This window comes from Mastigoproctus giganteus, chromosome 10 (assembly GCF_048544385.1).
Source record: "Mastigoproctus giganteus isolate SK-2022 chromosome 10, ASM4854438v1, whole genome shotgun sequence".
NCBI classification, from domain to species: Eukaryota; Metazoa; Arthropoda; class Arachnida; order Uropygi; family Thelyphonidae; genus Mastigoproctus; species Mastigoproctus giganteus.
The window spans coordinates 190,733,334-191,283,457 of NC_143584.1; the positions used below are offsets into that span (position 1 = coordinate 190,733,334).

The 550,124-nt window shown below is 38.0% G+C and overlaps 2 protein-coding genes across 2 annotated transcripts; one reads left to right on the top strand and one right to left on the bottom strand.

The window, feature by feature from the left end:
• Positions 1-22,339: 22,339 nt before the first annotated feature.
• Positions 22,340-252,179, bottom strand: Ube3a (ubiquitin protein ligase E3A). Its single transcript, XM_090383626.1, has 10 exons — positions 252,017-252,179; positions 160,327-160,802; positions 149,903-151,119; positions 130,760-130,904; positions 109,113-109,318; positions 87,044-87,211; positions 84,465-84,620; positions 52,151-52,224; positions 46,247-46,390; positions 22,340-22,782 (listed from the first exon to the last, which is right to left on the bottom strand). Exons 1-10 carry the CDS (start codon positions 252,064-252,066, stop codon positions 22,662-22,664), a joined length of 2,757 nt encoding a protein of 918 aa, XP_090239752.1. The 5' UTR covers positions 252,067-252,179; the 3' UTR covers positions 22,340-22,661.
• A 41,824-nt stretch (positions 252,180-294,003) lies between these two features.
• On the top strand, positions 294,004-532,030 carry LOC150079670 (ATPase family gene 2 protein homolog A-like). Its single transcript, XM_090383160.1, has 13 exons — positions 294,004-294,264; positions 327,829-328,155; positions 371,331-371,460; positions 375,796-375,852; positions 386,060-386,183; positions 390,546-390,680; positions 398,121-398,238; positions 447,173-447,294; positions 452,968-453,174; positions 453,327-453,460; positions 480,084-480,210; positions 498,920-499,084; positions 531,848-532,030. Exons 1-13 carry the CDS (start codon positions 294,078-294,080, stop codon positions 532,028-532,030), a joined length of 2,016 nt encoding a protein of 671 aa, XP_090239286.1. The 5' UTR covers positions 294,004-294,077.
• The last annotated feature ends 18,094 nt before the right edge of the window (positions 532,031-550,124 follow it).

Consider the following 550,124-nt stretch of genomic DNA (forward strand, 5'->3'; position numbering starts at 1 on the left):
TGTAGTCCTTTCTTGGTGGCCTCAGGTAAATACACTCCAACTTTATTGTAACAACTAACCCTGTGATTTCACACTTGTCAATGCAGCAAATGAATATTGAAAGCAGTAGAGTTATGTAGAGATGTGTAGCTGTCCTCTTGAATTGAGTGTAAATGATCTGGGGCTTGATTTCTTCACTGGCTGAAGTTCAGGTATATTTCCAAATTGGGCAAGGGAGGAATTAATGAGAGAGTAAGGAAAAAGGAAATTATGGGCGATTTTACTACTCCACAGCTGAATTAGTTGATCTTCAATGGGGGACCTAATACCTCCCCCCCTCAATCCTCAAAAAATGTTTTTTTTTTTTTTGCCTAGCAGAAGCCAAAGTGGTCACAAGGGTGCCTACTCAGAATGTAAGTTGACCATAACCCACTGTCTGTGTCATGAACATTTGTTAATTTGCTAACTGGCTATGGACACGCAGATGATGATATGAAATTTTATGGCACAATGGCAACCTAGGCGACTGTGAGAACACACAGAAGGCAGTTGACCAGCATCTATTATCAGTTTCAGAAACTTGGGTTACTTGAAGTCATCACACATGCTAATCTATGTGTGCACTAAGTGGTATGTACAAGGGGTGTTTGAAAAGTTCATGGCTTGAATATGAAAGGGTAGAGCTGCAGTGTTAAAAATTTCTGTACTTAAATGTATAACACTTCAAATAGTAACCCACTAAGTTTTATGCAGTTTCAGTAATGTCTTTTTTTTTAATTACAGGTCCTGAAGTCAACAAAGTTGTGTGAATGAAGAAGGATGAAAAAAATCAGATACTGTGAAGTCATCCAATATTTGGAGAAAAAAAGGGACCAATGCCAAAGGCAATTCATGAGGATTTTCCATGGTTAAGAAGAATTTAAACAAGGGAAGGAGAGCCTGGAAGAAAATATAACCCACACTGTGGAAGACCCACAATACCCATCACTCCAGAAATTGACGGTATGCATGATCAGGTAATGAGTGATTGACAAGCAACAGTTCAGTACATTGCCAGCACCCTGGGCATCTTACCTGAATGTGTGCATCACACAATAACAGAGTTTCTTGCTATGAAAAAAAGGTGTCAGCACGATGGATCCAAAAGTTGTTGATGACAGATCAAAAATGCACAAGAGTTGTCAAGTGAACATTTGCATCAATTCGTTCAGATCCAGCAAATTTCCTTAGAAGGTTTGTGACCATGGATGGATCAGAGGTAGATCCATCACTTTCAGCCAGAGTCAAAGGAACAGTCCAAACATTGGAAACACAGCTCTTCTCCCCTTCTAAAGAAGGGCAAGTTGATTCCTTCTGCTGGCAAGGTGATGGCATCAGTTTTTTGGGATGTTGATGGAGTGTTGCTAGTGAATTACCCTCAGAAAGGCCAGACAATCACAGGAGCATATTATGCAACCTTGTGAGGCATTTGAGAGAAAACATCAAAGACAAACATCGAGGGAAAACTTAGCAAAGGAGCCTTGTTCCACCAGGAAAATGTACCTGCTCACAAGTCTGCCATTGCTGCACTGTATGAGTGCAGCTTTGAAATATTAGACCATACCCCATATTCACCAGATTTAGCACTATGGAACTTTCACCTATTTCCTAATTAGAAAAAATATCTGGCTGCAATCATTTTCCCATCAATAGTGATGTCACTGCTGTAGTGGATGCATTCCTGAAGGCCCAAGAGAAAACTTTCTTAGCAGTTGGAATCAACACACTGCAGCATTGGTGGTAAAAGTGTATTGATCCAAAGGGGACTATGTTTAAATGTAACATGACAAATACAAAAGACAAACAAATGTAACATACACACAGGAGTGTTACCAAACTCCTCAAATTCAGGCCATGAACTTTTCAAACACCCTTTGTACATAAACAAGTAGGGTTGCCAACTTTGAAAAACTTTTAATGGTGTTTTAAATAAGACATTGACAAATAACTTTCAGGGAGTGAGCCAACTGTGACACAAGTGTAGAGGTCCCCTCCCTCAATATTAACATTTATTAACAAAAACAGACTAATAAAGCAAAACCTACTGGAGAAAAGATGTGAACTGGGAACATTTCATTTCTGTGCATTTGCCATTATTGCCAATTCTTTCTTGTAATCAATGCACAACAACAACAACACAATATCCACTGTTTCAGTTGCTGATAACCAGCAAGCTTAAAGTTTATTTCAGCAAGGAGGCATTTTAATACAACTAACAATGACCAGTCCTGAAATGCTGTTACTGTGTGTGTGCTCCCATTAATTTATGTGATTTATTTTAGTTGCTTGATGGTGCTGGTTCCTAGAAAATGGCTGTCTGCATTCTACTTGTATACACTCACAGAATATCCACAGGAGTGTATACAGGTAGTTCTCGACTTTACGAGTTAATTCTTCCTAGCGCGCACTTGTAAAGTGAAAACTCGTACAGCGGGAATTTATTTCCCATAGACAATTTTAAAAATGGGGGTTACGTTATCAACAATGTAATTGTTAGCTAATTAGTTTATGTTTAAACAATGATTGCTTTATCCAAAGAAATGAAAACGCAGCCTGTAAAATCAAGCAAATTATAATAATAGAGAAATTATTTATGATTTGCAAATGTTAAAGAATGTTTATTCTTCATCATCATCAACTAAATGCATACTCGTTGATCACTCATTATTGGCTCGGCACTCGTTGGTTTGTTGCACAAGGAGTCATCTTCTTCAGAAATGCTTCGAGAGGCATTTATTTCCAAGATTTATAAAGAAAAGATAATCTTATCTTTTCTTTATAAATTTCAATAGCACGCATAAGCATTTTTTAACGGAATGCACAAATGCAACTAACACGATTTGCTCAGAGTAACAAGTTTACAAAGCTTAAAAAAAAAGGAATGAAGAGAAGATTCTGAAAATTTATTTATGCTTTTTATACGATTGAAGATTCCATCCAGTAAAGGGCAAACACATTTCACCATAATATCGTAAAAACCCACACAATTCCAGTTATTGGTATTTTCACAAATGCAACAACATCGAGTTTACTACCTGTTTATAATTTCTTGCAGTAACAGAAAAGCCCAATAAACCGGAAAGTGCAAATTGTTTTATGGTCATGACCTCCAGAAAAATATCAAAAAGCCATTCAAAATTGGTTCTTATAACATATGATAACAATGAAAGTGTAGTGCGTTTAATGATTTGAATTGGTAACTAATACAATTTACACTAAAAACGACCTTTTAGGGAGTTATATGGTGAAAATTTGAACTTCCAAGGTCGTGGAATGAATTACCAAAAAACAATGTTATTGAATTCACATTACGATATTTTCGCAATATGATGGTAATGGATTAATATCGTGAAGTGGGGTACACTGTATCGTATAGCTACGCGCGTGGTTTGAAATGCAGTATAATAATAGAGAAATTATTTATGATGATTCATTTTTTGCAATTTATAATTATTAATATGATTCATTTTTTGCAATTAATGTTCATATTTTCGATGTTGTTGATACTTGAAAAAATAAACCCAGGAACTCGTAAAGCGAGAACTGCCTGTACTGACAAATAACTTTCAAGGAGTGACACTGAGCCAACTGTGACACAAATATAGAGATCCCCTCCCTCAATATTCTTTCATCCACTGCAAAAGGTATTGCTAACAATCAAATAAAACTAGAAGAATTATACCATAAAGTACTGTATTTATTACTCTGTGGAAACTAATCAAAAATATTAACTTAGGCAATATTATTATTCCTATTTCAATTTGTCCGATAGTCACAATTAACATGCATTCTTACAACAAAAGAGGCATCTTTGATGATATAACTTTGCTTTAACCCTGATCAACTAAGAAGTCTATACCATATGTTTCTAATGAATACTATTTTTTATTTCAACAGACCTAGTATAAACTGTAAATTGCTATGTTTTGACAAAGCAAACAAACCTTGTGGTATTTTTCACAAGATCTACTAGATTCACAAATTACATAACACTATTTAAAAAAAAAATTAAATACATCTCTCTCTCTCTCTCCCCCCCTGCTCCATAACATCTCATAACAATAGTTTTGAATCATTCATGCCTTTCACTATTACATTCTAAGCACCAAATTACCTTCCCATTATTACATAATGAAACACTTCAGTTCAAATGACTATGTATTTTTTAATAAAAAGACCAATTGCATTGTATCTGATTTCCTCACCCTTTTACATTACAGTAGAACTCGGATAAGAAGTTTTCCCCTGTACTAGGTTTGGTTTCTTAAGTCCCAATTTCAACTTTATATGTTGTAATGTATTATTTTCCCGCATAAGAAATTTTCCGGGTAAAAAGTTTTTGATAAAGAATATACAGTGTATTATTGTAATGACATTTTCCCACTTAATACATTTTTTTTTTTAAAATATAGAAATTATTTATTTTTAATATTAAAAAAAAAAAACATTAAACAATATAAACATTTTGTAATTGAACAAGTTAGTGGCAAGCATAATTTTAGTTCATAGTAAACCACTGAATTAGGTGAAATGGCATCGTTTTTGATATTCATGTATCTCATATAGCCTATGCTTCACGAGTTTTCCTGATATTGCACTACCTCCAATAAGCAACGCTTTTCCACTGGAGAAGACTAATGTTACTTATTCTTGGTGGCAGTGGGGTGGTTGAATATGCCAAGAATTCATTGGCGAAGTACTAGTAGAGGAGGCACGTGATGCAAGAAAGGAAGCTTATGTAGCATTAGCCAAGAAAAAAAAAAAAAAAAAAAAAACACCATTTCACACATCCATCTGCACTCTATGAAAGATTGACTAGTCCTGTCTGGAGGGGCTGCCCCCAGGGCTCAGTTCTGGGGCCACTCCTGTGGAATATGGTTCTTGACGAATTCCTCACTCTTGATCTCAGGCCTTTGCCGATGACCTCATTTTAATGGTAACTGCAGACAGCAGAGTGCATTTGGGAGGCCAGGCAAACCAGGCCCTGACAATCCTAAAAGCTTGGGCCCACCATCTGAAATTATCATCAGACAAAACCTCTTCAATCCTGCTTAGGGGATCCCTGGACCTCAGGTGGCCTCCACAAATAAAAATAGAAAACAGAACTGTTGGGTTGAGGAACCAACTGAAATACCTGGGAGTTATTCTGGATTCAAACACCATTTGAACTATATTAAAGCCAAAATTAGCAAGCACACCCTGTCTCTTATACTACAAACGACATTCCTACCAGCAATAGCCTATGCCTCTCCGATTTGGTTTCGTAAAACTATAATAGCTGGCTCAACCTGCAAACCTTGAACACCACCCCAAGGACAATACTACTCACCATCACCCGTACCACCAGTACAACCCGTAACAACAGTACCGGGGCCCTCCCTGGATCTTCAAATCACCCACTGTGGCATTTCTTACCACATTGCCAAAGGACTAGCCTCCACCTTCATGAACTTTACAGTGGACTTAACTGCTAATCCCAAAGCGGTAAAAACCATACTCCAAAGACATCTGCAGCAGGCATGGCAAGACTGTTGGTCCATGACCAAGGGAGAAATCACAAAAAAAAGTGCCCGGTTCAAACCTGGCCTCTACGCGACCTACCTACTAACAGGTCATGAAGCATTCAATGGGAAATTGAACTCCTTTAGGATCCTGGACAACCCATGCTGTGTTTGCGGCGAGGCTGAAACATGGACTCACATCATGCATGACCATACACACTATGAAGGCCTCCGTTGCAGACTAATAACAGAAATCACTTACCTCCCGAGGAACCAAGAGATGCATCTACTGGGCTCACTGGAGGAATATAAGGCCCTGACCAAATATGTGCAAGAAATGTTCACCAGACGCAGAACTCTAAACGCAATCCATAGGGAACACTAACTAGAACCTTCTGAGCCAACATCTAGGCTTTTGACAGTGACAAAACTAAAATGACAACGCCACACCGAGCACATACTACCTGCAATTGAAGGAACAAACTTGGACCGGTCGACAACTAATGCTTGAATAAACCCTGACAAGACGCAGACTAAATGAAAAACTCACCTTGCACTTTGGACAGGTCTCGTACCCAAGAATTGCCTTCATCGGATAGAGACACCAGTACAAGCTGTCAACCAACAGGAACGGGTCGCTCAAACTGTGACCACAATGCCATGTGACGACAACTATCTGAACCTGCTCAACTGAAACAAGTCACTGAACGGGACCTGATCCCAAGAGCAACAGATACAAATGACAGAAAATCACCTGAAATGACTGTAATCACTTAGGAGTGAAAATCACCACATTGACAACACCAGATAGGGCCTAAACCACTGAGAGGAAACCACAAGCCATACTTTGACCTACCCGGATTGGACATTTTTTTTTTTTTTTATCATGACTGCAACTCTGCTGCCACATAGCCGGCTGGCGATCTGGACTGGGCACCTTGGCTGGCCCTCTTTCTTTCCCAATCCTGGCAGGGGAAGGGGACAGCCTTCCCCCTATTTTCCTTCTGGTAGGACGTGGGCATGTCCCACTGACATACCTGGGGTCATATTCTCTATTGACCCCATATTTCTGTCTTTTTCCCCACCTTCAGTCTCCCCTCCACTCATTCTAAACACCACAGTATATACCCCACACAATCAAAATTTAACTGCTTAGCCATGCATCACTCTTTTGGACTCCTAACCTCATTAAAATCTTATCCCTGAAAATTGCAAAAAAATAATTTTTTTGAAATCTCAGGAAATTAGGTGGCAAGACCTGCCAGAGTACTTATTTAAAACGCTGGCGCACCTGGTCTGCCCTCCACTGGGTGAGTGTGGGCATTGTTGGGCCCCGGCAGAGAAGCAGCGGCTAAATGGCCAGATGAACAATGGTACACAACGCTACACCCCACAATATCCATACACTTTTAAATCTCTGGCCTTTACAGCGTATACTATGCGGAGATGGAGGAAACCCCTGGGCCGCAAGATCCTAAACACGCTTTACATCCATTCCCTCATTAAAGTTTGTCCAGTTGCTCCTTGAATTTATTTAAGCTATCAACTTCCACAACAACAACAGATGGAAGTCTGTTCCACCAATCAACTACATGCTGACTAAAGGCAAATTTCCACACATCTATTCTAACTGTCTTTCCTCAATTCATGCCCCCTCAGGTTCGTAATCTGAGCAAGAGGAAGAATCCCATCAGAATCGAGCCTACTCAACCCATTCAAGGCCTTGTACACCTCAATCAGATCACCTCACATATTCCTAGTCTCCAGGCACTGCAATTTGCAGAACTTAAGCCTTTCTTGGTAAGAGGACCCCCCTTCATCCCCTTCACCAATCTTGTTGCCCTTCTCTGTACTCGTTCTAGCAACTCTACATCCTTCCTAAAATGATGCATCCACACCTGTACCCAGTATTCAAGGCATGACCTGACCATTGCTTACACAAAGGTATAATCACCTCCTTTTCCCCACTAGCAAAATTCCTGTATTGTCTATTCGAGAATCCATTGTCGAAGCGTTGCTTATTTGAGGTAGTTCAACATCATGGAAACTCGTGAAGGCATTTACAATATAAGATATCACAGAAACGATGCCATTTCACCTACTTCGGTGATTTACTACGAACTAAAATGATTCTATTCACTAACTTGTTTGATTAGTGAATTTTTCGTAGTCTGAGGCTTATCAGCGCTAAAACCTTTTTAGTATAAACATTTTAACATTACGAAGTGACATATTGCAATTGTTTTCATCGATAACCATAATTGGATACATAGACCATGTTAAGAGTTAAGTTCTGATGGTTGTGAACAGTTCTGAATTACTTAGGGATTTTTGCTCAATCTTAGTGTAATTTTGACCTTTTAAGGTATGTTGAAACTCCAAAGCAGCTCGTTCTTCCAATTTGGTAATGAGTTTAATGAACAGAATGTTAAGCAATTAGAAATCCTCAGTTTAAAAATGTTTCCCATAGAATTCTGAAATAGTACTTAAAAATGATCTTTAACTTATGTATGTATATCTTTTCATTTGTGAAGTTAATAATTCATACCCTTAGGTCATTTTCCCTTCTAAGAAGTTCTATACTTCTTAGTCCCTTGGAAAACTTCTTATTCAGGTTCTACTGTATATAATCTATGACTAGCTCCTTAACAAATTTACTTCCCCCTCTCCATAGATGAATGCTGTTTCTGGGATTTGGTGAATTAACATAATCTTGTTAAATTCATGTCCTTTATAAATTACAGATTTCAAGTTGAATATATACAAAATATAACAGGAATTTTTTTTTTCTGTCAATTAACTATTCATTTTCTTTAACTGATCAATAATAATAACAATTATATTTATAATTCAATAATAAAATATTTTCAAAGCTATTTTAGAATGTGTTGGTGAATGTTAAGAGTTAATACTATTATTATAAATTTAGTATTCCTTTAATACGATACATACATAACATAAGCAATACTTTTACTATCCCAAAGGGGGTAAGCAAAGTTCTATGATCAGCTAATGGTATTATGATCTAAACAGATTTTGGGCATTTACTAGGAATGCTGGTTACCAATATTTCAAAAATGTACTTTTAATATTGAAGACATTATTTCCACCTTCATTGAGTTTTTTACATTTTTATTTTTTTCCTTTTTAAAGCCACTAAAATTATGTAAGCCCTTTTATCTTGGCTGTACCGGAGTACTGCCCTTACTTTATTGGATGGCAATGAATGATTATATATACATTATTTGTTATATTAAAAATAGAGGCTAAAATCCTGTATTCCCAGTGTTAAGCTTTCTCATTTATAACTACTTATATACCACTTCCTGTAATTTTAGACTCCCACTGCAGAAGGGGGTGAAAAAAACCCCAGCTAAATGGATATGTATACCAAAACACAAATCCATCACACAAGATTCACTTATTCAGCTTCTTCCTATTACACTGCTTGTTCCTAAACCACTTACAATTTCCCATTAAGATGTAATGCCATGTGACAATAACAAGTGGCCAAACCGCACACCTTGGTAACAAAAGCAAATAAATGATTTCATAATTAAAATAATCAGTTTTATTCTAGTTAATATCATCATCTCAATTCATCACAAAGACCTTTTGAATGAAATAGAATTTGTTTTTGTAGATACAAAACAAGGACAAGGATATATTCAAGAACAGTTTTGAATGTGTATAACAGATTATATTCACACCCTGAATACATATATTATACAGTTCAATTTAGTATTTCAGTGCAATTTCAATAATTTATTTAAAGAAAGTGAAGAGGAAATAACATGCTCAAGATTCTCTAGCTATGAATATTTCATTAGCATATAACGCTTCACTTCCTGAAAAAAATTCTATACGATGAAGTTTACATAGCAAAAGCTAATTTTCCATGAGTAATATATCTTAATTTCTTCTCAAAAAGGGGAAGAAAAAAAAAAAAAAAAAAAAAACCGAAGTAAATATATACTCAAACAAAGCAATATTTATTTCTTAAAATTTTGAACTTTATGGTGATATTTGATCTGCATTCTCCACTTTGTCTTTGTATTGAATACTATTACCATATCTCCAATTCACAAAGGGGGATCAAACTTGACATGAGCAATTGCAGACCTGTTAGTTTAACTTCTGTTCCAGGGAAAATAATGGAGGCACTGGTTAAAGAAGAATTTCAGGATCATCTAGACAAGTCCACAGCATGTGTTTGTTAAGGGGAAGTTTTGTCTGACCAATTTGATTGGATACTATGATGTCGTCACAAAGGAAATGGATATAAAAAAAAAATTTGATATCATATACTTGGATTTCAGGAAAGCTTTTGATACTGTTGCACATGGAAGACTACTGTACAAATTGGAGCAGTATGGCATTAAGGACAAGTTGCTAAAATGGATAAAAGGATGGTTGAGTGGGAGAAGACTGTGTGGTAATCAATGGATACTGCTCTTCTTCAACTAATGTTATTAGTGGAGTCCCCCAGGATTCGATGTTGGGCCCATTGTTGTTTTGTATATTTATCAATGATATTGATGAAGGTATAGTAGGCTTAATGTCGAAGTTTGCAAATGGTACAAAGGTTGACAGGGTTGTTAATGATAGTATGCTACTGCAACAGGAATCCAGAAATGTTGGGCAGATGTGCTCATAAGTGGCAATTGATTATGTAGAGAATTGTTACTGTTACAATATATCTGGCAGCTTATATTTAACATTGACAAATGTAAAGTACTGCATATGGGTAGCAGTAATCCCAGAGAAATGTACCAACTGTGTGGTACTGCATTTAGGGTAGTGGAGAAAAGACCTGATGGTAATTGTGTAGTCAGGCTGCCAGAGCAGGTCATAGGTCTTATCAAGATATATACAGGAATTTTGCTAGCAGGGATAAGGTGATTATCCCATTGTATAAGGCAATGGTCAGGCCACACCATGAGTATTGCGTACAGGTCTGGAGGCCTCATTTTAGGAAGGATGAAGATTTGCTAGAACGAGTACAGAGAAGGGCAACAAGACTGGTGAGGGGGACAAAGGGGTGCTCTTACCAAGGAAGTCTTAAGTTCTGCAAACTGCAGCATCTCCAGGTTAGGCACCTGCGAGGCGATCTGATTGAGGTGTATAAGGCCTTGAATGGTTTGAGCAGGCTCAATGCTGATGGGATTCTTCCTCTTGCTTAGATTACAAACCAGGGGGGGGGGCATAAACTCAAATTGAAGAAAGACAGTTGTAGAATAGATGTGTGCAAATTTGCCTTTAGCCAGCAGGTGATAGCTTAAATAAATTTAAGGAAGAAGTGGAAAAACTTTTGGAGCGAACGGATGGGTGAAATGGGAAGGGGTTTTTTTTTGGCTGATGCTGTATAAGCTTGTTTCTTGTATTATATGTCTCTGCTAATAAAAAAAAAAATTTTTTTTCTAATTAGATTTCAGTTTTACAGATCATAAATATGTATAGACTCTTAAAAATTATTTATCAAATATGACTCTCAAAAAAGTGAACAAAGATTTTCGTAATCTTTTGTACAAACTATCCATAATGCTGTAAAATGTTGTAATGTTGTTTATAATAAATCAAGAAAATGCAGAAAATTATAATTTTTGTATTAAAATTAAAACAAAATTCAACAATTTATTTTTATCCTAAGTATATTTGTGGAGAAAACATTTTTAAGCTTACTTCTTAATGTTTTTCAAGCATTTCCAGAATATTCTAATAGTCAAGCATTACCAGAATATCTAAATATTCTGGTAATGCTTTAACCAATTAAGAAAAAAGAAATACTGAGAGAATTTTTACTATTACTGTTGTTTATCAAATATGTATTCTGAATGATAAACAAGAAGGATGAAAAAAATGAAAATTTATTCTTGATTATATTAAATATAATATAATCTAAAATAAATTTTCACTTTTTTCTTTTTGTATTCATACATTTTTCCCCAACATATTATTGGGTATATGCTAGTATTTCATAATTATATTAACCCAGCAGCAACTTGATTGGTTTGATCAATGGATTAGCATGTAAGGTAATTTTTTTTCTCAAATTTAAGCACTTGATGACAATTTATGAATATTTCTTATAGTTCATAATGCACAGGTTAAACTACAAATTCTGCCCCTCCCACACATGATTCTTGAATGGATCCTCCTTTATTTATAACAACCACACCAACCCAACTACATAATCCTTTGACTGTCAATCACAGTGGCAGACATGTCAATATTTTAAAAAATTAACTTTTGAAAATCATATATTTTTATATTTTCTTTTTCTGGTCGATAATAGTAGTAGTAGTGGCATGTGATGTAAGAAAGCAAATGTATGAGCTTATGCAGCATCAGCCAAAAAAAAAAAAAATCACACCATTCCCTCCAAATGCCTGTCCAGTTTCTCCTTAAATTCATTCAACCTATCAACTTCCACAATGACAGATGGAAGTTTGTTCCAGCAATTAACCACCCGCTGGCTAAAGGCAAATTTCCGCACATCTATTCTACATCTGTCCTTTCTTAATTTGAATTTATGCCCCCTTAGGTTCGTAATCTGAACAAGTGGAAGGATCCCATCAGAATTCAGCATGCTGAACTCATTCAAGGCCTTATACACCTCAATCAGATCACTGCGCAGGTGCCTAGTCTCCAGCCACTGCAATTTGCAGAACTTAAGCCTCTCTTGATAAGAGGATCCCTTCATTCCCCTCACCAATCTTGTTGCCATTCTCTGTACATGCTCAAGTAAATCTACATTCTTCCTAAAATGAGGCCTCCAGACCTGTACGCAGTACTCAAGGCGTGGCCTTATACAGAGGGATAATCACCTCCTTTTCCCTGCTAGCTAGCAAAATTCCTATATATCATTGACAAAACCCCATGACCTGCCCTGGCAGCATGTCTGCATTGCTCAGAAAACTTCATATCTGTCTGCACAATTACTCCCAGGTCCTTTTCATTTTCCACCACCTTAAGTGTAGTACCACACAGTTAGTACGTTTCTCTGGGGTTACTTCTACCCATATGCAGCACTTTGCATTTGTCAAGGTTAAACTTCAGTTGCCACTTCTTAGCCCATCTGCCCAAATTATACAGATCCTGTTGCAGTAGCACACTGCCATTACTGTCATTAACAACCCTGCCAACCTTTGTATCATCTGCAAACTTCGACACTAAGCCTGATATACCTTCATCAATATCATTGATAAATATACAAAACAACAGTGGACCCAACACCGAACCCTGTGGGACTCCACTAATAACATTAGTCCAAGAAGAGCAGCAACCATTGATTACCACCCTCTGTCTTCTCGCACTTAACCATTCTTTTATCCATTGTAGCAACTTACCCTTAATACCATTCTGCTCCAATTTGTACAATAGTCTTCCATGCGCAACAGTGTCAAAAGCTTTCCTGAAATCCAAATAAATGATATCAAAATTATTTTTTGCATCCAGTTCCTTTGTAACCACATCATAATATCCTATCAAATTTGTCAGACAAGACTTTCCCTTAACAAACCCATGCTGTGTCTGAATTATTGCTGCAGTCTTGTCTAGATGATCCTGCAATGCATCTTTAACCAGCGACTCCATTATTTTACCAGGAACAGAAGTTAAACTAACTGGTCTGTAATTACTCGTGAAACCCTTCGATCCCCCTTTGTGAATTGGGGATACATTTGCACATCTCCAGTCCGTGGGAACTTCCCCTGAGTCCAAGGATGCTCTCATAATTATGGCTAAGGGTTTGCTTAGTTGCTTTGCCGCCTCCTTTAATATAACTGGATAGATCCCACTCACCCCAGGTGCTTTTCTTATGTTTAACTTCAACAGTTTCTCTTCCATTTTGCTCTCAGTTATTACAAAATCATTAAGTATCTTGCTACAATTTGATAACCTTCTGCTATTTTCAAACCTTAATAATTCCTCACGTGTGAATGTAGATGCAAAATACTCATTCAGTTTGTTTGCTATCTGAGCAGGATCATCAACAGTCGAACCATCGATGTCAAGTGGACCAATTAGAATAGTCCCCTTCCTTTTAGAGTTTATATAAGTAAAGAAATCCTTGCTGTTTTTCTTAGCATCTTTTGCCAAGGATTTCTCGTAATCTGCCTTCGCCTGCCGAACCTCCTTTGTGACCTGATTACAGATTAACTTATATCTGCCATAGGCTTCTGAGTCGCTTGATAATTTATATGCATCCCATGCATTTTTCTTCTCTGTTACGAGTCTCATTAGTTCATTTGACAACCATTTAGGCCTAAACCTTGAAAAATATTTCTTAATAGGTATGAAACTTTTAGTAGCATCCATGATTAATTCCTTGAATGCTTCCCACTTAGAATTTACTGTTGGTAACATCATCAGTTGATCCCACTGTACAGAATTTAAAAATACCATAAGCATAAAAAACGTAAAGTATCATGTTCATGATGATACCAATATCTTATTCATATATTATAGAAAAAATGCTTTACTCCAAGTAAAATTAACAAAATAATTGCTTACTGATCTCTACAATACAGAAAACAAAATTTCCCTCATTAAGCACTTTCAATACACTATATTAATTTGCTATTTGCTGACGTTTCTGTATCTACTTTGGGATTATATTTTCAAATCTGATGAATAATAATAAATAAATAAAACTGACGGCTGATTTTTGTGACACATGATTTTAGTGATTTTAAACAGCACTGATTAGGTATTCAAGTTTCATAGTAATTTTTACTGGTTATTAAGAGATATTTCATTCATATGAATAGCCTGCCCAAGTGCAAAAGAAGTTCTTAAAAGTTCAAAAGGAGCTATGAATTGTTAATGAGTAAAGTGTTAACTGTTATTTACACAATTAGAATATAATGGATATCCCGAGATCAATTTATTTATTTTTCCATTACTCTTATTGAAAGTGATAGGAAGAGCACATTTCAAAATAAATAAATAACAATAAAAGGTTGTTATTCCTACTAAATGGCCTTCAAATCAACAAGCCTGATAAATAATCTAGAATTAATAAATAACCTAAAAGAATAAATGATCACTGATCTTGTATCCTTATATTGTTTTAACAGATCCTAATAACAGATAGCAGTAATTTTGGATTGAACAACTTTTGATTATTTATATATGTATGAGATAGGACTTTGCAACAGATTTCTAACCATTCTCAGTAATTTCTGACCGACTATTTGGATGCTATGAAATTTTATCAAATTTCTTGTGTCACTAAGTGGTCTTGCACCACTCACAGAGTAATTATTCTGTGGCACCACTAATAGTAGTGGGTGCGAGAGTACATGTGAACAGGCAAAGTTTTTACGGCTCCAGCAAATAGAGAAGTTTTTGCTTTTTTTATTGACTTAAATTGGCATATTAATTTATTTTTTAGAGTTGCTTTATATTCTTAGTAAAAATACTTTAGTTTAAATTGAATTTAGATAGAGATTTTGTAGGTTATTACTTAGTATTGGTAAGGGTATCAAATCCACGTGTGGACAGGTTTTGCAACCTCCCACAAACGAAAGTTTTTAATTATACTTATCCGCTTTATTGACTTAATTGTTAGATTAAATTATTTTCTAAGTAGCTTATAGACCTAGTCAAGTTCCGTGGTTTATTTTGAATTTAGATAGCGCGATTTGGAAAGTAAACAATACCTCGTGTCCGTAGATTAACCGTTCGTAACTTGCCACCATTGTTATAAGATACGTGTGCTAGAGTAAGGTTTAACGGAAAACTAGATAGCAAGTATAGTAGTATCAATTAATCAGTAAAATTTATTAATCTTATTAAATTTCATTGTCAATTGAATTGTACTTTTTTAACTAAATAAATATAGCGACCTAGTTATTACAAATGTAGCATAATAAATTAATACATATAAGTTGATAGGGAATAAGAAAGTCATATAACGTAACTCGGAGATAATATTCAATACCGAAATACATATATATATATATATATATAGTGTTATAACTGCATTGGGATATAGGTTTAGGGTTATATTTTGTATTGGAATTTTATTGAACTTGAATAGAAATCATGACTCGGACCAGAGCAGCAAAGCAAAAGTGGAAGTGCTGTGGCTCAGGTGAGAACTGAGGGGGGCAGTTGTCCTCTGAATCACAGTTTATTGAAATGCACTGCTTGTTTGATGTTTGTGGAGCAATTAGGAACGCGACATGATATTGCCAAGGGGAATGTCTTTGTGTGTGTATGTGCGCGATGTAAGGAGTGCAAGGAAATCAGGTGCCAACTCGGCATTGTTATCGGCTTATATGAGAGCTTAAAGGACAGGGTGGATGCCCTCGAAGGATTTAAATCGAGAGGCCAATCAAGCTCTCAGCTGCCCACATCAATGCCAAAGCTTGCACGTAAACATCATGCAACACAGAGGCAACCCCCCAAGGCAGAATGCGCTGGTCCCAAAAGGAACTAGTTGTTGTAGGTGACTCTATTGTCAGGGAAACGGGGAACATATTGTGCAAAAAGGAGAGATGGAACAAGACCAGGATATGTCTGCCAGGGGCAAAGGTTGATGACGTTGTAGGGCAGATATCATCCTTTAAGGGCACAAAGGGTGATATTGTTGTACACGTTGGCACTAATGATATTAAGAGTTAGGGTTGAATTTGAAAGTGTCTGCAATTCTGTCCAGACACGTTAGGAGGGAGTATATGATGAGAGCCTTCTCGATTCGGCCTTGGAGAGATTGTGCAAGGCTCAAGGGATAGAATTTTTTTCAGCCTGGTCTGTGCTTGCTAACAGGAGAGACTACTTATACAGGGATGGGATATACTTAAATAGAAAGGGTGCAAGAATATTTGCTGATGCTATCGAGGTAGAGTTGGGTGGGTTGGAAAACTGCTAGCTTGGGGGGATATACAGACTAATAGATTAACAGTAGAAGCTGGCAGAAGTAAAAGTGATTCTTGCACTACTTTATAGAAATGCAATTGAGCAGCAGCCTGGAAAGCAAGGCAATGGGAATTTCCAGGACTGCTGGGAGTCATAGTGGAACAAGTAAATACATGGGTTGTGTTAGGGTAACTAAGAGTAGAAAGAGGGGCATGTACACAAATGCTAGGAGTATAGTTAATAAATTCGATGAGCTTGAAGTGCTAGTCAAGACATCAAAGGCTGATATTTTTGGGATATCAGAGACACTGTGTCACACAGACATAAGCAGTGCAGAATTGGAATTCGGGGATTACAATGTACAGAAAGAATATACAGGACAGAAAGGGAGGAGGGGTTATGCTGTTAGTTAAGAAACACAAAATCTAAGGAAGTGCATCCAGTTGATGTTGGTGGAAAATGCAATGTTGAGTCTGTTTGCTGTGACATAAGCGCTGGGAAAGGAAAAATGAATAGGTGTGTGTTAGAGGCCTAATGAATCTGATGAGTATAATGAGCAGTTGTGCAGAGAAATAGAGTGTGAGTGTAAATTAGAGTGTTTTATAATGGGGGATTTTAATTTCCCGGATATTGACTGGAATTTGTGGGTTGGCCACAGACACACTAGCAAGGCTTTTGTGGATTTATTGGATGACTGTTTTCTACAACAGCATGTTCGGGAGGCAACTAGAGAGTAATACTCTTGATCTGATTATCAGTAGTGATTCTTCATGCATCAAGAATCTGTAGATAAAGTAACCACTAGGTGGCAGTGATCACAGTGTGCTGAAGTGAGATTTACTCAAAGAGGTAACTACCATCAAGGGTAAAGGGAAGGGTTTTTGCTTTCGTAAAGGTGACTATGGTGGTCTGAGACAGTATTTAAATTCTATACGGTGGAACCAACTGATGTTACCAACAGCAAATTCAAAATGGGAAGCATAGGCTTTTCATACCAACAAAGAAATATTGTCCAAGATTTAGACCTAAATGGATGTCAAATGAACTAATTAGACATGTGACAGAGAAGAAAAATGCATGGGATACATATAAATTAACACGTGACACAGAAGCCTATGATAGATATAAGCTGGTCTGTAACCAAGTCACAAAGGAGGTTAGGCAGACTACGAGAAATCTTTGGCAAAGGATGCAAAGAAAAACAGCAAAGAGTTCTTTACTTATGTAAACTCTAGAAGGAAGGGGATGAATCAGATTTGTCCACTTGATATCGATGGCTCAACTGTTGATGATCCTGCTCAGGTAGCTAACAAACTAAATGAATATTTTACATCGACATTCACACATGAGGAGTTATTCAGGGAGGGGAATGCCAGAGGTGTATTCAACTCTGGCAGTAAGCTAGATAATATTGTAATAACCGAGAGTAAAGTGGAGGAGAAATTGTTGAAGATAAACACAAGAAAGGCACCTGGGTGGATGGGATCTATCCAGTTATATTAAAGGAGGCAGCAAAGGAAGTAAGTAAACCCTTAGCCATAATTATGAAAGCTTCCTTGACTCAGGGTAGGTACCCATAGACTGGAGATGTGCAAATGTGACCCCAATTCACAAAGGAGGATCAAAGGCTGACACAAGTAATTATAGACCTGTGAGTTTAACTTCTGTTCCAGGAAAATTAATGGAGGCACTGGTTAAAGAAGCACTGCAGGATCAGCTAGACAAGACTTCAGTTATAGCTCGGACACAGCATTGTTTTGATAAGGGAAAGTCTTGCCTGACTAATTTGATTGGATACTATGATGTAGTCACAAAGGAACTGGATGCAAAGAATAACTTTGATATCATATATTTGGATCTTAAAAATGCCTTTGATACTGTTGCACATGGAATACTGCTGCAGAAATTAGAGCAGTGTGGTATTGGAGGCAAATTGCTGCTATGGATAAAGGGATGGTCGAGTGGGAGAAGACAGAGAGTGATAATTAATGGACACTGCTCATCGTGGACTAATGTTATTAGTGGAGTCCCTCAGGGTTCAGTGTTGGATCCATTGTTGTTTTCTGTATTTATAAATGATATTGATGATGGTATATCAGGCTTAATGTCCAAGTTTGCAGACGATACAAAGGTTGGCAGGGTTGTTAATGACACTAATGACAGTACACTGCTGCAACAGGATTTAGAAAAGTTGAGCAGATGGGTTGAGAGGTGGCAAATGAAGTTTAACATTGACAAATGTAAAGTACTACATATGGGAAGCAGCAATCCCACAGTAACGTATCAACTCTGTGGTACGACACTGACAGTGGTAGAGAATGAAAAGGACCTGGGGGTAATTGTGCAAGCAGATATGAAGCTTTCTGAGCAGTGCAGACGGTAGCTCATGGTGTCTTGTCAATGATATATAAGAATTTTTCTAGCAGGGATAAGGAGGTGATTATCCCATTGTATAAGGCAATGGTCAGACTACAACTTGAGTACTGTTTTTTTTTTTTTTTTTTTTTTTAGGAGCATTAGCAACTAAAGCCATATTGCTTCGTGGATATGTGGTGGTCATTCCCTGACCTTTCCGCATCCTCCATATTTGGTGGTCACGGGCTCGAACTGCGGTCTAATGAAGAAGCGTGTGCTACGTACTATTGCTGCCCACCTGGCTACGGAGGCACCCAATATTTATCGTATTTAGTAGTCACAGGCTTGAACCCCGATCCACTCATGGAACGCGTGTTATGGCTCTCGCTCCTGACCACTCGGTACGTCAGGCCTTTATTTCAGTCTTGAGTACTGTACAGAGGTCTGGAGGCCTAATTTTAAGAAAGATGTAGAGCTGTTGGAACGAGTACAGAGAAGGGCAACAAGATTATCAAATGGAACAAAGGGTTGCTCTTACGAAGAAAGGCTTAAGTTTTGGAAATTACTGTGTCTGGAGACTAGGCACCTGCGAGGTGATCTGACTGAGGTGTATAAAGCCTTGAATGGTTTGGTTTGAGCATGCTTAATGCTGATGGGATTCTTCCTCTTGCTCAGAATAATCTCCTGAGAGGGCATAAATTCAAATTGAGGAAAGACGGTTGTAGAATAGATGTGCGGAAGTTTGCCTTTAGCCAGCGGGTGGTTGATTGCTGGAACAAACGCGTCCATCTGTCATCGTAGAAGTTGATAGCTTAAATAGATTCAAGGCAGAACTTGACAACCATTTGGAGTGAGTGGATGGGTGAAATAAATGTTTTTTTTTTTTTTTTTTTTTGGCTGATGCTATATATGCTTGCTTTCTTGCATCATGTGCCTTTGCTAATGCTAATTTGATTGCAAAATATGAAGCAAGAAAGGTCAACTATCCATACGAGAATCAGGCATTTAAAATATTTTATAACAGTTATTCTTCAAGTGTCTTGACACAAATTTTAAAGCTGAAAGAAAAATTTTTAGAAATAAATGGTTAAAAAAATTGTCTTAAGCTACTAGCTTTTATTGGCAAAATACATAACCGATGACTGGATAAAACAAAGTTTACAAGTGATTACAGCTGTACAAAGTTTGCCATTGTTAGTTCAAATACAAATGGTTAATAAAACACTTGTTTATGTAAAGGTAAAGTATAGCAGTGACTAATGTATGACAATCAAAACATCACTGAGGTAAAAAAAAAAAAAAAAAAAAGTTTTTTCATATATATATTTTTTTAATGTGGCCTAAAGTTCAGGATTGTAAGTTATTCCGCTTAACTTACTCTCTCAAAAATAAATATAAACACTCCAGCATTTCAATATATTCAATGTCAATGTCATTTCACTTTTTTTAGATATATCAGCACCAATATAAATAAACAATTTACATAATACTTCATGATTTATGAACTGCCTACAAGTGGATAACACCATATCCTTGTAGTTTCTTACACATTTCAGATATATACTTTATATATACAGAGTCATTATAAATAAGGGTAACTTTTACTGGGACATATTCTAGAAAGGAAATTTATCAAATGAAAATAGTATAGATTTAACAGCAATTGAAAAAAGAAAATAAAATTATGTAACAGTCATTATGGCATAATAGATACTATGAGACCATGTTACTTTTAAGAAATTCAACTACTCTACAAGCATTCAACACTAAAAAAGATGTTTTTAGTAATTGAAATGCTCAGTGCCATCACTAGCAGTTGAAATCAAGCAGTTTTTGAAAATTTCAGGGTCATGGCCACTATTTCTTCTTTGTGAAAGTTATCACAGAGATCAATAATCCTAACACTGCAGAGAGAGAATGAAAAAGTTAGCACAATGGCTTGATGTTCAGACCAGGCTTTCATGTCCACCAAGTAAATGACTGTGAGGCATTCTGAAACTAACAGAGCATAAAACTTGCCAGACAGGATTTAAAAGAATGTAAAATGTATCTGATTGAATTCTGCGTTTATAATGTATTCCTCCGAAAGTAATAATATGAAAAGTTTCATGTTAAATAGTTCATAGAACTCAATATTTTTGAAACAGAATGGCAGCTTTAGGTTTACCCATGAATAATTCTCAAACAGCACTCCGGATAAATGTTAACATTCAGAATGTCTTTTAAAACAGAAACTTTACTATGACTTGTATAATAACCTAAATGAAACTGTATGGTTAATGAATTAGCATATGCAGCCACAAATTGAGCACTGTGATGCACTGTGTATGGTGATGTACTGAAGCCACTTAGCACAGATAGTCACACCTATGGAGGCCACATTAAATGCATTATCATTAATTTTGTGGAAATGAACCAGGTTTCTTGAGGGAAATATAACATATATTAGAAATAGGTTACAGAGGTAATGGGAAAAGGAAGGTGTGTACAAGGATAGCATATATGAATATCTGTTAGCACAGCATTACAAAACTGATTTGAAGATTAACTATCAAACTTTAAGAGAGCATTAATACACCATGAAATGCTTAAAACATTTTCCCTCAACATGATATTTTTCTCAAATATACAATTTAGGAATACATAGCTAAATAATCATTAAAGTCATGCCACCTCTGTACAGAATACATAATAGTAAATGCCAAGATATAATTAATACCGTATCTAACATAAATATACTGTAAGAGTAATTATACTACACATATTCTATACTTCATACAAAAAACCACCCCTCCATATTTATGCCCCAATAAAAAAAAAAAAAAATCACAGTTATCTTATACAAACTTTTACTTTACTGTATTGGAGGGTTACATATTTTCATTTTTTAAAAGTTCTCTGTGCTTCTAATCAGATGCCCCACTAGTCTTTGGTGAACAAGTTTAGCCAAGAATTAAAAGAAAAAAAAAAAGATGCCGCTTATTTATATACATCTGACTTAACATGGTGTGAAAATGAAAGAACTAAATTTAGATAGAAAATTAGAGTGCCTACAACATGTAAATTTGATGATTTGCCATATTTGTAATTCTGTAAATCTGCTGGGAAGATAATTAAATTTGGCACATTAACTATTCAAGATACTTAAAAGAAATTTATTAATAACGTTACCACCAAGATAATCAACAGCACTCAATAACAAAAAATCTTTCATTTACAACTTTCTTACACAATACACACAAATTTCGTCCTTTAGTGAAATAACAATCATAGTTAACACTACAAAATTTAAGACACAAGTTTTTTTAAGCCATCAACAGTAAAAAATCTAACCCTAAATAAAGCAATGAAACTCATAAAAATGTCACATTTTGCAGAACTTTATTACTTGCCAATTTTCCAGTTTTTCCCCCAGCATAATAAAAAATTAGTGTCTTCCCTAAAAAAATAAGCTTCCAGAGTAAGAGTGAAAACAGTCCAAGATAAAGACCTAGCTGTTATAAACTTGTGGCACCATGGTAAGTTTTCACTTTCATGCTTGTATCTTGACTGATGGCTATGCTCACCACACACACACACACGCAATGACATAATGAAGCTTTTTTTTTTTTTTTTTTTAATTTTTATTTTTCCTGTGGCAAGGTGTCACCAAGAGTGCTGTACTGTATATGGTGATGTACTGAAGCCACTTAGCACAGTCAGTCACAACTCCGGTGGCTACATTAAACGCTAAATGTAACTGTACATCTGTAACATCAAAATGTAGAATGACCTGGGATCTTTGTTCTAGAAAATCTGTGAACTAGTAGTACAGATAGGGTACAACACAATAAAGGGAAAAAAAAAAAACTGTACAGAGCCACACTCCTTAAAGGAACAGCAAAAATGCGATATTAGTCATCCTATTACAAAACAGTGAGATCAAAGCATTCCAAATCCTTTAGAGTAATTGATAGCTTTCAAGAGCCTTTCATGAAGTTTGTTCTTGGAGGAGTATTCTGGTAATAGCAACACATTAAAACAGGTATGAGCAGTAGGCAGCCTGGAATAAAATCTTACTATTAATGGTTTTCAACAGGCACATTTTAATTACAAACTAAAACTCTTTCATAATACTTAATTGTTTTTATTATTTTCACCATTTAAGATTTAACAAAATATTTTTAAAGCAGCAAGCAATTAATGTCAAACATTTTTTACATAAAAAAATTTTTTGAAGGTTTGCTAACCAGACTATTAAAGTAACTGAGAGTGAATACTAAAGTCAGTGTTAAAAATAAAATTTATTAAAATACGTGACAAAAATAAAAATACGAGAACTCCCTGACTTACGTAATACTCGACTTACGGAAATTCGACTTTATGTAAGTTTTTGCCGGCCAGTGCAAACGTATTTTGCATCCTGTAGGAATAAATGGAGGTACCGTGAACCCAATAACATTGGGTTTTTTTTTGTAATTCGTTCCAAGTCCTTGGAAGTTAAATTTCATTATATTACTAAGCTATTTATCTCTCTAAAAGGTCATATTTATAATGGAAATTGCACTACCCTTTCATCGTTATCATATGTTCCCGTTATAAGAATCAATTTTGAATGCCTTTTTGATATTTTTCTAAAGCACGTTTCTGGAGGTCATGACCACAAAACAATTTGCACTTTCCGATTTATTGGGCTTTTCTGTTAGTGCATCTAATTATAAATTGGTAGTAAACTTGATCTTATTGCATTTACGATAATACCAATAACTGCAATTGTGTGGGTTTTTGCGCTATTATGGTGAAATGTGTTCCCCTTCACTGAAATCTTCAATCATATAAAAAACGAATATTCAGAAACTTCTCTTCATTCCTATTTACCCATTATAATGATGAAGGGAAAGCAACCAACAAAAAGGGCAAGTGGTGGTAGTGCCAAGAAACGAAACAAAATTGATTTAGAAATGAAGATGAAAATGATTAAGAAGTACAAAGCAGGACAAAGTTTGTCATCTACTGCAAGAGAATTAGGTCTCACTACTTCAACAGTGAATACTATTTTAAAGGAAAGTGCATGTATAAAAGAACATGTCAAAGGCTCAATGCACTTAAGATTGACAGTGATCACAACACAGCGTTCAGGTGCTATAACGAAGATGGAACAGCTGTTATTAATATGGATGGAAAATCAGATAAAGATATTAAGGATAAAGATATAAAGATATTAAGGATAAGTATGGCGAACCCCAACCCAAGTTCATAGCAAGCAACAGGTGGTTTAATAGGTTTAAGCACTGTGCTGGTTTTGACAACATTAAAGTATGCAGTGAAGTCGCCAGTGCCGATTCTGCAGCTGCAGAGAAATTTTGTGATGTGTTGGAAAAAATTATTGATGAAGGTGGCTAATCCAACACAGCAAATTTTGTATTGGAAAAAAATGCTGGATCGAATATACATTGCCAAAGAGGAAAATACAATGCCAGGTTTCAAGGCGTCAAAAGATAGGACCACGCTCTTGCTTGGGGCTAATGCAGCGGGAGATTACAGATTAAAACCAATGCTTGTGTACCATTCTGGAAATCCTCGTGCATTTAAGGGCATCTTTTTTTTTTTTTTTTTGGTAGTTGTTGGCGCATCGGCTTCTGTGGCCATAATGCACCTCCCAACGTTTTTGCAGTACTTTGATCCAAGCCCGAGGCGGGATTCGAACCCGCGACCTTTGGGTTGCCAGGCAGGCACTTTACCCACCCGGCTAGCCCAGTCGGCGCATTTAAGGGCATCAATAAAGCCGCCCTACCCATGCATTTCCGATCGAACCAGAGAGCATGGATAACAATATCTCTCTTTGAGAATTGGTTTAAATGCTGCTTCATTCCAGAGGTTGAAAAATATTGTAAAGACAGTGATGTTCCTTTCAAGATTTTGCTTCTATTAGATAATGCTCTTGGACATCCTACACATCTAGATGATTTCAATTCGAACACAAGAGTCATATTTCTACCGCCAAACACGACTTCACTCATCCAACCTATGGATCACGGTGTTATTTCGAATTTAAAAACATACTATTTACGCACAACATTTGCTCAGGCATTTTCTGCAGTAGACGATGAGAAAATTTTTACGTTAAGAGACTTTTGGAAATCTTATAATATTTACCACGGCATCTTAAACATTAATAAGGCCTGGGGAGAAATTTCTAAAAGTTGTTTAAATGGCGCATGGAAGAAAATATGCTTACAGCACGTAAAAGGCTTTGAAGGATTTGAAAAAGGCAAATCATATGAAAAGGTTACAGATAAGATTGTAAAGGTTGCAGAGCTACTTCAGTTGGAGGTTGATGCCAAAGATGTGGAGGAGTTAATAGAGGAAGAAGAGAAGGAATTATCTAATGAAGAACTTATTGACTTGCAGGCAGCGATAGTGAAAGAAGAAAATGCTGATGAAGCTCAAGATGAACAGAATGAGGAGCCGAGATGCTTCATCACCAGAGAGATGGCAATGGCATTTCGTGAAATTGCACCGGCAATGGAGAGATATCAGAAGATGGATCCTGACAGCGAATGATTCTTAAAAGTTAACAGAGGGGTGAATGATATGCTTGCTTGCTACAAAGAAATCTACGATGAAATAAAAAAGCCACCATCCAGTCATCCATTAATATGTTCTTTTGTAAGGTTGAGTGGTCAACTTATCAGCTGAAGACATCGATTCTGGCAACAATGCTCAAGAGGTAAAACTTATTGATGTTATGCCTGTCTCCTCTTTTTTTTGTAATTTTATAATTTTGAAATATTTTTCAATTGCACACTTTTGTAATTTTTCCTACGCATGAGATAAATTGAATAAATACAATAAATAATTTTATTTACATGTTCATCAAACATTTCTTTTTTGATTCAACCAATTCAGTGAGCACAGTTGCGAGTGCTGCACAAGCATGGAGAAAATTCCGACTTATGTAGTGTTCCGTGGAATGCAACCCTTACGTAAGTCAGGAAGTTCCTGTACTGTATATTTGAAAAGCATAAATAGTCTTAAAACCCAATAAAAATAAAAATCATGAAACAAAATATTGATTAGCTTTCAATAAACAGTACCATCCTTATCAACCACATTCTATTAACAATAAGTGATTTTTTTAAATAAAAGAATAATCTGCCCAATGCATAATGGGAGTTCGCTGATGATGCATCTATCAACCCATCAATTCCACTCACATGGTCAAGGCTCTCCTCCCCACTATTGAGGATAGTGGGGAGGAGAGCCTTGACCATGAGGATTAGAATCTCCTCCCCACTATTGAGGATAGTGGGGAGGAGATTCTAATCCCTTCATCTCTAATAATGTTAAGCCCAGTATTGCAGGTGCATGTTTTAAGCCAATGGCAACATTACTGGTCACTACCTCATGTATGACATAAATATTATGGGGGACCAATCTGATGACCCATTTTACTTTTCCTACAGTTTAATAGAAAAAATATAATAGGAATAAAATATTTTTCAATAATGTATGGCTATTGCTGAGTCTCCAAACTTTGATGTGCATATATTACTCATATGATTTCTAAGCCTCCTCCTGGCCTCATTTATATAGCAGGTATCATGCTCTGAACATTGCTTTGTACATCACTTTACTCCTCCTCATATCCATAGTAGAATATGATGAAGAGCAGGGTAGGGGCTCTTCACCATATTACCATGCAAGTACAACCGTACTAAAGGAGAGTAGTGTAGATCTTCTATTCCTTTAGAAAGGATTTTAATCCAGATGTGAAATGGATTTGTATCTGGGCTAGAAATTACAGTCACTAATTATTTTCCTCAAATCACAGTTGGACTGGATGTGGTTTGTGACATGGTGCACTGTTATTCCGAAACAAATACAGTCCCTCTACAAAGAAATGCCACAATTTGGGTAAGGGAAACTTGTTCAGAATGCATAACAGATAGTTGCATTCATTGTTTCATCTGGAATAAAATTACAATGCAGTGTATCAAATCATCCCATATAAAATAGGCCCATTCAATACACTACCACCACCAAACTTTAGTGTTAGTGCAATACAATCTGGGTGAAAATGTTCTTTGGGCATAAGCACAAATAGATGCAGTTTACTGATGCCTGCACTGCGTAGCATGATTCATCATTCTGCAGCACATTCTACAACTGCTATATTGTCCTGTGGTTCGTAATTCCCTATAACACGGTAGGTGGTGAAATGCATTTCTCACAGACAGCTTTGGCTTGCAAGCAGCTGCATGACCATAGTAACCCAATCTATGAAGTGTTTTTCTGATGCTTTTTAGTCCTATGCTTATCAAGTTAGCCAGACATATAAAGTGCTGTCAACCTTGTCTTGAGTCAGCTCATTACAAGTGCCTTTGTAATTTCTTCTCACCATCCATTTCAACTGTAAAAATGTTCTGGGATCATTAATGGTGGTATATTGGTTTTGGATGAATGTTCAATTTACTTTCTGTCTTCACTTAGTACCATGTGGGTACTAATTGAAAAGACAGAAAGAAGGCACTTGTTAACACTGGACTTGAATTTCTGTAGTTTGTAATTTTAAGCAAATACATGTGAAGGAAGGTTGTTCCAGTAAGCCAAAGCTGAAGGAATAAATAAAGAAGAAGAAAAGTTGGTTTTGTGAGTTTGAAGTCTGACAGTAAATGGATGCTGACTAGTTGCAGCATGTTTGAACTGGTCTGGAAGAGAGGAGGGGGATTACAAAAGCCAATTCAGTAGAACAGTGTCTGTGGAAGTATCCATAAAACAGGCATGCAGCAGAAAGAGAACATTGATGACAGTGGAGAGACTTTGTAAGAAAGAGGTCACTGATTAACCTGACTGCTCTCTTCTGAATGGAGTCTAGAAGCCTGAGTTTTGGGGCACTGCCCCAGATGTGGGAACAGTATTCCATTATAAGGTAGATTTGTGAGTATTTGTTTAAAAGAGAAGTAACGCCAAAAGAAAACTCAGTTTTTAGATGCAGAGGAAGCAGTATTTGTGATGTGCTTATGCCAAGAGAAAGATTAGAAGTCAGAGTAAATGCTAATATATGATTTTGTCTAAAAATAGAAGTGTGATCAAAGATAATCATAGGAGCAATAGAATCCATTTCTGTAAGGTGTAAGATGGAACTGAGTTTTAGAAGCTCTGAAATTAACTGCATTATTTTTACCTCACTGGGGAATTAGCCAAAAACTGTGCAGGGTAAGGTTTTTTCAAACTGGAAGGTGGAATGTAATGTGCTATCATATGCAAAACTATGGATCATAGAAAGAACTGAACCTTGGGAAACACTAGCATTAGTGGAAAAATTAGAAGACAGAGAACCATCTACCATCACCTGCAGAAAGAGGGAAAAAAAAAAAAAAAAAAACTGGATACCCAATTGCAAAAAAAAAAAAAAAAAAAAGAAAGTGAGTTGACAATCCATGAGATGGAAGCTTGTTCAGAAAACTTTTATACTAAACAGGATCAAAAGCCTTAGGGTCAAGAGAAACTGCTTCAGTTCCACCAAACCTTTCCATTGAATTTGTCCATAGATGGGTAACATAAGCCAAAATATCACCAACTGATTGACACTGATGGAATCCATTTTGGTAATCATTGATCAGATAGAAGGTTTCAAGATAGTTTATGAGTTGGCAATTAATGGATTTCTCCATTAATTTGAAAAGAGTAGAGGTAAGTGCAATGGGATGATAACTGTATAAAAGGAATTTGTCATCTTTTCAGTAATTGGCTGGATATGAGCAAGTTTCCAAAAACAGAGGAAAATCATCAGTGGAATAAAAAAGTATAAAAATGTGACAGATCAGGAGTAGGCTCAGAAGCACAGGTTCTGTGAACAAGTTGAGAAATACTATCAAGACCTACAGCTTTTTTGGTATCAAAATCATTTAAAATTCTTCTGACATCCTTTTGACGGAAGACCATGGCAGACATTGAATGGAGTATACTGCAAATGGTAGGAAGTTGTTTACCTAGATCATCATTACAAGTATTATAAGAAATGCAGGATGCTAGTAAGTTGACTTTATCTTTAGTTGAGGAGACCTCAGGTTTTAACAGAGGTGGAAGTATAGATAAGCAAAACTGGCAGCCATTAGCTTTGGCAAAAGACCAGAATGCTCAACTACCATGTGGACAAGAAGCAAGTTTTCTACTTTTGGTCTGTTCAAAATCTAGTCTGAACTGATTAATAACTGCTTTATAACTGTTGCAAGCTTTAGTGTAAGGAGAAAATAAACCACAGATTTCGATGTAAGCCTACTGCCATATACAACGTTATTTTCTTGAACGGTCTTAGCATACTCATTGGGAAACTAGTTTCGATAAAGGGTAAGATTTTTAGATTTCATCAATACAAGAATAATTTCACTACCATGATCTCAGCAACACATGGACATCACAATTAAAACAATAATCTAATCAAGGAAAAGAAGAACAGAAATCTCAATGATCATCCTATTTTATATTCCTGTAATTCCAAACAACATGAGGCTGAGAACAACCATTAAAGAAAGACTTGGAAAAAAGCCCATCACCAAGTTGTGATCAGAGGTGCCTAGAGGACCACTCACCTCAACTGTGTACTTTTAAGGGTTAGTATTTAGTATTAGCAATGGCCACATGGTGCAAAGAAGCCTATGGGCTTATGCTGCACCAGCCAAAAAAATAAAATAATAATAATAAATAATAATAATAATAAATAAATAAACTAAAAAAAATTATAATAAAAATAAAATAACACTTAGATGATTTATAGAGCTTCTTAATGTACCGTTATGTAATCAACTTAATAATGAAAATAGCAATAAGAGCTTAATCGACAGTACTCACCTCAATTGATCTGCTTATTTACATGGTATTCTAGTGGAAATGAAGTTTAAAATAAGTTAAAATAAATAAATACAGAATTGTTAAAACCTGTAATTGAAATTTGCTCAAGGAAGAAGTGTACTACCTCATCCCTGGTTGTCATTTATAAAATATTAATATGAGAACAAGGTGAAGCCAATAGTCACAACGAGCAACTTTCGTGTAAAACATCTTCAGTTGGCAATGATAGGAGAAAAGGAATTATGTATTTAATGAATTCCTATGTTCCCATAATGCATTTCGAGACATGTGGGAACCTTACTTGCGTAAGGTTCCAGACGAGTGAAAGGTTGGTTGGCAGTTTCGTGTTTAGAAAATTAAATTTAGTGTTATGGCAACACCATTCTATGACAAGCACCTCATGTTGGAAGATTTTGTGACTAGATCCTAATTTTATGGGATTAGGAATTTCAGCTCCCTTATCAGAAAGCTACTTAGCCACGATCGAAAACCAAGTACTCCAACCTTTTCCTTCCGGTATTAAGCTCTACATGCGGTATGCGGATGGCGTATTATTAAGAGGAAACAGAGCCACCACTGATAATCTTTTTATTAAATTCAATAAAATATAACCTTGAAATAGAAAGTGACAATAAAATCAACTTCCTTAACTTCACAATATATAAAATGGGCACCAGACTAGGAACCAAAATCTATAGAAAAGACATGCACAGGAAAATATTTGCATTTTCAATCACATCACCCACTCAGTACAAAAAAGTCTGTTCTCTACAATCAAATCTACAATGCCATTAAGTTTAGTTCTTCGCAGGACGATTTATCCACCAAACTACAACATCTTACAAAGAAATTCATAGCCAGAAAATACCCTTCTCATCTAATCCAACACAATTTCTGTTGCAAGAAATAATGTCAATAACCCACATAATCATAGCACCAAACAGAACAACAAATGGAACACACGCATTGTCCTCCCCTGCCACAGCGGACTCGCCAAACAGCTTCACCAAGTGTTTGCCAATACAGACATAACGTTAATATTTTCTTTGTACAATAAATTAGGAACCATCTTTAATACATATAAAGAGACACATGAATATCCAATAAGTGACATCAACAACGTTATATATTTAATTAACTGTCAATGCTACATCGGGAGCACTACTGCAAAATACAGAATCACAAAAACTTCCAATACACGTGCTTATTACCATCATAATAGCTTCAGAACAAATCAGGCCAGTACCGAACTTACACAACACGTACACTCTCACAACCACAATCCCCTAATCGATTCAGCCTTTGCAATTATTAAATTAGGATCTAGTCATAAAATCTTCCAACACGAGGCACTTGTCATAGAATGGTGTCACCATAACACTAAATTTAATGTTCTAAACACGAAACTGCCAACCAACCTTTTACCAGTCTGGAACTGTACACACGTAAGGATCCCACGTCTCAAAATGCATTATGGGAACATAGGAATTCTTTAAATACATAATATCTTTTCTCCTATCATTGCCAACCGAAGACGTTTTACACGAAAGTCGCTCGTTTTGACTATTGGCTTCACCTTGTTCTCATATTAATATTTTATAAATGATAACCAGGGACAAGGCAGTGCACTTCTTCTTCCTTGAGCAAATTTTAATTACAGGTTTTAACAATTCCATATTTATTTATTTTAACTTATTTTAAACTTCATTTCCACTTCAATACCATGTAACTAAGCAGATCAATTGAGGTGAGTACCGTCAATTAAGCTCTTATTGCTATTTTCATTATTAAAAATAAAATAATAACAACAAGAAGAAAATTTTAAAAAATAAATAATTAATAAGATAAAAGCAAATAGACAACCTATGTGTTTCCCTCCTCCTGTAGGTAATTATCCAGCTGACCTTTGAATTTCCCCAAACTGTCAGCCTCTACTACCCATGTAGGTAACTTATTCCAGTAATTTATAACTTGCTGGCTAAAATAAAACTTCCTGCAATCCAGTCTAAACATCTCCCCCCATAACTTGAATTTATGGTCCCTGGTTCTAGAATCATTTATAACCATGAAAATTTCACCCTCACTGATTTTACTTATGCTTCTCAGAGCCTTAAAAACCTCAATCAAGTCTCCTCTAAAGTGCTCAGTTGAGTTCATCTGCAACATTGGCTGGGGTATCTAATACTATCCCACATCAATTACATAAGGGTCCGATCTAGTTTATTCTTCTCTTCTTTGCATTTATATATGTGAAGAGTTCCTTATCCCTACTCTTTGTTCTCTTTTCCAGTGATTTCTCATAATCTGCCTTTGCCAGCCTAATCTTTTCTGTGACATTATTACAGATCAATTAATAGCTGTTATAGGCTTCAGTACTTTTTATTGCTCTAACTTTTCCATGCCGTCTTTTTCTGCTCAAGTAATCTGGCAACTTACTTATTAATCCAACTTGGAATCTTCCTCGTGGAGTATTTTTTTAATGGTATACTAGGGTCCTGCGGCCAAGAAGCCAGCAACAAACAACAGAACCAAACAGTAAACTACACATGCAACACACAACACTTTTCTGACTTTTACAGAGGTTCTGTATTCATCACAAGAGTACTGATGATGCAGATGTGGGAAACCAGAGGTGCCGATTTACCCAAACACCATGATCGATATCTACAGGAAATCAAACTATGTAATTATTTACCTGTGCATTTCTAGTGACGTAATTGGCCCGGCCACTTGTACCACATGACCCGCATCCTTCTTCTATTGGCTACCACACCATGCAGCATTCTCAAGGTCGAATAAATATCACCACGTAAATATTTACCTGCTTTTACGTAGGTCAGTTAGGAGAAGGCCTTTTGCTTCGGGTTCCATAATGCATGAGGAATACTGTTACATCCGAAAGAGCATTATTTGTTTGATTGTTATTTGGTTTTTAGGAGCATTAGCAACTAAGGCCATATTGTTCCGGGGATATGCGGTGGTCATTCCCTGACCTTTCCGCATCCTCCGTATGTGGTGGTCATCGGCTCGAATCCCGGTCTAATCAAGAAGCACGTGCATGAGATTAGTGAACATTATGGAGGCAGTTGTCTTTCAGTGGAAGACAACAATGTAATTATTTACTTGTGCATTTGTAGTGATGTAACTGCCCTGCCCTCTTCTCTCACTGGCTTGAATAAATATCACTAGGAGGAAAACTTTTTTAATGTATAGAGAGATAAGCATTCAAGGCTTCTATGATTAATGTTTTAAAGGTATACCATAATTCAATTGTATTCACTCTGTGAGATATCTACCCAGTTAATAAAGGCCATATAGCAACTTAAGCCATTGTAATTTCCTATCCTGAAATTATAACTCATTCCTTTGCCTTTAACTACTGCTACCTCTCTCGCTTCATCGTTTACCGTAGAGCTCCGTGATCCCTTCCTGCTACTGGTTCCTGTACTGTCAGCCCTATTATTTCATCTGGTTCATGGGTGATGATGAAGTCTAGAGTATTCTTTTCCCTAGTACTTTCCTTGACATGTTGATACAAATAACAATCATCTAGTTGATTTAAAAATTTTGTCCCCCATGTGGAGTTTCCTTCCCATTTGCTCCAATCAATTGGATGCAAATTAAAATCACCCATAATAAGACACTGGTGCTTACTTGCCCATTCCATTTGCATATAAAGGCTCTCATCATAATCTTCACAATCAGCTGGCCTGTAGATTACTCCCAGTCTCATTATACCTTTGCCTCCAACTATCTCACACCATACAGATTGTATACTACCATGCGAAACATCTGAATCAGCGAAAAGCTTTCATCACACTCAGGGTGCTTTTTATGAGAAGCATGACCTCACCACCCCTTCTATCTTCCCTCTCCTTCCTAAATACATTATGCATACCATACTGAAACTCGTCATTCCCTATCTCCAAGTGGCTCCACATTTCCGTAAGCCCTATTATGTCAGCATTACTTGTCCTTACCAGCAGTATCCCGTCTCTACAAAACAGATTCCTTCTACCTAAAAGTGCAGGCCAAGGTGATAGAAATTTCCCCCCAAAAGCCCCAGATTTCTTCATGTCTTGAGCTAATCTACAAGGCTTCAGCATATAATCCCTCCTATTGTGCCTGTTATTGACTTCACTGTTAGGGAAGCTGAACTGGGGAAAGTTATGTTTCAAAGTGTTCCAAGTGATTAGTGGAGTTCGGAGAATGATAGAGGCAGCAGAAGAATCTGACAGAAAACGGGTTAGGTAGTGAGTGAGGTGGAAGGGGGGGAGAGAGAGAGAGAGGGAGAGAGAGTTTAAGCAAGAGAAGGTCAAAAAGATGGGACGAAGCAAAAGAAGTCATAGAGCAAATAATCAGAACTGAGAAGAGCAATGGTCGAAGAAACCGATAATTGTGATTCTGGTAAAAAAAAGTAAATGGGGCTTCTACCACATATATTTGTGAAATGAATGAGAAAGTATTTTGGAGGATTAGATCTTTTCAAAGTTAAGTTTGTTCTGTTAGTTTGCCCAAAAGAACAAAACCATTCATGATGTATTCAGTACTACAGTAAAAGTAGAAGGGAGGCATGATATGGGGAGTAATGAAATTTTTGGATATAGTGTACACACAGCAAGAATATACCCAGTTCCTTGACATAACATGGTCTCAAAAATTATCCCCTACACACTACTCAAACTTTCTAAAGTCACTATCTGGCAGAGTAGATGCAGCAAGATTATACAATAGCTGATATGGATGCTCCTAGGTAATTAATAATAGGTTTGGTCTGGTGAACTAACTAATTGCTACCCTGTGAACATGATTTTAGAGCTGTATCCTCGAAATGCAAGGAAAATTGGATCTTGTCATGATGCCCCCTTATAACCTCAAATGACATCAATCATACTGTATGATGGAAATGATGGAGGTTGCTGGAGCTTTTGTTCTGGAGACTAAACATGGGTTTTGCCACTTTGAGCCTCCAATAAGCAAAATGGTGGTATGGCACCAGTTGATGAGAATATTGAGTTACTAGGTAATGCTATCATCTAGCATTGCCTGGTAACACAAAGGGGTGGCAATCCTCTGTGTGATGTAGCATTAGCATTAGTAGAGGCATTTGATGCAAGAAAGCAAGCTTATGCAGCATCAGCCAAAAAAAAAAAAAAAAACCCACTTCCACTTCACCCCTCTGTTCGTCCCAAATACCTGTCCAGCTGAGCCTTAAACTTATTTAGGCTATCAACCTCCACCACAAGGGATGGAAGTCTGTTCCACCAACCAACCACCCGGTTGGTTGGTGGCACACTTTTTAAAAGTAGTTAGCACACTTTTAAATTCTGTACAGTGGGACCAACTAATGATGCTACCAGCAGCAAATTCTAAGTGGGAAGCATTCAAGGAATTAATTGCGGAAGCTACTTGACTTTTCATACCGATTAAGAAATATCGTTCAACGTTTAGGCCTAAATGGTTGTCAAATGAACAAATGAGTCTCACAGCAGAGAAGGAAAATGCATGGGATGCATAAAAATTTATCAGGTGACACAGCAGCCCATGACAGATATAAGCTAGTCTGTAATTAAGTCACAAAGGAGATTAGGCAAGTGAAGGTAGATTGCGAGAAATTTTGGCAAAGGATGCTAAGAAAAACAGCAAGGATATCTTTACCTATATAAACTCTAAAAGGAAGGGGATGAATCAGATTGGTCCATTTGATATCAATGGTTCAACTGTTGATGATCCTGCTCAGGTTGCTGAAAAACTGAATGAGTATTTTGCATCTACAATTCATACGTGAGGAGTTATTAGGCAAGGAAAATGTCAGAAGTTTATCAAATTGTAACAGGGTGCTTAATGATTTTGTAATAACTGAGAGCAAAGTGGAGGAGAAATTGTTGAAGTTAAACATAAGAAAGGCACCTAGGGTGGATTGGATCTATCCAGTTATATTAAAGGAGGCGGCAAAGTAACTAAGCAAATCCTTAGCCATAATTATGAGAGCATCCCTGGACTCAGGGGAAGTCCCCATGGACTGGATATGTGCAAATGTATCCTCAATTCAAAATTGGGGATCGAAGGGTGACACGAATAATTACAGACCAGTTAGTTTAACTTCTGTTTGGGTGGTGCCTCCGTAGCCAGGAGCAGCCGTGCGTAGCACACGCTTCTTGATTAGACCGGGGTTCAAGCCCATGATCACAAAACACGGAGGATGCGGAAAGGTCAGGGAATGACCACCGCATATCCTCAGAGTAATACAGCCTTAGTTGCTAATGCTCCTAAAAAAAAAAAACAAACCAATTTCTGTTCCAGGTAATATGATGGAGACACTGGTTAAAGATGCATTGCAGGATCATCAAGACGAGACTGCAGCAATAATTCAAACACAGAACGCATTTGTTGAGCGAAAGTCTTGTCTGACAAATTTGATTAAATACTATGATGTAGTTACAAAGGAACTGGATGCAAAAAATAATTTTGATATCATATACTTTGGATTTCAGGAAAGCTTCTGACACTGTTGTGCATGGAAGACTACTGTATAAATTGGAGCAGAGTGGTATTAAGGGTAAGTTGCTACAATGAATAAAAGGGTGGTTCAGCGGTAGAAGACAGAGTGGTAATGAACAGATGCTGCTCTTCGTGGACTAATGTTATTAGTGAAGTCTGACAATGTTCGGTGTTGTGCTCGTTGTTTTGTATATGGGACCAGCACATTCCGCGCTGGTCCCACAGGAACTAGTAGTTGTTGGTGACCTATTGTCAGGGAAAGGGGGAGCATGCTTTGTAAAAAGGATAGGTGGAACAGGACCAGGGTATGTCTACCAGGGGCAAAGGTTGATGACGTAGAGCGGATATCATCTTTTAAGGGCACAAAAGGCGATATAGTTGTACACGTTGGCACTAATGATATTAAGAGTAGGAGACCGGCAGAATTACTTAACAAGTACAGGCCACTGTTGAAAAAAAGCCGTGAATTAGGGTTGAATTTGACAGTGTTTGCAATCTGCCCAGACACGAAAGGAGGGAGTATATGATGAGAGCCTTGTCGATCAGTTCGGCGTTGGAAAGACTGTGCAATTTTTTTCAGCCTGGTCTGTACTTGTTAACAGAAGGGACTGCTTCTACAGGGATGGGATACACTTAAATAGAAAGGGTGCAAGATTATTTGCTGATGCTATCAAGGCAGTGTTAGGTGGGTCGGAAACTGCTAGTTTGGGAGGATACAAGAACTAATAGATTAACAGTAGCCACTGGCAGAGGTGAAAGTGATTCTTGCACTGCTTCTATTGCAATGAGCAGAAGCCTGGAAAACAAGGTGCAGGATATTTCAGAGACTGCTGCGAGTCATTGCAGTACAAGTAAACACATGGGTTGTGTTAGGGTAGCTAAGAAAAAGAACAGGTGCATGTATACTTGAGTGTACACCAATGCTAGGAGTTTGGTAAATAAATTTAATGAATTTGTGGTATTGCTCAAAACATCAAAGGCAGATACTGTTGGGATATGAGAGATGTGGTGTCACACAGACATTTGGGGAGTACAACGTCTACAGAAAGGATAGACAGGATAGGAAGGGAGGAGGGGTTATGATATTAGTTAAGAAACATAAAATCCAAGGAAGTGAAGCCAGTCGACATCGCTGGACAGTGCAGTGTTGAGTTAGTTTGGTGTGACATAAGCATTGGAAGATCAAAATTGAGAGTAGGAGTGTGCTATAGGCCTAATGACTCTGATGAGTATAATAAGAAACTGTACAGGGAAATAGAGTGGGCCAGTAAATCAGAGAGTCTTATAATGGGGGATTTTAATTTCCCAGATACTGACTGGAATTTGTGGGTTGGTCACTCGCACACTAGCAAGGCTTTTGTGGATTTATTGGATGATTGTTTTCTACATCAGCATGTTCGGGAGGCTACTAGAGGGAGTAATACTCTTGATTTGATTATCAGTAGTGATTCTTCATGCATTAAGAATCTGCAGATAGAGGAACCACTAGGTGGCAGTGATCACAGTGTGCTGAAGTGAGATTTACTCAAAGAGGTAACTACTATCAGGGATAAAGGGAAGGGTTATTGCTTTTGTAAAGGCGACTACGATGGTCTGAGACAGTATTTCAATTCTATACAGTGGGACCAACCGATGATGTTACCAATAGCAAATTAAAAATGGGAAGCATTCAAAGAACTTATCTTGGAAGCTACTAGGCTTTACATACCAACTAAGAAATATTGTTCAAGGTTTAGGCCTAAATGTATGTCAGATAAACTAATGAGACATATGGCAGAGAAGAAAAATGCTTGGGATACATATAAATTAACACGTGACACAGAAGCCTATGATAGATATAAGCTGGTCTGTAACCAAGTTACAAAGGAGGTTAGGCAGGTGAAGGCAGATTACAAGAAATCTTTGGCAAAGGATGCAAAGAAAAACAGCAAAGAGTTCTTTACTTATGTAGACTCTAGAAGGAAGGAGATGAATCAGATTGGTCCACTTGATATCGATGGGTCAACTGTTGATGATCCTGCTCAGGTAGCTAACAAACTAAATGAATATTTTGCATCGACATCATACATGAGGAGTTATTCATCGAGGGGAATGCCAGAGATGTTTTCAACTCTGGCAGTAAGCTAGATAATCTTGTAATGACTGAGAGTAAAGTGGAGGAGAAATTGTTGAAGATAAACACAAGAAAGGCACCTGGGATGGATGGGATCTATCCAGTTATATTAAAGGAGGCAGCAAAGGAAGTAAGCAAACCCTTAGCCTTAATTATGAGAGCTTCCTTGGACTCAGGGGAAGTACCCATGGACTGGAGATGTGCAAATGTGACCCCAATTCACAAAGGAGGCTCAAAGGCCGACACAAGTAATTATAGACCTGTGAGTTTAACTTCAGTTCCAGGAAAATTAATGGAGGCACTGGTTAAAGAAGCACTGCAGGATCATCTAGACAAGACTTCAGTTATAGATCGGACACAGCATGGTTTTGTTAAGGGGAAATCTTGCCTGACCAATTTGATTGGATACTATGATGCAGTCACAAAAGAACTGGATGCAGGGAATAACTTTGATATTATATACTTGGATCTTAGAAAGGCTTTTGATACTGTTGCACATGGAAGACTGCTGCACAAATTGGAGCAGTATGGCACTGGAAGCAAATTGCTGCTATCGATAAAGAGGTGGTTGAGGGGGAGAAGACAGAGAGTGGTAATCAATAGACACCTCATCGTGGACTAATGTTATCAGCGGAGTCTCTCAAGGTTCAGTGTTGGGTCCACTATTGTTTTCTGTATTTATAAATAATATTGATGATCGTATATCAAGCTTAATTTCCAAGTTTGCGGACGATACAAAAGTTGGCAGGGTTGTTAAGGACACTACTGACGCTATGCTGCTGCAACAGGATCTGGAAATGTTGAGCACATGGGCTGAGAAGTGGCAAATGAAGTTCAACATTGACAAATGTAAAGTACTACACATGGGAAACAGCAACCCCAGAGCAATGTATCAACTCTGTGATACTACACTGACAGTGTTAGAGAATGAAAAGAACCTGGGGGTAATTGTGCAGGCAGATATGAAGTTTTCTGAGCAGTGCAGACGGGCTGCAAGAGTAGCTCATGGTGTATTGTTGATGATATATAGGAATTTTTCTAGCAGGGATAAGGAGGTGATTATTCCCTTGTATAAGGCAATGGTCAGGCCACACCTAGAGTACTGTATACAGGTCTGGAGGCCTCATTTCAAGAAGGATGTAGAGCTGCTGGAACGAGTACAGAGAAGGGAAACAAGGTTAGTGAATGGCACAAAGGGTTGCTCTTACGAAGAAAGGCTTAAATTTTGCAAATTACAGTGTCTGTAAGACTAGGCACCGGCGAGGTGATCTAATAGAGGTGTATAAAGCCCTGAATGGTTTGAGCATGCTCAATGCTGATGGAATTCTGCCTCTTGCTCAGAATAATCACCTGAGAGGGCATAAATTCAAATTAAGGAAAAACAGATGTAGGATAGATGTGCGGAAATTTGCCTTTAGCCAGCGGGTAGTTGGTTGGCGGAACAGACTTCCATCCCTTGTTGTGGAAGTTGATAGCCTAAATAAATTTAAGGCTCAGCTGGACAGGTATTTCTTATGAACGGAGGGGAGTGAGTGGAAGGTTTTTTTTTGGCTGATGCTGCATAAGCTTGCTTTCTTGCATCAAATGCTTCTACTAATGCTATTTATCAATGATATTGATGAAGGTATATCAGGCTTAATATCAAAGTTTGCAGATGATAGAAAGGTTGGCAGGGTTGTTAATGACAGTAATGGCAGTGTGCTATTGCAACAGGATTTAGAAAATTTGGGCAGATGGGCTGAGAAGTGGCAACTGAAGTTTAATATTGACAAATGGATAGAACTACATGTGGGTAGAAGTAACCCCAGAGAAATTTACCAATTGTGTGGTACTATACTTAGGGTGGTAGAAAATGAAAAAGAACTGGGAGTAGTAGTAGTAGTGGCATGTGATGCAAGAAAGCAAATGTATGAGCTTATGCAGCATCAGCCAAAAAAAAAAAAATATCACACCATTCCCTCCAAATGCCTGTCCAGTTCCTCCTTAAATTTATTCAACCTATCAACTTCCACAACGACAGATGGAAGTTTGTTCCAGCAATTAACCACCCGCTGGCTAAAGGCAAATTTCGGCACATCCAATCTACATCTGTCTTTTCTTAATTTGAATTTATGCCCCCTTAGGTTCGTAATCTGAACAAGTGGAAGGATCCCATCAGAATTCAGCGTGCTGAACCCATTCAAGGCCTTATACACCTCAATCAGATCACCGCGCAGGTGCCTAGTCTCCAGCCGCTGCAATTTGCAGAGGCTTAAGCCACTCTTGATAAGAGGATCCCTTCATTCTCCTCACTAATCTTGTTGCCCTTCTCTGTACACGCTCAAGTAAATCTACATCCTTCCTAAAATGAGGCCTCCAGACCTGTACACAGTACTCAAGGCGTGGCCTTATACAGAGGGATAATCACCTCCTTTTCCCTGCTAGCAAAATTCCTATATATCATTGACAAAACTCCATGACCTGCCCTGGCAGCCTGTCTGCATTGCTCAGAAAACTTCATATCTGCCTGCACAATTACTCCCAGGTCTTTTACATTTTCTACCACCTTAAGTGTAGTACCACACAATTGGTACGTTTCTCTGGGGTTACTTCTACCCATATGCAGTACTTTGCATTTGTCAAGGTTAAACTTCAGTTGCCACTTCTTAGCCCATCTGCCCAAATTATCTAGATCCTGTTGCAGTAGCACACTGCCATTACTGTCATTAACAACCCTGCCAACCTTTGTATCATCTGCAAACTTCGACATTAAGCCTGATATTCCTTCATCAATATCATTGATAAATATACAAAACAACAGTGGACCCAACACCGAACCCTGTGGGACTCCACTAATAACATTAGTCCAAGAAGAGTAGCACCCATTGATTACCACCCTCTGTCTTCTCCCACTTAACCATCCTTTTATCCATTGTAGCAACTTACCCTTAATACCATTCTGCTCTAATTTGTACAATAGTCTTCCATGCGCAACAGTGTCAAAAGCTTTCCTGAAATCCAAATATATGATATCAAAATTATTTTTTGCATCCAGTTCCTTTGTAACCACATCATAATATCCTATCAAATTTGTCAGACAAGACTTTCCCTTAACAAACCCATGCTGTGTCTGAATTATTGCTGCAGTCTTGTCTAGATGATCCTGCAATACATCTTTAACCAGCGACTCCATCATTTTACCCGGAACAGAAGTTAAACTAACTGGTCTGTAATTACCCGTGTCACCCATCGATCCCCCTTTGTGAATTGGGGATACATTTGCACATCTCCAGGGGCTTAGAGGGGAACAGGTATCCTGTGTGTTATCAGACACAGCCTAAAACACTGATGGATCCAATATCTCTCTATTACAGAAGATTTAGGAGAAGTCCGGTTGGTCTGCCTCCCTAAAATCCACTCATGCACACCTTCTCGATGGTAAGCCCTGTTACGTCACTTAGGTGGCAACGAACGTGTAGAGTGGTTCTCTTCAAGACGCCTGGTCAGCGTGAAGAGGAAAAGACCAAACCCTCCAGCAATGAGAGCACAACAATACAAATGGCCCTTAGTCTCCAGCAGCTTTCACTCTCCCTCTTACGGCAGCGAGAGGATCAGAGTGGAGGCAGAGGGTGCTAAGAATCTCTGGGTACGACCAGGCTGCCATGCACGGAAATTGAACTTGGCCTGTTATAATGTACGATCACTCATCGGTGAAGACAGGATATTAGAGCTGGAAAAGGAATTAGAAAATGTGAATTGGAATATCATCGGTTTGGCTGAAACAAGAAGAAGAAATGAATCACTTATAAGTTTATCAAGTGGAAATCTGCTGTACACCAATGTAAACAGTGAAAGGAGTGAAGGTGGAGTTGGGTTTCTGGTCCATTTTAAAAACAACATTTTGGAATTCAAAAGTACATCACCAAGGGTGTCAAGACTAATACTCAAGATTTCTAAGAGGTACAAGCTAAAGATTATAATGATTTATGCACCAACATCGAGCCATGATGATGAAGAGGTTGAAGAAATGTACACTGAAATTGAGAGTCTTCTAGATGAGCAGAAAACCCACTACACTATTATTATGGGGGACTTCAATGCTAAGGTTGGAAAAAGGCAAAACAGCGCAGAAAGAGAAACTATAGGAAATTTTGGAATTGGTGAAAGAAATAAAAGAGGTGAAAGACTTGTGGAATTTGCAGAATCTCAAGGAATGTCAGTAATGAACACTTTTTTCAAGAAAACGGTGAACAGAAAGTGGACATGGAAGAGTCCGAATGGATTAACAACTAATGAAATCGACTTCATCCTCACTAACAGAAGATATATTGTGAATGATGTTACCGTCCTGAATAAGGTAAATGTTGGAAGTGATCACAGAATGGTAAGATGTACACTTGATATAGATGTAGGAAAGGAAAAAACTGACTCGAGTAAATAATACAAAGGTCTTTGAAATAACAGAGGAGGAGAAAAAGCAGTATGTACTGGAACTTAAGAACAAGTTTGAGCTTCTGCAGACTTCTCAGGACCAAGATATCGACGAGGAATATTACAACTTTCTGAAAGTGATAAAGCCCAAGAAACCTATAGGGAAACAGAAATCCAAAGAAGAAAAAATTAGTCAAGAAACACTTGTCATGATGAACCAAAGATGACAAATGAAGAGCAAGAAAAACACTGACAGGGAGAAAATTGAGTATACTGAGTTATGCAAAGCCATTAGAAAGAGACTCAGAGAGGACATAAGAAGATTTAACACAAGAAAAGTAGAACAAGCATTAAGGGAAAACAAAGGATTTAAATCAGCAGCCATGAGCAGGAACACAGAAAGACAAATGATACTGAAACTGAAGAATAGCGACGGTGTACTTATAAACAGCAGAGAAGGCATAATTCAAATAGCAGAAGACTACTATAGAGAATTATACAAGGAGCGAGGGAATGATACCAGCAGTGGGGAAGATGGATTGCAAAGTAGAAACACGTACGACATACCCGATATTCTTCCTGATGAGGTAGAACATGCATTGAAGAAAATGAAGAATCGGAAAGCCCCGGGGGAAGATGAAGTTACTGTAGAGTTGTTAAAATTGGGAGGAAGAGACATAACACAAAAACTGGCAAGGCTCTTCACAAAGTGCATTAGAAAAGGTGTGATGCCTATGCAGTGGAATAATGCAATCATAATCATAGTTTTGCTGCATAAGAAAGGAGATAAATCAGAAATTGGAAATTATAGACCAATTAGCTTGTTATCCCATATCTACAAGTTGTTCACAAGGGTCATTACTAACAGATTAGAAAGAATACTTCATGAGAATCAACCGAAAGAGCAAGCTAGCTTTAGGACAGGATTTTCAATTATGGATCACCTTCACGTAATATCACAGCTAATGGAGAAAGCAAATGAATATAAAACACCATTATGCCTGGCATTTGTGGATTATGAGAAGGCATTTGACTCCATACAGCATAAGGCAATGTTTCGGGCACTGGAAAGACAAGGCATAGATACTCCATATATTATGATTTTGAAGAAAATATATGAGAGTGCTACATCCTTTATTAGACTAGACAAAGACAGTAGCAAATTTAAAATCGAGAAAGGAGTTCGACAAGGAGACACAATATCTCCGAAGCTGTTTACTGCTGCCCTTGAGGAAGCTTTCAGAAGATTAGACTGGTCACAGAAAGGAGTCAATGTGAACGGAGAGTACCTAAACCATTTACGATTTTCAGATGACATTGTGGTCATAAGCCACGATCCCAAAGAATTAGAGGAAAATCTTAATCAGTTATGCACAGTTAGTAAGGATTTTGGACTAAAGATGAATATGGCTAAAACAAAAGTAATGATGAACAAGTATGCCACGGAAAGAAATATAATTATTGAAGGAGCAGTAATTGAAAAGGTGGAGTCATATACTTATCTGGGACAAGTTATTAGCTGTAATAATGATAAATGGCTGGAAGTCAAGAGAAGAATAAATTTTGGATGGATAGCATTCAGGAAATATAGTCACATACTGAAGAGCAATATCCCAGTTTGTCTGAAACGTAAAATAATGAATCAATGTATACTCCCCACCATGACTTCTGGAAGTGAAACTTGGGCACTCACCAAAAGAATGGAAGAGAAGCTAAGAACTACACAGCGAAGAATGGAACGAATTATATTGGGAATCAGACTGTTAGATAAGAAGAGAAACACATGGATTAGGCAGCAAACTCAAGTAAAGGACATTCTTATCAAAACTAAAGAACTAAAATGGTCTTGTGCAGGACACATAGCTCGAAGACATGATGACAGATGGACTAAGAAAATAACAGAATGGTACCCAAGAGGAGCTAGAAGAAAACCTGGAAGACAAAGGCGGAGATGGATAGATGAAATTCATGAGTTTTTGAGTAGTAAATGGATGGCCAGTGATCAAAACAGAAGGAACTGGAAAGTTGCTGGAGAGGCCTTCATCCTGCAGTGGATTGAAAATGGCTGATGATGATGATGATCTCCAGTCCGTGGGAACCTCCCCTGAGTCCAAGGATGGTCTCATAATTATGGCTAACGGTTTGCTTAGTTGCTTTGCCGCCTCCTTTAATATAACTGGATAGATCCCATCCACCCCAGGTGCTTTTCTTACGTTTAACTTCAACAATTTCTGAGCAATGCAGACAGGCTGCAAGAGCAGGTCATTGGGTTTTGTCAATGATATACAAGAATTTTGCTAGAAGGGAAACAAGATTGGTGAGGAGAATGAAGGGGTCCTCTTACCAATAGAGGCTTAAGTTCTGCAAATTGCAGCGGCTGGAGACTAAACACCTGCGAGGTGATCTGAGTGAGGTGTAAAAGGCCTTGAATGTGTTGAGCACACTGAATTCTGATGGGATTCTTCCGCTTGCTCAGATTACGAACCTAAGGGGGCATAAATTCAAACTGAGGAAAGACAGCTGTAGAATAGATCTGCAGAAATTTGCCTTTAGCTAGCGGGTGGTTAACTGCTGGAACAAAGTTCCATCTGTCATTGTGGAAGTTGATAGCTTAAATAAATTCAAGGAGGAACTGGACAAACTTTTAGAAGGAATGGTTGCGTGAACTTTTTAATTTTTTTTTTTTTTGGCTGATGCTACATAAGCTCATACACTTGCTTTCTTGCATTCCATGCCTCTATTACTATTACTTTGCCCCTGAGAGAAACATGGCTCTAGCAAATTTCATCTGATATTGAGATAACACTGAATTTATCTGTTAAAAACTAAAATTCATTTTCATTCAATAATTTACACATTTATTGAATGTAGTAACGCCATCAGTAAATAAAAAGAAATAAAAATTTTTTGTTATAGTTCCATTCAATTTCATTATAGTGATGTTTGTCTGTAGTTTGGTTTCAGTAGTCATTGTGAATTAGATAAGTTATTTACAAGTCCCAGAACCCAATTCAGACTTAAAAGTTTATTGAACTGTATTCTGAATAACCTGCATTCAGCACATATAAAAGCCTATTGTTGGCTGAAAAATGAAAGTGACTTTGAAACACATTTCATTTTGAATAATCTGACAAGCAAATTAATAAGGATATACTGTATTAACTCATCCCATCATGCTATGTCTGCAAACTATGGGCAGATAATCTAAGCAAAAATGAATAGTAATAGGCCTAGAGACAGCCTAGGAGGAAGGTGGACTGATAGTGTCAAGCAAGCAAATTTGAAAGTATAAGAGCATACATTGGCTAAGGTAAAATATCTAACGAGAAAGAGGATAGAATGGAGGGGAAAATAGTGAACATGAGCCTGACAGTTCAGAAGGACTGATCTGCACACATTGCATACAACAGATTTAGATGATGTTTTTAGTCGATTTTGGACGTAGCTTGCAGACAGAGTATCTCTGTGGTGTATAGTTTGTAAAACTGTTATTTAAAAAGTAACTACTGTCATTTATGGCATGATAGGATAAATACTTGTTTACAGAGTAACAATATCTTATTAAAAATTACATGACAGAATTACATTAGAAGATAATACGGTAAAAGTAGAAAAATTTTTAGTTATAGATTAATTTAAACATTTCTACCTGTCAGAGTCAGGGCCATGACGAGCAATAACAAGCTTCAGTTTTGAAAGTCCACCAACAGGAACCCTATCACTTCCAGTTGTAAACTGAAGGAGCTTTTTCTTCTGTTCTAAGTTGAATTCATGCACCAATTCCCAAAATGCTCTGGTAATGAAAATAAAAAAAATAATAAAATAAATGAAATGAGTGTGCACACACAAAAACCAAAAACAGTATTTGGACATCCTTCCCTATGCAGTGAAGAGTGCAAACAAGCCGTAAGCAAAGCAAAAACAGGTTTGACGTGTGAAGGAAATAACAGAGATATCACAAGCAAGCAGAACAAGCTGTTGTTATTTTGGCTTTTAGGAGCATTGGCAACTAAGGCCATATTGCTCCGGGGATACGCGGTGGTCATTCCCTGACCTTTCCGCATCCTCCGTATTTGGTGGTCACGGGCTCGAACCTCGGTCTAATCAAGCATGTGCTACACATTGCTGCTCCTGCCCCCTGGCTACGGAGGCACCTAGAACAAGCTGTGGCAAGGCTCCTATATTCAGAGAAACTTAATCATTAGATGCCACATCAGTGATCTGTCATGCTGTGTGACAGCCATATATTTGAGCCCTGCAAAGACAAAAAACAACTGATGGAAGAACAATGGAAATTTCTGTCAGTTTTTTTTGGTAGACCAAAAAAAAAAAAAAAAAAAAACCTGATAGAACAGGAATTATAGTGAGGGAAAACCAAGTTACATCCTTGGATCCAGTGCTTCTGTGATCTGTAGGAGGAGCATATCATGGATTTTCATGGCAGAGCTACTGCTGATCAAAATCTCTACATTACAACAAAAAATGCCAGACATTTTCAGTAGTGTGTAGCCTATTTATCTTAGATGATGCAACAATGGGAAAAGATAGCTAGTTGAGTGGATATAGAGAATTTATGAGGAGCATCATCTACCACAGTTGTATTGCATCCAGAATGAAATTTAACGGAGGTGGGTCATGATGCGAGGCTACTTCTTATGGTTTTTACTTGGAAAGTTGAGGTATACACTGGACATCTTGGCCAATTCCTGGTTATCCACTCTGGATATAGTCCAGAGAGTGGGTAACAAGATCTGAAGACAATGCTTAGACTGCTGAGGCAAATACTAGACACCCTGGACAATTCCTTGCCACCCATTCTCTGGACTATGTACAGAGAGTGGGTAGCAAGGAATGGGCTCTCCATGTTCCAGCATGGTAATGTTGCTCTATCCCACACAGAGAGCAGCATAAAAGCCTGCTTTTAGGAAAACAAAGTGCAGCAATTTGCCTGGCTCAGAGTCCATAACTGAATCTAATCAAACACCTCGAAGATGAAATGGAACACAGCATCAGGGCATAGCCAATAACATCCCTCTTCTACAGCCGAACTGGTGGCTGCACTTAAGGAGAAGACACAAACTCCTTCTGCTTGCTACAAAGAACAATGTTCTTTGTGATAGGCACTGAGGCCAAAAGTCCCACACTTTATTAAATTTGTTCTTTATAAAGCTTGTGTTTTTTCCAAATGTGTTAGCATCTTGATTACTTTTGATAAAGTAGCATATACAACATAGACATATCCTGCTATTCACCATTTTCATCCAACTGGCATAGTATGATTCAGTAATAAGAAACAGGATGGTACAGATGAAAATACAAAATAGAAGACCAATATTCTGGGACAACAATTTGTACTTTCAAAATTATCTGTACACCCATTAGCTATGAGAAATTTAGATAACGACAATTATAATATTCATTGACATTTATTCTGTTTACTCATCCATTTAGCAGTTATTCATCTGGCATTGTATAGTCTTGTATGAAAATGCAGAGCATTATTTATGTGCAGTTTATTTTGATAAGATGGGCTTCAATCACTCCCTCGCTTTTTTTTTTTTGCTGTGTTTTGTTGCAGTGCTGTTTTTCATATTAATGTTGCCCTTTTCAATTCATTTTCAAACAATATAAATTTTAAAATTATTATTGTAGAGCTTGTTAATTCTCATAATAAAAAAATAAAAACACCTGTAATACTGGACACTTCCTGGATACTCTTGATATCATCAGGCATGGAATTCCTCCAATGATAGTAGGGAACATAATAAAAGATGGTAACAATGCTACACAGTTTTAATTTTTAGGAATTTAAAAGGTAATGAATTTAGGAATTTAAAAGATAATCTGCACAGATTATTTGCACTTTAGAACTGGGCCTTAGAAAAATAGGATCCTAAATTTTTGTATTTTGGTGCATTTTTGAGGAATGAATTAACGACAAAATATATCAGCATGACATTAGCATAACATACATACAGTTGAACCTCTTATATCTTAAATCTGTGGAAGATGGGGGACACCGGTAACCTTGACTCACAAATACACACACCTTATACTATTTGAAAACAGATTCACATTCTTACACCATGTGAAACACCTCAATAGATAGATGCTACTAATAACTAAAAGGCTAATTGCAAGACAACACTTTGTCTCATTCTCAGGTCTGCAATTATCAAGAAAGAATTGATAATTATAAACAGAAGAAAACTAGAAACGTTGATAAGATAAAAAAAAAATGTGCTAATATACTAAAAGGAATATACAGCCTGATAAATGGAAAATTTAATCTGAAACACAAGTCATAGTGATAAGATTAGAATTAAATTTTTTTGGCTTAATTTAATTTAATATAATAATATAATGTAATTTCTAAATAAAAAATTATATTTAGAAATTAATCATCTAAAAAGGAGCAATGCTGCAGACCCTCATGGATCCAAGCATGTTAATTAGAGAGAACTTAGACAACAACTAAGAAACATCACTACAATAAACCTGGTCTGAGGGGCCAAAATATTTCTTTTGATTTAAACAGATTTGAAGTATTCAAACAAGCAAATGTCAATATTAATCAATACTGATATGTGCTTATGTTGATTTATTAATGCTATACAGAATTTTTTTCAATTCTCTAACTTCAAATTTAAAGAATTTTTTAGTTTCATGCAGAAAACATGTAGAAAATTTGTGAATGAACAATTAATGCATTAATATTTTAGTGCGCTTGATGCAATTCTACAAAGAATATGTTCATCAACAGGGTGAACACATACTGAGTATTTTGCTTCAGATTTATTTGGTACAGGTCTTTTTATGGATATTTATTTTAGAATGTTTTGTAGTATTTCAGAAGTTATTTGGATGTAAGGTCATTATTTGAAATAATCATGTTCTTCTCAGGAAAAATTTGTCTTAAGCACCATATTAATAAATACTGCACTGCTTCTCAAATACCCACTGTTTTCACAATGAAACTGGCTTCAGTTGTTTTGTCTACAAATATCTCACTTCATATCTAATAACATCTTGTGCTCAGCTGCCATGGTTACTTTTTCTTTTTTTATAAGCTGGGCTTTTTATAAACAGAAAGATGTTCTTTGTTTGATATCTGACATGTAGCATACCCTTGTTCTTGTGACCTAACTGGTTCCTGAACAGCAGCCATAAGTTGAACTGCAAAACTGCATGGCATATGTAATGTTATTATATGATGTTCTGTTCATGGAAGCACATTTCAAATGTCAAAATGCAGTGCCTGCTGGTGGCATTCGCTTTTACAGTCTAGTTGTTGTCTTTTACAGGCACATAGCCGATTGGTAAACATACTTAGCCGTATGCCTCTTGCAATTCATGTCAATTGGCCTTGCTGCTCAATGGTATGCCCACAAAAGTGAATGCCACCAGCTGCTGGGTATTTTACAATGTGAAATGTGCTTTTACTGAAATGGTAATTTTTTTCTGTTAAAATATATGAAAGGAAAATAAAACCCAAAAAAGTGCATTTAAAAACATTTATTATGTTAAAAGACAAACGTGAGAAATAAACCATAAAAAAAACACAAAAAATCTATACATATGAAAGTTCTTTTAAAACTTTTATCACCTAGAAAGTTCATGGGACTCGATGAATAATATGGCAAATTTGATGGGGGGGGGGGGTAGTTTTAAGGGATTCTGTTAAAAGTAGGGTCTTGGTTTGAGGATTGACTGGCTTAAATTAAAAGTCAGTCATTGTTTAAATGAAAACACCCTCGTCTTATAATAAATCTCTCTGTAGCATACACAGCCATTCCTTATGCTGCAATAACTTTCGAACTGCATTCAAAATTTGGATCATATGTCTCAAATAATTTCAGTGCTGATTCAATGTGTCCAAATGCTTCCAAAAGTTTCTGACTTCTAAATGCAAGGGGAGTTGCAACTTCAACAAGATCTTAACTGCTAGGATCTTATTTGTGGACATTTAACAATTCAGTCATGTCCTCAGGAGAAACTTCTAGCTGCAATCGAATTGCAATCTCAACCACAGATTCAGTTGCACTTTAAACAGTATTTCTAATGTCTTCAAAATCATGAACAAACTGAGGGCAGTGTTTCTTCCATACACCCCCTTTAGGTTGGATTCAGAGATACTGTACCAGGCATCTTTGATGGTTTTCACACCATCCAAAAGGTTGAATTTCTTCCAAAATTTTTTAACTGTTGGCCCATTTTTCTTGTCAACTGCTTCAAATTGGCTTTTCAAATGTTTGTGAAACACAGTATGCCTTGAAATATGTAGTGACTCCTTGATCCCTCAGCTGAAAAAGAAGTCATTTTGGAGATAGAAATATGATTTTGATGTTAAGGATGGTGGTATTGTTAAAGCACCACAGAACGGTTCAGTGCAATGTCCATAAGCAGCATTGCTTTAAAAGGAAGATCAAAATATTGTCAGCACAATATTTTGTGACTTTTGGCACAAAACAGTGCCCAAACCAAGCTTTAATTATTCCTGCAGTAATCCAAACTCCAGAATTACATTTTCAAATTACTGGAAGGGTTGTTTTAGATAAACCCTTGAGTGCCCTTAGATTCTCAGCACAATAAATTAGCAAGGATTTCAATTTACAATCACCTGCTACATTTGACCCTTTGCAACTTTGAAACTAGGCATCTACTTCCAAAATATACCCATTTGAATACCAGCTTTGAACAGTAGCCTTCCTTCTCAATTATTTTGGCCAATTTGGCTAGAAAATCTTTCTTTTTATGTTGTGCAACCAGCTCTTTTCCAGAAGTGATTGAACCATCCTTTGCTTGCATTAAATGTTTAATCCATTGCTGTCTTGGCACTTTGCTTCTTAAGAGTTTCAAAAACAGACAATGCCTTCATTGAAATTGTTGCTTGATTTAGAACCATATTAATAATTTGTGTCTGATGGTTAATCTATGCAATCAAAACTTTTTAACTTCTGGAATAAGGTCTTCTCATTTTCTTATCAGCATTGACTGAAGCGAACTAGTACTCTTCACTTCCTTCAAATATTTTTCTTTATCCTTCCAAATTGTGCTCACTGTTGAATTCAACAATTCAAACTTGGCCGCAATTTCATTCAATTTCAGTCTTGATTTAATATTTCATGTTTAACTTCTAATGTTATGGCGCTCTGTAACTTTTGTATAAGTTATTATATTTAGTGTTATTTTTCCTCTTTTCAGACACAGTTCAAGGGAAAACAATTTTGAAAATTGTAAAAAACTAATAAAAAATTAAAGAGAGCTCTGCAAAATAGATATGTTAATTTCAGACAGTCTGCACACTGCATCACCAGCAGTAACTGGGACAACTTGGCGCATGTACACGATCGCTCAGTATTGCCAAACCACAGTCACTATATACTAGTATAAAGAGATCATGTTGTCAAACAACTATACATATACAAGTTTGTATATGTATAGTTGTTTGGCATAACACACACACACACACACACACACACACACACACACACACACACACACACACACACACACACACACACACACACAAGACAAAACAGTTTATACTCACTTAATAATAGGAGTATCTGTTGTGTAACCACCATCATATTCAGTGGATTCTTCTAAAGCATTGAAGTCAAAATTCTGTAATATATATTAATAAAAAATATTCTTTGGCATTCTTTACAAATTTAAATATATAATATATAATATTATATAATATATAATAATATATATAACTTATAATATATCAATTATTTTGCTTGTAAATGAAATGCAGTGAAAGTTCATTATTATGATAAATTAGTACAGCAAAACCTCAAAGCAGACAGAATTGGTCTGCTTTCTTTTATTTATGCAGAACAGGTTTTTCCTAAACAAGAATTTAATACAATTTTTTTTTCCAGAAAAGGTTTCACAATTACTTTGTAAAAAAGTAAAATCATTCAAAAGGAAAAATTAAATTCAAATGAAAACATTAAAGCATTGTTATTGTTAGATAAGGCACCACATCTTTCCATTGAAATTTATCACACTAAGATGGCAATAATCACATACCCCTTTTTTTATCTACTGATACTACAGCCCTCATACTACCAACAGATCAAAGAAGTTTATACCCTGATGATACTGACAGTGAGTAGGATACAAGACAAAAAAAAAAAAAAAGTGGCCAATATCAAAAATTATAATATAAAAAGTGCTATTTATTACATGGCTTCAAGTTAGAATAAAGCTGAGTAGAATACAAGAGCAAGTGCATGTGTCAACAAACCTGTTCAGGATGTAGGCACCACCAGCAGTGAAAAATTATTTATTAGGTTGGGGGGGTGGGGCAGTATATTAAAAAAAAAACCCTCTCCTACTTACGTTGTGATGAGGTAATAATACCTGTTCAGCCTGCATTAAATTTATGTAATGCCAACTTTCCAAAGTAGCCGATATTAATTTAACTCACAGTATGATACAGGGCTGTCCAGTGATTATTAAACTTTATGAAAATTAAAACCTTTTACACTTAATTATGCAATTAAGTTTTATCTTTATATTAAATTATAAATGATAAATTAATCATCAACAGCATATTAAAGCAATACAAAACAAAAAACACAAGAGAGATGATAAAGAATAATTATCAGGTCACCCAACAAGTTATGGACACCCAACTTCACGCATGTAAATAAATGCCCATATGGCAAACAGTATAATCTTTTCATGAATGGAAAGTCTGAGAATATTTATTTATTTTTTCCCCGATAAAATATAGATAGATAATGATGTCGATAGTTCAGCATCAGGGCTGGATTTACATATAAGCTAAACAGGTTACACCTTAGGGCTCCACTCCATTGTGGTTTTGATTATCGTTGTTAATCACTAATCAGTTTCTATTTCAAGCAGCTTGCCTGCAAACAACAGTAAATGGTAGAACAAGGAGGACATCCTACCAGTTACCTATTTTTATCCATTATCCATTTTTCTTTCTCCAAAATATCAAAGAATATATGCAAAGAGTAATTTTTGTGATATACATACATATAATTTAAATATAATTTTAAATTATATTATTAACTCTGCCATTGCTGGTCCCAAGCCCGGATGAGAAAGGAGGGGCATACCTCATGTAAAAAAACCCTGGGCTCGGCTGGCTCCGGCTGACAGTACCTGGTTATGATGGGCCTGGGTTACAGGTGAAGATGGAGGATCTATCTTCAGCAACAGTGGAAGTCTGTCACTCTTCCAAGATACTGGTCCCATCTAAATTGTGGACTATTCAGCAGAGGAATGGCAAGCTGGCTGCATTATTTGCCTTAAACCCTATGGATCGCAGTCATTGTATGATAAACAGTAATGCTATTGTGCCTGGGGTAACCGACATGGCTGTTCTTATACCATGGAGAACAGCTGTGAAGAAAGCTATATGGTCAGCCAAAACTCAAATGTATCTCTCAACGCTAAACGTAAGATCGCTTTACAAGACTGGGAAAATAAAACTGGTAGAAGAAGAATTGAAAAAGATTAAATAGGATATCGTAGGAATGTCAGAGACACATTGGACAGAAGAAGGAACACTGGATATGACAGAAGGAAGAATATTTTACTCAGGGAGAAAAGACAACATACATAGAGAAGGAGTCGCTTCCATAGTAAAGAAATATCTATTAAATTCAATAATAGGAATTCACCCACACAGCTCAAGAATGATAAGTTTAAGGATAAAAGGTAAAGAAAAAGGAATCTTCATAAAAATAATCCAGGTATACGCCCCAGACTCCTCACATGATGATACAAAGACAGCTGCCTTCTATTCAGACCTACAAGAAACCATTGATAACACAAACAAAAAAGATATTTTAATAATAATGGGAGGCTTTGATGCAAAAGTTGGAGGCTTTTCAACAGATTTCAGTGACTTATTAGGAAAGTTTGGGATAGGAAATAGAAATGAGTGAGGAGAAGAACTCTTGAACTTCTGCAAAGAAAATAAACTATTTATCATCAACACACTGGTCTACCACAGATCTCAACATAAGTATACATGGACATCACCAGATGGAAATACAAAAAACTGTATCGACTACATTTTAATAAATAACAACTGGAAATCATCCATTCAAAATGTTAAAACTCTTAGAAGTACAGATTTTGACACCAACCATGCAGCATTAACCACCACTAGCAGCAACAATTAAATGGAAATTTAAAAATACAAAGCCAAAGAACAATAGAGCAACATTAAATATATCACGATTTCAAGAGGACAAAATAAAGGAAATTTATCGGAAAACACTACAAGAAAAATTAAAAGATATAAACTATTCATTATCTGTGGAAAATATATGGGAGAAAATCAAACAATTGACTAAAGGTGCAGCCTTAGAAACCTTGGGAACAAAACCAAAACCAAATAATCCTTAGATTACAGCAGAAATTTTAGATGTATGGATGGAAAAAAGACAAATGAAAAACCTCCTAAACAAAGAAAATAGTCAAGACAAAAGGGAAAAATATAAAGCCCTAAAAAGCAAAATACACAACCTATGTAAAGCTGCTAAAAGGAAATGGTTGGAAGACAAAGCAAAGCAGTGCAAAGAGGCAAATAAATGTCACGACTCTGAAACAGCTCACCGGTTATAAAGGATCTCTCTAAAACATGCATCCTGAAAACACTGACGATGAAAAATAAAAACAGGAAACATGCAAGAAATTTAAAAAAAATATGGAAAGAATATTACCAAACCCTGTTCAAAGGGAAAAGAAAAAATGCTCTTGCCTTAGATAATAGAAGAGATAAAGCACCCTCGATAACAAAAGAAGTTCAGAAAGCAGTTATCCAAATGAAGAATGACAAGGCATCCGGAAATGATGGCATTCAAGCAGAACTATGGAAATTCGGAGGCGATGCAATGCTAAAACACCTCGCACAATTGTTTAATCTAATTTTATTTACAGGTGATATACCAGAAGACTGGAAAAGTGGAATAATAGTACCTATACACAAAAAAGGAGATAAAGAAAATTGTCCGAATTATAGACCCATTACCCATTTAAACCACATATATAAAATATTTATAAGGATCTTAAAATAGGATACTTAAAACATATGAAGAAACAATAGGGGAAGAACAAGCAGGATTTAGAAAAGGCAGATCAACAATAGACCAAATATTCAGACTAAACATCATTGCAGAAAAATATTGGAATAAGAAGAAATCTCTTTATCTGTGCTTCATCCATTTCGAGCAGGCATTTGACTCTGTAAACAGAGAAAATTTAATGAAGCAACTACAAAAAATCCCACTTGATCATGAAATAATCATGTTCGTAAATAATTTCTACAAAAATACAAGAGCAATAGTAAAATTCAACAACCTTAAAACAGAGAAATTTGAAATAGAAAAAGGAGTCATGCCATTTATCTCCATATCTATTTAATATCTACCTAGAAGAACTAATGAAATCAACTGAAGAAAAAAGAGGAACAATAATAAATGGAAAAAATATAAACCACATAAAATATGCAGATGATATTGTGATTTTAACAGAAACCAAAGAACAACTAAAAGAAATATTAACAAACGTCAATAAAGCAAGCAACAATTATGGAATTAATATTAATATAAATAAAACCAAAGTAATGCAAATCGGAAAAAACATAGAAGATAAACATATACATCCAAAATCAACAAATAGAACAAGTACAAAAATTTGTATACCTGGGCTCTCTAATAACCGGAAACCTAAGTAATATTGACCAAATTAATCACAGACTGAACATCGGATGGACAAACATGAACAAACTCAAAAACATATGGAAGAGCAATAAAATCTCAAATAGTCTAAAAATTAAACTATATGAAACTGTCATCATACCCACAGCAACTTATGGATCAGAGAATTGGAGAATAAATAAGAAAGAAAGAAATAAATAATGTCATTTGAAATGAGATGTCTAAGGAAAATCAATAAAACAAATTGGAGAGAACATAAAACTAATGAACAAGTAAAGAGAGATCTAAATTTAATTAACACAGAATAACAGATCAGATCTAAAAAAATAACTTCAGTGTGGACATGTGAACCAGATGAAACAACACAGGCTGCCTAATGTAGTACTGACAGGAAGAATTGGAGATAAGAGACCACCAGGAAGACTCTAAAAAGAGAATGGCTCCAATGCCTAAAGGAAAACACAGGCTTCCAGAGTTATCAACAAATGATGCAAGATTCAAGAGATCGACAACAATGGAGGATGAGATCTAAATGGAGGCTCAACCTGTGCCAAACGGAAGAGTAGAATGATGATGATGATTATATTATTTGATTTTGTTATTTATTTAACATAAGTTAATAAAGAATATGCACAAATGTTAACTTGCCCTTTTAAAATACTTATTATGTACCTATCGAAGCCTGTTTAATTCCCAATTTAATTTACATTTACCTGTTTAGATGCCAATTTAATTTACATTTACAGGCGATTTATTTTCAATTTAAAAATTTTTAATTTATTATTATTTGGTGGAGGGGAAGGGCCTCATACATGTTACAGCTTAGGGCCATAACAAGTTTAAATCTGGTCCTGATCTGTATTGAGTCCATTGTACTGTACTGTATTGTACCATTGTCAAAAGAAATCAATCCTTGGCATACAGACCAGTGATTATAAAATAAAGAAATCAGCAGAAAAGGATAGCATAGGAAAGTAACAGAGCAATAAAAAGTACCAAAACTTATAGCAGCTACAGAATGATATGTAACAGTACCAAAGAAAAGGTTATGCAGGCAGAGGTAGATTATGAAAAATTGCTCACTAAGAGAGCAGGGAGGAGGAGTTCCTACCTATTTTGAATACAAAGAGAAGAACAAATCAGATCAAACCAGTGTGTTATGGGTGCAGGTAAGTCTTGGATAATCCAACTGATGTTACAAATGAATTGAACAGGTATTTTGTATCAATATTTACATAAGAAAAACCTTGCATGGTGAGGAGAAACTGTACAAATTAAGCTGTAAACCATGAAATTAGTGATAATGAAATTTCATTTTATTTATTAGAAAACCTTTTGAGTCCAAAGGTAAGTAAGGCTCCTACAGTTGATGCCATAGACCAAGTAATTTTGAAGGAGACAGCAAGAGAGTGCACTGAACCATTAAGGTTAATAATAAGGTGACATTGGACTCTGGAGAGATTCCCCTGGATTGCAGGAGTGCCAACATATTGCATAAAGGCAGGTCTAAGAGTGAAGTGGGTAACTACCAAACAATGTCTGGCTTCAGTGGTAAGAAAATCATGGAGGCAATGGCCAAGCGTAAAGTACAGAATCATTTAGATAGAAAGGGAATTCTGAATGAAACAGAGCATAGCTTTGTAAAGGGGAAAATCATGTTTAACTAACTAGGTTAGTTAAACATGATTTTTCCTTTACAAAGCTTAAAAGTTGGTTATTTTGACAGGCACTCCTGAGCTGGATGCAGGAAACTGACATCAATATGACTCAGACATTTGCCTCTTCTTACATGTGCAGGAACAGGAATAGCAACTCCTGCATGAAAGGTTACTATACAAGCTGGAACATGTTGGAATCACAGGAAAAACCCAGAAATGGATTTTTAACAAAAGGCTAACAAAAGACTTTGCACTTCTTGAAAGGGTGCAAAGATGGGCAATGTGCCTGCTGAGATCAGCAAAAGGGCAGCCATATGAAGAAAGACTGAATATGTGGGCTACAGAACATGGAAATTAGATGCCTTAGAGAAGACTTGATTGAGGTGTATAAGGCTCAGAGAGGTGAAGGTAAAATAATGAGGTTGGAATTTTCACAGTTAAAAATTATTCCAGAACTAGAGGCCATAAATTCAAATTACAGGGGAAGAGTTTAGACTGGACTACAGGAAGTTTTCATTTAGCCAGAGAGTTGTTAATTACTGGAAAAGGTTACTTCAATGAGCGATTGAGGTCAGCAGCTTGGGAAAATGGAAGGTCAACTAGATAGATACCTATGCAAGGAGGGTGACAAATAGGCAGTTTATTTTACTGTATTTTATTATTTATCTATTATTACTTTTATTTTTAATTAATTCATTCTTTTTTTATTTTATTTATTTATTTTCATTTTTTTTTGGCCAGTGCAGCAAAAGTGATTCCTTGGCTAATCTTCTTCCTCAAGAGGAGTGTTTCCATTTACAATGGGTTTCTACAACCTACAAGTTTATTTTTGGTAGGAATTTTTTCCTATCATAAAGTGTGGTTCAAGGTGTCTTGGTCAGTTAAACCTCTCGCTTTTTTTTGTCATGCACTCTCTTACTCCATCCATCCATGTCCTCCTAGGTTTTTCTCTTCTCCTTCTTCCTGGAGGTATCCATTCCATATGGCTAATACTAATTGCAATTCAATCTTACATCTATGTTAACCTGTAAGGTACTATTTGCTGCTGGATTTGCTGGTTGCCAATGGCAATCAGGACAGTCGATATGTCAAGCCTTGGTTCAGTGCATGGGGAGGGGGAAAAAAAAAAAGTGCTATTAAATTATGATGTTCTCATTTATTTACACAGTCAGAAGAAGAGTGTAAAAATGTAGTGCAAAAAAGAATATTAATTTGGAGGATGTCAAAACATGGCTAAAAGAAGAGGATGGATATTGCATGGTAATGGAAAAGAAATAAGCAACAGAAGTTGAAGGGCAAAAATCTGTAAGTAAAGTGACAAGTGAAGAAGAAAGTACAGAAGAAAAAAAAAGTTGAATTACACAAAACCAGAAGCTCCTCTTATTTGATATATCTGTCGAGGAATTAGAAAAGTATTTTTACACTCTAAGAGAAATAATGAAAAAAGTTATGAAATGGCAATAGAATAGGACTTTTACTCAATAAAAAAAAAATTCATAAATTTGTGGGTGCTTCACAAAAGCCAATACAACTGGAGAAAGACCTTTTACATTTGATTAAATTTTAGTTATAAATGTTTAATTCATTAATTAAAGATTGTATTATTCATGTTCTACTTGATTTGAAGTTCTTGCATTCAATTTTGTTTTGAATAAAAACATTTTCATGGAAATTTTTTTCATTATATTCTGTCCTAATTAATTAACATATGTTTCTGGATTGTGAACATCATGGCATGTTTTTACAACTATAAATTGAAAATAGTTACATGTAATTATATTCTATAATTCAAACTACCTTCAGCCTGAATTACTGAGCTTTACTGCATAGCCCAGAACAGAAGTAACTACAATCAGCATTAGTTAAATGTTGCCAATTTAATAATATTAAAAATAATCAACCTCTCTCCCAAATCCATATCATTGGCTCCTGATCCAAGGAAAAAATTTATAAGTTTAACTGAAGTTTAACAAAAACAAGATACAGGAGAATCCAGTTTCAATTATTTGTTATTATTATTTATAATAATACATTAACTTCTAAAGCTATATTTTACTGTAACAGTATAAGGAAAGAATTAAGATTACAACATATTATGGAAATCACTTATAAAATTACAGAAATTAAATTTTCATGATTCCAAAAATTAAGCAAAAAAATAAATAAAATAAATAATATACACCTTAATTTTTATCCAAGCTTCAAACACAATAAAACTAGGAGTTCTGACAAAGATGTATTATTATTGTGAATATATCAAATATATTATCAATTGTTCTGCATAACTAAAATTTTAATATTGTCATTTCTCTCAAAATGTTATAATTCAACGATTGCATTTCTAAGGCCTCCAATTTAGATTATAATGGCTGTTTTTAGAGTCAGGAGTAAAATATAAATAATATTCTAAACACCAATCCAACAGGAAATATGACTTCAAAAAAATTTAAAGTAGTAAAATAAAGTGCAACTACATGGCATTTTTTTTAGACTTTTCTTTATCCTTTTTTTCCCCACTATTCTTATTCTATATAGTCAAACTTTATTCTAATACTTTAAAAAGTTTTAAGTTACATTTCCTGTCTGTGAAGTGTCAACAATAATATTCTTGGACCTGTTTAGATGTTTATTGCTGTCTGCTTCACAGATTTTAATTGCAGTTACTAGCACATGTAGCAGCTTGTAGAGCAAGGTGTCTGAAATTTCAGGCCCTGTTGTGGGTCATTGTGGAACAAATGAATACACGGGCTGTGTTAGAGTAACTAAGAGTAAGAACATGTGCATATATACTAATGCTAGGAGCATTGTAAATAAATTTGATGAATTTGAAGTACTGATTAAGTCGTTGAATCCAGAATTTTTAAAGAGGGCACTAACTCTCTTTAATAATTACAGCTGTGAATTACAGGTGCCGAAAAAGCGATGTGTTTGCCATTTTATTTACCTAATTATTATTTTATATGTAGTCTTATAGTTCTAGTTACGCTGGTTATTTTTATTTTTAATTTAGATAAAGAGTTTTTGTAACTACTTAATATATGTAAAACCGTTGTTTCATTCGAATCATGCAGCCATTGTTTTTGTATAGAGTGGTAGGGAATTCAAATTTTTAATTGTGGTAACGGTAGCTCTAACGTAAAATTATATAGCGTTATATGCATCACTGCATTTAGCATTCTATTAAATAGTGTAGTATTGACAATTGGTTAATTTAATTTATTGATCTTATTAATTTAAAATATCATGCCCCAGACTAGAGCAGCAAAGCAACGGGCACAAATTGGCAGGAGTGCTGTGACTCGGGGGCAGACTTGTTTGTTTGTTTGATTTGGTTTTATTGGCGCATTAGCATCTAAGGCTATAATGCGCCAAGACCATTCGGGGGGAGACCTGAGGTGGGCAATTCTCCAACGCATCACAGCCTAAAAAATTGTGAAACTTGTGAAATGTTTGTCGAACTCTCTCTGGAACAGAACATGATCTAGCCAAGGAGGATGTCTTTGTGTGTGTGTGCCAGGTGCAGAGAGTATTGAAATTAGGCATCAACTCAGCGTTCTAATGGGCGTCTAAGAGAGCTTGAGGTGTAGGATAGACACCCTCGAAAAAATTAATATGAGAGCCCGTCAAGCTCTCAGTTGCCGAACTCAATGCCAGAGCTCACTCCTGGGCATCGGGCAACACAGCAGCAATCTCCAAGGCAGAATGCACTGGTCCCACAGAAATTAGTTATTGTTGGTGACTATTGTCAGGGAGATGGGGAATGTATTGGGTAAAAAGGATAGATGGAATAGGACCAGTGTATGTCTGCCAGGGACAAAAGTTGATGATGTTGTAAAGCATATATCATCTTTTAAGGGCACAAAAGGTGATATTGTTGTACACATTGGCACTAATGACTAAGAGTAAGAGATCTGCAGATTTACTTAACAAGTACAGGTCAATGTTGCAAAAAAGTCGTGGGTTAGGGTTAAATTTGAAAGTATCTGCAATTCTGCCCAGACATGATAGCAGGGAGTACATGATGAGAGCTTTGTCAATCAATTCGGCCCTGGAGGGAATGTGCAAGGCTCAAGGGGTAGAATTTTTTTCAGTGTGGTCTGTGCTTGTTAACAGGAGAGACTGCTTCTACAGGGATGGGATATATTTAAATAGAAAGGGTGCAAGAATATTTGCTGATGCTATCGAGGCAGTGTTAGGTGGGTCAGAAAACTGCTAGCTTGGGGGAGGGGATTCACAGACTAAAAAGTTAAAAGTAGCTGCAGGCAGAGGTGAAGGTGATTCTTGCACTACTTCTATTATAATAAGCAGTGGCCTGGAGCTAGGGGTGCTGGGGGTTTCAGGGACTGATGGCAGTCATCATGAAACAGGTGTGTGGATGTGTTAGGGTAACTAAGACTAAGAATAGGTGCATGTATACCAATGCTAGAAGTATAGTAAATAAATTTGATGCATTTGAAGTGTTGGTCAAGACATCAAAAGCAGATATTGTTGGGATATCAGAGACGTGGTGTCACACAGATATTAGGAATGCAGAACTGGAATTTGGGGAGTACAATGTGTACAGAAAGGAAGGAGGTGTTATGCTGTTAATTAAGAAAAACAAAATCAAAAGAAGTGCATCCAGTTTGGATGCACTTCTTTTGATTTTGTTGAATCAGTTTGGTGTGACATAAACACTGCGAAAGCAAAAATAGGAGTGTGTTATAAGCCTAATGACTTGAATGAGTACAATGAACAAATGTACAGAGATATAGAGTGGGCTATTAAATCAGAACGTCTTATAATGGAGGATTTTAACTTCCCAGATATTGACTGGAACTTGGTTATTCACTTGCACACTAGTAAGACTTTTGTGGATTTATTGGATGATTGTTTTCTGCTGCAGCATGTTTGAGGGGCAACCAGAGAGGGTAATACTCTTGATCTGGTTATCAGCAGTGATCATTCATGTATTAGGAATTTGCAGATAAAGGAACCACTAGGTGGCAGTGATCACAGTTTACTGATATGGGATTCACTTAAAGATATAATTACCATCAGGGTTAAAGAAAAGGGTTTTTGCTTCCATAAAGGTGAGTAAAGTGGTCTCAGACAGTTTTTAAATTCTATATGGTGGGATCAACTGATGACGTTACCAACAGCAAATTCTAAGTGGGAAGCATTAAAGAAATTAATCGTGGAAGCTACTAAAAGTTTCATACCTATTAAGAAATAATGTTCAAGGTTTAGGCCTAAATGGTTATGAAATGAACTAATGAAACTTGTGACAGAGAAGAAAAATGCATTGGATGCATATAAATTATCAGGCGACACAGAAGCCTATGGCAGATATAAGCTAGTCTAATCAAGTCACAAAGGAGGTTAAGGCAGGTGAAGGCAGATTACGAGAAATCTTTGGCAAAGGATGCTAAGAAAAATAGCAAGGATTTCTTTACTTATATAAACTCTAAAAGGAAGGGAATGAATCTGATTGGTCCACTTGATATCGATGGTTTGACTGTTAATGATCCTGCTCAGATAGCAAACAAACTGAATGAGTATTTTGCATCTATATTCACACACAAGGAGTTATTAAGGTTTGAAAACGCCAGAAGTTTATCGAATTGTAGCGGGGTGCTTAATGATTTTGTAATAACTGAGAGTAAAGTGGAGGAGAAATTATTGAAGTTAAACATAAGAAAGGCACCTGGGGTGGATGGGATCTATCCAATTATATTAAAGGAGGCGGCAAAGGAAGTAAGCAAATCCTTAGCCATAATTATGAAAGCATCCTTGGACTCAGGGGTGGTCCCCACAGACTGGAGATTTGCAAATGTATCCCAAATTCACAAAGAGGGATCGAAGGGTGACAAGAGTAATTACAGACCAGTTAGTTTAACTTCTGTTCCAAGTAAAATAATGGAGTCACTGGTTAAAGATGCATTGCAGGATCATCTAGACAAGACTGCAGGAATAATACAGACACAGCATGGGTTTGTTAAGGGAAAGTCTTGTCTTACAAATCTGACTGGTTATTATGATGTGGTTACAAAGGAACTGGATGGAAAAAATAATTTTGATATCATATACTTGGATTTCAGGAAAGCTTTTGACACTGTTGCGCATGGAAGACTATTGTACAAATTGGAGGAGAATGGTTTTAAGGATAAATTGCTACAATGGATAAAAGAATGATTCAGTGGGAGAAGACAGAGGGTGGTTATCAATGGGTGCTGCTCTTCATGGACTAATGTTATTCGTGGAGTTCCACACGGTTCGGTGTTGGTTCCACTGTTGTTTTGTATATTTATCAATGATATTGATGAAGGTATATCAGACTTAGTGTTGAAGTTTTCTGATGATACAAAGGTTGGCAGGGTTGTTTATCACACTAATGGCAGTGTGCTACTGCAACAGGATATAGAAAATTTGGGCAGATGAGCTGAGAAGTGGCAACTGAAGTTTAATCTTGACAAATGCTAAATACTGTATATGGGTAGAAGTAACCCCAGAGAAACATACCAACTGTGTGGCACTACACTTAAGGTGGTAGAAAATGAAAATGACCTGGGAGTAATTGTGCAGTCAGATATGAAGTTTTCTGAGCAATGCAGACAGGCTGCCAGGGCAGGTCATGGGGTTTCGTAAATGATATATAGGAATTTTGCTAGCAGGTAGAATTGATTGTCCCTCTGTATAAGGCAATAGCCAGGCCATGCCTTGAGTACTGCGTACAGGTCTAGAGACCTCATTTTAGGAAGGATTTGCTTGAGTGTGTACAGAGAAGAGCAACAAGATTGGTGAGGGGAATGAAGGGATTCTTTTACCAAGAGGGGCTTAAGTTCTGCAAATCAGTGGCTGGAGACTAGGCATCTGCACGGTGATCTGATTGAAGTTTATAAGACCTTGAATGGGTTGAACATGCTGAATTCTGATGGGATTCTTCCACTTGTTCAGATTACAAACCTAAGGGGGCATAAATTCAAATTAATGAAAGACAGATGTAGAATAGACGTGCGGAAATTTGCCTTTAGCCAGCAGGTGGTTAATTGCTGGAACAAACTTCCATCTGTCGTTGTGAAAGTTGATAGGTTAAATAAATTTAAGGAGGAACTAGACCAACATTTAGGGGGAATGGTTGTGTGAAATTTTTCTTTTTTTTTTTTACTGATGCTGCATAATCTCATACACTTGCTTTCTTGCATCACATGCCACTACTACTACTACGTGGAGTCACTCAGACGTAAGTGATGCTGAATTAGAATATGGGGAGTACAATGTATACACGAAGGACAAGAGGGTGGGGGGTTATGCTCGTAGTTAAGAAGAATATTAAATCTAAGGTAGTGCATCCAGTTGACTTGGGTGGCGAGTGCAATGTTAAGTCAGTTTGGTGTGATTTGTCAGTTTTGGCACAGGGAAAACAAAATTGAGAGTAGGAGTGTTGTTGTCGTTGTTTGGTTTTTAGGAGCATTAGCAACTAAGTCCATATTGCTCCAAGGATATGCGGTGGTCATTCCCTGACCTTCCTGCATCCTCTGTATTTGGTGGTCATGGGCTCGAACCCCAGTCTAATCAAGAAGCATGTGCTACGCACTGCCGCTCCTGCCCACCTGGCTACAGAGGCGCCGAGAGTAGGAGTGATATAGGCCTAATGATTGTGATAAGTATACCAAACAGCTATACAAGGAAATCAGAATGTTTCATAATGGGGAATTTTAACTTTTCAGATGTTGACTGGAATTTGTGGGTTGCTCACTCACACACTAGCAAGACTTTTGTGGATTTCTTGGATGACTGTTTTCTACAGCAGCATGTTAGAGAGGTGACAAGATTGAGGAATACTATTGATCCAGTTATCAGCAGAGATTCTTCATGCATTAAGAATCTGTAGGTAAAAGATCCACTGGCGGGCAGAGATCACAGTGCACTAATGTCGAATTTAACTGAAGCCATAACTACTATAAAGGGTAAAGGGAAAGGTATTTTCTTTCATAAAGGTGACTTTAGAGGTCTCGGACAGTTTTTAAATTGTGTACAGTGGGACCAACTGATGATGTTACCAACAGCAAATTCTAAATGGGAAGTAATCAAAGAAGCTATTAGGGTTTTCATAGCAACAAAGAAATACTGTTCAAGGATTAGACCTAAATGGATGTCAGATGAACTATTGAGACATGTGGCAGAGAAGAAAAGTGCATAGGATATACATAAATTATTCTGTAATCAAGTCACAAAGGAGTTTAGGCAAGCTAAGGCAGATTATGAGAGGTCTCTGGCAAAGAATGCATAGAAAAAAAGGGCAAAAACCTCTATGCTTACATTAGCAGTAGAAACGTAATGTAAGCATAGAAAACCTCTATGCTCACATTAGCAGTTGGATCACATTGGGCCACTTGATGTTTAGGGGTTAACTGTTGATACCCTTCTCAGGTTGCAAACAAAAAGAATAGGTATTTTGCATCTACACTCAACACATGAGGAATTCTTTAGGGCAGAGGTTGCTAGAAGTTTATCAAACTTAACTCTAATGAGGAGCTAAATTACTTTGTGATAACTGAAAGATAAGTGGAGAAGAAATTGTTGAGAATGGACATAAAAAAGGCAACTGGGGAAGATGGAATCTATCCAATCATATTAAAGGAGGCAGTAAAGGAGGTAAGCAAACCCTTAGCCATAATTATGAGAGCATCCTTGGATTCAGGGGAGGTTCCTATGGACTGGAGAAGTGCGAATATATGCCCAATACATAAAGGGGGATCAAAAGGCAACGTGAGTAATTACAGACCTGTTAGCTTAATGTCTGTCCCAGGGAAAATAACGGAATCACTGGTTAAAGAAGTACTGCAGGATCATTTGGACAGGCATGCAATTATATTGCAATCACAGCATGGATTTGTTAAGGAGCATTCTTGTTTAACCAATCTGATAGGTTACTATGAAGCAGTAACCAAGAAACTGGATGCAAAAAATAATTTTTACATCATATACTTAGATTTAAGGAAGGCTTTTGATACTGTTGCACATAAAAGACTGTTAATTTGTTGTTTGGTTTTTAGGAGCATTAGCAACTAAGGCCATATTGCTCCGGGGATATGCGGTGGTCATTCCCTGATCTTTCCGCATCCTCCATATTTGGTGGTCACAGCTTCGAACCCTGGTCTAATCAAGAAACGTGTGCTACGCACTGGTGCTCCTGCCCACTTGGCTATGGAGGCGCCATATAAAAGACTGCTGTACAAATCGGAGCAATGTGGCATTAAGGGAAAGTTACTGCTATGGATAAAGGGATGGTTAAGTGAAAGAAGACAGAGTTTTATCATGTTTTTCATGGACTAATGTTATTAGTGGAGTTCCACAGTGTTCAGTGATGGGTCCACTGTGTTTTCAAAAGAGATATTGATGAAGGTAACATCAGGCTTAATGTCTAATTTTGCAGATGATACAAAGGTTGGCAAGGTGGCTAATGATGTCATCTGGGTGAGCTATAGAATAAGATCTAGGAAAACTGGCTTGATGGGCTGAGAAATGGCAGTTGAGTTTAACATTGACAAATGAAAGGTACTGCACATGAGCAGCAGTAACTCCAGAGTAACTTATCAATTGTGTGGTACGACACTCAGGGTAGTGGAAAATAAAAAAGACTTGGGGGGAGGGGGGTAATTGTGTGGTCAGGCATGAAATTTTCTGAGCAGTGCAGACATACTGCCAGGTTCATGGGGTTTTGTCAATGATAACAGGAATTTTGATAGCAGGGAAGAAGGTGACTATTCCTTTGTATAAGGCCATGGTTAGGCCACATCTTGAGTACCATAAAGAAGTCTGGAGGCCTCATTTTAGAAACGATACAGACTTGCTGGAAAGCGTACAGAGAAGGGCAACTAGATTGATAAAGAGAATGAAAGTTTGCTCTTCCTAGAAAGGCTTCAGTTCTGCAATTTGCAGAACTGAAATTAGTTCTGCAATTTGACCAGGCACCCGCGGGGAGATCTCATTGAGTTGTTTAAGACATTGACTGGATTGTGTAAGCTGAATGTTAATGGAATTCTTCCACTTGCTGAGACTAAACACATGAGGGTGCATAAATTTCAAGTTGAGGAAGGATGGTTGATTGTTGGAACAGGCTTCGATCTGTTGTTGTGTAAGCGGGTGGGTCGAATAAATTCAAGAATTAGTCAAATTCTTGGCAGGTACAGATGGGTGAACATTTTTTTTGGCTGATGCTTGTTTTCTTATATCATTTGCCACTACTACTACTCCCACAAACTTTACTTTTACTTATGGTAGTTTCAATAATGGCTTATTTTTCTCATTTCTTACATGTAAAGTTTATCTGATAATGTTATTGCATGACTGAACACCAGTTAATGCTTTCCACTCGTTTTCTAACTTTTCATGGTAACATATTTCAATAGCACCGCAGCCATCTCGATATGTTAGCACTATTAATGCCTTCCTCATGTCAAATCCTCAGGTCCTTGAGGTTGTCACAGACATTCTCTCAGATATGTCAGACAAGCTGTACTTGCTACCTGGGAGTCTAAAACGCTGATGGAACTGATATTCGGGTGACACTCAAGTCAAGTGGACCCAATTTCGGCAAAGTCCGGACGGTCTGTGACAGCCAAATCCTCTGCGTGCACTTCACGATGGTGGGACTGTTAGTAAACCTGGGTATAACCTCCATGCACAAGTACATGGTGGGTGACGACCCAGGTGTGAACCAACGTAAGCAGGGGTCGAGGTGTGGCGCCCACACCACATGGAGGAACGCCGCCCCTCTATGTTAACCAGGCAGTACTAGGAGGTAGATGACTCTCATCAAACAGTGAAATGCCACCACTTTGTTTATTGGAGGCTTGAAGTGGTGGAAACCATGTTTAGTTTCTAGAGCAAAGTTCCGGTCAACCCTTCCCTATCTCTTCCATCATGCAGTTTGATTGATGACTTTTCAGGTTATGATGAATGTCGTGGCGAGATCCAATATTCCTTACATTTCGAGGGTACAGCTCTAAAACGGTGTTCGCAGGCCGGCCGCTAGTTAGTACACTGGACCGAACCTATTAGTAATTCTCTAGGAGGCTTCCGGATCAGCTAGTGTATAATCTTGCTACCTCTACTCTGCCAGATAGTGACTGGAGGGAGTCCGAGTAGTGTGTATGTGGGGAGCATTGTCGAGGCCACGTTATGTCAAGGATCTGGGTATATTCTTACCACGTGTATGCCATATACAAAAATTTCATTACTTCATACAGCATGTCCCACCCATTTTTTCTTACTATTGAATACACCATGAATTATCAAACTAATAGAGCAAGCTTATCTGCGAAGAGATCAAAACCTCCCAAGCACTTCCTAATTCATTTCACAAATATAAGTGGTCTCAATTATAATCTCAACGATGTCCATTTCCACTTGCAGTCTGCCAAATCCCATGTACTTTTTTCTGACAAAATCTCAGTTATCGGTTGATTCAACTACTGCTCATCTCAGTTGCCCAAATTATTCGCTGTATGATTCCTTTCACCTCAAAGGTGGTACTTGTTCATATGTCCGTTCCGATATTCCCTATCAGAGACTTGGTAATTTGGAATCTCCTCTCTTCGTCTTCTCTGGCTTAAAATCTCTCTACTTCATTGTGTCAAATTCATCTGTTGTCTCTACCGTTCTCCCAACTCCACTAATCACTTTGAGCTCTTTGCAACTTGACTTTCTCCAGTCCAACTTTCTTAACAGTGAGGTAATTTTCCTTGGTGATTTTAATGTTCACAACTACAGCTGGTTTCGGTTTTCTAGTCACACTGACCCAGCTGGTCGAGATGCTGAGGCTTTTGCAATTACTAATGACCTCACACAGATTGTTCATTTACCTACCAGAATATTGGACAATCCTAACCATATAGCCAACATGCTTGATCTTTTTCTCACAAACAACTCTTCTAAGTACACTTTGAAGTGAGTGGTCCTTTAGGCATCTCAGATCACAACTTGGTGATTGTCTCTTCTCCAATGGAGCCTTTATCTCATGGCTATTCCCTACCTTGTGTTGGTTGGCATTACAAGAATACAAAATGGGATGACCTGAGAGATTTCTTTTCTTTGGTCAGATTACTGTTTCAAATCTTCTGATGTGAACGTTTGCTCAGATCGTGTCAGTGAAATTATTCTTGCAGGAATGGAATCTTTTATCCCACACTCCACTTTAAAATCTCGTCCTTTATCTAAGCCTTGGTTTTCCAATAAATGTGCTAAGGCTGTTCAAGAGAAGAACGTTGCATATCGTAATTGGCTTGTTTCCAATTCTTCAGTTTCATTTTCTGCCTACGCCAAAGCTTGCAACAATTGTAAAGCAGTTATTAATCAGTCCAAACTAAATTTTGAACAGACTAAAAGTAGAAAACTTGCTTCTTGCCCCAATGGTAGTCAAGCATTCTGGTCTCTTGCCAAAGCTATTGGTCACAACTTTTGCCCATCTCTGCTCCCACCTCTGTCAAAACCAGATGGTTCTTCAGCCAAGGATAAAGCTGACCTGCTAGCATCCCATTTTTCTTCCAACTCACGTATTAATGATCTTGGTAAAACACCTCCCACCATTCCCAACATGCTCCATTCAATGCCTCCTGTGGTCTTCCGTCAAAAGGATGTCAGAAGGATTTTGACGAATCTTGATGCAAAGAAAACTCCTGGTCCTGATGGTATTTCTCCATTTGTTCTTGAAACCTGTGCTCCTGAACTTACTCCTGTTCTTTGCTGCCTTTTTTCACTTTATTCCAAAGGTGTTTTTCCTTCTGCTTGAAAATTTGCTCATATCCAGCCAGTTCCTAAAAAGGGGTGACAAATCCCTCCCATCCAATTATCGTCCTATTGCAATTACTTCTACTCTTTCTAAAGCAATGGAGAAATAAATTAACTTCCAACTCTTAAACTACCTAGAAAACTTTCATCTGATCAACGATCGCCAGTATGGATTCCGTCAGTATCGATCCACTGGTGATATTCTGGCTTCTTTATGGACAAATATAATGGAACATTTTGGTGAAACACAAGCAGTTGCTCTTGACATCTCAAAGGCTTTCGATCGTGTTTGGCATAAAGGTCTTCTAAACAAGCTTCCATCTTATGGTTTGCCAACTGTTTTTTGTAACTGGTTATCCAGTTTTCTTTCTGATCGCTCACTGAGGGTGATTGTAGATGGCTCTCTGTCTTCTAACTTCTCCACTAATTCCAGTATCCCACATGGTTCAGTTCTTTCCCCCACTCTTTTCCTCTTGTATATTAATGACCTACTTCCATTGACTGGAAATCCTATCCATAGTTTTGCCAATGATAGCACATTGCATTCCACTTTCCATTTTGAGAAACCTTGTCCTGCTCAATCATCTTCAACTTCTTGAATATCCACTACCAATTCCCTAAATGCCGATCTCCAGGTAATTCTCCAGTGGGGCAACGACAACTTCGTTGATTTCAATCCTTCTAAAACTCAGTCTTGTCTTATATCTCACAAAAAGGATTCTTCTGCTCCTATGCTTGTCTTTGGTGACACTCCCATTTCTTGGCAAAATGATATATCTCTTTTGGGGATTATCCAGACTTCTAATCTCTCTTGGCATAAGCACATTACAAATATTGCTTCCTCTGCATCTAAAAAACTTGGTTTTATCTTTCGCTCTCGACGTTACTTTTCTTCTGAACAGCCATTCACTCTGTACAAATCACAAATCCACCCTACCATGAAATATTGTTCCCATATCTGGGGTGTGCCCCCAAAACCTCTCTCAGGCTTCTAGATACCATTCAGAAGAGGGCAGTTAGGTTAATTAATGACTCCTCTCTAACAGAGTCTCTCCACTCGCTGTCTCTTAGACATACTGTTTCTGCTGCATGCCTTTTCTACAGATACTTCCATGGGCACTGTTCCTCTGAATTGGCTTCTATAATTCCCACTCTCTCTTTCAAAGCAGTCTGAACACGTGCCGCCACTAGCCAACATCCATTTACTGTCCAACTTCAAACTCACAGAAGCAACTTTTCTTCTTCCTCGTTTATTCATTCAACTGCAGTTTTCTGGAATAACTTCCTGAAAATTACAGTCTACAGAAGTTCAAATCTAATGTTAACAAATATCTTCTTTCATCTTCTCAACCTCCAACCCAAGCACGGTACTAAGTACTATAGGTTCTAATACCTCTCGTGTTTGGGCTTTTCATAAAAAAAAAATTTTAAAAAAAGACAAAACAGACTGAGATATCACAGCCTTAGTTGGTTTGAAACTTAACCACACACAATCCCATACGAAAGAAAACTGAAATATTAAAACCAATGTACTACACAGGCTTGCAAAAACAATTTGAAACATATTTGGTGAAGTTAATGAAGTTATTTCTTGTTTAAAAAAAGATCTTCCTAAAAGCCACAATCTGCACAGCTATTTACAAATATATACAACCTGGCTTTCCTCTTTCACCAACGCTTATTTTGATAAGGTGGAGAAAATGGTACATTCAGAATTGTTTGATGCCAAAAAATTTGTTTCTATTAAAAAAAAAAAAAAAAAAATGTTGATTTTTTGAACATTAAAGTGCTGCATCTTTCTGATTCTTTGGTAAGAAAATATTCGGGATTTATTGAGACTCATTTTGTTTGGTTAACTAATTCTATAAATGAACTTGAAGCATGGGGATGTTCTTTGAGCAGTAGTTAAAGAGGTAGAGAACGTTCAGTTAAAAATTTCCATCACAGTTGGAGACATAGGAGAGAAAATAAAAAATAAATTTGATAATGTTTTAAAATGTAACTCTGGATTTCATAATTTAAGGAAAATAGGTAACTATATGATTAAAGAGGCCTGTGCACTCCGGATTCATTATTATTGTGTGAACAGAGCGAAATGGAAGACATAATAAATAATGACAGGTTTAATACTAATTGTAAAACACACATATATTAAATACATACAGTATAAAAGCTGTTGGTTATTATGGTACCCTTCATTAGTCAAACTGACAGTTAAGAGTGTGGAACATGAGGGCGTGTACTGCCAGTCATGTATATGAAACTGCATGATGCAATAGTTAATTGTTTGATGTTGAAGCCTGTGGCTGTGATATATCTGAATGTTGCCAACATTTGTCATTCATCAAAATGGTTGCTTCAATAATAGTTTGGACACAACATCCACTGCTTCTGTTGACTGAGGTATTAGAGCATGTGATATTCAATGACTCCAAAAAGGTACGTTGCTGTTAGTGGTAGGACCTATCTACAATCATGACGTTATGGTGAGGGTCAATGTAGTGGTGGGTTGACCAGAAGTGAATGGCAATGGCTGAGTGTTCTATGGCCGCTAAACGGATGGCTCTTTTTGTGTTCCGAAAGACGTTTGCCGAGCCGTCTCCCAGTTTCCCCGATATAGCAGCTAGTGCAGTCACGGCAAGAGATGCGGTAGACTAGACCACTTTGTAGTAAGATGGGAACTGGTGCTTTCACTCTAGAGATGAGGGGTCGGAACTTCCTTTTTGGGAGCTTTATCCCATATGATTTTAGGACCCTAGAAACGTGTTGTGATAGGTTTGGGAGTATGGGATAAAGGTGCTTGCAGTTGAATCATTATCTTGAATGTTCCTGTTGATCGATACATGGTCATGTGTCTGTAAGTCACATGACTACATTAATAGAAATAAGCAGTAAATTTCTTTTCAAATAGGGGTGACAAAGGCTCACATTTTTAAGTTTAACCCACTTCACTTCTATCTGCTGACAAGGCTAGTGGGAGCCAGATGTGTTCAAAGCCACTAAGTGGATTTTCTTATTTATTGATTTGAAATTATTGTTTATCTAAAATTTTTGATTTAAATTTAGTAGTATAGAATTATTTTGTGATTTTCTGATTAATCTGGTGTATTTATCGAGTCTGCTGACGAGGCTACTAGTGACGGTCGTGTTCCAAGCCGCTAAGTGGATTTTTCTTATTTATTGATTTGAAATTATTGTTTTTCTAAAACTTTTGATTTAAATTTAGTAGTATAACATTATTTTGTGATTTTTTGATTAATTTGGTGTATTTATTCTTTACTCGGCCTTGTAAAAGTATCGGTAAGGGTTTCCACGTGTTCGTAACTACCGCTACCGTTATTAACTTTCCCGCCATTGTGATACCGTACTAGATATACCGTAGGTTATATGCCGTACTAGATAGCGTTAGTTGAACTTCGTTAGCAGTTAAATTGTACGTTTAAATAAATACATATAACGACTTAGATTACAAACGTAATATAATTAATAACATAACATAATTAATTAATAAATTAATAGAATCATGACTCAGACCAGAGCAGCAAAGCAAAAGGCTCAAGCTAATGGAAGTGCTGTGGCTCAGAGCAGAACTGAGGGGGGCAGTTGTCCTCTGACTCACAGCCTTATAAAATGCACTGTTTGCTTGATGTTTGCAGAGCAATCGGGTACGGGACATGATACTGCCAAGGGGGATGTCTTTGTGTGTGCGCGATGCAAGGAGTGTATCGATATCAGGCAACAACTCGGCGTTCTTTTGGGCCTATATGAGAGCTTGAAGGACAGGGTGGATGCCCTCGAAGAAACTAAATTGAGGGGCCCATCAAGCTCTCAGCTGCCCACATCAACGCCAGAGCTTGCACTTGGGCATCGCGTGACACAGAGACAACCCCCAAGGCAGAATGCGCTGTTCCCGAAGGAACTAGTAGTTGTTGGTGACTCTATTGTCAGGGAAACGGGGAACATGCTTTGTAAAAAAGATAGGTGGAACAGGACCAGGGTATGTCTGCCAGGGGCAAAGGTTGATGACGCTGTAGAGCGAATATCATCTTTTAAGGGCACAAAAGGTGATATAGTTGTACACGTTGGCACTAATAATATTAAGAGTAGGAGACCGGCAGAATTACTTAACAAGTACAGGTCACTGTTGAACAAAAGCCGAGAATTAGGGTTGAATTTGAAAGTGTCTGCAATTCTGCCCAGACACGATAGGAGGGAGTATATGATGAGAGCCTTGTCGATCAATTCGGCCCTGGAAAGACTGTGCAAGGCTCAAGGGGTAGAATTTTTTTCAGCCTGGACTGTACTTGTTAACAGGAGAGATTGCTTCTACAGGGATGGGATACACTTAAATAGAAAGGGTGCAAGAATATTTGCTGATGCTATCGAGGCAGTGTTAGGTGGGTCGGAAAACTGCTAGCTTGGGGGGAGACAAAGACCAATAGATTGACAGTAGCCACTGGCAGAGGTGAAAGAGATTCTTGCACTGCTTCTATTAGAATGAGCAGAAGCCTGAAAAACAAGATGCATGGTATTTCAGAGACTGCTGGGAGCCATTGTGGTACAAGTAAACACATGGGTTGTGTTAGGGTAGCTAAGAATAGAAACAGGTGCAGGTATACTTGCGTGTACACCAATGCTAGGAGTTTAGTAAATAAATTTGATGAATTTGAGGTATTGCTCAAAACATCGAAGGCAGATATTGTTGGGATATCAGAGACGTGGTGTCACACAGATATAAGGGATGCGGAACTGCAATTTGGGGAGTACAACGTCTACAGAAAGGATAGACAGGATAGGAAGGGGGGAGGTGTTATGCTATTACTTAAGAAACACATAAAAACCAAGGAAGTGAAGCCAGTCGACATCGCTGGACAGTGCAGTGTGGAGTCAGTTTGGTGTGACATAAACATTGGGAGATCAAAATTGAGAGTAGGAGTGTGCTATAGGCCTAATGACTCTGATGAGTATAATAAGGAACTGTACAGGGAAATAGAGTGGGCCAGTAAATCAGAGTGTCTTATAATGGGAGATTTTAATTTCCCAGATATTGACTGGAATTTGGGGGCTGGATACTCACATACTAGCAGGGCTTTTGTGGATTTATTGGATGATTGTTTTCTACATCAGCATGTTCGGGAGGCAACTAGAGGGAGTAATACTCTTGATTTGATTATCAGCAGTGATTCTTCATGCATTAAGAATCTGCAGATAAATGAACCACTAGGTGGGAGTGATCACAGTGTGCTGAAGTGGGATTTACTCAAAGAGGTAACTACCATTAGGGGTAAAGGGAAGGGTTATTGCTTCCGTAAAGGCGACTACGATGGACTGAGACAGTATTTAAATTCTATACAGTGGGACCAACTGATGATGTTACCAACAGCAAATTCAAAATGGGAAGCATTCAAAGAACTTATCTTGGAAGCTACTAGGCTTTACATACCAACTAAGAAATATTGTTCAAGTTTAGGCCAAAATGGATGTCAGATGAACTAATGAGGCATATGGCAGAGAAGAAAAATGCATGGGATACTTACAAATTAACACATGACACAGAAGCCTATGATAGATACAAGTTGATATGCAACCAAGTTACAAAGGAGGTTAGGCAGGCGAAGGCAGATTACGAGAAATCCTTGGCAAGGGATGCAAAGAAAAATAGCAAAGAGTTCTTTACTTATGTAAACTCTAGAAGGAAAGGGATGAATCAGATTGGTCCACTTGATATTGATGGGTCAAGTGTTGATGATCCTGCTCAGGTGGCTAACAAACTAAATGAATATTTTGCATCGACATTCACACATGAGGAGTTATTCAGCGAGGGGAATGCCAGAGGTGTATTCAACTCTAGCAGTAAGTTACAGAATCTTGAAATAACTGGGAGTAAAGTGGAGGAGAAACTGTTGAAGATAAACACAAGAAAGGCACCCGGGGTGGATGGGATCTATCCAGTTATATTAAAGGAGGCAGCAAAGGAAGTAAGCAAACCCTTAGCCATAATTATGAGAGCTTCCTTGGACTCAGGGGAGGTACCCATAGACTGGAAATGTGCAAATGTGACCCCAATTCACAAAGGAGGATCAAAGGCTGACACAAGTAATTATAGACCTGTGAGCTTAACTTCTGTTCCAGGAAAATTAATGGAGGCACTGGTTAAAGACGTACTGCAGGATCATTTAGACAAGACTTCAGTTATAGCTCAGACACAGCATGGTTTTGTTAAGGGGAAGTCTTGCCTGACCAACTTGATTGGATACTATGATGCAGTCACAAAAGAACTGGATGCAGGGAATAACTTTGATATTATATACTTGGATCTTAGAAAGGCTTTTGATACTGTTGCACATGGAAGACTGCTACACAAATTGGAGCAGTGTGACATTGGAGGCAAATTGCTGCTATGGATAAAGGGGTGGTTGAGGGGGAGAAGACAGAGAGTGGTAATCAATGGACACTGCTCATCGTGGACTGATGTTATTAGTGGAGTCCCTCAGGGCTCAGTGTTGGGTCCATTATTGTTTTCTGTATTTATAAATGATATTGATGATGGTATATCGGGATTAATGTCCAAGTTTGCAGACGATACAAAGGTTGGCAGGGTTGTCAAGGACATTACTGACACTATGCTGCTGCAACAGGATCTGAAAGGTTGAGCAGATGGGCTGAGAGGTGGCAAATGAAGTTTAACATTGACAAATGTAAAGTACTACACATGGGAAACAGCAACCCCAGAGCAACGTATCAACTCTGTGGTACAACACTGACAGTGGTAGAGATTGAAAGGGACTTGGGGGTGGTTGTGCAGGCAGATATGAAGTTCTCTGAGCAGTGCAGACGGGCTGCAAGAGTAGCTCATGGAGTATTGTCAATGATATACAGGAATTTTTCCAGCAGGGATAAGGAGGTGATTATTCCATTGTATAAGGCGATGGTCAGGCCACACCTAGAGTACTGTATACAGGTCTGGAGGCCTCATTTCAAGAAGGATGTAGAGCTGCTGGAACGAGTACAGAGAAGGGCAACAAGATTAGTGAATGGAACAAAGGGGTGCTCTTACGAAGAAAGGCTTAAGTTTTGCAAATTACAGTGTCTGGAGACTAGGCACCAGCGAGGTGATCTGATAGAGGTGTATAAAGCCTTGAATGGTTTAAGCATGCTCAATGCTGATGGGATTCTTCCTCTAGCTCAGAATAATCACCTGAGAGGGCATAAATTCAAATTGAGGAAAGACAGATGTAGGATAGACGTGCGGAAATTTGTCTTTAGCCAGCGGGTGGTTGGTTGGTGGAACAGACTTCCATCCCTTGTGGTGGAGGTTGATAGCCTAAATAAGTTTAAGGCTCAGCTGGACAGGTATTTTGAACGAACAGAGGGGTGAAGTGGAAGTGGTTTTTTTTTTTTTTTTTTTTTTTTTTGGCTGATGCTGCATAAGCTTGCTTTCTTGCATCAAATGCCTCTACTAATGCTAATGCTAATTTATTCTTTACTTGGCCTTGTAATTGCATAAAAGTATCAAATCCACGTGATACAAGTTGCAGCTCCACTGAATGAGAATTTTTTAGCCATATTTAGCCGGTTTATTGACAATTGTTACATCAAATTATTTTCTATAAGTAGCTTATAGACCTAGTGAGAATCATTAGTTTATTCAGAATTGAGACAGCAAGATTTGGAAGTTAATATTTAAGTGTCCGAAGATTTACTGTTCGTAACTTGCCGCCTTTGTTATACGATACGTTATATCCCAAACTAGATAGCGTTAGTAAGTATAGTATAGTGTATAATGTAATATTGTCAATTAAATTGTACTTTTAACTAAATATATATAATGACTTAGATTACAAACGTAACATAATTAATTAATACATAACTTGATATGGAAGTTATATAAAGGGAACTCGTAGATAAAACTTAATATTGAAAAATATATATAGCGTTATAACTGTGTTGGGATACAAGTTTAGGGTTATACTTTTGTACTGAAATTCAAATTTTATTAAAGTTAAATCAAAATCATGACTCAGTCCAGAGCAGCAAAGCAAAAGGCTCAAGCTAATGGGAGTGCTGGGGCTCAGAGGAGAACTGAGGGTGGGCAGTTGCCCTCTGAATCACAGCCTTTTAAAATGCACTGCTTGCATGATGTTTGCGGATCAATCGGGTAGGGGACATGATATTGCCATGGGGGATGTCTTCGTGCGTGCGCAATGCAAGGAGTGTAATGAAATGAGGGGACAACTCAGCGTTGTTATGGGCCTATATGAGAGCTTGAATGACAGGGTGGATGCTCTCGAAGGATCTAAATTGAGGGGCCCATCAAGCTCTCAGCTGCCCACATCAACGCAAGAGCTTGCACTTGGTCATCACACAACACAGCAGCAACCCCCAAGGCAGAATGTGCTGGTGCCCCAGGAACTAGTAGTTGTTGATGACTCTATTGTCAGGGAAACGGGGAACATACTTTGAAAAAAGGATAGGTGGAACAGGACCAGGGTATGTCTGCCAGGAGCAAAGGTTGATGACGTTGTAGAGCGGATATCATCTTTTAAGGGCACAAAAGGTGATATAGTTGTACATGTTGGCACTAATGATATTAAGAATAGGAGACCGGCAGAATTAATTAACAAGTAGAGGTCACTGTAGAAAAAAAGCCGTGAATTAGGGTTGAATTTGAAAGTGTCTGCAATTCTGTCCAGACACGATAGGAGGGAGTATATGATGAGAGTCTTGTAGATCAATTCGGCCCTGGAAAGATTGGCCAAGGCTCAAGGGGTAGAATTTTTTTCAGTTCGGTCTGTACTTGTTAACAGGGGAGACTGCTTCTACAGGTATGGGATACACTTAAATAGAAAGGGTGCAAGAATATTTGCTGGTGCTATCGAGGCAGTGTTAGGTGGGTCGGAAAACTGCTAGCTTGGGGGGGGATACAAGGACTAAAAGATTAGCAGTAGCCACTGGCAGAGGTGAAAGTGATTCTTGCACTGCTTCTATTGGAATGAGCAGAAGCCTGGAAAACAAGATGCAGGATGTTTCAGACTGCTGGGAGTCATTCTGTTACAAGTAAACACATGGGTTGTGTTAGGGAAGCTAAGAATAGGAACAGGTGCATGTATACTTGCATGTACACCAATGCTAGGAGTTGGGTCAATAAATTTGATGAATTTGAGGTATTGCTCAAAACATCAAAGGCACATATTGTGGGGATTTCAGAGACGTGGTGTCACACAGATATAAGGAATGCAGAACTGGAATTTGGGGAGTAAAACATTTACAGAAAGTATAGACAGGATAGGAAGGGAGGAGGGGTTATGCTATTAGTTAAGAAACACATAAAATCCAAGGAAGTGAAGCCAGTCGACATTGTTGGACAGTGCAGTGTCGAGTTAGTTTGGTGTGACATAAGCATTGGGGGATCAAAATTGAGAGTACGAGTGTGCTATAGGCCTAATCACTCTGACGAGTATAATAAGAAACTTTACAAGGAAATAGAGTGAGCCAATAAATCAGAGAGTCTTATAATGGTTGATTTTAATTTCCCAGATATTGACTGGAATTTGTGGGTTGGTCACTCACACACTAGCAAGGCTTTTGTGGATTTATTGGATAATTGTTTTCTACATCAGCATGTTCAGGAGGCAACTAGAGGGAGTAATATTCTTGATTTGATTATCAGTAGTGATTCTTCATGCATTAAGAATCTACAGATAGAGGAACCACTAGGTGGCAGTGATCACAGTGTGCTGAAGTGGGATTTACTCAAAGAAGTAACTACTATCAGGGGTAAAGGGAAGGGTTATTGCTTTCACAAAGGTGACTACGATGGTCTGAGACAGTATTTAAATTCTATACAGTGGAACCAATTGATGATGTTACCAATAGCAAATTAAAAATGGGAAGCATTCAAAGAACTTATCTTGAAGCTACTAAGCTTTACATACCAACTAAGAAATATTGTTCAGGGTTTAGGCCTAAATGGATGTCAGATGAACTAATGAGACATGTGGCAGAGAAGAAAATGCATGGGATACATATAAATTAACACGTGACACAGAAGCCTATGATAAGGTGATCTGTAACCAAGTCACAAAGGAGGTTAGGCAGGCAAAGGCAGATTAGGAGAAATCTTTGGCAAAGGATGCAAAGAAAAACAGCAAAGAGTTCTTTACTTATGTAAACTCTAGAAGGGAGGGGATGAATCAGATTGGTTCACTTGATATCAATGGTTCAACTGTTGATGATTCTGCTCAGGTAGCTAACAAACTAAATGAATATTTTGCATCGACATTCACACATGAGGAGTTATTTAGCGAGGGGAAAGCCAGAGGTGTATTCAACTCTGGCAGTAAGCTAGATAATCTTGTAATCACTGAGAGTAAAGTGGAGGAGAAATTGTTGAAGATCAACACAAGAAAGGCACCTGGGGTGGATGGGATCTATCCAGTTATATTAAAGGATGCAGCAACGGAAGTAAGCAAACCCTTAGCCATAATTATGAGAGCTTCCTTGGACCATAGACTGGAGATGTGCAAATGTGACCCCAATTCACAAAGGAGGCTCAAAGGCTGACACAAGTAATTATAGACCTGTGAGTTTAACTTCTGTTCCAGGAAAATTAATGGAGGCACTGGTTAAAGAAGCACTGCAAGATCATCTAGACAAGACTTCAGTTATAGCTCAGACACAGCATGGTTTTGTTAAGGGGAAGTCTTGCCTGACCAATTTGATTGGATACTATGATGCAGTCACAAAAGAGCTGGATGCAGGGAATAACTTTGATATTATATACTTGGATCTTAGAAAGGCTTTTGATACTGTTGCACATGGAAGACTGCTGCACAAATTGGAGCAGTGTGGCATTGGTGGCAAATTGCTGCTATGGATAAAGGGGTGGTTGAGGGGAAGAAGACCTTTGATCCTCCTTTGTGAATTGGGATCACATTTGCACATCTCCAGTCTGTGGGTACCTCCCCTGAGCCCAAGGAAGCTCTCATAATTATGGCTAAGGGTTTGCTTACTTCCTTTGCTGCCTCCTTTAATATAACTGGATAGATCCCATCCACCCTGGGTGCCTTTCTTGTGTTTATCTTCAACAATTCCTCCTCCACTTTACTCTCAGTTATTACAAGATTCTCTAGCTTACTGCTAGAGTTGAATACACCTCTGGCTTTCCCCTCGCTAAATAACTCCTCATGTGTGAATGTCGATGCAAAATATTCATTTAGCTTGTTAGCTACCTGAGCAGGATCATCAACAGTTGACCCATCGATATCAAGTGGACCAATCTGATTCATCCCCTTCCTTCTAGAGTTTACCTAAGTAAAGAACTCTTTGCTGTTTTTCTTTGCATCCCTTGCCAAGGATTTCTCGTAATCTGCCTTCGCTTGCCTAACCTCCTTTGTAACTTGGTTACAGATCAACTTGTATCTATCATAGGCTTCTGTGTCATGTGTTAATTTGTATGTATCCCATGCATTTTTTTCTCTGCCATATGCCTCATCAGTTCATCTGACATCCATTTAGGCCTAAACCTTGAACAATATTTCTTAGTTGGCATGTAAAGCCTAGTAGCTTCCAAGATAAGTTCATTGAATGCTTCCCATTTTGCATTTGCTGTTGGTAACATCATCAGTTGGTCCCGCTGTATAGAATTTAAATACTGTCTCAGTCCATCATAGTCGCATTTACGAAAGCAATAACCCTTCCCTTTACCCCTACTGGTAGTTACCTCTTTGAGTAAATCCCACTTCAGCACACTGTGATCACTGCCACCTAGTGGTTCCTCTATCTGTAGATTCTTAATGCATGAAGAATCACTACTGATAATCAAATCAAGAATATTACTCCCTCTAGTTGCCTCCTGAACATGCTGATGTAGAAAACAATTATCCAATAAATCCACAAAAGCCTTGCTAGTGTGTGAGTGACCAACCCACAAATTCCAGTCAATATCTGGGAAATTAAAATCAACCATTATAAGACTCTCTGATTTATTGGCTCACTCTATTTCCTTGTAAAGTTTCTTATTATACTCGTCAGAGTGATTAGGCCTATAGCACACTCGTACTCTCAATTTTGATCCCCCAATGCTTATGTCACACCAAACTAACTCGACACTGCACTGTCCAACAATGTCGACTGGCTTCACTTCCTTGGATTTTATGTGTTTCTTAACTAATAGCATAACCCCTCCTCCCTTCCTATCCTGTCTATACTTTCTGTAAATGTTTTACTCCCCAAATTCCAGTTCTGCATTCCTTATATCTGTGTGACACCACGTCTCTGGAATCCCCACAATATGTGCCTTTGATGTTTTGAGCAATACCTCAAATTCATCAAATTTATTGACCCAACTCCTAGCATTGGTGTACATGCAAGTATACATGCACCTGTTCCTATTCTTAGCTTCCCTAACACAACCCATGTGTTTACTTGTAACAGAATGACTCCCAGCAGTCTGAAACATCCTGCATCTTGTTTTCCAGGCTTCTGCTCATTCCAATAGAAGCAGTGCAAGAATCACTTTCACCTCTGCCAGTGGCTACTGCTAATCTTTTAGTCCTTGTATCCCCCCCCCCAAGCTAGCAGTTTTCCGACCCACCTAACACTGCCTCGATAGCACCAGCAAATATTCTTGCACCCTTTCTATTTAAGTGTATCCCATACCTGTAGAAGCAATCTCTCCTGTTAACAAGTACAGTCCAGGCTGAAAAAAATTCTACCCCCTTGAGCCTTGCACAATCTTTCCAGGGCCGAATTGATCGACAAGGCTCTCATCATATACTCCCTCCTATCGTGTCTGGGCAGAATTGCAGACACTTTCATAATCAAAGTGGATAGAGGTGTATAAAGCCTTGAATGGTTTGAGCATGCTCAATGCTGATGAAATTCTTTCTCTTGCTCAGAATAATCACCTGACAGGGCATAAATTCAAATTGAGGAAAGACAGAATTAGGATAGATGTGCGGAAATTTGCCTTTAGCCAGCGGGTAGTTGGTTGGTGAAATAGACGTCCATCCCTTGTAGTGGAAGTTGATAGCCTAAATAAATTTAAGGCTCAGCTGGACAAGTATTTCGAATGAACGGAGGGGGTGAAGTGGAAGTTTTTTTTATTTTTATTTTATTTTATTTATTTTTTTTTTATTGGTTGATGCTGCATAAGCTTGCTTTCTTGCATCATATGCCTCTACTAATGCTAATGTTGTGAACATGGAAAGATCATTCTTTGCATTTAAAATGAAACACATTTAAAAATATATTGTGATTTATTGTAAGAAAGGTTATTCCATGTAAAATGATATTTCTTTTAAAAGTTTTTATTTAATAGTTTGTTACTTTTAAATCCTGAATACAGAGAAACTCTAATTTAATTAATAAGTTTGTAATATACGTAAACAGAGGTAATAAATGTAAAAATTTTATTGCATATATTTTTGTATATTTTATTGCACAATTCGCCTATTTTTAGAGTGTATTATCTGATGTCTGTTTATCACCTTTACAATATTTGTTCATTATTGTGCAGAAATCGATTAAAAACTAGCAGGCATTCTAAATGTTTGAACAAATGTGTAATGACAGTTATAGTTTTGCTAATAAAACATCAAAAGTATTTCAGTTAAGAAATTAAAATATATTTACATATAAATTTAAATATTTACATAATTAAATATATATTTCTAGCAAAATGTTATTATTTCATGAGTATAATATAATATAAATATACCTTGCTCCCACAAACAAGCAGCTCTACTTCCTCTGGCCTGAAAAGCATTTTGAGCGGACTGTCATCGGTTACCATTTGAAAACCTCTTCGAAAAGCACGGAACTGTTTTTCTATTGACTTGTTTAACAGGAAGTCTGCATAAAGATCTACAAATTCCTGAGGGGAAAAAATTAACTAAGGAGATGTAATCTGACAAAATATAAGGAAAATAATCTATAAAATTAAAACACCATACAAGTGCATTAAAAATAATATTAAAGGGAAAGTGCACCATTTTTATTTAGTAGTTACTACTGGCAAAATGATATAAAAAAGCAAGCACAGACAGTACCAGCCGAGAAAAAAGAAAAAAAAAAAAAAAAAAAAGAGAGAGAGAGAGAAAAGAAAACAAATTGCATACTTCATTTCGTCGCTCATAATAATCTGTCTAATTTGCCTTTAAATTTATTTATTCAAGCTTCCCACTTCCATAATACTAGGTAGAGGTTCATTCTATGACTGATTATTGTTTGGATGAAAAATTTTTGAAGATTTACGAGGGGTGGTACGAAAGTAATGCCTCCTAATTTTTTAATCTGAAAATTTAATTCCTACAACCATGCCTTTTACATCAATTAATCCATAATCATTAATAAACACACTGTTATTTTTCAACAAAGTCACCATAATTTTCTATGCACTTGTGCTATCTCTGAGTCAGATGCTGTATTCCAATCCTGTAAACGTCCTTACTGTTTCTCTGGAGGGTTTTGCAAACACTGTGCTTGAACTGGTTGTTGTCTGCAAAATGGGGTCCATAGAGTGTATCCTTCAGCAGGCCAAAGAGCTGATAGTAGGAAGTTGCAAGATCCGGGCTACGAAAAGAGTGAGGAAGAACAGTGCACCCCAGTTTTGCAGTGTCCTCCATCATGTGCACACTGGTGTGGTGTTGTGTGTTGTCATGGAGAAGAAGAACCTCATTAAGGTTTTTGTCAGGTTGAACTCTACGGATGCAAGTTTTCAACTTTTTCACATATCGATCTGAGTTGATTGTGGTGCCATGTTCCAAGAAGTCCACAAGCAAACCCCCATCTTTGTCCCAAAACACTGTCGGAATGGCTTTACCGACAGAAGACTTGTCTTTTAAACTTCTTGCAAAGTGAATATTGATGGAACCACTCCATCAACCGTCTCTTTGTTTCATGGTTATAATGGTGGATCCAGGTTTCATCACCTTTAACTATATGTGAAAGAAAAACCTCTCCTTCACTCTCGTAGTGCTGGAGAAGTTCCATAGAGATGACTTTCCGGGCTTCTTTGTGCTCATGTGTCAGTATTTTCGGGACCCAATGGGCGCAAACCTTGTAGTCTAGTTCCTTTATGATGGTTATCACAGCAGGTTTCCCTATACCTACTGCATCGCACAATTCATATGTTGTGATGTGGCAGTACTCTTTCATCAGTATGTCGATTCATTCAGCTCATGTTGTCTATTATCACTAATGTTACTGGCTGGCTGCTTTGGGGTTTGTAAACAATTCCACTTTCCCCACTCTTAAAGTGTCTTTTAACTGTACTCACATCTACAGTATTGTCACCATAAAGATTTTTGAGATGCATATGGATTTTGAAAGCTGTTACTTTTTTCTTGGTAAGTAATTCAATCACCACTCTTTGCTTGATATGTATATCTGTAACATCCACCATTTTGAACTATCCATGTGCTGCACTCACGAGACCAATCACAGCACCACTCAGTATGGTGAAACTAAAGACCTCTAGTGACTACTCAGTGATAGACGAAATGATCTGTGGCGCTGCATTTGAAAGTAAAAAATTAGGAGGCATTACTTTCGTACAGGTCCTCGTATTCTACAACCATCCATTTTTCAATTAAAATTTAAAATAGAATCTCTTGTAACTGCCAAAAACAAAAAAGAGATAATAAAAAATGAGGTTCTCATAGAATAAATAAATTATGAGGTAAAAAAAATTACAAGACACTGATCTTCAAATAATATACAGTAAAACCTCATTTTAAGGGACCCCAATTTAATGGACTTCAGAAGCAAGACAGCCTGTGAAGCAGGCTTTTGTCCATACATGACCCAGTAACATGAATGCCTCAGTGTAATGAATCAGTTAAAATATCAGCTAAGATATTTTAACAATAAAACATCCATTGTAAAATTAACAATAATTTGAAAAAAATTAAGTGCAAATTTAACTGTCAACTAACGAGAAGGCTGACCTTTCCATTGTCAATAGAGTATCAAATATAAAACCCATGTGTTTTGAGCAAGTACTCTGCACTTGAAAGTGTCCTGATAGATACTCTCCTTCTCTTACAAGGTCAGCAACATCTCAGTGAAATATGTAAACAGTACCCACTTCATGGATCACAATACAGAAACTCATACCCTCTTTTGAGTGATTGTCTGCCCATTCATAAATGTGGACCATTTATAATAAAAAAAAATACTGCAATAACTGTATCAAAAGCAGAGCACTATTTTAAAATTTAAAGTACAGAATTTATAATGAAGATTAATGATTCAGAGGAGGCAAACTTTATATAATCTAACATAAAAATTAGTTACCTGTTTATTGGTTAGACTGACTAGCATTTGTTCCCCATTTTCTTTAAGGTCATGAGTAAGAAGACTACCAAACACATCTTGATAAGTGATACGAAAAGTTTGCATGAACACTTCTTCCATGTCTTCACCTTCATATGACAAAAGTCCCTCAAGTCCTTTGGCTAAACTCTAAAGAAAGAACACACACACATGCAAAAGCTACAAGATACTGAAATTCAAAATGTAAGAACATTATAACATTTAAAAAAATAAAAATAATTTAAAAACAGAAATGTCATTCTAGAAAAATATCTAAATATAACATAATTCTAGTAGAGTGAGACAATTTCAAATGTTATTATTTTTTAATTTATTTTATGTGATCAACTAAGTGAATGAACTGCTTCCTCACTATTGTATTATGCTCTTATTTAGTGTGCAGTATTTTTTTTTTAATCTTGCCAGATCTCAAAATTTTCCAGTGTGTGTGTGTGTGTGTGTGTGTGTGTGTGTAGAGGAATGTCCTAAGGATCAAAGCCATTGTTTTGATCTAGAGAAACAAACATTTGAACAAAGGTGGTGCAAAGATTTTTTAAAGTATCATTGAGGATACAGGTTTAAAAGGTTACAGTTTGATTCAGTTTATAGGCGTTTGGGGAAACTGCTAGTTAGGGAGAAAAAGAGAAATCTAGATCGGCATTTATCTAATGATATGGGTCAAAGTAATGCTTGTACCCACTTTAAGTATTCTTGTTTGTTGCCAGAACAGCCAATGTTGCCAAGACATCCTGAAGGTAGCAACATTTCAAAAGAGTGGGAAGATAAAGCTAAGGGGAAACAAGCCTAAATATCTGTAAAGGGTGTGTCAGGGTGGTAAACTATAGAAGAATATTTAGTCTTAACTGTGTCTACAGTAATTCCAGGAGTGTCATCAATAAAATGGCTGAATTCGAACTCCTGGTTAGGAAAACTAATGCTGCCATAATAGGGATATAATGAAACATGGTGCCACCCAGAAATTGAGGATGACAAGTTAAACTACAGTATATATAATGTATTTAGGAAAGATAGGGAAGACAGAAGAGGTGGTGGGGTCATGCTCCTTATCAAAAGCAGCTTGAGCATGAAAAAGCTTTTGCTGAGTCAGAAGTTACTTCTGCCAGCATACAATCTGTGTGGTGCTAGTTAGTTGGAATCAAAATGAGAGTGGGAGTAATCTACAGATCAGAAGATTGTGAAGAGTATACAGGAGTTGCTACATGCAGATGGAACGGGCAAGCAAATGTGAATGTCTTATTATAGGTGATTTAAATCTGCCCCTAACTGATTGGAATAAGTGAGAGGGAAACCTTCCAAGGGGAGCAAAACTTTAAATAAACTAGATGATTATTACTGGGACCAGTATATAACAGAAAATACTAGGGGTAAGAATATTCTAGACCTCATCATTACTCAATAATCAGATGACATCACAGGGCATAAAATAGAGGAAAATCATTGGCAGTAGTAATGACACAGTGGTTAGTTGGAAAATGAATAGATTGGGGGATTGCAGAGGGAGGGTGAGTACATTAGAATCGTGGAATACTTTCAAAGCAATAATCACAGAAACTATGAATGCATATATACCATTAAAAAATATAGTACAGCAAGAATGTTGGGATGAATGAATACTGAGCTAGCCAGTCTAATATAACAGAAAAGGATAACATGGGAAAGTTAGAGAGCAATGAAAAGTACTGAAGCCTACAACAGTTGCAAGTTGATCGGTAATAGTACCACAGATAACGTTAGGGAGGGCAAAGCTGAGTATGAAAAAGCACTGGCTAAGAGAGCCAGTGCTTTTTCCTCATTGATAAAATAAAATGAATCAGATCAGGCCCTTGTACAGTGGGTGCGAGAAAGTCTTAGATAACCCTGCTAATGAAATGAATAGGCACTTTATATCGGTCTTTACTGAGAAAAACCCTTTATGCTGAGGAGAGGCTGTGAAAGTAAGGCTGAGCCATCTGAAATTAATGATTTTAAAATTACAGATGACTGTTCATTAGAACTTTCAAGCCTATAGGCAAGTAAGCTCCTGGAGATGATGGCATATATCAAGTAGTTTTGAAGGAGGTGGCCAGAGATTGTATTGAACCATTGAGGTTAGTTATTAGGGCATCTTTGGACTTGGGAGAGATTACTTTGCATTGGAGAAGTGCCAAAATATCACCAATAAATAAAGGCAGTTCCAAGAGTGCAATTCAGGGACATTTAGATAGAAATAGAATTCTGAAGGTCACACAACATGCTTTTGTTAAGGGAAAATCATGTTTAACTAACCAGGTAAGCTATTTTGACACACTTACTCAAGAACTACATATAAGGAACAATTTTGATACAGTTTATTTGGATTTTAGTAAGGCATTTGACTCAGTCTCTCGTAAGAGATTACAGTACAAGCTCTCAGGGAATTACTGGAAAGATTTTAAGATGGACTGCAGGGCAGGAGACAGGGTTGAAAGCAGGGCTGTAGCTTTCAAGCTACAGCTTGAAAGGGCTGTAGCTTTCAAGCTACAGCCCTGAAAAATATTTACTGAAAATTAAAAAATAATTTTATTAGAATTTGATCCTTAGGCAATACTTATAGTTTAATTATTTTTAATATATATGCCTTATATATAAGTAAGTAAATATGCCATGTGTGTGAATATATATATATATTCACACACATATATACACACACACACACAAAGATATACGCTGTATTCCCTCTGGAATTTGATTAATAAGCACAGTATACTCTCTGCATACACAACATTCACAGAGTATACCTTTTGCTAATTTTAAGACTACAGTATTTGTTGTGAGTAATGTATATTCTTCTGATTGATGTTACGTTAGAAGTGGGGGTCCTCCATGGATCGGTTCCTGGACCACCACTGTTATTTCTGATTTTCGTTAATGACATTGATGAAGGGATAAAAGGTATATGTCAAAATTTGCAGACAACAAAGATTAGGAGAAGTGTTAATGATCAGTGCCAGACAGCACTCCTTCAGGATGATCTGAACAGGCTTCAAGAATAGTAAAAAAAACGGCATCTATGTTTTAATGCAGCAAAATTCAAGGCTTACACTCGGGAAACAGCAACCCCAAAATAACTTATACACTTGGTGGGGTTGAATTAAAAATGGTGGAGGAAAAAACGGATCTGGGAGTTATGGTATAGACATATATGAAGTTTTCTCAGCAGTGTAAACAGCCAGCCAGGAATGCCCATCGAGTCCTACTGATGGTTTATTGAACAACATCCTGTAGAAATAGAGAGTTCGTAATCCCACTGGATAAGACAATTAAAGACTGTGTTTGGAATACTATGTCCAAGTATGGAGAACTCATCTGAAAAAAGAAAGAGCTTCTTGAAACAGTCCAAAGAAGTACAACTCGCATAATGAGATCAGCATAAGGGTGATGGATGGTTGGTTGTTTAAGGATTTTATGGCACATTGGCATCTAAGGCTATAATGCACCAAGTCAAAAAGGTGTACAATATAAAAGTATAATATTATAATTGTTTATATATTATTGTAAAGGAGTATACGCTATAAAAAGTTCATAAAGCATAAAACGATAAAAACATTCTAGATAAAGTTATTTAAATTAATAAGTTGTAAAAACTTAAATATATCTGACACGTTGTCATTGTCCGATAAAATCTGTCTGAGTGTATAAGGCTCAGATAGATGGCTAAAACATAAACAACGGTCATTATAAAAAGACAGACATTCAATTAAAATATGACAGACTGTTAAAATGGTGTCACAATTTCTACACATAGGACGATCGTCTGCCCTCAGCAGATAGCAATGTGTCAAGTGACAATGTCCTATGCGGAGCTGAGATAGAACAACTTCCTCTTTTCGGTTCCTGCGCAGACTAGACTGCCAATGTTCAGTTACAGGCTTAATCTCAAATAACTTGTTTGCAGCCTGTCCATGCCATGAGTATTGCCATTGGGATACCAGTTTCTTTCTAATTACTTGCCTGTAGTCTGTATAGGGGACTAACAGGCAAGAGTTAAAGAGGTTCGCTGATTTGGCTGCAAAGTCTGTCATATCATTTCCTGAGATCCAGCAGAAACAAACATCAAATTCAGATTGTGAAAGGAAGTGCAGCTCCTGCTGTATCTGGGTCAGGACAGGATGAGGGTTGAACCTCATTGATAAAGCCTGCAATGAACTCAGAGAATCAGTATATATAATACATTTTTTGTGGTGGGTGGAGGATTGTATACGATCCAAGGCTAGCTCAACTACGTGCATCTCTGTAGTGAACACACTGCATTTGTGGGGGGATCTGCTCAGATACTGTTGTGTCTGGGAAAACAGCTGCAGATCCAAAGAAGTACAACTCACATAATGAGATCAGCATAAGGGTGATGGATCATTAACAGACACTTCTGACCTCGAGCCATCTGTGTAGACGGACAAGAAGTCAGAATGTTCAGAACACTGTGCTAAAAAGAGCTGCAGGTAGACAGCGGATGGTGTGCTATCCTTTCTCCAATTGTTAAGGGAGAGGTTGCAGTTTGGGACACGAGCATGCCAGGGTGGAGTGGGTTGCCCTGGTGACGGAGCAACATTGTCTAATGTGATGTTCAAATCACTAAGTAGCCTTTGGATACGAATACCAAATGATTGATTGGCAGTCTGCCAAGTGCTGTACAGATTTTCCCAACGTGGCTCAAAAACGGGTGGGTGTCACATTGGATGGTCTGGCAGGGATTTCAGTTTCGAAGCATACTGTAAAGACAACTGTTTCCTACAAAGCAATAACGAGGGCTCATTCGCTTCGACATATAGGTTCTGGATGGGAGACGTTACGAATACTCCAGTGGCAATACGGATCGCCCGATGGTGGATGGGATCCAGCCATCGGAGTATGCCGAGTCTAGAAGATGCATATACCTGGCACCCGTAATCTAACCTTGATCGCACAAGTGCACGATAGAGGTGCAAAAGGGTGCACCAGTCAGCACCCCAAGAATGTGAAGAGATTGCACATAGGATATTCAAAACTCTCGTGCACTTCGTACGTAGTTGATAAATGTGTTGTAGAAAGGTCAACTTTCTATCAAATACCAGCCCTAAAAATCTAGTCTCAGGTAGTATCTAATGGGATAGCATTAAGTCCAAGCCTCAATTCAGGTTTGGGGTGAAGATTGCGCTTTCTGCAAAAATGCATGCAAACAGTCTTCTGTGGAGAGACCCTGAATCCGTTATTCATTGCCCATGAGTTCAGATGGTCAGTGGCATGTTGCAGTTGCCTCTCAATTACCCTCATGTTGCAGGAATGACAGAATATGCTAAAATCATCAACATAGAGGGCACAATTTACAGTTGGAGGAAATTGTTCTGTGATGGTATTCACTTTGATGGCAAAAAGCGTAACACTTAAAATGGATCCTTGAGGTACTCCCTCCTCTTGACTAAAAGAGCGAGAGAGAGAGTAGATCCTACACGGACTTGGAAAGAACAATGAGATAAAAAGTTTTTTTAAAATTTGGGAGATGACCTCTAAGGCCGATGCTGTAGAGGTCTTTTAAAATTCCAAATCTCCAAGTTGTGTCATACGCTTTTTCCATATTGAAGAACACGGACACCAGGTGTTCTCGTTTTAAAAAGGCATCTTGAATGGAAGTTTTGAGCCTGATTAAATGGTCCAAAGTTGACCTGTTCCTACAGAAGCCGCATTGCAATCTGGAGATGAGCCCATTTGCCTCCAAATACCATATAAGGTGGGCATTGACCATTCTCTCCAGAATTTTGCACAGACAGCTGGTCAGAGCAATAGGACAGTAGTTCGTTGGGATTTTAGGATCTTTTCCTGGCTTAGGAAAGGCAAGCATGAATGCCTTATGCCAGAAATCCGGAAACTGCTTTCTTGAAATATTCTGTTGTATAGAAAGAGCAGTTGGTCCATGGATTTTGTAGACAGATGCTTGGTCATATCATAATGGATAAGATCTGGTCCAGCAGCACTTGCCTTGGAAAGAGTTAGAGCTGTTTTTAACTCTTCCAGGATGAACAGCCCATTATAGGGATAAGACTTTTTTGATTTAAAGTTAATTGGCTGCTTTTCGAGTTTTTCTTTCCAGACCAGAAATTCTGGAGAGTAAGAAGATGTTGATGAGATGACAGAAAAGGTCTCTCCAAGTGTGTCGGCTATTGCAGTTGGGTCCGCACTGACGCATCCATTACATTCCAGGATCGATGAAGGGTGTGATGTTTATTTACCCTTCATTTTCGGGATTTTGTCCCAGATAGATTTACTGCTGGTAGACTAGGTAATAGTAGATGTAAAGCAGATCCAGGATTCCTTTTGGCTCTGACGACAAGTATATCATGCTTTCGTGCATGCATGTTTGAAGGCTAAAAGACTGACTGTGGTAGGATATCATCAGAAAATACCCCAGGCTTTATTTTGTGCCTTTTTTGCTGCTGTGTATTCAGGATTCCACCAAGGTTTTGGAAATGGCGGGAACCGGTTAGATGTTTTTGGAATTGTAGCTGCAGCTGCATGGACAATGCTTTCTGTGATGTATGCCACTGCATAATTGATAAGCTCCTGACTGACTACACTGATGTTAAGGTCTACCAGGTATTAAAAGGTATTCCAGTCAGCCTGATCAATCTTCCATTGCGGTAACCTAAAAGGTGGGCATGGCCTCCCTTTAGGTAAGTTGGTTATCATGGGGAAGTGATTGCTTCCATAAAGGTTTTCCCCTACCTCTCAGGCGAGTGAAAGAAAAAGAGGGGGAGCATATAGAGAGGTCAATAGCAGAGAAAGTACAGGTAGGCATGTGGAAAAAGGTGTTAATTCCCACATTTAGAAGGAAAAGATCATTATCAGTAAGCATATGCTCTATGACACGTCCCCCTTCCATTAACGTCAGCACTAATCCACAGGGTGTTATGTCCATTGAAATCGCCCAAGAGTAAGACAAGAGTAGGCAGCTGCACAAAGAGATATCAGCCCCAGGTGGTAAATAAACCGAACAGACTGTTAATAAAAACCCTACCGTTAGGCGAACTGCTACCGCTTCTATTTTGGTAGAGACCAGAATAGTTTTTTTTTTTTTTTTTTTATGTGAACCCCAAAACACGAGAGGTATTAGAACCTATAGTACTTAGTACCGTGCTTGAGTTGGAGGTTGAGAAGACGAAAGAAGATATTTGTTGACATTGGACTTGAACTTCTGTAGATTGTAATTTTCAGGAAATATGTATGAAGAAAGGTTGTTCCACAAAACGGCAGTTGAATGAATAAATGAGGAAGATGAAAAGTTGGTTCTGTGGGTTTGAAGTTGGACAGTAGATGGATGTTGGCTGGTGGCAGCACGTGTTCAGACTATTTTGAAAGAGAGAGCAGGAATTATAGAAGCCAATTCAGAAGAACAGTGCCCATGGAAGTATCTGTAGAAGAGGCATGCAGTAGAAACAGTGTCTATGAGAAAGCGGGTGGAGAGACTCTGTTAGAGATGAATCATTAATTAACCTAACTGCCCTCTTCTGAATGGAATCAAGAAGCCTGAGAGAGGCTTTGGGGGGCACCACCCCAGATGTGGGAACAATATTCCATGGCAGGGTGGATTTGCAATTTATACAGAGTGAGCAGCGGTTTGGAAGAAAAGTAACGACGAGAGCGAAAGAGAAAACCAAGTTTTTTAGATGCAGAGGAAGCAATATTTGTAATGTGCTTGTGCCAAGAGAGATTAGAAGTCAGGGTAATCCCCAAAAGAGATATATCATTTTGCCTAGAAATCGGAGTGTCACCAAAGATAAGCATAGGAGCAGAAGAATCCTTTTTGAGAGATATAAGACAAGACTGAGTTTTAGAAGGGTTGAAACCAACTAAGTTGTCTTTGCCCCACCGGAGAATTACCTGAAGATCGGCATTTAAGGAATTGGTAGCAGATTTTCGAGAAGTTGAAGCTGATTGAGCTGGACAAGTTTTCTCAAAATGGAAAGTTGAATGCAATGTGCTATCATCGCCAAAACTATGGATAGGATTTCCAGTCAATGGAAGAAGGTCATTGATATATAAGAGGAAAAGAGTGGGGGAAAGAACTGAACCTTGGGCGACACCAGCATTAGTGGAGAAGTTAGAAGACAGAGAGCCATCTACCATCACCATCAGTGAGCGATTAGAGAGAAAACTGGATAACCAATTACTAAAAACAGTTGGCAAACCATAAGATGGAAGCTTGTTTAGAAGACCTTTATGCCAAACACGATCAAAAGCCTTTGAGATGTCAAGAGTAACTACTTGTGTTTCACCGAACCTTTCCATTGAATTAGTCCATAAATGGGTAACATAAGCCAGAATATCACCAGTGGATCGACACTGACGGAATCCATACTGGCGATTGTTGATCAGACCGAAGGTTTCTAGGTAGTTTAAGATTTGGCGGTTAATTGATTTCTCCATTACTTTAGAAAGAGTAGGAGTAATTGCAATGGGACGATAATTGGATGGGAGGGATTTGTCACCCTTTTTAGGAACTGGCTGGATATGAGCAAATTTCCAAGCAGAAGGAAAAACACTTTTGGAATAAGAAAGTGAGAAAAGGCGGCAAAGAACAGGAGTAAGTTCAGGAGCACATGTTTTGAGAACAAGTGGAGAAATACCATCAGGATCTGGAGCTTTCTTAGCATCAAGATTCATCAAAATCCTTTTGATATCCTTTTGACGGAATACCACAGGAGGCATTGAATGGAGCGTGTTGGGAATGGTGGGAGGTGTTTTACCAAGATCATTAATACATGAACTGGAAGAAAAAAGGGATGCTAGCAGGTCAGCTTTATCCTTGGCTGAAGTGACAACAGAACCATCTGGTTTGGACAGGTGGGAGCAGAGATGGGCAAAAGTTGCGGCCAATAGCTTTGGCAAGAGACCAGAATGCTCGGCTACCATTAGGGCAAGAAGCAAGTTTTCTACTCTTAGCCTGTTCAAACTCTAGTTTGGTGATTAATAACTGCTTTACAATTGTTGCGAGCTTTGGTGTAGGCAGAAAATGAAACTGAAGAATTAGAAACAAGCCAATTACGATATGCAACATTCTTCTCTTGGACAGCCTTAGCACATTTATTGGAAAACCAAGGTTTAGATAAAGGACGAGATTTTAAAGTGGAGTGTGGGATAAAGGATTCCATTCCTGCAAGAATAATTTCACTGACACGATCTGAGCAAACGTTGAAATCAGAACTTTTGAAACAGTAATCCGACCAAGGAAAAGAAGAAAAGAAGTCTCGCAGGTCATCCCATTTTGCATTCTCGTAATGCCAAACAACACGAGGTTGGGAATAGCTATGAGATAAAGGTTCCATTGGAGAAGAGACAATCACCAAGTTGTGATCTGAAGTGCCTAAAGGACCTCTCACTTTGACCGTGTACTTAGAAGGGTTGTTTGTGAGAAAAGATCAAGCGTATTGGCTGTATGATTAGGATTGTCCGGTATTTGTGTAGGTAAATGAACAATCTGTGCTTGGCTTTATCTTTCCTGGGGAAGTACAGATGCTGTCCAGTGTCCATTTCCTCCTCAGCAAAGAGCTCCAAGACTGAATCTTCTTGTACCTCCTCCTCCACGACATCCATGTTTTCTTGGGTACTAGGGGATACTTCAACTTTCTTAATCTTTTCTTTGAAAGTTGCTTTTGTTACTTGTGGAGCATTTGGAGGTATTGATATAGGAGTGGCAGCTGATTGGTGTTTCTGTGCAGGTTTTTGGGGGCTTAAGAGGTAACGCGCGATGGGAGTGAATGACTCTTTTGGAGGAATGATCGCGTCTGTCTGAGTTCTGATGGAACATCTCCCCATTATCTTTTGGGTGTAGGTGGGTTTTGTGATATTTAGAGGTTTCACCGCTTTCCCTGCTTTCTGGTATGATATGTTTAGCTCTGCCTTCAGCCGTTGGATTTCTTTTTCTTCTTTCCACCTCTGGCATGCTTGTGAGTAGGCTGGATGCTCTCCCTCGCAGTTAATGCAGGTGGGTTTTGGGGATGAACATGCTGTTGTTTCATGGTCCTTTGCACCATATTGAGCGCATGTAAGGACTCCACGGTAGGCCATTTGGTAATATCCATATTTCTGGCATTTAAAACACCTTAAAGGGTTTGGAACATATGGACATACTGGACAGTTGATGTAGCCAGTTTTAATCTCATCAGGAGACTTAGGTGAGTTAAAAGTCAGGATTATATTTCTAGTTTTGACACATTTCCCATCTCTACATGCATTAATTCTCTTTACAGCAATAACTACCTGTGGTTTCAGTTCTGAGCAGATTTCCTCCTCGGTAATGTCCCACTCTGAGATGACACCTCTCGATGAATTGAGAGGTGTCAATTGATGTTGCTTGGAGTAGCTGCTCAGACTGCCTGTCAGTTTTAGTTTCAATTAAGAGTCACCAGAATGGAGCCTCTTAACTGATTTGGGTGAACCTGCTAACCCATCTAACCCTTTCTGTATAAAAAGGGCGACATTTTGCCAATTGGTTTTTCGCTGGTAGAATGTATAATTAAAAACCTTGGAACAGGCCCTGATGATATTTCAGTTTGCTGTCTCTTTGTAGCAATAATGCTATCTGTGTCTTCATCTATATTTTCAGATAGGGACCGGGTTGGGGCCCCTGAAGAACTAAGTTTATCAGGATTCATGAAGTTTTGAAATTGTTCAGTGCCTGGGCTCCCCACCCTCCACGGAGCCCAAAGGGACACCCACTACCTGGCATGCAATAATGCGCTCGGGAGTGGAAAGCCAGGGCTACCCAGACACCATACCCACACTGCCGCCAGCCTGAATCCTGTCCCTCGAACCATGAGGGTAGGGGCATGGCATTGACACGGTTGACCCTCGCAGGCAAACCTACTAGCCGATTGATCCTAGCCAGGCCTTCCAGGACCACCCATCTTGTCGAAGCAGGGGCCAAAGTGGTGTATTGAAGCTGGGCCCCTCAACCACCAGGATCCTCCTTTCCGAATTCCCACGGGTCGCAGCACACGGCAAACACATTGGATTCCAAAGGGTGATGGAAAGACTGATTATGTGGGCTACAGAGTTTAGCAAACAGACACCTCAGAGAGGACCTGATTGAGGTTTATAAGGCTCTGAGATGGGTTAGTAAAATGAACAAAGGAAGAATTTTCACTGTTATAAAGAATTCCGGTACTAGGCCTCCAGAAATACAAATTACAGGGCACAAGGTTTAGATTAGATTGTAGGAAGTTTTCTTTTAGAGAGTAAGTTGTTGTTGACTGCCTTCGCACGTAGTTGAGACTGACAGCTTGAAGAAATTTAAAAGGTCAATTGGATAGTTACCTTTGTGAAGAGCGTACAAGTTAGTGCAAATGCATCATATTAGTACGCATCTAAACTCTGAATTAGCACAAATATGCAGTGGCCGCATCATTTAAGTTATATCTCATTGTGAATACCTTCACAACGTGTTGCCATGATATTGCACTACTTCGAATAAGTAACGCTTCACCAAAGGAGAAGACTGTTGTTACTTATTCTCAGCGGATACCATCACCCATGCCATCTGGGTGGTGGTATCCGCTAGAATAAGTAACAACAGTCTTCTCCTTTGGTGAAGCGTTAATTATTCGAAGTAGTGCAATATCATGGCAACACATTGTGAAGGTATTCACAATATGAGATATAACTTAAATGATGCCGCCTCTGCATATTTGTGCTAATTCAGAGTTTAGCTGCGTACTAATATGATGCATTTGCACTAACCTGTATGCTGTCTAAATCTCTTGTAGCCTGAGGCTAAAGCCCTTAACACATTTCAGTCTTCGAGAAGAGCATAATATGTACTTTCTTATCTCTCTCTCTCTCTCTCTCTGGCTGGTGCAGCATAAGTCTGTGGCTTCCTTGCACTATATGACTATACTAAATACTAATAGTAAATACTGCATATGATCAGCAGATATCCCAAAACAACACACGTATTATGTGGTACATTCAAGGTGGTGAACAACAGAGACCTAGGTATAATTATACAGTCAGATATGAAATTTTGGCGCCTCCATAGCCAGGTGGGAAGGAGCAGCAGTGCGTAGCACACGCTTCTTGATTATACCAGGGTTCGAGCCTGTCACCACCAAATACGGAGGATGCGGAAAGGTCAGGGAATGACCACCGCATATTCCTGGAGCAATATGGCCTTAGTTGCTAATGCTCCTAAAAACCAACATAACTAACTAACATGAAATTTTCTTAGCAGTACAGACAGGCTGCTAGACTAGCTTGTGGAGTTCTGTCAATGATATACAGGAACTTTGCCAACAAGTACAAGGAAATGATTATCTCAGTGTATAAAGCAATGGTTAGGCCACATCTTGAGTGCCCCAAATAGGTCTGAAAGCCTCATTTTAAGAAAGATGTGGTTCTTTTGGAACAGGTCACGGAAGAACAGCCAGATTAGTCAAGAATACAAAGGGGTACTCTTACCACAAAAGAGTTCATTTCTGTCAATTGCAACATTTGGAAATTAGTTATTTGAGGGAGACCTGATTGTGGTGTTTAAAGCTTTAAATGGATTAAGTAACCTTAATAATGATGGTATTCTTATTCTTTCTCCGACAACAAACAAAGGGATATGATTGCAGGATAGATGTGTTCAAATTTGCTTTTAATCAGAGAGTAACTGATTGTTGGAACAAATTACCATTTCGTGTTGTGTGAAGTGGATAGCTTGAATAAATTTAAGGAAAAATTAGACATATTACTGGGTGGGGGGGGAAATGGATAGTGTGTTTTTTTCTTCCTCCTTTCCTTCTTTTGGCTGATGCTGTATAAACTTGCTTCCCTGCATCACTTGCCACTACTACCACTAATAAGGTTACAGATATGATTCCACATTGTTCAAACAGCTTTTATTTTAATAATGAATACGAAAAAAGAATTTTTTGAAGAAGTTTTACGACTGAAAAAGATACTGAGATTCATTTGATTCATTTCCAATTCTTAAGTGCAGGCTTAAAATTTTTTTCTGACCAGGAAGTCAGTATACTTGGAGCAGCTTTAAGAAAAGAAGTTGCTCTGGAGAGAATGGTTAAAGATATCAGCCAGTGCCTAATAAATAAGCAGACTGTAACGTTTAATTAAAAAAGATATAGGGTTGCAGTCTGGCTCTGAAGTATTTACAAGTTGGGGACTTTTTTATTTATTTTATTTTTTTTTAACTGTGTCTTCTGAGATTTTATTTCTGCTAATCTCAAGGGAGTTAAACAACTTCCTTCCCAAGGTTTTAAGGATTTCTGAAATAATTTTAAACCATTGTACAAGGCTGGCTGAGGGGAGATAAAAAAAATTGTGGTTGACACATTAAGTACTTTACATCTATGAAGGCATGTTTTTTAAACAAATGCCATCCTTGCAAACTGATAATTTTGAGGATTTTGAGGAGATTGATTTCTTTTTCTTTCTGAAGCATTTTTGCTTTAATGTAAATGCAAATAAAAATACTGAATCCCACCAGAATTTCGATGAGGAAGATACCTTTGGTGATTTCTGATGCAATATTAACTATAATGAAAGAGAACCGTCTTTCTATTAGCTAAGAAGCCAAAATGGAGACTTCTTAAGTTGTTGTTTCCATGGAAAAAGCTGAAACAGGTTTAATGAAAGTTCAAAGTCCTCAGATAAAAAAGGAAGAGAAAGAGAGATGTAAATAAATATTTCCACTATTTGGTCTTCTCTAATGAGGAAACTTGGGATAATGTGATCCACAAGAGTAGTTTGCATTTACTAGCATTAAGTGGGCAGTAGAACAATTTAAGTCTTGTTATAGTCAGTGGCATAGCAATGCCTTGGCATTGGGCCAGGTGCCAAGGGCACCAGCAGGAGAAGGGCACCACTGACAGGCCACATCAGTACAGTGCCAAGCTATTTCGACACCTGAGGCTAGTTGATGAAATGGCACCCCTCGATGATATCAAATCAAGATGACAGCATAGGGAGGGTGAAAATTAATTTTCACACGGCGATTCAATTCTGCACATCCTTACATCTACGTACATACTGCATAGTGTCATAGATCTATTTGCTGTCCAGAATGTAACTTTGAAGGAATCATTCAGGCAATCGCTTCATCAATGCATGCTTGAATGCACAGTAATTTGCAATTCACATATTGTGTACAAACTGAATAAGTTAAGTTATAGTGTTTTTGTGATTGCTATATAAACAGGTAATCGTCAATATTGTGATTTATAATTTAAATAAAACAATAAAGGCCAAATTAATTTTAGACATGCCACCAAAAAAAAACGTGTGGACATCAGTACCACGTAGAAAGACTGCATAAAGAGGAAATTAGAAAAAACATTCCGCTAGTTTACAAAACTGACTTACAATAAGCACTCCAAACCTGAAAGTGACAAAGAAAACGAATATGATTCGAATGAAGATGAAACAAATGATGATGCCACTGAAATGGAAGTCCGAGAAAAAGCTCAAACAGTTGAAGTTATTTTAAAAGAATTAGAAAGTGTGGACAATAACCAACAACAGTTGACAGAAGAAAATGATGGCAGCAATAATATTAAAAATGAACATATAAGTCTGAATTTTAATGATCCAACCACATGAAACTTTAATAACCACAAAAACAGATCTCTCTCTCATGGTGCAACCCGATCCCGAACATATAGTCTTAAATACGTACCTTGTCACTAATGGCCGATGTTTCAATAATTCGTGGAAATACAAAAATGAAGGTATTAAAAAACAAAAAGAGAGGAAATGGTTATTTTATTGCAAAAACAAAGATGCAATATATTGTTTTCCATGCCTCTTATTTATATCTGGCACAAATAATGTTCCATGTTTCCAATCCTTAAATCAGATGGCTTTAAGATTGGAAACATCTAAATCCAAATGTTCTTTTTCACGAGAATTCATTACAACAACACATAAACAATTTCACAAACTGGAAATTATTAGAAAAGGGTCTTCAAAAAGGTGGACTAATTGACGACGCTGTACAAGCAGCACTAAGAAGCGAAATTTCGAAATGGCGTCATATATTGAAATGTATATTGTTCTGTGCTGAAAAATAATTTGGCATTTCGTGGACATGCTAGTAATATTGATAACAAAAAAAAATTGTGGCGTATTTTGAAACTTAATAAAAATTTGTCATCCAATTTGACTTTGGTATGAAAAATGCTCTGGAATCTCATATTAAACACCACACTAATTATTTATCTCCAGAAATTCAGAATGAATTTATTAATTTGTTAGCAACAAAAGTACAAAGTGAAATAACTTAAAATAACTAAATGCAACACGGCATAATATGTTAAGAGTAAGAGTTTTAAATCTATATAATATCGGTGTGGATACACCATAGATAACCCTTAAGAAAAAACTATGATAGTAGTGTGGGAGGCATCATTTCCTCTGTATCTCATACTGTGCTTGATGATAGGCTAATAGCTTTGAAATGGTGCCGTTTCACTTCCACGAAACAAAAGATGACCGCTTGTTGGGATAAAGGAAAACCACTCTCTTCTAAATCTCTAACAGGATGCTTAGAATAGAAGGTTGACCAGAGCCTAATGTCCGAATGTTTAATACAACTTGGTCTGCCCACTGGCAATGGATACACAGAAAGTAGCTGACCAGCCCGACTTCTCGGTGTGTGGGACAGGTAGACGGATAGGTTTTACAGGTCCCACTGAGTTGCAGATGGTAATCTCTTTATCTTTTAATTCGAGCGTAACAACAGCACAGCACTATTGCTTGTTTGAAGGCCATGGGTGCGAACGATGTGTACCCAGTTAAGTCTCGTAATGCAGTCGTTATATGGAAAATTTTCGTTTCCATAAAACAAAGAAATAAAAAAATTCGGTAAAGAATAAAATTCTATTTAGCAAATTCTAAAAAAATTCAGTAAAAAGAAAACATTCATCTCTAAATAGAAAAATTCGCTATAAAGAAGTTTGTTAAACAGAGGTCCGACTGTACTTATTATTTATTATGATTTTACCAATTATCAAAAAAAGGCATGTAGCCACGAATTTGCCGAGGGCGCCGAAAACCTAGCTATGCCTCTAGTTACAGCAATAAACCTTAGTTATCATTGTTATCCTGCCAACCTAATATCATCCAAATTTTTCGACATGAAACTTGTAACTATTTGTGAAGATTTGACGTACAGAATCCTAAGGACCCCAATCAGAATATTGCCTATTTATACCAGTTTTTTTTTTTTTTTTTTTTTTTTTGTTTTTGTCTTTTACAAATTCACTATTCCTGTAACAACCTACTCCCAAAGCCACAATTCTCCAACTTATGCACAAGTTGTTCATGTGGGACTGTGCCAAAAACCCTTTCTAGAATCTAAGTAAATTTTGTCAAAATCATTCCTTGTTACATTATCTTTGTGACTACCTCATAATACTTTATCAGATTGGTCAAACAAGATTTTTCCCTTAACAAAATTATGTTGAGACTTTTATATAATATGACAGAAGTGACCTAACATTACACACCCTTAATCATAGATTCCAATAATTTATCCTGCCAAAGAAGTTGCACTTTACAGGCTTACATTTGCCCTCAAGCCTTCCTTTGTGTAGATATCTCTGTATGGCAGAAATATCTGTATATTTCCAATCATATGGAACTTCAACTGAGTCTAAGGATGCCAGATGAGGATTTCATAACCTCCCCAGCTGCTTCTCTCTGTATAACCAGGACACCATCAGCTGTTTGTCTTTCTTCAATTTTAAATCTGCTAATTTCTCTTCCAGTGTTTGTTACTTATTAAAAATTATCTAATGGCAAATAACTGGTAGCTGAACTGTCTTCTCTCCTTTGAAAATATGTTCTTGGGTGAATATATGTGCAAAGAACTGATAAAGAAGACTTCACTATGTGGATTCAACAACAAAAATAATCTAAAGATGATGACTGCTCTGACAATAATTGCCCATTACAAATTTAGAATTTAGATAATAAGCTTTGCTAAGAATCTTAATAGAATTTGTACAATAAAGTAAAGTACTAAAATTTTAATATAGTTATCTGACAAGTGATCATATGCTTCAAACTGGTTTTATGGGTCTTTGCTTCTTTAGAGATCAGACTTTATACAAATAAATTTCTTTGCATGATGCTGTTTTTACTCAAAGAACAAATTTTCATGGAATTTCCATGAAAAGTATTTAGTGAAAATAAACTAGCAACGTAACACTACCCTACATCATGAGAGTACAACTTTTAACTTACCAACAAAGAGTTTGATGATTCAGACCTACATGAAACTGTTGTAGCAACATGAAGTAATGGCAATCTAATGCACATGTTTCATTTATGGCAAGTAAACCTAAATCAAGGCTGTATAACTGGCAGCCCACAGACCACATGTGTGGATACACCTGTGGAGTATTCTGCCATTTTTCAAAATGTCTGTTAATGCTTTTTTCTCTTTATAAAAGTCAGTGACTATTGTCGAAAACGTTATACAAAAATTTCTTATTAAACATTGTAATTGGTCAACTGATTTCACATGACATTTAATAAATAACTTTTTGTCAAAAGCAAAATATTAAATTTAAGGCAGATAAACCTAATTCTGGTATATAACTTTACTAATTTATAATTTTGGTATATTTATATCGATATCAATATATCGATAGTTTAAAAGAATAAGAGATTAATTCGATCAGGTTCGTAAAATAACTTCAAGGTTAACCTCTCCAAATATAAATGACTATAATAATTTTAAAAATATTCTTGCACTCACAGCCCCATGAATGATTAGACATACCCCAGGATTGAAAGCGAAGGACCCCAATATGACTCCAAAATATATCAAACCACCTCCACAAAACTCTGAGTGATAGAAGACATTGTGTCAAAATAATTAATTAAAATACGGCAATGAAACAAATGTAAACTATTTTAAGAGACTTTTCCCTCCTTAAGTGGACTAGGCTTTGACTGACCATCTTGATCACAGGTTGGAAATAACGTGAAGTGTGCGTGCGTGCATGTGTCAAGATATTAATAGGAGATTACTTGTCCTGGTGCATGTGTATAAATGGCCATTAATCTGAAATGAGATAGGGACTCCTAACGTTGATAGAATTTTCAAGCAACTTCATTTTCAGGGTTTCAGTGATTAGTAACTTTGTATAATTATGTTGGATGTTCAGATTTTTTTCCACTAACGTCAAACGTATACACTTAATGCAATTTCTTCCCTGGATTACCTATTACGGGAGATATCTTTACAATGTGCTTATTATGTCAGATGATAACATGACTCAAGACATTTTGCAGACGTTTAATAATAATGTTCATATGAGATTACATTTTACACTGAAAGAGGAACATGAAGGAACAAAGTCTTTAAATTATTTAAATTTTACACTCACATGGGACACTAATAAAATACAATTCAACATTTACTGTAAGCCTGCCAATACCGGTATGTTTCTCCACTATAGTAGTTATCACTCGTTCGCTTACAAAAAGATCCATCATATTTAACCAATTCCTCAAAGCTTATAAATATTCCACAACCACCTTTCACTCAGAGACTGAAGTATTAACCAACAGATTAAGCAGAGGTTATCTTCTCGCTACCATTAATCAAATAAAACTGCAAGCAAAAGACAGGTTACAAAATACCACACAAAGCAACTTAGTAGGCTCTTTAAAGATATGGAATTTAAAATTGTGGCAAGAACTATGCAGAAACTACATTCTATACTAAAAAAATTGCAGTCCTTTTTTCTTTCTGGGTACAAGAAAATGACCTAGTATATAACATTTCATGTGGCAAATGAAACTAATCTTATCAAGGTTCGACCCGGTGTACCTTAGATTTGAGAATGAAGCAACATGCCATGTCTGTACTTCGCATGCAACTGCATCAGAATTGGCTTTTTGTGCCATGAATGAAAATCACACATTTCTATTTAATGAGGCAAAAATTCTAAACGACCAACAAAATTATACAAAGTTATTAATCGCTGAAACCCTGGAAATGAAGTGGCACAAAAATTCTATCAACGTTAGGTGCTCCTACCTCATTTCGGATTCATGGTTGTTTATACGCATGCGCCAGGACAAATAATCTCCTATTAATATCTTGACACACTTTGCATCATTTCCAACCTGTGATTAAACAGTCAGTCGAAAAGCCTACTCTGCTTAAGGAAGGAAAAATCTTGTAAAATAGTTTTAATTTATTTCATCGCTGTGATTTTAATTTATATCATCACTGTGATTAATTCTTTTGATTTTGGTTAAATTTTAATTAATTATTTTGACACAATGTCTTTATCACTCAGAGTTTTGTGGGGTGATTTGATATGTTTTAGGGTTGGGTTACGGTCCTTTGCCTTCGATCCTGGGGTAGGTCGAATCATTCATGGGGCTGTGAATGCAAGAATTCATTAAAATTATTTTAGCCATTTATATTTGGAGAACACCACCTTGAAGTTATTCTGTGGACCTGATTGAAGTAATCTCTTTTATTCTTTTAAAAATATTTTTATAATGCAGCTCACGAGTAGGTAGCAGAGGTACAATGTGTCTCCTCAGTGATTGGAAGTTGGACAGTGTAGCTGCAAATAGGTAAGAAAAATAGTTTACTCATAATTATAGATAATGGAAAGTGTGTGGGGGGGGTAAGAAAAAATAAAGATTGTGCCATTATAAGAGAGACAAGTGCTACAAGGGGAATATTTTATTCAACAGTTTATAGCATTACTCATAATACACCAAAGAGGTCTACATCGTCATTTTAGACCCTAATTAAGATTATTGCTTACCAAGAATAAATGCTTTTCAGTTTTCAGTTTATGGCTAATTAAATAAGGAAGTTTTTGTATAATTTTAGCCACACTTACTGTTTAATTTTCATAACAGAAGGTACAGGCATAAACACAATACCAACATACAAGGTTATTGTAAAAGAATACTAGTATTTTAAAGTGTTATAGATTATTAAATAATTAAGCTACAACTGTGATTGTTGTCACAGTTGTTAAGAATTCTCAAAGTTTCAATTTTTGTTTAGTCAACTTCATTATGACACCATTTGTTGATCCGCACAAATCCATGCAATATTCAACTTCTTTCCATACTTGACTCAACATATTTGATGTAACAGTTGCAGATTTTTATTTTTACAAAATAAATAGTGTTTTTAATATAACCCCCCCTCCCACAAAAAAAAGTCCAGAGGGTCAGATCATAATTTATAGGAGGCCAAAAGACCAGCACCTATTCGAATCCAATGATTAATAAATCTGTCATTTAAGGCGGTTTGGATATATGCTCCCTAAAATGTAGCAGGGTACTAACTTCTTGAAAAAACTGGCATTCACAATTCAACAATCTGAGGAAAGACATAGTTGACCTACATTCCCAGAGAAGTTAGGACTGATGTTTTTTTGGCAAAAAAGAAAGGGCTAATAATACAATCATGCATCAGTCCATGCCAAACATTAACCTTTGAACAAATGCATGCATGTTTCATGACAACATGTGGTTTTTCCAGAACCCCAAAGTGGCAATTTATAGCACCAGTCACACAAAATGTGGCTTCATCAGAAAACAAATTCTGAAATAAAAAATTAGGATTGTCAACATTTAATTAAAAAAAAAAAAAAAAAGAGCTACACATTCTGCTCACCTAGGAAAATTATCTGGTTTAACCTCTTACTAGGCAGAGTGGTAGTAAAAGACCAACAAAAAATATAAACTTAAAAATAAATCATCTATTAGAATTACTTTGGTGTGAATTTTAGTATTCTTTTACTATGGTTTTTAACTTTATACTGGAATTAAAAGTGAAAAAGTCTATCCATTAAAAAAAAAAAAAAAATCAATGCTACTGAGTGTAGAAAGTCCATCAATGCACCTGTCACACTTGGGTGAATAGTAATAAATGTTCATTAAATGCACAACAAGCAATCTGTAGTATTCACAGATTTCATTTGTCCAAAAACATTACATTTGTGTTTTTGGAAGTGATGTAGTAGCATGATGATTTGCAGCTCTCATAGTCCAATTATTTTTGTTTTTAAATGTGAATAATTTTAAAAGCAGCTGTAAACATAAAATTTTAAATATATTTTTAAAAATTAAACATTTTACAGTTTTCCTTTAAAATTTAAAACTTACACGTGAAAATGGTTATTAACAAGATAAAGTATTTTCACATATATCATAAGTTCTGTAAATAATTTTAAAAATCAACTATAAAACATTTAAAAATTTTTAAATATGTTAAAAAATTATATTTTTGAATAAATACAATCTATTATATTAATAAAAAATTTTTGATCATTCTTTTGTCCTTTTTTTGAATCCTTTTTGTAGTCATTTTTTATAACCCATTTTGATTGATTTTTTAAAATTCTTCTTCTTTTTTTTTAATTTACTAAAGTCAAATATTACAAAGTGCAAAATATAAAATTATTTCAATTGTTTCTAGCCTTTTTAAAAACACAACTGAATGGCAGAAAAAGTCTACCAAGAACCTGCTACAGGATTTTATAAGCAAGAATTTCAGCCATTTACATAAAACTTATTGGTGCTATAGTGCCAGACTATGATGCACAATTAACTTTCCAGGCTCCATAAATATGACTGTCTCATTTTCAACCACATTCTCTGACACATGCGGTCGGGCTGATGATTTTCACTTCTCAATACGATCAGTTTTTTTTAAATTGATTATACCAGTGAGAAATAGTAGTCAGAAGGATCTCTTCCATATTCAAGACAAATGACATATATTTCAGTCATAAAAGATTTGTTTTCTGCATACAATGAACATGCATTAAGCTTTATCTTCTAAGACTGCTATCTTACTTATGCTAATGCCACTACCAACATAAACAAACAAGTAATAGAGATCCTTGATATTTTCTGACAAGAACCATTGCTGTAGCTTAATTATTTAATAAACCACAGCACATACAAATATTCTTTTATAATGACTATACTTTGAATATTAAAGAAAGAAATTACATTTATCCAGATGACCTATAACAGTAATACTTACTGGGTTCCAGTCAATGAGATCATGAAAGGTTCCTTTCTTCCCCATTAACTTTCTATATACTACCATTGGAAAATGTACATCAAGTATAATATTATTATAAATAGCCAAGCCAAGGATAATTCCAATTAGGGTAAACTGTCCATCACTTTCAAAGGATGTGGGATTAAACCAGTATGTTTCTGTTTCAGGATTCAAGGTGAACATTGCTGTTTAAAAAAACAAAAATAAAAAAAATAAAAAATAATAATAATAAATAAATAAATGAATAAATATACATACATAGAGCAAGGATCCCCAAGCAATGGCCTGCAGGCTGGAACTGGCATATGTGGAGGTATGCAGCTTGCAGATTTATTTTTTTTTATTGAAATCATTAAGAAATTATAAACTTATGTTTTTTCCACTGGAAACAGAAATATTGTTATTTTAATACTATTCTTTTTACTGGAATAAAAAGAATAAATTTTTATTCTTTCTATTCCAGTGATAATATTTGTGTTTACTTTTACTTGGATAGGAATGACAGCAAACATTCTGTTGTCACAATGGTTGTTGTGACAACACAATTAATGTACTGAAAAGTATGTTAAGTGTAATGTACTGAATGTTTATGTTAGTTAGAGATTTGTTGAATCTCCACTACTTGGGTCTTGTGTGCATGTGCCACCACCACAAAAGGCTTATATAATCTGTAGTTTCTAAATCAATTCAGTTTAGTCCCCTCTATTGGAGGATATTGACTATCTGTTCTGTGTTCCAGTAGCATTTCATGGTAAATAAAATTTAATCCTTTTTTTTCACAAGATAGCAAAAGAAGTGTAAAGTGGACAGTGAATGTTGTGTTTTTAATAAACAGTGGACAATCAATTACTTTTGTTTAGAGTGTAAACGTACGTGCCTTATTTGCTAGGTAACTGTCTCAGTTTTCAAAGAATATAATTTTAACACACATTACTATGAAACATAATGTGAAAAAAAAAAACACCATTCGAGGGAAAGCACACACGTACACACACCCACGCACACGATAGGAGGGAGCATAAAATGAGAGCCTCATCAATCAATTCTGCCCTGGAGGGATTGTGCAAGGCTCATGGGATAGAATTTTTTTCAGTGTGGCCTTGGCTTGTTAACACGAGAGACTGCTTCTGCAGGGATGGGATACATTTAATCGATGCAGCGTTAGGTGGGTCGGAAAACTGCTAGCTTGGAGGGAGATTCACATACTAAAAGGTAAATAGTAGTCATAAGCAGAGGTGAAAGTGATTCTTGCACTGCTTCTATTAGAATGAGCAGTGGCCTGAAGGGCAGGGTGCTGGGGAGTTCAGGGAATGGTGCAAGTCATCAAGTGAACCAAATAAATACATGGGCTACGTTAGGGTAACTAAGAATAAGAATAGGTGCATGTATACTTGCATGTACACCAATGCTAGAAGTATAGTAAATAAATGTGATGAATTTGAAGTGCTGGTCAAAGGCAGATATTGTTGGGATATCAGAGACATGGTGTCACACAGATATAAACAGTGCAGAATTGGAATTTGGGGAGTACAATGTGTAGAGAATGGATAGACAGGGTATGAAGGGAGGAGGGATTATGCTGTTAATTAAGAAAAACAAAATCTAAGGAAGTGCATTCAGTTGACATAGATAGGCAGTGCAATGTTGAGTCAGTATGGTGTAACATAAGCATTGGGAAACTAAAAAATGAGTAGGAGTGTGCTATAGGCCTAATAGCTCTAATGAGTACAACAAACAATAGTATAGAGAAATAGAATGGGCCAGTAAATCGGATTGTGTTATAATGAGGGATTTTAACTTGGTAGATATTGACTGGAACTTGTGGGTTGGTCACTCGCAAACTATCAAGACTTTTGTGGATTTATTGGATGATTGTGTTCTGCAGCAGCATGTTCAACAGGCAACCAGAAAATGGGTGACACTTGATTTGGTTACCATCAGTGATTATTCGTGTATAAATAATTTACAGATAGAGGAACCACTAGGTGGCAGTGATCACAGCGTACTGATGTGAGTTGTTGTTGTTGTTATTTGGTTTTTAGGAGCATTAGCAACTAAGGCCATATTGCTTCAGGGATATGTGGTGGATATTCCCTGACCTTTCCGCATCCTCCATATTTGGTGGTCACGGGCTCGAACCCAGGTCTAATCAAGCAGCGTCTGCTACGCACTGCTGCTCCTGCCCACCTGGCTACGGAGGCACCTACTGATGTGTGATTTACTTAAAGATATAATTACCATCTGGGGTAAAGGGAAGGGTTTTTGCTTCTGTGGTCTCAGACAGTTTTTAAATTCTATACAGTGGGACCAACTGATGATGTCACCAACAGCAAATTCTAAGTGGGATGCATTCAAGGAATCGTGGAAGCTACTAGGCTTTTCATACCGATTAAGAAATAGTGTTCAAGGTTTAGGCCTAAATGGATGTCAGATGAACTAATGACACTCGTAGCAGAGAAGCAAAATGCATGGAATGCATATAAATTATCAGGTGACACAGAAGCCAATGGTAGATATAAGCAAGTCTGTAATAAAGTCACAAATGAGGTTAGGCAAACGAAGGCAGATTACGAGAAATCTTTGGCAAAGACTGCCAAGAAAAACAGCAAGGACTTCTTTACTTATATAATCCCTAGAAGGAAGGGGATGAATCAGATTGGTCTACCTGATATCGATGGTTTGACTGTTGATGATCCTGCTCAGATAGCTGATAATCTGAATAAGTAGTGTGCATCTACATTCACACAAGGAGTTATTAAGGAAGGAAAATGCCAGTAGTTTATCAACTTGCAACAGGGTGTGTAATGGATGGGATCTATCCAGTTATATTAAAGGAGGCGGCAAAGGAAGTAAGCAAATCCTTAGTTTTGCTTTAATTTGCTTAAAAAAAACATAGAAAAGAAAAGAAAGAAAGCCAACATTGTTCAAATATTTCCATAAAAAATACTTTTTTCATCGTGTATTTTATGCCAAACTTTTTCGGTTCACGGCACCCTTAGTGTCTTTAGGAATTTTTTCACTCTGCCCCAATCTTACAGTTCTGTTTATTAAGTAGGTTAGGCCCAAACAACTTAATATTACTATGTGGAGTGTCGCTGTTTCCCTCGAAAATTTAAAATATTCTGCAGCGCACAATTTGGAAACCGTTGTTTTATGCAATAAACATTTAATTCTATAATTATTTTCATTATCTTTTACTTGGTATACAGTTAAAAAGTTATTTAAAAGGTATTTTTAAAATTCTTTATGGACATTTCTGAAGGTCAAGGACCAATTATAATTTTTCTTGATTATTATATTCGATTAATGCATTTCCATTTTGCATGATGCGCTTGCTGGTCGAATTAATCACGTTAATTGAGGCCAGCCTGTATGTGCAATATATGACTACTTAATAAAATAGATATGAAAGATTTTAATAGTAATTCTTAAAGTACAGTGTTGTGTTAATACTCAATAAATATACAGCAATTGCTTAATTATCAGTACTCACCTTACTTATCCATTTTCACAATGGAATTATAAAAGTATAAAAAGTGAAGGCATCAAAAATATAATTAATAAAATTAGAAGATTAAACTACATTATTAATTAGGACTGTGCTCGGATGAAGAAGGAGTGCACTTCCCATTCCCCCAGTTTAAAATCACTATGTAAACAATCTTAAATTGTTAAAAGTTGTAACATAAAAATATAAGAAGCCAAGAGTCTAAATGGTAGATTTTCATGGTGTACATCATCAATTGGCTGAAAGTATTAGAGAAGACTGAGCTTAAAAAGAGTTGCAGAGTCCCATGATGCATTACTCAGACATGTTATTTGTTATTTGGTTTTTTTTTTTTTTTTTTTTAGGAGCATTAGCAACTAAGGCCATATTGCTCAGGGAATATGCGGTGGTCATTCCCTGACCTTTCCGCATCCTCCGTATTTGGTGGTCAGGGGCTCGAATCCCGGTCTAATCAAGAAGAGTGTGCTATGCACTGCTGCTCCTTCCCACCTGGCTATGGAGGCGCCACTCAGACATGTGAGAATTTGATACACGCAATATTCCATATTGGAGAAAGGCTAACTGGTAATTTAGTATTCAATATATCACATAACGTGTTATGATGGAACCATTCTATTACTAATGTTTCATATTGAAATATTTTATAATTAGATTTTAATTTAATTAGAATAATGGCAGAATCAATTAACGGATTATGATTATAGGCCTGTACATGTTGTATGAGTTTGGTATTGATTGGTCCTGAAACAATTATAATGATAATATGCACGTGTGTTTGCTGTTTTTGATGAGCCATATTTTGTAATGGTGCTGCCTACGTAGCAAGCATCACAATCGGGTTGACATTTAATGAGATATGCAATGTTATTGATGTCTTGTATTTGGTATGTGATGTTTCTTTATATTTATTGAAGCACAGAGTTTATTGTAAGAAGAGAATATTAGTGTGATATATGTACCTGCAAACACTTTATGAAGTTGTTGTCATTGTTATTATTTGGTTTTTAGGAGCATTAGCAATTAAGGCCATACTGCTCCGGATATATGCGGTGGTCATTCCCTGACCTTTCTGCATCCTCCGTATTTGGTGGTCACGGGCTTGAACCCCGGTCTAATCAAAAAGCGTGTGCTTCGCACTGCTGCTCCTGCCCGCCTGGCTACGGAGGCCCCTTACAAAGTTGTTTGGCAAATTGACTATGATAAGGAAGTGTGATATGGGTGCCCAGTGTATAATTTCTACAAATATTATTGTTACAGGGGTTATTGATATTGTATTGTACATATGATATTATATTCCAAATTAATTGTATGGGATATTTCTAAGCTGTGAACATTTTTGTTAAATATTGCAATTCTATGGCTAAATCATCTTGTGAGTGACTATATTTGATGGCATTGTATATTTGGTTGTATAGTACAGATTTTGTTTGAGTCATATCTGTGGTGAGAGTGAAAATGTAAATATGTGCCTGTGTGAGTCTTCTTTCTGAATATCTTAGTTCTGAGCTTATTATCTTTTTTATATATTGTTAAGTTTAAGAAATTAATGCTATTATCTTCTTCTAATTCAAGAGTGTATTTTAGTCTATTGCATACTGAATTGAATCTGGTTAAAAGATTATTGATAATAGTCCTATTACCAGTAGTACCAATTGTCAGTAGTACGTGAGCAGCATATTGTATAAATAATTTAACTTCAGGGGGGAATGGTTGAAGTATTTGAAGCTAGGTAAATTTCAGAAAGAGGAGCTGAAATACCTAATCCCGTAGGGAGACCATAAATCTCTCAATAATTTCATTTTGGAACCGGAAATGTCTTGCTTTGATTAGAATAGACGCTAATTCTAAAATGCTGCTAAGATTGGTATGACTTAAAAGTGTGTTTCCATTGTTAATAATTCCCTTAAATTTTGTAATGTATAATTTATATCTACATTAGTGTAGAGGGGAAACAATGCATAGGATGCAAGTATGTCATTGTCCGAAATCACGACAGTATTTATACTGTTCAAAGACTTGGCTGGTATTGTGTACCCTGTAATCAGAAAATTTCATTAGTGATGATATGATTTTAACTTAAAACAACAATAGATTTGTGAAGGCTGATTTTTTAAATGAAATAATCGGTCAGTGGGTAGTAAATTACACATTGCATTTCTTAAAAAATGTCTAGTTAACAATATAATTCCAAATTTCACTCGCGTTTGCACAAAAGACACTTGTAAGAAATATCCATACATCAAACTTCGTTTGCAATTATTTATTGGGTATTAACACAACATTGTACTTTAAGAATTACTATTAAAATCTTTCATTGTCGAACCATACAAATATTTTAACGATATTCGTGACATCTCAGTCATTCCGCCTATCCTTTTCCATTTCTGTTCCTGATTCCCAGATGGACACTGACACGATTAGTGAGAAACACGAATATTCTAGGATCCTTATAAGATACTTTGCAAGTAAATCACACGTTGCATTTCTTAAAAAATGTCTAGTTAACAATATAATTCCAAATTTCACTTGAGTTTGCACAAAAGATACTTGTAAGAAATATCCATATATCAAACTTCATTTGCAATTATTAGATACGAGCTAGGACATAGATTCCATGATAAATATAAATTTTCGCGCCAAATACACAACATCAAGTTCTGGCTAAAAAAAGAGAATGTCAAACGAAGCATGGTTTGAGTTCACAATTATAACAATACACGCATTAATGCCGCGTAACATACAGTAGCCGAAAGACACACCAGAAAATGGAACACACTTACACGCAAACCTTACACCCCTTAGTCGACCTCAGTTATCAACCTTTCATCAGAAACGTTTTGTCCTGCAGAGTTGTCAGGTTTGATTATGGTTTTAATTTCGCTATTAGAAACAAACAATATCCTATTAAAGACAGCATAGTGGAGTTACAAAAGAAATTAGAAAACCACCCTGATAAACATTATATAACGCACGAGACAAATGCAATCATTAACTCGCACATAACAACACAACCTAACATAAGTGATCAACAATTAAAGAATTTACATAAACTCCGGAGAAATACAGATATTATTATCCAAAAAGCTGATAAAGGAGATACTACTGTAATTTTAGATAAAGGCAGGTATACAGAAAAAATCCGACAGGTTTTTTCAGACAACGAAAAAAAAAAAAAAAAACACGATAGATAACACATATGGGGTTAAAAAACCAGCTAGATATCATTTTTAGGAGACTAAGAGCAAATAAAGACATTAACTTGTACACATTACAAAACGTTGGCATTCGGAATAATATCTTACCGCATATGTTCGGAATTGTTAAATTACATACGACAGGATACCCACTACAACAGATTTTTCTTTCTACTTTTTCTACTTTTATAATTCCAATGTGAAAATGGATAAGTGAGGTGAGTACCGATAATTAAGGAATTGCTATACTATTTATTGAGCAAAATAGATATTATAAAGTGGGAGACCAATTTTTGTTTCCAGCCCACCTACTACTCTGAATAGTCTTGTGTGTGGTCCTCTCTTCAAAAAGTTTGCAAACTCCTGAAAAATAGCAACATAAGTAGAAAAAATATATTTAATGTAATATAGAAAAACAGTATGGATAGACGGATGATTTGAAAGAAGACATGAGATATGGGAATTACAGCTACAAGCACAAACACATTAAAAAGAACGTAAAGCAAAATATGTCAGAATGCATTGGAGAAAGAGTACTTCAGTACATGGGTTGCCAAATGTATAATGAAATATAAAGTAGGAAGGATGAAAAAAGAAAGAAAGGAAAGAGTTCAGAACAGGAAATTATTTTAAATTTGAAAATAAAAGGTAAATTACAGGTAATACAGTTAAACTTGGTTATAATGAGCATCAAAGGACTGACAAAATTTCCTTGTTATAACCATTACTCGCTATATCAGTGATAGCAGAGATGGGGAAACCCTTGGGGCCATTAAACAATGAACACTTTATATCAGTGATGAGTTAAATCCACCTCCTATTTTTTTTAAATTCTCAATAACTTGATAAAAAGATAGATTCAAAAAACAAAAGAAATATTAGAGAGAAAAAAAATAATATAAGTACAGTGAATTCCGGTTATTTGGGCCACTGGTTAATCAGGGCAGCCGTTTATTTGGGGCAAATCTTAAAAAACAGAAACCAATTGAGAAAATAGCCAGGGTTTACTTCGCTTAATTGGGACAGTATGCCGTTTAGTCGGGGCAGGAGACTGCAGCACTGGAGATTACCCTACGATTGTTTCCGACGGTACCACGTGATTCGGTCGAAATTCTGGAGGTCACAACCATAAAACAATAAAAACAATTAGCAGTCACCTGTTTATTGGGCTTTTCTGTTAGTGAAATCTATCATAAACAGACAGTAAACTCGATCTTACTGAATTTGCGATGATACCGACAGCTGGAATTCTGTGGGTTATTATGGTGAAATGTGTTTATACTTCCATGAAATCTTCAACCATATAAAAAAATTAATTTTCAGATCTTCTCTTCATTCCTATTTTTAAAGCTTTGTAACTCGTTACCTGGTTCTCACTTGTGCGTATTGTGTTACTTGCAATTTGTGTGTACCGTGTTCTTTGTTTTTATTGATTGCTTATCTTTTTACTGTTTTAAATTTTAATCCCCACCCACAAATGTCAGTGAACAGAAATGTCAACTAGTTCGTATGTACATATTACATTATGTATTAATTGGGCGCCTCCGTAGCCAGGTGGGAAGGAGCAGCAGTGCGTAGCACACGCTTCTTAATTAGACCACAGTTCGAGCCCATCACCACTAAATACGGAGGATGCGGAAAGGTCAGGGAATGACCACCGCATATTCCCAGAGCAATATGGCCTTAGTTGCTAATGCTCCTAAAAAAAAAACCAAATAACATATTAATTATTCCGATTTTCACATATCATTTAATTTTTTAATTGGTAAGGTACTAAAGGGTAAATTTCTGCTTAATATATCTTTGCTTTTATAGCCTGTGGATAATATTCCTCCTATTTTCACTAATTAAAATTCAATTCACAAACATGATCACAATGACCGGTGCTTACTGCACATCGTACAGTGAATGGTACTTTACTATGTTGGGTTCGTAACGTGATTTGATTGTACAGTGAACCAATTGTAAAAAAAAAAGGGGGGGGGGGGTACATTGTATTTTTAACTATTTACGTGAAACTTCTGATAATTGGGGCAGACGCTTAATAGGACCAAAATGCACTAGTCCCGATGTGTCCCAAATAACCGTAATGGACAGTTATTTGGGACATAAATAATATGTATATACATACATATTATTTGTATTAATATGCTTGTATAAACTACAATACACTTAATATTAAACAAAATTTATTTGTCTGTAATTTTAAAACCATACACTTAATACTAAACCCAATTTATTTCTCAGTAATTAAAAACAATACTATTTAATAATAAACACGATTGATTAGTCTATTTGTGAAACTTAAAATTGATGTTTGTTTTAAAGATTTTACTTTGATATTTCTTAAGTTTTCCCTTAAAACACTCAATGCATTAAAAGTCTCATTACTTGCCTCAGTTCCTTCAAAAAAATTGACTGATGTGTCCATTGCACCTAGAGCTTGTGAGATTGTCGGCACTTATTTTGATTCACTTTCAATTGTTATCATATCAACAACATAATCATCGTCTTTATCATCATTGTTATAGTCTTTGTTGATCACAGCATCCACAATGTCACTCTCCGTAGGAAGACCACTAGCTAGTAAGTTGTCACTGTCTCATACAAATTCATTGATATTATCTGTATTAAAACCTACAACGCTGATACATAGCAACCATTCGGATAATGGTAAGTTGTTTTCCTCGTTTCCATCTTCTTCATCTACAATTAAAATATCATCTGAATTTAATTTCGATTTCTTGAAGCAATTCGATATGGTTGTCGAAGTAACATTGTTCCATGCATCACTCAATAAATTTATAGCATCCAATATCGATATACACTCGGTAAGTTTATGTTCTCTTTGACTGATCAGATGTAGAACTAGAAATATTTTATAAAATCCTTTCAAACTCTTGATTACACCTATGTCCATTGATTGTAAAATTGATGTTGCATTCGGAAGCAGAAACACTAGCTTAACGTTGGACAAATTTTGAATCTGGGGATGTGCAGGACAGTTATCAACTAACAATAAAATATTTTTCTTCTTTTTGAATAGCTCCTTATTCCAATCATTTACATATTGCCGAAAAATATCCAAAGTAATCTAAGCTTTCTTGTTTGCAGTGTAATCCACAGGAAGTTTCCTTACGTTTTTGAAACACCGAGGTTTTAACAATTTTCCGATAACAAACAGTTTTTTTTTTTATTAGTTCCTGTCAAATTTATGCTTACGAGCACCATCAAGCAAGTCTTTGATTTTTTTTCCAACAACACATTTTTCCCATTTGAATTTAAATGTATTGTCAGGTGTCAAATTATAAAAAATGTCCTGTTTCGTCGGTGTTGTAGTAGCAGAATGGATGCATGTGATGCAAGAAAGCAAGCGTATGAGCTTATGTAGCATCAGCCAAAAAAAAAAAAAAAAAAAAAAAAACAATTTCACACATCCATTCCCCTCTAAAGGTTTGTCCAGTTTCTCCTTGAATTTATTTAAGCTATCAACTTCCACAATGACAGACAGAAGCGTGTTCCAGCAATCAACTACCTGCTGGCTAAAGATTTCCACACATCTCCTCTACAACTGTCTTTCCCCAATTTGAATTTATGCCCACTCAAGTTCGTAATCTGAGCAAGCGAAAGAATCCCATCAGAATTGAGCTTGCTCAAACCCTTCAAGGCCTTATACACCTCACATGTGCCTAGTTTCCAGCTGCTGTAATTTTCAGAACTAAAGCCTTTCTTAGTAAGAGGACTCCTTTGTTCCACCAATCTTGTTGCCCTTCTCTGTACATGCTTAAACTCAACATCCTTCATAAAATGAGGCCTCGAGACCTGTACGAAGTACTCAAGGTGTTGCCTGACCATTACCTTATACAAAGGGATCATCACCTCCTCATCCCTGCTAGCAAAATTCCTGTAAATCATTGACAATACCCCCATGACCTGCTCTGGCAGCCTGTCTGCATTGCTCAGAAAACTTCTTATCTGACTGCACAATTACCCCCAGGTCTTTTTCATTCTTCACCTCCCTGAGTGTAGTACCACACAGTTGGTACGTTTCTCTTGGGTTACTGTTACCCATATGCAGTACAGTTTAACATTTGTCAATGTTAAACTTCAGTTGCCACTTCTCACCCCATCTGCCCAAATTTTGTAGATGTCTTCGTCATTAAAATCTTTCCCGATTTCTGCCCAAACACAATCAATCCATTCATTTGCCATTATTGGATCTGCAGATCGAGATTCCACACTAATTTTTGCATAAACGATGTTATGTCAGTTTTTAAATCGATCCAGCCAGCTGTTGTTACACACAAAATCGGCACATCCAAATTGTTTTGCAAATTTTTCCACTTGAGCCTCCAAGATCGGACAGTCTATTGAAAATTCAGCACTTCTTTGTGTGGTGAACCACTGAAGCAATGCTTCATCAATGTTTGTAACCTCGCACTTTCTAAATTTTTTTTTTTTTTTTTTTTTTCAGTTATGTTCTTTTCCAGTGCCGATATGTAAACATCTTTATTCTTCCACAATTTTGATATACTTGAAGAAAACAAAGAAAACTTTTTACACACTTTATTTTTTGCACCATGTTCTAGCTCACGAATAATTTTGACTTTTTTCGCAAATCGAGAGACTTTCTTTTGTTAGTAGACATGTTTCCAAAGGAAGGGTTCGTTTCTAACTTAATTTACTTTAAAATGATAAAGTGATCTGCATACAAAGTGCTTAGAAGCCCGAAATGCATACAAAGTTCTTAGAAGTCCCGTTTCCAAAATTCTTAAAAGTCCCAAAATAAATTTATGGTTCAGTGAATACAAGACAATCAGTAAATAGGGTGATGCAACAAGTGGAATGCCAATGCACTATTGTATAGCCCCTGTCCTCAGATGGACAAGGTCATAAACCAGCTGCTAATCCAATGCAGGTGGTCATAAAGCTAAGTTACCCTTTTCATTTTTGTCTATTCCAAGAATTGGGTGTTTGACTACCTGTGCAATTAAGAACATTTGCATAGTTACCAAAATTTGTTTGGTATATCTGTGTAGTACGCTCATTATAACAGTGAGTGATTGTATAGGAATACACGTAAATTAAAATCGTTATGGCTTTTTGCTCGTTACAGCCGTGATCTTGTTATAACTAAGTTTGACTGTATTTAAATTGCATAAATCAAATATAAATTATTGATTGAACACATATTAATGTACAGGAGGGTTAAGATTTATGGAAAAAGGCCAAAAATATAGAAATCAAATTTATAGAAATTAAAATTTTTCCAGGTATAGAGATGAGAATGTATTAAAATGATAAAGTACATTAACACAACAAAAAAATTAAAAGATAGATCAAGATGGCCAACACCTTCAAGGAAAATAAGCTTTCATGCTGGATATTGCTGCATATGAAGCATTCACACTCAACCATTAATAGCAGGGGGGAATTCAACATGTGAATAAGCCACTACAAGGAAACCAGGGATGAGTTTGCACACTTCCTGTCATTCTTTGGCTTGACCAAATTCCATATCCCACCCACAAGAAGAACACAAAATCTCAACTTCATCTTAATTCAAAAACTAATTTTTGTCAGTTTACTTAACATTATTCTCCCATCATCCTAAATATCCTTGGAAACTCCAGAAACAACAAGAAGAAACAAACCAACCAAATTTTCTTCAAGATTGTCTTCTATACAAAATTCTTAAATTCTACGATCATATGAATGCTAAAATCAGTGCACTGGAGGGTGATTGCCCATGGTTCGGCTCTGCCATTGAAACATTAAAACACATCTCACAACATCTCAGAAAAATTGCATTGATGGGGGTCTTCAAAAAATATCAAACCTCTCAGTGGAATGAACATGAACAGTTTTCATATGTACCACCAAGAGGCTTGGCAGCTGTCCGGATCAGGATATGCTCCTTGATTGGGCAGATCACACTTTTCTAAACACTTTTCAGAAAGGTGTGATATGCCTGATCACATCTTTCTACGATCAGATTCCAATAAATAGCATGCCAAGTATATTCACTGTCAGACCAACAGATTTCCTCTACTTGTGTGAAAAATTTGCAGTAATTTGTAATAGATCCCTTCCTGCTCACCTTCAACAGGATTCTGGCACCTGAAACTATATCCTCAATCTTGAAACAATATATTGCAAACCCTATATCAAAGAACTATAGACAAAAATTCAGTACAGAATACAAACTGATTCAAAAAACATAGGATGCAATATGCTAAAAATCTAAGAGAGTCATCTTCAAACACATAAATAAGCACTGATTCAGTTATATGCCCAACTACATTTCATTAAAAAGAAGAGATTAACAATTAACCTCCTCAAGACCTGTAGAATTTCAAGATACCATAAACCATAGAGAACAAATGGATATATTTTTCCTTGCTATCAAAGCTGCATATGGCAGACTCTCCATCAATTTCATACTTGAAATTCTCGAGAGCCACTTGAGAATTATGGGTTCTTTACAGGTTATTAAAGATGTTTAGAGAGCCGAGTTATTCACATGAAGTATTATAACAATTTCTTCATGTTCACCACAACAAGAGGTGTATACCTCAAGGATATGTTCTGTCAGCATTTCTTTTTGCAGCAACTCTCAATCCCTTTGTGTCCCTACAAAAGGATTTTTGGCAAACAGCCTCAAGATGTTCACACTTCCTCATAAGAGAGCCAAAATGCTACATCACAACTGATTTAGGAGTCACTTGGGATGAACAACCCACCTTCTCACACCACTTTGTGAACACCAAGAAAAAGACACTTGCCTGTCTTGGTTTTTTTAGGAGCATTAGCAACTAAGGCCATATTGCTCCGGGGATATGCGGTGGTCATTCCCTGACCTCTCCGCATCCTCCGTATTTGGTGGTTACGGGCTCGAACCCCAGTCTAATCAAGAAGAGTGTGCTATGCACTGCTCCTGCCCACCTGGCTACAGAGGCACCGTCTGTCTTGGAGAGCAAAGTAATAAATTACCAGTGTTTATCATCCAAACCTCATAAACTCAATATGTCCTGAGATGTATCTCCCTGATTTCATTCCATGCATCAGGTTGGACCTTCTACATCATTTACTTTATTCAAAAGCTTCCTTAGAGCAAAAAATGGATCCTATGATGGCAAAAAAGGTCACTCAGAACTGTTTAAAATATCAAAAAGTATGCTTTATACCACCTTATACACCCTGGAAGTTAATCATGATCAGGACTAAATCACACTTGCAAAATTATTTACATCAAGGATAGATGCACCAAACCATTCTGAAATCATTTATCTTCCTGGCAGCCAAGGAGGGCACATGAATTTGAGGTGAGGCTGCTATGCTCCTACTACAAAAAGCCTACAACAGATGTTCCCATCCAATAACAAATCTTATGAAACAACTTGGCACAGAGATCAAACAACTGTGTGTCGATAAGACTTACAGAACTGCCATTTTTCTAAAAACAAATTTAACAGCTAATGGACTGCAGCCTGTAATTTTAGAGAACCAAATTTGGGACTGCATGCATTCAGGAAATAACAAATTGGTTCCTGCTTGGCATCCGCCATTTAATTAACTTGTTCATCAAACTTACTGAAATACAAATTCCATCCTGCTACGTACATTTTATTCTCAGGTTATTACTGGTTTTTATCTTCCCCACTAGCATATTTTGCTGTACTGGGATGCAGTTGTACACTTTTAAATTAAGTATATAAATAAAATGATACTTAAAGACTACACTATCTTAATCTACCTAGTATCCTAGGTAGATTAAGATGGTGTGTTTTTTTTTTTTTTTTTTTTTTTTTTTGGCTGATGCTGCATAAGCTTGTTTTCTTGCATCATATGCCTCTACTAATGCTAATGATACAGTTTTGAAAAAAAACAAAACAAAAAAACCCCATAAAAGTCCTATTAAATGGCCTTCCTGTAAACAGATTCACTCATTACACTGTTAAGCATCATCTGGGTTGAACAAATCAACTTCTTGCATAACTTTGCAAGCACCAAGAAAAAGACCTTTTGTCCCGTTTTAGACTTTAGACCTTATATAGTCTATCAGTGTAGATTACTGGGGGTCTAAAGTTGATTACCAACTAGCAAGACAAAGAATTTAGCAGATTATCAATATAGATAAGGAGGGTATACAAAACATGTGAATGATGATGTTGTTGTTGAGGTTTAATTGCACAACAGCTGCTATGACCATATTGTACCTGTTCGTATGCTATTGAAGGAAAAGGTATGTGAATTAAAGGTGAACACATATGTGAGTTTGTTTCAGGTAATTCAATCAAATTGGCATTCTTTCCTACGATGTTGTGTAATGCTAATGGTTCAGATAATTTTGACAAAGATACAAAGGCTGTCACTTTCATAATGTGGACAGTCTATGAGGATGTGTTTAACAGTTAACAAGGAGTGGCAGTGAATGCACTGTGGAGGATTTTTCCCAATGAGGAGATAGAGATGCATCAGCCAGGTCTAATGCATCTCTTCCAATTCATTTTCTGGCAAGAGCAACTTCTTGTCTGTTTTTTCGAAAACTGGAGTTCCACAACAGTGGTTCATGTTTAATCTGTAACAGTTTATTGGTAGTCTGAGTTTCTTCCATTGATTGTGGCATGCTCATTGGATGAAAGGTTTGTAATCAGAATATGAAACTGTTCTTGCATATAATACTGGCTGAATGAGTGTTTGGTGGCCTCACTGGCATTTTCATTTATGAGAATTCCAGTATGCCCTGGAATCCAGCAGAACTTCAATGACCTGGCAGGTTGCATTATGTTGAATCAACAAGATCAAATTTGTTTTATAACTGAATGAGGGGGAAAGGCTTGCACTGAAGAACAGTTACTCCACTGAGGGAGTCTGTGAAAATTGTAATCTAGGATGTAGGAAAGGTGTTGACATAATCAAGAACTAATTTAATTGCATACAATTCAGAGGTGTACATACTGCATTCAATTGGGAGTGATGTAGATATGATAAATGTTCGAAACACTCCTGCTGCTGCTATTACAGTATTTGTTATATGGATGCTTTCCCATTTACTAAAGTGATTATCACAAGATGGTAAATACTGAGCCTATGGAGGATCTGGTTCAGAAGTCTTTTGGAGTATGATGTTCAAGTGCACATTTCAACGTTGCATTACCTCTTGTAGCCTTATTTCGGTAGGTTTATTTTCTTTAGGCTTGCTTCTATAGTTCATTTTCCACTGTAGATTGAAGAGAAATAACCATATGGGGTAAGTTGGTGATCACAACGATGAACTGGATTAAGCCACTCAAGGGCACTCATTCTAGAGGTCATATACAGGGGCACCATATTCCAGTTGAGATCTAATGAGAGCACGACAGAAATGACGTAGGGTGAATTGGTCAGCACCCCGTGTTGTGGCTGAGATCACTCTAAGTATATTCATCTTTTTTTGGCACACTGTTTGGATATTCATTATGTGTTTTAGAAAATTAAGCTTACTGACAAGAGTTAGGCCTAAGAAATGGACACCGTAAGAGAGTATTAAGGGCTGGGTAACCATTGTAATTCTGGTTCGGGGTGCAATTCACATATTTTACAAAAGTGTACAGCAATGGTTTTCTGTTCTGAGATGCAGTACCCATTCCGTGACATCCACAGCTCGATTTTATTTAATGAACATTGAAGTTGTCATTTAATGCAATTCATGTTTTGAGAGTGATGTGAGACAGTAAGGTCATCAGCATACAAGTATGTTACAACAGTATCACAAATGTTTTGTATCATTTGATTTATTCTGATAGTGAAGAGTGTGGCACTGAGGACAGAACCCTGTGGGACTCCTCCTTCCTTGGTGAAAGATTAGGAGAGGGTAGCATTAGTAGAGGCATACGATGCAAAAAAGCAAGCATCTTTTAAATGGTAATTCCATTTAAATATAATTTAATAAGATTAATAATATTTTTGATTAATTGATAATACTATAATAAGCTAACAGATTCCTAATTGAGTGCTTCGTATTACACTATCTAGTTTTACTTTATAAAGAATGCTATCAGTTTGAGATATATATATATATATATAGAATATCATTAGAAAAAGTAAATCAATCCAATAATAAGAATACCATCAAGGACTTAAGAAAACGCAAAAAAAAAAAAAAAAAAAAAAAAATTATTATTATCGCTTTTTACCGACAATCTAGATGACTTCAACTGGGGCCAACCACCCAGAATGAAGGCAAAAAACGACAAGAAGTTCTCTGTTTCTGTGATGATCAATATATGCTAAGTAATTTAAATCTAAACCAAATATAAACCAGTATAGGCCGAATATAAATCGAATATAAATAAATCGAATGAAGATAATTAATTAAGAAAAATTTTGAAATATTAGAATCAAAGGTAAGAAATATAAGTAAAATATAAATGTAAGCATATATTAATCGTCGTTGACCCGACAGAGAACGTAATTTAAGGATTAAAACAAGATTAAATATATAATACATACTACATTTGACCGTATCTAGGACATAATGTAATAGTCGTCAAAATAATATGTGGTGCCCCCTATGTGATGGATACGGTAAAAATAAATAAATAATTAAATTAAATTAACGCAAAGAGAAACATGCAGATAGTAAGAAGAAAAACTAAAGGAGTAGGAAAAATAGAACCTGAACTCCACAAAGGCGAAAAATAGTGGTATAGATAAGAAATAGTTTCTCCTACGTCCTCGGATTGCCCTAATAATTTCGGAGAAATAAAAATAAAGAGTGTAGGACAGCTTAAAGGCATTACAAGATATAAGTTGTGGCTCGGGTATGCCCGGGATCGCAAACCCGTTCCTATAGTAGGACCCTGAGCTGAATTTGCATGTTATCTCAGCGTGAATTTAAGTAAATTTAAATGAATTTAACTATATGTATTAAAAAAAAAAAAAAAAAAAAAAATGATACACTGTAATTTGCAAGCCGGTGGGTACAAGTTTTCTACGCCGTAAGACACCAAGAATGCAAAGTGTATCCTATTTACATATATACATGGCACTAAATATAACGATTTTATTGAAAATTATATTGAAACGATAGGTTCAGAAAACAAATTTTTGAAATTAATTATGCTAATTGCTTTCCTGAAGTGATATTTCAGGTAAGCGATAGGGAAATTATTATTAATCAACTTGCCGTACAACGCTGTTAAGCCTGTTGAACAATTTTTATTACTATTGCAGATATAAGCAATCCTTAAACATTGCGATAAAATTATATTAGCATGCACTGATTTTGATACATTTGATTTCCAGTTTGTAAGGCTGACTACGTTAAAATTAAATGCATCTCTTTTATTATATACGTTTACGTCTATTTTATTATTATGTAATATTTCTATATGAAGATCCAAGTAATTTGCTATAGTATCGGAACTATTAGTTTTTTCCAACACAAGCTCCCCTGGATATAATCCACTGTAATCCTGGACAAAATGTGGACAATTAAAAACACATATATCATCTACGTATCTGTATATAAGTAGGTTATCTTGAAATTCTCTTTCTGTATAATACAGATAAAGGTTTGCGATTATGCTTGATGCTGGACTTCCCATAGGGGTGCCAGTCACTTGTAAGTATAACGAAGTTCCGTCATATACATAATTATTAAAGATGCATAATTTTATTAGAGAATCCCAATAGGTTAAGTCAACCTTTATAGCATTTTTATTTTCTAAATATAGTTTCTGGAGGACGACTTTTAAATTATCAAGATTAATACTCGTAAATAGACTGTTAAAGTCAAATGTTTGTATTTGATGAATATTGTTATTTTTTATAGCATTTATAATCGGTAAGTTATTATTTATTATAATAGTTTTATTTAAGTTATTTAATATAATTTTAAGTAACTTTTCTAACGTTTTTCCGGGAAATTTAGCATAACTATCTCTACATGATGTTATGAATCTAAAAGCAATGGGTGATTTGTGAAATTTGGGTATGCAATATATAAATGGATATTTTAGGTTATTATACTTTAACTTTAATTTTTTATGCAATGCAATTAATTTTTTGATTATTATATTAGAAGAAGATGTTATCTGTTTATATGTACGGCTAGACTGTAGTTCATTTTTTATAATATCTATACAATATGATTTACATATGATTGCATAATTGCAAGCAGCTTTGTCAACGGGAGTTATTATAAAATGTTCATGTATATCTTTGAGCTGCCTATTTATTAATTTGGTATTATATAGATTATCCTGTACGAATTTCAATTGATTATATTTATTAGATATGATATTAAGCATTGTAAATAACCACATGTGATAAGCTTCAACCGGTATATTATGTTTGTATGCTGATCTTATGCAGTATTTTAGTAAATCTAGATATAACAATTTTTTAAAATTAGATTTATTAATAGGTGGATTAGGTCGAAATTTAAAACCCAGTGATAAAATATCTCTAAGTTCGGGATATGGGATTATATCTAAATTGCCGGTTATAATGTGATTATGGTTAGGATCCACGTATCTATGAAATGAAGGTTTGTGACAAACACATGTATCCTGTCCGATGTTAATATTGTGAAGGTTTGTAGCTATTGTTTTATAGTTACACGCTTTAAGACCAAATGGTTTAGAATATCTAAATCTGATATTAATATGTAAGTTATTAATAGGCAGCAAGTCATTACGTAAATTAATAGTATTATGTAAATCTAAATCATCCATCATTTTATTTTGAAAGTATAAGATGAGGACAGAGTTTTCAGGCTGCTTGCTAACATTCAAAATATTAATTCTGAATTTAAAAATATCCAATATAATGTGCATAAGGTGGGAGGATGCAAAGACGTAATCATTGGTTTTTCTATATAGTGCTTTGAGTACACTAAGTTTAATACTGAAAAGTGTGTTGTGAATTTTACTAATATTAGTAAAATATTAGTAAAATTCACAACACACTTATGTCCACATTTTGTCCAGGATTACAGTGGATTATATCCAGGGGAGCTTGTGTTGGAAAAAACTAATAGTTCCGATACTATAGCAAATTACTTGGATCTTCATATAGAAATATTACATAATAATAAAATAGACGTAAACGTATATAATAAAAGAGATGCATTTAATTTTAACGTAGTCAGCCTTACAAACTGGAAATCAAATGTATCAAAATCAGTGCATGCTAATATAATTTTATCGCAATGTTTAAGGATTGCTTATATCTGCAATAGTAATAAAAATTGTTCAACAGGCTTAACAGCGTTGTACGGCAAGTTGATTAATAATAATTTCCCTATCGCTTACCTGAAATATCACTTCAGGAAAGCAATTAGCATAATTAATTTCAAAAATTTGTTTTCTGAACCTATCGTTTCAATATAATTTTCAATAAAATCGTTATATTTAGTGCCATGTATATATGTAAATAGGATACACTTTGCATTCTTGGTGTCTTACGGCGTAGAAAACTTGTACCCACCGGCTTGCAAATTACAGTGTATCATTTTTTTTTTTTTTTTTTTTTTTTTTTTAATACATATAGTTAAATTCATTTAAATTTACTTAAATTCACGCTGAGATAACATGCAAATTCAGCTCAGGGTCCTACTATAGGAACGGGTTTGCGATCCCGGGCATACCCGAGCCACAACTTATATCTTGTAATGCCTTTAAGCTGTCCTACACTCTTTATTTTTATTTCTCCGAAATTATTAGGGCAATCCGAGGACGTAGGAGAAACTATTTCTTATCTATACCACTATTTTTCGCCTTTGTGGAGTTCAGGTTCTATTTTTCCTACTCCTTTAGTTTTTCTTCTTACTATCTGCATGTTTCTCTTTGCGTTAATTTAATTTAATTATTTATTTATTTTTACCGTATCCATCACATAGGGGGCACCACATATTATTTTGACGACTATTACATTATGTCCTAGATACGGTCAAATGTAGTATGTATTATATATTTAATCTTGTTTTAATCCTTAAATTACGTTCTCTGTCGGGTCAACGACGATTAATATATGCTTACATTTATATTTTACTTATATTTCTTACCTTTGATTCTAATATTTCAAAATTTTTCTTAATTAATTATCTTCATTCGATTTATTTATATTCGATTTATATTCGGCCTATACTGGTTTATATTTGGTTTAGATTTAAATTACTTAGCATATATTGATCATCACAGAAACAGAGAACTTCTTGTCGTTTTTTGCCTTCATTCTGGGTGGTTGGCCCCAGTTGAAGTCATCTAGATTGTCGGTAAAAAGCGATAATAATAATTTTTTTTTTTTTTTTTTTTTTTGCGTTTTCTTAAGTCCTTGATGGTATTCTTATTATTGGATTGATTTACTTTTTCTAATGATATTCTATAGACATTGTGGGTGTATTGCATGATTGCTTGCAACTGCATTAACCCATAAATATTAGTTCTTGTCTTTTAACTTTCTTGCTTTTCTTTATTTCTTGCTTTCCTTTTATCACTAATATAACTATTAATATATATATATATATATATATATATATATATATATACACACGTTATGCTATTTCTTATCGACTTGCTTATTTACTTTTATTTATTGTGAACATGGCACTCTTTCTTTTAGTGGTTGCATCTCCTTGGGTGGGAAGTTATGCATCGACACTGTCAAAGGTGGCTTTTACTTTTGTTTCTTCTGCAGTGAATTTTATGATTTTATTTTATTTTGAATGCTGTAGTAGTTGGTATTCAGGCAGCAGAATCACAGCTTGCCAATTATAACCCCAAATGTTGCATTAGTATATTATACTAGTTCTGTGATTTACTAGTGTTTCTTTCTTTACAATAGTCTTGGAGACGTAACTATGTTCTATGTTTGTAAAAAAGATTAAAAAGTTACCTGAATTAACTTTTATAATAGAAAACAAGAACAGTACTTACCAAAATCTGGATTAAAAATTTCTTCAACAACTAATTGGAAAAATTCCTTGGAGACACCTCCTTCATCTATTCCTTGTTCACCTTCAAATTCTACTACAAGTTGTTTCTTCAAATTATTAGGGTTTTCCATTGCAATCATTTCCAACTACATATGGAAATTAGTTTTATAAGTAATCAATTAAAATGTTTCATTGCTAATATCACATAATGACTAATAGATGTCATGAGGATAAGAAAATCAATTTAATATGCAAATAAATAAATTCATATTTATACTCTCTATGAATGAGGCCCACAAGAGTGTACAACTTCTTCACCATAACTGTTTTATTGGATCCAATATACAGAGCAACAGTTAACAATGGACAGTGCATTTTTCACAATGTATGGGTTCGCTCTCACAAGGATGTAATACCCACATCTGAATGTTATTCGAGGATCACAACCATCCCTTTGAAATTCTGTAATGTGAGAATAAGCTTATTTTAAAAATTTTAACAATTTCATTTTAAGTCATGGGAATGAAATATAATGGGCAATACTAATCTACCACTGTAAAAATATGTTGAATACACCTCATAAAATATACTTAAACAGTTTGTTGATGTTCCAGAAAATCAGTTTCTTGTTGTCAGGCCTAGCAGGACATGACAACTCCACAGCTCAACAAATACAAGAGGAACAGTGACTTCTCAAAACATCACCAAACTGTTTAAATGTTTCTACTGAGGTGTCTTCAATTCAAATGCAACATTTTCCATAAAATAGCTTAATCTTTATACATGGCAGATTAGTGTTGCTCATAATAGTTCATTCCCATAAAATGAATAGCCAGGTAGCATACATATTCCAAATAATTAGATTCATTTTAATCACTTACAGACATGGTTGCTTTGAAAAAGTACAGGCTTTGTTCTATTTATATTTATTTATAGATATATACACACGTTTCTCACACACAGGGCACACAGACCCTAAATAAAGGTGAGAACGCTAGGAGTCACAGAAAATACAAAACAGTAATAATCAATACAAAACTAGAATTAAAATATATACAAAATTTACATTAAGAAAACAGAGTAAGGAGCAAATTCTTATAGATAGATGGATTAAGAGTAAAATTGGCTAAGGTAAAGAAAGACTGCACGAGAAGCATGCAAAAGTTCGATGAAATTTACCGGTAAAAGTACTTTGCCGTAAAGACATTTGTATTGTTGCTCGCTCGGTAAACAGACGGTGGGTGTTATCGGTCTGGAGTAGAAGTTGAATCTCACGGGAGCTTGAAACCCTCCCGAAGTGTGTGGGGGGGGGGAGTAACCTGACCTTTTTTCTTTAGAATCACTAATTGAATTAACTAATTCAATCAGAACAGGGTCATATTGGAAGTTCTGGCTTTGTAAAAAAATGTTCGTAACGTAGTTTCACCAGTAAACTTTTTCGAAGTTTGCCATTCTTCTCATGTGGGCTTCCTTTGCCTCTTTTTTTTTTTCCTTAATAAAAAATTTATCCACTAGTCCACCAGTGATTCTAAAGAAAAAAGGTCAGGTTGAAACCCTCCACTTCAGGAGGGTTTCAATCTCCCATGGGATTCAATTTCTACTCCTGACCAATAACACCCACTGTATGTTTACTGAGTGAGCAACAATACAAATGCCATTATGGCAAAGTACTTTTACCGGTAAATTTATCGAACTTTTGCGTGCTTCTCATGCAGGCTTTCTTTACCTTCACTGTAAAATCAATATTGTAGTTATTCATTACCCGAAGGAAACGAAAGAATTGTAGTTATTCATTATTGTAGTTATTCATTACCCGAAGGAAACGAAACAGAGGACTACCAAGTAAGTGATGAGTACAAGGAACAGGCAGTGAGAAACTAACAAACATCCAACTGGAGTTTGCTTAACCTGTCAGCAGATGCATGGGATAAAAAATGGTGCTTTTTTAAAGCCCTTCCATGCCAAAACTGAGAATTAGAGTGTTATTATCAAGCCAGGTAATGTACAACAGCTTTAAAAATACAAATTTAAAAAAAAAAAAAAAATCCCTATCACTGATTTCAACCAAGTATGCACAAACCTCTAAATTTACATAAGCTATTGTTATACAAAGGGCAACCAAACAGTTCTTTACACCCTATAGAAAACATTCCTGTAACTCCCATATGATAAGCCAATAGCCTGGCAATCTTACTGTGCAATTTTTGTCTCTCACTGGTTTCTAGTCCTCAATGACAGTATAGTGGCTTTGCTGCATTACTTATTTGGAGAGATCTAGTGTCAATTCCCATTAAAGACTGGAACAATTTCTGAAGTCCTCTTCAATCAAGGCTCTAATTAGCTAGTCTCAGGTAGAGGAGGCAGGGTTTCCAGCACACACACACACACACACACACACACACACACACACACACACACACACACACACACACACACACACACACACACACACACACACACACACACACACACACACACACACACACAACATTTGGATAGACATAATATATGATAGCACAATATAGTCTGAGTCACTGAAGTGCCTAAAACTAAACAACATAGATTTCTACTGATCATTATCCAAAAACTAAATTTTCAATAAAAATATTGCTAGTGGGTTCAAAAAATCTAGTTGGCACCAGCAACTAAAAAATCCGGTTGACAACCAGTATTTTGCAGGTCAGTCTATCAGCTAATGAGGCTGAATTGCAAGTTCTTCATTTTACAATTGTTGTAGTCTTAGTTGAAAGCTAAAATAAGATGGATTTTTAGTAAGAATGTTAAAATCAACAGCATTTACCCATTTGTATTTAATTGAGAAAAATAAATATCAGGGGTGATCATTTAATTCGCAGACTGGTGCAAGATTTTATGTTTACCACGTGAACTTTTCATAACTGCCATTAGAGGCACTCTCCCTGATTGCTACTGAGCAGACTGTGTGTGTGCATGGCAGTAATTGTCAAGCTAGTGTTACATGAAGAGAGTTTTTTTTTAGTTGCATGTCACTGACGATTGTTTTGAAGCAAGTATCATGTCGGACATACAGATTCAACAGTGATATGTGACTGGTTATTGTGTCAGATAGGGTTTAGATGCATTGGAAACAGTTAAAGAGATGAATGAAGCGTATGGTATTGAGTATATTGGTAGGATGGCAATATTTAAATGGCAGAGTGAGGGCAGCGAGTCTGTTGCAGATGACCCAAGACCTAGTCAGTCTTCTCAGTCTTCTCCTGAGCAAATCATAAAAGCCCAGGATGAAGACAAGTGAATTACACTTTGTGAATTAGCTGCTAGAATGTCCATTTCATAAGGCGAACATGGCACTCTTTCTTTTAGTTGGATTCCACACAATTTGATTCCAGAACAAAAAAACATCAAAGAGTACACTTGTGCAAAGAAATGCTTGATTGTTTGGAAACACAGGGTCAAAACTTCTTAAGTTGAATAGTGACGTGATGAAACTTGAATTTTTCGCTATAATCCAGAGAGTGGAAAACATTCTGATTCACCAAGACATAAGAAATTTCAAACTTCTAGTTCAGCTGGCACACAAATGATTCTTGTGTTTTATATATAAAAGGCATTCTTGATGATGCACATTTTGTGCCTCGTGGAACAATTATGAATAAGGAAGCATACTCTGAGGTTCTCAGAGTCAAACTTCGCCATGCCATTCGTGAGAAACATCAAGAACTTTCCAGTGTGAAGTGGTTTCTCCATCAAGATAATGCCAGGCCCTATACAGCTAATATTGTGTAGCTAATGATCACTGCCATAGGTGCGAGATTTTACCACATCCCCTTTATTCACTAGACTTAGCCCCGTGTGATTGGTCCCTGTTTCTGCTTCTGTAGAAAGCTCTGAAAGGAAAGCATTTCACATCCAACAACGATGCTTGCACAGTCACAATGGAAGCACTTCAGTCTTTCGAAAATAGCTTACAAGAAGCATTTAATGCGTGGGTATGAAGGTGGGGAAAGTGTGCAGGGAGAGTAGATCAAGAAGGAGAAATCCATAGAAGATTCAGATAATGGCAATTAAGATGATAGATCTTGCACCAATCCATGAATTAAATGATCACCCCTCATAGATATTAGATTATTCATTCACGATAACATTATAATGTTCACCTTATGGAGATTTATTTATATGCACAATGACTTAAGCTGAGTGTTCACAACTCAGAAGGTTAATCAGTAAATTATCATCTACTGGGATTTTTTTGATTTGCACTGCTTCAATACACTGATAATAATCAATTTGTCATTTATAATCAAATTTAACATATAAATAAAAATTAATCACGTAAAGCAGTGACAAGCAAGGTGCAGGCCACATGTAGCCCTCCTAGATGTACAACATGGCCCATGATCTAATCTTCAGGAACAAGAAACAAAAAAAAGGGGTTAAAGTCAAAGAATACTTGTCATATGCCTATAAAAATATTATTAAACAATCTTAGGTGTATTACTGATAATACATTTATATATGAATATATATTCATATATAAATACATAAACATTCGTATATAAATACATAAACATTCATATATAAATTCACTTAACTATTCATATTATAAATAAATATATAAATACACATTTTAGCATTACTGATAATATTTCAACATGAAAATATAAATAAAACAAAAGCACTTCTCATAAGAATAACTAGGACAGTATTCGGTATTGTTGCTTTGGTTTAGGCTCCAGAAAACAGCAAAATAAATGCAAGAACTTTCAAAAATCTTCATAAATTTTATTTTTTATGGAATAGAGATCACCTCAATACAGAAACTTGCCTAGTTTTATGACACTGGTCAATATGTAATGATTCAGAGTTTCCATTCTGTCTCATAGATGTTCTGTTTTTGCTGCATGCCTTTTCTACTTCCGTAGTTCCGGAAATGCTTGGTTCCTGAGTTATTAACTGGAATGTCTTATCTCCTGCAGGTGATTTCCTTCATCACGAGGTACTGACAGAATCTGGTGGTTTTCTATTCCAACCATGTACTCAAATCAGGAGCAAGTGGATATGCACTTTATGTATGGTTTGGCGGACAGCAATGCTCTGGAGGCTCGTCGTTTGTACACGAAAGGCTCCCAGAATAAAGATGTCCAGACAGGAAAATGTTTGAAGGTATCCATCGCTGCCTTTGTGAACATGGGACCTTTATACCTCGTGCTGCCGACAGAGGACGACCAAGATCTACGATTCCTGAAGCAGAGGGTGGACCAACTGCCTGACCACCATGCTCAACTGATTTAAACCCACTAGATTTCTTCTTGTGGGGCCATTTAAAGTCATTGGTTTATTCGACTCTGGTAGCTGATGTGGAAACTCTCTGCAATCAAATTGTGGCAGGTTGTGAGACAATACGAAACATGCCAGGAATTTGGTATTGTCTTCGTGAGTCCACGAGTCGATGTAAGGCCTGTATTCAGGCAGGTGGACATTTTGAACAATTACTATAAGGTGATGTGAACAGTTAAGTGTCATAGACAGACCTTCAAAACTCGGAAACCAAGCATTTCCAGAACTATGTTGATATAAAATATTTTTATTGTGTACATATGAGGAACTCATTCCTGAAGTTATGCCGTGTATTTTTGAGACACCCTGTATAATTCCCGCTTTCTCTTTCAAAGTAGTCTGAACGTGTGTAGCAAAGCAGTGAATGTTCTTTTACTGTCCAACTTCAAACTCACAGAATCAACTTTTCTTCTTCCTCATTTATTCATGCAACTTCCATTTTATGGAACAACCTTTCTTCATACATATTTCCTGAAAATTACAATCCAAATAAATCCAAGTCTAATATCAACAAATATCTTCTTTCGTCTTCTGAACCCCCAACCCATGCATGGCACTAAGTACTGTAGGTTCTAATACCTCTCATATTTGGAGTTTCCATAAAAATAAATAATAAATAAAATAACACATATCATTTATAATGCAGGTTGCAAACATTTTTTTCCACCTCAACTGGTCCCTATGCCAAAAAGGTAGCTCGCTACTGATGTAAATAAATTTAAAAGCCTTTTCAGTTTCATGCCATAATATTCAATCCATTGATAATTAAATTAGAGTTTAATTATCAATGGATCTAATATTATGGTATGAGTTTTCTCAGCTGCTTTGGAAGCCAGCATTATATGAATTTAATATTAACGAGCAAGGTAAACAGATGAATTTTTAACTAATTAAATGACATGAGGAGTTTCCTAAATATTGACTGTTCAGGAGAACTTTTTTTTTTGTGTGGAATCTCTCCCATTTGGCAATTAGCTTTTCACAGATGATGTCAAGAGATTGAAAAAGGGATGGCAAAATATTTGCTAATGCTATTGAGGCAGTGTTAGACAAACTAGAGAACTGCTATACTGGGGGGGGGGGGATGTACAAACCGACAGTTTGAGAGTAGCTACATGCAGAGATGAAACAGATTTTTGCGCTGCTTCTATAAGGACTTACAACATCCTGGAAAACAGGGTATGAGGAATTACAAAGCCTGCTAGAAGTCCTCATGGGACAAGCAAATATATGGGATGTAGTAGCAATACAGTCAGATCTCTCTTTAACAAACTTCCATATAGCAAATTTTTCTATGTAGCAAACTTTTTTGATTTCCTCTTGGTCATTACATTGAAAATAGTTTCCATATATTTCCATATAACGAACTGATTTTGAGAGACTCGGGTACACATTGTTCGCACCTCTGGCCTTTAAGTAATAAAGCTGATGCTGTAGAAAGCACGAATTAAGAGGTAAAAGGATTAAGAATTAACCCCTTTAGCTCTTAAAAGCTAAAGGGAGTTAAAGCTAAAGATCCATGAAAAAAGCTAATGATCCACAAATCAAGAGATAAAACATTCTACAATGTAGTGATGCCTGTAAAACACTGCAGGAGGAAACTGGCCAACCAAAGTGCGGGATAGAAAAAGATGGAAGGTTCTGGGCGAGGGCTTTGCCCAGCAGTGGGTCAGCAATGGCTAAAAAGAAGAAGAAAAACTTATACGCTACTGTACTGAGAAGTCACGGAGGTTAATTGCTATCTATGTGTCCACAGTCATTGGCAAAGATTAGAGCATGTTCCAGATGCGGACATTGGCTCTGGTTAACCTGTTTTCTACTGTAAGCATCCTATTAGAGAATTAGGAGAGAGTGATTTTCTTTTATCTCGGAAATTTATCTGTACCTGTTGTTTTGAAGAAATGAGTCACCACACTTTCACCTGTCTCTGTTTACATGGTAGGCACAAGTGGTCCCTAAATCAGTTTGGTTTGGATTTTATTGCCACATTAGCAACTAAGGCTATAATGCACCAAATCCCCTAAATCAGTTTTGTTTTAGCTGCTGTGCAAGTAACCTTACAGTAATTACAAGAATTTCCTCTTAACCTAAGAGGAAATTCTTGAGTGCAGTGGAAAAGTGGAACTTCTAAAATAGTGTATATCGAAGCGTAAAAAAAAAAAAGAAAAAAATAAAGAAGAAATTCTTTTAAAATTTGGTATTCCTGCCAGTAATGTATTAACCACTCTGAAAAACTGTTTCAATTTTCAAACTGTTTGAGGAAATGAGACCCAGTCAGAAGTATGCAGAATTATGCCTTTGTGAAGATGTAGACGAGGCAGTTTTTAAGTGGATGAAGTTGATTCAAGATCAAAACGTGCCGATGTCAGGGCCATTAATAAAAGAAAAGGCTAAGGAATACACATCTTTCCTGGGGCATAAAACATTCCAAGCCGGTTCTGGTTGGTTGGACAAATTTAAAAGTGCGATGGGTTACTCGAAAAAGTTATTTCTTATGAAAGTCGAGTTGCAATCGAAGACTGTACCCATTGGAAAGAAACAGTTTTGAAAAAAAATTATGGAGGATTACAAGCCCAAAGACATAATCAACATTGATGAAACAGGTCTATTTTTTAAATGTTTGCTAAAAAATAGTAAGGAGAGAATTACTCTTGGTTGGTGCAAATATGGCTGGTAATGAAAAACTGAAGCATTTGGTAGTAGGAAAAAGTAAACAACCCTGATGTTTCAAAGGAATAAAGTCGTTATAGTTGGACTACAACAAAAACTCTTGGATGACAAGTGAAATTTTTGAACTTTGGATTTTAAATTTCGATAGAAAGATGAAGAAAGAAAACAGAAAAATCACATTGATTGTCAATGACTGCCCTGCCCAACTTCACTTGGCAATTTCAAAACTTACAAGTGTGAAGTTTGTTTTCTTCCCTCCGAATACCGCATATAAACTACAGCCAATGGGACAAGGATTTGAAAATGCATTACCGAAGGCGAATGCTTAAAAAAAATTATATTGAGAATAGAAATCAACTAACCTATAGATTCTGTTATAGAGATTTGTGGATGTGCATATCAGAGTTGGCAAAAGTTTGGAGTCAAGATGTGACGGAAACAAAGATTAAGAATTGTTTCGCAAAAGCAGGTTTAGCTAAAATGCTAATTAACAGTGATGAGAGGGTTGAACTACTACAAGACATTGAGTAATCTTGGGAAGAGTTCCAAGCGAGGTTTGATCAGTGGAGAAATTGTTCTTGAAGAATTTTTAGGAGTTGATAATGATGGCATAGAAGCTGAATATCCGAGTGAGTCCAACATTTTAGAGCTTATTTAAAGAACTAATGACAATATCGACAATGAGTTGGATGGAAATAAGGGCAATATTAAGCCTTCCAAACAAGAAATGTAGGCAGCATTTCAAAGTTTGTCTTGAGGCCTTCAGTGGGAAGAAAATGCAACAGAAAATATCTTTCAGTGTTTAATCTGTTGTTGTGAATATTTGTATGAATGGTGTATAGTAGAATCCAATGTACAACAAAAAATAACCAAATATTTTATGACATAATCCTTAAAAGTCCCAGGGACTCACATCTGGTGAATATGGGCTTGGCACACCCAGGGTTCTGAGCTGGATATCATCATTCTTCTCTTTCTTGGTGATTCCCTTCTACTTCTGACTCTCTGTCTCTCTCTCTCTCTCTCTCTCTCTCTCTCTCTCGGTAATTGGGATTTTTTTTTTTGGCTTGCTGGCTTGCGGCGCAGTATAAGCCTCAGGCTTCCTTGCACCATATAGCTAATAATAATAATAATAATAAAGTGTACTAATACATTGTGTGCATCATCATGTAAGTAGTCATTTCTTAATATGTATGTATTAATAAATTAATTGTTTTAAAATGTTAGAAATTTTATTCATTCCCACTTATTTCTGATTTATTTCCCATCTTTCACTATATTTCTGAATTTTCAGTATTTTTCATTGTTGGAAAGATCATATTTCTTTATAACGAAATTTCTGTTTAACGAATTTTTTCAAGGGGACAATCAATTTCGTTATATGGAGGTCCAACTGTATATGAACATACATCTGCTTGTTGGAAGCTTGAAGTGGTGAACCCCATGTTTAGTCTCCTGACCTAAGTTCCAGAAGATTGGTAACTGTCTAGGAGGCGTCTGGAGCAGCTAGTGTATAATCTTGCTGCCTCTACTCTGCCAGATGGTGACTGGATGAAGTCCAAGTAGTGTGTATGTGGGGGTCATTGCTGAGGACACGTTATGTCAAAGAGCTGGTATATTCTTGCTGTGCATACACCATATCCAAAAATTTTGATAATACGTACAATGTGACCCTCCCTCTTCTTTTATTTTATCTACTGAATGCATCTGAATAATGAAACTAATAGAACAAACTTAACAGTGAAAAGATCTAAATCTCTCAAACACTTCCTTGCTCACCTCACAAATATACATGGTCTCAGTTCCAATCTCAATGATATCCATTTTCACTTACAGTCTGCTCATCCCCACTTACATTTTCTGACAGAATCCCAACAATCGGTTGCCTAATTATTCATTGAATGAATTCTTTTGTGTCAAAGGCAGTATTTGTATATAGGTCCACTCTCATATTCCTTGTCAAAGAATTATTTGGAATCTCCTCTTTTCAATCTTTTCTGGCTAACAATCTCTATACCCCATTTTGTCAAATACATCTATTGCCTCTATCATTCTCAAAACTCCACCAATCACTTGGAACACTTTGACTTCCTTTCTCTGAAACTATTTTCTCAAGTCCAACTTTCCTAACAGTGAGGTAATTTTCTTTGGTGATTTTAACATTCACAAATCCAGCTGGTTTCAGTTTTCTATTCACATAGATCCAGCTGGTCAAGATGACAAAGCTTTTGCAATTACTAATGACCTTGCAGAAATTATTCATTTACCTCCCAGAATACCAGACAACTGTAAGCACACAGCCAGCACATCTGACCTTTTTTCCCCAAACATCCCTTCAAAGTACACAGTCAAGGTGTGGTTTACTAGGCACTTGATCTCAACTTGGTGATGGTCTCTTCTGTAATGGAGCCTTTTGCTTGTGGCCATTTTATGTCTTGTATTGTTTGGCATTACAAGAATGTGAAATGGGATGATCCACAAGATTTCTATTTTTGTTTTTGTAGGCTGGATTATTATTTTTAATTTCTGATGTTAATGTTTGCTCAGATAAGGTCAATGAAATCCTTTATTCCACACTTCACCTTAAAATCTCATCCTTTATCTTAACCTTGGTTTTCCAATAAATGTGCTGAGGCTGTTCAAGAAACAAATGTTACATATTACAACTGGCTTGCATCCAAATCTCCAGGTTCAGTTTCTGCAGGAAAGATAGAAACAATTATAGAGTAGTCAATAATCAATTCAATCTAGACTTTGAATAAGCTAAGATTGAAAAACTTTCTTCCTACAGAAAAGACAGTTAACAATGCTGGTCTCTTGCCATAGTTATTGGTCAACTTCTGCACATCTATACTTCCACCTCTGTTAAAACATGATGCTCCATTTCCCCCCCCCTTACCTAAAGATAGAACTGACTTATTGGCATCCTACTTTTCTTCTAACTCGTGTATTGATGTCCTTGGTAAACTACCTGCTATTATTCCCAGTACATTCTACTCAATGCCACCTGTAACCTTCTGTCAAATGGATGTCAGAAGAATTCTGAAGCATCATGATGCTAAGAAGGCTCCAGGACCTGATGGCATTTCTCCAGCTAGTTCTCAAAACCTGTGCATCTAAGCTTGTTCCTGTTCTGTGTCACCTTTTCACACTTTCTTATTCCACTGAGATATTCCTTGGGGTTGAAAATTTGCTCATATCCAGCCAATTGCTGAAAAGGGTGACAAATTCCTCACATCCAATTATCATCCCACTGCACTTGCCTCTACTCTTTTCAAAATATGGAAAAATCCATTAATTGGCAACTCCTAAACTATCCCGAAACCTTCCATCTGATCAATGGTCACCAGTGTGAATTTCATCAGTGTCTATCCACTGTGGCTTAACTACTGGCTTATGCTATCCATCTATGGACAAATTCAATGGAAAGGTTTGGCAAAATAGTCTTCTAAACAAACTTCCATCTTATGGGTTGCCAATTATATTCTGCAATTGGTTATCCAGTTTGCTCTGACTGTTCACTGCAGATGAAGGTAGATGGCTCACTGTCTTCTAACTTTTCCATTAATGCTGGTGTTCCCCGAGGTTCAGTTCTTTCTCCCACACTTTTCCTCTTGTATGTTAATGTCCTTCTTCCACTGACGAAATTCTATCCACAGTTTTGCAGATGATAATATATTGCATTCCATCTTCCAGTTTGAGAAACCTTGCCCTACACAAACAGCTTCATCTTCTCAAATATCCACAATCAATTGCTTAATTGCTGATCTCCAGGTAATTCTCCAGTGGGGCAAAGATTACTTAGTTGATTTCAATCCTTCTAAAACTCAGTCCTGTTATATATCTCGCAAAAAGGATTCTTCTGCTTCTCTGCTTATCTTTGTTGACACTAAACAGATTTCTAGACAAGATCACAAAACTTTATTAGAGAGATTACTATGACTTCTAAACTCTGTTGGTAAGCACATTACAAATATTTATTCCACTGCTTCTAAAAAACTTAATTTTCTCTTTTGCATTACTTTCTTCAAAACAGTTATTCACTCTGTACAAATTGCAAATCTATCCTACCATGGAATATTGTTCCCACATCTGGAGAGATGCCCCAAAACCTCTCTCAGGCTTCTAGATTCCATTCAAAAGAGGACAGTTAGGTTAATTAATGACCCATCTCTTACAAAGTCCCCCCACTCTCTATCTCTTGGTCGTTCTGTTCCTGTTTCATGCTTTTTTTTTTTTAATAGATACTTCCATGGACACTGTCCTTTGAATTTACATCTATAATTACTACTCTCTTTTCCATGTACTGCAATCAGTCAGCATCCATTTACTTTCTAACTTCATACCCACAGAACCAAATTTTCTTCTCCCTCATTTATCCCTTCAACTTCTGTTTTCTGGAACAACCTTCCTTCACATGTATTTCCTGAAAATTATAATATATAGAAATTCAAGTCTAATTAGCATTAGTAGAGGCATATGATGCAAGAAAGCAAGCTTATGCAACATCAGCCAAAAAAAAAAAAAAAAAAATCACTTCACCCCTCCGTTCGTTCGAAATACCTGTCCAGCTGAGCCTTAAATTTATTTAGGCTATCAACTTCCACAACAAGGGATGGAAGTCTGTTCCACCAACCAATTACCTGCTGGCTAAATGCAAATTTCCGCACATCTATCCTACATCTGTCTTTCCTCAATTTGCCCTCTCAGGTGATTATTCTGAGCAAGAGGCAGTATCCCATCAGCATTGAGCATGCTCAAACCATTCAAGGCTTTGTACACCTCTATCAGATCACCTCGCCGGTGCCTAGTCTCCAGACACTGTAATTTGCAAAACTTAAGCCTTTCTTCGTAAGAGCACCCCTTTGTTCCATTCACTAATCTTGCCCTTCTCTGTACTTGTTCCAGCAGCTCTACATCCTTCTTGAAATGAGGCCTCCAAACCTGTATACAGTACTCAAGGTGCGGCCTGACCATTGCCTTATACAAGGGAATAATCACCTCCCTATCCCTGCTAGAAAAATTCCTGTATATCATTGGCAAGACACCATGAGCTACTCTTGCAGCCCATCTGCACTGTTCAGAGAACTTCATATCTGCCTGCACAATTATCCCCGGGTCCTTTTCATTCTCTACCACTGTCAGTGTAGTACCAGAATGCAGATTATGAATGAAGTAAATGTGTGTCTCTCCCACTCCCTTGCCTGGTGGGTTCCCCACTGCCAGCTAACATATCCCACCCCCGGAGCGGGATGGGCAGATTAACCCTCATACCGGATTCGACACTCCTTGGACATGACACCGATGAAGACATTCTGGGGCTTTGCTGCCAACGGCGATCTGAACTGGGTACTCTAACCTGGTTCCCTTTAAAACCCCATCCCCAGGCAGGGGAGGGAGGAGACAGATCTCTGTCTCCTCTCCTCCCTGCCTACCCCCCATATTTCGCCTGGTGGGGCTCGTCTCCACTGACCTCTTTGGGGATGCCTACTCTATAGTCCCTATTCTTCTATCTGTTTTCCCTTCAGTCTCCCTCCCTCTCTAACTAAATCAACCGAAGTACCCCTTAACAATGACGCCAAATTCTAAGCAACATCTAAATTCTACCGGTTTCCTGTAAATCTCTAAAACAACTAACACTATTAGCTAGCGTATAGCCTCACATGTCTAAATTTAATAACATCAAAATTTTGCCCGACCTATTTGGCCTTTAACACATCTCTTTAGCATTCAACCCCAACCAGTGATTTCCTAACAGCAATCCCATTGAGCATTAATGTCAAACACAATTTTTTTTTTTAATAGGTTCTAGCCACTGAAATCCCAGGAAACTAGGTGGCAGGACCTGCCAGAGCAATTTGTTGTGATACTGGATACACCCGGCTAGCCTCCACGCGGCAGGGTATGGGCAACGTTGGGCCCCACTAGGGTCCTGGCGGCCAATAAGCCGGAAAAACAATGGGCACAACATATCACACTGCACAGACACGGCCCACACACTTTCAAGTCTCTGGCTTGACAGTGTACTGTCCTCGATACAGCAAAACACACGCGGAGATGGGAGAAATCCCAGGTGCCGTCCGACACGAACGTACCTTATACCTTGTCAGTGTAGTACCACAGAGTTGATACATTGCTCTGGGGTTGCTGTTTCCCATATGTAGTACTTTACATTTGTCAATGTTAAACTTCATTTGCCACCTCTCAGCCCATCTGCTCAACCTTTCCAGATCCTGTTGCAGCAGCATAGCGTCAGTAGCATCCTTAACAACCCTGCCAACCTTTGTATCATCTGCAAACTTGGACATTAAGCTTGATATACCATCATCAATATTATTTATAAATACAGAAAACAACAATGGACCCAACACTGAACTCTGAGGGCCTCCACTAATAACATTAGTCCACGTTGAGCAGTGTCCATTAATTACCATTCTGTCTTCTGCCACTCAATCATCCCTTTATCCATAGCAACAATTTTCCACCAATGCCACACTGCTCCAATTTGTGCAGCAGTCTTCCATGTGCAACAGTATAAATTTTATTTTATTTTCCTGAGGCTCGAACCCATGTAAACAAATATCTTCTGTTTTCTCAACCTTCTGCCCACACAGGGTAGTAAATACTATAGATTCTAATACCATTCATGGGGGGTTTTCGTTTAAAAAAAAAAAAAATACAGCCAATTTATAGCTGAGTTGTTAAATTCTCTAGAATTCATTATAGTTTGGTAGGCAGAATGTAGATTCAAATTGTATTCTCTTGCTGCTTGTGTTTTGGGACCTGAATTAGTGGAATATCGCTTGGAGTTAAGTGGATACCTAAGTTCCTGGCAAGTTCCCTAATGGTTGCATGTTTTGTCTCTAAAACATGCAACAATTTCTTTAAGGACTGCAATTCATCTAGCATTGTCCCAATTTTAACCTGATGCACTCCTTACAATGGTAACAAGGAAAAGAATTGTCAGTTAAGCTAGGATTATCTATGAGACTGGCCTTGGAATACATGCCAGAGGCTATACAAGTGATGGACTCATGTATACTACTTATAGTCATTCCCATTTAAGTCAAAATTATGTTCTATAACAAAAGACACATATAAACATTTAGTATGTATGATATCAATTTTATGCAACGTCTATTTTTTCATTCCTTTCTATGTACTGCAAGCTGTCTAAGCTTATCTGTTTGCATATGCCTGATTACATCACATTTCCTACTTGAAAGTGAAATATTACAACTACGAATGGTATACAAGGCAAATGTATTACCTTTTTCAGATTTTATAATACATGAAAAATTTTGTGAATGTCTGTGAAATTATGTCATATTTCTTTGGCACTTTCCTGAAAGACAGACATTAACTTCATGTCACAAAGTCCAATGAATCACACATTACAGTGAACAATGCTATTATGGTGTATTTATATTTTGCAATGTAGACTACAACAGCACACATCTGATGACCAATTCATTAATGAAAATTAGCAGAAATTCACAAAAAAAAAAAAAAAAAGGATTTTAACTTAGTTTTATTTGCTTTTTTTTTTTCCCCCTGCGAAAAGGTAAAAGCTGGAGAAACTCTGTCGCCACCTATACTATGACAATAAAATAGAAAAATGGTCGAACTGAGTAAAAAGGAGCAGCTAGATCCATGAAAACAAAAACCTGAAGCCAACTGGAATTGTGAATGTTAAAAATCGCCAAGAAAAATTACCTCACCATTAGGAAAGTAAGACTAGAGAAGGCTGAGTTTCAAAGAGAGTTGGCAACTTTTAACAGAGTGACTTTTAATGGAGTTGGCAGAATGACAGAATGGGTGGGCAAATTTTAAGCCAGAGGAGATTGTAAGTTTGTAAGTTATGTGTATATGTCTACTCTGATATTCCTCTGATAAGAAATATCAGAGCACGCGCACACGCACGTGTTTGTGCGTGCGTGCGTGTGCGCACAAACACGTGCGTGTGCTCGATATAAGGGGTGTATAAGATTCTGTGGCAACAAATCTCATTCTTCCATTAATTGTCAACAAACCTTAGCTCACCAAGTGACCGAGGAGTTGGCTGTTGGCATTCAATGCAATCCAAGGGCATCGTAGGCATGTTCAATTGGATTTAAGTCTGATGATGCGCACCACAGCAGTCATTGGATATCTACAGTTTCAAGATATTCCTCCACCACTTGAACTTTAGGTGCAGTGGCACTGTCATGCATGAAAAGAAAATCTGGACCAACCGCACCCCTAGAGTCCATTTGGATTGAGCCTTCATAACACAATCCGGTTGGAAATGTTTTCACATGTAGCCACAGCAATCTCAAGAGACAGTTGATGACAGAACATCTTAGGGTTCTCTCTTGCTGTTAGAGTCAGATAGCAGTCTGTTCTGGTTGACATAGCCCTCACAAATGACCTTGGCCAGCTCTTCCTGTAATGGTTCCTATCTCCTGAAACTGCTTCCATAGTGCCGGGATGACACTGCATGACACATTAATCCAATGTGCCACCTCCACCTGTAACTGCCTGGCTTCAAGCCATCCAACAGTCTTCCATCTCAAAGAATCATCTAAACAATGACTTGCTGAGTACTGGAGATATGGCTAACCCACTGAGCAAGCCAAAAAACAGGAATGAAGTGATGTGGTCGCAATCTATGTCTTTATAGACATGAATAATTTGCATGTGCGGCTCTGTAAGGTGGTGGATCGATTTCTATTGGATACTCGAAATTTGCAAGCCAGGATGTTTATTATATCAAATATTTGACTTTGGCGACATTGTTCATAATAAAATATAGATGAAGAGCATTTTGTACTATTAATTTTGTCAAGCAGTGTATTAGTTAGGCTATTCATGTTGAATTTAGTAAAGTAAAAGTATAGGGGGATACATATGTAGGGACATACACACTACTCAGACTCCCTCCAGTCTAGCTAGCAGTGTAGAGGCAGCAAGATTATGCACAAGCTGTCCTGATGCCTCTAAGTGGCCCACCTGCAAATACCATTTTAGAGCTGTACCCTCAAAATATAAGGAATATTTTGAGGGTGCAGTATTTTGGATCTTGCCATGATGCCTATCATAACCTCAAAAGATCACTCATACTGCATGATGGAAAAGATGGGGGTTGCCAGAGCTTGGTCCTGAATACTAAATATTTCACCACTTTGAACTTCAAAAAGCAAAGCGGGGGTGTCGGCTCTCAACTAGTGCAACCAGATGACATTCAATACTATTCAGTATTTCTTTGTGACACAGAGTGGCGGCATTCTCTGTGTGATGTGGACCCTACATCTTGACCCCCCCTGCTCACACTGATTCACACTTGGGTGTGAATCAGTGTGAGCAGGGGGGTCAAGATGTTTTCATGCCAACATGCAAAGTGCAGCGTTTCATGCCTTGCACATGGGTGGTATACCCAGGTTTACTAAAGATCCCACTAACATGAAGGTACAAGCAGAGGACTTGGTTGTCACAGTACAACCAGACTTCACCAAAATTTGTCTAAATGGGACCTGAATAATAATTCCATCAGCATATTAGACTCCCAGGTGGCAGCTCCACACTGCCATAGCTGGAAAAAAGTCTGTGACAAGCGGCAGGGGACTAATCAATTTTACCTAGCAATTATGTAGCATGCCCCTTTTACCCTCAAAACATCCAGCATATACAATCTATAGTGAGCATCATCTGCCATCTCACCAATAATCAAAGTGATGTGGCAAGTGGGTCTCAAGGCCTGATGAAATAAAAATGCTGAGAATGACTGCAGCATGTCAAGACAACATGTTAATTCAGGTAATAAGTAATACAATGCAATTCCGTATTAAAAAGCAGGGATGAAAAAGACAAAATAATCAGTGTTAACAAGTAATAATGATGCAGCATTATTTTACTGTAACATAACTTATTGTAAATCCAAAAACAGACAAAATCTGGATCAAATATTGCTCAAGGACACAAAAGTCTCAGGGAGCCAGTAGTAGTGACGAGAATGACAACTATTGTGAATACATACTGATAGCGAAAGAATTGTAAACAAACTAATCATATCAACTTATCCTTGCATACTAATTAATTAAATATTTGCATGGAAAAGTGTTCTATTAAATATTCTATTAAATTTGCCTTTAGCCAGCGGGTGGTTAATTGCTGGAACAAACTTCCATCTGTCGTGGAAGTTGATAGGTTAAATAAATTTAAGGATTTGTTAAATAAATTTTAACACAGAAATAACTCACAAAATGATTTCAGAACACAAAAAAGTTTAAAAAAAAAAAAAAAAAAGCTTCAAAATAGCTATCTATAGGAGTACCACTAGATTAAGATGGCTATTATTTCAAATTACCTTCATTATTACCCTCATAATGGACAGGCATTTGGAGGAAATGGTGTGATATTTTTTTTTTTTTTTTTTTTTTTTTTTTGGCTGATGCTGCACAAGCTCATACACTTGCTTTCTTGCATCACATGCCACTACTACTACTATTCTTACTTAAGAGTAATCTTTCAAGTCTTCATTTCTACTGATAAATCATATATTCAGTGTTACATTCATGCAAAATTACTTCATTATTAAAATTGTAACTAACAATGATTACTGATTAACTATTTACTTAATACACATTGAAATTCTCAAAAAAAAAAAAAAAAAAAAAGGAAAAGTTGAATATGTAGCAAGGATGCATGGTGGTCATTGTGTTCTTATACAAATGGGTTAAGTGGTATTTACAACATCCCAAATCAAAATGTAACGAAAGCCTAAAACTTTAGGCTTTCATTACATTTTGATTTGTGTTTTATGTTTACCTGCTACCTTATGAATGAATCATTACACAAGGTATTGCAATAATATAGTTAACTCTCTGGCAGTCAGAGAAAAACTTATACATATTTTAACACAGAAATAACTCACAAAATGATTTCAGAACACAAAAAAGCTTAAAAAAAAAAAAAAAAAAAAAAAAAAAAGCTTCAAAATGACTATCTATAGGAGTACCACTAGATTAAGATGGCTATTATTTCAAATTACCTTCATTATTACCCTCATAATGACATTAGCAATAATATAAATGATTCCTAAACTGATTTTAATGAGAAAATATTCAACATAAGAAAGTTCTAATCTTAGAATATAGACATTTGTAAAAGCAAAACTTACCCCAACAAGAGCATCATCAATGATATGATCTCTTCTTATTCTTAATCGAAGATATGGATTTGGTGGTGCTCCGTGAACAAGACTTTGAAGGACGGATATCCTACGTTCACTATACATTCTTATTCGATTGTCATAGTATAGCCCTAAAGTCCTCACGGCAGGTGTTAATATAAATGAATAATTCATAAAAGAAAATCTATTTCCTTCTGTTTTGTAATATGCAAAATCACGATCCATCTCTATTTGATCACTCAGTGGTTCATTATAAAACTCCTCAAAAGGAATCATGGGTTTTCTGCAATTTATGATTTTAACACTTAATTCCTGTCCCAATGAGTCTTCTTTTGTTTGCTTTGGTTCCTTAGATTCTCTGCCTATTGCACCTTGAAGGAGATCTTGGAAATTATCATCTGCGTCATTCTGTTCTGTTTCTTCTGAAATGCTATCTTCCTGATCCATTTCACCTCCTAAAATGTTTGCATAAAATAATATTTTCATTAATTTTGTAGCAGAAACAATTATTTCTTCATCATTGATGTAATATTCCCTAGAAAAATGCCCACTAATAACACGGAGTGTAATTAACTGATGAAGAGTATCCACCATTTCTTTTAATCTGGTTGCACTCACTCCACACCAAATCTTTGCAAGTTTTGCTTGACCCTGAAGTGGTAATAATGCTGCTGCTTTGCAAAATGCAGGCAGTGCAGATTCTAAGTATTCAGGGTATTCTAACATAGGTATTTCCATAATTATGATAAATATATTCAAAACAGATGGATCCACAGAATGAATTTTGTATTTCAAGTCTACCTCAAGATTTTCAGAAAGAATGATCAAGGCATTTATCAGTGCATGCTGAAAGGGTTGGTTAGGTATTGCAAACAGAGCAGAAAAGGCACGCTGAACAGATTCTATATCAACTGTAGCATCAGATGTATTTGTATTACCTGTAGTATCTGGATTTTCCTCTAGTTCTTTTGAGTCCTGATCTTTATCTTCATCTATTTCCATGGAACGAATATCTTCTTTTGTAAGATTTTCTTTGGGAGGATTTTGGGACTTCTCTTGCAAAAAACTAATTTTTAAAGCTTCTTCACAAGAAAACACATGTCCTAAAGTTCTAATAAGTAACAAATAGGAACCTTCTTGTTTGCATTTTGCAATTATATCAAGGAGTAAAGTTTCATTTAGAAATGCTTTGTTTTGTCCTGTCACTGTAAAGGAATAATAAAGTTTGTGATCACAAAAGTAGTAAGTTCAATTATCACAATTAACAAGTTTCATATTCACAGAAAGAATTATAAAAATACTTGAATTTCTTGAAAACAAATGTTCCACAATTTTATTCCTTTATAGCTATCTACCTAAAACTAACATCAGGCTTGGACTTTTTATTAAACCAGTATTTCTCAAGCTGTAGCACATTAGAGATCCTTAGTGGTATTATAAGGCAATGATATAAGAAAAGTATCAATTTTACTTTTGTAGTATAAACCACAAAAATCTGTTTTTCTCTTATTCTGTATATATATATATAAATAACTACTGTACATTACAAATTAATAATAAGCCAATATATTAAAATTTCAACTGACCCTCTTAAATATTTTTTTATAACTCACTGCTAGTCAGCAAGTAGTGTCAAAAATGCACATGTACAGGACATTGTATATACAAGAAAAGGCAAACTGTAACATTGGTACCTAGAAGGTTATGAACTAAGTCCATTCCTGAGCTTGTCTCTTTCTGCCAGTTTAATGTTAAACTGGCTAAAGAATAACAAGTAGTAAGCAACAATCTAATTGAAGAGCAGCAGTATGCAGCCAAAAGAGATTAGAGAATAACAGATGATAAGCAACACTAACCAAAGGGTTGCTGTATGTAGCCAAAAGACAGCTGATATTGTTAAAAGCATAAAAATAAAATGAGTAAAAATAAAAAAATTCAAATTAATTTTACCACTCATAATTTAGCTAATTTTCTAACAGCATAAACGTTTGGTATTATAAATTAGAAAATAAGGTTTTTCTTAACTTCAGTACCTTTTCATAAAAACTTTTTAATTCTGTTTAAACTGTTTAAATTAAATTAAAACAGTTTTGATCAGTCCAAACAAAAAAATGTGTAACATCTCTGTGTCCAATTCTTATATCAACTAAGAATTTTCATTAATTCCATTTTAATTTCTATCACACAAACACCTTTCTGCCAATGATAGAAAAACAGCAAATGATAGCAAATTTACCGGATTGATGGGAATTTATAAAATACAAACATTTTACAAATTAAACTAAATTTAAAATTAATACAAATAAAACTAAATTACTGAAAGAGCAAATAAGTAATCATTTATTTTTGAAAGTTATACATAGTAATTTGAAAAAAAGCATTAAATGAGAATGTCCAAAATACAGATTTTACAATAAAACTAACTTAATGATACAGAGAATGAGCAAATGTTTTTTATTTTTTAAAGTTATACACAGAAATGTCTAAGCAGCATTACAGTATATGAAAATTATTGCAAAATATCACAACTAAATTTAATAAATACTTAAAATTAATTACTCATTTTTTATTATTAAGAAAATAGCCTCTCAAAAAGCATAGTGTATTAAAACTGCCATTGTATAACCTCAATCTAATTTTAGTGCAAATAGTACCTGCATTAGAAAATGCTTGTTCTGATTTCAATGATAGCTGGACGAATTGTCATTAATGCATCGAAAACTTTTTCTGAAATTTTCCTTTCAGTTTTTGCTCTGTGAAGTAATTTATTTCCTTTTTCACTACATCTTTTCTACTTATTTTCTTTATGTTAGTGTGATCAACATCTAAGCTGGTTTTATGTTTAATGAATAAATTCAATTTCTCTTTCATTGTTAAAAGTGGATTTGTAGAGTCTGTGGTTGAATCAGTTGCTATGTTTGAATTGGAAGTTGACGTTGTTCTGAGCAAGTAGTGAACAACATGATCTTCCCTTAATTCTTTATCATTGTCAGATATGTGCTTGAGTAGTTCTACAATTTCATTCAACAGTATACTTTTACTTACAGTATTAAAAATTTCATACTTATCCCCCTGGTTTAATATTTCTGGGTTATGTAAAAAGTGTAAAATATCAGAGTAAATGGTATGTCTTTCTTTCACTCGCAAGATAATTTCTTGCTTTAGTTCATTACTTAAAAAGAAATTTTGCTTAGATAGTTCATCTAACATGAATTCTATTGTTATATCTGCAACATACAAAGTCATGTTTTCAGAACACAATGATTCTACTGCTACCTTTATAGGCTGTAATGTCAATATTGTGTTTGAGAGCAGCACAAGTTCATTTTCAGTAAAGATCACATCTGAATTAATGTCAATAAGATTCTTTCTAACAGAATTTTTTACTTCTGAAAAATGCTCCAACATGGCAACAAACTGCTCCAACATGTTTTAGAGTTCAATATCAGAGACAATTCCTTACGGCGCCTCCGTAGCCAGGTGGGAAGGAATAGCAGTGCGTAGCACACGCTTCTGGATTAGACTGGGGTTCGAGCCCGTCACCACCAAATACGGAGGATGCGGAAAGGTCAGGGAATGACCACCACATGCCCCGGAGCAATATGGCCTTAGTTGCTAATGCTCCTAAAAACCAAATAACAACAAACAATTCCTTACACAATTCTTCCGTAATATGTTTCTGAAGAATATCATTTTTTAAGGGTGACTTGCGAAACATTTTGACAACATTTTGTATTTTCGTTATTAAAAAATTCAAATGTTCATCTTGTAAAACATTCATATCATAATCACCATCAATAAAATGTTCTTGTGTCACTCACTTCTAAGCCATCGAACTCATTCACAAAGACTTCTGAATCTACATCCTCATTATCAGGCTCAGAATCTATTTGTTTCTCTGTTTCTTGAGAATCACTTTTGTTGTAAAGTATTTTCACTACTGCCAAATGAATTCCATGAGCCATACACAACTGGTTGTCCGAATTAATAATTTTTGCAACTTTCTTCATTAATGCAGCCCCATCAGTTATTACAGAAACAATATTGAAATCAACATTAAATTCATTTAATTTTATTTCTAACGATTCAACACAGTTTTCAGTACACAGAGATCCATATATGCGAATCAAACCAAGATTCCAAAATTTATCACTTGCATGCAGAATAACGTTCATACAGCAACGGTTTTTTAGTGATGTCCATTCATCACATGTTACGCTAAATGATTCTCCGCGAAATTTGTGCTCTGATATTTCTTTTACTATCTCTTCGTGAATTTTTTGTGCATATTCTTTGACAACATTTTTAATTGAGTTTGGTGACTTTGGAATATTTATGTAACCACTAAGAGAACCTTTTCAAATCTTCGAATGTACATAATTTGGAGAATGGAAATCCATCTAATCCAGTCAAACGAGATATTACAGCCGGAAGAGAGCCATCGTGCATTTTCTTGAAAAAAGCAGTAATTTTTTGATGAGATTCAATGGATGTAGTTGTACTAGCATTACCTTTTTTTTTTTTTTTTTTATGGTAGTTGTTGGCACATCGACTTCTGTGGCCATAATGCGCCTCCCAAGGTTTTTGCAGTACTTTGATCCAAGCCCAAGGGGGGATTCGAACCCGCGACCTTTGGGTTGTCAGGCAGGCACCTTACCCACCCGGCCAGCCTGGTCGGCAGCATTACCTTCAATTGTTTCTTCTGCTTTTCGTTTCAATAAATCGATGTTATGATGTCACTGGAGGCAATTATGCAGTCCACTAGTACTCCCACCTACTGCTCTGATAGTTTTTGAGCACTGCATACAGACACCTGCATCTCTTCCTTGTGAGCGATTGAAGTAATGCCATGGCAAATTTTTATTCATCACTAAAAATAAAAATGTTTTTTATTTTACTTATCAGTTAAGTAAAAAATCAATTTTATGGTTAAAACAGAAACATGTTCTAATGCAACTCTACCTACAGTTGCATTAGGAACCGCTGCATTCGTGCGAGGTGTGCTTGCGCCATTATTGTTTCCAGGAATAACTTTGATAAGCTTATTGTTACTGTGACGGTACGCAATCTAGTCCCTCAGAAATAACAGAGTGTAGGAAACGTATTTTTGGCATAGGAAGTCTTTCAATTACTCATTTGGATGTAACACTGAAAATTTTGTACCGAAATACCAATAGAAAGTAAAGAATTATCGGTAATTTTATCGAGGCATGTTTTCTACCATTTGCCGGTTCACCAGTAAACTGGTTACTGGTTTTAGATTTAATTGTTTTAGAGTAGGGATTGCATTACTGGATACCGGTAATGCAATCCCTACTCTAAAACAATTCTGGAAAATCAAAGCATGAGGATACATAAAAATTACAACTAACCTAGTGCAATTTGATATAGCATCAGGTTTTGGGACAATGAGCTGAATACTAGTGGCAATATAAAACTTATTACAAGGAGAACAGACAGAAGAAATGCACATTCTCAAGTTGTTTCTGCCCACTACAAATTCTCTAAAAATTGAAGTTGATAAAATATCAACTCGAATATTTAGAGAACACACACAAAAAAAAAAAAATTACACACACACACACACACACTGTATATCAACTATTAGCATGATGCCAAAACTACAAACATTAAAAGAGAAACCTAATTTTTAACCACTTTTAGAGTCTTCATTACCATATCAAAAATCTTTTGTTTCTTTTAATGCAAACATTGGTTTGGAAGCTTGGAATAGCATATTACTTAGACACTGTTTAAAATTAAATATTATCTCAAGTTAATGTTGTTGTTGTTGTTTGGTTTTTAGGAGCATTAGCAACTAAGGCCATATTGCTCCAGGAATATGCGGTGGTCATTCCCTGACCTTTCCGCATCCTCCGTATTTGGTGGTGATGGGCTTGAACCCCGAGTCTAATCAAGAAGCATGTGCTACGCACTACTGCTCTTTCCCACCTGGCTACGGAGGCGCCTCAAGTTAATAAACATACATTAACCAGATAATATATAAATTAGGATCAAAACATTTCCGAACCAAATTTGTTAAAAACATATGAACACCGAATGAGAAAAAAAACAAAAAAACTTTTGTTTTATATTGTAGCCTAGACTGGCTAGAATTCTTTTACAGAAAGTGCCGTAAAAGAATGCTGATGTCATTGTGAGGGAGCATAAATTCAAATTGAGGAAGGATGGTTGCAGGATGGATGTATCTAGACAAATTATTGGAGGCAGTGGACATGTGATGTGGGAGAATTTTTTTTTTTTTTTTTGGCTGATGCTTTATAAGCTCGCTTTCTTACATCATATGCCATTAATAATAATAATAAAAATAACAAGTACGAACCCCAGGCAGTACTAGAGACCACAACCAACAAGCTGTACTGGAACCACACAATAATAACGGACAAGACAATCCACAACAACAGACCAGATATAACCCTTGTCAACAAGGAGGAGGAAAAGGCTACCTAATCTGATTGACATAGCAGTGCCCAACACTGGCAACCTCCAGAAAACTCATGAGGAGAAAATCAGGAAGTACACAAACCTAAGGCTGGGGATCAAAGAGATGTGGCATATGCAACAAGTAACGACCATCCCGATCATTGTGTCAACCACCGGTATGGTGCCAAAGACCCTACATAACAGCCTAACAGCATTAGGTCTCTCAGAGAACACCTACAAGGAACTCCATAAAGACACAATCCTGAACACCTCTAGGAGAGTCAGAGAGTTCCTCGACCAACTGTAACACCAGACTTAACCACCCTGTGTACTTGGTAGCAATATCCATCATGGGATGGAACCCCCAATCAGGGAGAAATAATATAATAATAATAAAAGGTGGCATTTTGATAGCACAAGTGCAAAAGTTAATATCTATTGCTGACAGTACATAATTTTGCATGCATATTTTTTTAAAATATTGATTTTTGAACTACAAGGTATAAAACTTTACCTTTTTGAAAAAAAATCAGCTTCAGAGATAATCAAAATGTTTGTTGAAGAATGTGCTGAAAAGGCTTAACAAAAGATAAGATATTTTAATGGTACAATCACTTCAAGGTGCTCATACCATTCAAATATCCTCGTACTACTGCTTGTATATTCCATCATCCTCGGTGATATGGGACAAAATATCACCAAGGGTGACGTATGATTTCAAAACCTTGCATGTAAACAAATAAAGAACTTGTCCCCCGCATCAGAAACTTTATTCAGACTAATTATCAAATAAGTACATAAGACACAGCCTCTCAAATTGGAATATCCAATGTTTGTTTCCAAACCACCATATCTAAAATCCATTTGAAATTTGATTGCAATCCAGGATTTTTAAAAACAAAGCAATTCTGCATCTATTAACAAATCAGAAAACGGTTCATAATAAATGCACTTCTTTATTTCATGGTGCTATTAGTACTGATAATAGCAAAGCCCTTAGAAGTAAGTGATCACAGTTTTAAGGTGGATGATGAAGAAAGGGGTCACTTCTGTTGAAGGCAATAGTTTTAATTTCAAAAAAATGGGCTATGAGTCTAAGATGCTACAATATCTCTGTTAATTGGGTGGGACAGCACAGGGAGAATGAATACAGGTAAATTATGGAACACTTTTAAAAAAGTAATCACAGAAGGCGTACACCCTTATAAAAATGTGGTAGGAACAGGATGACAGGATGGATGAATAGGGAGCTGATCATTTTAATAGAACAGGAAATAGCATGGGTGAGTTACAAGGCAATGAAAAGTACTGAAGCTTGCAATAGATGTAATAGTACCACAGAAAGGTTAGGCTGGAAAAGGTTAATTATGCGAAATTACTGGCTAAGAGAGTTTTATTTATTGTTATTATTTATTTATTTATTATTATCATTTTATTTTGCTGGTTCAACAAAAACCAAAGGCTTCCTTTCCAGTAATAAATACTAACACTAATTCATTAAGAATTTATAACAGGAGGTCATACTGCTCTATATTTGTTTAAATAAAAATTTGGTCCTGTAGCTTTTAGATCCTACCTTGCATTCAAATATGTAGACAGCTTAGCTACCTCTATCCATGCAGAAAAACTAAAATAGCATTATCAGAAATAAAAGTAAAGATAGAACTTATGGATAATTCAATAAAGAAAGAACTATAAAGTGGAGGTGGAACCAATTCACATTATTACATTCCCAACACAGAAGTTAAGCCATTGGAATGTGTCATTTACCACAGGGAAGAAGAGGCTGTTTTCTCCATTCAAAGATTAGTGGGATGAGGCTGCTCTGTAGATGTCAAACTCAAAGAGGCATGCCACTTTGAGTCTGCCTCTGCTCTACATATGTTATATATTTTATTATTGATTATGTATTTTATATTTTATTTCTGTTAACATATTAGAGAATGCTATGTAAGCTGGAACATAGTGAGATCACAGGTAAGAAAATAAAATAGGATAATATAATGCAGAGTAGCATTATTTTTGAAAAACACATTTTAGTTTTCTACACAGATAAAGTTAGTGGCAAAGCAGTCAAAAGGTTGCATATATTATCCAGATATTATGCAGTTGATGTATTATTATTGGCACCTGGAATGGATGGAATCTATCCAATTATATTAAAGGAGGCAGCGAAGAAAGTAAGCAAATCCTTAGCCATAATTATGAAAGCATCTTTGGATTCAGGGGAGGTCCCTATAGACTGGAGATGTGCGAATTTATCCCCAATTCATAAAGAGGGATCATGAGTAATTACAGACCTGTTAACTTAACGCACGTTCCAGGAAAAATAATGGAGTCATTTGTTAAAGAAGTAATGCAGGACCATTTGGATGGGCATGCAATTATACTGCAATCACAGCATGGATCTGTTAAGGGATGGTCTTGTGTAACCAATCTGATAGGTTACTGTGATGCAGTGACCAAGTAACTGCATGCAAAAAATAATTTTGATATCCTATACTTGGATTTCGGGAAGACTTTTGATACTCTTGCACATAAAGACTGCTGTATAAACTGGAGCAATGTAACATTAATGGCAAGTTACTGCTATTATCAATGGGCACTGCTCTTCGTTGATTAATGTGATCAGTGGAGTTCTGAAAGTTTCAGTTGTGGGTCCATTGTTGTTTTCAATATTTATTCATGATACTGATGAAGGTACGTCAGGCTTAATGTGAAAGTTTGCAGATGATACTGAGTTTGGCAGGGTAGTTAACGACAGTAATGACCGTATGCTACTGCAAAAAGATTTAGAAAAATTAGGTGGATGGTCTGAGAAATGGCATTTGAAGTTTAATAGTAGTAGTGATGCAAGAAAGCAAGCTTATATGGAATCAGCTAAAAAATAAAAATAAATAAATTAATTAAAAAAAAAATAACAGTTCTCCTTTGAATTTATTCAACCATCCACTTCCACAACAACAGACAGGAGCCTTCCAACAATCAGTCACCCGTTGGCTGAAGGTAAACTTCCACACATCTATCCTGCAATCATCCTTCTTGCATACTAGGTGCATGCAGTGATTTTTTTTTTTTTTTTTTTTTATAGAGCAGACTGTATATTACTGTTGCTTAGCATATCCAAAGAGAGCTTATGAATTTCACTAAAACTTGTCATTTATTCCAAACAAAAATTAATAAAACCTATTTTCTAGAGGTGGAATAAGCAAATGTCCTTGGTAGTAAAGATGAGGAAGCAATCTTTCAAGCAAATAAAAGTTTGTATCATGAAATTGGTAATGACGAGCGTGACAGTAGATTCTGGGGATTCCATGATGAGTAAATTCATTCTACACTAACATTTTAATTAGTAAGAACTTGTGACTTTGTGTTTTAGACATAGACAATAAAATATTTTTTTTCCAAAAATTGTCTTCTAAAATCTGGGAGTGTCTTATGGTGTAGCGCATCTTATAAGAAACACTGAAAAAATAAATACAACTGCTATTTTATGATCCCACTCTAGGGGTCTTCTTTTGCAGTAAGGATAGAAAAGATTAAAAGAATTTACACAAGAAGAAACAACACCTGAAACACTTGACAATACACACATTTTCCCTCCGAGTACAAAGCAGTAATGTCCATTACATACCATATACAGTACTTTGTACAATACACAGTGCCCACCATCTTCATCGAACAATTTTAAATCAAGTATTCTTTCTCTCTCATCTACATATTTCTCTCTTAACTAGAAAAGATGGCAAGGCAGGATTGTAATACATAATTGTGTCTTATTTCTTCATTAAATCAACTTTAATGAAGAATAAGTTAAAAAAAAAAAAAAAAAAAGTAAAGTGTTGGTAATAAATTTTTAAGTATACCTGTTTAATAAACATTCCCTTTCACTACATCATCAAAAATCTTTTCTAGTTAGCATTATAAAACATATGAAACAAAAAAAAAAAAATTAAATATTTATATACCTGTATGTAATGTTGCATTTTCTTCAGTTATACTTGGAGACAATGTTGTATTTCCAGATGATGTGGAAGGTTGAGCTGGAGACCATTCGGTTTTCTGTGCAACGATTAGCCTATCCCCCTGGGAATTGTCAGTAATGTCCATAGTTGTATTTTCATCAATAGGAGATGGTAATTTTGCCAATGCCAAATTAGATTGGGTTGTGGTTTCAGAAATTGACGTATCCATTGATGAAGGTGATCCCTGAGAGTTACCAATTTCTTCACTTGGAAGTTTTGCCATTTTGGGAGGATTTGTTTCACATAATTTTGCTCTTGCCATAAACAGCTGAAGAGCTTCTGCTGCTGCTTGATCTGGTGTAAGCCTTTGGATTTTTCCACTGGAAGCACAATGCTTATTAATACAGTGTGGATTACCACACCCATCTGTTAATTGATAGTAATAGCGTTCAATTAGCTTCTTGGCAGCAGCACGTTTCCTGAAATTAAAAAGATAGAATATGCAACTGATCAAATATTAGATATTTCAAACATAAACATGAAATGCAAACCACAGTTGAATCAATGTTCATGATGTATCAATACAATAAGAATGGTTAGCAATTTATAGCCTGAAAGGCATCCAGTTATTTAAACTGCATTCAAGTCCTATTATAAATAAGGATGAATCAAGAATACAGATAAATGTAGTCACCCTTATTTATAATAACAATGATAAAGTGAACTGTGTAACCTAAATGTGAGTAAACAGGTTACGAATTAAAGCCATATCTCTGGGTTCTAGCTGAATAGAATTTTGAAATATAATTTACATAGCCTAAAAGTACCAGAAGCTACTCTGTTTCCTTCTTTGGAGGCATATAAAAAGTGAACCAACTTAAACTCCAACCTGAGAAATACATCTGCTACAATCGTGCTACGAGTAGATAATCATTTTCCTTGTATGACTAAACTTGCAAGAAAAAAAGTGTGAAAAGTTTGTATATATACAGATAGATAAAGGTAATAGGCACTATGCCGTTTTATAAAAAGTGTCTAAAAATAGATCTAGTCTATTTATCAAGCAAATATCATCTAGATATAGATGCAAACACAGGGTGCTTCATTTAAAATGCATCAGGATCTATCCTGCTTATTTTTAGATTTAGGCATTTTGTTGTCAAGGGCCTCTTTTGTCATATTTGTACTGATATTTTTCAAATTAGACGTTAAAATTGGACTAAGTGTAACCAGTTGATTTTATGATTTCTAACTGAAATTTTGCTTAATCAATTGTTTGTTTGTTTTTTTTAATTTATTTTTGATGAGAAAGTCGTTCTTTGTCATCAGTTTAGTCTTTTAAAACATCACAGGTATACTCCTGAAACAATGTAAGCCAATTCAGGGTTTTTTTTTTCTGCCCGAACAGTGTTCTCGAAGTTAAAAAGAAATAAAAAATAAAAACTTCTGCACATCTATTAGGCCACCGTTCTTCCTCAATTTGAATTTATGTCTCCTTATGTGCATAGTCTGAGCAAGAGGAACTCTGTCAGCACTGAGCTTGCTCAATCCATTCAAACCCTTAAACACCTCAATCATATCACCTGGAAGGTGCTAAGTTTCCAGATGTTGCACTTTTTAGAACTGAGAACTTTCTTGGTAAAACCATACCTTTGTTTCCCCTCGCCCTTCTCTGCACTTGTTCCAGCAGCTCTACATCCTTGCTTAACATCCTTGCTATACAGGCCCCCAGACCTGTATAGAGGACTCAAGATGTGGCCTGACCATTGCCTTATACAATGGGATAATCACTTCCTTATCCCAGTTGTCAAAATTCATGTATATCATTGAAAAAATTCCATGAGCTGTCCCGATAACTTGTCTAACAACCTTGTCAAGTCAACATCTTGGCTGAAGATGTTGCTTAACAAGGTTGACATTGATGTCAATGAGTTGCTGCAAAGCAATGGCGAGCCTCTTTCAAAGGAGGACTTAGAGGAGCTGGCTGCACAACTGGCTAAACAGGATTCTGAGGAGGAAGAGGAAGAGCAGGAGATTGAACCAATTAGGACCCTTACCACATAGATACTTCAATCAGCTTAGGTACAAATACCAACAGGCTGTGAAACTATGTGATAATGATCCAGACTGGGAACACAGCTCTTCCATCCAAAGAGCTGTTACTAACATACTGAAGCCCTACTACAATATTTTAGAAGAGAGAAAGACTCATCAGATGTCATTACTGCAGTTCTTTTATACGGCCAAAGAACCTGCAGAACCAGTGAACCCTCCATCAGGCCCATCCCATTAACGCCACCCCTTTATGCCACTGTCAAAGAACATCAATGGGGGGGGGAGTGGCATTACTACATACTCCACAGGTCCCAAACTTTCTCGGTTCACGGCGCCCTTAGTATCTCAGTAATTTTTTCACGGTGTCCCTTGGCCAAAAGAAATACCTAACAGTTCTGTTTATTGAAATACCACCACTTCGCTTATTGGAGGCTTGAAGTGGTGAAACCCATGTTTAGTCTCTAGAGCAAAGTTTCCGGCATCCCCCTCCCCCATACTTCTCCTTCAACCCATGCACGGTACTAAGTACTATAGGTTTTGATACCTTTCACGTTTGGGGTTTTCATAAAAAAAAAAAAAATTAGGTCCAAACAACTTAGTGAGTAATGTTGAAACTGGGAACTACCTCAAGCTAGTAGTTCGCACAGTGTCCAACAGATGTTGAGTTTTGCTGTCTTTCCCTAGAAAATTCAAAATATCCCGTGGTGCCCCTGTAAGTTTGCTGTGGCACACAGTTTGGGAACTGCTGATGTACTCCAAAGATGGCTCTGCAGGAATGAAGTACTAAGTTAAATTTTTATTTTATTATTTATATTTCATCTATAAATATTTATATTTCATAATTATAAAATAACCACAAATATTTAATATAAAAAATTACTTATATTAACTCTTATAGTTAAATTTTCGTAGTGAAGGAACCTATCTCATTTAAATACATTATAATTCTTCTTCGATTTACGCCACTTCAGCTAATGACCCTGAGGAAGAGGAACATAATCCCAGCATAAATTGAGGCCTACCTGTATATCCATTATGACTGTTGGGTTTTCCTTCTGCCAAAATATGCAGTGTCCCTAGTCCAAAAACCACATTTTCAACTTCTTATATATATATATATATATATATATATATATATATATATACAAGATATTATTTATTTTTTCAAATGACATAGCTTAAGATAGAGGTTGTTGTTTGTTTGGTTTTTAGGAGCATTAGCAACTAGGACCATATTGCTCTGGGAATATGCAGTGGTCATTCCCTGACCTTTCCACATCCTCTGTATTTGGTGATCACGGGCTCGAACCCTGGTCTAATCAAGAAGCGTGTGCTACGCACTGCTGCTCTTGCCCACCTGGCTACGGAGGCGCCTAAGAGAGAGGTAAATAATCATATATCTTGTATTCCCTCAGGCTTATGTAAGGTTCAATCATTTCTGATGGCATTAATTTGTCCTGACTTATATTTTATGTTTTTTAAAATCATCATCATCCATTTTCAATTCACTGCAGGATGAAGGCCTCTCCAGCAACTTTCCAGTTCCTACTGTTTTGAGCACTGGCCATCCATTTACTACCCACAAACTCATGAATTTCATCTATCCATCTCCGCCTTTGTCGTCCACGTTTTCTTCTAGCTCCTCTTGGGTACCATTCTGTTATTTTCTTAGTCCATCTGTCATCATGTCTTCAAGCTGTGTCCTGCCCAAGACCATTTTAGTTCTTTAGTTTTTATAAGAATGTCCTTTACTTGAGTTTGCTGCCTAATCCACGTGTTTCTCATCTTATCTAACAGTCTGATTCCCAATATAATTCATTCCATTCTTCGCTGTGTAAGTTTCACTTCCATAAGTCATGGTGGGGAGTATACATTGGTTCATTATTTTACGTTTCAGACAAACTGGGATATTGCTCTTCAGTATGTGACTATATTTCCTGAATGCCATCCATCCAAAATTTATTCTTCTCTTGACTTCCAGCCATTTATCATTATTACAGCTAATAACTTGTCCCAGATAAGTATATGACTCCACCTTTTCCATTACTGTCTTATAATGGGGGATTTTAATTTCTCAGATATTGACCGGAATTTGTGGGTTGGTCACTCACACACTAGCAAGGCTTTTGTGGATTTATTGGATGATTGTTTTCTACATCAGCATGTTCGTGCGGCAACAAGAGGGAGCAATACTCTTGATCTGATTATCAGTAGTGATTCTTCATGCATTAAGAATCTGCAGATAAATGAACCACTAGGTGGCAGTGATCACAGTGCGTTGAAGTGGGATTTACTCAAGGAGGTAACTACCATCAAAGGTAAAGGGAAGGGTTTTTGTTTTCGTAAAGGCGACTATGATGGTCTGAGACAGTATTTAAATTATATACAGTGGGACCAACTGATGATGTTATCAACAGCAAACCCAAAATGGGAAGCATTCAAGGAACTAATCTTGGAAGCTACCAGGCTTTACATACCAACTAAGAAATATTCTTCAAGGTTTAGGCCTAAATGGTTGTCAGATGAACTAATGAGACATGTGGCAGAGAAGAAAAATGCATGGAATACATACAAATTAATGGGTGACATGGAAGCCTATGATAGATATAAGTTGGTCTGTAACCAAGTCACAAAGGAGATTAGGCAGGCAAAGGCAGACTACAAAAAATCCTTGGCAAAGGATGCAAAGAAAAACAGAAAAGAGTTCTTTACCTATTTAAACTCAAGAAGGAAAGGGATGAATCAGATTGATCCAGTGGATATTGATGGTTCAACAGTTGAGGATCCTGCTCAGGTGGCTAACAATCTAAACAAGTATTTTGCATCTACATTCACGCATGAGGAGTTATTCAGGAAGGAGAATGATGTAGGTAAAGTAAACATTGGCAGTGAGCTAGATGATTTTGTAATAACTGAGAGGAAAGTGGAGGAGCGATTGTTGAGGATAAGCATAAAAAAGGCACCTGGGGTGGATGGGATCTATCCAGTTATATTAAAGGAGGCAGCAAAGGAAGTAAGCAAACCCCTAGCCATAATTATGAGAGCTTCTTTGGACTCAGGGGAGGTACCCATAGACTGGAGATGTGCAAATGTAACCCCAATTCACAAAGGAGGATCAAAGGGTGACACAAGTAATTATAGACCTGTTAGTTTAACTTCTGTTCCAGGTAAATTAATGGAGGCACTGGTTAAAGAAGCACTGCAGGATCATCTAGACAAGAATTCAGTTATAGCTCAGACACAGCATGGTTTTGTTAAGGGCAGGTCTTGCCTGACCGATTTGATTGGATACTATGATGTAGTCACAAAAAACTGGATGCAGGGAATAACTTTGATATTATATATTTGGATCTTAGAAAGGCTTTTGATACTGTTGCACATGGAAGACTGCTGCATAAATTGGAGCAGTGTGGCATTGGAGGCAAATTGCTGCTATGGATAAGGGGATGGTTGAGTGGCAGCAGACAGAGAGTGGTAATCAATGGACACTGCTCAACATGGACTAATGTTATTAGTGGAGTTCCTCAGGGTTCAGTGTTGGGTCCGTTGTTTTCGGTGTTTATGAATGATATTGATGATGGTATATCAAGTTTAATGTCCAAGTTTGCAGATGATAGAAAGGTTGGCAGGGTTGTTAAGGACACTACTGACGCTATGCTGCTGCAACAAGATCTGGAAAGGTTGAACAGATGGGCTGAGAGGGGGGGCAAATGAAGTTTAACATTGACAAATGTAAAGTACTACATATGGGAAACAGTAACCACAGAGCAACGTATCAACTCTGCAGTACTACACTGACAGTGGTGGAGAATGAAAAGGACCTGGGGGTAATTGTGCAGGCAGATATGAAGTTCTGTGAGCAGTGCAGACGAGCTGCAAGAGTAGCTCATGGTGTCTTGTCAATGATATACGGGAATTTTTCTAGCAGGGATAAGGAGGTGATTATTCCCTTGTATAAGGCAATGGTTAGGCCACATCTTGAGTACTGTATACAGGTCTGGAGGCCTCATTTCAAGAAGGATGTAGAGCTGCTGGAACGGGTACAGAGAAGGGCAACAAGATTAGTGAATGGAACAAAGGGTTGCTCTTACGAAGAAAGGCTTAAGTTTTGCAAATTACAGAGTCTGGAGACTAGGCACCGGCGAGGTGATCTGATAGAGGTGTATAGGGCTTTGAATGGTTTGAGCATGCTCAATGCCAATGGGATTCTTCATCTTGCTCAGAATAATCAGCTCAGAGGGCATAAATTCAAATTGAGGAAGGACGGATGTCGGATAGATGTGCGGAAATTTGCCTTTGGCCAGCGGGTGGTTAGTTGGTGGAACCGACTTCCATCACTTGTTGTTGAAGTTGATAGGCTAAACAAATTTAAGGCTCAACTGGACAGGTATTTCGAACGAACGGAGGGGTGAAATGGGAGTGGTGTGTTTTTTTTGTTTTTTTTTGGCTGATGCTGAATAAGCTTGCTTTCTTGCATCATATGCCTCTACTAATGCTAATGCTAATACTGCTCCTCCAATCATTATTTCCCTTTCTGTGGCATACTTGTTCATCATTACTTTTGTTTTAGCCATATTCATCTTTAGTCCAAAATCCTTACTAACTGTGCATAACTGATTAAGATTTTCTTCTAATTCTTTGGGATCACGGATTATGACCACAATGTCATCTGCAAATCGTAAATGGTTTAGGTACTCTCCGTTCACATTCACTCCTTTCTGTGACCAGTCTAATCTTCTGAAAGCTTCCTCAAGGGCAGCAGCAAACAGCTTCGGAGATATTGTGTCCCCTTGTCGAACTCCTTTCTCGATTTTAAATTTCCTACTGTCTTTGTCTAGTCTAATAAAGGAGGTAGCACTCTCATATATTTTCTTCAAAATCATAATATGTGGGGTATCTATGCCTTGCCTTTCCAGTGCCCAAAACATTGCCTTATGCTGTATGGAGTCAAATACCTTTTCATAATCCACAAATGCCAGGCATAATGGTGTTTTATATTCATTTGCTTTCTCCATTAGCTGTGCTATTACGTGAAGGTGATCCACAGTTGAGAATCCTGTCCTAAAGCCAGCGTGCTCTTTCGGTTGATTCTCATCAAGTATTCTTTCTAATCTGTTAGTAATGACCCTTGTGAACAACTTGTAGATGTGAGATAACAAGCTATTTGGTCTATAATTTCCAATTTCTGATTTATCTCCTTTCTTATGCAGCAAAATTATGATTGCATTATTCCACTGCTTAGGCGTCACACCTTTTCTAATGCACTTTGTGAAGAGCTTTGCCAGTTTTTGTGTTATGTCTCTTCCTCCCAATTTTAACAACTCTACAGTAACTTCATCTTACCCCGGGGCTTTCTGATTCTTCATTTTCTTCAATGCATGTTCTACCTCATCAGGAAGAATATCGGGTATGTAATATGTGTTGCTAATTTGCAATCGATCTTCCCCACTGCTGGCATCATTCCCTTGCTCCTTGTATAATTCTCTATAGTAGTCTTCTGCTATTTGAATTATGCCTTCTCTGCTGTTTATAAGTACACCATCGCTATTCTTCAGTTTCAGTATTATTTGTCTTTCTGTATTACTGCTCGTGGCGGCTGATTTAAATCCTTTGTTTTCCCTTAATGCTTGTTCTACTTTTCTTGTGTTAAATCTTCTTATGTCCTCTCTGAGTCTCTTTCTAATGGCTTTGCATAACTCAGTATACTCAATTTTTTCCTTGTCAGTGTTTATCTTGCTCTTCATTTTTCACCTTTGGTTCATTATAACAAGTGTTTCTTGGCTAATTTTTCTTCTTTGGATTTCTTTTTCACTATAGGTTTCTTGGGCTTTATCACTTTCAGAAAGTTGTAATATTCCTCGTCGATATCTTGGTCCTGAGCAGTCTGCAGAAGCTCAACTTGTTCTTAAGTTCCAGTACATACTGCTTTTTCTCCTCTTCTGTTATCTCAAAGACCTTTGTATTACTTACTCGAGTCAGTTTTTTCCTTTCCTACATCTATATCGTGTACATCTTACCATTCTGTGATCACTTCCAACATACCTTATTCAGGACAGTAACATTATTCACAATATATCTTCTGTTAGTGAGGATGAAGTCGATTTCATTAGTTGTTAATCCATTTGGACTCTTCCATGTCCACTTTCTGTTCACCCTTTTCTTGAAAAAAGTGTTAATTACTGACAATCCTTGAGATTCTGCAACTTTCACCAGTAGTAGTAGCATGTGATGCAAGAAAGCAAGTGTATGAGCTTATGCAGCATGAGCCAAAAAAAACACACCATTCTCTCCAAATGCCTGTCCAGTTCCTCCTTAAATTTATTAACCTATCAACTTCCACAACGACAGATGGAAGTTTGTTCCAGCAATTAACCACCTGCTGGCTAAAGGCAAATTTCCACACATCTATTCTACATCTGTCCTTCCTTAATTTGAATTTATGCTCCCTTAGGTTTGTAATCTGAACAAGAGGAAGGATCCCATCAGAATTCAGCGTGCTCAACCCATTCAAGGCCTTACACACCTCAGTCAGATCACCGCACAGGTGCCTAGTCTCCAGCCATTGCAATTTGCAGAACTTAAACCTCTCTTGGTAAGAGGATCCCTTCATTCCCCTCACCAATCTTGTTGCCCTTCTCTGTACACGCTGAAGCAAATATACATCCTTCCAAAAATGAGGCCTCCAGACCTGTACGCAGTACTCAAGGTGTGGCCTGACCATTGCCTTATACAGAGGGACAATCACCTCCTTTTCCCTGCTAGCAAAATTCCTATATGTCATTACAAAAACCCATGACCTGCCCTGGCAGCCTGTTTGCATTGCTCAAAAAACTTCATATCTGACTGCACAATTACTCCCAGGTCTTTTTCATTTTTTTCTTTCGCCTCTTTCATTTCTTTCACAAATTCCAAATTTCCTATAAGTTCCCCTTTCTGCACTGTTTTGTCTTTTCCAACCTTAGCATTGAAGTCCCCCATATTAATAGTGTAGTGAGTTTTCTGCTCATCTAGGAGACTCAATTTCGGTGTACATTTCTTCAACCTCTTCATCATCATGGCTCAATGTTGGTGCATAAATCATTATAACCTTTAGCTTGTACCTTTTAGAAATCTTGAGTGTTAGTCTTGACACCCTTGGTGATGAACTTTTGAATTCCAAAATGTTGTTTTTTAAATCTTTATGGACCAGAAACCCAACTCCACCTTCACTCCTTTCACTGTTTCCATTGGTGTACAGCAGATTTCCACTTGATAAACTTATAAGTGATTCATTCCTTCTTCTTCTTCTTGTTTCAGCCAAACCGATGATATTCCAATTCACATTTTCTAATTCCTTTTCCAGCTCTAATATCCTGTCTTCACCGATGAGTGATCTTAAACTATAACAGGCCAAGTTCAGTTTCCGTGCATGGCTGCGTGGTCGTACCCAGAGATTCCTTAGCACCCTTTGCTTCCACTCTGATCCTCTCGCTGCTGTAAGAGGGGGAGCGAAAGCTGCTGGGGACTGAGGGCCATTTGTTTTGTTGTGCTGTCATATGCTGGAGGGTTTGGTCTTTTCCTCTTCACGCCGACCAGGTGTCTTGAAGAGAACCACTCTACACGTTCATTGCCACCTAAGTGACGTAACAGGGCTTACCATCAAGAAGGTGTGCATGAGCGGATTTTAGGGAGTGGATTTTTTAAAATATTTGGATATTAGTGAAAAAATTGCATTTTATATATACAAAGGGTACTAGGAAAGTTTTGCAATATGACGCAACAATGAATCACAGGAAGCTGCTTGTTGCTGCATGTTGAGACATGTTCATACGTGCATAGTAGCCGCCGCGCCAAGTCGATGGGCTCAGTTATTCATTAGTAGTGAGAGTGTAAAGTGCTTGCAATGGCATCGTGGTCACGAAATGAGATAAGGACAGTTTTGTGGTATAATTTCGTGCGTGGTTTAACCATAGACCAGTGCTTAGAAGAAATGACTCTTGCACTAGATGATGATTGTCCACATCGTACAACGATATTCAGGTGGTATAGAGAATTCCAAAGGGGAAATTTCACTCTGGAGGATTCTGAGAGGCCGGGAAGGCCACGAACGTCAGTTACGGAGGAAAACGTTACTGCTGTGAGGAAAATGCTTGACGAAAACAGGCGAGTGACCTACCAACAGAGAGAGGATACTTTGGGCCTAAATGCACCAGCAATTCGTTCGATTCTGCAAGACAATTGCGGGTGTGACGACACACCCGCAATTGTCAGAAAATCCCGATCTGTAAAGAAGAAAATGATAGCTGTATTTTTCAAATCGAGTGGAATTGTGGAACGTGTCGTTTTGGACACGCAGAAGACAGTCACAGCTAAGTGGTATACTGAACAATGCCTGCCTAAAGTCATTGGATCTATGAAGAACCTGCGGCCAAAGTCAAGAATGGACACCTGGTACCTCCATCACGATAATGCTCCAGCTAACCGCGCCAAAGCCTGCACCGAATATTTGACCACGACAGGACTGAAACTTCTCGAGCACCCTCCCTACAGTCCAGACCTTGCTCCCTGCGACTTTGCACTGTTCCCGCATGCGAAAATGAAGCTAAAAGGGAGGCGGTTTTCCAGTGATGAGGACCTTCTACGGGCTTGGGACAACGAGTGTGCTTTACTCCCTAGTGAAACTTGGCAGAACTGGTTTAAAGATTGGTTTCGGAGGATGGAGAGGTGTATTGAATGTAGAGGAAATTACTTTGAAAAAATTAAATAAACAAAGCTGTATTGCAAAACTTTCCTAGTACCCTTTGAATATATATTGCATTTATTTATTTATTAAAAAATCTCACCATCCAATTCTCTTAGTGACAAATTGCAATAAAATGGAAGTTCAACACTGCCCCATCATTAACTTTCTGATTAGTCTCTAATCGAAATACAGTATTCATATCATTTATCAGCAGTGATCATTCATGTATTAGGAATTTGCAGATAAAAGAACCACTAGGTGGCAGTGATCACAGTGTACTGACGTGGGATTTACTTAAAGATTTAATTATCATCAGGGGTAAAGGAAAGGGTTTTTGCTTCCGTAAAAGCGAGTACAGTGGTCTCCGACAGTTTTTAAATTCTGTACAGTGGGATCAACTGACGATGTTACCAACAGTAAATTCTAAGTGGGAAGCAGTCTCTCCGGTTAACACGTAGTCCAGACTGAAAAAAATTCTATCCCTTGAGCCTTGCACAATCTTTCCAGGGCCGAATTGATCGACAAGGCTCTCATCATTATATTCAAATGTAATAAATCATATTTCTTTTCAACAGACCAATGCACATTAATTCTGTCAGCAATCAACTACATATAGCTAGGGGGTTGCAATAATGACACTTCAGCAATCTGTTTAAAAGTCATGTGACAAAAATCCTCAAAGATATATTAATGGATTTTATATATACACAGGCCTAAAAGGAAAATAATTTAACAAACTTCTTTCATCATTATGTTTGGAATATATACTTATGAAATCCATTCCTTAGTTCAAATTATTTCTTTGCAATAAAAATTTAAAAAGTACCAATTTCTCATGAAATTGAGTACCGTATACAGGTTTGGAGGCTTACTTTTAGGAAGAATGTGGAGCTGCTGGAATGAGTACAGAGAAGGGCAACGAGATTGGTGAATGGAACAAATATTTGCTCTTCTGAAGAAAGGCTTAAGTTCTGCAAAATTACAGTGTCTAAAGACTAGGCACCTGCAAGGTGATCTGATTGAAGTGTATAAGGGTTTGAATGGTTTGAGCAATCTCAATTCTGATGGGATTCTTCCTCTTGTCCAGATTAATTGCCACAGGGGACATAAATTCAAATTGAGGAAAGGCAGTTGTAGAATTGATGTGCAGAAATTTGCCTTTAGCCAGTGGGTGGATGATTGCTGGAATAAAATGCCATCTGCTGTTGTGGAAGTCGACAGCTTAAATAAATTCAAAGCAGAACCAGACAAACATTTAAAGTGAATGGATGAGTGAAATGGGAAGTGTTTTTTTTTTTTGCTGATGCTGTATAAGATTGCTTTCTTGCATCATATACCTCTACTAATAAATAATAAAATTCTTTATTCGCAAAATTTTACAAGGATACAATTCCCATTACAGGCATCCAGAGGAATCTAACCATCTAATTGGAGACATTATATTTACTTACATACAAACTACTAAAACAAAGAAAAATGCATAGAACATCCATAGAACACATAATTGCCTTTGAACTGAATCTTCTGAGATACTGATGACACAGTCTGGACATCTTTCACTTGGAGTCAGTTTTAGTTTTAATGACAGTTACAGGAATAGTGACAGCACATGAATATGGAAATGCTAATGCTAAATTTGGTAGAGTAAATAAGAAAGGGAAAAAAAACTACCAAGTACTATTTTTCCTGCTTTAATCTTTGAAAGAATATCTTGGTATCAAGAGGCAAAGCATGGAATAAGAGTTCAACTGCAATAAATTCACATTTACCCACTGCTAAATTAACCAATGCTATACTGAAAATAACGAAATAAAAACAGCATAGTGACCCATGAATGCCACATGCTTAAGGGGCACCTTTGTGCAAAGTGTTATCAGCACCCCTCCCACCAAAAAAAGAATAATAACAATTATAAACCGTTATTTTAATATATTTGATAATGATCAATTAACATGTAGCAAAGTGCATTTTGGAATTAAAAAAAAAAAAAAAAATTACAGCTATGTTCTAACACTTTACAACAAAATATTCCTCATCAGAATATTTATAATTCTAATTTGTTTTATAATTCTAATTCTTTATAATTCTAATTCTAATTAAAATTTACAGCTGAAAACAAACTTTAGATGATCTGATTGAGGTGTATAAGGCTTTAAATGGTTTGAGCAAGCTCAATGCTGATGGAATTCTTCCTCTTGTACAGATTACACACTTGAGGGGGCATAAATTCAATTCAAACTGAGGGAAGACAGTTGCAGAAAAGATGTGCAGAAATTTGCCTGTAGCCAACGACTGGTTGATTGCTGGAAAAAACTTCCGCCTGTCATTGTGGAAGTTGATAGCTTAAATAGTTTTAAGTAAGAACTGGACAAACTCTGAGTGAATGGATAGGTGAAATGGGAATTTTTTTTTTTTTTTCGCTGAGCTGTATAAGCTCGCTTTCTTGCAACATATGCCACTACTAATGCTAATGCAATGGGCTGGTAACTTTTCGGTAATGTTTATAACAAAGTACAAACAAGAATAATCATTTTCATATATACATAAAAATTAAAATAAATAAAAATATATTTTTTTATTTATTTTAATTTTTAAAATTTCCAAACTATTAAACTCTATATGGCACTCCCCCTTGGAACTGATTAGGTACCTTTGTGCAGTGCATAACCTGCGTACCTGCACACAGCAGCCCTGTGTATACCTACACATAGATTTACATAGATCTGTGGCATTCTGGCTGAGAATATTCTTTCCAAATGCAATGTTTCTGTACCACAGCTCATCAGACTAGGACTCTTGTATCTTTATTCCTTTATTTTAATGTGCAACAACCTGTCAAGAATTCGTTCAATACATCTATCTCAGAGACATTTTAACTACTACAGTCTGTGAAGAAGTCCAACCAATCTAGAACATCATTTCACTTGTTGCTGGCAGAAATTTTCTGAATGCCGATGTTTGTTTTTCTTCACTTCTCATATAGGTGTGAAATCACACTAACTTATTTCAATTGCATGCATCCGGCTGTAACAAGAACCGGCTAGGTAAGTACAAGAAATATGGATAGTTTTTGAATAACTAAAATTATAAAATTATCATTTCATAGAAGTAGTGCTAACGGCACCAGTTGTTACACTGTAAGAGAAGTGAAGAAAAACACTTCTCTTTCAGTTCTCTTACACTTCTCTGCCACGCATTCAAGAAATTTCTACAAGAAACTGAAATTGTGGTAGTTATGTATCCAGAGAACACCCTACTTGAAAGGAGATCATTTCTTGCTTTTTCTCTGCTTAGGATTTACTCTGCTCTGCAATATACTTATATTCATGAGTTCTGCTGAGCCATAAAATTCTTTTTAATTTCAAATTGGCCTTGGTGCTTGCTTCTAATGCTTCTGCACGCAGATTTCAGTTCCTAGGTTACATCCTCAAGACAATATGGTTCATTCCACAGCACCAGTTCTACTTACCAAAACTGGCCCACTGGGCACTGACATCCTTTCATTCAGGCTTCAAGTCAAGCAAGCCAGACTTTTCAGGCCTTTTAAAGAATATTTTTGACTAAGTTGTCCAAGTACTGTACATCATATATTGCCATCATGCATTCATTATTTTTTGTACACTAGTCAGTATTCAGAACACCACTTCTACAGGAAGCTACTAGGCTTTACATACCAACTAAGAAATATTGTTCAAGGTTTAGGCCTAAGTGGATGTCAGATGAACTAATGAGACATATGGCAGAGAAGAAAAATGCATGGGATACATACAAATTAACACGTGACACAGAAGCCTATGACAGATACAAGTTGAACTGTAACCAAGTTACAAAGGAGGTTAGGCAGGCGAAGGCAGATTACGAGAAATCTTTGGCAAGGGATGCAAAGAAAAACAGCAAAGAGTTCTTTACTTATATAAACTCTAGAAGGAAGGGGATGAATCAGATTGGTCCACTTGATATTGATGGGTCAACTGTTGATGATCCTGCTCAGATAGCTAACAAACTGAATGAATATTTTGCATCGACATTCACACATGAGGAGTTATTCAGCGAGAGGAATGCCAGAGGTGTATTCAACTCTGGCAGTAAGCTAGAGAATCTTGTAATAACTGAGAGCAAAGCGGAGGAGAAATTGTTGAAGATAAATACAAGAAAGGCACCTGGGGTGGATGGGATCTATCCAATTATATTAAAGGAGGCAGCAAAGGAAGTAAGCAAACCCTTAGCCATAATTATGAGAGCTTCCTTGGACTCAGGGGAAGTACCCATGGACTGGAGATGTGCAGATGTGACCCCAGTTCACAAAGGAGGATCAAAGGGCGACAAGTAATTATAGACCTGTTAGTTTAACTTCTGTTCCCGGAAAATTATTGGAGGCACTGGTTAAAGAAGCACTGCAGGATCATCTAGACAAGACTTCAGTCAGAGCTCAGACACAGCATGGTTTTGTTAAGGGGCAGTCTTGCCTGACCAATTTGATTGGATACTATAATGCAGTCACAAAAGAACTGGATGCAGGGAATAACTTTGATATTATATACTTGGATCTTAGAAAGGCTTTTGATACTGTTGCACATGGAAGACTGCTGCACAAATTGGAGCAGTGTGACACTGGAGGCAAACTGCTACTATGGATAAAGGGGTGGTTGAGGGGGAGAAGACAGAGTGGTAATCAATGGACACTGCTCATCGTGGACTAATGTTATTAGTGGAGTCCCTCAGGGTTCAGTATTGGGTCCATTATTGTTTTCTGTATTTATAAATGATATTGATGATGGTATATCAAGCTTAATGTCCAAGTTTGCAGACGATATGAAGGTTGGCAGGGTTGTCAAGGACACTACTGACACTATGCTACTGCAACAGGATCTGGAAAGGTTGAGCAGATGGGCTGAGAGGTGGCAAATGAAGTTTAACATTGACAAATGTAAAGTACCACATATGGGAAACAGCAACCCCAGAGCAACGTATCAACTCTGTGGTACTACACTGACAGTGGTAGAGAATGAAAGGGACTTGGGGGTGGTTGTGCAGGCAGATATGAAGTTTTCTGAGCAGTGCAGACGGGCTGCAAGAGTAGCTCATGGTGTATTGTCGATGATATATAGGAATTTTTCTAGCAGGGATAAGGAGGTGATTATTCCCTTGTATAAGGCAATGGTCAGGCCACACCTAGAGTACTGTATACAGGTCTGGAGGCCTCATTTCAAGAAGGATGTAGAGATGCTGGAATGAGTACAGAGAAGGGCAACAAGATTAGTGAATGGAACAAAGGGGTGCTCTTACGAAGAAAGGATTAAGTTTTGCAAATTACAGTGTCTCGAGACTAGGCACCAGCGAGGTGATCTGATAGAGGTGTATAAAGCCTTGAATGGTTTGTGCATGCTCAATGCTGATGGGATTCTTCCTCTTGCTCAGAATAATCACCTGAGAGGGCATAAATTCAAATTGAGAAAAGACAGATGTAGGATAGACGTGAGGAAATTTGCCTTTAGCCAGCGGGTGGTTGGTTGGTGGAATAGACTTCCATCCCTTGTCGTGGAAGTTGATAGCCTAAATAAGTTTAAGGCTCAGCTGGACAGGTATTTCGAACGAACAGAGGGGTGAAGTGGAAGTGGTTATTTTTTATTTATTTTTATTTATTTTTTTTTTATTTTATTATTATTATTTTTTTTTTTGGCTTATGCTGCATAAGCTTGCTTTCTTGCATCAAATGCCTCTACTAATGCTTACCAAAACTGGCCCACTGGGCACTCACATCCTTTCATTCAGGCTTCAAGTCAAGCAAGCCAGACTTTTCAGGCCTTTTAAAGAATATTTTTGACTAAGTTGTAACTGTACATCATATATTGCCATCATGCATTCATTATTTTTTGTACACTAGTCAGTATTCAGAACACTTCTACAGGAGACAGTAACTATCACTTTCTTACTGTTGTCAAATCATGAAAGGCTCGTATTCATGAAAAATATTGCTACAGGTATATAGTACATGTCAGAGTAGTTCAGTTACGTTTTTTTGGAATGCATCAGAAGAAAGAACAAGTGAAAATGACAAGTGAAAGGTTTGTTCTTTTATTAGCTACTATGTTTTTCATTTGATGGTCTGTGTACCTGCCTTTTCTTTTGTAAATAAATATATATATATATATATATATTTTTTTTTTTTTTTGTGAAAACTCCAACACAAAAAGGTATCAAAAACCTATAGTACTTAGTACCATGCATGGGTTGAAGGAGAAGTATTGGGAGGATACCGGAAACTTTGCTCTAGACCAGTGGTCTCAAACTCAAATTGCATGCAGGCCGAATGCACGATTTGAAAGCAGCTGACGAGCCGTATGTTAGTTTGCCTTCATCTATATAGCAATATGAACTGCACAGCTGTGCATCCAGCTAACCAACTAGTGACTGACTCAAGGAAAATATATATCAGAAGTACCAACTCAATAGAAAAAATCAGAAACACCACAATATTGAAGCGCCACCAACTGTCAGCTGGCAAACTAAATTTACTGATTGTACCGATGTGGGAAGTTCTCCCACCTTACCCCAGTCATGTGGCCTGGCACACAAGCATACAGTGAAAAAGACAAAACCCCAACCTATTCATTCTATCTCTTTTTCCTTCAATAGCAGTTGTGCACATAAGCTCAGTCCATATCTCTATGTCTCTAAAATTATAAGCACTGTATTTACAACAAATACATAATTGAAATGTATTCGCAGGTCAGATGCAGCCCACGGGACGCCAGTTTGAGACCAGCGCTCTAGACAGTTAACATGGGTTTCACCACTTCAAACCTTCAATATACAAAATGGATGTCCATTTTGTACATCCTTGAATAATAAGATATTCGTATTAAATTAAGACAGTTCAGAGAACATAACAGGTGGTTTTTTTTTTTTTTTTTTTTTTTAACAACTGTAAATTATTAACTGCAGAATAATTTAATATAATTTAATGTAATAACTTGCTGCAGAATCCCAAGCTGTGTGTGTGTGTTTTTTTTTTTTTTTGTCAGTCAAAGTTTGGATTATGCATCACTTTGCATAGAAATCAAACTATCAAGCCAAGTGTTTAAAAAATTTTGGCATTTTCCACTTAGAAACATTGACTTTCACTATGACATTAATTAACATTCAGAACACATACAAGTCTTAAATAAAAGATGTTCTTTTTTTTTTTTTTTTTTTTTTTTTTTACATAATATACACAATTTTCAGAGACTCAAACTTGTGCACATGGCTGCATATGCAGCTTCCAAACATAATATAAATGAGAATGTAAATTTTCTCAAGAGAGAATGGTTCAGTTTTTCTTTAATATCTTGATACTCAATGATAGTTATAACTGAAAGCAAGTTTGAATCTATGGAGAGTATTAAGGAGTAAGATTGTTAATTAAATAAATGGTATAATAATTTCAGAAAAGCATTTATTAGAAAATGCTACTGAGGATAAAGGAAGACAAGGCTCTGAGGTGTGAGGAAGGGGGAATGGTATATATGTAGTTTTATTTATTGACTATTGTTGCGGAGACAGGTAATATACTGTGTAAAAAAGATAGGGGGAATAGGAGCAAGGTATGTCTGCCAGGGACAAAAGTTGATGATGTTGAAGAGCAGATATCATCTTTTAAGGGTGCAAAGGGTGATAATGTTGTACACAGCGGCACTAATGACATTAAGAGTAGGAGATCTGCAGACTTACTTAAATAGTACAGGTCAATGTTGAAAAAACAGTCACGAGTTAGGGTTAAATTTGAAAATGTCTGCAATTCTGCTAAGAAACGATAGGAGGGAGTACATAATGAGAGCCTTGCCAATTAATTCGGCCCTGGAGAGACTGTGCAAGGCTCATGGGGTAAACTTTTACTCAGCATGGTCTGTGCTTGTTAACAGGAGAGACTGTTTCTACAGGGATGGGATACACTTAAATAGAAGGAGTGCAAGAATATTTGCCGATGCTATTGAGGCAGTGTTAGGTGGGTTGGAAAACTGTCAGTTTGGGAAGGGATTCACAGACTAAACGATTAGCAGTAGCCGCAGGCAGGGATGAAAGCGAATCTTGCACTGCTTCGATTAGAATGGAGGTGCTGAGGTTTTCAGGGAATGGTAGGGGTCATCACAGAATAAATAAATACATGGGCTGTGTTAGGGTAACTAAGATTAAGAATACGTGCATGTATACTTGCATGTACACCAATGCTAGGAGTATAGTAAATAAATTTGATGAACTTGAAGTGCTGGTCAAGATATCAAAGGCAGATGTTGTTGGTGAGGTCAAACAGATACATGTATAAATAGTGCAGAATTGGAATCTGAGGAGTACAATTTGCATAGGGAGGACAGGCAGGAAGGGGGGGGGGGTTTGCTGTTAGTTAAGAAACACATAAAATCTAAAGTGCAACAAGTTGACATAGATGGTCAGTGCAATGTTGAGTCAGTTTGGTGTGACATAAGCACTGGGAAAGCAAAAGAGTAGGAGTGTCTTATAGGCCTAATAACAATAGTAAGTACAATGAACAACTGTACGGAGAAATAGAGTGGGGCAGTAAATCCAATTGTCTAATAATGGGGAATTTTAACTTCCCAGTTATTGACTGGAATTTGTGGATTGGTCACTCGCACACCAGCAAGACTTATGTGGATTTACTGGATGATTGTTTTCTACAGCAACATATTAGAGAGGCAACAAGAGAGTATATTACTCTTGATCTGGTTATCAGCTGTGATTATTCATGCAATAAGAATTTGCAGATAAAGGAACCACAAGATGTTAGTGATCACAGTGTACTGGTGTGGGATTTACTTAATGACATAACTACCATCAGAAGTAAAGGGAGGGTTTTTTACTTTTGTAGAGGTGACTATGGTGGACACAGACAGCTTTTAAATTCTGTTCAATGGGACCAACTCATGACGTTACCAACAGCAAATTCTAAATGGGAAGCATTCATGGAAGTAATCGTGGAAGCTACTAGGCTTTTCATACCGATTAAGAAATAATGTTCAAGGTTTAGGCCTAAATGGATGTCAGATGAATTAATGAGGCTTGTGGCAGAGAAGAAAAATGCATGGGATGCATAAAAATTATCAGGTAACACAAAAGCCTATGACAGATATATAAGGCGCCTCCGTAGCCAGGTGGGAAGGAGCAGCAGTGCGTAGCACACGCTTCTTGATTAGACCGTGGTTCGAGCCCGTCACCACCAAATACGGAGGATGCGGAAAGGTCAGGGAATGACCACCACATATCCCGGAGCAATATGGCCTTAGTTGCTAATGCTCCTAAAAAAAAAAACCAAAAACAAATATGACAGATATAAGCTAGTCTGTAATCAAGTCACAAAGGAGGTTAGGCAAGCAAAGGCAGATTACAAGAAATCTTTGGGAAAGGATGCTAAGAAAAACAGCAAGAACTTCTTTAGTTAAATAAACTCTAGAAGGAAGGGGATGAATCAGATGGGTACACTTGATATCCATGATTCGAGTGTTGATGATCCTGCTGAGATAGGTGACAATCTGCATTGGTATTTTGCAGCTACGTACACACATGAGGAGTTAAGGGAGGAGAATGCCAGAAGTTTATCAAACTGTTACAGAGTGATTAATGATTTTGTAATAACTGAGAGCAAAGTGGAGGAGAAATTATTGAAGTTAAACATAAGAAAGGTGCCTGGGATCTATCCAGTTATATTAAAGGAGGTGGCAAAGGCAGTAAGCAAACTCTTTGCCGTAATTATGAGAGCATCCTTAGACTCAGAGGAAGTCCCCACAAACTGGAGATGTACAAATGTATTGCCAATTCACAAAGGGGGATCTAAGGGTGACATGAATAATTACAGATCAGTTAGTTTAACTTCTGTTCCAGGAAAAATAATGGTGTCATCACTGGTTAAAGATGCATTGCAGGATTATCTAGATAAGACTGCAGCAATAATTCAGACAAAGAATGGGTTTGTTAAGTACAAGTCTTGTCTGACAAATTTGATTGGATAGCATGATATGGTTAAAAAGAAACTGGATGCAAAAAATAATTTTGATATCGTATACATGAATTTCAGGAAAGCTTTTGACAGTGTTGCACATGGAAGACTACTGGACAAATTGGAGCAGTATGGTGTTAAGGGCAAGTTGCTACAAAGGATAAAAGGGTGGTTGAATGGGAGAAGACAGAGAATAGTAATCAATGGACGCTGCTCTTCATGGATTAATGTTAATGACAGTAATGCCAATGAGCTACTGCAATAGGATCTATAAAAGTTGGGGAGATGGGCTGAAAAGTGACAACTGAAGTTTTAACATTGACAAATGCAAAGTACCATATATGGGTAGAAGTAAGCTCATAGTAACATACCAACTGAGTGGTATTACACTTAGGGTGGTAGAAAATGAAAAAGACCTGGAAGTAATTGTGCAGTCAGATATGAAGTTTTCTAAGTAGTGCAGACAAGCTGCCAGAGCAGGTCATGGGGTATTTTCAATGATATACAGGAATTTTGCTAGTAGGGAAAAGGAGGGATTCTCTCTTTCTATAAGGCAATGGTCAGGTCTAGCCTTGAGTACTGCATACTTGTCTGGAGGCCTCATTTTAGGAAGGATATAGAGTTGCTTGAGCGAGTACAGAGAAGGGCAACAAGATTGGTGAGGGGAACAAAGGGGTGCTCTTACCAAGAGAGGCTTAAGTTCTGCAAACTGCAGTGGCTGGAGACTAGGCACCTGTGCGGTGATCTGATTGAGGTGTATAAGGCCTTGAATGGATTGAGCAGGCTCAATTTGGATGGGATTCTTTCTCTTGCACAGATTACGAACCCAAGGGGGCATAAATTCAAATTGAGGAAAGACAGTTATAAAATAGATGTGTGGAAATTTGCCTTTAGCCAGTGGATTGTTGATTGAGGAGCAAACTTCCATCTGTCATGGAAGTTGATAGCTTAAATAAATTCAAGGAGGAACTAGACAAACGTTTAGAGGGAATGGTTGTGTGAAATGTTTTTTTTTTTTTTTTTGGCTGATGCTATATAAGCTTGCTTTCTTGCATCATATGCCTCTACTAATGCTAATGCTGTTGTTGTTATTTGGTTTTTAGGAGCATTAGCAACTAAGGCCATATTGCTCCGGGGATATGTGGTGGTCATTCCCTGACCTTTCCGCATCCTCCGTATTTGGTGGTCACGGACTCGAACCCCGGTCTAATCAAGAAGCATGTGCTACGCACTGCTGCTCCTGCCCACCTGGCTACGGAGGCGCTAATGCTAAGGCTGCATGTAATCATAGTGGGTTCACCCACTTATCTGGAGAGGTCTGAGTTCAAGTCTCATCATACATAAGAGGAATTGCTTAAGGCCTTTTCAATCAGGACTGTAGTTAGCCTTCTCAGAGCAGGAGTTGTGAAACCTCTGTCCATGAGTTATTCCAGGTTTTTCAACCTACACAACATGCAAATCAGCCTGTAAACACACACACACTTCTAGAGAAACAATGTACAATGGTGTAATATGGTCTGTGTCAGTTATGTGCTTAAAATCTAACAAGAAAAACACATGATAATACATGAGTGTACCAAACCATTGGGAATATTAATGAGAGCATCACTAGACTCTGGGAAGATCCCCTTGGACTGGAAAAGTGCTAATGTCTCCTCAATCCAAAAAGGTGAATACTAAAGAGTTGTGTAACTATAGGCTAGTGAGTCTGATTTCTGTAGTAGATAAAGTTATGGAGCGTGTGGTTAAGGATGTGACTTCGGATCATTTCACCAAGAATGGTGTACCTTCAACATCCCTCATGTGGGACAGTATCTCAGAGTACTAGCTAAGATATGCGGTTAAGGATGAAATTGAGGATAAGAATGGTATAGCTTTTGATACTGTCTCTAATGGGGATAGTATCAAAAGCTTTACTAAAGTGATTAATGCACATATGAGAATGGCTTAGATGATGCAGACTGAAAAGTCAGACAAATAGACATCTAAGGGGAGACGTGATTGAGGTGCATAAAGCCAGGGCAGCTTTATAAAATGGAAGAAGCTGCAGTTACTGGTAAAATCTGACACTGGATAAAAGATAGGAGATACAGGGGTATCAAATTGTCAGTCTAACTATTATAACGGCCAACCTTGAAAGTTGAACATTATATCAATTGGGATCCTTCAGAACTCTGTATTAGGTCCTCTCCTATTTCTAATTTTCATCAATGATATTGACAAGGGTATTCAAGGGAAGCTGTCAAAGTTTTGCTATTGATATGAAGATGAGAAGGATGGTTAACAATTCAAGTCAGGCCATGGTATTTCAAAAAGACTTGGATTGGTTACATATGTGGTTTAAAAAATGGCAACCAAAGCTTAATGCTTCTAAATGTAAGGTTATACATTTTGGGAACAAAAATCCTAGATTCATATATAAGCTAGGGGAAGAGCAGCTGAAAGTGATTCAAGATGAAAGAGAATAAGGTGTTACAATTCAATTTGACATGAATTTTTCATGCAGGGTAAACAGGCAGCTGGGAAGCCACAAGATGTTCTATTCATGATTTATAGGACCTTTACTATTAAGGAGGATATCACCATCACTCTATACAAGACAATGGTTAGACAACTTGCAGAAGTTTGCCTTTAGTCGGCGGGTAGTTGATTGCTGGAACAAGCTTCCATCTGTTGTTGTGGAAGTTGATAGCTTAAATAAATTCAAGGCAGAACTAGACAAACATGGTGGTGGAACAGAAGAGGGTTTTTTTTTTTTTTTTTTTGGCTGATGCTGCATAAGCTTGCTTTCTTGCATCGTGTGCCTCTACTAATGCTAATGCTTCTAGCCATCCAATCTCCACTTTTCCAGTGTCCAATGTCTTGGAGATATATAGTACAACAGTCCATATTAATGTTTTCATCATTTGCTTTCTTAATTCCTCCTTGAAATTTCTTCTCAATAGTTCTTTTCTATTATTAAATGCTTCTTTCTCATTGTAATTCTTGTTTTTATTTCTTCCAAGCTTCTCCCAATTTCTGTCCCTAGTATCTGTCAACCTGTTCCAACATTATTCCATCTAATGTTGTATTGATTCTTCTTTCCGGCCACTTTGAAATTAACATTACCTTGGTTTTATTGCTGTTAATCTTCATATTTTATTCCTTTATTGTGCCATTCAAGATGTCCAAAGAGCTCTGTAATTCTTCATTATTAGCAATCAATACCTAGTCATCTGCAAATCTTATTGTCTTTATCTTTGCCCTTCCTACTTTTACACCTCCTTTCTGCTCTTCTTTGAACTCTTTCATCAGTGCTTCTGTGTATAAATCAAATAGTATGGGGGACATGGAACATACTTGCCTTACACCCCTACCAATGGGAAATCACAGAATATTTTCGAGAAAATAGAACAGAGGAAGCATTCCAAAAAATTCTCAATTCGGCTAATAATATGGCTACTATCCAGTGGTGCGTTATACCTTCATGGGGCCCAAATGGAATCTAGTGTGTTTAGCAAAATGGAATCTTTAGATGGGGACCCCAAATTCCATTCCAAGGCAGTCGTTGTTTTTTCGATGGACAACTATTTAAGGAAGAACTGAATATAAAATTTCATCAAAATCGATAAAACCATTTTTGAAAAAAACTTAATTTTCAAATTAATCTTCAAGTAAAGTTCATTAACCTTGGCAGGTAGAATGTTCAGTTTCCAATAAAAAAAAAAAAATCACTTATAAATATTAGTAAAAAACAGCAATGTTTTTTGAAACAGTGATTTTGGGACCCCCTCTGAACGGGGCCCTAATCAGATGTTTTTTTTTGCCTATAGGATAACGTGCCACTGCTACTATCACTGGCATTACCGCTTCATTTCCAAAAGTAAGCACCGTAAGGAAAAGATTGAAAAGACATCATTTCGATTATGAACGTAGAGAGGTAGCTATTCAGGATCTGCAACAAAATTTCAAAATTAATTTTTTTTCTTTCAAATTATGGACACAATTTTCTCGTTAACTGAAAGGTTTAGAAATATGAAAGACATGTAGAAATATTTAAAATATTTTATAATATTTCTAAATTTCAAAAAAAGGTAGTATAACGATTTCTTAAATCTTTGCAAAGATTTACGTAAAAAATTAAGTGACATTGATCATAACAATTCTGATATTGATGGTTTAGCATTGTCTGAAGAACTCAGAGTACTTCAAATTTATATTAAAGACAATATTACTCCATTCGAAGTGTTATATATTTTTAAAAACAATTTTACAGATATTTTTTCAAATGTAGCAGTTGCATTAAAAATTTATGCAAATGAGGGGAACAAAGGGGTGCTCTTGCCAAGAAAGGCTTAAATTCTGCAAATTGCAGCTTCTGGAAACTAGGCTCCTGCGAGGTGATCTGATTGAGGCATATAAGGCCTTGAATGGATTGAGCAGGCTCAATGCTGATGGGATTCTTCTTCTTGCTCAGATTACGCACTTGCAAGAGCATAAATTCAAATTGAAGAAAGATAGTTGTTCGGAAATTTGCATTTAGCCAGCGAGTGGTTGAATGTAGAACAAACTTCCATCTGTCGTTGTAGAAGTTGATAGCTTAAATAAATTCAAGCAAGAACTGGACAAATTTTTCGAGCGGATGGGGAAGTGAATGGGAAATGGGTTTTTCCCCCCTTTTTTTTTTGGCTGATGCTGCATAAGCTTGCTTTCTTGTATCATATGCCACTACTAATGCTAATGCTAACATTTGGAATGAATGGATCAGTGAAAAGGGAAGTGTGTGTGTTTTTTTTTTTTTTTTGGCTGATGTTGTATAAGCTTGCTTTCTTGCATCATGTGTCTCTAATAATGCTAATGTGAACTTTTGGAATATTGTATATTCGGGTTTGGAGACCGCACCTGACAAAAGACAGAACTTCTGGAGACTGTTCAAAAAAAGGATGATGGAGCCCTTGCCAAAATGTGTATGGGCTGTATTACAGGCAAAAGGTGGCCCCACAAAGTATTAAGTGTTGGTAATGCAAAGCTGACTCAGTGTATACCTAGCCATTAACAACATGAATAAATCTAAATAAACTTTTCAATAATAATAATAATTATTATTATTATTCTAAATATATTATTACTTGACTAAATACTATTTCAGAATTTATAAATATTTTCCTCTGCCTAACATTTTTAAACATTTAAACATTGGGAAACATTTTTAAACTGAGGATTTCTAACTGCTTAATGTTCTGTTCATTAAACTCATTACCAAGTTGGCAGAATGAGCTCCTTTGGAGTTTCAGCATACCTTAATCAGTCACAATTACAATAAGACAGAGCAACAATCAACTAAGTAGGCAGTTCCCGAACTACTTAGATTTACAGACCCCTTCAAAAGTTAAAACAAGTTTGCAGACCCCTTCAAAAATCAAAACAAGTTTGCAGACTGAGCAGGTAGCACAGTGGTATTGTCACCGTCCTCCCAACACCAGGTGGAAAAGGCCCAGGTTCGGATCCCTCGATGAAGCCAGGAACTTCAATGAGCTTTTTTCACGCCATGACTAAATTAGTTGATGTCAGGCTTGAATATCAAGGTTTCCCCCCCCCCAGAAACTGGGGGTTTTCATCCAGCAAAAGCAGACAAATTGATCAAAGAACACACAGAATTGACATAAGAGAGAGAGAGCACAGCATATGAATTTAAATATTCGGGTGGCCTAATATAATAGTTTGGTTTAGTTTGGTTTTTTGACCCCCTTCAAAAAAGAAAACCCAGTATGAACACTGGGTTTTTAGAAAAGAAAATTCAAAATTTAATATGTGAAACGACCCAACTTTATTCTTATTTTTATAGAGATATATAACAACTTTATTTATCATATATTTGCTATACATAGAACGAATAATTTGAAATATGTATACAATTATATATACTAATCGTATCGGACATAAGTAATGTTCTATAACAAAATTCATTGTGATTCTATCATATTTTTTAAGAAAATAAACACATATTACTTGATACCTTCTGAACGTTTCACAGACCCCAGTTTGGGAAAAGCTGAACTAAGTAATTCAAAACTGTTCACAACCATCAGAACTTAACACTTAATGTTGTCGACGTATCCAATTATGAATATCAATGAAAACAATTGCAATATGTCACTTCCATTATATTAAAATGTTTATACTAAACAGGTTTAAGGACTGAAAGATTCAGACTAAGGAATAGATTCACTAATTGAACAAGTTAGTGCATAGTAAATCACCGAAGTAGGTGAAATGGCATCGTTTTTGTTATATCTCATATTGTGAATGCCTTCTCAACGAGTTGTGGATACCAACACCCAGGGGTGGTGGTGGTATCCACAGAGAATAAGTAACATTAGTATTCTCCAATGGGGTAGCAACTTGTGAAGGCATTCACAATATGAGATGTAAAAAATATTATTGTTTAATATTTTTTTAATATAAAAATAAAGAATTTTTATATTTAAAAAATGTATTAAGTGGGACAACATCCTTATAATAATACACTGTGTATTCTTTATCACACACTTTTTATGCAGGAAAACCTTTTACCCAGGAATTAAGGAACCAAACCTAGTACAAGGGAAAACTTTTATGCAGGAATTTCTTATTTGGGTTCTAATGTAACTGGTTTCAGGAACATAGCAATGCAATGTTTCTGAAATTTATCTATCCTCCACACAGATGCCTAACTCACCCAATCTCAAGCCAACTGAGCATGTTTGGGACCTACTGGAAAAGAACATTTGATGCTATGACCATCTCTACCTGACAACATGCAGGCATTACTATATACACATTGTGCAATGCATAGGTAACACTACCACAGGACACCCTGCAACACCTTGTAGAGTCCATACCAAGATGTGTATGGGTGGTTGACAAAAGATAGCCCTGGGATGTATTAAGTAAATAATGCTAATGGAAAAGCAATTCAATGTGTGTGTGTATATTTATTTAAATATTTTTTTCTTGGCTGATGCAGAAAAAGTACACTTTTGTATCATTTGGCCTTATTAATACTATTTACTGAAATTTTCAATTTAAAGCTTATTTCTTTTAATAATCCTTAGAAACTTACTCATGACAAATACATATCAATATTTTGCCACAAAACTGGCCTCAGATTGCTGATTGAGGGGTGATATTCTACTACATAAAAGGTCATGTACTGATCTTTGTATGGCTCTTTTATCAAAGTCATTGGTTCCTAACTTTTCTTTTTTTACCACTTATTTGGTTCACCAAATAAGTGGTAAAAATACTTGTATTGTTGCAATCATACTATTCAACAAATGGCTGCAATTAATGGTAAATCTAATGCTAATGACTGTATGTACTGAAATATACAAAAATTGATGCAGCCAAGTAGTCAAGCATGAAAGTGCATAAGAACATGTGCTTTGAGTGACCATGGTACAAGCCAATTTTTTTATTTGGCTGATGCTGTATAAGCTTGCTTTCTTGCATCATATGCCTTTACTAATGCTAATAAGCCCATATAACTATTAAATATAATGGTTTCTAGTATTCTCTCTCTGTCTGAATTCCTCTAACCATGCAGTTGTCCAGGAGAAAAATTGCACGTGTACCCTGTATGCATGAAAGATGTTTTATGTGTAAACATCTTTGATGACACCTACTAAATTTCAAACAGCTATAACTGCAGGCTCATGCCTGCTACTAGAAACAGCCAGTAGCAGGCATGAGTGAAAATTACATAAAGAATGATGTAATTTACTTTCATGCCTGCTACTTACTTTACCAAATCAATGTTAGTGACAAACAGGTTACACGTGCCTGCTGCTTACTCTGCCGAACTGACGTTTGGAAGAGGTTAGGCTAAGAGCCTAATTACTCATTTGATTGCAGCCATTTGTTGAATAGTATGATTGCAACAATACAAGTATTTGTAGTGTTCAATCATACTATCATGTTGGATCATGTTACTCTACCATGCTTTGTAGCAAATTACACATGCAGCACTATGAGATCTGTAAGAAACGACAGTATCCACACATAATACGCTATCGAAACTATGACTTGGCTCAGGATTCTCAACGAGTACAAACACAAGATGGTATCGCTGCACGTTCCATTTTGCAATGAGGAAACAGAGATACTGTCAGAGATGGAATATGTCAAGGTCTACAATGACAATGAAGAGCTCATACTAGATAGTAAATTGTATGAATTGGACTTGGGCATTCGCAAAACGATTGAAATATGTAGGACAAAGTGAAATATGTAAGACAATGACGACCCTGACAAAGCATGCGATAATGACTTGCATAGCTTTGTAATGTGACCGAGAAGAAGACCCCTTTTGAAACATTTACAATCATCCAAACAGCAAGATGAATGAGGATCTGAAGCTCGCCACGCTCAACTGACTCAGCTCAACTGCAAAGAAACACAAAAACTTAATGACCAATGAGGACTTCTGCAACTTAATGAGAATGGCCAATGACAAGCAAAAGATTCTACTCATATATGTAATTTGGAGTCTGTTATCTCCTCCCAATCGTGAACCAATTCAAATATTCGTGATGGCTCAGCTGGTTGCAGAAAAACATTTATGATTCACCTCTTATTGGACATATACAACTGCTTCAGTAATATAGACACGTACTGTAATGTCTACATTACATGTGCTTCAACTGTTAAGGCTGAAGTTACATGTAATGATCTTGGATGTGCTTAAAGCAGGTTTATGCCACCTGGCTACTTATCAGATTTCTTAAATATTAATAGTTTTCAGCAATACAGAGTTATCTATATAAAACTATTATTTATTTTATTATTTTTATTTTTTGTTATAAATTTTATAACTTCGTTTAGTAAATTTATTAAATGTAGTGGATTCACTGCTTGCTCTCTTCATATATCAGCATTAGTAGAGGCATATGATGCAAGGAAGCAAGCTTATACAGCATCAGCACAAAAAAAAAAAAGAAAGAAAAAAAACGCTGCCCATTTCACTCATCCATTCACTCCAAATGCCTGCCTTGAATTTATTTAAGTTCTCAACTTCTACAACAGATGGAAGTTTGTTCCAGCAACCAAGCACCTGCTGGCTAAAAGCAAATTTCTGCACAATCTATTCTACAACTGTCTTTTCTCAATTTGAATTTGTGTCCCCTCAGGCGATTAATCTGAGCAAGAGAAAGAATTTCACCAACATTTAGCTTGCTCAAACCATTCAAGGCCTTATACACCTCAATCAGATAACCTCACAGGTGCCTAGTCTCCAGACACTGTAATTTGCAAAATTTAAGCCTTTCTTCATAAAAGCAAACCTTTGTTCCATTCACAAATCTTGTTGCCCTTCTCTGTACTTATTCCAGCAGCTGTACATCCTAAAATGAGGCCTCCAAGCCACACCTTGAGTACTGTATACATACAGTACTCAAGGTGTGGCTTGACCATTGCCTTATACAAGGGGATAATCACATCCTTATCCCTGCTAGAAAAAATTCCTGTATATCACTGACAAGACACCACACTAACAAGACATCTCCTGCAGCCTGTCTGCACTGCTCACAAAACTTCACATCTGACTGCACAATTACCCCACACCCCAAGTCCTTTTCATTCTCTACCACCCTGAGTGTAGTACCACACAGTTGGTATGTTATTCTGGGGTTATTATTATTATTATTATCAATTTATTTCTCTATTGAAGATACACCCCTGGGACAGCCATTGGCTAGAAGGGTGAGAGTTACATTCTAAGGTGTGAAGCGGACCCATGAGCAAAAGGTTACAACGTTCATGGGACGTTCACCCTGAAAGGTTGAATACAGAATTTTGGAATACATGAGTAATTATGATTTTATAATAGAATATTTACATTTTTTGGTATCTTTGAACATCATAGAATATTTACATTTTTGGCATCTTTGAACATCATAGAATATTTACGTTTTTGGCATCTTCGAACGTCATAGATATTTAAAATTTTGACATCATCTTAAGTTGGCATCTAGAGTACTGAGAATACATAGTTTTTTGAGCCGAGTGGCTGTGCACTAGTTACAGGAGACGATAGGAGTTGGCAAAGACTTGCAATCTGTAGGCTTTTTCATTACAGAGCTTTTCCGGTTCAATTCTTAGTTCATTGAAGAGTTCTATTGTGTTTGCTGGTAAAAAGCGACTTAGGCTGTCCAGGTTTTTTAGGTTGCTTTGAAGTGGATGTCTTGTTTCAGCAATTCTGGTGGCTTCTCAACAACAGTGAAACAAGCCGTCAATACTGGAAGCGTCTAATCTTCCTGTTAGCAGTTGGGCTAATGTGAAAATGTTTCTTGTCTGTTTCCAGGGAGGAATGCTGAGATTGGAAAGTAGGATGGCTCTAGAGACAGTAAATGGGTGGTTCGAGATCCTGTTCAGCCATCTCAAGAGCCAGTATTCTATACTAAGGAACGCTTTAAGGTTGCTCGGTGGGGCAGAGGACCAAATCTGTGAAGCATACAGTGGGACGGGAAGTATACATTTCAAGATATACTTTTTAACAAGATCTGGGTTTCTAATGCCAATTAACTCCTGTTTGGCAGCCCAGAGTGCTGTATATGTTTTAGCTTTGATATAATCAAAGTGCTCAGAGAATGTTAGTCCCTCATCCCATTTTAGGCCAAGGTCTACGTGCAATTTAATCTTTGGAACTTCGCATCCACTTACCAGCATAGAGATATTGCTCCTGCTCTTTCTTTGTAATTGTCATCTAAGCGGATTTTCTTGGGTTTAAACATAGTCCAATACAATCGAAGTAATGCTCCAGTTCATTTATTGTTATTGGCTTGTTGATTTGTTTGCTTAACTTGTTGTAGATCTTTAGATTTGACGAAGAATTTCAGGTCATCAGCATATGTAATAAAGTTGTCTTTATGGGATGCAAACAATGGTTTCAGAGCTGCAGCAAATAACAGTGAGGAGAGATTGCCTCCCTGTGGCACTCCCTGCGAAATGGAGTAATGGGCAATAAAATCGTCATTACGGATTATGAGGAGTCTTTCCTTCTGAATGCTACATAAAATCTTCAGGAGATTGCCTTGTATTTTGAAGTAGAAAGATATAATTTGTTCCAGAGCCGTTATCGAGATACTGTCAAAAGCTGCGAATATGTCTAGGAAGATAATATCGATCTGTTCCTTACTGTTGAGAGCTTTCTGCATCTGGAAAAGGGTCTCAAGGAGATTTATGATGGTTGATCTTCCAGATAAGATGAAGTGTAGGTACAGAGGGTTTTTTTTTTTTTTTTTTTTAGGAGCATTAGCAACTAAGGCCATATCGCTCCGGGGATATGCAGTGGTCATTCCCTAGGTACAGAGGACGATGCCCGAAGCAGTGCTGGGTGAGGGCTGAGAGAAGGGTCTTCTCAAAAATTTTCAAGATGGTGCAACTTATGGCTATGGGTCTATAGTCTTTGGCGTTTTTTGGTTTCTTTATTTTGGGAATGGGCCTGACTATGTACCTGTTCCATATACAGGGGAGAGTACGTTTTGAATGATTTGATTGAAAGTGTGATGCAACACCTCAATAATGTAAGGGAGGCTGATTTTTGCCATGAAAAGAGGGAAATTATCAGGACCAACAGTTACTTTATTAGGAAGTTCATTTATGGCTTTCATGAGGTTTTCTTTGGTAACTGTGATGGTTGTTAGAGGTGTCTTTCTTAGTAAGTTTGAAACGGATTCTTCTTTTTCTACGATTCGGTGAAGGAGATCAGTTATTCTCTTCCTGTTTTCTTCTGTTGCCAATTGGTTGGGCACGGGAGGCTGTCCAAATGCCTTCTTGGACCATTCAGTAAATACCTCGCGGCAGTCACGAGGCCCTTTTTTCTGTTATCCCGAACGATCCTTTTTCCTTGTTTGAGCTTTGATAGTATATCTGCGTAATGTGCTTGTCTTTTCAGCTTTATAAAGTGAGCACTCTCTTTTTTGTACAGAATGTGGTCATTAGGATGCCCTGTCTTCAGCCACTTCCTGTAAAGTCTGCTTTTTACAAAAGACATTTTATCTGTGGATTAAACCAGTTTTTGGATTTCCTGGTTATCCTTATGACCTTTGATGCTCCTTCATAGGCAATTTTTGTGAGCTTTAATGCCAGTAGCTGAAAAGCTTCCTCTGCTAGCTTCGTGCTTAGTTCTTGCCATTTGTATTCTCGAAGTTCTTTGAGAATGATGTTTGGCTTGATGTATTTTAAAGAAAAGGTCGTTCTGTGCATGCTGTTAAAATTTTCACCATCCCTCTGATTGGTTCCAGCAACATTGAGTGTGGTCTCTACAGCTATGGGATTGTGGTCTGACTTAAAGCGAAACAAGTTATCTATTAATCTAATGCTGAGTGTATTGTAATAGACAATGTCTAACCACTGATTCCCTCTAGTTGCTGGAGTAACCAGCTGTTTCAGATTTAGTTATGCAAGAATAGAGTCAAGATTTCTTGTTGCATCGTTATGTTTTGGAATTGGCATGTTAACATCTCCTAAAAGGATCGTATCTTCAGCTGGATTGAGGTTAATGGTAAGCCATGCAAGGAGTTCATTTCTTGAATCTCTGGTGTGCTCGGGAAGCAGGTATATAAGGCAGATTTGTAATTTTATTTTCCCATTGAAAAAGGTAGCACAGGTGGCTTCAAAATTATCTGATTTGGAGAGGTGTTCCTTTGAAGACTGATATTCATCTTTATACAGGATCATGGTTCCTCCGCCCCATTTTTCAGTTCTTCCAGTGCCAATACATTTGTATCCAAGCAGATTAGCAAGACTGTTTAGTTGTCTGTTATTGCGTAACCACTTTTCAACAAGGCAAATGTAGTCAAAGTCAGCCATCATCATGCAGGTTTGTAGCGCGGGAAGCTTGTTGGAAATGCTTCGAACATTCTGGAAAAAACACCGCAGGCTGCCAGTCCCCTGTCTCAGAGAATGAGGAGGATTTGGTTGCTACTGTGACGTTTCAGAAGGGCTATTTGATCTTATCATCCATCTATCCCTGTATGGTTTGACCAGTGACCCTGCTGGCCGGTACTGAAAATTCAGTAGCAACGAGGACTGTCCCACCGGGCATGTGACAACAAATGAGGCGTAAGCAAGATGCCTCGTCTTTAATTGTTTAACTTCCACTGTTAATCCAAACTCAGTTTTACATGTCTTTAATGTTACCGGGCTGCGTTGCAAGGCCTAATCTGGAGATAAAGATCTTTTCTCGTGTAGGAACAGCTGTAATATTATATTTGGCCAGCCTATTCAAATCTCGGTTGGATGTGCTATGAACATCAGTACCGCGACCCTTGCAATTAGAAAAGCAAGGTGCTGTACACTGCCAGACATTATTACCAGTAGTGTGGGTCCCATTCGAGGTGTTGCCATTTGTTTCTGGCAAAGGCGAATGCGTAATACTATTGGAACTGGGGTCGTGCAGTCTGTTGTAGGATACTTCTGCTGTCCTGTTTTTTTCTCTTAAGTTTTTAGTATTAGTATTAGCCGCATGGTGCAAGAAAATCCTATGGCTTATGCTGCACAAGCCAAAAAAAAAAAAAAAAAAAATCTGAACAAAACTATGATAAAAACAAAAAAATAATAAAATAAATAATAATAATTAAACCTATCATCCTATGCGCTTCCCTTACCCGAAAGTACTATCCAGATGACCTTTGAATTTCCCCAAACTGTCGGCCTCTACCACCCATGAAGGCAACTTATTCCAGTAATTTATAACTCGCTGGCTAAAATAAAACTTCCTGCAGTCCAATCTAAACATTTCCCCCCATAACTTGAATTTATGTCCCTTTGTTCTAGCATCATTTATAATCTTGAAAATTTCGTCCTCATTCATTTTACTGATGCCTCTGAGAGCCTTAAACACCTCAATCAAATCTCCTCTAAGGTGTCTAGTTTCCAAACTCTGCAACCCACATATTCGAAGTCTTTCTTCATAAGGACGCCCTTTTGCCGATCTCACAAGGTGAGTTACCCATCTTTGCACCCTTTCAAGAAGCTCGATGTCTTTCTTTAGGTGTGGTCTCCATACTTGAACGCAGTATTCCAAGTGTGGTCTAACGTAAGCCTTATATAATGGGATTATCACGTCCCTATCTCTACTTGCAAAAGTTCGATAGATCATCGATAGGACACCATGGGCCTTCCTTGCAACCTGTTTACAATGCTCAGAGAATTTCATGTCTGACCGTATCATAACACCCAAGTCCCTTTCCTCCAGTACTGGGTTTAGTTGAACTCCACCAAGTGAATAAGTTATTTTGGGATTACTGTTTCCCAGGTGTAATACCTTACACTTTGTTGGATTAAAGCATAGCTGCCATTTTTCTGACCATTCCTGAAGTCTATCTAGGTCTCTCTGAAGAAGCTCAGCTTGACAGTGATCATTAACTACTCTACATTTTAACATCATCTGCAAATTTAGACATCACGCCCTCAATCCCTTCATCAATGTCGTTTATGAAAATTAAAAACAACAGTGGTCCTAATACTGATCCTTGGGGAACCCCACTTCTTACATCAACCCATTCTGAGGAATAGCCATTTATCACAACCCTCTGCCTCCTGCCGTTAAGCCATCCTTCTATCCATCTAAGGATTTGCTCAGTGATTCCAACCTGTTCCAGCTTATAAAGCAACTGCTCATGTGGGACTGAGTCAAAAGCTTTGCTGAAATCTAAATAAACAATGTCAAAATTATTCCCTAAATCCAGCTCGTGAGTGACCCTTTCGAAATAGCGAACCAGATTTGTTAAACATGATTTTCCCTTTACAAAACCATGCTGAGTATCCTTGAGAATTTCAATTCGATCCAAATGATCCTGAATTCCACCCTTGATCATTGCCTCCATGATTTTCCCTACTACTGAAGTCAGACTGACAGGTCGATAATTTCCAACTTCACTTTTAGAGCCACCCTTATGTATGGGAGATACATTTGCACTTTTCCAATCCAAGGGAATCTGCCCAGAGTCTAGTGATGCTCGCATAATTAGCCTCAATGGTTCAATGCACTCACTTGCCACCTCCCTTAAGATTACAGGGTATATTCCATCAACTCCAGGAGCCTTACTGGTCTGTGGGCTCGAAAGTTTTTTCATTAAATAATCTTGCGAAATTTCAATATCATTAATTACATATTTTTTAACTTCGCTCCCACAATTTCCCATTGCCACAAAAGGCTTTTCATTTGTAAACATCGATGCAAAATAACCGTTGAGTTCATCTGCAATGGCAGCTTGTGTATTTAATACTATCCCTTTCCCTTACGTAAAGGTCCGATCTGGTTTGTCCTGCTTTTCTTGACATTTATATATGTGAAGAATTCTTTATTCCCCCCTCTTTGCTCTGTTTGCTAGTGATTTCTCATAAACTGCCTTTGACTGTCGAACCTTTTCTGTGGCTCTATTACACATCACCTTTTTTGCTGATGATTTGCTCAGCAGTGATTGAAATGAAAGCAGGTTGAGGAGGATATGATGATGGGACATGAGGAATCTCCGAACATGAGAGGAGATGGAGCCTCTGAGGCAGCCGAGCTCTGACAGTTGTCCGCTCCATCTTCCTGTATAGTCCGAGTGGCACTTGCCAAACCGCTGGACTGACATCTGGCTTTGTTATGAGTGGCAGGAGTGTAGTTGACCTCACGATGCAGAGAGTAATTGACTGCTTTGCTAATCTTTACACCTGGTTGATCATTGGATGACTGAGGGGAAGAAGGGGGCCTGTAGCCCTTATTCTTCATGCAGGTGTGATTTTCCAGGTTATCCATCTTCTCCACTAGTCGCTTTACACTGTGTAAAATTTTGATATTTTGCTCTTTAAGCAGGTTGTTTTCTTCTTGCAGGGCAGATATGAGTTTATAGATGGGAAGTAATTGGTCAGAGAAGTTTGCAGAGATCTCAGCTGTTGTTGTTTGTTGTTTTGGTTTTCAGGAGCATTAGCAACTAAGGCCATATTGCTCGGGGATATAGCGGTGGTCATTCCCTGACCTTTCCGTATTTGGTAGTGATGGGCTCGAACCCTGGTCTAATCAAGAAGCGTGTGCTATACACTGCTGCTCCTTCTCACCTGGCTACAGAGGTGCCAGAGAGAGAGAGATCTCAGCACTAAACTGCTGTAAGATAGATTCCACGGACTCGCTGAGCATCTTTGTAAGCTTATTTTTAGCAACTGTAACTAGAGGTGATGTATTCAGCTTGCTGCCTTGTGGGAGACGTTAGTATTCCATGCTCGGAATTTTCTGGGCAAGCATCACATCCAAGAATGTCTTGAATTGAGTCTTCGGGTATGGAGGAGTTATTTTGGTCCGCAGCCTTCCAGAAATGTCTGAAGTAATGTTTCCATTACTTCAAACAAAATTTGCTATGTACAAAGGGTACTAGGAAAGTTTTGCAATACAGCTTTGTTTATTTAATTTTTTCAAAGTAATTTCCTCTACATTCAATACACCTCTCCATCCTCCCAAAACCAATCTTTAAACCAGTTCTGCCAAGTTTCACTAGGGAGTAAAGCACACTCGTTGTCCCAAGCCCGTAGAAGGTCCTCATCACTGGAAAACCGCCTCCCTTTTAGCTTCATTTTCACATGCGGGAACAGTGCAAAGTCGCAGGGAGCAAGGTCTGGACTGTAGGGAGGGTGCTCGAGAAGTTTCAGTCCTGTCGTGGTCAAATATTCGGTGCAGGCTTTGGCGCGGTGAGCTGGAGCATTATCGGGATGGAGGTACCAGGTGTCCATTCTTGACTTTGGCCGCAGGTTCTTCGTAGATCCAATGACTTTAGGCAGGCATTGTTCAGTATACCACTTAGCTGTGACTGTCTTCTGCGTGTCCAAAACGACACGTTCCACAATTCCACTCGATTTGAAAAATACAGCTATCATTTTCTTCTTTACAGATCGGGATTTTCTGACAATTACGGGTGTGTCGTCATCATCAAAGACCCAAACTTTGTTTTGAGCCTTGGTCGGCAGATCGTAATAGTACAGCCAAGTCTCGTCACCTGTCACGATGTTGTTCACATACCGAGATTGTCCCTTATCAAACTTTTCTAACATCTCCCGGCACCAAGTCACACGTCATGTCATCTGCTCTTCAGTCAGTTGATGCGGCACCCAGAGAGAACAAAGTTTCTTCACGTGCAAATGATCTTGCAGAATCGAACGAATTGCTGGTGCATTTAGGCCCAAAGTATCCTCTATCTGTTGGTAGGTCACTCGCCTGTTTTCGTCAAGCATTTTCCTCACAGCAGTAACGTTTTCCTCCGTAACTGACGTTCGTGGCCTTTCCGGCCTCTCAGAATCCTCCAGAGTGAAATTTCCCCTTTGGAATTCTCTATACCACCTGAATATCGTTGTACGATGTGGACAATCATCATCTAGTGCAAGAGTCATTTCTTCTAAGCACTGGTCTATGGTTAAACCACGCACGAAATTATACCGCAAAACTGTCCTTATCTCATTTCGTGACCACAATGCCATCGCAAGCACTTTACACTCTCACTACTAATGAATATCTGAGCCCATCGACTTGGCGCGGCGGCTACTATGCACGATGTGGACATGTCTCAACATGCAGCAACAAGCAGCTTCCTGTGATTCATTGTTGCGTCATATTGCAAAACTTTCCTAGTACCCTTTGTAGTTTGAATGTCTTCAGCCACGTTTATCAGATCAGTTGATTCTTTTGGGCTGTCTTGTTGTTTTGCACATGAAAGGCAAATAAAATTTTGTTTCTTTGCTTTGCTAAGCTTTTTAATATTCAAGGAGGTGCAGCAGCCTCCAAAAAACTGGTCATAAATAATACATTTAATTGTAAGAATCTCAGCTTTTAAACATACGCTATAAATTTTTTCAATGGGAGTGCTGCTAGCTTCAGCCATTGGCACTATGAGGGAGAAGGAAACACAATGCTCACCCTTAGTTAGCTCTGTTGGGGTTGGGTTGTAAATAGCAACAGATGATTATTGTTATTTACAGAAGCTCTTTCTGTTGCCCTGGGCTATCCCTGGCCTTGTACAAGAATTATCTTAACAGTGGTGGTTCAAGAGCTATATGCAATGAGCCAAAGACAAGTAATATGAAAAAGTACATCACCATTGGAAAGGGCTCCCTTCTGGCAATCCAAGAGTATAAGGTGTTGTTGGGTTACTCATACTTAAACATAAAAACTGAAGGACTTAACATGAGCAAATTCTTGCACCGCCACCACACGTGACCGTCTTCAAGACCGTCCTCTATATATGGGTTACTGCTACCCATATGATGTAATTTACATTTGTCAATGTTAAACTTCAGTTGCAACTTCTCGGCCCATCACTACTTTTCTAGATCCTGTTTCAGTAGTATACTATCATTACTGTCATGAACAACCCTGCCAACCTTTGCATCGTTTGCAAACTTTGACATTAACCCTGATATACCTTCATCAATATCTTTGATATATACAGAAAACAACACTGGTCCCAACACCAAACCCAGGGGGACTCCACTAATAACATTAGTTCACGAAAAGCAGTGTCCATTGATTAGCACTCTCTGTCTTCACCCACTCACCATCCTTTTATACATTGCAGCAACTTGCCCTTCACGCCATACTGCTCCAATTTGTAGTATCCAATCAAATTTATCAGACAAGACTTCCCCTTAACAAATTCATGTTGTGTCTGAACTATAACTGCAATCTTGTCTAGATGATCATGCAGTACTTTAACCAGTGACTTCATTATTTTCCCCTGGAACAAAAGTTAAACTAACAGGTCTGTAATTACTCATGTCAATAGCAACAGACACCCTCTTTGTGAATTGGGGACACGTTTGCACATCTCCAGTCCATGGGGACTTCCTCTGAGTCCAAGGAAGCTTTCATAATTATGGTTAAAGGTTTGCTTACTTCCTTTGCTGCCATCTTTAATATAACTGGATAGTTCCCATCAAACACAGGTGCCTTTTTTTTATGTTCAATTTCAACAATTTCTCTTACACTTTGCTCTCAGTTATTACAAAATCATTTAGCTCCCTGCTAGAGTTTGATAAACTTCTTGCCTCCAGCAGGGCCGCATTAAGGTTTTCGTAGGCCCTGGCACTCTTCTATTTGATTCCCATCCTTGCCCTGACGTACCACTAGGGACAGGCAGACATCATTCCAAAAACTGCTATATCGACCTCTATGGACCTCAAAACATGCATATCCGTTAAAAACCAGAAGTCAATTTTTTTCGATTCCTTAGCACGTCCTTCCCTCATATTTTAACATGGGATGTGGTAAGGTGGGGAAGGGCGCAAAGCAAAAAAAGAATAATGTATTGTAGATGAGAAAACTGCATGATTTAAAAAAATTCGTGCTTAAAATTATTAATGCAATTTAATAACGTATGTTGGCGATTTTTGAATTTTTGAAAAATTGCCGATCACGCCTCTCCAATCCGAATCGGCGCATACCCGAACAGATGGGATCATCCAACTGGTTTGAGTCGGATGTACTGTATGGCGCATTACGGCATTCGGCTTTGGTTGTGTTCTGTGATTACAATCAAAGGAATCACTGTAGCCAGACAACAATTAAAAATCAATCACATTATTGTACGTTACCAAAACTCAATAAAATAAGCAAATAACTCGGTAAAGTAGTAATACTGAATGCAGTAGTACAATAACTTATTTTAAATATTAATATAAATGCCATTAAATTGGAATAATGAATATACTTGCCATTAAATTGGAATAATGAATATACTTGCCATTTACGGTTTACCTGTTCTTTTATCATCATAGAATCTTTAGTATACAGCGTGAGTCTAATCAAATGTCAAAGAAAAATACTGCGTATACAGCTACTCATCCTCAACACAAATCTGCTTGAACTTTCCATTTTCGAGAATTCAATTATTAAATATTTATATGGCCGTTACGAACTGTCGGCGATATTCGTAACAGCGCAATCTAGGTCAGTAGAAGAATAGTTCATTGTGTGCAATAAAAATACGCTTATTGCCAGACTAACATGTATCTGCGGTTCTAAACCAATTGTACTGCGAATTTACTATTTTTTAAATCAACAAAACTCTGAATTTTGATAGTTTAATAATGATTTTTAAATTTATATCTGATATTCACGTGTCTATGCCATCGTATACTCATTTTCATTCGCCTCAAGCACAGAGTTTAGCTGTTAATCATTTTAATATTATTGAAAATTTCAAACTTCAACAATTTCTTTTTCGAAAATGGAAAATTTGTTTGCAAAACTACAAGCATATTTGTGTTAGGGATGAAAAGCTCTATTTTCAGTATTTTTCTTTGACATTCGATTAGACTCACACTGTATATCCGCCAGTATTTTTCACGATAAACCCAGTCATAAGTTCTTTAAATATTTTATCTATATATAGATAAAATATTTAATTTATTAATAATAATTTAACTTCTTATCAGTTCAGATAACAGTTTCGCGGAATTTATACAGCAATAAGAATTAAAATTTCCAAAATATTTTAAAATAAATATTTGTATTTTAATTTATAAATATTTTAATTTTTATCTTTAAAAAATCTGACGGCTATAAATGAATTCATGAATCAGGGAATGTGAAAAGAAAAAAAAGGGAAGAGAATCTGAAAAAAATTGAAAGGATCAATGCTTCAGTTTGTTACTAAACATAACAAAAATTCTGAAAACTTTAACACAACGGGACTTGTTAAGTGAAGAAATTGATGAACAGTGAGAAGACTGTTTTAGTTCCACAAATAAATTCAGGACTAGTATCAGAAGATCGAGATGACTCCATCAGTTTCTTAGAAGTTAATCCTGGGTTGCCAGAACCAGATGAACAACAAGAATCATCAATGCCAGATAGATGTCCAGAAGATAATTCGGAATCAATACCAAATGAAGAATTCAGTAACACAAATGATGCTTCAATTTTAAATATGAAATAAAGTAATGATCCAGCTGATTGGATCATAACAGCTGATCTAACAACTTATTAGATCAGCTGTTAGGCAGAAAATAAATTTCCTTCAACATGAACTGTTGAGGAGGCTTCCATCTTGCAGTGGGTTGATAATGGCTGCACTTCACCCTTTTTTTTTTTTTTTTTTTAGGGAAAATATTCCCTCCTGGAATATGGAATTGAATTTTAGACTTAAAGATAGGCTTATTGGTGATGAGGCAAGCTAAAAAAGGGTTTTTTTTAAGAACGTTAAGTAATGGGGAAACAATACTAAAGAGACTGGATGATTTATTCCTATTCTCTTGGTAAGATATATTGTTATGTCTGCAAGCTATTCAGCAAAAATATAAATTCAATTGGTCATCAGTTTTACAAATGTTTTCGATGACTGGAAGAATGCCACAGCTGGAATTACATCACATGAAAAATCCAAAGAACATATTGAAGCCATATCACTTTTTTTTTCTTTTTTTTTTTATGTAAATCCCAAACACGAGAGGTATTAGAACCTATAGTACTTAGTACCGTGCTTCAGTTGGAGGTTGAGAAGACAAAAGAAGATATTTGTTGACAATGAACTTGATCTTCTGTAGAATATAATTTTCAGGAAATACGTATGAAGGAAGGTTGTTCCAGAAAACGGCAGTTGAATGAATAAACGAGGAAGATGAAAAGTTGGTTCTATGAGTATGAAGTTGGACAGCAAATGGATGTTGGCTGGTGGCGGCACGTGTTCGGACTGTTTTGAAACCAAAACAGTCCGAAGAGGGCGGGAATTATAGAAGGCAATTCAGAAGAACAGTGCCCATGGAAGTATCTGTAGAAGAGGCATGCAGCAGAAACAGTACGTCTATGAGACAGCGAGTGGAGAGAGACTGTTAGGGTTGAATCATCAATTAACCTAACTGTCCTCTTCTGAATGGAATCAAGAAGCCAGAGCGAGGTTTTGGGGGCACTACCCCAGATGTGGGAACAATATTCCACGGCAGGGCGGATTTGCGATTCATACAGAGAGAGCAGCTGTTTGGAAGAAAAGTAACGCCGAGAATGAAAGAGAATACCAAGTTTTTTTAGATGCAGAGGAAGCAATATTTGTAATGTGCTTGTGCCAAGAGAGATTAGAAGTCAGGGTAATCCCCAAAAGAGATATATCATTTTGCCTAGAAATCGGAGTGTCACTAAAAATAAGCATAGGAGCAGAAGAATCCTTTTTGCAAGATATAAGACAAGACCGAGTTTTAGAAGGGTTGAAATCAACTAAGTTGTCTTTGCCTCACTGGAAAATTACCTGAATATCGGCATTTAAGGAATTGGTAGCGGATATTAGAGAAGTTGAAGCTGATTGAGCAGGGCAAGGTTTCTCAAAATGGAAAGTGGAATGCAGTGTGCTATCATCGGCAAAACTAAGGATAGGATTTCCACTCAATGGAAGAAGGTCATTAATATACAAGATGAAAAGAACTGAACCTTTGGGGACACCAGCATTAGTGGAGAAATTAGAAGACAGAGTCATCTACCATCACCCTCAGTGAGCGATCAGAGAGAAAACTGGATAACCAATTACAAAAAACAGTTGGCAAATCATGAGATGGAAGTTGTATAGAAGACCTTTATGCCAAACACGATCGAAAGCCTTTGAAATGTCAAGAACAACTACTTGTGTTTCATCAAACTTTTCCATTGAATTTGTCCATAAATGGGTAACATAAGCCAGAATATCACTATTGGATTGACACTGATGGAATCTATACTGGCGATCGTTGATCAGACAGAAGGTTTCTAGGTAGTTTAAGAGTTGGTGGTTAATTGATTTCTCCATTACTTTAGAAAGAGTAGAAGTAATTACAATGGGACGATAATTGGATGGGAGGGATTTGTCACCCTTTTTAAGAACTGGCTGGATATGAGCAAATTTCCAAGCAGAAGGAAAAACAACTTTGGAATAAGAAAGTGAAAAAAGGCGGCAAAGAATAGGAGTAAGTTCAGGAGCACAGTTTTTCAGAACAAGTGGAGAAATATCATCGGGACCTGGAGATTTCTTAGCATCAAGATTCGTCAAAATCCTTCTGACATTCTTTTGACAGAAGACCACAGGAGGCATTGAATGGAGCATGTTGGGAATGGTGGTAGGTGTTTTACCAAGATCATTAATACATGCGTTGGAAGAAAAATGGGATGCTAGCAGGTCAGCTTTATCCTTGGCTGAAGTGCCAACAGAACCATCTGGTTTGGACAGAGATCGGCAAAAGTTGCGGCCAATAGCTTTGGCAAGAGACCAGAATGCTCGGCTACCATTAGAGCAAGAAGCAAGTTTTCTACTCTTAACCTGTTCAAACTCTAGTTTGGACTGATTAATAACTGCTTTACAATTGTTGCGAGCTTTGGTGTAGGCAGAAAATGAAACTGAAGAATTAGAAACAAGCCAATTACGATATGCAACATTCTTCTCTTGAACAGCCTTAGCACATTTATTGGAAAACCAAGGTTTAGATAAAGAACAAGATTTTAAAGTGGAGTGTGGGATAAAGGATTCCATTCCTGCAAGAAAAATTTCACTGACACAACCTGAGCAAACATGACATTAGAAATTTTGAAACAGTAATCTGACCAAGGAAAAGAAGAAATCTCACGGGTCATCCCATTTTCCATTCTTGTAATGCAAAACAACAAGAGGTTGGGAATAGCAATGAAATAAAGGCTCCATTGGAGATGAGAAAATCACCAAGTTGTAATCTGAAGTGCCTAAAGGACCTCTCACTTCGACCGTGTACTTAGAAGGGTTGTTTGTTAGAAAAAGATCAAGTGTGTTGGCTGTATGATTAGGATTGTCCGGTATTCTTGTAGGTAAATGAACAATCTGTGCAAGGTCATTAATAATTGCAAAAGCCTCAGCATCTTGACCAGCTGGGTCGGTGTGACTAGAAAACGGAAGCCAGTTGGAGTTGTGAACATTAAAATCACCAAGGAAAATTACCTCACTGTTAGGAAATTTTCTGGAGAAAGTACATGACTTTCTCCAGTCTACGTTACGGACTGGAGAAAGTCAAGTTGCAAAGTGAGGAAGCCAAAGAGTTCCAAGTGATTAGTGGGGTTGGGAGTACGGTAGAGACAACAGATGAATTTGACACATTGAGGTAGAGAGATTTTAAGCCAGAGAAGATCAAAGACAGGAGATTCTAAATCCCGAAGTCTCTGACAGGGAATATCAGAACGGACATATGCACAAGTGCCACCTTTGAGGCAAAAGGAATCATACAGTGAATAATTTGCGCATATGAGATAAGCAGTAGTTGAATCAACCGATAACTGAGTTTCTGTCAGAAAAAGTACGTGGGGTTTGGCAGACTGCAAGTGGAAATGGACATCACTGAGATTAGAATTGAGACCACATATATTTGTGAAATGAATTAGGAAGTGCTTGGGAGGTTTAGATCTTTTCGCAGATAAGCTTGCTCTATTAGTTTGACAATTCATAGTGTATTCAATAGTAAGGAAAAGTGGGTGGGACATGCTGTATGAAGTAATGAAATTTTTGGATATGGCGTACACATGGTAAGAATATACCCACATCCTTGACATAATATGGCATCGACAATGCTCCCCACATACACACTACTCGAACTCCCTCCAGTCACTAGCTGGCAGAGTAGAGGTAATGAAATTATACACTAGCTGACCCGGAAGCCTCCTAGAGAGTTACCAATAGGTTCAGTCCAGTGTACTAACTAGAGGCCGGCCACCAGTTAGTACACTAGTTAGTTGGATCTCGCCACGATGTTCATCATAACCTCAAAAGTCATCAATCATACTGCATGATGGAAGAGATAGGGAAGGGTTGACCAGAACTTAGCTCTAGAGACTAAACATGGGTTCCACCACTTCAAGCCTCCAATAAGCAAAGTGGTGGTATTGCACCGGTTGATGAGTCATCTACCACCTAGTACTGCCTGGTAACATAGAGGGGCGGCATTCTTCCATGTGGTGTGGGTGCCACAACTCGACTCCTGCTTACGTTGGTTCACACCTGGGTGGTCACACACCATGTATTTGTGCTTGGAGGTTATACCCAGGATTACTAACAGTCCCACCATCGTGAAGGTGCAAGCAGAGGAGTTGGCCGTCATAGACCGTCTGGACTTTGCCGAAATTGGGTCCACTTGACTTGAGTGTCACCCGAATATCAGTTCCATCAGCGTTTTAGACTCCCAGGTAGCAAGTACAGCTTGTCTGGCATATCTAAGAGAATGTCTGTAACAATCTCAAGGACCACAACTTTTTACTACAACATAAACGATATACAAGAATAGATGCAGTGTTGCAAAAAGATAACAAGAGGTTGCACATGTACTGGACTAAAGTGTTAAAAAGAGTCGTTGCTGTTGTAAAATTTCTGGCTGAAAGAGGGTTAGATTTTCATGGCAATTCTAATAAACATAATTGTCCTACAATTTGCAATTTTCTTGGGTGCTTTGATTTGTTATCAACGACCACCCCTATGAAAACTGAATGCGACCAGTTGACCACATGAGGAATGAGAGTGCACAGTTAGTCGACCTATGTAGCATAGATAAGGTGTCAGTAGTTCAGTAGTAGTAAAATTCTGAGAGTGATAGGTAAAAGGAAGGCTTTATTGGACTTTGATAAAGGACATATTGTGGGTGATCGGCAAGCTGGTGCCTCGATTTCCCAAAAACCTGAACTGGTGGGTGTTCAAAAGTCGCCATAGTTAAAGTGTACCACAACTGGCATCAAAAGTCAAACAAAGACTCGATGGCAAAACTGCAAAGGTCAGCAAAAGGTTGATGTTAGAGGTGAGCACCACGTCCGACAACTCGAACAGGCACAGCACTGTTGAAGAGTTGACTACCCAATACAACATGGTCCAACCCAGAACAATATCTGGCATGACCATGCATCGCATGCCCGCACGTATGGGCTATACCACAAAAGACCCCCTAGGGCAGGGGTGGGCAACTTTTTTCGTCAGCGGGCCGAATGAAATTTTCGCATCATGATGCGGGCCGGAATAGATTGAACGATTTAATAAAAAAAATCAGAACCTAAAAAATGTTATATTACTTGAATTACCAAATTATTAATGTATTTTTAAAAAAATATCTGAATGTCCAATTATCATTGAAAATTGCGGCATTCGGCATCAATTTTTCTTTTTTTTTTAATTGGCTCATTTTATGGGCTATAAATTATATTAAATTAAAAATTGTAATAATTAGAAAAGGCATAAAACATAAAATATCTCGCACCAATATTATTTTTTTCAATAAGAAGTCAAACCCAAAGGAACTTCGTTCGATCGATGCTACAATAATAATTAGGAAATAACTTTGACGCTGCGTAGAATCACTTGGTTACTGTTGTACTGGCCACGATTCCCGATTGAACCAAATTAAGCCGAACGTTTATGGCGAGTGTAGTCAGGTATGGATTTTCTATATTTATGCATTTACCGAGGGATCTGGATTCAACATCGTCGCGGGCCGGATATTGCCCACCCCTGCCCTACGGCATCCTCTCCTAACCAAGGTTCATTAGCATAAAAGATTCGCCTGGTGCAAAGAGCATGCAAGTTGGACGTTAGAAGACTGGAAGAAGGTGTGCTGGTTGGATGAGTCACGTTATTTACCCCACACCGTGGATGATCGTGTATGGATTTGACGTCAACCACATGAGGCTCTTGATCCATCATGCATAGTATCAAAAGTGCAGGCTGGTGGAGGCGGTTTATGGTGTGGAGCATGTTTCACTGGCAGGAACTTGGACCCCTGGTGCATGTGGAACAACATATCAGTGGTCTTTGCTATCGTCAACTGCTTGCTGACTGTGTACACCCCACTATGTTACACTTTTTCCCAAATGGCGATGGTGTCTTCCAAGATGACAATGCAGCAAGCCATCGGGCACGTGTTGTGCAGGAACGGTTTGGGAAACACAGTTCTGACTTCCAGCATATCGAATGGCATCTGAACTCTCCCCGATATCAATCTCATAGTGCACTTGTGGGACCCTATGGAAAGGCATATCAGGCATCTGGATACACCAATCACTTCCATACCTGCATTGCTGACTGCATTACACACAGCTTGGTTGGCCATACCTCCCGAACGCTTCCGACATCTTGTTGAATCAATGCCACGTCAGACAGCTGCTGTACTGAGGACAAAAGGAGGACCTAAGAAGTATTAGGTGATCATAATTCAGTGATCACTCAGTGCATATCAGAAGTAAAAAATGCAAAATACTATGGAATCAGTATTGATTCAATACCAGATATCAGTCACATTGATCGATTGATCGTAATATTACACTACGTCCTTAAAAATGCACAATTTGTCGAAAGATTTCTCAAATTTTTCCCAATTGAAAAACACAATGGAAAATACTTATTTGATACCTTATGCGACACTCTCAAAAAAAATGACAAAGACATAAAAGACTGCGGATCACAATCATATAATGCGAGCAACATGAGTGGGTTATATAATGGTGTTCAAGCAAGGATTCGTGAAGTTAATAATTTAGCTGTGTGGGTTCCTTATGCTGAGCATAACTTGAATTTGATTGGAGTAGCCGCTACAGAATGTTGCAGTGATGCTTTGAACTATTTTGGAATTTTGCAGAAAATTTGTTCTTTCTTTGCAGCTTCACCGCAGAGATGGCTAAAATTAAAACAACATATGAAGGAAAATACAAATATATTACACAGCTTGTCTGAAACTAGGCGGTCAGCTAGACCTGATGCTACTAAAGTATTTTATGATAATTATGAAGGAATGCAGCAAGCATTAATAAGTATAACTGATTGTAAAAGACAACCACTAAGTGCTAAACACGAAGCAAAAGCTCTTGTTAAAAAAATTTGAACATTTTGAAACACCTCTAATGTATGTTATTTGGAAAGACATTCTTCAAAATATCAACATCAGAAATACAAGAATGCAAAATGGGATGACCTGTGAGACTTCTTTTCTTCTTTTCCTTGGTCTGATTACTGTTTCAAAACTTCTGATGTCAACGTTTGCTCAGATCGTGTCAGTGAAATTATTCTTGCAGGAATGGAATCCTTTATCCCACACTCCACTTTAAAATCTCGTCCTTTATCTACACCTTCGTTTTCCAATAAATGTGCTAAGACTGTCCAAGAGAAGAATGTTGCATGTCGTAATTGGCTTGTTTCTAATTCTTCAGTTTCATTTTCTGCCTACACCAAAGCTCGCAACAATTGTAAAGCAGTTATTAACCAGTCCAAACTAGAGTTTGAACAGGCTAAGAGTAGAAAACTTGCTTCTTGCCCTAATGGTAGCCAAGCATTCTGGTCTCTTGCAAAAGCTATTGGCCGCAACTTTTGCCCATCTCTGCTCCCACCTCTGTCCAAACCAGATGGTTCTGTTGTCACTTCAGCCAAGGATAAAGCTGACCTGCTAGCATCCCATTTTTCTTCCAGCTCATGTATTAATGACCTTGGTAAAACACCTCCAACCATTCCTAACATGCTCCATTCAATGCCTCCTGTGGTCTTCCGTCAAAAGGATATCAGAAGGATTTTGATGAATCTTGATGCTAAGAAAGCTCCAGGACCTGATGGTATTTCTCCACTTGTTCTCAAAACCTGTGCTCCTGAACTTACTCCTATTCTTTGCCGCCTTTTTTCACTTTCTTATTCCAAAGATGTTTTTCCTTCTGCTTGGAAATTTGCTCATATCCAGCCAGTTCCTAAAAAGGGTGACAAATCCCTCCCATCCAATTACCGTCCCATTGCAATTACTTCTACTCTTTCTAAAGTAATGGAGAAATCAATTAACCGCCCAACTCTTAAACTACCTAGAAACCTTCCATCTGATCAACGATCGCCAGTATGGATTCTGTCAGTGTCGATCCACTGGTGATATTCTGGCTTATGTTACCCATTTATGGACTAATTCAATGGAAAGGTTCGGTGAAACACAAGTAGTTGCTCTTGACGTCTCAAAGGCTTTTGATCGTGTTTGGCATAAAGGTCTTCTAAACAAGCTTCCATCTTATGGTTTGCCAACTGTTTTTAGTAATTGGTTATCCAGTTTTCTCTCTGATCACTCACTTAGAGTGATGGTAGATGGCTCTCTGTCTTCTAACTTCTCCACTAATGCTGGTGTCCCCCAAGGTTCAGTTCTTTCCCCCACTCTTTTCCTCTTGTATATCAATGACCTTCTTCCATTGACTGGAAATCCTATCCACAGTTTTGCCGATGATAGCACATTGCATTCAACTTTCCATTTTGAGAAACCTTGTCCAGCTTAATCAGCTTCAAGTTCTCGAAAATCTGCTGCCAATTCCTTAAATGCCGATCTTCAGGTAATTCTCCAGTGGGGCAAAGACAACTTAGTTGATTTCAACCCTTCTAAAACTCAATCTTGTCTTATATCTTGCAAAAAGGATTCTTCTGCTCCTATGCTTATCTTTAGTGACACTCCAATTTCTAGGCAAAATGATATATCTCTTTTGGGGATTACCCTGACTTCTAATCTCTCTTGGCACAAGCACATTACAAATATTGCTTCCTCTGCATCTAAAAAACTTGGTTTTTTCCTTCGCTCTCGGCGTTACTTTTCTTCCAAACAGCTGCTCACTCTGTATAAATCGCAAATCCGCCCTGCCATGGAATATTGTTCCCACATCTGGAGTGGTGCCCCCAAAACCTCTCTCAGGTTTCTTGATTCCATTCAGAAGAGGGCAGTTAGGTTAATTAATGATTCATCTCTAACAGAGTCTCTCCACTCGCTTTCTCATAGACGCACTGTTTCTGCTGCATGCCTCTTCTACAGATACTTCCATGGGCACTGTTCTTCTGAATTGGCATCTATAATTCCCGCTCTCTCTTTCAAAACAGTCCGAACACGTGCTGCCACCAGCCAACATCCATTTACTGTCCAACTTCAAACCCACAGAACCAACTTTTCATCTTCCTCATTTATTCATTCAACTGCCGTTTTCTGGAACAACCTTCCTTCATACGTATTTCCTGAAAATTACAATCTACAGAAGTTCAAGTCCAATATCAACAAATATCTTCTTTCATCTTCTCAACCTCCAACCCAAGCACGGTACTAAGTACTATAGGTTCTAAAACCTCTCGTGTTTGGGGTTCTCATAAAAAAAAAAAAAAAAAAAAAAAATACAGCTTTACAGCAGCCTGGCAATGAATTATGCACTTTTATAAACCTCTATGATAGTGTTTTATCTTATTTAAAAAGTGCTCAAAATAAATTTTTTGATTTTGAAAATTCTGCCAAAGAACTTGCACCAAAATCAGAATTTTAAATTTTCGAAATACAATGGAAGCGAAAAATATTTCATGATGAAATAAATAGTAAAAATGACCAAACAACAAATCTGAATCCCTAAAATAAATTTAGAATTCAAGTGTTTTATCCAATTATAGATAGATTAACAAAGAAGCGCAATAAAAGACTAGCTGCCTATAATTCTCTTTATGACAGATTTGACTTTCTTACTGATAAATAAATGTCAGAAAGTGAAATTGTTTTCAAAGCAAAGACTCTAGTCCACATATATAATCAAGATTTAGAAGATTCTATTGTGGACGAATTTTTATTATTTTCAAAATTATTTCTGGAGTGCAAAACAGTATCAGAATTATTATCAGCATGAATTAAATGAAATCTGGCGACAAGCTTCCCAAATACAAACATTGCACTTCAAATTTACTTTATCAATTTTGGGGACAAATGCAGAAGGTGAATGAGCATTTTAAACATTAAATCGTATAAAAAATCATTTGCGATCTGGATTAACTAAGTCAAAATTATCATCTTTATCAGTACTTTCTATAGAAAGTAAAATATTAAAACAACTGCCCGTTGAAGAAATTATAAGAGAATTTGCAAATAAAAAATGCCACAAAGTAACTATACCTTAATAACCAATCTTATATGTTGAATGTGATTTTTTATGTAACAAATGTGATTGATTGTTTTTTTTTTTTTTTTTTTGTTTTTGTTTTTTTAGAAAATGTGATTCATGATTGTTTGTGTTTTCAAGAATTGTTGTTTAATAAACCTATTTCTATTTATAATTTTATTGATGAAAATATAAAATATCTTTATTTTGAAATTTTGTTTTTCTTCTTCCCAATTCCTGTAAAATTTTTTGTTAGTCATGTTTTCATAGGCCCTGGGCTTGGTTTGGTTTGTTAGGTTTTTATTGGCGCATTAGCAACTAAGGCTATAATGCGGCCCCCTGGGCACTGTACCTAATGGATAAGGAGGCCCTAACCTCCACTTACCTACAGATTTCCTCATGTGTGAATGTAGATGCAAAATACACATTCAGTTTGTCAGCTACCTTAGCTGGTTCATCAACAATTGAACCATCAATATAAAATGGACCAATCTGATTCATCCCCTTCCTTTTAGAGTTTATATAAGTAAAGAAGTCTTTGCTGTTTTTCTGCATCCTTTGCCAAATATTTCTTATAATTTGCCTTTACTTGCCTAACCTCCTTTGTGACTTGATTACAGACTAGCTTATATCTACCATAGTCTTCTGTGTCACCTGATAATTTATATGCATCCCATTCATTTTTCCTCTCTGCCATGAGTCTCATTAGTTCATTTGCCATCCATTTAGGCATTTAGATTATTATTTATTATTATTATCAATTGTAACAAAATGTTACAATATGTTAAAACTTTTAACACGTGTGTGTGTGTGTGTGTGTGCAATTAAGAACACAAAACATCAGTATACTGTATCTTTATTTTACTGTGTTCTTTGGTTGGTTTGCCTATTTGCTAGGCAAAAAAAATCTGAGTTTCAGGAGACAGAAACTACACAACTCTTGCCCCAGACCGGACTTCACATAGAAAATATATGAAACAGAACACTCATCAGAACACTATGTGTAGATGGCAGTTAGCATACATACAAAGGGCGTCCAATAAATTATCTACCTAAGATACTTTCCCCATTGTTATATTTCAATGTTCATGATTATGATAAATCATAATATAGTTCTTGCATATCTCAACTCGAATCATACTAATTTTGATCCCATTATGTTTTTAGTTTGTGCTGCAGTAACAGAAAGAAGGAAGACACATGTATCAAATTATGGATTTGCTGAAATTGGAGCATCATCAGTCAGAAAGTTTCTAATCAAAAAAGGAAATGGGTCAAAGGCCATTCATGAAAGGATGGTGGTTGTGTATGGCAACAGTGCACCTTCAGAATGCCAAGTGAAATTCTGGTCAAAACAATTCAAGTGGGGTAGGGAGTCCATCAAAGATGATCCATGTCCAAGAGGGCCCGTGACAGCGACCACTCCAGAAACATGGCAAACTGTGCAAACCCTTATGCTGAATAACAGTTGTTTAAAGGTGTCCCAAATCTTTAGGGAATGTGACATATCTGAGGGAGCAGTTATAGCCACCCTCCATAAACATTTGGGGATGACTAAAGCCAGTGCAAGGTTGGTCCCCAGATTTCTGACCCCTGTGCAGAAGCAATTCAGAGTACCGTGTTGTGAGGAGAATTTAGAGCTTTATGAAAGGGTTCCTGAAACTTTCATCTCCATAACTGTTATGGGTAATGAAACATGGGTTCATTACTGGGATCCTGAGACCAAGCAAAAATGAATGCAAGAAGCACAAGGGTTCTCCCTACAAAAAAAAATTTGGACACAACCTTCAGCTGGCAAGTTTATGGTCCCCATTTTTAAGGATTCTGAGGGAATTTTGTATATTCACTAATTGGAACACCAGCAGACAGTGATTGGGGAGTAATATGCATCTGTACTGTACAACCTAAGGGATGTTATAAAGACAAAATGGCGTGGAAAACTTTCCAGAGGTGTGCTGCTTCTTCAGTTCAACACACCAGTGCACAGGTCACATGCTGTTGTTGCTGCTTTGATTGACTTTACAGAACTTACCCATCCATCTTACAGGCTGGGTCTGGCCTCCAGTGACTATTTCCTGTTTTGACACCTCAATAAAAATGTACGTGGATGTCATTTTTACTGATGATAATGAACTGAAGTCTGCTGTTTCTGCGTTCTTTGATGGACAGGACAATAAATTTTATTTGTCTGGTAATTCCTCACTGCCAACAAAATGGAACAAGTGTATAAAAGTTCGGGGAAGCTTCAATGAAAAATAAAAAAAAGATTTTTTACCTATTTTCTCATTTCTTTCATAGATAATTTGTTAAATGCCCCTCCTACATGATTACCGATTAATATGATGAATCAGAATGAAGTGCAGCTGTCCATTCTAAGCCTGATGAATTCAGTTTTTAAACCCCCCCCCCCACAAAAATTTCCTCTTATATCAATGAGACTTGAATCTAGGCCTTTTCTCACACAAAATAGAAGAACAGTTATCATAACTATGTCAGCCACAAAGGCGACATATTTAGTTGACTTGCATCAAAATTGTAAAGCATTAGAAAAACATGAAGAATTAAATTTATTAATGGCAGTATTTCTTTAAAAGGGATTGTGATGCAAGAAAGAAATTCAAATAAGTTGCACTCAAAAGAAAAATGGCAAGCTAATAAAGTGAATAAAGCTCAATAATTGGACACTTGACACTTCGAAAATTTCTGAAAATAAATGAAGATGTAAGTTTTGGTGATAAAAGACTTTGGTGAAATAGAGCTGACAAGGAATCAACTATAAATCGTTTTATGGCATAATAAAACACAAGTTCAAGAAAGCTACAGAATGTGAATTTCTAAGTGAATTAATGGAACCGTCAGCAATAAAACATGGAAAGGTTATTTCAATGGTGAATAAGAAAAAACCAAAACAAATGAGTAGAAATGATTACACAAATATGTAATAAGAAAAAGAGTGCATAAGATTAAAAGTTTTTGAAACATCCTCCATTAAGAAAGCACACTCTGAGCAACTAGGTGGTAGATGGCTCTCATCAACCGATGCAATACCACCACTTTGCTTATTGGAGGCTTGAAGTGGCTGAACCCATATTTAGTCTCCAGAGCTAAGTTCCAATCACCCCTTCCCAATCTCTTCCATCATGCAGTATGATTGATGACTTTTGAGGTTATGATGAACATTGTGACGAGATCCAATATTCCTTACATTTTGAGGGTACAGCTCTAAAACGGTGTTCGCAGGACGGCCACTAGTTAGTACACTGGACTGAACCTATTGGCAACTCTCTAGGAGGCTTCCGGAACAGCTAGTGTATAATCTTGTTACCTCTACTCTGCCAGATAGTGACTGGAGAGAGTCCGAGTAGTGTGTATGTGGGGAGCATTATCGGGGCCACGTTATGTCAACAATCTGGTTATATTCTTACCATGTGTACACCATATCCAAAAATTTCATTACTTCATACAGCATGTCCCCCACTTTTTCTTACTATTGAATACACCATGAATTGTCAAACTAATAGAGTAAGCTTATCTGCGAAAAGATCTAAACTTCCCAAACACTTCCTAGTTCATTTCACAAATATATGTGGTCTCAATTCTAATCTCAACGATGTCCATTTCCAATTGCAGTCTGCCAAACCCCATGTACTTTTTCTGACAGAATCTCAGTTATCGGTTGATTCAACTACTGCTCATCTCAGTTGCGCAAATTATTCACTGTATGATTCCTTTCGCCTCAAAGGTGGTACTTGTGCATATGTCCGTTCCAATATTCCCTGTCAGAAACTTGGTAATTTGGAATCTCCTCTTTTTGATCTTCTCTGGCTTAAATTCTCTCTACCTCATTGTGTCAAATTCATCTGTTGTCTCTACCGTTCTCCCAACTCCACTAATCACTTTGAGCTCTTTGACTTCCTCTCTTTGCAACTTGACTTTTTCCAGTCCAACTTTTCTAACAGTGAGGTAATTTTCCTTGGTGATTTTAATGTTCACAACTCCAGCTGGCTTCCGTTTTCTAGCCACACCGATCCAGCTAGAAGAGATGCTGAGGCTTTTGCAATTATTAATGACCTTGCACAGAATGTTCATTAACCTACAAGAACACCGAACAATCCTAACATTACAGCCAACACGCTTGATCTTTTTCTCGCAAACAACCCTTCTAAGTACATGGTCGAAGTGAGTGGTCCTTTGGGCACCACTGATCACAACTTGGTGATTGTCTCTTCTACAATGGAGCCTTTATCTCATGGCTATTCTCGACCTCATATTGTTTGGCATTACAAGAATGCAAAATGGGATGACCTGCGAGATTTCTTTTCTTCTTTTCCTTGGTCGGATTAACGTTTCAAAACTTCCAATGTCAATGTTTGCTCAGATCATGTCAGTGAAATTATTCTTATAGGAATGGAATCCTTTATTTCACACTCCGCTTTAAAATCTCGTCCTTTTTCAAAACCTTGGTTTTCCAATAAATGTGCTAAGATTGTTCAAGAGAAGAATGTTGCATATCGTAATTGGCTTGTTTCCAATTTTTCAGTTTCATTTTCTGTCTACACCAAAGCTCACAACAATTGTAAAGCAATTAGTATTAATCAGACCAAACAAGATTTTGAACAGGCTAAGCTATTGGCCGCAACTTTTGCCCATATCTGCTCCCAGCTCTGTCAAAACCAGATGATTCTATTGTCACTTCAGCCAAGGATAAAGCTGACCTGCTAGCATCCCATTTTTTCTCCAACTCATGTATTAATGATCTTGGGAAAACACCTCCCACCATTCCCAACACACTCCATTCAATGCCTCCTGTGATCTTCCATCAAAAGGATGTCAGAAGAATTTTGACAAATCTTGATGCTCATAAGATCTCGTTCCTGATGGTATTTTTCTTTGTCGCCTTTTTTCACTTTCTTATTCCAAAGGTGTTTTTCCATTTGTGTGGAAATTTGGTCATATCCGGTCAGTTCCTAAAAAGGACGACAAATCCCTCCATTCCAATTATCATCCCATTACAATTACTTCTACTCTTTCTAAAGTAAAGGAGAAATCAATTAACCGCCCAACTCTTAAACTTCCTAGAAACCTTCCATCTGATCAACGATCGCCAGTATAGATTCCATCATGTCAATCCACTGGTGATATTCTGGCTTATGTCACCCATTTATGGACAAATTCAATGGAAAAGTTTGATGAAACACAAGTAGTTGTTCTTGACATTTCAAAGGCTTTCGATCATGTTTGGCATAAAGGTCTTCTAAACAAGCTTCCATCTAATGGTTTGCCAACTGTTTTTTGTAATTGGTTATCCAGTTTTATCTCTGATCGCTCACTGAGGGCGACTCTGTCTTCTAATTTCTTCACTAATGCTGGTGTCCCCCAAGGTTCAGTTCTTTTCATCTTGTATATTAATGACCTTCTTCCATTGAGTGGAAATCCTATCCATAGTTTTGCCGATGATAGCACACTGCATTCCACTTTCCATCTTGAGAAACCTTGCCCTGCTCAATCAGCTTCAACTTCTCGAATATCCGCTACCAATTCCTTAAATGCCGATCTCCGGGTAATTCTCCAGTCGGGCAAAGACAACTTAGTTGATTTCAATTCTTCTAAAACTCAGTCTTGTCTTATATCTCACAAAAAGGATTCTTCTGCTCCTATGCTTATCTTTGGTGACACTGATTTGTAGGCAAGATGATATATCTCTTTTGGGGATTATCCTGACTTCTAATCTCTCTCTCTCTCTCTTGTCACAAGCACATTACAAATATTGCTTCCTCTGCATTTAAAATGAAATTAAATCATGACTCAGACCAGAGCAGCAAAGCAAAAGTCTCAAGGTAATGCGGGTGCTGTGGCTCAGGGGAGAACTGAGATGGGGGCAGTTGCCCTCTGAATCACAGCCTTTTAAAATGCACTGCTTGCATGATGTTTGTGGAGCAATTGGGTACGGTACATGATATTGCCATGAGGGATATCTTTGTGCGTGCGTGATGCAAGGAGTGTAATGAAATCAGGCGACAACTCAGCATTGTTATGGGGCCTATATGACAGCTTGAAGGGCAGGGTGGATGCCCTCGAAGGATCTAAATTAAGGGGCTTATCAAGCTCTCAGCTGCCCACATCAACGCCAGAGCTTGCACTTGGTCATCACACATCACAGCGGCAACCCCCAAGGCAAAATGTGCTGGTCCCACAGGAACTAGTAGTTGTTGATGACTTTATTGTCAGGGAAACGGGGAACATGCTTTGTAAAAAGGATAGGTGGAACAGGACCAGGGTATGTCTGCCAGGGGCAAAGGTTGATGACGTTGTATAGCGGATTTCATCTTTTAAGAGCACAAAAGGTGATAGAGTTGTACATGTTGGCACTAATGATATTAAGAGTAAGAGACCAGCAGAATTACTTAACAAGTACAGGTCACTGTTGAAAAAAAAAAAGCCGTGAATTAGGGTTGAAGTTGAAAGTGTCTGCAATTCTGCCCAGACATGATAGGAGGGAGTATATGATGAGAGCCTTGTCGATCAATTCGGACCTGGAAACGTTGTGCAAGGCTCAAGGGGTAGAATTTCTTTCAGGCTCGTCTGTACTTGTTAACAGGAGAGACTGCTTCTACAGGGATGGGATATACTTAAATAGAAAGGGTGCAAGAATATTTGCTGATGCTATTGAGGTAGTGTTAGGTGGGTCGGAAAACTGCTAGCTTGGGAAGATATAAGGACTAATAGATTAACAGTAGCCACTTGCAGAGGTGAAAGAGATTCTTGCACTGCTTCTATTAGAATGAGCAGAAGCCTGGAAAACAAGATGCATGGTATTTCAAAGACTGCTGGGAGCCATTGCGTACAAGTAAACACATGGGTTGTGTTAGGGTAGCTAAGAATAGAAACAGGTGCAGGTATACTTGCGTGTACACCAATGCTAGGAGTATGGTAAATAAATTTGATGAATTTGAGGTATTGCTCAAAACATGAAAGGCAGATACTGTTCGGATATCAGAGACGTGGTGTCACAAAGATATAATGAATTTGGAGAGTACAATGTGTACAGGAAGGATACACAGGATAGGAAGGGAAGGATGGGTTATACTATTAGTTAAGAAACACATAAAATCTACATCAGCATGTTCAGGAGGCAACTAGAGGGAGTAATACTCTTGATTTGATTATCAGTAGTGATTCTTCATGCATTAAGAATATACAGATAGAGGAACCATTAGGTGGCAGTGATCACAGTGTGCTGAAGTGGGATTTACATAAAGAGGTAACTAACATCAGGGGTAAAGAGAAGGGTTATTGCTTTCGTAAAGGCAACTACGATGGTCTGAGACAATATTTAAATTCTATATAGTGGGACCAACTGATGATGTTACCAACAGCAAATTCAAAATGGGAAGCATTCAAAGAACTTATCTTGGAAGCTACTAGGCTTTACATACCAACTAAGAAATATTGTTGAAGGTTTAGGCTTAAATGGATGTCAAATGAACTAATGAGACATGTGGCAGAGAAGAAAAATGCATGGGTTACATATAAATTAACATGCGACACAGAAGCCTATGGCAGATATAAGTTAATCTGTAACCAAGTTACAAAGGAGGTTAGCCAGGTGAAGGCAGATTACGAGAAATCTTTGGCAAAGGATTCAAAGAAAAACAGCAAAGAGTTCTTTACTTATGTAAACTCTAGAAGGAAGGGGATGAATCAGATTGGTCCACTTGATATCAATGGTTCAACTGTTGATGATCCTGGTTAGCGTAGCTAACAAACTAAATGAATATTTTGCATCGATATTCACACACGAGGAGTTATTCAGCAAGGGGAATGCCAGAGGTGTATTCAATTCTGGCAGTAAGCTAGATAATCCTGTAATAACTGAGAGTAAAGTGGAGGAGAAATTGTTGAAGATAAACACAAGAAAGGCACCTCCGGTGATGGGATCTATCCAGTTATATTAAAGGAGGTAGAAAAGGAAGTAAGCAAACCCTTAGCCATAATTATGAGAGCTTCCTTGGACTCAGGGGAGGTACCCATAGACTGGAGATGTGAAATCATCATCATCATCATCAGCCATTTTCAATCCACTGCAGGATGAAGGCCTCTCCAGCAACTTTCCAGTTCCTTCTGTTTTGAGCACTGGCCATCCATTTACTACCCAAAAACTCATGAATTTCATCTATCCATCTCCGCTTTTGTCTTCCAGGTTTTCTTCTAGCTCCTCTTGGGTACCATTCTGTTATTTTCTTAGTCCATCTGTCATCATGTCTTCGAGCTATGTGTCCTGCCCAAGACCATTTTAGTTCTTTAGTTTTGATAAGAATGTCCTTTACTTGAGTTTGCTGCCTAATCCATTTGTTTCTCTTCTTATCTAACAGTCTGATTTCCAATATAATTCATTCCATTCTTCGCTGTGTAGTTCTCAGCTTCTCTTCCATTCTTTTGGTGAGTGCCCAAGTTTCACTTCCATAAGTCATGGTGGGGAGTATACATTGGTTCATTATTTTATGTTTCAGACAAACTGGGATATTGCTCTTCAGTATGTGACTATATTTCCTGAATGCTATCAATCCAAAATTTATTCTTCTCTTGACATCCAGCCATTTGTTATTAAAGCTAATAACTTGTCCCAGATAAGTATATGACTCCACCTTTTCAATTACTGCTCCTTCAATCATTATTTCCCTTTCCGTGGCATACTTGTTCATCATTACTTCTGTTTTAGCCATATTCATCTTTAGTCCAAAATCCTTACTAACTCTGCATAACTGATTAAGATTTTCCTCTAATTCTTTGGGATCGTGGCTTATAACCACAATGTCATATGCAAATCGTAAATGGTTTAGGTACTCTCCGTTCACATTCACTCCTTTCTGCGACCAGTCTAATCTTCTGAAAGCTTCCTCAAGGGCAGCAGTAAACAGCTTTGGAGATATTGTGTCTCCTTGTCGAACTCCTTTCTCGATTTTAAATTTGCTACTGTCTTTGTCTAGTCTAATAAAGGAGGTAGCACTCTCATATATTTTCTTCAAAATCATAATATATGGGGTATCTACGCCTTGTCTTTCCAGTGCCCGAAACATTGCCTTATGCTGTATGGAGTCAAATGCCTTTTCATAATCCACAAATGCCAGGCATAATGGTGTTTTATATTCACTTGCTTTCTCCATTAGCTGTGATATTATGTGAAGGTGATCCATAGTTGAGAATCCTGTCCTAAAGCCAGCTTGCTCTTTCGGTTGATTCTCATCAAGTATTCTTTCTAATCTGTTAGTAATGACCCTTGTGAACAACTTGTAGATGTGGGATAACAAGCTAATTGGTCTATAATTTCCAATTTCTCATTGATCTCCTTTCTTATGCAGCAAAACTATGATTGCATTATTCCACTGCTTAGGCGTCACACCTTTTCTAATGCACTTTGTGAAGATCCTTGCCAGTTTTTGTGTTATGTCTCTTCCTCCCAATTTTAACAACTCTAGAGTATCTTCATCTTCCCCTGGGGCTTTCTGATTCTTCATTTTCTTCAATGCATGTTCTACCTCATCAGGAAGAATATCAGGTATGTCATATGTGTTGCTACTTTGCAATCAATCTTCCCCACTGCTGGTATCATTCCCTCGCTCCTTGTATAATTCTCTATAGTAGTCTTCTGCTATTTGAATTATGCCTTCTCTGCTGTTTATAAGTACACCATCGCTATTCTTCAGTTTCAGTATCATTTGTCTTTCTGTATTACTGCTCATGGCTGCTGATTTAAATCCTTTGTTTTCCCTTAATGCTTGTTCTACTTTTCTTGTGTTAAATCTTCTTATGTCCTCTCTGAGTCTCTTTCTAATGGCTTTGCATAACTCAGTATACTCAATTTTCTCCCTGTCAGTGTTTTTCTTGCTTTTCATTTGTCGTCTTCGGTTCATCATGGCAAGTGTTTCTTGACTAATTTTTTCTTCTTTGAATTTCTGTTTCCCTATAGGTTTCTTGGGCTTTATCACTTTCAGAAAGTTGTAATATTCCTCGTCGATATCTTGGTCCTGAGCAGTCTGCAGAAGCTCAGACTTGTTTTTAAGTTCCAGTACATACTGCTTTTTCTCCTCCTCTGTTATCTCAAAGACCTTTGTATTATTTACTCGAGTCAGTTTTTTCCTTTCCTACATCTATATCAAGTGTACATCTTACCATTCTGTGATCACTTCCAACATTTACCTTATTCAGGACGGTAACATCATTCACAATATATCTTCTGTTAGTGAGGATGAAGTCGATTTCATTAGTTGTTAATCCATTTGGACTCTTCCATGTCCACTTTCTGTTCACCCTTTTCTTGAAAAAAGTGTACATTACTGACAGTCCTTGAGATTCTGCAAATTCCACAAGTCTTTCACCTCTTTTATTTCTTTCACCAATTCCAAAATTTCCTATAGTCCCTCTTTCTGCACTGTTTTGCCTTTTTCCAACCTTAGCATTGAAGTCCCCCATAATAATAGTGTAGCGGGTTTTCTGCTCATCTAGAAGACTCAATTTCGGTGTACATTTCTTCAACCTCTTCATCATCATGGCTCGATGTTGGTGCATAAATCATTATAATCTTTAGCTTGTACCTCTTAGAAATCTTGAGTATTAGTCTTGACACTCTTGGTGATGTACTTTTGAATTCCAAAATGTTGTTTTTAAAATCTTTATGGACCAGAAACCCAACTCGACCTTCACTCCTTTCACTGTTTCCATTGGTGTACAGCAGATTTCCACTTGATAAACTTATAAGCGATTCATTACTTCTTGTTTCAGCCAAACCGATGATATTCCAATTCACATTTTCTAATTCCTTTTCCAGCTCTAATATCCTGTCTTCACCGATGAGTGATCGTACATTATAACAGGCCAAGTTCAGTTTCCGTGCATGGCAGCCTGGTCATACCCAGAGATTCTTAGCACCCTCTGCTTCCACTCTGATCCTCTCGCTGCCGTAAGAAGGAGAGTGAAAGCTGCTGGGGACTGAGGGCCATTTGTATTGTTGTGCTCTCATGCTGGAGGGTTTGGTCTTTTCCTCTTCACGCTGACCAGGCGTCTTGAAGAGAACCACTCTACGCGTTCGTTGCCACCTAAGTGACGTAACACGGCTTACCATTGAGAAGGTGTGCATGAGTGGATTTTAGGGAGGCAGGCCAACCGGACTTCTCCTAAATCTTCTGTAATAGAGAGATATTGGATCCATCAGTGTTTTAGGCTGAGTGTCTGATAACACACAGGATACCTGTTCCCCTCTAAGCCCCGAGAGATGTGAAAATGTGACCCCAATTCACCAAGGAGGATCAAACACTGACAAAAGTAATTATAGACCTGTGAGTTTAACTTCTGTTCCAGGAAAATTAATGGATGCACTGGTTAAAGAAGCACTGCAGGATCATCAAGACAAGACTTCAGTTATAGCTCAGACACAGCATGGTTTTGTTAAGGTAAAATCTTGCCTGACCAATTTGATTGTTGTTGTTTTGTTTTTAGGCGCATTAACAACTAAGGCCATATTGCTCCGGGATATGTGGTGGTCATTCCCTGACCTTTCCACATCCTCCGTATTTGGTGGTGACGGGCTCGAACCCCGGTCTAATCAAGAAGCGTGTGCTACGCACTGCTGCTCCTTCCCACCTGGCTTTCCTGGTTTCAAGAAAGCAAGCATAATAAGATGGTAACACTGTTCTGGGAAGCAGTTTTCTGTATATATTCTACTGTAGAGAAGATAAAAGTAATTGTAAGGAATTTTGCTGGTTCTTCCAATGTGCCCAGTCCACACCGAGCTCATCTGTACTGAATGAGATCAGCTGCAGTTCGGTTGTTGCAGAAGTTGTTCCAGGTTCTATTTTGTTCCATTTTGGTTACAAGGAAATTATTATTACACCAAGTTTCATCAAGTTTTTTTGATGAAACTACCAATGTGTAGTTTCATCAGTGAAACTACACATTGGTAGTTTCACTGATGCTTTAAGGTATGGCATTATTAGTAATATTGGTAATTTCTTTGTAACATATATGACTGAATCATTGGTTGACAACTGACTGCAAATCCAGTATTGTTAGGGTTTGGTATTTGGTCCAATCTACTTTCTCATGTTTCCAAATTTGGATTTCTATTAGGGAGATTAGTTCTGTCTAGTAGTTTGATTATAACTGATAAGTTGTCACTGTGGAGTGAATCAATACCTGCATTCCACTTTTAAAAAAAGGGAACAGACCTGTAAAACACACAAATAGATCAACTGTGGTATTGATGCTGGATGGAAGATAAAAATACATAGGATACTCACCATTAAGGGGAGTAAGATTATTGTCATTAAAAAAAAGGGAACAGACCTGTAAAACACACAAATAGATCAACTGTGGTATTGGTGCTGGATGGAAGATCAAAATACATAGGATACTCACCATTAAGGGGAGTAAGATTACTGTCATCTACAAGCTGTTCACCTCTGTAGTCTATAAAGTTATTTCCCCATAGCAAGTGATGACAAAGCCTCCTAAGATTAAGTATGGTGATGATAATTGTGATACAAGACTGTTTAGTTCATTATATTGCATAACACAATCTGGAAGTATGTATAGAGAACACAGTTATGTGTACACCTATAGCAAGTCAGATGACTATTGCTTCAAGAGGCATGTTAAGTGGTAAATGTTTTATGTGAATATGCAGATTGGTAAGAGATGCCACCTCTCCATGTGTTGTGATGTGCTAAATCCTGTCTTTCTGAAAATGGTATGGCTATATATGTTCAGTGTACCTTGCAGCTTTAGATATGTTTCTTGTAGGCAGACATGCTGTCGTTGATATGGGGGTTTGATGGCACATAAGCTACTCTGGCTATAATGCAGGCAGACATGCATTGGTATGTATCGCATTATGAGATCATGCAAGTCATCGATTTTGGTACACAAGCCACAAAAATTCCACTGAATTATCGTATACAATATTTGTTTCTTGACATGATTTTGGATTGCTTCCAAAGGATTGAAACTTTGTGAGTCTTATTTGGTTCTATCCTTTCTCACATAATTGTTTCCTGCAACCTATTCCCTTAAAAAAAAAAACACATCTAGTACCTCCTCTGACTCTTTTGCACATAAAGGAACCACTAAGTGACAGTGATCACAGTGTACTGATGTGGGATTTAGAGCTAGAGCAGTATCACCTAACAAACAACTATCACCTAACTTACTTTCGGCATTTTCTTAAATGCTACTTATTAGAGATAAGCTATGTTTAACTTTTAAAAACTAAGAGGAAAAAAAGAAAGCTATTTATAATTCACATAATAAACGATCACAGAGTTCACAGTGATTGACACTCAGGGACTAATTTGAATACCATGGCATTGCACTTATAGGTAGTACTCCTTATAAGAGAAATATGCCATTACAAAAAAACTTGTTTCTTTTTTAATGATACACCTCAGATTGTAAGCTTAGAATGGAAAAAGTGCATGTCCAGCTATAATTAATCTTTATAGCTTACATAAACATCCCATATATTCTGGTATGTCCACAATTGTGACATACCATTTCTGGTATGTCACAATTTTGAAAGCCAAAATTTATCATTAAAACCATCAGTCAACTTATATGCCAAGTAAAAAACTTAGACTTTAAATTGCTATATACCTAATGGGGTATTTTACAGAGTGTAAAGTTCAAGTTAAATATGAAATAAATGTCAGATGCACCGGAAATGACTTTATAAAGTAAACAAACAGCATTATTTCTAGAATTTAGTCTCTGTCATCCATTTCCCAAAACCAAAAACCAAGATGAAAGAGAGTTACATCCACATTTATTCCTTCTAGGAACATTTATAAAATCAATACATGTACGAAAGCATTTAAACAAGAGACATAGCTTTAAAAATGCATACCACTTCACACAATTGACCATGGAACCAAAAGAGAAGAGTGTAAAAGCAGGGTAGTGCTATAAACTAGAGTGAGAGTTTATACATATTTATTTTTTATTTTTATTTTTTTAAGCAACTGCATTAGTTTCAGTTTATATAAATTGGAGTAGGGTTTACTCTCAATACTTTATTATTTTTTTACAAATAACTGGATTACCATTATTTATTAACATTAACCTGAGTTATGTTACAGTAACTGTAACATAACTCAGGTAATTGAGTTATGTTAGCATTCTTGTGAAGAAACAGCAACAAGGCATTAAATTTGAATATTTAGCATTAGCAGGAGCAAATAATGCAGGAAAGAACCATCAGAGTTAAAGGAAATGGTTTTTGCTTTCGTAAAGGCGACTACAGTGGTCTCAGAGTTTTTAAATTCTATACAATGGGACCAACCGATGATGTTACCAACAGTAAATTCTAAATGTGAAGCATTCAAGGAAGTAATCTTGGAAGCTACTAGGCTTTTTGTCCCAGGTAAGAAATACTGATCAAGGTATAGGCCTAAATGGAGGGCAGATGAACTCCTGGCAGAGCAGAAATATGTATGAGATACGCATAAATTATTAGGTTACACAGAAGACAATGGTAGATATAAGCTAGTCAGTAATCAAGTCACAAAGGAGGTTAGATAAGCGAAGGCAGATTATGAGAAATCGATACAAAGAAAAACAGCAAAGATACTTATATAAACTCTAGAAGGAAGGGGGTGAATCAGGATTGGTCCAATTGATATCAATAGTTCAGTTGTTGATGATCCTGCTGAGGTAGCTGACAAACAATGAGTATTTTTCATTTCCATTCACACATGAGGATGTCTGTAGCAAAGTGGAGGCCAGAAGCTTATCAAACTCTAGCAGGGAGTTTGATAAGTTTTTGTAATAACTGAGAGCAAAGTGGAGGAGAAATTATTGAAGTTGAACATAAGAAAGGCACCTGGAGTGGATGACATCTATCCAGTAATATTAATGGAGGCAGCAAAGGAAGTAAGCAAACCCTTGGCCACAATTATGAAAGCTTCCTTGGGACTTAGGAGGGGTCCCCATGGACTGGAGATGTGCAAATGTGTCCCCAATTCACAAAGGGGATCAGAAGGTAACACGAGTAATTATAGACTTGTTAGTTTAAATTCTGTTCCAGGGAAAATAATGGACTCACTGGTTAAAGAAGCACTGCAGGATCATTTAGACAAGACATAGTTCAGACACAGTATGGATTTGTTAAAGGGAAGTCTTGCCTGACCAATTTGATTGGATACTACTATGAAGTGGTCACAAAGGAACTGGATGCAAAAAATAATTTTGATATCATATACTTAGATTTTAGAAAAGCTCTTGATACTGTAGCATATGGAAGACTACTATACATATTAGAGCAGTGTGGCAAATTGCTGCAATGGATAAAGGGATGGCTGAATAGGGGAAGACAGAAAGTGGTAATCAATGGACACTGCTTTTCGTAGACTAATTAATTAGTGGAGTCCTCCATGGTTCGTTGTCAGGTCCATTGTTGTTTTCTGTATTTATCAACAGGTAGCAGTAACCCCAGAGTAACATGCCAACTGTGTGGTACTACACTCAGGGTAGTGGAGAATGAAAAGGATCTGGGAGTAACTGTGCAGTGAAATATGAAGTTTTCTGAGCAGTGCAGACAGGCTGCAAGAGTAGCTCATGGTGTCTTGTCAACGATATATAGGATTAGCAGTGATAAGGAGGTGATTGTCCCCTTGTATAAGGCAATGGTCAGGCCACACCTTAAGTACTGCATACAGGTCTAGAGGATTCATTTTAGGAAGGATATAGAGCTGCTGGAACGAGTACAGAGAATGGCAATGAGATTGGTAAATGGAACAAAGGGTTGCTGTTACCAAGAAAGGCTTAAGTTCCGCAAATTGCAGTGTCTCGAAACTAGGCACCTGTGAGGTGATCTAATCAGGTGTATAAGGCCTTGAATGGTTTGAGCAAGCTCAATGCTGATGGGATTCTTCCTCTTGCTCAGATTACTCATCTGAGGGGATATAAATTCAAATTGAGGAAGACAATTGTAGAATAGATGTGCAGAAATTTGCCTTTAGCCAGTGAGTGGTTGATAGTTGGAACAAACTTCCATCTGTTGTAGTGGAGGTCAATAACTTAAATAAGTTCAAGGCAGAACTAGACAAGCATTTGGAGCGAATAGATGGGTGAAATGGGAACGTTTTTTATTTTTTTATTTGGCTAATACTATATAACCTTACTTTCTTGCATCATATGCCTATACTAATGCTAATGAAAGCAAACTTATACAACACAAAACAAAAAAGAAAAAAAAAAAAAAAAACACTAAATCCACACATTCCCTCCAACAATTTGTCTAATCCATAAACTTATTCAAACTATCTATCTACTTCCACAACACCAAATGGACGTTTCTTCCAATAACCAACACTCTTTGGCTGAAAGCAAATTTTTACACATCTGACATGCAACTATCCTTTTCAATTTATGTTTCCTTATGTGTATTATAAGAGAAACAGTAAAAATGCTTTCAGCATTTAATTTAAGAATTTATTACAGTATACACAGAGCGTACAAATAAAGGAAGAAATATATGAGCTTTCGGCTATATGGTAGCCTTCATCAGAATTAAAAATACATGAATGGCAGTTGGAATGAAGATGTGCACTGCCAGGTGCGTGAAACGCGAGGTTTAATTGTTTGTTGACGTCTGTGGCTGTGACGCATGATGACGTGGCCAGCGCTTGTCCAATGATAGAACTACTGACTCTGTGATCGGGTGGACTTGGCAACCACTGTTCCTGTTCAAGGATTTATCCGAAGATTTTATATTTAACGATTCCAACCAGGTACGTTTTAGGTAATGGTGGGATCTGTCTACCACCACGACATCGCGGTGTGGGTCGATGTCGTGGTGGGTTGTCCAGACATGTTCGGCGATAGCTGAGTGTTCTATATCCGCTAAACGGATCGCTCTTTTGTGCTCCGAGAGACGTTTCTCGAGTCGACGTCCAGTCTCTCCAAAGTAGCAGCTAGTGCAGTCACGGCAAGAGATGCGGTAGACCAAACCGCTCTGCAGAAGGGTGGGGACAGGTGTTTTCACGTTGGAAATGAAAGAACGCAGTTTCTTGCCTGGGAGTTGGATGCACTTTATTCCGTGCATTCTCAGGATTCTACCGATCTGTCGTGACAGGTTGGGGTAGTATGGGATGAATGCCCTCGTGGATGGCTCGTCACTGTTGGTGTTGTAGCTGGTCGTCACGATGTCACGTGTCTGTAGATCACACCTGTCGAGGACGTCAATGGGGTAGCCACACCTCGTAAGGTCTACTTTGACCCTAGTGACCTCTTTGCGTCTTTCATCAGCGGAGCTGGAGTGTGTCCAGGCGCGAGTAAGCAAGGTTCGGGCAGTGGAGAGGAGGTGGCCTCGCGCGTGTGCTGACCGGAAGTTGGTGAACTGGCCAGCACACATGGGCTTACGATAAACTGTAGTCCTCAGGTATGTGCCTTCACGTCGGACAAGTGTGTCTAAATATGGTAAGGAGTTGTTCGACTCCAGCTCAATCGTGAATTTTATGAAGGGCGATAGTGAGTTGAGGTATGATAGAAGTCGCTGACCTGAGTCTCTAGGGATGACCACGAACACATCGTCAACATAGCGACACCAAAAGGCGATGTGATCTGGTGCGTGTGCAAACGCACGTCCCTCTAACTCCTCCATCACGATGTTTGCTGTGACCGAGCTGACAGGGGAACCCATGGCCGTGCCATGTATCTGCTGGTAGACTGAGTCATTAAATATGATCGCACCCCCTGTTAAGCACAGTCTGAGGGCGGCGGAAATGTCATCGGGTGTGAGACCAGTTCTTTCGTTGAGGGTTCTATCATTGTCCAAGAGTTGTTTTGCACAAGAAATGGCAAGTTCCACAGGGATGGAGGTAAAGAGCGATATGACGTCGAACGATGCCATAACTTGATCCTGCGAGATGGATACAGTGCGAATCCTCTTTATGAATTCAACACTGTTGGAGACGGTGTGGGTGGTCTTGCCAACTAGAGGAGAAAGAAGTCTCGAGACAAATTTAGACAGCTCGTAAGTCGGTGATCCACAGCAGGATACAATTGGTCTCAGTGGTGTGTCTTCTTTGTGCACTTTCGGTAGGCCGTAAAACCGTGGGATCTGACATCCGGAGGCACGGAGGTGATTACGGGTTGACTGTGTGATCTTCCCTTGTTTCAGCCAACTGTTGATGAGGATATTCACCTCTGATTCCCATCGTTCTAAAACTCTGTTGGGGTTGATGGTCAGGGGTTTGTATACGGTGGTATCTCGTAAAAGTAGTAGCGCTTTCGCCATGTAATCAGTGTGATCCATTACAACCGTACGGCGGCCTTTGTCTGCCGGTAGAATGACGATGGACGAATCCTGTTTCAATGCCTTGAGGGCAGAAAACTGTGTACGGTTGAGGTTAGAAGAGACGGGGCGAGCACGGTGTAGAACTGCTGCAGTCTTCAAGCGGATTGTGTTGGCTACATCTTCTGGGAGGCGTGATAAGCTGGCTTCCACACCTAAGGCGATGTCGGTGATCGGCGGGTGCTTAGGAAGAACGGCAAATGTCATGCCAAGAGTCAATAAGTTTATTTGGTCCGCAGATAACTGTTTGCTGCTTAGGTTCAATACGAAGTCCGTGGAATTAGTGAGAGGGGTATTACGTTGGCTGCGAAATTGACGGGATTCATTAATCAAATTACAAAACTTACGTTTCTGTCGGGCACAATAAAGATCTGATTCTCTGACGGCCTGGTGACATAAAGTGTTGACCACATCGGTGTAAACGGGATCGGGAATCAGGATCGGGATCGAGCATTTAATTTATTCAATTAATTCATATCCTAAACACACTAATCAGGTCTCTTAGCAAGTGTCTAGTTCTAGACACTGCAATTTGAAAATCTAAAGTGTTTCTTGGTATGATTACCCTTTGGAGTCCCGACTTTGTTCTACTTTGCACCTATTCTAACAGAAATGAAGCTTACAGACCTGTATGCAGTACTCGAGATGTGGCTTAACTACTGCCTCATACAATATGATATCACTTCCTTGTCCCTACTTGTAAAACTCCTGTACATCACTGTCAAAACCCCAAGGGCTGTACTAGCATCATGTTTACGCTGCTCAGAGAACTGTACAATTCTCTGAGCAGTGCAGAGAATAGCACAATTACCCTAAGTCTTTTTCATACTCCACTACTTTGAATGTACAATGTTATTCTGGGATTATTACTACCCTGATGAAGAACCTTGCATTTTTTAATGTTAACCTCAATTGCCATCTCTCATCCCATCTACTTACATTTTCAAGATTTTGTAGCAGTAGCACACCTTGATTTTTGCTATTAAGCAACCTGCTAAACTATGCATCATCAGCAGACAGATATCAAGATAAGAGAAAAGGCCTTGGGTGCCAGGAATAGTCATAATGAAATAAATATTGCTTCTACCTACAAAACAGAGTTCAAAATAAGTAAATTTTATTAAAACCAAATTAAGTACATGGACACATAGCAAAAATAACACAGTTGTTAACCTTCCATCTCTCATCATGATATAAAATAAGATGTATCCTAGCACTGTAATTAATGGTGGAACCCACCACAGCTATATGGAGGGCCTCCATTTTACATCAAAACGAGAGATGGCGGGTTAACAACAAGGCCAGCTGCACCATTCCCACAGTCTGAGGGTTGAGTATTTCTTTGTTTGCCGTCACTCTTTTCACTGCACATGATCATCTGCGCCTGTTGTTGTTGTTAACGTATGCACAAGGCTCCTCGGTATAATATAAGGACTTGTCATCGTGTACCTTGTTAAAGAGGCTCACCTTGAAAGCTTCATGCTTATTTTATTCCTCTTATTCCCTTTATATCAATTTTTATTTTATCTATCAAGTGTCCATGTACTCAATTTATTTTAATAAACTTTACTTATTTTGACTGTTTTGTTGGTAGAAGCAAATTTGATTTCATCATCATTAGATATTAAACCTGGTAGGCATTTGTCAATATCATTAATAAATATAAAAAATGACAATGGGTGCAGCACTGAAACCTGGGAGATCCCACTAATAACATTAGCCCACGAAGAACAGGGTCACTGATTACCACCACTCTCTGTCTTCTCCCAATCAAACTATCCCTTTATACATAGCAGGAACTTTCCCTTAATGACACATTGATGCAATTTATATAGTCTATTATAGCAACAGTATCAAAAACTTACTGAAATCCAAATATATGATATCAAAATTACTCTTTGCATCTTCCGTAATTTCAACTTCTATTGTCAAGGAAATGGGAATTATGTTGTGCAAGATGGATACGTGGAACAAAATCAAGGTATGCCAGGGGCAAAAGTAGATGACGTTGTAGAGTAGATAACATCTTTTAAGGGCACAAAAGGTAATATTATTGTACATGTTGGCAGTAATGATATTAAAAAGGAGTAAGAGATCTGAGGCCTTATTCAACAAGTACAAGGCAAAGTTAGTAAAAAGTCAAGGGTTAGGACTGAATTTGAAAGATTTAAATCAGCAGCCACGAGCAGTAATACAGAAAGACAAATGATACTGAAACTGAAGAATAGCGATGGTGTACTTATAAACAGCAGAGAAGGCATAATTCAAATAGCAGAAGACTACTATAGAGAATTATACAAGGAGCGAGGGAATGATGCCAGCAGTGGGGAAGATCGATTGCAAATTAGCAACACATATTACATACCCGATATTCTTCCTGATGAGGTAGAACATGCATTGAAGAAAATGAAGAATCAGAAAGCCCCGGGGGAAGATGAAGTTACTGTAGAGTTGTTAAAATTGGGAGGAAGAGACATAACACAAAAACTGGCAAGGCTCTTCAAAAAATGCATTAGAAAAGGTGTAACGACTAAGCAGTGGAATAATGCAATCATAGTTTTGCTGCATAAGAAAGGAGATAAATCAGAAATTGGAAATTATAGACCAATTAGCTTGTTATCCCACATCTACAAGTTGTTCACAAGGGTCATTACTAACAGATTAGAAAGAATATTTGATGAGAATCAACCGAAAGAGCAAGCTGGCTTTAGGACAGGATTCTCAACTATGGATCACCTTAACGTAATATCACAGTTATTACAGAAAGCAAATGAATATAAAACACCATTATGCCTGGCATTTGTGGATTATGAAAAGGTATTTGACTCCATACAGCATAAGACAATGTTTCGGGCACTGGAAAGACAAGGCATAGATACCCCACATATGATTTTGAAGAAAATATATGAGAGTGCTACCTCCTTTATTAGACTAGACAAAGACAGTAGGAAATTTAAAATCGAGAAAGGAGTTCGACAAGGAGACACAATATCTCCGAAACTGTTTGCTGCTGCCCTTGAGGAAGCTTTCAGAAGATTAGACTGGTTGCAGAAAGGAGTGAATGTGAACGGAGAGTACCTAAACCATTTACGATTTGCAGATGACATTGTGGTCATAAGCCACGATCCCAAAGAATTAGAGGAAAATCTTAATCAGTTATGCACAGTTAGTAAGGATTTTGGACTAAAGATGAATATGGCTAAAACAAAAGTAATGATGAACAAGTATGCCACAGAAAGGGAAATAATGATTGGAGGAGCAGTAATTGAAAAAGTGGAGTCATATACTTATCTGGGACAAGTTATTAGCTGTAATAATGATAAATGGCTGGAAGTCAAGAGAAGAATACATTTTGGATGGATAGCATTCAGGAAATATAGTCACATACTGAAGAGCAATATCCCAGTTTGTCTGAAACGTAAAATAATGAACCAATGTATACTCCCCACCATGACTTATGGAAGTGAAACTTGGGCACTCACCAAAAGAATGGAAGAGAAGCTGAGAACTACACAGCGAAGAATAGAACAAATTATATTGGATATCAGACTGTTAGATAAGATGAGAAACGCATGGATTAGGCAGCAAACTCAAGTAAAGGACATTCTTATCAAAACTAAAGAACTAAAATGGTCTTGGGCAGGACACATAGCTCGAAGACATGATGACAGATGGACTAAGAAAATAACAGAATGGTACCCAAAAGGAGCTAGAAGAAAACGTGGAAGACAAAGGCGGAGATGGATAGATGAAATTCATGAGTTTGTGGGTAGTAGATGGATGGCCAGTGCTCAAAAAAGAAGGAACTGGAAAGCTGCTGGAGAGGCCTTCATCCTGCAGTGGATTGAAAATGAATGATGATGATTGAAAGTGTCTGCAATTCTATCCAGACACGATAGGAAAGCATATGTGGTGAGAGCCTTGTCAATCAATTTGGCACTGGAGAGACTGTGCAGGACTCGTGCGGTAGAATTTTTCTCAGCTCGATCTGTGCATGTTAAGAGAGATATTTTTACAGGGATAAGATACACATGAACAGAAGGGGTGCAAGAATATTTGCTGATGCTTTCGAGGCAGTGACAGTGATAGATGAGTCAGAAAATTGCTAGCTAACAGCTTAACTAGGGCTGCAGTCAGAAACAAAAGTGATTCTTGCACTACTACTATTGGTACATGCAGCAGCTTGGAAAGCAAGGTGTCTGGGACTTCAGGACCAACTATGTGTCATCAGAGAACAAATAAATCCATGGGCTGTGTTGAGGTAACTAAGAGTAAGGAAATGTGGATGCATAGTTGCATGTACACTAATGCTACAAGCATTGTAAATAAAATTGATGAATTTGAAGTACTGATTAATTCATCAAATTAGCAGAGGCATATGATGCAAGAAGTTAAGCTTATACAGCATCAGACAAAAAAAAAAAAAAAAAAAAAAACTTCACATTTCAACCATCCATTCATTCCAAAAATTAGTCCAGTTCTCCCTAGAATTTAAGCATTTAAGCTATCAACTTCCACAATGACAGATGCAAGTTTGTTGCAGCAATCAATAATTCGCTGGCTAAAGGCAAATTTCCACACATCTATTCTACAACTGCCTTTCCTTAATTTGAATTTTTGCCTACTCAAGTGCTCCATGTAGGTAACTTATTTCAGTATAAATTACTGGAATAAGTTACCTGGTAACTTATTCCAGTAATTACTATGTAGGTAACTTATTCCAGTATAAATTACTGGAATAAGTTACCTACATAGGTGGTAGAGGCTGAAAGCTTGGGGAAATTCAAAGGTCATTATGTATTTTGTCTAGACAAAATACATAACCAAGAGTAAAAGGTATCCATGTGTTGGAAACGATTTTGCAGCTCAGGAAAATGCTATGTTTTTAATTTTATTTAGCTGTTTTATTGACTTAATTATTATATTAAATTATTTTCTATATAACCAGCTTATAATCCTAGTCAAGCTCCTTGCTTTATTTTGAATTTAGATAGCAATTTTGAAAGTTAATACTTAGTGTACACATATTTTACCATTTAGAACTTGCTGCCATTGTTATACAATATGGAATAGTGTAGCATATATCCAAAACTAGAAAGAGTAAGGTTTAACATAAAACTAGACAGCAAAACACGTAACACTGTATCAGAAATCTGTTACTTTAGTATAGTATAGTATTATCAATTAATTGGTAAAATTTATTAATCTTATTAAATTTCATTGTTAATTAAATTGTACTTAAATGGAATTGTGACCCAGACTAGAGCAGCAGTGCGTAGCACACGCTTCTTGATCAGACCGGGATTCGAGCCCGTGACCACCAAATACGGAGGATACAGGAAAAACCACTGCATATCCCCGGAGCAATATGGCCTTAGTTGCTAATGCTCCTAAAAACTAAATAACAACAACTAGAGCAGCAAAGCAATGCTCACAGATTAGCAGAATTCCTCATGTGTGAATGTAGATGCAAAATACTCATTCAGTTTGTCAGCTATCTGAGCTGGATCATCAACATTCGAACCACCAACATAAGTAAAGAAGTCTTTGTTTTTCTTTGCATCCTTTGCCAAGGATTTCTTGTAATCAGCCTTCACTTGCCTAACCTCCTTTGTGACTTGATTACAGACTAGCTTTTATCTGCCATAGGCTTCAGTGTCACTTGATAATTTATATGCATCCCATGCATTTTTCTTCCATGCCACAAGACTCATTAGTTCATCTGACTCACCTTTAGGTCTAAATCTTGAACAGTATTTCTTAGTTGGTATGAAAAGCCTAGTAGCTTCCAAGATTAGCATTGGTAGAGGCATATGATGCAAGAAAGCAAGCTTATGAAGCATCAGCCAAAAAAAAAAAAAAAAAACCACTTCCACTTCACCCCTCCATTCGTTCGAAATACCTGTCCAGCTGAGCCTTAAATTTATTTAGGCTATCAACTTCCATGACAAGGGATGAAAGTCTGTTACACCAACCAACTACCCGCTGGCTAAAGGCAAATTTCCGATGTTTATCCAACATCTGTCTTTCCTCGATTTGAATTTATGCCCTCTCAGGTGATTATTCTGAGCAAGAGGAAGAATCCCATCAGCATTCAGCATGCTCAAACTATTCAAGGCTTTATACACCTCTATCAGATCACTCGCTGGTGCCTAGTTTCCAGACTCAGTAATTTGCAAAATTTAAGCCTTTCTTCGTAAGAGTACCCCTCTGTTCCGTTCACTAATCTTGTTGCCCTTCTCTGTACTCGTTCCAGCAGCTCTACATCCTTCTTGAAATGAGGCCTCCAGACCTGTATACAGTACTCAAGGTGTGGCCTGACCATTGCCTTATGCAAGGGAATAATCACATCTATATCCCAGCTAGAAAAATTCCTGTATATCATTGACAAGACACCATGAGCTACTCTTGAAGCCAGTCTGCATTGTCAGAGAACTTCATATCTGCATGCACAATTACCCCAGGTCCTTTTCATTCTCTACCACTGTCAGTGTAGTACCACAGAGTTGATACGTTGCTCTGGGGTTCCTGTTTCCCATATGTAGTACTTGACATTTGTCAATGTTAAACTTCATTTGCCATCTCTCAGCCATCTGCTCAACCTTTCCAGATCCTGTCAGCAGCATAGTGTCAGTAGTGTCCTTGAAAACCCTGCCAACCATTGTATCGTCTGCAAACTTGGACATTAAGCTTGATATACCATCATCAATATCATTTATAAATACAAAAAACAATAATGGACCCAACACTGAACCCTGAGGGACTCCGCTAATTACATTAGTGCATGATGAGCAGTGTCCATTGATTACCACTCTCTGTCTTCTCCCCCTCAACCACCCCTTTATCCATAGCAGCAATTTGCCTCCAATGCCATACTGCTCCAATTTGTGCAGCAGTCTTCCATGTGCTATTATTATTTGGTTTTTTTTTAAGGAGCATTAGCAACTAAGGCCATATTGCTCCGGGGATATGCGGTGGTCATTCCCTGACCTTTCCGCATCCTCCGTATTTGATGGTCACAGGCTCAAACTCCGGTCTAATCAAGAAGCATGTGCTACGCACTGCTGCTCCTGCCAACCTGGCTACGGAGGCGCCATCTTCCATGTGCAACAGTATCAAAAGCCTTTCTAAGATCCAAGTATATAATATCAAAGTTATTCCCTGCATCCAGTTCTTTTGTGACTGAATCATAGTATCCAATCAAATTGGTCAGGCAAGACTTCCCCTTAACAAAACCATGCTGTGTCCGAGCTATAACTGAAGTCTTGTCTAGATGATCCTGACAGTGCTTCTTTAACCAGTGCCTCCATTAATTTTCCTGGAACAGAAGTTAAACTCACAGGTCTATAATTATTTGTGTCAGCCTTTGTCCTCCTTTGTGAATTGGGGTCACATTTGCACATCTCCAGTCTGTGGGTACCTCCCCTGAGTCCAAGGAAGCTCTCATAATTATGGCTAAGGGATTGCTTACTTCCTTTGCTGCCTCCTTTAATATAACTGGATAGATCTCATCCATCCCAGGTGCCTTTCTTGTGTTTATCTTCAACAATTTCTCCTCCACTTTACTCTCAGTTATTACAAGATTCTCTAGCTTACTGCCAGAGTTGAATACACCTCTGGCATTCCCCTCGCTGAATAACTCCTCATGTGTGAAGGTCGATGCAAATATTCATTTAGTTTGTTTCATTTAGAATATTCATTCATTAATTCCTTGAAGGCTTCCCATTTAGAATTCCCATTTGATTTTAACATCAGTTGAAAACACAGTATAGAATTTACTGCCTGAAACCACTGTAGTCACCTTTACGAAAACAGAAACCCTTACCTTTACCCTTGATGGTAGTTACATCTTTAAGTAAATCCCACATCAGTAGGCTGTGATCACTGTCACCTAGAGGTTCCTTTATCTGCGAATTCCTAATGCATGAATCATGCTGATAATAATATCAAGAGTATTACTCCCGCTGGTTGCCCCTCAAACATGTTGCTGTAGAAAACAATCATCCAATAAATCCACAAAAGTCTTCCTAGCTTTGTGAGTGACCAATCCACAAGTTCTAATCAATATCTGCAAAGTTAAAATCCCCCATTACAAGACCATTCTGATTTACTGGACCACTATTTCTCTACACACCTGTTCATTGTACTCATCAGTTATTAGGCCTATAACACACTCCTACTCTCATTTTCCCTTTCTCAGTGTTTATGTCACACCAAACTGACTCAACATTGCACTGTCCACCATGTCAACTGGATGCACTTCCTTAGATTTTGTGTTTCTTAACTAACACATAATTCCTCCTCCCTTCTTACTTTGTCTATCCTTTCTGTACACATTGTACTCCCCAAATTCCAATTCCGCACTGCTTATATCTGTGTGACACCATGTCTCTAATACCCCAACAATATCTGCCTTTGATGCTTTGATCAGCACTTCAAGTTCATCAAATTTACTTACAATACTTCTAGCATTGACGTACATGCAAGTATGCATGCACCTATTCTTACTCTTAGTTACCCTAAAACATCCCATGTATTTCCTTGTTCTGTGATGACCCCCAGCGGCTCTTAAAATCCCCAGCAACTTGCTCTCTAGGCTGCTGCTCATTACAATAGAAGCAGTGCAAGAATTGCTTTCACCTCTGTCTGCGACTACTGTTCTTTTAGTCCTGAATACCCCCAAGCTACCAGTTTTCTGACCCACCTAACACTGCATCAATGGCATCAGCAAATATTCTTGCACCCTTTCTGTTTAAGTCTATCCCATCCCTGTAGAAGCAGTATCTCCTGTTAGCAAGCACAGACCACGCTGAAAAAATTCTACCCCATGCACAATCCCTTCAGGGCCAAATTGATTGACAAGGCTCTCATCATATACTCCCTCCTATCGTGTCTGGGCAGAATTTCAGACACTTTCAAATTCAACCCTAGCTAGCAACTTTTTTTCAACATTGACCTGTACTTGTTAAATAAATCTGCAGATCTTTTAGTCTTAAGGTCATTAGTGCCAATGTATACAACAATATCACCTTTTGTACCCTTAAAAGATATCTGCTCTACAACATCATCAACTTTTGCCCCTTGCAGACATACCCTGGTAAGGTCCTACCTATCCTTTTTGCATAATATATTCCCCGTCTCCCTGACAATAGAGTCACCAACAATAACACAGTTACTGTGGGACCAGTACATTCTGCCTTGGAGATTGCTGCTGTGTTGCTTGATGCACAGGAGTGAGCTCTGGCACTGAGTTGGGCAGCTGAGAGCTTGATGGGCCCTCATTAATTTCCTTGAGGGCATCTAACCTACACCTCAAACTCTCATAGATGCCCATCAGAATGCTGAGTTGGCACCTAATTTCCTCACAGCCTTGGCACCTAGCACACTCAAAGACATCCTGCTTGGCTAGATAATGACCTGTTCTAGACAAGTCTGCAAATATTTCAAATTTCGCACATTTTTTTAGACTGTGATGCGTTGGAGAATTGCCCCCTTCAGCTCTCTCCCAAGCCACAGCACACATGAGGAATTCCGTAAGTAAGGGGAAGACTGAAGTTTACTAAACTCTAACAGGGAGCTAAATGATTTTGTAATAACAGAGAGCAAAGTGGAGGAGAAATTGTTGATGCTAAACACAAAAAAGGCACTTGGGGCAGATGGAATCTATCCAGTTATATTGAAGAAGGTAGCGAGAAAAAGTAAGCAAACCCTTAGCCATAATTATGAGAACATCCTTAGATTCAGGGGAGTTCCCCATGGACTGGAGATGTGCAAATGTATCCCCAATATACAAAGGATGTCCAAAGAGTTACACAAATAAATATAAACCTGTTAGTTTAATTTCTGTTCCAGGAAAATAATGGAGTCACTGGTTAAAGAAGTGTTGCAGGATCACCTAAAGAAGATTGCAGTAATAGTTCCGACCCAACATGGGTTTGTTAAGGGGAAGTGTTTTCTGACCAATCTGATTGGATACTACGATGTGGTCACAAAGGAACTGGATGCAAAAAATAATTTTAATATCATAGTCAGGAAAGCTTTTGATACTGTTGTACATGGAAGACTGCCGTACAAATTGGAGCGGTATGGCATTAAGGGCAAGTTTCTGCAATGATTAAAGGGATGGTTGAGTGAGAGATGGCAGAGAGTGGTAATAAATGGACACTGCTCTACGTGGACTAATGTTATTAGTGGAGTATCCCAGGGTTTGGTGCAGGGCAATTGTTGTTTTGTGTATTTATTAATGATATCTATGAAGGTATATTACACTTAATGTTTAAGTTTGAAGATGATACAAAGGTTAGCAGAGTTGTTAATGATAGCAAAGACAGTATGCTACTGCAACAGGATCTAGAAATGTTAGGTAGATGGGCTACGTAGAAACTGAAGTTTTATATTGACAAATGCAAAATACTGCATATGGGTAGCAGTAACCCAAGAGAATCATACCAAGTATGTGGTACTACACTCAGGGAGTGTGGAGAATGAAAAAGACCTGGGAGTAACTGTGCAGTCGGATATGAAGTTCTCTGAGTAGTGCAGACAGGCTGGCAGAGCAGGTAACAGAATTTTGTCAAGGACATATACGAATTTAGGAAAGGGACAAATCAGATTGGAAAGAAAGGGATGAATCAGATTGGACGACTTAACATAGATGGGTTGACTATTGATGATCATGCTCAGGAAGCTGATAAACTGAATGAGTATTTTGTATCTACATTCACACATGAGGAGTTATTCAATGAGGGGAGCGTCAGAAGTTTATCAAACTCTAACAGGAAGCTAAGTGATTTCATAATAACTGAGAGCACAGTGGAGGAGAATTTTTGAAGTTAAACATAAAAAAGGCACCTGGGGTGGATGGGATCAATCCAGTTATATTAAAGGAGGCAGTAAAGGAAGTAAGCAAACCCTTAGCCATAATTATGAGAGCTTCCTTGGAATCAGGAGAGGTCTCCATGGACTGGAGGTGTGCAAATGTATCACAAATTCATAAAGAGAGTTCAAAAGGTGACACAGGTAACTTTTAGTTTAACCTGTTAGTTTAACTTGTGTTCAGGGGAAAATAATGGAATAGCTGGTTAAAGAAGCATTGCTAGATCATCTAGTCAAGACTGCAGTAATAGCTAAGACACAGCTTGGGTCTGTTAAAGGGAGGTCTTGTCTCACCAATTTGATTGGATACTATGATGTGGTCACAAAGGAACTGAATGCCAAATATAATTTTGATATCATTTACTTGGATTTCACGAAAGCTTTTGATACTGTTGCACTTGGAAGACTGCTGTACAAATTGGAGAGGTACAGCATTAAGGGTAAGTTGCTACAATGGATAAAGGTATTTTTTTTTTTTTTGGTAGTTGTTGGCGCACAGGCTTCTGTGGCCATAATGCACCTCCCAAGGTTTTTGCAGTACTTTGATCCAAGCCCGAGGCGGGAATCGAACCCGCAACCTTTGGGTTGCCAGGCAGGCATTTCACCTACCCGGCTAGCCCGGTCGGCGGATAAAGGTATGGTTGAATGGGAGACGACAGAGAGTGGTAATCAACGGACACTGCTCTTCGGAGACAAATGTTATTAGTGGAGTTCCCCAGGGTTCAGTGTTGGGCCCATCATTGTTTTGTATATTTATCAATGATATTGATGAAGGTATATCAGGTTTAATGTCCAAGTTTGCAGATGATACAAAGGTTGGTATCAATAACCAATATGGGTGCATAACCAAAGAGAAACGTACCAACCGTGTGGTACTACACTCAGTGAAGTGGAGATTGAAAAAGACATGGGGGTAATTCTGCAGTCAAATATGAAGTTCACTGAGCAGTGCAGACGGGCTGCCAGGGCAGGTCATTCATTGGAGTCTTGTCAATGATATATAGGAATTTTGCTAGCAGGCACAGGGAGGTGATTATCCCATTATACAAGGCCATGGTCAGGCCACACCTAGAATACTGTGTACAGGTCTGGAGGCCTCTTTTTAGGAAAGATGTAGAGTTGCTAGAACAAGTACAATGAAAGGCAACAAGATTGGTGAGGGGAACAAAGGGGGTGCTCTTACCAAGAAAGGCTTAAGTTCTGCAAATTACAGCGCCTGAAGAATAGGCACCTGCGAGGTGATCTGAATGAGGTGTATAAGGGCTTGAATGGGTTGAGCAAGCTGAATGCTAATGGGATTCTTCCTCTTGCCCTGATTAAGAACCTGAGGGAGCACAGATTCAAATTGAGGAAAGACAGTTATAGAATAGATGTGCAGAAATTTGCCTTTAGCTAGTGGGTAGTTGATTGGTGGAAGTTGATGTGGAAGTTGTAGAACGAATGGAGGGGTGAAATGGGAGGTTTTTTTTTTTTGCTGATGCTGCACAAGCTTGCTTTCTTGCATCACATGCCTCTGCTAATGCTAATTTTGCTAGCAGAGTTAAATAGGTGATTATACCTTTGTATTAGGCAATGGTCAGGCCACACTTTTAGTACTGCGTACAGGTCTGCAGGCCTCATTTTAGGAAGAATGTAGAGTTGCTAGAAGAAGTACAGAGAAAGGCAACGAGATTGTGAGAGGAACAAAGGGAGACACCAAATTCTGTGCAATAGAGGACAAACTCTGTGCTGCTTTTTACTTCTTAATTAGCATTAGCATTAGTAGAGGCATATGATGCAAGAAAGCAAGCTTATGCAGCATCATCCGAAAAAAAAAAAAAAAAAAAAAAACACTTCCACTTCACCCCTCCGTTCGTTCAAAATACCTGTCCAGCTGAGCCTTAAATGTATTTAGGCTATCAACCACAACAAGGGATAGAAGTCTGTTCCACCAACCAACTACCCGCTGGTTAAAAGCAAATTTCTGCACATCTATTCTAGATTTGTCTTTCCTCAATCTGAATTTATGCTCTCTCAGGTGATTATTCTGAGCAAGAGGAAGAATCCCATCAGCATTGAGCATACTCAAACCATTGAAAGCTTTATACATCTCTAACAGATCACCTCACAGGTGCCTAGTCTCCAGACACTGTAATTTGCAAAACTTAAGCCTTTCTTCGTAAGAGCAACCCTTTGTTCCATTCACTAATCTTGTTGCCCTTCTCTGTACTCGTTCCAGCAGCTCTACATCCTTCTTGAAATGAGGCCTCCAGACCTGTATACAATACTCAAGGTGGGGCCTGACCATTGCCTTATGCTAGGGAATAATCACCTCTTTATACCTGCTAGAAAAATTCTTGTGTATCATTGACAAGACACCGTGAGCTACTTTTGAGCCCATCTGCACTGCTCAGAGAATTTCATATCTGCCTGCACAATTACCCCCAGGTCCTTTTCATTCTCTTCCACTGTCAGTGTAGTACCACAGAGTTGATACATTGTTCTGGGGTTGCTGTTTCCCATATGAAGTACTTTACATTTGTCAATATTAAACTTCATTTGCCACCTCTCAGCCCATCTGTCCAACCTTTCCAGATCCTGTTGCAGCAGCATAGCGTCAGTAGTGTCCTTAACAACCCTGCCAATCTTTGTATCGTCTGCAAACTTGGACATTAAGCTTGATATACCATCATCAATATTATTTATAAATACAAAAAACAATAATGGACCCAACACTGAACCCTGAGGGACTCCACTAATAACATTAGTCCACGATGAGCAGTGTCCATTAATTACCACTCTCTGTCTTCTCCCCCCTCAACCACCCCTTTATCCATAGCAGCAATTTGCCTCCAATGCCACACTGCTCCAATTTGTATAGCAGTCTTCCGTGTGCAACAGTATCAAAAGCCTTTCTAAGATCCAAGTATATAATATCAAAGTTATTCCCTGCATCCAGTTCTTTTGTGACTGCCTCATAGTATCCAATCAAATTGGTCAGGCAAGACCTTCCCTTAACAAAACTATGCTGTGTCCGAGCTATAACTGAAGTCTTGTCTAGATGATCCTGCAGTGCTTCTTTAACCAGTGCCTCCATTAATTTTCCTGGAACAGAAGTTAAACTCACAGGTTTATAATTACTTGTGTCAGCCTTTGATCCTGCTTTGTGAATTGGGGTCACATTTGCACATCTCCAGTCTATGGATACCTCCCCTGAGTTCAAGGAAGCTCTCATAATTATGGCTAAGGGTTTCCTTACTTCCTTTGCTGCCTCCTTTAATATAACTGGATAGATCCCATCCACCCCAAGTGCCTTTCTTGTGTTTATCTTCAACAATTTCTCCTCCACTTTACTCTCAGTGATTACAAGATTATCTAGCTTACTGCCAGAGATTAATACACCTCTGGCATTCCCCTCGCTGAATAACTCCTCATGTGTGAATGTCGATGCAAAATATTCATTTAGTTTGTTAGCTACCTGAGCAGAATCATCAACAGTTGAACCACTGATATCAAGTGGACCAATCTGATTCATCCCCTTGCTTCTAGAGTTTACATAAGTAAAGAACTCTTTGCTGTTTTTCTTTGAATCCTTTGCCAAAGATTTCTCGTAATCTGCCTTCGCCTGCCTAACCTCCTTTGTAACTTTGTTACAGATCAACTTATATCTGTCATAGGCTTCTGTGTCACATGTTAATTTATATGTATCCCATGCATATTTCTTCTCTGCCATAAGTCTCATTAGTTCATCTGACATCCATTTAGGCCTAAATGTTCAACAATACAAGGAGACACAATAATTGTGTCGACAAGGAGACAATATCTCCGAAGCTGTTTATTGCTGCCCTTGAGGAAGCTTTCAGATCAGACTGGTCGCAGAAAGGAATGAATGTGAACGGAGAGTACCTAAACCATTTACGATTTGCAGATGACATTGTGGTTATCAGCCACGATCCCAAAGAATTAGAGGAAAATCTTAATCAGTTATGCACAGTTAGTAAGGGTTTTGGACTAAAGATGAATATGGCTAAAACAAAAGTAATGATGAACAAGTATGCCACAGAAAGGGAAATAATGATTGAAGGAGCAGTAATTGAAAAGGTGGAGTCATATACTTATCTGGGACAAGTTATTAGCTGTAATAATGATAAATGGCTGGAAGTCAAGAGAAGAATAAATTTTGGATGGATAGCATTCAAGAAATATAGTCACATACTGAAGAGCAATATCCCAGTTTGTCTGAAATGTAAAATAATGAATCAATGTATACTCCCCACCATGACTTATGGAAGTGAAACTTGGGAACTCACCAAAAGAATGGAAGAGAAGCTGAGAACTACACAGTGAAGAATGGAACGAATTATATTGGGAATCAGACTGTTAGATAAGAAGAGAAACACATGGATTAGGCAGCAAACTCAAGTAAAGGACATTCTTATCAAAACTAAAGAACTAAAATGGTCTTGGGCAGGACACATAGCTCGAAGACATGATGGCAGATGGACTAAGAAAATAACAGAATGGTACTCGAGAGGAGCTAGAAGAAAACCTGGAAGACAAAGGCGGAAATGGATAGTGAAATTCATGAGTTTTTGGGTAGTAAATGGATGGCCAGTGCTCAAAACAGAAGGAACTGGAAAGTTGCTGGAGAGGCCTTCATCCTGCAGTGGATTGAAAATGGCTGATGATGATGATGATGTTGAACAATATTTTTTAGTTGGTATATAAAGCCTAGTAGCTTCCAAGATAAGTTCTTTGAATGCTTCCCAATTTGAATTTGCTGTTGGTAACATCATCAGTTGGTTCCACTGTATAGAATTTAAACACCGTCTCAGACCATCGTAGTCGCCTTCACGAAAGCAATAACCCTTCCTTTACCCCTGATGGTAGTTACCTCTTTGAGTAAATCTCACTTCAGCACACTGTGATCACTGCCACCTAGTGATTCCTTTATCTTCAGATTCTTAATGCATGAAGAATCACTAATGATAATCAAATCAAGAGTATTACTCCCTCTAGTTGCCTCCCGGACATGCTGACGTAGAAAACAATTATCCAATAAATCCACAAAAGCCTTGCTAGTGTGTGAGTGACCAACCCACAAATTCCAGTCAATATCTGGGAAATTAAATTCCCCCAAATTAATCATCTTTCATTTCTAAATCAATTTTGTTTTGTTTCCTAGCACTGCCAGCACTTTTCACTTTCCGTTGCTCCTTTTCCCTTCACCTTTGTAATAAGTAAATAGGAGCAAAGAGAAGATTCTGAAAATTTATTTATGTTTTTTATATGAGAGAAGATTTCAGTGAAGAGGAACACATTTCACCATAATACCATAACGTAAAAACCCGCAGAATTCCAGTTATCAGTATTATTGCAAATGCAATAAGATCGAGTTTACTACCCGTTTATAAGAGACTGCGCTAACAGAAAAGCCCAATATACCATAAAGTGCAAATTGTTTTTATTGTTTTATGGTAGTGACCTCCAGAAATGTGTTTTAGAAAAATATCACAAAGGCAATCAAAATTGATTCTTGTAACAGAACATATGATAACGATGAAAGTGTAGCACAATTTATATTATAAAAATGACCTTTTAGAGAGATAAATAGCTTAGTTATATAGCAAAAATTTCAACTTCCGAGAAACAATGTGTTATTGGGTTTACATTATGATATTGTCACGATACCTCCATTTATTCGTACAGGATGCAAAATACGCTTCCACAATTGTTTTAAGTTTGCACTGGCTGGCAAAAACCTATATAAAGTCAAATTTCCGTAAGTATTACGTAAACCAGGGAGTGGCTTTATTGCATCTAGTTCCTTTGTGATAACATCGTAGTAACCAATCAAATTAGTCAGACAAAACTTCTTAACAAACACACATTCTGTGTTTGAACTATAACTACAGTTTTGTCTAGATCACCAGTTCCCAAACTTTTTTTAACTCGCAAACCTCTTTCAACATAATATTTTTATTGCAAACCACTAAGCTTATATTCTCTAAAATTGTATAATAGTTTTGAATTTTTATTATAAAATATTTCCAGTATAAGCAATATTGCATAATAATAAAATATTATTATTAATTACCTATACATAACAATGGTCTTTGAGAATGACAGTTGTAGAATAGAATAGAGAATGAAAAAAAATAAATAAAAACAGTATGGGAAACATTTCTTTAACATGATATATTGAAAAATAGTAAACTAATAATAAGAAACTGTGAGAGATGTGGTTTATTTCATTAACAATTTTACTTTATTTTTTAATTTAAATTTTATATTACTTTATTCTATCTTTGTTTATTATCATTTATAATTTTTATAACCCTTTTACCACTGCCGAACTGTGCAATACATATCATATTGGCACTTTTGCACCCAAACCCTCCCCCCCCCCACACACACTAACATCCTGTTGTGCATGCTCACTATGTAAGAACACGAGACTCAAACCACAACTAAATATAAATTTTGAACCGAACCACAAATTAATTTAAAACTATTTTGTAGTTTACAAAATATACCTATGTAAATCTAAGCAGATGCCATTACAGAATTTTTAGTGCGAACCCCCTGGAGCACTTTCGCAAATCTCCTAGGGTTCACGAACCACCGCTCTAGATGAACTTGCAATTCTTTTTTAACCAGTGACATCATTTTCCCTGGAACAGAAGTTAAAGTAACAGGTCTGTAATTACTGGTGTCACCCTTTTATCCCACTTTGTGAATTGGGGATACAGTTGCGCATCTCCAGTCCATGTAGGCCTACCCTGAATCCATGGGATGCTCATATAATTATGGCTAAGGGTTTGCTTACCTCCTTTAATATAACTGGATAGATCCCATCTACCCCAGTTCAATTTGTTATTAGCATTAGTAGAGGCATTTGATGCAAGAAAGCAAGCTTATGCAGTATCAGCCAAAAAAAAAAAAAAAAAAAAAAACACTTCCACTTCACCCCTCTGTTCGTTCAAAATATCTGTCCAGCTGAGCCTTAAACTTATTTAGGCTATCAACTTCCACGACAAGGGGTGGAAGTCTGTTCCACCAACCAACCACCCGCTGGCTAAAGGCAAATTTCCACACGTCTATCCTACATCTGTCTTTCCTCAATTTGAATTTATGCCCTCTCGGGTGATTATTCTGAGCGAGAGGAAGAATCCCATCAGCATTGGGCATGCTGAAACCATTCAAGGCTTTATACACCTCTATCAGATCACCTCGCTGGTGTCTAGTCTCCAGACACTGTAATTTGCAAAACTTAAGCCTTTCTTCGTAAGAGCACCCCTTTGTTCCATTCACTAATCTTGTTGCCCTTCTCTGTACTCGTTCCAGCAGCTCTACATCCTTCTTGAAATGAGGCCTCCAGACCTGTTTGTTATTTGGTTTTTAGGAGCATTAGCAACTAAGGCCATATTGCTCCGGGATATGCGGTGGTCATTCCCTGACCTTTCCACATCCCCGTATTTGGTGGTGACGGGTTCGAACCCCGGTCTAATCAAGAAGCGTGTACTACGCACTGCTGCTCCTTCCCACCTGGCTACGGAGGCGCCTCTCCAGACCTGTATACAGTACTCTAGGTGTGGCCTGACCATTGCCTTATACAAGGGAATAATCACCTCCTTATCCCTGCTAGAAAAATTCCTATATATCATTAATAATACACCATGAGCTACTCTTGACGCCCATCTGCACTGCTCAGAAAACTTCATATCTGCATTCACAACCACCCCCAGGTCCCTTTCATTCTCTACCACTGTCAGTTTAGTACCACAGAGTTGATACGTTGCTCTGGGGTTGCTGTTTCCCATGTGTAGTACTTTACATTTGTCAATGTTAAACTTCATTTGCCACCTCTCGGCCCATCTGCTCAACCTTTCCACTTCAACAAATAGAGGGAAATACATTGTAGGAATAGCTTGTTCGTTTGTTATTTGGTTTTTAGGAGCATTAGCAACTAAGGCCGTATTGCTCAGGGGATATGCGGTGGTCATTCCCTGACCTTTCCACATCCTCCATATTTGGTGGTCATGGGCTCGAACCCCGGTCTAATCAAGAAGAGTGTGATACACACTGTTGCTCCTGCCCACGGAGGCGCCACTATACAATATAGTAGCAAAATAAAGAATATAATTTTTAATACAGCATTTAAAACCATTTGTTGTCTTTTTTTCTAAAAATGTTGAGTGTTCATACGAGGGGCGTTCAATAAATTATCTACCTATCTATGAAGGAAACGGGATAGAGGCAAAAATCTGTTTTTATTTTTAATATAACTCCACTGAACTTCAATACACTTGTTCCATTTTGTTGGCAATGAGGAAATACCAGACAAAATTCTGTGTCCTATCCAACAAAGAATGCGGTAACAGCAGACTTCAGTTCATTATCATCGCAAAGTGACATCCACGTATGTTTTTCTTGGGGTATCAAAACAGGAAATAGTCATTGGGTGTCAGATCTAAACTGTAAGGTGTATGGGTAAGTTCTGTAAAGTCACAGTCTCTCAAAGCAGCAGCAACAGCATGTGACCTGTGCATTTGTGTGTTATCCTGAAGAAGCAGCATACCTCTAGAAAGTTTTCTAAGTCATTTTTCCTTTATGACATCCCTGAGGTTGTATAGCAGGGATGCATATAACTCCCCAGTGACTGTCTGCTTGTGTTCCAAGTCGTGAATGTACAAAATTTACTCAGCATCCCAAAAAAATGGTGGCCATAATCTTGCCAGCTGAAGGTTGTGTCCAAAATTTTTTGGGTGGGGGAAAACACTTGTGCTTCCATTGCATTGATTTCAGGATCCCAGTAATGAACCCATGTTTCATCACCCATAAAAATTCTGGAGATGAAAGTTTCAGGAACCCTTTCATAAAGCTCTAAATTCTCCTCACAACACTGTACTCTGAATTGCGTCTGAACTGGGGTCAGAAATCTGGGGACCAACCTTGCACTGACCTTACTCATCCCCAAATGTTCATGGCAGATGGTTATAAGTGTTCCCTCAGATATGTTATATTCCCTAAAGATTTGGAACTTCTTTAATGTATCATTCAGCACAAGAGTTTCCACAGCCTGGCACATTTCTGGAACGGTCACTGTCACAGGCCTTCCTGGATGTGGATCATCTTTGATGGACTGTCTACCCCCACTTGAATTGTTTTACCAGAATTTCACCTGGTACCCTGAAGGTGCACTGTTGACATACACAGCCACCATCCTTTCACGAATGCCCCTTGGTCCATTTCCTTCTTTGGTAAGAAATTTGATGATTGAACAAAACTCCAATTTCAGGAAATCCATAATTTGATACAGGTGTCTTCCTTCTTTCTGCTACAGCAGCACAACCTAAAAACAGAGTAAAATCAAAATTAGTATGATTCAAGTTGAGATATGTAGGAATGTGGTAAATCATGAATCATAGCTATGGGAAGTACCTTAGGCAGATAATTTATTGAACGCCTCCTCGTAATTCAACAGTGCACATGCTTATGTGATTTTCTACATTTATCTGAAGAAATTACATTTCTTACTTAGTTTCAAATCAGTGTAGTTCTGGAGATGGCTAATGCTATCCAGTTAAAAATTTCTCTCTTCTAATAGTTTAAAAATAGCTTTTACTGTTTATATTATATTGTAATATATTTTCTATGTTAATGAATACAATTATTTCATTTAGTGAATGCAGAGAAAGTGATATTTTATTATTCTTTATACGTTAAGATGTGTGGCATACCATGCACAGGTGTTCCCAATATGAAGCTTTCCCCATCATGGCCCATTTTTATATTATATAATTGTGCTATTATGAGTTTATCCTTGTAAAGGCTACCAAATTAGATCCAAACAGATTTTTGCATAACATTGGTCACATGTAAGATCCTCAGTTTTCACAAAAATATCATTTGCTGTTGCTTACATCTATTATTTATTTATTATTGTTTGGAATGCATGAAACCCAACCCAACCAAAATTTCTAGGACACTACTGCTTCCATGTGACACTGACTACAGAAACTGTTTCTCTAGTAGCTGCAGATGTTCTTCCACTCATGTGGTGGTTTGGCAGTGCACTTCCTCATTCAGCCAGACAGTACTTCTTTTTGTATTATTTTTTGCTGAACCTTTTTCTGAACGAAAAATAATAATAATAAAAAAATTTGGCTAGGTATGCAAGGTATATTATGTAGTTTTTAGCGCTTTAAGACTATTTTTGAAAAATAATAAATAAAAAAATTCTTAAACAAATTTTTGCACAAATGAACGTGATCCAAAATGTTAGGTCCACGTCAGTCAATCCCATCAACCGCTACACACCAATTCTATACGTTAATCGAAAGAACAGGAAAATGCCGAAATATTCTTTCACGAAGTTAATGCGTAAGGCGAAGTTAATAATTACATATAAATATATTATTTTCAGAAGCGAAACCATAAACAAAAAAGTAAAAGAAAGCACAAATAAACGTCCACAATAATTCACATCTAAAGCTCAGACTCTGCAAACAAAAAAGCGTTTTCATTAAATTTGATGCACTGTTATCGCAACTTCCCAGGTGGCCAAACTCAGTTATTAAACGCCAATCACCTAATGTGTGGTACAACTTTTGTATGTGGTATTACTTAGATATACATAAACATTTCGCGTTTAGCTATAGGGAGATCTGGCAGTCAATCCCATCAACTGCTACACACAAGGCTATCGAACTGATATAACTTAACTCCTGATATATAACAAAAAATTAGTCCAGGTTATCAAATATAACCGGTTTAGTTAGTTTGTCTTACAGTAAAAGTCAGAAATTACCCAACACGTTCGTACTGAGTCAGCAGTTGAAACCTCTCGAAACACCTGATAACACTTACCTTGCCGCTTCTGCTGCACAAGAAGGTTGTTCTAATTCTCGCGAATTCATAGACAAATGCTGTAATCCTTTTGTTTTATGCTTTTCTCTAATAAAATTAAGGAACAAACAGCAGCTATATAAATTAATTACAAATAAAAGTCCAAATCACCATGTTTAATGATGAAAACACTCAGATACGCCATTTACGACGAAGGCGTCATCTATATAAAAATCCAAGTTTCATAGGAATAAATCAAATGCCGTTCCTTTCTCATTAAAAATAATTTCCGTTTAAAAATCGTAAAGCCAAGGGTGTTAATTTAATTCTAGCTGTTTTATTCTAAATAATGCAAAAAAGCAATAGCTAGCAACAGACTATGCGTTTACTTAAAGTATATGCTCAATCTCGACATTGCGTACCAAAGTTCACGTACGTTACTCTAGGAATACGCAAAATTGATTAGGTAGGTAGATGTAAAATGCACACTAAAGAATTGGGGCTACGAGGCTTCAGTATATTGTGGGTATAACTACGTGTGATCTATAAGTTTGATATTCTGGAACAAAATCCCATGTTTCCGGAGAAGAAAAAATGCAACTGTCACCTACGATCGACTAACTTCTTCGGGGAAAAAGAGCCCTTGAAATCATTCAAGTTATTAGAAGGATTCGAACTGAGGCCGTTACCACATAAAAAAGCCCATAAATGTTCCTCGCTTCATCGAAGAGATTCGAACCCGGGCCTTTTCCACCCGGTGTGAGGAGGACAATGACGATACCACTGTGCTACCGCGCAGAAAATATTACTCTTACAGCTACGATAAACGGTTTCTTTTCAGCGTTATCTTCAGACATATTAAGTTAGTCTATAATTTCTGCAATTGGCAATAGTATCACGCCTTCTACTGACATAATAACAAGGTTACAGTGAACTATGGTACACAACAATTATCATTTCTTGTATTATAGTCCATCGTACCCAATTTTTAATTTAATTTTTTTCTTTATAATGCGTTCGTCGCAGTTCACTGGAATGCAGTCGATGCCCAAAATATCTGTTCATACATAAATTAATATACGAGTACTGTTATAAGCAATGGCGTAGCTACCATGTAGGCAGGCAAGGCAATTGCTTCCGGGCCAGAGCCCTTTAGGGGCCGGCGTCTTTGGCTCTCCTGTTTTTGCAATTTTTATTAATTAAGTAGACGCCCGAACATGTTAGCATTAGCATTAGCATTAGCATTAGTAGAGGCATTTGATGCAAGAAAGCAAGCTTATGCAGCATCATCCAAAAAAAAAAAAAAACCCTTCCACTTCACCCCTCTGTTCGTTCAAAATACCTGTCCAGCTGAGCCTTAAACTTATTTAGGCTATCAACCTCCACCACAAGGGATGGCAGTCTGTTCCACCAACCAACCACCCGCTGGCTAAAGGCAAATTTCCGCACGTCTATCCTACATCTGTCTTTCCTCAATTTGAATTTATGCCCTCTCAGGTGATTTTTCTGAGCTAGAGGAAGAATCCCATCAGCATTGAGCATGCTTAAACCATTCAAGGCTTTATACACCTCTATCAGATCACCTCGCTGGTGCCTAGGCTCCAGAAACTGTAATTTGCAAAACAAGCCTTTCTTCGTAAGAGCACCCCTTTGTTCCATTCACTAATCTTGTTGCCCTTCTCTGTACTCGTTCCAGCAGCTCTACATCCTTCTTGAAATGAGGCCTCCAGACCTGTATACAGTACTCTAGGTGTGGCCTGACCATTGCCTTATACAATGGAATAATCACCTCCTTATCCCTGCTGGAAAAATTCCTGTATATCATTGACAATACTCCATGAGCTACTCTTGCAGCCCGTCTGCACTGCTCAGAGAACTTCATATCTGCCTGCACAACCACCCCCAAGTCCCTTTCATTCTCTACCACTGTCAGTGTAGTACCACAGAGTTGATACGTTGCTCTGGGGTTGCTTTTTCCCATGTGTAGTACTTTACATTTGTCAATGTTAAACTTCATTTGCCACCTCTCAGCCCATTTGCTCAACCTTTCCGGATCCTGTTGCAGCAGCATAGTGTCAGTAGTGTCCTTGACAACCCTGCCAACCTTTGTATCATCTGCAAACTTGGACATTAAGCTTGATATACCATCATCAATATCATTTATAAATACAGAAAACAATAATGGACCCAACACTGAGCCCTGAGGGACTCCACTAACAACATTAGTCCACGATGAGCAGTGTCCATTGATTACCATTCTCTGTCTTCTCCCCCTCAACCACCCCTTTATCCATAGCAGCAATTTGCCTCCAATGTCACACTTCTCCAATTTGTGTAGCAGTCTTCCATGTGCAACAGTATCAAAAGCCTTTCTAAGATCCAAGTATATAATATCAAAGTTATTCCCTGCATCCAGTTCTTTTGTGACTGCATCATAGTATCCAATCAAGTTGGTCAGGCATGACTTCCCCTTAACAAATCCATGCTGTGGCTGAGCTATAACTGAAGTCTTGTCTAAATGATCCTGCAGTGCTTCTTTAACCAGTGCCTCCATTAATTTTCCTGGAACAGAAGTTAAGCTCACAGGTCTATAATTACTTGTGTCAGCCTTTGATCCTCCTTTGTGAATTGGGGTCACATTTGCACATTTCCAGTCTATGGGTACCTCCCCTGAGTCCAAGGAAGCTCCCATAATTATGGCTAAGGGTTTGCTTACTTCCTTTGCTGCCTCCTTTAATATAACTGGATAGATCCCATCCACCTCGGGTGCCTTTCTTGTGTTTATCTTCAGCAGTTTCTCCTCCACTTTACTCCCACTTATTTCAAGATTCTGCAGCTTACTGCTAGAGTTGAATACACCTCTGGCATTCCCCTTGCTGAATAACTCCTCATGTGTGAATGTCGATGCAAAATATTCATTTAGTTTGTTAGCTACCTGAGCAGGATCATCAACAGTTGACCCATCAATATCAAGTGGACCAATCTGATTCATCCCCTTCCTTCTAGGGTTTACATAAGTAAAGAACTCTTTGCTGTTTTTCTTTGCATCCCTTGCCAAGGATTTCTCGTAATCTGCCTTCGCCTGCCTAACCTCCTTTGTAACTTGGTTGCATATCAACTTGTATCTATCATAGGCTTCTGTGTCATGTGTTAATTTGTAAGTATCCCATGCATTTTTCTTCTCTGCCATATGCCTCATTAGTTCATCTGACATCCATTTTGGCCTAAACCTTGAACAATATTTCTTAGTTGGTATGTAAATCCTAGTAGCTTCCAAGATAAGTTCTTTGAATGCTTCCCATTTTGAATTTGCTGTTGGTAACATCATCAGTTGGTCCCACTGTATAGAATTTAAATACTGTCTCAGTCCATCGTAGTCGCCTTTACGGAAGCAATAACCCTTCCCTTTACCCCTAATGGTAGTTACCTCTTTGAGTAAATCCCACTTCAGCACACTGTGATCACTGCCACCTAGTGGTTCATTTATCTGCTGATTCTTAATGCATGAAGAATCACTGCTGATAATCAAATCAAGAGTATTACTCCCTCTAGTTGCCTCCCGAACATGCTGATGTAGAAAACAATCATCCAATAAATCCACAAAAGCACTGCTAGTGTGTGAGTAACCAGCCCCCAAATTCCAGTCAATATCTGGGAAATTAAAATCTCCCATTATAAGACTCTCTGATTTACTGGCCCACTTTATTTCCGTGTACAGTTCCTTATTATACTCATCAGAGTCATTAGGCCTATAGCACACTCCTACTCTCAATTTTGATCTCCGAATGCTTATGTCACACCAAACTGACTCAACACTGCACTGTCCAGCGATGTCGACTGGCTTCACTTCCTTGGTTTTTATGTGTTTCTTAACTAATAGCATAACCCCTCCCCCCTTCCTATCCTGTCTATCCTTTCTGTAGACGTTGTACTCCCCAAATTGCATTTCTGCATCCCTTATATCTGTGTGACACCACGTCTCTGATATCCCAACAATATCTGCCTTTGATATTTTGAGCAATACCTCAAATTCTTCAAATTTATTTACTAAACTCCTAGCATTGGTGTACATGCAAGTATACCTGCACCTGTTTCTATTCTTAGCTACCCTAACACAACCCATGTGTTTACTTGTACCGCAATGGCTCCCAGCAGTCTCTGAAATACCATGCATCTTGTTTTTCAGGCTTCTGCTCATTCTAATAGAAGCAGTGCAAGAATCTCTTTCACCTCTGCCAGTGGCTACTGTCAATCTATTGGTCTTTGTCTCCCCTGTTCTTTGCCTTCGGGCCCGAAAAAGAGTAGCTACGCTAGTGGTTATAAGCATGTTTCTATTTATTATTATTTCGAAAGTACACTATACACACATTTTACATTTATGCACGTACAAATTATTATATTAGAGTTACCCGTGCATTTGTGTCTGTAAATTGCGTGTGTTCTCTGGTCGATCTGCCTGTTTTGCTGGCCAAAAAAACCCCAGTTTCTGGAGGGAGGGAAACCTATATCCGCCTGAGACCGACTAACTCAGTCGAGGAGTGAAAAAAAAACTCACTAAAATTCTCGCGTCATTGACGATACCACTATGCTTCCCGCGCACACTATTTATGCACGTACATAGTGACATAGTGTTTTTTGACAAGTGGCACCGGTGCTTTCGCACAACTCCGCATTTGAATCTCTTGTGAAGTAAGACAGTACTGTCAATGCCAGATAGCATATGGTAGTGTATGTTCATGTTTGCTTAGTGCGGGTTTATGTTGTTCATCTGGCCGCTTAGCCTAGGGTCTGTGGAACACCACAGACCGCTAGTTACCGTCACTGGCACTGGGAGCCGGACAAGGTAAGTGGGAAGAGAACTCTGGCTGGCCGACCCTGGGGTTAGCCTGAGCTTCCCAGGGAGGACAAAAAAAAAAAAAAAAAATTCTCTTTTGAAATAGGAGAAGAAATGAAGGGGTGAGAGATTGATGAGAAGAAAGAAGGTAAGCAGAAGAAAGAGGGTGAGGTAGGGTGGGCTCCCCCCAACCCTACCTCAGGAAGAAGAGAAATGATTGTGAGGTCAAGTGACCCACAAAGTCAGGTTGCCTAAGCATGACCCTGCATTTTACAAGTCAAATGCCAGTCCCACTTCCAGAGGAGTATTTATGTGAGTTTCTACACAAGTAGGAAAATCAGATATTGTCCTACACCTCGAAGAAAAGAGCTGCCAGCAAGTGGGTCGGTCCCACATTGGGCAAGGGCCAAGCGTCAGCAATTAAATCTTTTTCAGCCAAGGGTGACTTATGAACAATGAGCAGTGTCCCACACTGGGTAGTGGAATTGGATCATCTCCCTTAGGGGATGAGACGAGGCACATGGATTCATGAAGCTCAAGGATTGCTTGGAGTTCTTGTGTCTATTGTAGAAAAAGTCCTTTTGGGTTGGTGGGTTTGTAAGATAGCTTCCTTTGTGAACCCCGAGAGATTCCTGTTAGGTCAGGATAAAGATCAATATCCTGTTGGTGTTTTCTTTGATTCCATTCGGGATATGTTCTGTGAATTCAGTTTTGGGTTCATTATAATATGAGGGTGCACTGAACAGTTTGCTGTAGGTGAATTTGACGCATTTGAAATACAGTCTAGGCAAAAGTAGTGAAGGCTTTGTGGTTGGTTTCGTCAATTATGTAGAGATGTTTCTGCCCACCGGAGATATTTCCAGTTCTGGTAATTAGGAGACTTCTGGGTAAATCATAAAGAGGGCAATTATACATGAGGTGAATCCAGTCTTCATTGTCACCACATGCGCAGAGAGGAGAATCGGTGAGATCCAGTGCATGAAGCTTGGCCCGAAACGATCCATGATCAGTGAGGAAGAACGAGACGTGAAGGCCTGGTGGGTACCACGGAGGAGGTATCGGTGCAGTTATCATAACTTGTGGAAGAAATATTTTAGTTGTTACACCTTTGGCTGTTTGTTCCCAAGATCTTTTCTAATGCTGTAAGAGCTTACAGTAAATCTGAGTACACCAGAACTATCTCTTCGAGGAAACCAGAGCTTAGAGTAAACCAGAACTATCTCTTTAATCTGAGCGATTGAAGAGATAGTTCTGGAGACAGCGGTAGAGATTGAGTGGATTATTGAGTTGCCGTAATCTCCTGACAATGATAGGTCACCAGATGGAATCGAAGGCACCAGAAAGGTCAGTGGAGATAGCCAGTAGATATTTTTCTGTGGTTGAGTTTGCTGTGTTGAGGAGATTGTTCATAGCGTCTTCAGTGGAGCATCCTGGCTTAAAGCCATACTGCTTTGGAGAGTCTAAGGTGGCTGTCTGGTAGTAGGTGAATAATCTGGATTGAAGCAGCAGCTCCATTACCTTGCCCAAGACCGGGAGGAGAGCAATGGGGCGGTAAGATTTGGGTAGAGTAGGATCTTTATCTGGACCTTTTAGGATGAGTCGAAGCACCGCCAGTTTTCAATTCCTTTCGCAAGGCAGTTGTTGAACAGCACGTATTTCAATAATACAGTCATAATTCAGTGATTTCAATAATCACTGAATTATGACCGCCCCATTTGTAATGGACTAGCTCGCCTACTCAAAATATAAAGAACCAGAAAGATTTCTCCGTTAGAGAAGTAATAATTTGCAGGGAGCAATGAAGTAGTGGCATGTGATGAAAGAAAGTAAGTGTATGAGCTTATGCAGCATCAGCCAAAAAATAATAATAATAAACAAATAAAAAAAATTACAAAACAACCCCTCTAAATGTTTGTCCAGTTCCTCCTTAAATTTATTTAACCTATCAACTTCCACAACGACTGATGGAAGTTTGTTCCAACAATTAACCACCCCAGCTAAAAGCAAATTTCCGCACATCTATTCAACATCTGTCCTTCCTCAATGTCAATGTATGCCCCCTTAGGTTCATAATCTGAACAAGTGGAAGAATACCATCAGAATTCAGCATGCTCATCCCATTCAAGGCCTAATACACCTCAATCACACCTCCCAGTGCCTTGTCTCCAGCTGCTGCAATTTGCAGCAATTAAGCCTCTACTGGTAAGAGGATCCCTTCATTACCCTCAGCAGTCTTGTTGTCCTTCTGTGTACACGCTCAAGCAAATCTACATCCCTCTAAAATGAGGCCTCCAGTCCTGCACGCAGTACTCAAGGTGTGGCCCGACCATTGCCTACAGGGGGCCAATCACTTCATTTAACCTACTATCAAAATTCCTGTATATCATTGACAACACCCCATTACCTACCCTGGCAGCCTGTCTGCTTTCCTCAGAAAACTTCATATCTGACTGCACAATTTCTCCCAGGTCTTTTTCATTTTTTACCACCTTAAGTGTAGTACCATGCAATTCGTACGTTTCTCTGGGGTTACTTCTACGCATATGCAGCACTTTGCATTTTTCAATATTAAACTTCAGTTGCCACTTCTCTGCCCATCTGCCCAAATTTACTAGATCCTGTTGGAATAACACACTGCCATTACTGTCAATAACACCCTGGCAACTTTTGTATCATCTGCAAACTTCGACACTAAGCCTGATATACCTTCATCAATATCATTGATAAATATACAAAACAACAGTGACCCAAAATCGGACCCTGTGGAACTCCACGAATAACATCAGTCCACGAAGATCAGCAACCATTGATTACAACCCTCTGCCTTGTCCTAGTCAACCATCCTTTTATCCATTGTAGCAAACTATCCTTAATACCATTCTGCTCCAATTTGTACAGTAGTCTTTCATGTGCAACAGTGTCAAAAGCTTTCCTAAAATCCAAGTATATGATATCAGAATTATTGTTTGCATCGAGTTCCTTTGTAAACACATCATAATAACCGATCAAATTTGTGAGACAAGACTTTCCTTAACAAACCCATGCTGTGTCTGCATTATTGCAGCATTCTTGTCTAGAAGATCCTGCAATGCATCTTTAACCAGTGACTCCATTATTTTACCCGGAACAGAAGTTAAACTAACTTAGTCTAGATCGTATGTATAGCTTAGCTTAATTTCAGCACTCACCTCCGAATTAAGCTAAGCTATACATACGATCTAGTTATTATATTACAGCACATTAGGACTCCTTAAAAAATCAAGAGTCAAGACTAACTTAGTCTGTAATTACTCGTGTCAACTTCGATCCCCCATTGTGAATTTGGGACACATTTGAACATCTCCGGTCCGTGGGGACCTCCCCTGAGTCCAAGAATGCTCTTATAATTATGGCTAAGCGTTTGCCTTCTTCCTTTGCCGCCTCCTTTAATATAACTGGAGATTTTTCATTCAAACCAGGTGCCTTTCTTATGTTTACCTTCAACAATTTCTCCTCCACTTTGTTTTCAGTTATTACAAATATCATTAAGCACCCTGTTAAAATTTGATATCCTTGTGGCATTTTTCAAAACTTAATAACTCCTCATGTGTGAATGTAGATGCAAAATACTCATTCACTTTGTTTGCAATCTGAGCAGGATCATCAACAGTTGACCCATCGATATCAATTGGACCAATCAGATTCATCCCCTTCCTTTTAGAGTTTATATAAGTAAAGAAATCCTTGCTGTTTTCTTAGATCCTTTGCCAAAGATTTCTCGTAATCTGCGTTCGCCTGCCTAACATCCTTTGTGACTTCCTTACAGGCTAGCTTATATATATCATATGCTTCTGAGTCGCCTGATAATTTATATGCATCCCATGCATTTTTCTTCTCTGTCACGAGTCTCATTAGTTCATTTGACAAGCATTTAGGCCTGGTTTACACCTTGAACAATATTTCTTAATAGGTATGAAACGATTCATAGCTTCCACTGTTATTTCCTTGAATGCTTCCCACTTAGAATTTGCTGTTGGTAACATCATCAGTTGATCCCACTGTACAGAATTTAAAAACTGTCTGAGACCACTGTAGTCACTTTTACAGAAACAAAAACCCCTTCCTTTGCTCCTGGTGGTAATTATATCTTTAAGTAAATCCCAATTTGCACACTGTGATCACTGCCACCTAATGGTTCCTATTGCTGGAAGTTCGTTCCAGCAATACACTAACTGTACACTGGAAGTTCGTTCCAGCAATTCACGATAGGAGGGAGTATATGATGAGAGCCTTGTCGATCAATTCGGCCCTGGAGGGATTGTGCAAGGCTCAAGGGGTAGAATTTTTTTCAGCCTGGACTGTACTTGTTAACAGGAGAGATTGCTTCTACAGGGATGGGATACACTTAAATAGAAAGGGTGCAAGAATTTTTGCTGATGCTGTCGAGGCAGTGTTAGGTGGGTCGGAAAACTGCTAGTTGGGGGGGATACAAGGACTAATAGATTAACAGTAGCCACTGGCAGAGGTGGAAGTGATTCTTGCACTGCTTCTATTCAAATGAGCAGAAGTCTGAAAAACAAGATGCAGGATATTTCAGAGACTGCTGGTAGTCATTGCGTTACAAGTAAACACATGGGTTGTGTTAGGGTAGCTAAGAATAGAAACAGGTGCATGTATACCTGCGTGTACACCAATGCTAGGAGTTTGGTAAATAAATTTGATGAATTTGAGGTATTGCTCAAAACATCAAAGGCAGATATTGTTGGGATATCAGAGACGTGGTGTCACACAGATATAAGTAATGCGGAACTGGAATTTGGGGAATACAATGTATATAGAAAGGATAGACAGGACAGGAGGGGAGGAGGGGTTATGCTATTAATTAAGAAACACATAAAGTCAAAGGAAGTGAAGCCAGTTGACATCGATGGACAGGGCAGTGTCGAGTCAGTTTGGTGTGACATAAGCATAGGGAAATCAAAATTGAGAGTAGGAGTGTGCTATAGGCCTAATGACTCTGATGAGTATAATAATATATTGTACAGGGAAATAGAGTGGGCCAGTAAATCAGAGAGTCTTATAATGGGGGATTTTAATTTCCCAGATATTGACTGGAATTTGTGGATTGGTCACTCGCACACTAGCAAGGCTTTTGTGGATTTATTGGATGATTGTTTTCTACATCAGCATGTTCGTGAGGCAACAAGAGGGAGCAATACTCTTGATCTGATTATCAGTAGTGATTCTTCATGCATTAAGAACCTGCAGATAAATGAACCACTAGGTGGCAGTGATCACAGTGTGTTGAAGTGGGATTTACTCAAGGAGGTAACTACCATCAGAGGTAAAGGGAAGGGTTTTTGTTTTCGTAAAGGCGACTATGATGGTCTGAGACAGTATTTAAATTCTATACAGTGGGACGAACTGATGATGTTACCAACAGCAAACTCAAAATGGGAAGCATTCAAGGAACTAATATTGGTGGCTACCAGGCTTTACATACCAACTAAGAAATATTGTTCAAGGTTTAGGCCTAAATGGTTGTCAGATGGACTAATGAGACATGTGGCAGAGAAGAAAAATGCATGGGATACATACAAATTAATGGGTGACATGGAAGCCTATGATAGATATAAGTTGGTCTGTAACCAAGTCACAAAGGAGATTAGGCAGGCAAAGGCAGACTACGAAAAATCCTTGGCAAAGGATGCAAAGAAAAACAGAAAGGAGTTCTTTACATACTTGAACTCGAGAAGGAAAGGGATGAATCAGATTGGTCCACTGGATATTGATGGTTCAACAGTTGAGGATCCTGCTCAGGTGGCTAACAATCTAAACGAGTATTTTGCATCTACATTCACGCATGAGGAGTCATTCAGGAAGGAGAATAAGGTAGGTAAAGTAAACATTGGCAGTGAGCTGGATGATTTTGTAATAACTGAGAGGAAAGTGGAGGAGAGATTGTTGAGGATAAACATAAAAAAGGCACCTGGGGTGGATGGGATCTATCCAGTTATATTAAAGGAGGCAGCAAAGGAAGTATGCAAACCCCTAGCCATAATTATGAGAGCTTCTTTGGACTCAGGGGAGGTACCCATAGACTGGAGATGTGCAAATGTAACCCCAATTCACAAAGGAGGATCAAAGGCTGACACAAGTAATTATAGACCTGTTAGTTTAACTTCTGTTCCAGGTAAATTAATGGAGGCACTGGTTAAAGAAGCACTGCAGGATCATCTAGACAAGAATTCAGTTATAGCTCAGACGCAGCATGGTTTTGTTAAGGGCAGGTCTTGCCTGACCAATTTGATTGGATACTATGATGTAGTCACAAAAGAACTGGATGCAGGGAATAACTTTGATATTATATATTTGGATCTTAGAAAGGCTTTTGATACTGTTGCACATGGAAGACTGCTGCACAAATTGGAGCAGTGTGGCATTGGAGGCAAATTGCTGCTATGGATAAGGGGATGGTTGAGTGGCAGAAGACAGAGAGTGGTAATCAATGGACACTGCTCAACGTGGACTAATGTTATTAGTGGAGTTCCTCAAGGTTCAGTGTTGGGTCCATTGTTGTTTTCGGTGTTTATGAATGATATTGATGATGGGATATCAAGTTTAATGTCTAAGTTTGCAGATGATACAAAGGTTGGCAGGGTCGTTAAGGACACTACTGACGCTATGCTGCTGCAACAGGATCTGGAAAGGTTGAACAGATGGGCTGAGAGGTGGCAAATGAAGTTTAACATTGACAAATGTAAAGTACTACATATGGGTAACAGTAACCCCAGAGCAATGTATCAACTCTGCGGTACTACACTGACAGTGGTGGAGAATGAAAAGGACTTGGGGGTAATTGTGCAGGCAGATATGAAGTTCTCTGAGCAGTGCAGACGAGCTGCAAGAGTAGCTCATGGTGTCTTGTCAATGATATACAGGAATTTTTCTAGCAGGGATAAGGAGGTGATTATTCCCTTGTATAAGGCAATGGTTAGGCCACATCTTGAGTACTGTATACAGGTCTGGAGGCCTCATTTCAAGAAGGATGTAGAGCTGCTGGAACGGGTACAGAGAAGGGCAACAAGATTAGTAAATGGAACTAAGGGTTGCTCTTACGAAGAAAGGCTTAAGTTTTGCAAATTACAGAGTCTGGAGACTAGGCACCGGCGAGGTGATCTGATAGAGGTGTATAAGGCTTTGAATGGTTTGAGCATGCTCAATGCCAATGGGATTCTTCATCTTTCTCAGAATAATCACCTCAGAGGGCATAAATTCAAATTGAGGAAGGACGGATGTCGGATAGATGTGCGGAAATTTTCCTTTGGCCAGCGGGTGGTTGGTTGGTGGAACCGACTTCCATCACTTGTTGTTGAAGCTGATAGCCTAAACAAATTTAAAGCTCAGCTGGACAGGTATTTCGAACGAACGGAGGGGTGAAATGGGAGAGGGTTGTTTTTTTTTTTTTTTTTTTTTTGGCTGATGCTGAATAAGCTTGCTTTCTTGCATCATATGCCTCTACTAATGCTAATGCTAATGCTAACGCTGGGTAAATGCTAACTTCCGCATATCTGTCCTTCAACTGTCTTTCCTCAAGTTGAATTTATGCCCGGATGTTAGCTGAGTCTGGGAAAGACTTGGCTAACATCGGGGACAAATCTACTGGTTATCTCTCTGTTGGGGTAATTTAACCATCCGGTCTGCCATGTTTGCTGCAGGTGAGTTATGAGCTGCTTCTTCTCCGCGTTCCCGTTGGTTGTGGGATCTGTGGTGAAACCAATATGAGAGTGTGAAGTACCCTTGGCAAGATGAAACGACAGGCCACAGCGCACGGTCTCCAAATCCAGAGAAAGAAAGCCAGCGTGGAACTAGAGGTAGTGGGTACTCACGTTGCAGCAGTTGCGGGTGAAAGTGGGTAAGATAGCTCTTTGCATGGTGACTATGATTCTCTTATTTAATATACCTGCTATCACCCATGCATCCTGAGCGCAGTCCCTGGATGCATAGATGATAGTAGGTATAAAGGCGGCTTTCTAAAATAAATATCTTCGGCCAAGGCCCCAGTCCCTTTGAGGGACCATGACAACCAGTACTGTGTCTCTTATGATTTTGGAGAGTAAGCACTTCAGGTGTTATTGAAAGGAGAGATTTTGGTCCAGTACTACACCAGGTAGTTTAATTGTTTGGAAATTTTTATGCTGCTGTTATGTACAGTAATTTTATTTGGGGCAGTCTTCATATATCTCATTTTCCCTTCAGGAGAAATGAGTTTGTCTTTGCTAGCGATACGGTCAGATAACGTTGCTATGCCAATTCCTGCAGAATGCCAATTAAGTGTAAAAAAGGTATAAAGTGTGTTTAGGATCAAACGGTATCAGGGGTTTCTCCTCTCTCCGGGTTGTTTTCATTGTGTGTGTACCGGTTCCCTGGAAATGCAAGAGATTTAAAAGCGTGCGGATATTGTATTTGTTTAGCGTCATGTACCGTTGTTCTTTTGGTCGTTTAGCTGCTGTACCCCTGCTGAGGCTCAATGTTGCCCAACTTTCGCCACGTGGAGGCAGACCCGGAAACACCAGTAGACTAAGATTTACTCTTGCAGGTCCTGCCGCTTAATTTCCTGAGATTTCGGCAGCTAAGAACTAAAAAAAAAAAAAAAAAAGAAAGGGAATAATCGCGTAGTGGGGACAGCGTTAGGATATGAAAGACCGGAAATATTAATGGGGGAATGTAATTTAGATTAATGTAATTAGGTTTGGAAAGTGTGGGGAATTCGCATGCATCAGATAGAGTGGGGGAGGGAGAGTGAAGGCTGGGGGGGCGGAGAGAGAGAGAAATATTGGAGTCAACATGCAAGGCGACTCCAGATTTCTGTGGGGCAAGCCCATGTCCCACCAGACCGGAAAGTGGGGGTGGCGAGGAAGTAAAGTGTAAAGTGTGTTTAGTGTAAAACGGTACCAGGGTTTTCCCCATCTCCACGTAGTTCACATTGTGTTGTGATACAGTTCACAGAAAGGCCAGAGATTTAAATGTATATGGATCATGAGGTGTGTGATATCGTGTACCGTGTTCCTCTGGCCATTTAGCCGCCAGACCCTGCTGAGGCCCGACTGGAGGGCCGTCTCCTTCCCCCTGCCGGGGAAAGGAAAGGAAAGGTTGGCCAGGTAAGGGCGCGGGTTCAGACCGCCGACATGGCTTGTGTCATCAGTTGGTGGAAGGTCACTCATGGGACAGTATCCCGACCAAGGTATCCAAAGGTCCAATTTATTTAGTATTCATTCATGGGACTAGTCCCGTCCATATCGTCTTCATTTCTTGCTTCTTGTACTCACTACAGTTGAAGCTGTCGGTGGTGCAGCATGTTTGTGGGCAGTTTATGCCGTTCGGGGTTATGTTAGTATCAGGTCCATGCCATGGTTTGCCATAGTTTATACCGGGTAGACTCTTTACGGCTGCAGTTGTGGTTGTGGGCACATCCTTCTTGTAAAGAGATCTTGTGCAAACTGGGTGAAAGCATTATTGGTGTCTTCTTCAGTTAGAAGGAGGTGCTCCTGGTCTTGCAATATTGGTGTTGGTTATGAGTCGGCAGCGGAGGTTTTCGTACAGTTGGCAGTCGTACATTAGGTGTCTCCATGTTTCCCGTAGGCCACAATGGAATAAGGGGGTGTCGCAAAGTCCGAATTCTTGAGTTTGTCTCTTATAGCGCCGTGTAGAGTTAGCAGATAGGCAACAAGGAGTCCAGAAGAGAGCCAAGGTGAATAATTTGGGAATACTAATTGTTTATTGGGTATAAATTTTCTAGTCATTTCACCCTTGCTTGATGCTTGGCAGAAGTTTTGCCAAACCTGCTTGAGGTATATGGAGAGACGTTTACGTTCTGATTTGGAGTTGTTTGCAGGGTCCACAATGAAGACAAGTGGGTAGCTCCTCGTCCTTTGGAGAGTTGGTATACTAGACCAAGGCAATCTCCAAGTCGAGGAGGAAGAGCCTCCTTTAAGGCCTGGAGCACATGTGTGCTTACAGTGTTGCAAGCTCTTGAGATTGTGAGTAGAATGTACCGCTGTGTGGTTTCCAATTTTCTTCTGTGTTGGCCTTTCGGTACCATACGCTGGCAGCGTACGTAATGGCAGGCAGGAAAACAGTTTTGTAGAATAAATTTGAGTGTTCTCCTTCGCAAACCCCAGTCCCTGCAGACGACTCTCGCAAGTAGGGCAGAGTATCCTCTAACTTTTCTTTGAATGTAGATCAGGTGGGGCGTAAACGAAAGGTTCTTGTCTAATATGACACCGAGGTGTTTTAATTCCTTTGTGAGCTTTATGGTGGTTCCATGAATGCAGATTTGAGGAGGTCTCCTCATATCTAGGGTTCCTTTCAGGGGTATTGAACTGGTTTTGGTAGAGGATATGCAGAGGTTATCATTGTCGGCCCATTCCTGTAGGACACTAATGGCATTGGTGCCTGAAGCTTCCAGCATGGCCCTGGAATCCTCCCTCAGTACCAGGACCAGTTTTACCACATACGCCTGAGATGTGGGGCGGCCAACGTCCAGGTTCAGAAAGCCGTCGAGGACTATATTCCAGAGGAGCGGTCCCAAGACTGAGCCCTGAGGGCAGCCTCTGAAAATCTGTCTTGTAATGGAGCAGTATGGGCCCTCAACGGCGACTGATCTTTTAGTGAGGTGTATCCTTATGCATTGGAAGAGGTTTGCTGGGATGTTGGCCTTCCGGAGTCGGCCGAGGACGCTTGGCCACCACAAGGTGTCAAATGCCCAGGAAAAATCTATTGCTATTACCAGCAGGAGGTATTTTTGGATAGTTGTCTCTGCAGTTGTAGTACTGTTTTCCAGGGCGTTCCGAGTGGAGCAGCCTCGCCTGAAACCAAACTGATTTTGTGAGTGCAGACCTGAAGCCGAGTAGTGAATTTCAATTTTGTCTCTGAGAAGGTGTTCAAAGAGCTTACTTAACACAGAGGGAAGCAGTATTAGTCGGTATGACTCTGGGAGGTCCTGTTGCTTGTTCGTTTTTTGAGGATAAGGCGCAGTCTGGCAGCCCTCCAGGCTTGCGAACAGCATCCCTCCTTGAGGCAGTGGTTAAATAGGTTAAGTATCACCTCGGAAATGGTCTAGGCGGCCTTTTTAACAATCTCGGGCTACAAGAGGTCGGCACCCTATGATTTCTTGTTTGGTAGCTTCCTAGCGGCAATATCAAGTTCGGTTCTGGTGAGTGCCTCTTCCATGTTGGAGGTGGAATAGTTATCATTATCCTGACATAAGGATATTTGTTCTGGAGTAGATGGGGAGAGGTGTCCTTGGAACATGCTGTCCAAAATATTGTTTATGGTCTCCTGCCACGTCTTGGTGTAAGTCCCTTGTAGCGTTCTGGTTGCGGGAATGACTTCTCCCCTAGGGAGTTTATTTGTTGTAATGTTGTGTACAATCCCCTTTGGGTTATCGTTACTCATTGTGGAGACTAGTTGCTCCCAAGAGTGCTTCTTCCGCCGACGAATCAGGGCAGTATACTGGTTTCTTGCTTCGCGATATTGCTCTCGGAGCTGGTCTACTTCTGCTGCAGACCAGGAATATCGTGCTCGCTTGCCAATTGAGTGGCTTGACAGAGTCTCAAGTTGCACCCTGGAATTTGCAGCTATGGTGAGAATGAGGTCATCGGCGAAGCCTTGTGAATGAACATCACCGAGGTCAATAACCAAGAATTTGTCCATTATCAGGATCCAGAGCAGGGGGAACAAGACCGGACCCTGAAAGCAGCCTCTGTATACTTTCCTCGTCACCTTACGGTAGGGTGCGTTGACTATTATTATTTTTATTATTATTAGCTATATAGTGCAAGGAAGCCTGAGGCTTATAATGCAGTGGCAAAAAAATTCCCGAGTCACCCTGAGAGAGAGAGAGAGAGAGAGAGAGAGAGAGAGAGAGAGAGAGAGAGAGAGAGAGAGAGAGAGGTAAAAAGGAATTACCAAGAAAGAGGAGAATGATGATATCCAGCTCAAGACCCTGGGTGTGCCAAGTCCATACTCACCAGATGTGAGTCCCTACTATGTGTCTGTTTGTCATATAGGTTTTGATTATGTTGAATAGTTTGCCGTGGATTTTAGCTCTACGGAGTTGATCAAGGACACTCGGCCACCATAAGGTGTCAAACTCCCCGGAAAAGTTAACTGAGCTCTCCAGAAAGTACTTCTTATTTGATCTTCTAGCATTTTCCGGAAAATGTTGGAATGCATCGACTGTAGAGCACCATTTCTTAAAGCCGAACAAGTTGGGCGAGGCAAAGTTTGCTGATTCGTAATGTAGCTGTATGCTGGTGCAGAAGGGGTTTAAATAGTTTGCTGACAACGGATAGTGGCGCAATTGGTCTATTTGAGTCAGGGGGAGCTTTCGGTGGTATTATCATTTGATCTTTGCCATTTTTCAAGTTGTAGGAAAGACGTTGTCATGAAGGCAGCGGCGGTTGAATAATCTCAGGAGGGGATGTTGGGCGTATTCTGCTGTTTTCTTCACTATTTACCGTTCCAAGCGGTCCTGCCCTTGGCATTTTCTTCCTCTGATTCTGATGATAGAAGCAGCTGAATTGAGTTCTTCTAGTATAAAGGTGGAGTGAGTTCATTTTGTGGAGTTATGGAAGGGTCATTATCCAGGCATTTTTTGATTTGCTCTGTTCACTTTGGTATTGATGGTTGTTCAAACACTCCATCTAGGATGTTTTGAATTGAGTGCTCCCAAGATGTAGTAATTTATCACTGCTGCGTTCTTGTCGTCACTGTGACTTCCGTTCTCGGGAATGTGTTCGTGATGATCTTATAGACCAGTTCTGCTCAAAGTGTGGTCCGCTTTGTGCGGTCCGCGGTCTAGGGAAGCTTTACTCGGAGGAGCTCCCAGTCCACTCTGTTGTCGGAATATCGATACGGCACTACACATGTGTATACAGAATCCACACACCTTTAAACCTCTGGCATTGACAGTGTTCTATTTCACACCCACAATGTATACTACACGGAGATGGGGGAAAACCCCTGGTGCCGTTTGACACTAAACACACACTCCACACTCTGTCCGAATATCGATGGAGGATTTGTCTTGCTGTAGGAAGTCTCATGAGGGATCTCGTTCACTGGAAGAAATGATTCGATGAGGTCCACCCATCTTGGAATCTCCAGCTGGTAATGTTGCCTGCAACACATCTGGTGGCCACAGAGACATGTTCGTCGCCTCCCAGAGATTGTCGCAAAACGTAGGAAGATCGCTTGGTTGGTTCAGGTTGGTTCAGGTTGGTTCAACCGTTTAGCTGGTTCCATCATTATTGATGAGTAAGCAAGGAACCGCCTCCAGCCGCCGTCCGTTTCTTGTTCCCTGTCTATCCGGGGTGCAGTTGTGCCTTCCTGGCGATCTACTGAAGAGAGAATGCTTGAAGAAATATACGATAGTCTGAGGAGACACCCATTGTGCATAAAAGCTGATGTGATCACATGTGCCAGGGTATGAAATGTTAAATTGGTCTATAAAAGTGGCGGACCACGACGGCAGAAGGTTCCAGTGAATGGACGACAGAGTAAAAATCCTCTTGGTAAATTTGAAGCGTTTGACAAAAGAGTTCCAAATGGAAGAAGCTGGAAGGAAAGGAATGTCCTCCTTTGGACACTCTCTTTAATGGTTATCTATTTCTTACAGACGGTACACCCTCCTGCACTTCCGGTATTACAGGCAATACCTGGAGTAACAAACAGGTGTTGGGGAGCAGGGAACCTGCTCCCCAACACCTGTTGAGGAGCCCTCAACACCCACTCCAGTCAGCGCCCTCTCAACACCTGTTGAGAGGGCGCTGACTCTATTTAAAAGTTACAGCTGACAGTTACAGGCTCCGCAAAAACGATGTGTTTGCCTTTTATTTACATGATTGTTGTTTTATATTGTACTTAATACGTAGTCATATTGTTATAGTTACGCTGGTTATTTTTTATTTTAATTTAGATAAAGAGTTTTTGTGGATTTTACTTACGATAGGTAAAACCGTTATTTTTGTTCGATTTTTGTAGCCATTGTTTTTGTATATAGGGAATTCAAAGTTTTTGTAGGGAATTCAAATTTTTTAATTGAGGTAGCTCTAACGCATAATTATATAGTAATACGCTTCACTGTTTCTATTTCATAGTTTCTATTCAAATACTACTGACATTTAAATTATTGATTTTATTAATTTAAACTACCATGCCCCGAACTAGAGCAGCAAAGCAACGGGCACAAAGTGGCAGGAGTGTTGTGACTCGGGGGAGAACTGAGGGGGGCGATTCTCCAACGCGTCACAGCCTAAAAAAATGTGCAACTTGTGAAATGTTTGCCGAACTCTCTGGAACGAAACATGATATTGCCATGGGGGATGTCTTTGTGTGTGCGCGATGTAAGGAGTGCAAGGAAATCAGGCGACAACTCAGCGTTGTTATGGGCCTATATGAGAGTTTGAAGGTCAGAGTGGATGCCCTCGAAGGAAATAAATTGAGGGGCCCATCAAGCTCTCAGCTGCCCACATCAACGCCACAGCTTGCACTTGGTCATCACGCAACACAGCGGCAACCCCCAAGGCAGAATGCGCTGGTCCCACAGGAACTATTAGTTGTTGGTGACTCTATTGTCAGGGAAACGGGGAACATACTTTGAAAAAAGGATAGGTGGAACAGGACCAGGGTATGTCTGCCAGGGGCAAAGGTTGATGACGTTGTAGAGCGGATATCATCTTTCAAGGGCACAAAAGGTGATATAGTTGTACACGTTGGCACTAATGATATTAAGAGTAGGAGACCGGCAGAATTACTCAACAAGTACAGGTCACTGTTGAAAAAAAGCCGAGAATTAGGGTTGAATTTGAAAGTGTCTGCAATTCTGCCCAGACACGATAGGAGGGAGTATATGATGAGAGCCTTGTCGATCAATTCGGCCCTGGAAAGATTGTGCAAGGCTCAACGGGTAAAATTTTTTTCGGCCTGGTCTGTACTTGTTAACAGGAGAGACTATGTCTACAGGAATGGGATACACTTAAATAGAAAGAGTGCAAGAATATTTGCTGATGCTATCGAGGCAGTGTTAGGTGGGTCGGAAAACTGCTAGCTTGGGGGGATACAAAGACTAATAGTTTAACAGTAACCGCAGGCAGAGGTGAAGGTGATTCTTGCAGAACTTCTATTAGAATAAGAAGCGACCTGGAGCGAGGGGTGTTGGGGGTTTCAGGGACGGATGGCAGTCATCCTGGAATAGTTGGGTATGTGGGATGTGTTAGGGTAACAAGGAATAGGCATAGGAGCATGTATGCTTGCATGTATACCAATGCTAGAAGTATAGTAAATAAATTTGATGAATTTGAAGTGTTGGTCAAGACATCAAAGGCGGATATTGTTGGGATAGCAGAGACGTGGTGTCACAAAGATATAAGGAATGCAGAACTGGAATTTGGGGAGTACAATGTGTACAGAAAGGATAGACAGGACAGAAAGGAAGGAGGTGTTATGCTGTTGATTAAGAAAAACATAAAATCAAAAGAAGTGCATCCAGTTGATATAGATGGACAGTGCACTGTTGAGTCAGTTTGGTGTGACATAAGCACTGCAAAAGCAAAAATAAGAGTAGGAGTGTGTTATAGGCCTAATGACTCGAATGAGTACAATGAACAATTGTACAGAGAAATAGAGTGGGCCAGTAAATCAGAATGTCTTATAATGGGGGATTTTAACTTCCCAGATATTGACTGGAACTTGTGGGTTGGTCACTCACACACTAGTCAGACTTTTGTGGATTTATTGGATGATTGTTTTCTGCAGCAGCATGTTCGAGAGGCAACCAGAGAAAGTAATACTCTTGATCTGGTTATCAGCAGTGATCATTCGTGTATTAAGAATTTGCAGATAAAGGAACCACTAGGTGGCAGTGATCACAGTGTGCTGAAGTGGGATTTACTCAAAGAGGTAACTACCGTCAGGAGTAAAGGAAAGGGTTGTTGCTTCCGTAAAGGGGAGTACAGTGGTCTCAGACAGTTTTTAAATTCTGTACAGTGGGATCGACTGACGATGTTACAAACAGTAAATTCTAAGTGGGAAGCATTCAAGGAATTAATCGTGGAAGCTACTAGACCTTTCATACCGATGAAGAAATATTCTTCAAGGTTTAGGCCTAAATGGTTATCAAATGAACTAATGAGACTCGTGACAGAGAAGAAAAATGCATGGGATGCATATAAATTATCAGGCGACTCAGAAGCATATGATATATATAAGCTAGCCTGTAAGGAAGTCACAAAGGATGTTAGGCAGGCGAACGCAGATTACGAGAAATCTTTGGCAAAGGATCTAAGAAAACAGCAAGGATTTCTTTACTTATATAAACTCTAAAAGGAAGGGGCTGAATATGATTGGTCCACTTGACATCGATGGTTCGACTGTTGATGATCCTGCTCAGATAGCAAACAAACTGAATGAGTATTTTGCATCTACATTCACACGTGAGGAATCATTACAGTTTGAAAATGGAAGAAGGTTATCAAATTGTAGCAGTGTGCTTAATGATTTTGTAATAACTGAGAGCAAAGTGGAGGAGAAATTGTTGAAGTTAAACATAAGAAAGGCGCCTGGGGCGGATGGGATCTATCCAGTTATATTAAAGGAGGCGGCAAAGCAACTAAGCAAACCCTTAGCCATAATTATGAGAGCATCCTTGGATTCAGGGGAGGTTCCCACGGACTGGAGATGTGCAAATGTATCCCCAATTCACAAAGGAGGTTCGAAGGGTGACACGAATAATTACAGACCAGTTAGTTTAACTTCTGTTCCGGGTAAAATAATGGAGTCACTGGTTAAAGATGCATTGCAGGATAATCTAGACAAGACTGCAGCAATAAATCAGACACAGCATGGGTTTGTTAAGGGAAAGTCTTGTCTGACAAATTTGATTGGTTATTATGATGTGGTCACAAAGGAACTGGATGCAAAAAATAATTTTGATATCATATACTTGGATTTCAGGAAAGCTTTTGACACTGTTGCGCATGGAAGACTACTGTACAAATTGGAGCAGAATGGTATTAAGGGTAAGTTGCTACAATGGATAAAAGGATGGTTAAGTGGGAGAAGACAGAGGGTAGTAATCAATGGGTGCTGCTCTTCGTGGACTAATGTTATTAGTGGAGTCCCACAGGGTTCGGTGTTGGGTCCACTGTTGTTTTGTATATTTATCAATGATATTGATGAAGGTATATCAGGCTTAATGTCGAAGTTTGCAGATGATACAAAGGTTGGCAGGGTTGTTAATGACAGTAATGGCAGTCTGCTACTGCAACAGGATCTAGATAATTTGGGCAGATGGGCTAAGAAGTGGCAACTGAAGTTTAACCTTGACAAATGCAAAGTACTGCATATGGGTAGAAGTAACCCCAGAGAAACGTACCAACTGTGTGGTACTACACTTAAGGTGGTAGAAAATGAAAAAGACCTGGGAGTAATTGTGCAGTCAGATATGAAGTTTTCTGAGCAATGTAGACAGGCTGCTAGGGCAGGTCATGGAGTTTTGTCAATGATATATAGGAATTTTGCTAGCAGGGAAAAGGAGGTGATTGTCCCTCTGTATAAGGCAATGGTCAGGCCACGCCTTGAGTACTGCGTACAGGTCTGGAGGCCTCATTTTAGGAAGGATGTAGATTTGCTTGAGCGTGTACAGAGAAGAGCAACACGATTGGTGAGGGGAATGAAGGGATCCTCTTACCAAGAGAGGCTTAAGTTCTGCAAATTGCAGTGGCTGGAGACTAGGCACCTGCGCGGTGATCTGATTGAGGTCTATAAGGCCTTGAATGGGTTGAGCACGCTGAATTCTGATGGGATCCTCCCACTTGTTCAGAATACGAACTTACGGGGACATAAGTTCAAATTAAGAAAGGATAGATGTAGAATAGATGTGCGGAAATTTGCCTTTAGCCAGCGGGTGGTTAATTGCTGGAACAAACTTCCATCTGTCGTTGTGGAAGTTGATAGGTTAAATAAATTTAAGGAGGAACTGGACAGGCAATTGGAGGGTATGGTGTGATTTTTTTTTTTTTTTTTTTTGGCTGATGCTGCATAAGCTCCTACACTTGCTTTCTTGCATCAAGTGCCACTACTACTACTACTACTACTACTACTACTACTACTACTACTACTACTACCTACTCCCTTTCAAGAAATGGTAAGAAATATCCTTATTACTTGATCAGAATGGAGGCAAAACCAAAATAATATTGGTGAGCTTTGGATGCGGATGTTAATGTGTTATGGTGATGCATTTGATCACCAAAATGTGATAATTTCCATAAGACGGCGTCAAATCTATTATAGGAAATTTATACCAGAGTGGAATTCTCCATTGGTTATTGAAGATCCACTCGAATCAAGTTGAAATTTGGGAAAACAGGTTAGTTGATCAACCTTTTTTCGATTTAGGTAGACTCTTAGGTCAGCACTTTTTTTAGCAGCTACTACTGAAACAGCCATTGAAAAGATAACATCTGATGGAGATAGTCATCGAGTAAAGAATCTGGATTCAATATCCATAGACTGTGATCCCTAGAAGTTTAAGATTTCTATGAATGATTTGTTTGAATAACTAACTTTTCTTAAATGACTCTCAAAAAAAAAAAAAAAAAAAAGACTGAGATAAATATTTTTATCAGTAATGAAGAACTTGAGGTATTTCAGGAATAGAATTAAAATTGTTTGTCAGAACAGAAGAGACTAGGTGAATGTCCCTCTTTCTGCTCGTCTTGATTATTTAGAATGAGAGAAGGAAAGGAATCAATCGTTAAAATTCTAATTCTCTCCCCTATCTTTAAGGTGGTAAAAAGGTAAAAGGAAGGAAAAAGGCTTATATACCATCTTTATACAATAAAAAAAAAAACTTTTCTTATTTTCCTGTGAAAAAGTTTTAGTTATTAGCATTATTCAATGCACAATTTAAGATGCATCCATCAGCTTGCAGGAAATCAAGGCATTAGATCTATTTATGTTCACAGAAGGACGAAGTTTTGTCATGGCAACAGGAGAAGTGGAGACTGAAGCTATCAAGAGTTTTGAAGACGCATTAGCCGACCTCAGAGTAAAAGCTCAACGGACCAGAGAGCATCATTATTGGTATCTACTGGTATTGGTTTCGATAGTCAAGATTGGTTAACACCCGCATTACAAAATTCGTTGCGTATAGATGGTCTGTCCGCATTGTGCGATTGTGAAGCAGAAAAATTAAGTCCTACACAAGCCGAACGAGCTGAAAAGGATTCATTATGTGAATATATCAGGGAGCATCTACAACAATTATTTCCTCAATCTCTTGTATCGATGATTGGATCATCTATGTCTCGACTCGATGTTTACAACTCAGATTTGTATCTAAATATCACCTTCATACTCGTGGACCCAAGGTGTGGTGAGTAACGATAATAAGAATGATAAGAGAGCTTTGTGATGAGCTGAAAAATTGAACTTCATGCCTAGGGGCAGACGCCTTGAACTACCACGAACAGCTTCCGCAAAAGTGTTAAGAGGATGTAGATCATGTGGGACCTGTATCATCTTGTCCAAATGACCTGCCCTGATCAAAGACCCACCCAGCTCCAATCCCTCTGTTAGAGAAAGATCTTCAGATGATTCTGTTGGAACCGAGTTATTTTCGACAATGACTATCGGAGGCACAGAAGCCAACGAAACAGAGGGACTCTCCTCTTTGGATCTGTGTGTGTGTGTGTGTGTGTGTATATATACAGGGTGATTCATTACCAGTGCGACAAACTTGCAGGAGGTGTAGGGGGCACAAAGACGAATCGGAGTCACATAGCATTGCAGGGTCCGAAATGCCTTCGTCATGCGGGAGGTCGCATGAACAAAGAAGCAAAGAAAAAGAACAGAAACAGCAACTCGTTAGTGTAACAGAAATCATTTTAATGACAAGTTTTACATTGGCAAAAAGCCATACAACAGAAGGTGTTCGAAAGTTCGACCAGAAGCAGTCACACAGGCTTCACAGCGCCGCCCCATGGAATCCCTAACGTTCTGGAAGATTCCTGGCGTGTCTCGAATCTCCCCGGCAGCTACAGAGATGCGAGCGACGAGTTTTCAACTGAATCAACGGGGGTCTCATACAACAATGTCTTCATTTGACCCCAGAAGAAGAAGTCCAGGACTGTGATGACCATTACAGCGGATGCAGCATAGCTTAATCTACCTGCACGTAAAATTTTATCATTTTATTTGAAGTGGGAAGGCCATTTTACAAGCAAGTGAATATATCGTTGTATCTTCCCTACGGAAACCCACGTGGTCGCCGTAGCGATAGTGTCACTGAGGCAGTGAAACCTGTAAACTGTGAAACTGACTGGGAGCGGAGTTCTCCCAGGAAACTTTTAAACTGGTCACCTCACATACAACGTCTTTATTTTTAAATTCTAGCAGTTCATTTTACATTTTACCATGTTTATCGCCAGTCTCCTTTGTTCGCCACCATATCGTTTCACTTAGCGAACCTACGTTTTCTAGTTGGCACTAACAAGCTTCCTGCTAATTGGCTATAAATTCTAGCTGTTTTCAACAACTTCAAAAAAATAATAAATAAAAATAAATAAGGTAATAATGATAGTAATAATGAATAAATAAATAAATAAATAATAATAAATAAAATTGTTATAATAAACAACAATACAATTAAATAAAATATGTCAAAAATTGAATCTCAAACGGGAAACAGTACTCCCGTAGTTGTGCTATTGCGCCCTTCATGCAGAGAACGGCACACCTCGAGCAACGAGGAATTACTTGAAAACACCTGCCCCAACTCAGCTCTCATTAAACGGCACAGCAACAAACCAGCTAAGTTAGGTACTGATGTTTCCTCGCAACGGGATTCAAATAATAGTAATATTATTGTTGATGAGGAGGTCGCGAGTGTGGACACCAATATGAACAACTCCACCCCTCCAGCTGAGCGAAAACGGCTAAGACCCAAAAAAAAAGTCAAGAAATCCACTAAAACCTGTTCTCCTTCAGCTGCTCTCTGTGAGAACCTAGAAGAAGAAGAAGAACTGAACTCCATGCAGTCCTCACTAGATAAGGATTGCTCTCACTTGGAGGAAATTATGATCCTCAGGTCCATGATGGAATGCTGCCTTCGCTTTGAAGGAAGTAGAGTAACCAAGCCAGCTGCCCAAAAAGTTACAGGCTGCTGGGGTACCCTCGAGAAAATATTACAAGACTTAATACTACAGAATGAACAACTAAGAGCAATCAATGAACAACTGAGGGAAACAAATTACACCCTGACAAAGGCCCTCAGCAGTCCAGCTCGGACCAGCCGTAGCACTCAGAACTCTTTCCTCCCAGATCTGACACCACAATCAGAACTCTTTCCTCCCAGACTCGGCCAGCACTTCTCCCTACACCTATCTCAGAATCAACTTATGATGCTATGGTACAGCGGCCAAAAATTAATGCCCATCCTCCCAATCACACTGCCTTACCACCAGCCAGTATTGGCTGCCACCTTATGGACAGTGCACCGAATATCACGGTTAATGATTACCACCAGACCAAGAACCGGGAACCAAGTAAAATGACACAGCGCCCCCTGTCCTATTCAGATGCGCCGAGGTTCCAACCAATGGCAGATAAGCTATTTGCCCCTCCCAATACCAGATAGAATAGAGAACAAAACCTAGTCATCCTTTGCGGGATCCAGGAAGGATGCTCCACTTCAAGTGAGGCTGTCAAGGAGGTTGTTACTACCAACCTAAAACCTCAAATGAAAACAATAAAAATTAAAAGCCTCAGAAAAATCCGTAATTCTGGAATCATCATTGAGACTGCTTCCAAAAAAGATGCAGAAAATATTATCCAAATCCCACAGATAAATGAACTTGATCTTAGCGCTGAGATATCCAAACCAAAAGGCCCATCTATTGTAATCTTCGATGTCGAAAAAGGAATTTCCAAAGATGACCTCCATGAGGAAATATATGACAGGAACCTTGCTGATTATATCACTAGACATGAAATTCAAAGTGAACTTAAATCAAGAACTCGACCAAATCCAAATCGGGTACTTGTTGCATTGGGTAGTCGAACTCTCACCGAACATTTGGAAAATATTATCCCAACAACAACGAATATTTATTGGCTGGAGCTCTTGCCGGTTCAATGAGCATATACCTAACATCAAGTGCTTTAAATGCCTCCGATTCGGACACACATCCCATGTTTCTGCCCAACAAGACTTCACCTGTGGCCACTGTGCCGAACGCGGACACACCTACAACAATTGTCCAAACAAAAATCGAACCCCTAACTGCGCCAACTGCAAAGCAGCAAAAATGGATCCCAATCACTCCGTCCGGGATGTCAAATGTCCAATCTATTTAAGGGTATTGATTACTATCCAGAACAAAACCGACTATGGCTGTACACCATAATCGCCATTCCACCAACGTCCTCAAGGTTCTCCAACTGAATGCCCAAAGATCCAGAAATGTGGTCGAACAAATTAGAATGAAAATGGATGAAGACGAAATTGATATCCTCTGTTCTCAGGAGCCCTACACCCACAAGGGATGGGTACAGGGCTACCCTCGAGCATATAGGATCATTGAGACAACCACAGATACTCCATGGGCAGCCATCATTATTAGGAATACTACAATTACAGTCACAAAGATCGACTCCTTATGCAACCCCTTTGGTGTTTGTGCCACATTATCTGCCAACAAGGCTCTCTGCACGTAGTCTCGTTGTACTGCCGAACACGAACTGATATTGCACCATATATTGAATATCTCCAGTCAGTCATAACTCTCTTACCTTCCAGCAAAATCCTAGTAAAGATGGATGCCAATTGTAGATCTCGCTTTTGGCATAGCCGGGTGGATGGCCACGTAGTTTCCCAGAATGGACAGCGATTAGGAGATTTCCTTTCATCTTCTCCATTTTCTCCTAGAGGGATAGGTGGAACAGCACCAGGGTATGTCTGCCTGGGGAAAGGTTGCTAACGTTGTAGAACGGATATCATCTTTTAAGGGCACAAAAGGTGATATAGTTGTGCACGTTGGCACTAATGATATTAAGAGTAGGAGACCGGCGGAATTACTTAACAAGTACAGGTCACTGTTGAAAAAAAGCCGAGAATTAGGGTTGAATTTGAAAGTGTCTGCAATTGTGCCCAGACACGATAGGAGGGAGTATATGATGAGAGCCCTGTCGATCAATTCTGCCCTGGAAGGATTGTGCAAGGCTCAAGACTAGCATTTTTTTCAGCCTGGTCTGTACTTGTTAACAGGAGAGACTGCGTCTACAGGGATGGGATACACTTAAATAGAAAGGGTGCAAGAATGTTTGCTGATGCTATCGAGGCAGTGTTAGGTGGGTCGGAAAAGTGCTAGATTGGGGGGGGGGATACAAGGACTAATAGATTAACAGTAGCCACTGGCAGAGGTGAAAGTGATTCTTGCACTGCTTCTATTGGAATGAGCCGCAGCCAGGAAAATAAGCTGCAGGATATTTCAGAGACTGCTGGGAATTATTGGGGTACAAATAACAAATAAACACATAGGTTGTGTTAGGGTAGCTAACAAAAAGAACAGGTGCATGTATACTTGCGTGTACGCCAATGCTAGGAGTTTAGTAAATAAATTTGATGAATTTGAAGTATTGCTCAAAACATCAGAGGCAAATATTGTGGGGATTTCAGAGAAGTGGTGTCACACAGATATAAGGAATGCAGAACTGAAATTTGGGGTGTACAATGCCTACAGAAAGGATAGACAGGATAGGAAGGGAGGAGGGGTTATGCTATTAGTTAAGAAATACATAAAATCCAAGGAAGTGAAGCCAGTCAACATTACTGGACAGTGCAGTGTCGAGTCAGTTCGGAGTGACATAAGATTTGGGAGATCAAAATTGAGAGTAGGAGTGTGCTATAGGCCTAATGACTCTGATGAGTATAATAAGAAACTGTACAGGGAAATAGAGTGGGCCAGTAAATCAGAGAGTCTTATAATGGGGGATTTTAATTTCCCAGATATTGACTGGAATTTGGGGGCTGGTCACTCACACACTAGCAAGGCTTTTGTGGATTTATTGGATGATTGTTTTCTACATCAGCATGTTCAGGAGGCAACTAGAGGTAGTAATACTCTTGATTTGATTATCAGTAATGATTCTTCATGAATTAAGAATCTGCTGGTAAATGAACCACTAGGTTGCAGTGATCACAGTGTGCTGAAGTGGGATTTACTCAAAGAGGTAACTACCATTAGGGGTAAAGGGAACGGTTATTGCTTTCGTAAAGGCGACTACGAAGGACTGAGACAGTATTTAAATTCTATACAGTGGGCCCAACTGATGATGTTACCAACAGCAAATGCAAAAAGCGAAGCATTCAAAGAACCTATCTTGGAAGCTACTAGGCTTTACATACCAACTAAGAAATATTGTTCAAGGTTTAGGCCTGAGTAGATGTCAGATGAACTAATGAGGCAAATGGCAGAGAAGAAAAATGGATGGGATACATACAAATTAACACATGACACAGAAGCCTATGATAGATACAAGTTGATATGCGACCAAGTTACAAAGGAGGTTAGGCAGGCGAAGGCAGATTACGTGAAATCCTTGGAAAGGGATGCAAAGAAAAACAGCAAAGAGTTCTTTACTTATGTAAACTCTAGAAGGAAGGGGATCAATCAGATTGGTCCACTTGATATCGATGGGTCAACTGTTGATGATCCTGCTCAGGTAGCTAACAAACGGAATGAATATTTTACATCGACATTCACACATGAGGAGTTATTCAGCGAGGGGAATGCCAGAGGTGTATTCAACTCTGGCACTAAGCTAGAGAATCTTGTAATAACTGAGAGCAAAGTGGAGGAGAAATTGTTAGAGATAAATACAAGAAAGGCACCTGGGGTGGATGGGATCATTCCAGTTATATTAAAGGAAGCAGCAAAGGAAGGAAGCAAACCCTTAGCCATAATTATGAGAGCTTCCTTGGACTCAGGGGAAGCACCCATGGACTGGAGATGTGCAAATGTGACCCCAATTCACAAAGGAGGATCAAAGGGCGACACTAGTAATTATAGACCTGTTAGTTTAACTTCTGTTCCTGGAAAATTAATGGAGGCACTGGTTAAAGAAGCACTGCAGGATCATCTAGACAAGACTTCAGTTATAGCTCAGATGCAGCATGGTTTTGTTAAGGGGAAGTCTTGCCTGACCAATTTGATTGGGTACTATGATGCAGTCACAAAAGAACTGGATGCAGGGAATAACTTTGATATTATATACTTGGATCTTAGAAAGGCTTTTGATACTGTTGCATATGGAAGACTGCTGCACAAATTGGAGCAGTGTGGTATTGGAGGCAAATTGCTGCTATGGATAAAGGGGTGGTTGAGGGGGTGAAGACAGAAAGTGGTAATCAATGGACATTGCTCATCGTGGACTGATGTTATTAGTGGAGTCCCTCACTGTTCAGTATTGGGTCCATTATTGTTTTCTGTATTTATAAATGATATTGATGATGGTATATCGGGCTTAATGTCCAAGTTTGCAAACGATACGGAGGTTGGCAGGGTTGTCAAGGACACTACTAACACTATGTTACTGCAACAGGATCTAGAAACGTTGAGCAGATGGGCTGGGAGGTGGCAAATGAAATTTAACATTGACAAATGTAAAGTACTACATATGGGAAACAGCAACCCCAGAGCAATGTATCAACTCTGTGATACTACACTGACAGTGGTAGAGAATGAAAGGGACCTGGGGGTGGTTGTGCAGGCAGATATGAAGTTTTCTGAGTAGTGCAGACGGGCTGCAAGAATAGCTCATGGTGTATTGTCGATGAAATATAGGAATTTTTCCTAGCAGGGATAAGGAGGTGATTATTCCCTTGTATAAGGCAATGGACAGACCGCACCTAGAGTACTGTATACAGGTCTGGAGTCCTCATTTCAAGAAGGATGTAGAGATGCTGGAACGAGTACAGAAAAGGGCAACAAAATTAGTGAATGGAACAAAGGGGTGCTATTACGAAGAAAGGCTTACGTTTTGCAAATTACAGTGTGTGGAGACTAGGCACCGGCGAGGTGATCAGATAGAGGTGTATAAAGCCTTGAATGGTTTGAGCATGTTCAATGCTGATGGGGTTCTTCCTCTTGCTCAGAATAATCACCTGAGAGGGCATAAATTCAAATTGAGGAAAGACAGATGTAGGATAGACATGAGGAATTTGCCTTTAGCCAGCGGGTGATTGGTTGCTGGAATAGACTTCCATCCCTTGTCCTGGAAGTTGGTAGCCTAAATAATTTTAAGGCTCAGCTGGACACGTATTTCTAACGAACAGGGGGGGTTAAGTGGAAGTGGTTATTTTTTATTTATTTATTTATTATTATTTTTTTATTTTATTTTATTTTTTTGGCTGATGCTGCTTAAGCTTGCTTTCTTGCATCAAATGCTTCTACTAATGTTAATGCTGATACTAATTTGAGGTCCTTAATCAACCCCATCTCCTTTCTACCTTCATCAATACCCTGTGGGAAAGCAACACTGACGTTACCCTCGCCGCACGGTCAATAGCACAAAAATTCTCATCATGGTTGGTTCATGAGGCCTGGACCACCTCAGACCACAGGGCCATCTCCTTCCACATATCTAGATAACTTGATAGTACTTCTCCCATATACCACAATATCATCAGATACTCCACCAAAACAGCTGATTGGAATGCCTTCAAGAACAATCTAAAATCAAAGCTATAAATGGGTACATCCCAAATAAACCATCTTGATCCACAGGAGCACCTCTCCCTCTTAACAACCACAATACAATAAGCACCTAAAAGCAGTCCCTTGGTGGTGCAGGGATCTAGAAAACCTAAGGCGCCAAGTCCACACTGCCCGAAAAGCCTTCCAGAGAGCGAGGCACTCCTGGCCTCCTGCTGAAGTCCAGGCTCTACGGGAAGTATATAGAAGATATCGTAACGACTGTACAAGCCTCATTCCGCAGAAAAAGAAAGTGTCTTGGCAGAACCTTGTGACAACTACTGGTAACACAGATCCGTGGAGGGTCGTTTATCGCATTGTTATGAACAAGCTGCCCAGGGGAGAGATGTTAAATGCAACTCTGACTCCCGATGGCAATCAAACAGATACATGGGCTGAATCCATGAATAATATTCTGAATGCCCTACTTCCGACTGATTAGAGGCCCGTCAATGATGAACAAAAGCAAATTAAACAAGACACCCAAGCCCTCTCCAACAATAAAATAGAACCTCCTTTCACCTCTGAGGAAATGAACAAAGCACTTGACAGAACAAAAATAAATAAATGCCCTGTTCATGATAATATTGAGGCTGAGATCACCAAGAAAGCAGCAATACATCTCCCGAACCATCTATTAGGAGTGTTCAACAAATGACTTGCAAAAGGAATTTTTCCTGATTCCTGTAAACAGGCGGTGCTCCGACTCATCCTAAAAGGTCTAGATAAAGATCCTTCTTGGGAACGGTAATGGAGCGGCTGCTTCAATCCAGATTATCCACCTACTACCAGACAGCTAACTTAGACTCTCCAAAGCAGTATGGCTTTAAGCCAGGACGCTATGAACAATCTTCTCAACACAGCAAACTCAACCACAGAAAAATATCTACTGGCTATCTCCATTGACTTTGCTGGTACCTTCGATTCCATCTGGTGGCCCAGCATTGTCAGGAGATTACGTCAACTCAATATTCCACTCAAGCTCTACCGCTGTCTCCAGAACTACCTCTTCAACCGCTCAGTAACCGTTCAAACAAATTTTCAGAAAACTTCCCGACCCTGGGTGTCCATAGGGCTCAGTTCTTGGGCCCCTACTACTGGAACATAATAATAGACGAATTTCTTCTTATGGATCTAGGTCCTGTGGACTGCATGGCCTATGCAGATGACGTCATCCTCCTTATCAAAGCTGATTCTAGAACTCAGCTTGAGCAAATTTCCTCCCCTGCCTTAACGATCCTCCAAAATTGGGCAAACAACTACAAGTTAGTCATCTCTGGGGAAAAAACGAAGACTATCCTCCTCAAAGGATCTTTGGATATAAGAAGACCGCCCCAAATTAAAATCTCTGGGCAGATATTGCTTCTCAAAACAGAACTAAAATATCTAGGAGTAACCTTCGAATCCCGATTAACATTCTTACCTCATCTTATTTACCTCTCCAACAAAATACGTCGTTATACTGCCATGATCGTAAGAATTAGCAGAGTAGACTGGGGTTTGAAGAGGAGGACTCTCATGCTACTTTACAAAACCATCTTCTTACCAGCTGTGTGCTATGGTGCAGCCGTATGGTTCCCTCGTGCCATCATTGCACGTAATAAAGCAAAGCTATATTCAATTCAACGCAATATCCTACTTACCGTGACTAGAGCTTGCCGCACAGTCAGTAATCCTGCCTGCAGGTCTTAGCAGGTACTCTTCCTCTGGACCAGGAGGTTATTCATCGCGGCCTTGCATACCGCATAAAGAGAGGAATTCCCACCACCATTCTGGATATAACACTCGATCTAGCTAATGATCCAAAAAACGAAATGAAACAGATTTACTCTTAAGTTCTTCCAGCATTGGCAAAGATCTTGGGAGCAAACAGCCAAAGGTGAAACAACTAAAAGATTTCTTCCACAAGTTATGATAACTGCACCAAAACCTCCTCCGTTGTACTCACCAGGCCTTCACGTCTCGTTCTTCCTCACTGGTCATGGATCGTTTCGGGCCAAGCTGCATGCCCTGGATCTCACCGATTCTCCTCTCTGCACATGTGGTGGCAATGAAGAGTGGATTCACCTCATGTATAATTGCCCTCTTTATGATTTACCCAGAAGTCTCCTAATTATCAGAACTGATAATATACCCAGTGGGCAGGAACATCTCTACATAATTGATGAAACCAACTACAAAGCCTTCACTACTTTTGCCCAGACTGTATTTCAAATGCGTCAAATTCACCTACAGCAAACTGTTCAGCGCACCCCCATATTATAATGAACCCAAAACTGAATTCACAGAACATATCCTGAATGGAATCAAAGAAAACACCAACAGGACATTCATCTTTATCCTGACGTAACAGGCATCTCTCTCGACGTTTACAAAGGAAACTATCTGACAAACCCAGCAATCCAAAAAAGGACTTAAACACAAGAACTCCAAGCAATCCTTGAGCTTCATGAATCCATTTGCCTCCTCTCATCCCCTAACAGAAGATTACCCAGTGTGGGACACTGCTCATTGCCAACAAGTCATCCTTTGCTGAAGAAGATTAAATTGCTGACACTGGGCTATTGCCCAATGTGGGACCCACTCACTTGCTGGCACCTCTTCTCTTCTCTTCGAGGTGTAGGACAATACTGATTTTCCTACTTGTGTAGGAACTCACATAAATACTCCTCTGGGAGTGGGACTGGCATTTAACTTATCAAATGCAGGGTCATGCTATCAGGCAACCTGACTTTGTGGGTCACTTGACCTCACAATCTTTTCTCTTCTTTCTGAGGTAGGGTGGGCTCCCACAATGAGGGAGCCCACCCTACCCTCTCTCTAACCCGCCCTCTTTCTTCTGCTTACCTTCCTTCTTCTCCTCAATCTCTCACCCCTTCTCCTATTTCAAAAAAAAAAAAAAAAAATATATATATATATATATATATTTATTTATTTATTTATTTATTATTTTTTTATTATTATTATTATTATTTTTTATTTATTTATTTTTATTTTTTTATTTATTATTTTATTATTATTTTTTTATTATTATTATTATTTTTTATTTTATTTATTTTTTTTTTTTTGGCCCTCCCTGGGAAGCTCAGGCTAATCCCAGGGTCGGCCAGCCAGAGTTCTCTTCCCACTTACCTGGTCCGGCTCCCAGTGCCAGTGACGGTAGCTAGCGGTCTGTGGTGTTCCACAGACTGCTAGGCTAAGCGACCAGATGAACAACATAACCCGCACTAAGCACACATGAACATACTTATGCTATATGGCCTTGACATATGCTATCCGGCCTTGACAGTATTGTCTTACTTCACAAAACACTATGTCACTATGTAATGTAGGGCAGCCTCATCATGCTGGAACCACATTGAGCGGCGCAATGACTGAGAAACATGTGCTTCTTCAATAAGTTCGGGCAGGACTTGCTCAAGAAAGCTCAAGTATGCCCTACCGTCCAGACAAGGGGGCAGAAGGTACGATCCAATGAGGAGGTCTCCAACAATGCCGGCCGAAACACTGACAGAGAAACAGCGTTGAGTTGCACGTGTTCGCGTACCATGGAGGTTCTCCAAAGCCCACAAATGGGCGTTATGTTTATTGAAGGTTCCCTCTCTTGTGAAACTTGCCTCATCCATGAACAATACGGACGCAGCAAATGCTATGTCTGCCACACTCTGTTGAAGAAACCAAGTAACAAAAGTCCTCCGCAGTGGATAATCTGCAGGCTCCAATGATTGGACGCATTGCAGATGGTATGAACTCATTTGGTTTGTTGACAGTATCCTCCATACCGTGCATTGGGAAATACCCAATCGTTGGCCTATCGCTCGAGTACTCGTACTCGGATTGCCTTCTGCAAGACATAGGACATTCTCCTCATTGTCTGGCGTTCTCGTAGTTCGCTCCCGATTCATGGAACCTCTCGAGAAACAACCAGTCTCACGTAACCTTCTGTGCACACGTGAGAAAATCGTATGATGAGGAGCACGACTGTGCGGGAAACATTCCTGGTACAAGCGCAGAGCGGCGCGCCCGTTACAGTCCGCAGCTCCATACGCGAAGTGTATGTCGGCCAGTTCAACGTTTGAATACTCGTTCATCCTTCTGCCTCGGGAACCAGTTCGCAAATGCTGACTTCCAGCGGGATCGCTGTTCACGCATCCTCCCTTTCAACATCCTCTACCGCATGACGAAGGGATTTCGGACCCTGCAATGCTATGTGATTCCGATTCGTCTTTGTGCCCCCTACACCTCCTGCAAGTTTGTCGCACTGGTGGTGAACACCCTGTATACTATGTCGGGGTGGTTCCTAGGCATATGCCCATCTCCACCTAGTTTATAAAAGTTTACAGAAAAACTGTAAATTGGGCCTAATAAATAGCTAAGAAATAGAATTTTCAAAAAAAGAAAATTTTGAGCCGATGACAGTTTTGAGCGAGTATCTAAAGTTAATAATAAAATTTTGTATAAGAAAGATTAAAAATGTATTAAAGAAATGTTTGTGAGTGTAGGTCACTTTGCCATCAGGAAGAAGCTGCCAACTGATACCCGTCTCCGGCACGTGGAACCGGACCTGCTTCTACTATTTTCAGCTGTAGTGCAAAAGCACAACCCGCACCCAACAGAGGAAGTGCAATACTGGTGGGTGCCAGCTTTCGCGGTCTCAGGCCGCCCAAACCCGAGATCCAAGAAAAAAAAAAAAAAAAAAAAAAAGCCACCGTAGTGGTACATGCTCGGGAGCCACAGACCAAACAAAGAATGTTGTTGTTGTTATTTACATTGCAGATGTTATTTATATGTTGTTGTTATTTATATATGCTGACCACCTAAAAATTTCAACTGAAGTCCGCCAAACAGATAACCACCAACAAATCATTGAAACCATCAATTTAGAACTCATGCATCTCGCTCGATATTTGTTAAACTTTGATATGCAAATAAATCATTCAAAATCTGCAGTGATGATCTTCTTACTGAAGTCAAACAAACCACATCTTTAAGTGATTCTAAACGGTTCTTTAATCCCGAGGGTTAATCCCCATCACACAAATCTAGGAGTTATATTGAACTAAAGCTGCAGTTCTACAGACGTCTTGAGCCCTTTTGCAAGATGGAAATGTATAGCAAAGCAGAATTTTGCTTCAGGTTCGAGACTGCAACTTTCATCAAATACGTTTATAGGACGATCCATCCCTCTATCCCGTATGTTTCAGAGATCTGGGCTGCAGATTCTGCATCCACTCTCCATAGTATTCAATCAAACGAATATTGGATGTTCAAGTGGCCTGCATGCAAACATAACTAACCCCAGCGGCTCACATCTGGTGAGTATGGGCCTGGCACAACCAGGGTCCTGAGCTGGATATCATCATTCTTCTCTTTCTTGGTGATTTCCCTCTATTTCTCTTTCCCTCCGGGTAACTCAGAAAATTTCTTTCGTTGGTGCAGCATAAGCCTCAATTTTCCTTGCACCATATGGCTAATAATAATAATAATAATAATAATAATAATAATAATAATAATAATAATACAATACAATACAATACAATACAATACAATTTTATTTATCAAGAGAATTCGTTTACAATAAATGAACTTGTTAAGAAAAGTAAATTTCTTGACAACAAGTTGTAGTTCTTCCTTTACAAGTTTTGTGAAGTCACTACACATAGTATATTCCACACTGTAAACAGAGGTAGTTTATCTGCATATCAATTCTAATCTACTGTGTCATTGAGTATCAAGAATTTTCTTATTAGGAATTTTAATTTGGAGATGGGATAACTTCTCCTGAGCCTGAAATCAATGCTAGCCAACAAGTTGTTTATTACATTCATTGTGTGCCTATCTCCAAATCTATTTAGTATCCTAGGGTGAGGCAAAGTAAATGCTTTTGGGTTCCTTAAATTATGTGAGACATTTCTTTGCAGATTCGACTCTTCAAAAATAGTGTTAAGATTTTTTAAGAATAGATTTAACTTCAGTTTTTGAACTGGATACAATATTTTATGTTTCAACAAAAATTGCCTTCTCTTATTCAGGTCATTCCAAGAGTTTGTCCCCATTAAAAGTTTCAGAATCCTATTCATTAAGTTGTCTATTGCCCTTATTTCTGTTTTATTTGCTCGTGCCCATATATTTACTAAATAATTGAGTTGGGAGTCCACTAATGCATAATATAAGGTTACTTTTGTTCTAAGATTTAACTTATTCTTAATGTAGTAGAAAAAGTACACATAAAATCTCATTTTTTTGTACAAGTTTGTTATATGCATTATCCAATTTAGACTGTAGTCGATCCATAACCCAAGGTAACAATGATTTGAGACTTCTTCCACAGTTAGACATTCGCAATTCTGGAAATTCTGTTCATGTAGACAATCATGTTTGTGCAATTTGATAGAGGGTTGAATGTCCAAGGTTTGATGAGGAGGCCTTATTACCAAATATTTAGTTTTTTCAAAGCTGAGCGCTAATTTATTATCGTGCAGCCAAGATTGTAAATGTATTGCATCCTGTTGTAAATCATTTGCCATTTTTGTTAGGTCCTTTCCTATTGTATATAAGATTATATCATCTGCATAAATTTTTATAAAGGAGTTCTTAATTACTTCGAATATGTCATTTATATAGATGTTGAACATGATTGGCCCAGCATGAGTGCCCTGAGGTACTCCTCTCTTTACATTATAAGATTTCCCCTTTGTATTTTCTACTTCTACTGTTATTTTTCTCTTGGTTAAATAATTTGCTAGTAGTTGATTGAGTCTTCCCCTTATTCCATATTTCAGTAATTTCTGTTGCAATATTGGGATATCAATTAGGTCATATGCTTTGGTCAAATCTATAAATAAAATCAATATGAAGTTATTGTTGTTTAAATGTAAGTTTAGAGAGTCTATTAAGTTCTCTAATAATGTCTGTGTGCTCTTGCCCTTCTGATATGAGAATAGAGAGTTGTTTAACAGTCCATATTGATGTAAATATTTGCTTATATGGGAAAATATATAATTTTCTATTATCTTATTTAAAACTGACTGTATTGTTATTGGTCTGTATTTGCAAAAGTCATCTGGTGGTCCCTTTTTATATATAGGAATTATCTTAAATGACAGTAAGTTTGTAGGATAGCTTCCCGACTCTAACATCCGTGCTATTAGCTCTACCAAGAGAACAGAGAACTGTTCTTTGTTTCTCTTTACTTCGGTTACTGTAATACAGTCCAGTCCGTAAGATTTCTTGTTCTTTAATTGTTCTATAATTTTAAGAATCTCAGTATAATGTGGAGCTAAGACTACACAAGAGTTCATTATCAATAATAATAATAATAATAATAAAATGATATCCACACTACCACCATTACAGCAGTCCTCAATTATAAAACTATGAAAGGAAAGGTTGAAGAAAGAAGCGTGACTACTACCATAAAACTGATTACAAGCTACATCACCTCTCCTGAATACTGGGACATTTGCTATTGGAGGGACTCACATCAAACCGTCAGAGCCTTTCCCTCTCTCTGCAGCGACTGTAATGGGCTACGTCTAGCTGACCTACCAACATACTTCAGACTACTACTGACTGATCTTTGATAACAAACGGCTAAAATTGCAAAGGAATGAAATAATCGTTCCTGTTTCATTTATCCTTTTTTTTTTTTATTTCTTCTTCTTTTCTCATTAAGCAGGTTGCTTGTTGGATAGATTATCATTCCATCTTTGCTATAAACAGTGTAGAATGCTATAAATAATTTGTGTATTTATCTGCTGATTTGTTATAAGATGAAAATTATTTGAATTTGCCCTTTTTTTTTAAATTTTATTTCCTTATAATGGATTTATTAATGTGCATTTCTTTTGTTCTTTTTTCTTAAAAAATTGCTTTTTCATATTATATCTTTCTGGTTTAATCTATCTTTAATTTCATTTAATTTAATAACAATATTTTAAACTAATTTTTTATTATGTTGAGAATTTTTATGTTAGTTATCCCATTTCATTATTATTTAATTATTTGTATTATAATAGCTATTTCATTAGTTGTCCCGGGATATGCTTGTCATTGTCAACATAATTCTGATCATTATAGGTGGTACATCAGGGACAAGCCTACACCGGTCTAACAATTTGTCCAGTATGTTTCCTGGCAAACTTGCGACAGTCATCTGTTTGTCTTTATGTTGCCTGCCTGTATTGTATGATATAGGCTTCTGTAGCCGAGTGGTCAGGAGCGGGAGTGCAGTAGCACACGCTCTTTGAGTAGACAGGGGTTCAAGCCCCTGACTGCTGAATACGGTCGATCTGCCAACCCGCACTGAATCAGCGTGGCAGTTTATGGTCCGTTTCCCTCGGCATGAATTGTTGTGGAGGCTTCCATCCTGCAGGGGGTTGATAATGGCTGCACTTTACTTTTTATTGTATGATACTCCTGACTGATAGCTAATAAACAGAATAAACATTACTAACCAATGTTATTAACAACGTTAATGATTAACAACTATTACTATGAAATAAACATTACTAACTGGAGTTGGATAAACTTCTGGCCTCCACTTATCTACAGAATTCATCATGTGTGAATATATTGTAGATGTAAAATACTCATTCAGTTTGTCAGCTATCTAAACATGATCATCAATAGTCAAACCATCTATGTTAAGTGGACCAATCTGATTCATTCCTTTTCTCCTAGAGTTTATATAAGTAAAGAACTCTTTGCGGTTATTCTTTCCATCGTTTTCCAAAGATTTTTCGTGACCTGCTTTCGCTTGCCTAACTTCTTTTGTGACTTGATTACAGACTAGCTTATCTCTACCATAGGCTTCCGTGTCGCCTGAAATTTTATATGCATCCCATGCATTTTCCTTTTCTGCTACAAGTCTTATTAGTTCACCTGACATCTATTTAAGCCTATATCTTAAAGAGTATTTCTTTGTTGGTATGAAAAGCCTAGTAGCGTCTATAATGAATTCCTTGAACGCTTTCCATTTTGAATTTGCTGATTGTAACATTATCAGCTGGTCCCACTGAATAGAATTTAAAAACTATCTGAGACCGCTGCAGTCACCTTTATGAAAGCAAAAACTCTTCCCTTTACCCTTGATGTTACTGTAGTTACATATTTAAGTAAATCCCAAATAAATCCACTGTGATCACTGCTACTAGTGGTTCCTTCATCTGCAGATTCTTAATGCATGAATAATCACCGCTGATAATCCGATAAAGAGTTGCCTTTCCAACCTGCTGCTGTAGAAAACAGTCATCAAATAAATCCACAATAGTCATGCTAGTTTGCGAGTGACCAACCCAGAAATACCCGTCAATATCTGGAAAGTTAAAATTCCTCATTATAAGGCCATCTGATTTACTGGCCTACTCTATTCCTTTGTACAGTTGTTTGTTATACTCATCAGAGTCATTTGGTCTATAACGCACTCCCACTCCTAATTTTGCTTTCCTAGTGCTTATGTCACACCAAGCTGATTCAACATTGCATTGGCCACCCATATCAACTGGGTGCACTGCCTTACATTTTATGTGTTTCCTAAATAACAGCATAACTTCTCCTCTCTTCCTATCCTGCCTTTCCTTCCTGCACAAATTGTCCAGCCAAATTCAAATTTTGCATTCCTTACATCCGTGTGGTACTACGTCCTTGATATCCCTACAATATCCGCCTTTGACGTCTTGATCAGCACTTGAAATTCAATTACAAAATTCGAATACAGTTTTCAGTGTATTTTCTTTTTACAACAAAATCTTATGCTATTTTAATTTATGTTAATAAAGTTTCAGTTGATATACGGTTGGTGTATTCCATTGCAGTTATTATGAATCAGAATTTTTCCAACCCCAGAGGCCTATTTGAAGAATTAGTTGTCTTTTTTACAGAAAAAACGCAGAAGTACTCGAATTGCAATTATGTCTTGACATATTCTTCCTGCTGTAGTTAGCATAAATCAAAGCAAAACAACAAATATCTCAATTGATCATACCAATATTATCAATAAACAGACCTCACATTTGTGGGAAAGATCTTTTGAGACACCTTGAAATTTATGTAAATCATCTCGGTGTCCGTATGATCCCAAAATATTGGGTTACCCGGAAACCACAAAATTTAATTTGGCTCAGACTTTACTATTAGTGCATGTGATGTTAGTTCCATGATGTAAATCAAGTCTCTATAATGTAAGGGAAGCGAATTCTGTTCAAGACATGAAGAGTTCGTTTGTGGTCTGTTCGTGGCGCTAAATGCAATTTTTTTTTTTTTTTTTTTTGCGTTAAAGGGATTACGAGAGGTCGTTGTGTTGGTGTTTGTTGAAGTTGTGTGGGAAAACATGTGCTTTTAATTTATTAGTTTGTGGTGCTTCATGTGTTAGTAAACGTTCGTCGTGTATTAAATTTGATCGTTGTATGCTCTTTTATTTATTGTGAATATCATTTTCATATGCTTAAAAATGAATTCAACTAAGTTTTCTCCTATACAATCGAAATGGAAAACTTGTATACAGTGTAGCATTGTACTCCACATGAGGGACCTTGAAGTTCATAAACGTGTTTGTACTGGGTATCCCTTTCATGTAGGAACAACTAAAATCAAACATGGGTATATTCAGAATGGATTGTTATATGCCGTCACGAAAGGTAATTTTGTATTTATAGTAGTTATGTGATATAAAGCAGTGTATTGATAATTTCGTAGCCTCGTTATGAAGCAGTGTACTTACAGCAGTGGTGTATTATATTTTTGTACAGTCTCCTCGGAGCTGTATTTTTCTGTACCATTTAAGCACATTAGTTTATCTGACATACATTTTTGCCTAAACCTTGAATGGTATCTCTATGGCATTTACATTTTTTTTTTTTTTTTTTTTTTTGATAACGTCGGCCCGGGCTAGCCAGGTAGGTAAAGTGCCTGCCTGGCAACCCAAAGGTAAAGTGTGTTTAGGGTCAAACGGCACCAGGGGTTTCCCCCATCTCCGCGTTGCTTTCATTGTGGGTGAACCAGTTCGCTGGGAAATGCCAGAGATTTAAAAGTGTATGGATATTGTGTATGCGTAGTGTCATGTACCGTTGTTCATCTGGTCGTTTAGCCGCTGGACCCCTACTGAGGCCCAACGTTGCCCCACTTTCGCCCCGTGGAGGCAGACCAGGAAGCACCAGTAGACTAAGATTTACTCTGGCAGGTCCTGCCGCTTAATTTCCTGAGATTTCGGCGGCTAGGACCTAAAATAATAAAAAAAAAATATATATATTTTTGGTAAATTCGATGAGGAATAACCCTAAATTTCTGAAAGGCCGAGTGTATGGGCGAAAAATGTAATTTGGAGATGATTAAATCAATTCCGACGTGTAGGGCATTCGCTTGTGTATGTGCAGGTAGAGTGGGTGGGGAGACTGAAGTCTGGGGGGAAAAGACAGAAGTATGGAGTCGAGAGAGGAGGCAACCCCAAGTCACAAGGGGGAGGAGACAGTAAGACCGTCTCCTCCCCCCCACCGGGAATAGGGATATTAAAGATGGAGGCTAGGGTGCCCTCCTCAAGTCGCCAAATGGCGTTTGGCAGCTGTGCTGCGTTAAGTCTCTTTTCCTCAATGTCGAGTCGATTTCAGTCCAGTCACTCATGGGGTAAGCCCCATCCTTGTGTTTTTCACTAACTTGTCTCAAGGTTTTTCTCTGTAGTAACTCTATTGGATGGTATTTTATGGTCTTGTATAGTTTAACTTGTGGTGGTCTTTCGTCAGACACGATTTATGGTAATTAGCAGTTTTCTCCTCTCGAAGAGGTCCTGGGCATATTGAGAAAGTGCTCTGTATTCCTCTTCTGTGTCAATGAAGTGGGATTCCAGTCCTTTCGGAAGATAGTGTATCTTTGTGATCAGGATGCCTCTGAGATCTTCATATTCTGGGCAGTCATAGACCAAGTGATTCCAGTTCTCGACCTCCCCCACACGTGCAGTTGGGGTCCTCAACAAGGCCGAACCCGAGAAGCTCCGCCTTAAAGGGGCTATGACCAGTAAGGAGCGAAGTCAAGTGCTTCCCCGGAAAGTACCAGGCCAGTTGCTTGGGGTATATTTTGCTAAGGTCGGGGAGGAATTTTCTTGTAATTTCTCCTTTTGTTGTATCGGTCCATCTTTGTTGCCACTCCCAAAGTAGGTAGGCCTGCAATCGGACTTTTTCTGTTTTTGTACTACTCGCTGGGTCAATTATGAAATCCTGGAAGGTGGCAGCAACCCCCCTGCCATGCAGGAAGAGCAAGCCAGCTTTTACAGTCTCCAAATCGAGGGGAAGCGCTCCAGCAAGCACCTGCAACACTGGTGTTCTTACTGTTCTGCATGCTCGTGTGGTTGTTAATAAAATAGTCCTTTGTATCATATCCAGAGTTCTCCTATTGACTGCAAGTGTTGTTTTGCTGTACCACACTGCAGCAGCATAAGTTATCGCAGGGATGAAGGTTGCCTTATAATACAACATTAGTGTTGTTTTTTTTAATCCCCAGTCTTTTCTCGTAACCCTCGCCACCAGTGCCAAGTAACGTCTTATCTTCATCCTTATATATTGCAGGTGAGGTTGAAAGGATAAGTTTTTGTCTAGGATAACTCCTAGATATTTCATTTGGTTGGCAAGTTTAATGGTCACACCTTCTATTTTAATTTGGGGTGGGCGCCGTATTTGCAGGGTTCCTTTTAGTAGAATAGATGTGGTTTTTGTCAGTGAAATTTTTAAACTGGTTTCTTGTAGCCCAGTTTTTTATTTTCTGTAGAGCTTGGTTTGCGGTGGTTTCCAGTTGGGCTCTTGAGTCAGCCTCAATGGTAAGAATAAGGTCGTCTGCAAAGGCCTGGGCCCCAACCAGCCCCAGGTCCAGGAGGACCATGTTCCAAAGGAGTGGCCCCAAGACAGACCCCTGCGGCCAGCCCCTGTGTACAGATCTTGTGACTTTTTGGTAGTTGGCATTTATTTCTACTTTCCTGCAAGATAGATAGTCCTCCATTACCTTGTATAGTTTGATAGGGACTGCAGCCACCCTTAGTCTGCCCAGGACGCTTGGCCACCATAGTGAGTCGATCGTCCCGGCAAAATCAATTGAAATGACTAGTAGGTATTTTTTTCTGCATTCCTGTGCCTTCCGAAGCAGGTTTCCAAGTGCATCCACTGTGGAGGAACCCGGCTTAAATCCGAACTGATTCCTAGCCACCAGGCTTGTCCTCTCATAGTGGTTTTTGATTTGCTTGTGCAGCAGTCTCTCATATAGTTTGCTGACCACTGAGAGCAGTGCGATAGGTCTATATGACTCTGGGCAGTCCGTTTTTTTTTTAGGATTTTTAAGTAACAACTTGGTGTTTGCTGTTTTCCATGCTGTGGAGAATTTTCCTGTTTCCAGGCACCTGTTATAGAGAGTAAGTAGTAAGTGCGGTGCAAATTCTGCAGTTTTCTTCAAGATCTCTGGTTCAATCATGTCCAGTCCTGGGCATTTGCGATTTCTGATCTTGGTGGCAGCCTCACTGAGCTCCTCCAGGGTGAAGGGGGGGTTCGATTGCCGAGGTGTTATAGTTTGCATTGTCCTTGCAAATTTCGTGTTGTTCTTGCATGGTTAATATTGCTGGTTCCTTAAAGATTTTATCTAGTATGTTGCCCATTGACTGCTCCCAGGTGGTCGTTAGGTTTCCCTCCGGTGTCCTGGTAGTACTAATGACCTTGCCCCTGGGGAGCTTATTGGTTATCACCTTGTAGACTAAGCCCCAGGGGTCAGTGCAACCCAAAGGTCATGGGTTCGATTCCCGCCTCGGGCTTGGATCACAGTAAAATGCAGACACTTTGGGAGGTGCAATATGGCCATAGAAGCTGATGCGCCAACAACTAACAAAAAAAAAAAAAAAAAGACAACGTCGGCCCTATTGAAAAGAGTTTAAAAAATGTCTGAATCCATTATAATCACCTTTGCGAAAATAAAATCCCATGACAATAGTTATTTCTTTGATTAAACTCATCAATGTGGTATGAACACTGCTACATAGAGGTTTATAAATCTGAAGATTCTTAATAGGTGATGAATCACTGATAACCAGATTAAGGACTATTGCTATCTAACATGTTGCCCTACACTGGCAACTCATGGATTTCAGCCAGTATCTGGAAATTTACTAGTTAAGATACTATTTGTCTGTATAGTTATTTGTTGTACTGATCACAATCATTTAACTCGAATTTTGATTTTTGTTTTCCTAGTGTTTAACATTAACATTAGTAGAGGCATATGATCCAAAAAAGCAAGCTTATATAGCATCAGTCAAAAAAAAAAAAAAAAAAACCCTTCCCATTTCACCCATCCATTCACTCCAAATGCTTGTCTAGTTCTGCCTTGAACTTATTTAAGTTTTTGACCTTCACTATGACAGATGGAAGTTTGTTCCAACTATCAACCACCCACTGGCTAAAGGCAAATTTCTGCACGTCTATTCTACAATTGTCTTTCCTCAATTTGAATTTATGTTCCATCAGGTGAATAATCTGAGCAAGAGGAAGAATCTCATCAGCATTGAACTTGCTCAAACCATTCAAGACCTTATACATTTCAATTCGATCACCCCAGAGGTGCCCAGTAGGTGTGTTTTTGCCATATCAGACTGATTCAGTATTATGCTGATAACCTCTGTCTACTGATGTACTGTCTTAGAGTCTGCATGCTTCTTAACTGAATGCCATGCTGTCATACCTGTCCTTTCTGTACGCATTATAATCATATTTGAATTCTGCATTCTCAGTATTCGGAGTGATTGTTTCTTCTATTTCTATAATGTCCGTATTTGATGACTTAACCCATAGGTGCTCAACCTGTGGTACACCTGGTTGTGCCAGATGGTATATGAACATACAAGAAAAAATTGAGAATTAATTAGTAAGACATGAAAACACTGATTTATTACTTCTAGGATTAGTGTATATGCCAGTAAAGGTATGGCTACTAGGGATTTTAGTAATTCTTACACAGCTCATGTAAAGGTATGGCTACTAGGGATTTTAGTAATTCTTACACAGCTCATGTAATTGTTAGTCCCATGTTGAACTTCACCAAGGGTTGTAATCCATCCCCCACCCCAGCTCCTGCTTTTCATGTTATGGCATGTCACAGTAGAAGAAATGCAAGGATCAGTTCTGCCTCTGCATATGGCTGTCATTAAATTATTAGTCTGTATACTCCTTAAGCCAACAGTTTTCTGATCTGTATAACACTTCCCCGGTAGCATTAGCAAATATTCTTGCACCTCTTCTATTCAAGTGTATCCCATATTTATCTCTATAAAAACAGTCCATTCTGTTAACAAGCATTGTCCTGCAGGGAAAAATTCTACTCCATGAGCCTTGCACAGTCTCTCTCTATGCCTGGATTGATTGATAATGTGCTCATCATACACCCCCTCCTATTGTCAAAACTCCAGTTTCAAATTTGGCCCTAACTCGTGGCTTTTTCTCATTCGTGGCATTCTGAGCCTTTACCTCATAAAACCTCAAAATGTCTATGCCTAATATCATTAGTGCCAACATGTACAACAGTATCACCTTTTGTGCCCTTAAAAGATGATAATTGTTCTACAATATCACCAACTTTTGCTGCTAGCAGACATACACTGATCATATTTCACATATTCTATTTACATAAAACATTCCCTTACAATAGATTCACTAAGAATTAACACCTCCTGTGTGACCAGTGTATCCTGCTCATGGTGATCTCCCATGCATCTGGCTGCACCAGAGCCTACCCTCATAAAGCCAAATGCATGAAGATAGGCTCAAATGTTAAGATGGGCATAGTGTTAGGGTCGGGCGCCACCTGTGGTTTTCCACATCTGCACCATATGTACACTGTGAAGAAATACAGAGCACTGTAAATTCCAGAAAAAGTGTAGTGTGTTGAATGTGTAGTATTGTGTTGGGTTCTGTTGTCTGTCCTGGCATTTGGCTGCAGGATCCCTGATGGGACCTCATGTTGCCCGCACACACCACTAGGAGGTAGCCAGGCTGTCCATTATTCTCTGGCAGGTCTCCATCAGGGTCGCCTGAGCTTCCTGAACAGAGACCAATTTAAAAAAATAATAATAATAAAAAAAAATAAAAATAAATTAAATAATAAAAAAAAATAATAATAAAAAATAATGTAGAGTGCGGCAGTACAGGGTGTACAGAAGAAGATGGGGGATGAAAGTAAGAGTAAGGGGATGTAGGTGAGGGCATCTCCTAAATTGACAGTGGAGCGTATGCCCCACCAGGAGAAAAGGGGGGAGGGGATAACTCCAGAAGGGTAGAAAAGCCACTCAGCACCCTAGACCATGCAGGTAATCCTACCCTGCATGTTCTAGGGTTAGCAAGTCGATGCTGGTAAAACGGACAAGTACAGATTTTTTATTTCAAGTTTGAGCAAGTCCCTCACAGGTTTTTATCCCTAGCTTGAGTTGGTTGTAGAGTCCCTAGAAAAGAAGTTCTGTGTGTACTCCGTTAATAATTTGTAATATTATTCATCAGAAATTAACAGGTGCTCCTGACCTTGAGGTATGTGTTGGAGTCTGGTGTACAGTGTTCCTCGAAGATCGTCATAAATTGGACAGTTATAAAGAAGATGGGCCCAATCTTAAATTTCTCCACATGTACAGTAAGGGTTATTGATGATTCCCAAGGTAGTCAACTTATGATTTATAGAGCCGTGTCCAGTTATATGTACAGTAGAGGCCAGGAGAGAACCAAGGCGGCGACTTTGGATAAACTAGTTTGACATCCGGGATGAATTTCTTAGTTATTAGGCCCTTGTCCGTCTCCTCCCATCTTGTCTGCCAGATTTGTAGTAGCATGGCAGCTAGTTTCTTCTTTTCTTGCTTACAGTCAGTGCGAGTGTCGATGGTATGTCCAAAGATGGTAGCTGGGATTCCCCGTGACAAGCAGTAGTGCAATCCTCGATGGATAACCTCCAAGTCAAGGGGGAGGACCAGAGAGCTTACTGTGCAGCAGGCCCCGGTAATGGTGAGCAATATACTCTGCTGAATTGTTTCTAGTTTGCATTTATTGCGAACAATTATTGCTCTATGGTACCAAATCCCAGATCCGTATGTAATAACAGGGAGGAATATAGCTTTATACAGGAGTTTGAGTGTTTTCCAGTTCAGACCCCAGTCACACCTACTTACCCGGACGATTAGGGCTGCATAATTTCTGATTTTTTCTTGAAGGTATGAGAGGTGGTGGAAGAAGGAGAGCTTTGAATCCAAGTTGATACCCAGGTGTTTTAGGGAAGTTACCAGCTTGATGGTTTTTCCTTGTGCCTTGATCTGAGGAGGCCTTGATATTTGTAGGGTGCCTTTGAGAAGTATGGATTGTGTCTTCTGTGGAGAAATCCTGTTCTTACTCTTAGTTACCCTAACACAGTTCATATATTTACTTATTCCATGATAACTCCCAGCAGCTCTTGAAATCCCAGCAACCTGCTCTCCAGGCTGCTGCTCACTGCAATAGAAGCAGTGCAAGAATTGCTTTCATCTGTGTGCTGCTACTGTTAATGTTTTCGTCGTGACCCCCCCCATCAAGCTATTAGTTTTCCGATCCACCTAACACTGCCTTGAAAGCATCAGCAAATATTTTTGCCCCTTTTCTATTTAAGTGTATCCCATCCCTGTAGAAGCAGTCTCTCCTGTAAGCAAGAACAGACCACGCTGAAAAAAATTCTACCCCCACAAGTCTTGAACAATCTCTCCAGGGCCGAATTGATTGACAAAGCTCTTATCATGTACTCCCTCCTATCGTGTCTGAGCAGAATTGCAAACACTTTCAAATTTAACTGTAACTCGTGACTTTTTTTCAACATTAACCTGTACTTGTTAAGTAAATCTGCAGATCTCTTACTCTTAAGGTCATTAGTACCAACATGTACAACAATATCACCTTTTGTTTCCTTAAAAGATTGATATCTACTTCTACATCATCATCAACTTTTGCCCCTGGCAGACATACTCTTGTCCTGTTCCACTTATCGTTTTTGCATGATATATTCCTTGTTTCCCTGACAATAGAGTCACTGACAATAACTAGCTCCTGTGGGACCAGCTCATTCTGCTTTGGAGATTGCCACTGAGTTGCCTGATGCACTGGAGTGATTTCTGGAGTTGAGTTGCATAGCTGAGAGCTTGATGGGTCCCCCACTTTGATACCTTTGAGGGCAAATACCATACACCTCAAACTCTCATAGATGCCTATCACAGTGCTGAGTTGGCACCTAATTTCTTCACAGTCTCTGCACCTAGCACAAACAAAGAAATCCTCCTTGGCTAGATCATATCCTGTTCTAGACAGGTCGGCAAACATTTCATACTTTGCACATTTTTTTAGACTGTGATGCATTGGAGAATCGTCCCCCTGCAGTTCTTCCCCGAGCCACAGTACTACAGCTACTTTGCGCTCATTGCTTTTCTGCTCTAGTCTAGTTCATGATTCTGTTTAAGTACAATTTAATTAATAAAGAAATTTAATAAGATTAATAAATTTTTAATTGATAATACTAAACTGAGCTAACTGATTTATAATACAGTGCTATGTATTTCGCTATTTAGTTGTACGTTAAACCTTACGCTATCAAGTTTGGGATGTACATTACACTATTCCATATTATAAAACAATAGTGACAAGTTATGAACAGTAAAATCTACAAATTAACTTTCAAAATCATTATCTGAATTCAAAATAAACCAAGGAGCTTGACTAGGACTATAAAACTACTTATGGAAGATAATTTAATAAAATAATTAAGTCAATAAAATGGCCAAATATAAATAAAAACTTAGGGTTGGCCAGAGCTGTAAAATCTTGTCTAACTCATGGATACCCTCTTCAGCAAGTCAGTAATGAACTCATATCAAACAGTGCACATTTGTCTGCAGTTAATAGAGCCCAAGAAATTCTTCAGTCCTCTACATCCCCTCTCCTGAAATTGAAGCCCTCCCCATTTCTTCTGACCACAGAAATCTCTTTGAACACTATCCATTTTATGGTTCTTGCACTGTAAAATTCTGGATGCAATTTGGATCCTTGGTAAGAATCAAATTGAGGATATCAGAGGCTCTTATACTTCTGATGTATTGGAATAAATAATGACTATCCAGATTGCTCAAAAATCTGTTATGCCATGGCATCTTGCCAGTCCACAATTTCCAACCTATAAAAGACAAACTAAGTATTAGCATTAGTTCAGGCATATGATGCAAAAGAGCAAGCTTATACAGCATCAGCCAAAAAATAATTTCACCCTTCCGGTTACCCCAAATGTTTGTCTAGTTCAGTCTTAAATTTATTTAAACTATCAACTTCCACAACAACAGGTTGAAGTCTGTTCCAGAAATCAAATACCCTCTGGCTAAATGCAAACTTCCTTACATCTATTATAAAACTGTCTTTCCTCAATTTGAATCTATGCAAGAGGAAGAATTCCATCAGCATTGAGCCTGTTCAAGCCATTCAAGGCCTTATACACCTCAATCAGATCACCTCGCAGGTACCTAGTCTCCAGATTCTGCAACTTGCCTTTCTTGGTAACAGCACCACTTTATTCCTCTCACCAATCTTGTTACCCTTCTTTGTACTTGTTATGGCAACTCTACATCCTTCCTAAAATGAAGCCTCCAGATCTGTATGCAGTACTCAAGGTGTGGCCTGACCATTGCCTTATACAAGGGGATAATCACCTCCCTGTCTTTGCTAGCAAACTTCCTATATATCATTGACAAGACTCCATGACCTGCTCTGGCAGCCCATCTGCACTGCTCAGAGAACTTTATATCTGACTGCACAATTATCCCCAGGTCTTTTTCATTCTCCACTTTCCTGAGTGTAGTACCACACAGTTGGTATGTTTTTCTTGGGTTACTGCTACCCATGTGCAGTATTTTGCATTTGTCAATGTTAAACTTCAGTTGCCAGTGCTCAGCCCATCTGCCTAATTTTTCTAGATCCTGTTGCAGTAGCATACTATCTTTACTATCATTAACAATCCTGCCCATGTTTGTATCATTTGCAAACTAGGACATTAAGCCTGATATACTTTCATCAATATCTTTGATAAATACACAAAACAATGTGCCCAGCACCGAACACTGGGAGACTCCACTAATAACATTAGTCCACTTACAGCAGTGTCCATTTATTTCCACTCTCTGCCGTCTCCCACTCAACCATCTCTTTATCCATTGCAGCAACTTGCCCTTAATGCCATACTGCTCCAATTTGTACAGCAGTCTTCCATGTGCAACAGTATCAAAAGCTTTCCTGAAATCCAAGTATATGATATCAAAATTATTTTTTGCAACCAGTTCTTTTGTGACCACATTGTAGAATCCAATAAAATTGTTCAGACAAGACTTCTCCTTAACAAACCCATGCTGTGTCTGATCTATTACTGCAGTCTTCTCTAGATGATCCCAAGGCAGAATGCGCTGGTCCCAAAGGAACTAGTAGTTGTTGGTGACTCTATTGTCAGGGAAACGGGAAACATGCTTTGTAAAAAGGATAGGTGGAATAGGACCAGGGTATGTCTGCCAGGGGCAAAAGTTGATGACGTTGTAGAGCGGGATATCATCTTTTAAGGGCAAAAGGTGATATAGTTGTACACGTTGGCACTAATGACATTAAGAGTAGGAGACCGGCGGAATTACTTGACAAGTACAGGTCACTGATGAAAAAAAGCCGTGAATTAGGGTTGAAATTGAAAGTGTCTGCAATTCTGCCCAGACACGATAGGAGGGAGTATATGATGAGAGCCCTGTCAATCAATTCGGCCCTGGAAAGATTGTGCAGGGCTCAAGGGGTACAATTTTTTTCAGCCTGGTCTGTACTTGTTAACAGGAGAGACTGCTTCTACAGGGATGGGATACACTTAAATAGAAAGGGTGCAAGAATGTTTGCTGATGCTATCGAGGCAATGTTAGGTGGGTCGGAAAACTGCTAGATTGGGGGGATACAAGGACTAATAGATTAACAGTAGCCACTGGCAGAGGTGAAAGTGATTCTTGCACTGCTTCTATTGGAATGAGCCGCAGCCTGGAAAATAAGATGCAGGATATTTCAGAGACTGCTGGGAATCATTGGGGTACAAGTAAACACATGGGTTGTGTTAGGGTAGCTAAGAAAAAGAACAGGTGCATGTATACTTGTGTGTACACCAATGCTAGGAGTTTAGTAAATAAATTTGATGAATTTGAGGTATTGCTCAAAACATCAAAGGCAGATATTGTGGGGATTTCAGAGACGTGGTGTCACACAGATATAAGAAATGCAGAACTGGAATTTGGGGAGTACAATGCCTACAGAAAGGATAGACAGGATAGGAAGGGAGGAGGGGTTATGCTATTAGTTAAAAAACACATAAAATCCAAGGAAGTGAAGCCAGTCGACATCGCTGGACAGTGCAGTGTCGAGTCAGTTTGGTGTGACATAAGCATTGGGAGATCAAAATTGAGAGTAGGAGTGTGCTATAGGCCTAATGACTCTGATGAGTATAATAAGAAACTGTTCGGAGAAATAGAGTGGGCCAGTAAATCAGAGAGTCTTATAATGGGGGATTTTAATTTCCCAGATATTGACTGGAATTTGGGGGCTGGTCACTCACACAGTAGCAAGGCTTTTGTGGATTTATTGGATGATTGTTTTCTACATCAGCATGTTCGGGAGGCAACTAGAGGGAGTAATACTCTTGATTTGATTATCAGTAGTGATTCTTCATGCATTAAGAATCTGCAGATAAATGAACCACTTGGTGGCAGTGATCACAGTGTGCTGAAGTGGGAGTTACTCAAAGAGGTAACTACCATTAGGGGTAAAGGGAAGGGGTATTGCTTTCGTAAAGGCGACTACAATGGACTGAGACAGTATTTAAATTCTATACAGTGGGATCAACTGATGATATTGCCAACAGCAAATTCAAAATGGGAAGCATTCAAAGAACTTATCGTGGAAGCTACTAGGCTTTACATACCAACTAAGAAATATTGTTCAAGGTTTAGGCCTAAATGGTTGTCAGATGAACTAATGAGGCATATGGCAGAGAAGAAAAATGCATGGGATACATACAAATTAACACGTGACACGGATGCCTATGATAGATACAAGTTGATCTGTAACCAAGTTACAAAGGAGGTTAGGCAGGCGAAGGCAGATTACGAGAGATCCTTGGCAAGGGATGCGAAGAAAAACAGCAAAGAGTTCTTTACTTATGTAAACTCTAGAAGGAAGGGGATGAATCAGATTGGTCCACTTGAGATCGATGGGTCAACTGTTGATGACCCTGCTCGGGTAGCTAACAAACTAAATGAATATTTTGCATCGACATTCACACATGAGGAGTTATTCAGCGAGGGGAATGCCAGAGGTGTATTCAACTCTAGCAGTAAGCTAGAGAATCTTGTAATAACTGAGAGCAAAGTGGAGGAGAAATTGTTGAAGATAAACACAAGAAAGGCACCTGGGGTGGATGGGATCTATCCAGTTATATTAAAGGAGGCAGCAAAGGAGGTAAGCAAACCCTTAGCCATAATTATGAGAGCTTCCTTGGACTCAGGGGAGGTACCCATTGACTGGAGATGTGCAAATGTGACCCCAATTCACAAAGGGGAATCAAAGGCTGACACAAGTAATTATAGACCTGTGAGTTTAACTTCTGTTCCCGGAAAATTAATGGAGGCACTGGTGAAAGAAGCACTGCAGGATCATCTAGACAAGACTTCAGTTATAGCTAGGACACAGCATGGTTTTGTTAAGGGGAAGTCTTTCCTGACCAATTTGATTGGATACTATGATGCAGTCACAAAAGAACTGGATGCAGGGAATAACTTTGATATTATATACTTGGATCTTAGAAAGGCTTTTGATACTGTTGCACATGGAAGACTGCTGCACAAATTGGAGCAGTGTGGCATTGGAGGCAAGTTGCTGCTATGGATAAAGGGGTGGTTGAGGGGGAGAAGACAGAGAGTGGTAATCAATGGACACTGCTCATCGTGGACTAATGTTATTAGTGGAGTCCCTCAGGGTTCAGTATTGGGGCCTTTATTGTTTTCTGTATTTATAAATGATATTGATGATGGTATATCAGGCTTAATGTCCAAGTTTGCAGACGATACGAAGGTTGGCAGGGTTGTCAAGGACACTACTGACACTATGCTGCTGCAACAGGATTTGGAAAGGTTGAGCAGATGGGCTTCGAGGTGGCAAATGAAGTTTAACATTGACAAATGTAAAGTACTACATATGGGAAACAGCAACCCCAGAGCAATGTATCAACTCTGTGGTACTACACTGACAGTGGTAGAGAATGAAAGGGACCTGGGGGTGGTGGTGCAGGCAGATATGAAGTTCTCTGAGCAGTGCAGACGAGCTGCAAGAGTAGCTCATGGTGTATTGTCAATGATATATAGGAATTTTTCTAGCAGGGATAAGGAGGTGATTATTCCATTGTATAAGGCAATGGTCAGGCCACACCTAGAGTACTGTATACAGGCCTGGAGGCCTCATTTCAGGAAGGATGTAGAGCTGCTGGAACGAGTGCAGAGAAGGGCAACTAGATTGGTGAATGGGACAAAGGGGTTCTCTTACGAAGAAAGGCTTAAGTTTTGCAAATTACAGTGTCTGGAAACTAGGCACCAGCGGGGTGATCTGATAGAGGTGTACAAAGCCTTGAATGGTTTGAGCATGCTCAATGCTGATGGGATTCTTCCTCTAGCTCAGAAAAATCACCTGAGAGGGCATAAATTCAAATTGAGGAAAGACAGATGTAGGATAGATGTGCGGAAATTTGCCTTTAGCCAGCGGGTGGTTGGTGGGTGGAACAGACTTCCATCCCTTGTCGTGGAAGTTGATAGCCTAAATAAGTTTAAGGCTCAGCTGGACAGGTATTTCGAACGAACAGAGGGGTGAAGTGGAAGTGGTTATTTTTATTTATTTATGTTACTTTTTTTTTTTTTTTTTTTTTGGCTGATGCTGCATAAGCTTGCTTTCTTGCATCAAATGCCTCTACTAATGCTAATGCTAATGCTAATCCTGCAACACATCTTTAACCAGCGACTCCATTATATTCCCCAGAACAGAAGTTAAACTAACAGGTCTATAATTATTTGTGTCACCCTTTGTGTGTTGGGGATACATTTGCACATCTCCAGTCCATGAGGATCTCCCCTGAGTCCAAGGATGCTCTCTTAATCATGGCTAAGGGTTTGCTTACTTCCCTTGCTTCCTCCTTCAATATAACTGGGTCGATTCAATCCACCATAGGCGCCTTTTTTATCATTATCTTTGACAATTTCTTCTCCACTTTGCTATCCATTATTAAAAAATCATTTAGCTCCCTGTTAGAGTTTAGTAAACTTCTGTCCTCCCTTCCTTACAGAATTCCTCATGTGTCAATGTAGATGCAAAATACTCATTCAGTTTTGTCATCTAGCTGAGCAGGATCATTAACAGTTGAACCATTAATATCAAGTGGACCAATCTGATTCATCTGCTTCCCTCTGCATTTTACATAAGTAAAGCAGTCTTTGTTGTTTTTCTTTGCATCCTTTCCTAAGGATTTCTTGTAATCAGCATTCACTTGCCTAACCTTCGTGACTTGATTATAGAGTAGCTTATGTCTACCATAGGCTGCTGTGTTGCCCATATTGATTCATTATGAGCTGCTATGTTGCCCATAATGAATCAATTACATTTGATTTCTCCATTCAAGTTGCCTATAGAAATTTTTGTCATACTCCTCAAAATCATTTAGTCCATAATACTGTATCACAGATTTGTCGCTGCAAGTCATCTTGTACGATCTCGAGAGGCAACCAGAGAAAGTAATACTCTTGATCTGGTTATCAGCAGTGATCATTCATGTATTAGGAATTTGCAGATAAAAGAACCACTATGTGGCAGTGATCACAGTGTACTGACGTGAGATTTACTTAAAGATTTAATTACCATCAGGGGTAAAGGAAAGGATTTTTGCTTCCATAAAGGCGAGTACAGTGGTCTCCGACAGTTTTTAAATTCTGTATAGTGGGATCAACTGACGATGTTACCAACAGTAAATTCTAAGTTGGAAGCATTCAAGGAATTAATCGTGGAAGCTACTAAAAGTTTCATACCTATTAAGAAATATTGTTCAAGGTTTAGGCCTAAATGGCTGTCAAATGAACTAATGAGACTCGTAACAGAGAAGAAAAATGCATGGGATGCATATAAATTATCAACCGACTCAGAAGCCTATGGCAGATATAAGTTAGTCTGTAATCCGGTCACAAAGGAGGTTCGGCAGGCGAAGGCAGATTACGAGAAATCCTTGGCAAAAGATGCTAAGAAAAACAGCAAGGATTTCTTTACTTATATAAACTCTAAAAGGAAGGGGATGAATCTGATTGGTCCACTTGATATCAATGGTTCGACTGTTGATGATCCTGCTCAGATAGCAAACAAACTGAATGAGTATTTTGCATCTACATTCACACGTGAGGAATTATTAAGGTTTGAAAATGACAGAAGGTTATCAAATTGTAGCAGGATACTTAATGATTTTGTAATAACTGAGAGCAAAGTGGAAGAGAAATTGTTGAAGTTAAACGTAAGAAAAGCACCTGGGCTGGATGGGATCTATCCAGTTATATTAAAGGAGGCGGCAAAGCAACTAAGCAAACCCTTAGCCATAATTATGAGAGCGTCCTTGGACTCAGGGGAAGTTCCCACGGACTGGAGATGTGCAAATGTATCCCCAGTTCACAAAGGGGGATCGAAGGGTGACACGAGTAATTACAGACCAGTTAGTTTAACTTCTGTTCCTGGCAAAATAATGGAGTCACTGGTTAAAGATGCATTGCAGGATCATCTAGACAAGACTGCAGCAATAATTCAGATACAACATGGGTTTGTTAAGGGAAAGTCTTGTCTGACAAATTTGATAGGATATTATGATGTGGTTACAAAGGAACTGGATGCAAAAAATAATTTTGATATCATATATTTGGATTTCAGGAAAGCTTTTGACACTGTTGCGCATAGAAGACTCTTGTACAAATTGGAGCAGAATGGTATTAAATGTAAGTTGCTACAATGGATAAAAGGATGGTTAAGTGGGAGAAGACAGAGGGTGGTAAACAATGGGTGCTACTCTTCTTGGACTAATGTTATTAGTGGGGTCCCACAGGGTTCGGTGTTAGGTCCACTTTTGTTTTGTATATTTATCAATGATATTGATGAAGGTATATCAGGCTTAATGTCGAAGTTTGCAGATGATACAAAGGTTGGCAGGGTTGTTAATGACAGTAATGGCAGTGTGCTACTGCAACAGGATCTAGATAATTTGGGCAGATGGGCTAAGAAGTGGCAACTGAAGTTTAACCTTGACAAATGCAAAGTACTGCATATGGGTAGAAGTAACCCCAGAGAAATGTACCAACTGTGTGGTACTACACTTAAGATGGTAGAAAATGAAAAAGACCTGGGAGTAATTGTGTAGGCAGATATGAAGTTTTCTGAGCAATGCCGACAGGCTGCCAGGGCAGGTCATGGGGTTTTGTCAATGATATATAGGAATTTTGCTAGCAGGGAAAAGGAGGTGATTATCCCTCTGTATAAGGCAATGGTCAGGTCACACCTTGAGTACTGCGTACAGGTCTGGAGGCCTCATTTTAGGAAGGATGTAGATTTACTTGAGCGTGTACCTAGAAGGGCAACAAGATTGGTGAGGGGAATGAAGGGATCCTCTTATCAAGAGAGGCTTAAGTTCTGCAAATTGCAGTGGCTGGAGACTAGGCACCTGCACGGTGATCTGATTGAGGTGTATAAGGCCTTGAATGGGTTCAGCACGCTGAATTCTGATGGGATCCTTCCACTTGTTAAGATTACGAACTTAAGGGGGCATAAATTCAAATTAAGAAAGGACAGATGTAGAATAGATGTGCGGAAATTTGCCTTTAGCCAGCAGGTGGTTAATTGCTGGAACAAACTTCCATCTGTTGTTGTGGAAGTTGATAGGTTGAATAAATTTAAGGAGGAACTGGACAGGCATTTGGAGGGAATGGTGTGATTTTTTTTTTTTTTTTGGCTGATGCTGCATAAGCTCATACACTTGCTTTCTTGCATCACATGCCACTACTACTACTACTACTACTACCACACAGACTTGACTCTATCTGAACTTGATCTGACTCTGGGTTCAATTATATCACTTTCAAATAGCTTTTGTGTGTGACACTCTCCTTCTCTTCTCTTTGATCCTCCTTATCCTGCGCCTCCGTAGCCAGGTGGGATGGAGCAGCAGTGCGTAGCACATGCTTCTTGATTAGACCGGAGTTCGAGCCCGTCACCACCAAATACGGAGGATGCGGAAAGGTCAGGGGATGATCACAGCATATTCCCAGAGCAATATGGCCTTAGTTGCTAATGCTCCTAAAAACCAAATAACAACAACCTCCTTATCCTGCATAATCACCCTACATTCAACATAATAAAATTCTTCATCCCTTGTCTCTGCATCTTTGGCACCCCATCTTTATTTGTCCTATTATATCAATATTGATTGAATAAAAAGCCAAAATTCACCCAATTTATTTACAATACTTCATAACGAACAAGTGAACTTTTGACTTTTTACAACCTTAATGTATCCCTTATAGTCACTTAAACACATTTTTCAAAGTGGTGTGATTGCTAATGATTTTGGTTCCTATTTTGACATTTCCTTTTGAACATATGGCAGTTATATGTTGGACACAGATACTCATAGTGAAGGTACATGTATACTCCTGGCCCACATCACTTACCTGCATCATTCCGATGACTTCCCTAACTATTCCCCTGAATTGGCTATTTCCCCGAACCCTTAAGCTGTTCGTGACACTAGTATAAAATGAGACCTTGCACCTCTCTGTTCAGAATTCCATTGTTATAAAACAAATTACTTCTCTTAACTAGAGTAGGCCACTCTGAGAAAAATATCCCCCACAAGCCTAGCAAAGTACTTCAATCTAGAGTTAATCCACAGGGCTTTCATCATATATTCCGTCCTATCATATTTGAACAAAATTGCAGACACAAGGACATTTTGTTCTTTCTCACAACCTTTTTCCAGCATGACCTTACATTTCATGACTAAGTCATCAGTCCATTTGTTTTAAGTCATTAGTTTCCCCCTGGATCACCATACATCCTTTAGTACACTTAAAAACTGAAAGCTGGTTAGCCACATGATCAATTTTCACACTTGACAGACATACTCTGTCTGTGTTCTATTTGTCTTTATTATGGAATATATTTTTGGTTTCCAGAAATACAGCTGAAAGCTATAGCTGAATCCTCCAGTACACTACCGCCTGTAGAACCACAGTTTTCTGGTGGATCCTGATCTGGGGCTACACTTGGGAGAGCATCACTCAGCACAGAGACCCAATCTGATCTAACAGTACACTGAATCATAATTTAAGGTCATTGCACCCCCAAAATCTAGAACACAGGAAAGAAGTGTCATCAGCTAGACAAATTTCTGAATGCATGTGACAGTAAGTACAAGGAAAAAAGCTGTAACACATAAGTGAATTGTCAGCGATAATAATTCCATCGGCAATCATGACATCCTGCAACATGTTATATGTACCTTTCCCAGTTTAAAACATAATTATATTTAAGTAATGATTTAAATAAAAAATAATAAAAATATCAAAATAAGCAGTGATGAATTATAATTACCTCTGAAAATGTCCCTCTTGAAAATTAAACTAAAATTACAAATATTATCACAATATAATGAATAAAGTTTATTAGAGTCAGTTGCAATGAAATAATTTAATATGTACTGTAATTTAGAATGTATAGAAAGCATTATTTATTCCAATAATTATAATATTTAGTTCCATAATTACATTTCTACTTTTATATTTCAATGTCTCTTTCTGTTATCGGACTTTCTAGATTTAAATATTCTTATTGTTTTAATGCCAAGATGAGAACACCGGTTCCATTAATGTGAGGTTGTTAATATCCCATGTTTTCTCATAACTTTTATTAAACAGCTTTCAAACCATTTATCCAACCTTATTTATCACAACAGCAGAGAATACACTGAAGATTAGCAAGCCAATTATAAAATATTGTTGGGAAATATTTTTCTTTTTATCCTGACACTCCCTCGATGGTATTTTCACCTTGTTGTGGTGATGGGGCTTGCGTACTCTGACAACCTCTAGAGCCATGCCAGCAGTAGCATAGCTACTAGTAGGGGTCACCCAAGCCAGATGGGTCTTCGTGAGGTAGGTATCAGTCTAAGAGAGATACCTAGGAGAAGGAAACTCTAAATAAAACCAGGGTAGGTCTGCAATTGTTCATCCTCACTCTTTAGCCCAGTAAGGCAGCATACCTAGGTGGTGCTCTAAATAACACCTCTGGATGAGGTCAGCAGCTCTACAGTACAGGCAATGAGTAGGGATAGAAGCAATCTAAACAGTCACTGTCCTGATAGCTTAGTGATATACTATGTCAGCGTTTCCCAAACTTTTTTAGTCACGGAACACTTTTCATCTCACAATATATTTACAGAACACTTACGAAACACAAGTTTAGCGGAAGCCAAAGAACTGTTTGCTAATATTTTATTACATACAACACACTGTGCATCAGGAGCATCTTTATTTCCAACACATGTAAAGCCAAAATTCAAATAACTGTCATCATACTTTCGTTTTGGTCTTTTATTAGTTGGTTCCTGTTTTTTCACTTTCGATTTTTGGGAACAAAAGTCTGCGATTGTTCATCCTCACTTTGAAGTGTGGCAATATTGTGTTCGTTTTCATCGACCACAGTTGCACTACTAGTACTTGCTTCTCATTTTAAAGTTCCTTTTTCCAACCATAAATTCATGGTCATTTATTTTAATAATAATATTTCAAAATACTGATGATTATCAAAAAAAATTTATACAAGGAAGTGAGTTTAGTTACGATATCGGTTTGCTTCCACCTCTCCTTCAACCTGTGTACTCCAGGCTAAATTGAATATGAATGGCATGTTAGACTGCTACGTTGCTACTTTTTTTTAGATGGCATTACCTCTACGCATACTTTTCTATGCAAAGCCCACTAAATAAAGTTCCATGGTCTATTTGATTATTAGTCTATTCCAGTATATTAATAACCGAAAAAAATATTGTTAAAAATTATAATGATACAGAAGTGGTGTACATGCTATAAAGTGCAAAATTTATTTATTTTATTTTTTTAATTATTAATTATGAATTTTTGCGGCACACTTGTTCATATCTCATGGAACACTAGTGTTCTGCAGAACACAGTTTGGGAATGCTGTACTACATCATTACAGCACTGCGATGGGATATAGTAATGCAGTAGGGAAACTACTGCATTACTATATCCCTAGAACAATCATCATGGCAAGGGCGCCTCCATAGCCAGGTGGGAAGGAGCAGCAGTGCGTAGCACACGCTTCTTGATTAGACCGGGGTTCGAGCCCGTCACCACCAAATACGGAGGATGCGGAAAGGTTAAGGAATGACCACCGCATATCCTGGAGCAATATGGCCTTAGTTGCTAATGCTCCTAAAAACCAAAAACAACAACAACAACAACATCATGGCAAGAAAACTACAAAAACCGACCCCGAGTTCCCAGCATCCCTTTAATGGGACAGGGGTGCTAAGAATCCCTGGACTCAAAATGGTGAATCTTTTGTGAATTGGAACATGGAACATCAGAACACTGTTTGCTGCAGGAAAACTTAAGAATGCGATCCAGGAGATGAAAAGACTTAATGTACAGGTGATGGGGCTATGTGAAACTAGATAGCCTAGTTCAGGCACATGTGTTTCTGAAGACAAGAACTTGTAATACTCTGGAAATGACAACAACCTACACCAGCATGGAGTGGGGATCCTAGTCACCAAGGATATGTCCAAAAGTGTCCTCAACTTTGTGCCTCACTCCAAGTGAATAATGTTACTCCAGCTGAAGGGATAACCTTTAAATGTCAACATAATTTAAGTATATGCTCCGACAGCTGATAAGGAAGATGTGGAAATTCAACATTTCTATACAGAGCTGAAAGAAGTAGTCAAACTAACAAAGAAACAAGATTTAAATATTGTTATGGGAGATCTGAATGCTAAGGTTGCAAAAGGCAGATCTGATGAAACTGTAAGAGAATTTGGTCTTGGAGTAAGGAATGAAAGAGGGAGAACTTGATGATTACTAACACCTGGTTTCAACTCCGCAAGAGAAGGCTCTATACATGGAAGTCGTCCCTCTACAGCACACAAAATGTGGTCAGAAACCAAATTGACTATGTCACGATCAATCAGCGTTTCCAGAGCAGTATTAAAAACACCAAGAGATACCCCAGTGCAGATATTGATTCAGACCACAATCCAGTCATAACTGAGATCAAGCTTTCTCCTAGTAGCCTTCAAGCTTGAGATTGAAGGCTACTAGGAAAAAGCAACTGAAGAAGAAAGTTGACTTAGAGAAGTTAAAAAATTCAGAAACGTATCAGTTCACGAAGACATGCCTTAACGAAAGAATGCAACATGTCCATAGGCGAGAGGGGAGTGGAAGGTCTTTGGAAGAGTTTCAAATCTGTTCTGACTGAAATGAGCTCAGAAGTTCAAGGTTATGGAAAATGTCTGAAGGAGGACTGGATGACAGATGAAATTCTGTCACTCATGGGAAGTGCAGAGCATTTAAGAACTGCAATGCACTAAGGTACAAGGAGATGAATAGACTGATTAAGAACAAAATTAAAGGAGCTAAAGAGAGATGGATCATAGAAAAATGCAGAGAAATAGAAGATGGTAGGGCCATCCATCCCAAGATGCAAGGTGGAGAGGATGATTAAATCAGAGAAGGGAAAAGCCAAAGGACCTGATGAAATCGCAGCAGAAACAGTTAAATTGCTTGACCACAAAAACACTGACATTCTTGTTGAATTATTTAACAGAATTTATGACACATGCAACATCCCTCGGGACTGGCTGACATCAGCATTCATCACTCTTTCAAAAAAACTAAACACCAGAACTTGTGGAGACTTCAGACTAATCAGCTTGATGAGCCAAGTCCTCAAAATGTTCCTAAAAATAATTCAAAATTGGATTTTCAGGAATTGTGAGGAATCTATGGACGATGCACAATTTGGATTGAGGGAAGGACTGGGTACAAGAGAAGCACTATTTTGTGCTCAGGTCATGATGCACATGTGCAGAGAACAAGAGATTGATGCCCATCTTTGTTTTATTGACTTTGAGAAGGCCTTTGATCGAGTCCAACACACCAAACTTATCAAGATCCTTGAGGAGTCCGGCTTTGGTGAAAAGGACATGCGAATCAAACACCTCTACAGAAACCAAGCGGCATCTATTGTAGTTCATGTTAGAAAGACAGAAAATATCAGATTGAACGTAGAGTGAGGCAAGGATGTGTACTCTCCCCCTCTCATGTTTAGCATTTACTCGGGTGTCATCTTCAAGAGAGCATTAGATGGAAGAAATGAAGGAATATCTGTCAGTGGTAGAGTGATGCTATGCAGATGGCACTGTACTTTGTACAACTAATATGCAGGACTTACAGATACTCCTCAATCGTGTGAGAAGAAAGTGAAAGAATGAGAGAAGAATTAATGAAAGCATGAATGCCTTGGAATTAATATCAATAAGACTAAGCTCGTGGTCCTTAATGGAGCAATGCCAACATTTCCCTTCATGTTAAACGGAAGGCTGATAGAGAGAGTTGACAAAATCAAATATCTAGGCTGTTGGATCATTGACAAAAACGAACCGGATATGGAAATAAAAGTAAGGATTGAAATGGCCAGGCAGTATTTTCTTAAAATGAGACCTGCATTTTGCAATGGAAATCTGTATCTCCACCTTAGAATCTTGATGATGGATGTTATGTTTGGTCAGTTTTGTTGTATGGTGCCGAGACACAGACAATGAAACTAACGACTCGAAAAAACTAGAAGCATTTGAAATGTGGACATACACAAGTAATAGTGGCCAATGAGAGTGTCCTGCAGAGAATTGGAAAAACCCGGGAATTGCTGAAGGACATAAAGAAAAGAAAAATGACATATCTTGGACACCTCATGTGGAACAACAAGTATGCAATTCCATGGCTAATTATTGAGGGGAGAATGAAAGGAAGAAGAAAACCTGGGAGAAGACGTATATCATGGCTTGATAACATTAAGAATTGGACAGGACTGAACACAGAGCAGCTGTTTAGAGCTACCAGAGACAGAGAGACATTTGCCGTGGTGGTCGCTGACCTCCGTTAGGAGATGGCGCACAGAGAAGAAGAAGAATCCTGACACCTTCCATGAAAAAGTAATTTTTCATGCCTAATGCACATTCACAACTTACTAATTAGTGTTCATTTCTTGTAGTAATCTGTCACAGTATTGTTAATTACTTAAGAACAAGTTTAAAAAAAAAATAAAAAATACAAGGAGGAATTGACTGTGAACAGAATCAAGTTAGGTTATTTGACCCTTTGTACAAACTAGTGATTCTCAAACCTTTGTCACTCAAGACAACCTCAGAGTAAAAAAAGTTTGAGAATCAATGGTTTATATACCTTTTCATTAAACTAAATTAAGTAGCAATGGTCAGAGAAGTGGTCATATATCCCTTATATGATGGGATAGTCACTTGTCTGTCTGCTGGAAAAATTCCAGTACATTTGACAACTCCAAGAGCTGTCCTAGAAGCCCATGTGCACTGCTCAGAGAACTTCATGCTATACTGCACACCTAGGTTTTTTTCATTCTCTACTACCTTCAGTTTAGTACCACCTATAGAGTATGTTACTCTGGAGTTAAATGCTTTCCAATTGTAGTACCTTGTATTTATCAATGTTAAACCTCGGCTGCCATTGTTTAGCCCTTAACTGGCTAGTTTATCAAGATACAGCATACTCTAATTATTGTCATTAGCAAATACAAAACCTGAGCCTTTTAAAATGTAAAATGCATGAAATATATAAATATTAACAAATACAAAAATTATAGGTTCATAAATTTATTACTTTCTGCTTCAGAATCTAATGACCTTAGCGTGTTTTCTTTTTTTAAGGTAAACAAGGACAAGTTTGAATACTGTGCCATCATAAGACACTTGCAGAAGATGAGGTTTTATTAAAAAAAAAAAATCCATAACAATATTGTATATACATTGGTATATCTACTCCAAAACATGCAACAGTGAAAAAATTAACAGCAGAATTCCAACAGGGGTGACAGAAAATTGAAAATAAGGCTGATCTCCATTTTATGGGGGCATCTTGTCACCCGTTGTGGGCGTGGCTGAAGAATGGAGTGATTGTTCTGTTGAGTTCTGTGATTGGCTGATTACTGTGACATCTACCTCTAATGTGTAGACAAGGAGGCGAGGAGGAAAGCAATAAGTGGAAGGTGTCTTCACCTGCCAATCACTGCCTTTTTACTCACTTTATAGGCGAAGTAAGGAGGTGCCCCCCATAAACTGAGAGTTACCAAATTCAAAATTATGTTTCAACAAGCCGACTGGGCTAGCCAGGTGGGTAAAGTGCCTGCCTGGCAACCCAGAGGTCACGGGTTCGAATTCTGTCTCGACTTGGATCACAGTAAAATGCAAAAACTTTGGGAAGTGCATTATGGCCACAGAAGCTGATGCACCAACAACTGAAAAAAAAAAAAAAAAAAGTTTCAACAAGTCGAAATGACAAATGAGGCTATTTGGTGCAGATTTTCATTAGTTTGCTCATAACCAAGATATTTTTTTCTTAAACAAGCCCTGAAATCTGTAGTAAAAAATATTTTAAGTGCCTCAATTAAGTAATTTGTTTATCTTTTGTAGTTATCTAAATATTTAAAAGTTAACCAAAAAAATGAAAGTCAGTTTTTTCGTACATGAAGGTCAAAATGCCACCGCAGTTAGAAGTTTGTAAACAGAACCAGAGGATAAGTATAATTCCTGAATATTTTATTCTGTGAGGTTCTGTGGGCATATAAATCATTAACATTATAGTGCCTTATAAATTTTATGTACTACCTATACTTCTACAGATATCTGGGAATAGGGGTAGATTTATAATTATTGCACTACATTATCACATAGCATTACTGCAGTAGCAGTTTAGTATTCAGGTTTGGAACTATACGACTATTTAATTTTTTAAAATGAAATTATACCTAGGACTATAGCAAAGAATGACCCACAGTAGCAAGGATGCCTCAGCAAAGGGGGCAGGGGCATGCCAGGGGTATGCAGTGCCTGTGTGCAAAAATTTATAGTGCCACATTAATTAAAAACATCAGAAAATAATTTTCTAAAATTTAACATAATTTCTCTCTAAATCAGCCCAAAATTATCACCATTAATTTTATAACGCACATCAACACCACATTAGGAAAAGTAAAAATAAACCACACACAAAGAGTTAAATAGCCAGCATCTCTTTTATTTGAAATAAAAAGATACAAACACAAGAAAACAATTAATAGACAATAATAGTAAATATATACTGAAAGTACATATTTCGAGCCGTACATACTGCTCTAAGTATGTACTTCCTAAATATGTAAATTTGTACATTGAGAGCAGTATGTACTGGAACTTAAGAACAAGTTTGAGCTTCTGCAGACTGCCAAAGACAAGATATCAATGAGGAATATTACAACTTTCTGAAAGTGATAAAGCCCAAGAAACCTATAAGTAAAAAGAAATCCAAAGAAGAAAAAATTAGTCAAGAAACACTTGTCATGATGAACCGAAGGCGAAAAATGAAGAGCAAGATAAACACTGACAAGGACAAAATTGAGTATACTGAGTTATGCAAAGCCATTAAAAAGAGACTCACAGAGGACATAAGAAGATTTAACAAACGAAAAGTAGAACAAGCATTAAGGGAAAACAAAAGAATTAAATCAGCAGCCATGAGTAGTAATACAGAAATACAAATGAAACTGAAGAATAGCGATGGTGTACTTATAAATAGCAGAGAAGGCATAATTCAAATAGCAGAAGACTACTATAGAGAATTATACAAGGAGCTAGGGAATGATGCCAACAGTGGGGAAGATGGTTCGCAAATTAGTAACACATACAACAACAGAAATGAAGAATCTAAAAGCCCTGGGGGAAGATGAGTTACTGTAGAGTTGTTAAAATTGGGAGGAAGAGACATGACAGAAAAACTGGCAAGGCTCTTCACAAAATGCATTAGAAAAGATTTGATGCCTAAGGAATGGAATAATGCAATCATAGTTTTGCTGCATAAGAAAGGAGATAAATCAGAAATTGGAAATTATAGAGCAATTAGCTTGTTGTCCCACATCTACAAGTTCTTCAAGGGTCGTTATTAACAGATTAGAAAGAACACTTGATGACAATTAACCGAAAGAGCGTGCTGACTTTAGGACAGGATTCTTAACTATGGATCACATTCATGTAATATTGCAGCTAATTGAGAAAGCAATTGAATATAAAGCGCCATTATATCTGGCATTTGTGGATTATGAAAAGGCATTTGAGTCCATACAGCATAAGGCAATGTTTCAGGCACTGGAAAGACAAGGCATAGATACCCCATATATTATGATTTTGAAGAAAATATATGAGAATGCTACCTCCTTTATTAGACTAGACAAAGACAGTAGGAAATTTAAAATTGAGAAAGGAGTTCAAAAAGGAGACACAATATCTCTGAAGTTGTTTACAGCTGCCCTTGAGGAAACTTTCAGAAGATTAGACTGGTCGCAGAAAGGAGTCGATGTGAACGGAGAGTACCTAAACCATTTACGATTTGCTGATGACATTGTGGTCATAAGCCACAATCCCAGAGAATTAGAGGAAAACCTTAGTCAGTTATGCAGAGTTAGTAGGGATTTTGGACTAAAGATGAATATGGCTAAAACAAAAGTAATGATGAACAAGTATGCCACAGAAAGGGATATAGTGATTGAAGGTGCAGTAATTGAAAAGGTGGAGTCATATACCCAATTATTATTATTATTATTACTAGCCATATAATGCAAGAGAGAGAGAGAGAGAGAGAGAGAGAGGGTGAGAGTCAGAAGTAGAAGGGAATCACCAAGAAAGAGAAGAATGATGATATCCAGCTCAGGACCCTGGTTGTGCCAAGCCCATACTCACCAGATGTGACCCCCTGGGGTTATGAGGTAGTATTTAAGGAATATTTATAAAATGGATGTGATAAATGTATTTGTTCCAGCAGAAAAGCTCTTAAAAAAAAGGCCAAGTGGATGATGAGAGGTTAAGGGTTTAATTTAGCAAAAGAAAAAAAAAAGGACAGTATATTTACTGACTATATCAAAATACTGATTTATATAAGTATTATAAGTGTGTATATAACAAAACTATTGGTATTGTAAGACCAGTGGAACCTAAGTACTAAAAATCATTGGCAAAGAGAGCTAAAATGGAGAGAAAGATTTCTTTTCTAGCATGAATACAAAATTGAGTGAATCAGATAGGTCCCTTGATCAAAGTACAGGTCACTGTTGGAAAAAAGCCGTGAATTAGGGTTGAATTTGAAAGTATCTGCAATTCTGCCCAGACACGATAGGGGCGAGTATATGATGAGAGTCTTGTCGATCAATTCAGCCTTGGAAAGATTGTGCAAGGCTCAAGGGATAGAATTTTTTTCAGCTTGGTCTGTACTTGTTAACAGCAGAGACTGCTTCTACAGGGATGGGATACACTTAAATGACTTTCATCAACTGGTGAAATACCACCGCTTTGCTTATTGGAGTCTTGAAGTGGTGAAACCCATGTTTAGTCTCTAGAGCAAAGTTTCCGGCATACCCCTCTCCTCATACTTCTCCTTCAACCCATGCACGGTACTAAGTACTATAGGTTTTGATACCTTTTGTTTTTGGGGTTTTCATAAAAAAAAAAAAAAAAAAAAAAAAAAAAATAGAAAGGGTGCAAGAATATTTGCTGATGCTCTCGAGGCAGTGTTAGATGGGTCGGAAAACTGCTAGCTTGGGGGAATACAAAGACTAATAGATTAACAGTAGCCACTGGAAGAGGTGAAAATGATTCTTGCACTGCTTCTATTGAAATGAGCAGAAGCCTGAAAAACAAGATGCAGGGTATTTCAGAGACTGTTGGGAGTTATTGCGGTACAAGTAAACACGTGGGTTGTGTTAGGGTAGCTAAGAATAGAAACAGGTGTATGTATACTTGCATGTACACCAATGCTAGGAGTTTGGTAAATAAATATGATGAAATTTGAGAAATTGCTCAAAACATCAAAGGCAGATATTGTTGGGGTATCAGAGACGTGGTGTCACACAGATATAAGGAATGCAGAACTGGAATTTGAGGAGTACAATGTGTACAGAAAGGATAGACAGGATAGTAAGGGAGGAGGGGTTATGCTATTAGTTAAGAAACATAAAATTTAAGGAAGTGAAGCCAGTCGACATCGCTGGACAGTGCAGTGTCGAGTTAGTTTGGTGTGACATAAGCATTGGGAGATAAAAATTGAGAGTAGGATTGTGCTATAGGCCTAATGACTCTGATGAGTATAATAAGAAACTGTACAGAGAAATAGTGGGCCAGTAAATCAGAGAGTCTTATAATGGAGGATTTCAATTTCCCAGATATTGACTGGAATTTGTGGGTTGGTCACTCACAGACTAGCAAGGCTTTTGTGGGTTTATTGGATGATTGTTTTCTACAGCAGCATGTTCGGGAGGCGATTAGACATAGTAATACTCTTGATCTGATTATCAGTAGTGATTCTTCGTGCATTATGAATCTGCAGATAAAGGAACCACTAGGTGGTAGTGATCACAGTGTGCTGAAGTGGGATTTACTCAAAGAGGTAACTACCTTCAGGGGTAAAGGGAAGGGTTTTTGCTTTCGTAGAGGTGACTACGATGGTCTCAGACATTTTTTAAATTCTATACAGTGGGACCAACTGATGATGTTACCAACAGCAAATTCAAAATGGGAAGCATTCAAAGAACTTATTTTGGAAGCTACTAGGCTTTACATACTAACTAAGAAATATTGTTCAAGGTTTAGGCCTAAATGGATGTCAGATGAACTAATGAGACATATGGCAGAAAAGAAAAATGCATGGGATACATATAAATTAATGGGTGACATAGAAGCCTATGGTAGATATAAGCTGGTCTGTAACCAAGTCACAAAGGAGATTAGGCAGGCAAAGGCAGATTATGAGAAATCCTTGGCAAAGGATGTAAAGAAAAACAGAAAAGAGTTCTTTACCTATGTAGACTCTAGAAGGAAAGAGATGAATCAGATTGGTCCACTGGTTATTGATGGTTCAACAGTTGAGGATCCTGCTCAGGTGGCTAACAAGCTAAATGAGTATTTTGCATCTACATTCACACATGAGGAGTTATTCAGGAAGGAGAATGCCAGAGGTGAAGTAAACTCTGGCAGTGAGCTCGATGATTTTGTAATAACTGAGAGGAAAGTGGAGGAGAAATTGTTGAGGATAAGCATAAAAAAGGCACCCGGGATGGATGGGATCTATCCAGTTATATTAAAGGAGGCAGCAAAGGAAGTAAGCAAACCGTTAGCCATAATTATGAGAACTTCTTCAGACTCAGGGGAGGTACCCATAGACTGGAGATGTACAAATGTGACCCCAATTCACAAAGCAGGATCAAAGGCTGACACAAGTAATTATAGACCTATGAGTTTAACTTCTGTTCCAGGAAAATTAATAGAGGTACTGGTTAAAGAAGCACTGCAGGATCATCTAGTCAAGGCTTCAGTTATAGCTCGGACACAGCATGGTTTAGTTAAGGGGAAGTCTTGCCTGACCAATTTGATTGGATACTATGATGCAGTCACAAAAGAACTGGATGCAGGGAATAACTTTGATATTATATATTTGGTTCTGAGAAAGGCTTTTGATACTGTTGTACATGAAGACTGCTGCACAAATTGGAGCAGTGTGGCATTGGAGGCAAACTGCTGCTATGGATAAAGGAATGGTTGAGTGGGAGATGGCAGAGAGTGGTAATCAATGGACACTGCTCATCGTGGACTAATGTTATTAGTGGAGTCCCTCATGGTTCAGCGTTGGGTCCATTGTTGTTTTCTGTATTTATAAATGATATTGATGATGGTATATCAAGCTTAATGTCCAAGTTTGCAGATGATGCGAATGTTGGTAGGGTTGTTAAGGACACTACTGATGCTATGCTGCTGCAAGAGGATCTGGAAAGGTTGAGCTGATGGGCTGAGAGGTGGCAAATGAAGTTTAACATTGACAAATGTAAAGTACTACATATGGGAAACAGTAACTCCAGAGCAACGTATCAATTGTGTGGTACTAAACTGACAGTAGTAGAGAACTAAAAGGAAGTGGGGGTAATTGTGGCAGATATGAAGTTTTCTGAGCAATGCAGACGGTCTGCAAGAGTAGCTCATTGTATCTTGTCAATGATATACAGGAATTTTTCTAGCAGGAATAAGGAGGTGATTATTCTCTTGTATAAGGCAATGGTCAGGCCACACCTTGAGTACTGTATACAGGTCAGGAGGCCTCATTTTAAGAAGGATGTAGAGCTGTTGGAACGAGTACAGAGAAGGATAACAAGATTAGTGAATGGAACCAAGGGTTGCACTTACAAAGAAAGGCTTAAGTTTTGCAAATTACAGTGTCTGGAGACTAGGCACCTGTGAGGTGATCTGATTGAGGTGTATAAAGCCTTGAATGGTTTGAGCATGGTGAATGCTGATGGGATTCTTCCTCTTGCTCAGAATAATCACCTGAGAGGGCATAAATTCAAATTGAGGAAAGACATGTAGGATAGATGTGCTGAAGTTTGCCTTTCACCAGGGGTGGTTTGTTGGTGGAACAGACTTCAATCCTTTGTTTTGGAAGTTGATAGCCTAAATAAATTTAAGGCTGAGCCAGACAGGTATTTGGAACGAATGGAGGGGTTAAATGGGAGCGGTTTTTGTGTTTTTTTTTTTGGCTGATGCTGTATGAGCTTGCTTTCTTGCATCATATCCCTCTACTAATGCTAATGTTAAAAAGTGTCCAAAGATTGCTAAGGCAACATTTTACAGATGAACAGGTCATCAGCCACCAGACGAATGGGTCATCAGCTGTTGTTTCCAGACATCTTGGCCACCCAGATCACCAGACCTCACCCCATGCGACTTCTGGTTGTGGGTTTTTATGAAGAACCAGGTGTATCTAATGTCTAATGCTGAAGAACATCATTAGACGTCATGTGCTGGGTATTCCAGTTGACATGTTATGTTCTGCTGTAGAAAATCCTGTTTTTCGAATGGAAACTGTTGTTGACCAAAATGGAGGACACATTGAACAGTTGTAGTGCTGTTCAAGTGATTTGTATTGCCACAGCGCCACAGTGACAAATTTTGTAACTATTTTTTTTTTCCAATAAATTGCGAGCCCCTTCTTTATTGTACCTGTTATACAAATTTTCTCTTCAGTACGAGCCTTAGAACTTGCTCCAGAGCCCTCTACATAGGATACTTTAATTTTAACAACCCTGTCATCATCATCAGCCATTTTTGATCCACTGCAGGATGAAGGCCTCTCCAGCAACTTTCCAGTTCCTTCTGTTTTGAGCAATGGCCATCCATCTACTACCCACAAACTCATGAATTTCATCTATCCATCTCCGCCTTTGTCTTCCACATTTTCTTCTAGCTCCTCTTGGGTACCATTCTGTTATTTTCTTAGTCCATCTGTCATCATGTCTACGAGCTATGTGTCCTGCCCAAGACCATTTTAGTTCTTTAGTTTTGATAAGAATGTTCTTTACTTGAGTTTGCTACCTAATCCATGTGTTTCTCTTTTTATCTAACAGTCTGATTCCCAATATAATTCGTTCCATTCTTCGCTGTGTAGTTTCAGCTTCTCTTCCATTCTTTTGGTGTGTGCCCAAGTTTCACTTCCACGTCATGGTGGGGAGTATACATTGGTTCATTATTTTATGTTTCAGACAAACTGGGATATTGCTCTTCAGTATGTGACTATATTTCCTGAATGCTATCCATCCAAAATTTATTCTTCTCTTGACTTCCAGCCATTTATCATTATTACAGCTAATAACTTGTCCCAGATAAGTATATGACTCCACCTTTTCAATTACTGCTCCTTCAATCATTATTTCCCTTTCCGTGGCATACTTGTTCATCATTACTTTTGTTTTAGCCATATTTATCGTTAGTCCAAAATCTTTACTAACTGTGCATAACTGATTAAGATTTTCCTCTTAATTCTTTGGGATCGTGGCTTATGACCACAATGTCATCTGCAAATCGTAAATGGTTTAGGTACTCTCCGTTCACATCGACTCCTTTCTGCGATCAGTCTAATCTTCTGAAAGCTTCCTCAAGGCCAGCAGTAAACAGCTTTGGAGATATTGTGTCTCCTTGTTGAACTCCTTTCTCGATTTTAAATTTCCTACTGTCTTTGTCTAGTCTAATAAAGGAGGTAGCAATCTCATATATTTTCTTCAAAATCATAATATGTGGGGTATCTATGCCTTGTCTTTTCAGTGCCCGAAACATCGCCTTATGCTGTATGGAGTCAAATGCCTTTTCATAATCCACAAATGCCAGGCATAATGGTGTTTTATATTCATTTGCTTTCTCCATTAGCTGTGATATTACGTGAAGGTGATGCATAGTTGAGAATCCTGTCCTAAAGCCAGCTGCTCTTTCGGTTGATTCTCATCAAGTATTCTTTCTAATCTGTTAGTAATGACCCTTGTGAACAACTTGTAGATGTGGGATAACAAGCTAATTGGTCTATAATTTCCAATTTCTGATTTATCTCCTTTCTTATGCAGCAAAACTATGATTGCATTATTCCACTGCTTAGGTGTGATACCTTTTCTAATGCACTTTGTGAAGAGTCTTGCCAGTTTTTGTGTTATGTCTCTTCCTTCCAATTTTAACAACTCTACAGTAACTTCATCTTCCCCCGGGGCTTTCTGATTCTTTATTTTCTTCAATGCATGTTCTACCTCATCAGGAAGAATATCAGGTATGTCTTATACGTTGCTACTTTGCAATTCCTCTTCCCCACTGCTACCATGTATAATTCTCTATAGTAGTCTTCTGCTATTTGAATTATGCCTTCTCTGCTGTTTATAAGTACACCATCGCTATTTTTCAGTTTCAGTATCATTTGTCTTTCTGTATTACTGCTCATGGCTGCTGATTTAAATCCTTTGTTTTCCTTTAATGCTTGTTCTGCTTTTCTTGTCTTAAATCTTCTTATGTCCTCTGTGAGTCTCTTTTTAATGGCTTTGCATAACTCAGTATACTCAATTTTTTTCCTTGTTAGTATTTATCTTGCTCTTCATTTTTCAACAACCCTGTATATATATATATATAATGTTTTTTTTTTTTATGCAGAATTTAATTTTTAGCAGTAGTCTTGTAAACAGCAATGTGAATCAGTGTATATTTTGCATATTTCATAATCATATTGCCATTTGTACATGTATGTAAATGAAACAGGCTGAAAGTGTAATCAAATTTTTTGTGAAAAAAAATATCCTCAAAATTACAATTCAGAATTGATACATTGCAGAAAACACAGGTATATGACTTATGTATTCTGTTCAATAGTGAGAAATCTTCCATATGCACAGTAGCAAACAGCATTTAATGTTGTAAATTTTTCAAAGTTGAGAAGCTTATTTTAGACAGTGAATGTAATGTCAGTCGTGTAGAGACAAGCATTATGTGAGCACCTCTGATCTTCCAACAACAGTGTGTTGAAAGATCTGAGACACCCCTCCCCTTGCAGTTCAGTTATGTTGCCTTCAGATTTCCCTCTTCAGACCATTAAAATAATTTTTGGAAGAACAAAATTTTGACAGCAACATGACAGGATAGTTATTCTACAGTGGTTGCAAATCCATCCTGAAGAATGCTGCAGGGATTCTAGCCTTGAGAGTAGTTGAAGACTGCATAATATAAAATGGGAAAGATGATTTATTACCACGTCATGATAAAAAGTTTGGCTCAGATTTGACTCCCCACTCTCCAATATCTGCCAGTTTCATTTAAAATGATAATCATTATTTTAGTTGATCTGTTTATTCTGTAATAATACTTGGTATTTTATTTTATTTTTTATAGTCTGTTGAGTAATTTATTTTTTTATTTAGGCATTTCAGATAAGCACCCTGTGTCAAAAGGCCTTCTTCTCAATTCTGTTACTTGCAGGCAATGTCATATCCTATGTACTGACATCGTATTAGTGACTACAGCAAGAAAGGAAAAAGCATTATGTATGGTATATCCTTATGAAAGCCTGCATCCATGTGCTGCAATAATTACAAGTAACTTTTTAATGTGCCATGAAGGTGAACTTGTTACTATTCAGCACTATCGCTCATCTATAGGTACAGCATCCAAAATTATTTTACATTGCATCTCAGAAGAAAGTAATGTGAGATTTGAAGATGTTGAAAATTACCTGAAACATTTATGTGGTGAGTATGCATTTTTGTTAGTTTATTAATTAATTTATTATTGATATGTAAAGTAGGTTCTAATAAATACTTTTCCTGTTTAGGGTTTCAAAAAACAAATTATAAATTGTTATCTATTTGGTTTCCCTTGAGAAGGAGACTGAATGGACAGACATGTAAAAATTCAAGTTTCCTGTAAAGCAAAATGTTTATTAAAGTATTATTTTATTTACTAAACAGTATTGTACTACCAAAAAAAGGTAAATGCTATTAAAGATAAGCAATAACTGAATTTTTTAATGTTTGTCCAATTGCTATGAACTCACATATATACATCAGTACATCCCTTATTCTCCAAAAAATGGTGATTTTTAACCACCTGTACCTAAATTATACAGTAAAATAGATAAAAGAAATAATATATAATCAATTTCATTTAAAAAAATATAAATGCTTAAATATGTAAAATATATGTCAAAGTGTTCATATTAACTGTTGCACCCTTCTCTGATAGGTACAGATTCTGCAGATCATTCATTAATAGTACAGTGCATGCTTTCGGTCAAATAGTCACTTGGATAGTGTGCACTTTTGACCAATACTCTCTGTATGTTAGTTCATAGCAACAGATGCAAAAATGCAAGTATTAATATTTAGCAATCAGTGTGTTTTTACTTTAATTACACAGGTCAACAAATATTTTTCATTGGAAAAAAAAGTTATGGACTCATAGATCATTAGATGCCAATTCCATATTTCCTCATTGAATGTGATGAGACTGATTATATCACTCATGAATATAGTTATTATTTCTTTATTATTATTGTCCATACAGTCATATTTATGTAATTGTTTGAATATATCTATATCCTTGTTATTTTGTAATTTAATTATTTGATTATAAAATGTTTTAGGTAAGATCTGGTGAATTACTAAAACATGTTTAATTTATTGTCATGCCTCAAAGGTGCAAAAATCATCCCAGCAAATTCTTCTGTGTGTGTTTGGCTCTTTTCTAACTAAATCACAATGGCATATAATCATGATGGTTATTTTGAAAATTTACCAGTTGTACTTTAGCTGGCCTCTAGGTGACCTGAATACGGCATGGCACCACATGCTATTTGTAGTAGCTTGTTCAAATGGTTTACATGACTAGTTGAACAGAAGGAAAAAGTTGTCGATGCTGTTTGCTCTACCCATGAAATGGAGGGAGCCAAGAGACCATGATGACAATTGTTAATTCTGTAATGTAAATGTAAACAGATTCTCAATGAAGAATAAGCATAAAATCATTTATCTGAACTTGGATTCGGCAATTACACCAGTTCCTCACGATGGAGGTATACCAATTCTGGCACCTCCGCAGTGTGGAATAGATCCTTGAGAAGATGAAATTAAATGCAATTAGTGAAGACCTGGGACTGACAGCTCATGGAATTCTGTCAATGATATACAGGAATATTTTCAGGAGCACATGGAGGTGATTGTCCTATTGTATAAGGCAATGGTTAGGCCACATCTTCAGTATTTTAGGAAGGATATGGATTTGTTGGAATGGGTGCAGAGAAGAGAAATAAGATTAGTAGGGGAAACAAAAGGGTACTCTTATCATAAAAGACTTCAATTCTGCAAATTGCAGAACTGAAGTTTGCAGAGTTTGGAAACAGGGCACCTGCTAAGGAACTTGATTGTAGTGTTTAAGGCCCTAAGTGGATTGAGTAAATAAAAATGTGGATGGAATCCTAACTCTTGCTCGGGTGACTCACTTAAAGTGACATAAAATGAAATTGAAAAGGAAGGTAGTAAGGTAGGTGTGCTAAAATTTCTTTTCAGCCAGAAAGTGATTGATTGTGGGGAAAAAACTTCCTTTGTTGTGGAGGTGGGAAGTTTACACTTCCTCATTCATTTCACAGATATACAGGGTGGCCATAATTAAAGTATCCCTATTCAGAGCTCTCTGTTGCTCTAAGTGATAAGTAGAATGCCACCAAAATTAGTAGGTACTCTATTCTATTCAAGGCATGGGGAGAAGGATCCCGTGAAAAAAGAAATTAGTTCCACAATTTGCCGATAGGGAATAATGTGGCACTGTACAAGAGGAAAGACATGACAAAAGTATCAACAAAAAAATAACTAAGACAAACCTTAATGAAATTATAAATTTTTATTTGTGCTCTTTGCAAAAAAACAGAAAGAAACTGAATTACACTCAAATCCAAACTAAAAAATAAGACACCAAAGAGAGCAGAAAATTTGCATAAATCTGAGTTAATTTAATTTTCCCAGCAGTAGAGAGCTATAATGGCACAATGCAAACATCGCAAGTGTATTTTGTAAGTTTACTGTTAACAATGCATCTCACTCTGCCTGATCCTGCTTTAATTGCAAAGTTCTACGTTAATGGATGAAATGGTGCAGCCGCTCTGTGTGAATTTAGACGCTGTAAGAACTTACATCAAGGTCCTTTATCATCTGCGCCAGTTAGAAGGATGATTAACAAATTTGAGGAAACTAGATCCTTTGGTGCTAAGCCTGGAAGAGGAAGGAAGCCTGTTTCACCTCAGGTAGCAGAGGAGGTTGCAAAGGCTATTGTTGACCGATCCATGGATACAGCTGCTGGAACTAGTAGCAGTGCACAGGGAGTAGTTAGGCAATTGGATGTCCCATAGTCCACTGTGTGGAAAATTCTTTGGAAACTGATCCACTATTATCCATACAAGATCAGTCACCAGCAGCAGATTCAAAGAGATGATCCTGAAAAATGACATTTGCTCTAACGTTTTTGGCCAGAATGGAAATGGACAATGCCTGGCCATGGAACATTCTTTGGGAGATGAGGCCCATTTTTATCTCGATGGGACTGTCAACACTCAAAACTGCTGAATATGGGCTTCAGAAGCACCGCATGCTATTCAGCAAATCCCATTGCACTTGCAGAAAATCGCCATCTGGTGTGGTGTGACTTCAAATTTCATCCTAGGGCCATACTTTTTCGAGGAATTGCACCCAGCAGGAGCAGCCACCTGCTCCATTACAGCACAAAGATATCATCACATGCTGAGCAGTTTCATTATTCCTCAACTGCAGCAAAGAGGATGCCTGATTGAGACGATTTTTATGCAAGATGGGGCTCCTCCTCATATCACATGACCAGTAGAGCAGTTTCTCTGGCATCACTTTACTTCAGAAAGAGTCATTAGTCGTTTGTTTCCCATTGGATGGTCACCACATTCACCTGACCTTACACCGTGTGATTTTTGGCTGTAGGGTCACCTCAAGGCCAATGTCTATCGAGGAAGTGTCCCTAACCTGGCCATCTTAAAGGACAACATAACGCAGCATGTGCAGAACATTACGCCAGAGATGTTGCTCAACTGCAGAATCTGCAGTCGAGCACACTGTGCATCGAATGCAATTTCTGGTCCAGAACAATGGTAATTATGTGGACATGATTACCATTGTTCATGGACCCAGCTGGTTAAGATGCTGAGACTTTTGCATTACTAATGATCTTGCACAGATTGTTCATTTATCTAATACTAACTACACAGTCAACACGTTTGATCTTTTTCTCAAACCAAGAGCGGGAATGGCAGCTCAATAAACTGGGTGGTCGGACTGCCCCCAAGACATGGAGGTGATAATAAAAACAAGAGAGAATTATATATAAACTGTAGCTCCCGCCGCTTTAGGGAATACATCACCGCCCCAAAGTGCTTCCAGTGTTGCCGATTCAACCACAACACCCATATGTGCACCCAGCAGGAGCCAATGTGTGGGCACTGTGCTGAAAAGGGGCACAACTATGCAAACTGCCCAAATCAAGAAAGCAAACTAGCCTGTGCAAACTGCAAGTGGCAAAAACTCCTCTACACACATTCAGTCAGAGATAACAAATTCCCGGTATATATTAAAGCAAGAAGCACCCAACAATTAAGAATTCATTATGGGGATTTTGCCTAAAAATTATAATACCACCTGCATTAAATTCCTTTCCACTCAATGTGCAGTGAGCAATTGCTGTTTTTTTTTTTTTTTTTTTGATTTGGTAGTTGTTTGCGCATCGACTTCTGTGGCCATATTGCACCTCCCAAGGTTTTTGCAGTACTTTGATCCAAGCCCGAGGCGGGAATCGAACCCGCGACCTTTGGGTTGCCGGGCAGGTACTTTACCCACTCGGCTAGCCCGGTCGGCTAGCAATTGCTGTAGCGAGACAGATAAGGCAAAAGGCTGAAGAAGAAAACCTGGACATCCTCCTGCTGCAAGAACTCTACACCTGTGCTGGGGCTGTCTCCGGTAGTACTCACTCAGCTATAAGATTGTTCAGGTGGATCGAGCAATCCCCACGGGCTGCTGTCATTGTAAGAAACACGAACATAACTGTCACCTGGATCTCACACCTGTGCCATGAGTGAGCATCTTGTGCACACATCATTACTTCCCTAGGAGAACTTTACATCATCTCCTTGTACATCCTCCCATACATAATTTAGATAACCAGTTTTTGTAGATATACATAATACTTAATAACCATTATTTCGTTCGGTTGCAGCCATTGTTTTTGTATATAGTGGTAGGGAATTCAAATTTTTAATTGAGGTAGTTAGGTAGCTCTAACGTATAATTTATAGAGTATTACGCTTCACTGTTTCTATTAGATAGCGTAGTATTGATATTTAATTAATTTAATTTATTGATTTTATTAATTTAAAGTATCATGCCCCAAACTAGAGCAGCAAAGCAACGGGCTCAAAGTGGCAGGAGTGCTGTGACTCGGGGGAGAACTGAGGGGGGGCGATTCTCCAACGCATCACAGCCTAAAAAAAATGTGCAACTTGTGAAATGTTTGCCGAAATCTCTGGAACGGAACATGACATTGCCATGGGGGATGTCTTTGTGTGTGCGCGATGTTAGGAAATCAGGCGACAACTCAGCGTTGTTATGGGCCTATATGAGAGTTTGAAGGACAGGGTGGATGCCCTTGAAAGATCTAAATTGAGGGGCCCATCAGGCTCTCAGCTGCCCACATCAACACCAGAGCTTGCACTTGGTCATCGTGCAACACAGCGGCAACCCCCAAGGCAGAATGCGCTGGTCCCTCAGGAACTAGTAGTTGTTGGACTCTATTGTCAGGGAAACGGGAAACATGATTTGTAAAAAGGATAGGTGGAACAGGACCAGGGTATGTCTGCCAGGGGCAAAGGTTGATGACGTTGTAGAGTGGATATCATCTTTTAAGGGCACAAAAGGTGATACAGTTGTACACGTTGGCACTAATGATATTAGGAATAGGAGACCGGCAGAATTACTTAACAAGTACAGGTCACTGTTGAACAGAAGCCAAGAATTAGGGTTGAATTTGAAAGGGTCTGTAATTCTGCCCAGACACGACAGAAGGGAGTATATGATGAGAACCTTGTTGATCAGTTCGGCCCTGGAAAGATTGTGCAAGGCTCAAGGGGTAGAATTTTTTTTCAGCCTGGACTGTACAGTGGTACCTCGACATACGAGTTTAACTCGTTCCGTAACCTTGCTCGTATGTCAAATTGCTCGTATCTCAAAGCAGTTTTCCCCATTGAAATTAATTGAAATGCCATTAATCCGTTCCAGGTCCCAAAAAACCACCTCAGTTGTTTTTGTTAAGTGTTTTTGAATAAGAAAAATGTACTGTATTTACAAGAAGAAACATTTATTTATAAATAACAAATACATATTCTATAGAAACATAATAAAAGAAAAGGTGAAGTGCTTACGGAAGCGTATAATTTGCGTCATTGGTCTTCGCTTTTTTTTGTCACGCTTTGCTCATTTTCACCTGCAGATCGTTTAAAAAAACTGTCCAAGGAGGTTTGTTTCTTCCTCCCTTTCAAGATATTGCGGAAATGTGTTAGGCAAGTTTCGTTGAACAACTCCGATGCACGACCAGTTGCAACCTTTTCGGGGTGATTTTTATCCACGAACTCTACAACTTTCTCCCACATTCCCAAGATCTCCTTTATATTTCTTGTAGAGATAACCTTCTCCATCTCTGGCTCCTCTTCAAAACTAATTTTTCGTTGAACTACCATATGCTGCTGTGAATGTAGATCGTGTAACTCCTCGGTAGTCAACTCCTGAGTCTGTTCCTCGACAAGTTCGTTCACATCTCTCTCATCCACCTGCAGACCCATGGATTTTCCCAGAGAAACAATCTCCTCTACCACTGACACTTCGGGTTCCAATCCTTCAAAAGCCCTTTCAGCTACAGCCTCAGGCCACAGCTTCTTCCATGCAGATATTAAGGTCCTCGTTGTAACACCCAGCCAGGCCTGATCAATAATTCTTAAGCATATCACGATGTTAAAGTGGTCCTTCCAGAACTCTCGAAGGGTAAGGTTTGTGTTCTCCGTCACTTCAAAGCAGCGCCGAAAAATGTGCTTGGTGTACAACAACTTCTTAAAATTAGAAATCACCTGCTGATCCACGGGCTGCAGGATAGGAGTGGTGTTGGGTGGTAGGTAGAGAACCTTTATAAACTTGAACTCTTTGAGTAAATCATCTTCGAGATTTGTTGGGTGAGCAGGGGCATTGTCGAGGACGAGAAGGACTTGCATGGGTAGGTTGTTTTCCTGTAGATATTTTTTAACAGAAGGGCCAAACACCAGGTTTATCCACTCCACAAAGAATTTCCTGGTGACCCACGCCTTCGGATTTGCCCTCCACATAACTTGTAGTTTTTCTTTTAAAATCTTATGTGACTTCAAAGGCTCTGGGATTTTCCGAATGGTATACTAGCAGAGGCTTGATTTTGCAGTCTCCACTCGCATTGGCGCAAAGTGCTAGAGTTAATCTATCCTTTATGGGTTTGTGACCTGGCATCGTCTTCTTCTCTGCCGTTATGTAAGTCCTATTTGGCATTCTTTTCCAGAAAAGCCCTGTCTCGTCACAGTTGAAGACTTGCTGAGGGATGTATCCTTTGGCTTCTATCAGTTCGGAAAACATTTTGATATAAACCTCAGCTGCCTTCACATCCGAACTTGCTGCCTCACCATGCCTGACGACGGAGTGAATGCCGGTCCTTTCCTTAAAGTTGTCAAACCAGCCCCGACTGGCTTTAAACGAGTCTTCCGATTCCTCGTTTGTGGAAGTGCGTAGGATCTGCTTCAGCAAATCACCGTAAATCGCTCGTGCCTTTTCACATATGATACTTTGTGTTAAGAATCCTCCTTGAAGCTGCTTCTCTGTCACCCACACCATCAGTAGTTTCTCCATTTTCTCATGGAGAGAGGTTCGGAGCTTAGAAATTATTGTAACGCCCTTGGCTGGCGTTATACCCTTTATCAACTTCTTCTGTTTAAGCACAGTACATATCATTGATGTGCTACACCCGTACATCCTCGCCAAGTCAATTACTCGCACACCTTGCTCATGTTTTTCTATGATTTCACGCTTTAATTCAATAGACATCATCTTCTTCTTCGGACCCATGGTTATAAAAATAAATTTCATAATGTTTTGTAAATGTACAAAAAGCAAAAAACGCGAACCCAACTTATCAAAAATGCTACGAAAACTAGGGAAACAAGCACACAGACTGAGGTCTAGTCTGAGGTGGGAGAAACTGTTAGACTCTGCACACGACCCCAACATGCACCCCGCATGTTGGGGTCATGTGCAGCGGTGTAGTGTGCCATTCCTCGTATCTGAAATCTTGCTCTCATCTCAAAGCAAAATATCGCTCGCTCGGCGGCTCGTATCTCAAAACACTCGTATATTAGGGCACTCGTATATCAAGGTACCACTGTACTTGTTAACAGGAGAGACTGCTTCTATAGGGATGTTATACACCTAAATAGAAAGGGTGCAAGAATATTTGCTGATGCTATCGAGGCAGTGTTAGGTGGGTCGGAAAACTGCTAGCTTGGGGGGGATACAAGGACTAATAGTTTAACAGTAGCCATAGGCAGAGGTGAAGGTGATTCTTGCACAACTTCTATTAGAATAAGTAGCGATCTGGAGCGTGGGGTGTTGGGGGTTTCAGGGACGGATGGCAGTCATCCTGAAATAGGTGGGTATATGGGATGTGTTAGGGTGACTAAGAATAGGAGTAGGAGCATGTATGCTTGCATGTATACCAATGCTAGAAGTATAGTAAATAAATTTGATGAATTTGAAGTGTTGGTCAAGACATCAAAGGCGGATATTGTTGGGATAGCAGAGACGTGATGTCACACAGATATAAGGAATGCTGAACTGGAATTTGGGGAGTACGTGTACAGAAAGGATAGACAGGATAGAAAGGGAGGAGGTGTTATGCTGTTAATTAAGAAAAACATAAAATCAAAAGAAGTGCATCCAGTTGATATAGATGAACAGTGCACTGTTGAGTCAGTTTGGGACATAAGCACTGCGAAAGCAAAAATAAGAGTAGGGGTGTGTTATAGGCCTAATGACTCGAATGAGTACAGTGAACAATTGTACAGAGAAATAGAGTGGGCTAGTAAATCGGAATGTCTTATAATGGGGGATTTTAACTTCCCGGATATTGACTGGAACTTGTGGGTTGGTCGCTCACACACTAGTCAGACTTTTGTGGATTTATTGGATGATTGTTTTCTGCAGCAGTATGTTCGAGAGGCAACCAGAGAAAGTAACACTCTTGATTTGGTTATCAGCAGTGATCATTCGTGTATTAAAAATTAGCATTAGCATTAGTAGAGGCATTTGATGCAAGAAAGCAAGCTTATGCAGCATCAGCCAAAAAAAAAAAAAAAAAAAACCCACTTCCACTTCACCCCTCTGTTCGTTCAAAATACCTGTCCAGCTGAGCCTTAAACTTATTTAGGCTATCAACCTCCACCACAAGGGATGGAAGTCTGTTCCACCAACCAACCACCCGCTGGCTAAAGGCAAATTTCCTCACGTCTATCCTACATCTGTCTTTCCTCAATTTGAATTTATGCCCTCTCAGGTGATTTTTCTGAGCTAGAGGAAGAATCCCATCAGCATTGAGCATGCTTAAACCATTCAAGGCTTTATACACCTCTATCAGTTCACCTCGCTGGTGCCTAGTCTCCAGACACTGTAATTTGCAAAACTTAAGCCTTTCTTCGTAAGAGCACCCCTTTGTTCCATTCACTAATCTTGTTGCCCTTCTCTGTACTCGTTCCAGCAGCTCTACATCCTTCTTGAAATGAGGCCTCCAGACCTGTATACAGTACTCTAGGTGTGGCCTGACCATCGCCTTATACAATGGAATAATCACCTCCTTATCCCTGCTGGAAAAATTCCTGTATATCATTGACAATACTCCATGAGCTACTCTTGCAGCCCATCTGCACTGTTCAGAGAACTTCATATCTGCCTGCACAACCACCCCCAAGTCCCTTTCATTCTCTACCACTGTCAGTGTAGTACCACAGAGTTGATACGTTGCTCTGGGGTTGCTGTTTCCCATGTGTAGTACTTTACATTTGTCAATGTTAAACTTCATTTGCCACCTCTCAACCCATCTGCTCAACCTTTCCAGATCCTATTGCAGCAGCATAGTGTCAGTAGTGTCCTTGACAACCCTGCCAACCTTTGTATCGTCTGCAAACTTGGACATTAAGCCTGATATACCATCATCAATATCATTTATAAATACAGAAAACAATAATGGACCCAACACTGAGCCCTGAGGGACTCCACTAATAACATCAGTCCACGATGAGCAGTGTCCATTGATTACCACTCTCTGTCTTCTCCCCCTCAACCACCCCTTTATCCATAGCAGCAATTTGCCTCCAATGTCACACTGCTCCAATTTGTGTAGCAGTCTTCCATGTGCAACAGTATCAAAAGCCTTTCTAAGATCCAAGTATATAATATCAAAGTTATTCCCTGCATCCCGTTCTTTTGTGACTGCATCATAGTATCCAATCAAGTTGGTCAGGCAAGACTTCCCCTTAACAAAACCATGCTGTGTCTGAGCTATAACTGAAGTCTTGTCTAAATGATTTTGCAGTGCTTCTTTAACCAGTGCCTCCATTAATTTTCCTGGAACAGAAGTTAAGCTCACAGGTCTATAATTACTTGTGTCAGCCTTTGATCCTCCTTTGTGAATTGGGGTCACATTTGCACATTTCCAGTCTATGGGTACCTCCCCTGAGTCCAAGGAAGATCTCATAATTATGGCTAAGGGTTTGCTTACTTCCTTTGCTGCCTCCTTTAATATAACTGGATAGATCCCATCCACCCCGGGTGCCTTTCCTGTGTTTATCTTCAACAGTTTCTCCTCCACTTTACTCCCAGTTATTTCAAGATTCTGTAGCTTACTGCTAGAGTTGAATACACCTCTGGCATTCCCCTCGCTGAATAACTCCTCATGTGTGAATGTCGATGCAAAATATTCATTTAGTTTGTTGGCTACCTGAGCAGGATCATCAACACTTGACCCATCAATATCGAGTGGACCAATCTGATTCATCCCCTTCCTTCTAGAGTTTACATAAGTAAAGAACTCTTTGCTGTTTTTCTTTGCATCCCTTGCCAAGGATTTCTCGTAATCTGCCTTCGCCTGCCTAACCTCCTTTGTAACTTGGTTGCATATCAACTTGTATCTATCATAGGCTTCTGTGTCATGTGTTAATTTGTATGTATCCCATGCATTTTTCTTCTCTGCCATATGCAGATTTGCAGATAAAGGAACCACTAGGTGCCAGTTATCACAGTGTACTGATGTGGGATTTACTTAAAGATTTAAGTAAATCTTTTACCATCAGGGGTAAAGGAAAGGGTTTTTGCTTCTGTAAAGGTGAGCACAGTGGTCTCCGACAGTTTTTAAATTCTGTACAGTGGGATAAACTGACGATGTTACCAACAGCAAATTCTAAGTGGGAAGCATTCAAGGAATTAATCGTGGAAGCTACTAAAAATTTCATACCTATTAAGAAATATAGTTCAAGGTTTAGGCCTAAATGGTTATCTAATGAACTAATGAGACTCGTAATAGAGAAGAAAAATGCATGGGATGCATATAAATTATCAAGCGACTCAGAAGCCTATGGCAGATATAAGCTAGTCTGTAATCAGGTGACAAAGCAGGTTAGGCAGGCGAAGGCAGGTTACGAGAAATCTTTGGCAAAGGATGCTAAGAAAAACAGCAAGGATTTCTTTACTTATATAAACTCTAAAAGGAAGGGGATGGATCTGATTGGTCCACTTGACATCAATGGTTCGACTGTTGATGATCCTGCTCAGATAGCAAACAAACTGAATGAGTATTTTGCATCTACATTCACACACGAGGGGTTATTAAGGTTTGGAAAGGCAGAAGGTTATCAAATTGTAGCAGGATACTTAATGATTTTGTAATAACTGAAAGAAAAGTGGAGGAGAAATTGTTGAAGTTAAACATAAGAAAAGCACCTGGGATGGATGGGATCTATCCAGTTATATTAAAGGAGGTGGCAAAGCAACTAAGCAAACCCTTAGCCATAATTATGAGAGCATCCTTGGACTCAGGAGAGGTTCCCATGGATTGGAGATGTGCAAATGTATCCCCAATTCACAAAGGGGGATCGAAGGGTGACACGAGTAATTACAGACGAATTAGTTTAACTTCTGTTCCGGGTAAAATAATGGAGTCACTGGTTAAAGATGCATTGCAGGATCATCTAGACAAGACTGCAGCAATAATTCAAACACAGCATGGGTTTGTTAAGGGAAAGTTTTGTCTGACAAATTTGATAGGATATTATGATGTGGTTACAAAGGAACTGGATGCAAAAAATAATTTTGATATCATATATTTGGATTTCAGGAAAGCTTTTGACACTGTTGCGCATGGAAGACTATTGTACAAATTGGAGCAGAATGGTATTAAGGGTAAGTTGCTACAATGGATAAAAGGATGGTTAAGTGGGAGAAGACGGTGGGTGGTAATCAATGGGTGCTGCTCTTCTTGGACTAATGTTATTAGTGGAGTCCCACAGGGTTCAGTGTTAGGTCCACTGTTGTTTTGTATATTTATCAATGATATTGATGAAGGTATATCAGGCTTAATGTCGAAGTTTGCAGATGATACAAAGGTTGGCAGGGTTGTTAATGACAGTAATGGCAGTAACAGGATCTAGATAATTTGGGCAGATGGGCTAAGAAGTGGCAACTGAAGTTTAACCTTGACAAATGCAAAGTACTGCATGTGGGTAGAAGTAACCCCAGAGAAACGTACCAACTGTCTGGTACTACACTTAAGGTGGTAGAAAATGAAAAAGACCTGGGAGTAATTGTGCAGTCAGATATGAAGTTTTCTGAGCAATGCAGACAGGCTGCCAGGGCAGGTCATGGGGTTTTGTCAATGATATATAGGAATTTTGCTAGCAGGGAAAAGGAGGTGATTATCCCTCTGTATAAGGCAATGGTCAGGCCACGCCTTGAGTACTGCGTACAGGTCTGGAGGCCTCATTTTAGGAAGGATGTAGATTTACTTGAGCGTGTACAGAGAAGGGCAACAAGATTGGTGAGGGGAATAAAGGGATCCTCTTACCAAGAGAGGCTTAAGTTCTGTAAATTGCAGTGGCTGGAGACTAGGCACCTACACGGTGATCTGATTGAGGTGTATAAGGCCTTGAATGGGTTGAGCACGGTGAATTCTGATGGGATCCTTCCACTTGTTCAGATTACGAACCTAAGGGGGCATAAATTCAAATTAAGAAAAGACAGTTGTAGATTAGAAGTGCGGAAAATTGCCTTTAGCCAGCGGGTGGTTAATTGCTGGAACAAACTTCCATCTGTCGTTGTGGAAGTTGATAGGTTGAATAAATTTAAGGAGGAACTGGACAGGCATTTGGAGGGAGTGGTGTGATTTTTTTTTTTTTTGGCTGATGCTGCATAAGCTCATAGACTTGCTTTCTTGCATCAAATGCCACTGCTACTACTACATTCAATATCTTCACAAAGTGCAAACTGAACCAACAGGGTTCAAGATCCTCATATCTGCCAACCTGAACTGCCATTCACCTCTGTGGCACAGCGAGACCCAGGAGCATATAGGCTCCAGAAACGGGCAGCACATGGAGGAATTCCTGGCCAATAGCAGCTTTGTCATCATCAATTGCGCCAACAATCTTCCCACATTTAGTTTGACCTTCTGGATGCCACCATGGCCACTAGATCTCTAGCTGGTCACCTCATCGATTGGATGGTGCAAGAGGATTGGACTACTTCTGACCACGGGCCATCACCTTTACTATATATAGGTCACTCCATCAAATCCAGATAAACAGCTACAAACAGGAAAGATATGCTGTCAGTAAAGTAGACTGGATGACAGGTTGTGTGCATTTCTGAGGCCATCACCAGAAATGCACATGACCTATTATCCAACCAGCTCCAGAAACAGACCCCTGACCACCATCAATGTGCTGTAACCAATGCCATAGTCAACGTAAACTGCAAGTGGCAAAAACTCCTCTACAGACATTCAGTCAGAGATAACAAATGCCCGGTATATATTAAAGCAAGAAGCACCCAGCAATTAAGAATTCATTATGGGTAGCTAATCAATCAATCAGGAGGAGGACCTCCCAGCCGGGAACTGTCCCGTGGTGGTCGCAAGAGCTCAACCAGCTTAGAAGAGCAATGAACCAGAAGAGACATGCCTTTCAAGGAGCCAGACAGACAGGCCACCCCCCTGAGGTGGACACTCCCGGGCAACAGTACAGGGAGGCCAGGAACACCTATATTGCGATGATCAGGCAGCAGAAAAAGCTGTCCTGGGAGCATCTGGTCTCTACTGTCGACAACTCTGACCCCTTGGAGTATTATCTACTGGATAACCACAAACAAGCTGCCTAGGGGAGAGGTAACCCCTTCCATCGTCATCCCACAATGTGGCATGACATAGTTAATAACATACTACACACCACTTTCAAAACCATCGGAGGAAACAACACTCCTGAACAGCAACTGCTATGCCAGGCCAATGACGTATACAATCTCCCAGGATGGAGGAGCCCTTTACCAACTCAGAACTACAAACTGCCATAAGCAAGGTAAGAAATAGGAAAACCGCAGGGCTGGATATGCTTGAGCCAGAACTGGTTAGGAAAGTGGCAAACATCAAATTGATCCTCAAAAATCCATCCAAACCACAGCATAAACTAGACTCCTATCAACCAATAGCCTTTCTGTCCGTGCTCAGAAAAGTACTGGAGCAGCTACTTAAACAGAGGATTGAAGTGCACTACACCACTTAGAGGGGGGAAACAGGCATTCTATGTATTATCAGACACAGTCTAAAACACTGATGGATCCAATATCTCTCTATTTCAGAAGATTTAAGAGAAGTCCGGTTGGCCTGCCTCCCTAAAATCCACTCGTGCATACCTTCTCGATGGTAAGCCCTGTTACATTACTTAGGTGGCAACGAACATGTAGAGTGGTTCTCTTCAAGATGCCTGGTAAGCGTGAGAGGAAAAGACCAAACCATCCAGCATATGATAATAAGACAAAACAATGGCCCTCAGTCCCCAGTGGCTTTCACTCCCCCTCTTACGGCAGTGAGAGGATCAGAGTGGAAGAAGTGGGTGCTAAGAATCTCTGGGTACAACCAGTCTGCCATGCACTGAAACTGAACTTGACCGGTTACAACATAAGATCACTCATCGGTGGAGACAGGATATTACAGCTGGAAAAGGAATTAGAAAATGTGAATTGGAATATCATCGGTTTGGCTGAAACAAGAAAAAGAAATGAATCACATAAGTTTATCAAGTGGAAATTTGCTGTACACCAATGGAAACAGTGAAGGGAGAGAAGGTGGAGTTGCAGTGATTTCAAAGTCAAAATTAAAAATATATAAATATAAAGCTCAGTAAAGCTAGTTAATCCTTTTTGGTATACAGTTTCCAAATAAGTCGATCTAACATCATCAGATTTAAAATGAATGTATAATCATTATCAAAAGTTGGTACTATTCTGTGATGTCATTAGAAGTAAACGCAGTGAGCCATTGTTGGTATGCATCAAAGTCATACTGATTTTGTCATTTTGTGATTGAAAAATATTTTAAAGTGGAATCTTATGTAGGTATGAAGAGTCTGATAAACAGCTTAATATGACACAGATACCTAGTAAGGTTGCCATTGTGAAGAAATTTCTTGAAACAGCAGCATCAAGATCAGGTGATATAGTAATATGCCTCATGCATTATTAATGCAACAATTGAAAACATTAATACCTGCTTGGAATCCAAGTTCTCACAAACATAGAAATATGTCACTTCAGCAAAGTCACTTCAGCAAAGTATTTTTTTAGTATATATTAGAAAACTGACATTTTAACTTTTCCAGTTGAAAGCTGTACAGTAGCTAAAATAAGCAGTTTAGATTATTTTGGGTAAGATGTTCTCAGATGTGATAATTCCACCTCAGTGGAATAATCAAAATTCATATTTACTGAATGTGCCCCTCCTGCAAGGAGTAGCTTCTATATTTGAGAAAGGTTGGTGTTGAATATTCACTCTCATGCTGTTAGCTCTGTCGGTAGTGTAGAATGCACAGAAGTCTTTTTTTCAACAAATATTGCTATTTTTGCACTATCAAAGTCCAATGTGTGTTTGGGAATTGAATTATTTTAAACAGTTATTGCCAACACCTAATTTTATTAATTTCCTGTGGGGTTATTTGGAGCAAGTTTTTGTGACTAATCCAGGGATTAATTAATGCTATACCTGATATAAAGAATAACATTCTTGATGATATGCTGTAATACAGTGCTAGAAACACAGTTTTGTAGGTGTTCAAACTGAGGATGGAAAGCATTACCAATGGCTACGTTAACTAACCTTACACTCACTTTGTATAATTAGTGAAAAGAAAAAAGAGTAACTGTAATCTTATTTATGATTTTATTTAATGCTGTTTATTATCTTTTTCAGATGACAGTTTTATTGCTGTTGGTACAAGGCTCAGAGTAGATTATCTTGGACATTCATATGAATATATTGTAAAAGAGATAGTTAATGAATATGGAGAAAGATTTAGTTTAGATAAAAGTAATACAGACAATATTTCAGTAACTGGAGATAACTTAAAAGATAATACAGAAGATTCCACAGCAAATGTCATTAGTAATATTAGCTGTATGTTTGAATCACTTGATATTGACTGTTTGTATAATAAAGGACATTCTGGAAACTCTGAAATACTTCTTACGAACAGACAGAATAGTTCAGTTTCAGATTCATCACTTTTAAACCTATCTCCTGTGAAACAGAGGACAGACAATGTTACTCCCATGTTCCAGTCATATTCTTCGCAACTTAAATCAGCACTAATTGAATGTGATGAAACCATGAATCCTTTTTTTAGCTTTACTGAAAACACAAAGCTGTGTATCTGTGAAGAAGCTGAACGACCACCTAAGAAAGTATATTATAGTGATATTATAGGTTTAGATGAACAGTTGAAAAGGGTAAAAGAAATTATATCTCTTTCAGAAAATCCAGATGTCTGTAATAATCTTGGTAAGTATTTATACATACTAATAATTAAAATACAGTAATTTTTATCCATCTGACTATTTCATCCACACATAAAATGAAAACATTCCTCGGAATGTTTACAAACTACTTGTTCAAAGTACCAGCTGATTAGTAGACAATACAGTCCTTATATGTTAAAGTGAATTCAATTTGTGCAGTGCTGGATATGAAATTTCAGAACTCTGCTTTCAAAATTTGTAGAGACTGAGAGTACTTCTTAGTCTATTGTCACTTCCAATTAATCATCAGTTGTCCAAGGCTTGAATGCAGACATTTTGAGATTTCATCACAAGAAATAGTCCCAGATTTAAATTTGACAAAGTGACTAGGTGGTGAAGCAGGGCTTCTAATATGAATCTTAGAGAATCTATTTGAGAGTAGTAAAACAATTTCACACAACCATTCCATCTAAAAGTTTGTCCAGTTCCTCCTTGAATTTATTTACATTATCAACTTCCACAATAACAGATGGAAGTTTGTTCCAGTATTTAACCACCTGCTGGCTAAAGGCAAATTTCCGCACATCTATTCTACAAATGGCTTTCCTAATTTCAATTTATGCCCCCTCAGGTTCGCAATCTGAGCAAGCAGAAGAATCCCATCAGAATTCAGCGTGCTCAACCCATTCAAGGATTTATACACCTCAATTTGAGGTATTGCTCAAAACATCAAAAGCAGATATTGTGCGGATTTCAGAGACGTGGTGTCACACAGATATAAGGAATGCAGAACTGGAATTTGGGGAGTACAATGTCTACAGAAAGGATATACAGGGTAGGAAGGGAGGAGGGGGTTATGCAATTAGATAAGAAATACATAAAATCCAAGGAAGTGAAGCCAGTTGACATTGCTGGACAGTGCAGTGTCGAGTCAGTTTGGTGTGACATAAGCATTGGGAGATCAAAATTGAGAGTAGGAGTGTACTATAGGCTTAATGACTCTGATGAGTATAATAAGAAACTGTACGGGGAAATAGAGTGGGCCAGTAAATCAGAGAGTCTTATAATGGGGGATTTTAATTTCCCAGATATTGACTGGAATTTGGGGGCTGGTCACTCACACACTAGCAAGGCTTTTGTGGATTTATTGGATGATTGTTTTCTATATAAGCATGTTCTGGAGGCAACTAGAGGGAGTAATACTCTTGATTTGATTATCAGTAGTGATTCTTCATGCATTAAGAATCTGCAGGTAAATGAACCACTAGGTGGCAGTGATCACAGTGTGCTGAAGTGGGATTTACTCAAAGAGGTAACTACCAGTAGGGGTAAAGGGAAGGGTTATTGCTTTCGTAAAGGCGACTACGATGGACTGAGACAGTATTTAAATTCTATACAGTGGGACCAACTGATGATGTTACCAACAGCAAATTCAAAATGGTAAGCATTCAAAGAACTTATCTTGTATTGTCGATGATATATAGGAATTTTTCTAGCAGGGATAAGGAGGTGATTATTCCCTTGTATAAGGCAATGGTCAGACCACACCTAGAGTACTGTATACAGGTCTGGAGGCCTCATTTCAAGAAGGATGTAGAGATGCTGGAACGAGTACAGAGAAGGGCAACAAGATTAGTGAATGGAACAAAGGGGTGCTCTTACGAAGAAAGGCTTAAGTTTTGCAAATTACAGTGTCTGGAGACTAGGCACAGGCGAGGTGATCTGATAGAGGTGTATAAAGCCTTGAATGGTTTGAGCATGCTCAATGCTGATGGGATTCTTCCTCTTGCTCAGAATAATCACCTGAGAGGGCATAAATTCAAATTGAGGAAAGACGGATGTAGGATAGACATGAGGAAATTTGCCTTTAGCCAGCGGGTGGTTGGTTGGTGGAACAGACTTCCATCCCTTGTCGTGGAAGTTGATAGCCTAAATCAGTTTAAGGCTCAGCTGGACAGGTATTTCGAACGAACAGAGGGGTGAAGTGGTTATTTTTTATTTATTTATTTATTTTTTTTTTTTTGGCTGATGCTGCATAAGCTTGCTTTCTTGCATCAAATGCCTCTACTAATGCTACCTCGCAGGTGCCTATTCTCCAGCTGCTGCAATTTGCAGAACTTAAGCCTTTCTTGGTAAGAGGACCCCTTTATTCCCCTTACCAATCTTGTTTCACTTCTCTGTACATGCTCAAGCAACTCTACATCCTTCCTAAAATGAGGCCTCCAGACCTGTATGCAGTACTCAAGGCATGACCATTGCCTTATACAAAGGGATAATCACCTCCTTTTCCCTGCTAGCAAAATTCCTGTATATTATTGACAATACCCCATGCCCTGCTCTGGCAGCCTGTCTGCATTGCTCAGAAAACTTCATATTTGACTGCACAATCACTCCTGGGTCTTTTTCATTTTCTACCAGTGGTGTATTCGGGCCATAAACGCACTGGAACAATGTTCCGGTACTTTTTTCTAAACGTCAAATAGAAAATCATTAAATTTATACACTTAATATGAAACAGCGACATAATCAAAGGGGAGGGAGAAATAATATCTATTTTACTCATTGCTACTAAAAATATATATTAATAGCAATCTTTAAAATTAATAGATTTCTTTAAAAATTTATTTAAAAACAAAAATATAAAATTCGCAATGAATCTTGAACGTTTCTTACTAAAGTACAATGTGTTGGATGAAGAGATCCAATGAATGATGGGGCGCCTCCGTAGCCAGGTGGGAAGGAGCAGCAGTGCATAGCACATGCTTCTTGATTAGACCGGGGTTCAATCCCGTCACAACCAAATACGGAGGATGCGGAAGGGTCAGGGAATGACCACCGCATATCCCAGAGCAATATGGCCTTAGTTGCAATGCTCCTAAAAACCAAATAACAAACAACCAACGAATGAGATATACTGTGATGCATGCGAATGCTTCATTTCGATTTGCCATGAGCTGAATGCTAGAACTGGTTGTTCTATGAACCGTGAGTCTGAAGTCTGATTCAGTTACTGTACAGTCGATGTGGCATGATCATATAGTCTTCTGGAGAACAACGTACAGGATTTTTTTGTCATTCATATACTTATTATATATATAATATGTACTTGTGAGTTTATGACTGATCTCTACTATTTAGATTAATTAATTTATTTATTACTGTTTCTTCTAAGGTGAAAATTAATTTTTACAGGATTGAATATATAAATTTAAATTTACTTAATTTCAGCATTTAAAAATTAAAAGAAGAAAATTTTCATTAAATACAAAATGAGTGAAAAATGCAAGCAAACAACATTAAATAGATTTCTTGATAAAAAAAACTGAAAACTGTGCAAGAAAATGTACAAACGTGGAAATGATAATGACATGACCTCTTCTTTTCCATCAAGATCTAAAGATGAGAGAAACGGTGACACAGAATTAAAATTTAATTGGCCCCCCCATTATTATGCTGACATGTGGACTGAGAAGAAAAAAGCATATCCTTGTTTTACATGCGATGCCAGAAAATTAGGATTAGGTTTGACTTGTGCTGCTGTAAAAAAATTAAGTCCATCTAAAATGCAGGGAGTTAGCATTTCAAAGGAATGGAGTTTGGTAATGGTATCATCTTATGGCAAAGATAGAAGTGCACAATTGACATCTTTGCATAAGAAAATTTATTAACATTCAAAAAGTACATCACCTATACAAGCTGAAAAAATCTTGCAAGCTGCAAATGAACAACATTTAGAAGCGGTAATTGATCAAATGAATGACTCCGAAATTTCTAGCACCTGTAAGGTTTTTAGAACTGCATATTATATTGCAAAACATGATCAACCATATTGTGACCATTTTGAGTTGCTTCAACTACAAAAATTGAATGGCACTGTTATTATTCACAGTTTGCATTCAAGATTAAGTGCTACTAATATAATAGAGCATGTCGCAAGGCAAATGAAATTCAAATTGTGGACATACGTGGAAACTTATCAATTCTCATTGATGAGTCTACCACTCTAAGCAAGAAATCTACTCCGATTATTTATTTAAAATGTGAAACCAATAAAATGAAAGATCCACATTACTTGCTTCTTGATTTAATCAAATTGCCAGATCAAACAGCTTTCACAATAACAGTCTCTCTCTTAAAAATTCTTGAAAAATACGGATTTGACGACATTTTTTTAAATCACTATTTAATTTCTTTTACGAGCGATGGGGCAAGTGTTATGTTGGGCCGAAAGTCTGGAGTTGGAAATAAATTATTAGAAAAATATCCAAATTTGATCATATGGCATTGTTTAAACCATCACCTTGAATTATCAGTTGAAGATGCAATATCAGAAGTTCATGGAATTAACCATTTTCAAATATTTATGGAACTAACTGTACAAAGCTGTACACTTTGTACAGTCAGTCTCCAAAAAACCAGAGAGAAATAGAAGCATGCGCTACCAGTATTGGTGAAGAAATTAAAAGGATTGGACGGGTATTTAATGTAAGGTGGGTGGCCAGCTCCTTTAGGACCGTATCAGTAGTTTGGCAAAATTTTGCTTCTTTATGCCATCATTTTGAAAATGCCAGTAAAGATAACAACCGAAACGAAACTGAACAATCCATGTTCAATGGATTATATAAACAAATTTCATCCAAACAATTTGTTATAAATTTAGCTCTGATGTACGATGTATTGTTTGAGCTATCAAATTTTTCAGAGTCATTGCAGAAAAGAGATACGACAATAGTATATGCAGACAAATTGATTCGTCATACAATTTGTTACTTGGAATTTTTAAAAGATCCTTAAAAAGGAAAAAAGTTGTTAGAAGCCTCAGATGCTATTGAAAAAATGCAATTATTTTCAGTAACATTAATGGGCAATAACAAAATAACATTAATTCATAGAAATCAATTTCTAAACATTATTATTAATGATATGAAGCGTAGGCTGAGCGTTAGTACAGATTCTAATGAATTTACTGAAAGAATTTCAACTTCAGACATTATAAAAGATTTACGAATTCTTGAACCAAGCAAAGGCCATCTGAAATTGATCTTGGATTTGGAGAAAATGAAATAGAATCTCTCTGTAAACGTTTTAATTTATCTTTCACAAAGTGTTTGAATGCCTACAAGGATTATTTAGCTAATGGTGGTCGTAGCATGCCCACAGATTTGGAACATTTAAAAACTTATTCTAAAATTATAGCTTGCAGTTCTTCTGAATGTGAGTGTGACTTCAGCAGTATGAATTTAATATTAACTGAGAAAAGATCCTGTATTCCTGTCGAACATGTGGCAAGTCTGTTGTTTATTAAACTACACGGTCCACCATTAGAATTATGGAATCCAAATTTTTATACCGAACTTGGTTGCAGTCTCATCGTTCTGCTGTTGACCAACAAACAAAAAGGGCAGTCACACAAGAATGTGTAATCCCTCCTGTATGGGATTTTTTATGATTTTTCTGAACAGTATTTTTTAATATTATTTTGGAGTTTTTGTTTTCATTTTTTTCTTTTCTGATTTTTAAAAATTTTTTGTCTTTGTTTTTTACTTTTGAAAATTTTTATTTAATAGTTATAAATAAATACTGAACAAATATTCTAATCTTTGACTTATTTATTTTTGCAAATGAAAAAAGCGTAGATAACTATTTGTAGTTAACCGACGAGCATCCAGGTATTATTTTTTTTAGCAATACACCTCTGTTTTCTACCACCTTAAGTGTAGTACCTCACAGTTGGTACATTCCTCTGGCATTACTTCTACCCATATGCAGTACTTTGCATTTGTCAATATTAAACTTCAGTTGCCACTTCTCAGCCCATCTGCCCAAATTTCCTAGATCGTGTTGCAGTAGTACACTGCCATTACTGTCATTAACAATCCTACCAATCCTTTGTATCATCTGCAAATGACATTAAGCCCGATATACCTTCATCAATATCATTGATAAATATACAAAACAACAACGAGCCCAACACCGAACCCTGGGGGACTCTACTAATAACATTAGTCCACGTAGAGCAGTGTCCATTGATTACCACTCTCTGCCTTCTCCCACTCAACCACCCTTTTATCCATTGTAGAAACTTACCCTTAATACCATACTGCTACAATTTGTACAGTAATCTTCCATGATTTCCAACAGTGTCAAAAGCTTTCCTGAAATCCAAGTGTATGATATCAAAATTATTTTTTGCGTCTAGTTCCTTTATAACCATGTCATAGTATCTAATCGAATTTGTCAGACAAGACTTTCCCTTAACAAACCCATGCTGTGTCTGAATTACTGCTGCAGTCTTGTCTAGATGATCCTGCAATGCATCTTTAACCAGTGACTCCATTATTTTACCCAGAACAGAAATTAAACTAATTGGTCTGTAATTACTCGTGTCACCCTTAGTGAATTGTGGATACATTTGGACATCTCCAGTCCGTGGGGACTTCACCTGAGTCCTAGGATGCTCTCATATTATGGCTAAGGGTTTGCTTAGTTCCTTTGCCCCCTCCTTTAATATAACTGGATAGATGCCATCAACCCCAGGTGCCTTTTTTATGTTTAACATCAACAATTTCTCCTCCAGTTTGCTCTCAGTTATTACAAAATCATTAAGCACCCTGTTACAGTTTGATAAACTTCTGGCATTTTCCTCCCTTAATAACTCCTCATGTGTGAATGTAGATGCAAAATACTCATTCAGTTTATCAGCTATCTGAGCAGGATCATCAACAGTCAAACCATTGATATCAAGTGGACAAACCTGATTCATCCCCTTCCTTTCAGATTTTATATAAGTAAAAAAGGCCTTGCTGTTTTTTTTTTTTTTTAGCATCCTTTGCCAAAGATTTCTTGTAAGCTGTCATTGCTTGCCTAATCTCCTTTGTGACTTGATTACAGACTAGCTTATATCTGCTATAGGCCTCTGTGTCGCCTGATAATTTATATGATCCCATCCATTTTTCTTCTCTGGCACAAGTCCACAAGTCCATTAGTTCTTCTAATGGCACCTCCGTAGCCAGGTGGGAAAGAGCAGCAGTGCATAGCACACGCTTCTTGATTAGACCGGGGTTCGAGCCCGTTACCACCAAATACGGAGGATGCGGAAAGGTCAGAGAATGACCACCGCATATCCCGGAGCAATATGGCCTTAGTTGCTAATGTTCCTAAAAAAAAAAAAAGTTCATCTGACATCCATTTAGGCCAAAACCTTGAACAATATTTCTTAATCGGTATGAAAAGCTTAGTAGCTTCCACAATTAATTCCTTGAATACTTCCCATTTAGAATTTGCTGTTGGTAACATCAGTTGGTCCCACTGTGCAGAATTTAAAAACTGTCCGAGACCACTGTAGTCACCTTTATGGAAGCAAAAACCCTTCCCTTTACTCATGGTAATTATATCTTTAAGTAAATCCCATCTGGAATTTGTAAAGAGAGTCAGTACCCAGCCTTGATTCATTTGATTGACTCCACCTAGAGAAAAATTAAAAGTTTTTCCATCCTAATTTGCTTCTGAATGCACTTATCATGAAAGTTCACATAACATCATAACTTATTCAGGGTGTAAGGATTGTCAGTAATGGTATGGATTTTGTAAACTCAAAAACAAGAATTTTTGTATATATAACCATCTAAAATATTTCAGCTCTTTGGGAGGAAGGGGGGGTCATTAACAAATGTACCCTTTCTTCTTCAATTCATCTTTCCGTTTATAATTTTACCTCTTTTCAAGATGTGATATACCCCTCAACGTGGGCACCTGTACGTGGTGAGGGGACCTCCCAGTGACGCTGCTGGACTTTATTTGCCACCTGGGGCTGATATCTCCCAGGTGGTCTCATTGTGCAGCTGCTCAATGATGATCTCATTGTGCAGCTGCCTACTCCTGTCTTACTCCTGGGCGATTTCATTGGACATAACACCCTGTGGGGTAGTGCAAATGTTAATGGAAGGGGACGGGTCATAGAGCATATGCTCAATGACAATGACCTATCCCTTCTAAATGTGGGAACTAACATCTTTTTCTGCATGCCTACCCATACGTTCTCTGCTATTGACCTCTCTATATGCTCCCCCTCTCTCCTTCCTTCAATCACTTGGGAGGTAGAGGAGAACCTTTATGGAAGTGATCACTTCCCTGTGATAACCAGCCTACTTAAAGGGATGCCATGCTCACCTTTTAGGTTACCGCGATGGAAGATTGATCAGGCTGACTGGAATACCTTTCAGCACCTAGTAGACTTTAATATCAGTACAGTCAGTCAGGAGCCTATCAATGATGCAGTGGCATACATCACAGAAAGCATTGTCCATGCATCTGCAGCTACAATTCTGAAAACATCTACCCAGTTTCCGCCATTTTCAATACCTTGGTGGAATACTGAATGCACGGCAGCAAAAAAAGGCACAAAATAAAGCTTGGGGGATATTCCGACGATATCCTACCACAGCTAATCTCTTAGCCTTCAAATGTGCACGCGCGAAAGCACGATATATTCGTCGTCAGAGCCAAGAGGAATCGTGGATCCGCTTTACATCCACTATTACCCAGTTAACCAGCAGTAAATCTATCTGGGACAAAATCTGCAAAATGAAGGGTAAATATACATCGCACCCTTCATCGCTCCTGGAGTGTAATGGATGCATTACTGCAGACCCAACTGCAATAGCCAATGTACTTGGGGAGACCTTTTCTGCCATTTCCTCAACATCTGCTTACTCCCCAGAATTTCTGGTCTGGAAAGATAAACTTGAAAAGCAGTCAATTAACTTTAAATCTAAAAGGTCTCATCCCTATAACGGGCCCTTTACCACGGAAGAGTTAGAAACAGCTCTAACCAAACCTGTCCAGTGTACAATTCAGCAAACATAAAATAGACCTCAGAACAATTTACACACAGTATAATGGAGCAATATGGCCTTAGCTGCCAATGCTCCTAAAACCCTACTACAACAACAACCTTAGCTATAAAATATTCCTCGTGTGTGAATGTAGATGCAAAATACCTATTCAGCCTCTCAATAACCTGACTGACCAGGATCATCGACATCAAGTAGACCAGTGCAATTCAGTCCCTTCTACTGTTAATATAAGTAAAGAAGTCTTCGCTGCTTTTTTTTGGCGTTCTTCGCCCAAGACTTCTCGTAATCTCCCTTAGCTTGCCTAACCTGCTTTGTAACTTGATTGCAGACTAGTTTATCTCTACCGTAGGCTTTATCACATGATCATTTGTATGCATTTTTCGTTTCTGCCACATTTCTCAATACTTTATCTGACATACACTTAGGTCTAAGACTTTAACTGTGTTACTTAGTTGGGATGAAGAGCCTAGTAGTTTCCATGAATGCTTTCCATTTAGAATTTGTTGTTGGCATCAAAATTAGTTGGTCCCACTGCACAGAATTTAAAAACTGTCTGAGTCCGCTGTATGTAGTCTCTTTAGTACACTGGACCAAACCTGTCCAGTGTACTAAGGTGGCTTCCAGATCAGCTATTGTATAATCTTGCTACCTCTACAATGCCAGATAATGACTGGAGGGACTCCTAGTAGTGTGTATGTGGGGCTATTGCGAGGCCACATTATGCCAAGAATCTGGGTATATCCTTACCGTGCGTGTGCCATATCCAAATATTTCATTACTTCATACAGCATGTCCCTCCCCACTTTACCTTACCATTGAATACACCACGAATTGTCAAACTAATAGAGCAAGCTTATCTGCAAAAATATCTAAACCTCCCAAACACTTCCTAGTTCATTTCACAAATATACATGGTCTCAGTTCTAATCTCAATGATGCCTGTTTCCACTTACAGTCTGCTGAACCCCATGTACTTTTTCTGACAGAATCTCAGTTATCAGTTGATTCAACCACTGCTCATCTCAGTTGCCCAAATTATTTGCTGTATGATTCCTTTCACCTCAAAGGTGGTACTTTTGCATATGTCCGTTCTGATATTCCCTGTCAGAGACTAGGTAATTTGGAATCTCCTCCTTTCGATCTTCTCTGCCTTAAAATCTCTACCTCATTCTGTCAAATTCATCTGTTGTCCCTGACATTCTCCCAACTCTGCTAATCACTTGGAGCTCTTTCTGAGATGCTGAGGCTTTTCAAATTGCTAATGACCTTGCACAGATTGCTCATTTACCTACAAGAATACTGGACAATCCTACCATACAACCAAAACGCTTGATCTTTTTCTCACAAACAACCCTTCTAAGTACACTGTCGGAGTGAGTGGTCCTTTAGGCACCTCAGATCACAACTTGGTGATTATCTCTTCTCCAATGGAGCCTTTATCTCATGGCTATTCCCAACCTAGTGTTGTTTAGCATTACAAGAATGCAAAATGGAATGACCTGCGAGATTACTTTTCTTCTTTTCCTTGGTTGGATTAACGTTTCAAAACTTCCAATGTCAATGTTTGCTCAGATCATGTCAGTGAAATTATTCTTATAGGAATGGAATCCTTTATTCCACACTTCACATTAAAATCTCGTCATTTATCGAACCCTTGGTTTCCAATAAATGTGCTCAGGCTGTTCGAGAGAAGAATGTTGCATATCGTAATTGGCTTGTTTCCAATTTGTCAGTTTCATTTTCTGCCTACACCAAACCTCACAACAATTGTAAAGCAGTTATTATTAATCAGTCCAAACTAGATTTTGAATAGGCTAAGACGGCGCCTTCATAGCCAGGTGGGCAGGAGCAGCAGTGTGTAGCACACGCTTCTTGATTAGACCGGGGTTCGAGCCCGTGACCACCAAATACGGAGGATGCCGAAAGGTCAGGGAATGACCACCGCATTCCCTGGTACAATATGGCCTTAGTTGCTAATGCTCCTAAAAAAAAAAAAAAAAAAAAAAAACAACCCCAAATAACAGGCTAAGAGTAAAAAACTTGCTTCTTGCCCTAATGGTAGCCAAGCATTCTGGTCTCTTGCCAAAGCTATTGGCCGCAACTTTTGCCCATCTCTGCTCCTACCTCTGTCAAAACCAGATGGTTCTATTGTCACTTCAGACAAGGATAAAGCTGACCTGCTAGCATCCCATTTTTTCTCCAACTCCTGTATTAATGATCTTGGTAAAACACCTCCCAACATTCCCAACACGCTCCATTCAATGCCTCCTGTGGTCTTCCATCAAAAGGATGTCAGAAGGATTTTGACAAATCTTGATTCTCAGTAAGCTCCCAGTCCTGATGGTATTTCTCCACTTGTTCTCAAAACCTGCGCTCCTGAACTTACTCCTGTTCTTTGTCGCCTTTTTTCACTTTCTTATTCCAAAGGTGTTTTTCCTTTTGCCTGGAAATTTGCTCATATCCAGCTAGTTCCTAAAAAGGATGACAAATCCCTCCCATCCAATTATCGTCCCATTACAATTACTTCTACTACTCTTTCTAAAGTAATGGAGAAATCAATTAACCACTAACTCTTAAACGTCCTAGAAATCTTCCGTCTGATCAACGATCGCCAGTATAGATTCCATCAGTGTCAATCCACTGGTGATATTCTGGCTTATGTTACCCATTTATGGACAAATTCAATGGAAAAGTTCGGTGAAACACAAACAGTTGCTCTTGTCATCTCAAAGGCTTTCGAGATGTTTGGCATAAAGGCCTTCTAAACAAGCTTCCATCTTATGGTTTGCCAACTGTTTTTTGTAATTGGTTATCCAGTTTTCTCTCTATCTTCTAACTTCTCTGCTAATGCTGGTGCCTCCCAAGGTTCAGTTCTTTCCCCCACTCTTTTCCTCTTGTATATTAGTGACCTTATTGACCAGAAATCCTATCCATAGTTTTGCTGATGATAACACATTGCATTTCACTTTCTAGTTTGAGAAACCTTGCCCTGCTCAATCAACTTCAACTTCTCGAATATCCACTACCAATTTTTTTAAATGACAATCTCCAGGTAATTTTACAGTGCAGCAAAGACAACTTAGTTGATTTCAGTCCTTCTAAAACTCAGTCCTGTCTTATATCTTACAAAAAGGATTCTTCTGCTCCTATGCTTTATCTTTGGTGACACTGACTTCTAGGCAAGATGATATATCTCTTTTGGGGATTACCCTGACTTCTAATCTCTAATGCCATAAGCACATTACAAATATTGCTTCCTCTGCATATAAAAAACTTGGTTTTCTCTTTTGCTCTCGGCTTTATTTTTCTTTTAAACAGCTGTTCACTGTGTACAAATTGCAAATCCGCCCTACCAAGAATATTGTTCCCACATCTTAGGTAGTGCCCCCAAAACCTCTCTCAGGCTTCTTGATTCCATTCAGAAGAGGGTAGTTAGGTTAATTAATGACTCATCTCTAAGAGAGTCTCTCCACTCTCTGTCTCATAGACATACTGTTTTTGCTACATGCCTTTTCTACAGATACTTCGTTGGGCACTGTTCTTCTGAATTGGCTGCTATAATTCCTGCTCTCTCTTTCAAAACAGTCTGAACATGTGCCCCCACCAGCCAACATCCATTTACTGTCCAACTTCAAACTCACAGAACCGTTTTCTGGAACAACTTTCCTTTAAACCCATCTCCTGAAAATTACAGTCTACAAAAGTTCAAGTCTAATGTCAACAAATATCTTCTCCACCTCCAACCCAACCACTGGTACTAAGTACTATAGGTTCTAATACCTCTTGTGTTTGGGGTTTTCATAAAAAAAAAAAAAAGTAAACCCCATGAATACACAATGATGACTGCCACTTGGTGGTCATTTTATCTGCATATTCCTAATGAATGAAGTATCACTGCTGATAATCAGATCAAGAGTATTATTGCTCTCTCTAATATGCCACTGTAGAAAACATCCAATAAATCCACAAAAGTCTTTCTAGTGTGTGAGTAACCAACAAGTTCCAGACAATATCTGGGAATTTAAATTTCTCCGTTATAAGATATTTTGATTTATTTTCCCACTGTATTTCTCTATAAAGTTGTTTATTGTACTCATCACGGTCATTCATCCTCATCATTATTATTATAATATAATAATAATCATCATCATCATCCATTTTCAATCCACTGCGGAATGAAGATCTCTCCAGCAACTTTCCAGTTCCTTCTGTTTTGTGCAATAGCCATCCATTTGCTACCCACAAATGCATGAATTTCATCTGACCATCTCCATCATTGTCTTCCAGGTTTTCTTCTAGCTCCTCTTGGGTACCATTCAGTTATTTTCTTAGTCCATTTGTTATCTTGTCTTCGTGCTATGTGTCCTGTCCAAGACCATTTTAGTTCTTTAGTTTGATAAGAATGTCCTTTACTCGAGTTTACTGCCTAATCCATATGTTTCTCTTCTTATCTAACAGTCTGATTCCCAATATAATTTGTTCCATTCTTTGCTGTGTAGTTCTCAGCTTCTCTTCCATTCTTTTGGTAAGTGCCCAAGTTTCACTTCCATAAGTCATGGTGTGGAGTATACATTGGTTCATTTTTTTACGTTTCAGACAAATTGGGATATTGCTCCTCAGTATGTGACTATATTTCCTGAATGCTGTCCATCAAAAATTTATTCTTCTCTTGACTTCCAGCCATTTATCATTATTACAGCTAATGACTTGTCCCAGATAAGTATATGACTCCACCTTTTCAATTACTGCTCCTTCAATCATTAATTCCCTTTCTGTGGCATACTTGTTCATCATTACTTTTGTTTTAGCCATATTCATCTTTAGTCCAAAATCCTTACTATGCATAACTGATTAAGATTTTCCTGTAATTCTTTGGAATCGTGGCTTATGAAGAAGTGTGATTAGACAGAGTGATGCATTTTTCGTGACCGGTATGATATCTCGAGTCGGGCAGATTTGGGGGGGGTGGACAGATTTTTTTTTTTTACTTTTTTACAGATTCGGCTTATTACCCAACTTAACCATGCATATAAGTGAATGTGTAAAACATTCCTTGGTCTATCTATAAAAAAAAAAAACTTAAAAACCTGGTCGTCATGCCTCACCTTACGATGATAACTGGATATGACAGTGTCTGGAGTTCTAATTTTTTAGAATTATTGAATAGTATGACATCACAATCATGCTTCCTGAATTTACTATTGCAGTAAGTATGATTGCAACAATACAAATTTTTGTCAACAATTTCTTTTTTCATCTCGCATTTTCGTTACATTCCATTGTTAGGTGCCCCTAACAGCTGCATTTGTCGCTTCAACTACAAGATCGGTACATCAGTCGGTGCTATTTTACAGAGATATATAGATATGTTGCACTCACAAGTATACATCTCTTACTTTAGTTATCAAAAATCCATTGTCTTCCAGAAATTATGAAAATCTGTGAATGATCTATAAAATATTTACAATAAAAAAGCTCTTTTATTTCGTAATTGATATATACAAATCAAAATACCTAAACGATACATGAAAGATGTTTCGCATAAGCTATCTACCACGTGTGCTCAGCACATGCGCAACTTTTTTATTAGTCTTTTTTTTTAATAACTAGGGAAATATAATGGATACATTTTTTTCATGATAAAATTTTAATATTGCGAATAAAAAATAACATGAAATATTTCCCATATCACGAATAACATAAAAACTATCACAAAACATTCCACAATATAAAAACAAATATTACATAAAAAATGAACTTTCTAGAAAAAGTACACAGAAAATCACAGATTACATGAAAAAAAATTATTTCACAAATATTCAAGAAAAATTTATTCTAAAAATTGCCAATTTACTTCTTTATTAATATTTGTTGTCGATCTTCTTCTTTGCCCAATAGCTGGGCGATGATTACAGAGGAATCATTTGACATAACGACCGGATCAGATTGAAGCAGTGGTTTTCCATTTAGATGTGTGGTCATCATAATCTGCCATGTGTTTAATTGTCACAATATTATTCATTACACTGAAAGCTCACTCATCTTCAGCACTGCTAATCGCAATGGTGTCAAAGCTATTTTCTGGCTTTCTGAATTGAAAAGGTAATTTCACTCAATTTTAAAGGTAGACTGTCTTTGACAAAATTTCTAAAATAATTAATTTTTATTTCATCAGAAAACTTGAATTTCTTATTTAGTTTTCACCGTCTTGCCAACAAGTCAAAAGTTCTTTCACATTCCACGATTTCGGGTAGCATATGTTTAAAATTTATTTCAATGATATCATTATTTTCTTTATTTAATTTAAAATCACCCTGTTGCATTAATAACTTGTCATGAGGTAATTTTTTTACTTTCGATTCCTTCAGAATTTTTCAAATTAGCAATAGCATTGATACTTCGAATAATTAATTTAACTGCTTTTACCATAGTGAATCTGTAAAGGGGCACTAACGATTTAGCACTAATGATCGACATCCTGCAGGATGTCGATCATTAACTTCTGATTCAAAATATTTTCACAAAGTGGGATAATCTCTCCAACCCACAATTGCCGTCCGCAAGCTACAAGCTGCTTATCTTGACCCGAACACACGACCGATCTTTATAGTTTCCACATCAGGTTCTTTAGCAATCATCCTTAATTCGTGCTAGTTTTTTGGAGATTGCTGATATAATGCATACAATTTTTTTTTTTTTTTTAATTATTGCCCCATGTGCCATTATATTTTAGAACATTTTCTACACAGTGAAAGCCTCCACAAATTTTCAAAATCTGCCAACATTTCATTTTCGTAAAGTTTATATAATATCTTAGTTGCCTCAATCCCCTCCCCTCTACGTTCCTACTGTCACTAGTTCTTCGAATATTGTGCAAAATGTCGGAATCACATGGATATTCAGCTCCTGTGACCAAGTAAACATAGACAGGAAAAATTTACTGGAAAGCTTGGATCACTCATTTCTCCAAAAAACATACGCCCGTTTCTTGGAGTAAAGGGGAACAACAACAACACAGGTTAACCAGAGGCTATAATCCATGTTGAGAATCTTTTTAATCCTCTGACTGGCTATGGAAAGGATATTGACTTGCGTGACTTCTTGGTATGTGACTGCATAGGTTTTACAGACACCACTAACATTATGAAACGGTAATCCTTTCACCCTTATTCGCACTTTCTAATTACCTAAATTGCCTAAAGGCCAGAGGCGAGAACAATGCATGCAAAGTTGTCTCTCCTAATCCGTTTGTTACATAGAAATTTTCTTCATTCAGTGGAAACTATTTTAAATGTAATTACCAAGGGGAATCAAAAAAATTCGCTATAAAGAAGTTCATTAAACAAAGGTCCGACTGTAATTAAATCAAAAACGAAGCAATTTTAAAATACAAAAAACCGATCGATTGTGCCATTAAAATTTCTACACAGTGAAAGCCTCGACAAATTTTCAAAATCTGCCAACATTTCATCTTCGTAAAGTTTATATAATATCTTAGTTGCCTCAATCCCCTCCCCTCTGCGAATGGGGCTCCGCTCACCCCACCGTAGTTTCGGCCCTGGATACTCAATAATTGCATCCAGGGTTTCATTTTTAAAATAAATGATCATTTCAACAATGGGCTTGCAAATTTTCAAAAAAAATAACAATGGGCTCTCGCAAACCCACTATAGCTCACCACTGGGTATTCTCCATTCATAATGACTCCTTTCTGCAACTAGTCTAATCTTCTGAAAGCTTCCTCAAGGGGGCAGCAGTAAACAGCTTTGGAGATATTGCGTCTCCTTGTTGAACTCCTTTCCCAATTTTAAATATGCTACTGTCTTTGTCTAGTCTAATAAAAGAGGTAGCATTCTCATATATTTTCTTTGAATTCATAATATATGGGGTATCTATGCCTTGTCTTTCCAGTGCCCGAAATATTGCCTTATGCTATATGGAGTCAAATGCCTTTTCATAATCCACAAATGCCAGGCATAATGGTGTTTTATATTCATTTGCTTTCTCCATTAGCTGTCATATTACATGAAGGTGATCCATAGTTGAGAATCCTGTCCTAAAGCCAGCTTGCTCTTTCGGTTAATTCTCATCAAGTATTCTTTCTAATCTGTTAGTAATGACCCTTGCGAACAACTTGTAGATGTGGAATAACAAGCTAATTGATCTATGATTTCCAATTTCTGATTTATCTCCTTTTTTATGCAGCAGAACTATGATTGCACTATTCCACTCCTTAGGCGTCACAACTTTTCTAATGCATTTTGTGAAGAGTTGCCAGTTTTTGTGTCATGTCTCTTCCTCCCAATTTTAACAACTTTATGCCTTCTCTGCTATTTATAAGTACACCATCGCTATTTTTCAGTATCAGTATCATTTGTCTTTCTGTATTACTGCTCATGGCTGCTGATTTAAGTCCTTTGTTTTCCTTTAATGTTGTTCTACTTTTCTTGTGTTAAATGTTCTTATGTCCTCTCTGAGTCTCTTTCTAATGGCTTTGCATAACTCAGTATACTAAATTTTCTCCTTGTCAGTGTTTATCTTGCTCTTCATTTGTCGTCTTCGGTTCATCATGACAAGTGTTTCTTGACTAATTTTTTCTTCTTTGGATTTCTTTTTCCCTATAGGTTTCTTGGGCCTTATCACTTTCAGAAAGTTGTAATATTCCTTTTCGATATCTTGGTCCTGAGCAGTCTGCAGAAGCTCAAACTTGTTCTTAAGTTCCAGTACATACTGCTTTTTCTCCTCTTCTGTTATCTCAAAGACGTTCATATTATATACTCAATTCAGTTTTTTCCTTTCTTTTCTTACATCTATATCAAGTGTGCATCCTACCAGTCTGTGATCACTTCCAACATTTACCTTGTTCAGGACGGTAACATCATTCATTATATATCTTCTGTTAGTGAGGATGAAGTCGATTTCATTAGTTGTTAATCCATTTGGGCTCTTCCATGTCCACTTTCTGTTCAACCTTTTCTTGAAAAAGCAGTCATTACTGACAATCCTCACGATTCTGCAAATTCCACAAGTCTTTCATTTCTTTCACCAGTTCCAAAATTTCCTATAGTTTCGATTTCTACACTGTTTTGTCTCTTTCCAACCTTAGAATTAAAGTCCCCCATAATGATGGTGTAGTGGGTTTTCTGCTTATCTAGAAGACTCTCAATTTCGGTGTACATTTCTTCAACCTCTTCATCATCATGACTCGATGTTGGTGCATAAATCATTATAACCTTTAGCTTGTACCTCTTAGAAATCCTAAGTAGTAGTCTTGACACCTTTGGTGATGTACTTTTGAATTCCAAAATGTTGTTTTTTATATCTTTATGGACCAGAAAGCCAACTCCACCTTCACTTCTTTAACTGTTTCCATTGGTATACAGCAGATTTCCACTTGATAAACTTATGTGTGACTCATTTCTTCTTGTTTCAGCCAAACCGATGATATTCCAATTCACATTTTCTAATTCATTTTCCAGCTCTAATATCCTGTCTCCACCGATGAGCGATCTTACATTGTAACAAGCCAAGTTCAGTTTCCGTGCATGGCAGCCTGGTCATACCTAGAGATTCTTAGCACCCTCTGCTTCCATTCTAATCCTCTTGCTGCCATAAGAGGAGTGAAAGCTTCTGGGGACTGAGGGCCATTTGTTTCATCATGCTGTCATGTGCTGGAGGTTTGGTATTTTCCTCTTCATGCTAACCAATCGTCTTGAAGAAAACCACTCTACACATTCGTTGCCACCTAGGTGATGTAACAGGGCTTACCATCAAGAAGGTGTGCATGAGTTGATTTTAGGGAGTCAGGCCAACCGGACTTCTCCTAAATCTTCTGAAATAGAAAGATATTGGGTCCGTCAATGTTTTAGACTGAGTGTCTGATAACACACAGAATGCCTGTTCCCCTCTAAGTTTTTCCAGTACTTATGTCACACTAAAACTGACTCAACATTGCACTAGTCACCTATGTTAACTGGGTGTACTGGATGCATTTGATTTTATGCACTTTTTAACTAAGAGCATAACCTCTTTCCTCTCCTGTCCAGTTTGTCCTTACAGTCCACAAAAGATTCCTACTGAAATCTTTGAGATCAACAAAAACCTAACAACTGATCATAAACAAGAAAAGAAAAAATATATATTGACCTGTTGACACCAGCAACGGCAAGATAGGTGGGACCAATCAGATAAAGGTTATGTCACTAGGAGTTTCCTGCCATAGATAACTCTACTCTCCCATAAACCTCCACCCTAGTTTCCACCACGCTTATACACTGCATATTTGCTAATATTGCATGGCTCCGTGAATGCAAAATTATGTCAACTGGGCCTCACATGAGACCCAAAATATGCCTGTGGTGCTGATGAGTATTGGGGCCCATGTTTTATGACTTCTCCAATTATCATCCCTACAGATTAGCATTAGTAGAGGCATATGATACAAGAAAGCAAGCTTATGTAGCATCAGCCAAAAAAAAAAAAAAGGCTAATTTCCACACATCTATTCTACAATTGTCTTTCCTCAGTTTGAATCTATGTCCCCTCATGTGAAGTAATCTGAGCAAGAGGAAGAATCCTATTAACATTGAACTTGCTCAAACCATTCAAGGCCTTGTACACCTCAATTAGATTACCTCGCAGGTGCCTAGTCTCCAGATGCAATTTGCAGAACTTAAGCCTATCTACCCTTTGTTCCACTCACCAATCTTATTGCCCTTCTTTGTACTCGTTCCAGCAGCTCTACATCCTTCCTAAAATGAGGCTTTCACACCTGTATGCAGTACCAAGGTGTGGCCTGACCATTGCCTTATACAAGGGGACAATCACCTGTTTATCCCTGCTAGCAAAATTCCTATATTATCATTGACAACACACCATGAGCTATGCTTACAGCCTGTCTGCACTGCCCAGAAAATTTCATATCTGACTGCACACACACAGTTAGTATGTTACTCTGGGGTTACCTATATGCAGTACTTTGCATTTATCAATGTTAAACTTCAGTTGCCACCCTTCAGCCCATCTGCTCAACTTTTCTAGATCCTGTTGCAATAGTATGCTATCATTACTGTTATTAACAACCATGCCAAGCTTTGTATCATCTGCAAACTTAGACATTAACCTTGATATACCTTCATCAATATGATTGATAAATACAGAAAACAACAATGGACCCAACACCAAACCCTGGGGAATTCCACTAATAACGTTAGTCCATGAAGAGCAGTGTCCATTGATTACCACTGTCTGTCTTCTCCCACTGAACCACCCTTTTATCCATCGTAGCAACTTATCCTTAATGCCATACTGCTCCAATTTGTACAGTAGTCTTCCATGTGCAACAGTATCAAAAGCTTTTCTAAAATCCAAGTATATGATATCAAAATTATATTTTGCATCCAGTTCCTTTGTGACCACATCATAGTATCCAATCAGATTTGTCAGACAAGACTTCTTAACAAACCCATGCTGTTGTGTGAACTATAACTGCAGTCTTGTCTAGATGATCCTGCATTGCTTCTTTAACCAGTGACTCCATTATTTTTCCTGGAAGAGAAGTTAAACTAACAGGTCTGTAATTACTTATGTCACCCTTTAATCCCCCTTTGTGAATCGTGAAAATGTATATACTTGTGACAAAAATAGGACCCATAAGCTGCGGAGATGAAACTTCTGATCTCTTACGACATGCATTACATAGCCTTCTCTGAATTTGCTCAAAAAAACTTTTGAGACTAGGAGAAGCAATCATGCAGTGAGAACCTAAACTGTGATCCCCCCACTACCTTGAAAAGTTCCCCTCCCAGATTGATAACTGCCAATAATGATTAGCCTGCTAGAGTGTGTTTCTCACCTAGTGCTATTATGAAGGAAAAGGTTTTTGTTACTCTGGTTATAAATCACAACTTGAATGTATATCGAAGAAGTTTATAAAACTATAAATGAAATATCACATCAGGTTTACTGCATGACCTCTTTAGGGTTAATGATTGTAAAATAATAAATTTTACTTTCATTACCTTTGTCATCTTATATTTACAATAGCATCCCAACTTATATCTGAATAAATTCCTACCTATTCAGTGTTTTTAAAGGTTATCTACTTACATATTGTTGTTTGCTAAATGTTTACACAAATTTTATATATATCAAATTGTTTTAAAGAATTATATGAATGAGTAGCTGAGTGTAATCATACATGTGTGTGTGTTGATGGAATGTATATGTTAGTGTGTAAGTTAGTGTTAATACGTGCACAAATTACAGTGTCTAGAGACTAGGCACCTACGGGGTGATCTGATTGAGGTGTATAAAGTCTTGAATGGTTTGAGCATGCTCAATGCTGATGGGATTCTTCCTCTTGCTCAGAATAATCGCTTGCGAGGGTATAAACACAAATTGAGAAAAGATAGTTGTAGGATAGATGTTCAGAAGTTTGCCTTTAGCCAGCGGGTAGTTGATTGCTGGAACAAACTTCCATTTGTCATTGTAGAAGTTGATAGCTTAAACAGATTCAAGGCAGAACTGGACAAACATTTGGAGCGAGTGAATGGGTGGAATGAGAAAGGGGGTGTTTTTTTTTTTTTTTTTTGGCTGATGCTATATAAGCTTGCTTTCTTTCATCATGTTGCTAATGCTAACTTGCTGGGTGGGAAATGAGTCCACCTAACCTTTGGGGCGGGGAAGTGTTTGTGCTCTACATCTATTCAGAGTATTGTTATAAAAGGGATCAGTGTGTGTGTGCGAATGATGAACAAATAAGAAAATCTAATAGATGTTAACTGTTGTACCCTGAATATATATACATAGTGAAACTTCCCTTTAACGGACAGCCATGGGGAACGAGAATGTGTCCATTAGAGAGAAATGTCTGCTAACAAGAAGTCTGAGGATGAAAAAAAAAAGAAAGAAAGAAAAATCAATGTTTAATGTAAAATTAAATTAAATTATATACAGATTTTGCACAATATTTTTGTAAATAATATACATACAATTGTGCTATGCATATTATGACTTTATCTTAAGAAAAATACAGAGAGTAATCACTTATTTTCTTCTGCACCTTCTTCCGGCTGATAATTTTGTTTTCAACATTTGCTTGGAGTGAAGAAACCATCAAAAGTCCTTCAGTATCTTCTTCAGCGGCGAAAAACATTTTTAAACGATTGATTTGTATGAGCGCTTCTTCTATTTTCATCGGTGGTTCGTCGTTAATATGTTCTTCGACAGAATGACCTCCTTCCATTTCGTCATCCTCATGAGGAACTTCTTGAAAAATATCGATGATAATGTCGTTGATATCTAGAGCACCATTTTCTGTAGTGAGGTTCGAGTCTATATCTTTGTAGCCAGGGTCACTTGTAGTGGAAGTATCGTACATTATCAATAGATGTTGAAGTTCTTGTTCTTCTTGGGGCTCCACATTGCTGTTCACAACTTCAATTTTTGCATTTGAGAAGCCAGACTTTACAAAACAGTTCACGACAGTTTGTTTTCTAATTGCATTTACTGAAGAGGAAATCCATTGAATCGCATCTAGGATGCTGAGTTTCTTTGCAAGGTCACTCGCACATGTTACATCGTTCATGTTTGAAATGAGATGCCTTAAAACACGTTTTCTGTAGTGAAGTTTAAAATTTTTTATTATCCCTTGATCCAAGGCTGACACTCTGCAGATGTGTTTGGTGGCAGAGAAACGATTTGAATGTTGGACAATTCAATGTGCGGGTGAGATGCAGCATTATCCATGAAAAGAATAATTTTTCTGTTTTGACGAATCACGTTTTTTCATGATATCTCGTGTCATCCACGCTTTTTTATTAGACTTCCAGTCAACATTCAAAAGATTCAACTTTATGCCCTTGAAACAACAAGGATTTTGTAATTTTCCTATAACAAGAGGTTGTTCAAAGTCTCCCAGCATATTTGTACACAATAGTACAGTCAAGTGTTCCTTAGAAATTTTTCCGCCCTGGCACTTTTCGTTTTTTAGACTCATTGTTTTTTCAGGAAGAGCTTTAAAAAACAGCCCTGTTTCGTCACAGTTGTAAATATCCTTAGCTTCAAAAACACAACATAAATCTTCCAATTTGACGGTCCACTCTGTTACAACCCCAGTATCAACAGATCCACCTTCACCACTTACGGTTTTCCAAGAAATTCTATGCCGAGTTTTGAACTTGTCTAGCCATCCCACAGAAGCTTTGAACTCATTTACTCCCATAGATTTCGCTACTTCTAAAGCCTTTTCCCTAATAATAGGCCCATTAATGGGAATTTTTTAGCACATGCGCGACAAAACCACTCATACGTAACATTGTCAATTTGAAGTCCAACAGTTTTCGGGAATGATTTTTGAACCTGATCATTTCCGTGTTGCCCAAATTGTTTGAGCAGTTCATTTTTTTTCTTTAGGATGTCGCTTACCTGAGTCTTCCCGATTTTGAATTTTGCAGCAAGATTGCGAACACTATTTTTTTGCCGATCATACGCATTAATGAGTTCGACTTTATCTTTTAAAGTTAAATGTTTACGAATGACATTGTGCACTTCACACAACACTGAACAAAACTGAAAACTGAAACTCAAAAGATGAAAGGCCGACAAATTCCCCCCCCCCCCCCCATGCATACACTGAATTCATCAGAAGTTTTACATGTGCCTTAAAATTCTTGAAAAAGGGTTTAGAACCGCAACGTAAACCTTGATAAAATTCAGAGAATCGGAAATAGAAAATAAACACACGATTGAGGCAATACGTGGAAGAAACGTTCCTAGAAAAATGGCCATGAGCTTGCCCACTGTCCGGCATGGGGAGATCAAATTAAGTGCTATCTAAATGAAACAGTGCAGATTGCCTGTCCGCATCCATTACAGAGAATGTTCACTAGACAGAAGCTGAAAACACATTAAAACCAATAGAGGAGAGTTGGGGAATTTGAAAATGTCTGTTGTAGAGAGGTGTCCGTTAGGAGAAGTTTCACTGTATATGTATATAGGTAAGTAGCAAGTCAAGGAGAGTAAGGGAATGAGCTAACAAAACAGGTTTCAGTGTGCTACGTATATTTCATGTCAGAAACAGAGGCCTTACTTCTTGCTGTCTTTCCTGTGGTTTTGACGGTTGGTCCTTGAAGAAGACATTGAAATCATTGGATCTACAGAATTAAGTACTTCTGTTTATTTTATTATTTTTATTTTTCAGGTACCTTCCAGTTTTTCCGCAGTTTTGATTTCCGGTTTTGTTAGCTTGTTCCCTTACTCTCCTTCACTTGCTACTTACCAGTATTCCATTATGGTCATTAGATTCCTACTGCTATATATAGCAGTGTTCCTGGTCCATAAACCATATAAATATTATTACAACTATTTTCTGTAACCTCTTATTATTAATACATTATGTATATATATATATAATGTTTATATAGAAATAGTTGACTTCTAGAATTCCGAGCGAACCACGTGGTTCGCTCAGATTTCTAGAAGTCAACCATAAAACAATAAAAACAATTAGCAGTCACCTGTTTATTGGGCTTTTCTGTTATTGCAATCTGTCATAAACAAATAGTAAAGTCGATCTTATTGAATTTGTGATAATAATGACAGCTGGAATTCTGTGGAAGTGTAAAATCTGTGGAAGTGTAAAATTCCATGGAAGTGTAAAATGTGTTTACACTTCCATGGAATCTTCTCATCATTCTTATTTTTAAAGCTTCTTAAAATTGTTACTCCACTCTCACTTGTGCGTATTGTGTTACTTGCAATTTGTGTGTGCCGTGTTCTTTGTCACTGATTCCTTATCATTTTACTGTTTTAAATTTTAACCCCCACCCGCAAATGTCAGTGAACAGAAATGTCAACTAGTTAGTATGTACATATTACAGTACGTATTAATTATTCTGATTATAACGTATCATTTAATTTTTTTAAATGGTAAGGTAACAAAGGGTAAATTTGTGCTTAATATATCTTTAATTTTATAGCTGTGGATGATATTCCTCCTATTTTTGCTAATTAGAATCGCTGTTTAATAGAATTAAAATTCAATTCACAAATGTGATCACAATGACCGGCGCTTACTACACATCGTACAGTGAACGGTACTTTATCGTAACGTGATTTGATTGTACAGTGAACCAATTGTAAAGCGAGGGTCCATTGTATTTTTAACTTTTTTTACGTGGAACTTCGGATAATTGGGGCAGCCGCTTAATCGGGCCAAAATGTACTAGTCCTGATGTGTCCCAATTAACCGGAATCGACTATATAAATAAAGAAATGTAACTGTTATTCTCCAGGTTAAGATGTACAGATGTGAGGGCAAGTAAAGTCACCTGTGTAAACTGTGCTGTGGCCAAGTGAATGTAGCTGCGATGAGCTAAAAAATGCGTGAATGTCCCAATAGTTGTGTTTAGTCTGTCTCTGAGACCTGTGTCAGGTCTCTGATGATGTATGAAAAGAGGCACATAAGTGAGTGATTGTTGTCCAGTCTGTCCCTAAATAAGTAAATTAATAAAAAATAAAAAAAAAAAGTGTGTACCTATAGGAGTGGAAAGTTTGAATGTACAAAGTGTGTGTGTGTGTGTGTGTGTAGTTCTGCCAGGTCCCCCTACTTGAACTACAGTAGGGGTAACCCAAAGGGACCCCTCCCCCGCCTTGCTTGGATTGCCAGGCATCCTCTGTTTTAAGGCATGGCATGGGAACTGCTCAGCTACAGCTGGTCTGTCTGGTGTAGGATTTCATGCAGAGTAGTACTGTGTATCCACAGAGCAGTCACCCCTCACATAGGGCACTCTGACCCTGTGATTTTCCTCCCCCACACTCCCGTTTTCCCTTCCCCCACCTCCTATCCCAACTCTTCGACTGGTTGATCCTACCACCACAAACCTTTTACTTTTCATAACAGTTCCTCATCCTGTGTGAGGATGGCTTCCTCCACAGGGGTGCCCCTCTATCCCATTAATTTCCTCTTTCCAGGTGGACAGCCTTCCTGTCACCCACCTGAATCTTCTTCATCTATTTTCTCCCTCTTCACTCTCACCCCTTTCACATTTTCCTCTCCTAGCATTTTTTCTTCTCCCTAATGCGCTCCCAGGCAAGCTCAGGCACAGTCCAGAGTGCACTCCTGCCAGAAAACTTTCTACTGTACTACACCTGGCTGCCTCCCTGAGGCCAGGACTGGCATTGTGGGGCCACTCTAGGGACTGCCAAATAAATGTTGGAGGAACAACAGACCAACACAACCTAGCACGGCACTATGCAAATTAACACTAAAACTTACACCATCTCTGGCATTTACAGAGTTTGTAGTGTCACAGTGTATATTATGCAGAAATTAGCTGTAGTTTTGTGAGCTTGACTTCTCATTGCCTTTCCTGTCCTAAATTTTGACATTTTAACATGGATAAGAAACACTTCATTCATATATAAGCTTGGGCTTAAAACATTGTTTTACAAGCAGGATGACATAATAGAATAGCATCATATGGTCTGATTATCACCCAATGCTCTGCTTAGTGCCTACCATCCCTTAAAAATTAACTGTCAACCTAGAAGTGCCAGGTATCTATGTACAGGCTTAACCTATGTGATATTTAATTATGGAGAATTGTCTAAAAATGCATCCTTTGTTTAAATCAAGGTTTTACAGTAATTGGAAATTGTAATGATGCATAACAGGTGTAACTAGATCTTGGATGTGTTTCTGTATATTCAAGTTGTCCAAAACACAGAAAGGAAATGAGTGTGCTTTTGAGAATCAAAATCAGTGCTCTAATATTCTTATCTAAGGTGCATGTGTGTTTTAAAAATTTTTTGATATGAGTTTACTTGTAATTTTTATGACATTACTGAAATATAGCATTAAGATATTATCTTATACTTTTTACCTTACAGGTATTAGCATACCAAAAGGAATTATTCTCTCTGGACCTGTAGGGACAGGAAAGGCAATGATTGCTAATGCTATAGCAAATGAATGTAGACGTAATTTTTTTACCATTAATGAGCATGATATATATAGCAAGTAAGTCAAATTTAACTCTTATTCTTCATTATAATTTAATCTTTATCTTGTCCTTGAATAAAATTGCCATTCTTTGGCCTTTGTCGATCTCCAAATTCTCTTTACCTCTTTATTTCTTAATTTTAATGCTTGGTAATTTAAATTCTTCACCATGATATATTAAAATAATTTTATTCTAATTAGATATTGTCACAAAAAAACCTAGAACAAGCCAAAAGTTTTGGAGAATTTTTCTTATCCATTGTCAAGCAGTAATATCACATAATGCAGATAATTGTCTTGGTTGTTTTGTGTTGGTGTTATTCTTGCTTGTTAAAAGGAAGATTAAAATCTCCAAACACCTTTGCTCTCTTTGTTTTTTTTTTGTAAAAAGAATTATGTAGAATACAGATATTATGGTAGATTATGGTGAAAGTGTTTGATATTTTTTTTGTCTATGAAACCCCCAGACACGAAAGGGGTACCAAAACCTGTAGAGTACCATGTATGGGTGGAAGGAAAATATTATGCAAGAAATTTTGCTCTGAAGACTGAATATGGGTTTCACCATTTCAAGCCTCCAATAAGCAAAGTGGTGGTACTGCACTGGTTGATGAGAGTCATCTATTACTAGTGTTAATATTAGTATTATATTACTATTATATTAGTATTAGTAGTAGTACTGGTTAGCATTAGTACTAGTAGTACCATACATGGGCTGAACAAGATGTTGGTGGGGGAATTACTCAGCATTTGAAGGTCATCCTCAATTCAGTTCAAAATATTGATTTATAACAAAATCATATCATGAATTTAGCATGCTGCATACCATATCTAAATTAACTTTATTGATTTTAAAAACTCAATTTTTTTAAAGATTATATAAATAAAAATGAAATATTTAAATGCAACATTAATTTGGTATTCTAGTACATAAATGAACACATTATGTAAGATTATTAGTAACAGTAAAACTTCAAAATCTCTTTTAATTGGAGACATATAGCTAGAAATTTTGAGCCAGCTGTAGTTATTAACATTAAAATTGCTAAGAAAATTACTTGACTAAAGTTAGATTAGAAATTTAACTTATTTGCTATTTACATACACCGATGAGCCATAACATTATGACCACCTATCTAATATGATGTTGGTCCTCCATGTACAGCCAAAACAGCACGTACCCGGTGAGAAACATTTAGAAATCTCATCAAGATTTCTAAATGTGTCTTGTGGTATCTGGTATCAATGCGTAACCAGCAGATCCTTTAACTCCTGTAAAGTCCATGGTTGAGACGCCACAGATCGGAGTTGCTGTTCCAACACAAACCACAGATGCTCAATGGGATTGATCTCTGGGGAATTTGGAGGACAGAGCAATACCTGGAAGTCTTCCTCATGTTCTGCAAACCAGTCTCGAACAATACGGGCGGTGTGGCATGCCGCATTATCCTGCTGAAAGACGGCACCGCCAGAGGGGAAGACCGTTGCCATGAAAGGGTGTACCTGGTCAGCAATGATGTTTAGGTAGGTGGTAGATGTCAGAGTGCCCGGCACATGGATGACTGGACCCAGGGTAGCCGCCCAGCAGAACATCGCCCAAAGCATGACACCGGCTTGTTTTCGTCCCCCGGTGCATCCAGGCGCCATCACTTCCCCAGGTAAACAACACGCACGTATCCAGTCATCCACATGGTGCAACAGGAAACGTGATTCATCAGACCAGATGACCTTCTTCCAATCACTCAGCGTCCAGTTTTGATGCTCCCGTGCCCATTGTACGCACTGTCACCGGTGAACCGTGGTTAGCATAAGCACTTGGCTGCGTAGCCTGCAGCTACGCAGCCCATTTTCAGCAGAGTTTGATGTACTGTGTGTGTGTGTGTGAGACACATTACTCCCGTCACCAGCATTCCAATTACCAGCTAGTTGCACCACAGTAGCCCTTCTGTTGCCATGTATACCATCCGGGAGAGCCTTCGTTCACCTCAAGCGTCGATGAGCCGTGGTCATCCAACTCCTCTCCAGTGGTTGGTGGGGTTTCCCTCCTTGGATCACTTTTGGTAGCTACTAACCATGACTGACCAGAGCACCCCACCAGCCGTGCCATTTTGGATATGCTGTGACCCATTCGTCTGGCCATTACAGTTTGGCCTTTGTCAAACTCCCTTAAGTCTGCTACCTTTCCCATCTGAAGAGCAAGAATAACACTGATTAGCGGAGCTCAGTATCAGGTGTTTTTTATACCATGTCCCGACCCACGCATGCTCCGTAGTTCACTTGCTGTTATTGTTATTTTGGTTTTTTTAGGAGCATTTGCAACTAAGGCCATATTACTCCAGGGATATGCGGTGGTCATTCCCTGACCTTTCCACATCCTCTGTATTTGGTGGTCATGGGCTTGAACCCCGGTCTAATCAAGAAGCCTGTGCTGTGCACTGCAACTCCTGCCCACCTGGCTACGGAGGTGGCCAGTTCACTTGCAGCTGCTTTGATTTGCATAACGACTTGCTGGTCATTATGTTTTGGCTTATCGGTGTGTATATATCTTGCACATTAATGATTGATATTATGAAAGTTAGAGTGGAGAAAATGAAGTTTCAAGGAAAGGATGTCAAAAAGATTACATTATTTTGACAAGTATTGGAAAGAAATAGAGGCAACAAATGAATTTGATAGAATTGGGTAAAGAGATTTTGAGCCAGTGGAGATAAAAAAAGTCTGACAACGAATATCAAAGTGTGGATATTTACATAAGTAGAGCTTTTTCTAGAATATGCAGGAACCTCCCCTGATGAAGTAGGAACTGCAGGGACCCCATCCCAAATACATAGAAGATTCCACTCCCCTCCCCTGACATGCAGATCAAAAAAAAAAAAAAAAATAGAGAAGAAATTCACAGTTAATTATAACTGTGATTCAATTCTTATGAGTTAAAAATGGTTTTATTTCACTGAAGAGTCACAATGCACAGTATTTTGTACACAAGCAGATTTTATGTTTCCACCCTGTATGTGTTACTTAATATAGATGTATTGAAAGAAGGTTTATCAAAACCCAGTGTACCTGTTCTGCAATAAATCTATTATTGATCTCTATTCACCATGTAGATATATGTGTTGTCTTTCAGAAAGTACATAGGATTTTAATGCATTGTTGTTTCAAGGACCCCATCAAGATTTCAAGATTTAAAATCTGTTGTCTCTTGCTTAAGAACTTGTATGAGATTGCTCAATGTATGCATATATTATATCTGGTTATTTTCATTTAACATCTTTACTGCCTCTGTTGCATATAAGCAGTCAGTAAACGACTGCTATAGAATTAAAGGTACATAAAATTAATAACTGTTTGATATCAGCACACTGATTGAATTCTGGGCTACAGAGTTCAATCAATTACTGCAGTGCTTTGTTTTTGTTTATAGACTTGGTATGCAGTTTTATTTGTTCTTTGCTTGTGTCAAGGTTTGTTCTGATTTACAGCTCAGCAAAAGTAAGTGTTTGCTTTTAGCTATAAATTCCAGACTCATGTTTCTACCATTATTTATAAATTTTTGGAACACTGAGAATTTCAGAATGTTGTTGTTTCTTAACATTCCAACAATTATGGCACATTGATGTCTTCCTTATGTGTCATACAAATGTGACCTCTCAATTACAACTAAACGTTCTTACCCATTTAAAGTTAACTACAGCACTTGATTTTTCCCATATTTTAAAGTCACAAAAAAAAGATAAATATAAATTTGTGTTAGGCTGGGTTATCTCTCCATAATCTGGACCACCCTGATAATTGTGTTGCTATATCTAAATATGATCCTTCTGACTCTGTAAAATGATAAACTTCACTGAAGTTTATCATTTTACAGAGATTCATGTACGTAAATACTGTGTATGATGAGTATACATACTCGGTAAATGAATGAATGAATGACACAAATTTCAGTGAATACAAAGCTTAACTAAATCTTAGCTCCATTAAACTATAAAAAAGAAGCTTCCTTACTTAGATATGCATTATCATAATGCATGCTATATATATATCAGAGATAATATGGCAATTACAAACTAGCTGCACCAGATGCCTCCTTTTGCTTTAGGTCTTGTCTAGTGAACAACTTTTAAAACCCATTTTAAAGTGCTACTTTTAACATAAAGAATATTGAATTTCATGATGTCAGAAAAAAAAAAAAATCAAGAATCATTTAGCACAATAGATGAGATAGAAGGAGATTATTTAAATAAAGATTGTATTGTACTAAATAAAATTTGTTAAATAATAATTATTTAACAATAATTATTATAATTATTAATAAGTAAATGTATTTCAACAAGATCTTATTTCATTTTTTAGGTATTTAGGTGAAACTGAAAAAAATCTGGAGAAAATTTTCAAGACAGCTCAAGAAAGGTTTTGCCATTTTGATATTTTTTTAAATGCTGCTTTGGGAGAGTGGTGCTTGATGCTTAAGTAATAGCCAACATGCTTACTAATGAATTGTCTTGATAAATACTGTTTAATTTAATATTATGTGCAAGTTATTAAAATTTTTTTAAAAATCCTACTCACGTCGTATATTTAGAATAAGAGTTTTAATTGCCTTCATTTATTCATTCATTTTATATTTCATTTTTGCTGGAAGCTCAATTATCATGTATGTACAAGTGTGTATTCGCAGTTTAATTTCTGTGTTGCTGGCTAAAAAACCTGAAACTCAGAGGAAAACTTCCAAACTCCATCTGAGATTAGCTAGCCACTCTTAGTTAAAGAGACTTTTAAAAATTATCCCAGTTGTTAGTATTAGCAGTGGCAAAGGCAAATGATGTATGGGAGCTAGATTATATAGCATCAGCAAAAAAAAAAAAAAAAAAAAACCATCCTTTCTCAATTTAAATTTATGTCCCTTTGTGCCTGTTGTCTGAGCAACAGTGAGGACACCATGAGCATTAAGTTTACTCAATCCGTTCAAATTCAAAGCCTTCAAAACCCCAATAGAGTATCCTCACAGGTGCTAAGTTTCTGAACACTGCAATTTGCAAAATTGAAATCTTTCTTGGTAAGACTATTCTTTTGTGCTTACTATTCTTTTTTCTCCTCTCTGCACACATTCTAACAGATCTAAATCATTCCTAAAATGAGTCTTCTAGACCTTAAGGAAGGATGCAGTAAACAATACAATGATATATATGCACCAACATTGAGCCATGATGATGAAGAGGTTGAAGAATTGTACACAGAAATTGAGAGACTTCTATATGAACAGAAAACTCACTACACTTTATTATGGGAGACTTCAATGCTAAGGTTGGAAAGAGACAAAACAGCACAGAAAGGGAAACTATAGGAAATTTTGGAATTGGTGAAAGAAATAAGAGGTGAAAGACTTGTGAAATTTGCAGAATCTCAAGGAATGTCAGTGATGAACACTTTTTTCAAGAAAAGGGTGAACAGAAAGTGGACATGGAAAAGCCCAAATGGATTAACAACTAATGAAATTGACTTCATCCTCAGTAACAGAAGATATGTTAGACTCCTGGCCATGTCGCCATGATGAGAATTATTGTTCCTAGTACATGTACTGTACTTAGCAGCAATAAAGAAGTTTATATATTGTGAACGATGTTACCGTCCTGAACAAGGTAAATGTTGGAAGTGATCACAGAATGGTAAGATGCACACTTGATATAGATGTAAGAAGAGAAAGGAAAAAACTGTCTTGAATAAATAATGCAAAGGTTTTTGAGATAACAGAAGATGAGAAAAAAGCAGTATGTACTGGAACTTAAGAATAAGTTTGAGCTTCTGAAGAGCTTTCAGGACCAAGATATCAAAAAAGAATACAACAATTTTCTGAAAGTGATAAAGCCCAAGAAATTTATAAGTAAAAAGAAATTCAAAGAAGAAAAAATTAGTCAAGAAACATTTGTCGTGATGAACCGAAGACAACAAATTAAGAGCAAGATAAACACTGACAAGGACAAAATTGAGTATACTGAATTATGCAAAGCTATTAGAAAGAGATTCAGAGAGGACATAAGAAGATTTAACACAAGAAAAGTAGAACAAGCATTAAGGGAAAACAAAGGACTTAAATCAGCAGTTATGAGCATTAATACAGAAAGACAAATGATACTGAAACTGAAGAATAGTGATGGTGAACTTATAAAAAGCAGAAAAGGCATAATTCAAATAGCAGAAGACTACTATAAAGAATTATATAAGGAGCAAGGAATTGATGCAAGCAGAGGTGGAAGATGGACCACAAATTAGCAACACATACGACATACACAATATCCTCACTGATGAGGTAAAACATGCATTTGAAGAAAATGAAGAATCAGAAAGCCCCGGGGGAAGATGAAGTTACTGTAGAGTTGTTAAAATTAGGAGGAAGAGACATGACACAGAAACTGGCAAGACTCTTCACAAAATACATTAGGAAAGGTGTGATGCCTAAGGAGTGCAATAATGATAGCATAATTTTGCTGTATAAGAAAGGAGATAAATCAGAAATTGGAAATTATAGACCAATTAGCTTGTTATCCCACATCTACAAGTTCGTCACAAGGGTTGTTGCTAACAGATTAGAAAGAATACTTGACGAGAATTAACTGAAAGAGCAAGCTGGCTTTAGGACAGGACTCTCAATTATGGATCACCTTCAGGTAATATCGCAGCTAATGGAGAAAGCAAATGAATGTAAAACACCATTATGCTTGGGATTTGTAGATTATGAAAAGGCATATGACGTGTGCAAAACAGCATAAGGCAATGTTTCGTGCACTGGAAAGACAAGGCATAGATACCCCATATATTATGATTTTGAAGAAAATATATGAGAACGCTACCTCCTTTATTAGACTAGACAAAGACAGTAGCAAATTTAAAACTGGGAAAGGAGTTCGACAAGAAGACACAGTATCTCCGAAGTTGTTACTGCTGCCCTTAAGATTTTAGAAGATTAGACTGGTAGACTGGTCACAGAAAGGAATGAATGTGAATGGAGAGTACCTAAACCATTTACGATTTGCAGATGTCATTATGGTCATAAGCCACGATCCCAAAGAATTAGTGGAAAATCTTAGTCAGTTATGCAGAGTAGTAGGGATTTTGGACTAAAGATGAATATGGTTAAAACAAAAGTAATGATGAATGATTATGTCACAGAAGGGGATATAATCATTGAAGGAACAGTATTTGCAGTATTGAAGAGGTGGCTGTAATAATGATAAATGGCTGGAAGTCAAGAGAAGAATAAATTTTGGATGGTAGCATTTAGGAAATATAGTCACATACTGAGGAGCAATATCCCAATTTGTCTGAAACATAAAATAATGAACCAATGTATACTCCCCACCATAACTTATGGGAGTGAAACTTAGGCACTCACCAAAAGAATGGAAGAGAAGCTTAAAACCACACAGCGAAGAATGGAACGAATTACATTAGGAATCAGACTGTTATATAAAAAGGGAAACACATGAATTAGGCAGCAAACACAAGTACAGGACATTCTTATCAAAACTAAAGAACTGAAATGGACTTGGGCTAGACACGTAGCTCGAAGACATAATGACAGAGGACTAAGAAAATAACAGAATGGTCTCCAAAAGGAGCTAGAAGAAAACCTGGAAGACAACGATGGAGATGGACAGATGAAATTCACGATTTTGTGGGTGGCCATTGCACAAAAATTGAGGGTACCCATCGCACTGTCTTCTCCCCCTCTACCTTCCCTTTATCCATGGAGTAACTTGCTCTTAACGCCACACAACTGTAATTTGTTCAGCAGTCTTTCATGTGGAACACTATGAAAAGCTTTTCTGAAACCTAAGTATATGATGTCAAAATTATTTTTGCATCCAGTTTCTTTGTTCCTGCATCATAGTAGCTGGTCAGATTTGTTAGAGATGCTCTCCTTATAACAAATATTTGCAATGATTGCTGTATAACTGCATTTCATTTTTAACCATCGGCTCAATATTTTCCCTGGAACAGAAGTCAAGCTTACAGGTATATAATTACCCACTTCGTCCTTTGATCCTTCTTTTTGAATAGGCTAGACAATTGCACGTCCCCAGTCTATAGAGATCTCCCCTGATTCCAAGGATGCTCTCATAATTAAGAGCTAAAGGTTTGCATACCTCTTTTACTGCTTATTTTAATATAATTGGATATATTCATCAACCTCAGGTGTTCTATTTTCTTTTAACTTTAACAATTTCTCTTCCACTTTCTTCTCAGTTATTGCAACAATTATTTAGTTCCTAGTTTTAACTTGGTTTAGTTCCAGTGTTCCCATCCCTAAAACATCTTTACATGTTAATGTAGATGCAAAATATTTAATCAGTTTATCAGCAACCTGAACAAGATCATCAACAGTTAAGCCATTCTATTGGACAAATAGGACTCATCCTTTTACGCCTAGTATTATCATATGCAAAAAAGTTTTTCTACTTTTATTTGCATTCTTAATGAAAGACTTCTCGTAATCTTCTTTAGCTTGTCTAACCCCCTTTTTGACTTTGTTGCCAACTATTTTATACTTACTATGGATTTCTTTGTCTCCTGATGATCAGCTCAAATGACATCTATTAAGGTCTAAACCTTGAACAATAATCTCTTAGCATCTTAGTGAGTGAGAAACTTACCCACATGTTACATTCAATATCTTTAAATTTAAAATCCTCTATTATAAGATATCTTGATTTGCTAGTTCATGCTATCTCTTCCCCCCTCCCCCCAGTGCTTATCTAACATCACTCACGTCAACTCGGTTCACTGCTTTAAATTGTATAAGCATCTCGTGTAGTTTTCTCCTTTGCCACAAGTGTGATCAATTCAACTGACATTCATGTAGGTCTAAAACTTTAACAACATCTCTTAGTGTAAAAAGCTGAGCAACTTTTACGATTACTTCCCTCAACACTTCCCATTTAAAATTTACTGGTAACAGCAAGTGCAGTTTTCAGTAGGAACAACGTTTGGTCCCACTGAAAATAATTTTAAAACTGTCTGAGACCATTGTTAAAGTCCCTTTACAAAAGCAAAATACATTCTCTTTACACTTGATAGTAATTACATCAATACACTGATCAATGCCAACTATTTGTTTCTTTATCTGGAGATTCCTAATGCTTGGATAATTACCGCTGATAATCACATCAAGAGTATTCCTTTCTCTTGTTGGACTCTCTCATTGCTTCTTAATTAAGAGTATAGGAATTATGCTACTGTCCTTTCAGTACATATTGTACTCACCGTATTTAACTTGTGATCTTTCTTAACATTTCCTACACCTATTAAATAAATCATCAGATTTCTTATTTTTAATATCATTAGTACAATGTGTACAACAGTATCATATTTCGTTCCCTTAAAAGATGATAGCTGCTACAACATTATTAACTTTGCACCCCTTGAAGACATACTCTGGTCATATTCCACCTATCCCTTTTACACAATATATTTGCCATTTCCCTGACAGTTGAGTTACTGACAACAGCTACTTTCTTTGGAACTAGGGCTTTCTGCCATTGAGAATGTTGTGTTGTCCAAAAATATAGGCTCTGGCATTGAGCTGGCCAACTGAGTGCTTTGATGGATCCCTTGTTTTAATTCATTTAATGTCATCAACCCTTTCTTCATGCTCATATAGGCTCATCCAGAACACTGAATTTCTCCTCACTCTTTGCATTGAAAACACAAAGACATAACCTTTGGCCATATCATGTCCCTCAGAAGACAAGTTTAAGTAGTGCATTATATAAAACCCTAATTAATAATAGAACTGCTGTCAGCAGTTCTTCCCCCAAGTCAAAGTATTCCTGCTACTTTGATCTATTTGCTGTGTTGCTCTAGTTTATTGTATGACTGTAATCTAAATTTAATTTAAAATTCTCATGCAAAATTAAGAGATATGAGTATACAAGGGGTTATCAAAAAGCTTGTACCCGTAGCTAGAAACAGTAGTCCTAGAAAAAGGTGAAACTTCACAGGAACTTTAATCCTTTTCTATGTACTCTTTATGTATAGTAACATTTCTCCCATCTATGGATTAGTTGTTTAATGCCTTGATCATAAAAGTCACTTTTTGCCTGAAACCACTAATCTACTTCATTGATGACTTCTTGGGATGAATCAAAGTGGTGTCCATGCAATGCTTTCTTTATTTCTCAAAACAAGAAGTCTGACAGTGCTAGGTCAAGAGAATAGGGTGGGTGCTGCAGTAGTTCAAAGCCGCACTGGGCAACAAAGTTGGTGGTGGCAATGGCCGTGTGAGCCTGTGCATTATCTGACAGAAGAGGGACACCTGTTGTTAACATTCCATGCCTTTTCACCTTCAAAGCATCACATAACTTTTTCAAAAGATTTCTGTGGTATTCTCCAGTAAGTGTGGAACCACGAGCTAGGTAATCTGTCAGGATAACCCCCTTTCTGTCCCAAAACACAGACAACATCACCTTTGCAGATGGAGTGGTCTTTGCCTTTTTGGGAGGTGGGAAGGAGGTGTGCTTCCACTGCTTTGACATGTTTTTAGTCTCCGGATCATATTGGCAAACACCCAGCATTTATTTGTCACCAACTGATCAAAAAAGTTCTCAGCATCCGCAATACACAAATCCAACAGTTGGTTAGAACATTGCATTCAACATTGCTCTGCAAAGGCATCAGCATTCTTGGAACCCATCATGTGGAGACCTTAGACATGTGCAGATGACCATGTAAAATGCTTCTGTCAGACCCATAACTGTATTTGCAATGAAATGAATTGTCACGTGTCTGTCACTCAGCACCAGCTGCTCAACCTTTGCAACTGTCCCATTGTCTATGGATGTTGATGGCCTTCCTTCTCTCAGCTTATCAAAGACACCTGTGTGGCTGCACTGGAACTCCTCTTTCCACTTTTTTACAGTGTCATAGGATGGACGATTCTGCCCATACATAGCTCTCATTTCTTTGTCAATTTAGAGAGAGAGAGATAATGTTTATTGCCCTTCACGGCCATAAAGCCAGGGGTTTACAGACTCCTGACTTCCGGGATAATCGAACAATTATTTACAAAAAAAAAAGGTAATTATACAAATGAAAACATATTTTAATACAAAGGAGAGAACTCCTCACGAAAGTTTGATCGAGCTGGCTTAACATTGAGATAAGACCACCAGCTCAATCAGACAGGAGCAGATGCAAGGTACACATCAGTCATTGCTGATTAGTCCTGCTAGTCATAATTTCCTGAGCTTTCTTGCACTGCAAATGCAGGAAGTTGATCACTGCTCGATACTCCACTTTTTCAACTATAGCATCCTTCTTCAGATTCCGGGATCAACCTCTGGTGTATGATCACCTACAGGAATGAAATTTCACATATTAGTTATTGAATATGTAAACAACTTATATTAAGAACTGCATCTTCCTACTGATATTTTATCTAGGTCAGGGTATGAAATTTTTGATACCCCCTTAATAACTCTACACTATTCCCAGCTATGCTGTTGTAAATTTACATCATGTATTATGTTATAAAGTCATGTTTGTATTATTAATATTAATTATACTCGATGGAATTACATAGTTTATAATATTCCAAACACTGTTTATATCATTCTTATATTGATGCAGTGAACAGTTGTGAGAGAATTCTCTCCTATTGCAACTTTTGTCTTTTAAGCAAGTAAGAAACAACTTCACCCTCTATATCAGATCAACACAGATAATAATTTAACTACTAATTTTAATCAAATGGATAACAAAATCCAATAATTTTTAGAAAAAACAAGTCTATTAGCAACTTTCAAAATTTGCTTAATTTTGTATAAATTTAAAATATGTTTAAATTTTTATTTGTTACTGTTGCTGGTCATTTAGCTCTTCAAAAGTGGTGAAGATGGTTAAAAAATTTTATATTATCCTAGGAAGGCTACTAAATTACATTAGAAAAAATACACTGAAAGCCCTGAAATTGTTAAAAAAAAAATTGAAATTGGAATATGGCAAATTGTGCAACTTGTGTGTGTAAATAAATATGTCAACTTCAAGAACAGATAATTACCATTGTGTCTGCACTCAGGACAGATTTACTTGTATTGAAAGGCTAGCCAAACAGTAAAAAGAATAACTGGAATAGAAAACTGCTGGAAGACCTCTAAGAAGAAGGTTGAAGGAGATGAATCTGAAATCATGTTGTCCAATTAAGAATTTAATTCTTGCTAAATAACAGTTGCAAGTATGTTTTACATGGGTTAAATGAAATCTTCTGCACTCTTCTTCATTGATCTGAAAAATATTAGCAGAAAATTTTAGAGAAAGTTGTAGCTGAAAATCTTTAGAGAAAGTTGTAGCTGAAAATCTTTAGAGAAAAAAAATTCTAGCAGAAAGTTTAGTAATGAAGCACAAAAATTAATTTGAATGGTAGCAATTACGGTAAAGTGTTTTGCAGATGCAGTAAATCTCTGCATGTTTCAAAACTTTGACTTTATGATCAAGACTATGAAGTTTCCTGCCAATGTGATGGTCTAGGAAAATTGACAATCTTTCATAGCACTCTGAATGCCATAATATTCAGTGATGTTCTTTCTTAAATGTTTTCCCTTAGTGAAAGAGCTGTTAACAATGGAATTTTTGTTTTTAAGATGATCAGTGTCACCAAGCAAAGAGTGTTTTAACTGTTTAATGAATACACCTTTCCCAACAGTGCTACAGGTGCTATTAGGTTTAAATTTAAAAAAAAAAATGTCAAAATACTATATTTAGTATTCCCAACTTATTACATTTCCTTTCAGTCTGCATCATTAATTGTTTTATTAATGAAGAAGTTTGGCCATAAAAAAAAAATAAAATAGTACATTTTCTTTAACTGTAATTAATGTAATTACTTAATCATGAGAAATAAAATTAGCAGCAGTTTTTTCTGTCCAGTTCATCGAGTGCATTATTGTCACATGCTTTGTGGAGCAGCTTGAATTGTTGACATACTGGTTCAGTGCCATTCATTTGTGAAAGGGTGCCTCTGTATCCAGATGGGCAGGAGCAGCAGTGCGTAGCACATGCTTCTTGATTAAACCGGGGTTCGAGCCCGTGCCCACCAAATACGGAGGATGCGGAAAGGTCAGTGAATGACCACCACATATCCCCGGAGCAATATGGCCTTGGTTGCTAATGCTCTTAAAATCCAAATAACAAACAAACAAACATTTGTGAAAAACACAGGAGTTTTCTTTTCACTAGTAAACACTGCTTAGCAATGCATTCTTGCTCCCATAGTAACAGTTCTGCCATACCTAAAGAAAGGAAACAAGCTTAAACTAGAACAACTACACATGCATAAAAGGGAGGAGGGTTTAAAAAAAAATGGATTGTTCACAGTTATGGTCATAACTGATTGAAAATGTAGGGTGGCATCAAAAATTGAACAATGTTGAATTATTTCTTGATGATTTTAAGGTTTTAAAAAGAGAACTTTTTGCTATTCAAAAACATTAGAGGATTATCTTGGTTTGATAATTTACCAGATTTTAATCTGATAGAAATGTATGGAATGAAATACTGCCGGAAACATAATTAAATCTAGTGTGCACCATGCCGAGAAATTGTTAAACTGCTACATTCTCTTGGATACCTGACAGAATATTAATTATGGTTTAGATGAGTAGTAGGAAACATGGATTTGTCTCAAGTTAGATTTGAACAAACTTGAGGTATTCCAAATGCGATGCCTGCGGCAGATCTTGGGCATCTCTCTTCGCGACCGCATCACTAATGATACCATCCGCGCCAGATGCCAACAGCAACCAACCATTGCCGACCAAATCCAGAAGTGAAGGCTTAGATGGTTTGGCCACGTATGTAGAATGGGCACGAACAGAATACCATCCACACTCCTTTGGAGACAACGACCCACCCAATGGAGCATCCAACGGACCGCGCCTAGGAAAACGTGGGCCAAGCAAGTGGAAAATGACTTGAAGAACCGACGTCTCGACCTTAACCAGGCCAGGACTGACGCCATGGATCGTAAGGTATGGAAGAACATCACAGAGCAAGTCCGAAACCCTGCGGCACCTACAGCAGCATACTGGTTGTGTGGCCAACCGCCTCCCCCAGCTGCCAGCTAAGGACCAAAGAAGAAGAAGAAGAAGATGAGTAACAAAACCTTTTTTGAAAACTGCAATTATAGTAGTTGCCATTTATTTTTGCCAAAATTGATATTTTATTTATTTATATTGAAATTTTCAATTGAAAAATTCATATTCTTAGAGTGATACTGAAAATTTATATTTTTAGTGTCACCCTAACAATATGAATTGTTCTTAAAAAAAAAAAAAAAAAAAATTTTGTAGTTTTGAGCCAAAAATTGCGAAACATAAGTTGAACTGGGCAAGTTGCTATTAATTTTTTTGGCATTTGTGTGTGTAATGAAGTAAGTATTTTATTTAAGTTGAAATTGCACTATTCAGTGTGGTAAAAATAAAAATATTAGAACTCTAATAGTATTGAAAATTTATCAAAATAATTCAGTAATATGTAAAAATTCAGTAAATACTTAATATTACACTAATTTCTACATATAAAAATAATGTTTTCCTTTCTCCTCCCCAATACTGTTTTTAACCAGTGCACCAAGTCTTATTTTTATTGATGATATCCACTCCATATGTCCAAAGCATGACATCAGTAGTAGCAGTGAGCAACATCAAAGGATTGTTCAGACCCTTGCACTGCTTCTTGACAGTCTTCAAGTAAGAGCTGAAATATAGATACTGATAAGCATTAAGTACTACTAACCGAAAATAATGCATATATTTCAGTTACTCTGTTATCCCTACTTAAGTAATTTTTCTTAGCTTATTTCTTTTATTTTAAATTATTTTAAAACATTATTTTTATTTTAAAATTATTCCGCATGCCATTTCAGATTTTATATAACTGTGAAACCTCTACTGCTTTACTTCTATTATACGAGGTGTGGCTATTAAATAAGGAGACTGCATGCATAGTCACTACACACCAAGTGTGAAAACAAAGGTACAGCAATTGACTTGAAACTTTTTCCTAGTTGTCTAGGAAAAGGTTCAAGGCAATAGGCAGTGAGCATATTGGAATGGGACTGCCAAGTCACATTCCAACATGCTCATTCACTTTGCAGTAAGACAGGTTTTTATTACCTTGCATTTTTGCAGTTTGCCAGAAAAATGACATACAAAAAAATTGAACAATGAATCAACCTCAAATTTTTAACAAAACTCCAACTGAAAGTTATGAGTTGTTACGTCAAGTTTACAAGCGAGATACTATGTCGAGTTACATGTTTGAATGGCATAAAAGATTTTTAGAAGAAAGAGAAAATGTGGAAGATAATGAACAACTAGGCAGTCTGGTATCCATGAAAATTGATGAAAATGTGGACCAGGTAAGAACATTGATTAGAAGTAATCGTCATTTAAGCATTATAATGGCTGCATCAGAACTCAGCATGGACAAAGAAACTATTAAATTTAAACTGAATACTTAGGCATGAGAAAAGTGTATGCCAAGATGGTGACAAATTTCTAACAAAGATCAAAGAATGAGAAAAGTCCAAGTTTATGAAGGTGTTTTGAAAAAAAATTGAAGATCCAGAGACTCTCTGAGTATGGTAGTTACTTGTGATGAAAGTTGGCTATTCCAGTGCGACCTAGAGACTAAAAGACAGTCAATGCAATAGAAGAAAAAAAAAACAATCCCCCAGACCAAAAAAATCAAGGATGTCAAAATCAAAAATGAAAACCATGCTTCTTGTTTTCTTTGATATTAAAGGAATTGTTATGGCTGAATATGTCCCACCAAATCAGACTGTCAATCAAACATAATACACTGAAGTTCTGACAAAGCTGCATAAAAAAATTTGAAGGAAGAGACCTGAAATGTGGAAGGATGGTTGGATGCTCCATCAAGACAATGCTCCAGCACACAACGAGCACTCTGTTCACTGTTTCTGTCCAAAAAACAAGTTCCCATGTGTGAATATGCACCTTACTCACAAAACCTAGCCCATTGTGACTTTATTCTCTTTCCCAAACTGAAAAATGTACTTAAGGGAATGCATTTTCAATCTATTGAAGTCATTCAGAAAAAAAAAAAAAAAAACTGAAGTGTTAAAAGGGCTTACAGAAGTTGACTTCCAGAAATGTATCTGTGCTTGAAAGAAACATATGGGACAATGTATGCAAGCCCAAGGCAATTATTTTGAAGGGGATAACTTGTAAGTTACGAAATATTTCACTATTCATTTTAGTGCAACACTCTTGTTATTTAATAACCACATCTTGCTATGTAAAATTTATATACACAGGAAAATGGTGATATCAAATTCAAAATGGATTATCTTAATTTGTTCTGATAAATAAGGATTATCCTCATTTGTTCTGATAAATAAGGATTATCCTCATTTGTTCTGATAAAGAAGGATAATCCTCATTTACTCCTGAGTAAGTGTGGATTTTTGACTACTTTATTTTTCTGTTGAAGACAAAATCAAATACAGTACCTTGTATGTGGATGCTTCAGTTTACTGCCTGGCATTTATCTCTAGAGGCGCTACAATAGGGAAAATTAAAATAGCAAACTTTACAAATGCAGAAAGAGTTTAGTATGTGTTTTTTTTTTTTTTTTTGTTTTTTTTTTCATATACAGGAGAACTTCCACGAATCATGAGGACTATCTGGAGGAGAGAGATGCTGTTCCCATGGGGTGGATTGGCTGAGATTGAGATGGACTCATTGGTTGGCCACCTCATTCTCTAGAACTTGTGCCTGTGGATGTTTTTTGTACCAGTTTGTAAAAGATTCTGGGCTAAACCTGCCATTCAGCTCAAATTTGCACTTTAGAAACTAAGCTCAAAGAAGCTGTTTCTAGTATTACATAAAACATGTTAAAGCAAGTGCAGATGGACAGTAGATCACAGGTAGGGTGTGTGATGCATTTGGGAAAAAAGTCACAAAGATGCATGCAGTAATTGTATCAAAAGGAACTTTTGATTTTCAGGTGGATTAAAAACAAAATCAATGCCATATTTGATTTTGTTTTAACAGAAAAATAAAAAAGTGTTATGGTTTTAAAAGTATTTCAACTTCTTTTGAATTACTCGTATATATAATTAAAGAAACATAGTTTCTTTAAAAATTAAAACAAATTAAAGGAAAACAAAATCCTTACAAGATATTTATAGGAAATAATCTAAGAATAGAAACCCTTTTAATTGTAGTTGCCATGTAATTATAGTTAACCCAGAGAATAATTTACAGGTGGAAATTCAAATTGAATACAGAGGAAAGAAATGTAATATGACTGTTTTAACATATAGTCCAAAAGGGAAAAGAATGCATTTGATGCAAAATAGTAATAAACTATAAAAATATTATTACAAAATAAATAATTTTGTTGTAGCAACAGGTATACAGAACAGTGTTTTAAAAACAAACCTGGCAGTGCTGACACTGTTATATGACTGAGTCATAGATGCTGAAAACAGGTAATCAACAAAGGATAGTAACAGCTTAGATGAAATTCCCTTATCCCTACTTCTGGATATAAAATATAAGGAAACTTACTTTACTTAATTTTAAAAGAATTTTGATGCCAAGAAAGCTCCAGGACTGGATGGTATTTCTCCTCTTGTTCTCAAAATCTGTGCTACTGAGCTTACTCTTGTTCTGTGTTGCCTTTTTACACTTTCATATTCCACTGGTGCTATTTTCTTCTGCTTGGCAATTTGTGCATATCCAGCCAGTTCCTAAAAAGGGTGACAAATCCCTTCCATTCAATTATCATCCCATTGCACTTTTTCCTCTTTCTAAAGGAATTGAGATATCCATTAACCACCAACTCCTAAACTATCTTGAAACCTAACATCTGATCAATGATTGCCAATGTGGATTCCATCAGTGTCAATCTACTGGTGATATACTGGCTTGTGTTACCCACCTATGGACAAATTCAGTAGAAAAGTTTGGTGAAACTTAATCAGTTGTTTTTGATGTTTCAAAGGCTTTTGATTGTGTTTAGCATAAAAGTTTCTAAATACGCATTCCTCATGTAATGCTGACAATTTTTTCCTCTGGGCACTTGCTGTGGGTGATGGAGGAGCTCTGCTGTCATCTAATTTCTTCAATAATGCTGGTGTTCCCCAAGGTTCAGTGCTTACTAACACTCTGGAAATCCTATCTGCAGTTTTTCTGATGATAGCGCATAATCTCTCTCTCTCTGGTGCCTCCGTAGCCAGGTGGGAGGAGCAGCAGTGCGTAGCACACGCTTCTTGATTGACCGGGGTTCGAGCCCGTGACCACCAAATACGCAGGATGCGGAAGGGTCAGGGAATGACCACTGCATATCCCGGAGCAATATGGCCTTAGTTGCTAATGCTCCTAAAAACCAAATAACAAACAAACAAACATCTCCCTCCCTCCCTCCCTCTCCCTCTCTCTCTCTCTCTCTCTCTCTCTCTCTCTCTCTCTCTCTCTCTCTCTCTCACTCAGGCCTATAGACTATTCAAAACATTACATTTGTGTTAATTAATGACCCATCTCTTACAAAGTCTCTCCACTCTCTTCTCATAGATGCTCCGTTTCTGTTGTTTGCATTTTCTGTAAATACTTCCATGAGCACTGTTCATCTAAATTTGCTTTGATAATTCCACTCCTCTCTTCCAGACAAGTCCAAACACATGCCATAACCAGTTAACATCCTTTACTGTTCAACTTCAAACTCACAGAAGCAACTTTTCTTCTTCCTCTTTTATTCCATTAACTTCTGTTTTCTGTAACAGTCTCCCTTCACATTATTTTCTGAAAATTATACTCTACAGAAATTCAAGTCTCATATATCAACAAATAACTTTCATCTTCTCAACCTTCAATCCATGCATTGTACTAAGTACTGTAGGTTCTAATACCTTTCATGTTTGGATTTTCATTTTAAAAAAAAAAAAGGAAAAAGAAAAAAAGACTGAAAGGAGTACGTCAAAGCAAAAAAAAACAAAAAAACTTACTTTTTTTTTTTTTTAAGATTTACTTGTTTCCTTAATTTTTGTTTTATTTTCTACATATTTTTATATTTTTTTCTAGCCTGAAAGTTCAGAAACTGTATTAGTGCTGGCTGCAACAAATGATCTGGAGTCTTTGCATCCCATTCTTCGCTTGCCTGGAAGATTTGATATTGAAGTTGAAACAAATGTACCTACATCAGAAGAAAGGGTACAGGTCTGTCCAAATTTTTCCAAATATATACTCCACTTTTTCCTTAGTATAAAATTATACAGAATTTTACTGACCCCAGTCTTCAGACTTCTTGGGGAAACATATGCAATTAATGAGTTTCTCTTGTATTCTCCCCAGAAACCTAAAGAAGGGGTTCAGTATAACCGTAAAATGTTGCCAATAATTTTAATGTATATTGATATGGTAATGCTTCAATAAATACACTCATATGGTATATCATTATACTTAGTTGTCATTTAATGTATTAGTTTAATATTTACAATGTGTGTATTAGGTTTTTGAACCATATTCCTTATATTGCTTTAAATGTATGTTTTTCCATTTAACCTGGGAGTTTGCTATCAGGTATTTCATTGCTAATTTTTCTACATTTTCTTCTGATGTTATATTTCACTTGTTTCTTTCTCCTGCATCTTTTTGATAAAAACAACCAACTTTAAATATCCTTAAGAGAAAGAAATTGAGAGGTGACAAATTGAGCTTCAAGAAGGCCACTCAACTATCACATTCAATCCACCTACTTCTGTTTTCCTCTGGGTACTCTGACTGCATGGGTAAAATGATTGGCATCTTGCTGTTTAAAATATGACTAGATGTGATTATATTTCAAATCAAATGTAAATTTCTCTGACATAGTGATCATGCCAGAGTGTAAACAGAACTTTCATTTAAAGGAATTTCATTGGCATAATTTTTCCAACATGCAGTGAAATGTTTTTCAGATGTAAGTCACCATAAACAAATTCATCAAAAAAGCATCACCAAGTAATTATTTGTCCATGATTGGTTGCTTACATTGCTCTCCATGGTTTGAAGTTTTTTATTTCTCTGGCTTAGCTGCCAACTCTCCAGATTTACTATGGAGAATCCGTCTTTTTGTAAAAACTCAATTTTTCCCAGTCTTTATATTTTTATAAAAAAAATAAAAGTACATTAAAATTGGAATTTTTTTTAAAATTTTGCAGATTTCTGTTTAGATTTGTTAACGAATTGGCTATCAGGTGTGCTATGATAATCTACACTGCAAGATGACAGCATTATTCTCTGTTATGTCAATAATTTCATAGTACTTGTGTAGAGTGAAGCTAATTAACAATTTCTTTTCAGTAGGATGCCAAAAAAATGATACAGGTGATTTCTGGGACAGAATAGCTGAAAAACAAGTGATTTAGCAGACAAAATAGTTAAAAAAAAAAAACAGATTTTTCAGAAAAAAAGGAAGAGTTTTTTTTTTAAAGTCCACACTATGCTAGAAATTAAATTTTGCTGGCAAAATACACATTTTGTATTCAAATATACATATAGGATTGCTTACCAGTATGCTTTTAAACATTAGCTCTTTGGATCTGCTTAGAGATCAACTGATTTTGACTTCTTCAATAAAAATGCTGTTGCAACTTCTCCCTCTTCAGAGGAGTTTGGTCAAAGTTTTTTTTCATAATAATCACTCTGCAGTCTAGACTTGGCCATCATAATCATTTTAAAAACTTCATCAGAGAGAGGAGGCCTGAACCCAGTTTTTCTTTCTTTCATGGTAGATTCTAATACAAACTGATGCTGCAAAATATCTATTGCTTTATATATTTATTTATCTTTAATAATGCCAAGAAGCATTGAAAACAAAAGTATTTGTTCATAAAAATTTCAAATATGAAAATGATACACTGCCAATTAATGAAATTTATGCTACCTTAGCATTTATCAAAACATCTTTTTTCAATGGAAACTTGTGCACCATGTAATCATATGCAGCAATAGAGTACTTCATCACTTAAAAAAAGAACAAAATCTTCTCTTATTTTAGATTCTCCACGACCTTGGATGTAAAAATGCCTATGAACAAGTTAGACTCATCCTTCTGGTTTTCTCTGCTATGGTAATCAATTTCCAAAATGGAAATGGAAGATCTGAAAATTGTTGGCAACAAACATAACATTCTTTAACACATCACGGAGTAATGGCCTCAGTAGAGGGATGTGAGATAAGTTGGATTGAAGAACCATGTTCAAATTTTCAAACGTTGTATAACGTTTAAAACAAACTTATTGCTTTATTCAAGAGGGAAGAGAGAATATGAACAGACTTTCTGTATGAGTGAAGATAACATTGTCTAGAATTATTAACTTGCTTGGCCTGTTTAGGGCTGCTTTTCCAGAAGTACGTGATTCAGAAGTTCTATCTTGGGTTCATCAATGTCTTATTTCAAAAATTTTGGGTAATGAAATGGATTTGAATGTGAGTCAGTGCCACTCACTAGTGAATGTTTGTACATGTTGGCTGTTGGTTAGTCAATGTGTACAAACATGCTTCCAAATTTCTTTGGTATTCAAATTCCTCTTTATTTTAGTGGTATACATCAGCTTAAATTTTTTTAAATCTATTTTTCCTTTTAACACTATTCTCTCTCTCTCTCTCTCTCTCTCTCTCTCTCTCTCTCTCTCTCTCTCTGCGCCTCTGTAGCCAGGTGGGAAGGAGCAGCAGTGCATAGCACACGCTTCGTGATTAGACCGGGGTTCGAGTCTGTCACCACCAAATACGGAGGATGCGGAAAGGTCAGGGAATGACCACCGCATTTCCCGGAGCAATATGGCCTTAGTTGCTAATGCTCCTAAAAACCAAATAACAAACAAACTCTCTCTCTCTTTCTGAATAGTAGTAGATGTCTGCTAAATATTCATCCACCTACACAGGAAGACATGCAGCTCCCTTTTCGGCACAAATTAATAAGATGACAAAGGCAACCTATTACCTCAATTGCTCAACCTCTTCTTTTAATATCCCTGTTACTCTGTTTTTAAGGTTTACCATAACAGGCACATTATCAACACTAACTGCCAGACAGTTTTTTGAAGGAATCCCACAGTTTCAGATTGTTCTGAATATGTCAAACATTAGACACTGTAAAGTCACCTTTCAATGTTGACACTGAGAGAAAGATGCTTTTTATTTTTTTTTATTTTTATTTTTTTATTACAAAAGGTCACCGCAATGGGATATAGTTTGGAATCACCTTGATTACTGCCATCTGTAACAATATCAAAAATAGCCCATTTTTCAGAATCATCACTAAATCTTCTTTCCCTATCTATGTGGTTTCACTAACAATGCCTGTTGTTTTTGTTCTTCCACATCCTGCTATTTCACTATTAAGAAACATATTTCTGAGCAACACACTTCATGAGGGAGATTATGTTCTATGATAAGCCTTCAGGGACTTAATCTTGGAGACTACTAGGCTTTTCATTCCAACTAAGAAATACTATTCAAGGTTTAGGCCTAAATGGATGTCAAATGAATTAATGAGGCTTGTGGCCGAGAAGAAAATGTCTGGGATGCATATAAATTATCAGGTGACAAAAAAGCCTATGGCAGATATAAACTAGCCTGTAATCAAGTAACAAAGGAGGTTAGGCAGGCAAAGGCAGATTACAAGAAATATTTAGCAAAGGATGTGAAGAAAAAACAGCAAAGAGTTCTTTACTTATGTAACCTCTAGAAGGAAAGGGATGAATCAGATTGAACCACTTAACATAGATGAGCTTACTATTGATGACCATGCTCAGGTAGCTGATAAACTGAATGAGTATTTTCATCTACATTCACACATGAGGAGTTATTCAATGAGGGGAATGCCAGAAGTTTATCAAACTTTTAACAGGTAGCTAAGTGATTTTGTAATAACTGAGAACAAAGTGCAGGAGAAATTTTGAAGTTAAATGTAAGAAAGGCACCTGGGGTGGATGAGATCTATCCAGTTATATTAAAAGAGGCAGCAGAGGAAGTAAGCAAAACCTTAGCCATAATAATGAGCACTTCCTTGTACTCAGCAGAGGTCCCCATGGACTAGAGGTGTGCAAATGTATCACAAATTCACAAAGGAGGTTCAAAAGGTGATACAAATAACTATAGTTAAACTAACATATAGTTAAAATAACTATATGTTAGTTTAACTTCTTTGTGTGTGTGTTTGTTATTTGGTTTTTAGGATCATTAGCAACTAAGGCCATATTGCTCCGGGATATGCGGTGGTCACAAGCTGGAACCCCGGTCTAATCAAGAAGCATGTGCTGTGCACTGCTGCTCCTGCCCACAAGGCTACAGAGGCAGCAGTTTAACTTGTGTTCCAGGGAAAATAATAGTCACTGGTTAAAGAAGCATTGCAGGATCATCTAGACAAGACTGCAGTAATAGTTAAGACACAGCATGGGTTTGTTAAAGGGAGGTCTTGTCTGACCAGTTTTATTGGATACTATGATGTGGTCACAAAGGAACTGGATGCAAAAAATAATTTTGATATCATATAATTGAATTTCAGGAAAGCTTTTGATACTGTTGCACATGGAAGACTGCTGTTCAAATTGGAGAGGTATGGCATTAATGGTAAGTTGCTACAATGGATAAAGGGATGGTTGAGTGGGAGATGACAGAGATTGGTAATCAATGGACACTACTCTTCGTGGACAAATGTTATTGGTGGAGTTCCCCAGGGTTCAGTGTTAGGCCCATTGTTGTTTTGTGTATTCATCAATGATATTGATGAAGGTATATCAGGATTAATGTCCAAGTTTGCAGATGATACAAAGGTTGGCAGGGTTGTTAACGACAGTAAATATAATGTGCTACTCCAACTGGATCTAAATAAATTGGGCAAATGGGCTGAGAAGTGGCATCTGAAGTTTAACATTGACAAATGCAAAGTACTGCATATGGGTAGCAATAACCCAAGAGAAACGTACCAATTGTATTGTACTACACTCAGGGAAGTGGAAAGTGAAAAAGACCTGGGGGTAATTGTGCAGTCAAATATGAAGTTTGCTGAGCAGTGCAGATGGACTGCCAGGGTAGGTCATGGAGTCTTGTTAATGATATAGGAATTTTGTTAGCAGGGACGGGAAGGCGATTATCCCGTTGTACAAGGCAGTGATCAGGCCACACCTAAAGTACTGTGTACAAGTCTGGAGGTCTCATTTTAAGGATGTAGAGTTGCTAGAACAAGTACAAAGAAGAGCAACAAGATTGGTGAGGGGAACAAAGGGCTGTGCTTACCAAGAAAGGCTTAAGTTCTGAAAATTGCAGCACCTGGCGAGTAGGCATCTGCAAGGTGATCTGATTGAGGTGTATAAAGCCTTGAATGAGTTGAGCAAGCTGAATGCTGATGGGATCCTTCCTTTTGCTCAGATTAAGAACCTGAGGAGGCATAGATTCAAATTGAGGAAAGACAGTTGTAGAAGATGTGCAGAAATTTGCCTTTTGCCTTTATGTAGTTGATTGATAGCCTAAAAAAAATTTAAGGCTGAGCTGGACAGGTATTTGGAACGAATGGAGGGCTGAAATGGGAATTTTTTTTTTTTTTTTTTTTTGGCTGATGCTGCATAAGCTTGCTGTCTTGCATCGTATGCCTCTACACATGCTAATGCTAATAACAGATGCTAATAAACATTTGGCATGTATGATACAATCATCACTATGAAATGTTACATCTATTTTTTTTTTTTTTTTTTCATTTCTTCTTATGCACGGCATGTTGCCCTTATGTTTATTTGTTTTCAAATGTCTGATTAAATTGTGTTTCCTAGCACTCAGAATTGAAAAATCACACCTAAAATACACACAGTACAAAAGAAAACATTTTATCATTTTAGAGATCATATGAAAAATCTTGAGTACATGTCGTCTGAAATTTTATGTTATTTTTTTGTTCCTCATTTTCATCATGTTAACAAATGCTGATCACCGGTTTTTCGAAAATTAGAAATTGGCACTTGTGACTTAATACCAGTAATTGTATTTATTAATAGTTTGATTCAAATGAAAGACTGCTTTTTTTACTGCTTTTTCTACAGTTTATTGTGCAGTGTAATAAAATGTTGGAAACTTTTATAAAAGAAATAAAAATTGAGATTAATGCAGATTTAACTGTAGTGCACCAGTATGGGAAATGCAAAAGATGACTGTTAAAAAATGGGGTTAGTTATATGGTGTGAGAGAAAGTGTGGGGAGGGGGAGGGAGGGAGGGGGGAAGAGAGAGAGAGAGAGAGAGAGAGAGAGAGAGAGAGAGAGAGAGAGAGAGAGAGAGAGAGAGACTTAAATAAGGGAGTATATCAATGATTGACAGAATTGATATATCATAAAATCTGGTAACTGGATGAGTGTAAAAAGGTCAGTAGTCCTGTTCTAGACTTGCAAGGAAATAACCTGTGCCTTAATATATCTGTTGATTAGTAGTGGTGACTATCTAGACAATAATATATGCCAAAAGGAGTTAGAAACATTATGGAATGCTGCAAATAAATGTTAAATATGTCATAAAATGCTCTTAACTTTTATAAAAAACTGTAAATGTTATGAAATGCTAAAAACTGCTAAGTATAATTACAAAGTACTATGGAGAACAATTCAGTGACAATATCTCTTCTCAGGGACCATGAATTTGTTCATTGGATTACCAGGCACACTGTTTCAGAGGCCATCAGTGCTTGGACAATGGGTGCAGAAATGAGGTACCTGAATGCAAAGCCTGTATACAATAAATAAAAGAATGTTACATATATGTAAAACATCTTTTATTTGCTGTTGGGAGAAACAAATACAGTATACATGGCCTAGATTCAGGGGTTTAAGAATGAAAGCATATGCATGCCCTTCCTCAGTAATTTTCACAATATAATTTTGTTTAAGTCATGACATACTTTAGTGGAAAACAAGAAGTTTCACAAAACTGCATTGTATATATGAAAGGTTTAATTCACAGTAACTAAAAATATACTGACAACCAAGTGGGGCCACTTTGTATAATTAAAAAGTGATTATAAAGTTAATCACAGAGTAGAAGTTGGCAGTAATCTGTGTGGCAGAAAGTGAGAAAGCAACACCTTTCTTATATAGACATAGAAAATGGTTTCTTGTTTTGCCCTAAAATATACTGATAATGAAGTAAAAATTCTACTTATTTATCAGTGTATTTTCAGCCTTTGTGAATCGACCTTTTACAACGCGTAGTTATATACTGTGAACTCTTACTGCCACTTTGGTTGTAGTAGTATAGAAGAGACAATTACTTTTAGACTTTGCCCAATGCAAAAAGTGCAGTCAGTATCTCTCTTAAAAACATTGGTTGCCTGTGATCTGTTATATCTAAATAGGTTAAGATGAGGTGCAAGCATTTTCATATTATAGAAAATGAGATAATGCATAGTTTTTCAGTTAAAAAAATAGTTATATTTCAGTGTTATATATGAGTCACTAATTTGGTGATAAATAGTATCCCTGCTCACCATGTGAGGGGAAAAAAAAATCTTTCAATGTATTTATTTTTCAGATTTCGTTATTACATTTAAATTTAGCCATTAAAACTATTCAGTGCTTATTATGGCGTAATATTTAGGTATGTAGCAATAATATTGCTTAATATTTTTTCTACAGATTCTAGCAAAGTTATTACAGGAATATAAACATAATTTAACTGAAGATGATATAGCTGAGAAAGCACACAATGCACATGGCTATACAGGAGCTGACCTAATGCTTGTGCATCGAAATGGTAATGTACAGTATAATTTTTAGTATATCACACTATATTATTGTTATTACAGTATACTGTATTTGATGGCATATAAAACACTTTTTTTTCCAAAAAAAAATGCCTTGAAAAATCACCCTGCATCCTATATGCGGAAGTGAGCCCTTCCTCATCGGCATCGAGGCAAGTGGGCAGGTTGTATTTCACCATTTGATCAGAATATTTTCATTTCTGAAGGATAATGGAACACCCTAGAGTACTTTTGAACTTGCAGAGTTGTTTGGAATAAGTTCCAAGAAGTTTCAAAAGTCAGGGAACACAGGAAAAGCCTTAGAAGGTGATGGAAGCTTCAAGATTCTTCTGTTTCTCAATAGTTCGCTGATCCTTTAAAAGGCGGCACAATCGGTGTTCCAGTTAGTTCTGTGCAGACTTTCGTGATGTTGAGTGTCTCCCCATGTACGGTAGTTTACTTTAATTATGTGTGATGCAACTATAATCACGACAATGAATTGTAATCATTGTGGGTGACTGAAATAAAATAAATAAAATAAAGAACAGCGTTAATTATATACATTTGTTTTTAATCAGAACCCTGTTTTGTAACAATATTGTTTAATCTTGGCATTTGACATTATTTTAAAGTATTTTACCCTCAGAAAATGGCTGCAGGAGAAAAGAGGTTGAGTTACACTCTATCGGATATAAACTAAACATAATAGATCATGCTAAAAAACATGGTAACAGAGCTGCGGAAAGGTTTTTTGGGCCACTGCCTATGCAAAAAATGATTCGCGTCTGGCAGAAGCAAGAAAAAGAACTTCAAGCTATTAAAAAAAGTAAACATAACCTTCGTCGTCCTGCCTCACATTGGCCAGAACATGAAGAAGATGTAAAAAAGTGGGTAGTAGTTGAAAGGAATTTAGGAAGAAGTGTTTCTACCAAAATGATTATGCATGAGGCCAGGATATTAGCAGAAGGATGAGGAATTCCGAGTTTTTCTGGAACAGAAGGTTGATGTTACCGATTCATGCAAAAGCATGGTTTATCAATGCATACAAAACATCAATTGCACAAAAATTACCAGCAGATTATGAAGAAAAAATACTGGAATTCCATAAATTTGTAATAAAGGCACGAAAACAAACTTCTTTGGAACTTGGCCAAATAGGAAATATAGATGAGGTCCCACTAACTTTTGATGCACCATCCAACAAAACTGAATATTAAAGGGTCTAAAACAGTGTCAATAAAAACCACCGGGCACAAGAAAACACATTACACAATAGTTTTGGCCCGATGTGCTGATGGCACAGAACTACTACCATTTTTAATATTTAAAAGAAAAACTCTACCTAAGGAAAAAAATTCCAGAAGGTGTATTTGTTCATGTTCGTCCAAAAGAATGGATGGATGAATCTGAAATGAATTTATGGCTCCAAAAAATATGGGCAAGGCTTCTGGTGGTCTTTTAAGGAAACCATTGCTTCTCATTTGGAATCAGTTCAGAGCCCATGGAACTGAAGTCATTAAAAAGAGCATGAGGGAATTGAATACACAGGTAGTTTATCATTCCTGGTGGACTGACAAGCCATTTGCAGCCTTTGGATGTGTCCATAAACAAGCCATTTAAGAAAAATATGAGAGAACAGTGGAACAAATGCATGAGGGAATTGAATACACAGTTAGTTTATCATTCCTGGTGGACTGACAAGCCATTTGCAGCCTTTGGATGTGTCCATAAACAAGCCATTTAAGAAAAATATGAGAGAACAGTGGAACAAATGAATGGGAGAGCCCGATCATGACCTCACATCCACAGGAAAAATGAAAAGGCCCACCTTTGCACAGGTGTGTGAATGGGTTAAGGAACTTGGAGAAATATAAGTGGTAAAATAATTATAAAGTCTTTCAAGAAGACTGGAATTAGTAATGCCCTTGATGGTACTGAAGACTATTTGAAGATAGTGATGCCAACATTAGTGAGGAAGAGTTTTTGGGATTTGAAGGCGATGATCTTTTTTGTTTTCAAAATGAATGAACTTTCCCTTTGCAGAACACTAATGTTTTTTACCATTCCCTCACTGTCTTTTAGTTCATTTTCAATTCTAGTGGAAGTTTGCTTCATATAAAATATTTTCTAATGTAGCTAAGATTCTTTTATTTCTCTTTTAAATTGCTCTATTGGTAAATTAATAATAATAATTAAATGTATTATTATACAGTATTAGTATTTTTCTTGCTGTTTTGATCACATGTTTAGGATCAACTATTTTCTACTATACACATTAGAATAAATATTAAATGGCTAAATACACTAAAACTTTTTTTCTTTAATTTTCCTTTCTAAAATGGGGGTGCTTCCTATATGTCCATGCGTCTTATATGCCGTCAAATACGGTAATTTCTACCTCCACCAGATTTCTTAAATATTAATAGTTTTCAGCAAAGTAGAGTTATCTCTATAAAACTATTTATTTTATTATTATTTTTTTGTTATAAATTTTATAACTTCATTTAATAAATTTATTAAATGTAGTGGATTCATTGCTTGCTTTCTTCATATTTTAGCATTAGTAGAAGCATATGACAAGAAAGCAAGCTTATACAGCATCAGCAAAAAAAAAAAAAAAAACTTCCCATTTCACCCATCCATCCACTCCAAATGTCTGCCTTGAATTTATTTAAGCACTCAACTTCTACAACAGATGGAAGTTTGTTCCAGCAATCAAGCACCCGCTGGCTAAAGGCAAATTTCCGCACATCCATTCTACAACTGTCTTTTCTCAATTTGAATTTATGTCCCCTCTGGCGATTAATCTGAGCAAGAGGAAGAATCCCATTAGCATTGAGCTTGGTCAAACCATTCAAGGCCTTATACACCTCAATCAGATAACCTCGCAGGTGCCTAGTCTCCAGACACTGTAATTTGCAAAACTTAAGCCTTTCTTCATAAGAGCAAAGTTTTGTTCCATTAACTAATCTTGTTGCCCTTCTCTGTACTCGTTCCAGCAGCTCTACATCCTTCCTAAAATGAGGCCTCCAGACCTGTATATAGTACTCAAAGTGTGGCCTGACCATTGCTTATACAACGGAATAATCACCTCCTTATCCCTGCTAGAAAAATTCCTGTATATCACTGAGAAGACACCATGAGCTACTCTTGCAGACCATCTACACTGCTCAGAAGACTTCATATCTGACTGCACAATTACCCCCATGTTCTTTTCATTCTCTACCACCCTAAGTGTAGTACCACACAGTTCATATATTACTCTGGGGTTACTGCTACCCATATCATTTGTCAATGTTAAACTTCAGTTGCCATCTCTCAGCCCATGTTCTCAACTTTTATAGATCCTTTTGCAGCAGTGTACTGTCATTAGTGTCATTAACAACCCTGCCAACCTTCATGTTGTCTGCAAACTTAGACATTAAGCCCACTATACCTTCATCAATATCATTAATAAATACAGAAAACAACAATGGAACCAACACTGAACCTGGGGGGCTCCACATAACATTAGTCAAGAGCAGTGTCCATTGATTACCATTCTCTGTCTTCTCCCACTCAACCTTCCCTTTATTCATAGCAGCAGTTTGCTGCAATGCCACACTGCTACAATTTGTACAGCAATCTTCCATGTGCAACATGGAAGACTGCTGTACAAAGATCCAAGTATATGATATCAAAATTATTCATTGCATCCAGTTCTTTTGTGACCACATCATAGTATCCAATCAAATTGATCAGACAAGACTTCCCCTTAACAAAGCCATACTGTGTCCGAACTATAACTGAAGTCTTGTCTAGATGATCTTGCAGTGCTTCTTTAACCAATGCCTCCATTAATTTCCCTGAAACAGAAGTTAAATTAACACGTCTGTAATTACCTGTGTCGCCCTTTGATCCTCCTTTGTGAATTGGGGTCACATTTGCACATCTCCAGCCAAGGGTACCTCCCCTGAGTCCAAGGAAACTCTCATAAGCATGGCTAAGGGTTTGCTTACTTCTTTTGCTGCCTCCTTTAATATAACTGGATAGATCCCATCCACCCCATGTGCCTTTCTTATGTTTATCCTCAAGTATTTCTGCTCCACTTTTCTTTCAGTTATTACAAAATCATTTATCTCACTGCCAGAGTTTAATACACCTCTGGCATTCCCCTCCTCATGTGTAAATGTAGATGCAAAATACTCATTCAGTTTGTTAGCTACCTGAGCAGGATCATCAACAGTTAAACCATCTATATCAAGTGGACCAATCTGATTCATCCTCTTACTTCTATAGTTTATATAAGTAAAGAACTCATTGCTGTTTCTCTTTGCATCCTTTACTAAAGGTTCTCCCAATCTGCCTTTGCCTTCCTAACCTCCTTTGTGACTTTATTACAGACCAGCTTATATCTACCATAGGCTTCTTGTCACCTGTTAATACAGTAAACTCCCGCTATTTCCAGTTTATTGGAAATCCAATAAAAAAGTCTGGGTAACAAGTACACTTTTTAGAGAGTGGTTTAATGATTGCTTTGTGTGAGAGGTGAAAAGTTACTTAGCTTCAAAATCTTTGCCTTTCAAAGTTCTGCTTCTTATTGATAATGCAGCAAATTGCAAGAATTTGCAAGAATTCTTGCAAATTCTTCTTATTGCAAGAATGCAATAATTCTTCTTATTGCAAGAATGTAACCCTCGGGTTACATTCTTGAGAAATGCAGCAAATACCAAAAACGCGAATACTGAGTTATGGTGCCATAGTAATAAAAGGGTTCCATTCCATAGTATGAAATGTATAAGAAAAACTAGTATAAAATTTTGTCTACATGTATTATATGTACCAGCATAATATCACTATGTACATAGACAGCACATAGTGAAATACAAATTAAGGCATTGGAATGAAAATAAGAAACAATTTAATATTAAATGTAATATTATTAGAAATTTCAAACAAATCTTTCAAAAACATCAAGAATATGGGTTGCTGGGTGAAAAATAACTTATAATCAAAGTTTGTTCATTTTTATATTGAGCTCCTTTTGAATTTCCCTGTAAGGCAAGAGTAATTGTCCTAGGTCTCGTTTAAAACTGATGCTTCTTTCCAAATTAGGATCCATTTCCACCACCTTTTTTGAAAGTTGTACGGAAAGGCTAAAGATTTCCTTTAATTATTTGCTATTTAATTCTGGTCTAACAATGTCGAGACCTTCCTCTTCAGGATTATTTTGGTTCTCATTTGACCTTGTTACTAATTCATCCAACTCTTCTTTTGTAAGTTCATCCGCATGAGTCTCAATAAGTTCCTGAATGTCTGTTGCATCGATGTTTTCAAAGCCCCCACCTTCTATTCACTGTGTGATTACTACAATATAAGCAACCAGTTCATTGACAACAACCACTTCTGCCCACAATTTTCGCCAATATGCGTTAATTATAGATGCTCTTATCTCATCAACTGATGCCTTGATGTTGATCAGGCAATCCGTGATGTTATAATTTTTCCAACTTTGACTTACAGTTAAGTCTGACTCCCTTTCCATTTTTTCAATTAAGCCAGTAAAAGTTCTCCTAACATAGTAGGACTTAAATGCAGCAATCACACTTTGGCCTAGTGATTGTAAAAAGTGATGTGCTGTTGGGTGGTAAAAACACAATTTCAACGTTTGGGTGGTCAAATTCTAGACTGCTTGGGTGTCCTGGTGCATTATCAATAAGAAGCAGAACTTTGAAAGGCAAAGATTTTGAAGATAAGTAACTTTCCACCTCTCACACACAAAGCAATCATTAAACCACTCTAAAAAGTGTAGTTGTTACCCAGGCTTTTTTTATTGGATTTCCAATAAACTGGAAGATGATCTTTATTCTTTTCCTTCAAAGCACGTGGATCCTGCCATTTATGCTTGTGTATAAATGGCACGTGGATCCTGCCATTTATACACAAGCATCAGTTTGATCATATGTCCACTAGCACTTGCACAAAACAAAAGAGTAAGCCTATCTTTGGAAGCTTTGAATCCAGGAGCAGATTTTTCATTTTGTTAAGTATGTTCTGACCAGCATTCTCTTCCAAAACAACCCAGTTTCATCTGCATTGAACATATCCTTTGTCCATAATTAATTTTTTAAATTCAGCCAGGAAACTTTCTGCAATCACGAAATCTGCTGATGCAGATTCGCCTACAAGTTTCACATTATGAAGGCCATATCAATTTTTAAAAAATCTTCAAACCAGCCTTTGCTAGCTAAAAAACATCCCGCCAGTGCTATCACCAGTTACACTAAAGCGTTGATAAAGGTATTTTGCCTTTTCACGAATGATGAGTGAACTTCACGGAATTTTATTTTGAGTTCAGTCTTCTATCCACAGATTTAAAGCCTTTTCCATTTTTTTCTAATTTAACATCACGAGTTACAGAGCAAAATTATGAAGCAATTAGTGCGTTTTCATGGACACTATGGCAGATTTTTTCTTACGATTTATTGATTGATTATACCATTGACTCATTGATTTTATAATGTTTTGCCACTGGTTAGACAATTTCACCATTAGAAATTTTGTCTAATAACCCAATTTTACTTGCTAATGTCATCACCTTCTTTGAAATTTTCACAATTCCCTTGTTATTCATAGCCATATTTTTGTAGGGGGTAGAAAAGAACTTGTCCACAATAAAGTCACTTTCTTATAATCATTAACACACTTGAAAAAGTCAGTTTACACTAACCCACTGCAAAACGGTAGATTTTTTGCTTTTGTAAGTATATCAATTAAGAGCAAACGACGAAACCTTCCATGACAAGTGCATAACACATACTGAACAAGGATTAGTGGGAAACATCTGCACTTGCAATTTTGTTAGCCCTTTCCCCCCACCCACTGAGCACTGTTTTGACCAGGCAATATGATTTTATCCATGCCCATGTTTTTTATGGTGGAAAATGTTCAAGGCCCTTTAAAATTCACATTTTTTTTAGGTTTCATTTTATATTAAATCAGCGACCGTAAATACAGATACTCAGATACTGTGAATAGCGGGGGATTTATTGTATCCCATGCATTTTTCTTCTCTGCCACATGTCTTATTAGTTCATCTGACATCCATTTAGGCCTAAATCTTGAATAATATTTCTTAGTTGGTATGAAAAGCCTAGTAACTTCCAAGATTAATTCTTTGAATGCTTCCTATTTAGACTTTGCTGTTGGTAACGTCATCAGTTGGTCCCACTGTATAGACTTTAAAAACTGTCTCAGACCACCATAGTCACCTTTATGAAAGCAAAAACCCTTCCCTTTACCCCCTGATAGTAGTAGTTACCTCTCTGAGTAAATCTCACATCAGCACATTGTGACCACTGCCACCTAGTGTTTCCTTTATCTGCAGATTCTTAATGCATGAAAAATCACTACTGATAATCAAATCAAGAGTAATACTCCCTCTGGTTTCTTCCAGAATATGCTGCTGTAGAAAACAATTATCCAATAAATCCGCAAAAGCCTTGCTAGTGTGTGTGTGACCAACCCACAAGTTTCAGTCAATATCTGCAAAGTTAAAATCCCCCATTACAAGACATTCTGATTTACTGGCCCACGCTATTCTCTGCACAACTGTTCATTATACTCATCAGAGTCATTAAGCCTATAACATATTTCCACTCTCGATTTTGCTTTCCCAGTGCTTATGTCACACCAAACTGATCCAACACTGAACTGTTCACCCATGTCAACTGGCTGCACTTCCTTAGATTTTATGTGTTTCTCAAGTAACAGCATAACCTCTCCTCCCTTTTTATCCTGTCTATCCTTTCTGTACACATTGTACTCCCAAAATCCAATTCTGCACTTTTTATGTCTGTGTGACACCACGTCTCTGATATCCCAACAATATCTGCCTTTCATGTTTTGACTAATACCTCAAATTCATCAAATTTATTTACTAAACTCCTAGCATTGCTTTGTGTGAGAGGTGGAAAGTTACTTAGCAATCATTAACTATATGTTATAATGAATTAAGTAAAATTATAGGCTGAATTGTAAAGCCAGTTAGAGAGCAGTGACCTGTAAAGTAAAAATGATTAAGTCAAAATGATTAAATTAATAAAAGCATCAGATATGGGCAGGCAAATCTGGCTAGAAGTAAAAAAAAAAGGGTTAGAGCAAATATGCAATTAAATCTGATGTTAGCAAAAGTAAATATTGATACATGATCAAGTATTTCATCAATTTACTACACTTAATCATGCATCAATTACTGCGTATCTATACTTGTCCATATCTGTGAGAAGAGAAGAAATTTAAGATTAAACTAAGTGGGATCAAAAGGGGAAAAGCAGTATAACCAAAAAAAAAAACAAAAACAAAAAAAAAAAAAAGGCGGATAATAAGAGTCAGGTAGAAAATGCAAATAGAAATTTGGTAGAATTGTATGTAGAATTTAGTGCAGGCAAACGGTATAAGGCCAGGGAGAGAATTGAGGATAGGGAAGGGATAAAAGTGTATCTAAATAAATAAAGATGAAGATAACAAAAGATTAAAGATAGTTTGAATGTTCATATCACCCTTGTATTGCACTAATAGTTTTATGAATGGAAAAAGGTAGAAGTAGAAAGATAAAAAGTTAAGAAAAAGATATTAAAAGTTCTGGGTTAGCTGGGATCGTAAAGCCCATCCTTTTAGTAAGGACCCTGACTGTGTTTGTAAGTGTTAGTAAGGAAAAGTTACTAATACCAAATGCTTACGTTATAAGAAGTCGAAAAATAAGAGCTGAAAAAGTCAAAGGCCAGAAACAAAAACCGAAAGTGTTATGAATAAGTAAATAGTTGCTAAAATAGTGTATAAAAGAGATACCTGGAATATTCAAGTAATGCATAGTAGAGAGAAGAAGAGGGAAATGACAGGGAGAACATATTCAGTTGAGTTGATAAATGTAGCTAAAGCAGTAACATATAGCGACAGGTCTACAGATTCATACTAATTTATAGTGATAAATCGGACTTGAAAGAAAGCTGTGAAAAGAGATAATTAGTGACCGTTATAGTCTTTTTTGATAAGTATGTGTATAGAGATACACAAATGGAGCGTTGGCAAGGAGAAAGTACAGTCATCCCTCAATTTGTGCAGTTTTTTTATTGCAATGTTTCGCTATTGAGCGGTCAGGTATTTACTACCAAAATTTTAGATTGTGCGGCAAATTTCGCTACCTGCATGATTTTTGTTTACAAAGCTTCAAAAATAGGAATGAAAAGCAAATTTTGAAAATTTATTTATGTTGTTTACATGATTGAAGATTTCATTGAAGGAGAAACACATTTCACCATAATAACGTAAAATCCCACAGAATTCCAGCTGTCGGTATTATTGCAAATGCAATAAGATCAAGTTTACTACCCATTTATAATTAGATTGCACTAACAGAAAAGCCTAATAAACCAGAAAGCGCAAATTGTTTTTATTGTTTTTTTGTCATGATCTCCAGAAATGTGCTTTAGAAAAATATCACAAAGGCGTTTAAAACTGATTCTTATAACCAAACATAGCAATAAACGGTGGTGTGTTTGTCCAGTTTTTTCTGAAACAACTTCCTCATTCGGGATCCCCTTCATCAGTTATCCTACATTAGTTGTTCAGACAGAATCTTTTTCTGGTTCGTGCAACGTAAATTGTTTTAATTGGTAAGCATTGCTTTTGCTGATTTAATATTTCTTGTCCATATAACATGTGTGTTTAATTAGCGCCTAAATTGAAGACAGCTACAACAAAAAAAAATTTTAATTTAGAGGAAAAAGTAAAAATCGTTAAGCAGTTAGAAAATGGGAAAAAGGTTGTGACATTGGCCAAGAAATACAACATAAATGAATCTAGCATTTGACAAATTAGGAAAAATGCTGAGAAAATTAAAAGTTCAGTTATCTGTTCCATATCATTGGCTGCAAAAAGCACTACAAAAGTGAGAAATCCTATAATAGAGAAAACTGAAGAATTACTTTCTTTCTGGATAGAAGATCTTAATCAAAAACGAATGGCTCTTAGTTCAGATATTATTTGCACCAAAGCTCTGCAAATTTTCAATCACTTACAATGTGAAGTCTGTCCATCCAATGCAGACGTCTTTCAGGCCAGTAATGGTTGGTTTGAAAGTTTTAAAAAACATCAGTCTTCACAATCTAAAATTAATGGGTGAAGCAGCCAGTGCAGATATGGAAGCTGCTTCTTTATATCCGAAAACTTTAAAGGATGTTATTGCAACTGAGGGCTATTATTTAGCAAGTAAAGTGTTTAATGCTGATGAGACAGTCTTATTTTGGAAGCATATCCCAAGTCAAACATTCTTTTCGGAATAAGGAAAAACTGCCCCAGGTTTCAAAGCTACGTTAACACTTTTGTTATGTGGCATTGCAGAGGGTCACTTTAAGTGTAAACTGCTTCTAATTTATATGTCAGAAAATTCTCTTGCTTTTAAAGGAATATCAAAAAGGTCCTTACCAGTTCATTGGAAATCGAGAAAAGAAGCCTGGATGACAACTAAAATCTTCAAGGATTGGTTTTTAAATTGCTTTTGCTTCAAAACAAAAAGATATTGCCTGAAGAAGAACATAGCATTCAAAATCTTGCTCATTCTTGATAATGCACCCAGTCATCTTGCACGTTTGTGTGATCTGCACCCAAATGTGAAAGTTGCCTTTCTTCCAGCTAATACAAGTTTGTTAATTCAGCCAATGGACCTTGGTCCATTGGCTGAATTGAATACACCATGAATTGTCAAACTAATAGAGCAAGCTTATCTGCAAAAAGATCTAAACCTCCCAAACACTTCCTAATTCATTTCACAAATATACATGGTCTCAGTTCCAATCTAAACAATGTCCATTTCCAATTGCAGTCTGTCAAACCCCATGTACTTTTTCTGATAGAATCTCAGTTATTGGTTGATTCAACTACTGCTCATCTCAGTTGCCCAAATTATTCGATGTATGATTCCTTTCACCTCAAAGGTGGTACTTGTGCATACGTCTGTTCCGATATTCCCTATCAGAGACTTGGTAATTTGGAATCTCCTCTCTTCAATCTTCTCTGGCTTAAAATCTCTCTACCTCATTGTGTCAAATTCATCTGTTGTCTCTACCATTCTCCCAACTCCACTAATCACTTGAAGCTCTTTGACTTCCTCTCTTTGCAACTTGACTTTCTCCAGTCCAACTTTCTTAACAGTGAGGTAATTTTCCTTGGTGATTTTAATGTTCACAACTCCAGCTGGCTTCCATTTTCTAGTCACACCGACCCAGCTGGTTGAGATGCTGAGGCTTTTGCAATTACTAAAGTTGTGATTTTAATGTTCACAAGTTCAGCTGGCTTCCGTTTTCTAGTCACATCAACCCAGCTGGCTGAGATGCTGAGGCTTTGCAATTACTAATGAATTTGCACAGATTGTTCATTTACCTACAAGAATACCGGACAATCCTAACCGTTCAGCCAACATGCTTGATCTTTTTCTCAAAAACAACCCTTCTAAGTACACGGTACACAACTTATCACCAGGGGCTCACATCTGGTGAGTATGGGCTTGGCACACCCAGGGTCCTGAGCTGGATTCTCTTTCTACTTCTGACTCTTGCTCTCTCTCTCTCTCTCAGGGTAATTCTGAAATTTTTTTTTTTTTTTTTAGGCTGTTGCAGCATAAGCCTCAGGTTTCCTTGCACCATATGGCCAATAATAATAATAATAATAACTTGGTGATTGTCTCTTTTCCAATGGAGCCTTTATCTCATGGCTATTTCCAACCTCATATTGTTTGGCATTACAAGAATCCAAAATGGGATGACCTGCGAGAGTTCTTTTCTTATTTTCCTTGATCGGATTACTGTTTCAAAACTTCTGATGTCGCCATTTGCTCAGATCATGTCAGTGAAATTATTCTTGTAGGAATAGAATCCTTTATTTCACACTCCACTTTAAAATCTCGTCCTTTATTTAACCTTAGTTTTCCAATAAATGTGCTAAGGCTGTTCAAGAAGAACGTTGCATATTGCAATTGGCTTGCTTCTAATTCTTCAGTTTCATTTTCTGCTGACACCAAAGCTTGCAACAATTGTAAAGCAGTTATTAATCAGTCCAAACTAGAGTTTGAACAGGCTAAGAGTAGAAAACTTGCTTCTTGCTCTAATGGTAGTTGAGCATTCTGGTCTCTTGCCAAAGCTATTGGCCACAACTTTTGCCCATCTCTGCTCCCACCTCTGTCCAAACCAGATGGTTCTGTTGTCACTTCAACCAAAGATAAAACACTTCCCACCATTCCCAATATGCTCCATTCAATACCTCCTGTGGTCTTCAGTCAAAAGGATGTCAGAAGGATTTTGACGAATTTTGATGCTAAGAAAGCTCCAGGTCCCGATAGTATTTCTCCACTTGTTCTTAAAACCTGTGCTCCTGAACTTACTCCTGTTCTTTGCTGCCTTTTTTCACTTTCTTATTCCAAAGATGTTTTTCCTTCTGTTTGGAAATTTGCTCATATCCAGCCAGTTCCTAAAAAGGGTGACAAATCCCTCCCATCCAATTATCATCCCATTTTAATTACTTCTACTCTTTCTAAAGTAATGGAGAAGTCAATTAACCGAGAACTCTTAAACTACCTAGAAACACTCTGTCTGATCAATGATTACCAGTATGGATTCCGTCAGCGTCGATCCACTGGTGATATTCTGGCTTATGTTACCCATTTATGGACGAATTCAATAGAAATGTTTAGTGAAACACACAAACAGTTGCTCTTGACATCTCAAAGACTTTCGATCGTGTTTGGCATAAAGGTCTTCTAAACAATCTTCCATAGTATTTTTTGCCAACTGTTTTTTGCAATTGATTATCTAGTTTTCTCTCTGATCGCTCACTGACGGTGATGGTACATGCCTCACTGTCTTGTAACTTTTCTACTAATCCCGGTGTCCCCCAAGGTTCAGTTCTTTCCCCCACTCTTTTTCTCTTGTATAATAATGACCTTCTTCCATTGACTGGAAATCCTATCCATGGTTTTGCTGATGATAGCACATTGCATTCCACTTTCCATTTTGAGAAACCTTGCCCTACTCAATCAGCTTCAACTTCTCGAAAATCTGCTACAAATTCCTTAAATGCCGATCTGCAGGTAATTCTACAGTGGGGCAAAGACAACTTAGTTGATTTCAATCCTTCTAAAACTCAGGTGTGTCTTATATCTCTCAAAAAAGATTTTTCTGCTCCAATGCTTATCTTTGGGGACAGTCTGATTTCTAGGCAAAATGATATATCTCTTTTGGGGAATATCCTGACTTCTAATCTCTCATGACACAAGCACATTACAAATATTGCTTCCTCTGCATCTAAAAAGCTTGGTGTTCTCTTTCGCTCTCACCGTAACTTTTCTTCCAAACAGCTATTCACTCTGTACAAATTGCAAATCCGCTGTACCATGGAATATTGTTCCCACAACTGGGGTGATACCCCAAAAACCTCTCTCAGGTTTCTTCATTCCGTTCAGAAGAGGGCAGTTTGGTTAATTAATGATTCATCTCTAACAGAGTCTCTGCACTTGCTGTCTCATAGATGTTCTGTTTCTGCTGCATGCCTCTTCTACAGATATTTCCATGGGCATTCTTCTAAATTGGCTTCTATAATTAGCATTAGTAGAGGCATATGATGCAAAAAAGCAAGCTTATGCAGCATCAGCCAAAAAAAGAAAAAAAAACTTCCATTTCACCCCTCCGTTCATTCGAAATACCTGTCTAGCTGAGCCTTAAATTTATTTAGGCTATCAACTTCCACAAGGGATGGAAGTCTGTTCCACCAACCAATTTCCCGCTGGCTAAAGGCAAATTTCCGCACATCTATCCTACATCTGTCTTTCCTCAATCTGAATTTAGGCCTCCTCAAGTGATTATTCTGAGCAAGAGGAAGAACCCCATCGGCATTGAGCATACCCAAACCGTTGAAAGCTTTATACATCTCTAACAGATCACCTTACAGATGCCTAGTCTCCAGACACTGTAATTTGCAAAACTTAAGCCTTTCTTCATAAGAGCAACCCTTTGTTCCATTCACTAATCTTGTTGCCCTTCTCTGTACTCGTTCCAGCAGCTGTACATCCTTCTTGAAATGAGGCCTCCTGACCTGTATACAGTACTCGAGATGTGGCCTGACCATTGCCTTATACAAGGGAATAATTACCTCCTTATTCCTGCTAGAAAATTTCCTGTATATCATATAATTCACATTGCTGGGTACGAGAGTAGCCTGTGCGGACGAAGCTCTTTGACGCTCTTGGAACAGAGAAGTTTTTCCTGATTTATTTTCTGATTTATTAGCTTAAATTGTCATATTAACTTATTTCTAGAGTAGCTTTATATTCCTAGTTACGATACTTAGTTTAAAGTTTAACTTAGACAGAGATTTTGTAGGTATTACTTAGTATCGGTATCAAATCCACGTGTTACAAATTGAACGAGAGGTCTTTTTTTTTAACCAAATTTAGTCGATTTATTAACCAATTGTTATATTAAATTATAATCTATAAGTAGATTATAGACCTAGTCAGGATCCTTAGTTTATTCTAAATTGAGTTAGCGAGATTTGGAAGCTAATCAATACTTACGAGTCCGTAGAAGTACCGTTCGTGAATTCCCGGCCATTTTTACACGATAGCATAAGCTTAGTGTAGTATAGTGCATAATATAATATTGTCAATTAATCAGTAAATCTATTAATCTTGATAAACTTTATTTTCAGTTAAATTGTACTTTTAACTCTATATATATATATATATATATATATATATATATCTGATAATTTAAATAAATATGATATTTAAAATAAAAATATCGTTTTTTTTTTTTTTTTTTTATTAATTGGGTTTAATGACTAAATTATACAGGGGATTATCGACTACTGTTTGTCTTATTATCTCTACTTTCCCTTCCCTGTTTGTTTATTTTATATTATTTTGCGTTTCGTTTCGCTCTGCATTTTTGACGTACTACTGGCTCATGTTTTTTATTTTAAATATCATATTTATTTTAATTATCAGATATAATTAGGCTTCATGTGGAGGATGTGCATTTGCTGCCTCTAATGATAGCTTCATATTCATATTTATTTATTTTTATTACTTTTGCCTAACTTTTACATCATATTATATATATATATATATATATTTTTGATGCTTAAATGAATTAAATTTGATTGTTTTATTGATTGTTTTAATATTTTATCCCTTGCTACGTTAATGCCATTGCCGTTGGCAATTCGACAATTATACGTGCTTGATATATTTTATTTTGATTGCTTAGATGAATTAAACTTTAGTGTCTATTTTCCATTGGGTATTAGGGTGTATCCTGAACAGGAGATTTTGTTAGCATTTCAAGTCTAACATATTCCTAGGGGTCTGTGGTGGCGTTCAAATTATATAATAAACAATAATAAAAAGTTAGTTCTAATACTAATTATTTAATTTTAATTAATGTTATTAATCAATATTAAACAATACTAAATAACATTCCCTTATCTGGTCATCTATCCGCTACTTCTTCAGGTGCTTTGAGCGGATCGATAGCCAGTTTTAAAGGAATGTCTCATAATTACCCGTTTCTGTTAACTCCTTATCAGTTTTGCCTTTTTCGTGAGATTTTTTTTTTTTTTTATCTCCTTTAGATTATTTAATTTATTAAATAATGATATTTTTATGCTAATTTGTCTTTCAGTTTATTTTTAAATTTTTGAATATTTTAATACTTAATTTAGGAATTCAGCAAACTGGTATAGGAGAAACAAATGCTGAATTCCTAAATTAAGTATTAAAATATTCAAAAATTTAAAAATAAACTGAAAGACAAATTAGCATAAAAATATCATTATTTAATAAATTAAATAATCTAAAGGAGATAAAAAAAATCTCACGAAAAAGGCAAAACTGATAAGGAGTTAACAGAAACGGGTAATTATGAGACATTCCTTTAAAACTGGCTATCGATCCGCTCAAAGCCCCTGAAGAAGTAGCGGATAGATGACCAGATAAGGGAATGTTATTTAGTATTATTTAATATTGATTAATAACATTAATTAAAATTAAATAATTAGTATTAGAACTAACTTTTTATTATTGTTTATTATATAATTTGAACGCCACCACAGACCCCTAGGAATATGTTAGACTTGAAATGCTAACAAAATCTCCTGTTCAGGATACACCCTAATACCCAATGGAAAATAGACACTAAAGTTTAATTCATCTAAGCAATCAAAATATATATATATATATATATAACGACTTAATCGTAACAAATAAGTAATACATAACTATAGTGGTACACGTGATACGGAAGTTATATAAAGGGAACTCGTAGAAAACACTAGATACCGAAAAAATGAATATAGTGTTATAACTGTTTTGGGATATAACTTAAGGAGTTAATTTTGTTTTGAAATTTTATTGAATTAAATCGGAATCATGACTCAGACCAGAGCAGCAAAGCAAAAGGCACAAGCTAATGGGAGTGCTGTGCTTCAGGGGAGAACTCAGGGGGGCAGTTGCCCTCTGAATCACAGTCTTTTAAAATGCACTGTTTGCTTGATGTTTGCGGAGCAGTCGGGTACAGGACATGATACTGCCAAGGGGGATGTCTTTGTGTGTGCACGATGTAAGGAGTGCAAGGAAATCAGGCGACAACTCAGCGTTGTTATGGGCCGTTATGAGAGCTTGAAGGACAGGGTGGATGCCCGCGAAGGAAATAAATTGAGGGGCCCCATCAAGCTCTCAGCCACCCACATCAATGCCAGCTTGCACTTGGTCATCCGGCAACACAGAGGCAGCCCCCTAGGCAGAATGCGCTGGTCCCACAGGAACTAGTAGTTGTTGGTGACTCTATTGTCAGGGAAGCGGGGAACATGCTTTGTAAAAAGGTTAGGTGGAATAGGACCAGGGTATGTCTGCCAGGGGCAAAGGTTGATGACGTTGTAGAGCGGATATCATCTTTTAAGGGCACAAAAGGTGATATTGTTGTACACGTTGGCACTAATGATATTAAGAGTAGGAGACCAGCTGAATTACTTAGCAAGTACAGGTCACTGTTGAAAAAAAGCCGTGAATTAGGGTTGAACTTGAAAGTGTCTGCAATTCTGCCCAGACACGATAGGAGGGAGTATATGATGAGAGCCTTGTCGATCAATTCGGCCCTGGAAAGATTGTGCAAGGCTCAACGGGTAAAATTTTTTTCAGCCTGGACTGTACTTGTTAACAGGAGACATTGCTTCTACAGGGATGGGATACACTTAAATAGAAAAGAATTTTTGCTGATGCTGTCAAGGCAGAGTTATGTGGGTCGGAAAACTGCTAGTTGGGGGTATACAAGGACTAATAGATTAACAGTAGCCACTGGCAGAGGTGGAAGTGATTCTTGCACTGCTTCTATTGAAATGAGCAGAAGCCTGAAAAACAAGATGCAGGATATTTCAGAGACTGCTGGGAGTCATTGCAGTACAAGTAAACACATGGGTTGTGTTAGGGTAACCAAGAATAGAAACAGGTGCATGTATACCTGCGTGTACACCAATGCTAGGAGTTTGGTAAATAAATTTGATGAATTTGAGGTATTGTTCAAAACATCAAAGGCAGATATTGTTGGGATATCAGAGACGTGGTGTCACACAGATATAAGGAATGCGGAACTGGAATTTGGGGAATACAATGTGTATAGAAAGGATAGACAGGATAGGAGGGGAGGAGGGGTTATGCTATTAGTTAAGAAACACATAAAGTCCAAGGAAGTGAAGCCAGTAGACATCGATGGACAGGGCAGTGTCGAGTCAGTTTGGTGTGACATAAGCATAGGGAAATCAAAATTGAGAGTAGGAGTGTGCTATAGGCCTAATGACTCTGATGAGTATAATAAGATATTGTACAGGGAAATAGAGTGGGCCAGTAAATCAGAAAGTCTTATAATGGGGGATTTTAATTTCCCAGATATTGACTGGAATTTGTGGGTTGGTCACTCGCACACTAGCAAGGCTTTTGTGGATTTATTGGATGATTGTTTTCTACATCAGCATGTTCTTGAGGCAACAAGAGGGAGCAATACTCTTGATCTGATTATCAGTAGTGATTCTTCATGCATTAAGAATCTGCAGATAAATGAACCACTAGGTGGCAGTGATCACAGTGTGTTGAAGTGGGATTTACTCAAGGAGGTAACTACCATCAGAGGTAAAGGGAAGGGTTTTGTTTTCGTAAAGGCAACTATGATGGTCTGAGACAGTATTTAAATTCTATACAGTGGGACCAACTGATGATGTTACCAACAGCAAACTCAAAATGGGAAGTATTCAAGGAACTAATCTTGGAGGCTACCAGGCTTTACATACCAACTAAGAAATATTGTTCAAGGTTTAGGCCTAAATGGTTGTCAGATGAACTAATGAGACATGTGGCAGAGAAGAAAAATGCATGGGATACATATAAATTAATGGGTGACATAGAAGCCTATGGTAGATATAAGCTGGTCTGTAACCAAGTCACAAAGGAGATTAGGCAGGCAAAGGCAGACTACGAAAAATCCTTGGCAAAGGATGCAAAGAAAAACAGAAAAGAGTTCTTTACATACTTGACCTTGAGAAGGAAAGGGATGAATCAGATTGATCCACTGGATATTGATGGTTCAACAGTTGAGGATCCTGCTCAGGTGGCTATCAATCTAACGAGTATTTTGCATCTACATTCACGCATGAGGAGTTATTCAGGAAGGAGAATGATGTAGGTAAAGTAAACATTGGCAATGAGCTGGATGATTTTGTAATAACTGAGAGGAAAGTGGAGGAGAGATTGTTGAGGATAAACATAAAAAAGGCACCTGGGGTGGATGGGATCTATCCAGTTATATTAAAGGAGGCAGCAAAGGAAGTATGCAAACCCCTAGCCATAATTATGAGAGCTTCTTTGGACTCAGGGGAGGTACCCATAGACTGGAGATGTGCAAATGTAACCCCAATTCACAAAGGAGGATCAAAGGCTGACACAAGTAATTATAGACCTGTGAGTTTAACTTCTGTTCCAGGTAAATTAATGGAGGCACTGGTTAAAGAAGCACTGCAGGATCATCTAGACAAGAATTCCGTTATAGCTCAGACGCAGCATGGTTTTGTTAAGGGCAGGTCTTGCCTGACCAATTTGATTGGATACTATGATGTAGTCACAAAAGAACTGGATGCAGGGAATAACTTTGATATTATATATTTGGATCTTAGAAAGGCTTTTGATACTGTTGCACATGGAAGACTGCTGCACAAATTGGAGCAGTGTGGCATTGGAGGCAAATTGCTGCTATGGATAAGGGGATGGTTGAGTGGCAGAAGACAGAGAGTGGTAATCAATGGACACTGCTCAACGTGGACTAATGTTATTAGTGGAGTTCCTCAGAGTTCAGTGTTGGGTCCGTTGTTGTTTTCGGTGTTTATGAATGATATTGATGATGGGATATCAAGTTTAATGTCCAAGTTTGCAGATGATACAAAGGTTGGCAGGGTTGTTAAGGACACCACTGACGCTATGCTGCTGCAACAGGATCTGGAAAGGTTGACAGATGGGCTGAGAGGTGGCAAATGAAGTTTAACATTGACAAATGTAAAGTACTACATATGGGAAACAGTAACCCCAGAGCAACGTATCAACTCTGCGTTACTACACTGACAGTGGTGGAGAATGAAAAGGACCTGGGGGTAATTGTGGAGGCAGATATGAAGTTCTCTGAGCAGTGCAGACGAGCTGCAAGAGACGAGCTGCATGGTGTCTTGTCAATGATATACAGAACTTTTTCTAGCAGGGCTAAGGAGGTGATTATTCTCTTGTATAAGGCAATGGTTAGGCCACATCTTGAGTACTGTATACAGGTCTGGAGGCCTCATTTCAAGAAGGATGTAGAGCTGCTGGAACGGGTACAGAGAAGAGCAACAAGATTAGTGAATGGAACAAAGGGTTGCTCTTACGAAGAAAGGTTTAAGTTTTGCAAATTACAGTGTATTGAGACTAGGCACCGGCGAGGTGATCTGATAGAGGTGTATAAGGTATTGAATGGTTTGAGCATGCTCAATGCCAATGGGATTCTTCATCTTGCTCAGAATAATCATCTCAGAGGGCATAAATTCAAATTGAGGAAGGACGGATGTCGGATAGATGTGCGGAAATTTGCCTTTGGCCAGCGGGTGGTTAGTTGGTGGAACCGACTTCCATCACTTGTTGTTGAAGTTGATAGCCTAATCAAATTTAAGGCTCAACTGGACAGGTATTTCGAGCGAACGGAAGGGTGAAATGGGAGTGGTGTGTTTTTTTATTTTTTTTTTTTTTTTGCTGATGCTGAATAAGCTTGCTTTCTTGCATCATATGCCTCTACTAATGCTAATCATTGACAAGACACCATGAGCTACCCTTGCAGCCCGACTGCACTGCTCAGAGAACTTCATATCTGCCTGCGCAATTACCCCCAGATCCTTTTCATTCTCTACCACTGTCAGTGTAGTATCACAGAGTTGATACGTTGCTCTGGGGTTGCTGTTTCCCATATGTATTACTTTACATTTGTCAATGTTAAACTTCTTTTGACACCTCTCAGCCCATCTGCTCAACCTTTCCAGATCCTGTTACAGCAGCATAGCATCAGTAGTGTCTTCAACAACCCTGCGAACCTTTGTATCGTCTGCAAACTTGGACATTAAGCTTGATATACCATCATCAATATCATTTATAAATACAGAAAACAATAATGGACCCAACACTGAACCCTGAGGGACTCCACTAATAACATTAGTCCACGATGAGCAGTGTCCATTGATTACAACTCTCTGTCTTCTCCCCCTCAACCATCCCTTTATCCATAGCAGCAATTTGCCTCCAATGCCACACTGCTCCAATTTGTGCAGCAGTCTTCCATGTGCAGCAGTATCAAAAGCCTTTCTAAGATCCAAATATATAATATCAAAGTTATTTCCTGCATCATTGTGACCAGTCAAATTGGTCAGGCAAGACTTTCCCTTAACAAAACCATGCCGTGTCCGAGATATAACAGAAGTCTTGTCTAGATGATCCTATAGTGCTTCTTTAATCAGTGCCTCCATTAATTTTCCTGAAACAGAAGTTAAACTCACAGGTCTATAATTACTTGTGTCAGCCTTTGATCCTCCTTTGTGAATTGGGGTCACATTTGCACATCTCTAGTCTATGGGTACCTACCCTGAGTCCAAGGAAGCTCTCGTAATTTTGGCTAAGGGTTTGCATACTTCCTTTGCTGCCTCCTTTAATATAACTGGATAGATCCCATCCACCCCAGGTTCCTTTCTTGTGTTTTTCTTCAACAATTTCTCCTCCACTTTACTCTCATTTATTACAAGATTATCTAGCTTATTGCCAGAGTTGTATTCAACTCTGGCATTCCCCTCGCTGAATAACTCTTCATTTGTGAATATCGATGCAAAATATTCATTTAGTTTGTTAGCTACCTGAGCAGGGTCATCAACAGTTGACCCATCGATATCAAGTGGACCAATCTGATTCATCCCCTTCCTTCTAGAGTTTACATAAGTAAAGAACTCTTTTCTGTTTTTCTTTGCATCCTTTGCCAAAGATTTCCCGTAATCTGCTTTCGCCTGCTTAACCTCCTTTGTAAGTTGGTTACAGACCAGGTTATATCTATCGTAGGCTTCTGTGTCACATGTTAATTTATATATATCCGATGCATTTTTCTTCTCTGCCATATGTCTCATTAATTCATCTGACATCCATTTAGGCCTAAACCTTGAACAATATTTCTTAGTTGGTATGTAAAGTCTAGTAGCTTCCAAGATAAGTTCTTTGAATGCTTCCCATTTTGAATTTACTGTTGGTAACATCATCAGTTGATCCCACAGTATATGATTTAAATACTATCTCAGTCCATCGTAGTCGTCTTTCTGAAAGCAAAAAAAACCCTTCCCTTTACCCCTAATGGTAGTTACCTCTTTGATTAAATCCCACTTCTGCAGATTCTTAATGCATGAAGAATCACTACTGATAATCAGATCAAGAGTATTACTCCCTCTAGTTGCCTCCCGAGCATGCTGATGTAGAAAACAATCATCCAATAAATCCACAAAAGCCTTGCAAGTGTGTGAGTGACCAACCCAAAAATTCCAATCAATATCTAGGAAATTAAAATCCCCCATTAAAAGACTCTCCGATTTACTGGCCCACTCTATTTCCCTGTACAGTTTCTTATTATACTCATCAGAGTCATTAGGCCTATAGCACACTCCTACTCTCAATTTTGATCTACCAATGCTTCTGTCACACCAAACTGACTCGACACTGCACTGTCCAGCGATGGCGATTGGCTTCACTTCCTTGGATTTTATGTGTTTCTTAACTAATAGCATAACCCCTCCTCCCTTCCTATCCTGTCTATCTTTTCTGTACACATTCTACTCCTCAAATTCCAGTTCTGCATTCCTTATATCTGTGTGACACCACATCTCTGATACCCCAACAATAACTGCCTTTGATGTTTTGAGCAATAACTCAAATTCATCAAATTTATTTACCAAACTCCTAGCATTGGTGTACACGCAAGTATACATGCACCTGTTCCTATTCTTAGCTATCCTAACACAACCCGTGTGTTTACTTGTACCGCAATGACTCCCAGCAGTCTCTGAAATATCCTGCATCTTGTTTTCCAGGCTGCTGCTCATTCCAATAGAAGCAGTGCAAGAATCACTTTCACTTCTGCCAGTGGCTACTGTTAATCTGTTAGTCCTTGTATACCCCCATGCTAGCAGTTTTCCGACCCACCTAACACTGCCTCGATAGCATCAGCAAATATTCTTGCACTCTTTCTATTTAAGTGTATCCCATTCCTGTAGACATAGTCTCTCCTGTTAACAAGTACAGACCTGGCCGAAAAAAATTTTACCCGTTGAGCCTTGCACAATCTTTCCAGGGCTGAATTGATCGACAAGGCTCTCATCGTATACTCCCTCCTATCGTGTCTGGGCAGAATTGCAGACACTTTCAAATTCAACCCTAATTCGTGGCTTTTTTTCAACTGTGATCTGTACTTGTTAAGTAATTCTGCCGGTCTCTTACTGTTAATATCAATAGTGCCAACCTGTACAACTATATCACGTTTTCTGCCCTTAAAAGATAATATCCACTCTACAGCGTCATCAGCCTTTGCCCCTGGCAGACATACCCTGGTCCTGTTTCACCTATCCTTTTTACAAAGCATTCCTGCTCTCTCTTTCAAAACAGTCCGAACACGTGCAGCCACTAGCTAACATCCATTTACTGTACAACTTAAAACTCACAGAACCAACTTTTCATCTTCCTCGTTTATCCATTCAACCGCCGTCTTCTGGAACAACCTTCCTTCATACATATTTGCTGAAAATTACAGTCTACAAAAGTTCAAGTCCAGTGTCAACAAATATCTTCTTTCGTCTTCTGAACCTCCAACCCAAGCGAGGTACTAAGTACTATAGGTTCTAATAATTGTCGTGTTTCAGGTTTACATAAAAAAAAAAAAAAAAAACTGTTATAGCGTCCTTTAAACTTTATTACCTAAGAAGATCTTTTTTACAATTGGTAGAAGCTACTGATGGAATAGGCAGTCTTCCAATTCAAGAATATTGGCGAAATTATATAATATACTTGGTGCTGTAAAAAAATATTGAGTTCGCATGGGGTGCAGTTAAGAACTAAAAATGCCATGAGTTAGGGTTGAATTTGAAAGTGTCTGCAATTCTGCCCAGACACGATAGGAGAGAGTATATGATGAGAGACTTATCGATCAATTTGGCCCTGGAGAGATTGTGCAAGGCTCAAGGGGCAGAATTTTTCTCAGCCTGGTCTGTGCTTATTAACAGGAGAGACTGCTTCTACAGGGATGGGATACACTTAAATAGAGAGGGTGTAAGAATATTTGCTGGTGCTTGTTTGTTTGTTATTTGGTTTTTAGGAGCATTAGCAACTAAGGCCATATTGCTCCGGGGCTATGCGGTGGTCATTTCTTGACCTTTCCGCATCCTCCATATTTGGTGGTCACGGGCTCGAACCCCGGTATAATCAAGAAGCATATGCTACCCACTGCTGCTCCTGCCCACCTGGCTACGGAGGCGCCATTTGCTGATGCTATCAAGGCAGTGTTAGGTGGGTCGGAAAACTGCTAACTTGGGGGGGGGGATAGCCGCTGGCAGAGGTAAAAGTGATTCTTACACTACTTCTATTGAAATGCAGTTGAGCAGCACCCTGGAAAGCAAGACAATGGAAATTTCTTGGACTGCTGGGAGGCATAGTGGAACATGTAAATACATGGGCTGTGTTAGGGTAACTAAGAGTAGAAACAGGTGCATGTATACTTGCATGTACACCAATGCTATGAGTATAGTTAATAAATTCGATGAGCTTGAAGTGCTAGTCAAGACATCAAAGGGAGATATTGTTGGGATATCAGAGACATGGTGTCACACATACATAAGCAGTTCAGAACTGGAATATGGGGAGTATAATGTGTGCAGAAAGGATAGACAGGACAGGAAGGGAGGAGGGGTTATGCTGTTAGTTAAGAAACACATAAAATCTAAGGAAGTGCATCCAATTGGTGTTGGTGGCCAATGCAATGTTGAGTGTTTGGTGTGACATAAGCACTGGGAAAGGAGAAATGGGAGTAGGTATATGTTATAGGCCTAAAGAATCTGATGAGTATAATGAGCAATTGTTCAGAGAAATTGAGTGGGCCAGTAAATTAGAGTGTCTTATAATGGGGGATTTTAATTTACAGGATATTGACTGAAATCTGTGGGTTGGGCATTCATACACTAGCAAGGCTTTTGTGGATTTATTGGATGATTGTTTTCTATAGCAGCATGTTCGGGAGGCAATTAGAGGGAGAAATACTCTTGATCTGATTATCAGTAATGAATCTTCATGCATCAAGAATCCGCAGATAAAGGAACCACTAGGTGGTAGTGATCACAGTGTGCTTCAGTGGGATTTACTCGAAGAGGTAACTACCATCAAGGGTAAAGGGAAGCGTTTTTGCTTTCGTAAAGGTGACTACGGTAGTTTGAGACAGTATTTCAATTCTATACGATGGAACCAACTGATGATGTTACCAACAGCAAATTCAAAATGGGAAGCATTCAAAGAACTTATCTTGGAAGCTACTAGGCTTTACATACCAACTAAGAAATATTGTTCAAGGTTTAGGCTTAAATGGATGTCAAATGAACTAATGAGACATGTGGCAGAGAAGAAAAATGCATGGGATACATATAAATTAACATGCGACACAGAAGCCTATGACAGATATAAGTTGATCTGTAACCAAGTAGCAAAGGAGGTTAGGCAGGCGAAGGCAGATTACGAGAAATCTTTGGAAAAGGATTCAAAGAAAAACAGCAAAGAGTTCTTTACATATGTAAACTCTAGAAGGAAGGGGATGAATCACATTGGTCCACTTGATATCAATGGTTCAACTGTTGATGATCTTGCTCAGGTAGCTAACAAACTAAATGAATATTTTGCATCGATATTCACACACGAGGAGTTATTCAGTGAGGGGGAATCTAGATGTGTATTCAACTCTGGCAGTAACCTAGATAATCTTGTAATAACTGAGAGTAAAGTGGAGGGGAAACTGTTGAAGATAAATACAAGAAAGGTACCTGGGGTGGATGGGATCTATCCAGTTATATTAAAGGAATTGGCAAAGGAAGTAAGCAAACCCTTAGCCATAATTATCAGAGCTTCCCTGGACTCAGGGGAGGTACCCATGGACTGGAGATGTGCAAATGTGACTCCAATCCTCAAAGTTGGATCAAAGGGGAGACACAGGTAATTACAGACCTGTTTGTTTAACTTCTATTCCAGGGAAATTAATGGAGGCACTGGTTAAAGAAGCATTGCAAGATCATCTAGACAAGACTTCAGTGATAGCACAGACACACGTGGGTTTGTTAATGGGAAGTCTTGTTGACTAATTTGATTGGATACTATGATGTAGTCCCAAAGGAACTGGATGCAAAGAATAACTTTGATATCATATATTTGGATCTTAGAAAAGCCTTTGGTACTGTTGCACATGGAAGACTGCTGCACAAATTGGAGCAGTGTGGCATTGGAGGCAAGGCTCTTCACAAAGTGCATTAGAAAAGGTGTGACGTTTAAGCAGTGGAATAATGCAATCATAGTTTTGCTGCATAAGAAAGGAGATAAATCAGAAATTAGAAATTATAGACCAATTAGCTTGTTATCCCACAACTACAAGTTGTTCACAATGGTCATTACTAACAGATTAGAAAGAATACTTGATGAGAATCAACCGAAAGAGCAAGCTGGCTTTAGGACAGGATTCTCAACTATGGATCACCTTCACGTAATATCACGGCTAATGGAGAAAGCAAATGAATATAAAACACCATTATGCCTGGCATTTGTGGATTATGAAAAGGCATTTGACTCCATACAGCATAAGGCAATGTTTTGGGCACCGGAAAGACAAGGCACAGATACCCCATATATTATGATTTTGAAGAAAATATACGAGAGTGCTACATCCTTTATTTGACTAGACAAAGACAGTAGGAAATTTAAAATCGAGAAAGGAGTCCGACAAGGAGACACAATATCTCCGAAGCTGTTTACTGCTACCCTTGAGGAAGCTTTCAGAAGATTAGACTGGTCGCAGAAAGGAGTCAGTGTGAACGGAGAGTACCTAAACCATTTACGATTTGCAGATGACATTGTTGTCATAAGCCACGATCCCAAAGAATTTGAGGAAAATCTTAATCAGTTATACACAGTTAGTAAGGATTTTGGACTAATGATGAATATGGCTAAAACAAAAGTAATGATGAACAGGTATGCCACAAAAGGGAAATAATGATTGAAGGAGCAGTAATTGAAAAGGTGGAGTCATATACTTATCTGGGACAAGTTATTAGCTGTAATAATGATAAATGGCTGGAAGTCAAGAGAAGAATAAATTTTGGATGTATAGCATTCAGGAAATATAGTCACATACTGAAGAACAATATCCCAGTTTGTCTGAAACGTAAAATAATGAACCAATGTATACTCCCCACCATGACTTATGGAAGTGAAACTTGGGCACTCACAAAAAGAATGGAAGAGAAGCTGAGAACTACACAGCGAAGAATGGAACGAATTATATTGGGAATCAGACTGTTACATAAGAAGAGAAACACATGGATTAGGCAGCAAACTCAAGTAAAGGACATTCTTATCAAATCTATAGAACTAAAATGGTCTTGGGCAGGACACGTAGCTCGAAGACAGGATGACAGATGGACTAAGAAAATAACAGAATGGTATCCAAGAGGAGCAACAAGAAAACCTGGAAGACAAAGGTGGAGATGGATAGATGAAATTCATGAGTTTGTGGGTAGTAAATGAATGGCCAGTGCTCAAAACAGATGGAACTGGAAAGTTGCTGGAGAGGCCTTCATCCTGCAGTGGATTGAAAATGGCTGATGATGATGATGGCATTGGAGGCTAATTGCTGCCATGGATAAAGGAATGGTTGAGTGGGAGAAGATAGAGAGTCGTAATCAATGGACACTGCTCTTCGTTGACTAATGTTATTAGTGGAGTCCCTCAGGGTTCAATGTTGGGTCCATTGTTTTCTGTATTTATAAATGATATTGATGATGGTATATCAGGCTTAATGTCCAAGTTTTAAGATGATACGATGGCTGGCAGGGTTGTTAATGACACTTATAACAGTACACTACTGCAACAGGATCTAGAAAAGTTGAGCAGATGGGTTGAGAGGTGGCAAATGAAGTTTAACATTGACAAATGTAAAGTAGTACATATCGGAAGCACTAATCCCAGAGTAACATATCAAAACTCTGTGGTACCACACTGACAATGGTAGAGAAAGAAAAAGACGTGGGGGTAATTGTTCAGACAGATATGAAGTTTTCTGAGCAGTGCAGATGGGCTGCAAGAGTAGCTCATGGTGTGTGTCTTGTCAATGATATACAGGAATTTTTCTAGCAGGGATAAGGCGGTGATTATCCCCTTGTATAAGGCAATGGTCAGACCACACCTTGAGTACTGTATACAGGTCTGGAGGCCTCATTTTAAGAAGGATGTAGAGCTGTTGGAACGAGTACAGAGAAGGGCAACAAGATTAGTGAATGGAACAAAGGGTTGCCCTTACGAAGAAAGGTTTAAGTTTTGCAAATTACAGTGTATTGAGACTAGGCACCTGCGAGGTGATCTGATTGAGGGCATAAATTAAAATTGAGGAAAGACGGTTGTAGAATAGATGTACGGAAATTTGCCTTTAGCCAGCGGGTGGTTGGTTGGTGGAACCGACTTCCATCACTTGTTGTTGAAGTTGATAGCCTAAACAAATTTAAGGCTCAACTGGACAGGTATTTCGAGCGAACGGAGGGGTGAAATGGGAGTGGTGTGTTTTTTTTTTTTTTTTTTGTTTTTTTTTTGGCTGATGCTATATAAGCTTGCTTTCTTGCATCATGTGCCTTTGCTAATTCTAACTCAACAATGAATGCAGTAAGTGTAAAGTGTGTTCGTGTCAAACGGCACCAGGGGTTTCCCCCATCTCCGCGTTGTTTTCTTTGTGGGTGTAACAGATCACTGTTAAGGCCAGAGATTTAAAAGTGTATGGGATTTGGAAGTATTGTGTTGTGTTCCTCTGGCCATTTAGCCGCTAGACCCCTGCTGGGGCCCAGCGTTGCCCACACTCAGCCCCGTGGAGGCAGACCAGGTACACCCAGCATAATTATTTACTCTGGCAGGCCCTGCCACCTAATTTCCTGAGATTTCAGTGGCTAGGGCCTAAAAAAAAAAAAAAAAAAAAAAAAAAAAAAAATATATATATATATATATATATATAATATAAAAAAATAAAATAAAAAAATAATAATAATAACGCGATTTTAAGGGGTGGTTCGCTAATGAGGTTAAGTTTCGGAATTGATGCACGATTTGGCTGTTATAATTTGGAAGTTTAAGTTTTTGTCGTGTGGGGTGTACACTGTGATGTATAGAGAGAGAGAGTGGGGGGGGAAATACTGAAGACTGGAGGGGAAAGACGGAAGTATGAGGCCAATAGGGTAGACAACCCCAGATATCAGTGTGGCATGCCCATGCCGAACCAGGAGAAGTAAGCGGGGGAGACGGGGGGGACGGTCCCGGCCCCTCCCACCGCCAGGATATGGAGAGAAAGTGGGCCAGACTAGGTGTCCAACCCAGATCGCCAAAAGGCGAGGCAACAGCGTAGCTGCGGTCACAGTCATGGTTTTTGGATGTTCAGTTCAGTGTCACTTCAGGTAGGTCACAGTCTTGATTCAGTCTCACTTGTCTCGTGTTCATCTTATGGGATCAGGAAGAGGAGTGATGACTCTGGTCAGTTTGTAGTACTGCTTTGATGTGAATTCAGGTAGTTATATTCGTTGAGAGCATCAGTTGTGGCCATTTGCACCAGATCATGAATGGAGAGTTATCTTTGTTGGTAATTTCTTTTGATCGGTTGTAGTCATGCAGTATGTTCATGCTGTAGTCTTGAATGTCTCCTCCTTGGTTAGTTTCAATGGAGTTCTTCTATTCAGATGTTTCCATATTGTTGCGGATAGCGATTTCTGTTCTCCTTCTGTTAAAGATGTCCTGGCCGTAGTAGCTGAACGCAGTGTACTCGTCTTCCGAATCCAGGAGGTGATGCTCATTGTCTTTTGGTACAAACTTTATACTGGTGATGAGTACTGATCTTTGTTCCTCATAGCATTCACATTTGTGCATGATAGGTTGCCACGTCTCCATATTGCCACAGGTGCAAGTTGGGTCCTCGGTCAATCCGAATGCATTCAGTTTTGCGTTAAAGGGCCCATGGCCCGTCAGGAGGAAGGTGGTGTTCAGTCCTGGGTAGAACCATTTGGGGGCTTTTGGATAGGTCTTGTCTACGTAGGGTATAAATTTCCGTGTGACTTCACCCTTGGTCGTGTCTTGCCATCTCCTCTGCCAAGTTTCTTTCAGGTGTTCCATGATTTTCTGTTTTTCCATTCGGTGGTTGTTTGTAGGGTCCAGTGTAAAAGTGTCAAACGTGGTCGGTGTTCCCTTTTCCAGGTAGTACATAAACCCACATCTCGCCACCTCCAGGTCCAGAGGGAGAGTTCCCGCCAGGACCTGCAGCGCACAGGTACTCACTGTGTTACACGCCCTGGTGATGGTGAGGAGTATTTTTTGCTGTATTGTATCGAGGATTCTTTTATTTACTGCAGTTCTTGCTTTGACGTACCATATTGGGGCTCCATAAGTAATTTCTTTGACGAAAATTGCTTTATAGTAGAGGGATAATGTTCTTTCATTTAGTCCCCAGTCTCTGCGTGTTACTCTGACTACTAGTGCTGCATATTTTCTCAGCTTCTCCTTCAGATATAAGAGGTGTTGTTTAAAGGACAGGTTGGAATCTAGGATAATGCCTAGGTATTTCATCTGTTTTGCCAGTTTGATTGTGCTTCCCCTTACTTTTATCTGGGGCGGCCGTCTGATGTTGAGTGTTCCTCTCAGTAGAATTGAGTTCATTTTGGTCAGGGAAATCTCCAGTGTATGCAGGTTTGCCCAGTCCTGGAGCACTTGCAGTGCATGGTTTGCACGGGCTTCTAACTGTGATCTAGATCTCGCTGCCACCGTTAGGACGAGATCATCCGCGAAAGCTTGTGCGTTGACATCACCCAAGTTGAGTGCCAGGAATTCATCAAAAACAATGTTCCACAGGAGCGGCCCCAGGACAGATCCCTGCGGACCGATCTTGTCAGGCTCCGGAATGGTGCCATTACCCTGATTTTTCTATCTGAGAGGTAGGATCTAATGCAATTATATAAATTCATGGGGATTTTTGCCTTGCGGAGTCTGCCCAGGACGCTCGGCCACCAGAGGGTGTCGAACGCCCCGGCGAAGTCGACCGCAATTACCAGGAAGTACTTTTCATTACATTGTGCTGCGCTTTCTAGGAGGTTCCGAATTGCTTCAATCGTGGAGAGTCCGGGTTTGAACCCATATTGTCTCGGTGACTCTAGGTTAGCTTCTTTGTAGTGGCTGAGTATTCTTCGATGTAGTATTCTCTCCAGGAGTTTACTTAGTGTTGATAGCAGTGCTATTGGACGGTAAGAGTTTGGTTGTTCAGGTGGTTTAGTTGGGTTTTTCAGGATGAGCTTGAGATGTGCTGTGGAAAAAGCTGTGGCCACACCAAAGAAGCCACAGTCGAAATGCTGGAGGTAGTTTAGATTGTAAGAATTCGCAAAATGATTAGCGGAGAGGGATTTGAAGAACTGGAACCAGCAGATATCACAGAAGTCCTTGAATCTCATAGAGAACAATCAGTGGACGATATTTTTTTGCAATGTGAAGAAGAAGATGCGCACAAAAATTTGACCATGAAGAGACTAGCTAAGTGTTAAAGACTTGAAAATCAGCTTAGCCAAGAAGTTCTGGATATGGATCCTAATTTGGAGAGGAGTTTAAATTTTCACTGAACTTTATCATTAGCTTTAGTTCCTTATGAAGAAATTTACAGAGAAAAGCAGCATGCTTCTAAACAACAATTTTAACAATTTTTTTTCAAAAGTGCCAGATGCTGTTGCAAGTTTATCACAGAAAACAGTGGCGAAGGCGCAATGAATTTTGATTAAAAATCTATAGGTAAGTATTAGGAAGATTAATTTTATGGACATGTTTGTAATTTTTTTCTTACCGAATGAAGACAATTTTTTTCAAGTTGATTTTTTCTGCACTTTTTTTTTTTTTTTTTGTGTGTGTGTGTGTACAGGTACGGAACCCTCATTATGTCATATAAACCATGTTTCACTTTGCACGATTTGGGCTGCACGTTGTTTTCCCAAAACGTAACCCCCATGCAAATCGAAGGATGACTGTATATATACAACAAAAATTATAATGCAAATAGGTGGCTGGAAAATATTTGTAATAATTAAATTCTGCAGACAGAAAGATATATGGAAAATAGGAGTGAAATACCCTAAAAATGAAATGCAAATACAAATTTCATATAAAATATTGAAAATAGTATTAACAAGTCTAGCATTTCAAGAAGGAATAAAATGGCTGCCGAGGGTTCAAGCATGTAAAAAGGAGTATATAGATTTAAGACTAAATGGCTTGGCCATCATGTATCAAAAACTATGGAGTCTATATAAGTAATGCTTTATTTGAGTACACAAAGATAATTTAAAATCGAAGTTAAAACTGTTCACATATATCAAAGTGAACAGTTTGTAACATGCAATGAATAACATGAAATCCTTAGCTGGAAAGGATAGAAATGACCTAAGTTGTTGAACATAGCTCAAGAATAATTGTCTGTAGCCCAAATGGTAGAGTTATGTTGCAATAAATGCTGTATAAGGGATGCCTTATTACGGTAAATAAAATTATGTTGAAGATACTAGATAGAGATATTCAACCAGTTGGAAGAGAACAGTTATGAAAGAAAATTACAGTAATAATAAATGGCAAAGGTAAATTAAGCCTGCACGAGAAGAACGCAAAAGTTCGATGAAATTTACCGGTAAAAGTACTTTGCCGTAATGGCATTTGTATTGTTGCTCACTCGGTAAACATACAGTGGGTGTTATTGGTCAGGAGTAGAAATTGAATCCCATGGGAGATTGAAACCCTCCTGAAGTGGAGAGGGTAACCTGACCTTTTTTCTTTAGAATCACTGGTGGACTAGTGGATAAATTGTTTATTAAAGAGAAAAAAAAAAGGCAGAGGAAGCCCACAGGAGAAGAGCAGCAAACGTCGAAAAAGTTTACCGGTGAAAGTACATTACGAACATATTTTACGATGCCAGAACTTCCAATATGACTGTTTGTGATTCAGTTAGTTAATTCAATTAGTGATTCTAAAAAAAAAAAAAAGGACAGGTTACCCCCTCCACTTCAGGAGGGTTTCAAGCTCCCATGGGATTCAACTTCTACTCCAGACCAATAACTCCCACCGTCTGTTTACCGAGCGAGCAACAATACAAATGCCCTTATGGCAAAGTACTTTTACTGGTAAATTTCATGAAACTTTTGCATGCTTCTCATGCAGGCTTTCTTTACCTTAGCCTAATAAATATATCCAATGGTGATAGAGTGATGAATATATCCAAGGAGGCTTAATAAAGAAATCCAGTGTACTAGTTGATTGAAGATCAAATGGTAGGGTTATTATTAAATACAAACTTATTTTAAAATTCAATTTAGAACTGTTCACATATATCAAGGTGAAACATTTGGAGGCTGTATAAGTAGAGCCTTATTAAAGTACATAAATAAATATTAAAAATCTAAGTTAGAATTGTTCAGAGTAATATGAAATCCTTAGCTGAAAAAGGATAAAAAGAATGTAGAAGTGAAGACTTGCAACACTAAGTTAAAATTATACTGAAGATTCAAAATAGAGCTATTCACCTAATTGGAAATGAACAGGTGCTGAAGATAATTCTATAAATGATAAATAAATCCAATGGTGATAGAGTTAAATAGATCCTAATGTGGTCCAGCAGTGATAAGCAGTATAAATGTTGGGTATAAAAAGGTCACGAACACCATAAAAACCATAGGTGACAGTGCTGGCAAGAGCTAGAGTAGATTGGTATTCAAAAGGAAAAGTATAAAAGCTATGCTGGAAGTTTAAGATGATAAGGTGACAATAGTAAATATGGAGAAGTATTAAATGGAATTCAGTATAAAAGTACTTGAGAAATCGAAAAAAACTTATAAGTTGTAAATAAACTATATTTGCATCAGTACCTGAAAACCTATGATTTGTTAATAAAAGTTTCTATAAAGGACAGTAACTTATAACTGTGTATGTGATTTTATTTAATATTTAAAGTAAATGTTTATAGAAAAGTGAGAAACTTTGTGAGTAAAGGAACAAGATCTTTCCATAAGAACAAAGAGATCATTCCATGGGAAATCATGTGAAGTTATTACTCTTCAAGTAGTGGAAATAAATTCCAAGGCAGAATGCTCTGGTCCCAAAGGAACTAATTCTTGTCAGTGACTCTTTTGTCAGGGAATTGGAGAACATATTGTGCAAAGAGGATAGGTGGAACAGGACCAGGGTATATCTTCCAGGGGCAAAGGTCAATGACGTTGTAGAGCAGATATCATCTTTTAAGGGCACAAAAGGTGACATTGTTGTACACATTTTTTTGACGCTAATGATATTAAGAGCAGGAGACCAGCAGAATTACTTAACAAGTACAGGTCAATGTTGAAAAAAAGCCGAGAGTTAGGGTTGAATTTGCAAGTGTCTGCAATTCTGCCCAGACACAATAGGAGGGAGTATATGACAAGAGCCTTGTCGATCAATTTTGCCCCGGAGAGATTGTGCAAGGCTCAAGGGGTAGAATTTTTCTCAGCCTGGTCTGTGCTTGTTAACAGGAGAGACTGCTTCTCCTGTCCTGAGAAAGGGTGCAAGAATATTTGCCGATGCTATCGAGGCACCGTTAGGTGGGTCGGAAAATTGCTAGCTTGGGGGATACATGGACTAATAGATTAACAGTAGCTGCTGGCAGAGGTGAAAGTGATTCTTGCACTGCTTCTACTAGAATGAGCAGCAGCCTGGAAAACTAGGTGCAGGGAATTTCAGACTGCTGGGAGTCATTGCGGAACAAGTAAATATATGGGCTGTGTCAGAGTAGCTAAGAATAGGAACAGGTGCATGTATACTTGCGTGTACACCAACGCTAGGAGTTTGGTAAATAAATTTGATGAATTTAAGGTGTTGGTCAAAACATCAAAGGCAGATATAGTTGGGATGACAGAGACGTGGTGTCACACAGATATAAAGATTGAAGAACTTGGATTTGGGGAGTACAATGTATACAGGAAGGATAAACAGGATAGGAAGGGAGGAGGGGTTATGCTATTGGTTAAGAAACGCATGAAATCCAAGGAAGTACAGCCAGTTGACATGGCTGGACAGTGCAGCATTGAGTCAGTTTGGTGTGACATGAGCACTGGGAAAGCAAATTTGAGAGTAGGAATGTGTTATAGGCCTAATGACTCTGATGAGTATAATAAACAACTGTATGGAGAAATAGAGTGGGTCAGTAAATCAAGAGTCTTATAATGGGGGATTTTAATTTCCTGGATATTGACTGGAATTTGTGGGTTATTCACACACACACACACACACTAGCAAGGCTTTTCTGGATTTATTGGATGATTGTTTTCTAAAGCAGCATGTTTGGGAGGCAACTAGAGGGATTAATACTCTTGATCTGATTATCAGTAGTGATTCTTTTTGCATTAAGAATCTGCAAATAAAGGAACCACTAGGTGGCAGTGATCACAGTGTGCTGAAGTGGGATTTACTCAAAGAGATAACTACCATCAGGGGTAAAGGGAAGGGTTTTTGCTTTCATGAAGGTGACTGTGGAGGTCTGAGACAGTATTTAAATTCTATATGCTGGGATCAACTGATGATGTTACCAACGCAAAAGGATGCAAAGAAAAACAGCATAGAATTCTTTACTTATGTAAACTTTTAGAAGGAAGGGGATGAATTAGATTGGTCCACTTGATATTGATGGTTCAACTGTTGATTATCCTGCCCAGGTGGCCGACAAACTGCATGAGTATTTTGCATCGACATTAACACACGAGGAATTATTCAGGAAGGAGAATCTTGGATGCTACTAGTCTTTTCATACCAACTAAGAAATATTGTTCAAGATTTAGGCCTAAATGGATGTCAGATGAACTAATGAGACATGTTTGTTTGTTTGTTTGTTATTTGGTTTTTAGGAGCATTAGCAACTAAAGCCATATTGCTCCGGGGATATGCAGTGGTCATTCCCTGACCTTTCCGCATCCTCCGTGTATTTGGTGGGCACAGGCTCGAACCCTGGTCTAATCAAGAAGCGTGTGCTACGCACTGCTGCTCCTGCCCACCTGGCTACTGAGGCACCTATGAGACATGTGGCAGAGAAGAAAAATGCATGGGATACATATAAATTAACAGGTGACACAGAAGCATATAATAGATATAAGCTGGTCTGTAACCAAGTCACAAAGGAGGTTAGGCAGGTGAAAGCAGATTACAAGAAATATTTAGCAAAGGATGCAAAGAAAAACAGCAAAGAGTTCTTTACTTATGTAAACTCTAGAAGGAAGGGGTGAATCAGATTGGTCCACTTGATATTGATGGTTGAACTGTTGATTGTCCTGCTCAGGTGGCTGACAAACTGAATGAGTATTTTGCATCAACATTCACACATGAGGAGTTATTCAGGAAGGAGAATGCCAAAAGTTTATCAAACTGTAACAGGGGAGCTAAAGGATTTTGTAATAACTGAGATCAAAGTGGAAGAAATTGTTGAAGTTTAATATAAGAAAGACACCTGGGGTGGATGAGATCTATCCAATTATATTAACAGAGGTGGCAAAGGAATTAATAAAATCCTTATCCATGATTACGAGAGAATCCTTGGACTCTGGGGAGGTCCCCATGAACTGGAGATGTGCTAATGTATTTTCAATTCACAAAGTGGATCAAGGGTGACATGAATAATTACAGACCTGTTAGTTTAACCTCTGTTCCGGGGAAAATAGTGGAGTCACTGGTTATAGAAACACTGCAGGATCATCTAGACAAGGCTGCAGTTTATAGTTCTGATCAGCATGGCTTTGTATTTGTCTTGTCTGACCAATTTGATTAGATAATACGATGTGATCACAAAGTAACTGGATGCAAAAAATAATTTCAATATCGTATATTCCCCGAATTAAGGGTTGTGTTCCGCGAAACTCTACATAAGTCGGAATTTCCCTAAATGCTTATGCAGCACTCGCAAATTTGATTGAAGCAAAAAAGAAATGTTCAACGAACATGAACATGTAAATAGAATTATTTATTCAATTTTTTTTATCTCATGTGTAGGAAAAATTACAAAAGTGTGCAAAATTACAAAAATTTCAAAATTATAAAATTACAACAAAAGAGAGGAGACAGGCATAACATTAGCAAGTTTTATATTTCAAGCATCGTTGCCAGACTTAACTCTCCAGCTGATAAGCATGCCACTGTGGTAGTTGAGGGCTGTGGAGGTTTAGGAGATCTGTGATGTGTTCAACACATCACAAAATTTCTCTGCAGCTTCAGAATCGGCACTGGCGACTTCACCACATACTTTAATATTTTGGAAACCAGCACAATGCTTGAACGTATTAAACCACCCATTGCTAGCCATGAACTTGGCTTGAGGTTCGCCATACTTATGCTTAATATCTTCATAAATACTTCTAGTTTTTGCTTGAATGGCTATTGGGCTCGGGGGCATTAGCTTCTGAATCTGATTTTCCATCCATGTTATTAATAGATTTTCCATCTTCGAAATAGCACCTGAACGCTGTTTTGGGATCACTGTTGACCTTAAATGCGTTTATCCTTTAACATGTTCTTTTATATGTGAACTGTCCCTTAAAATAGTATTCACTGTTGAAGCAGTGAGACCTAATTCCGTGCAATGGATGGCAAACTTTGTCCTGCTCTTTCTACTTCTTAATTAATCATCTTCATTTCTAAATAAATTTTGTTTCGTTTCTTAGCACTGCCACCACTTGCACTTTAAGCTGGTCCCTTTCCCTTCACCATTGTAATAAGTAAATAGGAATGAAGAGAAGATTCTGAAAATTTATTTGTTTTTTATATGATTGAAAATTTCAGTGAAGGACAACTCATTTCACCATAATACTGTAACACAAAAACCCACATAATTCCAGTTATCAGTATTATCGCAAATGCAATAAGATCGAGTGTACTAACCATTTATAATAGATTGCGCTAACAGAAAAGCCCAATAAACCGGAAAGTTCAAATTGTTTTTATTGTTTTATTGGTAGTGACCTCCAGAAATGTGCTTTAGAAAAATATCACAAAGGTGTTCAAAATTTATTCTTATAACGGAACATATGATAACTATGAAAGTGTAGTGCAATTTCCAATATAAAATATACCTTTTAGAGAGATAAATAGTTTAGTTCTAAAGCAAAAATTTCAACTTCCGAGATCATGGAATGTTTTACCAAAAAAAAACAAAAAAAAAACAATGTGTTATTGGGTTTACATTACGATATTTTAATGATACCTCCATTTATTCCTACAGGATGTAAAATATGTTTCCATGATTTTTTTAAGTTTGCACCGGCTGGCATAAACTCGTGTAAAGTTGAATTTTCATAAGTTAAGTATTACGTAAGCCAGGGAGTAGCTGTACTTGGCATTCAAGGTGAGCGAATGCACTTTGTCAGGGCTCCTCAGTTAAGTGGATTGGATTACTGTTGATTAGTGCTTTTAAATATTTGATTTATTTAGATATTGTCGGATTATTTTGTTATAGGTTTTCTTGTAACAGTTTGATTTTAATAATATTATAGATATAATTTTTTAAGGTTAATTTTCATTGATATTTAGCTAATTTTATAATGGTAGTTACGAGATCTGCCTTAAACACGTTACAGGATATTGTGACTCATACGGAAATAGCCGATGGCGATTTACGGGTAAGTCGTGATTTAATCCGTTGCAGAACCCGTGGAATGTTTTCCAATTTTTACCTGGTGACTAATCATAGCTCACCTGGGAATTCTTTTCTTTGTGATCAATGTAAGGAGTGCACCAATCTTAAATTACAATTTAGTGCACTGAGGGAACAATTTGATTCCCTGAAAAAAACGGGTGCTTTCCCTCGAGAATAATGCAGCTGGGAGCTCGTCGGGGACTCAAGACTCCAGCAATCTACCAAATGATGCACACCCGATTTGGGCCTCAAAACAGAAAAACCAAGTGCAAACTACTCTGGTTAAAAAAGGACATAGTTTTATTAGGAGACTCCATTGTCAGGGAAACAGGGAATATTTTTTGTAATAAGGATAAGTGGAGTAGAACCAGGGTATGTCTGCCGGGAGCAACTATTAATGATGTCACCAACAGATTGTCAGATTTTAAGGGGGGTAAAGAGAATATTATTATTCATGTGGGGACTAATGACATTAAACGTACACAATCTGACGATTTGTTGGAAAAATACAGGACCATGCTGAGGAAATGCTGCAAGCTAGACTACAATATCTATGTGTCTGCGATTCTGCCTAGACACGATAGGAGGGATTATATGTTAAAAGTCTTGTGGATTAACTCAAGACTTGGACTCTGCAAGGCTTTAGGAGGGAAATTTCTATCAGCATGGCCCACACTTATAGGTAGAAGGAATTTGTTTTGTAGAGATGGGATACACTCAAACAAAGGTGGTGCAAACGTTTTTGCCAGTATTATTGAGGATACCTTAAAGGTTCAGGGAAACTGCTAGTTAGGAGGGATGTGGGTAATACTGACATGCGTTTATCTGATAATATCAGTCAAAGTAACTCTTGCACATACCTTAAGAGTTCTTATCTGTTACCCCAACTGGACATATTATCTAGATGTTCTGGGGGCAGAAACGTTTCAAGTGAGCGGGTAGCTAATTCCAGGGAAGCGAGCCTAAAAAACTTCAAGCGATGTGTTAGGGTTGTTAAATATACAAGAACAGTAAGTCTTAATTGTTTATATAATAATGTTAGAAGTGTCATCAATAAAATGAGCGAATTCGAACTGCTGGTTAAAACAAGTAATGCGGACATAATAGGGCTTATGGAGACGTGGTGCCACCCGGAAATTGGGGATGATGAGTTTCAGTATGGCTTGTATAATGTATTTAGGAAGGATAGGGTAGATATAAGGGGTGGTGGGGTATTGCTTCTTATCAGAAGCAACCTGAGCATGGCGATAGCTTTCCCAGATTCAGACGTTTCGCATGCTAGTATAGAATCTGTATGGTGTGAGATAGTTGGAAACAAAGATATAATGCGAGTAGAAGTAATCTACAGACCAGGTGATTGTGAAGATTATGACGAAAGCCTCTACATGCAAATGGAATGGGCAAGTAAGCGTCAACGTCTTATTATGGATGATTTCAATTTGCCTCTAATTGTTTGGAGTAAATGGGAAGGAAACTCGACATGGGGAACAAATTTTTTAAATCAACTAGATGACATGTTATTTGTATCAACATGTCAGGGAAAGTACTAGAGAAAAGAATATCCTAGACCTCATGATCACAACCCATGAATCAGATGACATAACAGGGCTGACAGTAGAGGAACCAGTAGCAGGAAGTGATCACGGAGTTCTACGGTGGATGATGATGAGAGAGGTAGCAGCAGTAAAAGGCAAAGGAATGGGTTTTAATTTCAGAAAAGGAAATTACGATGTCTTAAGGTACTACATGGCCTCTATTAACTGGGTAGATATCGCGCAGAGAATGAATACATTTGAACTGTGGTATGCTTTTAAAACATTAATCACAGATGCCTTGAATGCGTATTTACCATTAAAAAAATACTCCATGAGGAGGGTTCCAAGTTGGATGAATAGTGAAGTTGCCACATTATTCGAGCAGAAAAAGGTGGCATGGAAAGGTTACAGAGCAATAAAAAGTACTGAAGCCTATAACAGCTACAAGATGATCTGTAATAGAACCACAGAAAAAATTCGACAGGCAAAGGCAGTTTATAAGAAATCACTAGCAAACAGAGCAAAAGGGGGGATATGGAATTCTTCACATATATAAATGCCAAGAAGAGCAGGACAAGCCAGATCGGACCTTTACGTAAGGGAAAGGGGATAGTATTAAATACACCAGCTGCCGTTGCAGATGAACTCAACAGTTCAGTTATTTTGCATCGATATTTACAAATGAAAAACCTTTTATGGCAATGGGAAATTGTGGGAGCGAAGTTGAAAAATATGTAATTAATGATATTGAAATTTCGCAAGATTATTTAATGAAAAAACTTTCAAGCCTACAGGCCAGTAAGGCTCCTGGAGTTGATGGAATATACCCTATAATCTTAAGGGAGGTGGCAAGTGAGTACATTGAACCATTGAGGCTAATTATGCGAGCGTCACTAGACTCTGGGGAGATTCCCTTGGATTGGAAAAGTGCCAATATATCTCCCATACATAAGGGTGGCTCTAAGAGTGAAGTGGGAAATTATCGACCTGTCAGTCTGACTTCAGTGGTAGGGAAAATCATGGAGGCAATGATCAAGGGTGGAATTCAGGATCATTTGGATCAAATTGAAATTCTCAAGGATACTCAGCATGGTTTTGTAAAGGGAAAATCATGTTTAACAAATCTGGTTTGCTATTTTGAAAGGGTCACTCATGAGCTGGATTTAGGGAATAATTTGGACATTGTTTATTTAGATTTCAGCAAAGCTTTTGACTCAGTCCACATGAGCAGTTGCTTTATAAGCTGGAACAGGTTGGAATCACTGGGAAAATCCTTAGATGGATAGCAGGATGGCTTCAGGGCAGGAGGCAAAGGGTTGTGATAAATGGCTATTCTTCAGATTGGGTTGATGTAAGAAGTGGATTTCCCCAAGAATCAGTATTAGGACCACTGTTGTTTTTAATTTTCATAAACGACATTGATGAAGGGATAGAGGGCGTGATGTCTAAATTTGCAGATAATGTTAAAATTGGTAGAGTAGTTAATGATCACTGTCAAGCTGAGCGTCTTCAGAGAGACCTAGATAGGCTTCAGGAATGGTCAGAAAAAGGGCAGCTATGCTTTAATCTAACAAAGTGTAAGGTATTACACCTGGGGAAACAGTAATCCTAAAATAACTTATTCACTTGGTGGAGTTCAACTAAACCCAATACTGGAGGAAAGGGACTTGGGTGTTATGTTACAGTCAGACAGGAAATTCTCTGAGCATTGTAAACAGGTTGCAAGGAAGGCCCATGGGTCCTATCGATGATCTATCGAACTTTTGAAAGTAGAGATAGGGACATGATAATCCCATTATATAAGGCTTTTGTTAGACCACACTTGGAATACTGTGTTCAAGTATGGAGACCGCACCTGGAGAAAGACATTGAGCTTCTTGAAAGGGTGCAAAGATGGGTAACTCGCCTGGCGAGATCGGCAAAAAGGCGTCCTTATGAAGGGCGCCTCCGTAGCCAGGTGGGAAGGAGCAGCAGTGCGTAGCACACGCTTCTTGATTAGACCGGGGTTCGAGCCCGTCACCACCAAATATGGAGGATGCGGAAAGGTCAGGGAATGACCACCGCATATCCCGGAGCAATATGGCCTTAGTTGCTAATGCTCCTAAAAACCAAACAACAAACAAACAAGCGTCCTTATGAAGAAAGACTTGGAATATGTGGGTTGCAGAGTTTGGAAACTAGACACCTTAGAGGAGATTTGATTGAGGTGTTTAAGGCTCTGAGAGGCATCAGTAAAATGAATGAGGATAAAATTTTCAAGATTATAAATGATGCTAGAACTAGGGGACATAAGTTCAAGTTACAGGGGGAAATGTTTAGATTGGATTGCAGGAAGTTTTATTTTAGCCAGCGAGTTATAAATTACTGGAATAAGTTGCCTACATGGGTGGTAGAGGCTGACAGTTTGGGGAAATTCAAAAGTCATCTGGATAGTACCTTTGGGGTCAGGGAAGCACATAGGATGATAGGTTTAATTTCCTTTTCTTTTATTAATTATTATTATTTATTTATTATTTTTTTTTTTATCATTGTTTTATTTGGGCGTTTTATTTTGTTTTTTTTTTGGCTGGTGCAGCATAAGCCATAGGCTTTCTTGCACCATGCGGCCGTTACTAATGCTAATACTTGGATTTTAGGAAAGCTTTTGATACTCTTGCATGTGGAAGACTACTGTACAATTTGGAGCAGTATGGCATTAAGGGTAAGTTGCTACAATGGATAAAAGGATTGTTGAGTGGGAGAAGACAGAGAGAGTGATCAATGGATGCTGCTCTTTGTGGACTTATGTTAGTAGTGCAGTCCCCTATGGTTCGGTGTTGGGACCATTGTTGTTTTCTGTATTTGTCAATGATATTGATCAAGGTATATCAGGCTTAGTTAATGTCAAAGTTTGCAGATGATATGAAGTTTGGCCAGTTTTTATTGAAGTAATGCCAGTACGCTACTGCAACAGGATCTAGAAAAGTTGAGCAGGTGAGCTGAGAAGTGGCAGTAACCCCAGAGTAACATACCAACTGTGCAGTAGTACACTCAAGGAAGTGAAGAATGAAGAAGACCTTGGGATAATTGTGCAGTCAGATATGAAGTTTTTTGGGCAGTGCAGACAGGCTGCAAGAGTAGCTCATGGGGGTCTTGTTAATGATATACAGGAATTTTTCCAGTTGGGATAAAAAGTGATTATCCCATTGTATAAGGCCGTGGTCAGGCCACACTTTCAGTACTGCATACCGGCCTGGAAGCCCACTGTAGGAAGGATGTAGAGCTTCTGGAATGAGTACAGAGGAGGACAATGAGATTGTTGAGTGGAACAAACTTTTTCTCTTACCAAGAAATGCTTAATTTCTGCAAATTTCAGTGACTAGAAATGAGGCACCTGTGAGGTGATCTGATTCAGGTGTAGAGGCCTTGAATGGTTTGAGCAAGCTGAATGCTTATGGAATTTTTCCTCTTAGATTACACACCTGAGAGGGCATAAATTCAAATTGAGGAAAGATAGTTGTAGAATAGATGTGTGGAAATTTGCCTTTAGCCAGGTGGTTGATTGCTGGAACAAGCTTCCATCTGTCATTGTGGAAGTTGACAGCTTAAATAAATTCAAGGCAAGCAGAACTAGACAAACTTTTAGAGTGAATGGGTGGGTGAACATAGTTAATGAAAGGAAATAAGTAAAATTTGTTATATTTAAACCAATATTATATCTAAAAATAAATACTGTGGTTAACATCCAAAAAATTTTTATCTTATTAAAAAGATCTCAATTCTGATTTAGCCTCATTAACCAGATTCAGTTATTTATAAAATTCTATCTAAAAAGTCTGTCTTTGTCCATTGCCAACTTTTCTGACTACCTTTTTGACCTGGATTAAAAAGGGCAAAGACATTTTTGGGCTTTCTTCTCACTGTGACTGAATTAATCAGCCTCTTGTAAAAGTTATGTGTTAACACATTCACTGCTAAACAAATATGTGGCTTAGGATTTTTAATCCATTGAGGGGGAGGGGGGAACCACTGTACTTTTAGAACTTTTTCTTCCAGTTTGACAGGATTAAATCCAGATATTTTTGTCAAGCAACTTTTACAAGCGGCTCATTAATTCAATCATAGTGAGAAGAAAGCCCAAAAAAGTCTTTGTCGCATTCAGTCCCTATTGACTCAGTCCTGTGGTTTTCAATCCCTGGTCAAAAAAGGTTGTCGGTAAAGTTGACAGTGAAAGTGCTAACATATAGAGTTTGACATAAATGATAAAAATCACATATAGTGTCTTCTATCTATATCATTCCCTGAATATTTCTTTTTTATTTAAGCCAAAAGAGATGGGTGATAGTCTCTACAAAAGGATTAATATAAATGGTTAAGTTTTTATTTTTAAAATGTATAAAAATTGTAGAAAGTCAAATTGCATCCTTACATTATCATTGTTATTTCTTCTATTCTGATGCACTTTATCATGTAAAACTTTGAATACATGAAGAGTTACTTCTGGAAATATGAAATGATATTTAACACACTATAAACAGGTTAAAAAATTTCCCAGTGTTATTTTATTATTATACAACAGATTCATACTACAAAACTGCAATATCAAAAGCTGTTGAATAAATGGAAAAAGAATAAAGGTACATTAGATGGACTGTCCTTTTATTGAGATGCTTTCCCAGTGTTATTTTATTATTATACAACAGATTCATACTACAAAACTGCAATATCAAAAGCTGTTGAATAAATGGAAAAGAATAAAGGTACATTAGATGGACTGTCCTTTTATTGAGATGCTTATATACAGGGTGTTCGGAAAATCACTGTGCACTTTTCTAATCATATTTTGTTTATATTTCAGATTTTGATCCCAATATGGTTTTAACAACTGAAGAACGTGTATGGCTCATCAAACACTTATTCCGAGAAGGTGGTAGATACACAGATGTGGTGCGACAGCGATTTGCTGACAAATTCCCAGATACACCTGTTCCACATCGCAATACATTTCGTAACCTTGTCGATAAGTTTCGGGAAACAGGAGCAGTGGATAATATCAAATGCTGTGGAAGGTCAGAAAAGCTATCGGAGGAGAAACTGTTGGATATTTCTGACAGTATGCTGCAGAGTCCATCAAAATCATTACGAAAGTTAGCTCAGCAGAATGATATTGGTCTTCGAACTGCTCATAAAGCCATCAGAAAGAAATTAAAGCTCTTCTCATACAAAATAATGCAATACATGAACTGAAAGCAACTGATCCTGAAAAACGAATACGCTATTGCAGATGGTTTAACCGATTTATCGAAGAGAATACAGCTAATGTGTTGGATGTGACCTTTTTCACCGACGAAGCATGGTTCCATCTCTCGGGTTATATTAATTCGCAAAATTCAAGATTGCGGTCATCCGATAATCCTCACACTTTGCACGAACACCCCTATATGATTTCAAGGTTGGTGTGTGGGTTGCGATTTCCAGACGTTGAATTGTTGGCACTTTTTTCTATATGAACACAATAAACAGCGAGCACTATTGTTTGGAGATTCTTTACACCTTCATCGGTCAGATGACAAGTGATGAAATCGATTACTCATGGTTTCAACAGGATGGTGCTACTGCCCACACATCTTTCAGATCTATGCAGTTATTAAAGAAATGTTTTGGAGACTGCATTATTTTGACAGACTTGTTGTCCCCACACTCACCAGATCTAAATCCACCAGACTTTTATCTATAGGGAGCAGCAAAATCTGCAGTGTCTCGAGCTTGTCTGCGCAAGCTGGATGACTTGAAAGCAGCAATAACAGCATTCATTCAGTCTATTTCAAGTGAGCAACTGATAGCAGTGTTTAGAAACAAAATAAGAAGGATCCAAGCCTGTATTGATGCTAAGGAGGGGTCACTTTCAACATTGTTTATAATTGTCATTCATATTTACCTCCTATATTCTATATTGGAACACGCTTTGCCACCTCCTTATATTAAAGGAGGCAGCAGAGCAACTAAGCAAACCCTTAGCCATAATTATGGGAGCGTCCTTGGACTCAGGGGAGGTTCCCATGGACTGGAGATGTGCAAATGTATCCCCAATTCACAAAGGGGGATTGAAGGGTGACACGAGTAATTACAGACCAGTTAGTTTAACTTCTGTTCCAGGTAAAATAATGGAGTCACTGGTTAAAGATGCATTGCAGGATCATCTAGACAAGACTGCAGCAATAATTCAGACACAGCATGGGTTTGTTAAGGGAAAGTCTTGTCTGACAAATTTGATAGGATATTATGATGTGGTTACAAAGGAACTGGATGCAAAAAATAATTTTGATATCATATATTTGGATTTCAGGAAAGCTTTTGACACTGTTGCGCATGGAAGACTATTGTACAAATTGGAGCAGAATGGTATTAAGGGTAAGTTGCTACAATGGATAAAAGGATGGTTAAGTGGGAGAAGACAGAAGGTGGTAATCAATGGGTGCTGCTCTTCGTGGACTAATGTTATTAGTGGAGTCCCACAGGGTTTGGTGTTAGGTCCACTATTGTTTTGTATATTTATCAATGATATTGATGAAGGTATATCAGGCTTAATGTCCAAGTTTGCAGATGATACAAAGGTTGGCAGGGTTGTTAATGACAGTAATGGCAGTGTGCTACTGCAACAGGATCTAGATAATTTAGGCAGATGGGCTAAGAAGTGGCAACTGAAGTTTAACCTTGACAAATGCAAAGTACTGCATATGGGTAGAAGTAATTGTGCAGTCAGCTATGAAGTTTTCTGAGCAATGCAGACAGGCTGCCAGGGCAGGTCATGGAGTTTTGTCAGTGATATATAGGAATTTTGCCAGCAGGGAAAAGGAGGTGATTATCCCTCTGTATAAGGCAATGGTCAGGCCACGCCTTGAGTACTGCATACAGGTCTGGAGGCCTAATTTCAGGAAGGATGTAGATTTACTTGAGCATGTACAGAGAAGGGCAACAAGATTGGTGAGGGGAATGAAGGGATCCTCTTCATTCCCCTTCTCCAAGAGAGGCTTAAGTTCTGCAAATTGCAGTGGCTGGAGACTAGGCACCTGCGCGGTGATCTGATTGAGGTATATAAGGCCTTGAATGGGTTGAGCACGCTGAATTCTGATGGGATCCTTCCACTTGTTCAGATTACGAACCTAAGGGGGCATAAATTCAAATTCAGAAAAGACAGATGTAGAATAGATATGCGGAAATTTTGCCTTTAGCCAGCGGGTGGTTAATTGCTGGAACAAACTTCCATCTGTCGTTGTGGAAGTTATTAGGTTGAATAAATTTAAGGAGGAACTGGACAGGCATTTGGAGGGAATGGTGTGATTTTTTTTTTTTTTTTTTTTTTTTCGGCTGATGCTGCATAAGCTCATACACTTGCTTTCTTGCATCACATGCCACTACTACTACGTCTGTTAATAAATATACAGGGTGTTTCAGTTAAACGTTTCAGAACTTCTAAGAGGGGTAGGGTACATCCTGACAACTCGAAATCATATAGCAATGTGGGGTCGGAAATGCTTTCCTGAAGCGGTGTTGTAGTGGGCCAGCCGCACATCGTTTGTGCATGGAACGATATCCGACGAGACGTATTCCCAGTCATAATTTCTTTGCAAGACTGCACCAGAGGTTAGCTGAGAGAGGTTCATATGAAAGAGCTGACAGGCACAGGGTAAGAACAGCACGGACTCCAGCCGTCGAACAGAATGTGCTGCAGCATGTACAGGGGAATCCAAGAACGAGTACACGAAGTCTAGCAAACGCAGTCGGGGTTTCCCATTGCAGCGTCTGGAGGATTCTCCGAGAACAAGACATGCATCCGTTTCACGTGCAGCGTGTCCAGACACAGCAACAGGAGGATTATGCACCTCGTATTGCTTTCGCACAGTGGTACCTTGGAAAATGTGCTACAAATGCCCTTTTTCCTGCTGAAGTGTTGTTTTCCGATGAGGCATCCTTCACAAGGGAAGGAATTTTCAACACGCATAACGACCATATCTGGGCGGTCGAGAACCCGCATGCAATACGACGTTGTGCAGCACAGATTCGATTTTCGGTCAATGTATGGGCCGGTATTATGGGAGATCACCTCATCGGACCTTACCTGTTACCGTGTCGTCTAACCGGACCTATCTACTTGATCTTTCTGCAGCAAGTATTGCCACAACTTTTGAGAGATGAACAGATTTCTGCATCAACGCAACAGACAATGTGGTTCCAACACGATGGAGCCCCTGCCCATTATAGCGGAGATATTCGTAACTACCTGGATGTCACATTTGGTCAACAGTGGATCGGACGTGGTGGTCCCGTGCGTTGGCCTGCTCGGTCACCCGACCTATCATGTCTTGATTTTTATTTCTGGGGTCATATGAAATCTCTAGTTTATGACACCCCTGTTGACAATGCTGAGGAGCTGGTTGCAAGAATCACAGTAGCTGCCGAAGAAATTCGAAATTCGCCTGGAGTATTCCAGAATGTTCGGATGTCCATGCGTCGGAGATGTGAGGCGTGCATTGTAGCCCGTGGAAGAAACTTCGAACACTTACTTTAATCCATGTACCTTTTGCTTCTTTTCATGTATTATTAAAACGATTTCTCACTTACGGTCTCTTTTCTTTATGGTGCTTCTGTGTACAACACCGCTTCAGGAAAGCATTTCCGACCCCACATTGCTATATGATTTCGAGTTGTCAGTATGTACCCTACCCCTCTTAGAAGTTCTGAAACATTTAACTGAAACACCCTGTATAAGTGCGCAGTGACTTTCCGAACATCCTGTATAATGTTTGCTTTCTTTTTTTCAGCTGTCATCAATGCATCAAAAAGATGCCCTGCAAAAAATTGTGTAACATTGTCTGATATGACTTTTGGATTTAAGCAGGTTACACCCAGTGCAATGAAAGAAATCTGCCTAGAAATTCCTAAGGTATTATGATAATTATATTTAGTCAATTTTAATTTTACTCTTTTTTTAATTTGGTAGGAATACACTACTGTCAGAGCATTATTACTGTAATACTCTAATATCTTTCTTATGGATAATACAGGAACTCCCCAACTTATGTAAGCATTGCATTCCACAGAACACTACATAAGTCGGAATTTTCCCCATGCCTGTGCAGCTCTCACAACTGTGCTTGCTGAATTGATTGAATCAAAAAAGAAATGTTCAACGGACATGTGAATAGAATTATTTATTGTATTTATTCAATTTTTTATCTCATGTGCTGGAAAAATTACAAAAGCGTACAATTTAAAAAAAATTTCAATTTTAAAATTACAAAAAAAGAGAGGAGACAGTCATAATGTCAGTAAGATTTACCTCTTGAGCATTGTTGCCAGAATCTATGTCTTCAGCTGATAAGTATGCTGCTGCGGAGGTTGAGGGCTGTGGAGATTTAGAATGGGTCGGCCACTCAACCTTATGAAAGAACTTATTAGTGGATGGCTGGACGGTGGCTTTTTTCTTTTCATCGTAGATTTCTTTGTAGCAAGCAAGCATATCATTCACCCCCTGTTAACTTTTAAGAATCGTTTGCTGTCAGGATCAATCGTCTCATGGCAATTTCACAAAATGCCATTACCATCTCTCTAGTGATGAAGCGTCTTGGCTCGTCATTTTGTTCACCTTGAGCTTCGTCAGAATTTTATTCTTTCACTATTGCTGCCTGCAAATCAATAAGTTCTTCGTTAGATAATTCCTTCTCTTCTTCCTCTATTAACTCCTCCACATCTTTGGCATCAACCTCCAACTGAAGTAGCTGTGCAACCTTTACAATCTTATATGTAATCTCTTCATATGATTCATCTTTTTCACATCCTTCGAAGCCTTTCACATACCGTGGGCATATTTTCTTCTATGTGCCATTTAAACAACTTTTAGTAATTTCCACCCAGGCCTTATTAATGTTTAAGATGGCATGGTAAATATTATAAGATTTCCAAAAGTCTCTTAACGTAAAATTTTGCTCATTGTCTACTGCAAACAATGCCTGAGCAAATGTTGTGTGTAAATAGTATGCTTTTAAATTCGAAATAACACCCTGATTCATAGTTTGGATGAGTGAAGTCGTGTTTGACGGTAGAAATATGACTTTCACATTCAAATTGAAATCATCTAGATGCGTAGGATATCCAGGAGCATTATCTAATAGAAGCAAAATCTTGAAAGGAACATCGTTGTCTTTACAATATTTTTCAACCTTGGGAATGAAGCAGCATTAGACCAATCCTCAAAGAGAGATATTGTTATCCATGCTCTCTGGTTCGATTGGAAATGCACGGGTAGGGTGGCTTTATTGATACCCTTAAATGCACAAGGATTTCCAGAATGGTACACAAGCAGTGGTTTTAATCTGTAATCTCCCACTGCATTAGCCCCAAGCAAGAGGGTGGCCCTACCTTTTGATGCCTTGAAACTTGGCATTGTATTTTCCTCTTTGGCAATGTATGTTTGATCCAGCATTTTTTTCCAATACAGAGCAGTCTCATCGACGTTAAAAATTTGATGCGTTGAATAGCCACCACCTTCATCAATAATTTTTTCCAACACGTCACAAAATTTCTCTGCAGCTGCAGAATCAGCACTGGCAACTTCACCACATACTTTAACGTTATGGAAACCAGCATGATGCTTGAACCTATTAAACCACCTGTTGCTTGCCATGAACTTGGGTTGGGGTTTGCCGTACTTATCCTTAATATTTTTATAAATACTTGTTGCTTTTGCTTGAATGGTCATTAGACTTAGGGTCACTCTCTTTTGAATCTGATTTTCCATCCATATTATTATCAGCTGTTCCATCTTCAATATAGCATCTGAATGCTGTTTTGTGATCACTGTTGATCTTAAGTGCGTTGATCCTTTGACATGTTCTTTTATACGCACACTGTCCTTTAAAATAGTATTCACAGTTGAAGCAGAGAGACCTAATCCCCTTGCAATAGATGACAAACTTTGTCCCACTTCGTACTTAATCATTTTCATCTTCATTTCTAAATCAATTTTGTTTTGTTTCCTGGCACTACCACCATTTGCACTTTTCATTGGTCATGTTCCCTTCATCATGTAATACGTAAATAGGAATGAAGAGAGAAGTTTCTGAAAATTGTTTTTTATATGATTGAAGATTTCAGTGAAGGGGAATGCATTTCACCATAATAGCATGAAAACCCACTCAATTGCAGTTATCAGCATTATCGCAAATGCAATAAGATCGAATTTACTACACATTTATAATAGATTACGCTAACAGAAAAGCCCAATAAACCGGAAAGTGCAAATTGTTTTTATTGTTTTATGGTAGTGACCTCCAGAAATGTGCTTTAGAAAAATATCAGAAAGGTGTTCAAAATTAATTCTTATAATGGGAACATATGATAACAATGAAAGGGTAGTGCAATTTCCATTATAAATATGACCTTTTAGAGAGATAAATAACTTAGTAATATAGCAAAATTTTCAACTTCCAAGGACATGGAACGAATTACAAAGAAAAAAAAAAAAAGAAAATGTGTTATTGGGTTCCCATTACAGTATTTTCACGATACCTCCATTTATTCCTACAGGATGCAAAATACATTTCCATGATTTTTTTTTAAGTTTGCACCAGCTGGCAAAAACATACATAAAGTCAAATTTCCATAAGTCAGGGAGTTCCTGTATATGAAAAAAAAAAAAAACAAGTAGCACAAAATGTTACCATGTTTCAGTGATATCAGTGCAGTCTGTATATGTCCAAAGACACTATAAATACATTTTGCTAATTGGAATAAATTTATTTTAATAGGTACCAAATTAAACTAATTATGACATTGTTCTTGTAGTTGCATTTTTTGAAGTCAGCTACTGAAAAAATCCAGAGCTCTTACATCTGTAAAGCCACTTTGTATCTGCTGTTGAAAATGTTAGGGCATGAATGATATGAGGGTGGGCCAAATGAGTGTATTTAACTTTTGTAGAATTACAGATAAATCAAAAAGTAAAAAACATACTTGTAGATTAAAAATTTTGACATTAATTTGATGCATCATTATTATGAATGTCATTCCTAACTCTGCACTTAACAAGTTTTTGTATGCTGTTCAAATAAAATTCTATCAACTGAGAGACCAACGAACACTGCATGGCTGCTTTAATATCTTCATTGCAGCACAGCTTCTTTAATCTTTGGAAACAAGTCTAAAGTATAGAGAGAATTCTGAACAATTTCAAGTTCTAATAATGAAATTCTTGCCAGTGTTGCATTGGCTGTATTGAGGTCATGTGTTGTGTTGAAGCAATGGTGCTGTATATCCAGACCTTACTTGTTTGATTCTTTTTTTTTAAGTAAAATACTAGACTGAATTGATTGTAATCCTTTAACAAACACAAGAATAATCGAAGATTGTGAAAATAACATGCATATTCACATGCATGTTATGCTTAATATTTAATTTGAAAATGGAATTGTATAGAATAACCTGAAAAAATTCTTATACTAAACAATCTAAGCACAACTCTTTGTTTTTGCTTTTGCTTTGGAGCAGCTTTCAGCTCACTTTTCAAGACTGAAAGATATATTGCAACAAATGGAGGCACTGGTTAAAGAAGCACTGCAGGATCATCAAGACAAGACTTCAGTTATAGCTCGGACAGAGTATGGTTTTGTTAAGGGAAAGTCTTGCCTGACGAATTTGATTGGATACTATGATGTGGTCACAAAGGAACTGGATGCAGGGAATAACTTTGATATCATATATTTGTATCTTAGAAAGGCTTTTGATACTGTTGCACATGGAAGACTGCTGAACAAACTGGAGCAGTATGGCATTGGAGGCAAATTGCTGCTATGGATAAAGGGATGGTTGAGTGGAAGAAGACAGAGTTATTTGTTATTTTTTTTTTAGGAGCATTAGAAACTAAGGCCATATTGCTCCGGGGATATGCGGTGGTCATTCCCTGACCTTTCCGCATCCTCCGTATTTGGTGGGCATGGGCTCGAACCCCAGTCTAATCAAGAAGCGTGTGCTACGCACTGCTGCTCCTGCCCACCTGGCTATGGAGGCGCCGGAGAAGACAGAGAGTGGTAATCAATGATCACTGCTCATCGTGGACTAATGTTATTAGTGGAGTCCCTCAGGGTTCAGTGTTGTGTCCATTGTTGTTTTCTGTATTTATAAATGATATTGATGATGGTATATCAAGCTTAATGTCCAAGTTTGCAGACGATATGAAGGTTGCCAGGGTTGTTAAGGACACTAATGACAGTATGCTGCTGCAACAGAACCTAGAAAAGTTGAGCAGCTGGGCTGAGAGGTGGCAAATGAAGTTTAACATTGACAAATGTAAAGTAGTACATATCAGAAACAGTAATCCCAGAGTAACGTATCAAAACTCTGTGGTACCACACTGACAGTGGTAGAGAAAGAAAAAGACCTGGGGGTAATTGTGCAGGCAGATATGAAGTTTTCTGAGCAGTGAGGACGGTCTACAAGAGTAGCTCATGGTGTCTTGTCAATGATATACAGGAATTTTTCTAGCAGGGATAAGGAGGTGATTATTCCTTTGTATAAGGCAATGGTCAGGCCACACCTTGAGTACTGTGTACAGGTCTGGAGGCCTCATTTCAAGAAGGATGTAGAGCTGCTGGAATGAGTACAGAGAAAGGCAAGATTAGTGAATGGAACAAAGAGTTGCTCTTACAAAGAAAGGCTTAAGTTTTGCAAATTACACTGTCTGGAGACTAGGCACCTGCGAGGTGATCTGATTGAGGTGTATAAAGCCTTGAATTGTTTGAGCATGCTCAGTGCCGATGGGATTCTTCCTCTTGCTCAGAATAATCACCTGAGAGAGCATAAATTCAAATTAAGGAAAGACAGATGTAGGATAGATGTGCAAAAGTTTGCCTTTAACCAGCGGGTAGTTGATTGGTGGAACAGACTTCCATCTTTTGTTGTGGAAGTTGATAGCCTAAATAAATTTAAGGCTGAGCTGGACAGGTATTTCGAACGAATGGAGGGGTGAAATGGGAGCGAGTGGGTTTTTTTTTTTTTTTTTCCTTTGGATGATGCTGTATAAGCTTGCTTTCTTGCATCATATGCCTATGCTAATGCAAATCTGCTAGCATAAACTAGAACTGTGCAATTATTGAATATCTTTGACTGCATGCCTAATATAGGAGTATTCTAAAATTTCAAGTCTTTCCAAGAAATATTTGAGAAATGTAAGACCTAAAATCTTGAACATTATTTTATAATTATGCAATGTTTTAAAGTGAAACTTCATTTTATAACCTAGTTTGCGTGGGTTTTGTGTAACACGTGGCAGTACTTTTTATTTTGCTATATTTTATTTTTTTATGTTTTAACTAAAATTATCAAATTTAAATACACTCCAAACTGTAAGATATAAATGTTTGATAAGTCATAATGCAATTTAGTAACAAGGGAAATCATCTGGGATCTGAAAATATTTTTGTTATATTGAAATTTTTATTAAAACAATATTTTCTGTAATTTACTATACTTTTTTTTTATGATCTTTTTATGTTACTTGCTCACTTGATTATTTCATGAATGAGTGATTTCTTAATGATTTATCTAATTATTGTTTTGATAGGTTCATTGGAGTGATATAGGAGGAATGCATGATGTGAAGGCAAAACTGAATCGAGCAGAGTGGCCAATCAAGCATCCAGAATCTTTTAGAAGACTAGGAATTAAACCTCATGGGGGATTATTAATGTATGGTCCACCTGGCTGTTCTAAAACTATGATAGCTAAGGCATTTGCTAATGAAAGTGGACTTAATTTTGTTGCAGTTAAGGTAATTAGCTTACTTTGTAAAGTTCATTGAAATCAAGTTGATAGTTTTACTGTTGCACTTGTTTCTGTGTTACTGAATATTTCAAGGTAATCACAAAATTATTATTAAAAATTATGCTCATTTAAATATATACTCCTCTCTTTTCCCTGTAGGGACCAGAATTACTTAGCAAATGGGTAGGAGAGTCTGAAAAAGCAGTAAGACAACTGTTTTGCAGAATGAGACAAGCAGCTCCCTCGGTGATTTTTTTTGATGAAATTGAAGCACTTGCAGTTAGTCGAAATAGGTAAAATCATCTAGATTTTGCTCATGTCAGTATTCCTTAACAGAATTTGTACATAGCAGGAAATTTTATTTGAAAGATTTTTTAAGTTAATTTTTAATAATCGATTTTTTTTTCTTAAAATTAAACTGGGCCTGTAAATTTATTAATATGTTTGCCATTGGATTAAACAAGACAGTTTATTTTGGCATAAAAAATTTACACTGAAACCCTCAGTAATTCATAATAATAGAGGGAAGGAAGGGATATTCTGAATTAGTGAAAAGTCAAAATTATATAACATAATTATATATAAATACACTATGGACCCAATACAACACATGTGATGGGGTCTAAAATTTTGGACCACATTATGAGTGAGTCTGGGTCTTGTCAAATTTACCTATTTGGACATAAACTTACCAGTGTTTGACTGTTAGAAACCACCAACCTAAAGGGCATAACAACATAGAATGATCATTACACATGAATGAGCAAAAACAGACAAAAAAAAGATGTAGCAATCATATACATTTTTTTTTATGTGCTAGAAATAGATTTCACTCAAAATTTTGTGATTAATTGCTAAGAACAAACAAAAATTTGCACACAACCCAGCCCACACATGCAAAATTCAAAAATATCTGGACTCTATCATCAATTTTTAAAAAAAAAACATTGATAAGCACCTAAAGATTAAAATCTCAGAAATAAAAAGACATTTGACATTCAAATAACTGTCTAATATGAGTACTTGATGGAGTCTACATAGTACCTGATTGCATTGAATGCACTAGAGTTAACTGCTTTTTTATCTCCCTTTTTTTCTTTTTTGCGATTTCAATAATTGATTCAAATGAAGGATATGAATTTTATCTATATTCTCTGATACCACTGAAGTGTAGTTTCCATGGCTACTAAAGCCTCTGTTACTTTTGGGGTGGAGGAAGTGATGTGTCAACTTCCTCTTCGTCACTGCTCTCACAAGGTGTGGCTTCAGTTTGGTCCTGGAAACTTGGAGCATTTGCTGCAATTGTCTGCTTACTAATGCATTCATAATTAGGACAATCATCATTGATGTGGATCCAGTCATAAATGTTGTGTCTGCCAGACTATGTAACCATTCCTGATAAAATGTTTGCCCTGTCAAACATTTCCTTTAGTAAAGGGAAATAGAGTAAACCCCTCAAACTCAAGTATGAAAACCACACCTAAAGAAAGACATTGGGCTTTTTGAAAGGGTCCAAAGACGGGTAACTTGCCTGGTGAGTTCTGCAAAAGGGCATCCATATGAAGAAAGGCTTTGATTATATGGATTGCAGAGCTTGGAAACTAGGCACTGTAGAGGAGACTTGATTGATGTGTTTAAAGCTCTGAGAGGCATGAGTAAAATGAATGAGAATGAAATTTTCACGGTTACAAATGATTCTAGAACTAGGGGCCATAAATTCAAGTTATGGGCGAGGAGATGTTTAGACTGGATTACAGGAAGTTTTATTTTAGCCAGTGAGTTATAAATTACTGGAACAAGTTACCTACATGGGTGGTAGAGGCTGACAGTTTGGGGAAATTCAAAGGTCAGCTGGTTATCTATGAAAGGGGGGGAAATACGTAGGTTGTTTATTTCCTTTTCTTCTTATTATTATTTTATCATTTTATTCTTCTTTTTTTTTTTTTTTCTTTTCTTTTTTTCTTTTTGGCTGGTGCTGCATAAGCCATAGACTATCTTGCACCATGTGGCCATTGCTAATACTAATACTCACTCTTCCTCCAAGTGACACTCTTTTTCCTCATCTTTTTCTTGTTCCTGTAAGTCAGGTGCAGTTGCTTCACACAAACTTCGTTCCGAATACTTCTCAATTGTAGATGACAATATGGTTCCCCGTGCCTTCTCTGCCAAGTTGAAAACACTAACCAGTGGCAATTTCTTCAGGCATTCTGTTGTGGATAGTTCCATGTCAGTTATTTGCTAGATTAAATTTTTCCTATAGTGCATCTTGAAAGTCAATATAATGCCTTGATCCAAGGGTTGGAAAAAGGCATTGGATCTTTGAGATCATCTTTGGCAAATAGCTCACCTTTATTTTACCATCACAGCTTATGAGATTTTCTACAGGAGGGTGGGCAAGATGAATGTCCAGCAGCAAGGTTGCTTTAGTTTCCATATTTTTCATTTTTTTTAAATGAGCACATAAACTTTCATAAATTTCTTAAACTTTCATTTTTTAAATGAGTGCATAAATGGTTTCATAAACTTTTTGTGCCATCTGGCACAAATGGTTTATAAAACCATTCCTCAAAATCTGCTGTCATTCAGGCATTTTTAACTGTGGTGATACCAAAATGCAAATGCCTCCATGTTGTTGTAGTGAAAACACCATGGCACTCTCGATTTTCCTACACTCAATGATTTTACTTTGTGTGTGCCAGTTTTATTGACACAAAACAGCAACGTTATACTTTTACTTCACTTTAAAGTCCTGTGCCTTTTGTTCACTGGATTTAAAAGCTAGTGTCTTATTGGGACGCATGTAAAAACAAAGTCCTGTTTCGTTGCAATTGTAAATGTTTTCTGGAACATAGTTGCCTTCTTGTATGATAACTTTAATTTCTGATGGATAGTCATCAGCAGCCTCGGTGTCTGCAAATCAAATTTCACCCGAAATTACAACCCTACAAAATGCATGACTCTTTTTACATTGGCCAACCAGCCCTTGCTTGCTTTGAATTCTTTCTCATACATTTGCACTCCACACTGGTAGTCTAAGTCTTTCTTCAGTTTTTCAGCTTGACTCTTGATAATTTAGCCAGATATAGGCATTCCCTGCATGGTCTTGCATGAACCATGTGAACACAGCCTTATCCAGTGGGCTGTTGCCTACTGCCTTAAGTCTCTTTTGCTGAAGACCTTCACAAAACTACTGACACTATGCTGCTGCAACAGGATCTGGAAAGGTTGAGCAGATGGGCTGAGAGGTGTCAAATGAAGCTTAACATTAACAAATGCAAAGTACTACATATGGGAAACAGCAACCCCAGAGCAATGTATCAACTCTGTGGTACTACACTGACAGTGGTAGAGAATGAAAGGAACCTGGGGGTGGTTGTGCAGGCAGATATGAAGTTCTCTGAGCAGTGCAGACAGGCTGCAAGAGTAGCTCATGGTGTATTGTCACTGATATATAGGAATTTTTCTAGCAGAGATAAGGAGGTGATTATTCCCTTGTATAAGGCAATGGTCAGGCCACACCTAGAGTACTGTATACAGGTCTGGAGGTCTCATTTCAAGAAGGATGTAGAGCTGCTGGAACGAGTACAGAGAAGGGCAACAAGATTAGTGAATGGAACAAAGGGGTGCTCTTACGAAGAAAGGCTTAAGTTTTGCAAATTACAGTGGCTGGAGGCTAGGCACCAGCGAAGTGATCTGATAGAAGTGTATAAAGCCTTGAATGGGTTGAGCATGCTCAATGCTGATGGGATTCTTCCTCTTGCTCAGAATAATCACCTGAGAGGGCATAAATTCAGATTGAGGAAAGACAGATGTAGGATAGACGTGCGGAAATTTGCCTTTAGCCAGCGGGTGGTTGGTTGGTGGAACAGACTTCCATCCCTTGTCATGGAAGTTGATAGCCTAAATAAGTTTAAGGCTCAGGTGGACAGCTATTTTGAATGAACAGAGGGGTGAAGTGGAAGTGGTTTTTTTTTTTTTTTTTTTTTGGCTGATGCTGCATAAGCTTGCTTTCTTGCATCAAATGCCTCTACTAATGCTAATGCTAAGTGTCAAAGTGCAGGCCTACAGCAAAAGACCTACACTTTCATGGATAACAGATGAAGCTAACTTACAGCAGGCATCACTTGTTTGCTGTAAGTTAGCTTCATCTTTTATCCATCCCCTGAGAGTGGATCCCCTCCCACACCTATGTGTCAAGACACCTCTGCTTGCATCTTTCCCCATTTTAGTAAATCCAGTACAGCTAGCTTTTCTTGAACTAACCATGCTTTTGTTTTTTTCTTTTGAGAACTTTCCATGGACATTATTTTTTTATTAAAATGGAAAGAAAAGAAAGCAAAAATTTGAAAATGCACGTTAATGTTATGTAGAGTAAGTTTATGTTCAATTTCCAAACAGCAAATGTAAACTTTACCACTGTTGGATCTTTCCAGGACAGCATTAAGTTTATTCACATCTCTGAACTTACCTTCTAAAGTCGTAGTTCAATCAATAAAGTAAAATAAAAATAAAGCAAAATAACAAAGACAAAAAAAAAAAGAGAGAGAGAATTATTATTTGATTGTCTTTGTAGATTAGTCACAGGTGCCTCCAACCTGAGCTGTATTTGTCTAATACAAAGGCAAACAAAGCATTAAGACAACTGAAACAACAAAAAAAGAAATTTAAAGTGATATTATAAAGTTTATTTGTAGGACATCTTGTTTACAGATAGCAATTGTGTTAATTGCTCCATGAGGCCTATAAAAAATGAGCAACTATAAATGTTCACTGAATGGTAGATGCGCTGGAACAATTCGTGAATCAGTCAAATTTGAAGCATGTGAAATTGGGGTCTTACCTTTGATTGCGTTATATCAAACCACATTATATCAGGTCTACAATGTACTTTCAAGCTGTAGGTTACAAAAACAAGAAAAATTATTCACACAATTCAGCAACATATTAGAATTGGTAGTTGGAAAGTGGTGTGAAACTTATGCAGCAAGTCAAAAAAAAAAAAAAAATACTGACATCATCTGTCCATCCCCTCTAATAATTTGTCTAATCCTTTTTAAAATTTATTCAAACTAACCACTTTAATAAGATGGAATAATCACTCTCTGACTGAAAGCAAATTTTTATAAATCTGTTCTGTGACCAAATTTTTATAATTTAAATTTGTCCCCTCATGTATCATCCGAGAAAGAATAACCATGATTCTGTCAGCATTTAGTTTATTCAATCAGTTTAAAGCCTCAATCAGACCTCCTTGAAAGTACCTCTTCTCCAATTTTCAGAAATGAAGTCTTTCTTTGGTATCTTGTTGCTCTTCTCTGCACCTGTTCCAGCAGATCTGCATCCTTCCTAAATAAGATAATTACCTTCTTATCCTTGTTGGCAAAATTCTATATGTCATTGACCCCTTGATGCATAGGAACTCCATGAGCTGTTCTAGGAGTTCATCTGCACTGCTCAGAGAACTATGTCAGACTACTCATGTTACCCCTAAGACTTTGGTTCTCCACTTCCTTCAGTGTGGTAGCACCCAATTGGTATGTTATTCTGCAGTTACATCTACCTATATGTAGTAACTTGCATTACCAAAGTTAAATCTCAATTGCTACTTTTCAGCCTCTCTGCCTAATTTTTCTAGGTCCTGTTGCAAGTAGCATAGCATACCTAGACTTCTTTCATTATCCACTTTGTCAACCTTCATATCATATGCAAACTTAGACATTAAACTTATTATGCCTTCGTCATTATCATTAATAAATATTGAAAACAATATAGGGCCCAGCACTGAATCCCATGGGACTACACTTATAACATTAGTCCAAGAAGAGCAGTGCCCATTAAATGACTACTCTGTCTCCTGCCACTCAGCCATCCATTAATTCACAATAGTAACTTACTTATCTCTACGCTAGAGTATTCCAGTTTGTGTCACAGTCCTTCATGTGGAATAGTATCAAAAGCTTTACTGAAATCTTGTTATTATGTCAGAATTATTTTTTTGCATTAGCATTAGTAGAGGCATTTGATGCAAGAAAGCAAGCTTATGCAGCATCAGCCAAAAAAATAAAAAATAAAAAAAATAATAAATAAAAAATAACCACTTCCACTTCACCCCTCTGTTCGTTCAAAATACCTGTCCAGCTGAGCCTTAAACTTATTTAGGCTATCAACTTCCACGACAAGGGATGGAAGTCTGTTCCACCAACCAACCACTCGCTGGCTAAAGGCAAATTTCCGCACGTCTATCCTACATCTGCTTTCCTCAATTTGAATTTATGCCCTCTCAGGTGATTATTCTGAGTGAGAGGAAGAATCCCATCAGCATTGAGCATGCTAAAGCCATTCAATGCTTTATACACCTCTATCAGATCACCTCGCTGGTGCCTCGTCTCCAGACACTGTAATTTGCAAAACTTAAGCCTTTCTTTGTAAGAGCACCCCTTTGTTCCACTCACTAATCTTGTTGCCCTTCTCTGTACTCGTTCCAGCAGCTCTACATCCTTCTTGAAATGAGGCCTCCAGACCTGTATACAGTACTCTAAGTGTATACAGTACAACCCTGCCTACCTTTGTATTGTCTGCAAACTTTGCCATTTGACATTGCCTTATACAAGGGAATAATCACCTCCTTATCCCTGCTAGAAAAATTCCTATATATCAGTGACAATACACCATGAGCTACTCTTGCAGCCCGTCTGCACTGCTCAGAGAACTTCATATCTGCCTGCACAACCACCCCCAGCTCCCTTTCATTCTCTACCACTATCAGTGTAGTACCACAGAGTTGATACGTTGCTCTGGGGTTGCTGTTTCCCATGTGTAGTACTTTACATTTGTCAATGTTAAACTTCATTTGCCACCTCTCAGCCCATCTGCGCAACCTTTCCAGATCCTGTTGCAGCAGCATAGTGTCAGTAGTATCCTTGACAACCCTGCCTACCTTTGTATCGTCTGCAAACTTTGACATTAAGCTTGATATACCATCATCAATATCATTTATGAATACAGAAAACAATAATGGACCCAACACTGAGCCCTGAGGGACTCCACTAATAACATTAGTCCACAATGAGCAGTGTCCATTGATTACCACTCTCTGTCTTCTCCCCCTCAGCCACCCCTTTATCCACAGCAGCAATTTGCCTCCAGTGTCACACTGCTCCAATTTGTGCAGCAGTCTTCCATGAGCAACAGTATCAAAAGCCTTTCTAAGATCCAAGTATATAATATCAAAGTTATTCCCTGCATCCAGTTCCTTTGTGACTGCATCATAGTATCCAATCAAATTGGTCAGGCAAGACTTCCCCTTAACAAAACCATGCTGTGTCCGAGCTATAACTGAAGTCTCATCTAAATGATTCTGCAATGCTTCTTTAACTAGTGCCTCCATTAATTTTCCTGGTACAGAAGTTAAACTCACAGGTCTATAATTACTTGTGTCAGCCTTTGATCCTCCTTTATGAATTGGGGTCACATTTGCACATCTCCAGTCTGCGGGTACCTCCCCTGAGTCCAAGGAAGCTCTCATAATTATGGCAAAGGGTTTGCTTACTTCCTCTGCTGCCTCCTTTAATATAACTGGATAGATCCCATCCACCCCAGGTACCTTTCTTGTGTTTATCTTCAACAGTTTCCCCTCCACTTTACTCTCAGTTATTACAAGATTCTCTAGCTTACTGCTAGAGTTGAATACACCTCTGGCTTTCCCCTCGCTAAATAACTCCTCATGTGTGAATGTCGATGCAAAATATTCATTTAGTTTGTTAGCTACCTGAGCAGGATCATCAACAGTTGACCCATCGATATCAAGAGGACCAATCTGATTCATCCCCTTCCTTCTAGAGTTTACATAAGTAAAGAACTCTTTGCTGTTTTTCTTTGCATCCCTTGCCAAAGATTTCTCGTACTCTGCCTTCACCTGCCTAACCTCCTTTGTAACTTGGTTACAGATCAACTTGTATCTATCATAGGCTTCTGTGTCATGTGTTAATTTGTATGTATCCCATGCATGTTTCTTCCCTGCCATAAGTCTCATCAGTTCATCTGACATCCATTTAGGCCTAAAGCTTGAACAATATTTCTTAGTTGGTATGTAAAGCCTAGTAGCTTCCAAGATAAGTTCTTTGAATGCTTCCCATTTTGCATTTGCTGTTGGTAACATCATCAGTTGGTCCCACTATATAGAATTTAAAAATACTGTCTCAGTCCATCGTAGTTGCCTTTACGAAAGCAATAACCCTTTCCTTTACCCCTAATGGTAGTTACCTCTTTGAGTAAATCCCACTTCAGCACACTGTGATCACTGCCACGTAGTGGTTCATTTATCTGCAGGTTCTTGATGCATGAAGAATCACTGCTGATAATCAAATCAAGAGTATTCCTCCCTCTAGTTGCCTCCCGAACATGCTGATGTAGAAAACAATCATCCAATAAATCCACAAAGAAAAGCCTTGCTAGTGTGTGAGTGACCAGCCCCCAAACTCCAGTCAGTATCTGGGAAATTAAAATCTCCCATTATAAGACTCTCTGATTTACTGGCCCAATCTATTTCCCTGTACAATTTCTTATTATACTCATCAGAGTCATTAGGCCTATAGCACACTCCTACTCTCAATTTTGATCTCCCAATGCTTATGTCACACCAAACTAACTCGACACTGCACTGTCCAGCGATGTCGATTGGCTTCACTTCCTTAAATTTTATGTTTCTTAACTAATAGCATAACCCCTCCTCCCTTACTATCCAGTCTATCCTTTCTGTAGACGTTGTACTCCCCAAATTCCAGTTCTGCATTCCTTATATCTGTGTGACACCAAGTCTCTGATATCCCGACAATATCTGCCTTTGATGTTTTGAGCAATACCTCAAATTCATCAAATTTATTTACTAAACTCCTAGCATTGGTATACACGCAAGTATACATGCACCTTTTTCTATTCTTAGCTACCCTAACACAACCCATGTGTTTACTTGTACCGCAATGACTCCCAGCAGTCTCTGAAATATCCTGAATCTTGTTTTTCCATTTCCATCCATTTTGCATCCATTTCCTTTATGACTACACTGTAGTAGCTAATCAGATTGGTCATACAAGATCTCCCATTAACAAATCTGTGCTGTGATTGCCATATAACTACATTCCTTCCAAAATGAGCCTGCATGACTTCTTTTACCACTGACCTCATTATCTTCCCTGGAACAGAAGTCAAGTTTATTGGTCTATAATTACTCACTTTGCCTTTTGAATCCTCCCCCCCCCTTTGTAAACAGGAGAGAGAGACATTTGCATGTCTGGCACATTTGCTATTTAGGATGCTAATCTGATAATGGTGTACATGAGCCTAGAGGTTGAACATGCCTCTAGAACTTGCCATAGCAGTTCTGGAGTGAGTTTTTCATGGTGTGGGTTAAGTTTGCTGAATCTCAAACTAACTTTTTCAGTCTTGTAGCATGACACATGCTGCTCTTACCTTTTGCTTTTATGGTTGTCTGAGTTCTGATTCATGAATAATAGTGATCAACTCATTCTAGTCAGATTGCTCCAGTTAAAGTGGAAGAAAGAAAATTTTCAATTCAAATATTATGCTCATTCAAACTTAATTCTATCTATCATATCTGCAACTATTCCATACCATACTAAAAGAATGATTGATCATCAGAGTGCTGCACAATTACCTTGTTCACTGTGTGCCTCAGGGGCTCACATCTGGTGAGTATCAGTTTGGCACACCCAAGGTCCTGAGCTGGATATCATCATTCTTCTCTTTCTTGGTGATTCCTTTCTATTTCTCTCTCTCTCTCTCTCTCTCTCTCTCTCTCTCTCTCTCTCTCTCTCTCTCTCTCTCTCTCTCACAGGGTAATAGGGAAATTTTTTTTTTTTTTTGGCCGGTGCAGCATAAGCCTCAGGCTTCCTTGCACCATATGGCTAATAATAATAAGGGGCGCGATGGTTACAGCACTGGACTACCAGCCTGATGGACCCGGGTTCGAGTACCGTCTTGGCAGAAGCGAACACGGCTCCATCACACTGGGAGACCGGTATAATAATAATAATAGTAATAAATTAGAATAATAATAAATAAATTAATAGTAATAAAATAAATAAACATTGTGAAAGTTGCTCCAAGGGAACTACCTACCCCAAGGTCGGAGTAGTAGCGAAGGCAGATTGTGGCGCCATCTGGCATAACTCCCGAGAACCAGCACTGGACATAAGCCGAAGCTAAACAGGTCCACCTCAAATAATGGATGATGTCGCAGAGAAATATTAATCATACTGCATCGAATGTGGTGCAGAATAAAGTCACTTGGGTTCAGGCCTTAGGCAGAGGAGTCAGTTCGAAAAATCAGAGACAGTCTCCCGAGGAAGGCAGTGGAGCGAGTGGCGCTGTTCCCCATATGGCCACCACAAGAGAAGGGCAAGAACATCCAGCCCACCAACTGGAAGTGCTTCCTGTACAACTGCACTAGTGACCACCCAGGAAGGGAGAAAACGCCAACACATGAAGTGGAGCATCGAAATGAATACGTACATCATGCATGCATACTACGAAATAACGAAGCTGGAGACCGATATGACAACTTACGGGGCGAGACTACATGCCAAGTGGCTGGAACGATTCCCGGATATTCAGGTCAGTGAATAGCGGACCAGAGAAGGACCATCATCACAAAGAACCTAATAGCCCCAGCAATCTTGGAAAAAATCAAGCAGGACGTGAGCAATCATTTGGTTCTTTGGCAATAATTTGGTCCTTGAGGTTGTCACAGACATTCTCTCAGATATGCCAGACAAGCTGTTCTTGCTACCTGGGAGTCTAAAACGCTGATGGAACTGATATTCGGGTGACACTCAAGTCAAGTGGACCCAATTTCGGCGAAGTCCGGACGGTCTATGACAGCTAAATCCTCTGCTTGCACCTTCACGATGGTGGGACTGTTAGTAATCCTAGGTATAACCTTCATGCACAAGTACATGGTGGGTGACCACCCAGGTGTGAACCAACGTAAACAGGGGTCGAGGTGTGGGGGCCACACCACATGGAGGAACGCCGCCCCTCTATGTTACCAGGCAGCACTAGGTGGTAGATGACTCTCATTAACCGGTGAAATACCACCACTTTGCTTATTGGAGGCTTGAAGTGGTGGAACCCATGTTTAGTCTCTAGAGCTAAGTTCCGGCCAACCCTTCCCTATCTCTTCCATCATGCAGTATGATTGATGATTTTTGAGGTTATGATGAATGTCGTGGCGAGATCCAATATTCCTTACATTTCAAGGGTACAGCTCTAAAACGGTGTTCGCAGGCCGGCCGCTAGATAGTACACAGGACCAAACCTATTGGTAACTCTCTAGGAGGCTTCCGGATCAGCTAGTGTATAATCTTGCTACCTCTACTCTGCTAGATAGTGACTGGAGGGAGTCCGAGTAGTGTGTATGCGGGGAGCATTGTCGAGGCCACGTTATGTCAAGGATCTGGGTATATTCTTACCACATGTACGCCATATCCAAAAATTTCATTACTTCATACAGCATGTCCCACCCACTTTTTCTTACTATTGAATACACCATGAATTGTCAAAATAATAGAGCAAGCTTATCTGCGAAAAGATCTAAACCTCCCAAGGACTCCCTAATTCATTTCACAAATATACGTGGTCTCAGTTCCAATCTCAACGATGTCCATTTCCACTTGCAGTCTTCCAAACCCCATGTACTTTTTCTGACTGAATCTCAGTTATCAGTTGATTCAACTACTGCTCATCTCAGATGTCCAAATTATTTGCTGTATGATTCCTTTCGCCTCAAAGGTGGTACTTGTGCATATGTCCGTTCTGATATTCCCTGTCAGAGACTTGGCAATTTGGAATCTCCTCTCTTTGATCTTCTCTGGCTTAAAATCTCTCTACCTCATTGTGTCAAATTCATCTGTTGTCTCTCTACCGTTCTTCCAACTCCACTAATCACTTGGAGCTCTTTGACTTCCTCTCTTTGCAACTTGACTTTCTACAGTCCAACTTTCCTAACAGTGAGGTAATTTTCCTTGGTGATTTTAATGTTCACAACTCCAGCTGGCTTCCGTTTTCTAGTCACACCGACCCAGCAGGTCGAGATGCTGAGGCTTTTGCAATTACTAATGACCTAGCACAAATTGTTCATTTACCTACAAGAATACCGGACAATCCTAATCATACAGCCAATACGCTTGATCTTTTTCTCACAAACAACCCTTCTAAGTACAAGGTTGAAGTGAGAGGTCCTTTAGGCAATTCAGATCACAACTTGGTGATTGTCTCTTCTCCAATGGAACCTTTATCTCATGGCTATTCCCAACCTCGTATTGTTTGGCATTACAAGAATGCAAAGTGGGATGACCTGCGAGACTTCTTTTCTTCTTTTCCTTGGTCTGATTATTGTTTCAAAACTTCTGATGTCAACGTTTGCTCAGATCGTGTCAGTGAAATTATTCTTGCAGGAATGGAATCCTTTATCTCACACTCCACTTTAAAATCTCGTCCTTTATCTAAACCTTGCTTTTCCAATAAATGTGCTAAGGCTGTCCAAGAGAAGAATGTTGCATATCTTAATTGGCTTGTTTCTAATTCTTCAGTTTCATTTTCTGCCTACACCAAAGCTCGCAACAATTGTAAAGCAGTTATTAATCAGTCCAAACTAGAGTTTGAACAGGCTAAGAGTAGAAAACTTGCTTCTTGCCCTAATGGTAGCCGAGCATTCTGGTCTCTTGCCAAAGCTATTGGCCGCAACTTTTGCCCATCTCTGCTCCCACCTCTGTCCAAACCAGATGGTTCTGTTGTCACTTCAGCCAAGGATAAAGCTGACCTGCTAGCATCCCATTTTTCTTCGAGCTCATGTATTAATGATCTTGGTAAAACACCTCCCACCATTCCTAACACACTCCATTCAATGCCTCCTGTGGTCTTCCGTCAAAAGGATATCAGAAGGATTTTGATGAGTCTTGATGCTAAGAAAGCTCCAGGTACTGATGGTATTTCTCCACTTGTTCTCAAAACCTGTGCACCTGAACTTACTCCTATTCTTTGCCGCCTTTTTTCACTTTCTTATTCCAAAGGTGTTTTTCCTTCTGCTTGGAAATTTGCTCATATCCAGCCAGTTCCTAAAAAGGGTGACAAATCCCTCCCATCCAATTATCGTCCCATTGCAATTACTTCTACTCTTTCTAAAGTAATGGAGAAATCAATTAACCTCCAACTCTTAAACTACCTAGAAACCTTCCGTCTGATCAACGATCGCCAGTATGGATTCCGCCAGTGTCGATCCACTGGTGATATTCTGGCTTATTTTACCCATTTATGGACTAATTCAATGGAAAGGTTCGGTGAAACACAAGTAGTTGCTCTTGACATCTCAAAGGCTTTTGATCGTGTTTGGCATAAAGGTCTTCTAAACAAGCTTCCATCTTATGGTTTGCCAACTGTTTTAAATAATTGGTTATCCAGTTTTCTCTCTAATCGCTCACTGAGGGTGATGGTAGATGGCTCTCTGTCTTCGAACTTCTCCACTAATGCCAGTGTCCCCCAAGGTTCAGTTCTTTCCCCCACTCTTTTCCTCTTGTATAATAATGACCTTCTTCCATTGACTGGAAATCCTATCCATAGTTTTGCAGATGATAGCACATTGCATTCAACTTTCCATTTTGAGAAACCTTGTCCTGCTCAATCCGCTTCAACTTTTCGAAAATCTGTTACCAATTCCTTAAATGCCGATCTTCAGGTAATTCTCCAGTGGGGCAAAGACAACTTAGTTGATTTCAACCCTTCTAAAACTCAGTCTTGTCTTATATCTCGCAAAAAGGATTCTTCTGCTCCTATGCTTATTTTTAGTGACACTCCGATTTCTAGGCAAAATGATATATCTCTTTTGGGGATTACCCTGACTTCTAATCTCTCTTGGCACAAGCACATTACAAATATTGCTTCCTCTGCATCTAAAAAACTCGGTTTTCTCTTTCGCTCTCGGAGTTACTTTTCTTCCAAACAGCTGCTCACTCTGTATAAATTGCAAATCCGCCCTGCCATGGAATACTGTTCCCACATCTGGGGTTGTGCCCCCAAAACCTCTCTCAGGCTTCTTGATTCCATTCAGAAGAGGGCAGTTAGGTTAATTAATGATTCACCTCTAACAAAGTCTCTCCACTTGCTGTCTCATAGACGCACTGTTTCTGCTGCATGCCTCTTCTACAAATACTTCCATGGGCACTGTTCTTCTGAATTGGCTTCTATAATTCCTGCTCTCTCTTTCAAAACAGTCCGAACACGTGCCGCCACCAGCCAACATCCATTTACTGTCCAACTTCAAACCCACAGAACCAACTTTTCATCTTCCTCATTTATTCATTCAACTGCCGTTTTCTGGAACAACCTTCCTTCATACATATTTCCTGAAAAGTTCAAGTCGAATATCAACAAATATCTTCTTTCGTCTTCTCAACCTCCAACCCAAGCACGGTACTAAGTACTATAGGTTCTAATACCTCTCGTGTTTGGGGTTCTCATAAAAAAAAAAAAAAAAAAAAAATCAACTACAAAGGATAAAGAATATGCAACTAGAGGAGGAAGGACATACCACTGCCAAACCAGAGACAGAAGAGCAAGAGAAATGCAACCCACAGCAGCTGAAGTGGAAACAGACGAGGTCGTGATACCCAGAATAGAGGACGAGTGGAAGAAGACCCTAACAGAATTCGAAGGAATGGACCCACAAAAACACACGTGATACCGAAGCAGAGGCCAAATAGAACCTTGTGGAGAGTCACAGACCACCTGAATCGGCACATAATACTGCATTACCTCAACGGCAGTGGTGCAACACTGGAGGCCATCCACACAGCAATGTATTGTGCTGCGGTAGCAGCCAAGAGGATTAATGGAAGAGAAGTGAGAGACCAGCAGCAGAAGAACCAAAAACAGAAGAAACCACCAGCTTGGGAAAGAAGACTTCAGCAGAAGATAGAAGAATTAAGGATCAAGATAGGGCAATTGGCCCAGTACCAATGGGGCAGTAGGAATAAGAAATGAATTGGAAAAGTGAAGAGCACCCTCAAGAGAGACAGCGTCCACAGCAAACATGAGACAAAAAAATCAGAGAATAGGAGCGTACTTGGACACATTGAAGCAGAACCTCCTTGCACTCAGCAAGAGACTACGCCAATACAAAGAGAGCTCCAAGAGGAAAATAAACAACCGAATCTTTGATGACGACCAAAGTGGTTTCTACAGGAATCTCGGAGAAGACGAGAAACAAGGGAACAGACCACCTGAGAAGAAAACAATTGAGGATTTCTGGGGAAACATATGGAGCAGGGAAGTAAAACATAACAGCCGAGCCACCTGGATAGAACTAGAATGCAAGAAAACCAAGGACGTACAAGAAATGAGAGGATGGGAGATTTGGGAAGAAGTAATACAGACGAACAAGAACTCTCGCAACTGGCGAACTCCAGAAACAGATAACATCCACAACTACTGGTACAAGAAGCTCACTTGCACACACAAGCACCTGGCAGAGCAGTTCACCCAAATGATAGGCTCCGGGTGCCAAGCGTTCCGTGGCCAAGCGATCTCATTGCGTTTCTCAAAGCGAGCTATCTAAAGAGCTTTTGCCATTATATATATTCTGTTTATTTACGAATACCGTTTTCCTCATTTTACATTTAAGCAGCTCTTTCGTTCTACAAGAAGTAGGCAAAGGCCCAGAAAGGAAAGAAACCTTTCTGTTTCGTTTTCTTTATTACTAATACAACTAATAGTCGCTTGGTCACCTTGTGGCACTGCTCCTGCCTCCCCGTGGTGGGGCCGGTAACCTGGGTGGTAAAGACAAACCCCCAGGGCCAAAAGGAGCCGACATGGATATAAGTAACTATCCACTGTTAGAGCCCTCGAGCTCAAGATCAGAAATTCCAGACGACGACCATGACTCCAATCATCTGAAGCGACTAAGGACGGAAAATCAGAATAATGACGTTCCAGCATTTCTTATAATGCACTCATTATCCACACAACCTGTTGGCAAACTATCGCCTTTTCTTATACAGAAATGTTTAGAATCGGTTTGTGGATCTCCTAAAATGGTTAAGCGTCTCCAATCTGGAGACCTTCTAATTGAAACGTCTAAGACAACTCACTCAGAGAAGCTGTTAAAATTAACATCATTTAACAGTATTCCAGTGTCAGTTACGCCCCATAACACTCTTAACACCTCTAGAGGCATTTATCAGTGAATGGGACTTGCTATCCATGTCAGAAGAAGAGATAATACAAGAACTCAGGGAACAAAAAGTGACTCGTGCGTGGAGAATAATGACCAAAAAAGATGGCAACCTACTACCAACCAGGTCTGTCATTTTGACATTTAGTACTCCGACTCTTCCATCTTCTGTTAAAGCAGGTTATTTAAACTGCAAGATTCGGCCCTGCATCCCAAATCCCATTCACTGCTTTAAGTGCCAGAAGTATGGCCATTCTCAGACGGCATGCCGAGGTGATGCTGTGTGTCCTATTTGTGGCTCTAAGGAGCATTCCCAAGGAGACTGTACAGCTGCCACTCCTAGTTGCCCTAACTGTAAAGGAAGCCATCCTGCCTTCTCTAAAGCTTGTGACCTTTGGAAAACAGGCAAACAAATCCAGAAATATAAGGTGGAGCGTAAAGTCACATACCCTGAAGCAAGGAAGCAAATACTGTTAATCATGCCTAGCCGATCATATGCATCAGTCACTAAAAACAGCCGGTCAATTTCAACTTAGACAGATGTCTCCATAGAACCAACCATTTCATTTGCCACCTGGGCAAAAACTATGCTAACGTGCAATAAAAAATCTACAGTTAATGAAACCAGCAACACACCAATCAGTATCCCAACTGATGCCATCTCAACCTTGCCCGAAAGAACAAAATCTGTTAGTGTCGAAAATCAAAAGACAATGAAACCACGCTATAGCAACGTGGAAATGGAGGTTCAGTCAGAGGACGAAGACACACTACTAGAATTACATGCCAATGATACCATGGACACAGGACGCCCAAACTTTCCCAGAAATGAAAAATCAAAAATAAGCAGGCAGAAACCTCAGAAAAAAACAGTCAGATCAATCTTCATCAAATAAACCCAAGCAATGAACAAATTCCTACAATGGAACTGCAGAGGATTACGCAGTAATATAGTTGACCTGAATGATTTACTCATACAAACTAACGCATTAGGAGTATGCTTACAGGAAACATTTTTATCACCAAAAGTTTCACTCAAATTCAAAAACTATACTATGTTTAGGCGAGACAGGGATTCTGACTCTTCTTCCCGTGGAGGGGTAGGTATTCTTGTCAAAACTACTATACCATCAAGACATCTCCAAGTAGAAACCTCCCTAGAAGTTGTAGCAGTTCGGATAGCAATGGGAATATCATTAACCCTTGCATCTGTTTATATACCACCTAATTATCCTTTTTCCCAGACTGAACTTGACAACCTTTTAACACAACTGACACCTCCTGTCTGTTTACTCGGTGATTTCAACGGTCACCATCCATTGTGGGGATCATCCACTATAGATAAGAGAGGCCAATTAATTGAAACATTCCTAGATAACCATAATCTGACTGTATTAAACACTGGCTCTCCAACTTATGTTCAATTACCTACAGGTACAACATCTGCCATAGACTTATCTATCTGTTCAGCATCTCTTTTTCCAAGTATGGAATGGTTGGTGTTGAATGATCCATTCCACGGTGACCATTTTCCCATCATCAGCTCAATTCAAACACAGGTCGTATCATGCCCCAAAGCTCGTATATCTTGGAATTTCCACAAAGCAGACTGGAAAAACTACTGTACTTGTGTCCTACTAAACAAACAGTATGTACAACAAGAACATATTGATGACGTAACCGAACACATTACCAGCCATATATTATCAGCAGCCGAAATTTCTATTCCAAAATCCAACCAGAGCAAGCGGGTACACCAAAACCAATGGTGGAATCAAGATTGTACCATAGCAAAAGTAGAAAAAAAACCGTGCTTGGAACCAATTTCGCAAATTCCTTACTACCGCCAACCTTATAGTTTTCAAAAAACTGAGAGCCAAAGCAAGACAAATTAGGAAAAAAACAAAACATGACTCCTGGATTAAGTTCGCCTCAACTATTAACAAAAATACTGACACTCGGATTATCTGGAAAAAAATACAAGCTCTCAATGGAAAATTTCTACCGTTACAGTCTCCAATAATACAGTGGAATGGGCAGGACTTATCTTCTCCTACTGACATCGCAAATGCTTTAGCAGAATCTTTCTATAATACTTCTGCCTCAACCACTTACGTGACTGCTTTTCAGAGAATTAAAACTAATGAAGAACGTAAAAAATTGAATTTTTCAACTAATCTCCCACTTCCATATAACCAGCCCTTTACTATAGCTGAACTCAAAGAATCCTTGAGCAAATCTCCAAATAGTGCAGCAGGACCAGACGGCATTCACTACAGAATGCTTAAACATCTGTGTGAAGCAGATCTGTACACACTATTGCTATTTTATAACAGGATCCTCTCAGAAAACACATATCCTCTCTCATGGCGTCATTCCTATATTTGTGCAATACCAAAACCGGGAAAAGATACCTCTCTAGTTCAAAATTACAGACCAATATCATTGACAAGCTGTTTGGACAAGATCTTCGAAAGGATGGTGCATAAGAGGCTCACCTGGATTCTAGACTCCCAAAATCTGCTTTCTGATCACCAACATGGCTTCCGCAAAAACAGGTCCACCCTAGATTTACTTGTCAAAATTGAATCCAACATACGTAACGCCTTCATCAGGAGACAACATTTAGTTATGGTTAACCTGGATATTCAGAAAGCATTTGATACCACATGGCGTCATGGTATTATCACAGATATGCATCAGTTAGGGTTGAGAGGCTATCTCCCTCAAATTATTCAGAACTTTTTAAAGTTACGTACCTTTCAAGTCAGATATCAAAACTTCCTATCAACATCTCATATTCAAGAAGAGGGTGTCCCACAGTGTTCCATACTGAGTCCAACCCTATTTGCAATTAGGGTGAACAATATATTGGAAGATCTTCCAAAAACTATTGAAGTATATATGTATGCAGATGACCTCACCATATCGTGCCAATCACAAAATATGAATACTATCGAAAGACAGTTACAAATTATTCTAAACAGAATAGAATCGTGGACTTTACGCAATGGATACCATCTTGCTGAACAGAAATCCACTACCACTCATTTCTGCAAACTCCGGTCATTTCATCCTGATCCTGAGTTAAAGATAAAAAATGTGTTGGTTCCTTTGGTTAACACTGTCCGCTTTCTTGGCCTGATACTAGATAGAAAACTGAACTTTCAAGCACATGTGGCCTATCTTCGTACCATCTGCTTGAAGAAATTGAATATCCTTCGGTGTGTGTCATCCATGTCATGGAGTGCTGATCGGCATACGCTTATCCATATTTATAGAGCTTTCATCAGATCCCATTTGGACTACGGTTCTCCAGTGTATGACTCTGCGAGGAAGAGCACTTTAGAACGATTAAATACCATCCAGCACAGTGCCCTTCAAGTTTCTCTAGGGGCTTTCAGAACCTCCCCAGTCCAGAGCCTTTACATTGAAGCCCACGAACCTCCCTTACATCTTCGGAGGAAAACATTGCTTTTAATAGATGCCGCAAAAATCCGCAGTCTTCCCTCCCACCCAAATTGGAGATGTCTGTACAATACCAAATGGGACTCATTTTACAACAGTAAACCAAATGAAAACAGACCTCTTAGACTTAAAGAACTAACTCAAACGTGGAATATTGAAATCGGCAATATATATCAGGACATAACACCGCCTGATCCACCGTGGACAAATATCTGTGCAATTTACGATGACTATTTCCAACAGTGGGGAAAAGAACACCTTGTGTCCCTTCAATATTTCACAGTTACATGAAGCTCACTCTGCTTCTAATTCACAGGCCTGTCAGATCTATACAGATGGATCGAAAACTGAGACCCAAGTAGGTGCTGCGGCGATCTTTCCATCTTTCAGCACTTCTGTCTCATTACCTGTAGAATGCAGTATCTTCACTGCTGAGCTTTATGCTATTAACTTGGCTCTAGGTCACATTACTCAACTTCTAATTTCGTCTGCCATAATATACACTGACTCGCTCAGTGCTGTCTCTGCCATAAATAGTAATACCAACTCCTGTCACCCTGTAATAAAACAAATCCATTCTAAATTACTTGTGTGTAATGAGTTAAACCAAACTGTGACATTCTGCTGGATTCCAGGTCATTCTGGGATAGCAGGAAATGAAAGAGCAGATCTTGCAGCCAAACAACCAGATACTACTCGTTTGCAGACTTTTCGAACCCCATATACTGATTACAAACACATCATCTGTAAAGCATGTTACAATAGCTGGTCATTAATCTGGAGAGGTTATCCAGGAAACAAATTATACCAAATAAAACCAGAACCAAAGCTGTGGCCCTCCAGCTTCCAGAAAAGCAGACGAGAAGAAACCATTTTAGGAAGGCTCAGGATTGGGCATACTCATTTCACTCACCTGTATCTATTAACTAATGACAGCGCTCCACAATGTACATCATGTCAAGTACAACTGACCATTAGCCATTTGTTAGTGGACTGTCGCCACTTTCAGAACATCCGCTTAGATACTTTTAAATCAATTGCTAAAACACAGTCATCAATAAATTTATTGCAGATTCTGGGAGATGATCCTAATAAAAAGTAACTATTTACTTTCCTAAACCGGATACAAATATATCATAAAATATAGTTATTATTTCATATTCACCATTAGAAGACACAATATGGCCCAAGTAGCCTATGTGTCGTTAAACCCAACAACAACAACAACAACAACCCCAATGATAAGGCACCCAGAGACAATTCTGAAGTTTCTCACTCAGGAAATCACATATCTGAAGCCTAAAGACGAAAATACAAGAAGCCTAGCGAAATATAGGCCAATAACCTGCCTCCCAACGTACAAGATCCTGACCAGCTGCATAACCAGGACGATAGCAAACCACTTGGAGAGCTAGAGCATAATGGCCAAACAGCAGAAAGGATGCAAGCGGCTGAACAAAGGATGCAAGGAGCAATTAACCATAGATGCTGCAGTTACGGAGCAAGCACACAAGAAGCGCTGCAATATGTACACAGCCTACATCAATTACCACAAAGCCTTCGACTCTGTGCCTCATTGCTGGCTAATAGAGGCGCTGAAAATCTACAAAGTCAATCCGATAGTGACAAACTTCCTAAGAGAAACGATGGTGAAATGGAGTAATGATGCAGGCTCAGCAGTTACAGCACAAGGAAATTAAGGTCGAAAACATCACAACCAGTCCAATCCCCATCAGGAGAGGAATCTTTCAGGGAGATGCTTTGAGCCCATTGTGGTTCTGTCTAGCACTTAACCTGCTATCTACCATGCTCAACAGTAGCAAGTATGGATATAACATCAAAGAAGGAAAGAAGAACCTGTACATCCTCACCCACCTGATGTATATGGATGACATCAAGCTCTACGTGGGAACCGAGAAGCACTTTCAGCAACTACTCCAGATCACCGAAGAATTCGGCAAGGATATTAGGATGTAATTTGGTCTAGACAAATGCAAGACCCATGGATTGCGTCAGGGAAAATTAGTCAGCCGAAACTACCAGCTGCAGAGTGGTAAAGAGATCGAAGCCATGGCACAGGGAGAGGCCTACAAATACTTGGGGATGATGCAGGCTCAGCAGTTACAGCACAAGGAAATTAAGGCCTGCCTGACCGAAAAATACCATCAGAGACTCAGAAACCTGCTGAAAGCAAAGCTGAATGGAGGGAACACAGTTAAAGCCATAAACACCTATGCAGTCCCAGTGCTAACATACTCCTTTGCAGTCATAGATTGGACTAACACTGAGCTGGAAGATATCATGAGAAAGACAAGGACAATGATGACCAAGAGCCGCGAACACCATCCGAGAGCTGCCATGGAGAGACTGACAATTGCCCAGGAAGAAGGAGGAAGGGGCCTGATAGACCTCATTGAGCAACAGAAGACAGCGATAGTTAACCTGAAGGATTATTTCCAGAAACACACAGCAGCACTCCACCCAGGCCATAAGGAAGATAGACAAGCGGTATACCCTACTCAACCTAAGCAAGGAGTTCCCCCCCAAACCAGGGGGTACAAACGAAGCTAGAAAGATGGGTAGAGAAGACACTCCATGGCAGACACTACAATGATCTTCATCAGGGTCACATAGATAAAACTGCTTCCAATGCATGGCTCACGAGCAGGACGCTCTTCCCCAAGACTGAAGGATTCATGCTCGCCGTCCAAGACCAGGCAGTCAACACCAGGAACTATAGAAAATACATCGCCAAGGATCCCGGAGTGTTAGGTGGCACATGTTGACGATGCCACCTGTCCTCAGAAACGATCCAACACATCACCATGAGATGCAAGGTGATCACCCAGACTGAGTACACTCATAGACACGACCAGGTAGCCAGGATAATACATCAGAAGCTAGCAAGGAAATACCAGTTGATCGAAGAAAGTGTACCGTACTACAAGTACGAACCTCAGGTAGTACTAGAGACCCGAACCCACAAGCTGTACTGGGAATGCGCCATAATAACGGATAGGACAATCTCGTACAACAGACCAGACATAACCCTTGTGGACAAGAAGGAAAAGGCTACCTATCTGATTGACATAGCGGTACCCAACACTGGCAACCTGCAGAAAATCTGTGGGGAAAAAATCAGGAAGTACACAAACCTAAGACAGGAGATCAAAGAGATGTGGCACATGCAACAAGTAGCAACCATCCCGATCATCGTGTCAACCACAGGTATTGGTGCCAAAGACCCTACATAACAGCCTAGCAGCAATAGGGCTCCCAGCAAACACTTACAAGGAACTCCAGAAAGTCGCAATCCTGAACACCTGTAGGATCAAGATGCAAGCATGTCATCTATGAGCACTTAGTAAAATTTCCTCACCCTCATAAGACACTAAGGTAAAAGGACATAAAGTTTTTCACCCTCGTAATACATTACAGCACTACTTTGAAAGTATAGGTTTCCTGAAGTATAAAATGAGGCTTGCACTGAAATTTTCAGGTTGACAACAGCATAAAGTTCAGGTTGACAGCACCAAAAGCTACTATTTGACATTTGTTTTTTTCTGTTTATATAATCAAGATTTTAATTTGTACATAATTTTTACAAGATTTTAATACATACAGTAAAAGTCCGAAAATCAGAATGCCAGAAATCCAGACCACCTGAGAATCCAGACATTTAGAAAACTCACAAACTATTTAAATTTAGTGGACTGTGTGCACATGCATGCATGAGTGCCACAGATGCCCAGCAACAACTAGCGAGCTCGCGGTCGCCATTTTGAAACGAGCAATCAAACCATGGCAATGCTATAATTTTTGTCCTACTCTTTCCATTTACCATATATAGCAGGAGTGGCCAACTTAATTTGTGATGCGATCTACTTTTTTCCTTCAAAATGTGCCACGATCTACCATTGCAAAAATTTCATTGCACAAGGTGCCCAAATCGAGGGATGACTGTATATTTAAAATTCATTGTGATTGACCGAATTTCAAGGCTCGTCATAGTATTAGACAGTTAGATATTGCTGGAGAAAGACAGTCAGCTGATACACAAGAAACAACAGAATATAGGGCAACATTTGAAAAAAATTGTATCTGACTATACCTTACAGCCGATCAAATTTATAAAGCTGATGGAACAGCAGTTTACTGTAAGTGTTTGCCCACAAAAACTTTGGCTGGAAGCCAAGAATGAAATGCAACAGGGTTTAAGCTTAATAAGGAAAGAGTTACCATTCTTATTTGTGCTAATGCTTCAGGTCAGCATAAAATTAAGCTTTTGGTGATTGGTAAATTTCAGCGCCCACCGGCCTTTAAAGGAATTGTGCACTTACCTGTGACTTATAAAGCCCAAAAAGAATGCTTGGATTGACAAAGATGTATTTCACAATTGGTTTCTTCATGATTTTGTTCCATTAGTTCATCAGAACTTGAGAAAATTGGGGAAGCCTGCAAATACAAAGTACCTGCTACTTCTCAACAACTGTAGGGCCCACCCGCATGAATCAAAATTAGTGTTTGATTGCAGAAATATTTTTGCATGTTACTTGCCACCAAACGTAAAACCATTAATACAACCCATGGATCAAGGAGTCGTTAGGAACTTTAAATGTCACTATAAAAATGATTTTATGATGAAAATGATGCATAAGAATGTTGACCATTCAGAATTTCAATGCAGTTTTACAATCAAAGATGCAACATTTTCACTCGCGACTGCATGGAATGCAGTCAAGCCTGTAACTCTTAAGAGTGTGGCGAAAGTTATGGCCAGACATGATGTTTGCAAATCTACAATCTGATTGAAGTGAAGATTTTGAAAGATTTCACATAAAGCTTAAGACATCTGAAGTGAAAGAACTGATGGAAACTGTTAAATTATATACGAAAGACAACCCTCTACGCAAACTTAATGCTGATGACATAAAAGAGTGGATATGCATTGAAGATGATGTTAAAGTTGTAGCGACTTTCACTGATCAAGAAATTATTCAAAGCATTATAACTCCTGATAAGATAGAAGAGAATTATTCAGAAGAATCTGTTGAAGAAAATGACAAAGTTGAAGAAGAAAAGATATTTTGGGCTACTGCAGAAAAGTTCATTGAAACAATTATTAAATTTATGAAACAGAACCACAGCTTCAGTCTTCAGGACGTCGTGCATGCGCACATGGTGCATAATAATTTTATCACAAAGAAATTATAAAGTCGTAAACAAGATGATATACGAAAGTATTTAAAGAAAGCAATAGAAACATCAAGCAGTGCAGCAGATAGAGTAAAAGCTGCAATTGTTCCATCCACAAGCAGTGCAACAGATGCAATGGAAATCATGGAAAAAAATGAATAAATATTTGTTTGCTTTTCGAACTTTGTATTTTATATGAAAATATTTCATTAATAAACTAAAACAAATAATTAATTTATATAAAATATGTAACTTCTGCTTTTTCATTTATATACTGTATTTTTCTTTTACATTATTCATTTTTAAACACAATTTCAAGCATTACACTCTTTTTTCTTTTTTTTTGTGTTGAAAATTTATATGTTTACATCTTTATCAGGTGTTGACTTTATTTTTCTTTAAAACTGCTTGTTTTGATAAATGAAGCATGCTTTATTTGCTAATGAATAAACTGTCAAAATTTTCCTGGTCATCTCTTCTTTATTCCATCTTAAATTTGAATTTTAAAAGTACTGCCTGAGAATCCGGATTTTCAGACTTTTACTGTATATATATTTTCACAATCACTTTATTTTATATTTTTAAATGTAAAGGATGCCCAGTTCTCTCTCCGAAGAATTCAGTCCTCAGCTATTTTTCCACATACCATATGCACACAATATGTAGAAAAAATATTTGTACTTGACCAGCAGTAAAATGAAGGTGCAAACAATTCACTGAAGACTGCCATTAAAGATGAGGAATGGCCAGGGCAGAAGTTAATGTATGTTTGGGTAAAGGATAACTGAGGGATACCCACTGATGAGCTGGCTGACATTTTCAATATTAGACATTTATCAATATGCAATATTTTTCAGAAACTTCTCCATTATTGGTAATTGTGAACAGTAGATTGAAATGTCTGTCCAAATAACAGAAACTTAAATTAGAGATTTTGCTATTGATGCATTACCTAGTTATAACACCAAAGAAGCATAGTATCACCATTATGAACCAGAAACAAAGTGGTCAGTAGGTGCACTTTGTTTTCCAGTTCAAAGATAAATTTGAAACAGTAGCGTCAGCCCTTTTCAGAATTTCAGGACTTATTTAGAATATTTGTACCAAATTTAATGTTGATAGGTGCCGTAACCATGTAGTTGGTACATTGGTGTATTTAATGAACCAAAAACAGTAAAACTTATGAATTTAAATATCTGTTAGAATCATATAATTGTGAATCACAGTATTCTTCCAGTAAAATATTCATTTTTGATTCTCCATCATTAATTATTTTTTAATTGGAAGTTTAGCTGTAAAAAAATTCTTTATGGCACCATGTTCCTCAACAAATACTACTGCTATGGTAACTTAACATAGTGTTTCAGTTTTCTTCTTTTTTCAGCCATTTGTGGTCTCTATTTTTGTCTATGCAGTTGGTTGGGAAGCTTGTTTTTTTTTTTTTTTTTTTTTTTTTTTTTAATAACAAGACTGTTTCTAATGATGTTTTTTGATCTTATTATACTGCCAGAATTACAAATAAAATTTTAATCCCATTTCAAAATATTTCTTGCATTTTTTTCTCTAAAATCTGAGTAGTTGAGGCAAAGACAACTGTGCACCTGCTGTTGTAATGGTTTCCCTTCCCTGCCCACCACTTCAATATCACATGGTGAGGTTTTGGTAAACAGTTCTTGAGAAAACACTTCTTTTACCCTATTACCTAATTTGTTATTTTTTATTTGTATATATTTTAGTCCATAAATTAAATTTTTATTTTTACTTGTGCTTGTTCAGTGATTTAAAGAATGCTATTATGAATTTTCTCATCTGCTAACCCTATCATTATTATGATATTAATAAATGCATTATAATAATTCATAATGAAGTTCTTTTCTTATGATGAAAGTTGATAGTTGTAGAATTATAGGGATACAGGAAAAAATCATCTGAGAATTATAAGGATTTATATGTATTGTACAAAATTAATTTTCTTTATCGACTTATTGTTGCATTAATTTGATATTCAGCTCTTCAGGTGGAAGCAATGTTGGAGAAAGGGTACTGGCACAGCTCCTCACAGAATTAGATGGCATAGAAGAATTACGTGGTGTAACAGTTGTAGCAGCCACTAACAGACCAGATATGATTGACAAGGCAAGAGTTTATGTAACTTTGTAATGTATTTTTAGTTTTCTTCTCTGCAAATCTCTGACAGGCATAATTAAATTTGACATTTTCACGAATAGTAGTAGTAATGGCAAATGATGAAAGAAAGCAAGCTTATATAGCATCAGCCAAAAAAAAAACCCTACACAGTTCACCCATTTATCCTCCAAGAATTTGTCTAGTTCTTCCTTGAATTTAGTCAATCCAACCACTTTCACAACAACAGATGGAAGCCTGTTCCAACAGTTAACCACCTACTGGCTGAACACAAACTTCTGCACATCTATCCTGCAACCATCCTTCCTCAACTTGAATTTATGCCCCCCCCATGTAGTGTAGTCTCATCAAGTGGAAGAATGCCATTAACATTCAGCTTACTCGGTTCATTCAAGGCTTTAAACAACTCAATGAGATCTCCCCACTAGTGCTGACATGTTGCTAGGGCAGATCATGGGGTTTTACCAATGATATACAGAAACTTTGCCAGCAGGGATAAGGAGCTGATTATTTCTTTGCATAAAGCCATGGTTAGGCTGTACTGAATACAGGCCTCCAGGCCTATATTCAGTACTCAAAGTACAGCCTAACCATGGCTTTATGCAAAGAAATAATCAGCTCCTTATCCCTGCTGGCAAAGTTTCTGTATATCATTGGTAAAACCCCATGATCTGCACTGCCCAGAGAATATCATGTCTGTTTGCATAATTACTCCAGGTCATTTTCATTCTCCACTAGCCTGTGTGTAGTACCACACAGTTGATCAGTTACTCTGGGGTTATTGCTGCCCATGTGCAGTACCTTGCATTCGTCAATGTTAAACTTCAACTGCCAGTTTTCAGCACAATGACCCAATTTCCCTAGATCTTGTTGCAGTAGCTCACCCTGCCAACCTTCGTATCATCTTAGACATTAAGCCTGAAAACAACAAGGAGCCCACTGATAACATCAGTCCACAAAGAGCAGTGTCCATTGATTACTACTCTCTATCTTCTCCCGCTCAACCATCCCTTTATCCATAGCAGAAACTTGCCCTTAATGCCACATTTCTCCAGTTTGTGCAGCAGTGTTTTATGTGCAACAGTATCAAAAACCTTCCTGAAATCCAAGTATACGATGTCAAAATTATTTTTTGTATCCAGTTCCTTGGTCGCTGTACCATAGTAACTATCAGATTGGTTAGACAAGACTGCCCCTTAACAAATCCATGCTATGATTGCAGTATAATTGCATACTGTCCAGATAGTCCTGCATTATTTCTTTAACCAGTGATTCCATTATTTTTCCTGGAAAAGACAGGCTACCGGGTCTGTAATAACTCATGTTGCCTTTTGATCCCTGTTTATGAATTGGGGGTACATTCACACATCTCTATTCCATAGGGCTCCTCCCCTGAATTCAAGGATGCTATCATAATTATGGCTAAGGGTTTGCTTACCTCCTTTGCTGCCTCTCTTAATATAACTGGATATAATCTTTTTTATGTCCTTCCTCAACTATTTCTCCTCCACTTTCCTTTCAGTTATCACAATGTCATTTAGCTCCTCATTAGAGTTTAATAAACTTCTGTGATCTCCTTCCCTAAAGAATACCTCATGTGTGAATGTAGATGCAAAATACCTATTCAATTTGTCTGCAACCCGAGCGGGGTCGTTATTAGTTAACCCATAGACATTGTGGCCCAAATGTGATTCAACACCTTCCTTCTAATGTTAGTATAAGCATAGAAGTCTCTGCTGTTTTTCTTTGCATTCTTTACCAGAGACTTCTGATAATCTGTTTTAGCTTGCCTAACTTCCTTTATAACTTTATTACAGACTGATTTATGAGGAGTTTCTGAAAAATAAGGTAACACATTTTTTCTCTCAATGTTTAATAATACGAAGTTGAAATTACACACCAAGAAATAAGTGAACATGCACACTTCTCTACAAATTCTCCAGTTTTATTGATTAACTTGTTCCAACAATGGATCAGTTTATCAATACCAGTACTAAAGAAGTCCGTGCCCACATGCAGTAACCAGCATCACACTGCCTGATGAACTTCCTCATCCATTGTGAAATGCTTTCCTGAACGGTATTTTTTCAGAGGGTCAAACAAATGGAAGTCTGAAGGCACTAAGTCTGGACTGTAGGGGAGATGTGACAGTGGTTGCACCAGAATCATTTCCCAACGATTACGGTGCAATCACTCCCGAGTGGTGTGGGCAGTGTAGAGTTGCATTGCCATGCAACAAAATCAAGGGGCTTGTCAGGAGTCCTGGTCGTTTGCGTCGAATGTTGGCTTTCAGTTTTTCCAACATTGCACAGTAAAGCTATACATTGATTGTTTCTCCCTTCAGCAAGAAATCCACCAACAGAATGCCTTGGCGATCCCAAGAACACTGCAGCCATGACTTTTCGGACACTGGGAATAGTTTTGAATTTTTTGCACACAGGAGATTGTGGATGTTTTCAGGTCATGGAGTCTTGTTTGCTCTCCGGGGTAAAGTGATGAACCAATGTTTTGTCTGCTGTGACTATGTGAATGAGAAAATCCTCTCCTTTGTCACTGTATCGCAACAGCTTCTCCAGACACATCCCCATGCGTTTTGCTTTGTCTTCCTCTGACAATTGTCAGAGCACCCAGCGGCAGCATACCTTTCGAAAGCCAAGGACATTGTGAACAATTTTTTGAACAGTTGACTTGCTCACGTTCACTAATTGTGCAATTTCGTGCAGTTTCACTCGCCTACTTTCAAGAACAATGCCCTCAATGCGCGAAATGTTGTCTTCTGTCTTGCTCGATGAAGGCCTGCCCGCTTTAAATTCATTGCACCAAAAAACACCTGCTTCTTTGTCATCACCTTTTCGCCATACGCAACAACCAGTTCACGGTGAATGTCACTTGGTGAAGACCCTTTTGCTTGCAAAAAGTGAATAACTTCACGAATACCTGTTTTGGATCACACTCACACGGTAGCTGCCATTTTGCAACTGCAATCTGCTGTGAGTTGACACGACAACGCTGCACTAGCGATCTTTTTGAACGTTATTAATGGGTCTACCTGTCCATTGCATTTCATCTCATTTCCTTTCACCATTATTAAGAAAAAAAATGTGTTATCTTACTTTTCGGAAACCCCTCTTATATCTACCATAGGCTTCTGTATCACCTGGTAATTTATATTAAAGATATCCACATATTCATGAAAGGTATGTAGATATTTGTGAATATCGACTCGAATTTGTAATATCAAATTTGAGAAGCCCAGGAAAAAAGTCTGTATATTATGAGTCTAGGAAAATTTACCGCCAGCAATTTACCGCCGCGTCAGTTTATCGCATTTTACCATCTAGAAGCAATGAGATGTGTTTGGTTAAATCATAAAAAGTTATTTTTTATTTAAGTTTCTGCCTTAAGCTATGATTAACATATTTTTTGGAATTCTATGAACTATGAGGGAATAGTGTGGAAATATGTAATTTAATAGGTAGATTATGTATTTTAATAGTTACATGTATCACAAAAATAGTAAAAAATCCATTATTTGAACAATATAACAATTGGTTAATTTTAAAATAAACTAATTATAACATTAGGTATGGCATAGTACACTGCAAAAATTTAAAATGAATGTTTATGGAATTTTCAGAATCAGTCACGTTGGGATAATTAATTACTAAGAAACTGCAATATTTACAACACAGTATGTAAATTATTAATAAGAAACATTATGCGCTATACCTCTTAGATAATCAACAATATCACCCCATTCCTCATCCATGTCTGTCCCTCGGGAATTCATGCTGAGGGACATAGACCATAATCTACCATGCTGGTCCAGTGTGGGTTGGCAGATCGACCGTATTTAGCAGTCAGGGGCTTGAACCTCGGTCTACTCAAAGAGCATGTGCTACTGCACTCCCGCTCCTGACCACTCGGCTATCTCTACAAGCTCTTCCAGAACTATTTCACAGAGCGCACTATAGTGGTTAAATCCAATCTTCTGCAGATAACTAGACCAACCTCTCGGGGGTGCCCACAAGGGTCTGTCTTGGGGCCCTTTGTGTGGAACATGGTCCTGCACAGCTGGCTTTCTAAATCTTTTGAAGGATGCAAAATTGTGGCGTTTGCAGATAACCTGACTATGGTTTTTTTCTGGGAAATCACGCTCCGACCTTGAAAACAAAGCAGATCTTGTCCTAGCAGATCTCTACTCCTGGACAGTTCTCAACAAGCTTCAAATCAGTACTAGCAAAACAAAAATGATGCTTTTTAAATCAAAGCTTGACCTACGCCGCCCACCACAAATCAAGATCTCCGGAAAACAGCTTCCTATTGTGACACAGGCTAAAGTCCTAGGTGTGGTCATCGACCAAAAGCTGAGCTTCCTTCCACATCTACAATACCTAGGGGTAAAAATGAAAAGATTTTCAGCTGCAATCATGAGGATCTCTAAGAGCAACTGGGGACTCTCCAACAAAACACTCTCTCTGTATTATAAAGCCGTTTTCATCTCCATTGTGACCTATGCAGCAGGAGCGTGGTTTCACTGGGTTCAACGAGTACATATAAAAATCAAGGTCAACTCCATTCAACATGCTATCCTCCTGGCCACACACACACAGATTATGCCGAATAGTGTCTACAGCTGCCATCCAGGTGATAGCTGGAACTCTGCCGCTTGATCTATTTGTAATCTTCAGAGGGCGTAACTTCAGAATTAAAAAGAAAATACCAATGAAGATACAGGGCCTAGAACTAAATCTCAATGCTGACCTGAAAGCAGAAAGAGCTCGCTGTTATAACGAACTCATCAACATTTGGCAGTCTAGATGGAACACCTCACACACAGGCTCCATTACCAGAAAATTCCTCCCTGATGTCACTTTTACAACCTTGAAAACGGTAAAGACCTGGCTTTCTCTCACCTTGGAATCCTCCTACTTGGTTACTGGACATGGGTCCCTCAACGAAAAGTTACGTCTATTGGGTTTGCTACCAACAGTTTCTGCGGCAGGTCAGAGAATTGGAAACATCTTCTTTTCGAATACAGGTTGTACAATGACTTAAGAACGACCCTGCTGCAGGCTGTGCCAGGTATCTCAGAACAGCAACCAGAGCTTCTACTCCAAACACCTGACAATCTAAAGGCATTCCAATTCTATGCATCCCAAGTCTTTGAGTGCAGGAAGCAGAGCTACATAGTTGTTACTGCACCTAACAATACCTCTTCAGTGACTTAAGGGTTCTATATTCACATGCCACCATCTTCTTTTTTCTTTTTTTTTTTCACGTACTGTCTGGAGTTCCCACTCTAGTGCAGCCAGTTTATTTATTCATTTATTTTCATTTCATTCATTTATTTATTTTATTTTATTATATATATTTTTTTCTTTTCTTTATTTTTATTAAATTATTATTTTTCTTATTTAATGCTATTCACGTGCTCTGCCCTGAGTTCCCACTCTAGCGCAGCCAATTTTATTTACTTATTTTATTATTTTATACCTTTTTTTTTTTTTCCATGCGCTCTGCCTTGAGTTCCACTCTTAGTGCAGCCAATTTATTTATTTATTTTATTATTTTCATGTTTATTTCTATTTTTTTTTTTTTAATCCACGCACTCTGCCTTGAGTTCCCTAGTGCAGCCAATTTATTTATTTATTTTATTATGTTAATGTTTATTTCTTTTTTTTTTTCCATGCGCTTTGCCTTGAGTTCCCACTCTAGTGCAGCCAATTTATTTCATTGTTTTTTGTTATTATTATTATTCCTTTATTTTTTATTATTATTATTTTTTATCATTATTTAATATATTTTTTGATTATTATTTAATATATATTTTATATTTTGATTATTATTTAATATATATATATTTTTTATTATTATTTAATATATATATATTTTGATTAATTAATTATTTATTTTATTTTATTTATTTTTTTATTTAATTTTTTTTTCCCTAACTGCACCACAGGTGGTGTTTTTTTTTTTTTTTTTTTTTGGCTCTTCTTTCTTTATCTCCTCCCTTAGGAATGGGCCCCCCCCAGAGGAATCTGTCCCACCTTCTGGCAACATTAGGTGGGTCAGAGTCTCTCTTGAGACAGTACGTGTTTTGCTGGGACTGGCCCACCTTCCCGTGGTGTGGACGAGTACCCAGAATCATCTGTCCAGGTGACTGATGCTTCTGGGTAGCCAAGCGGCCAGAACATAACAACAGAACACACACAGAATACACACAAACGTACATCACACACATACCTGGCCCATTTGTAGTGATACTGTTCTTCACAGAGACACGAAGCGGTATCACAAAGAAGTATCACAATCGCGATACTTCTTTTTTTGGTTGCCCGGATCACTTCTGATCCGGGCAACGATTCCATTCTGATGGGATCCTTCCACTTGTTCAGATTACGAACCTAAGGGGGCATAAATTCAAATTAAGAAAAGACAGATGTAGAATAGATGTGCAGAAATTTGCCTTTAGCCAGCGGGTGGTTAATTGCTGGAACAAACTTCCATCTGTCGTTGTGGAAGTTGACAGGTTAAATAAATTTAAGGAGGAACTGGACAGGCATTTGGAGGGAATGGTGTGATTTTTTTTTTTTTTTTTTTTGGCTGATGTTGCATAAGCTCATACACTTGCTTTCTTGCATCACATGCCACTACTACTACTACTTCCACTTAAATATTGTTCAATGCACATTTTGTTAATACTTTGTTCTTTTTTAATGCAATCGATAAATTTCCAACTGTTGGGATGATAAGCAGCGACTTGTTCCTCAAATCTTCTATGCCACCCTTCAACAGAATTATTCGTTCTTGCTAATCCTTCAAGAACAAGCTGGTTTACGTTCCACATTTCATGGGAATACTTTGGTGGTCGACGAAGATTTCGTCTGGTTGGGCGTCCAATCCGTGTATCCTCAAAATAATCAACAACTTCTTGCGATTCTGGAGGAAAAACGTCATTTTCACACAAATGTTAAAAAAATGACCATCACAATTGGAGTGGGCACAAATGCAATTGCTGCCAAAATTTGCATATTTAAAGCAAAATTAGCATCAGTTTCATAACGTTGTTTCAATCCATTATTCTGAATGGAACGAAAAATACATTGTGAAAAGTGGAAAAAACAACCACGTTGCGAAGCATCAGGAAAAACTCTTCTGGCCATCATCGCCATCTCAAAATCTATAGTTATTGATTGCGGGGACATAGCCGGTTCCAATACTTTCAGCTGCTGTAGTAGAGATACATACGTTTCCTCAGGCTTGTTAGGCAATAATGCATAAACTAATCGAGGCGATATTTTGTCCTTGACTCCATGTATCGTATACAGCTGATAAAAAAGTAAGGGAACTATTTTTGTGATACATGTAACTATTAAAATTCATAATCTACCTATTAAATTACATATTTCCACACGTGTTTTTTTTTTATTTCCGTACTATTCCCTCATAGTTCATAGAATTCCAGAAACTATGCTAATCATAGCTTAAGGCAGAAACTTAAATAAAAAATAACTTTTTATGATTTGACCAAACACATCTCATTGCTTCTAGACTGTAAAATGCGATAAACTGATGCGGCGGTAAATTGCTGGCAGTAAATTGTTTATGCGATAAACTGACGCGGCGGTAAATTGCTGGCGGTAAATTTTCCGGACCCCGTATATTATGTATGTCTGTGTTTATATAATGTTACTTGTTTCTTTAGTTATTATTGTCAGGTGCCAGTGAATAGTAGATGGAAGAAAAGTTTCAGAACTGCAAAGTCTATTTAATATGTCATTTTTGAAAAATAAAACTACACCCTGCACTAAAAAATCAAGATAGTTATGAATTTGATTCCCATTGAGACAAAATGTGTGTAAAACTGGAGAAATGTATGACCTATATAAATTTTTTGTATCTCTCAGGAAATGGACATAAAATTTTCATAAAAGGCATACAGATGGTGCACCTTCTTCTGGAAATAGACTTTCTTTTACAAGTCCTCCAAATATGCCTCTGGGGTTGGGTATATTCATAATGTAATTTTAAGTATTTTTCAGCAACCGTATGTTGAAATGACGAAATAAAACGAAAGCCAAAATTTTGATAACTTTATAATTAAACTTACAATAAATTGCTATTTACAGTGAATATAAAACAAACAATTAAAATTTCATAAAATACACTAAAATATACCAGCTTAAAAGTGATAAAATATCTGTAAAACAGATTAAAATACAGTAAAATATACCAGGTTAAAAGCGATAAAATATCTGAAGCTTTCAGAGGCTCAGCCTTCTTTCTCAACAGTACACTTTTTTACTTTACAGTGCACCTTTAAATACTCGCAGGTTCACGGCACATGTCACGTGATTTGTGGCACATGCACTGTTCTCGTGCGTGTCGGAACCAGAAGTGGCTCGGGAGCGTGTCAAGTGGAAGCGTTCATCTCCTCTAAGGATCACTGCCTCAAAGAGAGGATGGATACGCATACCCCCTGTCTCTATTAATATTGTTCTCAATGGAACTAATCTGCAAGCTCTCGGGCCACTTGTGTGGTCCCAAAACCTATGCGCTCAGTCAATAGCTGCTTCGTCCGGGGAGATATGGCGCTGCTTCTCCCAAAAGTGTTCAGCCACGGTGGATTTTCTGTAGTCCACATTCCTTATCGACTTTGTGTGCTTCCCCAGACGATCCTTGAGACGCCACTTTGTTTCCCCCCACATAATATTAATGTTAGTTGTAAATAATGTTAATGTAAATAACATTAATGTTATGTGGGGGAAACAAAGCGGCGTCTGGGGGAGCACACAAAGGCGATAAGAAATGCGGACTACAGAAAATCCGCCGTGGCCGAACACTTTTCTGTTCTTTGAGCAGACATTTTTCAATGACATTAGCTTGAATTTTTGAGTAACAGGTGCAAAAAATCTTTGCACTGGAAAATAAAGTGCACCTACTGACCACTTTGTTTCTGGTTCATAATGGTGATACTGTGCTTCTTTGGTGCTATAACTAAGTAATGCATCACTACACAATTACCAATAATGGAAAAGTTTCTGAAAAATATTGTATTGATTGATAAATGTCTAATGTTGAAAATGTCAGCCATCTGATCAGTGGGTATCCCTCAGTTATCCTTTACCCAAACATACATTTAACTTCTGACCTAGCCATTCCTCACCTTTAGTGGCAGTCTTCAGTGAATTGTTTGCACCTTCATTTTACTGCTAGTCGTCAAGTGCAAATATTTTTTCTACATATTGTGTGCATCTGATATGTGGAAAAATAACTGAGGATTGAATTCTTTGGTCTCCAACTATTTGCAGTAGTTTGGAACTAAAGAATTCAGTTTCCTACATCTCTTCAACTTGATAGCTTTCCTGGGAGATTTTTGTAGTACTCTCCAGTGATGCTGTTGCCTTTTGAGGTATCTGGAAGGATGATACCTTTAGAATCTTGGAAGACTGACATGACCTTGTTGACAGACAGCCGAACTTCGACTTTTTTGGAGGTTAGTACAAGCAAATTTCCATTGTTTGTTCATATATTTTGTTTATGTGTCTTAGTGATTTACCCAAAAACAAAACAGATGAGCAAACAATGGAAATTCTTCACCAAGCCTCTAAAGAGCCAACATATCAAATTGTGATGATGGATGAAAGAGAGTATTCTTATTTTTAAATATTATTTGCAGTTTACTACTTTTAGTCCATGAAAAAATGGGTGCTATTTCTCTCTCCTAACACTGCCACTCATTCAGTAAACTTTGTAACATAGCACTCACTTCTCTACATAAGCTGGTCATAGAGCACTTGCATGAACCATTAACCAATTTGAAGTTATTTTAGACCACATGTGTGTGTGAGAGAGAGAGTCCAGTATGTTGGTATAACTGGAAAAATGTGTTTGCATACAGTTGTGAAAATTTACTCTTTGTTTTGTGGAAATGAATGTATTTTTTATGCATAAAAATTAAAGTAACTTTATCATCATCATCAGCCATTTTCAATCCACTGCATGAATTGAAAGAATGAAGGCCTCTCCAGCAACTTTCCAGTTCCTTCTGTTTTGAGCACTGGCCATCCATTTACTGCCCAAAAACTCATGAATTTCATCTATCCATCTCCGCCTTTGTCTTCCAGGTTTTCTTCTAGCTCCTCTTGGGTACCATTCTGTTATTTTCTTAGTCCATCTGTCATCATGTCTTCGAGCTATGTCTCCTGCCCAAGACCATTTTAGTTCTTTAGTTTTCATAAGAATGTCCTTTACTTGAGTTTGCTGCCTAATCCATGTGTTTCTCTTTTTATCTAACAGTCTGATTCCCAATATAATTCGTTCCATTCTTCGCTGTGTAGTTCTCAGCTTCTCTTCCATTCTTTATTGAGTGCACAAGTTTCACTTCCATAAGTTATGGTGGGGAGTATACATTGGTTCATTATTTTACGTTTCAGACAAACTGGGATATTGCTCTTCAGTATGTGACTATATTTCCTGAATGCTATCCATCCAAAATTTATTCTTCTCTTGACTTCCAGCCATTTATCATTATTACAGCTAATAACTTGTCCCAGATAAGTATATGACTCCACCTTTTCTATTACTGCTCCTTCAATCATTATTTCCCTTTCTGTGGCATACTTGTTCATCATTACTTTTGTCTTAGCCATATTCATCTTTAGTCCAAAATCCTTACTAACTGTGCATAACTGATTTAAGATTTTCCTCTAATTCTTTGGGATCATGGCTTATGACCACAATGTCATCTGCAAATCGTAAATGGTTTAGGTACTCTCCGTTCACATTGACTCCTTTCTGCGACCAGTCTAATCTTCTGAAAGCTTCCTCGAGGGCAGCAGTAAACAGCTTCGGAGATATTGTGTCTCCTTGTCGAACTCCTTTCTCGATTTTAAATTTCCTACTGTCTTTGTCTAGTCTAATAAAGGAGGTAGCACTCTCATATATTTTCTTCAAAATCATAATATATGGGGTATCTATGCCTTGTCTTTCCAGTGCCCTAAACATTGCCTTATGCTGTATGGAGTCAAATGCCTTTTCATAATCCACAAATGCCAGGCATAATGGTGTTTTATATTCATTTGCTTTCTCCATTAGCTGTGATATTATGTGAAGGTGATCCATAGTTGAGAATCCTGTCCTAAAGGCAGCTTGCTCTTTCGGTTGATTCTCATCAAGTATTCTTTCTAATCTGTTAGTAATGACCCTTGTGAACAACTTAAAGATGTGGGATAACAAGCTAATTGGTCTGTAATTTACAATTTCTGATTTATCTCCTTTCTTATGCAGCAAAACTATGATTGCATTATTCCACTGCTTAGGCGTCACACCTTTTCTAATGCACTTTGTGAAGAGCCTTGCCAGTTTTTGCGTTATGTCTCTTCCTCCCAATTTTAACAACTCTACAGTAACTTCATCTTCCCCCGGGGCTTTCTGATTCTTCATTTTCTTCAATGCATGTTCTACCTCATCAGGAAGAATATCGGGTATGTCGTATGTGTTGCTACTTTGCAATCCATCTTCCCCACTGCTGGCATCATTCCCTCGCTCCTTGTATAATTCTCTATTGTAATCTTCTGCTATTTGAATTATACCTTCTCTGCTGTTTATAAGTACACCATCGCTATTCTTCAGTTTCAGTATCATTTGTCTTTCTGTATTACTGCTCATGGCTGCTGATTTAAATCCTTTGTTTTCCCTTAATGTTTGTTCTACTTTTCTTGTGTTAAATCTTCGTATGTCCTCTCTGAGTCTTTCTAATGGCTTTGCATAACTCAGTATACTCAATTTTCTCCCTGTCAGTGTTTTTCTTGATCTTCATTTGTCGTCTTCGGTTCATCATGACAAGTGTTTCTTGACTAATTTTTTCTTCTTTGGATTTCTTTTTCCCTATAGGTTTCTTGGGCTTTATCACTTTCAGAAAGTTGTAGTATTCCTCGTCGATATCTTGGTCCTGAGCAGTCTGCAGAAGCTCAAACTTGTTCTTAAGTTTCAGTACATACTGCTTTTTCTCCTCCTCTGTTATCTCAAAGACCTTTGTATTATTTACTCGAGTCAGATTTTTCCTTTCCTACATCTATATCAAGTGTACATCTTACCATTCTGTGATCACTTCCAACATTTACCTTGTTCAGGACGGTAACATCATTCACAATATATCTTCTGTTAGTGAGGATGAAGTCGATTTCATTAGTTGTTAATCCATTTGGACTCTTCCATGTCCACTTTCTGTTCACCCTTTTCTTGAAAAAAGTTTTCATTACTGACAGTCCTTGAGATTCTGCAAATTCCACAAGTCTTTCACCTCTTTTATTTCTTTCACCAATTCCAAAATTTCCTATAGTTCCTCTTTCTGCACTGTTTTGCCTTTTTCCAACCTTAGCATTGAAGTCCCCTATATTAATAGTGTAGTAGGTTTTCTGCTCATCTAGAAGACTCTCAATTTCGGTGTACATTTCTTCAACCTCTTCATCATCGATGTTGGTGTATAAATCATTATAATCTTTAGCTTGTACCTCTTAGAAATCTTGAGTATTAGTCTTGACACCCTTGGTGATGTACTTTTGAATTCCAAAATGTTGTTTTTAAAATCTTTATGGACCAGAAACCCAACTCAACCTTCACTCCTTTCACTGTTTCCATTGGTGTACAGCAGATTTCCACTTGATAAACTTATAAGTGATTCATTTCTTCTTCTTGTTTCAGCCAAACCGATGATATTCCAATTCACATTTTCTAATTCCTTTTCCAGCTCTAATATTCTGTCTTCACCAATGAGTGATCTTACATTATAACAGGCCAAGTTCAGTTTCCGTGCATAGCAGCCTGGTCGTACCCAGAGATCCTTAGCACCTCTGCTTCCACTCTGATCCTCTCGCTGCCGTAAGAGGGATAGTGAAAGCTGCTGGGGACTGAGGGCAATTTTTTTTGTTGTGCTGTCATATGCTGGAGGGTTTGGTCTTTTCCTCTTCACGCTGACCAGGCATCTTGAAGAGAACCACTCTACACGTTTGTTGCCAACTAAGTGACGTAACAGGGCTTACCATCGAGAAGGTGTGCATGAGTGGATTTTAGGGAGGCAGGCCAACTGGACTTCTCCTAAATCTTCTGTAATAGAGAGATATTGGATCCATCAGTGGATCCATCCACACTCAGCCTAAAACACTGAATGGATCCAATACTTAGAGGGGAACAGGATACCTGTTCCCCTCTAAGTAACTTTATGGAAGAGATTAACTATAAAGCTGCTTTAGGATCTTTTCTCTCATACTTAATACCACTTTGCCAAGCCAAGTTAAAAGACAAAAGTATAAAAGTTTTATCACATTTGAAATTTAACATTTCTAATATCTTGAAAACCAATGTTTTTTTGTTATTTTTCTTTTTGTTGTTGTTGTTATATTGTATTTATTTTAGTATATATTTGAGTGTAATATTTTCCTTTCAGTTAGCTTTCTTGATTAATATCTGCCATAAATAGTCACTTATTTATGTGCAGGGGGACAGAGTTTTGATTCCATACAACCATGGTAAAATTCCATAATTGTATTCAAACACTAGGAATTTTCTGTCTACCATCCTCAGCATTCTGAAGTGATATCAAGCTAGTCACTGGCTCACATAGTATAATTAGCAGGATCACTTTGGTTAATTACAAAAGCTGACTGAATCTATAACATAGAAAATAGATAAATGTTGCGCTTTTTTTTACATAAATTATAAATATTAGACAACAAATAGTATCCCAGGATATGGTCTCTCTCTCTCTCTCTCTCTCTCTCAACTACAAGATTATTAATAAATAATAATTTTCATAATTTTAAATGAGAATTATGAAAATTCTGCATAGTATTAATATGAGCATCTCTTGATTAATTAATACCGATCTGTTTTGAAATTGTAGACACTTTGAATTAACTTTAAATTAGGTGATTTTCTCTATAGTATGAATTAGGTGTTTTACCCTATAGTTTTATGTAAAGCTATTATTGATTTGAGAATGGGGAGCAGATATTTACAGATAAAATGTATATTGAATTAAGGAAGAGGTTAGTTAAGTGTTTTGTATGGAGTATCATGCTTTATGGGTTGACACATAGGCACTAAAGAAGGAGGATATTAGAAGAGTTAAAACACTTTGAAATGTGTTGGGCTGTTTGTTCCATTGCTGTTTGGTTTTTGGGAGCATTAGCAACTAAGGCTATATTGCTCCGAGGATATGCGATGGTCATTCCCTGACCTTTCCGCATCCTCCGTATTTGGTGGTCACGGGCTCAAACCCCAGTCTAATCAAGAAGCATTTCTTGTTTGTTATTTGGTTTTTAGGAGCATTAGCAACTAAGGCCATATTGCTCCGGGGATATGCGGTGGTTATTCCCTGACCTTTCCACATCCTCCGTATTTCGTGGTCACAGGCTCGAACCCTGGTCTAATCAAGAAGTGTGTGCTATGCACTGCTGCTCCTGCCCACATGGCTACAGAGGCACCAATGTGTTGGGAGGAAAGAGAGAAATGTAGATATAGGATTAGTGAGGAAATACTAAGAATGTTAAGAAAAAAATAGAAACATGGTAAAGCTATAAGAAAAGGAAGAAAAATTGGAGTAGACATGTATTCAGTGGAACTGCTTGTTAAGAGATGTAATTGAACCAAACGTTATGGGCATGAGACCAAGAGGAAGAAAACAAATTGGAATATTGGATGTTTTGGTAGAAGCTGATTAATATCTATGACTATGGTTAAGTCTTTATATGCTTTTATTGTTTTTATTTATTTATTTATTTTTTTATGTGAACCCCAAACACGAGAGGTATTAGAAACTATAGTACTTAGTACCGTGCTTGGGTTGGAGGTTAAGAAGACGAAAGAAGATATTTGTTGACATTGGACTTGAACTTCTGTGGATTGTAATTTTCAGGAAATACCTATGAAGGAAGGTTGTTCCAGAAAACGGCAGTTGAATGAATAAATGAGGAAGATGAAAAGTTGGTTCTGTGTGTTTGAAGTTAGACAGTAAATGGATGTTGGCTGGTGGCGGCACATGTTCGGACTGTTTTGAAAGAGAGAGCAGGAATTATAGAAGCCAATTCAGAAGAACAGTGCCCATGGAAGTATTTGTAGAAGAGGCATGCAGCAGAAACAGTGCGTCTATGAGACAGCGAGTGGAGAGACTCTGTTAGAGATGAATCATTAATTAACCTAACTGCCCTCTTCTGAATGGAATCAAGAAGCCTGAGAGAGGTTTTGGGGGCACAACCCCAGATGTGGGAACAGTATTCCATGGCAGGGCGGATTTGCAATTTATACAGAGTGAGCAGCTGTTTGGAAGAAAAGTAACGCCAAGAGTGAAAGAGAAAACCGAGTTTTTTAGATGCAGAGGAAGCAATATATGTAATGTGCTTGTGCCAAGAGAGATTAGAAGTCAGGGTAATCCTCAAAAGAGATATATCCTTTTGCCTAGAAATCGGAGTGTCACTAAAGATAAGCATAGGAGCAGAAGAATCCTTATTGCGAGATATAAGACAAGACTGAGTTTTAGAAGGGTTGAAATCAACTAAGTTGTCTTTGCCCCACTGGAGAATTACCTGAAGATCGGCATTTAAGGAATTGGTAACAGATTTTCGAAAAGTTGAAGCGGATTGAGCAGGACAAGGTTTCTCAAAATGGAAAGTTGAATGCAATGTGCTATCATCTGCAAAACTATGGATAGGATTTCCAGTCAATGGAAGAAGGTCATTATTATACAAGAGGAAAAGAGTGGGGGAAAGAACTGAACCTTGGGGGACACTGGCATTAGTGGAGAAGTTCGAAGACAGAGAGCCATCTACCATCACCCTCAGTGAGCGATCAGAGAGAAAACTGGATAACCAATTATTTAAAACAGTTGGCAAACCATAAGATGGAAGCTTGTTTAGAAGACCTTTATGCCAAACTCAATCAAAAGCCTTTGAGATGTCAAGAGCAACTACTTGAGTTTCACCGAACCTTTCCATTGAATTAGTCCATAAATGGGTAACATAAACCAGAATATCACCAGTGGATCGACACTGACAGAATCCATACTGGTGATCGTTGATCAGACGGAAGGTTTCTAGATAGTTTAAGAGTTGGCGGTTAATTGATTTCTCCATTACTTTAGAAAGAGTAGAAGTAATTGCAATGGGACGATAATTGGATGGGAGGTATTTGTCACCCTTTTTAGGAACTGGCTGGATATGAGAAAATTTCCAAGCAGAAGGAAAAATACCTTTGGAATAAGAAAGTGAAAAAAGGTGGCAAAGAATAGGAATAAATTCAGGAGCACAGGTTTTGAGAACAAGCGGAGGAAATACCATCAGGACCTGGTGCTTTCTTAGCATCAAGATTCATCAAAATCCTTCTGATATCCTTTTGACGGAAGACACAGGAGGCATTGAATGGAGCGTGTTGGGAATGGTGGGAGGTGTTTTTTTCCAAGATCATTAATACATGAGCTGGAAGAAAAATGGGATGCTAGCAGGTCAGCTTTATCCTTGGCTGAAGTGACAACAGAACCATCTGGTTTGGACAGAGGTGGCAGCAGAGATGGGCAAAAGATGCGGCCAATAGCTTTGGCAAGAAACCAGAATGCTCGGCTACCATTAGGGCAAGAAGCAAGTTTTCTACTCTTTGCCTGTTCAAACTCTAGTTTGGACTGATTAATAACTGCTTTACAATTGTTGCAAGTTTTGGTGTAGGCAGAAAATGAAACTGAAGAATTAGAAACAAGCCAATTACAATATGCAACATTCTTCTCTTCGACAGCCTTAGCACATTTATTGGAAAACCAAGGTTTAGATAAAGGACGAGATTTTAAAGTGGAGTGTGGGATAAAGGATTCCATTCCTGCAAGAATAATTTCACTGACATGATCTGAGCAAACGTTGACATCAGATGTTTTGAAACAGTAATCTGACCAAGGAAAAGAAGAAAAGATGTCTCGCAGGTCATTCCATTTTGCATTCTTGTAATGCCAAACAACACGAGGTTGGGAATTGCCATGAGATAAAAATTTCATTGGAAATGAGACAATAACCAAGTTGTGATCTGAAGTGCCTAAAGGACCTCTCACTTCGACCGTGTACTTAAAATTGTTTGTGAGAAAAAGATCAAGCGTATTGGCTGTATGATTAGGATTGTCCGGTATTCTTGTAGGTAAATGACCAATCTGTGCTAGGTCATTAGTAATTGCAAAAGCCCAGCATCTCCTCCTGCTTGGTCGGTGTGACTAGAAAACGGAAGCCAGCTGGAGTTGTGAACATTAAAATCACCAAGGAAAATTACCTCACTGTTAGGAAAGTTGGGCTGGAGAAAATCAAGTTGCAATGAGAGGAAGTCAAAGAGCTCCAAGTGGTTGGTTGGTGGAGTTGGGAGAACGGTAGAGAGACAACAGATGAATTTGACACAATGAGGTAGAGAGATTTTAAGCCAGAGAAGATCAAAGAGAGGAGATTCCAAATTGCCAAGTCTCTGACAGGGAATATCAGAACGGACATATGCACAAGTACCACCTTTGAGGCGAAAGGAATCATACCTCAAATAATTTGGACATCTGAGATGAGCAGTAGTTGAATCAACTGATAACTCAGATTCAGTCAGAAAAAAGTACATGAGGTTTGGAAGACTGCAAGTGGAAATGGACATCGTTGAGATTGGAATTGAGACCACGTATATTTGTGAAATGAATTAGGAAGTCCTTGGGAGGTTTAGATCTTTTCGCAGTAAGCTTGCTCTATTATTTTGACAATTCATGGTGTATTCACTAGTAAGAAAAAGTGGGTGGGACATGCTGTATGAAGTAATGAAATTTTTGGATATGGCATACATGTGGTAAGAATATACCCAGATCCTTGACATAACGTGGCCTCGACAATGCTCCCCGCATACACACTACTCGGACTCCCTCCAGTCACTATCTGGCAGAGTAGAAGTAGCAAGATTATACACTAGCTGATCCGGAAGCCTCCTAGAGAATTACCAATGGGTTCGGTCTGATGTACTAACTAGCGGCCGGCCTCCGAACACCGTTTTAGAGCTGTACCCTCGAAATGTAATGAATATTGGATCTCGGCACAAAGTTCATCATAACCTCAAAAGTCATCAATTATACTGCATGATGGAAGAGATAGGGAAGGGTTGACCGGAACTTAGCTCTAGAGACTAAACATGGGTTCCACCACTTCAAGCCTCCAATAAGCAAAATGGTGGTATTTCACCGGTTGATGAGAGTCATCTACCACCTAGTACTGCCTGGTAACATAGAGGGGCGGCGTTCCTCCATGTGGTGTGGGCGCCGCACCTCGACCCCTGCTTACGTTGGTTCACACCTGGGTGGTCACCCACCATGTACTTGTGCATGGAGGTTATACCCAGGATTACTAACAGTCCCACCATCGTGAAGGTGCAAGCAGAGGATATGCCTGTTACAGACCGTCCGGACTTCGCCGAAATTGGGTCCACTTGACTTGAGTGTCACCCGAATATCAGTTTCATCAGCATTTTAGACTCCCAGGTAGCAAGTATAGCTTGTCTGCCATATCTGAGAGAATGTCTGTGACAACCTCACGGACCAAAGTCCTTATAAGTCTAAAAATTTTATCAATTTAAATTTTATATATTATTATTTAACAACTGATGTTTGAATTTTAAAAAATATAATTTGTTTTTGTTGTTGTAGGCTCTTTTACGTCCTGGTAGGTTAGACAGTATCGTGTATGTTCCGTTACCAAATTCAGCAACTAGGAATGAAATTATACAAATTGAAATGAAGAAAAGACCTATTGGAAAAGATGTATCTACAACTGAATTGGTTACCAGAACACATGGAAATTCTGGAGCCGAGGTAAAGTATCATTGTTTTCATTTTTGACTATTTCTATTTGCTTTCACTATGCATTTGATTGATCCTTTACCAGCTCTAACAGTTTTTGATTTTGCTGTACTTTCCCAGTGACACCAAATTCATTTTCGTTATTTTTTTTTTTTTTTTTTGAGTGTTAGAATTGTTGAAACTGGTTTTTTTTTTTTTTTTCATTAAAAAAAATTCACTCCATTACCTCTGTCTGAGAACTTTGTAGCTTATTCAGTAATAATAAACACCTTAAGTCCTGGGTAAAGGTTTACAGAAAATTAAGAGTTATTTTTTTAAACTAATTTATTCAAAATTTATTTTTAAAAAATTTATTCAAAATTATTTCCAAACTGTACAATAAAGACCTTAACACGAGGCTGGGGGGGAGTCAGATTTTACTCAGAATTTTCGATAATCACACAGTAAATCATTTCTCTTTCATGTTAGGAAATCATCTTAATGCACTCTCCCCAACATATACATGATGTTGGGGAGAGTGCATGCTGAAATGAAATTCTCTAGATAGATTCATAGCTATTTGGAGAAAACATCTGAAGAAAAGAAATCTGACTACAATCTTATTGCAGTGTTGAATGGCATAGTGTTCTTATTTTATTGGAATGAAGTTGGCATTGCTATTAAGAGGAATGATTCCTTTTTCAAAATTTTTTGGGATCCTTTTCCTTAATGCTGCATTCACCTTCATTGGCTAGAAATTGGAATAATACCGAGCATTTATTGTCAATACTTAATATCATTACTTTTTTAACTTAATATCATTACTTTTTTAACTTAATATCATTACTGTTTTATTGTCCATTGCTGATATCATGCTCTGCTTTGCTATTCACATATGAAACATGGGATTTTAGTGTAGCCTGATTGCTGCCCTAACAACATATGTATTCAAGACTACACAAAATCTAAAATTATGCCCTTCATATTTAACTTTATTAAGAACTAGTTAGGTTTTTATACTTCTCCTTTAATGAACAAAATGTGCAATTGGAACAGAAACATAAATGTTTCCCCTCATGAAGGAAAACACTTTTCAGGCTCCTTTTGGAGGAACTAGTAAACAATCTCCACCCATTTGATTCATAAACTGGAGCTCCCAAAGCAGTTATTGATCAAAATATTGCAGCACTACAGAAACAAAACAGTCCTCCTCGCTGTTTACCAAGAAAATAATGCTCCTGGAGCAAGTATTTGCTACCTGGGAGTCTAAAACGCTGATGGAACTGATATTCGGGTGACACTCAAGTCAACTGGACCCAATTTTGGTGAAATCCGGACGGTCTGTGATAGCCAAATCCTCTGCTTGCACCTTCACGATGGTGGCACTGTTAGTAATCCTGGGTATAACTTCCATACACAAGTACATAGTGGGTGACGACCCAGATGTGAACCAATGTAGGCAGGGGTCAAGGTGTGGCACCCACACCACATGGAGGAATGCCGCCCCCTCTATGCTTCCAGGCAGTACTAGGTGGTAGGTGACTCTCATCAACCGTTGCAATACCACCACTTTGCTTATGTGGTGGAACCCATGTTTAGTCTCTAGAGCTAAGTTCCGGTCAACCCTTCCCTATCTCTTCCATCATGCAGTATGATTGATGACTTTTGAAGTTATGACGAACTTTGTGCCGAGATCCAATATTCCTTACATTTCGAGGGTACAGCTCTAAAACGGTGTTCGAAGGCCGGCCGCTAGTTAGTACACCGGACCGAACCCATTGGTAATTCTCTAGGAGACTTCCAGATCAGCTAGTGTATAATCTTGCTACCTCTACTCTGCCAGATAGTGACTGGAGGGAGTCCGAGTAGTGTGTATGCGGGGAGCATCGTCAAGGCCACTTTATGTCAAGGATCTGGGTATATTCTTACCATATGTACGCCATATCCAAAAATTTCATTACTTCATACAGCATTTCCCACCCACTTTTTCTTACTATTCAATATACCATGAATTACCAAAAATAATAGTGTAAGATTATCTGCAAAAAGATCTAAACTTCCCAAACACTTCCTAGTTCATTTCACAAATATACATGGTCTTAATTCTAATCTCATTGATGTCCATTTCCACTTGCAGTCTTCCAAACCCAATGTACTTTTTCTGACAGAATCTCAGTTATCGGTTGATTCAACTATTGCTCATCTTAGTTGCCCACATTATTACCTTTATGATTCCTTTCGCCTCAAAGGTGGTACTTGTGCATATGTCCGTTCCGATATTCCCTGTCAGAGACTTGGTAATTTGGAATCTCCTCTCTTTGATCTTCTCTGGCTTAAAATCTCTCTACCTCATTGTGTCAAATTCATCTGTTGTCTCTACCGTTCTCCCAACTCCACCAATCAGTTGGAGCTCTTCGACTTCCTCTCTTTGCAACTTGACTTTCTCCAGTCCAACTTTCCTAACAGTGAGGTAATTTTCCTTGGTGATTTTAATGTTCACAACTCCAGCTGGCTTCTGTTTTCTAGTCACACCGACCGAGCTGGTCGAGATGCTGAGACTTTTGCAATTACTAATAACCTTGCACAGATTGTTCATTTACCTACAAGAATACCGGACAATGCGAAGTTAGCCTGTGCGGACGTTGCTCCTTAAAGCTCTTGAAACAGAGAAGTTTTTCCTGATTTATTTTCTGCTTTATTAGTTTAAATTGTCATATTAACTTATTTTCTAGAGTAGCTTTATATTCCTAGTTACGATACTTAGTTTAAAGTTTAACTTAGACAGAGATTTTGTAGATATTACTTAGTATCGGTAACGGTATCAAATCCACGTGTCACAAATTGAACGAGAGGTCTTTTTTTTTTTTAACCAAATTTAGTCGATTTATTAACCAATTGTTATATCAAATTATCTTCTATAAGTAGATTATAGACCTAGTTAGGATCCTTAGTTTATTCTAAATTGAGATAGCGAGATTTGAAAGCTAATCAATACTTACGAGTCCGTAGAAATACCGTTCGTGAATTCCCGCCATTTTTACACAATAGCATAAGCTTAGTGTAGTATAGTGCATAATATAATATTGTCAATTAATCAGTAAATATATTAATCTTGATAAACTTTATTGTCAATTAAATTGTATTTTTAACTCTATATATATATATATATATATAACGACTTAATCGTAACAAATAATTAATACATAACTATAGTGGTACACGTGATACGGAAGTTGTATAAATGGAACTCGTAGAAAACACTAGATACCGAAAAAATATATATATATAACATAACTGTTTTGGGATATAACTTAAGGATTTAATTTTTGTTTTGAATTTTATTGAATTAAATCGGAATCATGACTCTGACCAGAGCAGCAAAGCAAAAGGCTCAAGCTAATGGGAGTGCTGTGGTTCAGGGGAGAACTGAGGGGGGCAGTTGCCCTCTGAATCACAGTCTTTTAAAATGCACTGTTTGCTTGATGTTTGCGGAGCAGTCAGGTACGGGACATGATACTGCCAAGGGGGATGTCTTTGTGTGTGCACGATGTAAGGAGTGCAAGGAAATCAGGCGACAACTCAGCGTTGTTATGGGCCTTTATGAGAGCTTGAAGGACAGGGTGGATGCCCTCGAAGGAAATAAATTGAGGGGCCCATCAAGCTCTCAGCTGCCCACATCAATGCCAGAGCTTGCACTTGGTCATCAGGCAACACAGAGGCAGCCCCCTAGGCAGAATGCGCTGGTCCCACAGGAACTAGTAGTTGTTGGTGACTCTATTGTCAGGGAAACGGGGAACATGCTTTGTAAAAAGGATAGGTGGAATAGGACCAGGGTATGTCTGCCAGGGGCAAAGGTTGATGACGTTGTAGAGCGGATATCATCTTTTAAGGGCACAAAAGGTGATATAGTTGTACACGTTGGCACTAATGATATTAAGAGTAGGAGACCGGCGGAATTACTTAGCAAGTACAGGTCACTGTTGAAAAAAAGCCGTGAATTAGGGTTGAACTTGAAAGTGTCTGCAATTCTGCCCAGACACGATAGGAGGGAGTATATGATGAGAGCCTTGTCGATCAATTCGGCCCTGGAGGGATTGTGCAAGGCTCAAGGGGTAGAATTTTTTTCAGCCTGGACTGTACTTGTTAACAGGAGAGATTGCTTCTACAGGGATGGGATACACTTAAATAGAAAAGAATTTTTGCTGATGCTGTCAAGGCAGAGTTATGTGGGTCGGAAAACCGCTAGTTGGGGGGATACAAGGACTAATAGATTAACAGTAGCCACTGGCAGAGGTGGAAGTGATTCTTGCACTGCTTCTATTGAAATGAGCAGAAGCCTGGAAAACAAGATGCAGGATATTTCAGAGACTGCTGGTAGTCATTGCGGTACAAGTAAACACATGGGTTGTGTTACGGTAGCTAAGAATAGAAACAGGTGCATGTATACCTGCGTGTACACCAATGCTAGGAGTTTCGTAAATAAATTTGATGAATTTGAGGTATTGCTCAAAACATCAAAGGCAGATATTATTGGAATATCAGAGACGTGGTGTCACACAGATATAAGTAATGCGGAACTGGAATTTGGGGAATACAATGTGTATAGAAAGGATAGACAGGACAGGAGGGGAGGAGGGGTTATGCTATTAATTAAGAAACACATAAAGTCCAAGGAAGTGAAGCCAGTCGACATCGATGGACAGGGCAGTGTCGAGTCAGTCTGGTGTGACATAAGCATAGGGAAATCAAAATTGAGAGTAGGAGTGTGCTATAGGCCTAATGACTCTGATGAGTATAATAAGATATTGTACAGGGAAATAGAGTGGGCCAGTAAATCAGAGAGTCTTATAATGGGGGATTTTAATTTCCCAGATATTGACTGGAATTTGTGGATTGGTCAGGCGGATATAGGTTTCCCTCCCTCCAGAAACTGGGGTTTTTTTGGCCAGCAAAACAGGCAGATCGACCAGAGAACACACGCAATTTACAGACACAAATGCACGGGTAACTCTAATATAATAATTTGTACGTGCATAAATGTAAAATGTGTGTATAGTGTACTTTCGAAATAATAATAAATAGAAACATGCTTATAACCACTAGCGTAGCTACTCTTTTTCGGGCCCGAAGGCAAAGAACAGGGGAGACAAAGACCAATAGATTGACAGTAGCCACTGGCAGAGGTGAAAGAGATTCTTGCACTGCTTCTATTAGAATGAGTAGAAGCCTGAAAAACAAGATGCATGGTATTTCAGAGACTGCTGGGAGCCATTGCGGTACAAGTAAACACATGGGTTGTGTTAGGGTAGCTAAGAATAGAAACAGGTGCAGGTATACTTGTGTGTACACCAATGCTAGGAGTTTAGTAAATAAATTTGATGAATTTGAGGTATTGCTCAAAACATCAAAGGCAGATATTGTTGGGATATCAGAGACGTGGTGTCACACAGATATAAGGGATGCAGAACTGCAATTTGGGGAGTACAACGTCTACAGAAAGGATAGACAGGATAGGAAGGGGGAGAGGGGTTATGTATTAGTTAAGAAACACATAAAAACCAAGGAAGTGAAGCCAGTCAACATCGCTGGACAGTGCAGTGTTGAGTCAGTTTGGTGTGACATAAGCATTGGGAGATCAAAATTGAGAGTAGGAGTGTGCTATAGGCCTAATGACTCTGATGAGTATAATAAGGAACTGTACAGGGAAATAGAGTGGGCCAGTAAATCAGAGAGTCTTATAATGGGAGATTTTAATTTCCCAGATATTGACTAGAATTTGGGGGCTGGTTACTCACGCACTAGCAGGGCTTTTGTGGATTTATTGGATGATTGTTTTCTACATCAGCATGTTCGGGAGGCAACTAGAGGGAGTAATACTCTTGATTTGATTATCAGCAGTGATTCTTCATGCATTAAGAATCTGCAGATAAATGAACCACTAGGTGGCAGTGATCACAGTGTGCTGAAGTGGGATTTACTCAAAGAGGTAACTACCATTAGGGGTAAAAGGAAGGGTTATTGCTTCCGTAAAGGCGACTACGATGGACTGAGACAGTATTTAAATTCTATACAGTGGGACCAACTGATGATGTTACCAACAGCAAACTCAAAATGGGAAGCATTCAAGGAACTAATCTTGGAGGCTACCAGGCTTTACATACCAACTAAGAAATATTGTTCAAGGTTTAGGCCTAAATGGTTGTCAGATGAATTAATGAGACATGTGGCAGAGAAGAAAAATGCATGGGATACGTACAAATTAATGGGTGACATGGAAGCCTATGATAGATATAAGTTGGTCTGTAACCAAGTCACAAAGGAGATTAGGCAGGCAAAGGCAGACTACGAAAAATCCTTGGCAAAGGATGCAAAGAAAAACAGAAAAGAGTTCTTTACATATTTGAACTCGAGAAGGAAAGGGATGAATCAGATTGGTCCACTGGATATTGATGGTTCAACAGTTGAGGATCCTGCTCAGGTGGCTAACAATCTAAACGAGTATTTTGCATCTACATTCACGCATGAGGAGTTATTCAGGAAGGAGAATGATGTAGGTAAAGTAAACATTGGCAGTGAGCTGGATGATTTTGTAATAACTGAGAGGAAAGTGGAGGAGAGATTGTTGAGGATAAACATAAAAAAGGCACCTGGGGTGGATGGGATCTATCCAGTTATATTAAAGGAGGCAGCAAAGGAAGTATGCAAACCCCTAGCCATAATTATGAGAGCTTCTTTGGACTCAGGGGAGGTACCCATAGACTGGAGATGTGCAAATGTAACCCCAATTCACAAAGGAGGATCAAAGGCTGACACAAGTAATTATAGACCTGTTAGTTTAACTTCTGTTCCAGGTAAATTAATGGAGGCACTGGTTAAAGAAGCACTGCAGGATCATCTAGACAAGAATTCAGTTATAGCTCAGACGCAGCATGGTTTTGTTAAGGGCAGGTCTTGCCTGACCAATTTGATTGGATACTATGATGTAGTCACAAAAGAACTGGATGCAGGGAATAACTTTGATATTATATATTTGGATCTTAGAAAGGCTTTTGATACTGTTGCACATGGAAGACTGCTGCACAAATTGGAGCAGTGTGGCATTGGAGGCAAATTGCTGCTATGGATAAGGGGTTGGTTGAGTGGCAGAAGACAGAGAGTGGTAATCAATGGACACTGCTCAACGTGGACTAATGTTATTAGTGGAGTTCCTCAAGGTTCAGTGTTGGGTCCGTTGTTGTTTTTGGTGTTTATGAATGATATTGATGATGGGATATCAAGTTTAATGTCCAAGTTTGCAGATGATACAAAGGTTGGCAGGGTCGTTAAGGACACTACTGACGCTATGCTGCTGCAACAGGATCTGGAAAGGTTGAACAGATGGGCTGAGAGGTGGCAAATGAAGTTTAACATTGACAAATGTAAAGTACTACATATGGGAAACAGTAACCCCAGAGCAACGTATCAACTCTGCGGTACTACACTGACAGTGGTGGAGAATGAAAAGGACCTGGGGGTAATTGTGCAGGCAGATATGAAGTTCTCTGAGCAGTGCAGACGAGCTGCAAGAGTAGCTCATGGTGTGTTGTCAATGATATACAGGAATTTTTCTAGCAGGGATAAGGAGGTGATTATTCTCTTGCATAAGGCAATGGTTAGGCCACATCTTGAGTACTGTATACAGGTCTGGAGGCCTCATTTCAAGAAGGATGTAGAACTGCTGGAACGGGTACAGAGAAGGGCAACAAGATTAGTGAATGGAACAAAGGGTTGCTCTTACGAAGAAAGGCTTAAGTTTTGCAAATTACAGAGTCTGGAGACTAGGCACCGGCGAGGTGATCTGATAGAGGTGTATAAGGCTTTGAATGGTTTGAGCATGCTCAATGCCAATGGGATTCTTCATCTTGCTCAGAATAATCACCTCAGAGGGCATAAATTCAAATTGAGGAAGGACGGATGTCGGATAGATGTGCGGAAATTTGCCTTTGGCCAGCGGGTGGTTGGTTGGTGGAACCGACTTCCATCACTTGTTGTAGAAGTTGATAGCCTAAACAAATTTAAAGCTCAACTGGACAGGTATTTGGAACGAACAGATGGGTGAAATGGGAGTGGGGTTTTTTTTTTTTTTTTTGGCTGATGCTGAATAAGCTTGCTTTCTTGCATCATATGCCTCTACTAATGCTAATGCTAACACACTTGATCTTTTTCTTACAAACAACCCTTCTAGGTACACGGTCGAAGTGAGAGGTCCTTTAGGCACTTCAGATCACAACTCGGTGATTGTCTCTTCTCCAATGGAGCCTTTATCTCATGGCTATTCCCAACCTTGTGTTATTTGGCATTACAAGAATGCAAAATGGGATGACCTGCGAGATTTCTTTTCCTTGGTTGGATTACTGTTTCAAAACTTATGTCAACGTTTGCTCAGATCGTGTCAGTGAAATTCTTCTTGCAGGAATGGAATCCTTTATCCCACACTCCACTTTTAAATCTCGTCCTTTATCTAAACCTTGGTTGTCCAATAAATGTGCTAAGGCTGTTCAAGAGAAGAATGTTGCATATCGTAATTGGCTTGTTCCTAATTCTGAAGAATTAGAAACAAGCCAAAAAATTGTTTTTTGGCTTGTTCTGCCTACACAAAAGCTCGCAACAAATGTAAAGCTATACTATACTATAGTTTGTTTGTTATTTCGGAGCATTAGCAACTAAGACCATATTGCTCCGGGAAATGCGGTGGTCATTCCCTGACCTTCCCGCATCCTCCGTATTTGGTGGTTACGGGCTCGAACCCCTGTCTAATCAAGAAGCGTGTGCTACGCACTGCTGCTCCTTCCCACCTGGCTACGGAGGCGCCTAATTGTAAAGCAGTTATTAATCAGTCCAAACTAGAGTTTGGACAGGCTAAGATTAGAAAACATGCTTCTTGCCCTAATGGTAGCCAAGCATTCTGGTCTCTTGCAAAAGCTATTGGCCGCAACTTTTGCCCATCTCTGCTCCCACCTCTGTCCAAACCAGATGGTTCTGTTGTCACTTCAGCCAAGGATAAAGCTGACCTGCTAGCATCCCATTTTTCTTCCAGCTCATGTATTAATGATCTTGGAAAAAAACACCTCCCACCATTCCCAACACGCTCCATTCAATGCCTCCTGTGTCTTCCGTCAAAAGGATATCAGAAGGATTTTGATGAATCTTGATGCTAAGAAAGCACCAGGTCCCGATGGTATTTCTCCACTTGTTTTCAAAACCTGTGCTCCTAAACTTACTCCTGTTCTTTGCCTCCTTTTCTCACTTTCTTATTCCAAAGGTATTTTTCCTTCTGCTTGGACATTTGCTCATATCCAGCCAGTTCCTAAAAAGGGTGACAAATCCGTCCCATCCAATTATTGTTCCATTGCAATTACTTCTACTCTTTCTAAAGTAATGGAGAAATCAATTAACCATCAACCCTTAAACTACCTAGAAACTTTCCATCTGATCAACGATTGACAGTATAGATTCCATCAGCATCGATCCGCTGGTGATATTTTGGCTTTTGTTACCTATTTATGGACTAATTCAATGGAAAGGTTCGGTGAAACACAAGTAGTTGCTCTTGACATCTCAAAGACTTTTGATCATGTTTAGCATAAAGGTCTTCTAAACAAGCTTCCATCTTGTGGTTTTCCAACTGTTTTTAGTAATTGGTTTTCCAGTTTTCTCTCTGATTGCTCACTGATGGTGATGGTAGACAGTAGAAGGCTTTCTGTCTTCTAACTTTTCCACTAATGCCGGTGTTCCCCAAGATTCAGTTCTTTCTCCCACTCTTTTCCTCTTGGATATTAATGACCTTCTTCCATTGACTGGAAATCCTATCCATAGTTTTGCTGATGATAGCACATTGCTTTCTACTTTCCATTTTGAGAAACCTTGCCCTGCTCAATCAGCTTCAACTTCTCAAAATCTGCTACCAATTCCTTAAATGCAGATCTTCAGGTAATTCTCCAGTGGGGCAAAGACAACTTAGTTGATTTCAACCCTTCTAAAACTCAGTCTTGTCTTATATCTCGCAAAAAGGATTCGATTCTTCTGCTGTTATGCTTATCTTTAGTGACACTCCGATTTCTAGGTAAAATGATATATCTTTTTTAGGGATTACCCTATTCTCTCTTGGCACAAGCACATTACAAATATTGCTTCCTCTGCATCTAAAAAACTTTGTTTTCTCTTTCGCTCTCGGCGTTTCTTTTCTTCCAAACAGCTGCTCACTCTGTATAAATCGCAAATCCACCCTGCCCTGCCCTGGAATATTGTTCACACATCTGGGGTGGTGCCCCCAAAACCTCTCTCAGGCTTCTTGATTCCATTCAGAAGAGGGCAGTTAGGTTAATTAATGATTCATCTCTAACAGTCTCTCCACTCACTGTCTCATAGACGTTCTGTTTCTGCTGCATGCCTCTTCTACAGATACTTTCATGGGCACTGTTCTTCTGAATTGGCTTCTATAATTCCTGCTCTCTCTTTCAAAACAGTCCGAACATGTGCCGCCACCAGCCAACATCCATTTACTGTCCAACTTCAAACTCACAGAACCAACTTTTCATCTTCCTCGTTTATTCATTCAACTGCCTTTTTCTGGAACAACCTTCCTTCATATGTATTTCCTGAAAGTTACAGTCTACCGAAGTTCAAGTTCGATGTCAACAAATATCTTCTTTCGTCTTCTCAACCTCCAACCCAAGCATGGTACTAAGTACTATAGTTTCTAATACCTCTCGTGTTTGGGATTTACATAAAAAAAAAAAAAAAAAAAAGTAACTTAGCTTAGTCTTGATCCACCATCTCTGCAGAAGTTTCTAAGAACTAAATCATTTAATTTGTTTTGTGGGAATTCCTTTTCATATACATTTTCATGAGAACAATCATTGTTACCATATACATTATATTCAGAATCTGATGATGAAATTGCATTGAGAGTTTCTGGTGGTTAATATATAGGCAAATTAGATCCATATATGTATTATGGTAGATTTGAATATAAAATGTCTATTTTTAGTGTTATAGCCTTACACTTTATAAGCAAAATTGGCAGTCATCCAAGGACCCATGGTTCACTCTAGACTGTAGGAATAGAAAAAGACAGACTTTTTCTTATCACAACTCCATTTCCTTAATTATTTAATACAATTGTGGTTAACTATCCTACTGTAAATCTGCTTATGAATGGCTGCTTATATGTGTCACAGCACATTACTTCAGTACTGTTTTACACATACGTGTAGCAGCAGACATGTTAAAGGTTATTCATTTGCTGAAATAATATCGCAATATTTATACATTGTACTAATAAATATTGGACAATTGCAACAGCATTTAAACCCACAACTTTTTATTTCTTAGGCAAATATGTTACCCACTGGACAAATCCAGCATTACGGTTTAACATTTTGGCTTAAGGCTGATGACTATTGCTCTTTGAAGATTATAGGAATCAGCACTATTGTGATGTCTTGTAAAAATAACAAATTACCCCTGAATACTTAGGTTACATGCATGACCTTTGAAAAACCCAAATTTTCAAAAATCCAGCATGTGCCGAGCCCAAGGATACCAGCTTTGTTAGGTTCTGATGTAATTCAGTATTGTTTTTCCTCTGCTTTTGTACAGCAAAACTACCAGAGATATAGCAGAATGGTTTATTTACACAGCCTCTTGTTTCTATACCTAGCTACAAAACTTAAACATAGAGGTAAGCTTGTTCTTATGTGGATTGTTCTGTATGAACTAAAATGATGCAGAGAATGGCTGCATCCTAGTAGTCTGCTGTTCACTTCTAATGCCATCTTGCTGTTCATTCTCAATAATTCTAAGGTTCTGCATCCATGATCATACTAGAAAAATATATTACAAATGGTGTTAACTTTGTAATAGTAAACAAATGCAATGTCATTTTTGCATATTTTATTCAAAAACAAGCCTATTTAAATTAAACAAATTTATATTTGTTTTAATTAAAATTAAACAAATAATTAGTGAAACCCCCAATACTACTATAAGCCTGCATGTAATTGGAAAAGAATAGGAAACATTTTTTTTTAGCAGTAGACATGATAAATTCACATAATGCATGGCAGTATATAGTATACAATTGAAGAAGCAGTACATTTCAGTTTTCTTGCTTCCACTCATCATACTAGACAGAAAAAAGTAATGGGAAGTACTATTTATAATAACAATTTAATTTTTTTTTTTTTTTAATTTGGGAATTTTGGTAATTTTGTAAGTATTCACTTTCTGTAGTAGTATAGTAACAATGCTAATTTTTTCCCCATCATCAAACCAGAGTGGTTTTAAAGGTCTACCCCTCCCCACATTGTTCCATTAGTGATGGCAGGAACTTCTAAAGGGCTATTCAAGCAGTGATCAAATTGTTGCATGCTGCAGTATTTGATATTTTCTCTCACAAAAACAAGCAAATTGGCAAATAAAATGTGCAGTTTCAGACACTGTATGCTGGTACCTTGTGGCTTTATTTGCCTTGACTTATCCAAAATAGTCTAGTTCTTTTTGAGTGCTCTGTGTAAAACTGCTCTGAAAATTTCATGAAAATATCATATTGTCTGTTTTGACGATATGATAACATTTTTCATGTTAGCATGACTATGAGTTTCTGGGGCTGTCACTGGCACGGGCAGGTTATTGTGTTCCTAGAGGATCCAAGTGCAGGCTTAATTTTCATTCATAATAATTCTTGGTTTCTGTTGACTTTTTTTTTTTTTGCACTCTGGGCCCCTGAGGACTGGAATAGTCTGTTTCTGTCCTAGTTCTTTTCCTGATTTTGTCTTAGTTCAGCAGAACTGCTATACATTTTCCTGTTATCTCATAGTGAAATCTCATGGTTTTTGAATGAAATGAATGAGTAGATTATGAATATATGCAGACCGGGCTAGCCGGGTGGGTAAAGTGCCTGCCTGGCAACCGAAAGGTCGCTGGTTTGAATCCCGCCTTGGACTTGGATCAAAGTACTACAAAAACCTTGGGAGGTGCATTATGGCCACAGAAGCCGATGCACCAACAACTACAAAAAAAAAAAAAAAATGAAAATGTGAATATATATATATACACATGACAATCACAGCGTGGATTATTTGAGGCACAGTATTGTCAGACCAATCTGATTGGATATTTTGATGCAGTAACAAAGGAACTAGATGCAGAAAAATAATTTTGACATCATATACTTAGATTTCAGAAAAGATTTTGATACTGTTGTGGATAAAAGACTTCTATATAATATCGGTGTAAATACACAATAGTTTACCCATAAATTTAACTACATAAGTAGTGTAACGGCATTGTTTGATTTTATCTCGTATTGTGGCTACCTTCACAACGAGATACCAGGTATTGCACTACTTCGAATAAATAACGCTTCTCTAGTAGAGGAGACTACTGTTATTTATTCGCCTGCCCACCGATGAGTGAGCCAACAAGCACCACCACCCAGACGCGTTTCAGGGCTTGTTGGCTCACTCATCAGTGGGCTTGAAGACTAAATGCACGAGGCATAATATGTATGGGTTAAATTAACTATATAATATCAGTGTAATATTAGTAAAATAATAAGAGGAGTTTACCTCAATATAGTGCGTAGAACACTTCCGTATGATACAAAAAAAAAAATGAAAAAATGATACCCTCCAGAAATTAAAACGGAAAAAACGAAAAAAATCGACAACTTACTGGTACATTAGAGTAAAATATAAATAATTAAATAATCAATTTAACACAATTCAAATCAGTTTAAAACAATTAAAAATCAAATTAACGCAATTAAAAGAATCTAACGAAAATATTCAAAACGATTTTCCTTCCTGAAGCTGACAACGCTTTTCGACCGTATGTCGTGATCACAGGAATGAAAATTACCGAATCGGGTTAAACCTGATGCTTAAATAGAGATTATTTGTCTTCGCGCTTGCGCGTAAAGGTCCACGAATCGGAGATCAAATATGGCTGCCGAACATTAACAGAATTCTCGTGTAATTTAATTTCAACTGTTTCTGCAATTAATAGTTGCGTATAATTACGTTGAACGTTAAGTATTTTGGCTTCGTTAAATAAAAAAGTATGTTTTTCGTTAATGGCATGAAAGGCTAATTCTGACACTGCTGAATGAGAAGCACGAACTGAGGCTTCATGTTGATTTACACAAATATTAAGAGAAAATCGGGTCGAACCCTGATAAGACGAGTCGCAAGCACCGCAAGAAATGTTGTATACCAGATCATTAATTTGTGTTGCAAATGCTGAAAGAACCGAGCAATTGTTCAATATAGTGCGTAACTTCCATATTGGCCTAGCTACAATTTTAAATTCAGTATCTTTAAAGAATCTGTTAAGCTGTTTGTGCCACTGTTCAACATATGGGACAGAAATAAAGTATTTTTTGATATTACTATTGTTGATTGGTGTAGTATTTTGTATCCTATCCTTAGCTTGTACCCTAATTCGGTTTATTGTGGTAATGGATAACCCCTGTTTAAGAATCTGCTAGTTAATATTTGTATTTCTGAGTCCAAAGCAGATTCTGTCATTGAATATTTATAGGCATTAAGAAATTGATTAAAGATAATTGATCTTTTGTAGGTGAACGGGTGATAGCTATTATAATGTAGAAGCATACCGGTGTTTGTAGGTTTTCGATAGATGCTAAATTGTATTTTATTCGAGTCCCGGGTAAGCGTGAAATTTAGAAAGTTTAATGACTTAGTATCCGTATCCTCCCTTTCCAATGTAAATTTGAGTCTAGAATGAATATTATTAAACGAATGAAAAATGTCTTGGATAGTATTACTATCGGTAATAACTAGAACATCATCTAAATACCTCCCATAGTATGTGATACGGGTTCGAAAAGGTGTCAAATGTATCTGCTCAATCGTTGAGAGATAGATCTCTGACATTAAGCCACTCGGGCTCAAACCCATTGGTAATCCAAAAATTTGTTTATATACCTTGTCTCGAAAGGTGATGTAGTTAGCCTCAACTAACAGTTTAATTAAGTGAAAAATTTCCTTAATAGGTAGCTTCGTATAATTAATCGGTGTCATTAATAAGTTGCAAACATTATCAGATAGGTCAAGACACATTGTCGCAGGCTTGCGACCAAGTTCATACGAGTTGGGTGACATCCCCCCCCCAAAGACACACAACGTGTTACCACAGAATATGTCAGCTAGTTCACGAACACCCCCCTCACCAATTATCCAACGAACCGACATATCAACAGGTTACAAATCTTTCCTCGTGTACACTATCACAGGACCAGATTTTGCTTTTATCCAAAGGACTAAATTATAATTTACCACCTCGAAAACTGCCTAAAAAACAATGCGTAATTGATATTGAATTTGGACTTCGTAATGTTCCACAAAAAGATGTATTTATTCAACAAGTTAACCAAGTAGTGAATAACATAAAAGAAACGCGACTTCCTAAATTGAATACACATGACAGTTCAGCTTTACGAGGACTTCCGGGAAATAAGGACATTATTATACAGAGGGCAGATAAAGGAGATACAGTGGTAATACTAGATAAACATGATTATATTAATAAGTTAGATTCGGGTGTGTCAGATACTTCCACTTATCGTGAAGTAGACCCGGCACTGTTTACCAATTTGGTCAATCAATACAATAAAACGTTAACCACGTATCGAAAAAACGACTACATTACTATGGTTCAGTTAAAGGAATTGAAGTCCAGAACATACAATATTCCTGCACTTTTCGGTCAGGTAAAATTACACAAGACTGGGTTTCCTATTCGACCTATTGTTTCCTACAGGAACTCGGCATTTTCATCCTTAGCCACACATATATATAACATTATAAAACCCTTTAGACAGGTAATACAATTTAGGATTAAGAACTACGATACATTATTTAATAAGCTTAAAGACTGTAGACTCGGCGACAATGACAATTTATTCTCACTAGATGTTACCTCATTATATACGAATGTAAACGTTGAATACACATTAGATATTATTTGGGATATGTTAAATAAAAACTCGACACTGATTAATTATACGAAGCTACCTATTAAGGAAATTTTTCACTTAATTAATCTGTTAGTTGAGGCTAACTACATCACCTTTCGAGACAAGGTATACAAACAAATTTTTGGATTACCAATGGGTTTGAGCCTGAGTGGCTTAATGTCAGAGATCTATCTCTCAACGATTGAGCAGATACATTTGACACCTTTTCGAACCCGCATCACATACTATGGGAGGTATTTAGATGATGTTCTAGTTATTACCGATAGTAATACTATCCAAGACATTTTACATTCGTTTAATAATATTCATTCTAGACTCAAATTTACATTGGAAAGGGAGGATACGGATACTAAGTCATTAAACTTTCTAAATTTCACGCTCACCCGGGACTTGAATAAAATACAATTTAGCATCTATCGAAAACCTACAAACACCGGTATGCTTCTACATTATAATAGCTATCACCCGTTCACCTACAAAAAGATCGATTATCTTTAATCAATTTCTTAATGCCTATAAATATTCAACGACGGATTCTGCTTTGGACTCAGAAATACAAATATTAACTAGCAGATTCTTGAACAGGGGTTATCCCATTAACACAATAAATCGAATTAGGGTACAAGCTAAGGATAGGATACAAAATACTACACCAATCAACAATAGTAATATCAAAAAATACTTTATTTCTGTCCCATATGTTGAACAGTGGCACAAACAGCTTAACAGATTCTTTAAAGATACCGAATTTAAAATTGTAGCTAGGCCAATATGGAAGTTACACACTATACTGAAAAATCGCTCGGTTCTTTCAGCGTTCGCAACACAAATTAATGATCTGGTATACAACATTTCTTGCGGTGATTGCGACTCGTCTTATCAGGGTTCGATCCGATTTTCTCTTAATATTCTTGTAAATCAACATGAAGCCTCAGTTCGTGCTTCTCGTTCAGCAGCGTCAGAATTCGCCTCTCATGCCATTAACGAAAAACATACTTTTTTATTTAACGAAGCCAAAATACTTAACGTTCAACGTAATTATACGCAACTATTAATTGCAGAAACCGTTGAAATTAAATTACACGAGGATTCTGTTAATGTTCGGCAGCCATATTTTATCTCCGATTCGTGTACCTTTACGCGCATGCGCAAAAAGACAAATAATCTCTATTTAAGTATCAGGTTTAACCCGATTCGGTAATTTTCATTCCTGTGATCACGACATATGGTTGAAAAGCGTTGTCAGCTTCAGGAAGGAAAATTGTTTTCAATATTTTCGTTAAATTTTTTTAATTGCGTTAATTTGATTATTTAATTATTTATATTTTACTCTAATGTACCAGTAAGTTGTCGATTTTTTCGTTTTTTCCGTTTTAATTTCTGGAGGGTATCATACGGAAGTATTCTATGCAAGTTATCCATCACTGGACCCTTTCAAGAAGCACATCTTTCTTTAGATGCGGTCTCCTTACCTATATTGAGGTAAACTCCTCTTATTATTTTACTCATATTATTATCAACATAGAACATATTGAGTAGTACAACTCTGATTCATACTATCTAATATCAGTGTAAATACACCATAAATTTAAATACATAAGTAGTGTAACAGCATCGTTCACTACTTATGTATTATGTACTTATGTATTATCTTCATCATTTGGCATCTCTCATATTGCAGAATTAACTTCACAACCATGATGGCATGTCTACATTATCAGGGTACCTGCCTGCCCACCGATGAGTGAGCCAACAAACTCCGAAACGCGTCTGGGTGGTGGTGCCCACTGAGAATAAACAACAGTAGTCTCCTCCACTAGAGAAGCGCTATTTATTCAAAGTAATGCAATACCTGGTATCTCGTTGTGAAGGTAGCCACAATATGAGATAAAATCAAACGATACCATTACACTACTTATGTAGTTAAATTTATGAGTAAACTATGGCGTATTTACACCAATATTATATAGTTAATTTAACCCATAACATATTATGCCTCGTGCATTTAGTCTTCAAAATAAAAGACTTCTGTACAATTGGAGCATTGTGACATTAACAGCAAGTTACTTCTATGGCTAAAGGGATGGTTGAGTGGGAGAAGACAGAGTTGTTATCAATGGGAGCACCAGTCATCTTGGACCAATGTTATTAGTGGATCCTCTCGGGGTTAAGTGCTGGACCAATTATTTTCTATAGAAAAATGGGCTAAGAAGTGGTAATTGAAGTTTAGCATTGACAAACGCAAGATGCTGCATAAGGTTTGCAGTAATCCCAATTAATGTACCGTGCGGTTTCACACTGAAGGAAGTAAAGAATGAAAAAGACTTTGAGCAGTCAGACATGAAGTTCTCTGAGCAGTGCAAATGTGCTGCTAGGACAGCTGACAGGGTTTTGTTAGTGATGTACGGAAATTTTTCCAGAGGTTATAAGGAGGTAGTTAGCATTAGCATTAGTAGAGGCATATGATGCAAGAAAGCAAGCTTATTCAGCATCAGCCAAAAAAAAAAAAAAAAAAAACCCTCTCCCATTTCACCCCTCCGTTCGTTCGAAATACCTGTCCAGTTGAGCTTTAAATTTGTTTAGGCTATCAACTTCAACAACAAGTGATGGAAGTCGGTTCCACCAACCAACCACCCGCTGGCCAAAGGCAAATTTCCGCACATCTATCCGACATCCGTCCTTCCTCAATTTGAATTTATGCCCTCTGAGGTGATTATTCTGAGAAAGATGAAGAATCCCATTGGCATTGAGCATGCTCAAACCATTCAAAGCCTTATACACCTCTATCAGATCACCTCGCCGGTGCCTAGTCTCCAGACTCTGTAATTTGCAAAACTTAAGCCTTTCTTCGTAAGAGCAACCCTTTGTTCCATTTACTAATCTTGTTGCCCTTCTCTGTACCCGTTCCAGCAGCTCTACATCCTTCTTGAAATGAGGCCTCCAGACCTGTATACAGTACTCAAGATGTGGCCTAACCATTGCCTTATACAAGGGAATAATCACCTCCTTATCCCTGCTAGAAAAATTCCTGTATATCATTGACAAGACACCATGAGCTACTCTTGCAGCTCGTCTGCACTGCTCAGAGAACTTCATATCTGCCTGCACAATTACCCCCAGGTCCTTTTCATTCTCCACTACTGTCAGTGTAGTACCGCAGAGTTGATACATTGCTCTGGGGTTACTGTTACCCATATGTAGTACTTTACATTTGTCAATGTTAAACTTCATTTGCCACCTCTCAGCCCATCTGTTCAACCTTTCCAGATCCTGTTGCAGCAGCATAGCGTCAGTAGTGTCCTTAACGACCCTGCCAACCTTTGTATCATCTGCAAACTTAGACATTAAACTTGATATCCCATCATCAATATCATTCATAAACACCGAAAACAACAATGGACCCAACACTGAACCTTGAGGAACTCCACTAATAACATTAGTCCACGTTGAGCAGTGTCCATTGATTACCACTCTCTGTCTTCTGCCACTCAACCATCCCCTTATCCATAGCAGCAATTTTCCTCCAATGCCACACTGCTCCAATTTGTGCAGCAGTCTTCCATGTGCAACAGTATCAAAAGCCTTTCTAAGATCCAAATATATAATATCAAAGTTATTCCCTGCATCCAGTTCTTTTGTGACTACATCATAGTATCCAATCAAATTGGTCAGGCAAGACCTGCCCTTAACAAAACCATGCTGCGTCTGAGCTATAACGGAATTCTTGTCTAGATGATCCTGCAGTGCTCCTTTAACCAGTGCCTCCATTAATTTACCTGGAACAGAAGTTAAACTAAGGACTTGAGTACTACATACAAATCTGGAAACTTCATTTTAAGAAGGATGTGGATTTGTTGGAATGGGACAGAGAAGGGCAATTAGATTAGTGAGGAAAATAAAGTTATCCTTACCAAGAAAGGTTTCAGTTCTTCAAATTTCAATGTCCGAAAACTAGGTACCTGTGAGGAGATCTCATTGAGGTGTTTGAGACTTGATGGATTGAGTAAGTTAAATGTTGATAGCATTCATACTCTAGCCCAAACAACACACATAAGAGGACACAAACTTAAATTGAGGAAGGATGGTTGCAGGATAGATGTGTGGAAATTTGCTTTCAGCCAAAGAAGATTTGATTGTTGGAACAAACGCCCATCTGGAGTTGTGGAACTAGGAATTAGACAAATTAACACTACCCGACAAAATTTTTTTTTGTCCTACTTCTGGAATAAAAGTTGGTTATTCTGAACAAAATTAATGTCCTGATTATGAAAATATCGGTCTTTTTCTTCTGTCACATCTACATCAAAAGATATATGCATTTTTTAAATTCCTTGTTTTTATACAATATCAGCATACATGGTTGTAATTATTACACACAATATATGTTACTTAGACATTTTTCCCACTCAATGATTTCCTTTTATACTCCAGATTGCTTTCCTGTTTAAGGAACCAACAGTAATCTCCCATCATGGCAGAGTCCCAGCGATCTTGGTATCGTTTTTCCATTGCAGATACACCCTGGTTGAAATGCTCTCCTTGTTCATCACTGACATCTGCTAAGTTTTCAGGGAAGAAATCCAGATGGGAATGAAGGAAATGCATTTTCAATGACATTTGGCACCCCATGTTCTTGTAACATTTCAGCAAGTTTGTCACCAGTTTCTCATAGCTCTATTCTTTCCTCTTTCCGAGGAATCTGTGTACCACAGCCTTGAAAGATTTCCATGCAGCCAGTTCAACATCATTCAGGTTTCTTTGAAATTCTTCATATTTTAGGAGCTTTCTTATTTGAGGACCTATGGAAATTCCTTCCTTCAGCTTTGCATGAGATAAATTTGGAAACATTTTCAGTAAATATGCAAACTCTCTGCTTTCTTTATCCAGAGCCTTAGTGAAATTCTTAATCAGTCCAAGCTTGATGTGTAAAGGGTGAAGAAAAACCTTTTGTGGATCAACCAATGGAACATACTTTACATTGCTTTTGCTGGGAATATATTCATCTCTCTTGTCCCAGTGTTGTACGACTAGTGTTTGGCTGTTGCACGACTATCCCACAAACACAGGAAACAACAGTATTTAGTGAAACCACCTTGGAACCCAACAAGCAGTCCAATCACTTTGAGATCACCACAAATATTCCAACCATAGTCATTGTAACATATAGCAGCAAGAATCTGGGACATACTATCGTACGTTTCTTTCAGGCCAATAGCATGAACAAGAGGATTTGATGGTACAGTATTTCCATTATGAAACAATACTGCTTTCAAACTTAGCTTTGATGCATCAATGAACAAACACTATTCAGAGGTATTGTGATCAATGTTCAGTTCATGCATAAGACCAACGATGTCTTTGCTGACACACATGTTGTTTTCCATTGCAAAATATCTTGAAAACTCTTAATTTCTCTTACAGTATATTGTGGCGCCTCCGTAACCAGGTGGGAAGGAGCAGCAGTGCGTAGCACACGCTTCTTGATTAGACCGGGGTTCGAGCCCATCACCACCAAATACAGAGGATGCGGAAAGGTCAGAGAATGACTATCGCATATCCCAGAGCAATATGGCCTTAGTTGCTAATGCTCCTAAAAACCAATTAACAAACAAACAATTACAGTATATTGTAATGTTTGTACCTTTGGCGAGTAAGTTCCACTGTTGTAGTCTGGATCCGAGTAATTCAGCCTTCTCTTTGGGTAAGCCCCCATCTTGTAGCCCAAGTCTCTGATCAAGTCGCTTAATTCTTCTTGTTCAATGTAGTGTGGGCCTTTTCTTTTTCTGGCTCGTAGTCCAAATCATGTGAAGTACATGATTCCGCGACATCTGATAAAACGATTTCTTCTGTACCTTCATCACTACTTCCAATATCCCAAGATTTTGGTGGCACAGGTACTGGCAGTTCTTAACCATGTGGCACTGGCCTAATTGCTGATGGGATATTTGATGCAGTGCTTGCTCTTTTTGGAAATACATTTTATTTTTGTCATGCAGAAATAGCAGTCATCGAAATGATTCTTGGGCTCATGCCACACCATAGGGACAGCAAAAGGTAATTCTCTCAGCTTGCCATATAACCACAGTCTTAAGTTCATTGTACAAGTAATACAACAGATATGTGGAGCCCAATTTTTTTCTTGGTCACCGATCTTGCAGCCGAAGTACAATGAATATGCAACTTTTTTGACATTTACTTCCTCTGAATTTTTAGGGTTGTGTCCACAAACATAGCAGCAGTTGTCTGGGTGATTTATGCAAGTTGTGTGCTTTGTCTTCTCCATTTTAACAATGCATTAACCTAAAAACGGTAAAAGCATTTGGTAAATTTAAACAGAAGGTGAATTCTTGTAGCATAGTCAATCATACCCTATATATTGAACAGTTGAATCGTGTAATAAAATTAATAAAAATACTGACTTGTCTGGAAAAGTGCATCAAAATCAAAATATACTATATTGCAAGAACAGTAATGATGTACTTGCTTAACTTTTAGCCCAATAAGCAAAACCAACCAAAAGTTAATGTTTAAAAATTGTATTTCAAACAGTAACGATATCTTTTACAGAATCCAATTATCTATCTATATCTTAAAACTGAGACATGATAGGAAATTTTTATGATTGATTTTAAATTCTATACATAAAACTTGAGCAGAAACAACCATTGATTTGCTGGAGGTAAAAATCATGTTGTGTAGTGTTATTAGAGGAGATGGATGGGGGGGGGTGTTCTTTGCATCATTTTCCAATATTTATAAGGTAAACTTTCACTAAATAAACTTCAGAGTACCCTAGGTTTTTGGTTCATTTAACTGAATGTTAGTTATAATGAAAAATGCTATAAATTATACAAGATTGTGTTCATGTTGATTGTTTTAGGACATACAACATTCGCTACTTTTGTCATGCTGCACTGGGATATGATTTTATTGTATTTTCTATTTGTACATGTTTTTGCTCACTGGTCAGCTTGGATTTTGTAGGCTGAAAAATCTGGTATAGCCTTTGCAGGGGGGTGTTGTACTCTTCCTTTTCATGAAAACTGCAGTCCAGTCTCTATTGAAGAAGCCTATAAGGATTAGTTCAGTCTCCAGTGGAACCCAAATCCAGACTTTTGCAAATGAGTAAAATAAATAAATGTGTGTGTTCTCCAAATGAATTTTTCGGCTATTACGCTAGAAATAACAAATTGAAAGAAAGCGGTAAGTGTTAAAGGTTTCATTTTGTCATTGCTTATTGTAGATGCATTTTATGCACAGTAAGCATTGCATAAATTTTATGGATATGACTGCATGAGGATTGGAATGGTTTTAAAAATTCTGAACTTTAACATTGACAAATGCAAAGTACAGCATATGGGTAGAAGTAATCCCAGAGAAACATACCAACTGTGTGTGCTTCTACACTTAGGGTGGTAGAAAATGAAAAAGACCTGGGAGTAATTGTGCAGTCAGACATGAAGTTTTCTGAGCAATGCAGACAGGCTGCCAGAGCAGGTCATGGGGTATTATACAGGAATTTTGCTAGCAGGGAAAAGGAGGTGATTATCCCTTTCTATAAGGCAATGGTCAGACCACACCTTGAGTACTGTGTAGTGTACAGGTCTAGAGGCCTCATTTTAGTATTAGTATTAGCAATGGCCAAATGGTGCAAGGAAGCCTATGACTTATGCTGCACTAGCCAAAAAAAATAATAATAATAAAATAATAATAAGAAAAAGAAAATAAATAATAATGATTAATAAATATGAGAAAAGGAAATGAGCCTAAGTGTTTCCCTCCTCCCATAGGTAATTATTCAGCTAACCTTTGAATTTCCCTTTGAATTTGAATTTGTCAGCCTCTACCACCCATATAGGTAACTTATTCCAGTAATTTATAGCTTGCTGGCTAAAATAAAACTTCCCCCAATCCATTCTAAACATCTCCCCCCGTAACTTGAAATTATGGTCCCTTGTTCTAGAATCATTTATAACCGTGAAAATCTCGTCCTCATTCATTTTGCTTATGCCTCTCAGAGCCTTAAACACCTCAATCAAGTCTCCTCTAAGGTGCCTAGTTTCCGTGCTCTTCAAAACCAATATATTCAAAGTCCTTCCTCATATGGACGCCCTTTTGCCGATCTCACCAAGCAAGTTATCCATCACTGGACCCTTTCAAGAAGCACAACATCTTTCTTTAGATGCGGTCTCCTTACCTGAACACAATATTCCAAGTGTGGTCTAACAATAGCCTTATATAATAGGATTATGATGTCCTTATCTCTACTAGCAATTGTTCGATAAATCATTGATGGCACCTCCATAGCCAGGTGGGAAGGAGCAGCAGTGCGTAGCACACATTTCTTGATTAGACCAGGATTCGAGCCCGTCACCACCAAATACAGAGGATGCGGAAAGGTCAGGGAATGACCACCGCATATTCCCGGAGCAGTATGGCCTTAGTTGCTAATGCTTCTAAAAACCAAATAACAAACAAACAACAACAAATCATCGATAGGACACAATGGACCTTCCTTGCAACCTGTCTACAATACTCAGAGAACTTATTCTGATGGTATCATAACACCCAAGTCCCTTTCCTCCACTACCAGCTTTAGTTCAACTCTGCTAAGTGTATAAGTTATTTTGGGGTTACTGTTCCCTAGTTGCAATACCTTACACTTTGCTGGATTAAAGCATCACTGCCATTTTTCTGACCATCCCTGAAGTCTATCTAGGTCATTCTGAAGAAGCTCTGTTGGTGGCAATCATTAACTACTCTACCAACTTTTATATCATCTGCAAATTTAGACATCATGTGCTCTATCCCTTCATCGATGTCATTTATGAAAATCAAAAACAGTGGTCCTAATACTGATCCTTGGAGAACCCCCACTTCTTACATCAACTCAATCTGAGGAATAACCATTTATCACAACCCTCTGCTTCCTGCACTGAAGCCATCTAAGGATTTTCCCTGTGATTCCAACCTGTTCCAATTTATAAAGTAACCACTCGTGTGGGACTGAGTCAAATGCTTTGCTGAAATCCAAATAAACAATGTCGAAAATTATTCACAAAGTCTAGCTCTTCAGTGACCCTGTCAAAATAGCTAATGAGATTAGTTAAACATATCTTTCCCTTTACAAAACCATGCTGAGTATCCTTCAGAATTCCATTTCTGTCTAAATCCGTGTTTCCCAACCTTTTTTTTACCGTGCCCCACCTAAGTCTTTCTAAAATTCCGATGCCCCCTATGTAACGTTGGGAAACACCGATATACATATTTTTTATATTCAAAAATTGCATTATTCCCTAAATGAAGCCTAATTATAACTTGTTCAGGACACAAGACAGGTTTTAGGAAGAAATCATTAGGAAATTATTAAGAAAAAACAGCAAGTAAATTTTCACAACATATAATAGACAACTAAAATTCAAGTACAAAATAATTTATATGAAAGATTTTTCTATAATATTTTAATTTTTAGTAATTATTATTTAATTGTTTAATAATTTCAACATTCCATGTGAAGGTCACTTCTAGATGAGTGGACTAAATTTAGTGAGACCCTTGTGCTTGATGCAGAGAGATTTTATATTGGGCTCCAATTTAGTCAGCTTCAGTCTCAAGTCTCCCCGTTTTGTGATATCCAGTCGATTTCTTTTCTTTAGTAACAAATCATTTATGGCACTAAATCCACATTCAGCTAAATATGAAGATGGAAAAAGGTAACAATAGCTCTCTTGAAAAGTTGGTTGTTAAATTTGGGTATTTAATTTCTGTTTCATCCCAAAGCCATGCCATCGCTTTTTTTATATTGAATAAAGTTTTAATTGACTCATCATTTTGCATTTCTGAGAGTTCTTCTTGGTACTGCATTGATACATCAGACAAATCCACTAACATTGGTTGCATCATCCAGGTTGGAAAATCAATTTGTTTTAAATCAGAAAACCTTTCTTTTAAATTTTCAGATGATCGACAATAACAAGTACAGCGGTATCAGTCACTTCACATTTTTGCAGCCAACGTGTTCAAAGTTTTTGTTACAAATATATTTTTGACATAATTCAATAAATGTAATGAAACCAAATATCTTCGCTTTTGCATCGACGAGAGTTTTATTTGTTCCTCGAAGTTGTTTAATATATTTAGTTTTTCAAAGATATCGGCTAAATAACTCACAAATGCTTTACCATCGACCGTTAACAGATGCTTCATTTCAGGTTTGTCACTTAAAAAGTCATTAATAGTATCAAATAGTTCCAAAAATCTTTTCAAGCAGTTCCCTTTCGAGAGCCGCCTTACTTCAGTGTGAAGTAAAAGTCTCACCTGGTCTGCATTTTGTTTTTCACAAAAAAGCTTGAAGAGACGCTCACATTTGGCATTGACACACTTTATAACTGATTTTAGTACTTCATGAAGAACAGGTGAAATATTTTTAGCTACCAAGTTTTCCCTATGAATAACACAATGCAGAAGAAGCATCTCTGGATTCTCATCTTTCATCAATTTTAAGCAGCCATTTTTCTTGCTCATCATATTTTTGAATTGCCCCCCCTGAACAATCAAATTTCCCCCATGTGGGGCGTGGGACCCACGTTGGGAAACACCGGTCTAAATGATCCTGAATTCCAACTTTGATCATTGTCTCCATGATTTTCCCTACTACTGAAGTAGACTAACCGGCCAGTAATTTCCTACTTCACTCTTAGAACCAGCCTTATGTATTGGAGACACATTGGTACTTTTCCAATCCAATGAAATCACTCCCGAGATCCAGTGATGCTCGCATATTTAACCTCAGTGGTTCAATGCACTCACTTGCCATCTCCCTTAAGATTATAGGCCTGTAGGCTGGAAATTTTTTTCATTAAATAAACATTTCAAATTTAAACATCATTAATTGCTTTTTTTTTTCTTCTTTTTTTTTTTCAATTTCACTCCCATAATTTCTCATTGATGTAAAGGGTTTTTCTTTTGTAAATATCAATGCAAAGTAACTGTTGAGTTCATCTGCAACTTCAGCTGGGTTATCTAATATTATCCCACTTCCATTACGTAAGGGTTCAATCTGGTTTGTTCTTCTCTTCTTTGCATTTATATATGTGAAGAATTCCTTATCCCCCCTTTTTGCCAGCGATTTCTTATAATCTGCCTTTGCCAGCCTAACCTTTTCTGTGACATTATTACAGATCAATTTGTAGCTGTTATAGGTTTCTGTACTTTTTATTGCTCTGTAACTTTTCCATGCCATCTTTTTCTGCTCAAGCAATCTGCCAACTTCGTTATTCGTCCAACTTGGAATCCTCCTCGTGAATATATTTTAATGGTATATACGCATTCAAGGCTTCTGTGATTAATGTTTTAAAGGTATACCATAGTTCAGTTGTATTCCTCTCTGTGAGATATCCACCCAGTTAATAGTGGCCATGTACCACCTTAAGTTGTCGTAATTTCCTTTACTGAAATTATAACCCATTCCTTTGCCTTTAACTACTGCTACCTCTCTCTTCATTGTCCACCATAGAACTCAGTGAACACTGCATACCTACTGGTTCCTGTACTGTCGCCCTATTATGTCATCTGGCTCATGGGTGATAATGAGGTCTAGAGTATTCTTTTCCCTAGTACTTTCCCTCACACTTGATACAAATAGCAATCATCTAGTTGATTTAAAAATTTTGTCCCCAATGTGGAGTTTCCCTCCCATTTGCTCCAATCAATTAGAGACAAATTAAAATCACCCATAATAAGACATTCACGATTACTTGCCCATTCCATTTGCATGTAGAGGCTCTCATCATAATGTTCACAATCAGCTGGCCTGTAGATTACTCCCAGTCTCATTATACCTTTGCTTCCAACTATCTCACACCATAAAGATTCTATATTGGCATGTGAGGCATCTGAATCCAGGAAGGCTTTCATCACGCTCAGGCTGCTTTTGATAAGAAGCACGACCCCACCACCCCTTCTATCTTCCCTATCCTTACTAAATACATTATACATACCGTACTGAAACTCGGCATCCCCTATCTCCGGGTGGCACCAGTAGGATTTTAGGAAGGATGTTGAGTTGCTTAAGCATATACAGGAAAGGGCAACAAGATTGGTAAGGGGTACGAAGGGGTCACCAAGAAAGGCTTGGTGACCCCTTCAGCTGGGGACTAGGCACCTGCAAGGTTATCTGATTGAGATGTATAATGCCTTGAATGGGTTGAGCATCCTGAATTCTGATGGGATTCTTCCACTTGCTCAGATTAGAATAATGTGTGGAAATAGTTGATTGCTGGAACAAACTTCCATCTGTCATTGTGGAAGTTGATAGCTTAAAAGAATTCAATGAGGAACTGGACAAACTTTTAGAGGGAATGGATGTGTGAAATTTTTTTTTTTATTTTATTTTATTTTTTTGACTGATGCTAAATAAGCTCATATCTTGCTTTCTTGCATCATATGCCTCTACTGCTACTATAGGATGAGTCAAATAAACTGGCAAGTTGTGCATAGAAGCCTATGGACAACTTGCCAGAATTTTTGCTTCCCAAAGCAGCATATTTGCCAGTACACTGTGAAATTATTTGATGGATTTGATAATGGGACGTGATATGTTTCTTTGTTCCCAATCACTTCTTCTAAAAACTAAGAACTTCTAAAACACAAGTTGGGTGCAACTTGTGTTTCAGAAGTTCTTGAAAAGAATGTCATTACTATAATTTTGAAAGTACTTAGAAATGCAGTCAAGGAAAGGCAGATGTTGCTTGTAAGTTTTCCATTATTTGGCAGCATCTTATTACATCCCCATGACAGTCACCAGCAATTATAAATGTGGCACTTGTCCTCAGATTAGTAGTGTAATTAAAATATTTTATGGTTAAACTTTATTATACTGTACCCTTTTCGATCAGTCATGCCGAGGTGTGGCATGAAGCAGATTGGCAAGCCTATTTTCCCCCACCCGTTGCTTTCCTACACTTTTCCCTGTGATTGCATATCACTCTCCAACTAGCTGACTTTTCCGAGGTTGCTGAAGATTTACCTGAAAAGAGGAGGTAAATCTTTGGCATCCTTGGATATTGAAGCTAGTCGGAATCCCTCCCGAATATTGGCATAACCTAATCTGACCTAATGTAACTTAGCCCATTTAAGAAAACTAAGCATCCTTCGAAGTGGAAACTAGTGTCAGAATCTCTTCTGAATAGTGGCTTAACCTAACCTAATCTAATGTAACCTAACCCATTTAAGAAAACTAAACATCTTTGAAAATGGAAGCTTGTCGGAATCCCTTCTGAATAGCTTCTCCAATCAGTCACAATTGTGGAACTCGCACCCAACTTGTGTATCACAAACTCACATGTTGTGTTTTGAACCCATAATAGGTCAAAAGAAGAACATCAATCATTCGTAACTTGCTTTCTGAGAACCATGATCCTTTTGCACACACCTTTTCACAATTAGAGCATTTACCTCTTTCACTCTGCACTTCCATTTATACCCATCTCTAACTTCTTTTCACTCAGTTAATATCAACATATTTCCACACATGTGGCACCTATATTGGGAGGATATCAAACCCACTGCTGCTTCTGCCCGCCTGGCTACGGCGCCTCCGTAGCCAGGCAGGCAGAAGCAGCAGTGCGTAACCCAAGCTTCTTGATTAGACCAGGGTTCGAGCCCATGACCACCAAATACGGAGGATGCAGAAAGGTCAGGGAATGACCACCGCATATCCCTGGAGCAATATGGCCTTAGTTGCTAATGCTCCTAAAAACCAAAACAACAAACAACCTACACCCATCCTTCTCCAAACCATAGAAAAGCTTCCAGTAACTCTCTCTCTCCACAGGATTCATTCCCTGCTGCCTTTACTCTAACAGAAATGGAAATTACCACTTTGCTTTTCCTTAATTCCTCAATACATCAGCAATGATTGGAATGACTGGTAACTGATCTGCAATGAGTTGTAACTGATAGTCTGTCAAACACATTCTAATGCAAATAAGTGGTAATTAGCAGCTTATCAAACGCATTTGAATACAAATAAGCAGTAAATTATGCAGAGGACTAGACCTGCCAATCACTGTTTTGCAAATAAGTATTGCTTGTTTCTGTAATCCATATTTGGCAGAAGTAGGCTTGTAGTTATATTTACATATAACTACAATTCAAATTTAATAGCAATGCTTAATTTAGCGGTACTCGCCTTAGTATGATCTGCAATTGATGCTTGGGATAGGGAATTAAATAAATTGGGGTTGGGGTAATGATTTGAAAATCGAAATTAAAATAAGCTCAAGGAAGTAGGAGTGCACAACTTCGTACTTGGTTGTCATTAATGAAATAGTTGATAAATTAATTAAGGGAGGAATTTAAACTGGGTATGCCAAAAGTCATAACGAGTTGACTTTCGTTTGTTAACATCTTCAGTTGGCAATGATGAAGTAATGAGAGAATGCGTATATTTAAAGGAGTTCCAAGTTCCCGTGATGCTCTTTGAAACATGTGGGAATCTCAGGTGCGTGAGATTCCAGACCCGGGAAAGATTGTAGGGTAGTTTTGCGTTTATGACGTTGAGTTTGGAGTGACAGTGAAACCATTCTATGATGAGGGCTTCATACTGAAAAATTTTATAACTGGATCTTAATTTAATGATAGTAATGGCTGAATCGATTAGGGGGTTGTGATTATTGGAATGTACGTGTTGTGTAAGTTTGGTACTTGATTGTCCTGTTCTAAAACTATTGTATTGATAATATGCTCATGTATTAGGTGTTTTTGTGGAACCGTATTTGGTGGTGGTACTTCCGATATAACAGGTATTACAATTTTGTTGACATTTTATTAGGTATATGATGTTATTCATGTCATTAATTTGATATTTATATGTTTCTTTGTATGAGTTGAACATTGAGCTAAGTTTGTTATAAGCAGAAAATGTGAGTGTGATGTCTGTACCTGCAAACACCCAGCGGAACTGTCCAGCCAGGCAGCTGTGGTAAGGGAAAACAATACGTGTGTTGCTATTTGCGTTATGTTTAGGTGAATTATTGATGTTATTTTTGACAGTAGAAATAGTATGTTGAATTAACTGAAATGGGTATTTTCTGGCCATAAACTTTACTATAAGATATTGAAGTTCAGTAGATAGATCATCTTGTGTGGAGCTGTATTTGATGGCATTATAAACCTGATTATAAAGAACGGCTTTTTTGTACTAAGTGGATGGTGTGAGTCAAAATGCAGGTATTTCCCTGTATGTGTGTTTTTTCTGAAGATTCTGGTTCCAAGTTTGGTGTCTGTTTTGTATATGGTGAGATTAAGAAAATTGATCTGTCCATTTTCTTCTGTTTCAAGTGTATAATTTAATCTGTCATGTATTGAATTAAATTTAGTGAAAAGGATATCGATTATGGTTCTATTGCCTATTATTAATATATCGTCTGCATAACATATGTATAATTTAATTTCTGTGGGGTAAGGCTGTAGGATTTGATTCTCTGTGGTTGCTAGGTAAATTTCGGATAAGGGGGCGGAGATTCCTAGACCCATAGGTAGGCCAAATATTTGTTGGTATATTTGATTATGGAACTGAAAATGTCTCGCGTCTAATAGGAAAGAAGTGAGAAGTAAAATATTATTGATGGAGAGGGAGGTGCAGTTGGATAGGGTATTATCTTTCATTAGGAGATCCTGTAAAGCTTGTAGAGTGAAAGGTAGGTGTACATTTGTGTAAAGTGAAATTACGTCGAAGGATGTTAGAATATCTCCGTTGGAGATTAAGGTAGAGCTTATTTTCTCAAATGCTTGAATAGTATTGTTAACTTTGTATTTAGAGAATCTTGTAAGGGGGGAAATGATTTTTACTAAAAAAGAGGATAGGTTAGCAAAGGCAGATTTACTGAAGGAAATTATTGGTCTTAAGGGTTAGTCAGGTTTATGTAGTTTGGCGATGCCAAACGTGTGGGAGGATGTTATTCCGTATACCAATTTGTTGCAATGTATGTAAATTGATTTCGTTGTTTGTCCTTAGCTTTCTTAAGATAGTATCGAGTTTATTTTTAAGTATGGTGATATTATATGTGTTGTCAGGTTTATAGGTGTCCTGGTCGGAAAGGATGTGCTCCATTTTGTTAATGTAAGTGCTTTTATCTAAAATTACTATAGTATAGCCTTTGCCGGCTTTTTGTATAATGATATTGGGGGTATTCCGTATTTTCTGTATATCTGATAATTGTTGTTTATTTATATTGGGTTGCAAGCGGAGTTTCGAGCTGAGAATGGAATTGGTTTGTTGTATCATGCCCCATTTATCGGGGTGGTTTGCAAGTTTAGTCTGTAGTTCTATAATACATTCTTTGGTGGGATAGTTGTGGTCCGTTATGGTGAAATTGAAACCGTATTCAAGTCCAGCGAGTTCATTGTTGGGGAAAGATTGCGACGAAATGTTTATGGTGGAGGTTTGTGGGGTTGTATGTGTTTTTTGTGTAAGGAAGTTGCATTTTTTAATATGTCTTAGTTCAACTTCTTTGATGGTGGCGTTAATACGTGTGTCGTTAAATGTAGTAAAGTCTGTCCAGGTTTGAGGAGTCATATCTCTTTTAAGGGTGAATTTTGCAACCCAATATAAATAAACAACAATTATCAGATATACAGAAAATAATTTTTTAAGAAAATTAATTATTTTAATACAGAAAATAATGTTTAAGGAGATTAATCATCTAATTAACCATTATAGTAAAATTGGCTATATTTTTCTGTTTTTCTAGATAGTAGAAGTATTTCGTATAGCTGCTCTGGAAGCTATTGGGGAAAATATAGTTGCAAACTGTTTAGAATGGAGACATTTTGAATATGCCTTAAGTAAAATACCTCCAAGAACTTCTCCAGATACTGTAAAATTTTATGAAGAATATAAAGGTGATAAGAATGTAAAATTTTTGTACAAATAAAAACATGATTTTTGTCTCTTATAAGTGTTAACATTTTATTTATTTCTTTTATTTCTAATCAGTCTTTGTTAGATAAATTAATCAAGAAGTAATAAGAGCTAAATGTAACCAATAATCCACACAAAATAACAGGTTCAGAAATTAATAAGAAAATTTAGATGATTTCTAAAATCAGGTGTTTCTGCGGAGAAACTTTATACTGAGCAAATTAAAAAAATGTTTACAAACTAGTTTATACAAATAAAATGACAAAGGGGATTGCTACTCAATTGAATTGTTTCTATTGATTCTGACCGATTATATAGAAACCATATTATCTAAGTCAGATAATAGGTAAAAACACAACAGAAAATTTAAAGATATCAGTTGTGAAAAACAGCAAACACAGTTCTTAAAGAAAAATGTGATGCTAGTACGTCAATTATTTTCCTTCAGTATAATTCCCAACACTCTTGTGTAACTTGTTCTCATGTGCAAGCAAGATGAATGTATCTGCATCGTGATGTTTCTGGATGTCCAGGTGCCTGGCAGACTCTGAAAATGTTTTGTTTAGTGAGAGAATGCCTGCCCAATAGGATGAGATTTCTTTCATTTTGAAAAAGAGAGAAAAGGTTCCTAAGCATTATATCTACACGCCAGCATGCATAATTGCACATTTCTTAAACATCATTGGCTGCTAACGCTGCATTGAAGTTTTTGGTCTTTCTTGGACTCCTTGCAAATTATGTTACACATGAGTGCATCCAGCTAACTAATGTTAGAATTGGCATCCACCTTGTTCTTCCATCATGAATTCCCATGACTAATTTTATTTACAAAAATAAACTCTGGGATAGGTGCTTTCTTTCATCCATTCTTGCACAATGCAATGTTACATTTTTATCCATAAAGTGGCCATCACCTTACAGTAGATCACTGTCCTCTACACTGAGTGGAAAAGGCCAGTTCGAATCCAGTCAATTACGTGTTGATCTTTTATAAGCTTTTATACTTCATGGCTGAGTTTGTCATTGCTGAGTCTGTCTCAGGTATGGACAGCAAGACTTTCCCCCAATGAAACTCAGGATTTTTATCCAGCAATACAGGCCGAAAAACCGACCAGAGAACTCATGCATAACACACGTGTATAGATGAAATACTTCTTGGGTAGCCCTAATATGACAGTTTTTTTATTTTCCCCTGGTGATCGTTTTCAAGTTTGCTGCAGCTGTGGAATTCATATGATACACCCTAGACTTAAACTAGATCCCCACAATAAATTACCAGCACAACATTTAACACTGCAATTTTTGTGACAGCATGCTGGTTTGTTATCATGATAGACATAACATGCTTGTATAGTAGCACAGGAGTATTGCTACTCTCTTCTGTAATATTTACTTTTGTAGCTTTGTATTAAGTGTAAGTGTGAATTTTTAATATACTGTAATTGTGTTGTTGGTTTATTGTTATTGCTATTCCTCTCCTGATTCAACTGCAACAGTGGTTTTAGCCTTATAACTTTTGAACATTATTTGTGTAGGTTAAAACGACAATAAAGAAAAACACTCATTCTTTATTAAAGGAAACCGATTTAATGTGACAAGAGTTTATAAAAATGGTTGCATTAAATATAAAAATTTTAATGCATTTCTTTTGGAACATTCTGCTGACTGTCCTTCATGGACAGTCAGCAGAATGTTCCAAATGTCAAAGGAATGTATAAGAATGACAAAGGAAACAAGAACAAAGAAAATTATGGAGCCTTAAAAGTTAAAATTTTTTTTCTGCTTGAGAAAAGTTATTTCTCAAGCACAAAAAAAACAATCCATGCTATTTTCCTGCTAAAATCGGTAAAAAACGTAAGCCAATGCATTGCAGATGCTTGGTACTTTCTCTACAGGCATTTTGTAACATTATTAATGGTTCTGTAGATAGTTTTTAGTTTTGTTTACAATATATCCAACATAATTTAGCAGTTTTATTTATGAAGTATCCAAAATGTTTTTATAGTCAGAATGAAATGATTAATATTATGAGTAATGAAGATTCTCATCCAAATCTTCGTTGATACATACTCTAATAGACCTGAAAATAAAGACACTCTAATACTCTAATAGACGCATGATTTAATGGGTTTTTTTTTTTTTTTTTTTTTTTGGCATGGAGTGGAAATGCACAATTTTATTTCTGTTTGTGGGCATTCTATAGGTTGTGGTTTTGAGAGAATCACCTTTTCGATGGATGTAGACATGTGGGGAAGCAGGTGATTGTTCTCTTCTAGTTCCAACACATAAGAATCCTGGGGTGGTAATGGAATTCTCTTAGAGAACAAGTCTTCAGTAGTTCTCACAGAAATTTATTAGGTGCATCGGCATATGTGCGGTTAATGTGTATGCTATTTCTTGAATAGATTTAATTGCAAAACTAGTACTAGTAGATTTATTTTTAACTGGTTAAAGCAGTTGGTATATATTAACCTTGAGCATTTTTACATATCTCAAGACGTAAAAATGCTCAAAACCTTTGGTTTATCATCCAAAAGTGAAGTAAGTGTAAGAGGCTGGGGTAAAAAGATTCTGCCGATCTCTTGTATATTTTGTGCATTCAACAAGGATATGTTTTGCTGAAAGCACAGTGTTATGGTGATGACACTGAGGGGATATCTCCCCTCTTAAAAGATAACAATGAGTGATATTTGTGTGACCTATTCACAGACAGGATGAGCCAATATTACCTCCTGTTGTCTAATTGAACTGAAGCTGGAAGGCCATCGCTCAAGGTTTGGCTTGATACTTCGAAGCTTATTGCTAGATTGATTTTCCCATGATAACTGCTACTGGCACCTGAATTTTTCCTATATTATTGATCTGTAGTGTTGATGACGTACTTTCCACTTGTCTTGTGGTAAGTTAGCAGATTTGGCAGCATTGCCCACTAGTTCATTTACAGGAATTGCCATATGTCCTGGCACCCAACAGAAGTATGTTTCTCTCAAGTTCTGAAAAGATATGCAAAGAGCTGATTATTTCTTTCACAACTGGGTGGGTAATGTTCATGATGTTTTTCACTGCTTGAAGTGCACTTAAAGAATCTGAGGTAATTATGCTGTTTTTAATATCAGAGGACTCAATGTAATTCAGTGCAACCAGAATTGCTATTAGTTCAGCAGAGAATATACTAAATTCACATGACAACTGATATGCTAATGTGATGTTCGGAAAAACTGGGGCAGTTCCAATGTGTGCATCATTCTTCGATACATCAGTATATACTACGACGAAGTTGGGAAACTAGTCCGTTATTGCATGGTATAGTTGAAATTTTTCCTATGTAAAGTAGATTTATTCCATTCATGAAGGTGTATGTAGCATGTAGTCGGAGTGGTGTTCCAAGGAGCAAGAGGAAATAGGAGACTGTGTGCCACATTGTCTAATGTTCAATTTAATTCTTCTAAGAGGTGTTTTATTCTTATACCCAGAGGACGGTTAGCAGTAGAGCAGTTTTGGTATGACCTGCTGTGCTGTGATGTGAAAAGTATCTGCCAATTTGTGTGTTCTGGCATAGATCTAAATTCATATGAATAGCGTAGTGTCAGTTGTCTTCTAATTGAGAGGTGGTTCATGTGCTTCGGCATATAAACTATGTAGAAGAAAATCTTTATTGTACAGTAAAGATACAATAATGTGCCCGCCACAGCCAGGAGGCCAGGGGCTTGACAATGATATAGGGTAATATAAAAATAAGTACAGTATAAAAATTTGTGCAGTATAAAATATTACATAACAATTAAAAACGTAGCATTAGCCATTCAATAGATATGAGTATGTACATAGTTGTGAGGCAGACAGTGCACCAAGGTATGTGCACGTTCATATGTACAAAGCACATATTTAAGCATATTCACACAAGTCAGAAAATTTCACAGTGCCAAATTATTGTTCGGTATTGCATTTTCTTGTGAAGACAGTTCGTCGATTTGCCTGCGACGTGCCTTTATGCACCTCATAGGAGATAGCAGATGGAGATATCAGTATGAGTCAACATCAGGGGCCAAACAAAAGGGGAACAAGTTCGGCCAACGAGCGCCTGTAATTGCGATCAGAAGAGAATTTCTGCAGGTCAACTCCGATCATTAGCAGGGCTTGTACTGTAGGAAGTACTTGTCTGGAGTGTACTTGTCTGGATGTATTGGAGATGTGCAATATGTTCCAAGGGCAATGCATATTACACCATGATGGAGAGGGTCAAGCCAGCAAAGGACGACACTAGGTCTTGCTGAGCTATACACTGGTGTTCCGTAATCAAGCTTCGATCTTATTAAGGCTCTGTGTAATCATAACAAGGTACGGCGATCAGCTCCCTACTTAGTTGCTGAAAGAACCCAGATGATATTTATCTTTTGCTGACAGGATGTTCTTAGTTTTTTAATATGCTCTAAAAAGGTAAGTTTATGGTATAATGTGATTCCTAAAAACCTTATGGTGGGGTGAACTGGCCATTCAGTAGTAGTTCCAGATATGTGTGTAGTTTACATTGTGTCCATGAACTGACATTTATTGCCCCTTGTAACTGTCAACAGTATTCATGTTTTTCGCATGACATGAAACGCTAAGATCATTTACAAATAGTGCTGTATCAATAGCCTTGGGAAGTTGTTCAGCAATGGTGTTTGTTGTAATTATACAAAGTGTAGTGCTGAGCACAGAGCCTGGGAGAACTCCTTCCTCTTATATGATTACTTGGTAAAAGGAAGTTTGAAATCGAACTTGAAATGTGCATTTGTACAGGAAGTTCTGTATGAAAATTGGTAGATAGCCTCGAAATCCATGGTGATGTAATTTGCAGAGAAGGCCATACTTCCACATGGAATCATAAACTTTATTGTAATCGAAGCAAACCATTACACGATGTTCAGATCTGAGGAATGCATTCTGAATGGAGTTTTACCGTATGGTTGATCTGATTTGGTGAATACCAAATTGGGCAGAATGTAGATTTATAGGTACCATATCAGCCAATGGTTTATCATTTCAAGAATTTTGCAGAGGCAAAAGATCTATAGTAAGCGGGGTTTATTGGGTCTCTTCCTGGTTTGAGGAATGCAAGGACTGTAGCATGATGCCGTTATTTAGGAAACGTATCTTCTAGGTAAAGTCTGTTAAACAGATCGAGGAGTGACTAACGATTCAGCAGTCAGTTCCAGTATCGAGTAGTGAATATTATCAGGTCCTACCACGCTACATCTAGATGTTGACAGAGCTCTTCTTAGTTCGTGGATAGTAAACGGTAGATTATATTATTCCCTTTTGATGAAAAGTTTAATTTTTGTTTTCCCTTATTTGTTTTAAATCTTCTGAAGGTTGGTGTGTAACTTTCTATTGCTAATCCTTTGGCAAACGTTTCTCCTGAAATAGTGGTTTCCAAACTACTCAGATCTATGGACCCTTCAAAAATTAAAAAAACTGTGGACCTCTACATACACTGAGCGATCACTGAACTATGACCACCTAACTAATACTTTGTAGGTCCTCCTTTTGCCGTCAGTACAGCAGCTATCTGACATGGCATTGATTCAACAAGAGGTCTGAAGCATTCGGAAGATATGGCCAACCAAGCTGTGTGCAATGCGATCAGCAATACTGGTATGGAGGAGATTAGTGTATCCAGACACCTGATATGCCTTTCCATAATGTCCCACAAGTGCTCTATGGGATTGATATCGAGGGAATTTGGAGGCCAATTGATATGCAGGAAGTCAGAACTGTGTTCCTCAAACCATTCATGCACAAGTGCCCAATAGCTCAGTGCATTGTCATCTTGGAAGACACCATTGCCATTCAGGGAAAAGTAGCATAGTGGAGTGTGCATAGTCAGCAAGCAGTTGACGATAGCAACGACCACTGATACGTTGTTCCACATGCACTGGGGTCCAAGTTCCTGCCAGTAAAACATGCTCCACACCATACAACCGCCTCCACCAGCCTGCACTTTTGATACCATGCATGATGGATCAAGAGCCTCGTGTTGTTAACCAAATCCATACGCGACCACAATGTGGAGTAAATAATGACTCAACTGATCAGCATACCTTCCAGTCTTCTAACATCTAATTTGCATGCTCTTTGTACCAGGCGAGTCTTACGCCAATGAACCTCGGTTAGGAGAGGATGCTGTGGGGGTCGTCTACTGGTATAGCCCATATGTGCAAGCATGCAGTGCATGGTCATGCCAGATATTGTTCAGGGTTGGCCCATGTTGTATTGGACAGTCAACTCTCCAAAAGTGCTGCACCTGTTCTGTATGAGCCGTTGAACCGGTGCTCACCTCTAACATCAACCTATCGCTGACCTTTGCAGTTTTGCCATCAGGTCATTGTTTGACCATCTTGATGCCAGTCCTGACACACTTTAACAATGGCGGCTGTCGAACACTCCACCAATTCAGCTGTTTGGGAAATCGAGGCACCAGCTCGTTGAGCACCCACAATCTGTCCTTTATCAAAGTCCGATAAATCCTTCCTTTCAGCCCACATGCTCAGAATTTTACTACCTACTGAACCACTGACACCTTATCTATGCTACGTAGGTCGACTAACTCAGGCACTCGTACCTCACATGTCAGTGGGTCACAGTCAGTTTACATAGGGGTGCATCATAATTCAATGATCACTCAGTGTATAGCATATGTTATGTGCATATATACAATGAGCCAAAACATGACGGGTGAGTTGCTTTGCAAATCGAAGCAACTGCAGGTGAATTACGGCATGTGCTCAAGTCAGGACACTATAAAAAACACCTGATACTAAGCTCCATTAATCAGTGTTACTCTTGTTCTTCAAATAGGAAAGGCAGCGGACTTAAGTAAGTTTGACAAAGGCCAAATTGCAATGGTCAGAGCACATCCGAAATGACAGCTGGTGGGGTGCTCACAGTCAGGCATCGTTAGTACCTACTGAAAGTAGTCCAAGGGGGCACCCATGAACCGCTGTCAAGGTGTCGGATGACCATGGCTCATCGATGCTCAAGGTGAGCGAAGGCTTTCCCCGGATGGTAAGTGGCAACAGAAGGATGACTGGCACAACTCACCAGTTAATTGGAATGCTCATGACAGGAGTAATGTGTCAGAACACACAGTATATCGAACCCTGCTGAAAATGGGGCTTCATAGCTGCAGGCCACTCCGAGTGCTCATGCTAACCACTGTTCACCGGCAACAACACATACAATGGGCACGCGAGCATCAAAACTGGACCTTGAGTGATTGGAAGGTCATTTGGTCCGATGAATCATGTTTCCTGTTGCACCATGTGGACAGCCGGGTACATGTGCATCGTTTACCTGGGGAAGTGATGGCATCTGGATACACTGTGAGACGAAAACAAGCTGGTGGCTGCAGTGTCATGTTTTAGGCAATGTCCTGCTGAGATACCCTGGTCCAGTCATCCATGTGCCAGGCACTCTGACATCTACCACCTACCTAAACATCATTTCCCACTTCTTTTTCTGTTTTTTTATTTATTTTTATTATTAATTTTTTTTCACTATCTATTTGTATTTATTTACTTATTTATTTTTGCTGGTTCCCTGGGTTTGGGCTGCCCAAGGGACATAATTTTATTATCTAGTTTTTATTATTTACTTAAATTTTTTATATATATATATATAGTTTTTGTTTTTTTTTGCTCTGATATTAGGGCAGTAAAAGCTGGTAAACCAGAAGGTTCGGAGGGCAGCCACGATACATGTGTAGTTGTGGCCTACCTCCCCGTGGTGTAGACAGACACAGGACAAGCCTTCCAGGTGATCGCCTGCCTGGTGACAAAACGGCCAGAAACAACTAAATAACACATACACTGCACGAACATAATATTATCTGGCCTTTTACAGTGCTTTCTGTAATCATCACATGTACAAAGGTGGAGATGAACTGATGTTCAGGTGCCGTCCTACATAAGATACTATAGGTGTCTACCTAAACATCGTTAGCACATTGGTATCGTCACCGTCCTCCCCACACTGGGTGGAAAAGGCCCGGGTTCGAATCCCGTCGGTTACGCGAGGAACTTTAATGCGCTTTTTTCACTCCGTGGCTGAGTTAGTCGGTCTCAGGCATAGATAGCAAGGTTTCCCCTCAGAAACTGGGTTTTTTTTCGTCCAGCAAACAGGCAAATCGACCAGAGAACATGCGCAATTTACAGACAAAATACATATATGGGTGTATATTAGAAATAATGGGTGACCTAATAATAATAATAATAATAATAAATAAATAAATACCTAAACATCATGGCTGGGAAAACCTTTCAGTCATCTAGCTTCATTGCCTATGCAGATGATCTCATCATAATCACGGCTGGTAACTCTAGGAGAGAAATTGAGAACAGGACAAACTTAATTCTCAAGGAAATCGCTACATGGACAGAAAAAAACAAACTAAAGGTGTCGACAAAGAAGACAGCACAAATGCTCATCAAAGGAAAGCTTGACAGGAAGCGACCGCCAGCAATTAAATATATGGATCAAAGGATCAAGTATACTCAAACATACAGATACTTGAGAATAATAGTAGACACTCAGCTTCCTCCCTCACGTCAAATATATAAAAGAAAGAAACCAAAACTTTCTTGTTTGCTATAAAACATAACCAGACGAGAGTAGAGCCTTAAAGCTCACACACTAAGGCTCTATTACAACTGCATTTTTCTCAGAACTCTCTCCTACGGTGCAGTTGTATTCAGACAGTAAGGATATGTTTCCAGACTAAACAAAAATTCAACAATGAATTTAAAATATCGATTTTTTACTTAAATCGTAAAAATTGTTTCGTGTTTTTGGGTAGAAATAGTTCCAGATTTGGAATCAAATTTAGCGATAAACGAGTTTAATCTTACTATGATACTGCTATCTTTATTCTTGTGGATTTTTTTTTTTTTTTTCTTTTTTGGATTAAAGATGAATACAAAATGTTTTCGAATTAAAAGTATATATTCATTTAAACTCAAATTTGAAAGGCCTAATGCTTTTGGGAACATCTCCCTTTGAAGTGTGACCCCTTTTTGAACATTGTGTGGACAAAAAGATACTTGTTTCCTGTGATTCAAATTTTTTTATGTTTTTTGCCTTTCTAAATACAAGGATCCAAATGAATTTTAGAAGTACAGTATATAGTAAATGAAAATAAATAAATTTTTTCTCTATAGTACATGTATTTTATTCCTGAGAGGAAAATAACTTTCGTTGCATCACAACTCAAACACATTCTAGCTATCGTGAGAGCCACACACCTACGACCATAAAAGGGAGCGGTGTTCTTTGTAGTCAAACGCTCCTTTTGTTTTATTACAGTCGGACTTGGAAACATGGCTATTCTTGTATTTTTTTGGAATATTCTTGTAAAATACAAGAATATGGCTATTCTTGTATTTTACAGAAACCCTGTTTTTGGTAATAAGGTGAACACCTGACTACCATAAACAGGGTTTCTGTTGCATAGTTTTATTGCCCTTCAGCGTGGGAGTGTGGGCTGGAGCTGTACTTGGGGAGAAGTGCTAACCACGTGAGGTTTAACCTCTGCCAATGTACAGCTGAAACATTTCGAACTTAGAATAAATCCAGTTGTAGTTTGAACTTTCTCTGTGCGGGTGTCAAAATGTTACTTGCATCAAAGTTTGATAACCTTAGAAAACAGAATGTTATTTTGAAAGAGAAACGTACCAACTGTGTGGTACTACACTTAAGGTGGTAGAAAATGAAAAAGACCTGGGAGTAATTGTGCAGTCAGATATGAAGTTTTCTGAGAAATGCAGACAGGCTGCCAGGGCAGGTCATGGGGTTTTGTCAATGATATATAGGAATTTTGCTAACAGGGAAAAGGAGGTGATTGTCCCTCTGTATAAGGCAATGGTCGGGCCACGCCTTGAGTACTGCGTACAGGTCTGGAGGCCTCATTTTAGGAAGGATGTAGATTTGCTTGAGCGTGTACAGAGAAGGGCAACAAGATTGGTGAGGGGAATGAAGGAATCCTCTTACCAAGAGAGACTTAAGTTCTGCAAATTGCAGTGGCTGGAGACTAGACACCTGTGCGGTGATCTGATTGAGGTTATATAAGGCCTTGAATGGGTTGAGCACGCTGAATTCTGATGGGATTCTTCCACTTGTTCAGATTACGAACCTAAGGGGGCATAAATTCAAATTAAGAAAAGACAGGTAGAATTGATGTGCAGAAATTTGCCTTTAGCCAGCGGGTTATTAATTGCTGGAACAAACTTCCATCTGTCGTTGTGGAAGTTGATAGGTTAAATAAATTTAAGTAGGAACTGGACAGGCATTTGGAGGAAATGGTGTGATTTTTTTTTTTTTTTTTTGACTGATGCTGCATAAGCTCATACACTTGCTTTCTTGCATTACATGCCACTACTACTACTACTATTTTCTATAGAAGATTAGGTAGTAGTTCCACAGTGCGTATTTCCTATTACGAATTCGAGCCATGTGGGATGATCAAAAAAGCAATGGACTGATTTCAAGGAGAAATTGCAGGATATCTTGCCTTTCGTAAGAGCGAGAGCAAAAGAGAAGATTCATCTTCATAGCATTAGAGTGAACACCGGACACGGCACTGCTGACATGTATTGGTTATGCAGTAATCTCGAACCTGAGGTAAATTTGGTTTAAGTTTAGAATCGACAAGAGCTGCAGATATCGATGCATTCATAGCGTGTCTCGAATGTAAAAAGTTGGCATTTCTACTGATGCAAACTGTTATATTAGAACATTTAGACCAGCATTTCTCAAACTTTTTTAGTCACGGAACACGTTTCATCTCACAACATATTCACGGAACACTTACGAAACACAAGTTTAGTGAGAGGCAAAGAACTGTTACTAATGTATATTATTACATATGATGCACTGTGCACCAGGAACATCTTTATTTCCATCACATGTAAAACCGAAATTGAAATAACTGTCATTATACTTTCGTTTTGGTCTTTTATTAGTTAATTCCTGTTTCCTTACTTCGGATTTTTGGAGAACAAAAAGCTGAGATTGTTCATTCTCACTTTGAAGTATGACAATATTGTATTCGTTTTCATCGACCACAGTTGCACTACTAGAAGTACTTTGCTTCTCGTTGTAAAGTTCCTTTTTCAACCTCAAATCTATGGTAATATATTTTAATAATAAAATTTCGAAATACTAATAATTATCAAAAAAAAATTATACAAGGAAGTGAGTTTAGTTATGATATCAGTTCGCTTCCTCCTCTCCTTCAACCCATGTACTCCAAGCTAAATCGCATATGAATGGCATACTAGATTACCACATTGCTACTTTTTGTAGGTGTCATTACCTCTACGTATACTTCTCTGTGCAAAGCCCACCAAAATAGTGTTCCGCAGTCTCTTTGATTATGTCTAAGCCAGTATATTAATAACCGAAAAAAATTATGTTAAATATTATAATTATACAAAAGTGGCGTACGCTACAAATATGTAAAATTTATTATTATTTTTTTAATTATTAATTACGATTTTTCGCGGAACACTTGAACACATCTCACGGAACACAGTTTGAGAAAAGATGACTTAGTCTGTGGTAGAGACATTTTAAAATAAGGAACGTTTACAAACTTATTCGATATACCTTTTAACTCTGTGTACGAACATTTTCTTTGAACTGTGGAACCATATAATTGTAATTGCCAGCACAACCACCAGGTCAGTAGAGTTTACAATAAATCAAGTAATACAAATTGTTAATCGTATTTAGTAGTCACAGACTCGAACCGCTGTCCACTCAAAAAGTGTGCAGCACTCCCGCATGACCACTCGGCTACGTCAGGCCTTTTTCTGCTAAATGCCAGAAAGAAGAAATAAAATCGGAATTCAACGCATATGGGTGTTTGCTCAATGCTTCAGTGCTGTTTGCTCAATGATAGAACTAGATGCGGCCTACACTTTGAAATATACTGTATATCCGTCACCCAGGGGCTCACATCTGGTGAGTATGGGCTTGGCACACCCAGGGTCCTGAGCTGGATATCATCATTCTTCTCTTACTTGGTGATTCCTCTCTCTCTCTCTCTCTCTCTCTCTCTGAGGATAACTCGGGAATTTTTTTTTTTTTTGGCTGGTGCAGCATAAGCCTTAGGCTTCCTTTCACCATGTAGCTAATAATAACTATGTACATTATGTAAGTGATTGTTTTGATTTTTATCCTTTTTCTCTTAATAGTTTAGCTTTTTGTGTGTTTTGTCGCTAGCCATGTAAATCTCTTTTTTGTAAATATTATCTGTAATTTCTTAGCTACTAGAAAAATAACTTTTAAAAATTTCCAACTAATCAATAGTTTTTAAAAATCTTAAACAACTCTGGAAATTACTCTTAGGCATGTAAAATCATTATATTTCAATAGAGAGGTAAAAAAATTAAAAAAAAAAAACAACAACTTTATTTTCTAGAATAGGGGTGGCCAACGAGTCGATCGCGGATTTAATTTCGGTCGATCAAGACGAATTTTAAATATACAGTCATCCCTCGATTTGTGCACCTTGTGCAATGAAATTTTTGAGACGGTAGATCGCAGCACATTTTCAAGGAAAAGAGAAGATCTCATCACAAATTAAGTTGGCCACTCTTGTTCTAGAATAAGAAGAAAAAAAATTCATTTCAAGTGTGCAAAAATGACCGAAAGATGGAGCCACCACCCAGAATAACTTATTGGGGAAAACTATAGGAGACCGGCGGAATTACTTAACAAGTACAAGTCAATGATGAAAAAAAACCGTGAGTTAGGGTTGAATTTGAAAGTGTCTGCAATTCTACCCAGACACGATAGGAGGGAGTATATGATGAGAACCTTGTCGATCAATTGGCCTCAGGGGCTCACATCTGGTGAGTATGGGCTTGGGGAAACCTAGGGTCCTGAGCTGGATATCATCATTCTCTTTCTTGCCTTCTTGGTGATTCCCCTTCTACTTCTCTCTCTCTCTCTCTCTCTCTCTCTCTCTCTCTCTCTCTCTCTCTCTCTCTCTCTCTCTCTCTCTCAGGGTAACATGGGAAATTTTATTTTTTCGTTTTGGCTGGTGCAGCATAAGCCTCAGGCTTCCTTGCACCATGTGGCTAATAATAATAATAATAATAATAATTCGGCCCTGGAGGGATTGTGCAAGGCTCAAGGGGTAGAATTTTTCTGAGCCTGGTCTGTACTTGTTAACAGAAGAGACTGCTTCTAGAGGGATGGGATACACTTAAATAGAAAGGGTGCAAGAATATTTGCTGATGCTATCGAGGCAGAGTTAGGTGGGTCGGAAAACTGCTAGCTTGGGGGGGGGGATACACGGACTAATAGATTAACAGTAGTCGCTGGCAGAGGTAAAAGTGATTCTTGCACTACTTCTATTGAAATGCAATTGAGCAGCAGCGTGGAAAGCAAGGCAATGGGGATTTCCGGGAATGCCGGGAGTCATAGTGGAACAAGTAAATACATGGGCTGTGTTAGCGTAACTAAGGTTAGAAACAGATGCATGTATACTTGCATGTACACCAATGCTAGGAGTATAGTTAATAAATTCGATGAGCTTGAAGTGCTAGTCAAGACATCAAAGGCAGATATTGTTTGGATATCAGAGACATGGTGTCACACAGACATAAGCAGTGCAGAACTGGAATTTAGGGAGTACAATGTGTACAGAAAGAATAATAATTCGAATTTCAAAATTTGTTCTTGTATAGTTAACTACCCTGACACACCAGTTAAAGTTATTTAAGATCGCTTCCCTGGTATTAGCTGGCCGCTCATTTGAAACGGTTCCGCCCTCAGAATATCTTGCTAATATGTTCTGTTGCGGTAACAAACAAGAACTCTTGAGGTATCTGCAAAAGTTAATTTGACCAATATTATTAGATAAACGCGTATCTGTATTACCCTTGTCGCCCGAAAGTAGCAGGTTCCCTGAACCTTTAATGTATTCTCAATAATACTGGCAAAAACTCTTGCACCACCTTCGTTTAAATGTATCCCGTCTCTACAAAACAGATTCCTTCTATCAATAAGTGCGGTCTAAGCCGATAGAAATCTCCCCCCCCCCCCCGCCAAAAGCCTTTCAGAGTCCTTCAAGTCTTGAGTTAATCCACAAGGCTTTTAGCATATAATCCCTGCTATCATGCCTGTGCAGCATTGCAGACGCATATACATTGTGACCTAACTTGCGGCATTTCTTCATTATCGTCCTATATTTGTCTAACAAATCGGCAGGTCGTGTATGTTTAATGTCATTAGCTCCGACATAAATAATAATATTCTCTTTACCCCCCCCCCCCCCTTAAAATCTTAAAATCTGTTGGTGATATCATGAATAGTTGCTCCCGGCAGACTTACCCTGGTTCTAGTACACTAATCCTTATTACAAAAAATATTTCCCGTTTCCCTGACCAGGAGTACCCTAATACATCTAAGTCGTTTTGAACCAGAGTAGTTTGTACCTGGTTATTCTGGTCTTAAGCCCGAATCGGGAGTGCATTACTTGGTATGTTGCTAGAGTCTTTAGTCCCTGACAACTTACATTATTCTCGAGGGCAAGCACTCGTTTTTTCAGTGACTCAAATTGTTCTAGCAATGCACCAAATTGTAACTTAAGATCGGTGCACTCCTTACAACGGTGACAAAGAAAAGAATCTATCTCCAAGTGAGCTAAGATTATCTACTAGGTCCACCTTGGAATACATGCCATAGGTTCTGCAAAGGATAAAATCATGATTCACCCGGGAATCGCCATCGGCTATTTCTTTATAAGTCATGGTACCCTTTGATGAAGTGTTCAAGGCGGATCTTGTAATAACCATTGTAAAATTTACTAATTAGTAATAAAAGAAACTTTCAAATAATTATATTTATAATATAAAAAAATCGAACTATTACAGGAAAGAAAAAAAAGGAAAGAAAAAAAACTTATTAAAATAAAATTTACAATATACTAAATACCCTTTGAAATCCTGCTCTATTTTTGTAATTCTGCAGTAATCCCCTCTTATTATACTTCTTTACTGTATCTATGAACAGCTCTAATAGGCACTTGTGCTCGCCACCAATGCCAACAGTAGAATTACTGAGTATATGCCCTCAACCCTAGGAGCTTTACTGGTCTGTAGGCTCAAAGGTTTTTCCATTATATATAAAAAGTCATTTATCGTTCTTTAATACCTCTCATAATGGCTTTGTTCGAGCCTGTTTCGAACAGCTGTAACTCTGTATCCATTCAGAATTGGACACTTGCTTATAGGAACTTTTTTTTTTTTTCAGAATAATCGATACTATAACCTCTAAAAATATTTTCTCTTCCTCCAGAATCATCCTGTGCATGTGAATTGTCTCAGTTTGGACAAACCCCGCACCCACTGGTTGCACCTGTCGCGAAATAAACGTAAAAATAAAGAAAAAAACTGGATCAATGTAGGGTGGATCTTCAAAAAGATGATCTTCTAAGAGCTATTCAATGTGACAATGTTTTAACTTTGCAAAACACCACTCTATTGAGGCTGACGACCTTATCGAAGGTGCTGGAGGAACCATAGGAGGTGAAGTTGAAGCTGAGGTAGGATTGGTCAACAGAAGTTTTCTGCTAGCAAATAAATCAGAGGCAAATTGTTGTAGGATTCCAAGGTGTGAGGCAGATTCTACTATAAGTTTTTCGTTTCCAGGTGAGGTGTTTATACAGTCTTGTAGGGATTTCTGTAGGTCAGTTTAAAGATGGCAGTTAGAGAGCAGGTGGGGTTCCAGTCTTCCAGTTGGAAACAAAGGCAAGAATCGGTATTGCTTATTCTGAACTGAAAGAGTTTGGAGTTAAAAGAGCCATGTTCGGTTATGATAAATGATGTGTAGAGGTTTGGAGAGAACCATAGGGAATTTTTCTTGTTGGCAGTAAAGGAGACAACTGGTACAAATTTATATATGGTTCTGCCCTTAGGGGCTGTCCCAACAATTTTCCCAAATTTTTATTAAATCAGAACAAATCCGGGCTTTTTCAGCTTTGGTGTCTGCAAGAACGTCATTTTGTATGACGTTCTTGCATTCATAATTTCACGGAAGTTTGATGTTTTTGAAAGTAACAGAAAGCACGACGTAAAATGTGCAAGTCCGGAGGTAGCAGAGGTAGTACTCCAGCTGTGACTTGCAGGCATCAGTTGAGACAGTCCTGCTGGCACGGAGCATTGTAAGAATCGTGGATCTTTGCAAGGACAGTAGTTTTGATTTCAGTTTGGCGTTCTTAATTTTGTCATACCAAACCGAGCAAGCATCAGTTTGCAATAGTTATGAATACTGCCTTGTAATATAAGAGAAGAATTCTGCGTCCAAGTCTCAAGTCAGTTTTTTCAATCCGAACAATAAATAGCCTTATAAATTTCTTGATTTTATCTAATCGTGGATCTACGTGGAGAGTAAAATTGAGTCGATCATCGATGATCACACCAAGATGTTTTAAGTGCTTGACATATGGTATTTGCTTGATTGCTTTTTTCAAGATGAAAATGGATATTTAGTTTCTCTTTAAAAATCATCAGCCTGGTTTTGGATGGAGAAATTTTAAGTTTGTTGGCAGTTGCCCATTTGACAAGATCCTTTAAGACGGGAGAGGTCCTTTCTTGAATTTGTTGCCTGGAGTTGCCAAAGAAGACAATGACAAGGCCATCGGCCTATGCAAATGGAGTAGCAAAATCAAAATTTCTGGTTAGCCATGTATTTAGTGTAATGTTCTAGAGGAGCGGCTCCAGAACAGAACCCTGAGGACATCCTCTATTGAGCGTTTGTGTTATGCTGCAGGTTTTTGCAGTAACCTGTACAGATGTGTGAACAATGTAGACTCGTATAGCTTGATACAACTGAGAGGAGTATGTGATGTTGCAAAGACTTGCCAGGGCGCTCTACCACAAGAGGGAATCAAAAACACCCTCGAAGTCTATGAAGATGGCCATTTCATATTTTGATGTGGAATTTTGGATGTAATTTTTTAATGTAAGAAGAGTATTTTCACTGGGCTTACCCTTAACAAACGTTGGTGAGGTGAAACCATGTCGTGAGTTTGGAAGAGATCATAGATTCTTGTGACTTGTAGTCGTTGGTAGAGTATTCCTAAATTCGGTAGTAGAGAAATGGGGCAGAAGGCTGTGGGATCCGATGAGGTTATTGAATTTTCTTTGTAGTTTGACTAGTGCATTCTTCCAGATGCAGGGAAAAGTACAGCAGAGGAGACATTTGTTGAAGATATTTAACAAGGTGTTAGGATAAGTTTCTTCCAACTTCTTAAAAACCGCTTTCTCTAGTTAGTCAAATCCTGGACATTTTTGGACACTGATTTTATTTAAAGCAGTTTGAAGCTCTTTTTGAGTGAACAGTTCAGTTTCACACGAAGTTTGTAACTCCTATAGCTGTACCAGGCATCGAGCCCCTGACACCTTGGGTTCTCGCAATTGCGGAAGTTGTATGGTAGTTTCACCACTTTAAAAATTGCTAATTTTACTGTGCTTCATTTTCTGTTCTGTGGACTAAAAGCTGAGTGTTCCACAGAAAGAAACATACAACGCTTGCCTAAGACTGACTTAATTAGCCACTTTGTAAAAAACGTCCAGAAAATTCCTTCAATAGCTTATTTCCATTCAGTCTGAGGACGAGAGTGATTATAATCACAGTGCTGCCACGAATGCATTCCTTTTACTAGTTGGCTACGGAAAATGCTTGAAGTATCAAATGAAGGAAAAGGCGACTTTATCAAACACCCTCTAACTATAAAAAAAAAAAAAAAAAAAAAAAAACTGAATCAAAGAAATACATAAAGTTCGCATAATGAACATGTTGAACATTTTTCGATACAGCAGTCCCCGACTTACATTACGTTATTTATAATTTTTTTTTATATGCTGAACATTTCAAGTTAAGGGGACACACATTTCACCATAATGTAACAACTCACCGAATTCCAGCTATCGGTATTATCGCAATTGTAATAAGATCGAGTTTACTACCCGTTCATAATTAATTGCACTAACAGAAAAGCCAACTAACCAGGAAAGTTCAAATTGTTTTTATTGTTTTTTTTTTTTTTATTCCTAACC

Bases quoted from the DNA above. Each gene is read 5' to 3' on its own strand.
- Ube3a (XM_090383626.1), bottom strand. From the start codon at position 252,066: ATGAATTCGCGAGAATTAGAACAACCTTCTTGTGCAGCAGAAGCGGCA. The intron at 130,905-149,902 runs GTAAGTTTTGCT...TTCCATATGTAG, and splicing joins TTGATGATGCTCTTGTTGGG to TTGGAAATGATTGCAATGGA. The intron at 84,621-87,043 runs GTAACTAATTTT...TTTTCCCCTCAG, and splicing joins TCAGTCTAACCAATAAACAG to GAATTTGTAGATCTTTATGC.
- LOC150079670 (XM_090383160.1), top strand. From the start codon at position 294,078: ATGAATTCAACTAAGTTTTCTCCTATACAATCGAAATGGAAAACTTGT. The intron at 294,265-327,828 runs GTAATTTTGTAT...TTTTTTATTTAG, and splicing joins GTTATATGCCGTCACGAAAG to GCATTTCAGATAAGCACCCT. The intron at 398,239-447,172 runs GTAATGTACAGT...TCTTTTTTTCAG, and splicing joins AATGCTTGTGCATCGAAATG to CTGTCATCAATGCATCAAAA.